This window comes from Cavia porcellus, unplaced genomic scaffold (genome assembly GCF_034190915.1).
Source record: "Cavia porcellus strain 051 isolate PalLab524CR breed Dunkin Hartley unplaced genomic scaffold, mCavPor4.1 scaffold_22, whole genome shotgun sequence".
In the NCBI taxonomy this organism is placed as follows: Eukaryota; Metazoa; Chordata; class Mammalia; order Rodentia; family Caviidae; genus Cavia; species Cavia porcellus.
This window is the reverse complement of record NW_026947505.1, coordinates 23,812,955-24,376,703: the sequence shown is the minus strand read 5'-3', so window position 1 is coordinate 24,376,703 and position 563,749 is coordinate 23,812,955. Positions and strand designations below refer to the sequence as shown.

The window sequence follows — 563,749 nt, the reverse complement described above, 5'->3', positions numbered from 1 at the left end:
CTTCAAAGTTGCTTCACCCTAAAAGCAGACACCGACCCTGTATCCAAACCTGCTCTTTTCTGCTTTAAATTTCAGGCTCTTTGTGCTCTTTTTTATTCCTCCGTAGACTAGAAAAGTCACCAGTGGGGGTTACCTGATACAAAGGTCCTTCATGTGCTTGAAAATGATAATGACACCATCCCTTACTGTTCCCTGTCTGGTCCACACAATACTAAACTCTCAGCGTTGCAGCCTGTGACATATATCCTTGCTCTTCAATCATTCTCACTGCTCTTCTTCAAATCACTGCCATTTTTTCACTTCCTCCTTAACTGTGTTGAATTAAATAAGACACAGCATTCTAATAGAAGCATCCCTAGTACTGGTAGATGAATAACTTTTTTCTATCTTGTATTCCATATGCACAAAGGCTAAATTCTATTTGTGTTCTTCCTTTTTTCTTCCTTCCTTCTTTTCTTTTTACCACCTTCTTTATTTCCCACTTACTTTTAGCAAATACTTTTTATTACTATCAAAGTTTGGTCAATGGTCACTTGACACGTAAACTGCAGCTCAAATTCTGACTTAAAACATATCAAGAGCTTAAAAAAACTCATTGAGTTCTTTGTTCCATACCACATGGTGACTTTATCCTCAAAATGTTCTCTATGTATACTTTACCTCTTATAGTTTTGTTCTGATATAGATTTACTTTATAGAATTTTTCCAATAGTTCGATTGTTTTCAAGTTGTCTCTGGATATCAACAGTAATATGTAGCTTAATAGTATCTACAGATTTAATTAGTAACATTTCATATCTTTTGTTTAGGTTTTCAATGAAGCTATTGACTTAGAAGACCTCTAGCAGGAATTCCTCCCACTGCTTGTGAATATCAGTGTCCAGCTAGAAACTATCTGATGATAACTGGCCACTGAGTACAGTATGCTGCACCACATTTTCTTAGCTCATAAATAACATGCCACATACAATAAAGCAAAAACATTTACTGAAATTAAAGTAGATTACGTTTTTCAAGTGCTTATTATCTTTGCTGACTGTCATTCTGTCATAAAAGAGAATTAAATTATTCTGATACAATTTTGTTTCACAAAATCAGGCAGACATTTAAACTGTTCCAAATATTTCTAAATTATAGACATCATTCATTTTACGTTATTCTCAGACACTGACATTAATTATACAATTAATTTGTAAGGTATATCTCAAATACACCCTGTAGGGAAAAGTTGTACATATTCAATAATAACTCAAAACATGACTCCACTACTCTGCATTGGAATTTCTCAATATCTGTAAGTATTGTTTGATGAAAAGCTTTCAAAGCCACTAATTTTATTTTATTTTATTTTATTTTATATTTTGCTGGTGCTGGGGACTGAACCTAGGACTTTGTGGATGCAAGAAAGAACTTTATCACTGAGTTACATCCCCAGCAAATCTACTAATTTTAGTATACCCAGTCATTCTGTGAAAATATTATCCTATTCAAGTTTGGTTAGTCTTTATAATTAGAAATTTCTGTAGTCAAATCTAACTTTTTGTTTAATAGGAAAATTAAATATATTAAAACATTTTTCATTGTTATATTCACTTTGTCATTTTTCTTTTCTTGCCTACTTGATAATAAAATGTACTTTTTGCACATCCAATTTTATCTAACAAGTTAAAACTTTCTTCTAATGAAATAAAATTTTTAAAATAGATTTTACTATTTTTTTTATCTCTGGGGATGCAGTTTAAACTTTAATACCATTTTCCTACAAGCTATGTAGAATCTGAACAACCCCAATACAAAAGTCAAAAATCAGTAGATTTATTTAATTCAGCAGTAACCAAGTAAAAATATATATACTAGGAAAGTTTATTTAAAATATGAATAGAAATATAACAAACCTATAAATTCCTTTAACAAAAAAATCAAAATTAGTTGATAGATAAATAAACTTTTGTAGGGAGACATTTTCAACTGAACACAAGTGGCATGTTCCTAAATGTGAATATTAAACATAAAAAATATCGACTTGTTAATTACTAGCCTAAGTGGAATTCCAATCAAATGTAAATTCTTTTAAGTTTTTTTGATAGAGTAATTTCTCTAAAGCTCATGTGCGAGAACACATGGGATATAAAAGCAAACTGAATGTGGAAAAGAAAGGAAACCAAAGGGAAAGACAAAGAAGAATGGAAAAGAGAGAAAGAAGAGAAAAAAGAAAGAACAGAAAGGTTGGGAAGCAAAGTGAAGGGAGAAGAATAGGGGAGGACAGAGTATCCAGAAAAACTATCTTGAAATAGAGCATTTTATAACAGCCAGAAAAAAAATTTGAATTACTTAGATGTGTTGTCACAACAGGAAATGTGACAACAACCTTCTCAAAAGCACACTAAACCGATAACAAAATAATGTCTTCAAAGTGCGGAGGGAACATCACTATTAATGAAACTTTGTACCCACTGAAATTAGTATGCAAAATTAAAAGAAAAATATCCGTATTTCTAAACAGAAAACCAATTTTACTAATTTTACTTTAAACAACTAATTTTACTTTCTTTACTAATGTAACTATTAAAGGACACATTAAAGAAAAAAAGAAACCCAATTCATGAAATGCAATAAGCAGAGATTGGCATATTTTGTCAAAACCAATAAGCCTCAACTATGAAAAAAAAATGAGGGACTATTTTGGAAAAAACATTTTTAAAAGCTAAAACTCAAATGCTACACAATAATAATATGAAGAATGGTCATATGGCACTGAAATTCAGGCTTTCTAAGACCATATATTTATTGTTCAAGAGCATGAAGGAACAATTAATTATAGCCTTTGTTGAATTCTGTAAGAGGGATATCCTTAAAATGGTTCACTGCTTACCACAATTCCTTTTAACGTAACTTCTCTATTCTTGAGTTTTTACTGCACATAAGCTGTTAATTTATGGAACAATCAAGCAACACTTTAAGTTCTCATGAGTGTTGTATTCTGTACTTTAATTCACGTTAGAGAAAAATCAGTCTGTTGCATTTTTATTCAACTGATATATATCTACATCTAATGTTTTGGGACCCTATTATCTTCCTTTTGGAACATCACTGCAGTATTTTCTGTCATTGCATATTGTTGTGATAAACTATGAGGCCAACTTCACTCTCTCCCTCTTGTAATCTTATTACATTTTGCCCAGATGCTTAAATAACTCTTCCTTTATCTCTGAATTTCATATTATTTTTGATATTGACTATTTCACATAAATTTTTCCTATATTACAGTGTGATTTTTCAACAATATTTTTTCTTTCACTTCAGGAAAATTTTCTTGTATTAGGTCTGTGTATACATTTCTATTTTCTTTGTCTCCATATTTCGGTATCAATTATTCTTATGCTGAATAATTTGTTTCCTTTTTCGAACTTTGTTAGTTTCTCAAATTACTTTAATCTTATTTCTTGCTTATTTACATAATTTATTACTGGCCCCAAATCTTTATCTGAAATCCTTGGAGCCAGATATATTTTGGAATTAAAAATTATTTCATAGCTTAGAAAAAAAGGCAAATTCCATATGTTGTACAATATTCCCAGTAGAGTCTGGGAAGTATTCAAAAGTATTAATATTTTTTCAATGAAGACTATGAATATGAATATTCAAGTAAGTTGAATAAACAAAGATTATAAATACCTCACATCTGTTCAAGACACATTATGCTCCCAGGTGGACTATCAAAAGGAAAAAAACCCATTTTTACAGTTATTATAGTTATTTAGCCTTGGAATTTCAGGCTAGTGAGGATTCGTACTCAATTATGCAGATTCTGTTCATTACTGTTTATAAATGTTTTAATCAGTTCTGTGAAGATGTTTCTGTGAGCCTTAATTTGTTAGCTTAGACCTGTAGTACCTCTTCTTACCTCCTTCTCTTTTTATAACTATTTGCTCAATCTGGCTCTCCCTTCCTCCTCCTTCGACCCTTGCCTCATTCCCTCCCTCCTGTTAACAGTTTTACTGAGACATAATCCACATACCATAAAAATAACTCATTTATGTTGGCCATTCAATAGATTTTACTATATTTAGTTGTGCGACCATTATCAAAGTCAACTTTAGAAGATTTTTATCATTTAGAAGATATTTATCATAGATGATTTTATCTATCACTTTTATCATTTATCATTTATCAGTCATTTTATCATTTTTATCATTGAAAGTATTTATCCATTAGCAGTCCCTCCCTATCCCTGCTGCCCAACTGCTCTCACTCTATGCAACCATTAGTCTGTGCATACATTGGCATATTCTGGACATAGCATATAAATGGAATTGTATAGTATGTAGTCTTTTAAGACTGGCTTCTTTCATTTAACATGCTTTCATGTTTCATCCAAGTTATAGCAAATATCAGTATTTTCTTCATCATTCTTTTTGTCAATCAATATTCCATCGTATATATATGCCACATTTTATTTTTCCATTAATTAGTTGATTGACATTGAATTGTTTTCACCTTGGGGTTATTATGAGCATACATTTATGCACACATTTTTATGGGAACCACGGTTTCAGCCTGAACATTTCTTGTTGTATCTACCTGACTATAGTTTGAGAGAACAGCAACCAGGACTGAGTTTTGTACAAGAGAAGAAGAAAGCTCAGTTTAGTTGGTGAGCACATTGCTAGATTTCCTAAGCCAAGATTATATTAACTGCACACTACTGATATTGTCTCCAACTAATTGGGTGAGGAAGGGAGTCCATAGTACATTTTCATGAGGAGACGTGCCCATATTTTGAATTCTTCTCCTAATCGTGTCAACCTCAGCTTCTTCCAAGAGAGAAAGCTGTTTCTCTTGATTTCTTCCCTTCTTCATCCATATCTTCCCAGCAGAAGAGGGAGATGATAACAATAGCTTTTCTCTCTACTTCCTAGAAACAAGAGTTTCGGCCGGATTTCCCAGTTTTTCTAACTCACTGGTGTGGCTTCAGAGAAACAGACTTTTGAAGGGAAACTAAGTCCACTGCTGCTCTTCACTGTTGTAGGAGCCTCAGTTCCTTCTCTTGAGTACCAGTTTTTAAAATTAATTAGATCACATTTGTCTTTTTTTTTTTTGTATTTGGAATCAAACTCAGGACCTTGTGCTTGCCAGGCAGGTACTGCACCACTGAGCTATATTCCCAGCCCTCACTTGTGTCTTTTATCTTGTCTCTTGGTGTGTGTGTTTCACTGTGTGTGTCTGTGTCTGTGTATGTCTGTGCTCATAGCAATACCAGCAAATGCTCTCAAGTGGAGTGTCCCCATTTTTCTCTCTTTATCACATGCAAATTTTATGTTTCTATTTCCACAACTACCACTAGTTTATGGATACACTATAGCCTCCATCCAAGATGTGAAATCCATCTCCTTTTTATTTTGAGCAGCAACTTAAATGTTGGCTAGTTATCTTTTTGTGAAAACTTCCTTCTTTTGACTAATATGACATAACCAACTCTTGATTTTCATTCAGCCCTCTCTGTCTAATTGCAAAGTGTATATCCTAGGACCTAGTCACAGACTGTCTTCTTTTTGCTGTATATCATACAATTCTGTAGCTTCAAACACCATCTATTTGAGCATGAAACCCAAAAATAAAACTCTAGCATTGATTTCTCTCCTGGATTACAGTCTGATGCTCTTGATTTCTTCCCTTCACTTTACTATTGGAGATACAATAAGCAGTTTGATTTTAACACATCCAAAACCAAATCCTTTCTCACCTTACAATCATGGTCTTCTCCCTGTTTTTCTTATTTCGAATAATAGCATCATCGTCTATACACACATCTAAGCTAAAACATTCAAAACTTCTGAGTCATTTTGGAATTTTCTCTAACCTTCATGACACTCAAATGCTATCTTGAATCACAGTTTTATCATTTCATTTATGTAATCTTTTCCTATAAATATTTCAGAAAATCGTAGATATGCTTTGGGGCCTTCGATATGGACAATAGAAATTTCTAAATTTATACCATTGCTTATGTTTAATCAACATTTGGCAAGTTGTACATACAGTACTGACAGAAGCAAAGTTCATCTACTCTACTGGCATGAAAAGAGCCCTGCTCACTAAGATAACCAAACTTTCCCTCTTTAAGAGGTGGATGGAACCTGGTTGAGCCTGTTTGTATCTATGTAAGTTATTTCATTAGCAAGTGTCTTCTCATATATCTACCAGCTACTATCATACTGAATTCCTCTCTCTCTTCTCTTCTCTTCAGACTTTAAATTGTTCTCCTTATCAATTTTCATAAGAGCTGGGGATTTAGCTTAATGGCACAAGTGCCTGCCTAGCAAGCCCAAGGTCCTGAATACCAAAATAAACAAATAAATTATAATTTTCATAAGAAAATCTGCATCCTTTATGCTTTGAGACTGTGGGTGGAGACCTGTCAGTCATTTGTGTCCTGCATTTGGCAAATATCTAGCAGAGACTGAATAGTAGATGTTGGGGGTGAGTGGGTACAGATCAAGGAAAGATGAAGGACACTTAAAACTCTGTATAAAGTTCTAGGCAGCTTCTCAAGAGACCACTGTGCGCAATCAACCAGAATCAACATAGGCAGTAATTTGAGAATGAACTCTTGTGAGCAGCACTGCACAGGCTTCAGGTGACTCTGGGTTACACACTAGTGGAACATTCTAAAATAACATTGCAAAGCCTTTGAAAATTAACTTGATATTTGAGCCACAATCCATGAAAGTAGGCTGGGATGTATATATTCTGAACCTGAACTTTTCCACTGCCAACAAATATAGAAGCTCCAAATAAGAAACAGGGTGCCTATAACATTGTTCTCAAAATATATAGGATGTAATCCAAAATTTTTGTCATACAAAGAACCAGGAAATAACAATTTGAAGGAAAAAAATCAACAGATGCCAACATCAAAATGACACAAATGTTAGACAAAGAATTTTAAACCACATATTATAAAAGCATTCCAACAAATTCATTTGAGAAAAAATTTAAAAATAGCCTTAGCAAGAAATAGAAGACATAAAAAAGAACCAAATGCAAGTTTTAGAACTCAAAATTATACTAACTGAAAGAAAAACCCTACTAGATAGGATTCTGGTAGGTAGTCACAGTATCTCACCCCCCAAAATTCTCATATCCTGATCTTTGGAACCTGTGATATGTGAGATCATACAGCAAAGGAGAATTAAGGTTCCAGATAAAACTATGGTTGCTTTGGGATTGCTCCCTTGAGATGCAGATCATCTTACGTGACCTAGATAGTCTAATATCATCACTAGCATCTTAGTTAAAGGAGTCAGAAAAACCAGACAGAAGCAGAGGTAGAGATTTAATGAGAAGCAGAGGTTGGAGTGATACAATCAGTGGTTATAAGTATTCAGAGGACACCAGAAAATGAATATAAGCTTCCCCTATAAGTTGGAAAAAAGCAAAGAAATTTATCCCCCTGATCCCAGAGGATACAGAAGAAAACATGGCTGAGTGAACTAAAACCAGCATGGTTTTTGTCCAGTGGGACTCATGTTAGAGTTTGACATAAAACAAATATAACAAATTCGTATTGTCCTAAGCTGTTAAATTTGAAGTGATTTGTTATACCCATAATATATAAGTAAAACAAATCAAAAGGAACAATATCCGAATATATCATCTCTTAAAAACAAATCTATAAATTCAAAGTGATTTCAATCAAAATCTAAAAAGTTTTTGGATGAAATTTGTCAGATGACTTTGTAAGTGTACAAACAACTAAGAGGACAAAAAGCCATGTGGAATTAAAGAAAAGAAATCATTGGACTTTTTCTACAAAGGGTCACATATTTTAGGATTTAATGGCTACATATGGTATCTGTCACATTTGCTTCTTTGAATTTATTATTCAATTGTTTTAAAATGTTAAGTATTCTTAGCTCAAGTATGCATAAACGCAAACTACCAGGTAGATTTGACCAGTAGGCTATATTTTGCAGATCTCAGTATTAAAACAACATGGATATATTTACAATCATATTGAGGAAAAAACTTTATAGAAGAATACACATAAAATGAGATCATTAAACAAGATTTTAAATCAATCAAAACAATATTATATATTACATACAGTGCCACACATAATCACAAGCATGAGTATATAGAACTATTCAGAAATTAGTCATCAAATTCAGAATCCTGATTTTTCACTGATGAGAAGAAAGAATAGAAAGAGATGGAATAAAAAAGATTTCAGTACTGTCCATATTTATTTCTTAAATTGGTTTCTTAAATTTTATTATATAAGCTACAATTTTATACTTCATAACATTAGCATAGTCTTGGATATTATAGGACAAATCATATATTAGATCACAAAACAAATTGAAGAAGACTAAAATAATATCAAATATCTTTTCTGAGCACAATGGCATGACACAGAAATCTGGAAAAATCACAAATGTGAAAAAATAAATGTATTTTTTAATAACCAAAGGATCAAAGAAGAAATTAAAAGAGAAATTTTAAAATATCCTGAGACCAATAATAATAATAGCAATAATAATGATGATGACAACACAGAATACTAAAACTTACGGAATATAGCAAAAATCCTGAGAGGGACATTTATAGCAATAAAAATATCCAAAAAAAAAAAAAGAATATCTCAAACAACTTAATGTTATATCTCAAGGAACTAGAATAAGAAGAACAAAGTAAACTCAAACTTAGCAAAAATAAGGAAATATAGATAAGGGCAAAAATTTTAAAAAGAGAGTATAGAAAAGAAAAACAGTAGATTTTTTTCTGAAATTCTGTATAACTTGTACCCTTTTTCTGTTTTTTTTTCTTTTTCTCCTTAAATAAAATTTAAAAGAAAAACAGTAGAAAATACCAATGAAATTAAAAGTTGGCTTCTGTAGAGATAAAAATAACAAAACTTTACCTATACTAATAAAGAAAAAAGGAAAGATTTGAGTCAGTGTGGACATGGAGACGCACTCCTGCATACCTGCCAAAAATGGAACAATTACTTCCCTCAGGTAACCAGCACAAGCAGTGAGAAACAACCAGATATGCACCGTGCACTCACAAGCTATCATTAGAGAAGCGTGCTTCCCATGGGCAGCCAACACAGGCCAGGAAAATCAAACACACACGGCCCTGTGCACCTGCCAACACCGGGAGAGTTCTGGTGTAGCCATGCAGGCTGAGAGAAAACAGCCTTGTAACCACCAGGGAAGCCTCAGTGTAGCCACACAGGTCTTGAGAAGCTCACTCCATGCCCCACTGCCTCTCTGGGAACATGTATTTGGAGGAACTCAGGTGCTTGGCCCATTACCCTGCATCATGAAGGGGTACCCAACATGGGAAGCAACTGAGACCCCAAGACTCTCTCGTCCAGAGGAATCCAGAAATACGTCAAGACAAAGGAGCAAAAAGCAATCTTAAACCTCCAAGTGGCACAGAACAAGTCTGGGAGATATAGTCATGAAATAAAATGGAAGCCACACACCCAAAATCTCTGAAAAGATAGCAACTGAAGTAAAGAAACAACTTCTTGAGGATGTAAAAGTAATCAGATCACAAATAATATCTCAGGTAAAAGAAGAAATCACAAACATGATGAAACTTTTGCTGATCATATCTAAGGAAGACACAGCCAGGGATTTAGCTCAGTGCACAGGTGCCTGCCTGGAAAGCACAGGTCATGAGTTTGATCCTTGGTACCCAAAAATAAAAATAAAAGAATAAAAACTAAAAAGACACAGGTGAAAAGTAGAAGCATAGGAAAGTGATGGAAACTTTGAGTGAACAATATAGGATGGAATTACAAAGCATAAAACAGATTCAAAGAGATATCCAGGAAATTAAAAGCTCCATCAGAAGCTGGAAAAACCACTTGAAAAAGACTGAAGATAGATCTTCAGACCTTGAAGACAGGATTACAGCTAACAATCATGAAAGGAAAGATCTCTTAAAGATAACAAAGAACCAGGAAATAACAATTCAACAGCTGTGAGATGACACAAAGAAAAATAATTTAAGAGGGATAAAGATGTCTGCAAAAAAGCAGGAGTCAAAAAAAATGACATAAAAAGAATATTTAGAAAAAAAAAGAATATTTACAAAAGTAACAGCAGAAAACTTCCCAAGTATGGGGAAAGGATCTGGCATACAGAGAAGCAAGACATATAGAACTCCAACTAGCCATAAGTAAAACAAATCTACATCCAGACGTATAATAAGATCCCAGAAATTCAGCACAAGGACAGAATATTAGAGGATGTTAGAAGAAAGAAACAGATCACCTATAAAGGAAAACCCTTTCATCAGAATCACAGCAGACTTCTCAACACAAACCATCAAGTCAAGAAGAGTTTGTAGTGAAGTGTTTCAAATCCTGAAAGAAAACAACTTCCAACCCAGAATGATGTACCCTTTAAAACTATCTTTCAAAATGGATGGAGAAATAAGATACTTCCATAATAAAGAACAATTGAAGGAATTCATGGCCAACCCTTCAAAGAGTGCTGAAGGATATTCTAGAGAGAGATAAAGATGACCACAGTTCCAGGAACAGCAACAGAGCAGGCAATTGAGAAAAGGGAGAAAGTGAGAGGCCACCAGTAGTAAGATAGCATGGCAGAGATGAGCCACTGCATGCTGGTTGCAACTATTAATGTAGATGGCCTCAATTGACCTATAGAAAGAAACATAGGGAGAGTAGATCAAGAAATAAGATCCATCAGTGTGCTGTATATAAAAAACACATTTAACTGAAAAGGATATTCATACACTGAAAGTCAAAAGAGAGAAAATAATGTTTCATGAGATAGGAAACCAGAAAAAGCAGGTTGCCAACCAACCACAGAATGGATAAGAAGGATACAGTATTTTTATACAATGGAAAGCAAATCAGCTACAAAGAAGGATAATCTCAAGGCTCATATACGTATAGGGGTTCAACTTGAGATCATGCTCATGGATGAAATAGTTCAGACTTGTGGGTGAACCTCATGTTAGCTTTCTATCATAAAAAACTGAAAGAGATAATGAGATCCAAAATGTGCAAAAGATATTGTGAAAGTGATAGGGGAGGAAACATCTAAAAAGGGAAGGTGGAGACCACTGTTAATATTGTATTATCTTGTTTCGAATTTCTGTGTCATTTCCATAATTTTGTTAGGTTTGGTTTTATTCTGTCTTGTCTTGCTTAATTTTATTATGTCTGATGTTATTGGCAGCTATTTTTAAGATAACATAATATTATGGTAGACATTGTTGATTTCCTATTATCTGGTTTTGAAGTCCTGTAACACTTTCATTGTTTTGTTTTGATTGGTTTTATTGTTTTATTAGGTTTTATTTTATTAGCTATGATGGTATGAACAGCTATTTTAAAGAAAATGAGGCAGAATGGTACCCATTGTTGAATTCCTATTATCTTGTTTTGAAGTCTAGTAACACTTTCATTGTTCTGATTGGCTTTATTCTGTTCTATTTTGTTCAATTTTATTCTTCTTTAAATAATTTTTTAAAAAGAGGGAGAGAAGACTCAAATAAACAAAATTAGATACTTAAGAGGGAACACAACAACTAATATTACAGAAATACAAAGAATCATAAGAGATTGCTACAAACAGCTATGCATTAACAAATTACAACTGGAACAAATTTGTGAATTCCTTGAAACATGCAATCTACCAACACTGAATGAGAATGAGTAAATCTGAAAAACCAACAATGAATAAGGAGATGGAATCAATAATGGTCTTCCTTTAAAGAAAAACCCAAGACCTGATGGCTTCACAGCTGAAGTCTACCACATATCTAAAGAAGAATTAGTATGAATCCTTCTTAAACTCCTCCAAAATATTAAAGAGGGATTAATTTCAAACTTTCTTTTACAAGTCTAGCGTTTCTCTGATACCAAACCAAAATAGGGACATTGTAAGGAAAGAAAGTTGCAAGCCAAAATCCTTTATTAATATGGAAGCAATGATTTTCAACAAAAATTAGTAAACCACATTTACTATCACATAGAAAAAGATTATTCAACAAAATTAAGTAGGATTTATTCCAGGGATACAAAGGTGTTCCAACAATTCAAATAAATAAACAGAATATACCATATCTTAAACAAGAAGAACAAGTCACATGATCATCCCAATTGAGGCAAAGGAGACACTTCATAAAATACGGCTATATTAAAATTCTCAAAAAACATTATAAAAGGAATGGACCTCAGTGCAATACACCATATATGACAAACCATGGTGAACACCACATTCAGGGGTGAAAAGTTGAAAGATTTTTCTTTAAGACCAGGGACAAGACAAAGATGCCCGTTCTCACCACACATTAACATAAAACCAGAGGTCCTAGCAAGCAGTTAGGTAAGGAAAAGACATAAATGGCCTTCAAATAAGACAGGGTGAAGTGTTGATGACATAATATCATATATGGAAAACCTTAAAGCGTCCTCAAAAATCTGTTATAAATGGTAAATTCACTGTCCTGTAGTTGCAGTTTGCAAATGCAACATAAGGAAGCATTTTCACACATTAACAATGAATTATCCAATACAGAAATTAAGAAAATAAACCCATTTACAGTGGTACAAAAACAACAAAAAAGAATTATTTTAAGCAAGGATACTTTTACACTGAAAACATAGATGAAAAACATAGATGAAAAAACTAAAGATATACACAAGAAAAAGATATGCCTTTTTCATAGATCTGAAGAATTAATATTGCTAAAATGTCCATGCTATCTAAAGCAATCTACTAAGTCAGTGCAATTCCTCTCAAAACTACAATGTTATTTTTCACAGAAATAGAAAAAAAATCCTAAAATGTTTATGGCGCCAGGAAAGACCCTGAAAGCAAATGAATGCAAAAAGAACAAAGCTGAAGGCATCACACTTTTAAATTTAAAAATATATTATAAAACTACTGCAATGCAAACAGCATTGCACTGTTATAACTATATATATAGTATACTATATATACATCCACCAGTAGAAGAAAATAATAGGCCCATAAATTATCCCAAGTACAATATTTACGGCCAATTGATTGTTGACAAAAGTGACAAGAACACATAATGGGAAGAGAATAATTTGTTTGACGTATTATACTGGGACCACTGGATATCCATGTGAGAGACAACACACTAACCAAAGGAAAATAACAGCAAACTCCACATCTGATAAAAGGCTAAAATGCAAACTGTAGAAAGATTTCAACAGCACAATAGCAAGAAAATAACTTGGCTTAACAATAAACAAAATACCTATAGCAAGATTTCTCAAAAGAAAGAGATTTAGATGCTTAATAGATTTGTGAAAAACGTTCAATATCTCTCATCGTTAGAGAAATACAAATTAAAACCACAATGAGATGTTATTTCATATCTGCTGGAATCAGTATTGTTAAAGACAAAAAATGTCACTGAGGTTGTGGAGAAAGTGATTGTTGGGGATACAAATTATTAAAGCCTTTATTAAAAACAACATGGAAGTTTCTCTAAAAAATAAAGATAAAATTGTCATGTAATTCTTTACTCCCATTTTGGGTATGTCTGAAGGAACTGAGAATAGTATATTGAAGAGATATTTGCCCTTCCATATACATTTCAGTACTGTTCTCAATAGGCAAGATACGGAAGCAACTGAAGTGTCCATCAGCAGATGGATGAATAAAGAAAATGTGTCACATATGCACAATGGAATACTGCACACCTTTTAACAGAAAGAATAACTTTCATGTGTGCATGAAACTGGATGGAACTGGAAGACATTTTACTATGTGAAATAAAACAGGCACAGAAAGACAAATTCTCTATGATTGCATTTACATTTGGAAGTTAAACAATTATATCTCTTAGAAATAGAAAGCCAAAAAAAAAAAAAGAAAAGAAAAGAAATTGAAAGCCTTCCCACAGAGTGTTGAAAAACTAGATGAATAGAAACAGGGAAGATGTTAATCAAATCAAAGGGCATAAAGCTTCAGTCAAACAGGAGGAATAAGTTTTACTTAGGTGTTACACTGCATTTTGACTACTCAATAATGATACATTTGTATTTGCTGAGCATGGTGGTGCAGCCTGTAACCTCTCCACTCAGAAGGCTGAGGCAGGACAATTGTAGCACGTTTGAGGCCAGTACACTGGCAGTTCAAGGCCAGCCTGGGCTTTGTATTATATTTCAAAAATTGCTAAAAAAAAATACATTTTTAAGGTTCTTGCTACAAAAAAAGTTAATAAGTTAGTAAGGGAAATGAGAGATATATTAATCAGTTTGATTGAATCTTTCTACAATGTAGATAGATCAAAATATTACATGATGCTCCACGAATATATATATGATTATTGTTTGTCAATTAAAAGCAGATAAAAAAGTTATCTAGAAAAAAATTTGAGGAAACGAAGAGTCATGGTAGATTTTTGCTGTTTGGGAAGGAATGATTCTTTGAGCCGTAATTAAGACAAACAGGTATCCTCAGTGAGCGATGTTTTCCAAGTCATCCTTGCTGATATTATGTGCATCTACCCTACAAAATAAGAGTCCCTTAAAGTTTTGGACACTATTTTCTGGAATCAAGGAGAGGATGCTTACCTTGTCACTGTATCTGTGACAGGGTCTCAAAACTTCACAGATGCATGTAGTGAAGACACATGTAGCAGGTCCTTAGCCTCCCGTCCCTACTCTGATGCAACACCTGCACACGCTGATCTCAGTTTTTGGGATTCAGATTTTTAGAACTACACACCAAAGTACCCAAAGTCAGTAAGATATGCTTTTCCAGTGCTGGTCACAGTCATATTGTATTGTGTTCAGGAAGCTCCACTCCTCTTTACTCATTTATTTCCTTTAGATTTTGCAGTGAAAGCCAGAGTATGGTAGAAACTCAGCATAGAAAGCAAATAGAGAAGCCTGACCCAAACCTTCCCGACTACATCTGATCAGGTCTGGGGAGCTGGCCGAGTCAATGATACAAAAGAGCAACTGGGCCTGTAGATCAAATGTCATGACCAAAGAAATGCTATGGTCAGACCGTATGCAGGGTACACTAAGAGGTTCTTAAAGGAGATGGGCAATTCCCAATACGACAGAGAGCCCACTGGATCAAGGGGGACAGTGTCATCATCTGGATAGCGAAGCCAAAAGCCCAGGTCTGGATGTGGGCATCAAGGGTCTCTGGACTTATATGAGATGGTTAGGTAATGTGAACCAAAACAAAGTTCAGCTCCTAGGAGCAGAGCATACAAGGACCCAGAACCATCACCAAGCTCTGGGGTCTGGAAAATTGGCATTCTAAATTGCATGGGATAAAATGATAGGGATGGTATAAAGGCCGCCCATCTGTTGTCTGGATTTCTCTGGGAACCAGGGCAAAGCTAAACTTCCAGCATGCAGGAAGACGAGGTCCCACTCTCACCTAGGAAGGTTACAGAGGGGAAATAAGACACCAGTATCTCCTCTTCTGCCTCTCCCACCTGTCCCCCTCCCTGCTATTAATTATTTACCCTCACTTCTACAGAACATTTTTTAGATTTACTAACAGATACAAAGAAAGAATCACGAAATAAAGCTGTGCTATTGTGTTTTTAAAATGGAGCATCTTTGTTTTAAAATTGCTTAAGTTTTTGAAATGCCTACCCATCCAGCATGATTAATGTGATGCGTACAGAGGAGCAGCAGAATGAGTGTGGAATTACAGTCGGTGCCAGTTCACCTAGAGGCATTTATCTTTTCTTTTTTTCCCTGGTGCCTGCGCTGAGCCTCAGGGTAAGCTGACACTTTTTTTTTTAAATAAATTAAGCTTCATTTTCTTTTTTGCGTGTGTGTTAAGAACCTTGAAGGGAATGAGCAATATCTGCAGCCTCCAACACCAGCTGCCATGGCAGAGAAGAGAGAGGTGACAATTTCCTGCAGATTCAGAATGATTGTTTTAATGGCTCTGTGGCGGAGGTAACAAGCACAAAGATATTGTGCTGCCAGGAAAAAGCAGGCTCTCTTTCTTCCCCAGCCTCCTGCTACATGATGTAACATTTAGCTTCTGGCTTAACGTGGCATCTCTTCCCTGCTTTGATTTATTTCCACTTTTGCAAATCACAGAGGTATGTTACAGGAGGTGCATTTAGAGCTGTTGTTATAGTTCACTGAGGAGCAGGGCTGTTCTCTCCACGAGAGGACAATCTCATGTGTATCAGGGTAAGTGACCTAGAATAAAAGGAATCTTACAAAGGAGGTGGAGGAGGAAGCAGGAATATAGATGTTATGCAGGGATGAAATTGTATTTACCTTGATTGAAAACTCTTTTATTATGAACATAATTTAGATTAGAATGGAAAAGAGAGCTATGGGCTCCCTGCCTGGCTGGGAGTGTTGCTGAGCACACAGCCGCTACAATAATGTAAGTGCATATGTAATGACTGTGTTATTGTGTTTATATACGAAAGCATTATGCTCCATCAAAGGAAATGAAAAATATCTTCATGGGTTTGCTCAGTCAGCTTCTTTAGCAGAAAATGCTTGGAGGTGTGGAATAACAACGTGTGACCAAAATACAGAGTGTAAAAGAACTATGCAGGCTCGTGTGCTATGGAAGTTATATATCTATCTGGAACAGTGAAATGCTGACCTGATCCTGGGCTCCTCAGAATAGTTAATGTAGGCGATTTTATTATGATTCTGGAATAAGTATGCCTTGAGCATGAATTATACCTACATAACTGTATAAGGTGAAGTGTTCCATAAAACAGAAGCACAGTCTGAAAGAAGCTTAGAGTCTATACTGGGCAAGCAAAATAAATATACACAGAGAGACCATAAGGGAGAAATCTCAAATGAGTTGCTGAAATGACCCAAATTCTAAGCAAAATATTCTAGGAATTTAGTCTCTCTGTCTCTCTGTCTCTCTGTCTCTCTCTCTCTCTCTCTCTCTCTCTCTCTCTCTTCCTCTCTCTCTGTCTTTGTCTCTGACTCTGCCTCTCTCTCTGTTTCTCTCTATCTCTCTCTGTCTTTGTTTCTGTGTCTTTGTCTCTCTGCCTCTCTATTTCACTCTGTCTCTCTCTCTCTCTCTCTCTCTCTCTCTCTCTCTCTCTCTCTTTTACACATATATCTACTTTTTTAATGTATATGATATCTACTTTTACATTTTCCCTGAACAGACTCAATTAGAAGGTTCCTGTTTCCTCATTTTTCTAAGACTTTCTCCATGTCAAAGATACAATATAAATCAAGAGGCGGAAGAGACTGGACGCATTTGTCTCTGCACCCCACCTGTGGTGGGAAGCATAAACCCGTAGGCATCTTTCTGGTCAGTTCAACTTGTTACGGACTCTCCACTATGACACTGTGTAAATTAGTGCTTGGCTGATTGTGGTAACAAGGGGAACACAGAAAATTATAATTTCTGAGCTTTCTTTATGAACTAGAACTAGGTAAGATGTTTTTCCTGTTTTCTGATTTATAACTATTTCACCAAATCAGGGATGTGGGCTAGAAGTCCACATCAAATTCCTTCTGCCTAGAGCAAGTGTTGACATAAAGAACATTTGTTGAATGAATGAACAGATGAATGAATTAATGAGTGAACCCCTACAGCAAATCTATGAGGGTATATTATGACCCAATCTCACTAACTAGGAAACTTAATTCAAAGATTTACTCATTTGCCTATAGTCATCTGATGAATCCATACATTTACCCACATTCAAGACTAAGATCTGACTCCAGAGACCGGCTTCTCTTCCCCCAAACATTATTCCTAAAAAGAAAACAACTAAGCATATCCTGAATGGGCTTATAATCATATATGGAAACAATACTCACAATCAAAAACAAGAAGGAATTATTCATGATAGTAAAAGATTTTTAAAGAAGAATTAGCACAGTAAATCCTTTGATTGGTGATTTTCCTGGTCCCTGCGTATATTTCCTAAGCCACTAACATCAGAGACTCTGTCTATATGTATGCCCCTAATGGGAGAAAGAAAGTAGCTATTAACACATGGTGGATTCTAACCATATTGCTTGCAGGCCAAACTATCCTTAGAGTGAATATATAAACTAAGAAAAACGTAAAATTTTTAATACCAGGTTACAAAATTATTTTTCTACTCTGCTCTCATAAATTCCTATTAGCCGTTCTAGAAATACTCAGGATAGTGCTGTCATTTTCCTCTTCTGCACCAACCTGCTATGGTGAGATGTGGCTCCAAAAAAAAAAAAAAGGTTAGTGATACCTCTGATGTGAGTTAGGCATTACAAATAGAAATCAAGAGGAAAAAAATGCTTGAGCATAAAAACTCTGGGGTGAGATGGTCCAGTTCTAATCACAGTCAAGAGTGAATGATAACCATAGTTGGCAGTGGGACCAATATAATTCAGCAATAGATAGACCAGGTGTTTACTACCTTAACCTGGTAATCAATTATAATTTTGTTAATAGTAAGACAACCAGAAATCAAGCGCCTGCCAATGCTAGGCCAGATGAAGCACAAGTAAAAAACACCAATGAAATATTCTTGCAAACGTCTCTAACACACTCTATATGGGTGCTTCCATACCAGGGACAGGAGAGTAGGTTAAATGATACTACCAGCAAACAACCACACAGACACAGAAGGAGGAATGTTACAAACAACAGTTCTGGTCTCTGCAAAAGCAGTGTCATGATTTTTTTTTTTTAAAGCCGTGTCAGTACCTTTAAAAAAGAAGAGGACTTTTGTACATTAAAAGTACTTAAAAGATGGGGCTGGAGATTCAGCTCAGCGGCATAAGCGCCTGCCTTGCAAGCAGGCAGTCATGAGTTCGATCCCTGGTACTGATAAAAATGAAAAAGACAAAAAAAAAAAAAAAGTACTTAGAAGAGAAAATCAAATGTAACATATAATTTGATTCTGTTTTAAGGATAGGCATTACAAAGGACATCTCTTGAAGAAAACTGGGAAGTTCAGATATATGAGTATTAGATGATACAGAGAATTGTTAATTTTGTCGAGGATGATAATGGTGGTATGATTATTGTATTAGCTTTCCCATGGCTGAGACACAATACCCAATACTCACAACTTAACAGAGGAGTTTAATTTGACTCACAGTTTCAGGGAATTAGGTTCATGGCCTGCTGCCTCTATGGCAGGAACATCATGATAGAAGTTATAAACTTAGTTCATAGCAACAGGGGAGCCAAGCAAGAGAAGCAATACCAGAACAGAAGGGCCAGAAGACCCTAGAAAGTATCCCATGACCTGCTCAGTCACACCCAGGGGCGTGATTTGTTAATCTGCTAATAGTTCCTTAACATAACCGATTAACAGTCACAACTATGTGCTAAATGTTCTTACTTTTTGGACATCTGTTCTGAAGTATTGAGAAGTAGAATGTCAAAGATCTGAAACTTAGGTTTAAAATACTTCCACCAAAAAAAAAAAAAAAGCACACACACAAGAAATGTGATAGTTATTAGATGTAGATAATGAGTCTTAGTAATTCTTATTTAAACTTTCTACTTTTCAATCATAATAAGAAAATGTAAAGGGATGATACTTATGTGATGTATGTGACCTGTTTATCAGAATTCCTGGCCATTGAAAATGCTTATTAACATTGGCTTTTATCATTTTTACTGTTTTTAATTATTTCCAAGCTGTCATCACTGCTACTGATGCCTGCTGGCACTACCATGAAGGCTGCTGCCACCCACAGTCGAGAACACAGACATCAATACAGAGTGTTATCTCGAGTTCCTGCCTCGCTGGAAAAGCCAGCGTTGCTGAGGTCTAGACTCCCAATAATGACATTTTTTACCTTTTTCTCCCCTTTTAAGATGCTTTTTGCTGTTGTTTTGGTTTTTGTCCATCTGAAAGCAGCCACTTCCACGGGGCCAGAGTGACAGGCACCATGCTCGATTCACAGACATCTGCTCCGAGGCTGACCACCAAGCTGCGCTGCTGAAGGAGCGAGGATAAGAGACAGAAACGCTCCAGACCTCAGCTCGGAAGACAGAGTGACAGGCCACTCTTAGAGACTCTGCCTCCTTCTTCACTCACTCTTCCTTAGGAAAGAGCAATGCTTTGAACTTACTGGTGAATTTGCCCCTGCCTGTGCACAACATGAGCTCTGTCAAATTTCCATTTGCCAGCGCTGAATGGTAAAGGCTCAGTACCCACAGTGGGAGCCTGGTGCTGACTGTGATTGGTAGATAGCTTTGTCTCTAATTCTCACATTCAACAGAGATGCCTAAGCCATGTTCTCTAGGAACATAACAAGTCTAACATTTTTTCTTCCATCTCTGTGATTCCATTTTATCATTTGATTTAGAACTTAAATGGGGAGTTAAGAGGGTTTATATGTCAATTTCTTTAGACCCCCACAGCCTGAACAAATAGATGAGCCTCTAATTTTTCTATCCAGATAAGCCCCTTTTGGGTCTTTCATTAAAAACAGATACACGTTTTTCAGAAAGTGAGTCATACAGAAATGAATGCCTAGACATGCCTGCATTTTATGAAAGCACAATTGATTTGGGATTTCTGTTCCTTTTTTTTTTTTTAAAAAAGCTTGATAACCTGGTATCTCTAGGTATCAAATTTATAGAACTGGGCAAATGGGTCTTATATGAGTCTCTTTTTTCAGATTTACTCTTTTTTTTATTTTAAAGATGGTAAAATACAACAAAACAAGACAGAATGCAATGAAATTGGTACAGAACTTCAAAGCAGGATACCAGGATAATAAACTACCACAGTATATCTCGTTATCTTCACAATTGTCCATTTCATCAGGTATAGAAAAATCAAACCAAAAATAGAGCACTGTAAAACCAATCAAAACAGAATATTGAATAGAGCAAAACAACTAATCAGAACAAGGCAAAACAGTGAAAACAATATTGGCCTTCAAAGACAAGATGGAAGGAAATCCTCCATATTTGCTATATTGCATACTATCATCCTCCCACGAGATGCTCAGACCTCTGGCCCAGGGCTGCATGATCAACCTAAAAATACAAGTATTTAGTTGCTTTATGTGCCTTAGTTGCTATCAACTCTGGCTGACCTGGAAACCATCCAGTTATCACCTGGGGTTGGGAGGGGGGAAGATGGGATGTTTGATTCTCAGCCCACCCTGCAGGCTCACAGGAGATTGTTGTACACTAGAAAAAAGAGCTTCGTTACATTTGTTTTATACCAAAATACCTGTAACGTGACCCTAACTGTTCTGTATACATTTTTCTTCTCCCTTCTTCCTCTGGGTGACCTAATTGATATGTTAACCATTGCTGCCCACTACAAATAACGATGTGGCACTAAAATAAGGTAACAAAAGGTTGTTAATTGCTGCTAGACTCCTCTGTTCTCTGCTGAGGAAAACATGATCTTCCCCATTAGCCTATCTCCTGATCCACGCCCAAACCCCTTACTTTGTAAGTTGTGTTATATACTTAAAGGTGGCAAATATAGAGGTACACACACACAGCTTTTGCAGTCTCCAACTATACTGTGTTGCTGGGCCCAGGATAAAATAAATCAGCACGCTTTTTAAAATATGTTTTTGCCTCATTTTTTGAACTTGAGCTTGGGTGCTCATTTGTGAATTACAAGAGAGATGTTAACTTATTCTCTCCCTGGCTCACCCACAACTCATGCTGCTTACCAGGAATGCTAGGTCATTGCTTTCTTGATCTTATATGAGTCTTATGGTTAAGAAATTTTCAGTTGGGGAACATACTGAGTGAAGTATGAAATTGCTCCAAGGTCTCCCAGGTATTCTAATTTTTCTACTTAAAAAGTAGAAGAGAACTGAGCTCTGTGCGCTATATGTCTAGAATTAGTAGGGCTCTTAGTAATTAACTTGTTTGGTGAATTTGAAGAAATGTTAAAGTAAATTTTATAGTTTTAATATACATGACACACTGGAGGAAACCTCACAGTACCCATCTTGATTACTTCTTTGCCTGATAATTTCAACTCTCAGAAGATATATTTCCTAAGAAGATACTTTAACAAATTCATAAGGCAAAACCACTAATAAAGTGAATTTTTTAAAGAATAGGAAAAGATATACATAAACTAAAAACACTTATTTTTATCTTTTTTTTAAACATGATAACATAAAATTTATCATTTTAACCATTTTCTATCATGACAAAATACATACAAAAAACATTTACCATCTTAACCATTTTAAGGGTACAGATCAATAACATCAAATACATTTATGTTATTGTACTGAAATCAGTATTATCTATCCCAGAACACTTTTCTCTTGGAAAATTGAAATTTTGTTCCCATTAAATAATTATTTTCATACTCTTCTCTCCCTAGATTCTAGCTACCATTATTGTACTTTTTATAAATCTGAGTATACTGGGTGGTTAATGTAAGTGGAGGTATAAAATATTTGTCTTTTGGAACTAAAGACAATTATTTTTAAGTGGTTTATTTTTTAGCCTCACTCTCTCATTTATGTATGCCTTTCCATAAGTTTATGTGCCTGATAATCCAAGCAGGAATGCCACCAAAACATGAACCAGGCTATTTTACATTCAGAAAACTCCATCTTCTTACTTTAAAAACAATAATCTAACTGCTACCCTGTTGAATAAAGCCTCTGTATCATAATCTGCTTTCTTTGTTTGAAGTTAAAATCTAAGATCCCAAATTTGCCTGATGCAAAGCGCCCTCTCTATACCTCTGGAGGTTTCCTACATGTGGCAGCAACCCGGTCTGTAGACATTAGAGACCAAAAAGAGAGTCAAAAGCCAGATCAAAAAGCCAAAATAAGTAGTCAGGAGTCTACAGACAAGGCAATCAAAAGAAGGCGAATGTCAGCAGTCAACATCACAGACCAGTCAAAACTGAAGCAAGACTCACTATGCATTTTCATTAGTGTCACTGAAAGGCAGCAATTTATCATGACAGAAGCTGACCTCTCCATGCAAAATGTGCCTCTGTAGGAAACATTAAGAAAGTATTCTATATTCCCAAATTCTATTATTTGCTATCAATATAAAATATTTTAATCACGTTTCTCAATTCAGTCATCTCATTTCTACCAATAGAGATTCCAAATCCAAAATCTGAATGAAGTCATACTTAATCTAAGTGTCATTGCTTCTGTATAATTTGTTAGGTTCATTTTTTAAAAATTTTGGTTTGAAGACCCAGAAGAAAGAAGGATTTTTTCACCTTGGATAGTCATTGTTCTTATGAAAAGGGACTAAAAATAAGAAGTCAAAGCCAGCTCGAACTTTGGACCTGAAACAGCACACTGAATCTCATGAAATAATCACTAGAAATGGGGTTCTGGAACTGATGATGAAGCATTTCTTAACCTCAAACTACTGTATACAAAGTTTAGTAATTAATTCTGGGACCTGGTACTTCTTTCTCATTTTGAGAAGAGCCTGCATTCCTGTGCCTCCAATCTTTGTATGCTTAGTCAAGGAAGAAATGTTAAAAGTCCTTGGAAGTTCTGTTAGATATAATCATATTCAACATCACTTAGAAGCAATTAAAACTTGTCTTAGTCCATTTTTTACAACAAAAGACTAGGACAAGGTCATTTACGATAGACACAAGTTTATTGGCTTGTGGATCTGGAGGCTGGGAAGCCTGAGACCCAGTGGCGGGAATCTGACACATTCCTTTAGTCTGGGTCACGGATGGTAGAAGACAGAGGGCAGAAGGCAGGAGAACAAGGAGACAGTGCTTCCTCTCTGTCAGGAGGGAGGGCCCTCATGGACTAATCACCCTTAAAATTTTCCACGTTTTAATACTGTTCCAGTAACTATTACATTTCAAAAAGAGTTCTGGAGGATGGAAACTATCAAACCACCATAGTACTTCATAGGGAAGAACTGTGATCCTATAAATGACATCTCCATATGCCAGCTGACCGACTACTTGGGCATATCATTGTTTCTAATACACAGCCCACTTTAGAGTCTTGGAATATTAGAAGTCTTGATAACCAGCTACCTTCTTTGTTTTTCCATTAAATGTTTTGTTCTTCCAATTCTTTGCTTTTCCATTAAATAAATGTCATATCCAGGCTGGTTTAATTCAGTTGGTTAAGGGGATCAAACCAGAATAAAATTTTAAATTATTTAAAACATTTCAATGCAATTTTCATCACACTAAAGAAAAATACCTATATAGTGTGAGCAAGAATTGCTCTTCATTGAGAATCTAACTCCTAAAAGATTCCCAAGGATGCCAACAAAACTTCCACAAGATAAGGGATGCTGCAGAACAGAGACAAGTTTGATTCGTTACATTAAATAAATTAGCCCATAAATAGGCTGTATTAGTCATGTTTCAGATGCTAAACAGCCTGTTAAAACAACTATACGGTAAAATTCATCAAACAGACCACCAATGTTAGAGAAGATAGATGGTCAACAATTATAGGGAGGGACTCAGTTTGAATTATGCCCGGGTGAATACAAGGCAAATGATTTTAATTCAGACTCCCGAAGTAAAGTAAATTCTATGAAGAACTTTAAAGATAAACAGATTCTGAAAGTCTGGATTTGTAGACAAGATGATTTAAGGAAGAAGTCTGTAGATCATCAAGAATCAGGATATCTTTGGAGATAAGTAGAGCCTATGTAGAAAAAGTAGGCTGCCATCTGAGGCAAAATAGCACCAAGCTGTTTAAGATATTTTTCAAGTTTCAGAAAGTTTAAAATTAAGAAATGGGGAGGAAATGGCAGAAAACATAATATCCAAGATTCAAATAAAGCAATCAGAGAAGCGAATGGGGGCGTGTTTAAAGGGGAGACAGGGAATAATAAAATAAGGACACGCTAATGTAAGAACTAATGGATGGGAGAAATGGTGAAAGACCAATCCATTATGCAAAACTGCTTCAAATAAACATTAAAGACTTACCAGACCAAATGACCATATGGGAACACTTGGCAACAAATGAGGACTATGATATAATTAGTGTGTATGGAACCAGTCTCTTGCTGCCAAACAAAACTGCTAAGGAAAGGATATGGTGTAGACACACAGGAAGGAAGGTGGTTTTGTTTTTAAAGAAATCTTGAAGAAAAAACAAGTTGTAAAACTTTGTGGAAAAAGAAAATATGATAGAATCAAAGTAGAAATGTCATACTTAAAGGTCTGGTTTAATTTACAGCCTATAAATTAAATCTGGTCCACTTTATATTTCTGCATAATCTGTAAGCTAAGAATGGTTTTCACATTTTTTAATGGTTGAAAGAAGAGTAATAGTTCATGATCTATCAAAGTTGTAGGAAATTCAAATTTAAGTATCTATAAACATAGTTTTATTGAAACACAGGAATGATTATTTGTTTATTTTTTTGTTTAGGGACTCTTCTACACTATACCATCAGAGTAAAGTTGTTGCAACAAAAATCTTACGGTGTGCAAAGCCTAAGATTTTGTGATCTAGCTTTTTGTGTAAAATGTCTGCTGAGAGCTGGGCATGGTGGTGCTCTCCTGTAATCCTAGCACTCAGGAGGCTGAGGCAGGAGGATTGTTGCAAGTTCGAGACCAGCTTGGGCTACAAGGTGAGCCCAAGGCCAACCAGAAATGCACAATGAGACTTTGTCTCAAAACAAACAAACAAACAAAAGTCTACTGAATCCCAAACTAAATAATAAAACAGCAGCTGAAATACTATAAAGTAGTAAAGTTTCAAAATCATCTCAAAAATTCCAATGAAGAACTTCAGTGGACTGTATCATAGGATGATTCTGATTGAGAAATTACTTCCTAGGACAAGCCATTTTAGAACTTAAAGGAAAGGGGTCTCTCTTCATAGTCAAAGATGACTGTGCAGAAGTGTCTCCGGAGAAACTTAATATCAGAGAGATCCTTAGCCAACTGAGTTTGCCAAAAATAATCATGATATGGGGCTCAACTTGAGAAGAAATTATGAAAAATTGTGAAAAGAAATCATGAAAATTGTGCAATAATAAAAAATATGAAAATTGAAATAACAAAGGAAATTTAAAAGTTACTTGAAAATATATTTTGGAATCCTAGAGAATATAGAGAAAAGGGAGTTTTTTAACAAAAAATGACAGAACTATATTTCTATCTGTGAAGTTTAAGGGGGAAAAGTTCTGTTTTAAAAGGCATCTAAATAAAAAGAAATTTGCCCAATTTAAAAAATAGGATTATTACTCAGAGAGGAATAGATGCAAATAAAAATTTAAAATAAATAAAAAAATTCTTGAGCATTTCTGAGGAACCAACCCTAGTAATAAAAACTTTGTTGGAAACATGGGAGGCAGAAAGACAGGAAGTAGAATCAATGAGACCAACTGATTGATGACCACGATATAAAAAGTCTATACAAGTCTGAAAAGTAAAGAGCAGAATGAGTCAGTTTATAAAGGAAGACGTTAGTGACACTCTCACTCCTAAATTAACTTTTGAAGCAGATCAATCACAGGTACAAAATCAAGTAACAATAAATAAACTAGATGTTCCTGGCTGAATCAATAATGAGTTCTGTCACAATTTTCTTTCCCAAAATTGAGTAATCACTGGAAATAAATGAGCTGCTCCTGAGAATTGAGAAGTAGCTTTAAGAGTAAAATTCTAGATTCTCTTAAACTTGTGTAGACAGATCAGTATTTTTTTCAATAGTGGGGATTGAACCAAGAGGCGTTGTACTGAACTAGCACTCTCTCTCTCTTTCTCTCTCTGTCTCTCTCTCCTCTCTCTCTCTCTCTCCTCTGTCTCTCTCTCTCTCCTCTGTCTCTCTCTCTCTGTCTCTCTCTTCCTCTCTCTTTCTCTCTCTCTCTCTTTCAGCATCATGCTAAGTTGGTATCTTGCCCAGACTGGGCTTGAGCTTCCAATTCTCCTGCCTCAGCCTTCCACTGGGCTAGGTTTATAGATGTGCAATACCAGACCTAGCTTAGACAGGATTTGCAAGTGGCTAATGGGGCAGGCCAAGGATATGATTCCATGTACAATTAAGAATATAGCACAGAGAACAATTACTGGAGAGGAAATCCACTTCCTTAATATTTTTAAATACTTTATTAATACATACTGATTGTTCGCTAATATTTTTAAAGAATGTGGGAAGACAGAATCTACAGGACGCCTTCTATTTAAATATTCACTAAGATTTCGATAGGATTCCATGAAGCACTATGCACATTATATGACATTTCTTATTACAGAAGGCGTACATGTTCTTTACAAAAACTGTGGAAAATACAGAAAGACAAAAAAAAAAGGATAAAATTAGAGGCATTCATAATCCAGCTAAACAAAGACGCCCACTCTTCCTATTTTGCCATATATTATTTGGGATCAGACATAGAATTTAATTAACTGTTTTATTTTGGAAGAGAACTAACCTTGGCTGCAAGAGAGAAAAGGGCAATGAGAAATATTTTTTAAACTGTTCCAACTTACAAATGGATGCTAACATAACATAACAAGGCATAACAAGAGACTGTTTACAATAAAATCCTCAGGTTTGCACATGACACTAAGTTCTTTTTAATAATGAAATATTATGCCATTTATGCAGAAGAAACTGTGAAAATTTCACAAGACTGCATATGGGAGCAGAAAACTGGCAGATGAAATTCCTTACAGGCACGTGTATGCAAGTACATGCAGGGGAATGCTGTGTAATACCAATTATCTGGAAAGTGATGGATTCCCAGGTTTCAGTCACATCTAAAAGAGGCAGTGTGCCATCAGTATAGACTATATCCCGAAGACAAGACACTGATTCTACTAAAGATCATAATAAAGCATAAACCAATATTCCACTCTCTAAAACAGTGCTATATTTTAGCTAGAATATGCTGCATTTCAAGTCCTATCTTATCAGAGACTGAAATGATCCAAAAGTCATTAAAAAAACAAAAAAGTGAAGACATTTTCATATAGAAATCAGTGCTGATAACTTGCATTTTCTAATCTATAAAATCTAAATGGTTAAAAGCTGATACATAAATAACATAAAATAGTGATAATTAGAGATTAAATGCAACTCCTTAACCTAAGATCCATGAATCTTAGAAAGTTTGCAAACTCCTTAAATGGTATGCATATATACATGTGTGTATATGTGTTTATATATCTGTATATATTAGTATATAATTATATTATAAATAAATATAAATGTATTAATATAATTTTTCTAGTGAGTAGATGAGCAGTCCTCATCAGATTCTTAAGGTTCATGACCTTAAATCCAAGAACTAGTGGTAGGACAGAGGCTTTAGTCATCAATTCCTGGAAGAAGAACTTTAGGTATGAATGAAAAAGCTTCAGAAAAAGTAAAAAAACTAAGCATGTGAAACTCCTTTTTCTAAAAACCAAAAGTCCTCACCCCCCCCACCAATATAGACATAAAAGAGACACAGATAGATACAGGAAGAGTAAAGTATACGGTACTGTTTGAGGAAGATGGGTGAGGCAGATCTCTAAACTCCTGAGATTGGGTTTCAGTTATGGCTTGTATCCAGGTGCTCCCCCCAAAGCCAAAGTCACAGATGTGGCTTTTTAGAGGTGGTCAGATTCAGGTTATGTGATGCTGGGGATCAAGGGTGTCATGCTGGGATTGATTCAAAGCCTCAGGCAGTCATAAGTGGGGCTTTTCAGAAGTGGCTGCAGCTAGCGTGTGTGATGCTAGGCTCAAGGATGTGATGTTGGAATTGATTCATGGTTGCTGTTATAGTCAGCGGTTGTGCAGAGAACAATTGAAATCAGGACACGGAATTTATAATATAATTTTTATGAAGGTCACCCAGATTTAACACAATAAAGGAAATCTATCCACAACACCAAAATTATAGAATATTTTAGCCAAGGGCCTGAATCCCACAGCAATGTCCCACATGAGTCCAGATGAAGACCCACAGTTCATGACAATGCCTCCCATGAGTCCAACTGGAGGTCCAGAGCCCACAAGAAGGACTCACACCAGTCTCTTTTATGGATCTGTGCTGGAAAGGTCCAAACGTCATCAGGGGAATCTAGAAAATGTATGCCAGCAGGGTGAGGGAGCTGTGCTGGTAGGTTAAAGGTTCTACACTGGAGCTGAGAAGTCACACTCACAACAAAGACCAGGGCTGTCCTGAAAAGCATCACACTCATCCTCAGCAACACAGAGGCCTTGAGCTCCTCCAAAGACAGGCACAGTCAAGTACATGTCAGGAAGTCTGCGTGACAAGTTCATCCTGGAAACCAAGCGCACATGTCTTCTCCTCCTGAGTCAGGAAGCAATATTCGATGTAAGGACCAACTCTTCTCCAGGAGAACCAATGGCTCAAACAGCAACTCATAGGAGAACCCACATGCCTCAATACCTTAACGCCTCAACGCCTTAATACCTCAATGCACCTCTGTCCTCCTACTCCACATCTCTACTTATGCTGACAACTTTCCTCAGGTGGGACATCTACGCTCAGCACCATGCTGATGTAATGCAGCTGGCGTTAAGCCGACCACCAGTTTTTAATCCATAACAGTTGCAAAGCTGACCCAAGCTCCCAACCCTGTGCAAGGGTGAGTAGCCTAGAGAAGACAAAGGACACCAAAGAAGGTTGTCACTTGCTGCTTTTGCTGCCTTCTGCTTGATACTAACTGTTCCTCTTTGTGATGCCCCTCTGCCATGCCACCCTGGCTCGGAGCCAGCTAATTATGGACTGAAACCTCTATAACTGTGAGATATAATAAACCTTTCCTCTTTGGGCACAAGGTATTTTATCTTAGCATTGACAAAAGTAACTAAGATAGTCTCCATGAGGACAGAGACTGAGATGTTTTGTTCTCTGCTCCATATTTCCCTAGTGCTTAGCAGGGGGACTGACACACAGTAGACCCTCAATCAATGCTTGTTGAATAGATTGATTAATGTGTTGAAGAACAGCCATGCCTCCCCTTCAAGGGGAGACAAAGGGAGAGAGGGAAGGTAAGAACAAGGGCTAGAAGGGGAAAAAAGGAAATGATAACCTGCAGCAGAAGGGGTGCCATGGCTGTTTTTCAGCACATTGATTAATTCACATAATAAGCATTGGTTGAGTGCCGACCGTGTATGAGGCCCTGTTCTAAGACTGTGTCTTAAATACTGTGTCTTGGTGCCCTGTTGGAGGTAGTGGGTGCATGAGCTCCATGTCTGGCTCTGCATACAAATGCTGATAATCCCCAGGAGCGCTTCCTCTCTCCTGCCCTCTTTCCCACATGCTCAAGTTATTTCCTTATTTGAGTATCTATCACTATGAGGTGGAGGTGGATGTGGAACCACATCAGCAAAGAATTATGCTAATTTAGTCTTGGAAGAACAAGAGGGGAAAAAAACCAGAAATGAAATATCAAAGCAATAAAAAGTGTATAAGAGTTTATGAACATGAAACGTGTACAACTGTTAAATGGAATACTGTCAAGCAGATTAATTAGTTAACATTTGGAAAGTGCATTGAAGATGAAAATTGCCAAATAAGGGCTTCATATATTGAGCCAATATCTCATTTGTTATAATTTGGTGGCAGAAGAAATAAGTCCACTAATTGTTAAGAAAACAATTGCGAGGTACGAGAGAACATGGCGGACAGACAACAGCAACTACCAGAGGCTCTCTGAAAGGTTCGGCTCAGAGGCCAGAAATAATGCGGACTAGGGAGACACGAATCAGTAGAGATATGCTCTGCTGACTCAGGAACGAACTGGGCTGAGAGAATCCAACTTGGAATACAGTCCTGGCGCTAAAATAGGAACAGAAAAATCTCGGTGTGGAGGCTCGGCTCCGCGCCATCGGAAACCGGTTTGGATTTCCCGCCGTGCGGCGGCCGGCTATCTCCACAGCGGCTCAGCAAGGAGAGACGCGCCGAGCTCTGGGAGTGCCGAGCTCTGGGAACGGGAGAACGGAGTCGAAAAAAAAAAAAAAAAGGACGGACAGAGGTGTACACGAAAACTGACTGGTGGCGAGGTGAGTGAGAATCTGACCCCCCACAACAGTTTGACTCTAGCGGAGATCTCTCTGGGCGCCATTCCCCTCTCGGACGGGATTGGAGAAAAGTCCCTGGCCTGAGTGACGCTGCTGGCGGACTCTCTAGGCTAGACTAGCCTAACCCAGATCCCAGAGCCGGACGATGGCCCGGAGGAGCGACTGACTTCCGCGTAGGCTGCCTCCTCCGACTCCCTGGTGCGCAGCGGTGGGCGGGAACAACTAGCCAGCGCAATTTGATCAGGCTGTGGCTGACAGGCAGGGAAGCCGGGCCTCCTTTGTAAGATTGCATTTTATAAGGAACAAAAAATATGGGGAAGGGAAGCAACAAAAAAAGCTCCTTGGCCCCCAATCCTGAGAAACAGGCAATAATGGACGCCGCACCAGTATACATTAAACACCATATTGAGAGCCTCATAGACCAATTCAGGAATGAAGTTATCAATGATCTGAAGCTAGAAGTATGCAGAATAGTTAGAGAAATGCTAAACACCACCCAGGAAAAAACAGATGGTGGAATGGAAGAACAGAAAAAGAGGGGAGAATTGCTTGATGGAGAAAACAGAGAAAGCATTGAGTATGTGAAGCAGGTTCAAAGGGACTATCAAGAAATTAATAAGTCTATACAAGACTGGCATAACAGCTTGAAAGAAACTAAGGACAGACTATCTGAACTGGAGGGCAGACTTGAAATATGGGAGAATGAAATGAAAAACTTCTTAAAAATAACAAAGAAACAAACAGCAATAATACAAAGACAAGAAGATGATAAGAGGAGCCACAACTTAAGGATTAAAAACATAGAAGAAGAAGTAGGGACACAAACAAGTGAATTACAAAAGCTACTCACAGAAATAATCCAGGAGAATTTTCCTAATTTAGCAAAAGGTAAAGATACTCAGCTGTATGAGGCATACAGGACCCCAGCTACCTACAACCCTAACAGAGAAACACCCAGGCATATAATAATAAAAATCCCAGAAATTCAATACAAGAACAGAATATTAAAAGCTGTAAGAGACAAGAAACAGATCACTTACAAAGGAACACCCATCAGAATTACAGCAGATTTCTCTTCACAAACCATCAAATCACGAAGAGCATGGGGGGAAATAATTCAAGCTTTGAAAGATAATAATCTCCAGCCAAGATTGAGATATCCTGCACAACTGTCCCTGGAAATTGATGGAAAAATGAGGTGCTTCCAGGATAAAGAGGAACTGGGGGAATTTGCAACCACCAATTCAACTCTACAGAAAGTATTGCAGGATATTCTAAAAAAAGAAAAATACAAAGAACCCAGAAATAGTGGCAGGGAGGCCACAACCAATGGAGCAGAGAACAAAATGAAGAAGACAAACTGACAGCTACTGACAGAAAAAGAGCTCAACAGAAATGAGACAGAGAAGATTGGATGATAGGAACAGCTATTTTTGAGAAAATGACATCTTAATAGGTAATGCTGATTCAGTACCATCTTGTTTTGAAGTCTCATCTAGCTTTTGTTCTTCTGTCTCCAATGGTCTAACCAGGTTGTATCTTATTGGATTTTGTTATGTACGTTAGTATAAGCAAAAACCTTTTAAAGACAAGGAGATTATACAGAGACCATTGTTCTTTTTCTGTTAGTCAATTCCAAATACTCTATAATGCTGTCATTCTCTTAAATGGTTTTACATTGTTTTGATATACTTAATGCTACAGTATATGAAGTTGTACTCAAGGACTTCAGGGAGGGAGTCAATATGGTAACTATTTTTAAGTCGGAAATATCTGGTGGTGAAACACTATTCTGCTTAAAAGGTTATGTTTTGATCTGCCCTGTTTCGCTGTTATGCCCTCTTTTTCTTTTTCTCAATCTCCACTCCATTATATACTTTTTTATTGTTATCCATTTAATTAAAGGGAAAAATATAGCAGGATATAATATAGTAACCCACTTTGACTTTCTATTTTCTCGATTTGAAGCCCTGTGTTACTCTCACCATCTTGTTTTTGACTGAGGTTCCTCTATTCTGTTTTGCTGAATAGTATCAGGTTCGAAAGTTTAGGCATCAGCTGAGAAGATAATGAGATTCATTATAACGCCCATTCTCGTTGACTTCTATCTACTTTTGAAGACCTACAATATCTCCAATGTTTTGGTTTTGTCGGTTTTATCCTTTACGGTTTTGTTCAATAGTATTACAACTAATGATATAGGCAATTCTATTAGAAATAGCGGGAGGCATTAGGGTAACCATTGTTGATCACCTTGTATTATGTTTTTATATTATCTATTATATCCACCCTTTTGACTTGACCGATTCTGTTCTGTTATGTCACATTTGGTTTTACTCTCTTCCAAAAAAGCAATAAGAACAGTGGGAGCAATGAAACCCAAAATGTGTAATAGTCACTGTACAAAAGAGAGGAAAAGAAAATGCTCTAAACTATATAACTGCATGTATATTTAAATGTATAAGACAGAAAATGATATCACAGAGTTCTAATGGATCATTGAACAGAACTGTTTGCAGTATCATTGCTGGAATGTCCACTCTACAAACTTTAATTCTGTGACTTGAACAATTATTTCTAAGATGGCAATATGTAATCTATTAACTAGTGATCTCCTACTGCGCATTTTTTTCTTCTGTAAATCTGTATAACTTGTACCCTTCACTGTTTTTTTTTTCTTTTCTTTTCTCCTTAAATAAAAATTTAAAAAAAAAAAAAAAAAAAAAAAAAAAAAAAAAAAGAAAACAATTGCACCCAAGATGCATACAAAGGGCCTTTTGCCTACAGGAGGCTAAGGCCAGCATGGCCCTGTTTTAGGATTTTGAGTCAAGCATTTTTTCCCAGTGTGTTCAAGGTCACAACTGTGGAGCTGTGCTTCTCTGAAGTTCTTTGCCATTTGTGGCCAATATTTCTGACCCTGTCAGCACTGAAGACAGCTAGAGGGCTCTTAAAGAGGCTTCCCAGAGAAAAGAAGTCTTTATAAGTAAGTCTTGTTAAGATTCTTCCAACCCTAATTTAGCTTATGTTAAAATGGAATTTAGGCTAGTGTTCCCTAGATACATAACAGTCTATCCTTTGGTGATATTGAAATAGTGCGCTATTGAGATATTATTGAATCACAGCGTAACAAGAGCCAGGGAATATAACAAAGAGTTCCCCCAGGTCAAAGGTAAGATCTCTGGAGGAAGACCCTCAAATCACAAACCTCTGGGTGGCCAATGGCATGAAAACCAAGTCCTTTCAGTATAATGTACCTCTGAAAACAGTAGCTGAGTTCTACTTGTGTGATTTAGTTATACCTATCTCTCTAAAAAGCATTTTTATTTTTATCAACATTTATTTTGACTTACTTAAGTTTTATGATTCCTCCTTCTACCAAAAGGAACTGAAGTAGTTTACAGATTAAAACAAAGAGCAGAGAACTAAGGCATTTAAAGATGGCGTAGTACAAATAATGTATTTCTGGGCTGAAATCCAAAAGATACAGTGCACTTTGGTTGCAAAAGTACTGGATTTGAACTAACAAAAACCCTGAGTGCTGGCTCTCACTATGTCCAATCGCATGGTGTTGCTCAATCTTTATTCGTTTGGCCATACAGTCTCTGAAATTTTTTCAAACTGATTTTTTAAACGTTTAGAAAATGATGTTCTGGCATTACTATATCAGGAAAAATGGTGTAGAGGATGTTGTCGAGGAGCTGGGTAAGAGGCTAAAGTATAAGCTGAGTACAAATATATTAAGGGGGTCAGATGGGGTAAAGAGAAGACTGACAGAAGTTGGAATTGGCTGCAAACAAGGTGAAGCCAAGCTGATCTTGAGCTTTTATGGCTGGCCGCAGGTCCTCAGCCCTCACCCTGAAGTGAAGCAGGAAATGAGCTCAGCGGTCCAACATGGAGTTTAGGGTGATGGGAAAACCTCCAAGTGACAGAATGGCATAACCATGTCTGGCAGTAGCCGGACCCCAGACAAGAAAATGAAGCAGGAGATAAAAGCACTGCATTGTTGGTATTTTGGAAGTGAACAGATAAGGAGGCACAGAAAAGGTAAGAGTGAGGGGCCTGAGAGGTGAGGGCTGAGAGCTGAGTTCACCAGGACGAAAGATGAAATCAGGTTGCAAAGCACCAAGCATCTGTTTCTGTAATTAAATGATCTTGATGTTTGCTCTGTGTTGCTGTCTCTAATTCCATCCAAACTTTCCAAAGAAAATGCCTGCTAGAGAGGACACAGGGATAAAGCAGAGTTCTGAGGGTCACCACCGAGCAAACCTGGATCCACTGCTGCTTTCCAACCTTCATTCTGTATCCACGGAGTGTCCCCAAGGTGCTATCTACTCTTACAAAAGCGTATAGACTGCGCACCTCCTGGGCTTTCCTGACTAAAGAGGTTTGATTCAGTGCATTCACACAACTGAGTATTATTTGCAGTTCCCCAAACCTGCTTCTGTTTCAAGCCTCCTCACTTCTAAGGTTGTCTTTTGTGTTGTACACACTGCTGGATTCCAGAAGTAGGTTAGGCATGAATTAGCGGAGGGTTCTTTCCTACTCCTTAGGAAGGGCTACTGCACAGATTGTGGATTCAACTATATGAATCTTCATGGATTCATCCCTATAAGGATGCTCCATTAATACTCAGAGCCAAGAAGACAGTTCCAGAACTTTTATATGGCCTTTACTACTTGTCACCTAGTAAGTTCCAGGGTACTATACTAGCAAAACATTTATCACAAAAGGAAAACAATTTTCTTTTTTTTTTTCTTTCCGTCTTAATCTCAGCACCAAAGATCTCTTCATTGGTTTAATAGAAAGAGTAATTAGCTTTTATCGAATATAAATTGAGTTATCTTTTACATATAGTACACATATATCATACATTTTAAAATATATTACATGTTATATAACACATGACATTACATTATTAATAACATTATATAAGACCAGTTATATAGCTCAGCGGCACAACACCTTCCTGGCAAGTGTGAGGTCATGAGTTTGATTCCCAGTACAAAAAAATTATAGATTCTTATGCATAATAATGTATTAAGCATATTATGGTGAAGTACTCGACAGTGAGACATCTTTCAGACTTGCATGGTTGAGCAATTGTAAAACATGATATCCCACAAATATGAAGCACCTTTTTAGTACAAAATTATTTCAGATAATATTACTGATATAACTTATGTCATTCCAACTTTCCTAATGATATTCATTTATGACAAAAATGTAGCAGTCATAAAACCAAACATAGGAAAAATGAGGTATAAATGAAAGAAAGAATCAACCAACGATATAAATTGATAGGATTTGACTTTCTTAGAGAATTGTTCACAAAGAACATTTCTCCCCAGTAGCTCAGTGGTCTCTGTGGAGAAAATTCTCCCTGTGCTTCCCGTTCACAGCTCCCAGTCACTCATGAACTGGAGTCAATCTCAGGCTGAAATAAGGAAAGCCTTCAGGGATGGCTCAGATACAGAACATAACATAATACTTCTTTTCTGCGTGCTCAGAAGGTAAAACTGGGAATATCAGTTTATGAATGGAGGAGGTGTTATAGAGCCTCACTAGCAAGGAAAAAGTAAGAGAAATAAAAAGGCGTATGTGTATATGTGGAAAGAAGCAAGAAGAGTTGTAGAAAGCTCCAATAAGTGGGGCCAGAGATGAAGCTCAGTGGCACCATGCCTGTCTGGAAAGCACAAGGCCCTGAATTCAATTCTTGATACAAAAAAAAAGAAAAAGGAGTAGGAAGAGGAAGAGAAGGAAAAGGAGGAAAAAGGAGGAGGAGGAGAAGAAAAGAAGAAAAAGAATGAAGAAGAAGAAGAAGAAAAAGAAGAAGAAGAAGAAGAAGAAGAAGAAGAAGAAGAAGAAGAAGAAGAAGAAGAGGACTCCAGCAAGAGAAGTGCTGGTGTTAGAATGACATCCCTGTATCCCACATGGCTGATAATTACGAGCATCATCCTCTGCCCTCACATATCACCAGTTGCAGTCATTGCTCTGTCACCACATGGGATTGGCTCCAAGATCCCTCACACAGTGAGTATCATACTGCATATCGTTAGCATAAAAAAAGATCAAAATTCAGAATTCAAAGTGTAATTTGTACTGAATGCATATGGCTTTCACATCTATATAAAGTGGAAAACTTATGAGTCATCAGAAATCAGGGATCCTTTGCATATAGAAATGCTGACGAATACTATATGGCCAGTTCTTACTGTTCATAACAACCTAAGAATTAAATTGCTAATACATGAAAACATACAGACAGCACTGGGCCACTGTCTAAGAAAGAGTCTTTTCAAAACTTCCGTAGTACTGAAGACCACTAACGAACAAGTCAATGGAGAGGAAAAAGGATGGGTAAATTACAATTTATATGTCATAACTGGGAAACAACAGAAGAGCTGGTGAGAATAAAGGAAAGATATGGGGAGCATAAGATGCCAAGAACAACATAAGAGACTTCCAAGTTTGGGTGGTAATGTTACTCACAGATTTGCGTGGTCAGAAACAGTAAGTATCTGGCTGTTTTTGGAGGCTTTTGGCAGAGTCTGGTGGAACACACACAGGAGAGGACTTGCAGAGTCACCTCCAGTGGGAGGGGAAAAGTCAAATAAGCACCCTGGAGATGCAGGCTCTACCACCCACTCGTGTCTACTTACTCTTCAAGAACCTACACCAAGTTAACGACAGTCTCCATCAAAATATCACAGGCCTCCCCCAGGTGAGGATAAAAGGGTGTTAAGTCATCAATACCTACAACATAATAATTATGCATTTAACAGAAAGAATTTTAAATCAACAAATGTGAGTATAGATACAATTTCCTACTAGTTTATTTATTCTGCCTATAGTCTTTGACCTAGACCCAATTTAAGGACAGACTTTCAGTTGTAAAACTTTAATAGCATTCTAGGTATTTTAAATAAACTCATTCAACAAAGATTAATTACACTGTCAGTACTTAAATATCTTTGTTAAAGTTTATAGTTTCTGTTATAATAATTATTGATTTCTGAAGACTTTCTACTTCTTCCTTTTCTTCCTCCTAGAACTCCTAGATTTTCTCTGTTTTCCTTTTTACAATCATAAAAGTAAGTCAAATTTGAAATGGACACATAGTGCTCCTTTTCAAAGCATGAGCAGTGGGAAGAACTGAGACTGAAAGAATAATAAAATGAGCTAAGATCATGATGAGAAATAACACTAAGAAACACCTGGATGGGGGGAGGAGATGGGAAGAGTGACAGTCTTTTATTGTGCATATTACACATACTACTACTAATAATAATAATGACAATAATAACAGCAATAAGTTAGTGCCTCTAGAGATAAAACAATTCCAAGAAGGAGATTGGTTATTCCTAAAGAAAGCATCAGAGGAACAAGAACTAACAAATGTTGGTTTAGGATCTTCTATGTCTAACCATTCAGTGTCTGTGGATTCAACCAACCAAGAATGAAAACTATTCAGAAAGCAAAGCAGCATATCTATACTAAACCAGAACAGACTTTTTCATGTCATTTTTCCCTAAACAATACAATAAAACTGTTATTAATAAACTATTGGGGCTGGGGATACAGCTCAGCAGCTTGAGCACCTACCTGGCAAGTGCAAGGTCCTGAGTTTGATTCCCAGTACATAAAAAAATTATTCCCCTTTTACTGGATACTATAAGTAACTGAGAGATGATTTAAAGTATATAGGAAGCCATGGCATGTTATATGTAAATACTACACTGTTTTATATAAAGGTCTTGAGCATCTATGGATTTTTTTTTATCCATGGGAGTCCTGGCCCACTCTCTCATGGATACGGAGAGAAGATCATATTTAACTATGTGTTATAACTGACACTGAGTACCGGGAGACACTGTGTGGACTGCAACTGCAGGAAGCTGCCGTGGAGGGGATCTTCTCTGAACTTAACCAGTCTTATTCACCCTGGCCTTTTGGTATTCCATGCTTCTTCTTTTGCAAACTCCCTTCCTGTCTGCTTCTCTCCTTCTTTCCTTCTTTCATCCTTTTTGTGTCTTTACTCTTCCTTTCCTTTCAAAGAGTTATAATAATAAATCAAAACATTCTACTGTCACTTAACTGACATCAATGAGGTTTTGAATTCTCTGCTCTTAAAAGCATTAAAACTAAAATAATTTACAAATCTGTCTCAAAAGCAACTGATGCTAAATCAGTTTATTTAATACAATGGTAAGTTTTATTTTTCCTTATCACAGAGATCTTTGATTGAAATTTGAACTTAGAGTAGTTTTAAGTACAGATAGACCAGTTATTGCCACAGTGGACTCCTGAAAAACTTTTTTGTGTTTTCCCAAAACTAGTTTATCATCAGACATTGTAATCTTGATCAAGGACTCAGAATCCAATAGATCATACGAATGTCACAAAGGAAAGACAGAACAATTACAAAGTTATACAATTTTTTGAAACACCAAGAGTAGCCCTTTGGTCTTATAAAATAAACAAAAATTACAATATCTACAATGGCTGTGTAAGGCCCCTAATTTATCATTAATACGTTAATCATCTAAAAATGTAACTCTACCTTGTCATAAATTCAACTGGAAAGTAATATATTATCTATAGCAAATTTTAATTAATAATAATAAATTTGATATCCTTGACTTTAGAAAAACTTTCTAAAGAAGGAGGTTTTGGATAAGTTGAGCTGAGCCTCCTTACAAACTCATCCAGTGAGAAGGGACCATAGAAGAGAACAGTGGGTAGCTCTGGATTGAGTTCTATTGAATATTTTTATTAGCTACGTAAATAAATTAACTGAGAACATGTTAAATAAATTTGAAGGGGGTGCTTCACAACTTCAACATCTTGGTTAAAATTAATAGGGAATAAAAACTGCAGAAGTAGGCAGACCTAATAGAATGAAATTTAATAAATATTGATGATGAGAACATCATCTAAATAGATCAATAAACTGTATATAAATATACCTATAGATATATCTAGATCTATATTTGTATTTAGTGAGTAGCTGCCAAGGAAAAGGAGATATGCCAAGGTTTAAGAGATTTTTAAAAGGAGTTAATCTTAGAGAAAAATTAAAGATAAATTTAATACTCTATTAAAAGTCAACAAAATAAATATAAATGGACAAAATAGGTACACTTTTTAGGTTTGATTGATAAACACAAAACAATAAAAGCAGAAACTGTGAGGTCTATGTGTTCTTCTAACTCTTTGCCTATTCCAGAAGATCCTATATATCCTCTGATGTCGATCTGTTGAGTGCCACCATTGTCTTTCTTGTTGGTTATAGGTACCTTGTGTCCTCCATTTTGCCTTCATCTGACCCATCTCAGGCACCCAGTAAATGGTCACTGAATGAAAGAACAAATTAGTATTCCGTTTTCTAATAGGAAACACTATAGTAAGAGTCAAAGTCCCTGAGTTCTGGTCCCTCCTTAGCTACTCACTGCATTTGAACCTGGAGTAAATCCCCTGAGAAATTCCTTTCCCTATGAACACAAAGGATCACCATTGTTACTGCTCTATCATATTGTTTCATGCTGGAAAAATTTTGAATTCCCAAAAAACTTCATTAGATAGTATTGCTTGTTCATTTTTCCTTTGAGAGAATCACTGTTGACATTAAATTGATATTACTGAGTTGAAAACTTACATTTTTATTTTAAAGTCTAGACTTTAAAATTTATCATATATATATATATATATATTCCCTTTTAAAAACTGAAAATAGATTGCTACCTTCACATTTCTATTTTCAGCTTCTGGCCTTCAAGCTAGAAACAAGTTTTGAGCTAATCCAACTTTCTCATTCCAACACCCTTGAAATCAGTATTACTTCAGCTAAGGGCTAGAGAAGAAGTGGCTAGCATTTGTAACAGTTTACGTGCAAAAATTTGTGCTTATGCATAATTATTTGTGAAATCAAAAGAAATGAAAACAAGATAAAAATATGAAAGCAATTATCTATTTAAATAGCAATAAGAGGAATATACTCTGTCCTTTTCTTAAAAGTCTCAACAAGTATTTCCAAGCACAACACAAAACTACCAGAGAGATATTGATGAATCCCACCACGTTCTAGAAAGATCTTTGAAACTGAACGATCCTCCCTCACCAGTCAAGAATTTATTTCTCAGCATCCTGGCATTAGAGGTTCAGGTTGGACCCAAGATGCATGAGGCATCACTAGGGCAGTGCTACCAAGGCAAATGACATATTGATAGGAACACTTTCAATGCTACTAGTTGTTAACAAAGTCCCCCAAGAGTGAAGCATAAAGGGAAGAGGATGGGTGAGAAAGCAGAGCCACCAACACTGCCTGCTGAGAGATGGACAGGAGGAAGTGCAGGAAAAGTAGCCTATGGCACAGGGGAGGCAAAATCAGGGTCCTCCTGCTCGTTCAAGAGGCCTACGCTTCTCCTAGGACACATGCACTTCCTGCACAACCCAGAGATTTTGGGAAAATCCCTTGTCTTCACACTCCTTCGGTTACCACTTGTTCCCACTGGACATCATCATGTAGCCACATTCACCTTGCCAAGGAGAAGAAAAGGTATAAAAACTTTGAAAAGTTGTAAACATTACTAATTATAAATTTAAAAAAACATTTTCAGTGCATTAAAGACAAAAATAAGCCTATCTGGTGTATCTGGTCTTAAAGGGTGCTGTTGCCTAACCCAGAGGAGAGGGCTACTAGTGGCCTTGGAACCCAAGGACCTGAGATTCTGGGCTGGCAGGGCCAACATAAACACACCCAACATAGAAGGTTTGATCCTTCCCAACAATGCTTTAAAAAGCTCCAAATCTGTCATTTCTTTAAAAATATTAAGAATAAAAGAACTGAGAAAAGGAAAAAAAGAAGGAAAAAAGGAAAGGAAAAAATGTGAGGGTCTTTTATAAAATGTGAAAAGAGAAGAAAGGAAATAAGGAAAATATCAGAAAGAAAGAAGTACTGAGAAGAAGAAAAAAGAAACTAAGAACAGATGTGGGACAACGTGAAAAGGAATAGTAGAATGTATTTTAAAAAACCGGCTGAGCACAAGAAGAAAATGTAATGCCAAATAAAGGGTAAAAGAAAAGCACTAACATGAAAGAGCTAGCAAAAAAAAAAAAAAAAAAAGTGTCATGTAGAGATAAAAGAGATTTTTTTTAAATGCGGGGATAAGTCCTCCTAGCAGTTTTATTTTGTTAGCCAAGGAAGAATATGAATTCTAGAGAAAAGGTGAGACGTGTAGGAGTGATAGTCACACACAAAATTGTGTGCTACTAAGGAAAAAAAAGGAAGAAAAGACAAATGATGCTGGCAAAGGAAAAATTCTCAGACAATAAGTTTTTTGCAGCTAAATTAGGCTACCAGCCTTCTTATAAACATCATCCTCAATCTTGGAAAAAAGCATTCACTGAGCACTGATCCTGGGAACACTGAGAGGGAGAATAGAAACACTTTAAAGAAGAATGAAGACAGGCTTGCCTGCCACCACCATCAGAAGGCTTGCTTCCTGTGGGCAGTCAGCACAGCAGGGACACACAGCAAGGTCTACCCAGTATGCCCACAGGTGGCCACTGGAGAGCCTTGCTTCCTTCTGGCAGCCAGCGCCTGCCAGGAGAATCAGACAAACACGTCTCTGTGTGACTGCCACCATGAGGGGCATCCTGGTGTAGACACACAAACTAAGAAAAGAAGCAGCCTCATCGCCATGCACCCATGACCATCAGGGAAGCCTCAGTGTAGTCACACAGGTCTGGAGAAGCTCAGCCAATTGCCTCCCCAGGAGCCTGGATTCAGAGAAACTCAGGAGCTTGGCCCCCTCCCCTACACTATAGAGGGGCAGCCAATGTGGGAAGAGCCTGGAGCCCCACAATCAGCTTGTCAAGAGGAACCCAGGAAAATGTCAAGATGAAGAAGCAAAAGGCAATCTCAGGCCTCTAGCCCACACAGAACAAGACTGAGATACAGTCATGGAGGAAAATGGAAGTCACACATCTGAAGTCTCTGAAAGGATAGCAACTGGAGTAAAGAAACAACTTCATGAGTCTATGAAAGTAATCAGATCACAAATAATATCTCAGGTAAAAGAAGAAATCACAAACATAATGAAAGAGTTGCTGAGCACAACATCCAAAGAAGACAAAGATGAAAAATAGGAGCATAGGAAAAGGATGGAAACCTTGAATGAGCAATATAGGAAGGAATTACAATGCATCTCTCTTTGAGATTCAAGAAATTAAAAACTCCATCAAAAGCTGGCAAAACCATTTTAAAGAGGCTGAAGATTGACTTTCAGATCTTGAAGATAGGATTGCAGCTAGCAATCATGAAGGGAAAGATCTCTTAAAAATAACAAGGAACCAGAAAATAACAATTCAACAGCTGTGAGATGACACAAAGAAAAATAATTTAATAGATGTCCACAAAAAAGGAGGAGTCAACACAAGTGACATAAAAAGAGTATTTACAGAAATATCAGCAGAAAACTTCCTAAGCATGGGGAAAGGATCTGGCATACAGAGAAGTAAGACATATAGAATTCCAGCCAGCCATAATCAGAACAAATTTACACCCAGACATAATAATCAAGATCCCAGAAATTCAGCATAAGGACAGAATATTAAAAGCTGTTAGAGAAAAGAAACAGATCATCTATAAAGGAAAACTCATCAGAATCACAGCAGACTTCTCAACACAAACCATCAAATCAAGAAGAGTTTGTAGTGAAGTGTTTCAAATCCTGAAAAAAAACAACTTCCAACCCAGATTAATGTACACTGCAAAACTATCTTTCAAAATGGATGGAGAAATAAGATACTTCCATGATAAAGAACAACTGAAGGAATTCATGACTACCAAACCAGCCTTACAAAGAGTGCTGAAGGACATTCTAGAGAGAAATAAAGATGACCACGGTTCCAGGAACAACAGCAGAGGAGGACTGCCGAACAGGGCAGGCAAATTAATGAAGGGGAAAAGTGGAGGGCAGGAGGACAGCATGGCAGAGATGAATCAACAACCAGTGCTGGTTGTAAGTTTTAATGTAAGTGGCCTCAATGCACCGATAAAAAGACAGGGAGAATGGATCAATAAACAAGATTCATCATTATGCTGTATAAAAGAAACACATTTAACTTGAATGGAGATTGATAGACTGAAAAATCAAAGAGAAAACATTTGTGTCACATGACAGGAGATCAGACAAAAAGCAAGGGTAACTTGCCTGTCCATTGCAGAATGTATAAGAAAGATATAGTATTTTAATGCAATGGAAAGTTACTCAGCTATAAAGATAATCTGGAAGCTCTTGTAGTTAAATGAACACAGCTGGCAATCATGCTCATGGGTGAAATGGTTTGGACTCGTACAGGTGAACATCAAGTTATCTTCCTAGCATGAAATACTGAAGGCATTAGTGGAATTTAAAAAAACAATAGAAATTATGAAAGTGATAGAGGAGATGCCTTAAAAGGGAAAGTGGCAACCACTATTATCTTGATTTGAATTCTTGTATTGTTTTCATAATTTTGTTAGGTTTGGTTTTATTTTGTCTTGTTTTGTTAAATTTTACGTATCTGATGGTATTGGCAGCTATTTTGAACATAATGGGATAATCATTGATTTCCTATTATCTTGTCTTGAAGTCCTATAATACTTGCATTCTTTTGTTTTGATTGGTTTTGTTTTGTTTGATGTTATTGTGTGTGATGGTATGCACACCTATTTTGAAGAAAACAAGAGAGATTATGGTAGCCACTGTTGATGCCCTACTATCGTGTTTTGAAGTCCTGTAATGCTTTCACTCTTTCATTTTGATTGGTTTTGTTTTGTTTGATTTTATTATGTGTGAAAGTATGGGCAGTTATTTTGAAGAAAATGAGAGACATTATTGTAGCCATTGCTGATTTCCTGTTGTCTTGTTTTGAAGTTCTGTATCGCTTTCATTGTTCTGTTCCGATTTGCTTTATTCGGTTTTGCTTTTGTTTTATTCTCTTTAAAATTAAAAAAAAAGAAAAAGAAAGAAAAGAAAACTAATTAACTTGGAACAAAGGCACCAGGAGTGCCAGTCTTTCATCCTGCCACCCAACACAGAGAATGGCTTCTAAAAATATACATGGGAATGAATGACATGATGGATGAGTGAAAGAACAAATGAATAAACACATGGAGAGTCAACATTTGCTTGTTATTTTGGACTTCTAGTAGTGAAGGAATGGTTCCTTGCTCCCAACACAATGACCACTTCATTATAGAACATCTTCTATCTTTATCTCTGCCGACAAAAATGATAAAATCTCTAAGATCCCTGGCTCACTCACTGGGGGGTTATCCAGCCCATTTCCCACTAGGCAGGGGAGATGGGAAAAGAAAAAGCTTTCACCTTTTTGAAACATTTATAAAAATACCTTGTTTTATCCCTGGCAAGTTGAGTGAGGCAACACAATCATCCTCTAATAAAATCAACACTGAGAATATTAACAGCTTCTTAATGATTCTAGAAAAGGGGAACAAGGAAAGTCATGGGGTAAGGATGGCTAAATATTAAGGTCTCCTGAAGTGATTCGGATACTAGGGAACAACTATGATAGAGGCAACTTAGTTTAACAAAGTAAAATGTTAGCTGGGTTTTTAAATTTGAAAAAAATAAGCCTTGAAGAGAAATAAAAAATGCACACACACACACACACACACACACACACACACACACACACACACATATAATACTACACCGAAGTCCTTTCAAAAATATATCAACACTGAGAATTCTGATAGTCACCTAAATGACCCTAAAGGAAGACCCAAAAACTTTCTTCACTCATCTTGACTATTGTTATAGTAGAACTCACTTCCTATCCACCAAAACCTACCACTATGTTTAAGCCATTTTTCCTTTAAGGTACACTCTCGATGAGGTAAATACTATGACAAACTTAAGGACACTAGGAAATAATTTTAAAAGATTAAGTGTATATTGATCTCAGGCTTGAAAGTATACAGCTACAGAGGATAGTTTCAGAATAGAGTATAAATAACAGAGTGATCCTAAGACCTGGAGAATTTGTCATCAGTTCCCTAAGAGTCAGAGAAGCAAGACTAAGAAGGATGGCTAGGCTTCAGAAGAGTGAATCAGAGCCAGATAAGCAAGTTTTCATGTCAGCCCAGATTTTCAAGTTGCATATTAACTATGGCACATTTAAATAAATGCATTTAAAATCATCACATAGGAAGCTGTGCCTCATTTTAAATTGTCAAGAAACCCATTAGACAAATAACACAGACTTGTCCTTTTTAAAAATATTTTTTAACTGGAAAGCATATTTTTAAAGGGATTTTGAAGAGATGCTCTCACTAATGGAATTCTTGAAGGTTTCCATGTAGATTAGCAAGTTTCTTCTCCATTTAGAATAACCAGTTTTTATGTCATGTCTGACTTCTTTAGATCTGAAATAATCCAAGCACTGGAAGAGCTCGTGATTATTGCTACCTTTAACTTTTAAAAAATCAAAAATTAATATGTGTTTCTAAACCTAACACAGTTATTTAATTTACTTAAAATGATTCATTGTTTTCTTAGCTTGTGCCCCTACAAATGGATTATCTTCAATTGAGTACAGTTTAAACTCAGACTCAAATAGAAACCAGGGTCACAGAGTCAGAAATTAAGAGAACTTATCTAAGAAGAGAATAATAGAATTTTCTCAGAATTAGAAGGAACCTTGGCAAACATTGTAGGCACTTAATAAATACATGCAAATTTGAAAATCTTACCAATAATGAAAAATTGCATCTTTGAAAGTTATTGTCAGTCATGTATGAATGTATCCTACTCACTATTTTCAGCAGTTCCTGTTTAAAAAGAAACTTTATCTGCAATACAAGATAAAGAGGAACCAACAGGTAATGTAATCATGAGCCATTTTTGTTGTTAAGTTCATTGCCTGAAATCACTTTTTAATAGCCATGGCTCTTTGAGGCCAATGGGATGCAGGAGAAAAGACCAGAAGATGATCATGAAAAATGGTGCTGCAAATGGAATTCAGTGAGGCAATGGACCCAAAACATCGATCTACCACCTGCAAAAATATAAAATGTTATCTGGAACAAAATGAACTTTTCTTATCAACTTACTAAGAGCTCCTTTGGGCACCTAATGCTTCCTAAAAAGTATTTGCCAAAGGAACTCTGGTGTGAAGGTCCTAGGTAAAGAGCTGATTCTCCAAAGAGATTTGGGTTATCTTAGGTCACCACAGCATTGAGTGAAAGATACCTTATAATCTAATAGCTCTATCTCTGCTATATTTTACTTTTTCACTCTTTCATTTTGCAAAGTAACATATATTTTGCAAACTTCCAATGAATTTACTAGGCAATACTTAATGACTCCGTGACCACCCTATCATTTCTAAATTAAAGTAGAAATAAATGTTAGAGCACTGAACCTTTCATCCATGATAGAAAACTGGGCAGCCAAACTATCTTTACTTTTTTTTCCTTGGCCATGTCTGATACCTGTTTGCTTCATGACTGGAATACACTGACAGATGTGAAAATATGACTTAAACTCAACCAGAGGAAAACAATGTTCAGGCTTTGCATATACATAGACACCTGCTCTATTTGCATAACCCAGGCTTGCAGGAAGCTTTAATCAATCATTTTCTGTGTGTAGAATTAGCCAACCAGGAAACCATTACTTATTTCACCAGAAAAATTTTGTTTTGCATTGCTGCTAGATTAGTTACATCCTATCTCCCCACTTTCCTCCTTCCATCAGCAAAGTTTATAGGAAAATATATGAATCAAAGTCGCCATCTATTAACAACATTGGTTTATTTTTAAATCTCAAAAAAAGGTGAATTCTGGCTTGTTTTTTCAGTAAGCATAAAAATTCTGTTGTTACATATCTCTTCTTTTGTATTCATTGAATGATCTTCAGTGTTAAATGCTAGAAAATTAGTAAACAAATGGAGAAAATCACAGATCAAGTAATTCTAAAACTATATAATTAAAAATCATGATGCAAATAGAAAAAATTGAAGGTACTATGTGGAAAAAAAACAATAAGGAAACAATGGAGTTATGGGAGTTGTGAGTGGATCAAGGAGAAAGCAATATTTGAGCTAAGATGTGAATAAACAGACATTAATTTAGCAAAAAGTAGGAAGAAGAGATGAAAAATAAGATCAAAAGGAGAAAAAAGTTGCAGGCAAGGAAAGCATATGCAAAGGCCCTGAGGCAAGCAGAAGCCTGCTTGTTGAAAAACTACAAGAATGCTTACGAGGTTTAACACATAAACAAAGAGAGAAAGTGGAATGTTTGCTGATGTCATAGAGTTTTCTCCTCAAGAGCAAGTAGAACACATTCAGTGGTTTCAAGGAACGTAGTCAAATACACATTTTCAAAAGCTCAGCTGAGTACAGTGTAGGAGACAAATTAGAGCAAGAATTCCATTCAGTTACCCTAAAAATTGGTGACAGTAGTGCCTGCTACAGAAAACCAGGGAATTAGAAAGGAATGTACATGTCCTAGGGAAATTCAGGAGGTAAAAGCCAAAGGCCTTCCCTATAATAGATATGTAAATACATCAGTAAATCAATCTTCAAAACAGTTCATATTTATTTAATCTTTCTATTTGTCATGCTGGATTTCAGAAAAATTCTATATGAAAATGGTAGTTTTTACAAAAGAAAATTTATAAAGCTCTGTTCAGTATTAATGTTTTATAAAGAAAGCATAAGATCTCTTACATCTTAAGGCTTATTTCAGGCTATAGATACCTTTATTCAGCTGTTTTTCCCCTACCAATACATTTATAAGAGACTATCTTAGCTTGAATTTATTTTCTTTATTCATTAATGTGTAAATGTTCATAGCCTCCTTCAATTTAGAACTAGACTCTGAATCCTCATTTCTCTATGTGTGTTCCCAAGGACTAGTTCTGAGAGAAATAATAGATTTTACTTAAAATTCTTTGCATAAAACTTTAAAAATAGTTCATGATTCCTTCCCAAAGCTTTCCAGAGCCTTGAATATGCTAACATGCATTACTTGATTTCCAAGAAAGATCCACAGGACATCTATCCCCAAGACCCATAAAAGCTTGAATAAAAGAATCATACACCCCTTGGTATAGCTTGAACAGGGATTTGCTTATAATGGATCTTCATAATTTAGTGAATGAATAAAAATATAGATTGAGTTACAAACTCTACAATCCAGTCTGTCAAATGGGTGGCATTAGAGGTTTGTCAGTACTCCGTGCCACCAGTAAGAATATCATAGGGAACCAAACTTTCTGGTATATGAGACATCTCAATTTTTTAACTTTTTATTTTATTTTGGTATATTTTAGATATACATGATGATAACATTCATCACAGGGAGTCTGCACTGGTATGAGATATATTTTCTTCTTTTCTCATTCTCTTCCCCTCCTTTCAACCTCTTTTTCCCTCCTTATTTATAAAAGCTATGCTTCTATTTTATCCTTCTTTCACATTTCTATACAAAATTTCACAATTATTTATATTTGATGCCCAGGCCAATAAGGCTACCAATTTTAAATTTATGGAATATTCTAATACATAATTTAAAACAGAATTATACTGAATATCCAGGACAAGTTGGCCTAGTGAAGTAACCAAGAATCCCCATGTGAAATCCATGAAAATCTTTTTTCTTTTTAAGGAACCCAAACTTTAAAACTGTCAATTGTGAAAACTTTCGTTCCACTTTTCAATTTTCTACTTAATGAAAATTAACTCCTTTGCTGCCTTCAAGCATCATCAAAGACACTAAAAAGAGATAACTTAACAAATAATATGATCAAAACTGGAAGGAAATCACTACTTCATTTACCTAAGCACAGCTTTTTCCCTGGTTCAGGAGAGATCAGGTCATTCAGAAATAAAGGGCAATACAAAAACAATCCCATTTGAGAAATTACATTATTACACAAGAGTCAAACATATACATAGTGAGGCAGTCAGAGTTTAATTATATATAGGATCATCTGCGTGTTTTGCCAAAAAGTATCACTATTCAAATTATAATAATCTCAGTTATTTGAGACCTAATTCATCATTGTGTTGGTTTTATAACCTCAGTTTTTATTGCATTATTTAGATTTATTCACTCGACACTAGTAGATATAGGAAAATATACACTTACTTTTCTAACAGTTCATTAAAACTATGCACCTACACAGATGTGCATGTACACGCAGGCATTCATGCACACACACACACACATACAAACACACACGCACACGCACCATTCACACAGGGCTGGAGTTTCTGTGTTTATTTGTGGTACTGCTAAAATGTTCTTTATTGCTTGGCCTTTGCCTAAAATCTATTTGTGTATCTTTTCCTCTTTTATCATTTAGAAGTCCAGCAAGAATGACGGAGGAAAAAATTACGGTGGTAGCTATAGTTCTATTTTGTAAAAATCAATTATATTTTTTAATGAAGTGTTAACTTGAAAAAATGAGATTTTTTACTGCTAATGGAACCGTGTTTATAATAACACCTCTCTAACCTGAAGATAACTTGTTTCATGACCTCAACAGTCTAAAACAGATCCAAGAAAATAGAATTGAACTAATCAGTCTGTGAGAGCCAAAAGAGATAATAACAACAAAAAATATGCTATCACCTCATGCAGCCAGGTCAGGTTGTCTTTAAATCCTTTTAAGAGGCTTTCATAAACATAATCTCATTTGATCTTCTTAATGGTGTTAGAGAAAAGAAAGGGTTGGCAATATTATCCCCATTTTTTAGAAGACAAATCTAGGGTTAACGTATAGTATTCTGCCTACATCAGAACAATGGTTGAGCACTATTAATAATTATGCCAGGACAACAAACATAAAAATGATGACCCAGGCAGGTCAGAAGAATGATCACCCTGGAAATATAATGCCTCATGTCATGCCCTTGTTTAGGAAAGTCCCACAGCCTTTCTCTCTGAAATTATTCACTCCCTGTGATTGCTGGTGGGTCTCCACTATGAAGCAGGATGTTACTTGTGACTGACCAGTGACAAAACCAAAGTCAGCAAGAAGGGCAGGACTGACCTGGAATCCAACATGCACAAATCGGGCTCATGATCCAAATCACAATGACAAGGGACTTGGCGAATATTAGCTAATGCTGCATTCAAGTTTTAAATCAGTCCTAAAAGCACAAGCAGTGCCCTGGTTTCAAAATGCAACAATGAAAGTGTCTTGGCCTTAAGACTTTGTTTCCCACACTTCTGGTCACATGAGTAGTTTAGAGGGGTAGGAAATGAGCAAAGAGAGAGCGACAGCAAAGGCGAAGCAAAGAGGAGCAGGTCAAACAGAACCTGCAGCCCACAAGTAGGCATCTAGCCTGGGTTTGGAGGCAGGATCCCACAGGAAGAGCAGGTGCTGGATATATGCATGGCTAGCGCCCTGAAAAGTATCAGTATCAGACTTACAGCAATAGCACCAAAACTCTTTTGGCTCTGCTTTCTGGTAGGCTTAGCAACCAGAGGAAGCTCTTCAGTGGCTGTAGCTAACCAGAAAGGAAAGACCTCTCCTGGGAGCTCAGTTATTAAAGATTTCATCCTCTGATTCGGTCATTGCCCGTGGCTGGTAAAAGGATGCTGCTGGGCCAGGCACTCTGACAGCATCGTGTTCTCTTACTGGTACTCTCTATTATTCAGTTGCATGGCTTTAGCCACCTTACCACAATACTCTGGTCCGCATTTTCATCTGTAAATGAGGGGATTACATCCAAATCAGAAAGTTATAGCCCACAAGCCAAATCCAACCCACCAACTATTTTTAACAATAAAGTTTTATTGAAACCTAGTGACTATTGTTACCGGCAATTGAATTAGACAGAAATATTATAGGCAGTCAGATAGGGCTGGGCCTTCAAAGGAGCCAGTGCAGAAGACTGGATAACTTCCAACTGTGAGGGAGACAGACACCTCCTGCTGTGGGCCACACCTCAAGACAAAAATAAATCAAATGCACCCACATATTTCCTGAGGATAAGCATCAGGAACTGATTTCTAAATAGGTCTTTATCACCCTGAGGAAGCCAGGAGTCACCATCCCAATCCCCTCCAGGAAGTCACTGCTCTTAAAGTGTTTCTGCTTGCTACATGACTGTCGTCCCTATTTGTCCCTGATTCAATCAATTTTACCTGAGCAATTAATCTTATTGGTTGTACATAGTTCTGCCCACGTGATACCTCCTTGTGAGTTCCCGTGTTTTCCCTGCCTTATCCCTACCTCACTCTGTGGTTTGACTCTATAAAAGTCCCTGGAACACAAACACATACTGGACATCTACTAGGTTGGGAGTTTCGATTCCCCTATATCATTACCATTCATTTACATGCCTATAGCTTCTTTCTATCAACAATGGCAATGCTAAATAGTCGCAACGTATTTATGGTCTACAAAGCCAGAAATATTTCCTGTGTTGTACAATATCTACTACTTTACAAGATTGCCAATAACCAATTATAGATTATTTTTCTTTTTTAACTATTTTTATTTGTCTATTCATTATTCTGATTACTCTTGATTTTTAAAATATGTACAAGTAGAGAAATCCATATATATAAAATAGAAAAGACTGTTCCTACTGTTAGTGACTTCACATTTTCAGCCTTTATATTTCTACCTCTGCCTCCTCTAGCGATTTTCTTACTCATCCTCGTCTTCTTGAGGTTTTTCGTTCATTTTGCTTCCACTAAGAAGTGTTCACCTTCCTTCAAAATTAACTCCATAATTAACTCCATATAACTAATAATACTTTAAATGTATACAATAATTTCTTTAAAAAACATAAAGACCTTTGAAACTACTATAACATGATGTCAAAGACAAAATGATTTTCCAAAAATAAAACAAATAATCAAAAACAGAATTAAGAAACTTTCATCTTTGTCTCAAGGAGGTCTCTTTCCTCTCTTTTTCCAGGAGAAAATTATTACTGGGCTTCTAAATCTTGAGCAGCCCCAGCCCTGCCTCATGTCCCGGTATGAAAATGTATGCTTGGCTTTCACCCAGCTGTTTCTCTACTATTCACCTCCTTTGAGGACCGGCGACCTTAAATTTTAACTCTACATCTTCACCTTTCTCGGCCAGCTGTGCGTCATCCTCATCCCTGGCCTTGAGCACATCACTTCCCGCTGATTGTGTTTGTTTCATGTTTTCATATTCTTTTGATCATCCTGCCAGCATTTTGGCTAAACACCTTCTTCTTGTATCTAAAAACCCCTCTTATTCTCTCTGGCTTTTTGCTTTCTACATCACTTTGAATCACATCGCAAAGCTCTGTTTTTACCTTTTCTTTAAATATACTTACCCTTGAGCATTCAATGATTCTCATTTCTTTCCCTGGATACTCAAGCAGAGCATACCCACTGGGCCACTGGTTATTTGTATTTTAGCAATAAGCCTTGGGGTTCCTTTCCTAGCCTGCTGCCATTAAGAGAACTAAAACTAAACATCGAAACAAACCATAATATGTACTTTTCTCTGTGGTGAATCTGAGAACAATCAATCAACTTCAACTGATAACAAGGGACTTTGTATCCCGTAATTATAGTTATACCTGCTGCAGTTTGGTGCTGGTAAAGAAAAGATGGAGTTAACTGGGAAAGTTCATAAGCAATTTAGTGGAGTATCTTTCTTATCCACACTGACAATTTATTTCCAGTATCAGTCAAAAAGAATAGTAAGATATAACTCAGGGCACTCTAATCCTAAAGCACTTCAATTATGGTATAATTTTTAAAATTTAAGATGAAAACTAACATTTAGTGATCATTCAGTGTATGACAGCCTATATGTACACGAAGTACTTTATGCAATTGTCACTTGAATATTAGCAGAGCCAGTACATACAGTGATTTAGGCTGCACCCTGCCTAAGAGTGGCACACCTAAGAAAACTGTCACCATAATAACCATCTTTATTATTTGAAGATTTTTCATGTTTTTATTATGCCATTGTTAACTTCTATGAGTTATATTTTTATTAAGGTGGGATATATCATATTCCACTTGGGTTTACAAAAGAATAATACATGTGTAAGAGTTTGATGGTCTAGCAACCTCCAAAATAATTTGTGTTTCTAAACAAATAGCTGCTTTTCTCACAGATGTCCTAATTAGTATCTAAAATTCTTTTTTTTAATCTCTTAACAGCTCTAATATACTGCAGTTCATTTGATTTCTGTAGCAAGTAAGTGCAAAGTTCCATTTTAAACACAGAGATACTTTCATTATGATACAAATAGTAAGGTAGTAGCTAATATTAATTTAGCACTAATAATATACAAAGTAAGTATTAAATTGACATAAATTAGAGATTACTATGTAACGATCTGCTAATTATATTAGAGCATTTGTTTACTTGTTGCTATGGAAATTTCATAATTAACTGCTATTAAAATTTTTGGCCTGTTACATATCTATTATTTCTAAATTTGATTTTCTAATTATTGTAATTAAAAATTCAAATCATATATTATGTTTAATAATTTAATTTATATTATTTATTCAGAATGATTTTTGTTTGTATAATTGTAATTAATGAGAAATATAGAAACTAACCTCAAAAACTTTTTCTTCACTTGAGGCATGGGAACCTTTCTGTAACTGATGCAAAGGAAGATCATGGGTTAGCAGCTACCCTGATCCCACCATCAACCCTTTGATGAAGGAGGTGTGGTTAATATCTCCTTTTCACAAATGATGAAATGGAGACTTAGAAATGTTAAACTTGCTCAATGCCCTGAAAATAGCAAACTGTGCAGACAAGATTCAGACCCCAATTTGAGCCAGAATTCTATGGAAGCATCTCAGCTGTCTACTTGCTGAGGAAGTTCAGGAGCCAGGACAAGAATGTACAATTCCGAGTCATGCTCCCAGTGACCTGTCACTTCAGACCAGGCTGCAACTCCAAACATGAAGCTTTGGGGGGAATTTTTTATCTAAGTAATAACACTGCCTAGACAGACAGTTCTGTTACCAATGTCACCAAATGTGCCACAGGAACGAAGCACATTTCTTGCAGAAAGTCACAGTAGTGACAGTGGCCGAGGATCACAATTAGCAAGCCAGAAGTCCAAGTCAGCCCTGGATTTCAAAAAATACATGTACATTCCAGGGACCTGAGACTTGAATGTCCCCACCAAAACTCATGTGTAACTTGAATTTCATTGTGGGGTACAAAGAAGCAGGACTTTAGGATGTAATCAGGACATTAAGGCTTCATCCTCCTTCTTGTGAATGGAGGTTAATTGGCTGTCTTGAAATTGGATCTGTTATAAAAGCCAGGGTGGCTTGGTCTCTTCAATTACCTGTCTAATGTGTGATGCTCTGTGCTGCCTTAGAATTTAGCAGTCTTTACCTAAAACATCGCTCTCACTGGATGCCAGATGCACTGCAACCTCCAACCTCTAAAACTGAAAACTGAATAAGCCTTTACTCTTTAAGTCACCCAATCTGTGCTACTCAGTTATAGCAACAGAAAGTGATGAAGTTACAAGGGTAAAAGAGAAGCACATTTTGATGAGAAGCAGATCTTAACTCTGAAGGCCTTGATGCTCCTCTAGTACAACTGCACACATCCTGAACACTACTCCAGTCACCGCCCATCCAAGCCAAGAACCAAAGAATCAGCCTTGACACCTGGCTTTCTCTCCCCACCCCACCTCTCCACCAAGATTAATGCATTTGACTTTGTAAGTATCTCACAAACCCATCCTCACTGCCTGCATCATCCTCTTTTGTGTGTGTGGGGGGGGAGGGGTACCGGGGATCGAACTCACAACATTGCACTTGCCAGGCAGGCACTTATACCGCTGAGCTAAATCCCCAGTGCATCATCATCTTTTATCAGGATCCCTGTGACACCTGACACCCTTAACCAGCTTCCCATTGCCTCTGCTAACTCCTCTCTCATTTGTTCTCCCCACTGCAGGCAGATTCACTTTTCATCAGCTCAAAATTCACACACTTACTAGAATCTTTGAGTCATTCTTGCTCCTAGACTTCAAGCTCCGCCCCACTCAGAAGGCCCTGCACAATCCCACAGCCCTCTTTTCGCTGCCTCCCCACATTTTTTCTAGAGCCTTTCCAAACCTCTAATACTCCCAGGTCCCACCTACACGAGGCCCTTTGCTTGCTGTTCCCTCTGACCTACTTCACAGCCTCATATTTTTAAAATTCATCTTGCACACTACTTTGAAGGCATTAAAATTCACTATGATGCCCATTCTGGTTTGGCTATTATCTCCTTTGGAAGTCCTGTAATGTTTGCAATGTTTAGGTTTTATTGGTCTTGTTCTCTACTGTTTTGTTCAACTTTATAATACCTAATGAGATAGACAATTCTTTTTAAGGAGGCAAGAGGCGTTATGGTAACCACTGTTGATAACCTTGTACTCTGTTTTTACATCATGTGCTATGTCTATCCTTGGTTTTGACTGACAGCTTTGTTTTGCCATATTTGACTTTATTCTCTTCCAAAAAAAAAAGTAATAAGAACTAAGGAGTAATAAAACCCAAAATGTGTAACTTTTGTTGTAAAAAAGAGAGGGAAAAAAAGTGCTCTAAAGGATACAACTGCAAGTGTGTTTAGGGGTGTTAAACAGCTGACCATATTAATGTTTTTGGTTGGATCATTGAACACAACTGTTTGCAGTCTCACTGTTTGAATGTCCACTTTGTATGCTTTGATACTGTGACTTGAGCAACTATCTCTAAGACGATAATGTGTAATCTATTAACTGGTAATTTCTTACTTTTTTTTTTTTTTTTTGTAGTTCTGTATTACTTATAACCTTACACCGCTGTTTTGTTTTGTTTTTTCTCTTTTTCCTTTTAAATAAAATTAAAATTTGTTTCTCTGTTAAAAAAAAAAAAATCATCTTGCACATCAGAGCCTCCAAGAACACCCTCCCGGACCTGACCTTGACCTTTGGCCAGTGGCCTGCGGTCAGATGAGGTCACTGTGTTAGCTTTTCCTATACTTCATCTTTTATTTTTCCTTCAGAGATTTTTATCACTAGTTGTGATTATATACTGATAAATGGTTATCTAATATATATTTATACTTATTGATTAATGTCTCCCTCCCCAGGGTTCTATGAGTTGCCGACAGGGAGTGTTCACATTCATCTTCTTCACCATTTAGATCTCTGTGCTGAGCACAAAGCATACATCAGTAAATTCCTGTTTAACGGCCAAAAGAACTAGGTAGCTTTGAGTAAATTACTTAAACTTGCTCAGTTTTTTCTGATCAGCTGTGAAAAGAGGATAGTAATAATACCTGCCTCAAAAGTCTTTGTAGTATCAGCTGTTTAAAGCACTAGCCAGAGCAGGCCCTCAACAGCTACTCATGCTGTATTTTCTACAACATGCTATGGGCTGCAAGGATTAGTCCCGATATTCAACTTTCTCTTAGTCCTATAAAGCAAGATATTCAGCAAACAAACTCTCACTCTAGAGTAAGAGTTTATCAGCTTAACTATCAGTCCTGGCCTAAGGCAAAAATATGCATTAGATAACATACAAGATGCCTCATGACTTCTGTCCCCCAGGAATCCCCAAGAGCCCAGTGCCTGTGTCACAAGCCTCACATCCTGGGGAGGACTGGCCAAGTCCTGCCTCCACAGGTAGGACCTAGACTCTCTCAGGGAGAATTGACCCTGAGCCATTCACAATTTAGGAGAGGTGTGTGTGTCTGGTGTGGGTGTGGGTGTGCATGTTCCTGCCAATAAATTAAAGTTCTTCCAAGGCAAGAATCATCTGAAAAATCAGTTATTTTTCATTTCCATATTTCTGTCCAAATCAACAAAAGAGACCAAGTTTCACTGAATGAATGAACACAGAGCTGCATGAAAGAGAAGGAAACAAAATCCCATATAAGGTGGACTAATACATGAAAAAGGTAAATAGAGCAGGAGTAACTGGGCTCCCGGGGCAGACGGCAGGGAAGTCCAGAACATAGCTTCAGTTCAGAGGGTTTCAGAAGACCCTGGAGCAAGTGGCACCTCTGCGGTAGGCAGGTCAGGACTGTTCAGCGTCTCCCATTTTACCCTAGGTCAGATCTTTGACCGGGTGGAGTGATTCCTCAAACGTTACCCGATTCTTCATCCATAAAATAGGGCTAATGACAGTGACCTTCCTCTACTATGTGGGATAATTAATTAGTAATTGCAGGCTCCTTTGAGGGTTAGCGTTAGATACAAATGCCAAGCATTACAGTATTTCCATAAAGCCTCTGCTGCCTCTTTTCAACGTATTCTGTCCCCTGTGCCTTTGATCTGCTGTCACCTGCAAATGAACAAACAATGCCTTTGTGTCATTAAGCGAATGCATAATGAGTGCTATTCATTGTTAAAGGTTATTTAGCAATATAACTTTTTTAAATGGAGAGGATTATGGAATTCACTGCCTGCCATATACAAGTAAAAGGAGAGAACAGCATGGCAAACAGAGCCATGAGGCCACAATTTGGCCTACGTAAGAATCCTGTGTCCATCATCCGAAGGAGGCCAGGATAATAGAAAGGACTAAACGGGAAAGCCTGAGCGGGAGACTCAATGTCGGGGCTACACATGCTCCTGCCATCACATCTCGGCTCATTTCATAAGCGCTAATCTGTAATACATGGGTGTGAACATTGTATGTCCCTGTCCTCTTTCTTAGACCCCTGGGTCTCCCCTCTGTCCATTCACAGATCGAAGAGGAGATTTTTCTTTGACTATAACTTTTCTAGAAAAACAAGTGGGTAACACTATGGATAGAAAGCCCTAATCCTTCTCTGCATTTTCCCTTCTCTCTACAGAAACGTCCCTCATCCCCATGCCAGGGAAGCTATTAACCCCAGGAGCTATCCAAGATTCTAAAGGTAACTCAGACACCCTAGTAGAGGCCACACCCTCATAGGTCGTTAAAAAAACTTAAAATCAGTTCATTTTATTGAATATTAAAAGACTGGAATAGCATTATAAGTCTCTTCGATGTTCCCTTTTGAGTTAGACAAAAGAAATAACCTCATTGTCCACTCAGTTTAGATTTTATAAGTTTAGATTTCATACTCCTGCACAGTCTTCAGGTATTTGGTAATTCTGCAAGCGAAATCTTTAAATGTTAGGGTTAACTTTTAAATCGTGCTTTTTCAAAAACTATATAAATTTACAACGTACTCCTCTCCCTATCTTCCTTTAACTAATACCCAAAACACAACCCTCGTATACCACTCTGTCTTTTACTGCCTTGACGATAGGGATTTTATGTCTCTTATTTGGCATTGCTGTTTATAGTCATTCCTCCATAATTCTGGTTTTTGCTGACCTGCTTTTATTTCAGTATCCTTGCGAAAAATCTGTCTTCACTATGCTTAGTTTAGTCAAACTTAGAAACTATTGGTAAACGCTATGCTTTTAACATGGAACAAGGTCGCCACCCAGTGGCCAAAATGGGCTCCCCTCCACACATGCAGATTATTCTTACATTTGTATTTCACTGGACAGTACCATAGAGATGTCCATAAAGAACATCTAGCCCAGCTCTTTCATTCTTCAGATGAGTAAACTGAAGGACAGAAGAGTAACTTATTCAGTTAAACCCCAGATACCACACAGTAAGACCAGTGCTAATAAGAGACTGTATCCAACAGCAACCCTCTGTTAGAGCAGACCTTTAAAGAAAAGCCAATCCAAGTCCTCTGTAATACAAACGCAAATTACAGACTCCTGATTTGGGTGAATATAGATGGTATCTTGCTGTCTTTTAATTATGTATTTAAAGAATTGAGAGAAAAGGTAAGAGTAGAAAGTAATGGTGTAATAGGTGGGCATGGTAGTACGTGCCTGTAATCCCAGCACTCAGGAGGCTGAGGCAGGAAGATGGCCATGAGTTCAAGGCCAGCCTCAACTACATAACAAGACTCTGCCTCAAAACATCAGAAAGAAAGAAAGAAAGAAAGAAAGAAAGAAAGAAAGAAAGAATAAAAGTAATAGGGTTAAGAAACAGAAGCAGTAAAGACAGCAATAAAATCAATAGAAATTATTCCTGTATCAGGAAATAAATTGCAACAAAACCACTTAGTGGGGTTTAGCTCAGCAGCATACGTGCCTGCATGGCAAACATGAGATCATGAGTTTGATCCCTGGTACCAAAAAAAAAAGCTTCACAGTAAATACGAAGAATACAGAAAAACAATGATATGCTTATGAATTATTTTATAATTCAATTAATAAACTGGAGTCATGGAATTCATTGAAGAAAAAGTAAACAACTCAATGATTTGACACTGTTATCTACCAGTGCTCACTAGAAAAAGAGATAGAAGGCAAGATAGGTAAGTATATAATGATTTATGACATTGGCTTACTGTGGCTACCCAGAGTCAGGTGTGGAAGGGTGCAAAGCGCTGTCTGCACACTGGAGATTCAGAAGGTCCAGCTGAAGGCCAGAGTTTGCTGCGGTGACCTGTGTGAGTTCATATTGAGAGGCTGAAGGGTCTGCACTGGCGGCCATAAGAGGACACCCAAGGTGAAGGTAAAGTCCGGGGTGCCTCCGAAGAAATGGAAGCGAGCCTTTCTTCTCCATTTTCCTTTTATACTGTCCTGGCGACAAGCTTCCCCCGGGTGAGTCTTCCATACCCAGAACTGTGCTGAGCCAATTTAGCTGGGTGTTTCTTACTCAGATTGACACAATCAGTTAACTATCACAGACACCAAATACTGAGATCAACGAATATAAAACCACAAAGCATCACTACAATCAGGACATCAGCCTGAACTGACAAATTGATTACTTAAGTGTAATTAATTCAAAATATTTAAATTCAATTGTTTGAGAAAATTTAAAATACCCTATCAAGATATAGATCATACATGAAAAAACGAAAGAGGTTTTCCAAGTCTGTCAAAAATCCTTACAATTTTTGTTATATGGCCAATAATGGGTCTGTGACATTATTAAGAAAAGTCCTGGCAAGAGTTAGAGGTAAGTAGAGTTCATCCTTCTATTCCATACATGGAATGTAGTCCCAAACATCATTATCAAGAGGTATTTGAAGTATTTACTTGCAAAAAGGTAGGGGAAATTTTGTCCAACTCTGAAAATAGTTTATTAATAAGAATATTAGGTTTATTTTTGTGATGTTGTAATGAGTATTTTGTCATTAAATATTTGCCATTTTTGGTGCTTTCCTTATTTCAAATGAATACTGGCCATGATAATTTAGCATTTATAATTTTGGATTCTTTTCTTAAAGACAGCTTCCTAAGTTATATAAGCTTCAGAGTCAATTCTTCCCAAAGTTTACCACTCAGTAAAAATGATCTAGTAAGTCTTTTTTCCATAACAGAGAAATAAAAGGCTCTATATCTTCCCCAATGTCCCATAAAGAGTTATGTATCATGCGATCTCCATAAAGGCAAGGCATATGAGGGAGTGAGGAGCTGGGCTTGGTGGCACATGCCTGTACTCCCAGCAGTCTGGGAGGCTGAGGCAAGAGGACTGCCATGAGTTTGAGGCCAGCCCCAAATCCACAGTGAGTTCAAGGTCAGCCTGAACAGCATAGCAAAACTCTGTCTTGAAAATCCAAAGTGGGCCAAGGGGGGAGATAGTACATGATCTTTCAGATAGGACATAAATTATTATATTTGATAACAAATTAAGTTGAGCATATATATTCTTTGAAGATAAAACTTCCTTTCTACAATACTGTATTTACTAATGATGTGCAATGCTAGCAACTCCAAACTTAAACAAACAAACAAACAAATGTCAAAAGAGTTATAAAGAAAGTCATTGTTAATGAAAGAAAACTGACAGAGATTTTGGATCGCTGTATTATGTTCCATTTTGTAGGTTTAGGGACTAATAAAAAAATAAGACAATGTTTTATAAATTGCAGGTCACAGACTATTACCAGGCAATAAAATTCATATAAAATGGATTGTAACAATCATTTTATAAGGAAAGAAATTATTAAAATAAAATAGCTTAGCAATAGAGGACATCACACAGTGGTTTTATTAAATTTTTATGTGTAGGAGGGACTGTTACAGATTATAAAGTAAAAGGCATTTCTCCCTGTGAGTCATAGCCTAAAATGTTTGAACACTCAAAGTGATTGTACTTTGAAGGAAAAGGGAAAAAAAATTTCAGGGACAGCTTTCAGACAGTGTGGTAATTTATAGCAGACTACTTGTAAATTCATTAGACTTTGGGAGGCATTTTCTATAGAAATAATACTCAACTGAATTCCTAGATAAAACTATAAAAGTCTACTTAACTTACAAGTAGTATACAAATATATGATTTTGCAGGCTATGATATGATTAATTCAATCTAACATAATATAATAAAATAATACAGTACCAATTAACTATTATAGTGACGATAGCCTTAAACCAGTACTTCCATTTCAATCTCTCCACTCATAAGACTCTTCAGCAAGCTGTTTTAAAGATCATCTAAAATAACAGGATTTCAGTCACATAACATAATGTGTATGTATTTCATAACATTATTTAACATTTTATAATAAATCATTTAAAATTTTGTATTTTGTGCCACCACTTAACTTACTATAATTGTCACCTAAATCTTTTGGCTGAATTACAACCAGTCACCCTTCCTCACTATCATCCCCAAAAAAGAGCAAAAATGGAACTAAATAAGTGAAAATAAAAAATTAAATAGACAATGATAAGATCCAAGGATGTATTTAAGTTATAAAATTTGTAATTCTGTCCTTACGAAAACTCTCTAGTGTTAAAATTACTGATGCCTCTAAATAAAGAAGCAAAGGCATAAAGAGTTCTATGCAACTGCCAACCTTAATAAAAATCTGCAGAAGGAAAAGTCATCTTTCATAAGAGCCATGGAACAATAAATGAGCACGTAATCCTCTGAGTTTACTTTGTCCTATGTTATAACGACAGTAAGGGAATTATATCCTGATGATCGTTTGATTTCCAAACCGGAAGAGAACTGATCTCAGCACCACACAGTTCACATGATTGTCATGTAAAGCTAGGTATGCGTCTTCTAGGTAAGTGTGTTCAGACAGAAAGAGAAGAGGAGAAAATTTAACATTTAACAAAACACTTTCAATATGTGGGGTACCATATTTGATCCATTATGTGCATCATCTTAGAATATAGTGAAACATGCATATTTTGAAGTGCAGTATCTATTACTAATTTCACTTTACAGTTAAAGAAACTGTGTTAGTTTTTTGTGACCGTTATAACAAATTATCACAAACCTAGTGATTTGATATGAATATATTACCTACCTCATAGTTCTACAGTTTAGAAGTCTCAGTGGGGCTCACTGGCTAAAATCAAGATGTCAACAGGCAGCATTCCTTTCTGTAGGTGGCTGCAGGCTCTCTTGGCCTTGACCCTTCATCTTCAAAGTCAGGAACAGCAGGCGAAGTCTCTCTTATGCCACCATCTCTCTGATTCTCACTTCCATTCCTTCTTCCACTTTTAAGAATTTTTGTGATTAGATTGGGTTCACCCAGATAATCCAGGATAATCTTCCTATTTTAAAATCTGATGATTGGCAGCCTCAATTGCCTTTTGCTATGGATGTCAACCTATTTATATAATTCAGAGATTGAGATGTGTTCATCTTTTGGAGACCGTTAGTCTATCTACCACAAAAGCCGAGTCCCAAAAAGATTGGGGACTTTGAACAGTATTGTAGTTTGTATGTAGCTGTTCCCCCAAGAGCCTTATGCATTTATAGGTGGGACTTCTGGAAGAAGACTGGATGACTGGGGCCCATAGTTGACTTTCTGTTAGGAAGTGGGGCCAGGTTGGAGGTTGGTCTCTGGAAGGGTGTACTATATCTCTCTTCCTGACTCCTCCCTTCTCCTGTTGCTCCCTGGTTGCATGATACAAGCATCTTTCCTCCACTGTGCCCCTCTTCCATGCCACTTCTGCCTGACCACCAGTTGAGCAGCCACTGTAACCTTGAGTCAAAATAAATCTCTCCTTCAAATTGTGATTGTCAGGTATTGTGTCTCAGTGACTAAGAAAGTGACTAAGATACTTGCCCGATGTCATATAACAATGTAAAAAAGGCAGAAACTGGATTCTCACTCAAATTTTCCTGATGCTGCTTCCCATGCCCTATGCACTATAACTTGCTAAGCAGTTCATATATTTAAAATTTGCAACAATCCCTATACTTTGGGTCCAGTCAGCAGATAGATCTTGAGTTCAATGTGGCAGTTAATATGTCAGGCACCACACTAGTACAAGTGTCACAAAGATGAATAAAATACATCATTCTCTTTGAAGAGTTGAGAATCTGGAAAAATGAGGCCCTGACATAATATTATCATAGTACAATGCAGTATATGATTATGCAAGTTACAGGCAGTGCACTGTATATTCTGCTGGATTTATGAAATGTAGTACTGTAGGAATCCAAAGTGGGAGGGATCAGGACAAGAGCAGGGAGCGTAGCAAGAAGACAGTACCTAGAGCCTCTTGCAGGAGTCCAGCTAGTGTTGGGCCTAGAAAGATGAAGAGGATTCCACAAATAGAGCACACAAAGTTCCACAGGAATTCTGGTGGAATAGTTGGTCCCTGGATACACTAGAGGAAGCAAAGAAAAGCACAACAGGCATGCAACTAAAAAAAGTGAGTTTGGACACAGACTGTGTCAACATTGAACGGCACAGTGAAGGGTTTGAATTTTCTCCTCTTAAATGAGAAACAGGAACCTGTAAAAAGTTTAAACAAAAGACAAGCATAAACAGATCGGGCCTTAGAAGGCATGTTTATTGGAAAGATTGATGCAACTATTTCATAATTGATGCTCTTGTGAAGAAATGCAAGATGGTCTATACTAAGACCTACCCAGACTGTTAAAGTTTGAGGAAAGCTTTGATTTTGAAAGTTGTATATTCCTATGGAAATGAAGTATACCCTAACTAATCATAGATTATTTTCACTCATTCATTTAGCAAGCATTTGTTAAACATCCATTATAAAATGTGCTTTGTGCTAGGTGAATAATCGGTTCACAATTTTAACAAGCAGATATTATTTTTGTTATGGATTCTATATTTCAGCAGGGAAAATCAAACGGATGCACAGAAACACAAGTAAATAACAAAAATAATAACTAAGCTAAAAAATAGTTGTACTTAAGCAGGCAAACAAGGCTTGAGCCAGAGTTACCAGAGAAGTAGTGTCTTGTACAGAAAGAGTGATATTTAGCTTAAATTGCCAGACTGTACTTGTTAAAGTACTCAAATAGAACACAGTCACATCTACCAAAAATAGATGCTTCCAGTCTCCCCGTCTACCCGCACAGGTGCCTGAGCCATGCTGGGTTCTTCATTAGGACTGCCTAGAAGTTCTCCTAGGCCAGCAAAAAGGACTTAATGCTTGGCTGAAAGAAGGCCTCAAGATCTCGCTTCTGCTCTGCTCTCTCTGTCATTCTTTCTGATCATTAGACACCGTAAACTGTCAGTAGGTCATTTAGCAGAGACGTATATGGAGAGGAAGGGGCGTGGTTTTTCTGAGCCCCTTCTACCAAAATGGAAGCATGCTGATTGATGTCGAGACTCTACTTTTTTTTAAGCTAGGAAATTAATCCAGGGCCTTATACTGAGCTATACTAGCAGTCTAGTTGGCTTTATTTTTGACTTGGGGTATTTTTTTCTTTCATTTGAGATACCATATCACTAAATCATTAAATTGCCAGGCAGGACTAAAATCTGTGATCCCCTGCTCCAGCCTCCCAGAATGCTGAGATTATAGGAGTTCTCCACAATGCCTGGTTTAAAACACTGTTTAAATATAAATAAAAGGACCAGGGATAGTAGGGCACACCTATAATCCCAGCAACCAGGAGACTGAGGCAAGAGGATTGCCATGAGTTTGAGACCAGCCTGGGCTCCATAGTGAATTCAAGGTCAGCCCAGACTACACAGTGAGACCCTGTCTCAAAAAACAAACAAAACAAAACAAACCTAAAAGAAACATGAAAGCAAAATGTTAAGGAAAGGCAGTCATAGCTAAAATAGCTTCCTGTCTTGTTAGAATTTGTCAAGAAAATTTCTTGATGAGAAGATCACCTTGGAGTTAAGACAGAAAAAGAGATGGTTGGGCTGGGGATTTAGCTTAGGGACATAAGCGCCTGCCTTGCAAGCGCACAGTCATGAGTTCGATCTCCGGTACCCAAAAAAAAGAAAAAGAAAAAGAGATGGTGTTAACCAGCTGAAGAGTGGGAGGTGATTATCTCAAGCAGAGAAAACTGCATGTACCAGAAAAGAAGCAGGAGCTTGGCTTGTCTGAGAAACTGAGAAATTGAGTATGGCTGAAACTTATCAGGAAGGTAGGTGAATTCATATAAGAAATGAGATCAGTTTTTTAGGCCATAGTAAGAAACCATATTTTTAAGATACGGTTCTTATAGATTTCTAACAGCAGCCCCACGCACATGAACAAAGTGATCCAATTTTCATTTTTAAGATCATTTTGCTGCTGGATATAAAGGGATTATAGAGCATGAAGATTCAAAGTGTTGCACGAATATCTGAAAGAGGAAGAGATGCTGACAGTGGAAATAGAAAGAGAAGGCAAGTATGACATCTACTGTCCAGATGGAATTTCAGGAGTCAGTGATGGAGGTAAGAAGCAGGTGCTGAGCGGAGGAGGCAATGGACCCCTAGGTTTTGATGGTGAGTTGCTGTGTGGGAAAGTTTTGTGTAAAAGATCAAGCATTTTAGGAAAGAAGAAAAAAAAGAGAATTTTGGATTGAAAAAGTGTATCTTGAATGTTTAGGTAGAGGAAAAGAAGTCAGCATGTCAGAAAAAGAAAGACACAGGTTTGTCGTAGAAGCTGGGAGAACAGACTGCTGCAAAGAATCATCATGAGTAACTCAGGCTGCAAAATGTAGGCACTGCACCCTGACTGCCTGACTTCAAGCCGGTTCCCTGTCAGTGAAGCATTATGTGAACTCGCACACTCCACTTTTCTGTGCTTTAGTCTCCATTTAAAAGAAGTCAGTGCTCTGCAGGCTAAAAACACTAATATGGGGGAGGCACCAGGAGGTGGGCCTATATGTAGTAAGTGCTGATAGGTCTACCTCCTGCTGTTACACATTAAGTAAGATGAGGACAGAAAGTAATGTCTGGATTTAGAATCACGGAAATCTTTGGGAATCTTGACAAAATTAGTTCTAGAAGCGAGGACGGAGTGGGCTGAAGAGAGAACAAACAGTGAGGAAGTTGGAATAGCAGGTTGACCTGAGTCTGGTTAAGTCTGGCTGTGAAGAGGGACTTGAAATGGGGCGGTAGCTGGAACAGACTGTTGACTCAATAGGTGTTCGATCTCCATGCTTGTTTATTTAAGATAGGAGGCACATGTGGGCTTGTAGAATGCTAGGAGCCACAAATTCTCCTTTCTTCTCACTCCTCCCTTTTCTATTTGCTATAGAACTTACAGCATGTTAGGCCTTATGTCTAGATGTCCCCTTCAAGGCTTCATGTAGTCATAGATGGGGCCTTTTCAGAGGTGGCTGAATCTAGAGCGTGTGACTGATTCATGGTGCAATGCCAGGATTAAGGGTGCTAAGATTAAGGGCATGAGTGCTGTCCGCCCTAAAGTGAGTAGCCTGTATACAATATAAGGGACAGAAAGGTGCTTGCTGCTAATTACTTATAGTTTGTCCTTTGACTACTTTTCTACTTTCTCTCCACCATGAAACTTTTCTCATCTGCAATGCCCCTCTGCCTTGCCATGCTGCATTGGAGCCAGTCAATTACGGGCTGAAAACTCTACAAACTGTAAGCCAAATAAACGTTTCCTCCTTTAATTTAGGTGGTGTGTATTTTGTCAGGGCAGTGAGCAAAAGTAACTAAAACACAGCAGCTTTGCCTTTTTCTCTCTTCTGAGTGTCTACCCTGATGCCTGAAATGTGGAGCTGGTTGAGTGGATACTTTCACTGAAGGTGAAGGAAGCTGCTAGCGGAGATTCTTGCACACTAGAGGTCTTCCTAGTCCTAGTTTTCAACCTATAGCAAACAGCATCACTGGAAAATAATTAGAATGTGTATTCTGGGTCAATTTACTCAATAACTGAAATTCACTGAAGGAATGACTTAAAGTAGACTGTGAAGAAAAGTGAGGAGCATGTGAATTTTGAACTTTGATAATTTAGGGGAAAGAAGCCTTGTACAGTAGAGGGATATGGACAGCCCAACAGCAGTCTGAAAGTACTGATTCCAGGTAGGCTGAAATGAGAAGTGAGTCTGCTCTGGCACTTTTTTTTACTTTGTCTGAACCTACCTTTTATCCGTTAGAAAAACAGGCAGCCAGATGCTGGGAATGAAATGCCACTCACCAACTAATACACCTAGATGCACAGCACAGACCAGGCTGTGTGCACAAGGGCACATTGCGTTTACCCTACAGCCTAAAACCACACTGTGGTCTTCAGGGTGTGAGGTAACAATGAGCAAAAATAGAAGACTAGGGACTTTGAAAAGAGGAAGAGATATGATCTTATTTGATAACCCAGACTTCTGCTGGTGAGAGAAAGGGGAGAGATGCCCAGGATTCCCATGCACTCACTGATCCCAGAGCACTCCATTCACAGTGCAATTTGCTTCCACATTACTTCTAAAGCATGTGGAAAACCTTTCTTAAAAATGCATTATCATCATACCTTTATTTATTCTTAACACTTTTTTGAGTTAAGTGTTGAGGCTTACACTAATAAAATATGGTAACGTTTTTCAGCACCCTTAGCACATAGTGACTTTCTTTATTCTTAAAATGGTTTGCCTTTTTGTACAGAAAACAAAACAAAACCTACCAGTGCTCCCGGACTCAGAGCAGGTACTATCTTTTTTTTGTTGTTTTGTTTTTGTTTTTTTTGGTCTTTTTCCTTTTTATCGGTACCAGGGATCGAACTCACGACTGCCTGCTTGTAAGGCAGGTGCTTATGCCGCTGAGCTAAATCCCCATCCCCACAGGTACTATCTTTGTCACTCATTAAGATACCAGACAATAATCCATTCACAGATTTTTGGCGACAGTGACAAGACTTTCACATACTGAGATACATACTAGCAAACGCCATATTAAAATAGTATAACTGTTATGATTCCCTCAGGCAATTGGACTTAGTTGCTTGCCATAAGTTGCCCTGCTCCTATCCCTTCAGAATTAGCATTTGGACTGCCTGATCAAAATTATCACATTTTTCCTTTTTCTATCCTTTTGTGAACGATGGGCACGAAATAGTCATTTCCAAGAAAAACAAAAAGAAACTAATGTGTGCAAAATGCAGCTCTTAATATTTCTCTGGAGCGTGAGTCATATTAGACAGAATTATAAAATACTATCAGAAAAGGGCACTTTACATACCATAATAGTCATTTTATAAAGTTCAATTTGGCAATTCCAAGCCGCACTTAATTTTCTCTGAAAATTCCCACATGGCAGGAAGATACTGCTCTTTGTGGCTTTCAAGACTATTTCAGGGAACTATAAAGTGACAAGCTTTAAGAATTAGTACTTTTTCCCATAAATAGACACTAAATTACTTATATCAAATAAAGTCACATACGCGTTTTCATTAAAATAAATACTAAAATAATAAGTAATTTTTCTGTACAGCTATTCTGGGATTCATGCAAATTAGAATTCTGCACTATAGTTTAGTATGAATCATTTGTAGTTCTTCATCTTCACTAGTGGTGGGGTTAGTAATTTCTGTGTGAATTATAATATTTTAGCATACTAAAATCTATATCTAGATGAAGCAGATACTTCAAAGCTTCAAAACTGATGAAACAGCATACTTCTCTTTTAAGGAATAAAACTGTTTGCATTAATATGTGAAATATACTACTAAAACACCCCCTGCTGACTTCATAGAATTTTGCAGAGAATTGTGCATAATTTTCTGAAATTAAAAGGCTGAGGATTAGATATTTATGATGATAAAAACTGGATCTCAAGAATTATTAAAAACTTGGAAGACTCTCCTAAGATGGAATTTTTTATTTAGTTCAATAATTATTTAGCACAATAAAGTTTAAAAATCATAGTATAATCAAAAGATCTGCTATCTAGACTCAGCTCCACCATTTACTAGCACAGTGAGTCCATGAATATCTTCTTGAATGTGCAACACAGAATTGAAATGAGAATTAAGAGATGAAACACAGAATATTGCTCTGTAAGTGATAGGCCATAACTTCACAAATGAAGATTATGGGAAATGGCACGATGTAAGACCACAAATTACTATTTATGTCTGAGGAGAAATTTTCAGGAATCTACAAGCAAATGCAATTTTGCATTTTAAAATTTATTTTATTTTAAACTTAATGTTAATCTTTTTAAAAGTTCTTGTGATTACATTCTGGACCATTTAACTACCTTTTAGGACTCCTGTGCAATGTATATTCACAATGACATTAATGTCAAGTGATTCAACTTCAGTTGTTTCCAAGCTAATACAACACACACAGGCAAATTTGATAATTAGCTTTTGTATGCTCTCAAGTGACAATGACAAAAATTTTAAACAAAGATTTGAAAGTAGTTTGAATACAGAAAACTGAGACACTATTCAATTATTACCTAGCACACTGTAGCACTGATGAACAGGATTTGAATACAAAAAAAGAATCCTGTCAGTATAAACAGTCATGAATTAATATTATTTGTCAATTAGATTAATAAGGTCTTAAAGAGGGTAAAACAAAACAAAGCAGATCAGAAGAAACAGTGTAAGTGACACAGATTTCAAAGCCACAGGAAATCAGCAGTGGCTACCATAGCATACTATACCATAGCAGTAGCTCCTGTTTTCCTCTAAATGGTTGTTTATATCTTCACACACAATGAATTCGTACAAAACAAGATAATATAAAACTGGTCAAAACTGAATACTGAAGGCATTAGAGGCCTTCAAAACCAGACAGTAGGAAAATCAATAATGGCTACCGTAATGTCTCTTGTTCGCTTCAAAATAGCTGTTCATACCTTCATGTATGTTGAAATTAAATGATACAAAACAGACTGAAACCACTCTAAACAAAGAATAATTCTTTGTTTACTGGATTTCACAGATAACAATAAGATATCAACAATGGATACCATAGTATCTCTTTTTCTTCAAAGTAGCTGTTCATTTATCACATATAATACTATCAATTCTCGTAAACTGTTCAGGAGTAGTTCTAGGCATGTATAAGCCTTTACATGTACATCTATCCTCTCTGCATTAAAGAGGAAAAACAAAACAAAACAAATTACTAGAAAAAAAAGAAACAAAAAAGACAAATAAATAACAATAGCAAAGAGCCCAAAACAATGATGATATAGAACTTCAAAACAAGGTGGTAGGAACATAACTGAGGTTATTTTACATAGTGATCTGCAAAAGAGTTCCTCAAATCACCAGACACAAACATGCAAAATTGATGTTTTTTTAATTTTTTTTTGTCTTTTTTGTTTTTATAGGTACCAGGGATCGAACTCACGACTGCCTGCTTGCAAGGCAGACACTTATGCCGCTAAGCTAAATCTCCAGCCCTGCAAAATTAATTTAGTCCTATGAATGTTAACTGTTTTGTTTCAAGAACTAATAGAATTTGTAGCACAGTCATCTTAGCTATCTTAAGAGTGTTTATACAAATTTTTTCCCTTCTTTTTTTTTTCTCCTTTTCCCAGAGATATTATTTTTCCCCTTTGACCAGATTCTTACCCTTTCACAGTATTTATTGAGGATTTGAATTGGTTTTGTAGGTATATATATTTGTTTAATTGTATTTTAAATACTAATATGAAAGGGGTTGGCAACTTAGCTCAGCGGCATAAGCGCCTACCTGGCAAGCGTGAAGTCATGAGGTCGATCCTCAGTACCAAAAAAATAAATAAATAAAAATAGTCATATGAAAATTGTAAACCTAAATTTATACAGATTCATGTAGAGTCGTACATCTATACATTTCAATATAATTATAAAATTAACATTAACTTAAAAATAATTTGTTGACACACTACTGGAGAGATGTGGCTGAGACAGGAACTCAGAAAGTGCAGAATTCAGTTGTCTTCTCTATGTACTTTTTTATATGACCCTGGAAAAGGCATGTGAAAAGACCTCATCTCCTATTTCTTCATAGTAAGAAAGGAATATAAATATTATTCATGTAGGAACACTGGGCAAAGTTAAAAATGATGAAGGTACTGTGAATTAAAAAAGTGCCTTCCCAGGTACAGTGTGCGGTGGTCAGTGTGGCTTTCAATTCAGAGTTCTGGTTTTCAATTTACCAGTGTGACTTTAGGGAAATCAGTTTCCCATTATGGAAGTCACTTTCCTATCTTCTAAAGGAGACTCTCACATCCCCTCCTGCCTTCCCCTAACAATGACCCTGGCGGCTTGGTCTGCCCGGAGGACCTAGGGAGGAATGTTCTGTTGAAGGATGCAGTTCAGCCAGAGGACGTGCACAAGCCAGCCAGATGAGCCAGGGAAGGTGCCGGACTTTGTGAGAAGGATGTGAAGAAAAGAGTTAAATTTGGGGTCCTCAAAGCCCGCAGAAGCTCCTCGCCACAGGTTGAAGAGATGAAAGAAGAGAAGTGCCGGAGAACTGGCAGCTGGGAAAACCTAAATAACAACAGCAAGCTGAGATTTGAGGATGACTTTGAGCATGATGCCATGTGTGAGATCCTCCATAACGGGTCCTGCAGGTTCCCGAAGCCTGCAGCGAACGACTTGAGGACCCTAGGGCTCTTCCCTTCGTGCCCCACATCGCATCTTCCTGGAGAAGCCGGCTTCTGGAGCAGCCAACTCCTCCATTCTCACTACCAGCAGGCTCAAGGAAGCCACCGAGCAGCGAGCAAAGAGGATGGGGCTGCCCCAGAGCCATGAACTGCCCTTTAAGACCTTCCAAAGAAATGCCAAAAGTCCTGCTAGAGTCTCTCCTGTGGAAGAATTCTCATTGTGACAAAAACTCTCCCAGTATGCAAGTGAAGGGACAATCTTCACTCAAAGAAGCAAAGGCAGCTGAGGACCTGAAGCTTCTGTTTAGTAAAGAATCCCAGAAACCAACAATCAACAATTACCTGAGGCAAAACGAGAATGCAGATCTGTTCCACCAGCACACAGAAGAGCTAGAGAAGCTGCAGAGCCTGCGCAAAGACGCAGTATCCACCTCCAGGAGAAGCGCCCCCAGTAGGCTGGAGGCCAGCATCCAGAGGAGAGCCTGGAGCTGCCTGCACCCCAAAAGCCGATGCCCCATCCTTAGTTTCATTATGGACTCATCCATCCCTTATTTCTTGATTGGTTTTAACCAAAGTCATCCAGGCTTTCCTCCTTCTTGCCATAGGAGGAGGAGAAATGATAACCTACAGCACAAGAAGAAAGGAGAGACCAGTGCGTGGTCTGGGAGGCCCAGAAGCTGTTTGAGAAGAGTTGTGTGTTAAAGAACTTGTACAGATATGCACCTATATTTAAAATATTCCACCTGCAACATGGGGAAGAAGAGTCATGCTAGAGACATCACCACAGCTCATGTTTCATTCCAGCTGTCTTGAGAGAGCTCTGGGATGGCAATGTGAGTCCCATCTCTGTTCTTGCTATGCTTTTTGTTTTTTAAAATACACCAATGGCCAAGGCTTGTTCCAAGGAATAATGTTGTGTCTGAAAGAGCTTTTCCACATAAATTATTTTATTGTTTACTAGTTTTGTTAAGACCTCCAAAATGTCAAGATTTTCAGCTCTACCACACCAAGCAGATCGCTGCTAGGTAAACTTATCTATGAATCCAGCCCTGTTGTTGAACTTGTGCTGTGAAAAGAGGCATTCACCTGTCCAATTAAAGTCTTCTGTCCTGGTTCTGCTGTTGTGACTGGCTGATATGCATTAGAACAGCACCAGTTCAGGGGGGAAGACATGTGTGATGTTCTCAGTTGTCACTAGTGGGAAAGGACCCCAAAGCATTGTGGAGCCTCATCTGCCAATAAATCACATGTGGTTGTATTTAGATTTGGGGAGCACTTCAACATCTGGTAAGAATGGTAGCTCTGTGATTGGATTGTCCTGCCAGAAAACGTAACCCACATGGTCATTAGGTCCCATCTACAGTTCTGTTGTTTGGGAGGTAAATGGGACTTTGGTAGGGGAAAATTTGGGACATCTGGCTCTTCCTGAGGGGAGAGTACTGCTTCTTGTTTCTGCAGCTCTGACGGCAGCTCCTCTGCAGCAGTGTTTCCAGCAGCAGTGACATAGTGGAAAAGATAGTAGCCCAAGTCTTGTCTCTTTGAACTAGATAAACTCAGTGCGGTGCAATTCAGGCTTCAATCCAAGGGCTCAGTAGCAAGGAGGAATTCTAAAAATGTTTTAAAGATAAGAAGCAGCTTTGTAGAAAGACAGAGGACTAGATTCAGGACTCTACAAACTGTGCTATACAGCCTCTGTGGACCAAGAATGGTGTTTACCTTTTTTTTTTTTTTTAAAGACAGGGTCCTGCTTTGTAGTTCAGAGTAGTCTTGAACTCACTGTGTAGCCCAGGCTGATCTCGAACTCATGAAGATCCTCCTGCCTCAGCCTCCCAAATGCTGGGATTCCATGCATACCCCACCACACCCAGCAGGTTTTCATATTTTTAAGGATTAATTACAATTACTGACTGGCATTTTATAGATGTTTGCTGTCCTAGTTTTATTTAACATCCCAGGGCTATTCATGGGCCTGTGGCAAGAAATAAGGTGAATCTGAAAATCTCCTGCATCTCACTGATACCTCAGAGCAAACTGTCCCCTCCTCCCAACCCCAAGCCTTGCCAACTCACCTCCATCTTGCCTCTTCTACAGTATGAGTAGTTATGTATGTGAGGAACATAGAGGCTTCCTCACAATTTTATCTTGCCCTCAGCTGGGTCAGACAGATTAATCTTCAGTGAAACTAGAAAGGCTTCAAGGGCTGACCAAGTTCAGAAAACAAATGAATGAGTCACTGTCTTCCACTGGCCAGCACTGGGTCCCCAAAGCAGGCAGGGTCTTCAGGAAGACTAGTTCCCATTGTGACAGGCAGCTGAGTTAGTTAAAAATATTATAGGCAGTGATACAAGGCTAGGTCCTTAAAGGAGCCAGACAGTGCAGAAGCCCAGATACCTTGCAACTGTGAGGTAGACAGACATCTCCTCATGTAGGTCAGGCCTTAAGACAAAAGATCAAACAAATGCACCCTTTCTAAACAGTTCTCTATCACCCTGTGGAAGTCAGGAGTCACCATCCTAACCCCCTATGGGAAGAGTCACTGCTCTCTAAGAATGGCCACTTTCTATGTGACTCGCTTCCCCATTTGTCCCCAATTTAATCTTATTGGCTAACCATAACTCTGTCCCACTTATGCCCATCTGCCTTATAAGTTCCCAGTTTTCCCCACCTTGAGCCCATCTCATCCCATGATTTTACTCTATAAAAGTCCCTGGAAAAGGCAGAGTCCTTGGCAACCCACTCAGGACCCCTTCTGTCTCTTTTAGACAGAAGCTTTCTTTCTCTCAATAAATATATTCTACTCTTAACCTCCACTGTTCCTCAAATTCATTATTCGATTTTAGAGAACAAGAACGGTACTGGACATACTGTAGGTGGGGAGTTTCATTCCCCTATATCACTAAGCCAACTAGTGTGGAGAGTTTTGGCACACACCCTCTCCAAAAACTTTATCTCTCTGGCATGATTTTGTTAAAATATATGTTATTCTATTTTAAAAGAATTTTTTTCTCACTAGCATCAATTGAAATTACAAGAGGATTATCCATTTACTTCTGAAACCCTGTGGGATTTCTCCCTTATTCTTCAGCCAAGAAAAGCATTTTTCCCCAAAAAAACCTATCAAGTTCCATTATGTATTGCCAAGTTAAATGTCATGCAGATCAATTTTTGTGTCAAAATAATTTTTTGAATTTGATGATGAGAGGCTTGTGTTGGTTTTTTAAACACATCGATGTAGGAAAGTGCTATAGTTTTGAAAACTTTAATTTTGAAAGCCATAATTTTTCTTGTCCAGTTAAAGAGTGGTGAGGAAGATTATAAATAATTGGTCTTTGGCAAACTTATCCATCCTTTTTCAGAAGCACAGCTAATATATCAATCAACATGTAAGTAGGCCCGGGCTCTGGTCCCTCTCATTAAAACAAATAAAGTATTCTTGATTTATTCACAGTTTACCCTTTGATCTGAAGGAAAGGATGAAGCTTGTCCTTGAAGTCTGGCTTGGTTACTATTTTCTCCTTGTTGAGACAAAATACCTCTACCCAAAATTAAGGAAGGAAAGGTTTATCTAGCTCACAGTTTACAGAGGTTTCAGTTGGCTCCAAGGCAGGGTAGCATGGCACAGGGGCAACGCTTCAAGACATCAAAACACAGCAAAGCTAGGCAAGCAAAAAGGGGCGGAGAACAAGCCTTTTTTCTTCCCTTATATTGTAAGCAGCCTAACCCCTCCCCCGCTTCCCCAGGGCAGGTGTAGCAATGGCAGAATCTTGTGCTTTCCTCTTGTACTGGCTCAGGATGATTACAAGTAACTATCCTGACTCCCTGCTGAGTCTCTTACATACATTTCCAAACTTCTCAAGTTGATGTAATGTATCAACCATAAGGAGACACAGACCTACTGTCTACATACATGGCAAATTTAAAGTGTCACATTAGCAAGGCAAAAGTATTCTGCTAGGTTAGGGTCTCCTTGGCAATGCCAAATTCATACTAGTAATCAGAAAAAAAGTTTGTCCTAAGATACGCCACAGCTGGCCTGGTGCTTTGTATATCACTTTATCTGACAAGGAAAATTCAGAATGCAAATGGCACATAAGAGAGGCAGGCAGAGAATGCACAGATTGATGCTGTGCAAGTTATTGATTTTGGTGACTGTCATTCTCATTGAACGCCTTTGTTGAATTAAGGAAAGAGGAATATTTTCTAATCAGCATGACACCTTGTGTATTGGGTTACTCTTCATCCTTCTACCTAGTTTGATTCATATGGTATGCTAGTAGTTAGACTAAACTTTGCTACAGCCTTGTCTTGCTTTGAAACAAGTCTTCTTGCCAGGTTTTGATAAACACAAATGAGAAACTGGTCACGGAGGAAAAAAGACCAGGCTGCTCTGTGACTGAAGTCTTGACAGTGCCAATTTCCATTTCTTCCTCTTAGAATTATTTCAGAGATCTCTAGCAAAGTCCCTGGTTGCACAGACTTCCTTAAGAGCAGTTTCTATCTCTGTTCTTTCACTACTTTCTTGTTCTTTGTGCAAAAAACCATGCCTGTAAACAGCTAGCTGCTGGGTATCAGGTCTTCTCCATTATGCCATGTTTCTTAGTAGTGTACTTTGTTACTGTCCATTCCCCATTCTACTCCATTTGCTTTACCCACGTTCTGAAGCTCAAAAGCATTCCAGTCAATTCTGAAGCACACCTGCCATATCATAGCCTGAAGGATGCCACAGAATGGAGCTGAGGTTAAACAGGTTTTCCTGACAACACTGTACTTCTGTTTTGTCTCAGGCCTACAGCTGTGAAACTCCTGCTCCCCAGGACCATTTCTCCCTGGCAGGAACAAATACTGCATCATTTAAGTAAAGATCTCGTTAGGTAATGTTATCTAAGATAGCTAAAAGGAAAGGAATTGCTTTCTGTTAGCTGGAAATTCGTGGTGCCAGAATTCATCTAACCTTGCTCATTGGCTGGCCATCTGGCAGGACTCCCTGAAACAAGCAAACCCATACACCTTCTGTGTTCCCTGGACTATAAAGGAATCCCCACCTGGAGTGACATTGCCCAGTTCAGGCACCAGGTCCATCTGTAATCACAAGACCACCTTGTTCCTATTTGGTAATGCAGCCCCCAACTATTGACCTTTGGCCTCTCAGTGAACCTAGTGTCTTTCTAACCAGATGGCCCAGCCCCCACCACTCTGACCAAGGAACATGTTTCATAAAACAGCTTATCTATTTTCCTTCCTGCACTGTAATTTTTGTTTTATAATTTAGTGCCTTAATATTTACAAATACTGTACTGTGTATTTATTTGAAACTGTAAAACTCATCTTTGGCAATTGGGGACTTTGTCTTGTCTACAGTAGTATGTATTAGGACTTGAGTTTATCCTCCTCCAGACTTGTGTTGGTTCTGTTATTCAGTTTGACCTGCTCCAAGAAGTCTCTAGACACAGCACTTAGTTGTTCCCGCAGGTGAGGCCCCCACCAACTCTTGCCACATCCCAATAAAAGAATGTAATTTGGTTTGCCAGCTGGGGTGGGTTGGTGGTGGCATAAGGCCTTCACCCTTTGAACCACAGCTATGACCCCATTTCTTATCATATTTGTACTCATTTAATAGATATATATCATCATTCATGCTACTCCATTTTCCTATTAGTGTCCTAAGCTCTTTGGAACAAAATGTAGGTGTAGGTCACCCCTCACCCCAATTAAGAGCTCCACCAGACAAGTTGCTCTGGTTTTTCAGAAACTGCAGATGGATTCATGTGATGTGTTACAATGTCAATGATTTCTTAAACTTTTTCTTACTTTTTTATATATTTGAAAGGTGGTATTTTTTGCAGTGTAAACTTGCAGAAGATGCATAATGCAACCTGTTTAAAAAAACTTCTGTTGGTGTATTTTGTATATACTCTGTGTTCTTATAATGAAAATAAACTTTATCTTTGTAAAAAGCAAAAGCAGGGAGCTGGGGGTTTAGCTCAGCAGCATAAAGGCCTGCCTGTCAAGTGCAAGGTCGTGAGTTCAATCCCTGGTACCAAAAAAAAAAAAAAAAAAAAAAAAAAAAAAAAAAAAAAAAAGCGGACTAAGACAAGTTAGGTGTGTACTATATAGCAACTGCAGGAGTGAGGCTGTAAAACACCCAGCTGTAAGACAGAACTGCCCGCAAAGATCTTTGCCTCTAATCACCTGTTTTCTGCTATTTCCAGTCAGGAAAATAGCAGAGGGCAGGTGCCACATCTCTTTACGCGGGGTTACGAGGCCAGGGCAATTTTGCCCATGCCCCCCTTGCCCGATGCACCTGCACACTCTCTTCGCCTCACACTCTAATTAAGTTACCCCAGCTGGATCATTCACTGCTTTTACACCTAAACTACCATTCCCAGCTGGCAGAGCCTGAGCTCTCAGCGCACCGGATTTCCTGTTAAACGTCACTTCCGGTTTGGTGCTTCCCACCAATGACCTGTGTGCGAAGGCGGGTTAGACTTTCTGAGGCTCCTCCCCTGCCGGGTGGTTTTGAACCTCCGTGTAAGGGCCTGGTGAGGCCGGCAGCCTCCACGGGCTTCATGGCGGCGTCCAGGAAACTCAGCGCTCTTCGACTCCCGCCGTTGCCCACCATTCGAGAAATCATTAAGTTATTCAAACTACAAGCAGTGAAGCAGCTGTCCCAGAATTTTCTCCTGGATTTGAGGCTGACAGGTGGATGTGTGGTCAGGGTACCCCAATTCTCCCCGGGCGTCCCAGGGGGCGTGGGCCGGGGTCTCCCGCGGACAGGTATTCAAGCCCGGGCGTAGGCGTCCAGCGGGCGTTTGGTCAGATTCTTCTTTTTCTTACCGAAGGCTACCTCTCCCGACACATGGAAGGAATTACTTGCTCAGCGGCGTAGCATTGAGGGGCGGGTCGCCGTGGGCGGCCCCGCCCCACGCGGTGCGCTAACCACGCCGCGTGGAAGGGGTCCTGGGTCTGCAGTTGTGGCTGTGTGCGCGGGAACTTCAGGCCTTACTAAGTCAGTCAGGCTGCATGAAGTGACCACTGTGGCTTTTCATGCATTTTAAAATTACAGAATTTAGTGCAAAGATTTCCTTGATACCTTGTTTCAAAAGGGCATCCTTCAGGATTCATTATTTAAGCGTTTACTAAGTCAAAGGGGCAGATACTCATTCAGGAAGTACATATTTTGTAACCTACTATGTGCTAATGCTGGTGATACCATAAGAAAGAGAACGAGACAACCTGTTCTGGAGGGGTTTACAGGAGTTCTTTAATTTTGAGATTTTGATATATCTACTTGGCTCCTGTTGAAACCAAAAAGCATATTTCCATTAAATGATACACAGCCCACACAGAATATGTTTTATGTCTTAAACACTGAGGTGTGTTCAAAAAATATGACTTGTGTAAATTTTTTAAAAAATTATGATAGTAAGGGACATATTGCCATTCATCTCACACACACACACACACACACACACATCCCCTTTGAACACACATCATTCTTGCAACTTTATGGAGCAATTCTAGAGCTTCTCTGGTGAAAACCTTTAGTTGCAATATCCTAATTACCTCAATGCCTGATTCAATTAAAAACATTTACCTTTAATGTCATTTTGGCTTTGGAAAAGAGCCAGAAGTTCCCCTAGGTCCAAATCTAGTGAATAAACACACCCTGTAGTGTGTTTGACAGAAACTGCCATAAATATATGGTCAACAAAGGGTGATTATGACATATGGTGAATAAACATTTTAAAAGTTCTTGTAGTAAAAGACACATTGTCATGAATTTCCCCCTCAAAATGATCAAACTACTGCTGGCTTCAAATACAGCCTCTCATTCTTGGCAATGTGTCCTTTAGTACAATTTTTTTTTTTAAATTGAACCAGAGTATCTTTTGATCACCCCCTGTACAGGCTTTATTCTGCCTGTTGCAATTTTACTTTGGATAAAATAGCTTAAATTTTCTCATCTTTTAATTGGGAGAGAATTTTCAAAAGACTACAAAGACTTTTTAAAAGACTATCAACTTCTAAAATAGTTTGGTTGTAGTAACAGGACCAATGCTTTCTACAAGTTGCTAGCTGCATTTTAAATCCAAAGTATCATTCTCAGGGATGAAAATAAGGAGTTCTAGAGCCAGGCCTAGTGATACACGCCTGTAACCCCAGCACTGGGGAAGCTGAAGCTGGCAGATCCTTGCAAGTTCGAGACCACCCTGGGCTACAAAGTGATCGCAGGGCCAGCCTGAACTGCATAGGGAGACTTTGTCTCAAAAAGAAGAAAAAAAAAAAAAACAAAACAAAAAACAGTTCTAAAGAAAATTCTGCCTTTATATTTTCTCATGGAGTAAATTGCAGATTTTAGATAGTATTACCCACTCTTTCTGTGGAAAACAAAGTGAAAGAAAGTTACGGTGTATGTCAGAGTGTGAAGGACAGATGGGAGGAGAGCAAGACTAATACTCAAGCTTGGTGATTTGACATTGCATTTGATGTTCGCCTGTATTTCAGGATACTGAGAAGTGTGTAGGTGACACCAGTATTTTGTGTACTCTTAACTTCCCATCTTTAAAAATGAGAATATTTACTTTGTAAAGCTGCACTGAATTAATCATTCCTGTTTCCTGTGAGAAGCAATTGGCTTTACATTTAAAGTTGAAGTTCTTTCACTACTATTTGCTGTCCATATGATCTTGCACAATTAAAACAATAGACAAGGAAAAATTGGACTAGTTCTTAGTTAATGGGTTGTGAGGATTAGATAAAGAGAACCATAACAGATGGTCAGTGGATGTTATTCCTTTCCCATACCTGTTAAGTATCAAAACTATTTTGGGATTAAAAGACTGTGTTTGCCTTTAAGCTTACATGAGCTGGTTATCAATAACAAGCCAAACTGGCATTAGATGGTGTCAATAAACACTACTAAGAAATGCTGATACATTTTCAGAAGCTAAAATTCCACCATCCTTAGAAGCTCAGATGCTTGAATTTTAATGTCTTATTAGCAATAAGACCAGCCTACTGTATATTTTTCTCCAAGTGTGGTTAGTTGCAATGAATCATCAGTACTCTGTTTTTCTGTAACTTTAGCTTGGCTAACTTAAACTGCAGATTTAATATGCCCATATTAATGTACATGTTTGCAATTTTTTCTTAAAACACCAGTGCCAAATTTAACTTTCTGGAAATGACCAAAAATTTAAATTTCTTAGTGTTACCACCTAGAGTTTGTTGCCAGTGTAACACTGAACAACACAAAATAGCTGTCTACATGTAAAATTTAAGAGTACTTACTCTTACTGCTTTGGAGTTACTAACTAGTAATATTGGAGATTCTTAATATGAGCATAGTCTTGTTTACTCAAATACTTGATGTTCAATAACTTGGAAAACTGTTACTACATTCTTATCTGCCAAGATAGCCATATTTATCTAGCCATCTGTTAGTAATTGATTGTTTTGGTGGAAGAATAGAGAGAAAATTAAGTTTAGCTAAGTTTAAGGCAATTTTTCCCAGTAATCTTACTTTTTGTTAACTGGTAAAGTTAAACAGTGATATGATAGAATATAAATAACCACTAAATGCTGATTTAGGTTGAGAGTTAAGCTACTATATTTATACTGTATATAAAGGATTTGTTGATTGGACAGCAACTGATAAGAATTTTTTGTAGGTTATTTTCTGTTTAAAATTTCATGTGTTGAAATTTGCCAAGATCATCAAGAATGCTGAAACTTTCTTTTCTGTAGATAAAATTGTTAGGAAAGCTGGAAATCTGACAAATGCTTACGTTTATGAAGTGGGCCCTGGGCCAGGAGGCATCACAAGATCCATTCTCAATGCTAATGTTGCTGAACTTCTGGTGGTTGAAAAGGACAGTCGATTTATTCCTGGATTACAGGTGAGGTACTTACAATGTCTTTCTTAGGAAGTAGAAACCCATTTTAAGACTTAGACTATGATTCTTAAACCCAGAAATAACCAGAGATTATGCAGGTTATTCCTCCAACTGTGGATCTCCAGGCACCATACCAGGGAGTTTGGTTCCATAGGCCAGAGAGGTGTAGAAATCTGCATTTTTAGGAAGCATCTCCAGATGGTCGTTGCTTACAGCTTGAACAAACCTCGTTTACATACTGGTGCTAAACCAACTGTTTTCTTTCATTTCTCTCTCTTTCTCTTTCTCTCTTTCTCTCTTTCTCTCTCTCTCTGTCTCTGTCTCTGTCTCTCTCTGAGTCTGTCTCTCTCTCTGTGTATGTATGTAATTGTGTGAATGTGATCTCTCTTTTATTTTTTGGGGAGGATCTATTTTTGTGCATATTATAGCCTGTTCTTTCAATAGAACTAATGATTAGTATGATTTGTCAGCATGACTTTTGAGAACTTCATTTAGATTCCAGAAAACATTTTCACAAGCAAGAGATGAAGAAGACATGCTAGCCGTTCATAAAGAGAGACTAAGTTTATGCATGCTAAGTGAAAGAATGAAGTTGTACCATTGATAGATGTAGGATAAGATTTAAATGAAATGGCATATGCATCTTTTAAAACACAGGTACTATTATGAATATTATTGAAATATTGAAGGAACTAGACATATTTCCACGGATGAGAAGCCTTGAGCAAGAGTCTCTATAGATACTTACCAAAGATTTGCAGTAGAGAGAGAGGACAAGCTGTTTTTGATCCTTTCTAGGAAAGAACTAAAGCAAATAGATGGGAATTAAGGGAGGCAGAATTGAGAATTTGAAGTAAGGAAGGACTTAAGTTTTTAAAACATTGTCGAACAGTAGGACACCTTACTTCAGAGATCTTCTAAAGAGAATTCCTCATGGGGGCAATTAATGGTTTAAAGGCCTATTTGAGTCTTGTGTAATTCTCAAACTTTAAAATAGCCCTGAGCCTTTGGCTCAGATGACTGACAATTTATTATGTGACTATAATAGAAAAATAAAATTATTTACATTCTACTTTATACAAAAGGATAAATTGGTTTAAAATTAATACATTCTGATACTTATTTGTGAATGTGTTAATGGAAAAATGTTTAATTTCTGTTTGAACAGTTTAAGAAAATAGGTTTTAAAATTTAGGACTTTATGTGCATACATCTAATTTTTTTAAGAAACCTACTGATTTTTGTTTCTTGCTTCATTCAGTCTTTATGCTTCAAAGAATTCCATATTATTTCATTTTATCTAGTTTTGATAGAACTCTTTTCAGAATAGTAATTTTATTTTGAGGTTGTCACATGGTATATATTCCTTGATCAGATGTAAAGTTTAGTATTAATTTTTGTTTTAATCCTATTTTAAGAACTATGTCCCAATTGGAGGTGGAAGTGAGACTATTATTTTGGTAAAGTCGTAAGATGATCAGGAAAACCTAAATAATGCGCGATTTCCTTCAGGTTTATTCCCCTGACTGTTTCTGGACATGGGGAGTAGTACTCAGTTGATGTTTTGCAGTTTTGTGCCCTTACAGAGTTTTTAACTCAGATCTCCCCATCGGGTATATGTTTTTGTTGCTGTTTTGTTGTGTTTGGTGGTGGTGGTTTTGGTAATGGGAACTGAGCCTAGAGCCTTTGGACTGAGGTACACCTGCATCCCTTTCTTTATTTTGAGACGTGGTCTTGCATCACCGTTGCGTAGGTTAGGCTCAAAGCTTTGATTCACCAGCTTCAGCTTCCCAGACTGTTGGAATTACAGGCATGCACCATCGTACCTGACTTGTTTGCAGGTTTTTTTTTTTACTTAGGCATGAGAATGAATCAAATTTCTGTTTATATTGCTTTAATATATATATTCCCTGTCATTTGACCTAAAGATCTTCAAAGTGAGACTGTTTAAAAGAGCGCTTGCCATCAGTCTCTTCTAATCATCCACACCATCCAAGTCCCTGCCTGCAAACCCTCTGCCTTGTTTTACCTCTTTAGAGATGTCATTGGACACACTGTATGTGTGTTCTTCTCATATGGGTGTTGTGAGATTCCCCCCTCTAGCATGTAAGTACTAGGAGGGTAAAATTTGAATTGTTTTATTCCTTGCTATATCTTCTCTACATGTAACAGTACCCACCCTATGGCAGATAGTAATGTCTCACAAGAAAAATAAGAAGATTGACTGTCTCCGTAACTGTATCTATGTGATAGTTGGCTCAGTACATTGCATTGATTATCAAAGTTTTGTGCTCTTTTTTAAGTATCAAAGCTAATTTCAAGGTAAATTAGTCTACATACAATGTGTGTTTGATTTCTCATCCATTCCTGCTGTCTTCTATGTAGGAATGAACTCACCTTAAAAAGAAATGTTGAGTACTAAATTATCAAATAGGCTTCTTTTTCCTGTAAAGAATGTTTCAATAAGTAAAACTACTTTCTACTGAAGATCCTAAATTAATCATAAAACTGAGTAAAGACAGTAAGAGAGTGATCTGTTTTAAGGATTCCATTTAAGTGATTTCTAAGCTAATAGAATTACTTTTTAAAGAAAGTAATAATTTATAAAATGTCTTCTAACTGAAAGTATGTCATTTGTACCTTAATTCAGTTTTTAGGATATAATCACCTGGCAGCTCAGAGAGAAGAGAAACCAATGTTAATACAGAGATTTTACTCTCAATGTGTTGTAAAGGCAAGAAAGCTTGTCTGATAAGGAAAGCGGCGTAGTGTATGATTTTATGGTACAGACCATGAACTTTGGCATCAGACTGCATAGGTTGGCTCAGGCTGTATTACCAGTTCTGTGACTTTAGCAAGAAATTATGTCTCTCTCTGCCCCAGTTTATTCACAAAGAATAAGTGAATGCCTTACACTTAGTGAGCAAACCGTAGATTGTAGTAATCAAATTGGTATCTCCATCCCTTGGGCACTAGTGGGAATTAAGGATGGATCAGGAGACTGTTAATCTGATATGAGATATAAGAGGAAATTAATGTTCCTCCTTTGGTGCCCTGGAAAATCCCATGTACTGTCAAAATATTGGGACTTTCTCCAGCTTTTCCAGTTCCCAGTTAGACACCTAAGATTTCTTTGTCTTGGTGTTGTAATATTCTGATTTTGCATTTTTGGTTGTAATTTTCTTACAGTCTTATGGCAGAGTGGATTATTGATGCGTTGGAGGGGATAACATTTCCTGATACCTCAGGAACCCTAAAGCCTTTGTGAATTCTTCACCATTTCTAATTAAAGCAAATTTCATAAATTATGTGCTCTTCTTCAGACAGGTATTCCAGATTCTTCTTCATTTGTTTTGAAGGTTTTGTACCTCACTATCAAAAATAATAGTTGATATTTATGGAGTACTTAACCATATAATACTTTGTTTTATCGCTTTATTGAGATACAATTAAATCTCAGTAAACTATACATATTGGAAGCATTCAGAGTACTGGTTTGACATATATGTAATTGCATGAAACCATCACAATCAAGATAATGAACACCATCAGAATTACTTACATTCCTTTGTAATCTATCCCTTCTCCCTTACCTATTCCCAGAGAATTACTGATCTGCTTTCTGTCTGAAAAATTATTTTCCTTTTTTTTTAGAATTTTATACAAATGAAATTCTTCAGTAAGTTCTAGTTCTTTAGGTTCTGAGGTAGTGATATGGTAAACATTCACAAAAAAACCAAACCTTTATGAGGTGACAATACCATTTTACCTTTCCACCTGTGCATGAGAATAGCTATTCTTCATGATTGCTCACCTTTTGATACAGTCACTTTTTCATTTTAGCCATCCCAAAATGAAAGGTAGATAGTACTGTCTCATTATGTAACATTGTCTGTAATTTATTACAGTATTTCAATGGGTTGAAGGTTTATAGTAATAGTTGTCTTATGTGTGTAGTACATGAGCAGACAAAATTGATGTAAAGTGCCTGAGGCTAGAAGCCAGTAGATGATTGCTATTCTAATTATTATCTTTCCTATCATCTTATAAAGGGACATACGAAGCACTTTAGAGGTTCTGCGAAGGCACTTGTGATGGATAATCGAGGCTGTCAGTTTGGTGGGCTTTGGGGTTCTCTTGGATTGGTACAGCACACTTCCGGAGTATCTCACTGGGTCATGAAGGTGTGGCCCTGGTCTGTCTAGTCCTTGCCCTTTCTTCTTTGGCACTGTTCTTTTCTGCTTTCCAACTGATACAAACTAAGCAGCTTTTTTCCATTATGACTTTCTATTGTGTCTTTCTACTCTGATGTTGCTGCCTTTGAGCAACGTAACCATTAGTCAAAAATGAGACAAATTAAACTTTTCCTTCTTTAAATTATGGTTGTTAGGTATTGTATCTGAGTGATGGCAAAGGTGACTTATCACAGAGCTGTTTGGAAAATCCCCTTACTCTCTGTCATGACTATTGCTTACTTGAAACATGTAACTTACTTGATAAGACCATAGTTAATCATAACACAGAGACAAAATTCCACAAGGAGACAAGGTATCTTATAGCCAAAGTAATTTTATATATGTACTACTATGAATTATATGTGCAAAAATCAGTGCTACAGGCAGGCCTATTAACAGCAACAAAAAGTAAAAGTTACTATGATATCAGAAAAGCTCTGAAAACCAAATGTAAAACCAAGAAAATGTTTTGGTTCGGTAGTAAGGGATCATGCACATCTCCTTAATCATTAAGGCTGTTGCTCTGAAGGACTAGTGACCCCAAGAGACAAATTGGGTGCAATATCCTTGACTTATGAAGATTGTATAATATAGTGTCCCGGCCTGCGGGTAAGTCCAAGGAGACCTTAGAGGGGGAGTGGGGATGAAAAGGAAAGAAGAGACTCAAAGAGCGGAGACAAGACGAAGAAGTCCAAGCAAGTCTCATTTATTCAAGGAAGGAGTATCAAATATATAGGGTATTGAGGAGGAAGGAGTTGGGTTCTGAGACGTCAGCAGGTAACTTAGCAACAGTGGCAAGACGGAGGGTTATAGGTCAATTCAAATTTCCCACGTGCAGTGCGTGCGGGTTCATAAGGCAGGCTGATTCGCATAATCTCTTAATGAGCCAAACAAGCTAGGTAGGCAAGGTGCTGCTTAATTACCAAACTTAACTCTTAGAGGGAGTTAAGGTGGTGCAGCCTGCAGATATAAGGATATAAGAGGCTGCATCCTTGAGGAGACTGTGCCTGTCTTGAGTCAGGGCGCTTCTACAGGGGGCCCAACCTAGCCTTACCCGTCATTGGAAGACAGGACAGCGAGAGGCCCAGTTCCTGTCTTAGGTGGAGGTTGGCGTCCTTTGTGAGGCCCAGTTGCCCATCTCTGGCTATCCAGTTAATTGCACCAAGGCAAGAGAAATGAACAGGCAGCATGCTTTCACAAAGCATTATTATAATACAGTTTTGCAGGCTCCATGTAATTCTCTCTATCAGCCATTCAAAACCTGTGGTAATGGACCTGTAGGTTGCATTTTTATGGCATATCCACCTGTTTGCAAAAGCCAACAACTTAGTCATCATAATCCCATGAGACAGGATCCAGACTGTTGGTTCCATCATCTGAAAAACAAGAGCTGCGAAATATCTCTCAGGGGTCATTTTCATCCCTGGAGTCATCTGTAACATTATCTTCTATTTGTTGCATTTGATCTATTTGTTAACCAATCATTCTGGCAGCCATCTCGCAGATTTCATTCTTTAGAGTAAATGCATACTGATCCTCGTACCCAGATAAGGACTGGGTCTGGACCATGCCATGAGTTAGTCAGGGGGTCTCTCCATAGTACAGAAGCAAATTGCTTTTGTGTTTCAGTATGCCAAAAACAGGTGGCTGCTGATTGTCCAGCAGCATTCAGATTTAAAAAATTAAGGATGAGTAAGGCATGAGATAGAATATTTTTAGGTATCCCCCTTGTGGGGTACCATTCCTCCTTTTTTATTTTATCAACGGTGAGTTTTAGGGAGAGATGTGCCCTTTCAACTATGCCTTGGCCTTGAGGGTTATAAAGTATGATGAATATTAAGTATGATGAATATTTTATATGATGAATATTAAGATGGTGACAGAAACAGGCAAAGGCAGAACTAGCATATCCCGGACCATTATCAGTCTTTAATTGTGGGCATCCCAAAACTGATAAGGTAGTTAGCGTATGGCTAATAACATGTTTGGTAGCTTCGCCAGTCTGGGGAGAGGCATAAGTGAAACCACTAAAGGTATCTATAGTTACATGAACATATTTAAGGCTGCCAAACTCAGGAATGTGGGTGACATCCATTTGTCATAATGCATTGGGGATAAGTCCTTTAGGATTCACCCCAAAGAGTGGAACTGGGAGGTGCGTGGCACAAGAGAGGCAATTTTTTTACTACCTGTCTGGCTTGTTCTCTAGTGATCTTGTGCATAAGATGGAGAGTTTGGGCATTGAGATGGTATAATTGATGATTCTTTTGTGCTGAAGTAACATTGTCATCATGATCACTGGAGCTAACATTAGGTAAAGTACAAAGGAGAACTTGCGGTCGAGTGGCCAGGCCTGCTGCATGATTACTATTGGCCAGAGGTCCTGGTAACCCAGAGTGAGCATGTAGGTGTCCGATAAAAAAAGGGCAAGTTCTTTTTATAATGAGCGTCTGTATTTTCCCAAACAGTTCTACAGTGCTGGAGGCACTTTTGATTTGGCCAGCTGTTTCTAGCAGGGGCACAGAGTGTGCAATATAAGCGCTGTCAGTATATAAATTCACGGGCTGATTGGGAAATGCTGAAAGGGCTGCAGTGACAGCATGCAACTCTGTGATCTGGGCTGATGTACTGTTTGTTTTGAAGGATACAGTTTGGTTTTGAAAAACATAGGCTGCTGAGCCAGTTGAGGAGCCATCAGTAAATACCAACAAAGCATTTTTTAATGGTTTGAATGATGTGACCATAAGGAAGATGAATGAATGCCGATTGGCAAATTCAATAAGCTTCTCTGGGGGATAATGGTTGTCTATTAGCCCTGTACAGGAGGCAAGGATAATGGGCCAGAATTCGGTTGTTTCCTTGAGCCAATCAATCTGTTCTTTGGTATAAGGTAGTATGATAATATCTGGCTCCTTACCAAAATAACATTTTCCTTGTTTTCTTCCCAAGAGAATGAGGGTAGCAATAGCCTGATAATAGGGTTCAATGACCTTTTTAGGTGTTGCTGGCAAGTGAATCCACATTAACGGTGCTGTCTGCCAGAAGACAGCGGTTGGGGAGAGAGTGGTCCTGCATGATAAATTTCAAGGGTTTACCATAATCTATAAAAGTAATGGTTTGGGACTGAATGGCCTGCTCAACAGCATGTATTGCCTGCTTTCCTTCTGGAGAGAGTTTGCGAGGGAAGATAGGGTCAGGATTACCATGTAAGGTATATAGAGGGGTTTTAATTCACTCTTACTAATTTTTAAGTAGGGTATGAGCCACTTAATATCCCCAAGAAGTTTTTGAAAATCATTTAAAGTCTGAAGTTAATTTAGCCTCAACTGTATATTTGGAGAAGAAATCTGAGGTCCCCTCATTTGAAAACCCAAATATGTATATGGGTTGGTGAGTCGAACTTTGTCAGGGACTATCTCAAGTGCTTTATCTTGTAGGGCAGCCTGTAATGCATCATAGCACCTCAAAACACTTTTCCCATTATTTCCAGCTATCAAGATGTCATCCATATAATGAATGAGATATATTTTTGGCCAGTGGTCTCTTATAGACTGTATTGCTGAAGCAACAAAAGACTGGCATAGGGCAGAACTATTTGCCATGCCTTGTGGGAAAACCCACCATTGGAATCTTTGCATGGGTGCTCTAAAATTAATAACTGATAAACTAAAAGTAAAATGCTTTTGATCATCTGGATGTAGGGGGATAGTAAAAAAGCAACCCTTGAGATCTATGACATTAAAAGAGCCCAAAGGTATAGGATATATCTAGGAACATAAAATTCAAACCAAGAAGACAAATTCACATGATTTTGTTTCAGTCCTAATTACTTAATTAATTGTATATATTGACATCACATTAGCTTTTAGTTTAACCTCTTTGTTTTTGACATGCTAATTAGTTTTAATTATGTGAACCCCATAATTATAGAAATATCTTAGTCTTATCTCTTAAGTGTTATCATTAAATATTCTTATATAGTAAAAACGTATCCCATAGAGAACTATTTCCTTTTTAATATTTAGTATATCATGTTATCTAAGATTTATTTGGAGCTCATCAGATAAGTTTTTAGCAAATCATGGTAATTTAAAATAATTCCAAAGTATATTTACATCAGAGTTAGTTATTTTTGCTAACCTGCTGTGGCTAGCCATATCAAACTGGACAATCCTAAACAAAATGTTTATCTTCCTGCCATTGTAAGCATTTCAGCTCTTAATTCTGCCTCATTGTAAAATCTTTGCAAATTCCTTGACCCCCAAAATTTGGAGAGTGAGCTTCCAAATAACTAAATGTTATTTGGTCATTTGTTTGCTCATTCCTGTATCAGTTAGTGTTCACATGAGGAGCAGATTCAGTATAAGATATATATATCTCATTGTTTATGTAACACATAAAAAGATTTACTAGGTAGACCACCCAAAAGTCAGATGTGGAAAAATGCAAAAAGCTGTCTACACACTGGAGATCTGAAGGATCCAGTCAAAAGTAGGCCTACAGCTCTTGCAAAGTCCAGTGCAAGTCTGTCAGAAGCTGAAGGGTCTGTACTGAAAGACTGGAAGCCTAGAGATGGACATCCAAAGACAATGGTGAAGACTGGAATGCCTCATAAAAAACACAAAATGAGACTTCCTTCTTTCCTTTTTTTTCCCATCCAGGCTATAAGCCTATTGGTTGGTGCCACTCACACCAGGAAGAGTTCCCTCTTCATTAAATCCATCACGCAGACCCTACCCAGAACTATGCTAAACCAGTCAACTGTACGTTTCTTAGCAAGTTCACACCATAGTTAACTATCACAATTCCCTTGTAAGTGTATGCTTTCATTTTATTCCCCTTTTTGTGACCTAGATGCTTTCTGATGCAGCACCTGGAAAACTAAAAATTGTTCATGGAGATGTGTTGACATTTAAGGTAGAAAAATCTTTTCCAAAAAGTCTTAAAAGATCCTGGGAGGATGGTAAGTGCCATTAAGTACTTGTTTGTTTTTAATTTCCCTTTCTCATTATTTATATATATAAAATATTAATTTTATTCATTATAGATTTATTGTATTATATATTAAAAATTATCTAAACAGTTAAGTAATGTGCACTGTAATTCTTTTAACTTTTCCAGTCCCAAAATTTAAAATGTAATACTTTCTCTTATTTTTTTTTTGTCTTGTGTTTTCCAATGTTTTAAATTCTGTGTAATTAAACTTGTCATTTTGTGGTACTGTATAAATATGGGGTAAACTAGGAAGTGTTACATTTTCCAAATGATGGGAAAACGTATTCTCGTAAACCAAGCCACATGCAAGCCTATCTTTTTCTTTTGCGGTCTTTTGCACTCAGTGATCAATAGAGCCACTTCTGCATGGATACTTTTTATTGGTACCAGTTAGGAGTCAGCCTTTTGGAATCCACAGATAAATGGTATTTTGCTCATCAGAAACTCTCAGAACAAATGAAAGGGATTTGGAATCAAGTCTAGCTTCCCCTGTGTATCTCTGGCATCCTCAGGACCAAACTCCTTTAGAGCGCATTTGTAAATCTCTACCTTTCAACAAGCCTTTCAGCAAGCAACCTACAGGTTTTTGACCCGTCTGTCCTCCTGTCCCTGTCCCTGCTCCGCTCACACTGGAATCACAGTGACCTGTTTGAAACTTACCTCAGTACATTCTCCTATATTCATTTGGCTATTATCCAACTGTCTTCTGGAAGATTTCTCTATTCTTGTCTTCCTTAATACCAGGCCATCCTTCATGAGTTTCCTTTGACATTTCTAAACTTTCTGTAACTGTCATTTGCTAGTGGTGGTTTTTTGTTTTCCATCCACTTCTGTTTCCGAGGTTTTTCTTTCTGGGCATCATCTTTTTTTCTCATGCTGCAGATTGACATAGGTCACTCCATTTGTAGATTTTCACTTCACCCTATGTACTGTAGGCACTTACATCTTTTTACCCAGCCTGTATATCTTTCAAAGACATATGGCCCCTTGATAGCCATGGGCACTTTAACTTCAATATGTCCAAAGAAAATTATCTTTTCCTTTAAGCCAGTTATTTGATACCAGAAATCTGGACTTCCACTGACTGTACACTAATTAGATAGAATTTTTTTCTCAATAATTTAGAGCTCAGCTGTGAGAAAATACTGCTTTTGAAGAAGAAATAGATGAAAAAATACTCAGCCCATATAGTTTATTTTGGATACTATTAATATCCAATTTGATTTTTTTCTGAATTAAAATTATGTATGGAATTTATTGATGATATAATTCTACGTTTTTTGCCCATGCAAAACAGATCCTCCAAATGTGCACATTATTGGAAATCTGCCTTTCAGTGTGTCAACTCCACTGATTATCAAGTGGCTTGAAAACATTTCTAATCAAAATGGACCTTTCACTTACGGCAGAACTCAGATGACTTTGACTTTTCAAAAAGAAGTGGCTGAGGTAAGCTTTGACTTTTTCTGGTTATTTGATCACATGATCAGATTCTCAAACAGTGCAGCATTTTCACCCTAACTGTGTGTTCTAATACTTACTCCATTATACCAAGAAACCCAGTGACATCCTTAGGTATATGAGGATGACAGACAGCAGGACTGGAAACTTTTACGGTAGAGTGAATGTGAATGCTATGTGTAAGCCAAGAAGGAGGTGCAGTGAATGCAGGGAGGAATCAACCATAGACATGACCAGAGAAAGATAAAAGCTTTGTGTCAGCCATGCACTCATATGTGAGGTTCAGAGAGCGGTATCTGAAAATTGATCCTTTGTGCTCAATAGGATGATAAAGAATATGATTATCAACTTGAAGCTAGAAAGGGAAAATGGAAGAAGGTCTTGCTATCCAGCATGTAGACTTTGTCTTAGCCCCCGCCTTGGTGATGCCTGCTGTGCCAGCCTCCTCCTGGCAGGTATGTTTGGAGTCAGTCTCTAGGCTGGAAACCCCCTTGCTGTTTACTGTTAGCGCTCATGTTGCAGAAGTTTAAGGAGAGTGACTTAGTTACTTTTCTCTCATTGCTGAGACAAAATATCCCAAAGTTAAAAGAGGAAATACTCTAAAGTTAAAAGAGGACACCCAAAGTTAAAATAGGAAAGGTTTATTTAGCTCAGTTTGTAGAAATTTCAGTTTATAATCAGCTGGCTCCAAGGCAGGGTGGCACATGGCATGGGAGCAACAGTTCATGACGGCAGAAGACAGCAAAGGCAATGAGACAGAGAATGCAGAGACAAGATGTTTTTTGTCCCTTATTATATGCAGGCTACCTGCCCTAGGGCTGGTGCAACACAGCCTTAATCCCAGCATTGAACCTTGAATCAATCACAAACTAGATTGACTCACCTCCACAAAAGCCTGAGACTACATGAGGCTTTGGGGGCACATCCAGACACAGACCATAACAAAGGGAACTGCAAGCTCTAAGTCCACCTCACTCTGATCACATGTCCTGTCCACTCCCTAAAACCCAGGTAGTGCTGTGAATTTTTTGGTTTATTCCATTCCATAGTCTTTGATAATGTGGAATTTTATCCATATAAAAGTATACTTTTGTTTTATCTTTTTTTTGAACTTTATATTAATGAATTCAGAGAGAGATACATTCTTTTTTTTTGGAACATCTTTTTATAGGATTTGCTCATGTTACTCATAACTGTACTTTATTTATGTAACATATATACCACTCACTGATGGACTGTCATTTTTGGTCCGTTCTTCTGCTTGAAACCTAGAATTAGCTGTCATGAATGTTCTTATATCAGTTGGGACACATGGGCAAGATTTCTCTAGGGTGTGTGCATGGAAGTGGAACTGGAAAATCCTGACTCTTGCTAGACAGTGATGAATTGTTTTTGGAGGTCATTATGCATACATATATCCCCTCCATTGTGTGCATGAGTTCATTTTTCTCCATATTCTTGCTAGTACTTGGTATTGCTGAGGTTGCTTTTTTTTTAGTCTACAAGTGATGGTATATTGTGTTGTATTTGATTTTGTTTCTGGTGTTTTTGAATGACATTGAAAAGTATTTTATGTGTTTACTGGACTTTAGGTATGTGTGTACACAGCTTGCGTATCTTTCTGTGGAGCTACTTTTCTTTTGGATCCAGAGTTCTCACATATTTACCATAATAGTCCGTATTATTTAGATAAGTTGCAGATTTCCTTTTCTGCTCTTTGACATGTTGTCATTTCTTTTTACAGTGTGTCTAAAAAGTTAGACATTCTCATAAATAAGTCAGTAGATTATGATTAGTGTGTCTTGTTAAAGAAATCCTTTTATATCTTGAGATCATTTAGATATACATCTTTTCTAAAAGCTTTATGTTTTACCTTTCACATATGTATCTATAATCCTTGTGACACTGATTTTTATATATGATTGAAATACAAATGAGTTTTACCGTTTTAACATACGGATCCTGATTAGTGCCATATGTTAATAAGTCTGGCCTTCATTGGTCTCTATTAATACTTCTGCAAAAACATTGCTCTGACTAGAAAAAAATGTTGTAAAATCCAGAGGCCCAGTTTAGATCACAGAGAAGTGAATCTTCTGAAGTCTTCACATCAGATCCAGAGCCTATTAAGAAGGTGAGTTTGATCCAGTACCTATCATGTTTCATATATAGAAAGAATGCAGAAGACCAAGGAAGTTTAGAATTGTACTAGTTATAAATAAATAGAAAGCTAAATACTGTAAGGAGCAAAACAAATACAGTGGGAACATTTTTGTTTGTGAGCATTTTAATTCACAAACAGAAGTTTTGGCAAAGTTGTATTTTTGTTTGCAAATTCTACATCAGGTGGTGAACACAGCCATGGCTATAATTCTTGCACAGACATAAACCTGGCCATTTTTTCCAGGATTGTGGAATGAATTAAGTTTGTGAATCAAGGTACCATTGTAAAAGTTAATCATTTAGAGTAAAAACATTTATTATTTGGAGATCCATAATTATTTTGATAACTAAGTAAAAGACCTATTAAAAAAAATCTACACAGTCTTATTGAGAGTCCCAAAAATTCACCAAGAAAAATCAAGAGAAATATCATAGTCATGAAAGGAAAAATGATTATTGTAAGAAGCTGATTTTTTCAAATATGTACTTTTGTAGTAAAACTAATATAATTAAAATCCTTAAAGAATTTCTCTTGAGGTGTAGTGATTATGTATTTTTGGATGTGCAAGAATATGTAAGATGTTGAAAAGAAGACTGAGAGACAACTTGCTTTGTTGACATATATAGTGAGGCTTTAATAATCAAAACAGTATAGCATGAAACAAGACAAATTGATGGCCAGAGTGGAAGGTCCAGGGGTAGATAATTTGAAATGTGAAAATGGTCAAATCTAAAGTTATCAGTGAAGAAAATAATTAGTAATTGGTAGATATTTGGCTAAGTGTTACAAAAAATATTTTAGTGATTTACCTAACATAAAAATTCCAATTAATGTGTCTTCAAAGTCATGTAGTGTCTGATAGTTCTATTTGAGACTTTCTATATCTTTCCTTTCTCTCATTGTGGTCATGCTTTCCTTAGTATTTTTATACATACAGTAGGTCTAATATTTATAGTAGATGTTGTGTATGCTACTAGTGATGGAACCCAGGTCTTTGTACATGCTGTATAATTTCTGTATTACTGAATTACATCCCTAAACCCTTTAATAGTTGTTTTAAGATCCTTGCCTAGCAGTTTCATTGGCTATCTCATTTCTGTAATATTTCACTCATAGATATTTTTTCATCCTTTTTATTGTCCTATTTTTCTACTTCTGATAATTTTTTAGGAGATATCAGATATTGTGAGCACTTTTTGAATTTAATTTTTTTGAGGGCGGGAGGTTTTTTATTTTTGTTTATTTGGGGCTCTTAGATAAGTGCAGATTATTGAGGCTTTAGAATTTGTGTGATGGATCCAGAGTAGACTTAATTTGGGATTGAACCACACTAAGTTACAACCTTTCTAAGAACTCTACCCAACACATTTTGCATTTCAAGGCCTGTGAGATTTGTCACTAGCTGTTGGGAACACAAACTATTCTTTATTCTGAGTAACCTTCTCATTTTTCTTTTTCCAGCCTCCCAGGTCTCAGGGTATGGTACCTCAGGTCTGTTTAGATCAGGGCTACAGAGGACAAATCTTAGCACTGATTGTTTCACAATTTTCCCTCTTTTTCCCCCTTTCTAAGCACTGCAGGTATGTGTATATATGTGTCCATGTATGTTGTACATGCCATTTTATGAGAGAGAGAAAGAGAACGAAGTCTTTCTGCCTTGGCTTCCCCAGTCTCCAGCCCCTCTCTCCCACAGTGAGATGCCTCTGGAGCCCTTTGTACCCCTCTATGCCTGTGTTACAGCAGACTGGCTTCACCTTTCCCTTCTCTGAGACCACAGATCTGTGCTGCCTGTTGTCTGATTTGTAAAAAATGACATTTCTTATACAATATACAGCTTTACAGTTGAGAAGTCTTGGGTCTGAAGAAAGCCACTCCGTATGCATTCCTAGCACTTTGACACCAATGTGAATTTTTCCCATACCAAGCAATTCTGCAAGTCTCTGAATACCAGCTGGTCTTCTATACTTAATTAAGTTCTGACACTTTCCACCTGCAATGTCAGCTCTCACAAGTTAGTGGCTCAGTTCACAAGTAGACTGCCCTATGTCAGATGCCAGTCACAAGTTTGGGCTTCTGAGCAACCAGCTGTGAACTAAGGGATCTTATCTTCGCTTCTGCTAGTTCCATAAATTTTTAGAATGGCTCACAGAACTTGGTGAGCCTATGTTTAAATAATGAGTTTCTAGTGTCTTTCTCATGTTCAGCCCCATCCTGAGTCTGTTAGCAGCCCCACCATATGTCATCTCAATAACATGAAGTCAGGTGTGATGGAGGGGAAGGAACTTCAAGAGTAACAGAACATACCCCTCTCATCCAGGAAATCTCATAGGATTTAGGAGCTCTATGCAAGCAAACAGGAACAAAGGCCAAGTAGGTTTCTAATTATACCACATTGGTGGATTTTTTTTCAGGTGACAGGATTATTATGGTATTTGTGTTCTCATGTAACACAATAGAGATGTAAAATGCTGTACACTTTAATTCTCCTGGGGGAAATAGCAGAGGAACAGAGGCTTAGGAGGTGGAGACATGCTTTCAGTGACTCGGTGTCAGTTGTAGTTACTAATGATAGAGTTGCTGTAGCCTCACTATAGGCAATTATTTTTCTTTAACAAAGGTTGTTAGTTAAATTTTAACATGAATATTGATAAGAATTTGCATAGTCTATAATTAACGCATTTATAAACAGATACAAATGTATACCATCCTCTTTGCATTTCCCAAGGTCTATAGGATCTAAATCTAAGAATTCAGCTTATATACATTAAAGGACATATAGACAGTATTAAGTCACAGCTCATAAAATAGAATCAGACTGTCTAGCAGTAAGTGAGATCTTAATATCATCCAACTTCACTTTATACTTGGTGTCTCTGACTTGGATCAGTTTAATATCTTTCCAAAGGTTTTGAAGTAGTTGTAAGAAAAACTGTAATGCAGGTCATATGTTTTTGCTCGTTACAATGTTTAAGTTAGGATGTTGCTGGATCTGTGGCTTCTCTCTAGTTGGGTTTAGTGTCTTCTTCTGTCTCCTACCATCTCCAGAAGCCCTTACTGTTATGGGTGTATCCCCAGAAGTGAGTCACTTCTCCATCGATGATACAGTTGTTCTTGCTCCTTTTTTGAGGCTGTGTAACTTCATATATATAAAATTACTTTTTCTTGTTTTAAAAGTTACAGGAACAAAACCACTGTCCTTCCGAATTCTTTGAACACTTTACTTGTATTTGGTCACAGTCCTTTTTAAAGTTTAGGATTTGGAGGTTTCCTTTTATTGAAAAATTAAGTAGTTTGGTTTCCTGGCATTTTTTGTGAAAGTCATCTCTCCTAATAATGGACATTGAGTTTCATAGCTTTACCAATAATGTGTCACAGAAATAACAAGGCGTCTTTGAATGCCTGATAGACTGTTAACTTTTAATTGAAGACTTTTGTAGGATTTTCCTGGCCTATGACTCAAAATTTTTACTTAATGAGTTAGGATAGTTATATGTGCTGTTTAAGACCAAGTTAAGATAATGATTTACTTGTTTTCATCTCCAAAAGCTAAGCATATTTGCAGCAAATATTGAATAGTCCAGTCTCCTAATCTGTACTGGACCGACTCTCCCCTGTACTGGGTGCTTAGGGTGAAATAGACTGTTACGGATTACAAACTGGTGGTCAGTTTAACACCAGCTGAATTAAATCAGTATGGTGCTGAACGTAGATGGTCCACCTGAGAAAAGTTGCCAGCATAAATAGAGATGTGGAGAAGAGTGAGGGTTGTGGGTTTCTCTAAGTGTTTCTGTTTTGAGCCATTGGTTCTTCTGGAGGAGCTCGTCATGACTAGCTTTCCCAATGTGAGTTTGACCATTGTCATTGGAGAACCTTGGGACCTTGTTGGTGAGAGTGGCTGTTGTTCATTTTGGGAGGAGCTCTGTTCGTTATATCAAGCATCGCTTTCTGGTTCCAGAGGGGGAAGATATGTGCTGTTTAATTTCCAGGAGAAACTTGTCATGCTGGCTTTCTGGCATGTACTCAACTGTTGTTATTGTCGAAGGAGCTCGGGACCTCAGTGTCGCTGAGGATGGCTGTGATACTACTTGTCAGAGCAGCCCTGGTTCTTATTATGAGCGTGACTTCTCAGCTCCAATGTAAAACCCTCAACCTAGCAGCACAGCTCCTGCACCCAACTGGCATAGACTGTCTAGCTTCCACGATTAACTTTTGGGCCTTCCCAGCACAGATCTGTAAAAGAGACTGGTGTGAGTCCTTCTCGTGGGCTCTAAACCTCCAGTTGGACTTGTGGGAGGCATTGCCATGGGCTCTAGGTCTTCATCTGGACTCAGGTAAGACATTGCTGTGGGATCCTGAGTCTTTAGTGTTGTGGACAGATTTCCTGCACTTTCTTGTGTTTAACTCTGGGTGATCATCATAAAATATTATTATAAATTCTGTGTTCTGATTTTTATTGTTCTCCTCACAACCCCTGACTTCAACATAGGCTTAAAGGTTTTTTTATATCAAATTAGAACGCTTAACTTTATGCTTTACAGGTTGTGTGTTAGTTAAAGTGAATTTTGAGTTCTCTTGAATTCATCAGTAAAAACATATCTTTCACATGTAAAGTAAAATATTAGTTATTCAGGGAAGTTCAGGATGAAATAATAATTTCAAAAACATGGGCTTCTTTTGGTTCATTTTTAAATATTATAATTATGTTCATGCTAGCTTTTAAAGATCTAGTTTGAATTGTGCTATTGTATGTAATGCAATTACAATGCATTTTGAATTTTTGACTTTTATTCTGATAGTAAAATTAAGTTCCTTTTTTTCCACATGGAGAGCTAGAAATATTTTTGATCCATAAGCCTATGCTTTAATTTAAATCTGTGTTTCTGTTATTTGTCTTTTTTATTTGCTTCAGAATATATATATTTCTTTGTTCTACACATTAGTAAGGAAAAATTTATTTTGGGTTATATGCTATAGCAACTTATCACTTATTCTGAATTTACCTTCCTAATAATTTTGAATGTCTTGATACAGATAAGAGCTAGGTGATTAAAAATGCAAATTGGGTAACATAAGGGGCTGGCTTCTGAGTAACAAAATAAATACTAAAAAATCTCCAGATTTACTTATAAACTTCCTCAGCATCTCATATAGAACCTGTTTTTAGTCAAGGCAAAGTTCTAACAAGCCAGATTATGTAGTTTTCATGCCCACAGCGGGGTGGAAGAAGCGAGGTAAAGGGTTAGTAGAGTAGGTCAGCACATGACAGTGAAGCAAGAAAAAGGAAACACAGCAGCAGCAAACCCCAACAGTACTGTGTCTTTGATGGCTTGGTCTGGGGCCCACAGCCTCATACCCAGCCTGGGCTGAGTGCGGTCATTGTTGGTACTGCATTTGTAATAGTAACCCTGAGTCCTTCACCAGGCGGTTGGAATGTGTTTGCAGCTCTAAGAACACAGAGAAGCAGACTACATTTTAGAATAATCAAAAGGTCTAATTGTTTTACCCAGTACTCAGCTTTGTCCAGCTTTAATATATTGCCATAGTTTTTGTTTCTTTTTTAAAGAAACATTGTAGATATATTTGGAAACTTCTATATCTTTTCTTCCTGTGGGTTTATTCCATGTTAAAATTGATAATCGTAATTTCCATGCATGTTTTCTACTTACCTGGACATAATATACAGGGACATGTGTACACACACACAGAAAATAATAGGAGTCATCTGTTCAAGTTTTTATATAAATAGTACTGTACTTATAAATAGTGCTGCACTTTTTTTCTGCCACTTAATACTATATTTTGAGATTTAAGCTACATTGACAACCCCGGCTTTTATTTTAACTATTTCATATTCTGCTGACAAAAAAAACCCCACGAGGTATTTATTCACCTGTGGATGAACTTTTATCTTTTTCTACTTTTTTTTTAATACTACATATGGTGCTACACTTCTCGTCTAAGTATAGAAATGATTCTCTAGGATATATTTCTGAGATAGGTCTAACAAGTCATAAGGAGTCTATAACTTCAACTTTACCATAACTTGCCAAATTATGCTGCAAAGTAATTATCCAGGTTTCCTCTCTCCTTGATGTGCCTGGAGTTCTTGTAGCTCCAGATACTCAACATTGCTAGTTCTAGCAGTTTCTTTATTTTTAATTTGTTCTCATTTCATGAATATGAAATTACATCTCATGGTTTTAATTTGCATATTTCTCCTTTGTTGCATAGTTTATGTTACCTAGTTTATCCCTTCTTTGAGCATAGTTTATGGTAATGGCTCATTTGGGTAGCTCTCCTGTGATTTACCTTATTATATTTTCTATTTAGTTCTTTGTCTTATGATTATTAATGACTAATATGTAGGCATTTCATCCATACTGTCATCACTAACCCTTGTTCACCTATCCTGGACATGAATCTTTTGATCCTTCAAATGCCTTCTCTCAGTTTGTGGTTAGTCTTTATACTGTTTTATTGCACATAAAATTTTAACTTGAACAAAATATGTCAGACTTTTGTAGCTTTTGCTTTAGCATTTTTATGACATTCTCTGCTATGGGAATCATAGATTTTACTTTACATTATGGTAAAAGATTAGGACTTACTCTTTCAAACATATAGATATTTAATTATACTAGTATTACTTACTATACTAGTATTACTTACTGGAATTTCTAGCCTTTCCTCATTAGCAGTTGCTGTCACATTTATCAGGATCCACAATGTGCTTGAGTCTGTGTCTGAGGCTTTTGTTTCATTGGTCTGTCTGTGCCAGTAGCAGTACTGTCTTAATTTTGATGTCTAGGAGTGTGATCCCTCCTGTCAATGCTGTTGGCATATTTCAGGAGTATTTTGGCCATTCTTATCCTTAGATAATTTTTATATGGAATTTATGTTTAAAGAAGATGTATAATGTATATGAAATTAAGGTGCTTTTTTAAGCATCCTGCTAGGATTTTGATTTAAATTATATTGTATTTATTTAATTTGGGTATACCTAATTAATTATGAAATAAAAATATTTGAGTCCTTAAAAGATTAAAACTTTCCTAGGTTTTTGCAAAATTCATGTCAAGAATGACCAGTCCTACAAGGGTTTTTGAATAATCAAAGTTTTATTATATTTAAATAAAGAAAAGCACACCATTAAAAATGTTTATTTCTGTGTTGGAATATTCAAGAAATTAAATATTTAAGTCTTAAATTCATTATGCTTGCTAATTTCTTCATTAAATATTTATTAATTACTTGTTTTATGAAAGACTTTCTGCTATGTAATGTGGCAGTGATTTGAAAATCCCCAACAGGTAGTGGCAGGAAAGTTTCCTGGCTTTAGTTTTTAGTACATTATACATGATACAGTATTTACTTTCAAGATCCAAGATGCTGATGGTATTGGAGAAGATCATATTTCCCACATTTGCTACATGTCATGTGTCAGATATCCTGTGTTTTTATCATTTGTCTCAAAAAATCTAACGTCAGAGATAATGAAATGTTGGCTCTATTCTATTTTATCAAGCCATGCTAAAAATTCCTTTCTTTTCCTTTGTAGAGACTCGTAGCTACTACAGGAAGCAAACAGCGCAGTCGCCTTTCTGTTATGGCTCAATACCTCTGCACCGTCAACCACAGCTTTACTATCCCAGGTCAAGCTTTTGTCCCCAAACCACAGGTAAGTTTCTGCTTATTCGTTTTAGTACATCAGAATTTGAATTTCTGGATCTAATATTTATTTATATGCAGTCTGTTCCATCATTATTATTTTTTTTTTTTATCTTGAGTAGGAGCTATGTACTTTTTGGAATTTGTTCCCTCCTTAGAGTGATTAAATAGGTTTTTGTAGTGGTTTAATTATCCTTATCTTGTCATCATTATCATTCCCTGCTGCTCTTAAAAATATGCCAGTATGACAGATAAATGACATGGTCATTCTGACTTTTAGAAAAGAAATCAAATTTTTGTGTGTGTGATTTCTGCTAGAGAATTCTAACTAAAGTTGGATCAAATATTTATTGAGTAGATTTTTTTTTTTTTTTACATTTTTGACAGGATCGTAATAAATCGTATGTGGAAAAATAGTTATGCTGCTTACATGAGTAAGTTTTAATGGTGAAAACAAAGTTTTTGTATGCCAAATAAAAAATGCTGGCATCTGTTCTGGCAGAAACATTGCTTGATGAGTTGTTATAGAGAATGTACTATAAAAAGTCATGTGTTTCTTCACTGGATTGAGCATTGACTCTGAAAAGTGCTGGGCTGGGTATAGGACCTGTAGGGAGGTCCTTCATCAGACACTGAATCTGCCTTCAGGGAGTTCAGAGCTGACAATGAATAGAAGTCTCTGGTAGCTAAAACTCTTAAATACAGAGTTTCCTTTACATAATTTTCCCTTATAAATAAAATAACATGGAAAAGTTATATTACAGTTTGTATCTCACATATTTAAAATGAGCTCTGTTGTGTGTCTTGGAGCGTCTGAGACGTCTATCTTCACCTTCTTTGCTACCATCTTAACACTTCCTCTGCCATTTTCTCCTCCACAGTTAGCTGAACTTTCAGATGACCTCAAGAACTCATTCACCTTTCACTTCTTTAACAGACTTACTTGCCAGCTTTTCTAAAGAAGCCTCCAGAAACTCACTTGCAGTCCCACCTCTCTTCAGTCTCAAGGTTTGAAGGCCATTGTAAATGACTTCTCCCAAATAATCGGATCATAGACATAACTTTATGATGAGAGCTGTCTTACAGGCCATAATCAGTGTTAACACATTTGTGCTTTCAAAGAACTTTCTCTCTTAAAACAGGCAGCCATACAGTTTTCTTTCTTCTTGTCAGGTATATATATCTACATACAGCCTTTTGAATGTTTATAGACCTATGATATCAGAAACCAAGATCATGACTTACAGGTTTTTGTTGCTATACTATAAAAATCTTTATCTAAATTTTACCAAGGGTTTCTTAAGATAGGTGATATTGAGCAAAAAGTTTCTCTTGGTTTTAATTATATAATGAAAAATATTTTTATCATATTTATATATTATTATCAACTTTATCTTTGATTTAGGATATGGTATCTATGTAGTTAATTAAATTTATTTTCTTCTCAGATTAAGGCTCAAGAAAACATTGTTTTTAGAAAACTGTTTAATTCTCTTATTTAAGGATATATGCCTTTTGGCAAATTAAACAGCAATTTTCTTATGCTTTCATTATGTTATAAATGCTACATGCATTTACTTATAATTTAAGAAAACAGTTGTCAAGAAAGAAAATGTATTATGTTAAAAGAAAGCAAAATAATTAAATTTTTTTCTTACAGAATTTTCCTTTGCTCTGAACTAGTTTTACTATATTAGAAAAAAAATTAGGAATCCCCTAAGGAAAACTCAAAAATATTGGACTGTTGGTTACAGAGAGTTTTAAAAATTCATTTCCTCAGATTAAAAAAGGGAAGCATTCTTACGTGGGTGATAGGAGTTATAGGATACATACTATTAGCTTAAAGTCCCTTTGGCTAAACCTGTTAATTGCAAACAGAGAAAGCACTAGACACAGCCACACACAAAATAAGGTAAGCTGGGTACTAAAATAGAGGTGCAGGCACATTCTTGGGGGAGGGAGGTCAACAGGAGTAATTAATAGTGCTCAGTAGAAATTTACTAATATTCATTGCTTATTTTCAATCAGCTGTTAAGAATTAGATGGGAAGAATTTCTTTTGTGATAGAACAGTCTTATTTATATGCACATTAGGATATTTTCCTGTAGGAATCTGCTATCCCTTCTGTGTATAGGTCTTTTGATTAGCCAACTCAATCAAGCATTAATGGCAGAAGTTTACTAACATGAAACTCTTACTGAATTTTTTTTCTGAGTAGTTGATTCTTGCCATAATTTTTTCTGACAAACTTTTCTTTATCCCTGAAATTTGAACCTCAAGTACTTTTCTATTACACAAAGACGTCTTAGGTTCTTAATTAGCCTAGTCTGCTTTGGTATTTCTTAAAGTAACAGAATGTGTATGATGTATTTATTAAGTTAGAAATTTTTTTGTGTGTTTTTATTTCATTGTTAAATTACTTCACAAAGGGGCCGAGGATATAGCTCAGTGGCATAATGCCTGTCTGGCAAGTGCAAGGTCCTGAGTTCGATTCCAGGTACCAAAAATAAAACTTTTTTTCACCAACTGGAAAGAATTTCTTTTAAGAGTACAAACTCACACTTAAAAAATGTTTTCGTGACACAATAGTTTATTTCTTAAATATTTCAAGCTACTTTTTGAGAAGACCCATTCCTTGAGGATACACCTGTTTTTGGATTCTGCACAAATTTTCTTTCAGCTAGTCTGCACATTACCCAAACTTGAGAAATACTGAGCTATTAGCAAGTCCTCAAAATTTGTTGTAACCTTTTTGGTTTTATAAACTGTAGCAATAGGCCTCATAATTTGATATCCATCTCACAGATCTCACTGATCTCTTGTACGCTATCCTAGATATGAGTTGTCACAGGCTCTTTGATTGCACTGGTAGAGTCTGTGGACTTCATAGTGAGCTAGACTTACTGGAATTTCAGCACCCCTAAGTAGGAGAACCTATCAATTAACTAACTTTAGCACGTCCAAACAGGGTTCAGAAGGGCTGTTGTGAGGAATAGCAAGAGTAGTGCTGAATGCCCACTGAATCAGGCACATGGAGGCAATGAAAGGTAGTTGTGAATAGTAGATTATAAACAAATAGTATGGGTTATAATCTTTAAGGTATACACACTACATCTGCTTTACCTCCGTATGTATGATATACTCTACACAATACCTTCCATACTAAAGTGCTGTGAACTTAAACATAATCAAACTACAGGCATATGTGTGTGCATTACCGTATACACATATACATACATATATACACACTTCATAGCTGCCTTATTTATTTTGATAATGTTTTAATCAAAGAAAAATAAATGTTTAAATACATTCAATAAATGAGATCAAACTTGCTTTACCTCATAACTACTGACGTTTGGAGCCAGTTAATTCTTTATTAAGAAGTATTTCATAAGTTTAACAGCATTCCTGCTCTCTTCACACTAGCTTGTAGCAGTAGTTCATCCATGATAACCCAAAATATCTCCAGGCATTGCCAGTGGTCCCCTCTAGGTTACACTCTGCCTCTGTGAAAACCACAGGATTGGGTCACGAACTGCTGGGTGGTATGCAGACTTTCTGTGCTAACTGCCCAGCACTTGTCTCAGGTCAGCTCTGAAAATTGGTGCCATATTTGTTCCCATCTTCACATGAGCAAACCAAGACTTTGTGTGAGTCCAGTGTACTGCTCAGCCTTTAGAGCTTGCACCCAGGTGGTTTGATTCGGAAGCCTGGTTCACCCAGGCCAAATCCATCTCTCCACTTACCATCTAGGTAGCATTGGGCAAGTTAGGTAAGTAATTTAACCTGTCTCAGCCCCAATTCCTATACGCTTCTGAGACTCATGTCCACATGTTAGAGTTGTTAGGAGGTTTAAACCAATCAGTATATGCAGAGGGTTTAGATCAAAACTGGCCTGTGGCATTTACAGTAGTGGCAAGACACTGAGGAACAAAGGTAAAAGCAGCATCTCATCTCCCAGTCAGGGTGGAGAAGCTCATAACCTGTTCATATAGAGCATTTTCTGAGTGCAGACATTGAGGCCATGAATCTCTGGGGGCTCAGGATTCAGTTTACAGAGGAAGCTAGTGGGAGCCCAAAAGGAGCAACAGGAGCTGGGCCGAGGCAAGAGGATTGTTAGTGGAGAAATACACGCAGCACAGGTGGCATTGTGGGGGCTGCACACCATTTATTCATCCTTACTCTTCAGTACACATAGAACTGGGCCTTTATTTTGTAGAAAGTGGCTGCTTTTCTGAGAGTTGGAAACGCTCCTCCTAACTAGAGGTAATTAAAACCTTTTTTTTTTTTAAGTGGGAATACTATTACCTAGAATGTATGAGGTGTATTTTTCATACAGTATAGGACTCTAGGCTGTATAGACTGTATATAAAAAGACACATTGAGTAGTGTGAGGGAATAGAGAGTTGTCAAAGCAGGCCTAGCAAGTTAATTTGCATAAAAATAGTCGTATCAGAATTCTTTTCAATGTGACATTTTCTTTTGTTTAGAAGTAATATTTTGACCACTCAAAGGGAATATGTACTTTTAACAGTCACTTAAACTTGTGCTGAAATGATTTCCTTCTAAGCTCTCATATGAAACAGTACCTTCTTTGTGTTTTGCTATCCCCTTAATAGCTAATGATATTGATGCAGAGGAAAATGATGATCTACCAAGTAAATAGGTATAAATAAAATATTTCAGTATTTGTTTTTATATGTACAACTGGAATTTATAGTATCTTCCTACTTGCTTAGTTATTAATATACATTTTTCCTTTTGCCACTTACTATAAACAATACCTAAATTGCATGTTAACAAATAATTAAAAACAGATATGCAATTTTCCTTTGCCCTATAGAAAATCCAGTTATTTTCTTAAAATATTTAGATACATATCATTAGGTAATACTTGAATTTGTATCATGAACTAATATTAACATATTTTAATACACATCACATTCTTTCAACCTGTATTCTAAAAGTGGTTTTATGCTTTAAATATCATTACTTGCCCATTAATTAATTGAAGCAACTCATGTATAAGAGCATTATTTTTGTTGAATCAAATTTGAGGAGAAAAATGACAACTTATAGTAGTTTTCAGCATTCAATAGTAATTTGGATAGTATTATGATAGATTAAGTGGGGCAATAATAAATCCAAACTGTCACAGGAGAAATGAACGGAATCTGGAGAATTCTTTTGCTAGAAGCTACAATTGAGTTCTTGACCATTTTAAAACAAACATGTATCTTATCACGGCTCCTACCTAATATTTTAAGAGGTTTTAGTTTGTGTTTGTGTTGGCTTTTCTATGATGTGGCAGCATTTACAGTTTCTTTGCCTAATGTTAACTTTTAATGTCTACTCCTGTACACATCTGTGTATACTTTTATAATTTGAAAATGAGAGTGGAGGTCGGGACTCTAGATGGATGGTTTAGGCAACACCTAAGTGGAGGGGATCATTCTTCTTTTCCCAGCATCACCTTCTTTACTTGTGACTTTAAAACAGAAGTTCTTCAGGCATAGTCAAGCAGTTGGTAAACATAGGTAACACTCTTGATTAACATGATGGCCAAGGTACTTTTTAATACTTCACAGTTCAGTGTTTTTATGAAATCCAATTTAGAAAATATCAACAAATTATTTCAAAAAAAGTACTATCAGCTGTCTTACAAATGTTGTCAGAACTTCTTACAATTGTAAACCTTTAAGTAAAACACAAAAGCAATCATGGAAAAAACGGTTTTAAAATGCAATTATATGTCATCATTACTATTTTGAACTATTCAGTAGTTTTTAAAGTATTTTGCATTCTTTGTGGAAGAAATTGAGCATAATTCTGATACTTATATCTATCATAACATTCCAGCAACCCACCAAAAGCTTCATTGCATGTGTGTTATGTACCTATTTACACGTAATCCTTCAGATTGTATGCAGAATTATTTTCTAAATGAGTGGTAGAGGGCTGCTCCTGTTTGGGAAGGGATAACCACGCTTCTGAATTCTTTTTAGTATAGGAAATGCAGAAAAGAATGCCAGAGATAAACAGCAGGATTGCTGAAATGAATCCTATGTAAATGGCTCCTCCAGGCTCATATTTATTGCTTTCGGAAACTGTCAGATCCAGAAAGTTCTCTATGATCTCCTTTGTGTACCACATTGTGGGTATTAAGCCAGAGATCCCTGAGGACATGAAGCAAACTCCTCCAGCAAAAGAAGCCTGACCCTTGGTTTCTTGATCTCCTCCTAAGTGAGTACATTTCATTCCTACTATGGAAATGCAGATGCCTAAAGTAGACAAAACACAAGCCAGGACCATGGTGGCCCTGGCAGCCTGCACGTGGACAGGGAGGGATAGAATGGAGTTCTTTAGCATGCAGCTAAACATCCCAGTGCTGTACCATGTGCAGTCCATCCACAGCCCATGCAGTTGTATAATGGCGGTCAAGATGTTGGAGCCCATGTGCACATTCACTTTCCAGTTGGGCAGCAGAGTAGCTGTGAGCACTCCAGAGACCCCACATATGGCCAGGATGAAAGCAAGGAGCTGCAAACACAGCAAGGCCATGATGTGGAAGATCTTGATGCTAACTATGTTAATGCTCAGTTCAAATTGTAGCGAATTTCTGTGTAGTAGAGTCAAACAACAATAGCTAGGGAAAGAAGAAGACAAATCAGGATTAAAGGGAAGAAAGAACGAGTAAACAAAAAAGTTTATCTTTAGAATAGAATCCAGAACACATCTGAATAGGCCTCCCACCCCCACCCCGCTATGCACATGCGTGCTCACACACACAGCAGCTGCCACTGCAGCCCAGGAGAAAAGGTCACAGCAGGCTCGGAGACTGACATCCTTCCTAGTGATTCTGCATGGGGGCTGCTTGGTGGCATAAAGAAAGTTGTCCACTTTGTTCTTTGGAGAACCCAAAATACGGGGAAAATGTAAAGATACTTCAAATTCCAGCTATAGTATCCAATAGAGAATTATATTAGTATTGTTGATTTTTTTAAAATGACATTGTTTTTAATGAAAATGCTTTATAGGTTATAATTCAAATACACTTCAGAATAATTTATAAGTATGTACTTGACAACTTGTAAGTGTTCAAGAAATATTTCTAAGTATTTAACCATTCAAGAAATGGTCTTAATAAACAAATTTTTATTCAGCAATGCGAGGTGCCGTGTATGTGACTCAGTGGATTGTTTAAAAAGAAAGCAGTGGAAGAAAGTGAGTTCCTGGCTTGATTTTCCAGCATTTCTAGGTCATATCCAATTGTACAGTCCTTTCGTAGCACTTGTTTTACTTTAGGTACCTGGTCCCTGAATCAGGAACAGTTGAGCTACTGTTTTTTGCTATGAGAATGTGAGCAGTCCTTTCTAGTTGAAAGCAGAATTGTTCCCTGACCCAGATGCAGAGTTGACTACAAAACCAGCTGTTTGAACAGTTCAGACAACAAATCTCAAAATATCACAAATAGACACATCATTGATTGTGTGTGAGAGAATACCAAAATGAGTTAACTTTTAAAATACAGAAGTAGGAAAAAAATAACACAAACTTTATGGCTAGCCGTGTTTTGAAAACAGAAGGTCTCCCTATTTTCATCTTCCTATTCCTGTTGCACCATTATTCATTTCATCTAGTAGTACTCCTTTCTTTGACAAAGAAATATAATGGTTTTTAATATACTTCTTTTGTCTAACTGAATTAATTTCAAATGATGTACCATAGGGGTTCTGTGAGATTTGTGTGTATTTTGTAAAAAGTAGGGTAGGCTCTTGATCCAAACAGTCTGGCCAGTTCTTGGTTTTGTGTAACTTCTCTAGTCTTTTAATATCTTACTCTGGAAAAAGAAGAATCTTGGTACTTATGCTATATGGTTAGATGAATTGATTCATTTTAAGAACTTATAACAATAACTAAGCCACAGAAAGTATTCAGTGGTTTATAACTGACATCACTAGTATTTTTTGTTTCATGTCATCGATATTTAAAGACGTTTGAAACTTGTTTTTTCTCTGCTTTCTTTGGCAGATTTATTTTCTTAGGCTCTTAGAGCTAAAAGAACACTTAGTTATCATCTTGGATATCATTATTTTGTCAGATTAGGGCATTCAAATAAGAACCCACCGTGTGCTCTACAAGACCTTGTGCCCAGGTCCGACTTCTCTCTTCCTCCTGTCCTTCATCCTGCTTATCCTCCATTCATACCACTATACTTCCTATTGCAATCTCCCTGCTGTGAGTTTCCCATGGGGAGCTAAAAACATTGTTACAACAGTTTCACCCACTCCTTTTCCCACAGTGGGGAGAAAAAAGGACTCCCACTGTCCATAGCTTCTATTTTTGTTCATAATTTTAAAATATAAAGTCTACAGTTTTAGAGGAGGATTTCCCAAGATTTGAAGTTCTTAAGTGTCAGACTCCTCTGTAAAAATCAGTGTGCTTAGGTTCTGCTTGCTGTCAGTTCATTCCTGCTTTCCAAATTTATTATGAGTCCAAAATAGAACAAAAATTAAAGTTTCTTAAAAATAAGAACATATTTACAGTTCTATAATAGCTGTTTTCAAGTTTAACTAGCTTTTAGCATTTTAGACTCTAGCCAGCTTGCTAAATTACTGCCTCCCAAATCATTTGCAGCCTATGATTCTCCAGCAGTGAGACTGCTGATAATACTCCTTAAGATCTATTTGCTTGCTTTTTCTTTCTTTTCCTTCCTTTCTTTCTTCCTTCCTTCCTTCAAATAACCTTATGTTATCAGCCTGTTTTCTACTTACTAATTATAACCTTTTCTTCATATTAACCAATACATGTTATAAATTGCATTATCATTCAGACCTGTAGGCAGCTTGTTCGTCGTAATTAACAAGTACTGGCAGTGATAAATTGCAGATAGGCAAAATGAGAGTAAGTAATATGATATTACCTCTAGTTAGCATAGTACTTGCTTAGTGTTGCAGATTGTACTTAAATTGCTTTCTTCTGCAAAGAAAACTTACATAGAAATAACTTGTTCTCCAAAATGAAGGTCACTATTCATTTCTTTTATATAAATACCTATACTGTCATTGTACCTCTGACATTTTTTGTCTCTCCAGCCATAGACACAATACAGTTTTTGTGGCCTGTTCTCTCAAACTTTGATGTCATAAATATAGGCATATATACTGTGTTTCAGTGGTAGCAGTAGCAGTGGCTTTGGCAGAGAAATACTGTGACAGTACCCAGAAAGAAAGGGGTGGTACACAAACTCAGGTGCGTGAAGCGAACACTTGCAGTCCCAGACACTGCACACAGAACAGACCTCAGAACGCTGAATTTATGAACTGTTTGCCAAAGGAAATTTTGCAACAGATTTCATTAAAATGTAAATCCAGTTTTCTAGGCAAAATTTATTTCTATCAAAAATACTATTTAATAACATATTTACAGGCTGTAATTCAGGCTAAACAATACCCAAAGATTTCTATTTACGTGTCTGAGCTTTCTAGATGCTTCTCATTTTCCATACCTTTTGTCAGTAGCCTTCACCGTCTTCACTCCTCTCTGTAGATTATCTTCAAATTACTGTAGTCTCATTTAGAGCTCATGAAAAGAAACCGTGTGTGAATCTTGTTTCTGAGAGTCCGAATTGTTTCTATAAAGCTGCAACAAGTTAACTTGAAAATAGCAAATAAAGAGCCACATAGAAATCAGAGAGGTGAAAAATGCTGATGGTGCTGGAAGATAAATACCAGGTTCGCCATCTCATTTTTTGAACTGTGGGAGAATTAAGAAAGGAGAGGCGGGGAAGGGAGGCAGTTGTTGTTACAGCAGGATTTGTCAGAACCTGAAAGCTAAAAATGCTTTTGTGTCACTGCATACAGAGGAAGAATTATTTGAGTGCCTACGAAAAGACTTTCTTTTCTTTTAATATTCTGTTTTCATTACATGGTTATAACTTATTTTTGAATTTTGTCTATGTTGCAAGATGTTTATTATTTTGTGTCCTCCTTTGAATATGATCTGAAATATTTTAAACCTTTATTAGTACATGTTTGCAGTACATAATGATTACTTTCATTGTGAGGAATTAATTGGTACATGTACAAAACACATCTCAGTTCTTTTTTATTCCCATTTTCTTATCCCCTTTTTAAAAATTATTTTTATCAGATGCATTTATTTTCTAAGTCCTTATGAAATTAATTGTTGTACAGAATAACAGCCAGACTAACAAGCAAAAAACCATAAAACACATAAGACGATTATATTAAATCAAAGTACACTTTTAGATACATTGTCTATGTTGGATTACAATAACTTCTCTTTTTTGTTTTTTACCTTGCACTTTGTATGTTGGACTTCTGATAACAGAAACTGTGATATTGAAACTTGTGTGTCGGATTTACTTAACATTATTGTTTCCAGGTGCATCCATTTTCCTCCAGAGGACTCAGGTTTATCCTTTGTGGCAAAGGAGTACTCCGGTAAAATACCATACTTTTTTTTTATCAGTTCATCTGCTGATGAATATATAGAACCATTTCCAAGATTTAACTACAAATTAATTCGTGAATATTGTTCTCCTCTAAACATGGGTATGCATACACCACTGTGGGTATCATGTCTTTGGCTCTTTTGGAGAGCCATGGAGAAGAAGAATAGCTGGGTCAAATGAAATTTGTATTTTTAGTCTTTTGAGGCATCTCCATACTGATTTCCATAGTGTTTGTAGCAGTTTGCACTTCCATCAACAATGAAGAAGTTCTTTTTCTCTGCAGTTCATCCAGCATTTGTTGTTGGTTGACTTCTTAATGGTAGCTGTTCTTTCTGGGGTGATATGGAATCTCAGTGTTTTAATTTGCATCTCTCGAATGGCCGGTGATACAGAATATTTTTTCATGTATCGACTAGTTGTATTTCTTCATCTAAGAAGTGTCTGTTCATTTCAGATGCCCACTTTTTGATTGGGTCTTTAAATTTTAGAGAGTCTAATTTTTCTTTTTTTTTCTTTTTTTTTTTTTTTTTTTGAGTTCTTCATGTATTCTAGATATTAGTCCTTTGTCTGATTAAGTGGCTGAAAAAAGTTTTCCCATTCTGTACGTTCTCTCTTCACTGTTTTGTTGGTTCCCTTTCCTATGCAGAAGCTTTTTAGTTTGATGGGATCCCATTTGTTGATTTGTGTAATTATTTCTTATGCAACCAGAATTCTGTTAAGAAAGTCTTTGCCTACACTTATGTCTTCAAGTGTTTTACCTATTTTTATCTTCTGCAAACTGCGTTCTAACATTTAGATCTTTGGCTCATTTTGATTTTAGTTTAGTGCAAGGTGAGAGAAGGGGGTTTAGATTTAGTCTTTAGCATGCAGATAGCCACATCCCCCAGATCCATTTGTTAAAGAAGCTTTTTTTGCAGTAAAGGTGTTTGGCCCCTATGTAAAGATAATGTAGCCAAGTGTTTTTGGAATTATTTCTGCATCTTCTATTCTGTTCCATTATCCACAAGTCTGTTTTGTTTTGTTTGCCAATACCATGCTATTTTTAGTAGTGTAGCTTTCTAGTATAATTTAATTTTTAGGATTGTGATGTTCCCTGCTTTGCCCTTGTTTCCCAGTTGCTTTTGATATTCTGGGTCTTTTCTGGTTATACATGAATTTTAGGGTTGCTTTAGTTCTATAAGGAACTGAAATATTTTAAACTGTTGGTATATTGATTGGGATTGCATTAAATCCATATAACAGTTTTGGAAGGGTGGCCATTTTTACTGTATTGGTTCTGCCTATCCAGGAACAGGGAATATCTTTCCACTTTCTGATGTCCTCTTTGATCTCCATAGTTTTCATTGTAGAGGTCTTCACTTCTGTGATTATGTTAATTTCTCAGTATTTAATTTTTCTTGATGCTATTGTGAAAAGTATTGTTTCCCTAATTTGCCTCTTAATGAGTTTGTTATTAGTATATAGAAACACTTGATTTTTGAGTGTTGACTTTGTATCCTACTACACTACTAACTTTGGTTTTTAATTCTAGGAACTTTGGTGGGCTTTTGTAGAGGATCATATTATCTGCAAATAATGATAATTTAACTTCTTTTTATCTGTGTCACTTTTCTTTCTTTTCTCATCTAATTGCTCTGGTTTGTGTTTTGAAAGTCATATTGAACAGGAGTGGTGAGAGCAGATACTTTTGTCTCATTCCTGATTTTAGAGGAAACATTTTTAGCTTCTCTCCTTTTAGTATGATGTTGGCTATTGGTTTGTCATAGATGGCTTTTATTAGATTGAGATACAGATCTGCTATAACTGTTTTTCAGGTATTTTTAAAATCATGAATGCTTTTTGGAGCTGAGGATCTAGCTCAGCGACATAAGCGCCTGCCTTGCAAGTGTGTGGCCGTGAGTTCGATCCCCGATACTGATTTAAAAAAAGGAAAAAGACAAAAAAAAATCATGAATGCTTTTTGTCAAATACTTTTTCTGTGTCTATTGAGATGTTCATTTTTATCCTTGCTTCTATTTATTGATGTATTACATTTATTGATTTGCATATGTTGAACCATCCCTACATCTCTAGAATGAATCCTGCTTGGTCATCAGGTATAAATTTTTGATGATTTCCTGCATTCTTGTTTGCCAGTATTTCATTGAGAAGTTTTGCTTCTGTGTCCATTAAAGAAATTGGCCTGTAGTTCTCTTTTTTCATTAGGTCACTTTCTGGTTTTTGGAATCAGAGAAGTGCTGTTTCTGAGAATGACTTTGGGAGTACTGCATTCACAGTTATGTTGTTAGGAGACAATCACCTACAGTGAGAGAGAGGTCAGTTGTGATCATGTGACTTGACATCACCTACTACTTGTATTGCAACACATCACTTGTTTATCAAGTTAAAAATTATTAGAAATGTTTGCTTGTCTTGTGGAACATTCATGGGACAAATTACTTGCTGTCCAAGGTTCTATTATATTTTTGTTTTTGTTTTCACTTTTCTAAGTGTGGCAGTTAGACATTTTCTTCTCTTAGGAATCTGTGGATTTTCTTTTTAGTCACACTGTTATATTTTGATATATAAACTCTTACTTTGTGGAAATACATGAGGAATTTCACATATAAATACTGAAGTAGAGTTGAATTGCAAGCATAATAACAGCATTGCTGTACTGCTGCAGTAACCCATCTCTTGCTGAAGAAACCCTTCCAGGTCCCTTTAGCACGATGGCTTGTTTGGCTCCTTGCTTTGGGAGTTGTCAGTGCAGACACACTGACCAGAGACAAGAAGAAGGACCATTCTTCCCCCAGCCCTGAAGCAGAATGAAGTATAACAGTGCAGGTGTATATAGAAATATAATGATGCTGGGTGGCTGTGGTAGCACGTGCCTGTAATCCCAGCACACCTGGAGACTGGGGCAGGAGGATCTCAAGTTTGAGCTCATTATGGACAATTTAGCAAGACCCTGCCTCAAAATTGCTTTGAAAAGGACTGGAGATACAGCTCAGTGTAGGTCTTAGGGATTAATCCTCAGTACTCCAAAAAGGAAAAGGTGGGGGGGGGGGAGAAGAATACAGAAAAGAAGCATCAATGTGCTATCTCGTTATGATGTGAACATTAAAAAACTAAATCTTTTAAGTCTGGAGACTTTTCCAAATAGATTGTATAGCCCCATAATTTCAATCTTTTGCCTGATCCCATTCCACACCCCCCAGACTCCCCGAGCTGTTTCCATTGGCCACGTGACATCACTATTGGGCATTGCAGATGTGTCATGGCACAAAACTGAACTCTTCATTGCCCCTAACCCCAAGGCACTGTAATGCTTAATTCAGAGTCTATTCCTCTAAGGGCAGAGGAATCCACGTTTTGCAGATGAAGCCAAGCTACAAGGAAGAGATGTGACTAGGGTAAACAGGTAAGATGTTGTAATAGGATCAAGGCCAGAATAGCGCAATGTTTGAGGCCTTCCACACTACAGAGCAGAGTCCTGCCTCCACTTTCAGAAGAGTGCACATCCGGGTCTGCATCTTGTCCTACTGACCATTTCTTTCTCTGGTAATCTTTGTGAACCATGGATAGACGTTAACCCTGAATCACTGTAGCTTCATGTGTAATGTTTACTTCTCATTCGGAAGCAAAGTTCATTTTGGATCAAGTAATGTACAGGAAGTTTTTCTTTGAAACAATTTCATTTATTTCTAAGAACAAATTACATGTGATCCCTTACTGTGTTGTGTTAATTAGTGCTGCTAGCCTGCATATTCAGACTAGCTTTTCTTTTCCTTTTAACTGGGTAGCATACAAAAATAACAATGCCACACCTCAGTATAAAGTCTTTCTTTTTCCCTTTAACTTCTTATCACCTGATCCCAATAGCAGCCTTGAGACAGTGGGCAAGGGTGCTATCTTTAATAGGGCGCCTGGGGAGCCCTGAGGGCTGGGGGAACAGTTGGATGTCATTTTCTGTATGGAGAATGCAATATAAGAAGCCAAGGCTGAAGGCAGAGAGACACTGGGAGGCTGTTGTAATAGAAGGCATGAAATGGAGCTAAGTAGCAGTAGAGTACAGTATTGTACAGGAGACAGATTCAAGAGACAGGTGTTTACAAACTCTGGAGATACAATCAAGTATGCATAATGCAGTTAGGGTCATTTATAATCTATAAAAAAGAAATCAAAATATCTTTGTTTCCAGTCTGTATTGATGCCCTACATTGTGAAAATGCATACAAGTAGTTTTGACCTTCTGTCTATTTAAAATATTTTCAGACAGAAACAGAATATATGGCTAATGAGAAGTTAAACTCAAGGACATGCATTTGGAAATCTGCCATGCAGGGCTGGTTCTATAATTTAAAACTCCTCAGAATTCCAACTCTTTCTGCCTTTCTGTTTCTTGAAGCTAAGCTCTTGGTTTTTCTTGGCTGTGAGTGGACTCCAGGATCATTCTCATGTTCTTGGTGAGAAGATAAGGGAAGAGGCTGTGGCAAAATGTTTCATCAGAAAGCCGTTTTCCAGAAATCTCTTACACATACTTACTCCATTTTGTTTTAGTGTCTCGTTTGGGAAAACCACTTCCTTTGGCCATTTCCAGCTACAAGTGGCATATGTATCTGGCTTTTCAGCTTCCTTCTGAGCTGCACCTAGCAAAAGACTAGGACTGTCTTTCGGGTGCCACAAGGATCATCATCACCACTGGACAAAATGAATCAAGAAGGTTTGAGTTGATTGTGTGGTACTTCCCTAAGCAATAGTAGTTCTTCAGTAAGGGAGGCAACTAAGGTTTTTCTTCAGATCTTAGGTCTCACTTACCACACATACCCATCTTGCAGCCTTAGAAAATTCCTGAGACCTAGACTCTGGCTTCAGTCTCTTACCAATTGGGCTGGCTGGGTTTATATTTGGTCTAGGATAGTACCTGGTAATTAAATTTGTTTTTCTAAATATTTCCCACTTTCTTGGGGTTGGGGATTTAGCTGAGTGGCATAAGCACCTGCCTTGCAAGCAGACAGTCGTGAGTTCGATAGCTGGTACTGATAAAAATGAAAAAGACAAAAAAATTCTTTCTCTTCAACCTTAAATGATGGTTAAGAGTAAGATTCTTACCTGTTCTAGTCCCACAGATTTAAAGTAATTTGACTTGATCATAAAATGCTTTTGTGACCCAGTCTTAGGAAATGAACAGGATCAGTTCCAAACATTGACAGTTCATTATCTGTCTCCCATCTCTGTAATCATCTTAATTTTAAAGTAATGCCTTAGGCTACCTTAAAGACTTTAACTTTTAAAATTGGTAGTTTGTAGATGAGCTATTAAAGCAAGGATTGTTATAAGTGAAGAATGCTACCTGGTTTAATTTGTGTTCTTAAATGTCTTATGAATCCATCCTAATTCTATTAACTTTCATATCAAAGCAGTTGTGTGTCTATACCTGTAGGTTGCATTTCTGTTGGCTCTGATTTGTCACCTTGTTATTTTTATCATGAGAAGAGATCATGAAGATTTGTTTTCTGTTTCTTCACTAAGTGACTTTAGAATTTGTCTTTAAATTTTATGGTGACATTTGAATGATAATCAAGTGTTTTCAAATTCATGAATAGCATATATATGCACTGTTGTTGTTGCCCTACTATATTCTTTGTACATCTCTTGGAAGGGCCAAGCATCTTCTAACTTGTCCTCATTATTAGTGTATCTGAGCTTGTGAGCAACAGACCTTGTGCAGGCCTCTCCTGGGCCAGGCTGTCTTTTGCCTAGCTGATCTCTTGCATCTCAGCCCCAGTCCCCACTAAAGGGTCTTCCTGGTTGGGTTCATGTGGATTTTGTGATTTTTGCCAAGTTAGAGAATTTGTAATTCTTTGGGAGCATTTCTCCTTTTCATTTTTATAACTGGTTATAGCTAAGGAGGACAATAACATCTCTTCACCTCCGGGGCATGGTAAAAAAAGGTTTTAAAAAGTGTTTTCCCCCAGGATCATCCAGGAACTCTAGATTAAGTGGAACAAGAAACTCTAATCAGTTTTTTGTTAATTCTTGTTCCTCTTATACTTTCTTTAGGATTAAGGGTTTACTTCCTTGAATTTTTTGTATCTTTTTGGACCAGGAGGCACTGACTCATCTTATTACTCAGTGCATAATTCTCATACTTTCATTCATATATTTACATACAGAAATATACAGTCAAAAACTCCCTTATCTCTTCCCTTTACCAGTGCATCGCTTAGTGAATGCCATTTCTCATTGTGAAAAGAAAACCAAAGAGCCCCCCCCCAAAAAAAATCAGTGTAAAACCTCTTCAGAAATGAGTATGGTTACAGTAACATACATACTGTAACTCTAAAAGAAAGATACTTAGGGTGTGAGAGTGTAGTCAATTTTTATTGAATACATTGGTTTGTAATACCTGGAGTACTTTTTTTAAAGTTTTACAACTGAAATTCTGTCCTTGAATTGGGTTTGGGTCAAGGATTATAGACAGGATAAACCAATTCTAAGCAATTTTATCTATATTAATATTTGATTTTTTTAGGTTGTCTATGAAACATAATTATCATCTGATAGGCATGGATGACCTGCCACCCTGTTATCCTCACCTAGAGAAATTGTAGCTTCAAGGCCTCAAATGTCCTAATGGAGACTGTTATTATTAGCTTGGTGTAGATCCTCAAAGAAGAACCAGTATCTCCAGGATGCTTATCTTACCTATTGACTCACCTGACTTTCCCAAGTCCCTGTCCTGTGCTCCTCTAGATTCTGCCAACAGCCATCAAAGCTAGGCAGATGCCTCCCATTCCTGACCACCCAAGTCTGTCTATGACATTACCATTCTGATCCTGGAGCCCATCGATGTTCTTCGCCCTTTATGAAGTATTCCCTGTAGGCTTTTTTCTTACTATGCCTCCGGTTGTTTCTCATTTATGGGTGTATGTTGGATGATTAAAAAGTAACATCCTAGTTCTTTTTCCTTGCTGCTGGCTTGTCCTTATGCTGGGCTTGAACCTCAGGAGTATTGAATGGAGCCCCTTAGAACATGGCCTGCCTCATTTGTATGTGTTCGTATGGTAGTGATTCATCTCTTTGGCATGTTATAAGGAACCAGGCTGTACATTCTTTGTTGTGGCCAGTATATCATCCTGATTAGAGATTTGAGCTGTAATATCTAAGATGTGATATTTAGTAGTTTCTTAACCCTGGTCCCTTTTGAGTCCCAAGTGCTGCTCTGAGCTAATATCCAGTCACACCCTAACACACTGGCCTGGAAAAAGAATATTGAGCCTGACATGGCCAAACTGATGACACTGAGGCACTGTCAGCTTGGTACAATGCTGCCAAATTATGTATTAACTTGAGAGATTTCTAGGTTATTTTGGTATACTTATGTATTGAATTTGGAAAGGGGCTTGCAACAGTAAACTGGAATATTTTAAGTGTGTTTAGTTCCTTTATATTGATTTTTTTTTTTAAGTAACCTAACCCAGTAATAAACTTAAAAACCCAAGGAAGAAAAATAATGGCTATCATTTTGAACATTCAATAATACATAAAAATCATTTTTTATGTTACCATAGTTACTAAGCAACCTTCCTATGATTCTAGAGTAAACAGTCTCCATCATTCAGATAATTTTAAGAAGTCTGTGTGGGGACAGGTTTGAGAAAAGGGTATACTGGAAGGTCCCTACTTCCTGAATTAAGAAACCTTACAGATTTTTTTTTTTTTTTTTTTTTTTTTTTTTGCCACTGGGTGTTACAGAGTCCTCCACTAAATAGTACAGTACTGTGTTTATAAGAAGGAATATTCTTTTAGTTGCAATACAGTGTTAGCCAATTTAACTTGGTATCAAGATTGAATTCAAACTTTAAACTCTTCTGCTGTGGTTTACATAGGTTGCTGCTCTATTTCTGCAGGGTTTTAACCTTACAGGGTTTTAAACCTGCAGAAATGTTAAAAAAAAAAAAAAAAAAAACCCAAAGTCATTTCTTGTACTGGCACATACCAACTGTATCCTACAGGAATGACTAAGGCAAATAAAGATGAGACTATGTTTTGAAATCCAGGGAAGCCAGTAGTGACAGACTCTGCTGAAGAGAGATTGCTTCCTTGCCTGAACTTACAGTTTTGATCTCAGCAATGTTTGGACATCATTAGAGTTTTGTCAGTGTTTCACGGCGTTAGGGCTGGGTAGGGGATAAATTTTGTGTGGAGAGCTGAAGGCTGCCTGCTCATTCCTGGTGACTATGGAATTCCTGTCAGAATTGACTGTGTCATGTGGGAGAATTGGCTGGACAAGGAGGTGTGGAAGATGGCAGAATGAGCTCAGACAGTGAAAGAACCAGGGATTTTGAGAACTCCTCCTCCTCAGAGGGAATGGTAACCTGCATGGAATTTTTAAAAATAGACCTTTTGAAAGGCAACAGTACATCCCCTGCTGCCTAAATCACTGTCCCTCCTTAGACTTTGGAAGGTGATGTTTAGAATGGCACATTTACCAATTCCTGGAGGGCAGCGCTTTGGTCAGTCATGGAGACTTCTATTGTCCAAGTCATGGTCTCCGTCAGAACTGTTTTGATTCCATTTCTCTCATTGTCTTCCAGTGTTTTTCCTTTGAATGTGTGTCCATTTGGGGGATAAAGCTAGGCATAAATATCTTACCAGATATGCCCAAAAAGTTTTATTTTCAGATAATTAAAAATCTCAACAGCTGGTAGCAGATTAAATACTGTCAAACAGTGACAATTTTTGATAGTTTCCAGTTTCAGTTTCAACCCTGCCTGTCTCTCCTGGGGCATGTAAAGTTGCTTCCAGAAAGAGAGGTGGCTGTGCAGACTGTGTACATGAATTTAGTCCAGCTGAGAAATCCCCGAATAGGTGGCGTCCTAATTGATTCTCTTTCCAAGTAGTTTAGCACTAAGTGGTCCCAGGGGGCTGTCCACCCTCTGTTTTGAAGCTGTGCCTTATAGTCAGAACTGCTGCTTCAACTTATTTTTTACTCATTCAAAGCTAACTCAAATGCCTTAATGCTGTTATCTGCCTCCTGACTTTAATGAGCGTTATCTGAATGGGTAGTAGAAAGGCCACTGTAAAACTGCATTTTAAAATTAAGTGATCAGGTCCAGGTCTAGTGGATGTCATTATGGAGTAGGTACAGCCAGCTGAGGTTGCTATGTCATCTGAGATCCATAACATAGCTTCTTAACAGCCTGGGAACAGGAAACTGCGCACATGGACTGTTTGTGAAAACTGTGTTTTCAACAGCTCATGTTCCTGTGATTGTCAAAGAATTGTTAATCATTGTGTCACAATGACACACGTTTGCTTCTGTTGAAGGTGGATGTGGGTGTGGTGCACTTCATGCCTTTGATAGAGCCCAAGATAGAGCAACCATTCAAGTTGGTGGAAAAAGTCGTTCAGAATGCATTTCAATTCCGAAGAAAATATTGTCACCGGGGGCTAGGGTAAGGATCCTACTTTCTCCTTTTTGATCTTTTGAGTCTTAAACGTACCTTAGTTCAGATATTATGATGGGCAAAACTTGCCTTCCATTTGAGGACAAGCAAAGCCACTTTAAATGTCATCCACAAGTTAGGTTGGTCCAGAGCACAACTGAAAACAGTTGCATGGCTCATGCTGACCGTGTACTAAAGAGGCTGTTTCTCGGCCTCAGACTGCTTCAGGTGACTTTGTACAAGGCATGCTCTGCACTGAGTTGCCGTATTTCTCTAACATCTTGCTGCCTTGAACCACTGGTGGTCCATGCATGATTTCCTTTTGGGTGGCTTGTACCAGTGGTGATACATACATGACTCATTGGGTGTCTTGTGCACTGGTGGTGGAAGAACTGCTAATAGGTAGAAGTGGAGCGATCATGCATGGAACAGTCCTGCAGGTACTACCAGAGGTACCTGGTGAGACATACAGATACAGCCCCATCATGAACCTGTTAAAGATACATATAAAAGCTAGGAGGGAAATATAACTTCTGAGCCTCCAAAATAACATGACCAGATTCCTACAAGCACATTTTCACTTTACCTGGAGCTCCTCTGTAGTACTCATTACTTTGCATAGGCACATGCCACCCCCATCAGGAGAACGACAGCATGGTGATTTAAAGCCTTTGTACCTCAGTGAGCCCTACAGTGACTTGTGAGAATGAAAAAAAGGTTTACTTAGGCCTGATTAGTCTAAGAAAGAAAAGCATATTTTTAAAGGACTTCCATGTAACCGACGTTTAGCTTCACAGCTACACATGAATTCTCTACATTGCTCCATTTTAATTTTCTTTATGGTCATAGGAAGTGTCCTTGTATCACATGAAGTTATTTCATGTATGGCTAGGCAGCTATATCCTGAAACTACTGCAACTATAAAACGCCTTGATTTTATACAGTGGATGTTAAATCTCAGTCTGCTCTTAACTCTTATTCAGTATGACTTATACAGCTGTTCAAGGTATGACCAAAATATACTGTGCATGCTTCAATAATTTCATTATTGTGGCTTCTTTGATTTCCAGATCAGTTCAAAACATTTACCTTTTGTAATCATTTTTATATACTTTAGAAAGAACTAGAAGCTGCCCCGTGCTAGATCTGGTGAATAAGGATGCACTGTCATATTTTACAGGCCTGCCTTTCCATGGCATTTAGCAGTAGCCTTCAGTGTATTTTTGATCATATCTCATAAGGATGCCTCTGAAAGAGAACTGCTTCAGAAAGTGGCAAAAATGGCATACATTTGTTCAAAGCAAGCGGAAATATTTTGAGAGGTATTGATGGCAACATGCCTTTACTGTAATACATTTTGCTAATCTTAGTATATTTTGATTGCCTCTTGTACATATTTATGAGGGGAAAAAAAATCCTAAAATGGTACATCATGCTTTTGGAGATCTTGGAGCTGGTCTGAGCCTCCAGGTGGCCCTAGTGTTTCCATGGGAACTTAGACTTAACTGGTGGGGCCATTTATTTCCATACACAGTCCCCTGTACAAAATGGGCCAAATATTGCAGCCCACTTTGACCTTGTTAGTGTCCTCACATCTTAGAAGCCATTGTCGGACTCTCTACCATGAAAATAAACTCAGATCTAAGTCGCCTCACTCTGATAAGTGGGGAAGTGCAGTTCCTGCTGAGAAGACCATTAGCCTGGACGTCTTCCAACCCAGTGGGCTCTGTAGAGTCTGAGACTTGAGAGAAGAAAACAGGTCTGCCTTTGCCAATTCAAGTAGTTTCACTATTTTAAAACAGTGACTTGGTTTGGTTAGATGAAATGTAAAATACATTGCATCGATTTTTAAAATGCTCGGAAATAAAATAACTTTGTATTTTCATATCAGCTATTTTGTAACTTTGCAAAACAGGGCACTCTTGTGGCAAAGTGTTCCAAAGGTACAAGCAAATTAAAGTATCAAAACTAGACATTTGTTACATTAAGAAACACAATCATCATCAAAATAATGAGCCAGCTGGGCATGGTGGCACATGCCTGTAATCATAGCACTCTAGGAAGCAGCTGAGGCAGGTGGATTGCTGTGAGTTTAAGGCCAGCCTGAATTACATAGGGAGCCCATATCTCAAAACAACAACAAAAAAACCTAACCCACCACCAACACAAAAAATGAAATGAGGCAAATCAATACATATTTCTGCAGAAATTCAGCTGAGCAGATTTTACTTTTACCTTACCTTAAAGATGCACGAATCAGTGGCTGGAAAAGGTTTTTCCTGTTGTGGACACACCCGGGAGTCAGGTTAGATCTGACTCTAGTGGGTCACTGCTGGGCCTGCACTGTAACCCATGGTTCCAGTAGCCACTTCCACTCCCTCAGGGAACAATTACCAGAAACTGTTATTTTCAAATATGAGTAGGAGACGGCATCATGAATCACAGAATTTAAGTAAAATGCTGACTTTTTTCCACTTTTCCTCAGCATGTTATTCCCCGAAGCTCAGCGCCTAGAAAGCACGGAGAAGCTGCTACAGTTAGCAGACATAGATCCCACTCTTCGGCCCACCCAGCTCTCGCTTTTGCACTTTAGGAGCCTCTGTGACATATACAGAAAAATGTGTGATGAAGACCCACAGCTTTTTGGTTACAACTTCAGAGAAGAACTGAAGCAAAGAAAGGACAAAATAGAGGAAAAAGAAGAGAGTAACGGACTCCAGATGCCGCTTTAGGGGCTCTCAGCCTGACAGGTTGAGTCCACAATGCGGAGCTGCTTCTATGTGTGCTTGTCTTTGCAGAATGTCAATAAAATACCAGTCACCAGATTGCTTATGTTCCTTTTACTGTACAGCTTGGTAGAGAAAATAAATATCAAATAAGATACAGTACAAGCTTTTAATATATATACTACATAGGTATGACATGTTTAGTATAAACAGCCTCTATTACAACCCTACAAAAATGAACTATCTGCATGTTGTACCCCTAACCCACATTAAAATAATTTAAGTATACTTTAAATAAAGCAAAAACAGCTCAAAGAAAATGCCCAGAGGATTGGGAAAAAAAAATGATCCTTTTGAACGCTATTAATCACAACTTCCCCATCCTTTTTCCACATAACTTAAAATTAGAATGCAGTTTTCAGGATTCTAAATCATTTTGATACCTGCTCAAAAGGGATATAAACTAAGTAATTTACAGATTCTGACAAGTTTAATCTAGTTTTCTGATCCACAATAAATTAAAATAACTTAAATCTTTACAACAATTTTGTGGGAAAATGCATACTGCACAAAACCAATGATGAATAGTTTTTCTGCAATCTCCACTTTACCACCAGTTTAAAAGTACGTGAGCAATGCAACCCTTATCTGGATGGAACTGTACTATGATTTTCCATGGCTCTCTGTTTCATAAAAACACTCCTCATTGACAACTGAGGTTAAGCTCTGGACACTGAATTCTCGCTCTAGAACAAAATTGAGATCAATGTTGATATTTTCAGGTTGGCTGTCAAGGGACTGGTGACGAGTCTGCGCCTTCAACAAAGCTCCTCTGTCCCTCTTGGTGCTGTTTGCTTTTCGTTTAATGGGGCAGAAGTGGGCCCGGACCAGCTTGGGCTGCTCTCCCTTTGAGCCCTCGCCCACTCCTGTACCAGGTTGCTGCTCCACCGGGTGGGCATTGGGCTCCTCGGAGATTGTCAGTCTCTGGAACTGGATTTCGATGTCCTTCGTGGGGCTGCTCCTTTTCAGAGTCTGTTGGTAGTCGTCATCTTCATCGCTTAGAATATCACTCTCTTTGATGAGATTGTCGGAAAATTCCGCCAAGCCCACGTGGGGATCACCCACATGAGGGTCACCCACTGGAGGAGCAGCGCTCCTGCAGTCCTGTCTGCTGTCGGCAGCAGAGCAGCCACTGCTCTGGGTGCCACTGCTCAGGCTGCACTCGTCTGAGTCCAGTGAGTTAGCCTTGCTGGCTTCACTGGGCCACTCGCTGCTGCAGGAGGTCCTGAGGACTTTGAGAGATCTGGACGATGCTGCAAGGAGAAAAAGCACATTTCCCTGGATGACAGACAGCTTATATGGTGCTATTTCCACCTCAGGGCATAAGATTTAACATCTTAATTCAGATTGTACTTTATCCTTTGACTTTACCATCTATGCTGACATGTCAGTAAAAACATAAATACTGCAAGCATAGCAGTTTTTTACTTAAGTTTTTTTTTTTTTTAAAGTGCTGGGAAATCCAACATTTTATTGATTACATTTCAGTAACTACATAAATGCTGAAACATTTTAACACTGAAAAGCATGATGGGTCATCACTTGCTTTTCATTTTTCACTTAGCAGGCAGCAGATGATACTGCATAGCCTACAATGGAGACAGTAGCAAAACTTATAAAAAAAAAATCTCAATGCAGTACAGGAGCTACAGAGAGAGTTGGAGGGTGCCCAGCAGTGCATGCTATGCCGCTACACACCAACATACAAAAGCATCAGAGGACAAAGGGCCCGTGGACAGCCACAACTGGGTACAGTAATCATTTCGTCAGAAATGGAGATGTGACCTAGAAACTACCACTGTTTCCTAGTAGGCAAAATGACAGCAACATTTATCTTTTATCAAGTCTTCTAAGCACCCCATGATTAGGTTAATTTTTTTTTTTTTTTTTTGCTAAAGAAGAGCTCCCTTTGTTAAGGAAGAACTTTCATTATTTTTTTACCTGATGATTATCTTAGGCACCCTTTTTACATCATAAACTGTCAAGCTAACTTGAACAGGGAAACTGAGTCACACCCAATAGTTAAGGTCAGAGGTATGCTGAAAATAGAGAAGGGACAGGTCTAGGGGTAATGGGGCTGATTCAGACTGGACACTAAACACAGGGACATAGGAAGACAACTACCAAAGAAGCAGGAAATGTTTTAAAGTTTATTTTTAAAAAAATACTTGTCACTTGGTTCAGGGGGCAAATCTAAAATGAGCCTATAATGATTATGTAATAAATGCAGAACACACCACAGAAAAAAAATCAAGACAAACACGGAAACCTTGTGGGTGACCTTGTGGGTACAACCGCTCTTTGCTGGGTGTTGAAGCCATGGGGGACGGGACGGGACCCCCACACCCACTGTTGGAGTCAGGACACCCTGCACAGCATCCCTTAGAGACAAGCAGTTCACTGGTGTCACCAACATAGCAAACAGCGAAATGTTCCTAAGGAAATGTCACTTTTGAACTAAAATCTAAGCCCTCCCTCTCCTTCCCCACTCCAAACACACCTGCAGAAGAAACAAAGGTGAAGCTGCCAGGAGCGGAAAGGCGTTTACACCATGCAGGTGACGCGTACCGCTAAAGCAACCGATTTCAGCAATTAAGTTTTATTTGAAATCATACAGAAGGAACTGGACATCTTTATAGTCCCAGCACTTCATTTATTTAAACAGAACTACTCTAAAGTCTAGGGAAATTTTTCCAAGGAACAAATTGAGGTTAATCACTAATAAAATCTAGATTTCATTCTTTATACTAAACTATGTAATCTGATAAGATTACACCATATGTCTATGCATAACTTTTTGTCTGTTTCCCTTGCTGCTCAGTTAAAAGCAGAAAAATGTTCTCTCGTAAGAACTCTGCTAGAATTTCTAGCCAGCTTTCAGAGAGTTAATAATATACACATTTACTCATTTGTGTCTGTGTTTAACTTTGTTCTCTTGGATTGAAGTGGGAAAGGGCACTCTTAATTCTAGTGTTTCTCTAGACAGCAGCATGCTAGTTTTGATAGCCATATCTTATTTCAACAATAGAGAAAAAAATTATAGATAAATCTGAAGAGGTCAAAGTATGCCAAAAAGAAGTTATGTACTTATGACTAAAATCAAGAACAAAGATAAAACAGCTAATACAGAAAAAAATTTTTGAAACTGAAGCTGAAATTTAGCAACAGGCCGAAAGTTTAAGAACAGCATAGTCTGAAATGAACAGCATACTTGCTGACTTATTAAGAACCAGTATATGAGGTTTCTTAATCTTAATTCATTAAGTACAGTGGCACCGAAGTTATCATAATTGGTTTCTGAAGGCACAATGAGTCCAACCACTGTTCCAGCTGAAATCACCAGGCAGTCAGTGCTCACAAGTTCTAGCTTATGGGTGGACTACCAAACAAGTAGTTCACGTCAAAATGGGTCAAGTACCAAATTCAATGAGTTTCAAAACAGTTGAGTACCCAGGAATGACTGTATTGACCTAGATGCCTCGTGCTGTTCAGAACCCTGGGAATACTGCGATAAGTAAGATACAGTCCCTGACTCATGTACATCTTTGTTGGGAGAAACAAACAAGATACCAAGTCTAGATGGTGTCAGCTTGTGAGAGAAAAGGGATTAGGCAATGGAGGTGGATACACTTTTATGAATGGGAGCAAAAAGACGAATGTTGAGGTCTCTTACAGTTACCCTGTGATGATTTACAAGAAATAACTTACAGCCGTGTCATAAGAGCATCTGTCCTTTAAGAAACCTCATAATTCCTTGAATAACATAGAGCTAGCAAAATTCTCACCTAATTTGGCTGAAACAGGAACTCGGTTCTTGAGAGGCACCAGACGATCCCTACAGGTCTTCTCCAGTGGTAATTCACACTTTATGTGACGCCTGAAGTTTTCCCTCAGAATAGAACGAATCACCTTCACAATGCTGGTTTTGCTCTCACTGTCACTAGTGGGAGAAAGGAAAGAACCATAGTATCCTAGCAGATGCTCCTGGGCCATTGCCTTTCTCCGTGCTTCACATTTTCTAGGCTAGATCAATAGCAATTTCCCAATCTCTGTGTACTTGGGTTTCATCACTTATAGAAGCAAGCAACAACTCCAAAATTTGGATATGTATATATAATCCATGTATTCTGAGATACCATTTGAGGGAAAGGTATTACCCTGATGTCATTAAAATTCAGAGGGGCACTAAAACTCCCTTTTTAAAAAGAACATGGTCCTTGTTTTTACTGGTTTTAATTTTTGGATCTCAGAATACCTGCAACATAACTGAAAAATGGTTTCTGGCCGTCCTTCTATTTCCGACTTTATGTGGATCAGCTCCCATACGGAATTATTTTCTGTCCCTGCATAAAAGGAAATGGAAACAAGAGTTTACAACTTGGCCAAAATGCATGGTTAAGAACACTTGTTAAGTTTAAAACTGAAGATCTAAAACATGGTAATTCTGGAAACATCTCTGAATATTTTCCAGAGTCAAAGATCTCTTCCCCCTTTTAAAATAATATTTGCTATACTCCTTAAAGAATTTTCTATTATGTTTAAATATGTAAAAAATTAAATTTTTAAGCTTTGTCTAACAAATTTAAGGAATCAAAATCAGAACAATGCTGAAAATTTGATTACAAAAATGAGGAAGTAATGGAGAATAACTGGGAGACATTCTGTTTCTCCCAAAAGTTTAAGAAACATCAAAACAACCTCTCTTGTCCTCATTTTCCTTACCTATAAAAAAAGACTCCAAAAATTATCCCCAACAGTCTTTTTCTACTTTTTTTTTTATTCCACAATTTAAGTAAGTCTTTAAGATACTTTCACTGTGCAAGTTACCTGCTGTGTTCCCCAGTCTGACTTGAAGTGCGGATATAGGGATCAGCCAGCGGAATTTAAATGGGTCCAAGTCAGCAGAGCTGTGTGCAGGCCGGGAATTGGAGGGCTGTAAAATAAAAAGCCCAGAGAAAAAGTTAGGGAAGCTCATGTGCACAGCAAATAGAAGCTTGTGTGCAGGGTTCCATGCAGCAGCGTGGGCAGCCAGGGCACAGTAAATCAGGTGTGTACCCAGTTTTTAAAGACCTCCCAGGATCAAGGGGAAAACCAGGGTCATGGTTCAGGGCGCCCAAATTCCCAGGTATCTAGGCAACAGTGTCCATGTTTTCCCAGTACTGCTCATGGCTGGTATCCAGAGCTATGCTACAATTTGGGGATTTTTTGTTTGGGGTTGGTTGGTTGGTTGGTTGGTTGGTTTTGAGTCAAGGTAAAAGGTATTTGAAAACAAACCAAAGTTACCAGATTCCTGTAAGTATGGAAATACATGGGTATTTTCAGGACTGTTAATTAGTTTTCTGTGTAGGCCCTGACATGAGTGTCTACATCTCTTTAAAAGCAGGTATCTTCCCTCTGTGGAGAGACTCAGAGATGTTCTGGGGACTCGATTTGGCTGTCCTCTCAGAATAACAACAGTCAGTGCGACTGGTGCATAGCAGCCTTTGCAGTCCAGTGTTACAGGAAGAGATAGCCATGAAAAGCTAGCTTTAATTAATAGTAATTCATCTTACCAGCTTCTTTTTCAGTTTGCAGTTTTCTTTATAAACCAATATGACAGCTCTCTTAAAAACTAAAGAAAGGAAAAGGGAAAAATAGCTCATTTTATACAAGCTCTTCTCGTGTTAAAATAGAACAGAATGTCTTCTTGAACAAAGCTCTTCAAATTTATAAATCTCCCAATCTCTAAGATCCCATTATGACAAAAAATTGGGTGAATAAACAGTACTTTCTTCTTCTGTTTTGTTTCTTCTGTCTTCTATGAAGAAGTTCTGCTTATTTACTAACTGTTCTCTACAGAAGCTCCCAGCATTTCTTCTTTGTTCTACTGAAAGCTGAGATTATGGTGTTCATCTCAATGACCATACATAATCTATATAATACCTACTACCCCAACTCCCAGTGGAATTAAGAGATTTTTGAAATTTAGCAAACCAATAATATACCACATTTCCAAATAGGCCCTGAGATCTGCTGCTGTAACTCTTGGGCTGAGCCATGCAGCACAAGGAAGAACCAGATGATAAGTACGCAAAGCCATGGTATTGTAACTAGCTGGAGGCTGGTTCTGTTACGTCTCTGGCCATCACAGCAACTCTTCTAATACCTGGACATCCAGCAGGTCTGGGAAACCTCATTACTGCCAGTCCCATGTCAGTTACATTTTTCTGCATTGAATACTAACCAAATACTGTGAGTTCAAGGTCCTTTCTGGCTTTTCCTAGAGACAGAAATGGATTCAACCAGGAGACTGTAGAGTGCATCAGAAGTTCTCCCATGGAAAGTTCTGTTACCTGGAGTGTAAAAACAGGAAGTAAAGATGTGGAAACTCTGAGACAGATGATTCTGTGTTACATAATGAATGATAAATAAAGGTGAAGGCATTTTCAGTGTACACTTACGTACATGTATGTAAGATAACATATATGTTGGCATAACATGTATGTTGCCACATCAGCAACTCCATTCCCTTAACATTCTAGCACGGGGTTAGTGTTCCATCCAAAGGCCTGCGTTAACTAACATATTCCACAGATTTAGTATGTTCACCATCTCTGATTCCCAAAATATATTGGGCCTGCTAATAAAAAACTACCAACACTGACACTGATCTTAAAAAAAATTAAACTCTGGCTCATTTTCTTGTCATTGGCTACTTAAACTGTATTGCTTCTTGTGTAGTAGCTTTAGAATCACAAGGCTCTAAATTTAGCAATCAGACCATAAAAGAATGTACTTATATAGAGAAAATGTCATCTTCTACTTGGACTGTTTTAAGTAAGCAGGTAACTATGAATAGTTGATGCTTTAAAAGGAAAAAAAAAAAAATGAAAAAGAGAGAAGCCCTGTATTCTCTCCATATGCTGCCCTCTCTTATCCATCTTCTCTTCTCTCCCAGGCCAAGCCACCCTCTGTTCCAGCCCCTGGGACGGGCAGACCTCATGCCCACAGGAAAGGAGGGAAGAGCAGGGATTGGAGCTCAGTGGTGTTTGTCTTCTTTGCATAATGCTAACATAAGGCCACATTTTTAGATCAATGTAAGGTATTTTATATTTCTTTCTAACCCATATAGTTTATTACATACATTAAAGTTAAAAACAAAATTGTGGGGTCCTAATAGGTCCCCTAAGCCCCGCCCACCCACAAGGCCCCTGAGGCTAGAGCTCCACAGACCTCCTTCTCTGTGCCACTCTGCTCCGCCACCAACTGGTCAAACACAGTCCCGTAATCCTCATAGATCTTCTGCATCTCATTGATGTGGCTCGCTACTTTTTCCATCGCCTTTAATGCTTCTGCAAAATAAGAAATCATCTTCATTGTAGTATTTAAATCTATCCAATAGCAATAATGGAAGAGCATGTTATAGTTTCTCTCTAGATTTCTCCCTACAGCCTCATGAGATCATAGATGGGACCTTTGGAAGATGATGCATTATGCAGGCATATTATAACTGGCTTGCTGTTAGGAGGTGCGGCCTGGTTAGAAGAGGCAGGCCATGGGCATGACCTGAAACAATGTATCTCCCTTGCTGGCTTCCCGCTTGACTCTCTTTGCTTTCTGGACACTACAAAGTGAAGCCTCTTTTCCTCCGCTAAGCCTCCCTGCCATGCCTTTCTCCCTTGGAGCCAGCTGACCCTGGTTACCACTGCCTCTCTTCCTTTAGTTTGTGGGTGTCAGATACTGCATCTTAAAAAGAACAAAGTGACTAAGATAGAATTTAAGATTCAAAGCAGGATTCAAGAGCTGTTCTCACCACCAGCAGCATAATTCATGCAAAGCTCACCACAGCCCTATTGTAAGTTTGTCATCACAAAGAACAAATCATCTTCCACCTCAAATTCTCCTTGAAATGAAGTAGAATTCAAGAGCAGGTATTTGAGGCTGCCTGACTGGGGCAGAGTTCTAGCTCTGCCCATAGTTTCTCTCTAGATAGAACTCTGGCAAAGTGTTCTTCCCAGAAGGGTTTCCTCTTCTAGAAAATGAAACTGGTCAAGTCATTAAGTCATTGTGCAGATTTAAAAAAAGTCACATAAATATCCTGACACTTGCTAAGTAGAAGTACTGAGTAAGTGGTAGCTACTTTACAGTATAATCTGACCTGTATAAATAAATGTGTCTCCCTAGGAATTTTATGAATTAACTGGACCTCCCAGTTCCTCTAGTCCAAATGAAGCATCTCTCTAATGGATACTCTTCTCTCAAACTGTGGGGCTCTATGTTTTTCTCAAATTGTACTATAGGCCAGTAATTTTAAAGATTTCAGATGATAGCACAGCAGTGTGTCTGACATAAGCATAAACTGAGCTCTTAGTTTCACAGCCGAGTTCTCAGAAAAATCCGCAAGATGGCGCCTTGTGCAGCACCTGTGGCCAGCAGCACTAGGCAGGAAACACCACTGCTACACAGGCGATGAGAAAGAGGTCTGATTCTCAATTCTGATGGCACTATTCACTAGCCAAGTGACATGTACTAATTTACTCAACTCATTGAGCTTAAATTAACTCTTAAAAGTTTGAGTCATCGTTCCAGAAGAGCTTGGGGTCCTCCACTGAAATCATTTTTACCAAAGGTTACTGTACACTGTAATGTGATGGCTGTATCAAGGTGTTTTTCATTTATGAAAGTTGTAACCAAGAAGAGTGATCACAGTAGTGACAAATGATTCACAACACACTTCCACATGGGAGAACAGGTGAGCCTGTAGGCACGGAGGGCAAGCAGCTCCACTCACAGCCTTACCGGTCAGGTGGTAGTGCTCCTCACTCTCGTGGTCCGTCAGGGACACAAGCTCCTTCAGCAGCAGGGGGTACTTGAGCACTCTCTGCACCGGTTTGATAAGGTAAGACTCCAGGGTGGAGGAATGCTGCTTAGTGGGATTCCGGGCATCCAGAAAAGTCTTAAATGCCTTATCAGTTTTAGCTGCAAGCAATGAGTAAAAGACCCTTAGAAGAGCACAACTAGATATGTTACACAGTGAGTCATTTATCTTAACAGAGTTGTTTTTAAACACCTGTTTCATGGTCCTTCTAGTGCCATCCCATAATCACCATCCAAGCACATCAGGGCATCAAGCAACAAGCTATCAACGTGGGGTTCAGCATCTAGGTCTAATAAGTCCTGGGCATGAAGGAAGCTTTTCAGGATACCAGAGGAGTACAGGCCATGAGCCAGAGAGAGCACCCTGTGTGTATGTGTCTGTGTGTGTGTGTGTATGTGTATTTATATACACACATATATTGCATCTTCATGAGAGATACTGTTATAGACAGCAAAACAGTGAGTTTAAATCAATTCTTAAAGCCACAAACTAATGCAGACCTATATCAAAGCCTACAAAGAGAGTTACACAGCCAGAGTTTCTCCCACTGGCCTCAATAGCACTGTTTGTGCTTATCCTGTATTGAAAATAACTGAGTATCATTTTTTCCTTTGCAATGAGTTAGATCATTCCCAAAGCTTTCTCCACAGCTCCAAGCAGCGTACATTCTCACATCAGGGCTGCAGTTCCTTTCTTTTAGATAGGACATTAAAAACCATGCTGGCATTGAGAGCTGCCTTTCTATTCACTACCTGAGTGTCGTGAAGGATACACCGAGAACCCAGGTACATTTAGTATGAATGCCAACGAACACACCAGCTGCCTCTTTGTTTTTTGTTTTGTTTTTTAAATTTTATTGTAAAGAGAAAAAAGTGATAGAGAAATTTTAAAAAGATAGTAAAACAGTAGTTAATATATTGCATATTATTATCTTCAAAGTAGTTGTTCAGATTACAAAATATAGGCATGAAAAAGTGATCAATGTAAGTACAAACCATTCTTTTCTATGAACTAATAGAAATTACTAGTTTAATTATCTTAGCTATCGTTTGTATACATATATATTTTTTCCCCTTTTCTCCTTTCCTCCTCATTCCAGTTGTTCTTTCCTTTTGAGCAGTCTCTTCCCCTTTCACAATATCTACTGTACATCTGGATCTTATTTACTCTTAGTTTCTTACACTAGGGAGACAATGTGATGTTTACACATGTGAGTCTGGTTTATTTCACTTATGAGTACAGTCTCAAGTTGCATCCATCTACCTATGAAAGCCTCAAGTTTATGCTTCTTTATAGCCATGTAGTACACCACTGGATAAAAATACTACATCTTTTTTTATCTATTCCTCAATCGATGGGCATTTAGGTTCTTTCCAAGATTTAGCTGTTACAAATTGTGCTGCTATAAACATGGTGCACATATATCACTGGGGTGTGTTTTTAATTCTTCTGGAGAGATGCCCAGAAGGGGAATACCAGCTGCCACTTTGCAGTCAATCAGTTGACACTATTGACCAGATGTTTGGAGTATAATCAATCTGAATGAAGATATTTGAAACTCTGTGTCAGAAGCAAAATCTACAGCATCTAGGACAGTGACAGCGAACCTTTTACAGCCCTCAGTGATAACAAATAGTCTGCTTCAACATGTGTGCCATGGGTTTGCCATCACTGATCTAGGAGACACAGTACCATCTACCTATGAAAGCCTCAAGTTTATGCTTCTTTATAGCCATGTAGTACACCACTGGATAAAAATACTACATCTTTTTTTATCTATTCCTCAATCGATGGGCATTTAGGTTCTTTCCAAGATTTAGCTGTTACAAATTGTGCTGCTATAAACATGGTGCACATATATCACTGGGGTGTGTTTTTAATTCTTCTGGAGAGATGCCCAGAAGGGGAATACCAGCTGCCACTTTGCAGTCAATCAGTTGACACTATTGACCAGATGTTTGGAGTATAATCAATCTGAATGAAGATATTTGAAACTCTGTGTCAGAAGCAAAATCTACAGCATCTAGGACAGTGACAGCGAACCTTTTACAGCCCTCAGTGATAACAAATAGTCTGCTTCAACATGTGTGCCATGGGTTTGCCATCACTGATCTAGGAGACACAGTACCATTTTGAAACATGCCTTCCTAGCCAAGTCAACAGTGAAGTGATCCTTCATCTTTATGACAAAGGAGGAATAAAGTATTGCATGCTCTTAGACTATCCAGAAGATGTTTATGGGACAAAATGCCAGTGGAGTTAGACCTCTGTTTAAAGTGATTCGAAAAGATGGATTTGGTCTGGGTCTTATTAATTACAAGTACCACACAACTCCATTGTTTAAAACTGGAGGCTTCTGGGATGCTGTGAAAGTTTGCCTTTAAACCAAATGGCAAAATCACATCAGTGAAAATGGTTAAACAGCTGGGTGTTAGAACAAGCCTCTCCACACCCTCCAGGACAGTCCAAAGAACCACTGAAAAGTGACCTCTGAAGAAACAAATCCACCAAAGAGACTTCAATTTTAGCTAACACATTTTGTAAGTTTGATGGCGGTAGTTTGTAGTAGCTTCTGGGATTTAAGAACAGAGTTGACAAAACAACAAAAAATTATATTATCCATTTCCCTTCTGCACACAAGGCTTATCATTGTGAGGTTTGAGAGAACAAGATGCAGTAAGAAAAAGTTCGAATGCAATTTGCCAACAAAGTGATGCATGACCAAGCAGCATCTCTGCTTCGAAGGGCATTTGTTCACTGCTACCAAAAAACTGAAATAAACTGAAAATATTCCCTTTAACTTGACTCTTCCAAGGTCATAAAATGGAGCATAATCCACTAAAATTGCACTTACCTATATTGCTAAATATGAATTGCCCTTTATTAACAGTTAACAACACAAAAAGCACGACTATAAAGATACAAGCAACTCACCTCGTTCAAGAACCTTCTGTACTTTAATATGATTAGCACAGAATCCACTGTAGAGTTTAAAATGGTCTGCATAATAGAGGAATGAGCCCCCAAGAGAAAACAGCAACTTCTAGAAGGGGAATAGAAAAAGTCAAATCAGACATGGTTTACTCAGTATGTGTGTGCCTGGATGCCACAGCACTAACAGGAGTCACAAGGGAAGTAAGCACAGGACCACTCCATTCACTCTGCAGATGGAGATCAATCCATGCATCCCTCCACTGGGATCTTTAGCTTGATGGAAAGATTCCTGGCAACAGAGTCTTCTGACCCAATGTGCAGCCACAGGGCAAAAAAGTACTAAGATACATACATCTGGCAAGGTGAGCTACAAACATCCCAAGAGTGAACTAACAACCAGTTCCCAATTAGCTGGGATGAATGATGCTCACCATATACTTCCTGGCCACCTTTCTACTGCTTTTAGCCTTGCCGCTGGAGGGACTTCTGGTCAACCACAGCACTAACTCAGCCACCTCATGGAACCCTCACTCAGGGCATCTGAATCCTATTCTCTGCCCTGGTCTACAGGTGTCGGGTAGGTACTATTACTTCAGAAGTTATCGCTCTATACATCCTTCCTCAAAAGTGAACACAGAGCACATGTCTGGTCAACAACTTCACAGAGGTGACTTCACAGAGGTGAAGCTGGCCAGGCTTCTGACTACCAGAAGCAATGACTCTAAGAGAAACAAATGTAGCCTTCTTCTACCACCTCTGGGGGGAAAAATGCAAACACTAAATTTACCTTGACAAGGTACAACAGGTTCTATTTTAAGGGAAAAACTTGTGCCACAAATACCTCTTTTTGCTTTAAGTCCAAGTATAAAAATACTTACTCTAAACTGTGAGGGAGTTTCCAGTATATTAAAGTCAGAGGAAGCCGAGATTCCATCCTCGAGAGTCTCCAGAAACACCTTCTGAAACTCCAGCATCTCTGGCAAGCTTCCAAAAAGTGACTCCATCTAGGTGAAGGTCAGGTTTGAAAAGAAAGGTTAGCCAGGACAAGCCAGAGGCTTGCTACTTCTCAGGCCCACATGTCCACCATGAGGAAGCATTCCCAGGAAAGAGCGAGAGGCAAACCTTTACAGAACAGCACATAAATTATATGGAGAGAGACTGCAGTTCCACATGCTATGATTCCTTTTTTTGGCCTAAAATAACTTTTTTAAGTGGATATAAAATCTTTGGAATTCAAATCAGGAAAAATAGAAGTCAGCCTAAAGATCTAATCCCTTCGATTTAGCATTAAAAATGTAATTGAGAAGTATGTTGGCCATACCTCCTCCCCACATAAAAAAAGTACGACCATCTTTCTGCTTGTTATACTGCCACTGAGCTCATGCAGAAGAAGCCCTATACATCACTTAGGAAGTGCTCACATATGGGACTTTCTGAAGACCCTGAGTGTCAGATGTTCTTTTGGAATTGGTATACATAGTTCCCAAGGAGGTGTGCTAAAAAGTGAACAGATTCTGGCCTGAACAAAGGTTCAATGAATAGAGAAAAAGTGAATATTTACCTCATCTTGGGTAAGGAAAGTCTCATTCTGAAGTGGTTCCAGGTATAATTCAAAGAGACAGCTCAGATCCTGAAAGAGGAGGAGACTCTTACACTTAAATCTCTCAGATACCCAAGAGATTCCAGTACCCCTCACGGCAGCTCCAAATACTCCCATTAGGAATGATGGAGTTTATCTTGCTGAAATTCTTGTTCCTAAAAGTGGTTATTTTGCCCACCTAATGCAAAGGTTAAACCTCTCATTACCACCATCACCTGAATTCCACATAGTTCCTTACAGCTTCATCACATCTCTGCTTACTGTCTTGTTGACAGGACAGCCTGGCACTAGACCCCTGGAACCCTCCTTTCTCTGCAAGGGAAGTGAAGTGTACCTAAGAACAATACTGCTGCCAGGTGTGACCACAGCCACTGGACATCTGGTTTTCAGCACAGTAACACTAGCATGGAGCTGTGAGACTAGGGAGCTCTTCAACTTTGGGCTTCATCCACCAGCAGAATTCAAACTCTGATGTTCCAATGCAAGCAAAAGCTTCCAAAGATTAGCAGTCTTGTTTAAAATCTAAGCCATAACTAGGACTCTAGTTTAGTGGGTGCTAGCAGCACAAAATAGTGGAAACTCGCTGTATTTGCAAAACCCATCAAGGTTTTCTTCTAACATTAATTTGAAGCCAAGACCAATTTAATTTAGTGATAGAAATAGAAAAATAGAGAAGCTTTCTCTTTCATGTTTTACTTATTATGAAGAAAAAACTCTGAATCCTAAAATTCTAGACATGGTCGGCTAGAAAGTCAACTACACTGACTCCCCCATCTTACAAGGGGCAAATCTAAGACCTAGAGAGCTTTGCAAAGCCCAGAGCACTCCCAGAACCTTCACAGTGCCGGTTCTGCAAGGAAAGCCAGGCCTGTGATGCCGATGGGCTTTCACAATAGAAAGTTCCCTCCCTCATCACATTCCACAGCAGCCTGAGACGTGAGAAGTCACTCAATGCAATCTTGGGATACACATAGATGTTGCAAATTTCAAGGAGCATGCAGAGATTCAGGTTAAGGACTGACAAGGGAAATTCTGTGTTAAATATCAACAACAGAAATTGAAAAACATCGGGGAGCATGTGAGTCACAGTGGGCACCCCGGGTGGTTATTTGTACAGACAGTGGCAGTGCAGCAGTCACTCCCATCCAGGCCAGGCCAGCAGCTCAGAGGACTTACTGCACAGCAAGAGCAGGTCACGCTGAGCTGGGGGTGACAGAGCCATGAAGCCAGGGGCCCTATGAAGACAAAGCGCAGGTTTCTTGCAGAGCGATATGACTTGGTTCCCTTTGTCTACTTGTCCACAATGTTCACCTCAAAATGCTACCAGCATCACACTGAATGACCTTCCTAGAGCAGTGTGGCTTCACAGGAAAGCAGAAAACCATGAAGACAAAAAGGGACTCAGGTCCTGCTTTCAACTCTGCTCCTCACTCTGCATGCAAGGGCTCCACGACTTTTCTCAAAACATCAAAGGTCTCTGAAGTCTCAAAAACATCTACAGGTCACAGACCTACTTGGCCAAAGGTCACTGTGGATACAGTCTGAACTCCCTGGTGGCCACTTCATCTCTCTACACTGGATGTGAGAGAAGACACAATGGAAACTGAAGCTCAACTCTCATCTTTCCCACTGGCTTTTCTTTCTCCCCTAAGGACCAAACGCAGGAGCTTTGGCTAAGACTTTTGGGAAAGTCCGGGGAAACAGCAGTGATGTGATTAAAAGGAAAGTCCACATATGTCTTGTAGAGAAAGAAGCTACTAGCCACACGTGTGCCAACCTAAACTCCTAGACTGAGTGCCTCACTCCTGGAAGAACATGGGGGCACAATGGAAAAGGGGCCCAACATGCACCCAAAGGTACGATGCCAGGCCTCTATCTCAGCTTTGTGCCATGCTTTTGTGGTGTTTGAACAAATACAAAGTAGCTGCAAAGCTGCGGCAAGAACTTAAAGAACTCTGCTTTTCCAGGCTCCTCTGTCTGTAAAATGATTGTCAGGCCACTAACTGGAGGCTGATGAGATAAATGAATTTTCTGAGAACTCAAGACACTCAGCAACTGTGCCCGAACCATGTTGTGGGAATACTCTCACGTGAAGACCAGGCTGCATGAGGGCCTCCGTTCTACACAGGGGCCCCCACGGGCAGGGATGGCCTGCGGTCTGTCTGGGCTCTGGGGCCGGTATCCTGCCACTTGTGTATAGATTATTCCCTGATTCCTTGTCACCTAAAGTGATCTCCAGTCTCTGTTGCTAAAGCAATACAGACTTCCTCCCACAGATTGCAAATGACAAACTAGAACATCTGTTTCCATAGTGAGAGCTACCTTGGTAACAAAATGAACCAAGAAACTAAATTTTTTCCGGGTTCTCTCCCTCTTCCACTCTTGCATCACTCTGTCCCCTAATGCTTCTAGGAGCAGGTGCCTACTCCATGATTGGCAGGTGTCTGGGGCAGAGGTGATCTGAGTCCTCTGCTAGCACACACCTTCCCATCAGCAAAGAGCAGTGAATGCCCACCACTTCCTGTTACCTTCACATAAGACTTCTCGGTGTCCACAAGTTCCTGGATGACTTTCCGGAGGCGGTCGGCATCGGACAGGTGGCGGGCCAGAGGCCTCGGAGGTGGGTCCTGACTTTCCCTGGGTCCTTCCATACTCTTGGTCTGTGTGTCGTTAAAGCCCCTACACAGTGTAGCGATCTGTTCTGCACTCTGAGAGATGACAAGAGGTGGAAAGTAATAATCAGGATACTCACCGTTGACATCAGCAGCCCACCAAAGACATAAAGTACCTGTGCCAGGCACTCACTGCAGAATCTCAGAGACTTGGGACAAGGGAAGTAGTTTCATTCACCTCAGACCACTCTGGCTATCATTTTGAGTTCAGTGAGGAAAATGGTGTCTACACAATGTTAGAATTTTCACATACAACGCATCCCGGTGTTAAAACCGGTGTCACAACCCGGTTGTGATTCGCTTCTTCAGTACTAGAATCCAAGAGGCAAGGGCTGGCTAACAGTCTGCTCTGAAGCTGAGGTTGCTCTGAAATCAAGGCATGAAAAATTCTGAGAGCACACACAGGAAACAGCTTTACTGAGTTCACCCTGCCCCTCACCATTGGGTCTAGGCAGCTTTCTACCTCCCAGACAGACAGCCTGGGAGACTCAGGAATGGAGAGGCAACACAGCAACCTTGGGTAGCTTGCCCAGGGAGCCTGGAGTGCTGCCCTCAGATCTGATGACTGAGCTATGCCAGCTTGTGCCAAGTACAGTTATGAGTGGAAAAGTCTTGAGCTGGTACATGTTCTGAGAGTGGAGTAAAGACCAAAACAGAAAAGAAACAAAGTCCCTACCCTAAAGGGGTACAAAGCGTTATGGAAGTACAGGCAGCTAGCACAGGTTGCTGGGTGAAGTGTGAGGAGGAGCATGACCAGCCCTGTGGCAAACCTTCACAGAAGAGGGGTTAAGCTGGGTCTCAGCAGTAACCATGGCAAGGTTAGGGAGCATGGGCAAAGACAGCATTCATTCCAGGACATCGATCACAGATTGGGGACAAGGAAGAACAGGAGTATTTGGAGATGCGGGCGCTAAAACTTTTAATGCAAGTTCCTAATTAGATCTGAGCACTCTGTGATTGCTTCCTCAAAGAGATTCACTCATGTGCTCCTGCCATGGACTGGCAGCTTAAAATCTCAAACACATCTCCTCCTGTGCACTTGCATAGTTCTCAGAGTACTCCACAATATATTCCAGGAGCATCTTCTCTTTCCATCCTGCCCACATCCATCTCCACCCCATCTCACCACAGTCTGGTCTGGAAGCTTGTGGAGGGCAAGAGCTGTGTCTTTCTTCGACATCACCTCACACACCCAGCTCGGTGTTCACCTCTCCTACACTATTCAGCCTTGAGCACCATGGTCCCTATGTGAGTGACCAATACCTGCAATATGTGGCTGCTCTGGGTCTCAACTAAAATGATCCTTTCTTCATTTTAGATGCCTTCGTGCCCGACTTTGAGCCATCATTCTATGGGACAAAAAGCTAAACTTAGATCTCTTAACACTAACTTACTTCACTTTTTTTGCTTGGTTATTTCAGAAGAGAGACAACTGACATAAGTATGCTGGTCCACTGTAGTGACCTGACACATGCTTTCTATGTAAGTTGTCACATGACACAGTGAATGCCACAAGGCAACCCAGGATACCCTGGCCCACCTTCCCTTTCTGTTCTACCTCTACTCCAGCAGTGTCCTAATCTGCTGAAAATACATCCTCAGTATTAAAACTTAACACTCACCTTCCGCCTTTCAATCAGTTTGGTGAATGTCAATTGTGGGCTTATTCTGTCTCCAAATTATGGATAGTTCGTATCCAGAAACAGAAGACTCACCAAGGCTGGAAACACCTAAGTGCAGTCTAAGGTAGTCTGAAAACCTCCACAAGCTTGAATGGAAGAAATAGAAAATGTAAGACAATGACACAGAAGTGTCACTTTGGAACGGGCTGCCAAGGAAGGCTTCAGCAAAGCAGTGGCTTGTAATGTGGTCCTGCCAGGAGCCTGGTCCAAAGGAGAACCACAGAACACCCCACACGAGCAGTGGGAAACTAGACTGAGTAACACACAGAGCCTGGCTTCTCTCTCATCTTGTGAAGAATCCTGGTACACAAGTTAGATCAAGCAGGTAGCATGTGCTAAGCCTTCAACTAGACATGCAGGTACATAACATATAATTTGTTTTCAAGACAGTTCAAAAGCATGAATAAGTACTAATGATTCTCCTGGGAATACATATTTTCCATCTATTTTCCTTTTTTAAATGCAAACACATGCATATTTCTGGCAATGCCTGTCAGAAGACGTGTATTTCAGGGTAAGATTTCCAAGTAGAAGGGGGATGAAGCAGATACAGATTTTAAGGCACCAATCAGAATGCAACCTGATTTTTCAAATATCTCATGTTTGTAACAACCAAATTGTATGATTCGTCTTTTAAAGACTCTCCAAAGCTGTTCAGTGATATGAGATCCTGGTGGTACACAGAACAGTGCAGCCAAAAGGAGCCATCCCTTCCCTTCCAGGACATGAGCCTCTGAGGAACACAAAGAAATCTAACAGAAACAATCTGAATCCTGCCTCTGCTCATCAATGGACCTCAACACTGACTTCATGTTAGCTTTGCTGGGGGCTTTCAAAAGCACCATGCTGAGATCAAGTGAAACAGAAAACCTGGGACCCCATCATGAGTGTTTTTTAAAAAGTTCCCCAAGTGATGCCAATGTGTGACCTCCAGAGAACAGCTGGTCTGCCCCTCAGGACATGCTTATCTGCTTGGATTTCCCGGAAGTGTGTTGACTCCAGGCAGATCACGGTGTCCCACACATCTGTATTGAGAGGCAGTCACATAAAAGATGTGGAATGAGGGCAGGAGATGGGAGGCAGGAGGCAGAATCACACCCTGACCCTGGTGTTCTGGCTTAGTCTCTACTAAATTCTAAAAAGCCCATAACAAAAGTACTCAAACTCCAAAACTCCCTTTTGAAATCTCCGTCCTGGGATTTGCACCGCAAGCTCAGACAATTTAATTTTATAATCCTGAAAACGAAGTTTCCAGAGCTGTGGAAGTTATATTAAGCTTGCATACACTGTATAAAAGAAGATCTGACGAAATGCACCATAAGTTAAATGGCATCTGGTGAGCTTACAGCTTTGCCTTGCTGGGATGTCAAAAATCACACCTAACGATGCAGTGTTAAAATAACGAGATTTTAAAAATAAAGTATCTTGCCATTTTAGAAAACGAAAATTCATTTAAAAACATGTCTGGTTCTGAAATTGTTCAATATTAAATCTACTTTTCAATGTACTGCACTTAAGTGCTAAAGTGCTGCAAAGACACCTTTAGCACATTTAATAGTTGGGCTGTGAACATTACCTTGAATCAAAAGGAGGCCGGGCTCCTAACAGATGACAGCAGACATGAGTTCTGCAAAACTGTGGGTGAAAGCAGCACCTGAGAGATTATACTGCAGTTCCTCTATGCTCAGTGATGGTATAAACACGAAACCCCTAAAGGTAAATTCAATGTGGAATTCATAAGCCTTTCTAGGAATAGCGATGACTCCAGAGTCCTCACTGTCCTTAATCATGAAAAGGCAGCAGCGGTGACATGTCAAACTGCTACTGGTTCTAGGAGTAAAGAAGCTTACTATGTGTTGAGGGATTACTCTTCACCAAACATATGTGAGGCACTGTTACAGAACTCACGGGCATTCTGTCTTTACTATGACCCACCAAGGCTTTCCAGTGTGGGGCAGGGAGGCTTGGGCTGGACCTTCATGGGTGAGACCCGCTCCTCTCTACCTGTCCACACAGCACTGGCTGCTCCTCGGTATCCAGCAGAGCACAGGCAAAGATGGCTTGCTTTGCCTGCCGCCTCTGTCCACCAAGCCTCCACGGCGCCAGTGTTCTAGGGGTGCAGTCATCCCTGCTCAGAGCGCGGTGGAGAAGTGGATCGGGCCAGTCCTGCCCCGCAGTGTGAGGATCCTGCAGAGGTGAAACACTGGCCCACTGAAGTGTTTCTGTCTGACTTGTGTTTGTCTCTTTGCAGCAGTCAACACTAAAATCTTGCATTCATTGTAGGCTTCACCATTTTTAAGAGGATACAATATCTCCTTTAAAGAGATTAAACAGTTTTCCTAAACCGTCTGAAAAAGACATGATACTGGCCCTTTTGTTGTTGCTGTTTCTTTTCCCCTTTCAGGTTTTTAAGGTTCCACTACTTGAAAATGATTTCATCTTATTTATACAGGAAGAATGGCTCACTCAGAAACAGATGTTTAAACACAGTTATTTTTGTTTTTGTTTCAATACATGGATAAGGACACCTTCTGCTTGTATAATAAACAGGCTGAACTGTGTCTGTCTTCAAGGAACCCATAAAGCTGTGCTTAAGGGTGATACTGAAATGCCTTGGCCCAGACCCTCTGGAAGAATGCAGGGAGACAGTCCTTTTCATATCAAATTCTGAGTCCCTCTATGATCCTCCTAACTGGATTCAGTACAGTTCTTTTCAGCAGAAAACCACCATAACAATCTCCTCTTGACTTGATTTGTAGACTTTGTTTCCTTAATCACAACAGCTTTGATATTTACTTTGCTCCTAGTTGGAGACATCAGTGCCTGAGGCTTTTCCATTTTCTTGTGGGCTTTAAAACTTTTTTAAAAAATTACTCAGGGATACGTATGTTTTATCATCCAGAATTATTTCAAAGCTATGACTAAGGTCTCATAGCTGCTGCATGAAATACTGGTGCTGATCAGAAGGCTTTTCCTCTTAGGAGCTGAGCTGTGTCCCATCCCTCTGGCTCAGTGTGCAGCAGTACACTCATACAGGCACCAAGTACCATAAGCTTTGTCAAGGGCATCTGTAACACTTGGCCTCAAAGACATATCTAGCCTGAGAAAAAGAGTTAAAAAGTACTCCAAAACTTCAAATAATAGTTCACATGGAAACACCTAACAGCATCTGAAGTGTGTACTATTTGAGTTCCCTGTTTAGAGAATAAGAAAATGACCTTAGTAACAATCAACTGACAGAGACCTTAAAGTTGCTATCATGCTGTTGGGTTGGCTGGTGATGTCACTAGTTGATCTTCTGGCACATCCCTGGCTGCCACCTGTCTTCTGCCATACTGAGCCACTGACACGGTCCAACACCAAGTCTGAATAATGTCCACAAAGATTCACCATACCAGAGTATCAGGAGGGTTAGGGTTCTGCGACCTCTATTGCCACTAAAGAGAATAATGAAAAAACTGAAACTACACTTTAGGCCTGAGGCAAATGGCCCATTGTCCTAAAGGAGGGAGAGCCCTGGCAGGGTGGTGTTCATAAGTGTTGTGCTCTTATCTACTGACCACTAAAAAACAATTCTTAGTTCATTATCGGGACACCATGAGAAGGCTACATTTCTAAATGTTTTCAGAATGCAACTGCAGTGTCAGCTGTCATATTCTAGCAAATTAGTTAAGTCAGAAATGCTCCCCTTAGAGGGAAAACAAAAGCTAAAAGGTCAGAGGACTTTTTCTTGACCTGCTCTGCACTTTATTAAAGTCATTGCTGATCTATAGGCCAATCTAATGTTATCCCCACGTGTTACTGGGAGACTGAATCTACCAGAGCCAGAGTAAATTTAGGAGTCTTCTCCAGAAAGACTAAGGGGAAGAGGTAGACCCTAGGTCTGAATTGAGGCGACTCCCCATACTAGGACCAAGGGTGGGCTTCTGTCCTGCAGGTCCAGTTTCAGCTGCCGTGGGCCATCCCAGCACAGCCCATCTGAACTCCAGTGCTACACCTGGGATTTCCAGGGTGGGGGAGCAGTTATGTAAGCACCTTGGTGGGCAGGAGGGAGCAAACACACAGTCAAGGTGATGAGTGACATTTATGTTTGGGGAGCAAATCATGTGTGTTGTATATACATTGAGAACGCTAGGGAACTAGCATGAGATTTTCAATCTTATCAAAAAGTAGAAGAAATACTGCCTCTCAAAAGGGGCATTAAACACCCATTCTCATGGTCTCGTGGTCTCTCAAAGTCTCATATTCTTTGTTCTGTAGTCCAGACGGCTCTAGTTCCAAAGTTTACAGCAGAGAGAATGAGAAGATAAACTGAAAGTAAAAATTAAGCTAAACAACTTTTGATACAAAATACAATGAGATACCTTGCATGATAACTGATTGGTAACTGATAATAGCATTTATCAATGATGGAAGGAAATAGATCTCTGTGTTTTTGAAGTAACTTTTTATGTATAATTTCCCGTATAAAAATATTCATGCATATATTTTTATAAAATGCAATTATATATATATATATATATATACTCCATATATAATAATAAACGCAGTGGTTAACACTGCATTTAAAGTTATTTTAATTTTAATCTTTTAGCTCATTGGAATTTTCTTGGTTTATATAGGAGTTTTCATTTTTTCCATAAAATCCTTTCCTACAAAAAAGATTTGAAGCAAGAAAGGCTCCATAAAATTTTCTGTTTTCTTAAGGAACCTGTGACAAATGAGATTAACAGAGTCTCGGCCATAATTTCACCCACAGTATGGCTGGGAAGACTAGCTTAGAGCCCAGCCACACTGTGGGTGACACTAGGGCAGAGACTGTGTTCAAAGAACAGAGGGAGCCAGGCTGGTCAGAGCAAGGCCAGGGGCACTAACGCTGAAGCTGAGACCACAAGGTAAATAAAGTCAGTGACATTTAGCTAAATGTGGGGCTGGGGCAGTATGGAATGTGCAGAACTGAGGGCCAGAATGGCTGGGACAAGCAGGGCGTCGTGCAGAGAAATGGGAGAGGCAGGGGCTCAGCAAGTGTAGTTAAGAACTGTGGCTGCCAAGGCAGGAAGGCTGTGAGACCGTGACCCTTATGTAAAGGTGGGGGAGACCCCAGAGGTGAGTGTGGCAGTCCCCACCACCTAGTGGGCAAGGCCAAGGTCCCATGGCACGATGGGTGAGCATGCACTTAGTGAGGCTGTCCCCAGTCCCTGCCCCTTTTGCCTGTAGTGTTAAACTAGAATCAACACCAGTGCTTCCTGTACATACTTTGACCTGTTCTGTCTTAAGTATTTTTTACATAAACAGCCTCCAGAGTTAAAACTCTGGCTTGGCAAATAAGAACCTTGACTGAGTCACACTCAGTTTACACACTTATAAACCAGGGGTCCCATTTTGCATGTCATTCAGAGGATTCAATGAGGTGAAACACAAAAATACATAGCATGATGCAAGGGATCAATAAAGCTCACTGAAAGGTGCTCCCTGAAAGGGTCCGAATGAGAGTTTAATGCCTCAAATCTGCTATCTTCAAAAGTACAGAAGAATAAATGTTCTCTGAGTGCTCTGGACAGTGGCCCAGAAGAACTGGATTTTATTGCATCAGAACTTGATGCAATAAGAAGAACTTGATTTTATTGCATATAAAATGGAGCCCCTCTTCTCTGCTGGGCTGTGTTCTGAGTGGCATATACAGGTAATGAGGGCTAAGATGACAAAAAGTGGAACACACAGCATCTCCGACAGAAGTGACAAGCTGCTAGAGCATCTCCAACAGAAATGACAAGCTGCTAGGAAAAATAAAGCACAGAGGAGGCCCCTAAAGGCCAGGCACAGACAGCTGCATCTTTCACAGGGTCCAGAGCGGGTGCGGGTGCGGTCTGCCCGGAGTAGGGAGTGGGGCCACTTAGTCTGCAGAAAGAACAGCCCGGGTGACTTGGAGAGCCGCCATTTGAGTGCACTTAGAAGTAAATGTGTAGTGCTCAGACAGCACACCAGGAGGGCGGAGGATGTTGGGGTCAGGGTTAAGTGGCTTCCCAGACCTCAGCTCTGCCCAGGCACCTTGCACCTGGGGAGGAGCAGCCAGGATGCACCCTGTTGTCCCCACACACTGCCTTCTGCTGTTTTATTATTTAGTGGCACCTTGGTCAGAACTCAGGAATGAAAAAGATAAGATCTCTCTGCCAAGGACATTTCAAGGGCTAGGGCAGCATTTCCACACAAACTACCCCTTTTACATAAAAGACTGGCTGTTTCAATGTTCCTCTGATAGAATTTACACAAAGAACTGACTTATCTGATCCATGCCTGCCCCTGCCTAGCCAGGTCCTGAATTTTCTCTTCCCCATTTTTCATCTGGAAAAAAAGACCGCTTATTTCTGATGCTTAGACTCTAATTAATCCTGATCATCCAGAGAAGGGTACAAAAGCCAAAATGTCCCTTGCTTTCCAAATGCAAAAAAGTTGACACCCATAAGCCAATGAGCCTGCTCTGAAGCAAAAAAGTGAGTTAAGATGATCAGAGTCATCACATTATGGCCTACAGGCCAAACCAGGCCTTCTGTTATTGTGGATAAAGTTTTATTAGAACCCCGCCATGCTCGTTCATCTCCATGTTGTGTATTGCTCTTTCCACATGGCATCACTGAAGTGAGCTGTTTTGATGACCTAAGATATTTACAAACCGGCTCATCACAGGAAAAGTTTAAGTGAATTGTTCAGCTCTCCTATAAAGAGATGGACTCAGGTCAAAAAAGATTTAAGTTAAACCAAAACAAAATTACATTATTAGAGACTACAAATAGAACTTTAACTTAAGTCAAATATAAAACCTTTTAATACGCTTTCAACCATGTCAAAAACAAAAAATGAAAACACCTGAGTATTGGCTTGGCTCAGCTCTGGGGCCCAGAAAATGATGCTCAGTTCCTGTAAATGTCTTTTACTTTTTGTTGTAGTGGTTCCTACCTCCACCTCCACCCCTGGTGCTGGGGATTGAAGCCATGGCCTTCACACTCAGTGACATACCCAGCCAGCCCTTTTATTTTTGTTTTTAATTTTGAGACAGGCTCTTGCTAAATTGCTTAGGCTAGGCTTAAACTTGTAACCTTCTAGCACCAGCTTCCCATGCCTGCTGAGGTTACAGGCCCACACCTCCAGCCCCAGCTTTGTTTTGCTTATTGATAGATGTATGGCTTTTGATTCCTTTCCCTATGACTTGGGGCAATATCTATAGTTAGATTTTCAAACAATTGCCTTATACCATTTATCATTCATTCTATATGTATTTATCTAATTTTAAAAGTCTCTGACTCAGCATCCTTCAATTTCAGAGGAAACATGTTCTTAGCAGGGTCTTCTCTTCCAATTCTACCTTCTCCTACTCCTTCGTGTCCATAGGAGATCATACCCCATTCTAGCCCCCCTTTTTATTCTCTTCCTTCAGGTTTCTCCACAGCCTGCTATTATTCTGCTAATTAATCACATAAACTAGTTTGAACTTGTGTATACAGAATAGTTCTGATTTCATCTAATGTGCTGGTTTCCATGTTCACAGCCAGTCTTCTAAAACACAACCTTCTATTCCAGTTATATCCCTGATTTAATTCTTGGCAACCTACAACATAGTACTGAACACTCTTTGCAGAAAAAGTCTTTAAATATTGCTTATCTTGAGAATTTTACTGCATTTTCTGCCTATTGCATAAAGGTTGGGTGCTAAGCACAGAAAGATTATCTCTATCTCCTATTCGAAGAACAAATATGTTACCAACACCAACTGTAATCAAATTCTTGATATCCCAGAGCTTGGAAAAATCTTTCTCAGCTACCAGTTTGAGGGCAAGTAACGGCTACATTATTTATAGAAGATGGAGGGTGACAGAGCTGACCCCTAAAACAAGGAGAACCCTAAAACACAACCTAGGTATAACAAGCAGTGCCCAGCTTGTAGGTAGCCCTACAGCAACCTAAGCCTGGACTGTCACTCAACTAAATCTACTCTTCCTTTCTCTGCTTTCCTAAAAAACTAACCTTTATCGAAGTTTTAATCCATGTGGGCTGCTGATTGCACCATCTACAAAAATAGAAAGCAGGTTAGTACCTGGCTCCCAGCTGAAGACCAAGCTGTCAGCTTTGAGAACAATTCTGAGGCGCAAAAGTTTGACTTGGTTGTACCTGCTTCAGTTCCTTGCTGCGATTTGCTGGGCATTTAATGTCAGTTTCTGGATTGTTACAGACAGCCATGTTCTCTGCTGGCTCTTCTTGCTATTATGCTGATCTTATTTTAGGACATAAATCCTGGGTCTCCACAGCTTTCCTGATACCTCCTGTCAATGTTGTACAGGAGTAATAGGGGGCTTCACTGTGACAAAAACTAATACAGTTTCCTTGTTGTTTGCTTTTCTCTGATCTTAATAATTAGAACCCTAACACTGAACAAGTCAAGTAGTCTTTTAATTAGATAGCATCATCAACATATTTTGGCCATACAGTAATCTCATGTTAGAAGCATTTCAGAAGTGCCCACGGGACGGATTCTATGAGGACATCACCACCGAGGTGATTTCTCTGCCTGGCATTTACATTTCCCCTGCACTGTTTCCCCACTATCACAGGAGTACAGCAAAGACACATAAAGCAAACCTAGAGTTTTATCAGTTCATTTATAAAGCCATTGCCCTTTTGTGGGTGCAATTTTAAAGTTATTTTGGATCTACATAAATGTGATTTCGCAAGGAAAGACATGTATAGGAAAACAAACATTTCACTAAAACTGCATTTAGATAGTAACGTTAGTGCTTATAAGTTCCTGACCCACTCCACAGTCAGGAAGGACCCAGGGTGGCACTGCCCACCTTCAGGGTCACCGCAGACAAAGAGAAGCCACCCAGTAAGCCTTTCTGTGTCATGGGTCTTTCCAATTGCACTCATATGAGCCGCCAAATGTATTTTAAGTCGCTTTTTTAAAAAAAGTCAATAGTCTACTTATTGTACTATACATTTTAAGGTTAGTATGCACAACAAATATTGAGCTCATTACTACTGTTCAGGTGAACATGTCAGATGTTAATCCTTAGTACTCTAGGAATTATGAGCCTTTCTTTCAGAAATTTCAATTTGGCAGAAGTACTGAAAATTTCCTGGTAAGCTAAATCTGTGAAATAGATTGTTTAAAGACTAAAAGTAAAACAGCAAAGAGCATTGTTTAAAAAATTGGGTAGCCAGGTTTTTAACTAAAGCTAAAAACTGAACAGTCACATCCAAATTTCTAACATCATACTCTGCAATTTATCAAATAGAGTCACTCGTCTTTAAATCAATTCAGGAGTAAATACACCCAGACTCCCCATACCTGGCATTTAAACAAGAAGCACCTTCACACCCCTTCCTGCACTTAGTGCCACATTCTCTCTGCTATGCAGAACAGTGCAGGAGAGAATCAGCTTTAAAATCAGATGCAGCTGTATCAGTGCTCCCGCTCTATCACTGACTGGCTGTCACATACTGGCTGTTAGTATGTCTCTCAACCTCTCGTTCTTCATGCTAAAAGGTTCTATTCATAAGTTTGTGGAGAAAAAGGGTGTGAGGTGATGTACTTACAATTCATAGCACATGCCCACACCTAAGTATCAGCAATCTTGCTTATTGTTCCTGCCATTTAAAAAGCCATTTCAAATCCATGGGTCTTGTTTAATTTCACCTCACAGCCATTAGCTCTTGTGGAAATATAACCTACTGTTTTTAACTAATAGGAAATCTAGGGTAAAACAATTCTTCTAAAGCCTCCAGCACTCCTAGCCCAAATGTCTTTCCACTTAATGCAACAAATTAAAACAGATGGTCTTTCTTTTCTGACTTAATGCAGTGGAGGATGAAACCTTCCTAGTTAATTCTCCTACCTTTCTTATACATCTGCTTTCCAATGGCATAATGCAGATGTGCTGTTTGATTCAGTCCTGGGTACGGGACAGAGGTGACCCAAAGGGACAGCAGTGTTCAGCCACAGACAGGGCACCAGATCTCAGTCAGCATGCTTCCCTCTGCCTATCGTGTTCTTCTTTAGAAGCTAAGCTGTGATTTCCCACGTGAGAACAGGGGGTAGGAGCACAGGTTCTGATTTGGAAGAATGCAGGGGCTGTTTCTTTGCATAAATCCTTAAAGAGTATTTGAGTGTTACCACCTATAATCTTTGGCTTCCATGTAGAAACAGAGCCATCAAAGATACCAGCATACCAAGGGGCTGTTATTTAACACTCCTTAATGTCTCTTAGTAAATTAAAAAAAAACCAAAGTATTAATAATTAATCTCACTCAACAAATCGAAGATAAAGACAAAGTTCAAAATGCCACCTGACTGAACAACAATGATGCTTTTTATATAGTAGGTACTTGATAACCAATTTCATGATGATGATAATATTGTCAGACCCAGACAAAATGACTCGAATTCTTTACAGTCAAAATTGCCAACCAAAACACCTACTTCTAAAGGAGTGGTAATCCACAGAAATTCCATCAGATTGACACCTCCTCTGGAATTGTATGCAACTTTTTAAATGTATATGTATGAGCAGTTTTCTGCAGATTCATAGCCTTCATCAGGTTCTCAAATGATCTGTTCTAAATAATTTCTAAAACAAGTTTTAAAAGCAAAGAAATCAGAGTGGCTATGAAAACAAATACCTAATCATCCTGACCTTCACTTACCATTACCTTAAAAAGCTCTGCAATCAGGCTGGGGATTTAGCTCAGTGGCATAAGCGCCTGCCTTGCAAGCAGGCAGTCATGAGTTCGATCCCTGGTACCGATAAAAACAAAAAAAGACACCCCCCCCCAAAAAAAAGCTCTGCAATCTTAAGAGATTTTAACTTCAGTGAACAGTGTGAGGACAACAGGTGAGCAGGGTAATTCTAAGATTACTTTTAAGGAGCTCTCCCTATAAATTAGGACAAAAACCAATGTTAAGCAAAAAACAGCGTTAGATCAGGCATTTGGGCAGAAGGACAATTAGGGAGAGATGGCAGAGTGGGGTGGACAGTCCAGCCAATGGAGAAGCCTGGTGACTTATTCTAGGACAAGAAAGCAATTCTCAGCATAACACTTAGGGCTAAAACCCATATATTGTAACTGTGTCCTCAAAGTTTCACTGAGAGTGTGCGAGTACCTGCAAATGGGATTTATACTGATGCCAGGGTTTGCCCAGAGAAATTCAAAGTGTTTTCTTCCCCTGAAACCAAACTCACACTGAAGCTCCATGAAGATCTGTCTCCAACTCAGAAAGTTAGAAGAGACATAAAAATGTAGAGGATGAGGCTGAAAGGCACAGAAGATGGGGGACAGAAGAGAGAGGAATGACACACAGAACTTGATGTCCAGCCCCACCCTGACTGGTAGGCAGCTGTGGGGCTGGCTAGCGGACCCGGCACCCAGGCTGCAGGTGGCTGGCCGGCTACTCTTCGGTCTTAACTCTTCATTTGCCTTGGAAAGGGCAAATGCATCCTTCTTACACCCTGGTCCCTGCTATTTCAAAGGAAAGACTGGGTAAGAAGGAACTTGCGCCAGAAATAAATGTCATTAGGTGAAGACTCCCCTGTTTCTCAGGCTGCTCTGCTATGTCAGAGTCAAATCTGTGTAGCCTCGGCTCTGGGGAGTCTCCAAGTCACCTTCTGGTTCTTAGTCATCAGTTCCCATGCGAGCAGTGAGAAGAGGGTGTGTAATTATCCCTTCAGCACTTGGGCTGGCTTGACAGTGAGTTAATTTTGCAGCCAGGGTTCTACCTGACAAGGCCAATCCCCAGCCCCACCCCTCTTTGATTCACGCTGTATTGCTACCTCCTTATACTTCTTCTTGTTTTGTTCTTCCATCTGGGATTCTGGATGTGATTCTCGGGAACAATTTATTTCTAGAAAGATAATACAAAAAGGACAAATCTGAAAAAGAATAAGAAAGGAGGTCACAGAGGAAAGTACACAGGATGGTGCTGGGGGCAGTTAAAAAAGTAAAATAATAAAAAAGTTAGATAGCTAGGAACCCAGCCCTGTGCACAATGAACCACAGTTACAAGAGAATGAGAAGGGACCACCCTGAGTTCTCCAACTGCACTGTGAGCCAGGTGCTCATCTCCAGACTGAGAGCCCCAAGCCTCACAGAGCTGGTGCTCTAAGCTTCCAGACAGTCTCGGGTTCCACAGCCTCTGCCTTTCCCATTACTCTGCTCCTTCACATCAATACAGTCCATGCTTAATGTAGAAAACACAATCCTTGGCCCCTATTTGCACGCAAACTAATAGGTCCCAAGGCCACCCCACCACAACAAGCAAATGCAGGATCTGAATCTGGACAGACAGCTGAGTACTGATCGGCCAATATCCTGATGATGGCAGTTTCCAGCTCTGAGCCTGACAACAGCTGCCACCTTTCCCGCCTCCCTTCTCCTTTGCTTCTGTCCAAGCACGCAGTGACCAGAAGGAATCAGCCATGGGGACAGAGCTGGGGCCGGCTGCAAGAAGCAGAAATTGGTCACCACCAGCAAGACTTCCTCACACTGCCTTTCCTGTCAGTCTCCAGAGATTCGCCTCCTGCAGGGCAAGCTCTCTCCTCCCCACCTACTTTCTGAGCAGCTGCTGGCACAGCATGCACTTCCAGCATTTTAAGGCCCACTCTGTATTTCTGGCTCCCTCTTAGCTTACTCTCAGACACACTCTGACGTCGATATGAAGATTTAGGCATTTTATCTTTTTTTGCATTTTGGTACATGGATATCTTTAGCCCTGGTGAATGAAGTAAGTGATCACTGGCAGCCAGCAGGACAGACATCTTGGGGTTTCCTAAGTGTGTCACCCTAACCCTGCCATTATAATGATCAAGGTCAGATGCAAAGAAGTACCAAGCTAATACCCTGGAGCTAAGAAAACAGGAAAGGAAAGAAAACTTCTACTAACTACAAAGAGATCAAATGTCTTTTGGTGTGGTGGTGCATACCTGTAATCCCAGCATTCTGGGAGGCTGAGGCAGGAGAATCTAAAGTTTGAGCAACTTAGTGAATAAGACTGTCTGAAAATAAAAAGAGGTGGCACTACAGCTCAAGCTAAAGGCACTGGGTTCAATTCTCAGTACTGCACATAGATACATGATGTACTCATAGATGGATTTTTGAAAGTTAAGAAAAAATGCTCCTTCTGCTACAATGACAACAGCAGTCTTTTCACTCAAGCTCCGCAAGTTACTACCCTGTCTTATGTTAGGTAACAAGTATCACGTTAGAATGGCAGAATGATACACTTGAGAATGAGAGACAAAAACTTAGCCTGATGCTGCCCCTTCCAGGGAGAGCTATGAGACCTCCTCCACCACAGCACCTCCCAGGTTTTGCTAAGAGTCTTTGCACGTGGCTACAGATGGAGCCAGATCCAAAAGGCACTGTCTCTATTTAGTTGTAGCAGCAATGCTCTGGAAAAACTCACAATTTGAGACACTATACATCAGAAAAATTCACTAAAAGCTGGGCAGGCTTTGTCTTCATGCAGAGCACGAAAAGTCAAGAAGATGTAACCTACTCTTAGCGTTCTTGGCTTCCAATTCTTTTTCATATCATGGAACAGTTCAGGAAGATCTGACCACTGAGTAAGCAGCAGACTGAGAAGGCAGCTAAGATGTTTGTTATGCACATGCATTAATTTGCCCAACATTTTATTAGGTGACTTATATCTTTATACTTGTTTTCTTATCTGTCAATGAACCTTCCAGATGAAGAGCTCATCCTGTGAGCTGAAAAGGAAATCACTCAAAAACATCCATCATGGAGATACGTCAGGAAAGGGCGACTTATAACTTCATAATCTATAAAAAGTTAGATAACTTGTCCCAGATCACATAGTGGTAAACCCTAGTGAACCAGGGTACAAATTCTGACTGCAAATATCAGGTCAAGAGTTCTTCCTAATATCACGGCCTGCAAGAAAGGTTACTTGGAAGGAAATAGTTATGAGAGACTATCTTACTACTGGAAAACACCACAGCCTAAATTACTTTTCAGGAACAAAGCATTTGCTTTGAGAATACAAGCTCTGTGTTCAATCAAATAGAAATAAGTTAGAGAGCTTGCATTTAGAAATAGCTATGTCTAGTTTTAAGAAAAGGATCACGATATATTAACCTTTTGATTTGTACCATGGAGAAAGACTGCTTATAAATAAATTGTATTTTAATTTGACCAACAAAAACTTCAAATAACACAAAAGACATGGAGATTTTGTGGGAAATGCCAAGAAAAGCGTATAGTTGGAAGTGCTGGAAAACTAATCGTGGAGTCTAATAGCCTTTCCTTAGCCTCTTAGATATGCACACTCTTAAAAGCAATGCATATGAAAACCACAAAAGCTTGAGCTAAGTGGGTGGGTAGGAGTTAAATATTAAATGCAAGTTATGTTCACACTGTGTACTAAAAACCTAACCATTAATGTACATTCTTTTGTTCTTTTTTGAAAAAATAAACAGGACAAAATACATCTTAAACATGCTTAAATTGCAAAGAGCACAACACACAGCTGTCACGCTGTACGTCTTCAGATTTCCAATGCTCTCTGTTCTAGCAACACACCGCCTACAAACTGCAAAAATAATCACTGCCAAAGCTACACTAGGTGATTACATAAAATTCTCCTTAAAAGCTTTAAAATTATTTAATCAGAAATAACTAAATTAAAAACGCTGCTTATCGCGTAGAAATTGAGTTTCACCTTGGCGGATTTTCTTTTACAGCATTAAGCCTAATATATGCTGTGCTCTAAGGAAATAGTATAAGCATAGAATTATTTGCTATATTCAAATTCTTCCTTCTCTCTTTTCAAGTGTATTTTACAGAGTAAATATTTTCATGGGCCTTTCTGATATCTTTGTAGTTGAAACAGACAAAACTATTTCAGAGATCAACTTAAAGACACCAGAATAAGAAAGGAAAAGTTGACAATGCCACAGAAAAAGTAGTATACAAAAACAAAGTTCTCTAAGCCTAAGCTATCACAAATGCAAAGATTACCATCAGAATCCCTCTGGAAAGAGAGACACATCTCATCTGCATAACAGTCTTGAGACATTTTTAGAATAAAATCAATATTCAGTTCAGACAACAAAACCATGCCTACATTTGGAGCAGAATCTTTATCCATGAAAATCCAAGCCTTCATTTACTTACATGGTGTTCAAAAAAGGGAGACGTTCAAAGGGACCTGCTCCCTCTCGAAGAAAGGATCATCACATCCACAGCCGGCTGTAGAGAAGTGTGTAAGGCTCACATCCTCTCTCTCTCATCCACAGGCAGTGAAATGAAAAAAAATCCTAAACTGCTCTCCCAGTCACATCCACAAGGACTCCGAGCGCCACCGTGCTCTTCAGCCAAAGCAGCACAGTGGCTGGGGAAGGCTCTCCCCTCTGTTCAGATGCCTGCCCACACTGTGAGTCTGCCCGCCCTGGGGAGGCACCTGGTTACGACAGAGGTGGGGACTACAGGGCTATCTAGTGCCACATCTTCATAGCCAGCTCCAAGAGCACAACACAGGACATGAGCAACATTGCTGTCGGGGACCACTTAACACACCTTCAGTTCCGAAAACAAGCCAGAGACTCTTTCAACCCTCTTACCCAAAGAGAAACTGTTTATTCCTTTCAAACTTCCAACTATTACAATAGCACATGCTAACTGTCAACAATACTGGGAGGGGGTCCCCCACACAGGAAAGGCTGACAGGGTCACACAAAGAGCTGTGACAGTAATAGGCACCCTTAAAGAGTGAGAAAGCAATCAATTATGAACCATTTGCAGAAATTGCGGGGCTGTCAAAAGCCCTGGTTACAGCTGTGCTTCATCAAGCCAGGCTTGGTGTGATTTTCTATGGAAATTATTCCTTATTTTCAATTGTAGAATACTCGATAGGAAAATATCCCCAGTGGCCCAGGTTCAAATTAGGTTCAACCCAAGTTTAATATGAAAAGAAGCTAATGACCCCTGAGAAGGCCTGGGAAGCAGAGGCTACTTCCTCAGGCATCAGAAGTTCCTTGTAGAGGACAAAGTGTGGACGACTCTTGGAAGGTCCTTGCCCAGCCCACTCTGGGCCTGCGCCCCCACCATGCACCATGGCTGTTGAAAAGCAAAGGGATTGCTAATGCACATAAACTGATGTTTCTAAGAGGTTAAAAGTATTGCACAAAACATTTTTCCAATCCTTAAGTTTGAAACTTTCTCTTCCTCGCAACTTATACCCATCACAGTTATTACTTTGGGTAGTCACTGAATTTTTTTTCCCCAACAATCAGATAACCTGTGCGCCATGCATTTCCTGTATTTTTCTAAAACGTACTGAAATCCATTATTACATATCTATCGCTTCCTATCTGGAAAAAAGTGAAAAAGATTTGAGTGGACTTTGACAGGATCTGCTTCACCTGCTCACACAGATTGAACACTCAATCCAAAAATCTGACATGCAAAATGTTGCAAGATCCAATACCCCTAGTTAAATTCCATAGTTGACCTCATGTGACGATCACAGTCAAAACACAAATGCGTAAAAACACTGTATAAAATAACCTTCATGTTATGTGTAGATGGTGTGTATGAAACACAAATGAATTGCATTTACACTTGGATCTCATCCCATAGATACCTCGTGTACAATGTAATATTCTAGTATTTGAAATCTGAATCAACAATTGGGATATTATCTTATTTAAAAGGTTTTGCACAGCAAAAAAAAAAACCAAAACAAAACAAAAAAAAAACCAACAAACCAACAAAAAACACCAATAGAGTAATCAGACAACTCATAGAATGGGAAAGAAGTTTTGCCAGCTATTCCTCAGACAAAGCACTAGTAGCTAGAATATATAAAGAACTCAAAAACATCAGACCTCTCCAAATTTAAAGACCCAATTTAAAAATTGTCGATTTGTAGTAAAAAGACACTTCTCACATGAAGAAATACAAACAGCAAATAAATATATGAAAAAACATTCAACATAACTGGTCATTTGAGAGACATAAATTAAAACACTGAGATTGCATCTCACTTCAGAAAAAATGGTGATTATCAAGAAATCAGCCAATAACAGATGCTGTTATTGGTTCAGCAGTGGGGGAAAGGGGCCCTCTCCACTGTCAGTGAGAGCGTAGATTGTGCAACCCCTGTAGAAATCAGTGTGGAGATTGCTGAAAAAACTGAAACTTGAGAGTATTTGAACTGACTATTCCTCTTCTTGGTATCTTCTTGAAAGGATTAAAGGCATCACACCACAGCAATTTATGCGTGCCCATGTTTGTGGTAGCACAGTTTGTAATAGCTAAATCTTAGCCCAAATGGCCATCAACTGGTGAATGGATAAAGAAGATGGACTACTACTAAAAATGGCCTACTACTCTGCTCTAAAGGACAATCTAGGGACATTTCTAGGTAAATTGATGCGCCTTGAGACCATATTCTTAAGTGAAATAAATAGGATACATATGCTTAAATATTGCATAGTTTCTCTCGTGCAAGAAGCTGAAAGGATAAATAAAGACTAAAATGTGTAATAAATATTGAGAAAGAGAAAATGTTCAAATGGGAGGGAGGAAAGAAAGGACAAGAAAAATAAAAGAGAACAGAAGGAAAAATGGAACCAAAGGTCTATAAATAAGGAGGGAAAGAGGCATTATAAGGAGGACACTGGGGAAAAAAAGAATCAAGATATATCATGTACAGGTACAAATTCCCTGTGATAAATGTTATCATTATGTATATCTAAAATGTACCAATAAATTAATTAAAATAATATTTCCAATATAAAAATACAACAGGACTGGGGATGTAGTTAATTGTTAAGCTCTGGAGTCAATCCCCAATACGGAAGGAAGGAAGGAAGGAAGGAAGGAAGGAAGGAAGGAAGGAAGGAAGGAAGGAAGGGACAAAGGGAAGCAAGAAGAAAGAAAAGAAAAAAGAATAGAATAAAAAGCATTAAGACAACTGTGTAAAGAAGATGTGAAGCCAGGCAGACACCCCATGTTTATCAATGTAGAAATCAAGGGTCCAGTAGATTTCAGCTGGACCAAGCACAATGCCTGTGCTGAGATTTTAATTCCTCTTTTCCAATATTGCCCCTGCAGTGGAGGATGGTTATTGCAGAAAGAAAGAAAGAAAGAAAGAAAGAAAGAAAGAAAGAAAGAAAGAAAGAAGAAAGAAAAAGAAAGAAGAAAGAAAGAAAAGAAAGAAGAAAGAGAAAAAGAAAGAAGAAAGAAAGAAAAAGAAAGAAAGAAGAAAGAAAGAAAGAGAAAAGAAAGAAGAAAGAGAAAAAGAAAGAAAGAAGAGAAGAGAAATCTGAAACACCTGTGGGCATTTCAGTTGAAGGATTTTTTTTTTTTTTTTTGGTCTTTTTCCTTTTTATCGGTACCAGGGATTGAACTCAGGACTGCCTGCTTGCAAAGCAGGTGCTTATGCCGCTGAGCTAAATCCCCAGCCCCCAAGCTCAAGGCTATTTAACCTGTATTCTCTTTCAATGGGGTTTTTCCCTGTGAGTTCTTTGATATGCATGTATGAAAAGTATATTTATGAATAAATGTATTTTATGCATTTACTTTTTCCCCCTCACTATTTTTAACAATGCAAATAGAGCACACACATCACCCCAGTTGCAACCTGACTACAGCTTTTACATCTCAGCTTCGGAATTATGCTCCAACATTGACTCTGCAACGACTTTGCTTAGCTGCGACAGGCACCACCCTAAAACAGGATTTGAAATGGCCTTAAGAAGCTAACTTTCCATTTAACTCTTCCATTGAATAAAAAGATACAAACTTTGGGAAATTAATTTCCTTCCTAAGAACATTAATGTGCAATCTAAGCCGATGATCACAAAGAGAAATGCATTTTCTCCTGACTGCATTAAGTGTTAAGTAATTTACTCCCAAGCACCACACTGCCAGTGGCCCAGAGGGACACTCACCCAGACAGCCTTGCTGTATGAGTGTTTCAGGAGTATTTGCTCTTTGAAAAAACATTTAACACAAGGGGCTGGGGATTTAGCTCAGTGGCATAAGCGCCTGCCTTGCAAGCAGACAGTCATGAGTTCAATCCCTGATACCAATAAAAAGGAAAAAGACAACAAAAAAAAATTTAACACAAAGGATCCACTGTGCATGAAAAAAGTAGATATTAGCTATGATATTCAAAAGTCAGTAACTCAGCAGAGATAGAATATAGCAGTTAAGACTAATACTTCTGATGGATGTCAGTTTAGTCAAAGCACTTACATCCAGGTGAATAACCAGAATAATGACAGCCTCTATGAATCAGAGAAAGAGGAGAGCTAAGAAAGAGAGAGGGAATGGGAGATAAGCGGAGGAGTAGGAATGGAAAAGGAGGAGGGGGAGAAGAGAGGCTCAGTGCCAGGGCCATTTTCAAGCTGAAAGCTGCGCCATCCACTGTGCGCCAAACAAGGTGCCACACAGCCACACGCCCAGGGACCAGCTCCTGTACTGTTAATTTAAACCCAACCTGACCTGGTCCCACTATAACTTTTCTTTAAATATCTGTCATTGCTTAAATTTCCTCCATTTCTATTTAGTATTTAAGACAAAAGCAGGAAGTAAGAACAGAGTGATAATTTAAAAATCTAGGCTGGACATGAAAATACACCATGTCAGACCATTTCGGAAAACACAGCTGAGTGAAATCAGCTAATACTGGAAAAGTATGGACTAGGGCCAGCAGCACTGCTGCGGCTGGGGAGAAACTGGGGCCCCAGGGCCCAGCAAAAGGGAAATGGAAAAGGGGATGGAGCTGGGGAGAAAGCTGAGGTGTTAATCAAAAAGCTAAAAATGGAATTATCTGTGACCTGACATTGCGCTGCTAGATGGATTCTCCCAAAGAAGAGAAAACCAGGATTCAAGCAGGTGCTTGTATGTAGATGGCCACTGTGGGTGGCATCACCCACAATTCCCAAGTAGGGGCAACAACCCAAGCATCTATCAAGAGACAGATAGGTCAACAAAATGTGCTATAACAATACAATGGAATATTATTCAGCCTTAAAAAGGAATGAAAGCTGACAGAGGCTGCAACATGAATGAACACTTAGGTGATATTCTGTCATATAAAACAAGTCAGGGATAAAAGGAAAAACACCGCATATGAGGTCCCTAAAACCGTCAAAGGAGAACAGTAGAATTGAGGGTATCAGAGGAACTAGGAGAAGAGAACGAGAGTTAGGGCTTGTATGGACACAGCGTTTTGGTCTGGAATAATGGAAAACCTCCAGGGACAGAAGGGAGAGATGGCTGCAAAGCAACATGATTGTACTTGGTGCCACTGAAGTGCATGCTTGCAAATGGTAACCACGGGTTACATGTGTTTTACAGCTAGACAACAAAAATAGCAAAACTAATTTGCCTCTGGCCAAAATAAAAGAAACAGAATAGTAACTTAATATGACTTTCAAGATCCCAGAGCTGATGGTTTCCTTGTCGAAACACCTAAACAAAACATTCCTATTGGAGGAACAGCATTCCTTGCTCTGTTCCTTGACGCTGTTCAGGAAGTCAGAAAAGAGTTCTGCCTAAGTCAGTGGTTCTTGATACTAACCTCAAAAACAAATGAAAAGGAAATGATATTCTCAGAGGGGAGAAAAATGTTTGCATCACCTGCTGGGACTCAGGATAGGAAAATGCCACATGTTACTTCCCCGGCTCGAGTGAAAGTGGGAACTAGTCCTTGTCTGCCTGGTTCTTGGTTTGCAGTCTGAACCAGCATCTTACCCTGGACGTCTGCTCCATTTTCTCTCGATGGGTGACTTGATCCAGAGTGCCATCCGTCTGGCTCCTTTTCATACCAGTTGTGATGTCAGGGACGTTGCTGAAATCTGCAGGAAAAATGACAGACACTCATGAACCAGGCCACCTGCTCAGAGTAGCACTGACTGGTTTTCAGGTGAGGAAAGAAGAAAACACTCACACCCTGCAGGGCAGCACACAGCAGCCCTTAAACACCTGCAGCTACGAAGGCATTCCTCCCGTCCTCTGAAACAGACGGAGCACTAGCCAAATCAAGAAGCAATGCCTTCTGCCCATTTTGGTCAAAAGCTACCAATCAAAATACTGAGTTCAAAGTTGGCCATGGTGGGACATGCTTGTAATCCCAGCACTCAGGAGGTTGAGGCAGGAGCATGGTTCTGAGTTTGAGGATACCCTGGGATACAAATTGAGTTCAAAGCCAGCCTGAACTGCATAGTGAAAACCAGTCTAAAAACAAAACAAAATAAAACAAAAAACCTGAGTTTGGTGCATTGATCACTCTTCTCATTGCTGTGCAAAACATACTTCACTACATTTTGATATTAAATAATTTATCTGACTACAGAATTAAATACCGACATTTGTGGTATCTCCCCATTTTTTGGCTGAAGACAAAGTTACCAGTATATCTTAGAAAATTAATGGTGCATTATAAGAGACACTTAAAAGTGCACTATTTGTTTACTTGCAAGTATAATTCATTTTATAACATTAGCCACATTCTCATCTTAAATTGAAGTCCTAAGAAGAAAAGCAAATTCTTGCTAATATCCAGAGAAAAGGCAAAGATATTTGTGCTGAGTACAGAGCTTCCCAGCCTATAACACACACCCTGTCCTTAACTCCTTCCACAGTTCTCAAGTTAACAAATTCAAGACTGATGGAAAGATTAGAATCTATCAAAATATAATGCAATTTTCTTTCTAATTCTGATATTTAACAGAGTAATCCTGGGCAACTGTAAGAGCAGCCAGCTTCTGAGATGGCCAAGCCCAAAGGCAAGGACAAAACTGCTGACAAAGGAACTGTCCAGCACGATGGCAGGCAAGGAGAATAATCCCCAGCAGATTCCCCTCTGGAATCTCTGTGGGCCTGCAAGGCCGACAGTTTAAGGGTAGGAATGTAAGTACTTAATCCATGTTTTTGTTGTTGTTGTTGTTGTTTTGTTTTTTTCTTTTTCCTTTTTATTGGTACTGGGGATCGAACTCACGACTGCCAGCTTCCAAGGCAGGCGCTTATGCCACTGAGCTAAACCTCCAGCCCCCTATGTTGATGTTACTGTTCACACCACAGGCACTTATAAGAGAAGGTGGGACCTCCAGAAAACAGTAATGGTCTATAAAATTCTGCAGCTCCAATTTCTTCTCTTTGCCTTTCCCAAAGTGGTGGTTCTACCCAGAAAAGGGCCATATATGATCAGAGTTATGCTAGACAAGATAAGGCAGGGCCTACCACAAAGTCAGGAACCATTCCTGGGGGGAATTTTAAGAAGCAACAGCATTTAAAAGCACTGGGGTTATCGCTCCAGATCCTCGGTCCACATCTCAGAGGCTGTCTGTTGCACAGCAGGAGAGTACAGAGATAATGGATGAGCCACTCAGCCAAACCCATCAAGCACCACTCCTTCACAGCAGTCTCCCTCCTCAAACGTGTGCATCTTTGTCTAAGGGAAACCAGCTCCATAATGCACCTAAGAAAAACAGGCCTCATTCTTAGAAACTGAACATGCATGCATTTTTCCATCCACGCATTCAGTACACCCTTTTGGTGCCAGCCATTTTTCATGCACTGTGCTAGGACAGAGACCACGAGCATGAGTCAGACATTCTCAGGGTCTGCTTGTCACCTGGAGGGAGGAAACCCATTAGGGAGATGGAGGCAGACATGAGTATGACAAAGCACAAGGCAAGTCAGGCCTAAACGACTTCATTATAAAAAAAGTGCTGGGGCGAAGTCTTTAATCTGAAGGGTGATTGTCATAAAGAGAAGAAGACAGGGCAGAGCGGGCTCTGGGGACAAGGGAACCTGTGAGTGGGAAGCAACTGAGTAGAGACAGATGGTATGACGAGGTAAGCACAGCTGGGGCGGGGTAGATGTTGGATGTGGCAGCAGCACAGAGCTCAGAGGGAGGGAGGAAAGGAGGCAAGGTGTCCCACGATGGGCAGGGAGGGCCAGACCTGGGCAGAAAAACAGGTCCCAAAGTCACAGCAATGCTGCAGGTCTGGACGAAGGAAGAAGTGAAGAGGAGTAGAAGGAGGAAGAGGAGGAAGAAAAACAAAAGGACAACTGATGGCAGAGAGTTTGAGAGGGCAGACTCCATGGTCTTCCCAGCCATCTGTTAAGTATAGGAAACTACAGATTGGGGTGTCAACGAGAGCCTGGTTTTGACTCTTAGGTAACTTGGCAGATGAGGTCAGAGGATGGCATAGGAATGGGAACAGCAAGCTTAGTTTCAGTGATGCTGAATTGGAGAAACAACTGGACCATCTGTAAGGGTCAGTGTTAAGCCCAAAGAAGTCTTCACAGAGACACAGATTTGGAAGTCAATAGAATGTACCTGCCAGTGAAGCCAAAGAGGTGAACACCACCTACCAGACAGAATCTGCACAGTGACACATGAGAGGGTTCCGGGAGAAACCCTGAAAACACCAGTGCAAAGGAGTCTAAGAGAAGGGGCCCTTGTAGAGACTCTCTCTTTTCTTTTTTAAGAGAAGTCTAAAGAAACCAAGAAAGCGCAACATCACAGAAGCCACACAATATGAAAGAACATTACCTAGGCAACAGAACCAAATTTGCATTATTATTGCCTTTACCTTATAAATAAAAGGTTTTGGTATTTCCAAAGAGTTACATCAAGCTCAGGAAATATGACACACAGTCCGCATGTGCATTCATTCACGATGAAGGTTTCGGCAGCACCTACAATACGGCCAGCAGGTACTAACTACTGCAGATACAGAGATGAACGAGACCGCGTCCTCTGAAGAACTCAATGAGCAAGGGCATAAGGAACTTTGGAGTCTGAGGTGCCAGATGGATGCTAATGAAAATAGCATGGGAGATGTCAAAAGTGGGTGCCAAGTGAATTCTGAGTCACTCATTCAATATATTCCCCAAACTTTGGATTTAAATGTGGGAAGCCTCTAAATCACTGTTTCTTACAAAGAGATACTCATTGCTTTCAGGTAAACAAGAAAAAGGTGTGGCATTAACTTGTAACAAAACGTTCGAGGCCCTTCCTATTAGAATGATGCAGCCCCAGAATAAAGGGCTTAGCAATGCACTAGTGAGGCTTCCCCTCACTTTGAGCGCCCCTTAACTCAGTGGAGCCTTTGGGTGCCGCAAGGTTCTTTTCTGAGACATCCTGGGGATAGCCTCAGGAACTGATTCCCATGCAGCCTGGTCCCCAGGATCCACAAGGAGGAAGACAGCTCCAAACAGTACCTGAGATCTGCCAAGACAGGAAATCTCAGAGCTGGTCCGCACCCAAATTTTGCAGAGGCAGAATGTATCTGGGCATACACAGAGTTCCCCTGGTGACCAGCAATGTACCAGTACTGCCCTGGACACTGACAACACACAGCGAGCCAAGCTTGATGGTGCCCACAACTGCTGATCTGGGTCCAAAAGTAAACCTGACCAGGTCCTGAATTCCTGCAAAAGGCACGTGCACTGGGAGGTCCTGCTAGCGAAGGAATAAGGAAAATGTACATTCTGAAAGAATAGAAGCCTAGTTGTGAAAAGAGTGTAGGCCGGTAAAACCTGAGTGCTTATTTACAAAGCAGGTTTAAACAGGCACCCCGTCCTGGGTGCTGAATGCCTACACATCTCCCCACTTATATTCTGCCCACATTCTGAGCAAGGGCTGCTAAAGAGAGTAAATTTATCTTTCCCCTGCTACAAGAAACTGGCTTGCACCTGGCACAGACTCCTCATCAGGACATGTACCCTGCAACATGTTTTAGGGGCTCTTTTCTACTAGGCAGTAACACTAAGCATTTGCTACTAGCTTACCCTGTACTCTATGCTGTATAGCATCAACCCCCAGACACCTACCAAAGAGTGGCCAAAATGACTGCAGATACAACAAATAACCAATTTATAAACTCAAGTCAGAGAGCTATTTGTATCTGTATACCCTTGTCTCTGTCACCTTATTCTTTGTGGAAATAAAGTTTGCATGCAGCCTAAAAGTTTAAAAAATCTAATATTTAATGCAGCCAATAAGAACTTCTACCTGGTGGTTAATGAGCAGATACAAAAACCCCAAGTCTAAGTCTTGGGTCCTCCCAAAGGTCCTGTTTAATTCAACTTGCTGATTCCTACATGCAGACAGGTGCCAGGAACTGAGTTCTCCACCAACTACCAAGTACTGTGGCAGGTGCTATAATGAGACCGGGCTCAGCCATCTTTCTCCTTTAATCAACAAATATTTTTAGAAATGGACACCACACCAGGCAGGCTGTCATGGAAAATGACTGTCTTTCCTTCTACTGCATGCCTTATAGTTCCTGGCAGACACTGCGGAAAACACAAGGCTTGAGGTACGAGACACCTAGCAATTCGGTTTTTTCCTGAACTATGCATCAGTACATCCTCCATTAGTGCCACTGTCAGCCAAGTGGCTCACAACCCCAAGTCCTTTACAATTAAAGGGCAAAACCTGTGTTACAGTGACATCCTGGGTACCAACTTAAAAATAGAAACATCAGGAAATGCTAAAGTTAAGGTTAGCTCACCCACGCAGCTTATAATCTGAATTTAAAGTTCAGAGTGACATCACTCCCAAATCAAACTGAGCAGTTAATTTGCAAGAGTTCAGGCTTTGCCATTTATTCTTCCTGTCACATAAGAAGCACCAGCATATCCAGGTGCTGAGTCTGGCAGGCATGAGGAGGAAAGAATTTTTTGGAAATGGGTGCCATCGGGAACTTGAGAGAGGACTTGGGGTGCTAGCATCCCCCCGCCCCGCAGCCTACTCCTAAGGAAGCCTGAATGTCATTTTAGCAGGCCCCTATCATGGTTGGCTCATCTCGCTGATGCCATCCCATAATCCCGGTCCTCCTTACTCAACCAGGTAGCACGAGAACAGGCACTAAAGTTCCTCCCAGCCAGGGCGCCACCCAGGTGGCTGCCAGCAGACCCTAGAGACCCGAGAAGCTTTTGGCTGTAAGAAAGATGGAAAGGGTAGCTCTGTCTTGCAGCAGCCAGGATCACGCTCCTTGACAGTGAGACTGGACCAAGAAAAAAAAAAAAAAAAACTGCCCAAAAATCTGAGAATGCCTCCCGAGTCCTTAGGAACAAAATCATGGTAAGAGAAAAATTTCAAAATGGTATCACCCGGAGTCTAAAACCAAGAAATGTAAAATGATACAAAATATTTTCATTCTTTCCACATAGATACAGTAAAATTTTTTTAATAAATTAATGATGGTAATAATTTGATTGTGTCCTCTCCAGCACTCATGTACTGGAAAGTTGACCAACTGCAAACAGGACAGGGCTGGGAGCCGGGACTTGACGAGGTATGTAAGTCATGAGATTAATGGCACTATATAAAAGGCTCTAGGAAACGAGTTCTTTCCCTTCTACTTTTCACCACTGTGCACCATCCTGGAATCAAAACTGCCAAATCTGCTAATGCCTTGGACATTGGGCCTCTCAATTTTTGTTTAGAAATTACCCAGCCTTTGGAATTCTACTATAGCAGCACAAACAGCCTAAGCAGTCATAGCATAGAAAGGCTCTGGTTTAATTTGCTGATGAAGGATTCATCAGAAGTAGACCAAAAGGAGGATTCATGAGCATGGAAATTTTTTTTAAGCTAGAGATCAAACCCAGGCCCTCATCTATACTAAGCACAGGCTCTACCACCAAGCTACACTCTCAGCTATTGGAAACTGTTTTTAATCTATTTTTTCACACTTTATAGCATTTATTAGAGTACACTGATTGTCAATACTATTGTTATGGGAAACGGACCAAACATGGGAAGAAACCGGAGGTTTAGGAGGCAGTTTATTACATTGGTGGGCCTGATCGAGATCTCTCCCAAAGTCTCAGCCCCACCAAACAGGATTTTGGGGCTTCTACACGGAAAGTAAATGGAAGGTACAAAAATAGATTTGGCACATTATGTTTGGAGGGTTGGGTAATATCACAGGTTGCTGAGGGAGTTTAAACATCTCAAGTTACATGGCAAGGCCACCAGTTAAACAAGAATGGGTTACATAAAGGAAGAAATGTTCTGTTGTCAGGCTCATCCAGACATGTCTGCTTGGTTTTGGCAGGTACTCTTGACAGGCTTTATTTAAAATTTTAATTGCTCTTTCACTATTGGACCTAAAATCCCTTTTTTAATAATATATATTTTTACTATTCTGAAATAAAAAAGCATAATATAATCTACCTATATAATTTCATATAAAGCAATCTACTGTCCTAACATTAATACAATGAGAAAAATAAATGGGAAGTAATTTTTAAAAGAAGATTGTTTTGATAAGTAAATGGAACACAAAACCACCCCAGGAGCCATGAAGCAGCTGTTCACTGCTGGCCCTGCAAGGAATCACTATAACTGGACCACACTCTATTCTGCTCAAGGCATTCTGGTGGTGTTGCTATATGACATAATTTTTTCAAAATGCAAAATCTCGTGGCAAAATTTTGAACAAAATAAAAGACATAGTTCCCTTGACTTATTGGGTTGTCACACTCCTAGAAAATCAATGCACCTTTTAGCTGTGGAAAACAATGATTCATGTTTGTTTATAAAATAAGAGGCCCAGGAATATACCTTAGTGTCATAGACCTGCCTGGCAAGCACAAGGTCCTGAGTTTGATTCCCAGTACCAAAAAGAAAATAGCAAAATAAAGTAACAGTGAGGGCCAGGGATATAGCTCAGTGGCTCAGTGCCTGACTGGCAAGCATGAAATCCTGAGTTCAATTCCTGGTTCCAAAAATAAATAAGTAAAATAAAGTAAGAGTGGGCTCTTGCTCAGATCATTATCCTCATTTTTTTTCCAACTCTACAGCAATCCGGTAGAGCAACCTGAAGGCTACAGGACTGATCTGAGCACAACAGAATATCCAGCAACCATAGCCCTGACCACCAAAATGCCACTGTCCCTCAACCATCACGCATAAACAAAAACAGACCCACAAACTTTCAACCCATCTCCTGGAGGGCAGTGCCATCGCCCTTTGGGACCACTATGCCTCTCTTTTTGTTCAGGACCTTTAACTCTTTCTCTAAAGTGAGAGGATGAAAAACATACCAAAAGCACCCACAGGAGAGGTCCCATGAACACTGGGCCCTTATTCCCTAAAGAAGGTAAAACATGATTACTAGATCAATTAAAAATACAGCGTCAGGTAAATAATGTAGCATTATTTATTTGGAACTTTCAGGTTCAGAGTATGTTGAATTGATCAAATTATCAAAGAAATCTCTTCTGATGTGAAAACTCTAGTATAATCTTCTGTTGTGGCTTATATCTAATGTCCCCCCAAAGCCTCATGCTTTTCAGGAGTGGCTGGAGGTTTTCAGGGTGGCTAGATCTAAGCTGTGTGATGCTTGGTCAAGGATATGTGGACTTAGTCCACTGGTTGTTTTTGGGTAGGACTGAGAGTACCCCAACCTGGATGTGAGTGCTACTTGCCCTCAGGGATAAAATATAAGGGCAGAAAGAGGGTTAGTGGCATCATTTGCCACTTGCTTGCTGCCTTCTGCCTGCCCTGATTTGCCATGAACTGTGTCTCTTCTATGATGCTCCTCTGTCACGCCACCCTGCCTTGGAACCAGCAACCATGAGCTGAAACTTTTACAAACTACAAACCAAATAAACCTTTCCTACTTTAACTTTAGGTGTTGGGTATTTTTGTCTTGGAAATGAAAAAAGATATCTTTCCAAGAGTGACAAAAACCTAAAAAATAGTATCAACAAAGACACAACAGAATACTAAATGATTCGATCAAGTTTTCAACTATGTAATTCACTGTGGCACTAGAGTCTGACATTTAATGTGCATATTCTTTGACATTTAATATGTGTATTCTACTGTCTTCTCCTATTCAGACAGTATAGTTTATGTGAATTATGCTCTTAATTTACTATTTTTATTTTTCCTTATTCAATTTCTTAAAATTTCCACTGTGCAATTCCATAAAAGAACAGATTATAGAGAATCATGAATTTTAGATCAGAAACTCAGAAATTATCAGAGATTCAGTTATGGCACAAAAATCACACTGAACATTGTGTTCATTTGCAAAGAAAAGCTGAGCATCTCTCAGCTTTTAAATTTTAATGTGCAAACTTAGCATGTCAATGCTTATTTTTTCACTAATTTAGATTTCCCTAAATTCTGTTTAAGCTTTTTCTTTTAAATGCAGTGGTTTGTGACACTTTTCATTAGTGACATTTTCTGTGCTCTCTCATCCAGGCAAATATTACTCATCAGTCAAAGAAACAAAATGGAAAGAAAACTATATTAAATGAAATAATAGATGTATTATTCTGTAAGACAGCAAAAAAATGACTAAGTTGAACAGATTCAAAAGTTAGTCAGGACCTAAACAGTACTATTAACTAAAAGATCACTATATAATATTACTTCCAAAATAGATAAAAATCAATGTACTTTCACTATGATTCAAGATTCCTATTTTTATTGTTATTCTTGTGTCTAGAGAATTCAACAGCAGTTTGAATGTTACTGTAAAGCCTGCAAAGAAGTAAATTCTGGGGGGCTGGGGATTTAGCTCAGCGGCATAAGCACCTGCCTTGCAAGTGTGCAGTCGTGAGTTCAATCCCTGGTACCGATAAAAAGGAAAAAGACAAAAAAAAAAAAAAAAAAAAAAGAAGTAAATTCTATCACAGCATAAATATCATGCCAAAACATGTAAATTCCATAAATCTTCCAAGTTCACGTAACCTGAGACTACAATCCAATCAGTGATGTTCTTGACATAGCAAACTACAATGAGAAAGAGAAAGAAGCAAATGCCAGCAATCAATGCTCCTTAACATAAGCTTAAATTTTGTGATAAAGAGCTTAATGTGAGTGTCTAAACACTCATATTTATATTTTTAGCATTATTTCTATGAATTATTTAATTATGTATTATAAAATACTTAACAGGAAAATACCAATGAAATAAAATATTGGATTATTAATATTAAATTATTAATATTTTACTTAGCCAACTTGTTTGGTTTATATGATCTAAGTCATCATTGGTAGCTGAATCACTGTCAACCTCCTCCCAATGTTGTAAAAGTGGTTTTTCATGTGACGTTGTACAAGAAAAGCTGAAACAGAACATTTAATAAAACAAATTATAAATGCATAAAAATGTAACATGGAGCATAAGGTGGGTGCCTGTTGATAATCTGACACATGTGCCAAGTTGAGGGGCACAAAACTTGCTTCCTGTATACCCTCCATGCAGCTACCCAGACACACATTCAGCATCCGCAATACAAAAGTAACTATTTTCATTATAAAATTATGATTTGGGTATATTTAACCCAACCTTACTCTCATAAGAGCAGGCTGCTATGCCCTGTTCAACTGTCCTGAGGTAAATATCCTTAGAGTCTGCAGAATACTTAAGAGCATCAGGAATACGGCAGATGTTTTCTGAGTAAGAATGTGCTGCCAGCTACCAGCTACCAGCACTGACTGCACCACACAGACCTTCTTAGCGAGATGGCAGAAGGGAATTTCCATGATACAGCTTGTTCTGTACGTGACTTGACCCAGGCAGTGTGCTCTGCCCCAAGAAAGAAGGCAAAGGTCCTCCCATTGTACCTTATCACAGTGAAAAGCATAGTCAATGACAAAAGAAATCATCAATCAAGATTTTGGTGGCACCTGGCACTAATACCCACCCAGGCTTATAGGACTGCCACACTTACCAACTTCAGGAACAGGAAACAGACAATGCTGTATTTCAGATCATTAAAGAATTTTAATAAAGTACATTTTTAATTCAAAACTTATGAACTACTCAGAGTTCTACTTCAAGACCCTGTTTAAAAAAAAAAACTAGAAAAAAGGCCACAGAGATGGTAGAAAAAACCTGAGCACCACCTGATTTCAGCAAGTCTTCTTACTCTACTGCATTAAAATTAGGTTAAAATAGAATATTATTCAGCCACAAAGAAGGATGAAGGACTGACTCACGCTACAATATGGGCTAACCTAGAAAACACCTGAGTCAAGCGAAAGAGACCAAATGTGACAGGCTATGTGTTGTACAATTCCACTGCAGTGTTAAATGTCTATAATAGGTCAATTCATTGAAACAAAATAGATCGGTGGTTGCCAGGAGCTTGCGGGTGTAGAGTGGAGACTGATTTATTATGGGTTCAGGGTTTATTTCTGAGGTAATGAAAATATTATGGAATTATGATCATAGTTGCACAGTTTCATGAACATATCACAAACCACTGAATTGTGCATTGTAAAAGGTGAATCATATGGAATATGAATTACACTCAGTATTTTACAAAAACAAGAATGTCTGTGCATATTTTGCAGGAGAGAAATGAGAATTACAGTAAAACTCCACCCTAAGAACCAAATCACCTGAAATATTTGGTCACAGTTTTACAAGCTCTATGAAAACCACTATGAACCATCAAAAAGGCACGAGATAAAGATGGTGAAACTATTCCTGTAAACACTGACCTTTCCCCGAGCTGAGAAAATCTTAGATGACCACAAGGCCGGCAGTTCCTCGTTGCCACCCCAGTCCCCAGACAAAGACCAAGATAAGATGACAAGGACCGTATCAATCCAGTAACATCTAAACATGCTTTCCTGAAGGGCAAATTATTAGTGTTTTACTCCATGTATATTGAGAGAGATCTTTAAAAGGAAAAAAAAGTGGTTAAAAATCCAGATATTTTCCCCAATGCAATGGAAAAATGAGACAAAACAATTCTTCTCCGATCTGCAGTTGACAATGACCTTGCTCAAGTCACCAGTGACTTCATGTGTCTCTGCCTTGATTTACCCAGCTGTGAGAGGAAAATGATAATAACACATCTTGGCTCCACAGGGGTGATGCAGGGGATAATTAGTGTTCCAAGAGCTCTTTGTGATCTTTGTATCAAGACAGCCTGCTATTACCACAAAGCCTTAACGAACACCTTCTCTGCAGCAGTCAAGACCTGACTCTATTTAAAGAGGTAATGAGATTCACTGCAAAGTCACAATGGAATGCTTGATCCATTACTTGTCCTTTTTCACTTCATAAACTTTTATAAGAAATGCACATTCCTACTGTTGTTACATTCTTACTTTAATCCTTTTAAATAAATTCATCTCAGAGAAAGGAAAAAAGCTTAAACAGTTTTGCCCAATCCCTTGTTTCAGAGTAAAGGAAATGGAGTTAAGAGTAACCTGCCCAAGGTCACATGTAATAAGGTAGAGAATGTAAATAACCTTACTCTCAAGCTGCACCCTTTTATAAATGCTGTTACGCCAAAGTCACACTCAAAAATTACTGCATTTTCAGCACTGATCTACACTGGTGATGCAGAAATTATTGTTCCTTCGAGTTATGGTTTTGGTCTACATAATGTCACAGTTACCCAGTCAATCCGTGAAAACTGCAGAACAGGGCAGGCGGGGGGCACCAGCTGGGCTCTTGCATGTGCAAAGATGTGAAGTAAGACTCCTGATGCCTCTCTGGGGCATCTAGTTCTCTGCCAGGCATGGCCATGGGCCAGCCCAGAGTCCTCTATGTAGATGTGCAGGTGAGGCCTTTAGCTTTGAGAATGTCTCCCTAGTAATTCCTATACATCAGTCTGAGAAAGAAATCCAAGGGGACTTAAGACATGTGCCAAGGACTCTTTGAATCCCTCAGAAACCCCTCGGCAATACTATCTTAACTTTGCATTAAGGAAGTTCTTATAACTTTACTTTTGTTCAGTAGCTGCTTACTCAATGTGTGCAATTTACCAAGAGTTGCTCTAGCTGCTGATTTAAACATCTTTGCGTGCTTCCAAGTCCCGGTTTTCAGTGGGTTTTCAGGAGTAGAGACATGATGACATGCAGACACATACCACAAAGCCATCGGTACTAACAGACAGAACGCCTTTAGAGTTCAAACAAGCAGAGCCTATGAGCCTTCCGCTGTGACATGCAGGCAGTCCCTATTTTTACAGTCTATAACCCTAAAACAGAAGTACCAAACTTCAGCGCTCATCCATTCCTGAAAATTCCAGTTCCTAAGAAAAACTATGAAACTTCTATTCATGCCTCACTTGTAATGAGCCCAATACCTGTCTTCATCTTCTCTCACCTGTGAGGACACACTGACCTACTCAAGGTCAAAGGACGCCCACAGCGCGCTGCAGGCTCGCTGGCGGGGCACACCTGGTGGCTGGCACTCAGGATCAAGAAGCCTACTCTTACAGTAACCCCTTTTTATCCAAAATCATCTACCATAAAATAATGATGATACAGTTCAATAAACATGCAAATAATTTTGCTAAGACTGCTCCACAACGATGCTTAAACTTCATAGAATCACATATCCATAGAAATACAAAAGCCAGAATTAAATTCACAATGGCAATTCAGGAAAAAACTATGCATTGGAAATATGAGCTGATAACTGTCCGTCCACTTGGCAGCTTATGAGTTCCTGGCTGCCAACTCCAGATTCCACAGCCAGTCCCTTGGGAGATCTCTGGGAGGAGGGACAGAACTCGTGGCGCAGGATGGATAATTTTGTTATCAATTTCATATTCCTATTTCCAAGCAGGTTTTCCCAGAATTACCAACAAATGACAAAATTGGACAGTTTGAACTTTGTCACATTTTCTCATTGCATGTTAGAGATTCTTAAGGGCTCCATTAAAAAAAAAACAAAACTAAACATGAAGATTTATAACAGAAATGGACAATTTGTAATCAGAGTACTGTGGTATCAGAAATAAATTTATAAGACACAACAGACAATAACTGGATTGTCTGACACAGAAGGAGCTGATGTGCAGTAATTGTATTTTAAAAGTTTATTGATTTTTTTCTCCTATAAGCAAATGTATGTACCTTACAGGAGGAGTAAAAAGCTTTAAGCAACTTGTCAAATATCCTCCTTTTCTCTTTAATTCTGATGAATTTTGTATGACTTTATAGATATATTTTCATGATAAGCTATTGCAAAACCATCTGGAAGCAGGTGAGTTTTTCTGTATAAACACAGAGGCTTAAGAAACAGGGATTTAGCTCAGTGGCATAGGCGCCCGCCCAGCAAGCATGAGGTTGTGTTTGATCCCTGTTACAATAGCTATCCTTAGAAGAGAATCACAGTGGCTTGAGGCCAGGCAGGCAAGAGTAATTATGTTTTATTTACTTAACACACACTTACTTGTTTATTATGTACCAGGGACTAACTAGTGCTTCCCAAATACTGGCTCCTTGATTCCATAAAAATCCTAGACCATTCTGACTCACTAAAAGGAAAGACAGGCTAAATGACTTGCCCAAAGTCACAGGATCAGTAAGTGGGACAGCTTGGAGCCAGGACGTGAACCTGAGATGTGCACGCTTTATACCATTGCACTATACAGTTTTGAGGGATTCAGCTGTCACTATTTAACCCTTCATTCTGCTGGAATGTTGGACCATATATGTGTTACCAATCTAAAAATCTGAAGATGTTGTCAGTGATTCAGTTGTTTCCAAAAATAACAGCTGAAAAGGTATTCACACTTGGTCCTTTCATGGTCTCAATTCCTTCATAGTGAAAAGTGAGAATATAATTTCATACTGAAGCCCATTACAAAAGAAACAGGGTAAACATGGAAACACAAGCAAGCATCACTGGGCAGCCAGCACTCTTAACATCTACAGGAAAAGTGAGAAGTTTCTCTTTCCTGGTGCAATGACCCATTACAGTTCCTTGCCCCACAGTGAACCCATTTCACAGAGCTGCACTCTGTAGAGCTCTGGCTCACTCTGCATGCCCAGGAGACTCCACATGTCACCAAAGATGCTCATGCATCTCTTCACAGTGGCATGGCCAGAAGATGCTTCAGACAGTGCTAGCGCTCTCACAGTTTCAGATTTTTACCTGAATGATTATAGTTGCACTAAACATTTAGACAGCTATCACAGGACTGGTTTTTACTCAAAATGCTAGCAACTCTTATTTGCCAGCTTCTCCCCACACCCCAGCATGCCTTATCCTCCTTGCAGGGGGGAGTTTCATCCCCACCAGCGATCCCACTGCAGGCTGGCAGGGTACTATCCTGCCATTTCAGGTCTGTGATCTGTGCCTCTGCAATGCGCAGCTCAAATGCTGACCTTTCAGGAACCATTCTCTGCCTCGAAGGTCAAGACTCCATTTCTTCAACTCGAGCCTGCTTATTTTCATGAAGACAAAAAGTAGAGGAAATCTGCCCCCACCCCACTGACCTCAAATTCCCTTCTCTGTAAAAGATTTTCAAATTTTTTAAACTGAATTCTTTAAAAATTATTACATTTTGTGCTCTACTTTTGAGAATATACAATAACATCTAACTCATCTTTACGTATCTGCAAAATATAGCGAAAAACTCAAATGAGTGAAGAGATGATTGAGAGAAATAAAAGGAAACAAATTCATAAAAAGACTCAGTTACATAAGTAAATTAGTGTCCGAGGATGTTAATTCCGTCGACTGGTAATAGCCACATGCTCATTTCTACTGATTCACTGAAAACTACCCATAGCACAGATACCAGTCTTTACCAAGTCCTTGTAAAACCAGTGTGTCCCAATCAAAAACTTTTTTATTTAAAAAAAAAAAGTGCACCACCCTTCTTTAGGAACACTAATGTTTTATATCCAAGAATCTGGGGATCCGCCAGACAGACTCAGTGACAGCAGTTTTACACACAAACAGCGCATTCTCTCAGCTAAATGTTGTTAGTCATTCTAAACAAACTATGGGAGCCAAAATGCCCTCACTCTCATAAACAGGAAATAAGTGGGTCTGCCACATCAAGCCAGCTCTGTGAGCCTTCCCACTGGTAAAAAGCTATACAACAGACACACACATTCCCATAAGCAATTCACCCCAGAGAACAAATTTAACTCTAAGTGGCTTCTGGTTGCTTAAATCTCTGTACTACTCAGACATCAGTTTAGAGAGTCTGGGATGCAAAGGGTGAGGGCTCCAAAAGATCCTCAGGCCACAGTTACTTTCACCATCTGGAAAGCATTGGCAGGACTCACACTGCCTAGGTGGAGCAAGAACACAGGTCTATTTTGTCTCCTGCCAAATCTGCCCCCTATTCTAACCAGGCAGTGTATAGTCAGAGAATACATCAATGCTACAAGTCGTCCAGTGTGCACATAAAGACTCGTTCAGGAACTCAATGCCCAGTGAGAGTTTCCTAAAAGCTGCTGGAACTGCTCAAAAGATGGCATACACTAGAAAAGGAATTTTCATCCATAAATCACAAAAGCGGCATTAACAGGATCCCAGTATAAACAGCTTTGGTTGGACCAATCCCTTCAATGGTGGCCTTGTTGGCTCTAAAATAACACTGGCCTCTTTGGGGAATTCCACTGGTAAAATTATTTCTGTCTATAGTCTTCACAGATGATATTTCTGCTTAAGTCAAATATAAGCCATAGATGTTTCCGCTCCCTGCTATGGATAACTAAAAAGAAATTCATCCCTAGGGGCAAGAATGAAATGGCCATTCATGCCTCAGAAAGGTACTCAAGACTGAACAAGTCATGCTCCCGCATGTCCTGCTCCGCAGGACCACAGATGCTAGAGGGCGAGGCCAGTGACTGACGAGAACTCTTCACTTCTCAGCGTGCTCCTCTGCTGGATGGTGCAGGGCCTCCTGAGCTGCGGCTCAGGGGCTTGCTCTGAGCATGTAGACAGTGATGGTGAGAACCTGACACCTCCTTCAATCCTCAAAACCTCACAGGCCTCCGGAAACAGCGAACATGCTGCTCAGGTTCAGGCGTATGTCTTGCCCACTAGTGGCCAGGAAGCTGTGGAAAGGGGCAGAGGCCACCCAGAGTCATTCAGTGGCAGTCAACCACCTGGCTGGTGAGGGCCAGCATTTGCGCTGCCCTGAACTGCCTGAAGAAGGCGCTCTCGGGGCAGGATACAGGCATCCATGGTTTCCTAAACTCCTCCGGTGAGGCTCTAGGCCTGCACTGTTAAGTCTGAGACCCATTTCTTAAATACTACATAGACTAAAGAATCTAGAAAAATCACCTCAACAGCAACACACATGGATCTGTGGGTATTTGGGACCTGCCTCTTTGGGACCTGCATCTGTGACCTCACTTCTTTAAGTTACAAATACAGAAATAGATCTTTCTTTCCCTCCAGCCTAGTCAAGAGACTAAAGCTAACCAATATAAATGTCTGAATGTCCAAACTCCTAGGTAGACCAAAAGCCCTGAGCTCACCATAGCTTGTTCACAGGGTCTCAAATTCTTTTTCCCCTCTTTCTTTCTTTTAGTACTTGGTATTGAACTCAGGGCCTTCACAACAAGCTACATCCTCAGACCCTTTCTCAAACTATTATCTAGGTTGAAGTAGGGTCTTGCTAAATTGCTACGCTGTACAGGCGGGGCCCAAAATTACAATCAGCGTCAGCCTCCGAGGGCTGTCTTATAGGCATGCGCTGCCATGCACAGCTTAGGAAATACAGATGGTTTTTCACTCCTTCAGTGCTGGGGCTGGAACTCAGGGCCTCACAAGTTTTAAACACACTCAGGAAGGGAGTCAATAAATATTACATTGGAATGGTCGAAACACGCACCAAACAAATACTTAAGGCTTGTTTCTTCCTCCACCTTCTGCAGTTCTTATGGCTTCAATTTTTAAAAAAACAGGTATTGTCCCCCTGAGAGTCACTAACAAGCAGAGAACCAGCTTCTGTGAAAAAGGACACAAAGGCTCCCTTCTTTTCAAGTACACAGCCACCTTCTAGTAAATGGGAATTTAAAGGAAGGCAGACTAAAGCAACCACTGGTAAGCATAATTCAAAGCTGTATATATTAAACATCATTTCACAGAGTCATTTAAAAGTTCATTTCTGTAAATTTTAATCTTTTACTGTTTTATCTTTCATTGCAAAAAGAAATCAAAGTAACATTTAATAGAATATTAAACTGGAGGAAAGAGCAGGGAGGACAATCAGGGTTTCAGGTATCTGCCATGCATGGGGACTGGGCTGGGCATGCTCTGCACATGACCTCTCAATTTCCCAGCAGCCCATGAGGCGGGGAGAAGCTCATCCCCTAGAAGAGGAAATTGAGGCCCAGGGCCCTCATTGGGCTCCCACAAAAGCAGAGTATGAGCCAGGGACAGGGTGCAGAAGTCTCTTTGGAAGGTGATCTGGAGAGCAGGAAGAGACAGGCAGAAAGCTCAAGGAAGGTGTAGAAAAGGCTGCTGTGTGCAGCTAGGCCTCAGTTCCAGGGGTCCTCTGAAGGAGGGCTAAGGAAGATGGGTAGCATCTTCCAAGACCCATGTCACTTTTGAAGGCTCCGCTGAGAGCTGCACAACCCCGGACTGGAACCCAAGTCTGACTCAGAACCTGTGCTCCTCCCAAAGCTGCTTCTTGGCGCCTCCACCACACAGGCGTCTCTTGCAAACAACATAAAATGTACAAATTAAAAGCTTGGTCTTGTCTTTTTAAATTTCTCACCTACCCACATTGTATTTCATTTTCCTCCAACCTTCAAAACAGACAGACTTCTTTGTGAGATGTTCACTCATAGACATTTAACTTCCTTTATAAGCCACGCAACTACCCCCAAACAGAAGGAAAAGAAAATCCATGTTTGTAAAGTGTATAGTGAAGCACTCCACTGTGGCTGTTTTGTCTCTGATACAAGCGTATTACTATGCAACAGTCGCCTGGAGCTCAGCGGAGGGGCAGGCAATGCACCCTGGGCAGTAGGTGGTGCACTGTCTGGGAGAATGCCAGCCTGCAGAGTGGTGTTGCCAGAAACCCAGCAAGGAAGGGGCTGGGGCTCTCGCCCAACTGGTGGGGACACCCATCCAGGGAAGGAGCCTGCAGAGACACGTGCTGCCATAAACTGGTGACAACCAGCAGCAAGCCAGCTATAGACAAGTGCTGCCACCACTGCACTAGCTAAGCTCTCTGGGCACACAGACATTTGACCTAGCCAGGCCTGCCTCTTTATTCTGTTTCTTTACAAAAAGGAAGTAACAAATTTAATGCACCTGCTTGATCCTTACTAGGTAAAATAAGGCAAACCTGTCCCTTTTGCTACTGTCCATAGGGCTACATTCATGAAACTCTCAGAAACATTATATCCTCTGCAGTGATTTCTTATTATGATGAAACGCATAGACGTTGAACACAGGTACTGAAAGTATCCCTCAAGAATAATGAATTAGGGGCTGGGGATTTAGCTCAGTGGCATAAGCACCTGCCTTGCAAGCAGGCAGTTGTGAGTTCAATCCCTGGTACCGATAAAAAAAAAAAAAAAAAAAAAAAAGAAGAATGAATTCAGCAAATGGACACAGGCATATATTCTATGGCATACTCAGGCTTGTAACTGCAGCCCTGGGTGCCTGAATGATGGCCCTAATATGGCCATGTGATTCATTAGTTCCATCATAATTTTTATTTTATGATGCTCACTTTTATACACCAATAGTCAATTTAATGATATTTTAAATTAGAGGAAAGAATCAAGAGGAGGAAAAAGCGTCAGATATCTTATTAAATCACAAATCTTGCAATCTGATTTTTTAATTCTAAAAATGACCAAATAAACTTCCTGTATACTTAAATTCATCCTAGCAACTTCTCTTTTGTGTTTTTATTCATTTTTTGGTAACCACGGAGATCTCAGTTGGAATCCATCATCATTATAGTAAAGTATACAAATGACTTAGTGCACCCCCAGGATAAAAATTGCTACCACTATCCTCCAGGGACAGACAGATCTCTGCCTCAGCCACAGCCTCTGATTTGCTTGGCTGAAATGTTTGAAACACAGATGAATGACAAGCTCAGAAACCCAAACCTTCATAAGACTTCCTCATATAGAAATTTTACCTTAAGAAAAATAACACTGGCGTAAAATCATCCAGTTTCAGGCCTTTACAAAGTTTTGAAATCCATGACCTACTTTAAGCATTCATTACTTTTTTGAGGAAAGCAGAACCTGACAAGTAAAACAAAGAACCAAACTGCACTAGCTGCTCTCAGTGCCAACAGGTCACCACAAAATGGTCTCGCCTTGGCCTCACCTCAGTAAGCAAAATCCCACCACTCTGGCACTTATGCAAAGCACTCCGCAATTTTAAAGAATATTTTATGCAAAACATAATTATTTTCTATTTCTTGAAATTACTATAATTACAAAATAAAGGCACAGAATCTTGATACAATCTACTACTCCGGTTGGCATCTGTGCTCGCCTAGTAAATTAGTGTGCACTCCTTGAGCAGGTTAACTAATCTAAGTTTGCAACCAAAATTGCAGACTCAGAACTCTGACCACTGAAAACAGTAGATAAGAAGATAGGAGGCAGCCTCACCACGTGCGGGATTCTTTTTCAAGTTGTCCAGGAATTCTTCCAGCAGTTGGGACTGGTTGGGGGAAGGCAGCAGAGCTTTCTGGTCCCTGGAGAACAGGTCACCGTCTGACCAGGAAGCACACAGAGTTGCTTTTGTGTCCAGAGGCCAGGCAATGAGAGTAAGTCCAACGCTTTTCTCAGAAAACAGGGCCTCCATCTGCTTAAGGTCAAGATCTGACACAGCTTCCCCATTTAAGGTTATGATTTCATTGCCCTTTCTCAACCCTAAGAATAAGGAAGGGGAAACAGAATGAAAAGATGTGAGATCACTGACATAAAGTTTAAGATGAAAGGAGGTTACAGGCTCAAACGATGCACTTGGCAGGATTGTTTCCTCATTATTTTCCTCAAAAAGCACAGCATAATGTACAGTAGTTGAAAGCCACTGATAACAAAACAAGACAGGCATGGTGGCACACGCCTATAATCCCAGTAGTCAGGAGGCTGAGACATGCAAATTCCCACAGATTTGAGGCCAGCTTGATTTACAGAGTGAGTTTAAGGCTAGCCTGAACTACATGGTGAGACCCTATCTCAAAACAAAGCAACACAGGTCACACACTCAACACTATGTACGGTGCATAAAAGCCTTTAAAAAATACAAAAGTTAACCTTAGAAAGATTACATTCACTAGGAAACAATTTGAGCAGCCACCCACTAATTGTTCTTCTAATGCTCTGGTATAAATAAAAATACTGGGAAATAGCATGTTTCGCCAGCATGTGTCTGTCTGTCTCTCACATTTTCTCCCTCCCTCTGTAAATGCACAGGGAGACTGTCTCCTACACACATTTTCTCCATCTATATGTGCATTTTCTATTAAACTTGGCAGTTTACTTTCTTTATAATCCCAGGATGTAGCCAGGTGTGCTGGCTTACATCTGTTAAGTCCAACACTCTGGGAGGCTGAGGCAGGAGGATCACAAGTTTGAATCTTGCATGTGGTAGAAAGAAAGAAAGAAAGAAAGAAAGAAAGAAAGAAAGAAAGAAAGAAAGACAGACAGACAGACAGACAGATGAACTGGGCATATAGCTCAGTATGAAGGCTCTGGGTTCAGTCCTCAGTATCACAACGTAGAGATGCACACACACAGGATTTTCTGACAAAACTGTAAAATGAAAATTTCACTAGCCAGACTGCATTCCACAGACTGAGACACAGTGCCACACAGACCTCCGCCATACGCCAAGCCATCAGGGAGGACGTCACTTATGAAGATCCGGCTGAGGTGCTGGTGCTCATCCACTTGTGCTGTGACTGCAAACCCTAGTGAGGAAAAGAAAGCCAAAGTCTAAATTCACCTCACTCATTCGTTCCTCCAACCCAGTCGGCAGGACTTCCCGAAACACTTATTCTCGTAAATACAGCATGTTGAGAAACTCTAAATGATGTAATTTTGAAAACACAAATATCTAGCAAGGGTAGAAAAAGAGGAAGATGGAGAATGGAAGGTTTAAGATGTAAGAGGGTACAACCCTTTTCAAAAGTTGCAATGATGTATTCATGTTCACAGTAGCATTCCCAACAGCCTACAGGTAGAGCCACCCAACAGTCCAAATGGGATGAAAGGATAAACCAGACGTTGTCCATACACACAATGGAATATTACTTCACCTTAAAAAGGAGAAAAATTGTAGCACATGCAGCACCACGGATGAGCCTCAAGGATATTGTGCTAAATGAAATATGCCAGTCACAAAAAAATTTTTGCATGATTTCGCTTCTGCGAGGCAACCAGGACTGTCAAATTAGTAAAGCCCATAGGATGGTGGTTGGCAGAGGTCCACCCAGGAGGGAGCAGAGAGTTAGTGTTTAGCGGTACAGCTGGCTTCAGTGTCGGAAGATGAGTTCTGTAGATGGACAGCGGCCGTGGCAGGACGCATGTGAATGGACTCAATGCCACACAATGGGGCACTTTCAAGCAGCTCGAACAATACTCCCTTTAGGTTGTGTTTACTTTAGCACAATGTAAGTTTTTGGTTTTTTGAAGCCATCTTAGAGAAATATATTCACTTCAATACAAAAAAAGAAAAAAGTCAACTGTGCATGTGGGTAAGCACTTTAATGTTTAAAAAAAAAAAAAAAAAAAAAAAAAACCTGGATGGCTAGAGCACTGCCTAAACATGATGTATGACCTGCATATACCCCTGCTCTGAGGGCATCTCCCCTGCCTGGGGGACACCTTCCTGTCCAAGGCCACGGCCAGGAGCAGATGCTGCCTGACTGCTGGGCTTCTCTGAGGAGCAGAACAGCGTCCCATTTCCCTATGAGCCCTCACTTCCTCTGCAGAATCCAGAGACTGTGGTCACTGAAATGATCTTTGCAGCTGCTCAAACACAAAGAAGACACCACTGGCAGCCGTGGCAAGCCAAGTGCAGCCAAGAGAAACAGACAAAAGCTAACAGGATGTCAAAGAAAAGCCAACTAACATTTGGGTAAAAACTAATTATGTAATTAAGAAGTAAACATTATGCAATTATGTAATTAAGAAATTTTAACATTATCAACTTGAACCATTTTAAAGAAAATAATTAGGTTGTGTTAACGTATTTCTTAAGATGAAAAAAAGCCTTTCTATAGACATATTCACTGATCATGAACCAAATATTGCTTTTAAAAGACAATAAAAGATAGAAACGAACCTTGAGAGAGGAGCACAGTCTGCAAACGGCTTAGAGTTATGCTTAAATGTAGACCAAAAGAAATGCAAGAATTAAACCCCACAAAGTGATTTGGGAAGTGCCGACCTCTAAAACTCAGGTAAGAGAGATAAAAGCAATCAGATTAGAATTTTACTTAGTTATGGAAAGAGAGATAAGATTTACATTATCAGAGAGAAAGGTGGGGGTGGGGGTTGGGGGAAGGTCAGGATTCCAGATGGGTAAAAGAAGCCAAGAACAAAGACCAGGGATGTAAGCACTGTCATGGGAATCATGAATTAATCTGCTTAAAAAAACCTGGAAAACAGTTAATCCATTGAGTTATAACTGTAGCCAGCATTCCAAATGTCTCATTGATTTTTAATATGCAATATTTTTAGTTACTTTGGCATTTTTCTCAATACTGATACATACCTTCTTAGTCTGCTAATATAAGTAAATAGCAAAGAAAAAAGATAAAGTTCGGAAACTAGTATCATATTTTCTGAAAATGTGATTTAAAAAAAAAAAACTAGGCCCAAAGATACCAGGGTAAGACAGGCAAAGATAAGCCCAGTGACTTCCTAATGATGGGCTCCTTAAACTTACCAAAGTCAGAGATACTCCCAGTCTTTGTGAGTTGCACATCATAAATATTTAGTGGGAAGATTTCTATTTCATCATAAACCTACAAAAGGTATAAACACAGAATTTGATATAATGATGTCTTAAAAATGATTTTGTCACTTTTTCATAGCAAAATTTTAAAAACGTTAAGAGTCATTTTAGATGAAGACTGTGTTTCCAACCTAGCCAGGCATGGTGGCACATGCTTATAATCCCAGCCCTGGGGAGGCTGACATAGGAGGGTCACTGTGAGTTCAAGACCACCCTGGGCTACATAGTGAGACTCTGTCTCAAGAAACCAAACACACACACACACACACACACACACACACACATACATAAAAGTAACGCACACTTGCCTGCTCTTGCACGTATTCATACGGGGCAGGAATACAGCACTCAATGCTTTCACCAACCAATTTCCGAAGCTGAAGGCCATAGTGACTGGGGTCCAACTGCCTCATCTATGAAGAAAGTTATTCAGATTTTATATTCTTTCTAAATTCATCACTGCTTAACAGGCTCATTAAAAATCAAAGTAGATTTCTCTAAAAGAAGACAGAATATAATTTGCTGACTTTAAAGAAGAGCTCAAATACAAATGCACAAGAAGGAAGGGACAAATAATTATCTTTAAGAAGGCTTTCTTTAAAAATTATCACTAAAGGCAAGGGACATAGCTGTAAGAAATTAGGGTAGAATATATTTGACAATATATCTCAACATTTCAGCAAATTACATCTCTATGTAATGAGTTGCACCTTACTGTTGTTTTCTATTACTATCCTAAGAAACATATAAAATATAAACAAACTCTGGTCTTGTGGACTTCAGAATTGGAAACTTCATATTCTTAAACTTTTCAAAAGCAAAAGCCACACACACATACCCTGTTTTCCTTTCTTGCCCTTTTTCATCACAGTTTTAACAGTGAGAAATTTATCTCTGGACTATGCTCCAGTGAGGATTAATTACCCTCTGCATCTGACACACTTTTAATACCTAGAAAACTTATCAGTATGAGAATGAATTTTATTGATACTGAAAAACACTGTTGGTTACATAAAAACCAACATATATTGGAGCAAAGGGTAATTAACTTCCCAAGGAAAGAAGCTACATATATAAATGTATATTATCTTAAGGATTCAAATCCCAAGTAACCAATGAGGGCCTACCTAGAATTAAACTATTCACATCTACTAAGAGTTACAAAGGACTACTTTTTTATATTATATTATACTATTTTTTATATTATATATGAGTGCACTTTTTCTGTAAACTTAAACTATTTAAGCTCTAGTGTGCCACCTGGTGGTGCACAATTGTGATCTGTGCTTGTATTTCATCTCCATGGACTGTTTTATATACTTTCTCTTCATACTGGCAATAAAGTCCAGTTTGAATAATGAATAAAAATATCAAATCATATCAATTTCCATGAAGGAACTGTTACTAGTTTTGAATTATTTACATAACTGGAGAAACATAATCAAATAGCTTATGATTAAATGAAACCACTGCAAAGCTTATGCCAGATTCATATATAGCATCATGTCCAAGTAACTTAAATAGCAATAGACATCAACATCATTCTAGATACAAGAAATTTAGAATCCAAGGGAGATAATTAAGGTTCTTATTGGAGGCATAGGATTATGGTCTAACAACTCGTTCTTTTACAGAGAAGGAGCAAGAGATTGTAAATTAATAAAGTATATTAACAAATACACTAACATGCCCCCTAGCATAGAAAGTGAGGTCTTACACATGACCAAAATCAGAAGACAGCAGTGTAATACCATTTCTATTCAGAATTATATTACTCAGCATAAGCCATTACCTTGCATGCCAAAGTCAAAATATCTTCCACTCTGTGTTCTGGCTTGATTGTGACAGTGACGCCTTGATTATCCTGAAAATGAATGTAAGTCTGGATTTCCCAGGCGTTGTCTCGGGGAGCGCCATCTACTGCTGACCCATACAGATGCAGGAGTTCATCAACCTGTTTTTAGATGCCAGAAGAAAATGCAGACAGGTTGGATGAACAAATGAAGGAAAGTACTGAAAAGCTGTTCCTTTCATTCATGGAGCAGATACCATAAACCATTGCATACCACTCACATCACTGGCCTCTTCCAACCCTCCGAGGAGACCAGCCTGCGCTTCCGCACTCATCCTACACTGGTAGAGCTGCAGCCAGAGCCAGTCAGGGAAGTCAGCTGACCCCGCCTTCTTCCCTCTGTGGCACTCTGCACTTAACTCTGCAGAACACTGCAACCTGTGGGTGGGCTTCTTGGTCTTGTTGCTCCAGGATTATGGTGACAAGGCACTGTGAAATTTCCATCTTAACCGCAATCCACCTTTCCAATGAATTCTCACCCGTGGCCACCGAAACCTTTCTGCATCCTAACCTTAAATTGCATTTAACATATTCCAAGACATTTTTTTTTCCTTCTTTTTTTTTCCAACTAACTCTCAGTCCAGGGGAAATTTTTGTTCCATCCTTCAGCTATTTCACATATAGACACAGCTAGGAAATCTCCCAAAACACACCAACGTCAGGAGTCTTTCCTGAAAGAGTCTCCCAAATTTCACCACCATAAGCATTTGATGACTTTAAGCTAATATGTTTTTCTCCATAACAAACATAGCTAACATTTATTAAGCAACTTAAAGTGTTTTTCCTTTAGCTCAGTTTTTGAATTATTAGCATGGCAGGAAACAAAAAAGTCACAGACTGCACCACTTAACCAGGAAAGTGTGACCTGGTATAAGACATCAACTGTGCTAAGCCTGAGCACCTATTCTGTAAAATAGGACATTATTATTATAATTATTACTCAACCTTACTCCTTATTAACATAACTTTAGTAAACAAAGGGAGTCATACATTTGAACACAACTTATCTACTTGAAAATATTATGTGCGGATTCAATGCTACCAGATTATTTTATACCACTTATTACTAATGAATGATTTCACTTTTAATTTCATGCATCTTTAAAACACAAACCAAAAGATCATCTTCTATAGGGTTTAAAAGGTATAATAGATATCATAAAGAAATCCCAAAGAAAAGGTTTGGGCAAAGTGATGGAAGAATCCATTTTTCTGTGTCATCTTTATGAAAATGTGGTGCTCAACTCTTTTAGTGACATTTCTGGATCTGTCACTTTCAGCACATTTTCCTGGAAGGAAGATTGCAGCCAGAATGAATGTCCCCTCACATGCCAATGAGAAAGAAAGACCGAAGAGAAGCAGATGCCGAGAGCCAGGGATGCCAGGAACCAGCCTGGACGCCGCTCTTCCTGAAGACTCCTGTCTCACGTGGGCCGCATGTTTTCTCGGGTTCATTTTCCCAGGTGCAACTTTTTTTGGTCATGTGCAACTTTCAGCTATACAGTGACTGCAACCAGGTACTTTGACAACAGCAGGGGCTGCCTTCGAAGTGCAGGCCCCAATTCTGGCACGATGCTTCTTAAGAAGGAAACTGAAACTCCAGCAGAGGTCACTGTGGAGTAAAAAAACCCAAAGTACCAAGGGAAGAGAAAGGCCAGAGGAAATCACAGTCCAGTCACTGCTATTTAATTTTGCACTTTGGGAACAGAACCGTTGGAGGACAAAAAAAAGCATTACAAATGTGGAATTAATTAATTATAACCAGTTAAAAATATGTGTGGTACTTACAGATCTCATAACCTATTTTAAGCTTTGCCCTTTTGGAGAAAAAAAAAAATGGACTGATTCCCTCAAGAAACATAACATTGGACACTGTTATCCGAGCAGAACATACACAAAATGATACACAAATCCACAGCTATGCCCTCCTGACCCCATCCTGTCCATACTGCATCACAGGAGGCCAAAGGAAATCAACTCTCGACCTGCTGCCAGTTCGCTTACCACTCACAACCACCTCTCAGGGCAGGCACCATGACCCCCTCCCCCCACCCCTTGCTTAAAAGCTGAAAAGATACAGAAAATCTTAGGAACTTTCTCAAACTCAAACAACTAGTGAAGCCAGTTCTATGGGGATTTAGCTCTGAAAGTCTGGCATCCGCCTGCATGCATCAACGTTATGCTATACAGAAAATCAGCCTGACAGTCAACTCCCCACAAGATAGAAATGATCTAATGCTCTCAATTCATTTCCACTATTCTACTGCATTAGCCATGTTCCAGTGGAACAAAAATGGCTCATGTGGCATTCCCCTGGAGTGGACTACTCCTGCCCTGAGACCCATGCCCACCCCAACTTCTTCTGTCTGCTCTACCGAAGCCAGACATGTCCTTAAGCATTATTTCAACAGCTGTCCCCTCTCTCTTTCATGAAGTGTCCCCTCCCACCTCTAACTCCACTCAATTAGATGAGCCTGCTCACCCAGGTTCCTGGCATAACACCAAGCAGAGTCGTTCTCATGATAGTTCAATTCTCACCACTTCCAGAGAGAAGCAGCACAGCAGAGGCTTTGTCCTCCACGCCTTATCCTCCTTCAGCCTTAACATGTCACACTTCACCCAAAAACACAGCACACGCCTGCCAACCATGCCTAGAAATTCACATCCTCTCTTGGAAGGCCACGGCCATCTATCTGCCTCTGATTCAATTCTTAATGCTCCCCAAAGTTGCCAGAGGAGAAGTTAACTCATTATTAAAAGGAAGAAAGTCCTGGCAATGAGGAAAGTATGTGAAGGGATAAATGGCGGAATGGAAGAACAAATATTCCTAGTACATTTGATTGAACACAGCTTTGTAGGTACAACTGCTCTGAGGCATCGCTTCCTGGGTGCACACTGTTGACCTAATCTAGTGAGTGACAGGAGAGAAGGTGCCTATTAAAGCCAAAGCCATCAGAGATTCAGACGCTCTTCAAGACACTGGATAAGGAAAAGTTAGATGCAATTTTTGCTGAAATACACACATCCCTTAAGTGTATACAAGTCAAGAAAAGTAAAATCTAACTATGCAGAAGAAGCATGAAAATGTGAATTAATTAGAACTAGGAAATAAGTCTATTTTGGGCTTACAGATCTCGTAGGCTATTGTAAACTTTGTCCTTTTGAGAAAATGCCAGTTTGATTTCCTCCAGAAGGGTCAATGGTATTCAAGCAGAAAATACACATTTTAATTTCTTTAAACCATATACAATACTCTACTATACTCTACCTATAAAAGAAACAGAGAATTTTGAAAATAAACACACAAAAAACTAGCCCATGTAGAGAATTCTTTTCCCATCACACCATTTCCAAAGGTGTGACGTTAATCTTTATAACCATTCACCCAAAATTCCATGATTCACTACTTTTGGCAGGATTGCTGTGCACAAACCCTACACCTCCCCTTCCACGCCAGCTGATCCCAACTATATGCCTCCCAAAAGTGGCCTATTGCTTATTCAAGGTTTCCAGTGCCTAGAAAATACAAAATGGAGGTAGGAAAAACATAAAACAAAAAAAAAAAAAAAGGAAAACCTGAACCCCAAACTGGCCTTATTAGGCTTAGACAACCTGCTTACCCACTATCTCTGCACTTCCATTTCTGCATCTTTTAAAAAAGACTGAGAACAGCAGTCTCACAGCAAAGCTGGGAGATGGATATGAAGGATGGATTTGAAAGGTATCAACTGCAGACTGTCTGAAGTTGAGCTGGACAGTGACACTATTCTCCCCTGGGCATAATCACCAGGGCTCTGCACCGGGCACTGCTGAGAATCATCTCTCATTCCAAAACCTGGGGCACCTTGTGGGGGCTGCTGCAGCCAGGCCCCCTGACAGTCTGTCTCCCACCAGCCATCCGCAAAGCGGGTACATCTATAAGCCACAGCCACAGCGCACTAACCAGTTAATATTTGCAAATTGCTTTAGCTGTCCTCATAGGGCAACTTCTACAGAAGCATTTATTATTATCATTATTACATTAATGGTCCTGGAACCACATGTCAAATTACTTCTGCTTAGTACGCCGCACGGAGAGAAAATGGAAACGCTGTGTGTTCTCACAGCAGATGCTTTCGGATCAAATGGCTCATAATTACTACTTGGATCACTGACGGGAAGTGAGTAGCAAAATCACAATCTGGCTGTCAAAAATGGGCCCACACCACCACAGTTGTTGATAAAAGGAGAGTATTTGCAAGTGAGATGAGGAGACAACACAAAGGGAATTATCTGCTCTTGGTTTTCTTAATGGTAAGATGTCATACAGGAGAAAGTGTTTACTTCCTTCCTGGGCTAAGGCCCTAACATCAGCTATATGAAGTGAAGAGAGAGAGAGAGAGAGAGAGAGAGAGAGAGAGTGAGTGTGTGTGTGTACATGCATGTACATGAGCTATACCCGTGTGTGGGCTATGCAGAGCTCCAGATCAGCATTCTGTTTAAAAAGATCATGCTATGGTCAAGAGCCATGGTCCCATTCACATTTTCCACTTGAGAAACCAGCAGAAGGTTCTCTGGAGGTTTTGGGGGGTTTTATTTTTTTTTTAACAGTTCATAGTTAGTAACTACTAAGATGACAACACTTCATTCATTCGCTGCCACAGAAAAGCGAGACCCCCTAAACCCGTTTTCCAGGACAGACCCACCCAGCGGCTGCCAGGTCTGCAGGAGCTTCTGAGGCAGCTGCCATCCTAAACTTCCTCTGGGATTTGTTGTCACAATCTCCATAACAAACGCCTCCCGCCAAACTCTGTGTGAGACTCATTATTACTCATCAGGCAGGAGGCTATGAAAAGCTTTCATTTTTGGCTAGCCAAAGTGTCCTTTAAAAAAAAAATCACTCAAATAAGACTGGCTTTAGTCCAGACTTAACAGATTTCAAATTAGGGTGACTCACTGCTGGGTTGTTAGTGATGAACCAATTAAAGTGGAATATTTAAAAATGTGCCCCGCCCTGCCCCTGCTGCAGCCTTTCAGGACTACTGGGATGGACATAACACACTCACTGTATAAAAATAGATGGTTGTGCAGGTCATAAATATTCTTCAAGAGTGATCAGCAGAGAAAACTAGTGAGATTTATTCAGCCAACCATCAGCAGAAGTCCCAAAATATAAAAAATAAGTTCTAGCTGCAATTCAATTTGAACCTAGTTATCTGAGTTCTTTGGTACAGAAACAATATAGGCACCATTAAAATAGTCCCGTAAATGAAATAAACATCTTCAGCATCCCTATATCAGAAGTGATACTCAGATAAAACAAAGAAGAATAACTAGATAGATACAGGTGCTTTTAAAAATGGATGTTGTAATAGTTTCCTCTTTCCCTTATAGCTTTGGTGAAATTTGCCCATTAAATTTTAAAATGTGCTAACTTGAACCCAATTTGAATAAACACAATTTAGTGTCAAAGTTCACTATTAAGTTCTGCTAACAGCAAATGCTCTGATAATGTTATTTCCTAACTTTTAAAGTAAGAATCTCAGACATTTACATAATCTCCTTAAAAAGGATACAACCATAAAACTATGGGCTTTCACTGTAGATGAAACAGTTCTTCTCAACTACTGAGATCAGATGCTTTTTTTCAACTAGTAAGGGACAAAATCTAACATAAACAATTAGTAAAAATAGTAAGTATTTGTCCTTGACAATGTGCTATAGATTTGGAATATATGTTGTCACCTGAAGATATTCACAAACTATCCAGACCTAGGTCCCGCTTATAAGCCTTCCTGGGAAACACGACACATACACTGGAAGGGGGGCAGATAGTAAAAGGTAAGACACAGTAAGAACCAAGCAAATAACTCAAGAACCACCACCACAGTCGAGTCAGGTCCCTGGAGGATGGTGTGACAGACCTGGACAGAAACAAAGGGGCTGGGGCTCTATTTCTTATGAAAAGTCTACTAATCTGATGACATGATTCATAAGAAGAAAGATCTGGGTTTGGCTTCCTAGCCCTCCACCCTACCCCACTGCCATGGCCAAGTCAGCAAATGGGGAGCACAAAATGTATGATTTCAGGGAGACACTGTGGTGGGCAAGCACCTCCATCCCATACCGTACTCTTTGGCTGCCCTGAACCCTGGGGATGGGAGTCAATGAGGAACATGTTTTGGGGCACAAGATTTCCTAATCCATTTGGGGCTTGTCCTACAGGAAGGTGGGCTTGTCCTACACCAAAGGTGGAGTTGCCACTCATGAGCAGTTTCAATAATGGTGGCACACTACCAATGGTGGGTACCAACCTCACCTTGGGAGCATCTGTGGCTGTGCTACATATTTTAGGAGGGCTGGAAATTTCCTCAGTCCTGTCACACTGTCTGACACTCCGCTAGTCCTCATGATTTTCAAATGAAATTTCCAATCCATTACTTTATTAAAGAATATTGCCAGCTTCTATTAAAGCATATTAAGTTTGCCCAAGTCTGTTATGACTGATTTCTCAACTTCAGAGTTCAATTCAGAGCTTAGAAACAAAACAGAAGATAAGATGATGGGGGCGGAGTTTAAAGAAAAACATCCCTAATGTTAAACACAGCTCTATAGGCAAGAAGTGAGTCCGAAAAGGTTCAATAAAGGGGCGTAGGAGCATTCACACCGTCTTCATGCTAGCCCCAAACTTCACTTAGAAACAGTTCTGAGGATTTGTTCTGTCATAAATAATTATGAAGACAAAAAAGAGACACTGTTCAGCTTCTCTGAAGAGACACCAAGAGTGCCGAGAAATACAAAGCCTGCTCACACACACATAGCACAGAATGCTTCATGTATGAGCAGACCCCCAAGAATCATGAGAGAAAAATCACAGTTTGAAACCACTAAACTTCAAATGAAGGTTAAGTACTGCTAAGCGACAGGGAAGGATAAAGGAAACAAGCTATTATGACTTCAGTCATATCCCTAATTTTAAAATGATTTTAGAAGTCTAGATCCCTCTAAAATGAATTGCCATCCAGAGAATCTCTTAATTTATCATTTTGACTGCATTTATTTTCAATAGATTAATGTAAAGATTCTGAATCAGCATCCTCTATTGAGACTGATTGTGTCACCAGTGTAAAACAAGATGGCTGCTGCCTACAGCCAAATTTACCTCACTGGAGTTAGTGGAGATTTGAGGTAACTGAATTCCAGAAAATCCATGGCTGCCACTGGAATCAAATATCTGACAGATACAGGGGGAAAAAGACTAATGAAATGACTGCAGTGTTCATTTCACATCCTATCTTTTTCAGTATTTACAACTTTTTATACTTCATAAAACCTGTATTTCATAATTTATACTAATATTGTAATACAAAATTTTGAAGAAAAGTTGCTTTCCTTCTTCCTTCATGAAGAGTTAACATGGTTTACATTTTTAGGATGCCATTTATTATTCAAGTCATTCTGAATCCTGATGATGCTTTTAACTAAATACTTATTTCTGAAGATGCTGAACAGATCTCAGAGTTGGTGAATTTACCAAAATCAAGCTCATAATTATTTTTTTAATGCGCATAGAATAAATTTTGGAATGTAACTTAATGTTAAAAGTGGTTGTGTCTGGAGAGATTAGGAACCATTTTCCAAGTTTTATCTTATAATTTTTACAGACCATTAACATTTAAGATCTTTAACCATTTAGGAATAACAACTAAGTCAATTTTATTCAGTTATATAAATACCAACACTGTAATTGGCTTTACATTTTTTGAAACAAAAAATGTTCAACCAAATGCTTTTGTTTATGAAGCAATCTCCTGTTGAGAACTTTTACCACATATGCTAAGTAATTAGCTTTCTACAACTAAGAAAAATAAGCAAGTTATCAAGTTATTTATTAAATTATCACTCAATTACCCTAAATGGCTATCTCGATTAAAATCAGAATTGGTTAACAACCTTTAACATCACAGAGTTCAATTCAGAAAGCATTGGCCAATCATTTAGAATTGACTACAATCTATGATGAAAATGTTTCTATTTACAACCAACAGATAATTACTGTTTACAACTCTATTAAAATATATGTACTTTAAAGTGTGATATTCTTTAGGTGCAGGCGTATACAAAAACTGTGGTCATATAAAAGAAGTTGCATGCAGCACTAGACACAGTGGTACACGCTTGTAATCTCAGCATTCAGGAGACTGAGGCAGGTAGGATTGCCATGGGTTTGAGGCCAGTCTGGTTTAAATAATGAGTTCAAGGCCAACCTGAACTGCACAATGAGACCTTATTCAAAAAAACAAAATAAGTTTCATGCATTTTTTCTGTCTTTCAACCAACCCACTTCCCACTACCTCTAAATTTATTGTTTCAGCAGGCCTAAGATGTTGATACTAGCCCAGTGTTATCTAATTCACAAAAGTATGTTCCACAGTTGAAGAGCCATATACAAATCAGATAATAAAGTTCAAGAAACATGAATTTCTCAGATGACACTGAAGGCATATTCAGAATAATAGCACCCCACTGAAAATAAATACAAAAACATTTTGCCTGTTGACTTATATGATTAGATCATCTAACTTTTATCTTTCAATGGCTTGAAAAATTAATAATCCTAATATAAATAAATCAACAAGATAAAATTCAGTAATATAAACTATATTACAGGCACTATGAAATACTTCAGATGTGCATATTCAAAAATGCCTTGAACATAGTTCACTGTACTTGGTGATATGTTAGCAATAAATAATCAAGCTTTCTTCTTGATAAAATGTTTTAAAAGCCATTACCCCTTTGAGGGAAAATATGCAGCAGCAATTGTCCAGCAACTCAGGACTCTGGACTCAGGTAGGTGAACATCCTAGCTCTGTACCTCCGGTGCCAGTGAACAGGGGGGTAAGGTTCAGCTCTCCACGTGTGCCAGGTAAGTGGGCTGACAAACTACCTGCTTCATATTTTAAGGCTTGAAATTCTTTTTTTTTTTGGTGATCCTGGGGATCAAACTCATGACTTCACACTTGCCAGGCAGGTGCTTATGTTACTGAGCTAAATCCCTGGCCCAAAGATCCTGTCATAGATTTTTGTTTTTGTTTTTTTGGAGGGGGGCACCAGGGATTGAACTCATGACCTTGTGCTTGCCAGGCAGGTGCTTATGTTGCTGAGCTAAATCTCCAGCCCCTTATTTTAAGGCTTGAGTAAGCAAAAAAAAATTTAACAGTATCAGTAGAACTCAGTTGCAGTGGCTCTGGGAATTATTAATTTTCTACATTCATTTTGACATAATTGGTATGGAAAAAATAAGTATTGGTACTAAGGTAGTGAAAGGTGTAGATTATTTTCTAATAAATCTTTTGTTGTTGTTGTTCCAAAACACTACAAAAGGTGCGCCTGCTTCTTCAGGCATGTTGGAGCAGACAGAGCAACCTGTATATTTCATGCAGGGGCAAAAGATTACGCTACAGTTGGATGGCCTTGATTCCTGAACAACTTCCATCCCGTATGGACGTCAATGGTTTGCAGCAGGCAGACAAGAAGGGGTCTCAGGAAGGCCACTTAGGCTGCTGTTCCTCCCATGCTGGGACTCACCTGAGTGATGGAAGCTCTTTTCTCCTTCCCTCTCCTTGCCAGGGTGTCCAACCCTTTTAAGGAAGAAAATATGCCCTTCTTGCTCCTCCCTCGTTGGGTCAGTGAAAGTGTTCTTTTTCGAAGAGCAGAGTCATCTCTAGAACATACCTAATTTAAAACACAGTTTTAAAAAAATCTCGAAGTATATTTTGTGGATGACACAGAAAACTGATAGTTGCCCTAACCAAAATAAATTCTGCTTATAATAAATACATTTTGATCAGCATCAAAGACTCCTGTGTGTTTGAGACACCAGAAATATACCCATTATACAGATATCTCTTATCTAGGAGCACAAACATAGTTCAACATTCAGACCTCACCACAGTAGGCAGCAGCACCAATGAAACAACCTATAGACCTTCCAGACTGAGCCAGTTCAAGACATAGAAGTCACCAAACTAGGAGTGACTTCAGAAAAGCCTAAAAGACTCTCTGGAGTATAGATCAAGCACTTTCCATTAGCTTTTCAATCTTCACAGCCCTGATGCTATTCTTCAGAAACACCCCGACCACTGGTATGAGGACAGAAAGGCAAGAAGGCAGATGCAGATCTGAGTATGTGTATTAGCTGCCCACTAACAACTAGATTCTCAGAATCAGCGGTAGAGAGACATACGGACACTTTATAGTCTCCTTCCTTCCATTTTCTCTGGGTGACCCTGTCAGTTACTGGAGTAACAGCAGACAGCGCTGATGGCACCAAGCTACAGCAAGGGAAGCAATATGATCTTCTCTGAAGGGTCCTGTGACAGCCTCCCTTGGGACTTACCAGAGCATGGAATGAAGAAACAGACAAGATGCCCAGTCGGCCGAGGGCCAGCTTGGAGGGGCGGCTGGTGGCAGCAAGCAGGCTCTTGGGGTTCGGTAACTCCCCACCTTGTAAGCTGGCCAGGTAGCAGCGCATTCTGAACAGATCCATGTGAAATTTCTCCAGATTCCGTTCCCACTGCTGGGTCTTATAAAGCAAGAACAGAGGTAAGTTTGCATAAGTCAAGATGAAAATGCAATCCCTTTCGCAAACCTCAAGGAAAACTCAGTTTCAGCTGGGAATGTAGGATTTGAATACGCCTTCTCCACTGTGCCTCATAATAAAATGCACAGGGTCACACAACATTGCACTTCAGAAAGACAGCCCCAAACGAAGGAGGCTGGTCACCCCAACACAGTGACAAACTGAAGTGGCACGATCTTTGAGGAGCTCCAAAGCTCCATGCAGACTTAAAATGAAAATAGAAATGCAGTACCCCCGACCCCATTTCATTTCCCTTTACATTTATAACCTCTGATCCTGAACTGGATTAAGTGAACAGACAGATGCTGGATATCAGAAAGAGTGCTTTTACATCCTCTGCATTCCGGTAATGACTCAAAACAAGATGAAGCAAATGGACTTCAGGGATAAAGATACATAGAGCTCTTAAGCTATTTTAAGGATCTTGGAGAATAACCACCATCTGTACAACTGAATAATACTAAAGCGTCTAATAGTCCTACACACAACAGAAAAACCTACGAGCTTCTTTCAAAACTGCAGTCACAAGTTACTCAAGAAACAAGACAAACTCTGGGGACTATGTTCTGTTCTTCCAAGGATGGCACCACCTGTTACATACAGGCATTAGCTCCATTTAAATCCAAATTAATAGGTCAAGAGAGGCTCTAATGACTTGTTGATACAGTGCTCAGGAACAGAGCAGAAAGCCGGGTTTCATGACAGCAATCTCAGAATGCCACAGGCTGCCACAGAAGCCTCATGATACAGAATTCAGTAAAAGAGCTATGTTGTTTCCTTTGCAATGTTTTGCCCCAAACATACGCTAAGCTTCCAAACTAAACTTCCCAGGCTAATATTTAATTCTCCGTAAATGATCATGTGACGGATTTCTAATGTTAAATGCTATGTTGTTTTCAGTTTCTTCCCTTAAAGAAGTTGCAAACTCAGTATTCCCCAGACCTCTACCAAATTCTCCATATCTGTCTCTTAGGAAGGTCACGGATCAATTTTCTGCATGAAAAAATCTGAGAGTTATGTGACCTAAAATAAGTAGTATTGACTCATCGCTGTTTGTCCGTAAACAGTAAAGTTATAGAGTACACTGAAACAATCGCAACATTCACAATGAATTGAACCTGGGGTAAGACATCTGTATGTCTTTACTGGGGGCATGATTGTCCACTGCCATCAGCCTTGAATGAATAGCACCATGACTTGGTAGCCTGTGACAATGCAAATGGCCAAGTCTTATGCCTGAAGAGTCTGCTCCTTACGTCTGAGGTGAGGACCCAGAAAGCATTTGTGGTGATTATTAATAATCTCTCAGAAGGTGTGATAGGAAAACATTTTTTCAAATGTAAATAAAAGTTTCCTGAAATACTATATATGCTACTATACATACTACTAAAATAGTATGTTATCTGACAGCATATTTTTTAGGGTGTTTCTGGAGTTTTCTCCCTAACATTATCAAAACTAAAATGTCCAAAATAAATTCCTTTAAACCAAGACTGCTTCTTTTTCTAAATTCCTTACATACTATCCATTATCCCTAACCATGTGGTTATTTTTAAAGATAAGTATCAGGACATGATACTAAAAATGTCAACTATGATATAAAGTTTTCATTTCTTTTAATGTCCATGTACAAAACACAAAAATGACATGGATGGAAAAAATTTAAGGAGCTTTTCGTTATCTTTCACTGGAAAAGGAAAATTTTTCAACAAAATCACAGGGAGAAATGCCCATTTTTAAGCACTGACACAAATTCAGTGGAGAAGTTTCCTCTCCTCTCTATTTCTAACTTAGCTGTATTCATGTAATGAGCTCAGAGGGTTTACAGTCTGCTATAGAAAAGTGGGAGGGGGAAGAGATGAAGCCTAGTGATAAAAATAACAAATGAACCAAATTAATAAATGACAAGATGATAGTCACAACCCTGTCACACCCAACACTCCTTAAAAAAATACTTTCTAGCATGTAGTATTTGGCCAGTTGTCCATTACTAGATTTGGCCTACATGATAATTTGCTTTTCCGTTTTGGTAGATTAAGACGAAAATAACTATTTTATACTTTTAACACTAAAACTTATCTTCATAGAAGAAATCAGTGACACAGACTAACTAAAGTTAATTAGTAGTTAGAACAACCAGCTAAAGTGTAGAGAATCAGTTTGGGTTGTTCTGTTTTGTTTTGAAATGAAATTCATTCAGTTTTACAGCCAATGCACATCCAATTAAATCAAGCAGAGAAGTCCAAATTATGAGAACAGGTAAATTAAAGATTCATTTGTAATTTATACAAAACAGTTCATCCCATGGCAAAACATCATCTGATTTATCAAAGTTTTACTGAGAAGCAATAGAGCTTATAAAGAAGAGTGTTAATCTGTGTTAAAATCCCAGTTCTGGCACTCACTAGTTGCGTTACATCAGAAAATTTAAGGTTCCACTCACTCCTCCCCTAGATGGGTACAATATACAAGATACGACTGAAAAATACGGTGAATGTTTAAATTTTTTAAAATGTGTTGCAGTAAAATACACATTGCTATTAACCCCACTCAAAATACTCCCCCGCCTCCTTACTGCACTGATCCCATTTTCTTGCTACTGTCTACAGCAGCTCTGGAAGCCCTCTTTCATGAGTGTCTTTAGTGGTACTGCAGTAGTGACCTCAGTGCTTCAATCACTTTAGAACCTTTCTATTTCATGTTCATTTTACCTTTGAGGAGGAGCCAGAGATTGCACAGTGCCCCATCCAGGAGTGTGATTGATGGACTATGCACCATAAATGTTTTTATGAACCTGCCTTTTGACTAAATGGCACTCAGGAGTAGCAGTCACAGTATCAGATCTTACACAGCCAGCCACTCAGGTAAAAGGACTTCCAGAACTTCGGTGGCCAGAAAGAATTGAATTTGGGGCTGCGGATTTAGCTTAGCAGCATAAGCACCTGCCTTGCAAGCAGGCGGTCGTGAGTTCGATCCCTGGTACCGATAAAAAGATAAAAAAAAAAAAATACAGAAGAAAGAATTGAATTCAAAACAAGGAAGGATTAAAATAATGTCTTTTACTATAACTTTTATTTAAACATTCACCACATATTTCAGTCACAGCTGTACACATCCTTATCTCATGGAGTTATGGAATTAGATACAATGATGGCCCGAGATGAGGTCTCTGATAAGTAAACCAGGGAGAGGGAGGAGACAGAAGGAGGGTTCGGTCAGAAGGACAAGGAAAGGAAAGGCTGGAAGAAAGATACCAAGGACACAAAGTAAAGGCTGGGGTGAGAAAGATTCAGGAAGAATATCATTTCACCCAATAAGGAGGAAAAATCCCAAGCTCACAAGAGGAATGGATGCGGCCACTCACTGACTCCAGGAAAGCACCAAGAGTTCTTTAGGAGCTGCTGGCTGTAGCAGGAAGCAGCTTAGCCCCAAGCAAGTAGCTATAAAACAAAGTGATGCAAGCAGTGATAAAGACAGAAACCAAGAATGACAAGACTATGAACTGGACCCTGATGGTGTAGGTGGGAGGGGGTGAAGGGCAGCCCCCTGGAGGAGGTAAGCCTTCTGGCTTCACCCTGGATGTGGAGGGGAGAGCCAGGTGACAAAGGAGGAAGACAGTGGCACCTGCATGGCCTGCAGCGGTGGTCCTCAATGGTGAAGACAGGCTGAAGGGGAGAAAGAGTGAGCTAGGGTCCTACAGGAAGTCTGGAGTTTCTGGGCAGAGGTCAGGTGAAAAGAAAGTCTTGGGGGCTTCATCTCGCCAGCAGCAAGACAGCTGTTAGAGGATCTGGGATCAGGGCTGCTGTCCAGATGCAAACCTCACCAGCGTCCCACGGAAGATGCACCTGAGGGAGGGCAAAGCTGCAGCTTTGCCAGTAGCACAGGGAACAACAGTGCCACTCACTCCTAACCACCTGCCGAAACATCCAAACCACCAGGGCGCCCTGTGTTGTTCCAGAGCACCCTGCCTTTGCCCAGACTGCACCACTTTGGGAACGCCCTTGTCTGCTCCTCTTCTGGTTAATTCTTCATTTTTCAGGAAGTGATTCGAGCATGCCTCCTCCAGGAAGTCATCCAGGACCCGAGGCAGAAGCCCTATGGACTTCTTCCCAGCACTCTGAGACACCATCTGCTCTGAGTCCATTCTATGCTCTGAAACTACATGCCCAACTACCTCTCATCCTCTTTGACTGACTGCACCCAAACACATGGTTTTCTGAACTCCTAGACTGGGCACGCTGGCCTCGGCCAGAGTGTGCATTTAATAAACACTCACTGAACTAAACCAAGCTCTGTTCTCCCGCCTAAAACACTTCCACCGTCTCCCCACTGCCTGCTGAATAAAGTCCTAGTCTTCATCCTTGCCTCCATAACCTGGCCTCATCTCCCACCCAAGGCCGCATCCCAGAGTCCAGTCGCCAACAGTTTACTCCCCAAGGTGCTCCTCCAACACGCACACCTTTTATTTTCGCCAAAGCTTCATTCACATTACTCACGTCTCCACAGTTTTCAGTTGTTTAAATTCAGTGCACCCTCTTCTTCATTTTCAACCCTGAGTTAAACACTTAAAAGAAGGCCCACAAAACACACAGCAAACTCCCCCCCTCCCCCCGCCGCCAGCTAAGCATTGTTTCTGCGCCACAGGGTCCTGGTAGCCTCACTGTTGCTTTCTCAGCCAAGGCACAGTGGGGACCCCCTTCCCCCAGGCACACAAGGAGACAGGCTGGGGGAAGCCATCTGGGAGGATGCCAGGACCGCCTGAGGGTGGTGAAGCCCTGTCCTTATTTACTTGTTTGAAATAATAAGCGGAAAGGAAACTGAAGTACTAACTGGACTTAATTTACAACCCTCCTGCCGCAGAACTTCAAAGCCTCTCCAGCATGTGGCCGCTGGGCATAGCCTGCTCCGCATTGGCTACGCTCAAGTGAAAGCTGCATCATCCTGCCCCCAGGAACGCCCGGGAGGCCTGAGGACCAGACCATCTGATGGTTTATTTTAAGCAAAGCATGTGACCCCATTACTGTATGAAACTCGGCTGTTAATATTGTGATAATGTCTTTTTATTAGGAAAAAGCATTAACAGTGGTATTTCTCCACCCACATACTCCAGAAAAAAAAAAAAAAAAACCTTATTCCAGGGATCTGATCTTGCGTGATATCATCTAGACTGTGCATTCTGCTAGCTTGGGATACACTGTGACTAGGTCTGAGGTCCTCAGCATTTCCAAGGACAGCACTATGAAAACAAAGTCTACAAGGGAGCTGAGATTTTTAGATGCTAAATGGACAGAGCTCTCCTCTTTCACAGAAAGTTTTAAAGGTAGCTTAAGAGAACACTATACACATATAGGATGTTTGGTCTCAACCAGTGGACACTTTGCCTTTGGGTGCCACATCACAAGTTTAGGTCAAAGAAGATCTCATAAAAGCATCCAAACATGTGTTCATAACCCCTGGAATATTTCTTAGCCGATGCGTCTGCAAGTAAAGAGTAAACAGCTCTCTTTGGAAACCTTCTGGCAAATGATCTGGCCTAGTGGGCCCAGCAGATGTCATTCCCGTCACCCACTGCAAAGCCCTGTTGGGAAACAGGATTAAATTATAACCTAAAACACTGCCAATGTGATGAGGAGGATTTCTGAAGATGAATCCAAATGGTTCCTCTCCAGCAAGACACAAGTGTGCTATAGGAGGATTCTGTGTGTGCGAAGCAGGGGGTGGGAGTGGGTTAGGGACAGGCACGGGACAGGGGAGAACTGATAAGAGAACGCAGTAGCAATGAGGGTGGCACACTAACATAAGGTGACGATCCTGTCAAAGAGTGGGTAATGGGCGACCAAGGATGACGATCCTACTCTTTAGAACACCTCCCCTCCAGGTCCTCAGTGGCCTTAGATTTGCACAGGATTTATGCTAAAGCAACCTCCCCTCCCAATCGGAGAAGAGCTCCAATTGTGACATCACCCAGTCAGCATTTACAAACCATGGGTGAAGGAATGAAACCACACTGGGTGAAAATCTAAATGCTTTAAAAGCCATTCGCTTGAACTTTTTGTGGTCACAAAAAGGATGGACACATACACAAACACACAAGCGCAGAAGCTGAGGGCCTCTCAAAGTAGCCAAATTTCCCTTCTGTCTCCTGAAACCCAACCACCTGCCTTAAGTGTAAGGCCCTAAGAACTCCAGCTTTGGTTTCCTTCTGGGGGACTACATATGACTCCAAAGCCAAACTAAGAAGAGTCAAGAAAGGTTAAAGCCATGCTTTTCCGCATCACGATCCCAACAACAGGGCTCTGTTTTCAATGTTTTAGTACATGTTTACAGTGTGTAATGATTACCATCCTCATGGGGAGCTTGTACATGCACATAACACATGACCCCGTCCTCTTCCCCTCCCCCTCAATCTCTCCATTTATTTCTTCTTGCAAGATCTCCCTTTTTCCATACTCTTTTATTTTGCTCTTTATTTATATTTTTGGGTTCCTCATATAAAAGAAATTGAACAACTTTTAAGCTTGCATATCTCATTTCTTGCACTTAATATTATGAATCCATTTTCCTACCAATGATACAAGTTTACCCTTCTTTTTTTCTTTTTTCTTTTTTCTTTTTCTTTTTTATTGGTACCAGGGATCAAACTCACAACTGCCTGATTGCAAGGCAGGTACTTACGCTGCTGAGCTAAATCCCCAGCCAGTTTACCCTTCTTTATGGCAAAGTAGGACTCCATTGTGTATAAATACCATATTTTCATTCATCTGCCAATTCCAAGATTAGCTATTATGAATTAGTATTACAACTGTGCTACTATAAACATAGGTATGTACATATGCTATGAGGGTTTTGATATGAATGCACTAAATACTCTGATACTGGACTCTGTAAGTGACATGTCTAGTAGACAGGCTGTGATGACTAGAACTTGGAACTCCAGGACCACAGGTAAGATGTCATATAAAGAGAACCCCAGGATAACCAATTCTCCTTGAAGCCCTCTGACCGGTCACTACCCTCAGTGGAGGAGCTGATGTCACACACTGCACTGCACAGAGACAGCAGGGTGGGAGGCCCAGCCAGGCGGCCTCAGGACCTAACCTCCTCCCAGACGTCTGCAGGTAGAGCAGGGAGAACACAAAATGTGCTCAGGTGCAGCATCTGTTTTCTAGTCAGATCCCAAAACACCCTCCAACTTCTGCCTGCTTTTTTGATGGATCAGATTTCTTCTCACTTTCGTGTTAAAAGTACTTTGCAGCTTGGAGTCTGCTGACAGGTACTATTGAAATAAACAACACATCCCATCTGAGGAGCAGGCCCACTTGGAAGCACAGGAACTATTCTTAACATTCTGTAGAATGAAAGGAAACCATGCACTCTGGCATACACTTTCCATATAAACGGTTTGCTTAATTTACAAAATTATTGAAAATATTATAAAACTTTATATTCAGGCTATGTATAGAACGTATATAGGGAACATAATTTTGTGTTTAGACTTAAGTCCATCCTAAAGAGTTTTCATTGTGTATATGCAAATATTCCAAAATCCGGAAAAAGTTAAGAAAAAATTTAAACATCGCTGATTCCAAGAATCTCAGGTAAGTGATATTAAACCTATCTCTATCCATCCACCAAAGGTTGTAAAGTATATCCTATTCCTTGCATCACAAAAGAACAGTCATGAAGAACACAAACTCAGGAGCCTCAGAAACTACTTGTCCCAGGAGCATGAACACCCCAGCTAAGATGCATTTGTGAACTAACAGTACCTGGTTCTCGATGGCTTTCCTGTTCTTGGGGTCGCTCACCACGGACAGCTGCAGCTCGGCCATCTTCTTCATCTTGCTGTCCATGTCGATCTTCTGAAGCAGACTTCTCGTCTGACTCTTCAGCAGCTTCACAGTGTCCTCTTTCCCATGCTTCTTCGCAAAAAGGGATGCACACGCAGAGTGTATGGCAGTGACCCAATTCTCCAGGTCTGTCTGGCTAGTGGCCTAACACAGAGGAAGGGCAAACATTTGGAAATGATTGTAACGCAACAGTGCCCTCCAAAATGGCAGGCTGAGCTCTGATGTGTAAAACCTAGGAAGCATCTGCACTTCATAAAGAGAGTTTAACCTCAAAAACACATCCAGCTACTCAACTCAGGTCCGGGGGGCCTGAGAGGACACAGAGAGCTGCAGTGAAACAATCATGGAGCCTTAAATAAGACAGGAAGAGTGAGCAGCCACAACAGTAGCAGCTGCAAACCAGGGACACATGGGAAAAAGCTGCTTAACTGTTAGAATTTTAACAGAAGGAAAGATACTGGGGCCAAAATATTGAAATATGTAATCTGAACATATAACTACATCTGTATGACCTCAATTATGAAAAATATCAATAAAAAATTATACAGAAATAATATACAGTAACAACATTAAAGTCACTGTCTTCAAATATTAGGAAAATGGAATGTTTTCCTTTTTCTGCTCTTTGGTACCTGCGGACAATACCATGATTATAAATGAAAAATATTTTATTTAAAAAACAATAAGGAAAGTTTGAATAAGGATAATGACAAGTGGGTAGGATTTTTGAGCAGGCTGAAAAGCACTTCTAATTTATCTTATCCACAGGCCTACTATACAAACCGTGGAGTTTATACTCTGTGGGCTTTAAGATTATAAAATAGGAACAATTGGTAAAACTTCTTAAAACTAAAGATATTTTGCCTGGATCACAAAGTAAAATATTCATTTCATATTTAGCTCTAAGGAACGAACATAAAGATTTAATCTAAGACATCACCGGCCCTACAATCCGGGTTAACATCAATTCCTTACCTTGCTACACAGGAGTACAGAAATTTTCAAACAATTTTTCTTGTAAGTGAAGGAAAATCAAACCTCAGGCCCTGACCCTTGTCAGTTAAGTTAGCTTGGGGATAGCAGGAAGGCTGCAGGTTACTACTGCTATGCCCAGAAAGACCTGTTGCAGTAAACACGACAGACATTTCTAGCTAGAGCTAGCCTAGAGAACATTTGCTCTGCAGGAGCTCTGAAGGCACATAGGGTCCCCTCCAGGGACCTCGGAGGCTTCCCACAATCTTTCCAGCCAAATGCAATCTACACAGCTGGCATTGTATCTACATGAAGTACTAGGTTTAGATGGAGAGGGATTTGAGAAGTACTTTATACTTCCTGGCTATCACTCCTATCTCATTTAAATTACATAAGAATAGTTTAAAATATTAGCCACGTGTGGCCACACGCACTTATAATTCCAGCTATTTCAGAGGCTAATACAGTAGAATCTTGAGTCCACATGTTCAAGGCCAGTATAGGCAATGCAGTCCGATCTCATCTCAAAAAAATTTCTTTAGCACAAACATATGTACATGATATTACTTAACCTTTACAGTAATCCTTTAAATCATTATTATTAATCTAAAATTTAGAGTCTGAACCTCAGTGATGCTTGCTAAGTGCTCCCAAACAACATACATACTCAACAACAGCACCAGGATGCAAATCTAATGCTGACCTATCACCTAGGGCTCAGCACCACCATGTTCTATAACACTGCAATTGCTCGTAAGCTGCTAACAGTAGATAACCTGAATTTTAACATCCTAAGGTCACTTCCACAGGGACAGAGATCTCAGAATATCGGGTCACGAGAGTATTCCAGGAAAGCCTGCTTCTTCTGCTGGACTCTTGGTCACAGACTAAGCTCCTTCTCTACACATTTTCTTAAAAAAGCATCAACTCTGGGGACCCTGGATATGTTACTCTCCATATTGTGAATTAATCCAGAGCAGGGTCCTTATGAATCTTATTTGGGCTTTTGTGAGTATCTGCAGGGCACAGCCCTGGGAACTTGAGACGTGTCCATTGTACCAATGACGAGACTGGCCGTGGCCCCACGGCATAGCAGCAGCAGAAGTTCATACCTCCTGATCAAATCCTAATCCAAAAGCTAACACAGTATTCACTCTTTATCATTTCTAAACTTTGTCATTTCCATTCCTTCTCATTTACTCCATGCCTCTCCTTGGACCCTCCACGTACGGCACAGCAGTACCTGGAAAAGGTAGACATCTCCAAAGGAGTTGCTGAGGCAGAACACGTTTTCCTTCTTGGGATGTTCTGGGACAGACTGCACAATGCTGTCCTCAGCAAAGAGGGCACATCGTGGGGCACTGCTCTGGTCCATGGAATTCTTCCCATAGGTCTCATAAAACAGCAGGGTACAGCCTGGAAAAGACAAAAGCAAGATAATAAATGTCCCCACTGCCCAACTGGGGTAAGGAAAGGCAAAGGCATGGAGAAGGAAGCGACGTAGCCAAAAAAACAAAACAAAATCCCAAAACTTGAATGAGATGAATATGTAGTACAAACACAATTATCAAAGAAAAGCTGGCTCCTGAAGAAGGCTTCACTGTGCTAGTGTGAACTCAAGTGAGGTGTAAACGTAACATCAGTGGTAACAATGCCAAGCATCATTGCTTCATTCCTCCAGATACTCCACACATGCTGGCTCCTTTAATTCCTTTTCCACAAGGCCAGCAGGGTTTTTTAAATTGCTCTCCAGACAAGAGACCTGGAAGAAAGCTCTCACCCACACAGCAGTGTGGACAGCAATGGAGCAACGGTCTGACCTGTATCCGGGTTCTTAAGCACAAGGCTGCACTACCTAGGAGACCTGCACAGGGGAGGCGGAAGAAATCCCCTGCTCATCAGTCTCACCTGCGATTTGTGGCAGCAGTAACTAGAAACTGAGTATACTGACAGAACTTTGCCATTTATGAGAAAATACTCAGTTGATTTATCCTCCAAATGCCATGTAACTTAGTGTATCTTTTACCTCATGGTAATAGGAAATGTTATAATAGTCTTATTAATTTAGGCTAAGGAAGAAAAATTTAAATATGCCTTTGAATATTACTCTAAAATGTTGCTACTTTTTTAGGTACTTATTTTTCCTTAATAAGCTAATAAAGTATTACAGATGGAAGTTATTGAGGGCCTGTTTTACTCATTAGATAGGAATGTCATTCATATTAGACATGATTTTGGAACAAACTGATGCTTCCAATGAGCATGCAAGTATGTTTCCTTCCAACCTGTATCTGAGAAACATTTCCGAGCACCTCTCACATGTCAAGCTCCTGCAAATATGTATAGTGATGATGTGGTAACTAACTATCTGTGCTCTGAAAACCCCTTTCACCCAACAGTAGGCACTGACAGTGAACGCAGCGACAATGTATCCCACTGCACCATGTCCTCGTTCATATATGTTTTAAAATCTATGTGACTCTTGTTAGTTTAATTGCTTCCTCTAACACTAAGTCTTAATAGGAACAAATAACAGAGCACAGAAGCCAGGACAAGAAGATGCTCCAAGCTTGGACTTCAAAGACAGCACTTTCTCCTCCCATGGCAGTCATACTGAGCAACTGCTCCTCCTAGCAGGTAAAATTCAACCATGGGCTGGGGTGCAGCCCAGTGGCAGAGCCTCTGGTCAGCATCCTGGGGGACCATGAACTTCATCCCTAGCATAGGAAACTAAATCAGAAACGTCATCTAAACTGGTAGGCTGAGTACATTCACATATTAAGATAAGGGAAAAGAACAAAAAATTAAGGCCTGAAGCTCCTCCTTGCAGGCCTGAGGCACTCTCTTTTTCCACCACGATGCCTTTGCAAACAATAAGCCCAATCTTCACATCAGGAAAGGCTGTTCCTGTCTGAGGAACATGCCATGTTTCACGATCTGTGACCCAAGGACCAGGGTAAAGTGACAGAGCCATGCCAGCTATACTACATCCAAAAATTTTTTCCAGTGGGTTAAACTTTACTTCCCAGGTCCCCTAATACTGTATTCTAAAGGCCATGATTTGAATCATTACATCTAGAGGAAACAAACGTAAACACTGGAGGGGTGCCAAGATTTTACCACACACCCCATCCCCAGACCACAGCTCAGTGTGGACAGTTCATTTCAGAGCCCGACCTCAATGGCAGCACCATATACACAACTTTGTGCCTGCTGAATTTAAAGAACAAGAAATCAATCTTAACCCTGCTACATCAATTTTAACATGAAAGAACTCTATATCTGCAAGCGGGTGCTGGAGTTACAACACAGCGGACCTGTGTTAATGATGTCTCTTTTTATCTGCCCCAGTGCTGCAGCCAATAGCCATGACTTGTGCCCACCAGGCAGGGGGATTGGCCTGAAGGGATGACAGTGGATGGTTTCCTTAGCACAGAAGCAGAAAAAAATTTAAAGACTGTAACAGTAGTGAAAGTACAGCAGAAGGGACAGGAATAGAAATACCAGAAGTGGGAGAGAACAATCAGTCTCGGCCATCCCTTAAATACATCTTGCCCCTAACATTTCTGGTCCCATACTTTCCCTAAATTCTCTGCTTCTGGGAAACCTCAGGACAAAAATATTGACTTACTAAAATCATCTGATGAACTTCTCTTCTGATGTTGCACAAAGTATGCTGTGCATTTTGAGGGATATCTTTAATAACCTGTGAACTCTTCATTCTAGGAAGTCCCTATGAACTATATGAAAATCCACAGATTAGAAAGACAGTTAAAAAGCAGAACTACCCTTGTTAAAAAATTTATTACAGTCTCCCAACCCTGAAAAACATTTGCGCCCTTAGCATCCCTATACATGCAATGAAAGCAGCTCACCAGACAGCTGGCTGGCAACTGCTGTCTACAGAAAACTCTTTCCAATTTACCTACATAGATATTTGAAGTACAATTTTAAAATTCTGCCTTAATGAACTTACATGCTTTTAATTAGGATGAAAACAAAGAGTTAACTCCAAACATTGCAACTTGGACTCTAAGTCAAGAAAGTGGAATTTTAACACACTGAATTCCCAGAGGAAAAAGGTGTAGAAAGCCATGTGGGAAAGGTCAGGCTGGGAAAAACATTTTTATCATGTGCTTAGCCTTGGCTGAAAGGAAATGAGGAATGTGTGTTTGATAACAATTACAAAGCACCCTTTATCCATGCATCTTGAAGTGTTTTACAAGCAAGCTTTAAGAGAGCAGGGCACAGGCAGAAAGATCTTAAAGTAGTCAAAGAAAACTCAGCCCATCCCCGCCCCTGAAGTCAGCAGCCAGAAGTCCTGGTCTACCTTCCAGGGTGAACTGTGGGCGCCTGGCAATGAACCCTTCCATGACACCTGCCTACAGCTGACTCGGTTCCCCATCCCAACCCACAACAAGGAGGCTCTGAAAATCCAGCTGTGCAACAGTGTTGTCAGAAGCAAGCAAAGCAAGAAGGTATGGCACTGTCTTCCTGCGTGCCTGTGGTTTTAGACGTGGTGGTTGTTTTCAGTGACACACAGTTGGCCTCACCTCCAATAGTCTCATCCTAACCTTTGGAGAATCAGAACAAAGTCAAGTTCCCTTTACAACACTGAGGCTCACACTCACCCCAGTTCTTATTTTCACTGGGATAAAGATTCCTAGATCCTGATGCCCTCTTCCATATGATATGGCTCAAAATCCTTTCACTGTCGGGGAAGGCTCTGCTCTTGCAGGTAAGATATGGTCATACATACCTTCACACCACCACCTTCCATTGCTGTGGAGAGGAACCCAGGATTTTCAAAGCAGGCAGGGAAAGAACTTTCAAAAGCATTAATTTTAAGAAACAAATTTTAATTTCAAAAAAAAAGAGGCACATGACACATTATGGATTAAGTGCTTCCATTCTAAGAGCTTCACCAGTGATTCATAAACAATTCCGGGTGTTCAGCTCCCCATCACCACCAACAGGTTCACTCTCTCTCCAGATAGGGACACTTCAGGTAAAGCTTTCTCAAGAGCCATTTTCCTGTTAATGAACAAGTCCTGTCCAATACATACCAGGCCTGCTAGGAGGGAAATGGCCAGCTCTGACTGAGGCAAAGGAAGGAGAATGCGCCTCCTTTGCAAAAGACATGATGCCTCTGTCAGAGGCGAGGATCACACTGATTTTTACTTTGGCCTTATTACTAAAGAAATTCATTATGAGTCTGCAATCAAATTCCCAAATCTTTCTCACTTATATCACAATCGAATCTCCCTAGCCTATCATGTATAGCTCTTTAACTTTTAAGCCTGAAGACATAACTTCTTAGCCCATCAAACTATTGTATTACTAGATTCAACACATTATTCCCACTTTGCCAAATCTCTGCTGTCCTTCATATAAAACTGCCTCGCCCATATACAAAAACTGAGTAAGTTCTTTGCCGTTCTCAGCCATAATGTACCACAGGATCCAAATCTAGAGTCCAAAAAGACTGCAGTGGGGACAGATTACTGGCTCCTTTATAGCTCACACACCCTTTCCCACTCCACACAAGGAACAGTGTTACTCCAAAGGTATGTCTTACCAGAGGGGTTTATGGGTAATCAGACATGGTGCCTGTGCTGCAAGGCTGTGGGAAGGTTCCATATTTATAACTAGGGGGCAAAGGAGGAACGCTTGTGTGGGGGGGCAATCCAGAGGGCTGCAGGCATTTCACATGTGCTATCTACAGAGATGCTATTCCATTTCAGCCTTCTTCCATGCCGGGAAAGGGTGCCACCTGATAACAAGGTCTGACTTTTAACACATCACATTCAGATCCTGTGACAGAGACACAGGAGCGCTGTGCAAAATGCCAGCCTGTTAGGCTTAGATGCTGCTCCTCCTGTTTGCATCTGTATAAATTAGCACTGTGTAGATTAAGGGGCTCCAGTTCCTCCCAAGACATTTAGATTTCTTCAAATCTACAAAACCATCATAAACAAAGCAAATATACTTTTAAATGGCAATGCTTGAAGAAACATGTATCATCTTAACAAATTCCTGTTTTTATTTCCTTCATGAAGGGGTGAGGGAGAGAGAGAGAGAGAGAGAGAGAGACAGAGAGAGAGAGAAGGAGGAAAAAAGAAAGAGGGAGAGAGAAAAGGGATGGGAAAAGGGTGGGAAGAAGACAGACAGAAAGCAGAGCTGCACTTGGAGCTAGTAGCAGATCCCAGGGATAGAACACATGCTTAGCATATGCAAGACCCTGAGTTCCATATCCAGTGTAAAAGAAAAACAAAAACAAAAACAAAAACAAAAACACCTGCCCCTGCTGGTAATAACTAGACTTTCATAGTTCATAGAAGTGAAACGCTATAATCCAAGAATCCAGATGACATTCAAGCTATGAAAAATACTGCTTGCAAGTTCTGGAAATGTGCAGGGTGTGAAATTTGAGGTTGCATTCTTAATAACTAAACAATGCTTTGTAGTTTTAGTTTTATCTCCTCCACATACACACACACACATATAGGAATAGTATCAGAGTGGTGCAGTAATACATAAAAAATAATAAGCAATGGCCTTTAAATTAAATCATTACTGTTAGACTGGACACTAGGTATGCAGATAAGTAAGCCAGAGTATACAGGTTTGGCAAAGGATTTACAGTAAATCACATTGTGAGACTCTGTATTGAATCCCTCTCATTAACCCTGAGGGATGCAGACCTCAATGACACTTTCTCATGAGGAGTTCAGGAAAGGTAACAAATGCCAGTGGCCCTCGGGAGTTACAACAACATGCTTACCCTTAAGTGTTACCCAGTACTGTTTCCACTTCCTTCGAGCCACCAGCTCCAGCTTCCTTTCTTTCTGCAAGGTGACAAGGGGTTTGAAGAAAAGCCACCCGGCTTTCCGCACCACTCCCTGCTCCTTCTCAAAGAGCAGATCCAGTTGCTCAAGTGAGCTGAGCGACTCACTGCTGGATTCCACAGTTTCTGTAGATGTTTCTATGTGCTCGGCGTTGGTCCTGCTCATTTCCAACTCCCGCATGAAATTCTCGTAAATGTTCTGTTGAAGAGGATCGCTGCCAATTGCATGAGTGGATTCGCTTCTCTGAGACAGGATCTGAGCCGAGCCCGCTGGCCACAGTAGGGTGGGCACCTGAGACAGCGCCTGCATATCTGCATTCAGTCCATCAGAGCAGCTGTCAAAGCTGGACCTTGGCTCCTGCGTGCAACACAATTGATCACCGTCAGAGGTGAGGGTATCCAAAGTATCCCCCCTCAACAAAGCCTCAGTGTCCCACCAGTGGTCACTAATAATGGCGGTGTAAAGGAATGTTCCTGTAATAAAAACACATCTGTAATTATCATGCCTTGAAACCAGAAAGAATTTTAGAAATGGTATTGCCCAACCCAATTTATATCAGTGAAGTCAATGCTTAAATAAAATACCACTGGTTCTCCTAAATCAAACATATGTTTAGCATTAAGAAATTAGTACATTTAAAACACACTAGGGAAGATTTTTAGAATGCATTTTTTTCTTCTTTGCAAACCGCGAATCAATGTCTTCCCAGAAAGAATGTATGCTTGAGATCTATTTTCCTTCTAGACTATTTGAAACCTGAGTTAGAAAACCACTAGTTGCATGGCAGGGTAGAGCGAATAGCTAGGACCTGTTCTGCAAAACCCCACAAACTTCTCTCTTCTTCTATGATAAACACATACTATGCTCAACTTCTGGCTGACAACCCACATCCAGACTTCTTAACTCAAGAAATCTCTAGTATCTTATTTTCCTAGTTCATATGGTAAAGACCATGCGCTGAGGATTCCTTGTCAGCAGAGGGTACTGGTTAGTAACTGTAGCTTTTTCCCTTCATATTTTAAAATTTAATTTGGGACTTTCTTTCATTAAAAGAATATAGTCACTTGTTCACATACTTTTAATTGAGCATATATTTTATTATAGGTACTGGGAATACCAAGGACATGATTCCTAACTTTAACATTTTTGTCTGAACACAAAAATCAAACAAGTAGGCCAGGCATAGTGGTGTGCACTTATAATCCCAGCACTTGGGAAGCAGAGGCAAGATGTCATGAGTTCAAGGACAGCCTGGGGTGCATAGTGAATTCAAAGCTAGCCTGAACTATATAGCAAGACCCTGCCTCAAACCCCATACCCCAAAAATCAAACAAGCAGTTAAAAATTCACAGTTATACTATAACAGTTGCCTCTCTATTTGGACTAGTTATACTAAACCTAGAGTTGAACATGTAGAGAGCTGAACACAAAGAATGGTCAAATGTGCTGACATTCCAAATTTATAGATTAGAGCAGTAGATCACTTATGGTATGCATGCAGCAGTGGGCTGTTTATATTATTAAGAGTGCTGAAAGGCTCACCATCACTGGCTTAGATTAAGACAGCTGCTAAGAAAGGCTAAACACATTCAAAGTCTATTCAGCTGTTAGTATGCCTCCCGTAATATTTCTTACGCACCAAGAGCAAAGTGAGGGCAAAGTTGGTCCAGGACTATGGATTAAAGACCTATTTTACAATATTCCAGTGTGGGTAAATTTGCCTTTAAGAAACACATCAGGGGCTCGGGGTTTAGTTCAGTGGCATAAGTGGCTGCCTGGAAAATGTGAGGTTGTGAGTTTGATCCCCAGTACCAACAATAACAACAACAAAATCCAGAAATCAAAGAGCATTGACTTGCAATCTTTCATAGGCAAAATCATCATGCATTTGAAGAGTACTTCCAAATGTCTAGAAGCCCCAAACATCACCATTAACAATGAAAATATTTTCTGTGTGTTCACACTATGTCTTATAGTAATATTTATTTATATCCTGATGCATCTGCAGAACAAGTAAGCCAGCTGCTGTGAATCACTCAGGAACTTTCAAAATATTTTAAGATTTTCCTTTAAATTGTCACTTTATTATTCTTCAAAAACTCCTAGGAGACACAGAATACTTCTTAGTTAGCTGGTATCAACATTTCTCCAGCTACGACTATGCCTGTCTAACTCACTGCCCCAGAATACCAGGATTACCTCTGCCAGCCTACAAGTGTCATACGGAGTGTTTCAAAATAAGCAAAATGCTGCCAGAAAAAAAGCACACACAGGCAAGGTTACATATGACCTATTGTCATGGTTTATGTCTGTGGCCCCCAAGCCTCATGAGTTTGCATTGTGCATTTGTGATTGGTTCATTGTCTAGCTTGGATTGATGATGTCAGTGCTCCACCCACCTAGGGGTGGAGCCAGGATGTGATGTAATGACAGGAAGAAGGTGTGTCTGGCTCTTTTGCCGGTTTCTGCCTTGCTGTTTGCAGCCACCATGAACTGCAGCCTCACCATGCCAGCCAGCCTTGGAGTCGACTGAGCATGGACTGAAACCTCCCAAAACTGTAAGAAATAAACCTTTCCTTTCCCAACTTTGGGCTTCAGGTATTTTGTCTCAGCAAAAAGTAACTAGGACACCTATAAACACTCCTTGTCATTCTTTCTCAGAATAGACTTCAAGTTATAGTGCTAATTATCATATATTCAACCTTAGCAAGGCAACATTTCCTTGAGACATGAAAAAATATTGTACAATAGCATTTAGAACTGATTCCTCATGCATAGACATGAGTTTTCCCAGTCTGTAGTCAATTTCTAAAGTTTCAATATGTAATCTTAACAGCCAATGATGAATTTTCAGGCTAACAATGGCTTTTGAGAAACTTTTTTTTTAAAAAGGCTTTCATCACTTTAGATAGAATTCCTAGTTACTGTGTTGTAAATGTGAAGGTACTTGTTATACATGGACAAAAAACACGACTTCCATTTCCTTTCAATCACCTAACCATAGACAAAGGATAACATAACCTGACTACTAGGTTACCGTACCCAAAGGTAGAAAGGGATGTCACTCCACTGAAAAACATTGTATTAATACTCATTAATACATGAGTCCAAACAGTGAAACTCAGAAGAGAGGAAAAAAAGGTTGCCAAGGGGTAGAAGGTGGGCAAACGGGGTACAATGTCAGTTATACAAAATGAATATGTCTGAGGTCTGAATGTACGTGAGCGTGACTATAGTTAGCACAGTGTGACTATAGTTAGCACAGTTTTTTACACTTGAAACTTGCTGAGTACACTTGAAATGCTCTCACTGCAAAAAAAGTATGAAGTGACAAATGTGTTAACTAACTTGATTGTTATGATCATTGCATGATATGCACTTATTTCCAAGTATCAAGTTGCAGACTTGGTAAATGTATACAAGTGCTATTTGTCAATTGCATCCCAAGGAAGCAGGAGGGTATTAGTAACTTCTCAGCAGCTAAGGGAAAACTGATTATCATTCCTCACATTCTAGGAAAAGTTACTAACTTATTCACACCTGTAGTGCTTGTCTGCCAGCACTTCCTACAAAGTATTTCTGAGTCTTCCCTAGATACTCGGCATGATAATTTTCTATCCCCTTCCTTCCCTTGAAGGTAGGCATGGCCATATGCCTTGCTTTGCCCAATAAATGTAAGAAATCAAATGTGTTGCTTCCAAGAGGAAGCTTTAAAATTCAATGCCAAACAAGGCACACCTATAATCCCAGCTATAATCCCACTGGCTCAGGTGTCTTGAGATGGGAGGGAACTGAGTTTCAGGTCAGTCTGGGCAATTTAGTCTCTGTCTCACAATTAAAAATAAAAACAGCAGGAAGTACAGCTCAGTGACAGAGCACCCTTGGGTTCAATAACTAGTACCAAAAAATTAAGTCAACAGCAATTTGTTTTTCTTCTGTTCTGTGGGTCCTAGGGAACCATGGGGACTATGGCCACCAGCTAACTGGAGATGACAGTGCAGCATGACTGAGAGAACAGTTTTGGAGACTAAACTACAGAGACTTGAAGAGTTTTATTACTGCAGCGAACTGTAGCCTACCCTGACTGATACAACTGAAAATCTAACCAGGACAGCACAAAGGTCTCACTGTACCTAAAATTAGTTTGAAGAGTTTATGTGATTCAAGAATATACTACCAGCTAACACATGTTTCTTCTCTTCCTCTCCTCTTTCATTGGTGTACTATTCTTCTGGAGTTGTGTAGGTTTTTCATAGATTAATCTGCTTTCGGGTTCTTACCAGGGCAGGTTTAAAACCCTATGCATAAAAGACTACTTTCTTTTATATTACTGCAAAACAAATACCTATCATGTAAGACTTTCTACACCACTACCTTGTTGGCGTGCAGGAGTCTGAGAGATGGGGAGTGAAGGGAAAAGCAGGATAGAGGTTTGGTGCTTTATTAACAGTACAGTATCACACATTGCTCCCATGCTTAGATTGCAGATTTAAAAAATCTAATTCCAATGTCTACCTTAAATGGTAAAAGGAAAGCAAAGCTCCAGTCAACAGAATGGCATTCTTATAAAAAAATTAAAAAATAAAAATTAGTTCCTTTCACACTTACAATTTATCAATTGTAGGAATGCAAGCAAAGGGGGCTGGAGATTTAGCTCAGCGGCATAAGCACCTGCCTTGCAAGCAGGCGGTCGTGAGTTCGATCCCTGGTACCGATAAAAAAGAAAAAGACAAAAAAAAAAAAAAAAGGAATGCAAGCAAAATTTTAAAAGCTAGGCCCGTTTTTAAAAATCTAAAAGTTTTTCATCTTATTGTTCAATAGCCACAAGTAATTAATGGTAGTTACCAACACTACCTCAGCTATGGACTGAGTGGAAAAAGCCTGAGATTTCACAGAAATGGCATCAGCCCTCGCTATGGTTTATATTTAGATGCCCCCCCCCAAAAGCCTCATGCAATCATAGGTAGGGCTTTGGGAAGGTGACTGGATCATGAATGCAAGATATCAGACTAGTCACTGATGAGTTATAATTAAAAGTGACTTGGGAGGGGAAGCCTGCTTGGTGGAAGTGGGTCACTGGGGGCGTAGCTTTGGGCGTGGCCACTTCCTTGATCCCTTTCCTGCTTCCTGCTTCCATGCCATGTGCTCTTCATCTTCTGTGATGCCTCTCTGCTATGCCACCCTGCCTTGGAGCCAGCTGACTAGAGACTGGAACCTCTGTGGAATATGAGCCAAAATAAACCTTCCTCCTTAGAGATGCGGGTGTCAGACATTGGGTCTCAGTGAAAGTAACTAAGACAGCCCTTCCTCCCCATTAACTAGTCATACACCATCAGGAAGGACCCTCAAACTCCACAAGCCTTCAGCTTTCTTTAAAATGAAGGGAAGTCCCTTCTAGCTTTTAAGTTCTTAGTCACTGTGTTCTTAATTCTTCAGGTACCCTAACATCTCAGAGTTAAGTTTTCAGTGACACAATTGGACAGTGAAAGCCTGCAAGTGACAGAAGTGGTCATCCAGGTGGCAAGTGTCCTGCCCTTGAACTGTGAAGCTGAACTCAGTGGGTTCCATGGAGTTGCATATGCAGCAGGCGGAAGGCACATTCAGTGCAGGCAGGAAACAGGAGTAACTGGCTCCCTGACAGCGTCACCTGGGGGACACAGCAGATGAGCCATGTCAGTAGGCAGCTGAACATGGGCCGCTTCTGTAACAGAGATTTCTCAATGTGGACTGCAGTCCAAAGTCCCCAGGGGCGATGGCCCCATCATGCTACTCCATTATTACCAGCTGTCTGGGAAATGAGACTCAAAAAAAAAAAAAAAGGCCAAAGAAATCTCCACTATTCTGTAATTTAGCCAAAGAAGTGATGACTAAGGAGTAAGCAAATGACTATATCTGGGGAAATGAAGAGGTCCTGGAGGCAGGATGGTTATCATGTCTTCTTCATGTCTGTGGGAAGGAAAAAGGGCACCCAGGCAAAATCCCAAGGGTGGTAACTGTGGCAGGCAGGAAGAAACTAGTGGTCAACTGTATAAATCTGAAATCAACTCAGGGAAATTTCATCCAACTTTTTAAGATATATATATGAGATGGTTAAGACAATTGTGCCACAAATTAATTGCTCATTTAATTTCCCTTCAACTCTTTGACTTACCTAAGCAACAAACTAAAAAGTTTTCTTCCTTCTATAATTAAAATAAAAAACCACCATCACCGGAACATCTAACAAATGCCACTGGGTCTTAAAAGGGCAAATTATATTTTTCTTACTGGCAGCTAAGCCACTTTGTTCCCTTAACAGAACTTCATATAACATGAAAATTTATTATCATCCTGATTCCTATTTTAGCATTATTATTTTTGTTATTACATGCACCTGGATATAAGACATTTTCAAAATCTGATTAGCTAGCCAAATGAGGATGTGGTCAGATTATTCATGTAGATGCACTGTCAATTTTTTTTTTCCTGATACACCAATTTTAGCAGAGAAATTTAAATTTTCCAAGGAATACCAAATTCCGGGAGCCTACTTTTCTAAAAATAACCATGTGTACCTAATCCTTTTTGCTCAGGCTGAAAGAGCTCTAGCAAAGTACCCAGATAACCAACTCATCCAGGCATTTTCCCAACTCTGTTCTTTTCTTATAACATTGGCCAGGTCATATGATAGGCCTACAGAGCTCATACACATGCAAGCATGGAATCTAGGTGCTGGGTGCTTTGTAACCTCTCAAAATACTTAAGTTGAACCTTAACCCCCAGTGGGATGATACTAGAAGGTTGGACCTCTGGGAAGGATTCAGATATAAATGAGGCCACTAGGGTGGGGCTATTATAGGATTAATGTCCTTATGGGAAGAGGAAACCTAGAGGTCCCTTTTCCCTACTAGATAAGCACAAAGTGAAAAGGTGGCTATCTACAGCCAAGAAGGCCCTCCCTAGAATTTGCCCACACTGGCACCCTAATCCTTGGCTTCCCATCTTCCAGAACTGTAAGGAATCTATCTGTGGTACAAGCCACCTGGTCTATATTTCACTTGCAGACCTCATTCACTAAGACATGGAAAGACTAAAGTCATGGGCTAAGAGTGAAAACATGTATCTCAAGCAAACAAGGAAGAAAAACTCCACCTCAACAGAAGGTGTGCCAGGTCTTACACTAAGCTCTTCCCTTTCACTAGCTCACCTAGGCTTCCAGGTAACTCATACCATTCCTGTTTAACAGATGGGGAAACTGAGGGACTGCCCCTTCCGCCCCTGTCCTCACCTGGAGTTTCCTCTTCTTCCTTGAGAGGCTTCCTGTCCAGTCGCTGATGCGTCGCATTCTGCCTTTGAGGGTGTCCTTCTTTGCAGTATCCTCTGTTAAGGCTTTGGACTTCCGGCAGGGAAGGGTGAAGGAACTGTACTGGATGGGGTCCCTGTGATCTACCCTGGAGGGCACATCAATGTCAGATGCAAACGAGACGCGATTGCTCAGGCTGGTGTGGGAGCCAATATATTCGTCAGAAAGGCAAAAGCCAGAGGGGGAGCGGCTGGCATCTTTGTACAGATCCCGAAGGGAGGACAGGGAAGAGCTTTGGTTGAAAGGCTTTTTGGCATCACCAGGTGGGAAGCTGGTGGGAAGGCTAGGATCGGGGGTGCTGGGAGCTAAGAAGGAGCCCTCCACCTCGCTCAGCTCCCCAGCATTGCCCCAAGGAGAGTCATACCAGGACAACTCCGAGCTCAGGGAGCTGCCTTTGCTGGAGCGAAGGCGAGAGTCAGTAGGTGAAGGGCGCTGGCTGGCCGGAGAATCAGCACCAGAGTCCCTCCTGGCTTCTGGCACAGGGAAGGTTCCGGATGCCAAGGTAGGTGAATACCTCAGCAGCTGCACTGGACCGCTTGGGTCCTCTGCTGGCCCCTTGCTGTGGTTGTCACCATTGTGGAACTCGACCCTTAAACACCCATCCAGCTTCCCCAGCGTCTTGATGAGCACTCTGGGGCTACGGCGGTCTTCACCTGGTGGAGTCGGGGCAGCACTCTCATTTCTCCCATAGCAGTTAAGGAGGTGTCCGTTGCAGTCTTTCGAGGTGATGTGGTTGTCTGCTGGTTTGTGGTCATCACAGTGGAAGCCATTCTCGGGGGAGAAAGCAGCACTGTTGACCTGGAAATCATTTCCTGAGGCACTTGCCCTGTGCTTGGCATAGGTGATGCCTTTGGACACTTTGCCTGTGGGCCCACTGAGTCTTGATGCGTAAGGCTGATGATTCTTAAAGTGAGAAAGGCAGCTTCGGGCCAGGGACCTGGACTTGTAACCTGTACCACTGCTCCCATGAGTCCATCCATGCAACGACTTCTCATCTTTTGCATGAATGCTGCGTATTTTCAGGGAGCAAGGCTTTTGCTTAGCACCAGTAATAGCATTGCTATGGTTTTTAGATCCTTGAAGGGTGTACTGACTCTCGGAGTTGCCCATTTTAACCTAAATTAAGTACAGTTGTGTCAGTAAAAGCCATGACCTAAATCACATCCCATTATCATTAAACTTTCTGAAAAATAACCTCTTGTGTATTATATAGGAAACAAACAACTTTTTTCTGTGCCTGGCCCAGTTCAGGAGTAGAGCTAAGAGTTACTTACTGAGTTGGCTGTCCTTATCATGCAAGGCTACTATTGCATACTCATGTGCTAGTTATTTTAAAGACATTATTTGCAGTACAATGTCACTGCAGAATTGAACAGGCATAAAAATCACCTGAAGGCAGAGACTTCTTTTGGCCTTAGAAGTGGCAGGCTTCGAACTGACAATTCCTGAAAAGAAAAATTAAGGAACAGTGAGTTGTTAGCTCTTCCAACCTTTAAAAGTCGGCCTAGACAGCATGGCTTTTCAGTGACCAGAGAGATACATTTTTATTACATGTAAGTGACTGAAGAGCTAATGGCTTATCATTAATATTGGGGAATCAGATACCAAAATCCTTGCATGCTTCCTTATATATAATATTATGGTAGTACGTTCATACTTTGATACACAATTGCTTTGAAATTTATAAAATGTGGTACACAACATATTTTAATGAAAAAATTTTGTCCTGGTGCTCAATATTTAGTATTTGACATATAAACTAGAATCAATTGCTTGGTGACTTGCTACCTTTTCCAGCCAAAAGAATTTGTTGTTAGTCCCTAGGTGCAACTGTATTTGCATATAACCCATGCACCTCCTCCCAAACACTTTAACTCATCTGTTAATTACTTATAATACCTAGTACAATACCTAGTAAATGTCATGTAAATAATTGCTATATTTTATTGTTTGGGGAGTAATGATGGGGGAAATGTCTGCACATGTTTAGGACAGATACAATAAAAATAAAAGTATACTCAATCTGTGGTTGGTTGAATGTGTGGGTACATAACTCCTAGATGCAGAAGGCTGACTTCATAAGAGATTAATACACTAAAACTATATTTGTAATAACATAACCCCATATACTAGACTCTCTGGGAGTTCTTATATATCACAAAATGTGAATATCACACCAGACAAGTAATAAAGGTCTTTAAAAACAAAGCTAAATTGAAGGGGGAAAAAAGGAGTAAAACAAGAGCTCCCATCTTAGAAAAACATTTCAATAAAATGAATTTCTAGAGCTGTCTAAAGACTTCAAGCATCTTCACTCTAGAGCATGACGACAGAAAAGTCCAAATCTGACTTGGCAGAATGTGGACAACAGCTGGGTGTGATGGCTCATGCCTGTGATCCTAGCACTTGGAAAGCTGAGACAAGAGGATTGTTGCAAATTCGAGACCAGCCTGGGCTACAAAGTGAGGTCAAGGTTAGCCTGAATTACATAGCAAGACCACATCTCAAAAGACAAAAAGAAGTGGACAACAGAACAAGGTCCCTTCACAGCCCCAGTGAAGCCAAATGCAAAGTGAAATTTGCTCCAAACCTTGCCCCATTTTTCCTTTCTTAGCAGGGCATCGCTCACTATTGCAGGCAAGTTGGAGCCAATATTTCCAGCTAGATTCCCAGACACAGCAGATTTTTAATTCTTTCATATCTAAGAATCTATAGGTACAAAGCAGAAGTCAAATGGGTTGCCTTTTCTTTGGCGGCAGTTATCAAATTTTTAAAAACAAAATTACAAGACCAAATAATGAAACCATGATTTACTACCTTACATGGATCTGCACTTGTTGTGAACCACATATAGGTGAGCTGGGATTACCTGAAGTCTGGCTTTTTCTCAGAGAGAGGCTAAATGTCGGTTGACCTTACATGGTCTTGGGAGCAATGCAGCATATTTAAAAAGCATGGGAAATGAATCCATGTATTTCTTGAAGCAGTCCTGCAAAACAAATACAAGAAAATTCCATCAAGTATTTTATACACAGATTATCTGGTGTCCAGAATAACTGTCAAGATAATATGTGAGATGTCTGCGAGCTGCCTGAGTCATCAGGTTGCTTGGAAGATGTAAAGGAAGCCAGGCCTGTCTGTTCTTCTAGTCTCCTAAAAGCACCAACTCAACACCAGTCTGCAATCAAACACCTGTCTTTGTTTGAGAGCAGGTGGGAATGCTCAAGTGAGTCATGCTTAGCTCATCCTTCACCACTACCAGGAAAACAGCCCTGAGCCTCACCTGCTGACAAGCTGCCGGGGCACCTCCTGACAGGACAAGAGCGGCCCACTGTTCTCTGCTTGACTAAGCAGTAAAAACAAAACCCCAAATGTAAAAATCCCAGTGAACCGCCCTTGGCTAAAGTAAGTTTGGTTACAGAAGCTGACCTCATCAATGACATTAAAACTGTTTTCAAACACGTGTTAGAAGAGTGGAACGAGAGGCCTGCCTCGGAGGGATGCGGTGGCACGGTTTCTGAGAGACAAGAAGGGCTGGGAGAGCAGCTACCATCTGGTGACATTCACTGCCCAGAGACAAAGGCTTCATGTTCTTCACAGGCCCAGAAAGCAGTGAGGAGCGATGGAGAGGAACTTTACAGTTCCTTTCCTCGCAGTCTGCTTGTGGCACTATTATACAACTGACCATCCTGTAAGGGTATAGTTCAATAGTGTGAAGTACACCCACACATTTTTGCACTACCATACTACCACCCATCTCCAGAACTCTTCCCTTTTGCAAAACTAACGTTCTACACCCTGTATAGCAACTTCCTGCTCTCCACGCCCCACCAGCCACTGGCAATCTCCATCCTACTTTCAATCTATGAAGCTGACAACTCTAAGTACCCATGTAATAGAATCACACAATATTTGCCCTTATTGTGACTAGCTTATTTCACATAGCATAATGTCCTCAAGGTTCATCGACATAGTAGCATATGTAAGGATTTCCTTCAGACACAACAACATCCTGTGACATGTGCAAGCCACATGTCTTGTATCCATTCATCTGTGGGCAGACACTTGGCTATTGCAAGCAATGCTGCTATCAATGTGGATTGGCGATTCTGCTTTGAGAGCCAGAACTTTGTGGGGTCTGTACTCAGAAGTGAAAGTGCTAGAGCAGGTTATTCTATTGCTGATTCTTTGAGGAATTGCCTCACTGTTTTCCATAGCTGATGCAGCATTTTACATTCTTACTAACATTACATGAGGATTCCAAAGCCACCCTATCCTCATTGACATGTTTCCTGGGTGTATTTTGGTTTTTATGTTTGATAGCAGTCATCCTAATGGGTAGATGTAGCATTTCGGTGTGGTTTTATTTATAGTCCTGTAATGATTACTTAAGATGAACATCTTTTCATATGCTTATTGGTTATTGCATACCTTTTTTAGAGGGTTCAGAAATGGCTTTGGAAGTTAATGAGGGGAAGTAATGGCACCAGACTTAAATTCCTTTTAAAAGGCCAAAGACAAGCATCCTATGAGTTTATCTATACAAACACATTTTAAGTAGGAGAAGAAAAAAAGTCAAATAGACTTTCCACTTAGGCAGCAGCAGGAAGTCTAATAGCTCATTTGAGCCTATTAAACCAAGGCCAGCATCTAATTAATGAGGCTGAAATGGAGCCCGTTATGCACTGGCTACTTACTTTATAATGGGCAGCTCTCCCACACATCCAAAAGCAGAAAGAGCCATGGGTTGCCTGGCTCCATCTCTGACATTGGAGCCAGATTGAAAGATCCACCTTCTAAAAGTTTAAAACCAGGGGTACTGTCTTTTCTCTTCCACTTTGTATTTATTTATTTTTTAACTTAGGGAGTTAAAGGGACTATTGCCTGTTAAACTCTTACAATGAGATCATCAGAGTGAGCTGTGCATTTATTTACTTTTGTCAAGACCAAGGTCTGGTCATGACCCTGAAGGGCAGGGCTCCTGACCTCTCTCTCTGTTAGCATTTGTGGCCCATCAGTGCACACTACGCAGCCCCCAGCACACACACACACGAGAGGAATAAAACTGCCAGCAAGAGGCCAGGCTAGCTGTCAAATACTCCCAGAAATACAAAAGCCAGGACTTAAAACCAGAGAAGAGCTCTAAGGTGGGAGATCCATGCACCAGTGGCAGATGAGGACCTAAATGCATCATACTACATTTGAAATTAAATAGCTTAATTTTTTATTTCAATGATATTCCAAGAATCACAGCCTGAGACTCTTTCCTTTACCAGACACTGTCTACCCCAGGCTCAGGGAACACCTGTAGCACTTGAAAGTAGTTTGAAAGGCTGATTTGAGCCCCCAGTCAAAGCAAGAATCTTCCCTACTGGGCATAGTGGAAAGCCTGCTGCATACACACTGCCGTGAAGGCCTAACAGCCTGGTCAGGGACAATCAGGCAACAAGGGAAGTGAAGAACAACATGCATCTTTACCGAGGCCTGATGCAGGCCAGCTGTTCAACGCCTCTGGTCAATGCTAGCCGTGAAAAAGCAAAAACTAAAAATAACCTAACTGGTAGCAAGAAGAATATATCCCAGTATTTTTGAAAAATGTATCAACAGGAAGGGTAATCCCTAGGGAAAATGATGTAATTCTTGCCCTTCAAGAGTTTGACAAGTTGAATAGGTATTTATTTGCCATGCTTGAGCTATGGTTTTTGTGTGGAACTAAGAGAATAAATAAACCAAATTTTCAGTAAGTTCTGGCCCCAACTGTTTTATTAAGGTAATTTTACGGTAGTCAAATTTAAAAACTTGTTTTGCTGACTGGAAGGAAGCTAAAAATAAAAAATAACAGATATCCAGATTTTAAAAAAAATATTTAAAAAGGGCCTGGTCTCTGAAAATAGCAAAAATGCACACTATGTATAATAACTTGTAATAATACACCGTAAGGTAAGGTATATTAGTCTACACTATGTATTAGTTAGGTTATACTATATATAGCAAGGCCCACAGCTGAAAGAGAGATGATACAATGAAGTCATCCTGGAATAAATGACAATAAGATGGTAAATATTTAGCACACATTTCCATATACTGTATTAATTTTACTTTATTATATAATGAAATATTAGGATTTTTAAAATTGGCCACAATCCCATGAACTTTTAAAAAAAAATTATTTTTCATCCTGTGCACTGTCCTCCCATGTCCTCTCTTAAATACATGATGTAACTTTTTAAGCTAAAACCACAAACAAGAATGGAAGCTTTTCAATTTTCAAATTGTAATCAATTACCAAACCAGAAATGCCCAGCAATATGGAGGAATTTCACAAATATGCCATCAGAATCCCATCAACCACTGTGACCTACTGAAAGCCAGAGGAAAATTCCTTCCAGGAGGAAATCCACGATTTGCCTTATCTTCATCCACCTTGAGTCTGGATGCATGGACACACAGGTCAGAGTCCCAAAGCCTGTACTCCCAGGAGAAGGGTGTCTGCAACAGGTACTTGGAATCTTGGACTGTGCTATGTCTGGACTGAGCCAGCTGCCCAGATGGAAAACAAGAGGAACCCACGGGTGGGCAGATGGTGCTGGGAGGAGGGCTGGGGACTGCTGGGCGGGGGCAGAGCAGAGCTGAGACCACTGCACAAAGGCAGATTACGGCTAGGCTAAACAGGAACACAAGTGCTACCACCAGGAGACACCAACAGCATTCACATAACTGCAGAAAAATTTTTGTACTCAACCAGGCCCCTCTTCATTGCCTAAGGCAAATCCTTCAGACAGAGACAAGAGCCAGCTAAATAAAGGAGGTAAGCATCACAATACCTACTTGGTTCTACCTCTGAGAAAGGTGGTGGGAGAGTGAAAATTGTTAAGGAGACAAATCTCAGAATTTAGTCTGGTTAGTGTCAGAGAACATGGGTCAACATTTCTCTTGTATAGCAAATGAGACTTTGGGCAAATTGCTAACACTTTCTGGATTTTATTTTGCTCATTTGGAACTTGAGGATAAATATATCTGCCCCACCTACCTCACAGAATCAAGTATAGAAATAGATGTGAAACCATCCAAAAAAGTGTGAAAAGTGACACAGTACTATTTTAACTTTGAGCTATAAAGCTAATTTTGTGTACTATGACATCAGATTTATAACTTTCATATCTTTCATCAGGAATCATTAAATATTAAATACATCTATAGGTACATTTGAAATTTTCTTAGTTCTATTGTTAGCATGTGTCTGATTTTGATCAATTTCTCAAAATTATTATAGCATACAAAACTACCTAATTTGTAATACCAAAATTAAAAGAAAAAATATGCCTCAAAATCTAAAACAAATGTATTCAGCTTTATCAAGGACCCACATTTGATCTCTGTAAATACTGTCAGAACCCACCTCTCAAGTCAGTGAACTGCACTGCAAATACATGAATTGAATACCAAAACTTGAGGAGCTCAGTTTCAATCTTAAGAAGACTTAAACCCAATTTGTATAAAGCAGCAAGCAAAAGGAACATCTGTCTTCACAGGGAACAGTACTTAGGAAGAGTAATGCTTACAAATAGAGCAGACAGAAAGCAAGCTGTTGCCAAGGCCTCAAAGGCTAAGGTCCATTGTTGGGCTCCACTGGTTCCCTTTCACTGCTGCAGAACTCCCTCCAAATGCACATTAAAGGATGAATGGACAAAGCAAGCTGCAGCTTGGAATGCCTGGGGAGCAGGAAGTCAGTGGACAAGCATGGCCAGTACTCAACCGGGGGAAAGTAATGCATTCCACAGAGACAATAGCCCAGCATTCTGCACAGTTCATCACCTTAGTAAGTCAATTTAGCACAAGTAGGGACTTATAACTCACACCTGTTCTATAAAAAGCCTAACATCTGCAACACTGCTTACACATGTGTTAGTCAAACTATGGGTCACAGTTCCTTGTTGGGTCAATCAAATTCCCTTAACAAATTGATATGAGAACAGAATAGAAGAGGATAGTGCAGAGGAGACACTATATACAATAGGCAGAAGAGAAAGAAAACAGAGTGCATCCAGTAAGAGAAAACTGTTTATGAAACTAAATTCTTGTGTGTGCTCCAGTGTTTGCTTGTATACAGAGTAGTGAAGCAAAAGCATGTATTCCGGAATAGCAGTTCAAAAAAGTCACACAGCAGTGGTTTAAAAGTTTAAATGGCAGTTTCATCAGAATGAGGTACATCTGTTCCGATAAGACCCAAGGGCAATCAAACTCTTCAAAAGATTGCAAAAGTCATTCAAGATAAATTATTTTGGCTAGAAATAGAAGCCAGACAACAGAAAAGACCATTCTCATTAATGTGCAGTTCTAAGCACCCCCATTAGGGCCACAGTATTCATGCTTTCCTGTTCTACGGTTAAGAGAAACATTCAGTTGACATTTAAATTCTTCTTAGGAAAGTAAGGAATGACCTCATAAAAAAGATAACTGAGCCTGAAGAATGATTGGGATTCTGGCAGATGAAGGGAATTCCAGGAAACAAAACAGCATGCCTCCAAACCCACGGTGCCTGATGGCTTGCAGAATCTGTTAACTAATGAATGAAGTAGAAGAAAACCACAGCTTGCTCAAGGAAAGGTGGGAAGAGCGGCAGGGCCTGAGCACAAGGGTCAGGAACAGTGTTTGGAGGAAGGAGCAGGGATAGTAAGAGGTAAAAAAGAAGGAGGCAAAGCTGAGGGAGGCCCTGGCAGTCAACTGCCCTCTGCCCCTGCCACCCCCTGCCCACCCCACAAGGACCAAAAAGAAGAACCATTCCTCCAGGACACTTTGGGACCAAAAGAATACACACTGAGTCAAAGGTTAGTGTGCAATTAGTATGGGCCTTGCTAAAATGGGAAAATGTCCTAAGTGTTGGCAGAAACTTGAAATTAAGTAAAATAAAAGCCTTCCCACAGAGTGAATCCGCAGAAATGCACGAAGCTCCGCCCCCGCCACCCCACTTAGATATTCAGCATTCTGCTGTGGGGTCCTCCAAAGAAACCAACATGAGAAATGACAGGCTTTCCCCCCAGAGTGGGGTGTGGGTGGCCATATGGAGAATCAGTAAGGGAGTACACAACTTCAACAGCGCTGAGCTTATAAAAGAGGCGGTGAGACCGGCCATCCCACAAATATTACTGGTATTTGGGGGGGGGGGGTGTCAAGAAAACTGAGCAGTCTAGCTCAACAAAAACTGAAAACATTTTAGAAATTTAAAAAAAAAAATTTCTAGCAAAATTATAGATTCCACATAGTCTAAAATGAAATAATCCTGGTAAATACAAAACAGTTGCCTTTTCTCCTAGGATTTATCAACGTACTTCATACATTTTCATCCGGGTTATTTAGAACACAAACTTTATACGCAGAGATATCTCAATCTCCATCTCTATCCCTCCAATGTTCTATCCCACTCTGCTTTTCCTCCTGTCTCTTTCAATTTCGTCCAAATTCTGTCCAACATCCCAGCCTCAAGAAACTTTGCACCTTTGGGGTGACCGGCAGAACCCAACGTTCAAAATCATTAGCAAGGCTTGGAACTAACCCTCTCCTGCAAAGTATGAATATGTTATTCAAAACTGCTTGCATGACCCTTACATAACTTCTCTTCATTAACTTTTATGAGCTTCAGCCATCCCACAAAAGGCAAGCTTAGGCCTGGGCCAGCGGTGCCCAGGCATCACCACCACGGCACAGGCAGAGATCCCGCTTTGAGTCTGAGGCACAAACACACCGCTTCCTGCAGACGCCGGAGACCTGTGCATGCAGCACCACCCTCTGTAAATTGGAAGCAGACGTTGTTCTCCTGAATCGCTACACGTTTTGTGACCAAAATATACCATGGCGGCTGTACCAAGTTATTCTTGGCAAAACCGTTCTTCATTATATATTATTTGATTTGAGCTGGAAAATGAACAGGCTTAAACCACACGGATCTCATTTATTTAAATAGGTGTTTTCCCCACTCTCATAAAAGTTTTCCCCACCTTTCAGAGAGAGGTGTTGCCCTATTTCCAAGTTCATTTCTATACATTTATATCTTAAGGCTACAATATAAATTGTCCTGGGACTTATAGGTAAAATAAAACCCAGTACTGTTGAAGTTTAAACTTATATGATTATGTACAAATCTGATAGAATTTCAGCCAAAATTCACAGAAACTTTCAGGAAAAACAATGAGTAGTACTAATAGTTTAAATTTCCTATTTTACAGAAATTTAAAATTTTGATACCCCCTGTAACACTGACACTTGGAGAAAAGAAGGGTTTAACTGCCTGGTTCCACAGCACAGAACCATAACAGCTTACACAACTGTTCCTGTTTCATAGGTATTTGTAAAGAAAGGAACTTTAGCCTCAAGGAGTTAAATAACTTGCCAGGATCACTAAGAAATAAAAACAGGAATCAAACTTGATGTTTTATCTCATTTTAATATAGCATTACATCAAAATAATTTAAAATTCAACATTTTAAAATCTGACATTATTCAATTTTTTTAAAACTATTATTTAGCTTTCAGCCTCTCTTCTAAGAGCAATCACAGACTTTGATATGTCCTTTTCCAAATTAAAACACCAGGAAAAGTCCTGCTCTAAAGCTGTCCTTTCTGCATACAACTAGGGCTTCCAGGGCTGAGACTGGGAAGAAGAAAGTAAATACTGAAATTTTAAGGTAAAGTCAGGAGCTTTAAGATTTAAAATTTATTCTATTCTGCCTTTTCAACAACACTGCACAGATGAGAATTTTGTTTCCTTGATACTTTATGCTTCAGTCATTATCCTCAATACCATGTACAACTTAGAATATTCCTCCCAAAGGCTGCAAGATAGGTCACAGCCACAGCGGGGGGTGGCTATGGGTTTCTTCTGAGGACCACAGAATAATCAATAGTCTCCTAGAAACTTCAAGTTCAAAAACTCTTAAGTTATTTAAATATTCCATAATAAATAATCATACATCGTGAAGTAAAATATAAGAAATACATTTTTAAGGTAAAATACAGGCATTCCAGGCCATTTAGCACTTACTGTAGGTTGCTTCATCTGCGTCTTTGCCTTCCTAAGTAGGATGCACTGATCAATGCGATGAACACTTATAAATAGCTCATCTGTACCACTTCCTTTACTAGGCCCAGGGGTCACAGCAATTAACCAAGTGGAATCAACAGATCCCTGCTCAGATGGGCCTTACATGACAATGGAGAGGGATGAACAAGAAAGTGAACAGCACTGTGGAAAAACAGGAATTGAGGGAAAGGGAGGACCAGCAAGGAAGGAAAGGGAACAGAAGAGGAAGCTGCTGAGAGAAAGCTCAGGCACTACACAAGGAGGTCCTGTGGATTCCGGGAAAGAGCATTCCAGGCAGAGGTGGCAGAAAGTACAAAAGCCCAGAGAAGCAGGATGGGAAGGAGGTCAAGTGTGGCTGGAGCAGGCTGGATGGGAGAGCAAAGCACAAGAGGTCGGACAGAGTGCCAGAAGGGTCTGGGGGGACCCTGGAAGCACTGCGGAGGTCACGCTGAGTAAAGGTCATAATCGGAGGGCTCGTGATGGAACGTGGTTAAAGGAGGGCTGTGGCTGCTGCACACTGTCGGCCACCCAGGCATGGGCTGGGGGTTGGGCTAGGACAATGATTCACGTGGGAGGTGAGTCCCCCCTCATGAGGGGGACTCCGGTCACAGTAGAAGAAAGATGACAGCTCACAGGACTCTCCAGGCAATAGAAGTGAATGGTGAGTGATGTCCAGGACAACTCTATGACTTTCTGTCTAAGCCAAGAGAGGAATGGGGAGTGCAGATCGCAGCACACTTGGCAGGAGGATGGTATGGTTTGGATTCTGGGTGTCCCCCAAGGGCCTATATGCTAAAGGCTGTAACACTATTAAGAAGTGGGAAACCATTAGAAGATGGTGACTAGTGGAAGGAAATAAAGTCACTCACTATAGTCGTGTCCTGAAGAGGATGTGGGACTCCTGATCCTTCCTTTCTCTGACTTCATCCTGACCACCACAAAGTGAGCAGCTTTGGTCCTGCACATGTTCTCACCAAGATGTCCTGCCTCACCTCAGACCCAAAAGAGCCAGTCAATCACAAACTGAACAGCTGAAATCACGAGCCAAAGTAAACCTTTCCCACTTTAAAGTTGCTTTTCTTACGCATTTTGTCACAGCAAAGGAAAGTTGACTAACAGAAGAAACTCAGTGTCAGACATGTTAGTTGGCTATTAAACAAATGACAATACTGAGTGAACATTCGGATATTCAAGTCTGAAGTTAGGGGTAAAGTGGTGAGAGGTGCAAATCTGCTGCTTATACCTATGACGATCATATTGAAACACAATCTGTACACACTGTAAGTACACAAAGGGAAGACCAGAGGTCCTGGGAATCAAGGAAACAAGAAGAAAAACATAAGCACAACAGAAGGAGCAAACAGTAAGCTGAACTTAGAGGAAACAAGGAGCATATGGTGCCCTTAAAGTCAACTGAAAAAAATACTTCAAAGTATCAAATGCCTGCTTCAAATTACAAGAATTGAGAAGGAAACACCAGGTTTGACAAAGTTTAGCACACACACCTGCCCAGAGTAGACTGAGGATGGAGAAAGGCAGAGTTCAGTGAGTTGGAGGATGAGGTCAATGAAGCAGAGGATGTGAACGCAGGTAACTTGTTCAACAAATTTACTGTAAAGGAAAATAAAGGGCCGGATGGTAGTTGATGAAGAAAGCTCAGATACAGAGTTGTTGCCCCTATTGTTTTGTATTTAATTTTTGTTGTTACTTTGATTCATTTCTGCTCCACCTTCCAATTTTCAGTGGAATCAATTCACTTTTCATGAAGCTCTTCCTCTTCCTTCCTTGTGTCATGAGTCTCCTTGGTTTACCACTTACTGTATGTGTTTTCTCTCACTTGTCTGTCAGACACATTTCCCCACCTTCAATGCTATCACAGAGGAAGGACTTTGAAAACCAGTTTGCTTTCATTCTCTCCATTTAATTTCTTTTTACTGTCTTCAATCATACGGGTTTTAGTTTTGGGCTTTACCAGCCTACACCCCCTTATCTCTAGCTCTGTTCCACATCCCCATAGTGGAAATTCGACAACAATTTTTCAGCTGCAGAGATGTGTCATGTGTCACGGCTGAGGGTGAGCTTATTCTTGCGCTCTAGCCTTGTCCTAAGGATTGATTAACCTTAATAGAAATCTCTAATCAACTCTACCCTGACACTGTGTGCCCTACGTGTCCCTTTCCTAGACTGGGAACAACAATTTCACCACTTTATCAGTAAAGTTCATTTTTCCAAAAATGCCTTGCATTACCTTGGCCCTGTAACCAGAACTTGTCTGCTATTTCTCTTCCCTTGCATGGCATCTCCTGTAAAGCACAGAGATAACAAAACCTAAACAGTCTTTACTGGAATGTGATCACCAAGAAAAAAAAGAAAAGAAAAAGAAACCTGTTAATCTAAAGTTCAAACAGTAACAGGCTGGCATGAATTCTAACCAAATCTATCTAATAAAATAAGTTAGAGCAACTTGCATATTTGAACCTAAAATTCTCTATGACAGTGATACAAAGTTGACAGTCACTGTCTGAATGCACAACTTTGAACTTCATTAGGCTCCAAGAAAAGCAAAAGTCCTTGCCTCTGGTTAGAGCTTTACATCTGTTGGGTTGGTAAGTAGACAGGTAAGAAGTTCCTGGGCAAAGCTAAGAAGGCAGAAATGGATAAATATTTGTATATGTAGATATACATGTGTACATGTATCAATATGTAATACATATATGTGCATGTACTCCATGTATGTACACACCTGTCTCTCTTGATTTACTAAAATGTATCAGAACAGAATAACCAAAGTATTATCAATGAAAGAGTAATATAAGAAAAAAGATGAACAGAATACCAAGAATCTCATCCCAGCTGAGCAACTAACAATCACTGTTACCTTGAATACGTCATTTTAGTTCTGTGGTTTTTTTTTTTTTTTTTTCAGTTTTCCAGTTTAAAAAAATGTCTACAATCCATTGTCAGTTCTGAGATCCTATTTCCATGATCCTACTGACTATAGCTAATTGAAAATGGAGTATACATTATATTTCTAGAACGTCATTAAATCATAACATTTATAAGCCTGCTTTAAATAGGATTGAAAATTCCATTATTGTTAAATTTTAACCATTAGAAATTCAAGTTCATCTACTATTGTTGTTATTACTTTTTCCATCTTCAATATTGTTGCCATTTCTTTTTTCTTCACTTCTCATAAACCCATTGTTACCTTATATGTAAAGTATGTTTAATTAGAAAAGGAAAAATACAAGTTAGTCTTTAAACATTAAAAAAGAAGGTCCAAAACAGTCTGGTTGTAAATGTTCCATTAAAAAGTGGTTCTTAATTTCACAGTTGAGCTAAGGCATCTCACTCACTCTATTTATTATCATCATATAAGTAAACCTTGCAAGTAGGCCAGACCTAGAGACACATATGGACCTAGTAAAGTGCCCTGTCAGATATTTGAGAAGCATGAGCTCTGGGTTCTTTCATCAGATGTTTACGGCAGGAAGAGGTTGCTGAAACCCTGTGTTAACTTTGCAGAACAAAATAATGCTCTGCTCAAACATAAGCTGGGACCACCAAGACAATCATCTGTCTTCTTTAGTAGTAACTGAGGGTCCACAACAGAAGGATAACCGCATCTGGAGGCCTGAACTATCATCTTGCACCTCCTTCCCACAGGCCTGCGAGAGGGCCCTGTGAGTTGCTCTGTGCGTGCTAAAACCCTGAAAAAAGGCGTCATCTGAATGTATGCACAACACTGGAATATGGAATTGAGTGTTTATGTAGTCTTTTGTCTACAAGCTCTGGCAGAAATCAAAATCAATGAACAGTGTTAATCTCAGCCGAGGAGGAGGCAGGCAGCCCTCACTCTGAACCTGCTCTGAACGGTCACAAGTACTGCCAGAGCAGCAGTTATTACATTAAAAGGAAAAGTAATCAATAAAAAGTGACCAGCAGTATTAATTCTAACTTCGCTCATCCTCGCTCACCATTCCATTTCATTCCTAAGACATTTCCATAGAGGAAGTGAAGGGACACACAGAGAAGACCGTCATTGTACAACTGAAAAGCAGCCCACGCCGCCTACTCAAAGACAGCTCATAGCAGCATTATAATGAAAATAAGCAGAGTCTGAGAAGGGTTGAGAGTGAATGAAGGCCACAGTAAAATGCTGAAACGCATCAGGAAATACTCCAGCAGCTGTGCAGCCATACCCTTACTTTCCAGAAATCCTAAAAATAATCTTCCAAGTTACAGTGACTTCAGTGAAGCTTCCTATTTCTGTCTCTCCACCTACCAATTTTCTGAGAATTACATGCTGGGCCAAATTACTGTCAAGGAAGAGCTACACAGAAGCTGAGGAGGCTCCTCCACTACCACCGATCAGCACACGAGCTCTTACTCAAAACAGCTCGTGCTCCTTGGGGTCAGCCTTAATTGGAGCAGCTTGGCTTGATGACAAGCAGCAAGGACCACTCTACTTAAACCTATACCCCCTCTTCCTCAGGTTATGAGGGATTCTTCTCTTCAAAAGGTTTGAGTCACAACTTAAGGACAAGCAATACTATACAGTGAACATCAAATTACAAGTTTGAAAAGAAACTCTTCAACCAAAAAGCCCACTCAGCTAAACACTAAGGCTGCTGAGATTATGTAAATAACCAGGAATCTACAAAATCCAATCCTGGGCACATTCTAATTTCCCATTCCATTCTGAAAGAACTGACTAGGAAAGATAAGCAGTCATTGATGTTTAAACACGATCAGGCTGAGAAATGGTACTTTCCAAAGATATCAGGAAAAAAGGATCCATACAATTAGCTTTTGGAGAATTCTTAATTCATAACATGTAGCAGGAAACTTCAAGAAATCATAAAGCTTGTAGACATTCAAATTTAATAATTCCTGTATGGACAGCAGTGTACGCTGCCCAAGTACAAAAGAGTATAAAACAATGATAAGTTGGCACCCAAGTATATAGCACCAAAGGTGCTTTTGCAACAACATTTATAGCATGCACATAAAATTAAATTTCAGCTCCACAAGGAGGAAAATAAACACTTATAGCCTTACCTTGGTCAAAATTTTGAATGTAGCTAGTTATTCCCAGTGTCTTTTCGCTAACAGAAAGTTTCACGTAGCTAGAATCTACATCCACATCCTCCAAATCTCTCTTCCTTTTGCCCATGGTAAGCCAGGAAACAGTGTCTAACACTTCAAATGCTCAGCCGTTGAAAGCTAAAAACAGATCCTGTGCAATGCTGGATATATTTTTGTCTGCTAGCTACACACCCTCATCATGTTCAATTTTTTCCATTGGTGGAACAGTATGATGCAGACTTAACCAGAAAGTGGTTTTCCAAGGGCTGCCTGAAGTGATTAGCCGGGACAGCCTGCCATTTCGCCTGAGACACTCGGCTGCCCATGACTGGCCTCTTGTTGGCCTGCATTCCACACTTACCACCAAAGTTCCATAGGAACGCAGCTCCACGGTTTTCCGAATAAAGGTTTACTGACTTGAAAGGACTGTCTACTTCTTTTTTAAGCCCTCAGCAGTGAGAATACACACTTCCCATCCTTGTATTCAGGACGGTAGTAAACATTCTGCTCCCCAAACCACAGCTGGAATGTTACGGCTATAAAAACTCCGCCTCAGGAAAGGACCTTAGAAATTATTCCATGATTTGCAAAATATTGGGTATATACTTAGTCTGTGTTCCTTGCTGAAGTTATTTCATTTTTTTAAGCTGGCTAAACTGCAGGGCCTTACACTGAAAGTCCTTGTTACTTCAATATGGGGCTGTTTTATCAAAAATATGCATCAAATTACTGTAAAGTTGTATACCAGAGGGTCAATGTGTTTTTAAGTTTTGCTATATCCTTTCATGAAAAATTCCCAAAAAAAAAAAGCCATATTTTTAGATCATTTTATATTGGTGTTTTGGGGGAGAGATGAGGGCTACTAAATAGGAGAACAGATCACATCTGTGTGGTACTATTTACATTTTTGAAAAAAAGTTTTAAAGAAAATAGTTTTCAAAATATATTTTAAGTGCACAGATACACAAGTTAACCTGGACAAACATATGGAGCTTGGTAAAATATTTTTATTACTTTTAAAATGTGAATGAATCTGCATATGCAATGAGATTCTGCTATAAGCTTTTACTTCTTTACCTAGATAAAAAAGATTGTATCTTTACATATACACACATATATCTATATTCACAAAAAGAGAGTTTTTCCATTTATTGTTTTCTTTGAAGACAGGATCTTGCTTTGCACTTCAGTCTGGTCTTGAACTCATTATGTGGCTCAGTTTACTCTCAAACTCAAGTTGATCCGCCTGCCTCAGCCTCCTGAGTGCTGGGATTACAAGTGTACACCAACACGCCTGTCCGAGTGTTTCTCAATATATATTTTAATACATACTTGAAGGTATGCTTTCTAATCTCAACTGGCAAATAAAAGCCATTACATAAAATCATCCAAAAATTATTCTAATGGCCACAAAATCTTGAATGTGAACCAAGAAATTTTTATGCTGGTAGAGTAAGGCCTAAAAAAAAAACTATGCTGCAACCCCTCCCAGTTCCAGATAAAGAAACAGCAGCCTTAAGTGACTGCTCAGGGTCACCGTGCAGTGCTGGTCAGCAGCAGGGAACAGGGGAGGATGAGGACGCGTCACCTAAGGAACCACAGGCCTGGGGACTGGAGTCAGAAGGTTGCCATGGAAACCAAGCCACACAACATAAAATGTGGGAATTCCCCAAATGTTAATTTGGTGTGTGTGTGTTTAAAAGTCTCTAGGCAAATATACAAGATGTAAGAATGTGGGTAAGACAAACGGCTCCTTTTCCTTTAGATACAACAGCATCATTTCTGTTACTTCAAAAACAAAAAAAGCAAAACAAAATATATTATCTTGCATAACAGAAAAGCCTTCCACAGAACTCTAAAACAGGAAAAAGATTCCTAAGTGGGAAGGGGAAAAATATGCCAGAAGAAAGAAGAAAATTTTCAAAGAGATTATATTTCTCAGGAAGAAAAATATGTCAGAACAATCACCTGCATCGAAATATAGCATGTCCACAATCTATTTCTGCTTTCAGATTCTAAAACAATTCAGACCTTTTGATATATTTTATATTTAGATCACTCTATGCCTGAACCACCTGTAAGAATGAATTAGTCCAATATGCCTTAGACATTTCAAATGGATTTTCATTGCCTGGTTGTCTTTATTACCTAATGACCACCTAAGTTTCATTAAAAAATTTATAGTGTCTCTTTGGGATTTAAACTGTGCAAGAAAGTTTATCAAGTTCTTTGGACTTTGAAGCTATACTAAAATACTGTCAATTTAGTTCTCTATCTTAAAATTCCAAAACCAGCATATTTCCAAATAAAACTCGACTTGGTATTTTTAATGCTTTGTTCTAAGGATAATAATATAACAAAATGTTATGTGTTAACAAGCAGCTAAAATTAAATTCCTTGGCAAAGCTCTCTGAGAAAAATTACTACTTAAGAAGTATTCAATTCGGAAGCACACGATGCAAAATGACACAGAGACAAATATAGCAAAGTGTTAATAATTGTTGAATTTAAGTGTTGGGTTTTTGAGAGTTCAGTGTAGAGTTCTTTTGACTTTTCTGTGTTTTTGTAAGTTTTCTTAATAAAAGGTTAGAGGGGAAAATGACATGTGTATACATTTGCACATTCAATGATAAGTTTATCCATGAAAATCCATTATTACCGGAGATTTAGCTCAGCAGTACAAGTGCCTGCCTGGCAAGCGTGAGGTCGTGAGTTTGATCCCCGGTATCAACAACAACAACAAAAAACCAAGTGTCTACTGAGTCATGCATGCCACAGGTTCGCCACCAGTGTCATAGACTGTGTTCACAAAGTCATGTCTACAAGTGTTTGCAGAGAAGATATGGAAAATACAAACGATAAAATATGACACAGAAGCTGAGTGTGTAAGTCAGTGGTAGAGTAGCTGCTTACTATATACAAGGCCCTGGGTTTGATTCCAACTTTTTTTGACATTACATGAATTATAATTACAAATATGAGTGTGTTGGAAACATCCAGGCTTCTTGGATAAGCAAATCATCTGAGTAATTTTTTTGAGACAGTCTCTCACGATCTATTCCTGGCTGGCCTGAGAGCTTACTACATTACACAGTGTGGCCTGAAGCTCACCATGGTCCTACTTTAATCTCCCAAATCCTGGAATTACAAAGCCAGCTGTGTTGGTTACTTATCTCTCTTTGCTGAGACAAAACACTCAAGGCCCAACATTAAAGAGGGAAAGGTTTATGGAGCTCACAGCTTATGGAAGTTTCAGTCCCTAGTTGGCTGGCTCCAAGGTAGAGTGACACATGGCAAGCAATAGTTCATAGAGGCAGAAAACAGCAAAACAGTAAAAGAATCAAGAACAAAAAGGGAGGAACGAGTGAGAAAATTCTTTCTGTCCCTTATACTGTATGTGCAGTACCCACCCTAGGGTAGGTGTAGCACTCACACCCCCCAACCCCAGCACTACACAGTGAATCAATCACAAATCTAGATTCAGTCACCTCTGAGAAGCACACCTCCATGACTTCATGAGGCTCTGGAGGAACATCCAGACACAAACCAAAATACCAGCTATCTCAGTTACTTTGATGCTATCTGAAACCTATTTCTTCCATCACAAAATGGGGATGATAACACTGTCTGATGCAAATATAAATAAGTATGCTAATCTAAAAATAACTAAAAACAAAAGTACAAAACTTGTTTTTGCTAATGCTGGAATTGAACCCAGAGCTGCAGAAGACAGCTAAAAGACACTTAACTACTATGAGCTATCAGAAATAACATCTCTGCCTGGAATTCAAGAAACTCAACTCCAAATCAGGGATGTACCTCTACAGTGGAGTGTATCTATAGTAGACATAGGCCTTGGGTTTAAGGTCAAACATAGGATGGTACTAATATAACATCCATCAAGAACCATTCCTTATTGATAAGCTACAGTCAAATCATAGCTCAAAAAATACATAATGACCAAAGACCGAAACTATAGGGTACTTTTTACGCAGTCGGATTTCCAAGGACTACACGATCCCTAGCAATTGTTCACATATATTTTGATGCAATTACAACAAGAGGCAAAAGACACAGCAATACCTCCCATGCTGAAGGAAGCCTTGCCAAGCTGCTTCTGCCAGGATAGCAATAATGTGAGCCCGCATGAACACAAAATTTGAGAAAAGCACACGCAAAAACATCCCAATTAAAAGCAACACTAGAAGAAAGGAAGCATGCAGTGTGTTCATATGAGACTCTTAAGAAGTATTACCTGGGGAGGTGATTTTTGTCTCTATTTCATTAAAACATCCAAATCCAGAGTTGGGGATATAGTTCAGTGATAGGGTGCTTACCTAGCATACACAAGGCCCTGAGTTCAAACCCCGGTGCCACAAAAAAAAAAAAAAAAAAAAGAAATAAAAAAGAACAAATCCACCCCAAATCTAGCAAGTCTACTTCTGAAACCAAATGCTTCCACACAAGCACAGAGAACAGTGAGAGAGTGCACAGGTGGCCTCGTGCCTAAAATACAAATGCATGACTGATACAGTTCATTTGCCATTCAGTTTGTCCCCAGGAAGCTGGCCCAACATCCCAGAGCCCAGGCACTAGAGTCTTTTGTGCTTGTCTTCAGATACTTTTGTGTGACATGGACAATTTCCTTCCCTGGGTCTCAGTTTCTTAATCTGTAGCATGGAGATAATGTTACCTGCCTTCCAGGTTAATGTAAGCATTAAGTAAAATAATAACTATCAATTATTTAACACAAGGCCTGCCTAAGAATGGAAACTCCATAAGCAGGAATCTTCTTAAAACAATTTACTGGGAAAAAAAAAAAAAAAAACTACGCTTTAAAAAAAAGACTAGTACATCAAAAACACCTGGCACTTGGTTGATAAACATCTGTCGAGTAAATGTATGAATGAATGAGAGATGATAGTGATGGGAACAACACTGGGCAATATGAAAGAAGAACAGCATTGGGGCTGGAGGTTTAGCTCAGCGGCATAAGCACCTGCCTTGCAAGCAAGCGGTCGTGAGTTCGATCCCCGGTACCGATAAAAATGAAAAAGACAAAAAAAAAAAAGAACAGCATTTGTTGCAATCCAGATCTTGATCCCTTTAGTTAAGCCACCCACACATGATATCCATCAAGTCAAACCATCATCACGTTTCTGCTGAGAGCTGCCCAGCTGTCCTCTTGGAGGAGCCCATGTTCCGGGCTGCCTGGTCTCAAGAGGATGCCTGAGCAGCCTATGGGTTCTGTCTTCAGCATCAAGACCCAAGACAATGCTGCTGGCACAGGTTCCACTTCCTGTTGCACGGGGGCCACAAGCTCAGGGCACCACACTGTACAAGTCTCAGTGACTGCTGTGCATTTTGGTCTCATGGCTCACATTTTCACTTTTACAAATCTTTTCCTGAGCTGGAGCCTGCCTGCAGGGATTCCGCATGGCCAGAAAACAGCATCCCTCACAAACACTGATGAAGGATGTGCAGCCCAGGTAACTCAGTTAAACTTAATATTTAAATTGATTCCAATAAATCCAGCCAAATATTTAAACAAGCAAGCAGAAAGCACAGATAAACATAGCGTGTCAGGAACTTGGGTCCCATCACCTCACACTACCATCACAAAGGAGTGCCTCTCAGCCTACAGGGCCTCCCTGAGGAACTGCTTTCCCACACTACCACTTGTTGGACCCTGTGCAATGCCATCATTAAAATGTTTCCAATTGGGGTTGGGGATTTAGCTCAGCGGCATAAGTACCTGCCTTGCAAGCAGGCGGTTGTGAGTTTGATCCCCGGTACTGATAAAAAAAAAAAAAAAAAAGTTTCCAATCACTCCGTGGCTATGGAGTAAATGAGAACAAAGTACAGAGCAAGTTAATTCCAAGATGGAGGTGTCTGCAAAGTCGCCATTAGGAAAATTCAAGATGACAGTACCAGCATGGTGCAGGGCTTCTAAGTCATAGAAAATCTGTCTCCCATGAAGAAGTTTTTCCTACATGTTTCAAATGCAGCATGTTTTCAAAAACATTTTAAGGGCAGTTAGGGGAATGAGAGATCTTGTGACACACAGGTTTATAAAATCCAAATGTGGCTTATTCAACAAGCAAGCCCTAGAAATTTACACAATTGGTAATTTTTACCAAAGGGAGCAAATATTAAGTGACACAAAAATTGAGATTTGAACTAATTCTTTATAAAAATTGTCCTTTACAATGATTTTTCTCTGCAGGTCATTATGTCCTAATTAAATATACTGTATGGTGGGTGAGCTGGGCATGCTGACACACCCCTGTGACCCCAGCACTTGGGAGGATTAGTCAGAAGGATCACTTTGGGTTCAAGGCCAGCCAGTACTGTACAGGGAAACCTAGTCTCAAAAAAATAAAATAAAATAAAACAAAATAAGTGGTGTTTTGACCATTCATAATGAGTAATGATAAATTCTGAAATAGAATGCCTTATAATAAGTGGTGATATGTTTATGGAAATGATGAAATGTTAAAATTCATGCTACCAAAAGGAAATCTACCAAAAAGGTTTGCTGATAAACTCAAAACAAACTTTTGTCAGAAAAAGAATCATGCTACTAAATCTTAGCTTATAAATATCAGCCACCAGATATATCTAATTACAGCATTTTGGAGAGTCACACTGGAACATTTCAAAAGCACAAGTAATCTGTCCAGACCTACATTTTCTATCCAGCCTCTCAATCAACTCAACAGTATCTTCTTTCTATGGACAGAAGTGGAACTAATTAAGCTGAAAGGCTCCTAATAAATTTAATTCAGAGAATAATGAAATCTAAGTTTCTGAAGAGACCAGAGAGGTCATCTTCAGTGCTCAGCTTGCCTTCTAATTTGAGAACCTCCCACAGCACCCAGACAGATGGTCCACTCTCTCTTACTTAAATGGGTTGACTAAAGGACAGTTCAAGTTGTGTTAAAGAGCACACTCCCTAGGGAAGTTCCCAGTCTGTAACTGAGAAAACGCCTTCCAGTAACGTCAATTCATCACTCTAAAACTTTTGCTAATCAATTCAAGTCTTTCCAGCATCAGCAACACACATACTGCTCCTCTTCTACACATTCACTTACCACACCACTGAACTCAAAGGCCCTGGCTCTCCTTGGTCGCTGTCCAACCTGGCTCTGCCCTCTTCCTGGTCTACCTGCACCAGAAAACCACAGTCACTCTTAAGGGGCAAAGCAAACAAAAGCAGATTATGTATGCTCTTCCCTGGAAACCATGACACAACAGAGTCCTAAACTTCAATCTGTGCCTCACATGGCACAGAGCCCGCTCGCTCTGTGGGCCAAACCCATGTGTTTGGCCCATGGAGTCAGGAAGGATTGGGGTCCACTGGAGAAGGCAAAATGGAAACCCGCACCGAGGTCCATCCACGTGGAAATTACACACTGTTCCCATTTCACCAAGAGGCCTAACAACTAATGTTGAGCAAGGAAGGGAAATCGTGCTGCCAGGCAACTGTTCTCCACGCCCAGAGAGGCCTGGAGGGAGGAAATGAGTTGTGTCTGAGACATGGGGAAAATTTAACTGTCCAGATTAGTGGTCACACTCAAATACCTTCAGGGCTATTCAAAATGTCTGATGAAGTAAGCCTGGGTATTATATTAAGACACAAAAACTACTTGTTGGCAAATCAGACTTGTACAAGTATTCTTACACACACACACCAAAAAAATGCTCTATTTTTCTTGAACTATGAAAACCTGGAAATATTACTAATTTTTCCACTAGTACCACAAACTCTGATAAAATAATTCTTTCAATTTTCTTCTAATATTACTAATGAAAAACAAGTTAAGGAAACAGAAATGGCAGCCGACCCTTCTCAAGCGAGATTACACAGCATGGAGGAGACGGTAGCGATCCCTCTTTGATTTTGGTGCCATTACGAGAAAACTGAGGGAATTGAGGACAAATCAAATTTGGTAATTTGCAGACCTAGTATATCTTACAAACTAAAATGAAGCCTGCCTGATACTAAAGATACAATAGCATTAATATACAAATAGGAAACAGTTTTGCTATCAGTTTGTTATTAACTGATTAAAAATATAATTTACTATATGTAAGTCTATTCTTTGAAGTGATCAAGAATAGACTGTTGTTTTCATTGCAAACAAACACATGTAATACAAAAACTAAATTCTCCAGTTCCATCACACTTTTATGAGCAGTATCCAACTGTATTATTTTTAAACCATATTGGTAGATGAAATATATAATTTCATTTGAATTTATAATGAATAAAATAGCAGAAGTTTATATAGCACAAATATTAACACACTTAATCATTCTAAGAAAAATACTTTTATTACCCAATCTGTCTACTGGGAAAAGACCACCAGTGGAATAAAAACACGTTAGGGTTCTCACCTTCTTTAGTGATTCCTCAAGGGCTTGATCTGCTGAACTCCCCTGATCACTCCAGCTACACACCCCAGATATGCTCACACAGGAGGTCCTACTTGGTTAGGAGTTTAATGTGTGCTCAATCAGCATCTGACATCCAGGATGGAAATCAGAGCTCTCTGGCCTGCATGTTCTCCATCTGAGGTCCAAGAGGGCTGGCCAGTGTCCATACTGACTGGATCACATAGCAGAGTAAAGTGCATTTGTAACAGCTGACTCAGAATCAGAGACTGGTGGCCTGCAGGATCCTCGTTTATCAGCACTAAGGAATCTTCGGCTTTCCCCACCCAGCAGCTCCTTATACAAAAAAGCAGTTAACAGCTACATGGGAATGTGTGGATTTGGCAAAGAGATACACACTGACACTGACTTTTACAGTCTTTGAGATATCTGAGTGCCTGAAACTTACCAGTCTGGGAAGTGTGAATATAAGACACTCAGTGTGATCATTCAGTCATGCATTCATCCAGAATGAGTTGGCTAAAGAACTATCTTTGTCATCATCCAAACAGCCCTGGAAAAGAAAACAAAACCACAGAGATAATAAGAAACAATTTTTCAAATTTTTCAAATTGGAATTTTGTAATTAAAGTTCCATTTCTCAGCATTTGAGTATCTCTTGGAATTGATACAAAAATCAAAGATCAGTCAGATGTAGTGGTGCAGACCTATATTCCTAGCACTCTGGGAGGCTGAAACAGAAGAACTGCAAGTTCAAAGTCAGCCTGAGCAATTTAGTGACTTAGCAAGATCCTGTGTTAAAGTAAACAGCCAATGTGAAGACCCAGGATTCAGTGGAGGTGGGAGTGTCGAGTTAATAAACTACAAAGAAAAAAAGAGGATCTTTCTCCAACATCCTAACGGGTAAAGCACCCTCACTGCTTCATTCTGCATCTTCACAAGGCAAGCTGCTCTATGGGTAGAAGCAGGAGTGAAGGGGAAAGAGACACAGTTAGGCGACCTAGATAGAGTGGGGCAGGCAGGAAGGGTGGGCCTGCTGTGAACAAGCCACTACCCCAGGAGCTGCAAACAGATGTGAACAGAAGTCTCTGCTGTCACTGGGAATGGGGAAAAAGTAGCCAAAAACAAATAGAGGGGGAAAATATGAAAAAGAAATACTAGAGATACATGAAGCAAAGAGATACGTAATGAGACAGTAAGGAGTAACAAATAGCTACTTTAAACTGGAAGATCAGGAAATGGCTCGTCCAGATAGCAAGTGGATTTGACTTTGGGAAAGGATCTCCTGAGCAGGACAGGCCATGACCCTCCTAAAGTTCAGCACATCTTGGACCCTCATCGTGGATTATGGAGCAGAATCCAAATGCAAGCGAGCAGATTCAAAGGGTCAAAAGGAAATAGGTAATTCAATTACTAGTGAACATGTAATTCCTAGACAACAATACCTTCTTTATAATGTTTGATATGCTCCCTAGGGATACAGTGCATTAATCAACATACCAGAAAGTACTTCCTTTTTTTTTTTTTTTTTTAATTCAAAATGTAAAACATTGCCTTCAGAGAAAAAGGCTTGTTTTACTTTTTTTTATCCCCTCTCTGGAACTGTGGATTGAACCCAGGGCTTTGTGCATGCTAGTGAAGCCTCTAGCACTAAATTACACCCCACTCTTTTATTTTATTTTTGACACAGAATCTCTTTACTAAATTGCCCAGGCTAGCTTCAAACTTATGATCTTCCTGCCTTAGTCTCAGACCTGGGATTACAGGCAGGCACTGCTATTCCTAAACCTTCTCTTTTTGTAAGGCATGATAGTACCTCTGAGATATACATAAGACACAGGTGAGGTACCCCTTGTCCAAAGTGCCTGGGATCGTAAGTATTTCAGATTTCTGAAGTTTTCAGATTGCAGATATTTGCACAGACTTTTTCTAATTACTTCATCTAACTGGAAAATTCAAAACCCTAAACTTTCTGAGTGCCAACATGGCACTCAAAATTTCATATTTCAGAGCATTTCAGAGTTCTGACTAGGGTGCTCGTTCACATCACATTAGAACAGCAGTGATGTGCCGTGCAGTCACAGTCCTTCATAAAGAATGCAGCCTTTGGAACTAGTAGAGAACCCCAGCTTCCACACAACCATCTGGGTGAGCTCAATCTGGTTCATCATCTATAAATTGGAAATGCTATTATCTGCCTTAGAGTATTATTCTAAATACTCAGTGAGATTACACATGAAAAGTACTTAAAGTGATTAAAACATGAGAAATGCTCATAGAAACAATAAAACACTGCTAGACACTCACTGCAAATAGTTGATACTGGGAAATGTTTGGGTATCCCAATGATTCCTGTTATAGAAATATATCTATACGTCTAGGATTAGCAGAGACAAAGTTTTCATTTATAGGGTCACAGACAATAAGCAGTGACATGAACATTTAGAACCAATCCAGTTCCCTCATTCTAAGGGTGAGAATGTGCCCAATGTGCCTGATGTGCCCAAGATGACATAATTAGTTCAGAGGAACATAAAACCTTGAATTAGTCAAGAATGCCTGGTTTATGGAATCAATCTCATATTGACATATAATTTAATTCACTTTGTCATTATTCTAGTAGGGACATTTTATTTTAAATAAAAACAGAAAACTAAACCAAGCCAAGCTTGCTGAACTCTCTCACACTGACCATTTTTTAAAACAAAGAACTGTCCTCCTACTGATGGCCTGATAGTTGGATATTTTACTAACCAAAAAACTATAAAATACATAACCTTATGTTTCAAGTATAATCTTGTATCTCTGGCATGTTATTATGTGAGCTTCTCACATATTGATTCTAAGTATCTTTCTGTTTTATGAAGGTGACGCTGTGCATTTCCATGCTTTTGTGCATACTATTGTCTTCTGGGAAGGCTTCCCTGGAGAAATCCTAATTACACTTCATGACTCAGCTTAAGTGCCATTCTTCAAGCAGTCTTCCCCATAACCTTTATTCCCCCAAACTCACAAGGTCATCCTTCCCTCTTCCTCCTCCTCTCCACTCTAGCCAATTATTTCTAGCAATTACTTCTTTTTCATGTTTGTCTCCTTTGCTTTTTTAATTGCTTTGAAAGTGAAAGATTCATTATCTTTTTTTCCTAGTGTCTGATACAATTCCTTACACATGAGTGCTTAATAAAAGTAGTATAATAAATGAGTTGGTGGAAGAACTGATGAATCAAATTGTTAATATGACATAATTTCATTTTAGACTAGCCTGCTTTTCATCATGCCACCACCACCTAAGCTAAAAATAAAGGGGAAGTCACAGTTAAACTATTATGGTTTACTTCTAGATGGCTCCCCAGGAGCCTCATGCACTCATAGGTGGTTTGCCATTAGGAGGGAGGGTCTGTCAGAAAAGATGGGACACTGGGGGCGTGGCCTACCTTCTTTCTCTGCCTGGCTCCTCCCTTCACTCGCTGCTTCCTGTTCAGCAAACTGTCGGTGAGCAGCCCTCCTCTGCCATGCAGTTGTGCCATGGCATCCTGCTCTGGAGACAGTTGACGATGAACTGGGGCCTTTACAATCGGAACCAAAATAAAACTCTCCTCCTTTAAATTGTGGGTGTCAGACTCTATCTCAGTGACTGAGATAGACTGTGACTGAGACAACCATTAATCATTTTGGATTGGAATTATTTGAGGCTGGACTACAGAACATTTAAAAACTGAAAGTGAACTGACTCCAACTCTGCACATCTTTCAGATGAAGACAGTATAACGCCCCTCAAATTAATTGGATTTGTCACAAGGAGAATGGAAAGAACTACAAGTAAAGCTCAGATCTCCAAATGACAATGTAACCAGTTTGATAAATCAGTGATAGTTAAGAGAACTCTTCTGTGAATTCCAGTGTCCCCACCACAGCCTTTGCACCTTCCTTATGAACTTCAGAATCACACGTGCAATTAACCTTTACCTCGTTGGACCACTCTTCAGCAAGTGGATAATCTCTCAATAGTGTGGATTGGGATTCACTGCCAATTAAGGTCATATTTTATGGAAAATTAGCAGTGAGATCAGTATGATATCTCATGACCACCGGAGGTTTTCATAGAGTCGTGAACATTTAAGTCTGTAAGATTCAAGGTAGTGGCAAGTAAACTATACCTAATAAAACTCCAGAAATCTATGTTTTTAGTCATACAAAGAACGTGCTTGTATGTATTAGAGCACACAGGAACTATGCTTGCACAAAGTAGCCAACCCATAGTTTCCTAGTATGGTAACTTGGAGACCCAGAGCAGCTTGCTTTGTGGCAATGACATCACGTTAATGTGAATAATTTCTTTTCTCTCCCTTGGGGTCTTTTTTTTTTTTTTAGATGAAAAGTAGATTTTTAGTGTTCAAGATTCTGTCTTTATGCTTCCCTCAAAGCTTAATATAATCTGTACTCAAAGTACCCCTATAGTCTCCTCAAAGTATAGAATGTAATCTGTACTTTTGGTGACATCAAAGAATACTAAAATTAATTTCTTTAAAAAGGGAGATCATCTCTAAAGAAATGTCATAGCATTAGTCAACCAAGAAGTCTAATGTCACAGTCTAGACTAAGTTCAGAGTTCATAAAACTTTAACCTCTAGGTGACAGAGCAGGACAGCATGACACACTCAACAATTCTCAACAACAGTCAACAGCAAATTGCGGGCAATGTGTCCCTTGAAAATGTGCTCCTCACCTCCACACAACCCCAATTATGTAAAACAATGTAATTTTTACTGAGAAATTTTGCTCTCAAATTTCTACCTTCCTCAAGTTACATCTTTTCCATGATCATTATACCAAAAAAAAAAAAAAACCAACAAAATATGCTAAAGTTTCTGAGTTTACTTGAGCCTTTTATCAGCTAGGCAGCTTATCAATTCAAGAGACTCATTCAATGTTTGGAGTCAAACAATTCAGTACATGGGATATTTTCCAGGCCTGATAGGGAGAAACAGGACTCTGCCCTCCATTAACCCCTCAATGACCCAGGTTTGTTCAATATGACAGAGCCCCTCCAGGAGTTCCATTGTCAGGTGGATGATGACTTCATTTCTCAGTCCCTCTGGATCCCTTAGAGATTTCAGGGACATAATGATCAAGCCACCCTGTCACTCATTCCTAGGCATTAGGTAAGACAACATCAAGATGCAGCATATGCCTGCAATGACCATCCTCACCATTCTCACCCACCAACACTAGCACACTGTTTCCACACAAAGAACGGATGGAATCAGATGCTGGCCCCCAACAAAGCTAAACTGTAGAGTCGCCCAGCAGTCTACAGAATGTTAGAGAAGCTGCTTTTCATGACAAAAGAATGAGTAATTACAATGAAAGTAGTTTCAGTCTATCCTTCCCATCTATACACATAGAACACAGTATTGATTGCTTACTATAAATCAACTTACAACAAGGCCCTTGTTATTTATAAAATGGTTCACCTGAAACACACACAAAAAAAAACATCAAAGAACAACCGGAGGCAGAACAAGTTGTATCCATCTGGTCTACCATATTCCTCACGTTAGCAATCGCTTCAGTCAGTTTGGCTTCTATTCTGAACAAGTCTTCCTCTAGATTCCCATAAGGGTCTGGTCCAGTGATAAAAGCCAAGGATGCAAAAGTTAGTACATTATGGCCTCAAATGTAGGGGGTATTCACGAAGTTAACTAAATTGAAAGAAGTATTTGTTGAACTACTGTTATCACTGTGTTGGGAATATGATGCCAACTGAGAAGCTTGATTACAATTCTGTACAGGCTGTACTAGTAGTCCATTGTTCATGTCAGCCAGCAGCTTGGGTTATGATCCAATAGGGTCAGATGCTGTGAATATTGCCCTGGTTCAGTCTTCAAGCTGACTCAAATGCAAGAATAACAATGCCCACACAATAAAGTCAATGACATATAGCACCCTTGGTAGATCAAAATGAATTGTTCATTGTCCACTAGGACCATATAAATATTTTACAGCAATTCTACAAATTCTTTGACACTTCTCCTAGAGGGAAGTGGGCAGTCTGTGCTTTCTCCCTTGAATCTGCTTCAACCTTCAGCATACAGCGGTGGCATAACACTTGAGGATTACCACAATCAGAAAATACCACCTGGTTTTCTTGGCCCACTTTCTCTGAAGTCCTGAGGCCTCATATCTGGCACCATATATGTTTTCTTTCATCCCCATGTTTACTTGTCACCTACCATCATTTTTTACAGCACATGAGACAATACTGCTAAGAACCCATTCCATCCCTTGCTAAGATAAAACAAACTGATTGAGCATTGGTGTCTGTAATTTGGCCTCTAACCACAGGGATAACCCTAATCCATTTAACTGACAGAACTCTGTGGGTGATGGGGAGCCACTTTCTTTATTAAAGAACTGCAGTGTTTAGAACAGGCCACCGTATTCATGCCTCACCCCCCACAAATTATACACATTTAGTTTTAAGGGAAGATCATGTCATATTTTCAGCACATACCACACTTAAAGCAGCATGCTAGACCTAGGAAAGACAGAGGAGGAGACGATGATCTTGTGCACAGATGTTTGACACTGAATGGGGCCAGGAACCACCTGGTGAGCACAGTAGTCAATATCTATTTCCTTCTTCCTTCCTCTGGACACATCATCCTTTTACCAATCTACACTTCATTTTCTAGCTCTGTCAATACTCAGAACTACCCCATCATCATTCCTGGCATCTGTTTAAAGGCAGAAAAAAGGAAGAATAAAAATCACATGCAAACATAACAAGGTGCTTGTGTGGAAAAGGAAGGGAGTATTAGCAGGACTTCTGTTACTTTATATCCCTCAGCATCTACCATATGTTCTCCACATATTCTGCTTCCCCAACACAAGCTCTACCAGTAAACCTCTCTTTATTAGGCAAACCATTCTGGTTTAACAGTTAATGAAACTACAGAAGAGAATGCTGTGTATTTTTGCATTCACAACAAGAACCGCTTATAGTTGTGTATTATCTTTTCTTAACTCATTTTTGCATCAAGCAAAGTTGTTCTTTTTCAATAATGTAGAAGGATAAAGATGAGTGAAATCAAATAAAGACATCACTGAATTCAAATTAGCACAACACAATAGTTTACCAAAGGGAACTTTAGCAACAGAACAAAACAAAGTAGGGTACAAAAGCCACTGTACCCTACAATAGCCGTTCAGGAGCCCCTTTAGTGAAGCTTAAGGAGGGAAAAAGGGAGAGCATCTGTGAGTGAGAGAGGGAGACATAGAATATGAGTATTAATATGATTATGAATGTGTCACACTTGAAAGGCTGAGGACCAGAAAATGTAGATATAGAACAAACTTTTCAGCATGGTTGTGTCAGGAAGTATGTTTAAACCCGTGACAGGTTCTGAGCTATCTCTACAGACTGGTGTGTTAAATAGCCCTCAACAAATCCTCATGGAATGAGTGATTCCCTTGAATTTAAAGCCATTGAACAAAGTAAAATGATACACATGCCCGCCTGGGCTCTGCAAGGGGGTACCTAGAAATCAACCAGAGACTTTCAGCTTTATTTCAGAGCTTAGTTGGGCCAGAAACATTCTCCAAAGGCTAACTTTGTATCCTTCTAATTCTGAACATAATCTTCTTGGGTCAGCTTTTTGCTGCTGTAACAAAATACTTGAGAATAACAACTTAAAGGAGGAAAGCTTTTTTTACAGCTCAAAGTTTCAAAAAGTTCAGTCTATACTTGCTTGACTCCATTGCTTTAGGCCTGCAGTAAGGCAAAAACAACACAGCAGACAGCAGCAGAGCAAAGATGCTTGCTTCATGGCACCCAAGAAACAGGCAGACAGGGAAAAAGTCTGAAAAGCTGGAACCAGATTTAGTTCCCAAGATCACACCCCCATGATCCACATCCTTCAAGTAGGCCACACCTCCTAAGTTTCTATTACCTCCCAACAATACCATCAAATTATGATCTCATCAATGGATTCATCCACTGATGAACCTAGAGCCCTCATGATCCAATCACCTTTCAAAAGCCCCACCTCTGAACACATAAGACTTCTAGGGGACATTTTAGATCTAAAAATATAACAAAACACTGTAGGGGAAAGAAACTTGTGGTTTCAGAGGATGAAATTTTTAATAGAGACAGTAGGGCCTAGGATGCTTTCCATGATGTCTTGAAAGTTAACTACTGAATGACTAGCAGGAGAATGAATGGAAGGACAGATGAATGCCAGGACCTCATCAGTGCCACTGCCTAGAGAGGGAGGACTTGGGTTTATCCCAGGGAAGGCTCATTTCAAAACAACCTCACCTACTGTCTGGTAGGGGAAGGCAGAGTATGAAACCTTATTTCAGATGTTGTTTTTATAGCAACATACTACACAGTACTTTAATCTCTAACTTTAAAAAGGCTATGCTTCACACATGAAGATGGCACAGGGTTTTTAAATAAATGTCTGCCCAAAGTCAAGAAGGAAAAAGAAAACTGTCGTTTTATATTTGTCTGTAAAATGCATAAGTTTATTTTTGAACATGAAGACTCTGTCAATTTTATAATAAATTATTTTACTCTCTTCATGCATATTTTAATATCCTCCCATTAACGAACAGTACACAAAAGATAAAGAGGTACCAGCTCACTGAGCAGGCCCCTGCGATACTTGTGTCAATGGTACAGATAAGGTTTTAAACAAGGGTAACAAGCACAAAACTGATAGCCACAGGACAGATAATGATGTCTTTCTGGAAGGTGGGAAAAACACTTGACAGCAGCCTACTTTGTCTTTGATTCACCAATTAATTTTCTAGAAAGATGCACATGTCAGAGCCCCCGAGGTTCCACAGCTGTTCCCGTCTCATTCTACCTTTGTGAACAAATCAAAACAACCCAAGTAGTAAACAGACATCAGGAATTTTCGCACAAAGCCAATACTGGAATCAGCCTAAAAGATCACATTCTATACATCTGAATTTCCACCTGGATTGGCTGTAGCTGATAAGTAAGTCATTTCACATTCAGGACCAAGTAAGTCCCAATTAACAGGAAAATGCTATGCTAGACACTGTGAATGCACCACATAAGAACCAATCAGGCATTTATCAGGGCTTAGAACCAGTTAGGGGGTGAAGAGACAACAAGACAATTCAGAAATAATATAAAGAGCTAAGATAAACTGGCCATCTGGCATGAAAGCAAAATGGTGCTATGAAGAAAGATGCCAGAAACTGTCTCTGGCTTCATAAAAAGAAAAATACCAAAAAGAAAATTAAAAAAAAAAAAAAAACACGGGGGGCTGGGGATTCAGCTCAGCGGCATAAGCACCTGCCTTGCAAGCAGGCAGTCATGAGTTCGATCCCTGGTACCAGAAAAAAGGGAAAAAAAAAAAAAAAAAACACGGAATTTATCTGAAATAGAACTTTTCAGCAGTAATGACCAAAATCATCAGGTAAAATTTGAGAGATAGTTTTGATTCATTTTAGAAGATGAAAACACAATGCACGTAAAGGAAAACGTTCACTTCTGTATCAAAACAAACTTCAGAATTTTAAAAACGTTTTGGAGGATGCATAGAATCCACTGCCAAAGAGATAAAAGAGAGATACTGTACCCATTAAATGAAAGCAGGCAAGGACCAAAACAGACTGCCAAGGACTGATGCCCAGAGGCCTTGTTAGGACAGCCTGGGTGCAGAGAGCACTTCCTGTGGGAGAGAATTCAGACCAGGGCGAGATGACGTCAGACTGGGCAGAGACAAAGTCCCGTTGGCTGACCTGACCCAAAGGAACACATCCAACTTGGTCGTGACAACAGGCAGAACATGCTTGCTCATAAGGAAGAAGGGACAGACAGAGGACAGAGCGCTAAGCATCGAGTCTGATGGAATGCAGCATGGTGGCCAGGGAGCAGCAGAGCACGCGTCAGGCGTGGGAGGCTCCTGGAGTCCTTCACTTGCACTTTATTCATTGCAAGACAGCCCGCAAAGCCAAAGGCAGAAGCCAACAGTTCATGAAATAATTAGTTAAAGGTTGGAAAGGTTTCCAGCACAAGAAAATTCTATGATGACTTTCGTTTACAGAGGTACAAATAATTTAGACCTAGTAATTGGCCTTTGATGTACACCAGCGCATTTCCTACGCACTAGCTCACTGGTATCAGTTTTAATTGTAAAGTGGGTGTTAATGGTGAAAATGAAGTGAGTAATCCCAAAATGTGGTTGGAAGTTAAAAAAAAAAAAAAAAAGAGCTCATTCATAAGAATGCCAGATTGTAACACTCTGGGAGGTTGAGGCAAAAGAGATTTCAGGGTTCCAGCAAGCCCAGGCAATTTAGCAACTTACTGAGACCCTACCTCAAAATAAAAAATGTAAAATGGTGGACCCTCATTCCAAAGGCCCTGTATTCAATCCCCAGAACCACAACACATGCATGCAGTGCACACATACGCACACCCCAGGAGCACATGGATCAACATGGAGAAAGAGCAGCTGAGAATAAACCCCAAGTTTGTCACTTGGTGGTCCCAGGACCCTCAGTCACTGATTTACCACTGCACCACTTATGTCCCTCTAGGTAAAACAAAACTGGTTATAAATGTCTCCTGGGACTGTGACAAAACACAGCAAGAAAATATTTTTGAATTACCTGATATAGGGCACAGGCCAACTAATTAGTGTTAAATAATAAACCTCAGTTTCTCTCTGCTAGTTGTGCTGTGTAACTAGGCTTTCTTCCACGGTGAGCAGCACTAATAAAAACTCTGAATTATTTTTAACAAGTGCAGTGTTAGCAAGATGACTCAATAATACCAAGGTCAGGCCTAAATGTCTATTACTAAAAAATACTGTAAAATGTTTTATAAAAAAATTTCTCTAGGTATAAAATAGGTAGGTAACTGGTAAAGCTAAGGGAAAATATACATCAAGAAATCTGTACAGTCAAGCCTGGAGATTGTGGCTTTGATATCTATAAACTGTTTTTTCTAATATTTTCATAATACTTTATAGTACTAATTAAATTAATTGGGGCATGGAGGCCTCCCTTAATTCCAGAGAGCATGAGAGCCGTCTGAGAGCGAAAGATAGTGTAGATCTTTTTTTGAGCTTAGCCTAAGACTGAGCCTACAGGAGTGCTATTCTTTAAAAATAAAAAATTAGCCATCACAAAACCAGAGAACTAAGAGTTTGCAGAACAAAGAGCTTCCTACTTTCCTTCCAGTCCAAAGGACAATAAACTGTGGTGATGTTGAGAAATTAGTATAAAGATGACAATTTAAATATAAGCTTTGTGTATGAAATAAAAATAATTCAAGGGGAAATGATGAATTTCAAATGCTCAGTAGCAGAAGTATAAAGATGGATTTTACTTACACTGTATTTTTAAGACTTTGCCTGCTGTGCTTAACCAGTTAGCAATCCACCCTCAACTTCTCACAATACCAACCCAGAAAGTACACACCAATGCACACCAAATGACAATTACTAAATTATTTGTACCCCTCGAAACAGAAGTGATTACAGTATTTGCTTCTACTAGAAATGTTTCAGGCCTTTAATTCTAATCACTTTAGCACAATTTTTTTTTTGAGTCAGGGTCTCATTATGTAGCCCACGTTGGCCTCAAACATGCAGCAATCCTCCTGTCTCAGCCTTCCAAGCAATGGGATCATAAGTGTGCACCACCACATTCTGTTTATTTCAATACAAAATCGGCATACTTCTCATAGGTATTTTATTACCTGCTATTTCATAAGCATGAATAACTTAGCTTCAATTAGAAAAGGGCTATAGATGGCAAGCTGGGAAAGACAACGACAGTGAATTAGCACATGAGACACATTACATACATGTAGTATAGGAACATAACTTGAACCAGAGGATCAGGGCCTAATGAAGGCACCACACCCTCCCACATCCTAATTCAGCACAGGAAACTGCACACATGCACCTTCATCCACCAACTCAACTGTAGGTGGTATCAACTTAGTGAGCGTTGAGATTTTTTTTTAACTTTATAATGATGCAAAAACTATTATACATAGGCTTTGCTTGAGATGTTTTTGCCCAACTATAGACTAACATAAGTGTTCTGTGCACATTTAAGGTAGGCTAGGTCATGTCAATGTATATGGTAGGTTATTTGTATTAGGTACATTTTTTAACTTGAATTTTTCAACATATGGTAGGTTTATCGGGGTACAACCCTATCATAAGTTAAGGAGCACTGGAAGTATTAATAACACTTTTAAGTTCTATTCTAAAATTCTGGCTGCATACTTGGCTCCATCATAGTCTTACCTGATGTGTCTCTGCTTTTGGCCCTACTAATCATCATTATTATGAATATTCCCCGCATCACTGTTATTTTATAATAATTCTTTTATCGGGGCTGGGGATTTAGCTCAGCGGCATAAACACCTGCCTTGCAAGCAGGTGGTCGTGAGTTCGATCCCCGGTACCGATAAAAATGAAAAAAAAATAATAATTCTTTTATCAAATCTTATTATTATCTCATTCAAAACTCTGAGAATCCTCAGCCATATCAGACATAGAAGGCAGAGGTAGACCCTTTGTACTCCCAACCTCCAAGAAAATTTAAAGAAAAAAGCAAGCATGCTGGGGCTGAGGCTGGTTTGGTTTGGTTTGATGGTATTTGGGGATTGAACTCAGGATCTCATATGGGCTAGGCAAGTGCCCTACCACAGAGCTACACCCCCAGTCATTACTTTTTTTAACGTTATTTTGAGATGGGATCTCACTAAGTTGCCTAGACTGGCTTCAAACTTATGATCCACTCCCTTAGTCTCTCAAGTAATAACTGGGATTATAGGCATGGGTTCCTGCATCCAGCTAGCATGAAGGCTTTCTTAAAGAGTTGATTGTTAGATTTTTTAATTCTAAGATAATGATACCAAAAAGCCAATATTCTGTTAAGCTTATTTAATCTTACAGCTATAGCACACAACTTCACTGCATTAAACATATACCTATGACAATTAGTATGGTTTGAAAATATTCTGTACTAATTACAAAGAGGATCTCTGTTTTCCTTTGTCCAACTTGCATATTTGATCCAGCCCTATCTCCCCTGGCTCCCTGATACCTATTCCTTCCCCTCCATTAGAGAGGACAACCCAGGAACAAAAGCAACATTCCCAGTGTGGTACCCTCTGGAACTACACCCTACGTGCCACCCTCGTCCAGAACCACAGCTGTACCCACCGCCTCGTCCAGAAGTACATGAGGACCCATTTGCTTCTTACCATTTTACCAGCTGCCCCATCCCTGAACTTCCAAAGCTATGGTCAAGCAATGCATGTCGGTGGCCCCACTCCTTCCACTGATAGCACTGAGCTTCGCACACTACTGCACAGCACTAGGATGGGCGCTCAGAACTAGCAATCACATTTTTAGTCCTACTGCCTTAGAAGAACTTAACATGCAAGGAAGTAGCTAGCTTGTGGGTAGTGAAAATGTGGAAAACAATTAAAATAAGCGTATCATTACATTGTCAGTTAAGTAAGAGTGATATCCACAAATTGTATGCAAACACTTTAACATCATGGTACTTTATTTTACAAAAGACTACCTTTAGAAGCCAGGTTCACCCTGATAAAAAGAAGTTCACCATTAAGTTTGGTACAAGAATTTCTGTTGATTGGATCTCTTGTATCTACATCAACTACTTAATATTATCAGATGTTTATCAGACAGGAATAGAGCGCCATTAGGGTAGGCCCTGGTATCACAGTAGCACCAACACAGGACAGCACAGCACTATAGCACTGGCAGCATGCTGAGGTTCAGATCATCCATCAACATCTGGATTCCAGTGCTGAGCTACTAACGAGCTGTTTTGGGGATGGCACCCTCAATCTCTTTCCCCATTTAGACACTGCATTCCCACCTCTGCACCTCAAAGCGATTTTGTGGGGATTACTGATGTCTGAGAGATCTTTCATCTTTGGGGATGAAAGGCACTAATGAGTATTTGTTAAGAATCACTCCCACTCTCCCCTATGGGAAGGTTCCAAGCTCCTCCCGGGAGGGTGTCTGCTGCAGGTAGGAAAATGCTCCGTTTGAAGTGGAGAAATCACAGTAGACTTAATTACGGGGAAGTGGAGTACCTCAATGTTAAACAGAGAGCAAGAAGCCTGCAATTCTAATTTTTTCTTACCTCAATGGCAGGTATAATAACCTTGAGCTTGGTTTTCTTGCTCCATAAATCCAAACTAAACACACAAAGTCCCTATGAGAAGCAGAGCTTATATAAGAGGAAATCAAACTGGAGAGAAAACATTTGCAAAAAGATCATGATTACATAACATGGAACTTGGCTTACAGATTCGGGCCCTTCTGTAGAAGTACTCGGTCAATCTTAAACAAAAACGGACCAGGCACAACTAAAAATGAAAAATTCTTTAGAAAGTCATTTAAACTTGAACCACAGACTTTTAATGGTATCTAACAGTAAACTGACTTAATTCCCAAAAGTAAACAAGATTTTAATTCTGTTGACCATACAGTATAGCCCTTCCTTGGTAAATTTTTTTCATTTATCACAAATTCTAAAATAAGGACAAATACTATACAGTGTAACAAAGCTCCACCCCATTTGATTCCTCGGCTTCCAACCCACAGCTGATTCTCTGCATCGCATGCTGACTCCTCAGGCTCCATCTTTCCCACCTGGGCCCCTCCTGGATCCTACCTATGTTCCTCAGTGCTCTAGGCATGGTCCTTCACCCCTGTACCTTCAATATTCTCTTCCAGGGTAACCACACAGTTATCACTGTCAACAACCCAGCAGCGAGTTCCTGTCTCTTCCCAGTCCCTGGCCCACTTATGTACTCACTGGATAAGCCACCTCTAAATCAACAAGACTCAGACTAAACCCCACTTTCCCCCAACAACCTAGACCTCCTTCAGTGTACCCGACCTCCTCCCTAGCCACTCACAAATGATACAAACCCTTCAATTATCCTCGGCTAGCTTCTCTTTTCCCCATCTTGCACACCAAGGGGGTCATTAAGTCCTATGGCTTCTCCTCCCTAAACCTCTCTTTAATGTGCGCTCCTCTCTCCTCTGCCTCTGCCCCCATTCAGATTCTCACAGCCTGGCTGCAGCTCTGCCACTATCGTTTCCTAGTTTAGTATTTCTACATCTTTCTCCATCCACCCATCTCCATAGCAGCTAAAGAGAATTTTACAACGCAACCTGATCCTGTTACGGTCTACTCTGAAACCCTCCGGTGTTAGCCACGCCTTATAATACAAAGTCCCAAGCTTCTTTTCATGGCACACAGAACAGCATGCTGCCTTTCCAGCTCCTGTCCTCCCAGCTACCAGTGGAAACTCCCTGGAGCAGAGACATCACACCACAAAGTCCAAATCCTGCCATGACTCTGACCCTGGCCCAAACACTCCCCTCTACTCTATGCTTAACAAATTTCTCTTCATTCTCAAAACAAACAGACATGGTTCTTCCGAAACATTTCTTAAATCTCATAGTAAGAAAAATGATTGTTGGGGCTGGGGATTTAGCTCAGCGGCATAAACGCCTGCCTTGCAAGCAGGCAGTCGGGAGTTCGATCCCCAGTACCGATAAAAAGGAAAAAGACAAAAAAAAAAAAAAAAATCTAGAGAAAAATGATTGTTTATTTTCAGATACCTCTCTAACCCCCAAACAAGCATCTATTCAAGTCCTTTCCCCACTGTGCAAAGACTATTTTCTTCAAAACCCACCTAGGCCACAGACTCTATTCAGGGTGATAAAAAGTACATGACCAATGAGTATTAAATGAATGACAGTGAATTAATACAAATTCTGGAATATAGCAGTAGCCTTCAACTTTTTTTCCTATTATTCATAAAGCCAGTTATTTCAAGTTCAACTGTTCTCCATATCTTGAAAATTTCTTAGAGACATCCCTGCATGCCTACCTATTCATTTTCATAACTTTTAAACACATCTTTTAAAGGTGTATGTTACACATTTAAATTCCACTGGGCTCAGTCAATGAGATACACATAAACTGAGTCTCCACCCACATCTCAGGGAATTAACATGGGGACAAAAGTTTTTCTTTAAAAGATCAAGGTAATCAATTTATAGTCTTTTTTGTTGTTGTTATTTCTCTTTGCATTTTATATAATACTCATGATTGAACCCGGGGCCACAGATATGTCAGGTAAACATCACACCAGCAAGATAACTCTCCAGTCTTTTATTTCTTTGTTTTTTGTTTCTTTGTTTCAGACAGGGTCTTGCTAAATTGCTCAGGCTAGCCTTGAACTCTCCATCCTCATGCATCCTGCTATTGGAATTACAGGTGTATGTTGCCACACCCAGTTCACAGTAACTTCCTGTTTTATTTTGCTTTTGGAGACAGAATCTTACTATCTGACCCAAATTGGTCTTGAATTCCCTGTGTAACCCAGACTGGACTTTAACTCACAATCCTCCTGCCTCAGCATTCCAAACACTGAGAGTACAGGCATGTGCTCCACACCCAGTTTACAGTGGCACTTCTAAGGCCTTTTGTCCTTATTACGTTACTCTGCTGAGTTGAACACCAAGTCCTGAGCAACTGCCTTAAGTATTTTTAGTGAATACTGACCACATGGTATAGGAATAAACAATAAGTAAATCAAATTTCAATTAAAAAGAGGTACCTGTCCACCTAGCACATTCCAAGCTAGACAAGGAAGTTGTGGAACAGTGTGGAAACTAACTTCAAAATTTTTACTGTTACATTTTCCTTAAGTAATAGTGAGAAGCTACCTAACTGATTCAAATCTGATGACAAAGCCAGTCACCTGAATTTGTTTTTCTACTATATCTTGGCTGCCATGCAAAATCTTTGTGTATCACTATATACAGTGATAAAAGATTTTTATCATAGATTTCCTACAATTTCCTTGTTTGTGGTTTCTTGTATTGTTTTGGCCCCTACCTTCAAACAGTTACAGGACTACATTGCTCCTAGGTAACCAACTACATTATACTTGGTTATAGTTTCTCCAAAAATATGTCACCATTTTCCCCAGTCAACAAGGCTCTGTGCATTCTGTGGTACAGCTTGAGTCAGAAAATGGAAAATCAGCTTTATGGTTTACTAACAGCTACCCATGGCTATAAAGAGTTATAAACACAACAGAATTTCCTGAAAAGGAAAATGGAACTAAAACAGAGTAGCCTGATGCAGGGAAGTACTCTCTGAGGTAAGGGCCGTCCTGGGTACAAACGCTGCCTCCCTCCCCCTTTCTGACCCAGGGGTGCGATGACCGTGCTCTCAAGGCTGAGATTAGAGGGTTACAGGGCACAGGGCACCTAGCACAGAGACACACAAAGGCCGAAAGAAGCTGGGGATTGGGAGGAGCACGGAAAGTTTAGAGGCAGAAACTCAAAGCCACAAGAGAATACAGGAGTCCTCATGAGAATTTTCCACATTGCTTAGGGACTTTTTCCAGGAAGAGTAACAAAGAGTTTAAGTCAATTTTATTTTAAATATTAAAGGAGGAATTATCGTCAAACATGGCTCCAATTCCACTAAAGGTGGAATGTGGTAACTCAGGAGGCACATGACTACACTGGAGGGGATTCAATGGCCTTTGGGGCGGTCTGGCCTGAGGCAACAGTCACGAGGGTCACCTCAGCGTGATGCAGACAGCTATATTCTGTGCCAAGCTGAGTGTGAGCTCGCTGGCCATGCTGGGGCCTGCTAAATTCGCATGCTAGGATGCTGAGACTGTACCACAAGACCTCCACAAGGGCTTTTCTAATCCTACAAATTCAACAGGTTGAGATGATTATAAATAGAAATATTTGTAACTAACTAATCAACAAATCTTTAACATATGATCAGATATCAGGAAAGTATGCAAAAAAATTTTTTTCCACTGAATTTTTAAAGATTTATTATTAAACTCTGGGCTTGCTTCTCATTCCTGAGAAACTAAGGGCAAACCAGAGCCGAGTAGAAAAGACACACCAGAAATATGATAAAGGAGCACCATGAAACCTTTTGGTCTGTCCATCCAGAGCTGTTTTCTGGCTGCCCCCGCCCCGAGAGTTCACCTGAACACACACCCACCTCCATATACAGGAAGAAATCCTTCCAGGCCAGGACAGTGCACAAGCAAAATAGCACAGACTTCACTTCTCCCCATGATCTGGGCCTTCGCAATCTCCTATGTAATATGATGTATGCAATAAACAACAAAAATCAACAAAACAAGATGTAAATAACAAAAGTCCTCACAAAGACAGCATGACAAAAGGCCCATGATTCTGTGAAGGCTTCAAAGTACAGCTAGACCTTTAAAAGTTAAATGCTACCCACACTAATGGAATTCCCCAACACATCAAATACCTGGTCTCCAAATTATCAGCACAGGGTCAGTGGACAACTCAGGGTTATTAACACAAATTAGTAGCATGACTGGCTGCCAGAGAGGCTTGGATATCTGCCCCTACCCCATGTCCAGCCAGAGTCACCAACCAAAGAGAGCTGGTTCCCCTGGGTGCTCTTTATTATTACACAAGCGTAAAGGAAAAAAAAAAATCATACTTTAAAGTTAAAAAAAATGAAGCTATATTCTTGTAATAAGAACAAAGTTACACTTCATTTAAAAATAATGAGGTCATATGGGGTAAGAAGAAAGGTAATATACGATCATTCCCACTGGCTTATTTTTAGTATTATTTGCAGTGCTAAAATACATCCACATAAAAAGGAATGGATTAACACTGCGTATATGTAAACAAAAAAACTCTGGCAATATCCTACTCTGGAAGAAAGAGGAAGGAGGAAGAAAAGGAAGGAGAAAAGACAGAGGGAAGGTGGGGGGAGGAGGATACAGGGGACCAAGGAGTGAGGGGAGCTGAGAGATGCCTCTCTTCACTGCAGCCATAGCCAAACCTGGAGAGAAGGATGCTTGGTTTCTTTTCAATAGACTTGCACACAGGTTACTTACTGCACAGGCCATAGGATACAGTCATGGAACCTCATTTTAATATTCAGACCCTGTCCCCGCTCCACCTGGAATTACTCAAAAGCATTCTGCCCCACTGAGATCGTAGCTGTAGTAAAACTCCAGTGAGATACCTCCCACTGGGCCTGCCCACTCTCACTCCTCTTGGTTCTAGGCCAAACCACAAGTTCCAAGGAGGTCAGACATTCAAATTCCATCCCAAACTACATTCACAATTCACAATGAAGGCATAGCAAGCCAGATACATGAACCCAAATATAATGGGGTTTTTTTCAGCAATGATAATCACACAATAAGCTTTTGAGTTATGCAATTTTCATGCCCTCAAGCTGCAAAAGCTAGACTAAGTTTAGCTAGACTTTCAATTTCTTAAATGTGAAGTACTGTATTTTTTTTCACCCAGTTCTCACCAACAGCATGCATAGTTCTATACTCATAAAGGACGTGTTTCAGGTAATATCAAGCTTGTAGAGTGAAAAAAAGATATAGATAAATTCTACAGAAGAATTTATAGGTAAAGGCTGGGGATTTATAGGTAAGGGCTGGGGATTTAGCTCAGTGGCATAAGCCACTGCATAGCAAGCTCAATGTTGTGAGTTTGATCCCAGGTACCAAAAAAAAGAAAAAAAAAGAATTTACAGGCACATTTTTGGACTGTCAATAAAACCCTATAGCTAAGATGCTAAGCTACTCACTCATTCCTAGTTATCAGGAGAGAAATATCAATTTTCAAAGCTATAAGATAACTGACTTTATCAACATGTTATGAGGCAAATACTGGCCTATTATCATTTGCTCCAAGATCCTCTACAGTTTTTCACAAGATAATTAATTCTATAGGCTCCTACCCAAATATTGATCACATTTACTAATTTGTTGTTTCTGTATAGCTTCTGCTTTATCATTTTTATTCTTTTTATCTACTTTTTTTGTTTGTTTTGTTTTGATACAGGGTCTCATTATGCAGTGTAGGCTGGTTTGAATTTGCTTATGTAGCCCAGGTCAGCCTGGAATTCACAAGGATCTTCTTGCCTCAGCCTCTCAAGTCCTAGATTTTTATAGGCATGTGACACCACACCTGCTACCTTTTATCTAATGTTACTGAGTTTCACTATTTAATATCCATCTGTATGCTATAAAATACCTTATAACATACAGGCAATAAAATGTTCAAATCTTAACAAATGTTAAATCTTAACACTTTTTACATATGTATATACTAACATAACTATTATGAATACACACACACACACATATATAGTGCTGGAAATACACAATTTTACATGTGTACCCAAGCATGCACACTCTCCATCCCTGAAAATGCAATAAAGCTGTGGCATAATCAGTTGACCACAATATGATCAACTACTAAAACATCGCTTTTTGGTTGTGGAAAAAAATAAAGCACTTAAAGTATCATTTACAATGTGATGCAGAGATCTTGTTACTACATTTCTAGATTTTGAATCACTATCCCTTTTATTAAATCATATTGCCTTGCCACTAAATCTGAACCTGTTATTTTCTTCAGAAAAATGTTAAAGTTACATATCAGGGGAAAAATACTTGCAAATTACATACCCAATAAATGACTTTGTATCATATATATTTTTTTTAATTAAAACTCTAAAATGAAATGAACACAGTGGTATTCATTTAAATTGGCAAAAGATTAGAACACACACTTCCTCCAAGAAGATATACACATAGCAAATGAAGACATGAAAAGATTTTCAGCATTCGTAGACATTAAGGAAATGAAAATTCAAACCACAAGGAGATATCACTATCTGTTACAATGGCTAAAATAAAAAATAAGCTGATAAACCAGAAAGATGCTGCAAATATGGAGCAATAGGTGAGAATACAAAGCAATAGAGTAACCTTGAAAAATAGCTTCATAGTATACTACAAAAGTAAACACACATTTACTATACATCAGTCCCACTGCTGCTTACTAAAGTGAATTATAATCTTATGCAAACCTGAACACAAATGTTTATGGCAGCTTTATTCCTAACTGTCACATTTGTCCTTTGGCAATCAAATGATTAGCAAACAGTAATATGGAATACAATAGAATACTACCTAGCAATAAAAATTGACTGATTCAGTAACCTGGATGAATTTTCATTGTATTCTGCTAAATGAAAGCACTTAACAGACCAAAAAGGCCACATCCTTTAGACCTCCATTTACTTGAGATTCTGGAAATGGTAAAATCCTAGGGACATAAACAGGGGCTGCCAGAGGGTGGGAGAATCATACAAGAAAATATTTAGGGTGATGGAACCGTTCCACATGGCCTTGTGGTGCTATAAACATGACTCCATGCATTTGTTAAAAACCCATAGAGCCACAAAACAGTGAACTGAACTATTATACATGCTTTTAAAAACACAGTCGAGTGTCAAGAAATCTCAGAAGAAAGAAACCAATGTGATTATAACCCCATGATGTGGGTCAGGTAAAAGGAACTGATCTAAAAAAAACTTTGGAGCCAAATATTCTTACTAAATAGTGTAAGCTATCAACAGAAAAAAAAAACCTATAAAACATTGTATATAGTTGGTAGGTTTATTGGTAGCACGGGCACAAGTTAGCAGTTCTGAAACTGCATAGAGTGCCACTGAACAAATCTGTAAATAAGGTATAGAGAAGAGGACCTAAGACTTTCAGTGTCAAAAACAAGTTACAAAAGAGGAAGGCTGGAATAAATTCACCCATGGATTATAGTTGATGACACCCGTGTAAGCTCATGTTTGTTTTTAGATATGTAGGTAAATAGATCCAAACATGAACATAAATTTTTCTGGGCTTGGGGATACTGGGGTATACACACACATATCTAAATGTATACACAGATAGATACAGAAATAAGAGATATTACAAAAATTATCATTTTTATTTTGACCAAGAGGTATATAAATTGTGTATACAGTACACAGATTAGAATTTATAAGACTATTTCCTACCTCTGTTCATTGAGAAGTCCTAAAAGCAGTGACACTCAGTAGCGGTTAGCACACCTTGCATCCAGTTCTTGGTTTCTAAGTGCAATATCATTCCCAAATGCAAAGAACCAGGACGCCTTGAGAAAACAGCCAGTTCTAGGAATGGGGTGAAAAGATGAAAGATGAGTCAGTTACATCCTGTCACACAACAACAAAAGAGCCAATCCTAAAGAGCAACAAACAATAGCATTGAATTATAACCCAAAAAATAAATGACCTTGAGTCCATACCAATATAAGTAAGTAAACAAACGAGGGAGAAGAAACAATCTTCCTGACAAAAAATTCTGGTTAACATAGAAGAGGGCTAGGGTGCAGGTCAAAGGCAGAACATTTGCCCAGCATGCACAGGTCCTGGGTTCCATCTCACCATTGGCCGGCCGGGTTGTAGGGCACACAGAGAAATGAGGGAAAAAGTCATCAATAGAACAACACATCCTTAACTACCACAGGCAGATGAACAATAAAAGCAGCAGGCTGCAGAGGAAACTTGAAAGAGAGAATGTATCATAAGGCTTCAAAGATTACCTTCCAAAACTTGCTAGACATTGCACTAGTTTTCAGATTCAACCACATATTCTTTAATACTCCTTCCTCCAGGAAGTGGAGCAAAATCTTTCTTCCAGAGGGACTTGGGCCTGGAAACCTACTTCTAGTAAACGTAAAAAGCAAAAAGTAGTAATTTTAACTGTAGAGAAAACTGCCTACCACACTAACCAACTGACTAAGGTTACCACCACCAGAAGTCAGTCTCATTGGTCATTGGTTTCGGGTGCCTACAGGATGCAAGAGAAAGGGCACATTGCCTTTATGATGTTCTTTCTAAAATCTACAACCTTATGTCTCAAAACATCGAGTATAAAGAAAAAATTCTACAAAATTACTGTTCATTACTCACAAAAACTGCTAAGCTCATGAAAAAGAATGAAAACCCAAGAATCAGTGATGAACAGGAGGATAAAAAGGAGACATAATAATTAAATGCAATGTGGAATCTCAGACTGCATCTGGTAACAGAAAACATACATTATTTAAAAAACTTGGAAAAATCAAAACTAGTGTGTAGTTCAATTAGTATTAATATTTTGTACTAATGTTAATTCCTAGTGTTGATACATGACACATCTTTCTACATTGTATAGCTAAATCCTAATAACCTTTCGAACTATAAGAGTCCTTTTACTTCAGTGTTTTGTATAGCTATGCCAGGTGATGGGACTCAGTAAATGTTTGCTTAGGGAATAGGTGCATTAGTGAATTACTAACATTAACATCAACAAACACTTATCCAATATCTACTTCAAATATTAGTACCCATTACCCCCAGGATTTTCCAAGCTAGAATTGCTTCTTTAGCTGCATGTTAAATCCACCTGAAGAACTTTAGTCATATTACTAATGCCCGATCCTCAACTTCAAAGTTCTGATTTAGCTGTTATGACAGGAGGCAAATTGAGACCCACAAATCTGGTCAAAGGACCAGGAAATAAACACCAAAATACATGTGTATAGAAGTACTAAATTCAAGGAATAACACAGCTAGCACCAAAACTTTGGGATCTTGAATTTTAATACCAAAGAATTGGGGATCATGCAAATAGATGACGTCAAAGCAGGACAAACCCACAATGATGGGGGTATGCCAAAGGGGTGCAGGAGCCAATGGAAAGAGCTCCCGGTAGCCAAAACTGGAACAATTTGACCACCAAAATAAATATAGTAATGGATTATAGCCTAAAGTATAAAATATCCATGAACCCATACTGATATAAATGAGTGCACAGGAAAACACAAATTTCCAGGATAGTACTACAAATGATTTGTGTACTTTTTTTTAACTTCAGAAAGGTGGTACATAACTCCTGCTCCAAGTGTGGGCTGTGCACAGTGACTTTCATTCTTGGTACAGTACAGAAAAAGAAAAACAACAATTTTACAGTGGAGAAACATAACAAAAATATAATCAAGCTAGGTGATCAAAGTTAGCATCAGCAGTGACAAGTTATGTTAATACCACATGCCTCTGATATCATGTGATAGTAACTCTTTGCTATTTTCTCTCCAAAACACAGTAGCCAAGTAGTGAGGGACACACTACCAAACATTTCACTAGTCACTATCAAATTATCAAGGTCCTCAGAAGAAGGAAAATGTGAGAAATAGCTACAGCTAACAGGAAGCAAAAGGATATAGGATGACTACATATAATATGGTGTCCAGGATTGGTTCTGGATCAAAAGAAAGAAATTAGGCAAAAACAGAAAATCTGAATTAAATGTGGTATTAGTTTATGTATTGAGGGTGAAGGGTAAGATAGACTCTCACTGTCATTAAACCATTAGGTTGGCCTCAAACTCACAGTGATCTTTCTGCCTCAGTCTCCTGAGTACTGGGATTACAAGCACGCAGGACCAAGTCCAGCTAGTGTGGATTTTAGTCAAGAATAAAATGTCAATATTGTTTCAGTCATTGTACGCAGGTATCATCATAATGTAAGATGTGAATGTGGGGGCACATAGGTGTGGGTTATACAGAAACCCCATATACTGCCTTTAACATCACTGTATAAACCTAAAAATTGTTCCCAAAAAAGAAATTTACTAAATGAAAAAGAAAGCTGTCAAAGAGATAAATGAAGGGCATTGTTATATTGTCATGATCAGAGAACTAAGAAATTGCTAAAAAAAAAATAGTTCACAAATACAGAAAGTAATGAAATGTGAGAAAAAATTCTCCAAATTCTCAGGGCCTACAAGAACTACTGAGAGATCCTGTAGATCCAGTTAGACAGGAAGATAAGCACACAGAAAAAGTAATAAAAAAATTTAATAAAATATTTGCAACACAAAAATACTCTGAAAGCAAACAATTTTTAAATAGGTTTTTCTGGCCATCAGTGTTTAATTCTATACCAAAAACTTCTTTCTCCCTCTCACATGGGAAGGAAAGTATGTTCATTCACTCATACTCACAAAAGTTTTGTATCCTTATAGAAAAAGATCTTTCTGAATTAAATATGCACATTAAGGGAAGATATTACAAATAAAATAAAATCTATTTTAGATTTCAGAAGTCACACCCCCAAACTTGATTCAAGAAAACATTTTACTGATTTTAAGATACCTAAAATATCATATATATGTATATGTGTGTGTATATATATAACTTTACCTAACTTTACTCCGATGGCTGATTCTTCAGGAATCTCATGGGTAATTGGCATGATCTTACTTCTTTGGAAAACTTCTGCTCAGAAACACATACTATTTCTGACATGTGGGAGGATGTTGGAGCCTTTAAGCTGCTGTTGAAACACAGTACTTTGATTTCAACACGTACCACAAAAGGAATAAGCCAAAAAAGCTCCGAGAATGTGCACAGGCCAGCAAGGCACACTGACTTTCTTGTTCTAATGAAATATGCTCTGTAAAGATCAGTGGTCCAGACCAATCTCTCCTAACACAAAACACACCCAAACAATGGCTCCGTTAGTGGAGGAAACGGCTCCAGACGCTAATTCCACAGCCAGCAAACAAGTTCCAACTTCCTGCAACCACACAATGTTCTCATCCATCTCTGACACACCCACAATCCCAAATCATGTCCATTGGTATACAGACCACAAAAATTAATCACTGTTCATAATTGAACTGCAGGCTTTCAGACATAGGTTCCAGCTTTCTGTCCACAACTGTTATAAAAGCTAAAACAAATACACGGAAGCTTTCTGAAATGATACCCTACAGTAAATAACACAGTTTTAGGTACTTTGACCAACACAACAGCAGATCTTTACACCACAATTTCAATATTACATTTTTAAATGTTTGCCTTATGTAAAGTATGTTCCTGTTATATCTATCAATACACACAACATGCCACTACTGAATAATCCCTAGCTTTCCTGTTTTCTTTCTTAAATACTGATTTTCTTCTCTCCCTAAATTCTATTTCCAAGATCTCTAATCATTTAGCACCAAGAGACAGTAACTTATTTAGAAACTGTCTTTCACTTAAGAGACTTGGATCTCTACATTTTTTGTTTTGTTGTTTTGTTTTGTTTTGATGTGTGTGTGACACTGGGAAGGAACCTACAGTCTCCACACTGAGCTACATCCTCCAACTCCTTTTTGTTGTTTATGTTGAGACACAATTTCACCATGTCGCTCAGTTTCAAGGTTTGAACTTGTAATCCTCCTGCCTCAGCATCCTATAGTGCTGGAATTATAGGCGTGAGCTTGGACGGCCTCAACTTAATGAATTCCCCATGGACCAAGGACAGCTGCTGCCTGAATGGAGGATGTACATCACCAAGCTCCCCAGAAGGACAGAGTTTTATCTGACAAACAACACTTAACTTCTTAGCAGACCAGGCTGTTTGTATCAGCATGACTCACACAGCAGATAAACACGCTGACTGCAATCAGGACAGTCTGCTGAATTTGGACACAGAAGGAGAGGGATCAGCTGAGCAAAACGAAATGACCCCGCACAGCCCTCTCTGTCAATGAAGGAAAATGCTCCACATTTGTGAGATGTACTAACCCCACAGCTAAGGTTACGTAGACAGATCTCGCGCGTCTGTCTTTACCTAAGATGATTCTGCACATCTCTGCTGGGATTCACTATGCACTGTTTTATAGTTTAACTTTCAAAGAGAAAAAAATTCTCATGTTTTCAAGTCTTTAAGACCATAGTCATTTTTGTCTTCAAATACTATCAAAATACAAGTGTTTTACTACTGACAAAATACACAGTGTATTTTTGCTATAAATGTTATAAATTATTATCAATATTTTCTGAAAATTTTTAAGCCAAAGAAAAGTTGCAAAAACAACTCCAGGAATAATATTCTCTCTCATATCTCACTATATTTGTTCCACTGCTTCCTACATACAAAATATGATCAAAATATACTGTAAATATTGACATTTTTAAAAATTTAATACAGCAAAAGACATACTGTCGCTAATCCCCTCAAAACATTCCCCATTGCTTCAAACACACTTATCCAATCATTGTTGCTATTTTCCATAACAGTTCTGGAAGATCTCTCTTGAGTGTTTTTATAAACTGTGATCAGAAATGCAGTGAATGCTTTTGTCACGTGCCATTCAAAAGAAAGGCAGGCTTGTAAAAACATCACAATGTGTCTTCATTCACTGTATTCAGCAAATCTGGCACTGAGTGACTTCTGGCTCTTCCCCAAAGTCAAAATGACCATGAAAGTTAAGAGGTAACAGCAACAAGTGCACAAAACAGTTTACCGTAGTGGTCTCTCGTATCCCTCTTTGTCTGACCCACCACACTCCCTCTCCTCCTTACCCAGGCCACAGGTAAGAAGGGAGAAACAAATCTACTTTCACGGTGGTGACTGCTGTGTGAGTTTGGGGAGTCACATCCTTAAAGAGAACAGCATGGAAGAAACTGTCACTTCATTTTAAATTGATTGCTAAGGTCTTTGAAAGATGTAAGATTCAAAAAATCCTGTTAGAGGAGAAAAACACAGCCGAACAAAAGGTATTTTAGGGCAAAAATATCTTGCAAGTAGATTTATAGGAAGATCACAAGTTCAAACCCAGCCCAGGCAACTTAGATACTGTCTCAAAAATTTTTTTATAAAAAAGTTTTTTAAAGGACCAAGGATGTAGCTCAGTGTTCAAAACTATCATATGCTACCCAGCTTTCATTGAACTAAATAACTCATGATTCTATTTCTCTTACTTAAAACACTTACTTTTTTGCATATAACTATCACCTTCTCTTTCTGCCAAACCAGATACCTTTTCTGTAATTTAAAAAGAAAATTTCAAATGCAAATATATTTTTTGCCCTGAAGTCAGTTAGGCTATTTTCCTTTCCAAACAAACACTGACATCATTTTTTAAATGAATGCTGTCCTTAAGAATGGCTATTATTTCAAATTAGAACCATTCTGATAAGTGAACCAATTATAAAGCTGGGGTTGGCTAGGCTGTGAAAGTGGACGCTCGGAACACAGACAGCTGCTGATAGTGTAGCAGACGTGCCAAGACTTAGTTGCAGGTAAAGTCAGACAAACTCCAGCCCCAGCCAAATCTGACAATTATTATAGCACTAATGACCCATGCTAATGAGCGAGCTTGGCAACTCGGTGGGTAAAATCCAGAAAAACAGGAAGGCTAAATAAAAAGAACTAGATTCCACTACATACTTTTTGTTAAATCTGCTGTAAGGTCAAGGAATGGCCAACTGTGGAACCAGCCTTCTAGGAACACACACTGCCTCCCCCACCTCTATCTGGTTGGCCTACTGTGGAGGCCTTTTAGCCCGGAAGCAGTGGAGGGGACTCCCTGTGTGCCACAGAGAAAGAACAGCTCCAGACTGAGTAGTCCTGGCCCCCGCTTGCACATGTGTTTGGCAGTCAGTCAGGACAGAACACAGACTCTGGTTTTGTGCTTGAACAAGAAGCCACGTTCCCTTCCCATGAGTGAATTATGGATTCTGAGCTCTCTTTCTGTTGGAGCAAGCCTGGAGTTTGCTTGTTGAGCCACTTACCATGCTATAAAAATATTATTCTAAAACATTTAAACCAAAGCTCTCCCAACAGTCCCCAAGCTACCTTCCCAGGGATATGAGAGGCCTTACTGAGTTCTCTCTGCCACCTCCAGCTTGCCCTCCCACCTTGAGACCCTGATGGTTGATGCTGTTTTCGAATTTCTTTGTTCCAGGGAACACTTGACCTCCTCCTCCCCTTCTCCTACTAATATACCAACTTGTTGCAACAAAGGACAGCAACAAAATATATGAGGTTTTTGGGAGACAGAGATTAAACCCAGGACCTTCCCACTGAGTCCTTTTTAAGACAGGATCATACTAAAACCCTAAATTGCCCAAGTTGGGCTTGAATTTGTCATCCTGTCTCAGCCCCCCAGAATTCTGGGATTGCAGGCATGCAGCACTGCCACAGCTGGCTTTACGATCAGAGTTTTAGTATACATACTGCCAAAGTGAGCAGTACAATCAAACTTTTAATACGACCCTGTTAGCTACTCTAACATTGGGGCTGGCCATCCAGCCCTTTGAGAGTCTGTGGTTAGCACCTCAGAGCCTATGCCCAAGCTTGTATTTACTGGCACCAATCGCACTTGGCTTCTTCCCAAAACTGGGCAGAGGCAGCAGCAGGGAAGAAGCCACACCCTTATGTCTTCCTTGCTTTCCAAGGGAAAGTGCTCTTAAACTGTTCCTCTCCAAGACATCAATGGGCTTTTCAGATGGCCTATGAAGAGACAGAAGCAGGGAGTGGAGTATGGGACAGTTTCCCTTCCTTGCCAGCCCAGATGTAGGGCTTAAACACCTCTGATTGCAAGACAGTCAGTGACTGTGATCCTTTTAGATGGATCTGAACCAGCTGAGAAAAACAGTGCAAAGGAAAGATTTCAAAAAAAAAGAAGAAGACTAAAGATGTGTCACTTCCTGACCCTGCCCACATCTGAACTTGGGAATCTACCTCAAAGCTTTCCTTGCCCCAAACATAGATCTTCACAGATGGGTCTACTCCTTCCATCCACGTCCCTGGGTCTGTGGATCTTCCAACTCCAGACAGAGCAAGAAATCTCACTCCTAGGCCATCACTAAAATGACAGGGGGGAAATTTCTATGAAAACAAAAAGGAAGGGAGGGAATAACAATGCAGGAAACAGAAAAAGCAGCCAGTAGTGAACCTAAAAGTTTGAAGAAATTCTAGAAACATGGAGTCAGATCTAATCACTCTAGGAGAACAGGAGAAACCATGGCCCAGACCTTCGGAGTGAAGGACACCCTTCCATAGGGTCTTGGCTTCAAACTTGGAGTCGAAGATTAGGTCAGCGTGGGCTATGGAGCAGCCCAGTGGTGAGGTAACAAGAGCAGAGTGAGCCCTTTTGCTCTTTCCAACAAAACAGAACTCTTAAAGTTGAGAGTCAGGTACAGAGATGCACTCAATGGCTAAATCCCAGAAAATAGGACCCTTTGGCGGGGCTGGGTATCAGAGAAAAGCTAGGGATCATTTTGAAACTCCTCACTGTGAAAGGCACTGGGAGGCTCCACCGGCTTTCCCTGGCATCACCAGAGAGGTAGAGTTGGCCTGCTACTCTCATAAGCTCTATTTGGGAAACTTTATGACAGCCCGAGAAGATCAAAGACACACCTCTCAGTTTATCCACAGAACTCTTAATTCATTAAAACAAACCAGCAACTAAGGATCACAAGTTATTAGGAAAGACTTAAAAACAACATTGCACCCATAAAGCAACAAGCTGCTGGCGGGGGGGGGGGGGCAGTCAGAACACTCAAAAGCAGAAAGAGAATTCAAAGATGACTGTTAAAATCGATGGATTTCAAAAATAAAATGAACCATGTAAAACACAGCTTAGGTAAACTGTAATCTGGAAGATAATCTTAAAAAAATCACAAAGCAAAATGAAAAGTTTGAGAGATAATATATCCAGCGAAAGACAGTGAGTTTCAGAAGCAATTAAGACAATAACTTGAGGGAATGGGGAGATTGGAGCATGAAAAAATTACCCCACTAATCAGAGCTGTGATCCTTCAAGCCAAAAGGATCCCACAAGTGCTCATATGAATGCCTGAAAAACAGTCCAGTTACATGAAGGCAACAGCTCGAATGGCCCTCTTCACACTCAACTGGACTCTGAATAGGACCCAGCCTGTGCCTCTAGAAACCATGGAGAGCTGTGTGGTTTGGTGGCAAGACAGCCACATCATGACTGAGCACACTTCATTTTTTGTCTTGGCATGTCTGGTAAACAGTGATAGTCACACCTTTCCCTGGCTACGCCGATGATGATGTATGTGCAAACAGTCTAGCTTTGCAATCTCCTCTAGCAGGAGTCTTGCCATCCTAACCATGGGGGCTTTGTATTTGTGAACATGCACAGCGATATGTTAAGATATGCCTCATATTTATTGTAGCATATTAACATCTTCGGCAATATGCACATAGTTTATTTATATGACAACCATCTGCAACCCTTCCAAAGCAAGCCATGCCTCTCAAGTACACAGTGCCATTCACATTACTGGTTATATATCTCTCAAATGAAATTTCCCACATCTGGTCTCTACTGTTAGGATTGGGAATAAGAAAATGAGATATCAAGGGGACAATAGATCTAGGATTGAGTCCTTGATGTAACCAGCTGACTAACCTAGAAGAAAACTCATGGGCTTCAGATTTTCCTGAACACTGAGGGATCTGGATGAGACCAGTGGTTGTCACTGTTGCATGGCAAATCACCTGGGGTGCTCCTAAAACACAGTGGAATGGTCTGGGTGCTGCCCCTGGAGGTTCTGATTGATCAACCTGAAAGGAGACCAACAGAATTTTTGTTTCAAACTCCCCAAATGATTCTAATGTGTGGCCAGGCTGCCAGCCATTGAACAAGATGGCATCTGAAGGTCCCTCCAGCTATGTGGAAGCCAGAGAAGGAATGGGTGAGAAAGGAGTCAGCAGAACTTGGGTTTAAAGCCATTTCTGCTTCTTTCCTTCTGTGGGACTCTGAGTAGATTTCTTATCCTTGCAGAGTCCTTCTTCCTCTTCTGGTATCATGAAGAACATCCCCACCACCACCTCCCAATAGAGACATGAGACCTAAATAAAATTACGCAAGTGAAGAAGTGGATACAATAACCAGCACTTGAAAAGGGATCACAGAAGTTTACTGCTATTATTACCACTATTACACTTCTATAATTACAGCAGCAGAGGGATAAGTGATGTCCTCAAGAACCCTGCCAGAATGGGCTGGCCAATGGGACAGGTTGGCAGCTGCACAGGCCAAGTGCACCCAGCCCTGAAGGGTGGAATGAGATCACGGTGTCACCCACGACAGCCACCAGAAAGGGAACAGGGGCTACCACGCATAACACTTACAACAGCGCAGAATCCGCCTCTGTCAGAAGGCCACAGCAAAAGGCTTCCCTTCCTACAGTGAATAAACACTGAGGGTAAAAAACATTTGAGTGGAAAGAGGAGTAAAGCAGTAATTGGCTTTGGCCAGCCTGCCAGAGTAAGGGAACAAATTCCAACACATAACGTGACGACTAAAACTACCTGTTATTTATTTGAAAGCAAGATGGTGCCAGCACACCACTTACTTTTTCCTCTGGTGCCAAAAACAAAATGTTCCAAATTGATCTAATTGAGTCTAACAACACACTGGCAATATGAACACCCCATATGAAGAGGAGAAAGGTACAGAGAAGCTTTATCTACCAAGCGTTTATGGCTAATAAAGTCAATAAATTTCAGGTATTTATATGAAAAAGTGATTAAATGAAAGTTGTAACAAGAATCCGCCAACTATTTTTTTAACTTTTATTTTAATCCCTCCTTTTCCACTGATCATACGCAAATGCAGAACAATACAAAATTCTTCCTTCTCATTCTCCGTATCATTTTCTCCACCACACCCTTTTCTCAGGAGTATGGAGCCAGCCAAAAATAATCTGGCTAAATTAAAACCAATGGAAATGAATGCCACTCTCAAAAGAACAGGTTTTGAACGCCTTTTAATTTCATTCTTCCAGAGACTAAAAATAAGTCAGAGGAGCCTTCAGTTCACAACCAACATGCACAAGTTTTATAAAGTTCCTCCATGGGAGTAAGGGGAGGAAAAAATATTTTTCTATTATTTTCCATTACACTAGTGGCCTGAAACAGTATTAAAGCCCTACTTGAATGATAAAGGGTTTTTTTAATTAGTTTAGAGAACTCGTTTCTTACCTCTAACTTAGGATTCAAATCTGGCTTTGTCCAATAGGCCACAACAGTGTATGTTCAAGTGCCCAATTGGCACCAACAACAATAGCCAATCTGGACACTGAAATCTATATCCAAAAATAAGGAACTGGGCTGCACTGAAAAGCCGGCTGGCAGCTGCTCTCCTTCTATCAGACATTACAAGTTCTGTGCACCCTCCCAAAACAACGAGCCACAGCTTTTGATTTTTGTCTTGATTTTCACGATATGAAGTAAATCCTCTTAACTTTACTTCTGAAACCTGTTTCTCCCACAAAAGAAAAAGAAAGTGTGCAAAGGATAAAACAAAGCACCAGCAATTAGAGGAGGACTGCGCTCTCTTCAGTGTGTGTTATGCCTCATTAAATACCCTCCCTCCCTGACATTCTGGAAGTTGCTTCCAATGAGTCCATCTGGTCACTCCGTGTTGCTTTCAATGATAAAAGCTCCCTTACAGCTCCATTAAAGCACTGAGTCACACTGAGGAATTCCCATAGGTAATGAGATTATTCTAATCCCTGATTGATGAAGTATTTATCTAAGTAAAGAAACAGATATGAAGACTAATCAGAGTGGGGAAAAAGATGAGAGAGTAATTACCAGACAAAGGAGAGTAGATTATGCATCTTCTTTGACACAAAAATGCCTCAAGGTCATAATTACTATGGAAATTTTATATAATTTCGCAGAAAATGTCTCTAAAATTTTATAATGTAACAATCTAGAAGCGAAACACAAAGTTAATTGGTTTTGGTCAAAGGTCACTTCAATACTAAATTACAGAATAAATGATTGGCAAAGAGAAGTTTGGAAAAATTCTTAAATTAAACATGGACTATAGTTGAGTTTAAACTGTAAAAGCCATTTCCCATTCCTAGAGGCTTCCCAGTACTTGCCAAATCTCCTGAATGTAACACATCTTTCCAAAAGGTTAATTTGGGGAACAAAGCTCAGAGGAAGTAAGCAGTACAGTACCGGCAATCCTTACTTTATTAAGTCTCTCATTTTAGAATAGAAACAAGTTACAGCAAACCAATAAAGCTTTAAGCCTCTAAGATCCTGGTACAACAATCTGAGATCCCATAGGTCAACAAATTTGCAAACTATACATCGGACCATGGTTAGTATTCAGAATATATACGGAGCTCTACAAAAACTCCATAGCAAAAAAGTAAACAATGTAATTTTAAAATGAGCAGTAAACTTAAATAAACATTTCTCAAAGACATACAAATGGTCTATAAGCATATGAAAAAATGATCAACAACACTAATCAGGGAAATGCAAATCCAAACCACAATGATACAGCACTTCACTCCAGTAAGAACGGCTCTTACCAGAAAGAAAAAAACAGCAACAAAAGAAGTAAGAAGTGAAGGCAAGAATATGAAGAAAACAAAACCCTTGGGTACTATTGTTAGAAATGCAATTTAGCACACTCAATATGAAAAAATATGGAGGTTCCTCAAAAAGTTAAAAATATAACTACTATATAACTCAGAAATCCCACTGCTGACTATATATCTGAGAAACTGGCATGTCAAAGAGATGCCCACACTCTTTTATTGTAGTATTATTTATCGTAGCCAAAAAATAGTAACAACCTAAGTGTCCACTGACTGATGAATAAAGAAAATGGAGTCCATATATATGATGGAATACTCGTCAGCTGTAACAAAGAATGAGATCCTGTTATTCCCAGCAACACGATGGAAGTGGAAAACTGTATTAACTAAAATAAGTCAGGCAGAGGAGAACACGTCCCACATGATCTCACTCATGCGCAGAATATAAAAAAGTTGATCTCATAGAAGTTGAGGCCAAGGAAGAATGAGGGGCAGGAGAAACAGGGAGAGACTAAGTTACAGTGAGACACAAGACGGAAGCTCTGCTGGGCTATTATTGCACAGTATATAGCCATCACGTGTTGTATGTTTCAAAAGCTAGAAGGAGTTTAGATTTTCCACCATAAATATAAATGCTTTCACCACAAAGAAATGATAAATGTTGGAGACAGAAATGTGTAATTGACATAAACATTGCTATAGTTTGTGTCTAGCTGTGCTCCCAGAGCCTCATGCAGTCATAGCTAAGGCTTTTCAGAGATGGCTGAAGCTAGAGTGTGATGCTGGGATTAAGGATGTGTGATTATTAAATTAGTCCACTGATTGGTCTGACATATATCAGGGTGTACAAAATGGGGAGGCACACCCTGGTATGAGTACTACCACTCTAGGGCATGTAGCCTGGATAGAACATAAGGGACAGAAAGAGGGCTGTCACTGCTTGCTAGTTTGCTACCTTACTGCTTTGCTGCCTTCCGCCTGCGATGAACTATCTCTCCTCTGCAACACCCCTCTTCCATGTCAGCCTGCGTTGGAGCCAGCCGACTGTAAACTGAAATGTCTACAAGCTGTGAGCTACGTTAAACCTTTCCTCCTTTACCTTGTGTGCTGGGTATTTTCTCTCAGCAATGAGAAAAATACAGTAACTAAGACAAATGCATATGATGCATGCATGCATTGAAATATCTCATGACACCCAACAAATATGTACGACTTTATGTTTTTATATAACAGTTAAAATATATTTTTTTAAAAAACACATATAGGATTTTGCTGGACCTGCACCCCAGTTTTTATAACTGTTACCAAATTGTTAAACAACTTCTGGGAAATTTTACCAAAACTTACAAGAATCTGTTTCTCTTTAAGATCCCTCTCGCGGGGGTTATCACAATTTTACCCTCCAGACAAGGCCTAGAAGAAATGTCTTCCATCTCTGGTTCAGGCAAAGGTGAAGAAAGGGTAGAGGTGAGCTGGACTCCTCCGCAGAGGATGAAAATCAATTCTGGCCATCAAAACTTTCTCTTTTCTTTTTTTTTTTTTTATCGGTACCGGGGATCAAACTCACGACTGCCTGCTTGCAAGGCAGGCGCTAATGCCGTTGAGCTAAATCCCCACCCTCATCAAAACTTTTTAAAGGGACTGGCTAAAACATAATTCTCAAAAACTCAGAACTTGTCAATTTGACACCTCATGGAAAGAGTACAGGCTAACACGATTCTTACTGGTTTTTACTGATCAATTTTTAAAAACACATCAAGTTTGTCATCTTTGCCATTTTAAAGTATACAGTTGAGCACTGCTCAGTGCTTTCGCTCTGCTGTGCAGCCTACACCATCATCCACTTCCAGAATTCATCTCTAACCTGCTGACCCTCTGATCTTGGACTTCAGCCTCTACAAACATGAGCAAACAAATTTCTGTTGTTAAATTTAAAAAAAAAAAAACAAAAACTAATTCTATTGTAGGCAATGCTATAAAATACAAAATGAGTTAGAATGGCTGACGATCTGTCAAAGGCAAAAGCAACTTGGTTGGACATGAAGACAACGATCATCACAAGCTATACCATCTTGGGATGGGTTGCCCATGGCACTGAGGAGACTTCCTGGAGAGCATATTAGCTCAGACCAGGCATGCAGAGGACATAGGACCACAGAGGGCCACAGCCATTCCTGAAACCGCACGGCAGAGACATCAGAATGCTAACATCCAGGCCACAGCAGGCTCAGGCAATGCCAACACCCACAGGTTGCTGGCCTCCTTCTCCTTCCCACTGAGCCAAGGGGTAGTGCTCTGCTGACCACTGCCCTACTCCATGTTTCTCCCACCTCCAGGAGTACCCCCCACATGTCTGCAGTTCACACGTCAGCTGATTCCCTGTAGCCTTCCTCTATCAATCTAGAGTTCCTCCAAAAAGCTTCCTCTCTCCCATGGAACCCAAGGTCTCACCTCTGCTGAGTTTCTCTTCACTTCAACAATAAGCAGGGCGTTAATGAGATTAACCTACTTTAGCACCAGAAGAAACACCTAGGAAATAGGAAATTTGGAAGCAAAGGAAGAAGAAGTGGTGAGCATGTGAGAGCCACACACAGAGGTAAGCCTTCTAAAAGAACACAAATGTAACAGCTACTGCAGTGTTCCACATCTTGCAATTTACTAAGTCCTCCAGATGTATTATCTCATCCAAGCCAATGATTTTTAATGATCTCACAACTAATTAAGTGGTAAAGCCAGGATTCATTTGAAAATACTTAGCCTATCACCTCTGAAAATGCTAATTCCACATCAGAATGTCAATAATCCATCTCTTCCCATTAAACAACCAACCATAAAAAAGTACTAATATCTTTTATCATATTTGCAAAACTACACAAATAAGAAAAGACAGGAAGGTCAGCTCCAATCTTCGGCCACTTTACATACCCTGCTACCTATTCAGACAGATTGCTAGATCTCTAACCTGTACATTCCAGTAATTAGAGATCTCACAGACAAGAGGTTACTCATACGGTATCATAACTCCCTCTGCCTGGTTTCAGCTCATTTCCTCTGCCCTCCGCTCTACAGGCCACATAAAGTACCCAAACATACAGTGATGAGAGTCACACACATAGGCACAGGGCTCATGTGACATCTGCAGAATTCCAACATTACTCAGAGCCTCCAGAACTATTAACCATTCATAACTCTCATGCACTTTTCATTCTTAAAAATCAAAGTTTACTTTTTAACCTTAATCATGAGCATGTTTTTAAAATGCTTAATACTTTACATAATGTTGTTGAGCACAGACATCAAGAAGTACGAAACGGGCAGCGTTAAACACAGGATTTTCTCTGCATCCAGCCTCCAACAAGACACAAGGGAAGACTGTTTAAAGCCAACTAAATGAAATATGGCATTCTGTGTCACTCTTTCTGCCATCTATGAAAGGCAGGCCGTGCTGAGAACAAAGAGGCAGTCTCTGTAACCCCAGGTTTCACCTCTGGCGGAAAGGCACAGGGAGCAGGGCAGGCAACCCCAGGCCCTACAGAACTAGCTGGCAGATGGTGGGTCAGAGGGTACCAGGGCCTGAAAGGTTTCTCACAACAGGTGGGTGATCTGAAAGCTAACAGGGGTGAGAAAGCTTAGTGAAGCTCAGAGCAATGACTTCCCTTTGATTTACTACCATCCCTGTGGCACCAGTGTGTTCACACTGGCATGAATCACTGAGCTCCAAGTTAGGACTTGTACCTTTAGCTCTCAAAAAACGTATTTTTTAAAATAATTCTTACTGAGCAGCCCGGCAAGAAAGAAAATCTTTAAATCAGGCTCTCTTGTCTACTCCTAACTGGAGAAAGAGACTACCTCTCAAATTGTGAAAAGTGAAAATGGAGGAACAGAGAATTCCTTGGGGACAAGTAGGTACTCCAGGATAGAGTACAAAGACCCCGCCACCCGCCCCTTGCCAACCAAGATGCAGAACAGCAGTGGATACAGGAAAAGGAAGGACTCGGAAACAACCTCTAAAGAACACACTGAAAACTATTCCTGCCGCCCTACCAGCTTAGGGGGAAGACCATTAGTTCTGGGTGACAGGAATGGACCATGAGGTGCTTGTTTGTTTGTTTGTTTGTTTGTTTGAAATAGAAAATTGCTGGGCTACTTGGCTGAAGGAAAAATAAAAATGGAAGTATTCAAACTTTACATGGCATTTAATATGTGTTGGGCATGGGGCAAACCTCATTTAATGCTTACAAATAAATCTGAGATATTCTATTTCTCCTATTTGCACAAGAGAAAAATGCCATGCAGAAAATCTACCTGAAGTATACATATATAATGGAGAAAAGATCTGAATAATATCTAACTACAAAGATGAACCTGTCCTATATATTACAAGCTGCCATTGCCATTTGGAAGAATGATTCTGGACAGAACAGCAAAACTGAGAAGTAACAGTGAGGTAAAGAGGAATTTACAAAAATTAGAGAGTCTTACCTAAAGATGGAGGCAAATCCCTTGCAATAAAACCATGAACTTAACAATATAAATTTCCAAACTTTTTGAATATTTCTAAATTTTAGAACAAAGACTAAGTGCTACTCATCTTAAAAAACCAGAATGTAAATGCTATAAAGACATTTCTGTCCCCTTTTCTTTTTCTTACTCAACATTTTCAACACAAAATTGCTGGGCACCTATTAGGGGCAGCCCATCTTTAAGATTCCAATTAATCGTGTCCCTTAACTTTCCACTTAAAAATGATGCATAGTCTGTATGCGGTGTTTCTTTCTTTCTTTAACCTATCCAGATAGATTTACCCAAAAATGTACATCAACAATTGTTAATGAAGCATCGAATACAAGCTCTGAGGCCTGGGAAAATTGAAAGTTCTCACTGCAGAAATGTTCATACGGCAGTATATAAAAAAGATGTCACAATGTTGTCACCATCACTGCCTTGTAGGGGTCATTTATATCAACTAAGCAGGTCACAGAGTTAATCAACATGTGCTGATTTATCACTTGCATTAAGATTATAATGTTTCTATGAACATATGGTTCTGATGAGCATAGGAATTTTCAGGCTTTTCCAGAGGCCTCTTCTGAGACTAAATCAGGTTACTTTTCCTAATTACAGGGGGAGAAAAAAAGGAGCTACATAATATTTCAAATTTCTTAGATCTTACAGTTCCAGAGTTGATAGCACACACAGGAAAAACAGCAGGATATGATGGCACACACCTATAATCCCAGCATTTTGGAGGCTGAGGCAGGAGGACTGCTGGGAGTTCAAAACCAGCCTGGGCTACATAGTTTAAGGTCTGCCTGAACTACACAAGACCTTGTCTCAGAAAACTGGTAAGACCTAACGTTTACAAAACTCCAATGATTGTGAACTTTCGGAACTATTTCAGTAACAAGAATTTACATTTAAAGCTAAGAATAAAAAGGGAGCCAATCTAAACTTACACACACACATCCATTCAGCAAATAAACAATTAGTACCCCAATAGTATTAAACAAATTAAAATAGCAAGCTCATTCCCTCCAGATCCTATATTTCTACATTTTCCTCTGCACCTTTGAAGGCTGTTGGTCCACATCAGTTTCACTGATGTTTTAGGTTTCCTTAAATTTACTAAGGGCAGGTTTTGGTTTTTGTTATTCTTAGTAGGGATCCTCTAACCATTGAAAATATTGATTCATAATCAGCTGTTGTCATTTTTTTTTAATTTTTGTTTTATAAAAGTTTACAATAAAGAGCAGCCACCAAAAAACATCCACAGCTAACATGGTAAAAATAAAATGCTTTCCACCTAAGACCAGAAACAAGGCAGCCTAGTCTTCAAGGTCCTAGCTAGTGCAATAAGTCAGCAAAAACTGAAGGAACCCAGCCAGCATTCAAATATGGAGTTCTCAGACATGGACACACAAGTTCCTCGAAGCCTCAGTTCCCAGGAGAAACAGCCTGGCTCATCTTGGGCTGCACTGAGTCACAAGAATGTAACAAACTCCCAGACGAAGACATCAGGGCTGAGTTACAAAAGCTGGACCCAGGGCAGAGGTCCCCACTGGAGGGGTGCAGACCAGGCAGTAACTGCCAGGCATGAGGGCTGCCGAAACTTCTACCCACTGAGGAAGGTTCAGGACTGCCTGGTAGGGAAAGCTTCACGGCCCAGGAGTGAGATAGGATGTAGGGGAATCCAAAGAAGTAGAGAAAAATGAAGACCCAAGAGAGAACAAAGCCAAGAGAAAAAAGGCTGCCCAGCAGCCCAGGGCAGAAGACCTTGGAGGAGTTCAAGGAAGTGGGCGGGGCTGCTCCTCCAGCCTCTGCAGGGCAGCACAGCATCACCCAGCACGCAGAGCAGTTTTCTTCCTGACTGATGAGTCCAAGCCTTTCGGTTCTCAATCTTTTTTTTCATCTTTGAGCCCTAGAAACTTGCTGTGAATTCTAGGAGCAAAGTGTTATGTATGCCAACTTCATAATTAATGAAATATCAAAATAGGCAAATATTGAAGATCACAGATAACACTGCTCAGGAGTAAACAGGGCTATGTTTGATCATTTGTTTTGGGGGCTCAGGCCAGCTGCTCTAGGGAATTAAAGGAGCATGCCACTTACAAGACATAGAGTCGCCCACTGGTAAGGCAACGCAGGGTCTCTCTGGGCTGCATTCCAGTAGGGATGAGTCCAGGAGGCAGAGGTCACTTACAAGACATAGAGTCGCCCACTGGTAAGGCAACGCAGGGTCTCTCTGGGCTGCATTCCAGTAGGGATGAGTCCAGGAGGCAGAGGTCACTTACAAGACATAGAGTCGCCCACTGGTAAGGCAACGCAGGGTCTCTCTGGGCTGCATTCCAGTAGGGATGAGTCCAGGAGGCAGAGGTCCTGGGGCCAACATGGTGGCAGTGAACATACAGACACTCAAAACAGGATGCTGCTCTCTTAGCCAATCAGGTCCAAGAAGGGAACAGAAGAGTAGAAACATGGAAAATCAACTCCAGCTTGACCAGACACATGTTTAAGAGGCCACAGGAGCACATAGGCAGGAACGCCAGTGTGGGCATCAGAAAGGACACCTAACTGATCGGTGGTCCTGATATTTCAAATGACAGTAACTCACCGGTGGCTGTTTTCACCTTCAAGATAGAAGATATCAGAGGAAATGATGCTCTATGTCCCCAAAATTCTTTTAGTCTATACACAATACAAAGGTTTAGAAGAAAAAAGTCCTCCTGTATGCTGAAGAGGTTTGGAGATAAATAAAACAATGTCCTCGGAGGATTCTCCCTGAAATATTTAGCAGATTCCTCAATTACCCGTTTAACTTTGCTTAGGTAGACAGGAGTTTAATGACTAACACTACACAGGACAGACGCTATCAGTATCCTTATTTTGGATGGAATGCCCCACTCCAGCTACACATTTCCAAGCGGGTAGCCAGGAAAGGATCACAATGTAATCTTTGTGAACTTTCCTTGCCTGTTCACAGACCAGTAGGCAGGTTTGTACAGCCTTAATGTATATGTACGTGCAAGGAAAAGATGCTCTAAAACACCAAGGAAGACATTCTGCCAAGTGGCTTAGACAATTTAACTAAAACTCATCTCTCACATTAGTATTAGTATAGCCTCACCTACTGAACCAAACCTCCCCCACCAGCCAGAGCGTCTGTGTATTCAACACAGCACATCAGATGCTGGACTTTGAGAAGCTTTTCCCCAAGCAGTTCTGACAGGAATTGTGAATTTATTACCTCACTCTATACATCTTCAAACTATGAATTAAAATTTTTTTTCATGGGCTCCTCAAAGTAAATATACAATGTACTTTTTTTCCCCCGGCAGTTTTTCTCTTGATTCTACCCAAAAGCAATTAAAGTATATAAGACAATTCAAATTAATAATGCTATGTTTCAAGGCTTATATGACACAAATATCTCTATTTAGTGCTATTTATGTTTTTCTGTTTTGTTTTGAGACAAGGTCTTGCCATGTTCCCTCGCTGATTGTAACCAATCCTTACTTCAGCCTTTCAAGCAGTTGGTACAACAGAACATCCACTATACAGGGCTCTCGTTCCTTTTATTTAGATAAAATCTCATTAATTTGCTTAATCTTAAAAGTTCAGATGCATACAATAATATCCAGATTAACTGCCTCTTCATTTTCAAACAAAAAAGTCTTATAATTTGAGACCACTAATTTAAAAAACTAGAGAAAAATTATAAAAGAATAGAGAAGAGTTAGTTCAGATATGCCACTACACCCCACAGTAACTTCAGATTGTGACCGTGTACTATGTTAGCATAAAAAGTTTCGAATGTTTTCACCAGTCATGATATCTGAGGACACAGACATGCTTAGCCCAATTACACGATGTATACATGTATTGAAACATTGTATGGTACTTTATTACTAAGCAAAGCTTTTGCTTTTATGTTTGAGTTAAAAGTTATATAAAATAGTACAAACTTATTCAGAATGTCAGCAACAGTGACTGAGCCATTTACAAAGATTCACCTGGATTTGTCTTGATGTATTCTAAAGAACATACAGACGCACATACACAGTCTTTTAATTTTTTTAATTCTGTATTATTTCTACCCTTTTTTCTGTTTTTCTTTTTTCCTCTAAAAAAGAAGTTAACAGGACAGTTAAGTAATAACACCTCTAATCAGCTAACTTAACAGTAAGAGGTACTCAGGAATGAATGGGCATTTTCACAGTGGAGTTTTTTGTAGTCAACAGAAAAGGGTTCAAATACAAAGGGGTTAAATATCATACATTACAAAGTGTCCTATGAACCATTTATGAGATATTCCTATAACATAAAGAGAAAGAAACACAAGCAGGGCAGACAAAGAGCCTTGTGGGAACTCATTCTGCCAAAACTATGAAGGCATTCTCAAATTAGTCAGCCTTTTGGAAGTCCACTACATCTTTCTATGCCACAGACCCTTTGAGTCCACAAGACTTCTAATGAGACACAGTTGAAACTGATCAAAACACAATAAACTCACTGAAGTAAGGAGTTTAACTATCTGGAAGGCAAGGGAGAATTTTTCTAGCTGAACTCAAGGTCACACCAAAATTTTTAATATCAAACAGGAAAACATAAAATCTTGGAGAAAAGCAGCTTTTTTCCCAAAATTTACAAGTTAGCATTATTCCCCAGAAGGGGGTGGGTAACTGTCACTCTTCCACAATCATACACGGAATGTGCTCAGACTCTGGACTGGAGCATTCCCAGTGTGATGGAATGCCTAAGCAGATGCTCCTAGCAGTGGGGTGAACAATACCAGACTTGTGATTTGAAACAGGATAAAAGCATAGATCATCCACTAGCTCCTGCTAACAGCTAGCACAGTCAAATGCCTAGTTATTGCTCCTTCTCAATTTTAATCGCCTTAGGAGATCACAGTCGTGAAATGTGAGCTGCTATCACAAAACTTTTCAGATCTCCAACAGAAGGCAAATTTGGCCTTCTCTTTAACAACCTATACCGTTGTCTTATTTTCTTTTTTTTTTTTTTTCATTGTCTTATTTTCTAGGAAAAGGTCACTAAGACTCACAACTTGGCTGTTGAATTCTCATCCCTACATGTTACATTTCTCCCTCTTGATTGGGGCCCCCTCATGTCCCATCCTCCACCTTCTACCCTCTCAGCTACCAGAGATCACCGTCCCTCTTCTCAGTCTCTATCCATTTCTTTTTCATTTAACCAGGACAAAGTCTCCACTGTTTCCCAGGCTGCCTCGGCTTCCCACCTGGATTACAGGTGTGCATCAGTGCAGGCACTATTCAAACTACCATTTTAGAAAGTTACCAGAACATAATACAAAAATAATTTTAAGCACACTTACTTTATAGGTAACAACAATGAAACTTTCAATCGACAGCAAGTCATTTCATAAACCTTAATGCAATAAGATAAAATGAGAAACAAACATTGTTCCAACTTTCATGGATGATATGATGCCTACAGAGAAAACCAAGAGAGTCAAATGAAAACTTATTACAAGTATTAAGCAAGTTCTGTAAGGACATTATATGGTAAGTATGCAAAATCAGCAGACTTACACATAACAGTAATAAGCAATGAGAAGTTAGTGGAGAGAAAAAGATTGTCATCACCAATAAAAATTACTAAGTAACTAAAAAGAAATTAATAATGTGCGATGGTCAAATTTTAAAACTATTTTAAAAAAAACTTACTAAAGAGCATAAGGACCTAAAGAATTGTGAGACAGTCTATGTTTCTTGATAGGGAGATTTACACCAATTCTCTTAAATTGTAATGCACTCAGCTCAAACCCAAATACAGTATTTTTCTTTTCAACAATGTGACAGGCTGAATCTAAACTGATTGCGTGTACAAGAATAACTTTGGGGAGAACAGTAAAAGAAAAGATACGAAGAGGAGGAAAACAGAGCAAGGGCAAATAGTAAAATAGTCTATAGTTTGCTCATAAATCCAAATATTCAAAGTTCAGAAATAGGTGAAAATTATATGGAGTCTTTGAATATGCTAAAGGTGGCCTATTTAAGCTTCTGATGGCAAATCACATTTATTTCCTTTTTTATTTTTAAGGAGAAAAAGAAAAAAAAACAGAAAAAGGATACAAGTTATACAGAATTTCAGAAAAAATAAACAATAGTAAATCACTAGTTAATAGATTACATATCGTTATCTTAGAAATAGTTGTTCAAGTTACAAAATTAAAGCATACAAAGTGGACTTTCAAACAGTGAGACTGCAAACAGTTCTGTTCAATGATCCAACAAAGCTCAGTAATAATATGGTTATCTATCTTATACTCTTAAATATATATGCAGTTATATTCTTTAGAGCACTTTCTTTTCCTTTCTTTTGTACAATGACAATTACACATTTTGGGTTTTATTACTCCCACAGTTCTTATTACTTATTTTTGAAGAGAGTAAAACCAAATGTGACATAACAGAACAGAGTCAGTCAAATCAAAAGCATGGACACAATAGATAATGTAAAAACAAAATACAAGGTGATCAACAATGATTAACATACTGCCTCTTGCTATCTTAAAAAGAATTGCCTATATCATCAGTTATAATAAAATTGAACAAAACAGTAAAGAATAAAACCAAAACATTGGAGACATTACAGGACTTTAAAAGAAGATAATAGTCAACCGGAATGGGCGTCATAATGAATCTTATTGTCTTCACAGTTGTTGCCTATACTTTCGAACTTGGTATTATCAAGCAAAGCAGAATAGAGGAAAATCAGTCAAAGCAAGATGGTGAGGGCAATACAGGGTTTCAAATCAAGTTAATAGGAAATCAAAGTGTGTTACTATAATGTATCCTGCTTTTTTTATTTTTCCCTTAATTAAAAAGATAAAAATAAAAAAGTAAATAATTAAAAAAAGAAGATTGAGATAAAATAGGGCATAATAACAAAACAGCGCAGGTCAAAGCATAACTATGTAAGCAAAATAGTGTTTTACCACAAGATATCCTGACATAAAAGTAGTTACCATAGTGTCTCTTTCCTTGAAATCTTTGAGTATAACTTTGTATACTGTAGCACCAAACATATCAAGACAATGTAAAACCATTCAAGAGAATGACAGTATTACAGGGTATTTAGAACCAACTATCAGAAAATGAACAATGGTTTCTGTATAATCTCCTTGTCTATAAAAGTTTTTGCTTATATTATCACATATAATAAAATACAATAAGATACAACCTGTTAAGACCGATAGAGACAAGAGAATAAAAGCTTGATGGGACTTCAAAACAAGATGATACTAAATCAACACTAGCTATTATGATGTCTTGTTTTCTCCAAAATAGCTGTTCCTACTATCCAATCTTCTCTACCTCATTTCTGTTGAGCTCTTTTTCTGTCGTTTGCTGTCAGTTTGTCTTCATTTCGCTTTCTGCTCCATTCATTGTGGCCTCTCTGCCACTGTTTCTAAAGTCTTGGTATTTTTCTCTTTTAGAATATCCTGCAGTATTCTCTGTAGAGTTGAATTGTTGGTTGAAAATTCCTCTAGTTCCTCTTTATCCTGGAAGCACCTTGTTTTTCCATCCATTTCTAGGGACAGTTGTGCAGGATATATCAATCTTGGCTGGAGGTTGTTATCTTTCAAAGCTTGAATTGCTTCCCCCGATGCTCTTCATGATTTGATTGTTTTTTGCCGAGAAGTCTGCTGTAATTCTGATGGTTATTCCCTTGTAAGTGATCTGTTTCTTGTCTCTGACGGCTTTTAGTATTCTGTTCCTATACTGGATTTCTGGAATTTTGATTATTATATGCCTGGATGTAGCTCTGTTTGGGTTGTAGGTGGCTGGGATCCAGTATGCCTCATACATCTGAGTATCTTTACCTTTTGCTAAATTAGGGAAATTCTCCTGGATTATTTCTGTGAATAGCTTTTGTAGTCAATTTGTTTGTGCCCCTACTTCTTCTTTTATATTCTTAATTCTTAAGTTATAGAACCTCTTATCATCTTCTAGCCTTTGTATTATTGCTGTTTGTTTTCTTGTTATTTTTAAGAAGTTTTTCATTTCATGCTCCCATATTACAAATCTGCCCTCCAATTCAGATAATCTATCCTTAGTTTCTTTAAACTGTTATGCCAGCTTTCAATAGAGTTTTTAGTTTCCTGGTAATCTCTTTGAACCTGCTTCATGTATTCTATATTTTCTCTGTTTTCTCCATCAAACAATTCTCCCCTTTTTTTATGTTCTTCCATTCCACCATCTGTTTTTTCTTGGGCGGTACTTAGCATTTCTCTAACTATTCTACTTATATCTTGCTTTATTTCGTTAAAAACTTCATTTTTAAACTCGTCTATGAGGCTCTGGAGATATCGCTTTATGTCTATTGGTGCCATGTCTGATATTGCATGTTTTCTGTCTTCCTTTGCGTTTCCCTTTCCTGGATCAGTGTTCTCAGGATTGGGGACTTAGGACCCTTCTTGTTGCTTCCTCTTCCCATACTTTTTGTTCCTTCTATACAAGCAAATGTAGGAGGCCCAATTTTTTTTCTCTTTTTCGGTTACAGTTTGTTTGAATTGTGTTGGCTAGGTGTTCCCACCCACTGCAGTGTACTAGGGAGACACAGACCTGTGCAGCCTCTGCTGGGCCTGCCCCTCCAGGTCAACCTACCGAAGGCTTCACCACTAGGGTGCACCTCCAGGGACTGGGACCTGGTTTGGGCGCTAGCCTACTGGGTCTTAGTCAGCGGCGTCACGCAGGCCAGGCACTCCTCACCAATTCCTCTTGAGAGAGGAATATGCAACTAATGTCACTGTAGCGCCCTGTTCTGGCAAGTCTGCCCAGTCCCAGTATGTCCTTTGCTGGAGCCTCCTACTCTATGAAAGGGTCCCTGTTCCGCTCAGTCATCGCAAGTTGATGTAGGGCTCCCTGCTAGTCCCGCTCTCAACTCCGTTCACAGATTCCCACTCTCAGAGCTTTCGCACATCTCTCTCCCTGCCCTGCAGATTTGGACACAGCAGCGGCAGCAGGAAATTCTAATCGCGGCTTCCAGTGGCATGGGTTCTAGCTTCCGTGCTGAGATTTTATATGTTCCTGGTATAGCACCAGGATGGATTTCCAGTTGGTTTCTCTTAGCTTAGTTCATTCCTGGGTTGGCAGGGTGTATCTCCCCTTGCTTAGGACTGCACCATTCCTGGATTTTAAGCAGGGTATATCTCAGAGAGCCTCTGTAGCTGCTGCTATCTATCTGCCATGTTCTTCCAGAAGTTCACATTTATTTTCAAGGAAACTAATTTCAACCGTGATGAGAGTAGAGTTCAATATGTGCAAGCATACCATGAATAAACATAACTTTTAAATAAAATCAGATTATATGGAATGCTCAAGAACTAAAATGACAGGTAACACAGTATACAAGCTGAGTGACTGAATGTGTCTCCCTCCTGGATTTGTCACTTAATCTCTAGAATGTGTGCCCACAAGGACAATCCCCAACATTCACCCACCTGGAAATACCTATGGTCCTAATTTTGAAAATTTACATTCCTATTCTGCCCCAGCAAGACATAAAAGGGAAAAAGAGATTGAGAGACATTTGTTTAGCAAAATGAAATCCTGACTGGTCCCTCCTATGATTTCATTTACTTTTTATAGCTTGGCTTTCCAACATAGCAATTGCTTTCTTTTTTTAAAAGACATGGATTTACACCACATTTAATTTGGGTATCCCTATACATAGATGTCAGTTTATTATAGCAAATTCATAAGATTCTATCCCTGAAGACCTAAATACAGTAGCAATTTAGGGATGAGATTTTTTTACTTATAGAGTAAAAATATTTAAACGTAACTTCTATCTATCACAGAAAGACAATCCCTAATCATAGTTTTTTTTTTTTTTTTTTTTTTTGAGTCTCGGGAAAAAAGAATATCCTTCTTCTATTAAAATTTGTTGTCAAAAAATTGTCAGAAAAATTTTAAATTACATTGTCTTATTTCTGTTGCGCTTATAATCTCTACTTCAGATACTAGTAATGAAATCTTACAGTGAGAAAAGCCATTATTCCAGACTTCTTTCAATTCTCATAAAGCAGATACAGAATTCGCCTCTCTCTTACCCAATTCTTACCAGAGAAAATTATGCATAAGTACTTCTCCCAGAATCATAAATTTGTAGACTGGAACAGTACTGTTCAACTACCAAATGCTCTGAAGTAAGACCACATGTAAACCCAGCCATCTTCCCACACAGCTCTCAGAGCCTGGGCCCTTCTCTAAGAACAGGAGGCAGTGCATACAAAGTATTCATCTGTGGTCCTGGAACTGAACACACGCAGAGTTTTAAATGTAATGCAGATAAAAAGTGCCTGGTGCAGCCCCTGGAGTTAGCAGGCTTTTATAAAGTCAAAAGATGATATTGCTGATGATGAAATATGACTTTGGGAGATTTTTCTCCAGTATCTTCATTTCAGAAAGAAAAGTGAGGAACGGAGAATTCACAGGACACATAAACCACCAATCTGCAGCTCAGCAAGTGGATTACAGACTGGGACAACTCAAGGCTTTAGTTAGTACTTCTACATATAGTGAACAAAAGCATAAAAATATTCACGTCCACAAGGGTTTCACCTCATGACGGGGTGACTGGATCTCATTACTGCTGAGTGTGTACAACATAAGAACTTCTTATAACAGGAGGATTCTGAAGGATGAGGGGTGAAATCTGCCTTCATGTAACTTCAGGTTAAGTTGTTACCTCTGCGTGGCCACCTAAGACCTTCTACATACAGTCATTTCTAAGCCAGGACACCACCCAACACATTAAGGCTGCAAAAACAAATGTGAGCTCACAGATAAAATATGACTCAGATCCACTCTAGGCCCTATTCCCCTTCAGAGAACATCAACCCGGAAAGGCAAAGGCTCCTATTGGACTGTAATCAAAAAGGCCCCTCCACTAATATCTGTTAACAATCCACTTTACCCCCTAGATTTAACTTCATGTTACAATTTGGCATGGGGGAACCAAGCAGCTTCTTACAGGTGTGAACAGCACAGATGCCCACCTGGCTTATATTTGTCTCCACAGTTGATCTTCCAAATTAGTCGTAAGTAAATCTAAGTCAAATTCAGATATCATGAACCATGACGAAGGGATGGCAGATTTCAAAATAAATTCACTGACCTCACTCAAAAAACAACACACACTTTTTAGGTGTTCCTCTGTCTCAATGCCCCAGTTTGAAAAAAACCACATCTTCAAAACAGAAGCCAGAAATGAGAAAGCCTAAGGTGGACAGAGAAAGGCATTGGCTTTGTACATATCCACAGCTGCCACGCCCAGCATCAAGACCCAAGTCAGCACTTCACTAAGAACCCATCCTGGAGACTCTGTTTACACAGCAGCCAGTCTAACTCCAGGAGGCCTCACCTTCTCATAGCTCAAGGAACTGACTAGGACAGACACTGGACTGTCTTTGGAATAGGGCCGCAGGTAATTTTCCTCACACCAAAAGAGCTGTGCTAACATAGTTTGGGCATCCTATTTCTGAGCCTCTCATTAGCATTAAATATGTCAGACACACTGGCCGGGCACTGGGGAATCGCCTTGAGATCCAGTGAGCTTTTATAGCTGCTGGGAGGGAACTGGGCCCATCTGTTTCTTTTGCCTTTTTTATCTCATCAGTATTTTCTTCTCAAGTCATTTTTTTTTCCTGGAAAATTACCAAGCTTAGGAAACTACGTCATGACAAGTGAGTTCATTCTTATAACTGGTTTAGACCAATAATGCAATAGAAAGAAGACATAAAAGGAACATTATCAAACTTGATGGTGCAGATTCTGCCAGGCTGGAGAGTGAAGTGACAGGTAAATGACATGAAGTAACTTTGGGGGAAGCAGCACCTGCAGCTCACACAGCACTGGAGAGCGTGTGATGTGTGTTCAGTAAGGAAAATACAAATGGCCAGGCAATGGTGTGCACCCAGAATGAGAAGAGAGAGACTGTAGTCCTATTTTCACAGTGACTAAAGCTATAAGACCAAGCCATTTAACCTCCAAGAATTAAGCTTCCTTATCCAGATAAGTGAAACAACTGAGTGGATGATTTCAAAACCCTTTGCAGTTCTTAAATGTAAAGAAACTAGAATCCTTGTTCACTACTGGTGGGAATGTAAAATGGTACTGTAAAACAATTTGAAAGATCCTCAAAAAATTTTTAAAAAGCTGGGCATGGTAGTGCATGCTTATAATCCCAGTACACTGGGAGGCTGAGGCAGAAAGAGTGTGAAATTTGAGACCAGCCCAGGCAACTTAGCAACAAAGACCAAGTCCTAAACTGAAAAAACAAAAATGGGGAAGAAAAAAAAAAAACCAGGGCTCGGGACGTAGCTCACTGCAAAGGCAATAAATCCAATCCCTAGTGATGCAATAAATACATAAATAAACTTCCAGATGAGCCAGCAATTCCACTACTGGGTGTAAACACAAAAGAATGAAAACTGGGGCCTTGAAATATTTATACACATGTCCACAACTACCTCATTCACAAAAGTATAAGTTAGAAAGACCCAGTGTCCATGGGCCAGTGAACAGATAAACTGTAGAAACTGGATACTATATAACTTTAAAATGGGAAGAAATTCTGGCACTTCTACAACGCAGATGAACCCTGAGCACAATATGCTAAGGGAAACAAAATAATTAGAAGAACAAATACTGTTTATTTCTACTTTTACAGGTAGCCAGAGCAGTCACATTCACAGAGACTGAAAACAGAAGGATTTTTAGCCAGGACTGGTGAGAAACAGGAATTGGGGAGTTGTTACACATCAGAGTTTCAGTTCTGCAAAGTAAAGTAAATTCTAGAGATGGATGGTGGAGGTTGCACAACATGAATGTACCAAATTATACACTTAAAATGGCTAAGATGGTAAGTTTTATGTTTTATTTACAATAACTTCCTAAAATTTTTAAGTAGGTTGAAAAATGATTTTATAAATCATACTTCAATAGACCTAATCTTGAAAGAATCATTAAAAGTTACCCTGCCAATTATCCTTTTCATTCTTCAGCTTAACATTTATCAATCGCCCTCTGCTCCCATGGGTTGTTTTCAGGGGCTCCTCTGGGAAAAGCAGGGAACACCCCTCTCACTCCCACTCTGCATTGGAGGAAAGCTAAGGAACTTCACAAGGCTGCATGTGGCTGTAAATGGTGAGGCCAAGGGCCAGTCCCAATCTGACTGTCACCTCACTGCCTTATCTAATCTGCACCACTCATTTTGTAAAAGAGGAAGCCAAAGCCCAGAAAGGTAAGGAAATGTTCCATAATTACCCCGGTGGCCAGGAAGTCCATAAGCAAGAATCAGGTCAGCCAGTATGAGTCAATTGTCCTCTCCAACCTATCTGGAAGCCTGTCTGGGCTGATGAAAGGTCCACTGGGTCTCATCGGAATTTCCAAGGCTGCCTACCACCACCACCAATTTTCAATCTCTTCCCCATGACTGTTAATGGTTTCATATAATCACTCATGCAAGAATAATTTTTCTTTTTAAAAAATCTTCCAGACACAAGTTCCTTCTATAGTTACCAATGCATAATTTAATTGGCAAAAACCTATTCATCACCCACTAATTTGGATTCTACTGACATGTGCTTCTTCAAGGGCCTTTCTAGATGACACAGCGAGGTGTACTTAACCCTGCCATGATTTGGGATTAACATAAACCAAATAAAAATACCATCTGTAACCATCTATTATGGAATGTCAACTTGAACGAAATAAGAAACGCTCAGAATATTAGCACAGCACATGGATTTATCTGTGAATGACTAAATGTAACAGACCAGCAAACTAAGGGGGAAGACCCTCCTTAGATGTGGGTGGACCCAACCAATAAGCTTGTAGGCTGGACAGGACAAAAGGAGAAAGGAGGAGAAAGGGTTCCCATTTTGGAAGAACTCCAATTGCCTTCACCTCTGGACATCGGTCTCAGTTTCTTCAATGCAGACTTGCAGCAGCAGCTCGTACAATGACTTCTAGGTCTTTAACCTTGGACTAACACTACGTCCTTGATCCCTCTAGTTCTGCAGTTTCCATCTTCTTGGTCCAGCTTATCCACTGCTGGTCCCTCAGGTAGCCACTGTGGCTTCTCCTGCCTCTGATCCTGCAGTCATTATGGACTTTCCCACCTTTGATACTGTGAGCCTACCTGACAAGTTCCTTTGCAAAATTACGCATATATTTTCTACTGATTCTAGAGAACACTAAAGAATACAGCAAAACCAAGAGCCAACATGCATGGTCCATCATTACGTTCTCTAGCAGTCAAGGGAAGCAAAGGTTTCATGTAAATTCACCGACAGCTTTCGTGTCATCTCATTATTCCAAACAAACTCTTCTACCATGTATTATGCATTTAGTGAGCACATCACTCAGGGCTTTTCCTCAAAGCAGTCTTTTAAAGTAAGTATCAATACTCCAGTTATAAACAAAGATGAGGTACAAAGTATAATCTGCCCTATAGCAAATAGCAAAAACTGATCATTACAGACTAATAGCAGGTCTGTCCAATTCCAAATACTAGACTTTTCCTAAAATTCAAGGATGCCAAAGAAACGTAAAACATACAGATAGTATTTTACTTATCTGGATGTTAAGATGAAGTTCTTTAAGATCGGTGGACATGAAAGTATATCGTTTATTCACTTAAACAGCTTAAACTTTTCTCAGGGACAGACCCAGTACTACAGACAAAAATAAAATAAAAAATAAAAAAATACATATATTTTATCAGTCCTCTCTTTAAGAGGATTACACTCTAGCAAAGGAAATACCAATCTGATTTGCTAGCACAGGAAATAAGAAATTCTTGCATACAGATTTCAAATAATAAGATAGAAAACCTATGATATTCCAACACAAGAGAAGTGATAGGGACCAGACAATGATTATGGCAGACAGGAGAAGAGAGAATGTTGGCCTTGAAGCATAGATAAGTGAGTGGAAAGTGGGAATGAATCCAGCAGAGAGAGAGAGAATGTGAACAGAGCTCTAGAGCAGAGCTACTCACAGGAATAAATAATTTCCTCGCACATGATTTCAGCTCCCTAGGAACCATGCAGAGAGGCAAAAAGACATAGACGAAGTCAATTCTAGCAATACATTCTAGTCGATTCCCAGCACCATGAAAAATAAAAATACATTTTAATCTGGCACACAGAAAGTGTCATCTTTTTAATATGCAAACAATCTAAAAATAGTAACAAGATATTTTATGCTTGCTGCTTCACACTGTCTTCAAATCAGTGCTGTACTAAGCACATTTTTGGTCTCAGGAGCCCTGTGTGTCCGCCCAGTGGCTGCTGATCTGGACACACAGGTCCAGAAGCAAACCAGGGAAGTGCTGTGTTTAAGGGGCAGTAAATAAGTCATTAGCCCAGAGCAGAGGCACCATGGGGGCATCCTGAACAGATGATGTTAAAGTCAGCCTAGGACAGAGGCTGGAATTCAGTGGTAGAGCACCTGCAAAGCCATGGTTTGAGCTGTAGCACCAGACAATGAATGCATATCAGGTGAAGTCATCTGTGAATGGACAAAAGGAAGGAGGTGATAATCCCGAGTGGGTGATAAAATGGAGCACTGCTGCTGCTGCTGTTCCCCCTCAGTTCCCAGAGTCTCCCTAGAGTCCACGTCTTTTGCCCTTTCACCTCTCATGAGGCCCTGGTCACTCTAGTCCCCTCCCCAGAGGCTCCTCTAACCTGGCTTCCTATAAGAGCAAGACTTGGTTACTCCCAGGCATTTCCATGTAAATCATCATCATCAACCTAAAGCCTTCTGGCCCCTTAATTTTCCTGGATAAGTCCTACCAGTGCCTGCAGAAAGGAAGTTCTGGAGTCCCATCACCCCATCCCTGCTCCTAGACTGGCAAAGGCCCTGGAGACGCCCTCACCTAGCAGAGCACAGGAGTGGAACCCAGGAATTTTCATTTGCTACCTTTCCTGTTCTCTGCAGTTTCCCACTATTTTTACTGGCCCATTACTAATCGTCTAGCATCTCCTACATCAGACCCAACTTTGCAATCTTCCAGGAACCTCAGGCTCCTTCGGACTTGGCTGATAATCCCACCTCCCACATTATTCTAAAAACATTTACCACCTTTCACTCTTTCCCCCCAAACCTGAGACTACTTCTGCCTCCTTGCCTGGCCTTTATGTGGCCCCTCTCAGAAGATGCTTTCGCACCACCCAGGCCACCTGGCTGTGCTCCTGACCAAGGACCTGGGAGCACCCTGGGCTTCTAACGAGGCTGTTTGCCACCCGTGTTTCTTAATGCTCCCCTCTATCTCCACCCTGAGTGAGGCTTTCCTCTCACTGAGGGGTAGGTGTGGGGTGAGGTTTTGGGACCATGGATCATACCCAGATGCTCTCTCCCACCAAGCTACACCCCAACCCCTTTTATTGCTTTTGAGATAGGATCACATTAAATTATCCAACTGGCTTGAGCTTACAATCTTCCTGCCTCAGCATCCCAAGTAGGGCTGAGATTTAAGTGTGCACCACAACACCCAGCTTCATTTTTATTAACACCAAGAGTTTCCTTCAAAATCTCTTGGGGACAAAGAAATACACTCTTGGCCACCTCTTCTACTCCATCCCCACTCCTGACAGTGAGAAGTGGGCTTCTGTTCCCAAGTTCTCCAATTCCTAAACTCTCAGGTCCAACAACTTTTTTCACTCATTTATATCAAACAGAGAAAAGTTATACGGAAGAAGGTACAAATCAGCTACCTCTCCACACCCTGCAACATCCACATGTAGCTGTCTGGTGCACATCCTCCTGCCATCTTTTTCTTTTCCTGCACAGTTGCACACACAGTAACTTTCCCTGGTGGGTGATTTTAGACATTCTCTAAGTAACCTTTTTATTTACCTGCTGCCCATCTCCTCCCTACTAACAATCTCTCCTCCAAATAGCATATGCACGAGAATCTTAATCTTTTTATGCTCTGCAAAGGAATCGTTTTACACAGTTCTTGCCTTTCTTGTGGGAATCTTCCCAAGTCAGGGTACAGAAATCTAAGGCATGGATCTGCCACATTTTATCCAACCATTCCCCTGTTGAAAGCAGCCACTCAGTTTCCAATTCTCTTGCACTATGAACAATGCTATAATAAATATTCTTGTACAAACAAATTACATACAGCTGCTTTCATTTCTGTAGGATAGCGTCCCCGGGGAGGAACTGCTGGGTCAAAGGCTATGTGCATTTGAAATTTTAATACACTCGAGCAGAAATCTTTCTAACATGGTTATTCCCACTAGCAATATTGGACAACTCCCTGCCAGCAAGGCACATGATCACTTTTTAAACTGTTTGCCAGTCAATGGTATGATGTACATGAACTTTAAAATGTTTGAGAAATTACTTTTCTCTTTTGACAATGCTTTCTGAGCCACCTTCTCTCTTCTTTCACCTGCAAAAACTAAGCATAAACCAAGGTGGTTCCTGTCCTCTGCTGCTTATTTCAGTCTATCACAGGGTTTAATCATCCTCTCTAGGAGACTACCTAAATCTACATATGCAGTCAAGACCTCTCTCAAGTTCCCAATTTCCAACTGCTGATGGGATAATCCTTCTAGAGCCCACTCACTGCCCCATGCCCCCATGACTCCCTTGCGTACCAAGCACAACAGGACCCTGTCGGGTTGCTGTAAAGGAAATTCCTTCCCCATGGGAGAATTTGAGAAGGAACAGAAAAGGGATACAGATGTTTACTGGAATTCTCTCTGCTGTTTTGGCCCTGCTTTATCCAAGGAAGTGTCTTTCTCTCTTTCAAAAGAAGAGAAATACATGATAGAAGAAACTGACTTAATCAACTCCATGATATAAAATGATAAAATCTCCCACCACAGTCAAAAGCATCCTGCACCACACAAACAGCAGGGAATCATTTTCCATTCACATCTGTCTCAGGATACAGTTTCATCATCAGATATTCATAAATAGTTGGTGTTAAACCCAGCAAGACAGATCTACTCAGTGGTGGCAAGGAAATCACAAGGGTGGACTAAACAACACTTATAAAAATTGGGGAGTGTTATGGTACAGATCAAAAAGGTCTCCCCAAATTCTCATGTGTATAGGTGTGACTGGATCACTGAGGTTCTATACTGCTCGGGGGGTTCACTGATGAGTTCAGTAGCTGAACATGTGATCAGGAGGCAGGTCGGGATGGTGTGACCCAAAAGGGTATATAGGGTTTCATTTGTTTGTTTTTTATCAATACCAGGTATCGAACTACAACCGCACACTTGCAAGCGTAGGCGCTTATGTGGCTGAGCTAATTCCCCACAGAAGGGTATAATCTTGTCCCAACTCCCTTCTTTTGTCTCTGCTACCACAGCTTGAGCACCTTTCCCTCCACCACACCCTCTGCCATCCTTTTTCTGCCTTGGAACCAACCAACCATAGACTAAACCATAAACCAAAATAAATCCTAGCCAAGCATGGTGGTGCACACACGTAATTCCAGTACTCAGGAGGCTGAGACGGGAGGATCATAGCCAGCTTTGAGACTAACCTGGGTATGTAGTGAGTTCAAGGCAGCCAGCAATACAAACTAAGACTCCGTTTCAAAAAACCTAAGTAAATAAATCTTTCCTCTTCTTTAAATTGTGGGCGTTAGGCATTTTGATCCAGAGAGAGTAAGGTTAAGACAGAGACAAAACTAACCATAAACTAATCATGTAAAAAAGAAGCAATAACAATAACAATATTCAGTACTCAACATTGGATGCTCATGAGTTAAACTATCCCGCACAACTGAGGGACGACAATAAACAAGAGATATGGGCAATGACTTCAGAGACTACGAACAGCTACAGAGAGGAAAAAAGTACTTATGCAATATGAAGGGATAAAGGAAAAATTTGTTTCAAAGATTAGAGGTTAATAAAAATGGAATATGAATAGCATGAGAGTAGTCAAAATAGACAGAATAGACTTTGGCACATAAGAAAAATATGCATTTTAGTTTTTCTTGCTGGTAAGACTGAAAAGTATAATGGTTTGTTCCATCTGAGTTGTGTGTGTGTGTGTGTGTGTGTGTGTGTGTGTGTGTGTCTGCTTACACTACCTTCACTGTTTTCTAGTCCAGGTTCCAACTACACTTGTATCACACTGAGATAGGACTGGGCGTGCTCCCCCAGCACTGGAGCAGTATCTTCTGATGGAGACTGTCAACAACCCATCATCCCTGCTAATGGTGAAATGCGGTGTCACAGATAATTTAAACGGCTGTCAAAGCTGAGCTGCGCCTCAGAAAATTCCATATGGCTTGTAAAATGCACATGTGCACTAAGCCCTTCCCCCTCAAGACAGAGCAGGGAGGAAGGAAATGAAGTCAGAACATTGAGAATGCAGTCCCACCTTTAAGCTTTACGTTCATCTGCAATCTCCATGCAATACAGTGCAGGGGAGCATTTAATCAAAAAGCTGTGTGGAAGCGTCCAGCATGGTGCCTGACAGACATTCGTGGAACATCGCCAGAATGCTCCAAATTCCAAGACTTAGCATACCAACGCGATGCTCGGACAGTTTCATATTTTAGAACATTTCAGGCTTGAGGTTTTCAGATTAGGAATGTTCAACCAGTAAAGTCTATGCAAATATTCTAAAATGTGAAAACTTCTAAAATCTGAAACATGTCTGGTCCCAAAATTTTTGCATAAAGGACACACTGCATGCAAAGGTATCCCAGAAATGTTACTAATGGTGGCTCTCTTCTCTCCACTCAGCTCCTTAGCCTTTTGCAGCATGCCATTTATAAAAGGACTCTCCAAAGCAAGAGAGAAAACTCCATGCCAAACCCTGAGTGGGGAGAATTTAGAGGATACTGAATGCCTAAACAGAAAGGAATTTTATCACCTGCGTTTGGATTACCAGTAGCGTTTGCACCTACAGGGGCACAGGTGAGCTAAGCAAGCTGCAGAGCTCAAGCCTCAGCTGCTGCTGCTCTACCAGAGCCAGGAGGATGCAGAAGCATCTTAGGCTGAGAGAAAACCCAGGTAAAAGCAGCCTCAATACGCTATGAAGGGAGGGGTTGTGTGAGAAGCAGGAGAACTCACGGAAACCCTAACATGAAGCTCAGACATAGGAGTGCGGGACAGTGAGCAAGTAGCTAAACTCTCACCTCCACCCTGCATGGAGTCTCACTGCTAAGGAAGCTCCCTGCACAGTGTGATTCTTGCTGACCGTGGACTCCCATTCTTTAAGGTGGTACTGGTATGTGTTGAATTTTGTTTGTTTGTTTTTTTATAATAGCATGAGAAACTGTCCTAGGGCTGATTCTGTAAAACAACAATTTCATACATCTCCTAAAATCATACATCAGCGGGGTTTGGTTAGTTGGCTGGTTTCTGTTTATATCTTCAACCCCTGGCCCAAAATGCACCTAGCACAAAGGTAGAAAACTACATGGTGGGATGCGGTCTTTTGGTATGATTACATTTAGTCAGAAGCTCAAAAGAGGTAAAAATCTAAGTAAGTTTAAAATACTCCTTCTCCAGTGTTGTATGAACACTGTTCTGCTCAATGAACTGTCATAGTAAAGAACAGGATGGAAAATACAGCACTAAAGTGAAGAACTTTACAGTGTACAATGGAATAGGGTACTACAGGGTGAGGGAGATAGAGAATTAGTACTTGAAAAAAAATATTTACAATAAATTGGGCATAAGGAGAGATTATTTCTGAAACTGTGGGCTCTATTCAAATACTGTTTTATTTATTAGCCACTCCTTTTTCTCTTTCTATAAAGAAATCCAGTGCAGTATCAGCTTGGATATATTTATAATACTGCTGTTGGAAGATATCCAGGGTCTACATTTGGTTTTAGAAGGTTCTTCCTACATGGAAGCTATCTCAAAAAGCCAAAACATACACGCTGAAACCCTTGTTAACATTTTCCAAGCATACAGTAGCTATGCACCATTTGGAACCCACCAGAATCCCTCCAAAAGTATCAAAAGTCTGCCAACTTTTCCCTGCATTTACAAGAACAATTCCTGAAAAAGTGTCTGTTTGCAGAAGAATTCCACTCTTACTGGTTTGCTCATCAAAAGTTTACTATCTCCCCACAGAGAGCTGAGTTGGTTTTTAGTGACTTGGCCAAATATCAAAATAGCTGTAATTAAATGGAACTGTGAGGGCCAGATGAGGTATAAAAGCTAAGGGTGATCCCAAAGGAACTAAAATTATGTTTAGCACATGTTTAAATTACATACCAGTCACAGGGCAAGCCATTGTCAGATGCTGTTCTGCAGAAAAAATAGATCCATAAGATGGAAGGAAGTGTGCACGGAGAGAAGCCATGTCACAGTTCAGAACAGCCTGGCGGTAGCAACTCTCCAAGCTTTTCAAAATAAGTATCTCACACTCAATTATTTTAATAGGATACAAAAAATCCAAGAAGCCACAGATCACAGTTCAGCACATTTGAATTGCAAGCTGAAACACTTTTAGAATGCAACAGCTAGACAGATCAGATCTAAGAGGCAGAATTTCTGATTCACAAACTAGATGGTCACCTGTCCAAACATTTCCCTAATTCCCCACCCCTTGCTGACAAGTACACCTTACAAATGGAGTAGCTGCCTAAAATATCCTGATGAGTCACTTGTTCTGTTACTCCATGTTACAGAGGGCTCACCCAGCACTACCAAAGCTTACAAAGAAGAGTTTCTAAAATTAATTAATTTTTGTACCTCTTTCTAAAGCTTAAAAAACCAACTGCTGATTTATGTATATTGTCATATCATTCAGCACTGCAGCCCCTATTCTCTAGGGAAATTTCACCCAGAACAAGGCTTGGAACCTGTGATTCACAGGATATAGCCATAATATTTAACAGATCCGGTACTGTACCATAATTGTAAACATTTAAGGACTGTCATGGGAATGCCATGAGTATACAGCATGGGTTTCTTTTTTTTCTTTTTTGTTTTTTCGGGTTTTTGAGACAAGGGCTCACTACACACAACAGGCTGGCCTTCAACTCACTATGTAGCCCAGGGTGCTCTCAAACTCACGGCATCCTCCTGCTTCAGCCTCATCAGTGCTGTGATTTCCAGTATGTACCACCATACCGGGCTATGACAGATTTTTTTTTTTTCTTTTTTTGAGGCAGAGTCTCACTATGCAGTTCAGGCTGGCCTTGAGCTCACTTTGTAGCCCAGGCTGGTCTCACACTTGCAACGGTCCTCCTGCCTCAACCTCCCAAGTGCTAGGATAATAGGTGTGCACCATCACGCCCAACTGCCATATGTTTCTTCAACAATATACAATACACACACACAGAGTCAGTTAACATGAGCTTCGGAATGAGGTAAAGTATAGAGGGCAGGCAAAGCAGTACTGGTCTTTGCATGGCTTGAGACCAAAGCAAATCTCAGGGTGAATCTAGCAGCTTCTGGTGCTACATGAGCTCACTAAAATCTTGGGGACTTCAGTGAAGCCCCCTGCCACTGCCAAGAGCTCAGCACCTCAGTAGATACTCAGTGATTCTCTCATAACTGCAGCCTTCTCTTTGCCTCAGTTGATCATACTTATTCAGACATGAGGGGAGGGGCCGCACAGACATAAATAGTTTAGAAAGCCCCTCAGGTGAGGAAGACAGACCCTCTCCCCACACTGGCGATCTCTGCTGACACTAAGGCTCTGACCCACCATATGCAGCCCTCAGAGATGTTCAAGAGGGACAGAGGGAGAGAGAACAAATGATTGAGCTTAGTATTCCCATATGTGGTAGTGACCTTTGTTTGAATCTGACGATGTTTTTGAATGAGATTTAACATTTAAACCAATGGATTCTGAGTGAACGAGATAGGCTTGCACAGGGATGAGCCTCCTCCAGTATCAGCCAAACACAGAGCAATGAGTAGAACAAAATGACCATCCTTCTTGAGCAAGAGGAAACTCCGCAGCAGACTGCCTTAGGACTGTCCACCCACCAGCCCTGCTAGGTCTGTAGCCTGCTGGCCCACACTACAGACTTCAGATGTGTCTGCCTCCACGATTCTAGGTTCTGTGTTCCTGGAAACCCTTACACACAGATGACAAATAAAGATAAGCTCACAGGACAGTTTCAAGAAGCAATAGCTCTGCAATGTATTTAGAATTTTAAAGGTGTTTCTTTTTTCATATCAAGCTACGTTGGTTCCCATCATGTGTGTCTTAATATGGGCTATGAATAAAACAGTCAGAAAGGTCAGAGGAAAAATATATACCCTTCAAGGTCGCATCTCCAGTGATCTATGTCCTCCATCGAGGCCACAATTTTCACCACCTCCCACTAGCCAATGAAGTTATGAATCCACACCTGGTAATGCAGGCATGGCTTCAGAGCCCTCCCAATCCACTCACCTCCCAAAGGCCCCACTGCTGATCACTGCTGGGTAGGAGACAAAGCCTTCAATACATGATCTTTGGGGGACTTTTAAGATCCAAAGTGTAACAAGAACCAGAGAGCCAAAACAGGAAGATTATTAAACCAGAAGACAGCTCCTTTTAGGAAAACCTGTTTCAAAGATTGAAAGTAAACAGGAACACAACTATTTCTCAACTCATACAATTAATTTTCCCATACCTCCCATTCCATGAAGTTTAAGGAATATATTAGTCATCTGCACAAGTAAACTTGCTGACCTGCCACAGAACATACCAGTGTGGCACTACACAGACTAGTTGTTAGTTCAAAGCCACATCTCAATTTTATGCTATTTTAACAAACCTTCAAGAAAGCCAAATGGAAAATTACAGCTTAAACAAAAACTAGAGATATTACCATAAGAATTAACCTCTTGAAACTGTTATTGATATTTTTGCTTCATAAAGGAAAATCTTTTTCAAGTAATCTTTGTTAATCACTCCCTCTACCAAAGTAGAGGGCTTGCTTCGGGAACGCCTTCTGGCTAGCATCCTGGATAGTATGGAGAGCTCACAAAGGAAATACCCATTGCCATAACCTCTGTTCATTCATTCAACTCTCAAAGATTAATGAGAAAGATGCGATGCAAAACTCATGACTCAGTAAGCAAAGCCTTCCTTGTTTCTTTGCAACTTATCCCCACCAGCAAAAAGCTCCTGCCTATTTGCATATATTTATAAAAAAATAATTCATTAGCAAAGATATACAAGTTGGCAGACTTTAGATGATAATTTACGAGTGATTTCTTTTTGAGAGTCAGGATTCTTGAAGCTTCCATTGTCAATGCAAGACCGTAGGTATCTGCCCCTACATAGCAGCCCAGGGGGCATTTGGGGCATGGTTCACTGTCTTGCGCAGCAGTTGGGGACATAGCTCAGTGTCACATGACGTGCTTGCTAACCTCTTCCATTAGTGTGAATCTAAACAAAATCAAAACACAGTCTGAATTTCAGGAACATCTGCTTTACGATTATTTTATTTATAACGTAAGCTGATGGATCTTAAAGATGTCAGTTGTTTCTTTTCAAACAAAAAAAAAAAAAACCCCAGAGTTATTTATGACATAAACACAAAGTTATGTTTCTTCTTACATAAAAGGGTGGACTACTTTGCTTCTAAGATTCTTTTCAGCTGAAATAATATATCACATTTGATAAGGAAAAGGCCTATTGGTCTTAGTTCAGATGAAACAACCAGGTTTAATGAACTTACTAATTCATTAGCCCACTGGCAGGCCATTTCTTTTGTGTAAAGCTGTACATTCTGTTGGTGGTGCTGCCAAGTACACAGGCTAAGAAGTTGCTGCCTTTGCTAATCCCAGAAATTCAATGGTTTAGTTTCCATTCTCATAGAAAATCTAAAACATTTCCTGGCTTTTTTTGATGCAGTTTCATTGCAAGACCTTTTAAAGAAAAACAAGTCTAAAGAATTCTGGGATTTAGGTTTAGCTCTTCCGGCCACTAACTTCTAGGCATAGGAAGCTGACATGAGTAGTTGTACTTGCTAGGAACACTGAACCTCTCTTCTGAAAAACAGGCCCAACACACCTACTATACACAGATAAATGTAACCCTTAAATTATATTCTGAAATGTTTTGACAATTCTCAATGCACTCTACAAACATTTAGAGGTTTATCTTGAGACAATGTAAAAATGCACAACTTGCTATTTAGTGTGGAGAGCATTTATACATCCATTTCAGAACTACCCAGTTAGTGATTTGCGGCCAACTGAGTATATTTCATTTTAGTGAATTTTCTAACTTGTAAGATTTATCAAGCCATCAAAATTTTATCTTAGTGACAGCTTTTCAGAAAATACCATACTGCAGTGACATCTTTCTTTAACACATTCCAACACCCCAGCAATGGCAGCCAACTATCTGGGCTCAACTTCCTTACACACTTAAACTAATGGCCAGGGTAGAACTTATGACACTGTAATGTCATCTCCAATTATTTTTAAGACAGGTAATTTTAAAATTCCAATTACATAGAAAGCTGAGCTAGAACTAAGAACACTGCTCCCTGTTGGCATCTTTTAGGAAAAGTCTTCACTGAAGAGATAGAAATGCTTCTCTACTAACAGTTATTACAAAACAGATGTTCCTAAATGAGTTAAAATTCTCCTTAACACAATTCTATTAACACAATTACACTATTTTTTTCCTTCGAGTCCAGATGTTTCTCTTGGAAAATAGTTTCTGTCAAACCACAAATCAATGATTAGTGTAAATTAAGAAAAACTATGCTATATTTATATCTGAATGGTCTATATGTCTCTTTCCCAACTTCCACAAATCAGTTAACATGCTTTGGGCCTTACAGTGTTACACAATTTATCTCAGATGCACATCAAGCAGGAACACACAGGGCGCCCCACACTTCCTCCCCAGCAGTGTCCTAAGAGGGAAAGTCTCACGCCATTTACAGCAGTGTCTCATTCTCCACCTCTGAAATCATGAAAGTGATTTCCAGACGCAGGCATTTTAATAGGCTTTCAAAGACTATTAAAGCCTTGCAGTGTCAAGTTTGAGAACCTTCATTGCTAGCTTCAGTTCTTCCACATGTAAGAAAACATTTACAGACACCTGTTTAGTATCTCTAATTCTCATCTGGCTCATCTTTACAATCTAAGACCAGTAGTGCCATCATTTTACCAACAATCAGTATGACTTCCCTTCTGCCCACTGTGGCTGCTATGTCCTACTCAGACTGTATGTGGCTACTTTATCCTACAGGGATTCGATGTTGTTCATCACAGATTCTATGGGGCTACTTTATAAGGATTCTATGCTATCACTATGGAATACACAGATTCTGGGGAGCTACTTCATTCTAATGGAGTCTGCATTGCTACTGAGTTCTACACAGATTCTGTGGCTCCACTTTCTTCTACATATAAGCCATCTACCTTCTCCCTTCATTTCCCTTCCTCCACTGCCTGCATTAAGGCACTGATAGAATGTGAATTTCTTCCTTGGCCATTCTCCTAACTTAATGCTGATATCCATTGTCCTCCAGTTCCTGAGGCCTTGAAATTTTGTATCACCCACAGCCCAGAAGAGCACAGAAAACAATGTAATGACAATGTCTAATTACCTGTTCACAAACTGTGGCTTTTTTTACTAGTGTTAGGTGTGGCTTGCCTGTCATCTAGATTTGTTCAAATGTTCCAGTAACATAATGGCAGGTTATAGAAACACTGTTCTTAAATGTTTATAAATACTTTTCTTTCACTTTCTTATGCTCTGTAGTTGCACAGAAATAATGACTTTTATAGTTGAAAGGATGCTTAAAAATCAGTCCAAAGCAACCCCTTTGTAAAGTTACAAATTAAGAAATGAAAACCCCAAGAGAACACAATGAATGTTTTGTTCAAGATCACATAGCTGGGGCTGGGGATTTAGCTCAGTGGCATAAGCACCTGCCTTGAAGCAGGCAGTTCGATCCCTGGTACCGATAAAAAGGAAAAAGACAAAAAAAAAAAAAAAAAAAAAAAAAAGATCACATAGCTATTTTTGGCAAAACTACCCAAAACCCAGGAATCTAATCTTCTTTTCAGTGTGGTGTGCTATCTCACCCCCAGAAAGTCACCTCCAATTGGTCAAATAAAAAGTTATGCAAACACATATACATATCTTTCGATTTTCGTTAACCATCAGAATCTAGGAATATCATCAATAAGGCACTGATAAAAGTCATGTGTCTGCCAAAACATTTCAAGTCAACTCCATGGATTGATCACTTTTATACGGCTCACAAGGAATCCAAATGAGAGAGCAGTTCCTGCTCTCCTGGACACACATATAATTACTGGACAGACAACTTGGCACACGGAGAAAGGACCCTCAGAAGGGTCAGGACAGATGATTATTAGGAGTCAGAAATGATCAGGAAAAGATTTAGGAGGGACATCCCACAGTGATGAGGAACCAACCAGTGTTCTCTTGTTACAACAAAATTCTTATCTAGAAGATGAAGAAAATGTTGGGCTGGTGAGTAGGGGCTGGAGAGACACATAAAGAATAGATCCAATTAGTGAAGTGTCCGAGTTGTTTTTCTTATCTTGTGTAAAATGCAGTTGTTTTCCACATGAAATGGACCTATTTCCCAACAAGTAGTTCAACACTTACTTATACAGGAGGAGTTATTGTGGGTAACCAGTTGCACAGAATGATTAAGATTTTCCAGAAGGAAAATTCAAAATGTACAAGTTAAAGGAAAATATTTTGGTTTCTGATTCAGCGAACGCTCACAAGGTTTTATGAACTCATACAGTAGGTACTGATCCCAGAAGTTTTGAATGCCACCAACCCAAATGATAGTTTGATTTATTTTGACATACTCCAGATGTATTCTTCCTCAGCTTGGGTTCAGATGCACAAATGCCCTTTTTTGAATGCCTTCATTTTATATTAGCATTATGGTTACCCAGAGCGTAAGCGACTATTATTCTGCCAACCACCAACTTAGCATAAGCCAGAGAATGAAGTCAATTGCCTGAAGACACCTCTGGAGAAAGGCGAACAATATTATTTCCTCCCTGAAGAAACAAACGCCCTCAAATGTTTGTGTCTTAAAACTGGGTACAGTGGCACACACGGTAGTCCCACCGAGAGGCTGAGGCAAGAAGACTACAAGTTCAAAGCCAGCCTGTGGCTGTGAAACCTGCCTCAAATATTTAAGAAAAGTCAGGGAGTGGCTGGGAGTTGTAGCTCAATACTCCCTAGCTTGAGTCTCAGTGCTGCAAAAAAAAGTTTATGCAATTTGCCAAAGGAGTAAAAGATGTATTCTACACATAAATCTAGATGGCAACAAAAAGGTCTTGGGTTTTAAAATTACAACACAAAATACTGCGCTAAAATTCATCACTGTATTTTAAAGACATTGGGAAACCTTAAGTTTAGGGAAGATTTGGAAGCTTATTTTTGTTCCATTTCCCAAACTACTGACAAATGAATCTTCAAATTTCTAGTTTTACATGCTGTTCCCAATGCAAAGAAATCACTTATAATGGGAACTCTTGAAAAACCATGTCCAAAGGACACATTCAAAAGTCCAACCATAAATTTAAAAAAAAAAAAAATTGTAAGCTGACACCAGAAAAACACAATGAAAGCTGCAGTCCATATTCTGTTACTCAATCTACAAACCTCATAAATGGAAACAAAGCAGCCCAGTTTCCAGCTGGACCGAATGCCTGGAGAACAGTTGCCAAAGCCCAAGGTGTATGAGATTCCCAACAGGAAATGCACTCCACTCGCCTAGCAGAGCATGTGGTTGGGGCACCAGCCTGCATCTCCCAACCTTAATCATTCGTGGAAGAGGCTCAGATTGGGGCTTTATGTTCTTATGTCTATGAGCTTTCAAATTCTAGAGGACTTTTATGAAAACCCCTGATCACTTATAATTATGGACATCCTAATTGTCAGCAGAGGCACAAAAACCTGGCTTTAAGTATCAGCTATGGAATTGCACAACTGTGTGAATTTGGGGAGAGACCCAGCCTTCTCGTGTGGAACAGTGACATGTGTAAACAGCTGGGTGGCATCCTTCTCTGATGTCATTCTCCCTTCACATTCTCCTCTCTGACTGCCACACATCACCCACATTGTTAAGTGGACCTCCTTTTTACCTGTCTCATGACCCTAAATTTATTCACAATAATGCAAAGAGGGACTAGTCTAACAAAGCAAATCTGACCTATCTCTTTACTGCCCCAAACTTAAGAAATATGCTCTGTATCAATGAATGTCACGATTCTTGTCTATTTGAAGTTCTTTACTGACCTCTCATTCTTAAATTTACTGGTTGTAGGGACTTCACTCAATTCTTGGTGAGAAAAGAGTTAAGCAGGTGTTTCTTCCTCATTCAACAACTCTTGCTTCCTGTACACACCAATTAAGAATAAAAGAGATAATATATCAGAAAGCCTACGAGAGTAACCAGTACTTACTTCCACAGCTTTTCATTTTGTTCCAAAGTTTACAAAGTGCTTTCACACATGTGAGCTCATTTAATCTAACAACGCTGAGCTCTGTGAGGTCACTTGGAAGGAGCTCTGGCTGGTGAGGTCCAAGGCTACGGAGTTCAGAGAGACCCACTGATCCCAAAATTTGTTTTTTGTTCTTTCACACTTTTCTGTTAATAATTCTGGCTTCTTTTGTAGAAAACAATATGGAAAGAAATAAAAATGATATCCTTTTATTGTATTAAATGTGCCTGAATATTATATGATACAGATATCTACTCTTTCATAACACCTATTGAATATTTTATTGCATTTAAGGAACATAAACACATAGGTCAAATTAAACTATGACAGATTCTAAAGGACTTTGATTTGTTTTATATACCACAGTACTTTAATCTATCAATGGGTTCATTCATTCCACCATTCAGCATGTTTTTATCTCACATGAACTTCACCTAGGGCACTGATTGTTGCATGTTTGGTGCTGGAAATGTTAGGTATTCCTAAAATCAAGATTCTAGGCCTTCAAGGTTTCATTCAATGATGATGATCTTGAAGATTGTTCTCAGACATATTTGAATAAAGAAGTCATTATCTGAAAGCCAGGAAATGCAGGCTATGTTTCTACATAAAAAGTTCAGTGTTCTTGGATAAGTCCATTTCTTTACCCACAAAAATGGAAGAATTAGCGCATATATATATATATATATATATATATATATATATATATGTTGTTTTGGTTTGGTTTTGAGACAGGGTTTCACTACACAGTTCAGGCTGAACTTGAGCTCACCTTGTAACCCAGGCTTGTCTCAAACTTGCAAGAATCCTACTGCTTCAGCCTCCCGAGTGCTGTGATTACAAGTTAGCCCATATTTAATGTTACTCCACTGCTGTGAATTCTAAAGATTCCATACAATTGGCAAATCCTTTTAATATCTACCAAGTACATAATTTTGTATCAAAAAAAATTTTTTTTGTCTTTTTGAGACAGGGTCTCTCTATGCAGTTTAGGCTGGCCTTGAGCTCTCTTTGTAGCCCAGGCTGGTCTTGACCTGCCTGCTGGTAATGATGACCTTGTCTAGTGAATTCGAAAATGATCTTCCTGCCTCAGCCTCCCGAATGCTGGGATTACAGGTGTGAGCCACAGCGCCGGGCTTGTATCAAAATTTTATAAAATTGTGAGATCATCTGTATTTATTGTAGCTTGAAAGAGTACAGATTGCCCCACAAATTGTTAAGAGTTTTTAACTACACATAAATTTAAAGTATTTTTAACAATCTTGCGGCCAATTTAGCTTACAAATTGACTTCACATCAAAACTGCAATTTCATGTGTAGATTGTGATCTTCAAATGATTCCTTTCAACTGGGTGTGATAGTGCATGCTTATATGGAATCCCAGCATTTAGGGTGGCTAAAGCAGGCAAATTCCAAATTCTTGCCTAACCCATGGAACTGAACAAAACCGTGTCTCAAAGTAGAAAAGGGTTGGACATGTAGTTCAGTGCAAAAGCCATAGATTCAACGCCCAGGGCCTCAAAATGCATAAATAAATAAAAAATCTATCTGATTGGAGAACCTAAGACTCAAAGTCTTTTTTTCTTAATTTTTCTACGGCAACTCACTCTGGAATGCCTTAAAAGTCTTCCATAGAAAGTAGCCCTTTAAAGCAATCTATCAGCATAGCTTTCTGTGAGCAAGCTCTTTATGACCTTATTTTCAAGCTTCTTGCCCCCTTATCCCTCTCAGCTAATCACAGCGGATATGTAAACCTCAGTGCCTTGAAAGGTCATCTGAGAAGGATGATGCCTACTGAGGAATTCACATCCCAAAATCTTCCCTGTCACTGAGGAGATACTGGTCAAAGCATCACTTGAACAGACACATTTAAGATGCAGCACATTTTTTCCTATCTATACACAAAAAAATATCTGTCTCCAGACTCTTGTTTCTTTCTTGTTCACTAGAAACAATCCTTTCTTTTTCTCATCTGTTTGTATAACCTTAACTGAGCTCCTGCTCCATTATTTGTGGTGATAAGCAGTGAGAACAAGGCTTAGACAATGTCACTGCTGACCCACACTGGACCACTGAGTGAATTATAAAAGTTATCCTCTTCCAGTGGAGAGGAGTGCATCAGAGTCTTGGCAAGCTGAGGGAATTGGATTTTAGCCTCCACCTGCCTGTTGGTAATGATGACCTTGTCTAGTGAACAACTCACAGAACTCTACAAGGTGGCATGACCAGATGTGTACATAAAAAATGTATTCTAGGTCTGGAGATAATAGCTCAATGTTAGAGCATTTGCCCTAACATGCACAAGGCCCTTGGTTCAACCTTTAGCAATGCCAAAAGAAAAAACAAAAATGTGTTCTATAGTGCCACTGAAAATTAGGAGAGGAAGAATTTTGCCAAAATATAAAGGGAAACAAAACTTCCTAGAAAAGGTGTTTACCTGACACATGATAAATGTGTGAGTAATCAACAGATGGACCAGAAAAGCAAGAGCAGAAGAAGCAGAAAGTTCATTCACTCCAGACAATGGCATGGAAATGATAACCTGCTGACAGTTCAATGTGGCTGGAGCAGGCAGTGTGTGTGTTCCTGTTTGTAACAAGAAAAGAAAATGAGATCTGAGCAAAGTCACTAGATGAGAACGAGAAGACAGACGGGCCACATTAAGCAGCATCTTAAATAGGCACGTCAAGCTGTTGAAATATGATTCTGAGATCACTCAGGGCTTGTTCTGCCACTGTAAATAATAAACGCCTTCTCAGTTATACATATACATATATATATATATATATATATATATAAAACATTCCATCACAAAACCTGATATCTAAGAAACAAGTTCTATTTTCCTGTAAACTGAGCAGGTTAAAAATGCATTGAAACAGAAATTAGCTTTTTGAACTCTCCTTATCTTGATAATACATTTTTAAAACATAAAAATCCTAAAGGATATCAGGAAATGGTTTTAAGTGGGTATATACAAACGTTATAAGATCAGCAGCTGACACTTCTTATTCAGACCAGAGGGCTGAAGTGTTAGTAGCATATGATCTATACCTATAGGAAACTTAGAAGATTTTTTGAAAGCTTTTAAAGACATTCTAATTTAAATCATTTGGGAAGAAACTCGGAGACAACCACGTGTTATTTGTTAAAGAAGTATTATCAGCAGCCTTTGGGAAGCAGAAGGAAAAAAAGCAAATAACCCAGAAAAAAGAACCAGGGAGCTCTACAGCACAGCAAACAGACCAGGTCTTGGACACAAGGCTGCCAGGGTGTCACCTCTTGCGCCATTACCTGGGAAACCCCCACCCCCAAGGGATCAAACATCCCCATTCTCAATCGTAAACGGAGTTACCCTATTTTTCAGTGTTTTTAAAAAGTTAAAGGGGAATGGAAGCTCATCCGTATAAAGTTTCACCGTTTCCTAAAGATAAAAACACCTCGTGCAATCTTACGCGCATACTTTACGGCAGCTGTCTGCAATCAACGGTTGGAAGAATGGACTCTTTTTTTCCCCTAAACTGTTTTTGGTAAATACGATCCTCTGGGGACACACAGAAACGGCTTTCACAGAAACCTGGTACCTCAGCCCCCAAAGAGCAGCGCGGGTCCGGCGTGGTCCGTGGGCGACTGTGCCAAGACTGCTTCCCTTCACGCCCCCGAATCGCCCTCGGGCTGTACTGGAACCACCCGGGTCCTACATCCGCGAAGCTGGGGGAGCAGAACCCGCTCCCCCAAATGCCCCAGTCCCCGCGCCGCGACTGCCAAGCTGGCGCCTGCTGCCACTCGGCTCCGGGATGGGGCTGGGGGATTCAGGGACCTCGTTTTAGAGCCTGAAAAGTGTTCGCCCCCCGAAACCAACCTGCCAAGAACCTTGGCGGAGAAGATGCCGCCGCCGCAACCCCAGATCGCCTCCCGAAGCCAGCTAGAAGGAAAGAGGGCACCCGCAAAGGGGGCCAGCGTTGAGGGGGCGCTGCCGGGCGCCGGGCGCCGACCCAGGGTCCTGAGAGCTGGCTGGAAGGCGCCGCGGCCAGGCACCGCCGTCCAGACCCCGCCAATGTCCCCGTCACGGGGTGCCCCCTACCTGGGGTCCCGCGCCGGGCACTGTGCGGGTCAGTGGCGCCCGCCTCCCTCGCTGTTAAGGGCGAGGCTCCACGGGAACGCCAGGCAGAGTGGGAGAAGTTTCTGTGTCACTTTGTTCTCCACTTGGGCGTGCGCTGCGCGCCTACAGCGGTCCAGGAAGACCCCCGCCCAGCGAGCAAATCTCGGAGGCTGGAGCGCGCCAGCACCTTTCTCCGCGGCTGCCGGGCCACGCCCAGGACACGCCCCTTGCCCCTGGCCACGCCCTGTCCGCCCAGGACACGCCCCGTTCACTGGGACACGCCCCGCCCGTCCAAGACACGCCCCTGATCCCGGCCCGGGCCACACCCTCTCCCAGGCTCTGTCTCGGGAATCTCCCACCCCGCAAAAACAGCCAGCCAGCTAGTCCGCCCTCCCCAAGGGCGCCGACTGCGAAGCGATCGTGCGCTCCTGTTAGTTCGCAAAGGGTCTACAGTGAACACGATGTTTCCTGCGACCCAAGGAGAGGGAATTCCCAGACCAGGAGAGGCTTCAGGGTGGACGTGACAGCTGGGTTGGGCCTGAGTCCGGCAGAATTTGACTAAGTGTAAAGGTTGCAGGGTTTATTGGGGAAACTTGAAAGACCCCGTGGGCCGGGATGAGAAAAGGGAGAGGACACTGAGAAGCAGGAATCCTGGCTGCCTACAGGCCAAGTCCCAGAACCTGTATTCTTGCCCTGTACCCGAAGGCTAGACGCTGAAGAGGATATGGGAGGGAAAGGGGGTTACTTGGTCCCCCAAGAGGCAGACCCCGCGCCAGGACTAGGGAAGGATTCTCAGGGAAATGACTGTGGAATCAAATGCAAAGGGAGCTGGGAGAGCACCAGCACTGTGCAAACCTTCATTCTCCCAAAGCAATCATTCTAACCCCATGCAGACTCAGAACATCTACAAATTCTACCACGGAAGTGTCCCATGTAAAGATCCCATTCTCCTTAGATTCTCCTGGGAGCAGCTAGGTGGGAAGCATGACCCAGGGCACAACCCACATGCTGGATTTCAGAACAGAACAAGTAGGGTCCATTAGGAGAAACGTTTGCGTCTCCCCACCGCTGCCTCATAAGGAGTCCTAAGCCTTTGAAGTTTGCTGGAATCAGACTGACCTTTGTTCCACCCTCCATCCCCTCAGGTTCTGTGCACCCTGACCCAGTAGTGCGGACCCCTCCCATTACTGAGGCTCGCTCTGGATCAGCCCAGGAAGCCCTAGGTACAGCATCCACCTCTCACCTTCCCCTAATTTATCCCCTCCTCGCCTATGCTTTAAGACATTTCTTTTCGCATGTTACTTATTTCCACAGCCCTTCCAAGGTAGGGAAATATTTTGTGTTTACTTTTTTGCGTATTATATTGCATGTTTCATACTTTGAGGATGTTTTGTTTTGTGGTTCCGAAGGTAATATGTTGCAAATTTTTAAAAATTCCCTAGGCCCAGGTGGCCCCCAGTCCCCTCAGTCTTGCAGAGACATCATGCCTTCCTTGACAGCCAATGGCTGAGCCTCCATCCCATGTGTTGTAGTCTGTGTCCAATCAAGAGAGAGACCCATGCAGCAATTTAAACAGTGAAGTTTAATAAATTATCAACTGGAATAGGATTTGGAGTAAGGAGGGATAGACAAGAAGAGAAAGCAAAAGAAAACAGGAATAGCAGCTAGGATTTAAGCAACCACACTCCTAGGGTTGAGGTAAAGTTCTCAAGGAGGAGCCTTCCCCCCTTCCCCTGGGGGGAAGATATCCAGATATCCAGGTCCCCTTGGGGAAGACACAGCTATCTAAATAGCAGAGGTATCATTCTGGTTCAAACAATTAGAACTTGCCGTAAATTCACACTTTAGAACTTCCTGGGTATCTACCTTTTTAGGGTGTGGAAAAAGCTGTTCCCTTGAAGGTGCTGCTTGGAAGCACCTCACTACCAAGTCCTCAAGGATGTGCTCCAGGGACAGTGCTCCTGGCAAGGCCACACCTGCAGGAGCCTGCCTAGCTGGAGTCCAGGGATTTAGCTCAGTGGCACAAGCACCTGTCTGGATGACTCTAGACCTCTGCCTGCTACCTAACGAAGCACCAAACCTGCAGACAAAGGCAATTGTTTAAAGGGTCCAGACCAACTTTTACAAAGATGGTAAAGGATGACATTGGGACTAAGGGACAGTGTGTTGACAGCCAGTACACTGGGGCACCTCAGAAGATCCAGGTACTGTCCAGCTTTCTCTTCCAAAATATCTGTTCATTTCAGGGTAAACACCAGCATCTCTACAATTCTTCCTGCAGGCAATTGTCCCCTTCACCAGCCATTTTGTTCCTGATGTTCCTCTCCGTTAGGCTGCATCTGTTCATTCCTCCCCCAACAGCTTCACCTCTGCTGGAGGCATGGACGACTCCTCCCAGCCTCTCACCACAGCTAGGACCAGGCTATGAGATCTGCAAAGCTGCATGGAAGCTTTGGGGAAACAGAAGGGAATCACAGAAGGAAAAAGAAAAATATTAAAAACAAGTAACAGTTTTGAAGACGTGAAAACATCCCAGAGACTCCCCAAAGTCATCTCTCTCCATCCTGTGCCAGGACAGGAGGTAGGGAAAAGCAACAAGTCTCCTCTGCAGGTGGCACTGTCATAGGACCTGGCAGAGAGCAGAAGCGGTCCGTTCCTCTACACACCTGGTCCCACACCCCTAGACTTAAAAAGACTGTGGAGATACAGCCCTTTAGTGAAAGTGAATATACGTGTCTTGATAGGAAGAGAAATTGAGTGTCTAACACTCATTTGACCAACTCAATAATCCATGTGCTGAGTGTCTATTCAACCCTTGGTTTTGTGCTGGGCAGCAGGGATATAATCTGTCATCATTACAATTTGAGGGTGACAGTAAACAATCTTACAGCTAGTCATTTTTATGTCTCATAAATGGCTATGATGGCATAAAACATGTAACACAGGTCAAATATCCCTTATTTGAAATGCTCCAGCCAGAAGTACAGAAGTGATTGGGATTTCTTGTTTTTGTTTTTGTTTTGTTTTGTTTTTCCCTTTTTTTGGAGATAAGATCTCACTATGCAGTTCAGGCTAACCTTGAACACACTTTATAGCACAGACTGACTTCAAACTCACTGCAATCCTCCTACTTCAGCCTCCCAAGTATTGGGAGTACAGGCGTTTACCACTACACCTGGCCTGGGGTTTCAGATTTTTCAGTTCCTGGAATATTTGCATATTCCTGAGACTTCATGGGGAAGGGGCCCATGTCTAAACATGTGACACATACATATTTCATATACACCTTCTCCCCACAGCTTGAAGTAATTTTACACAATATTTATAATGTGCCCAAGTTCTGACTTGTGCCCAGCACATGAGGACAGATGTGGAATTTTCCACTTGTAGAATTATGTTAGCATTCAAAAAGTGTCAGACTTGCGGGAGATATAGCTCAGTGCCTGCCTGGCAAGCATGAGGTAGGAGTCCGATCTTTAGTATCAAGAAAAAGAAAAAAGGAAAGAAAGAAAGAAATTTTGGATTTTTGGATTTTTGGATTTTTACCCCTAGACTAATGAAAGCACTCCAAAGCATTTTAAGTACCATCCCAGTTGACAGATGGAGATTAGTCTGAAGGGGACATTGAAAAAGAATCTATTTGGCAAAACTGTAAGAAGACTACATTAATGTAGAAATTGAACTTCTAGACTCAGACTGAGAGGAAACTAGCCAGAGCTGGCTGCAATGCCCTCGCAGTGGACTCCAGAGAGTAAAGACAGGCCTGGGAAAGTGGGGTGAGTTAGCAAAGAGGACTTCAGGGCCAGGAGGACCTCTGTCATCTTGACAACAGAGCGGGATCGGCTTGTCTGTAGCACTGTCAAATGAGCAGTTAAAGAAAATTTGTTCCCCGAAGTAGATTCAAATTTCTACTCCTAGTGAGAAGAACAGCATGAAGGGTTAAATGACCACCCACTTTCCTGATCATCCAACCCCTCTGAAGCCATGAGGGATCCTGAACTATTCAGTTATACCAGTCTTTGCTTAAAAGTTACAGAACATTAATAATACTACCACTAATAATAATAATTGCAATTATACCACCTAGACATAAACATTTTGTCATGTTCTTCTTCAGAATCTTTGTGTTTAGATTACCCAAATGGGGAAGGTATCCTGCATCTCTATCTCCAGTAACACAGTACATTTTCTGACACACAGAAGATACCTAGCAATATCTGCAGAATTAATCCTGCTTCTAAAACCCTCTAGAACTGTCCATTATTTGGTTGGGATTTCTGGTCACAGAACACTGAGCCAATAGCTTCAATAAACAAGTCAGCCTTTCCTTGAATTCCACCTCAGAAAGATTCCTAACCACACTTTTCTTACTTTGGGAAGACTCCTTCTGAGTGATGACTTTTTGCTTTCCTTTCTTTCACAGCACCTGAAAGAAGACAGTCTCTGCCTCATCTCATCTGCCACCAGTCACAGAAAGGACCTTGTACACTGCCTCACAATAGCAATCCCGTAGGAAAGGATTGCATTTAGTGCTTAGCCTCTGGAGCTCAAATGCAGGTTTATAGCCTGTTTGTAAAAAGTCCCCAGGATACCAGCAAGGGACATTAATAAGCTGACTCCACTCTCTCTGTGCAGTGCCCCAGGATCTAGGAAATGGGCAAAGACTGCACTGACTCAGGCCAGCTATCTCTCTGGCACAGGCAGGAAAATCTCCCAGGGTGCGAGGCTAATTTTGGAGCACTTGAGATTTCTAGAGGACAGCCTTTCTAAGGAAGACCACATTTCTCCTTCCTGCGGACCACTTTGCCAAATACAACGAGGTTTCTCTGCTGGCTGCTTGGAGCTTGCAAGACTCACTTCACTGCACATTACAAATCCCTGATAGAAGGGAAGCGGTAGGCTTGATCAGAGTTCCAAAAAGCTGTTTTTAGCTCTGTATTTGATCCATTTGCATGTGTGTATATGTGTAGTTGAACACTATAGTCCTAGGCATGTGTGCACACACGTATGCATACGTACACATGTGCAGAAGAGTTCTCTTTTTTTCCCATTTTTTTTACTAGTTTTCCTTCCACTCTCAAGTTACTAGAGTCTAATTTATATATTTTATTTACTTTTTTGTTCCAGTGCTGAGGATCAAACGTAGAAAGACCTCACGTGTGCTGGCGAGGACTCTTATAACTGAGCTACTTATGTCTCTAACTTATATCTTTGAAGGATTGCTAACAAACAAAAAGCCACCTTGTAGTTTTACTATGCCATTATGAAAAGCTTTGTTTTGTTTAGATAACTGATCAAGATTCTAGATTCTTTGGTTAGTGCCACCTTTCCAAATACAGAGCTAAAAATAGCTTTATGGAACTCTACCTGTGCCAGAGAGATACAACGATTGAGTAGGAACACACTAATCATCATATACTTCTTTAGAGAGTGTTATAATTTGGTGACAGTATATAATTTTGAGGTTTCAGTTTCAAAACTAGGGTAATAAGTGAACTAAAATCTAAATTTGAGCTCAAAATTTTATGATTTCCAATTTATTCTTAGTTTAATACATCTGAAGAAAAATAGGGTATCATTGTCAATTGTAGTAAATATTCACCAAATGTGTCATATACGTATTTATATGAAATGAATATATTTACATGTCAATACTTACAGACTGACTTGATTTGATTAATAAACTTACACTGTGGCCCTGAATCAAGGCCAGCAGCTTCCTGACGCTGTTGCTTTCAAGCAGGAGCTAAAGAGATGTCTTTCTATGGTCTGTTGGCCATTTCAGAACTTGGCAGTGAAATGGTCAGTTCATTAGAAAGAAACAGCTTAAAGCAACCCCTCCCACCCCTGGTGAGTGGCTGTGAGTGTTGCAGGCTGTGGTGGCCCAAGATGGGAGCCACCAGTGTTTACTGGGACCCAACCCATGCTGGGACCTGGAGCGCCGGGAAACCAAGCAACCCCTCCCCACCATTTTCTTTTGTTGAACTTCAATATACATGAAAGTATGGACAGCTAGTTTGAAGAGAACAAGAGACTCTACAACAGCGGTTGGTGACTTCCTTATTGTCCGGTTTTGAAGACCTAAAATGCCTTCCTCATTCTGTTCGGATCAGTTTTATACTATGTTGTTTTGTATGACTTCTCTGTATGTGAACACATGGACAACTATTTGGAAGAAAACAAGAGACAATATGATAGATAGTGAAGATCTCAGGTCATCTAGCTTCGAAATTTGTATCTCTTTCTTTGCTTTCTTATGTCCTATTTTGTTCTGTTTTGTTGTGTTTAATTTTACCCCCTTTAAAATAAAAAATTAAAAAAATAAACTTACACTATTGCACTTTTTATTAAAGGAATTTCCAAACTTCAGTGTTGGAATGGAGAAATAGTGTAATGTCCAAAAATCTTTCAAAATTTTATTTATTAGCACATAATTTATACTGAATTAAAGATTATGTGAATTAAATGAACCTTTATTCATTAAGATTTGCTTAAGTTTGAGCAACAACACCTCAAACTTGAAGCTACTGTTTTGTCTTGTTTTGTTTTTGGTACCAGGGATTGAACTCACAATCTCACACTCGCCAGGCAGGCACTTATGCCACTCAGCTAAGTCCCTCCCTTACTGTTTATTTTTTACACAAACTTTCTAATTATAAGCTTTAAGCTACAAATATTAAAACTCAAACCCAAACTTTTAAATTAAGTATAGTTTTCCATAGGACAAGTTAAAAGATACCATTCTGCTGTAAAGAACATTTTCCAATTTAAAATAACTTAAAATAACTGTGTCATTAAAATTTTCTCTTCCAGATTATTATAAAGCTCACTTAAACACTTACAGTGGCTCCCCAAAGTTACAGATTAGTGAAATTTTTCTGCTCACAATTTCCCAGTACTACATCAAGAGTTTAAAAAATTGGCATTTTGCCATTTTGTAAAGGGAAAGAAGGAAAACATAGTTGCTGGCCACTCCTCGTGCTCTGGAATAATCCGCTTCCTTCCTTCCTCCCACCTCCATCCCCTCTGTGTGTTTTATGTCTTTCCGTGTCATCTCAGGATGAAGGGCTCGGCAAACACATTTTCCCCATGTGGAACTCTCTAATAAAAACAGACAACCTGTTTTAAACAAGCAACCCTCAGAAAGACACTGAACAGACGCCCAGTACAGGGTGCTTGCTTTCCTCTTTGGGACTAGGGTTCACCTTAGACTGTCTTCATCCATTATGCACAAGTACACACACATTGATAGCAGGGCCAGCGTAGACTTCATAGCATCACTTAGGATCCAGTTAAATAGCTTTACCCACATTATTACGTATTTTGGAAAAATTTCTTTGTTAAAGTAAAATTTTCTTTTCTTTCTATTTATTTTTTATTTTGAGACGAGATCCACTAAGATGCCAGATTCCATTCAAACTTGCAATCTTTCTGCATCTGCTTCCTAAGGAACTGGTCTTGTCTATTTACTTATTTTTAGTTCCAGAAATCAAGCCCAGAGCTACGTGAGCGCTAAGCAATTATCCTGCCACTGAGCCACATCCCCAGCCAAGAAAGAATATTACTGATTGGCAAGAAGTTCATACCTGATCCTGAAATTTCACTAAGGAGTACAAACTCTACAGATCATTACTTTTCATATCTGACAAGCAAACAATGAAGGCACTGAAGCAATAGTTCTGCTGCATCCTGCTTGCCCAGAGACATGGTGCACATTCCAAGTTCACTTATTGGACAAGGAAGTGGCTGGTTGAGAAATTCATCTTCTTACTGTGGTGAGGTCATGTGAAACAGGCCATTCCAAGAAAGCACTAGAGGTGCTCTGGATTCTCCCCAGCATTGTCACAGTGGTGAGGCAAACAGAGGAGTGGTTGACTTGCTGTTGGATGGGAAGGCTTACCAGCTTGTGCAAAAACCAAGCAAATGAATAAACCATTCATTCAAGAGTCACCAACTAAGCCCCACCGTGCTGGCATCTCTTCCCTACCTAAATAGCCTGCAGAAAGTTACATTTTGCCTTGTTTCCAATCCAATAGCCTCCCCAGTACAAAAATAGTAATGGAGCATGGAAAAATGGAATAAAACAAAATAAAAACAAGGCAAACACTCTAAGACCGGTGGATTTCATAGAACCCCGCAGGACTTTATATGTAACTTGCCATGTGATGAATCCCAGCATTCTTTCTCCTCTGCCCCAGGCCCTATCTCTTAGTTCGCAGCACCCTTTGACATCTTCAGACCATTGTTCTCTCAATGTCTTGGCCCCCTGCCTTCTTATTTCTCCCTGATGAGCCTCCAGGCCTTTCTGTCTCTCCACATACCTTTCTGCCAGATCTGCCAATACAAGGGCAGAATGCTCCAGGTGACCCCCTCACAATATGGCACCTGGTAGAAATTACAGCAGGCTGTAAACATCTCCCAGGGGCTGCCCAGGTGGAGCCAATTCTGCACCTCTGTAGCCTTATGACTATTAGTTCCTTCACTGTTGTCTCTGTTTCCCCAACCACACAAGGGCTCTTAACTGGTGCAGGACCTGGCACACAACTCCAGAACTGTTTGACACACAAGTGGGTCACTGGTTCCCTCTGCAGGGATACAAGCCCGTGCTACAAGTCCTTGTTGTGCAAAGCCTTGTTTAGTGCAGTGGCAACTGAATGCTTTGCCCCAGGGATATAAATTTCTGTGTCACCTTAGACTCCTCTGTTAGTATATTTGGCATAATGAGGGTTCCAAAAAGTCTCCTTTTCTCACTTTTCCTCTTTCATCTGGAGACTGGATACCAGTAATTTCTCCTCTTCACGGGCTCATGTTGACTGGCTTCTTCAGCTCAGGATAGAGATAAAGTGAGGTGAGCACTCTCTAGAGATGGCAGCTCTGCCCTAACTCGTTACTGTAGCTCCCTAAAAATATTATAAAGTAACTGAGGCTGCTCTTCTGTAAACTGTCCAGTCCAACTGTCCAGCCCCTCCTCTCCTGCCACGTTTCTCTGCCATCTTGTATGGCTTCACTGCTGGAAATATCTACTCTAGCTAGAGGTGTGGCTTGGTGATATGATACAACATGTGGGGCTGCTGGTCCCAACCTCAGCAGAGAAACAGACAGAGACAGAGACAGCAATAGAGAGAGAGGAGGAAAGAAAAACATGTATAGCTGTAACCCACACACACTTCCAGGAGCAGTGAAATCAGGCATAATGCACCGTGAAACCTCTGAGTGTGTGACCAAATGCATATGTGTGCAAACATTTTTACACACAAAGGACAATATAGTTCAGACTCTAGAGTCGGAATATCGGACTTAAATCTTGGCCTCACTTCTTACACTACATTTATGACTTCAAGAAGTAACTTAAGCTTCAGTGCCTTGATTTCCTCATGTGTAAAATAAAGATAATCAGGAAATTTACCCAACAGAAACCTATGCAAAAGAAGTGCAAGACTATTTATAAAAAGCATATGGTAAGTACTAAATGATATAGAAGATAAAAATAGCTCTGGAATTCCTGTTACCCTGAGTCTTTATTTTACTTTAGCATATTTGCAAATGTGAAGAACGTATTACTCAGGGCACCACATGGGCCCTGCCAACTGGATGGGACCTTGTGTGTTTTTTGATGGATAACTGACTTCCAAATTCATGTAGCACAACCATTCTGATCACTCATGGAGCAAGTCAGTTTTAGCACAAAACTGGCACTAGAGGAAGAAATGCAACTACATTTTAATGGAAGGAGTGAAAGGAGTCCTCATTTTATTCATGAATTCATTTCTATTTTGAAAGCATAGTTCAAGATTTTCAAGTTAATGAGCATGGATGTTTCTTAAATCTCCATTGGGGATGAGTATGATGATCTAGTACTTGGACCATTTGGGAAGCTGTTCCCAGTATTCTATGTTTTCTCCTTTGTACCTCCATTAGGACACAGGCTAGAAACCACAAAATATAAATGACTGCTGACTGTTGCTAGAGATTATACTGTAAACTTTCTCAAGGGATATCTATGCTGTAATTTAAAAACTGATGATGCCTTTGGAGAACCAAAGGAATGAAGATGCATGATGGAATCTCAGACACTCTTATAAGAAATAAAGGCAAGTTAACTGAGGGCAAGGTATCTTGGAACCTTTCAGTCTCCCTGTCAGACTCTGATGATACATATTGAGATGAGAAAATATTCTTTATATATATATATTGGCCTTTTTCCTTTTTATCGGTACCGGGGATCAAACTCACGACTGCCTGCTTGCAAGGCAGGCGCTTATGCCACTGAGCTAAATCTCCAGCCCCTTAGATGAGAAAATATTCTAACTGCACACAGGAATTTTAGCAATTCTCTTCCCGGTGAGATCTTGGCCTGAGTAATATTTTATTGCAAAATACACATGTTTATAAGCTGTGTCTATGTCCTTAGTGTAAAACCTGACTCAAGTCAGTTTCAGTTACATTAATAAAACCAGAACCAGAAAAAAATGCCTCCTGACCTTCACTTTGTTGATGTAAATAAGATATTTGATACTTGAGGATATATAAACCTGTGGGACTCCCAGATGGAGAGAGGCAAGTGATCACACATGCACTGGTGGGGCAGGTGGATTCTAAGGTTATGTGAGAGGTTATCCTTTGTATTAGTCAGCTTTTCCACGGCTGAGACACAATACCCAATGCCTACAGTTAAGGTGAGTTTTCATCTGGCTCACAATTTAACCCATTCTGTCTGTGGTTAGCTGGCTCCAAGGCAGAAACACCACAGAGGATGAACAGGGCAGAGGAAAGCTAAACAGTTAATGATGACCAAGAAGCAGAGCATGGAAACAACACTAGAAAGGAAGGGGTAAGGGACCAGACATAGAACCCAAGGTCATGCCTCCCTGACCCACCCAAACACACCCAGGACTATATTCTAACAATCTCCAGGAAGAATTCCTTAAGTCAATCAAATTGACCTGCCAACCTTGCCACCACATTCCACCCCTTGTCAACTTCATACCTAAACACATCTTCTAAACCATACTTAATATCCAAATAAAGACAATCGTAAGCTCATAATTCCACCTAACTAGCCTGCATACAACCAGAAATGTGACAATCGCTTCCCCAAAGTCTTAACAATCCCACCATTTTTAAAAAGTGAAAGTCTTTTCTGAAACTCAAAGCAAACTCTTAGCTATGAACCTCTATAAAAACCAAAAATAACTTACATAAGCCCAGGGTACAATGCCACAGGGTAAATATTCTCATTCCAAAAGCAAGGGATAGGCAAAAAGAATTTGCCTGAAACAAAAACTGAAACTAAGCAGGGCAAGCATTAAGCCTTGTAGCTCTATACCCTGCATCTGTGTCACACAGTAGTAAAATGTGAGTATTCCAAGGGGCTTGGGGTGCCACATCCTAATGGCCTTGCTGGTTGTAGCCCACAGCTAGCTGGTTGGAGCTCTCTCTTAGACTGCCTTTACTCACTGCCTGCAACTATCTTTGGCAGATGTTCCACATACCTGGCACTGCTGTCTTCTTGAAGTTTCTACTGGACCTTCAGCTTCATTTTCCTGCTTCACACAATGCCATCTCAAGGGGTCTTTGTCTAACATCCCAGGCCTTCCTTTGAAATCTGGGTAGAAGCCCCACTGACCCCACAACTCTTGCATTCTGAAAAAACAGCACCATGTGAATAATGCCAAGGTCTGCTGCCAAATCAAACAGTAGTCAGGACCCCCTTGGGAACCCACTTATGGTAGTAAAATATTAAATTTTAGCACCAAAGAAATTCAGCCTTGTCCAATTAAAAACACTGGTCTTATTTAGACACAGATTCTGTTCATTTGGGATTCCCCAAATTCTTTGCTGTTTTTCCTCTTCTCTCCAGAAGGGTGTTGGACATGGATTGGCAAAATGTACCTCTGAACCAAAGAGGCTGAGATGGGGACAGCTTAGTGGTATAGCACTTGCCTATCATGTACAAGCCTCTGAGTTCGACCCGCAGCAGTGCAAAACAGAAAACAAAAAGCAAGCAAGCAAAAAAAAAAAATTCAAAGCAATACCAGCCTGATGTGAGGGCTATGTGACCAGCAGATTAGTCCTGCTTTCTCTTTGGTCTATGCTGCTTGACCTTGGGCATCAACCTTGGTCTTGTTTTAAATCCAAGATCATCAGCCCTACTGTGGCTCCCATCAGTGGGACCCCATAGATACGTCCTCCTCATCTCAACATGAGACCACTTCAAACCTCCTAGACCATTTTCAGCTAAGTTACACACCATTTTTTGAAGGGCAGGCAGGATTTGAAAGCCTACCTCCCATAGTACTTAGGATACATAGCACTAATGAGGTATATTCTGGCTCCTAATATAGTTTTGTTTTTGTTGTTGTTTGTTTTATGTTTTAAAGAACAATTGGTAATCAGTTTATTAAAATAGTCAACTTGAACATCTGGTCAACCTCAATACTGATGAAAGCAGTTTGCATAACAATCACAGACAACTGTGTAAATCAATCATCTGCTTGTGGATTCTCATCTGGAAAGGATTCCATGACTGAGAACCACTACAAGATGTGTTTCTGTATGATTCATAGTCTTGACAGACATCTGAGCTGGTCCCCTCACTTAAAGACTCTTGCACCTCTGAGAACACACTGTCTCTAGGAACTTTATCTTGTGGATGTTCAACAGGGTTCTAATTAGATGAATCATCATCTCTGGTTTCACAGGTGTCTTTCTTTTATCTTTAAAGACACAGCTTTAGTGTGGCTTTCTGGTTGACTTGTGCCTTGGCAGAAACTCTGCAGCCTGCTGAACTGGCCTGGGTCTTCTCCTAAGGACCCCACTCCTCCCTTTCTTCTTTCCTTCCTTCCTTTTTTCCTTTCTTAAATTCATTGCTCCACTGGGTGGTGGCTTCCCAAAGAGCTTGCAGTTTTATGTGGTAGTGGTGGTGGCACTGTGTTAGGATCCCCAAAGTTTTCTCTGGTTTATTGTATCCTTATCTCCAAGGATAAGGTGCATGAGTCACAGTTCAACCCCTCATGGTGGCAGACTAAACTCTGCTTGTCCTCTGCTTATCCCAGCTCCCTCACACCAGCTTCAGACTAGAATAATTTATCTATGTGTGCCTATGGGATACCATACATGTTTTTCTGCCTTATAATTTTACTTTGAAATGCCCCAAATGATAGTTTCATTCATCAATTTGTCCCTTTCAAGATAGAAGAATAGTTGTATTAGACCAATCCTTAAAATGTGAAAAACTGAGGGGAAATCTGTATAAAATATTACATATATACAAATCACATGTTTAGTAGTCATTAAAGAGCTGCCCAGACTCTGAGGTCTTGGACAAAAATTCCTGAGAAAAGAGGAGTTTGATGAGAGGATCCCAACATTTTGCTTTCTTTTCTCCTGGATGTATTTTTCAACCATCAAACTCTAAGACAACCAGAGAAAAGATGCCTGCAATAGCTACATCCAATAAAGCTCTGGCATCCAGAATATTATAGAACTGTGGCAAGTTAACTTTAAAAATCAACCATTGAAGAGGTTCCAAAGATGGCAGATAGATAAAAGCAGGCTACAGAGACTCTCTGAGGTAGCCAACTTAGATTCAAAAAATAATATAGTGTGAAGAGTCCCAAACAGAGGGAGATACACCCTCCCGACCCAGGAACAAACTAAGCTGAGAGAAACCAATTAAACACACAGTCCCGGTAATACGATTGGAACAGCTACAGTCTCAGTGCTGCTGCTTGAACTTGCTGCCGCTGCTGCGCTTGAACTGGTGCAGCTGGGATAGCCCCCCAGTTTCAACTCACTGGAGATTCGAACACACTGAGAGCAGAAGTTGGCGAACCGAATTGAGAGCAGAAGTGCTGGGGAACCCTGCATCAACCTGTAGTGAGTGATGGAAATAAAGACCCTTCCATAGACAAAGAGGTTCCAACAGATGACATTCTGGGACCAGGCAGACTAGCCAGAACAAGGGGCTGCAGTGACTTCAGTCAGCTATTCCTTTCTCAAGTGGGACTGGTGGGGAGCACTTGACCTGGGTCACGCTGTGGACTGAGACCCAGTATGCTAGCCCAAACCAAGTCCCTATGCCTGGCAGTGCACCCTAACAGTGAACCCTTCAGCAGGTTGGCTGACCTGGAGGGGCAGGCCCAACATAGGCTGCCCAGGTCTGTACCTCCTAGAACAATGCAGTGGGCAGGACCACCTAGTCAGTGCGCTTCAGACAAACTGAAACCAACAAAGAAAGAAATTGGGCCTCCTATATATGCCTGTATGGAAGGAACAAAAAATATGAGAAGAGGAGGCAACAAGAAAGGGTCCTCAGTCCCCAATCCTGAGAACATTGATCCAGGAAAGGTAAATGCAAAGGAGAATGAGGACGGCAAACAGGCAATATTAGACAAGGCACCAATAAACATAAAGCGATATCTTTGGGACCTCATAGATGAGTTCAAAAGTGAAGTGTTTAACCAAGTAAAGCAAGACATAAATAGAATAATTAAAGAAATGCTAAGTACCTCCCAAGAAAAAACAGATGGAAGAATGGAAGAACAAAAAAAAAGGAGAATTGTTTGATGTAGAAAGTAGAGAAAATATAGAATATGTGAAGCATTCAAAGAGATTACCAGGAAATTGAAAACTCCATTGAAAGCTGTCAAAACTGCTCCAAAGAAACTAAGGATAGATTATCCAAACTGGAGGACAGGTTTGCAATGTGGAAACATGAAAGGAAAAATTTCTTTAAAATAACAAGGAAACCAGCAGTACCAATACAAAGGCTAAAAGACAACAAGAGGATCTACACCTTAAGAATAAAGAATGTAAATGAAGAAGCAGGGGTACAAACAAAGGAACTGCAAAGGCTATTCACAGAAATAATCAAGGAAAACTTCCCAAACATAGGAAAAGGAAAAGATACTCAGATGTATCAGGCATACAGAACTCCAGCCACCTACAACCAAAGCAGAACTACACCCAGGCATATAATAATCAAGGTCCCAGAAATCCAATATAAGAACAGAATATTAAAAGCTGTCAGAGACAAGAAACAGATCACTTACAAGGGAAAACCCATCAAGATTATGGCAGACTTCTTGGCACAAAACATCAAATAGAGAAGAGTGTGGGGCGAAATAATCCAAACCTTGAAAGAAAATAACCTCCAGCCCAGATTGATGTATCCTGAACAATTATCCCTAGAAATTAATGGAGAAACAAGACACTTCCAAAATAAAGAGGAACTGGGGGAATTCGCAACTACCAATCCAACTCTACAGAGAATACTATAGGACATCCTAAAGAGAGAGGAAAGCACCAGGATTTCAGGAATAGTGGCAGAGAGACCCCAACAAATGGAGCAAAATGCAAAATGACAAACAGACAATTAATGACGGAAAAAGAGCACAACAGAAATGAGGCAGAGAAGGTTGGATATAATTTTTAATATAGATGGCCTACACACACTAACTTAAGAGAAAAAAAGAGAGAATCACAGGCAGAGTAGATCAAGAGGCAGGGTCCACTAAGATGCTCTTTATAAGAAATATAATTAACCTGAAGAAGGTTATATGGACCAAAATCAAATATGAGAAAACAGAACTTGATGTGATAGGGAACCAGAGAGTAATAGGGGTAACTGGACCAGTATTTATGGACAGGTTGAAAAGACAGGCTTTAATAAGTGAAGAAATACAACTAGAGATCAAGTCCAGGAGTGAGAAAGTTCAGAAACACTTAGGTCAATAGCAGGTTGCCCCCAATATAAAGCCAAGAGTGTTGGGGAGACCCAAAAATACACAGTACATCCTGGGAGAGTGAAAGGGGAGGAATAGTCTTTTAAAAGACAGCAGAAGATATTGCTAATAGTGTATCAGGAACTAAAACCCTTATTACTTGCACCACTCTGCTTGGATGGAACTTGTTCCATCTCAGTTTGTATACAAGCACTAGATCTGAGAGCACAGACAGCTGTCCCTAGGATATAAGGATATAGCACAGTGATCATCTTTAATTTCCTATTAACTTAATCTGGATTCCTGTATGACTTATACTGTTGTATCATGACTAATCTTAGTTAAATCTGATCTGTTTGATTGCTGCTTATTATTGACAGATTTTATTCAAAACTGTTAGTTTGATAGTATCAAGTTGGAGAGTATAGACAACTATACTGAAAATGACAATGATTCACTATGATATCCATCCTGATTTGATTACTCCCTGTTTTTGTAGCTCTACACTATCTACAAAGTTGTATTTCTATTAATTGTTATGTACTGATATATTCAATTATACTTATCTGATGATATAGCCAATTCTATTGATGATAACAAGAGGCATCACAGTGACGATGGTAGAACTCCTTATACAGCAGTTTTATATGTCTTTTTAGTTTTATATGTCTATAGGAATATGTTTTGTTTTGTCCTGCTTTGTTCTGTTTCTCCCTCTAATACCGAAAGGATAGAAATACGTGTTAAGTCTCATGCTTGTGTAAAACCTATAAACAGTTTATGAGAACTGATCTTATAACACATGATGAAATGAACAAATACTCTAAAGGGAAAAAAGGGGGCACTGCAGTACCTAGTGCTGATTCCAGAGTGTCATGATGTGAAATCCAGCAATACTATTAATCTTTATTCAGAATGATTTTAATCTGCTATGTTTTGCTCAACTTAAATGAAGATATGGATAAATGCATACATGTCTAAGTGTACAGGAATCACAGCCATATTACTTAGTTTTTGTTGGATAATTGAACAGAACTGTTTGCAGTTTCCCTGGTTGAATTCTCATTTATATGTCTGACTTTTATATCTTGAACAATTATTTGTGGGTGACAATATGTATACATCAACTAGTGATTTATTAGTGTTTATTTCTTTTCTTTGAAAGTATGTACTATTTCTGCCCATTTTCTGTTTTGTTTTGTCTTTCTTTAAATAAAATTTTAAAAAATCAACCATTGCAATTAAAAAAGACTATATCAGTTACTGTTGAAAAGAAGATACCCAAATATCTAACACAAATATGACAAGATGCTTCACTTCATTAGTTATTAGGAAATAAAAAGTAAGACATCAGAGACCTCAGTATATATAGCCTTTACATGGCTAACACTAAAAATGTACAATATGAAATATTTTTAACTATATATATATATATATATATTTCTAAATTGTCAATGAGAGTATAAATCTGTACAAGCACTTTGAAAAACCTGACAATAACTACTAAAACTTAACAAAGGAATATCCTATGACCCAGTAATTCTACTCCAGGGAATCCATGCAACAGAAAGATATACAGTATAAGCATTCACAGTTATGTAAAGGAATAAAAATGCTATTAAGTGGCCATTTCTCATGCCGCCGAAAACTACAGCTATACTTTTTGGTGTATCTAGTCCTACATGAAACAGGCTATAAAAATTATTGAGCAAAACACTTCTCAGGCCTGTAAATAGATCAGAAAGTATTTCCTTCCAGGAAAAGAACCTGGCCAGGACATGCCCTTTAAATTGAGAGGCTCAAAGGTTAGATTTATAAGTGGCTCTACCTTCTCTAGCTAATTTGCAGGCTTTGTTTATTTTACTTAGGTATGAGTCTTGATTCCTATTGTAGACAATCAACAAAGGAGTTGTACTCAAGAAAATTAGAATTCACAGCTCTCTTTAGTTCACTATAGAAGACACAAAGACAGCAAATTCCTCTTTAGGGCCCTGCCGGATCCCAGAGCCATCACTCCAGACCTAACCCCTCCAACCACCTTGATTTCCCTTGTTGTCTCTCAAACACCCAGTGCTGCTTAATAGTCTGAGTGTTGGCAGCTGCCTTTTAATACCTGATTCCTATCTTGCCAACACAAACGATGGTGTCCTTGAACCATGTCTTGCCTTACATTTCTCTTTTAGTTTTACACTTCTTTTTAAAGCATAGTATCTTGAACAATGTAATTCCTCAAAAATATTTGCTGTCAGATGGATAGCATCAGGGTTTTCTTCCTGGTCTGCCACTGCGGGGTGAGGGGAATGAGAGTGGTCAAAGGAAAGATAGGAATACCTAAAGGTATGGTTTAATCTTTTGAACAGAAGTTGTCATGTTTAAGTTATGTAAGGCTTTACTACACAAGCCTAGCACTGAGTCATACCAACTACATGACATGGAAAGGGGACAGAGCATCTTAACACTGGCCAAGGCTCCAGTCCCTAATCAGAACAGGCCCTAAGCCTGGGGGCTCCAGCGCTGGCAGAGCCTGGTAAAGGGCAGACCCTGAAGAATTCCTCCCTGCCAGGGAAAGATCTGGAATCAAAAATCCTGAATCTACTCCAGAATGTCTTCACTGATAACAGGATTACCTCTTAGCTGCCACAGTGTTTCAGGCAGTAAGCATTTTACGTTCCCTCACTGAATCCTCAAATTAACATAAAGAGAAGCTATCATTCTCCCCGTTTTGCAGATAAGGCCACTAAAGCCGAAGAAGATAAAATAACTTGTCCAACTTTTATAGCGACTAGAAGTTTTTCTTTTGAGGTGATAGATATATTTAATATGAATTGAACATATACAATGTATATATATGTATTAAAATATCACATGGCACCCCATAAATACTTATAATATTTGCATACATATATCGTTTGAAAATAAATGTAAATGAAAAACAAATACATTAATGAAACAAGAACCATCATCCGATCAACCAACATCCGATGAAGCTGGCATGCTGGCACAACTAGAAGTTTTAAAGTCAGGATTCATGTCTGAGTTTCCCAACCTCCAAAGTAAAAGCTAAGGGAAGTATGTACATAAACAGCTAGTAAAGGGTTAACACAGTCTTGGATGCCAAGATTCATGCACAAGTCAACTATTTTAAGAGACTATCTGTGATGAGGTCCACAGAAAGGGAACAAAGTGTAATAATCATTGCTGACTGTAGAACATCCTATCAATATTAATATGGTAAAAAATTTCATCTCTATACAAAATTTAATGAAATTTACACTGAATTTGAAAGTCAATGAACTCCTCTAGGCTGATATGGTAGCCCTGGGCTGACACCAGACACTTTCAGAAAGATCTTGGATCTAGGCATCAAGCCTGAGGTTAGAGCTGGTTCTAGAAGTTCCCTTTCAAGTGACACTCATGAGCCACACTTTTGCCTGGTTTCTCCAGGCACCATAAACAAAGATCCAGAAAAGTCATTAGGACTGTTAGGAAGGATAGCACTATGGATGTCCTTCAAATGCCTCACGAGCCATCACGTTTATTGAAATGTAGATAATGTCCAATGTACAAAGATTCATCACACTACTTACACCACATATTATGTTTAGAGGAAAAGCAAAATGGGAAAGACTAATTTGTAAGATGTTTGTGGAGGTATTATCTTTTTAAATAGAAGATAGTTCCAATGTCATTATATATGCTTACTGTTATATACCATTTGTTGAAGATGCTAAATGTTACCCCAGTAAATCATATTTTTTCCCAGAAACTTTTGTTTATATTTGTATTTCTGAACTGTGGCTTGCTTGGCACACATCCTGATGAAGCTTTTACTTAGCATTCCAAATTTTAGAGCAAGGACTACCAATTAGGGCCAGCTTTGAGTATCAAAATTTAATATTTGAGGAAATGTAAGAAAGACTATTGTTTCCATTTACTTGTGCAAATAAATCTCTCTTGGAGACTTCTTAAGTTGCATATTTTCTTAAACCGAGGCCCTATTTGAAATGTTGGCCCATGAGCTGGAACCTTCTATTGCAACATTCTTCCAAAGACAATATGAGACCAAGAGTCTTCCATGAACTGAAGCAGTACACATTCAGTTATTCTTTTATTCATCACCTCTAGAGTATGTGCTCAGTGCCAGGGATAGCACAACTTTCTAGGAACCTAAAGACAGAGTTCCTGCTTTAGAGAAAGTAACAGTCTGGTGCAGGATAGTGGGGAGGTTGATCACACTACTGAGCTTTGCAAGAGCTAGTTGGGGAAGACAATTAAACCTCATAGTTAGCATTCAGTCATCCAAGAGGAAAGTAAATAAGCCCAGTCTGGGGGGTGGTAGTCATAAGATCTTTTTCTGTCAACCTAATGGTTTGCAGATGGCCACAGTCTTGACTTGATGCCTGAGGTCTGGGTATCTATCTGAAAATGTTTGAGCAGAATTAGAAATGGTATGGTAATGCCTTGTAGAACATATATCAGAAATTCAGTCAAAGGGAAAATAGATATATTAGTCATTTTCCCATTACTGGAACAAAATACCAGACACCTGCAACTTAATTTAGGTGAGGTTTATTTTGGCTCATGGTTTCATGAAGTTCAGTCCATGACTGGTTGGCTCCCAGGCGGATGTGGCATGGTGGAAGGGCAACACAGCAGCAAGCTGCTCAAGCTAAGGTAGTCAGGAAACAGAGAAAGAAGGACCTAGGCATAAGAGTGTATCCTTCCAAAATCAGGTGTGGTGGTGCACACCTGTAATCCTAGCACTCAGAAAGCCAAGACAAGAGGACAGCTACAAGTCCCAGGCCAGCCTGGCCTATTTAGTGAATTTAAGGCCAGCTTGCACTATAAAGGAGAACCTGTGTTAAAAAGAAATTTTTTAAAAAGCCAGGTGTGGTGGCACACTCCTGTAACCCTAGCACTTGGAAGGCTAAGGCAGGAAAATCATTTGCAAGTTCGAGACCAACCTGGGCTACAAAGCAAGCCCAAGACCAATCTGAACTGCATAGTGAGACCCTGTATCAAAAAGACAAAAAAAGAAAGAATCCTTTCAGGTCATGGCTCCAGTGATCCACCTGCCTCTGACCAAGGCCTACTTTCTAATAGCATGTGAATCCATCAGTGGATTAATCTGCCAATTAGTCCAGTGCTCCCATGACCCAATCACCTTTCAGTGGTACCACCTCTGACTACATGAGATTTTGTGCAAACACTCTAGATCTAAACCGCAGAATTCCACCTCTGACACACAAAGGCTTCATGCCGCTATGTAAACATATTTAGTTGATCCCTAAGAGTCATCAAAGCTTTAGCAGTACCAGCATTGCTGAAAAGTTCAAATCCAAAGTCTCTTCTGAGACTCCAGGCAGAGTCCTAGCTTTGAACACCTGTATAAGCAAAAAAGAAAGTTAAGTACTTCTAACATGGCACAGAGTAAACATTTCCATTCTAAAAGGGAGGAATAGGGGTATATGAAGAAATTGGACCCAACCAAGGCCAAGAACCAGCATAGCAAATATTAAATATTGTAGCTCCATGTTCATCACTCATTTCCTGGTGCAGGATAGCGGGGAGGCTCATCACACTACTGAGCATTGCAAGGGCTAGTTGGGGAAGACAATTAAACCTCATAGTTAGCATTCAGTCATCCAAGAGGAAAGTAAATAAGTCATAATGATTGTGTTTTGGTTTCTATCTGGATGCCCCCCAAATCCTCATGAGCTCGAAGTAGAGCTTTGGAGGTTGATTGGATTATAGAATGATATAGCTGGCTTGCTGTTAGGAGGTATGTTCTAGCTGTGGAATTACAGGGGTGGTAGAGCTGACTTCCTGTCAGGAGATGGGACTTGGTTGGAAGAGGTGGATCACTGTGGACATGACTTAGAAGGGTGTATCTCCCTTTATGGTTCCTCTTTTTTATCCTCCTCTGCTTCCTGGATCTCTCAGCTCCGGGCTCTCCAGGTCCTCCCAAACATGCCATTTGGCCTCTGGCAGAATATGGACTGAAACATATACAAATTGTGAGCCAAAATAAACTTCTCATTTAAGTTGCAAGTGTTGAGTATTTTGTACCACTGAAGAAAGTGACTAATGCATATAAGAAATACTGAATTTTAAACTGAATCATGCAGTTTCTATCATAGTATCTTCTGTGTGTTTTCTTATTTCACAGAGCTTTGTTTTCTGATGACTCAATAAATATATCATCACTCTTTATATAAAAGGGGTACCTGACTATGGATTCACTACATAGGAAAAAAGTGACAAAGAAATGAGACACTAAAAAAAAATATGAAATTAGACACTAGAATGAATATGAAGAGTACAGAATTCCAGCCTGCTTAGAATCTTTGTTCATATCTTTGCTAAGAAAGTTCAGAAGAGCTTAGATGTAGTATCATATAATTGCTTATAAAAATAAGTACAGAGAACCTAATATACGAATTCTATCCTTGCCTACAGAATCACTAAAGACGTGTTTTACTGTTCACAATGAGGTAACAGAGATCATTAAGATCATGAGCTCTGAAATCAATCTGAGCTGACAGAAATGCTATGCCCTTTATTCTTTCTTTTTTTTTTTTTCTCCTCTTACTTTTGTTGTTGTTTTGACACAGGATCTTGCTATGAGTTCAGGCTGGACTTGAGCTCACCGTGTAGCAGAGGCTGACCTTGATCTAGTAGCAATCCCCCTGCTTACTTTTCCCTTATTGTTGAGACAAAATAACCTGATGCCCAAAATTAGAGAAGGGAAGGTTTATTTATCTTACAGTTTTGGTGGTTTCAGTCCATACCCAGCTGGCTCCAAGGCAAGATGGCATGGCAACCACCCCATACCTTTCTTGCCATACCCATGGCAAGATGAAGGGCAATCATTCATGGTGGCTGAAAACAGCAAGAGCAAAAAGCATCAAAGAGGAAAAGTGCATCTTCTTGCCTCCCTTACACTGTATGGCAGCTCCTCCTGTGGGTAGGTGCAGCACTCACATCATCAATCTCAGCATTAGACAATGAACCAATCACAAACGCTAGATTCAACCACCTCCATGATTGCATGAAGCTTGGTGAGGGGGCATCCATACGTAAACCATAATATTCAGTCTCCCAAATGCTGGGATCACAGGTGTGCATCATCATGTCTGCTTTTTGCCATTACTTTCTAGCTCTTTGAGCAAATTACTCTGCCTCCCTGTGGCCTCTGTTTACTTATATGTAAAATGGGAAGTTAGGACTTATAAGCATGTGAAGGATTGCGTGGGTAAAATATGTAACTGTGATCATGAATCCTCGTATGTCAACTTCACTGAATTAAGAAATGCCTAGATTAGTAAAGCTTGTTCCTGAATGTGTCATGGAAGTATATGGCCCCACCTTGTTCCTCTCTAACACTATATCTCTGCTCTGTTTTCCAGCCACAATAAACTAAGCATCTTTTTTTTTTTTATCGGTACTAGGGATCAAACTCATGACTGCGTGCTTGCAAAGTAAGCACTTATGCCACTAAGCTAAATCCCCAGCCCCCTAAACTAAGCATCTTTAATTCACCATATCCTTCTGCCATGATGTTTCTGCTTTGAAGCCAACCAGCTACGGGCTGAATTCCCTGAAAACAAGGCTTTCTTCCTTTAAATTGTGCTTTAGTAACAGGAAAATCAACTAATACATAGGCCTCTATGTATTTCCCTGGCTTGTGAGAGGTACCCATTTTTAAAATGTTAACATCATTAGTGTTTAAGTACCAAATTTTTCAAATTTTCCAAAACTGTAAGGAGCCTTTACATTCAACTTACTATTATGGAATTTTGAGACTTCTTAGGGGTTTAGAAGGAGGCAATTTTTCAATATAAAAATAAACAGACTCCCATGAGCTTTGAAAAAAAGGCATTATACAATGTTGTTCTGACCTCCCCAGATTTCTCTGTGGAAGAGGGAAATATTCATAAAAATCCAATACAACTGTGCCCCAAATACCAATGTAGCTCCCACACATGTGTTTTTATACTTTCTCAGGAGGATATTTAGGATATTATACTTTCTCAGCAGGATATTTAGTCTCTTTGTGAAGAAGCTTTCTTAATTGTATAGAATTAGCCATTTACCACTTAGTAAGAATGCAGCGGAACAAAGCAGCTAGGGTTTCCACTTCTTAGGAAATGTTCTGGAAGGCTTGAAATGGGAAACCGGAAATGCTTATGTGGACTAGTGAGAGCCCAGGTCCACTATAAGTGGACTCTTGTGTGACTTACGTAGGATCCCTCCCCACCCCAGGACATTGAGTACAGCATCTGGCTCTTGAAGGGAAATTTCTTCCTCAGACACAACAGTCAGTCTCAAATGTGTCTAGCGGCGCCTGTGGACAGGAGACTTTCCCTCCCTCCCTAGTCACATGTGTGGTTTAGCCCAGCATCAAACTCACTCTGCAAATTCCTTGGGTGTTACTCTATGCAAACAGTGAAGTAAAAACCAGTTTTTCTATGTTGTTTTAACTTGGTAATTATGGCATAGAAGGTTTCCCATAATGGAGAAATACATGTGTGAGACCAGATGAAATCATTTAAATACTAGGAAGAGGAATGGCACAGAATGCCTGCTTCACATCTGAGGTTCAGTGACAGGAAGCCTCCCATTTACCAATTCCTGTCTCCTCAGAGAAAAACAGGGCACTCTGCTTAGGGCTTCTTTGGGGAAATATAAAGAGACTTCCATCATCTTAATAGAGATTTGTCTGCAAACCTAAATTAAAAATCCATTCAGGCAGGACTAGAGGTACAGCTCAGTGGCAGAGCACTTGCCTAGCATGTGCGAAGCCCTGAGTTCCATCCCCAGTACCACACAAGAAAAATAAATTCAAATTATGGTAAATGAACAACATGTTAGAAAAGCAGCCTTGTTTGAGAGCTCATTTCTAAAATACAATTGAGCATGAAGACAAATCCACACTTGGGTGGCTGAGGTAGGGAGATCACCATGAGTGTGAGACCAGCTGGGCCACATAGTAAGTTCAAGGCCAGGCTGAACTGTATAGTGAGACCCTGCCTCAAAAAAAACAGACAAACACAAAAGATAAGTCCAGATGTTTGTTTCCCCCTTCAGTCCAAGCTGTAAATGGAAGCTCTTAATTCAGGTAATCTGTTAGTTCAAATACTTGAGTCATACTGATGGAGCAAGGGGAATTTCTGAAAATATAAAAATCTTTTCATGAATTTTGTCATAAAAACACTCCAGTATAATTAAGAGAAAGTTTGAAATATTCTTTTCAAAGGCAAGAGCTTCATCAGTCAGCCTCTGAAGATGTACTACCATCCTCTGAAAATTGTGCATAAAAATAAGATATAAATCAATATGTGATTATTATCTAGAACATAGAAGATTTTATAAAATGAGTATAATAATTCCTTTAAAAACAAACCAGTTGGGTACACACCTGTAATCCCAGCACTTGGGAGGATGAGGCAGAAGGATTGCTGTGAGTTCAAGGCCAGCCTGAACTATAGTAAGACACTGCCTCAAAAACAAACAAAAAATAAACATACAATAAACCAAAAACTTCCCCATCTTTCTTACACCCAGGGACTAGTAAGGACTACAGAAAGGCTCAATGACACACGCAGCTACTTCTCCTGTTTGGTTACTCATGTGGCCCTCAGGATGTGCAGCTGGGGGATCTGCTTTCCTGAAATTCAGGTTTGAGATTTAGCATCTGGATATTTTTTAAAAAATCTAGTCTGATTTGGTTTTTATGTTTTCCAAACATTTTCAACATCATTCTTTCATGAAGAAGAGATCTAGAACTGACGAGCATGTAAATGGACTATTTGGGGTAAAATGTAATGATTTTAGGAGAAGGAAAGTCATACGAGGTCAAAGGGTTTGTACATTTCCACATTTCCAAAGTCCAGCCCTGCCCCAGAACATATGAGACATTCCTAAGTGTTGGATAAATGAATTACTTAAATGAATGGGTGGCTCATAAGTGATAAACCCAATCATGATTCAACCTAGGAAAGAACACTTCATTGGAAGGAGGAAGAAAATAACATAATTGAAAATCTGAGGGCAAAATTTACTAAAGATGTGTTCCTAGTTTGCCTCTCCTTTTTTCTTTCAATGTCTGGTGGGCAATGCTGGTGTAACGTTCTAGAGGATGGTATAGATCAGAAGGATAAAAGTACTAGCCACCATTATAGGTGGCTTCTTACCATATCTGTGTCAACAAAACTAGGTGGCAGGAGTTACACGACTTTCTATATTAAAAGGGGGCTTATGGATCATGAAGTCCACTCCTTTACTTTGCAGATAAGAAAAGCAAGCTCAGAAAAAGTGATTTGGCTACAGTCCTTGACCTAGTCAACTAAGCATTGAAAAGTCATATCTTAGCATATTTGTTGCTTTTGGAGGTACAGGCTATGTGACACCAAATAAAATTTGTCACATACCTGCCTGATATCTGCCCTCCAGCTCCAAATATTGGGTTGGATGTGTTTGGTTTGACCAATTTATTTTGTTTGTTTGTTTGTTTATTTGGTACTGGGGATTGAACTCATGACCTAGTGCTTGCCAGTCTGGCACTTACATCGCTGAGCTAAACCCCTGGCCCCTGGTTTAACCTATTGATGACTAGCTTTTGCACTGATTTTGACAAGAACCTTTTGAAAATTATATTTTTGAACTTTATTTTGCCTGAAAATGACTGGGGAAGGAGGAGGAAAGTCTGATAAAAATGCATACATTGGATACTAAGTCTTAAGACTCTGATTTTGTGAGTCTAAGGTGAAGATAAAGAGGCTGAGGGGTTTTATTAGCCTGTTTGCAGCACAGAATGTTTGCAGTCCTTCTGTGGAGACAGCACGTGTGCATGTACATGTTGGTCCTTAACGCACCTTAATTGTTTTTTTCAACCTCTTTTCCTCCCCTTTCCCCTCCCTTTATCTCTTGATTCCCTATTCATTTGGAAAAATATTTATCCCCTTATTTCCTATTACCTTTTATTGTGTTCTTTATTTTTAATTTGGGTTGCTTATGTAAGAGAAACCAATGACATTTGCTTGTGTGTCTGTTGAGTTCTGCCAAACACATCCAGGTGATTTGGAATGGAAACTACTGTGTATGCTAAGAATCGTGGCTGCAGCCCAGACCTCACTCTCCTGGTTAGAGGAGTGGAAAGCCCCCTGATGATGGTGGCACTGAAGTGGAATGAGACACGTGGCAGTGACGTGTGTAGATCATGCTCAGAAGAGCTCTGCCGTATTGTTACTGCAGCATTATTCCTAATAGCCAAGAAACAGAATCAACCTCAGCGTCCAGCAACTGGGGAATGAATAAAGAAAACACACATATACCTCACTGAATACTACTCAGCCATACAAAAGAATAAAATCCTGTCATTTGGGGCAACATGGGGATGGAACTGGAAATCACTAAGCGAAATAAAACAAGCACAGAAAAATAAATATTACTCGATCTTATTCATATATTCATACAAGAAATCTAAAAGAGATGGCTGGGAGTCTAACAGTGGTTACTTGAGAGAGGGGGAAGTCTGAGCGCATGGGGGCGTGGAGAAGTGGGTTCTCAGTGCAGGTAGGCGGCTGGGACAGGTGCACTGTGCTATCGCAGTTGGGTGGCTGTGGGTGACAATAGTACAGGGAACATTTCAAGGAGCTAGAAGAAGGGAGCTTGAGGGCTGGTGACATATCTCAGTGGGAGGGTGCTTGCTCAGCATGCCAGGTCCACTGTTCAATCTCCAACACCACCAAAAAGAAAAAAAAATAGGATTTTTGAAAGTTTTAGCCATAAAGAAATGATAACTGTTTGAGGAGATAAATACACGTAACCTGATTTAAACATTATGCAATATATACATGTATCAAAACAGAACACCATATTCTGTTCATATGTACCACTTCAATGTTTTTATGTATCTGTTAAAATTTAAAAATTGATATAATTGCATGCTGATGACAAGTACTAAATTCAAAATTATTTTTTTTTCTTAACTATTTGACACTGATAATGTCAAGCTTGCTTTTCAAGATCAAGCTCAATATGACACGAGTAACATGCTGTAGAGCCAAGGAGCACCAGAGATCTGAGAAACTCTGCGAGGAGAAGAACCAGGTTGCTCTGTTCTGTTCACAGTTGTATTCCTAGCACTCACATCTGCTTTGTACACAGTAGATGAACAACAAACGAATAGTTACCATGAATCTAACACTAAGGATTACAAAATGGTCTAAACACTAGGATGATACCTGATACTCAGGTAGATAGCAAAGATGTATAAACACGAAATTAATCAATTATTTATTGGAAAAATGATCATTCATATGTTTAAGAATGAGTTAACTACAAATCTGCAAGGAAATGGAAAGGCAAGAAATCCAGTGTTTTAGAGGTGAGGTCTTTTTGCCTAGGAACAGTCTATACTTCTGAACCCCTGATTTTCCATTACTTTAAATCACAAGTTTCTCCTGGGCTCAGTGTGTTTTAATTAAACTGCAGTGACGAACAGACTTTCCAAAATTCTTACTGGCTTGCAGCAAAAATGCTTCAAAGCATGGCTTAAAGTAAACAGTGAAGAGAGAAGATGAACCAACTCACTACCCGTTTGCATTTTTGTCACACAAAGCAGAATGACAGACCAGCCGTGCTGAGAATTAGTCTGAGTTCGTACAATGGCACTTGGTGATGATCATTTCATCGCCTTTTAGAATTGGCACTTTGTTCCTTTATTTGCCTTTTTTGTGTTCACAAAACAAAGTTCTGTCTGTGTGATTCAGACTACAGAAATGCTTAGCTTGGCAACTGCTGTGGGTCTTCCCTTCACAGACCGCAGGCACAGTCCAGGAGAAATACGGAGGCCCACATGTGTGTCCTTCTCCTGTGCCATAAGCAATGGTCCCAGCACCCTGGCCAAGAGGCCGCATGGAAGGCGGAGGCTGAAAAGGCAAGCCGTGTCCTGAGCTCAACTTTGCTCAGCAGAGAGCTCGGAAAAAAGATGGGGTCCGCTAGAAGAAGGCTTCTCTTTTTCTCTGACTCTGCTTTTTCTCTCTCTTCTTTCTCTCTCTCTCTCTCTCTCTCTCTCTCCCTATACTCTCTTTCTTTCTTTGTCTTCTTTCTTTTTTGTTCTATGGTTCTCTTGTAATAATAATAATCAAAGATAAAAAAATTCTCAAAGAAGTACTTAACTAGAAAAGATTTCCCTGGACAGCACTGGCCTTTTCCCCAGCTCACTGTCTCCAACTCAGGCCTTTGCTTTCAAGGTAAGAGACACACATAAGTTTGCGTGGGAAAAAAACGTAATGACCTGTTGTTAGGGTAATGAAAATTACATTTCAATTTGGAAAACACCTCTAAAAGTTAACCTGAATACAATGCATGCTGTCACCACAGGATAGGTTACTGCTCCCAGCTACCAAATAACCTCCAGCAGAGGTTGGCAAGATAAACCTGGCTCAGGACGCTGGGCCATATTGTAGTTCAAATCCATACTGGAATGACTTTTGAACTCTGAACAGTTATATCACCAATCCTGCCAAGTCTACTATGTAAACAAACAAAAAGCAATTCAACCACCTCAATTTTTTGATAATCCCTCCTACCAAGAAATTACAGTCTGCGTGTAGAATTGATTTCACTAAGTAGAGTATGTTTCAGTAAAGGTGTCTCCTGTTCTACTCACAGCCCAGTCCCCTGCTGGACATAACTTTGAGAATAGGATGGCTGTGTTCAGGCCACAGAGCAATTAGGTTTAAAGTCCAGGAAGTGAACTGACACCTTCTCACTTCCTGTTTTAGTCTTGTGTTTTCAAATCCCCATGTCAACACTTGTCCGTGAGTTTAACAGGGAATTTAAGAAGCTGTGAGGGCAGTGCCAGCCTGGTGGCCTCGTCACTCTGTTCCCAACTGGTCAGCATCTCAAATCATACTCAGCACCCTAACTCTGCCACCTAGGAGTGGGTGCATTGATCTGCAGTAAGTAAATGCCACTTTCTGTTACAGGAAATTGTCTTAGTGATTTACGTGTAGTCCTGAGCCCCATCAGGCAGAATAGATGTGTGGTTTGCTAACAAATGTCTCACGCATCAACATTCATCTAAGGTAATCCAAATTGGCAGTCAAAAGCATACTTTCAATAAGCAGTTTACTTCTCCATGAAAATTTTAAAAGAATTTATTCCCACCTTCTGGGAAATGCTACCTGTAAGAAACCGAGCTTGAGTAGAATTTAGCAGTGTGAAGCTGCTGACCACAAGTGTGCCAAGTCCCCTGTACACATGTGATCAGAAGTTGAGCTGTGTCACAGCTTTCGCAGCCTCCATGGATCTCTCTGCCCAAACACAAGCCCTGAGAAGGCCCAAGTGGCCCGACAGTTGTGCCCTCCTGAAGAAGAGATGAAGAAGCCCTCAGGTGACGGGGTCAGGTTCAAAGTCTATGCCCATTTCCCCAGAGAGGGCAACAGGATGAAGAAACCTGGCCCATGTACTAGGGGATCTGAAGCTGGGGATGCTCCACGTGAGAGGGACAAGCAGCACTGCCATGCAGCAGGGGCCATTACCAAATGCAGCAGAGCTACGGGGAGGCAGACACCCCTGCGCCGCAGCGGGTGGGGAGGTGGCAGAGATGAGCCGGGCCACTGCTGAGTGAGGCAGGGGCCCTGGACCCAGACAGCAGGAAGAAGGGAGGGGTAAAGAGCCATTTCAAAGGAGAAAGGGGAACTTGGTGAGCCAGAGGGTGTGGGCAAAGAGAGGCAGAGCAGTGTGTACAGATGGGCGAGAGCGCTCCCCAACTCGGACATAAGGCTGGCAGAGCTGTTCCATCCCAGAGGGCTGGGACCTGAGGGCTGCTGCCCCTGGCCGGCTAACTCCAAACAAGAGAGAAAATGCCTTGGAAGGGAGAGGAACATGGGAAACTCAGCGTCTCAGAGGTCAAGAGAAGAGAGACTTTCAAAGGGCGGGTGGGCCATCAGGGAGGTAAGCAGGATGCTCTGAGAAAGGCTTCTCAATGCCCCAAGGTCACTGCAAACTTCTTAGAAAGTGGCTTCAGTCAAGGGAAGAGGCCACCGTAGGGGGTTAAGCAAGAGATAAATGAAGAGGAAATGAAAGCAACAGGTTGTGTTTAGATTTCAGCTACTAAAATGTAAGGGTCAGAATCAGAATCGTAGGAGAGGAAAGTTTTCCCTTCATCTAGAGCACCAGGGAGTTCTCTACACTCAGGGTTTAGTGGTGGCTTGAGCTGGGGCAATGAGACAGGGGTAAGAAGACCATAAGGTCCTGTTCCAGAAACTTCTGGAGGGCTCAGATTTTATGTATGAGTGTGTGTGTGTGTGAGAGAGAGAGAGAGAGAGAGAATATAAAACAGCTCTAAATTTATGTAATTCCAGCACTCTGAAAGGCTGAGACGGGAGGACTTCAAGTTCTACCTCAGCCTGGGTCACTTAGTGACTGAATGAGATCCTGTCTTAAAATAAAAACTAAACAGGTTTTAGATTTAACTCAGTGTGAAGGCCCTGGATTCAAGCTGCAGTAAAAAAAATTAATAATAATAATAATAATAATAATAATAATAATATAAAGATAGCTCTAAAATTTCAAAAGATTGAAGAAGTAGAGAGAGATACATCATTCTCAAATCCATACACTGATAAGAAGTGTGGAAACTTCTACCATCTGTCACAGCATATCTGAGAGTTTAATGTCAGAAGACAGGAATAGAAATAAATGGCAGGCTGTGGGGAGAAAGGAACCTTTCTCCACTGTTGATATAGACTGGTGCAGCCACTGTGGAAATCAGTATGGAGATTCCTCAAAAAACTAGGATTGGATGTTCCATTCAATCCAGCTATTCCCCTCCTGGGTATTTTCCCAGAAAAACTGAAAATGTCATGTCTCTGTGATATATGTGCACCATGTTCATAGCAGCACAATTTTTAATAGCTAAATCTTGGAAACAACCAAAATGCCAGTCAACCACAGAACAAATAAAAGATGTGGTATTTTTATACAATGGAATATTACTCAGTTATTAAAAAGGATGATCTTGAGGCTTTTATAGGTAAATAGAGGCAACTTAAGACTATACTCATAAGTGAAATAAATCACTTACATTTGTAAATATCATATTGTCTCTCTAGTGTAAAAATAAATAATAATAAATTGAAGTATATAATAGATACTGTAATAATGAAAGGGAAAGAAAATGCTCGAAAGGAAAGAACAACTTGTAGGTAAACACATATAACGTATATGTATGTATGTTGAAGTGTGCACATAGGTAACCATACTACTAAGTTTTTGTTAGCACATAAAATACAATAGTTTGTGTGTCATTGATTGGGTGTTCATTTTTCATGCTTTGATTTTGTAAACTGAACAACTACTTCTAAGATAACAATATGCACTATGTCAACTAGTGATGATTTCTCTTTTTTTGTGATTTCTTAATGTTATTTTTTTGAAATTCTGTATCATTTCTACCCTTTTTTCTGTTTTGCTTTCTTTTAATTAAAAAAAGAAAGAAAAAAATGGCAGGGAGATGTTTAAATTCATCTGGGCATCAGTATCAGAGTCTCATCTGCAAGGGGTCAGACATTTGCTAACGCTCAGATGTGACACCCTAAAAGGTGACCGCAGCTTCCTGACCTTTCCATGGACTTCTGATACTCAAATGACTGCCTCTATACTTTACCTAGGTGTAAAATTATTCACTATCCACCTAAAAAACGGGAAAATAAATCCAATCACATATGAGAACTCATGCATGCTTCTAAAATTCTTTGAAAGCCACAAATGAGAAGGGTATTTAAATGCAGGGTGTTACTATCTGCTAATAATGGAGCACATGGAACAAACAGTTCTCCCAGAGAATCTGTGTCCCGGAAATAAAGTCAGTCATTTTGAAGTGGCATTACGTATTCGTGTTGTAAAGCAGTGAACTCTTCAGTAGCTGATCTTTCAGTTCCTACCATTATCTTAGTGGATTGCATTCTTGGAAACGTTTGAAGCTGATACAAAATATTCGCAATCTGTTTTAATGAATCAGTCTCTGGAAACCGGAAGGGTTACCAATTCTTTGCTTCCAAAATTCCCTTTATGACATCTATATGCTAGCGGCCACTCAGCTCATGTCTGGTGTGCCCAACAGGGACAAACTGCTACATACTCTCATTTTCTTCAATACAATTAGACTTTAAAAGTCAGTCTCCCCATCTCTGAGCCAGGGCATGTCTCCCACTTCAGCTGTCTTAAATCTTTTCTTGGAGCCTTCCCCAGCCACCCCGTGCACTTAAAATCTGATCCCACTAGCAAGGCCCCAAGTTTCTCAAGATACTATTTGCACACTTGTCCAAGGGGTGTTTGACAGTGATTTGTCTAGAATTTTAAAAAAACTGACATGTTTATACAGTTACAATATTCTTAGTGTACAAGTCAACTTGCCAGAGTGATAAGCTAAATAAGTCCTCTTTGTACATGTGTGTGTTCACGCACCTGCACATGTGTGTGCTGGGGATTACACCCAGGGCCTCACACGTGCTAAGTACACCATCTACCATTGTAGTTTAAGTACATCCTCTACTCACCCGCACCCCAGACACTGAGGTTCTTTGATGAAGGGCGTCACATGTTCAAATATCAATCCCTGGCTTAAGCCAGCAATGAGCCACTGGTGATCATCTAGCAAGGATGCCTGGTTCAAATCATGTAAGATTGGGGTTTGGGACTGGCTCCTGCCCAGTTGGTCCAATCACCAGCAACGGCTATTGATTATGAGGTAGAGGGATACATTATGGGTGGCTCAGGACTGTCACAACAAGGACAAATCACAGTAGTATCTGTGCAAAAGATGTCTGCCTAGACTAGAGCTTGGCCAGGAAGAAAAAACGGTGACAGAAAGATAGAGGTGGGTGAGGCGGCAGCTACCTCTAATCTCAGATCTCAGAAGGCTGAGATAGAAAGGCCACAAGTTCAAGGACAGACTGGGCAAGCTAATAACACTCTGTCTCAAAATTCTTTTAAAAAGTTTTAAAAGGGCTGGGGATGCAGCTCAGTGTTTTCCTCGCTCAGTACCCTGCAGGAGAGTACAATGAAAAAGCGAAAGCTAGGAGCCTGAAAAACAGTACTTCATGGAATAGGTCTTGGAAAAGAGAAGGGAGGAAGAACAGAGTATGGAGGCAAAGGGCAGGGCCACTCAGAAATGACTCAGGGGCAGTGTTCTATGGAATAATTCGGACACACAAACTCTCATGTAAGAGAAACCCAAAGCATAAACAAAGAGCAAAATAGAATCAGGTAATAGGCAACAGGGAGACAGGTCTTTTACAAATGGAAACATTGCCAAGATATGGAGGGACAGGGAAAGGAGAAAGAAAGGGGACCTAAGAAGAATTAGGGTGTGCTATGTACGGGCACCAGCTCCCCATGATGAACATAATCATTATATACTGCAAACACATACTAATAAAAAACCAGAAACAACCCAAGGACTGCCCATAGACAGTCTCTTCCCACACCTGCACTCCCCACGCAGAGCCCCACCCTTGGCCTGGGGGTGTGTGTGACTGAGAGGAAGGGAGGAGCAGGCGTGGGCACACGTGTGTGTTTGTGAGGCAAGTGGCAGCGGGTACTTGCTTGCATGCTGGCACCTCCCTGAGTTCAGGTGTTCAGGTGAAAGGAAAAGCCCAGGGCGCCTCGGAAGGCTGTGTGCCTCACACCAGAGATCGGGCCCGAGGCGCACCCTCCCCAAACCTCAGTCAGCCTTTACAGAGACAACAATAGTGGGGTGTGTGTGTGTATGTGCGTGCATAACCATGTTTGTAAGTGTGAGTCTGATGCACATGCAAAAATGTGCCCAAATTGTTTATCCTCGAGAATTTTAGGGTACAAATTAGGATTAGGGAGATAGTGATTATCTTTAGTCCTCAACATGCACCAAAGCTCCAGGTAGACACCCAGGCCACTTCTCTCGGACAGGCCCACACAGGGCACATCACATTGGTTCAGGCTTCTGGGCAGGGGGATCATATATATCCATATCCAAAACCTCTGCGAGCCCTAGAGAAAGAGAGTAACTGTGGTGGCCTCAGTCACCTATCCAGGGTGCTCATGCAGAGAAGCCCTGCCCAGGCGATGGGCTAACGATGGGTGTTGTGGACAGAGAGCAGACCCATGAGTGCCTCCCAGGGCAAGGGCACAGAGGTCACATCAAGATTAAGAGTGACAGGACTGTGAGTAGACACCCCTTTAGGTTGCCATGACTGGGTCCCTTTGAATTTGAGCACTTCTGATAGGTGTCCCAAGCAACGCAGACTGACATCCAAGGAACATGGACTGACATATCAGGAGTCGGGGGAGACCGAGGCTCAGAGGCTCATCCTCAGTATGGCCTTCAGCTCTGGAGAAAGCTGGGGATCCTGTGCCCCTGACGTCTTCCAGAGGGCCTCAAAGGAACTTATGCTGTAGCCAAGCTTCGGAGGGCTTCAAAAGGCCTGTGGACTTAGAAGCATCTGAAATGAAAGAAATGGGGATGCTTCCCTGGCTTGATGATTCCACTGCACAGAGAAGAAAATACTACAATGTCACAGAATAATATATTTGCATTCCAACTAATACTTAACCAACAGAGGCCCTACAGGCACCTGCACTGACCCTAATGCTTCGGGCACATTGCTGGACACACAAACCTGTGTATGGATATCTTCCTTATCCCTATTGCACAGATAAGGAGAGTAAGCTGCCAAGACATGGAGTCTGAGCGCCCAGTCAACAAACCACAATCTTGGGCTCCAGGCTCTATACCTTGACCACCGTCTCATGGACAAGGAAGTCGCTACCTGACCAGGAAGCCCAGAGCAGTGGGGCCTGGGGGCAGGTATGCTCTTATTAGTGACACACTGTGCTTTGTGCACAGATGAGGTGTGATCGGGACCTTTGGGCCCGTGGGCACAGAAAGGCTGGTCTGTGAGCTGAGACTGTAAGGTGGGCAGGGGGAGAAGGTGGCAGGCATGCCAGACAGACAAAACAGCACGAATGAGACACAGGGACCCACTTGATGACGGGTCCAAGGGTGAGGATGGGACATCAAGTTACGAGGCCAAGGGGGCCTATGGGATTCAGGCCAAGAGGCCTGCAAGCCACACTGGCTTTTGTCCCGTAGGAAATGGGGATCCTCTGGGATGTTCCAAGGGAGTGACACGATTGCACCTGCATTTTATTTTAGGTGAAAAATAGAGAAACTAAAGCAGGGAATGGAGACTGGAAAGAAGGGCCAACGACAGGCAGCAGGAAACAAATGAACCCCAAGACAGGGTCTCACAGCCGGCTTCCTTTTCTCTCCAAACAAGTGCTGATGTCACAGTCACTGCAATGGGTAGGCTGGCACTGCAGTGGGAAGCTGAGCTGTGTCTTTCTAAAACAACAGAGGGAAGGGACGCCCTGTTGAAAACTGTTTGGCCTTTCAGACTGAGCCACTTAGTATTTGCTTTTCTTTCCCATCAGAATCTCAACGGGGGCAGTGTAGGAAGGAGGAAGGCTGACATTTCCACCTCGGGAGGCTGAGAGCTGCAGTGAGCGCCCCTGCACTGGGCTCCTCCTTCCTCCCCCACATGTGGGGTGCCCTTGACTTTAATGCCAAGGGAGTGAAAGGGGCCGGATGCAGGTGCAACTTTCTGAATCACCCTAATTTCGGGACACCTTGCTCAATAAGACCTTTTGAAGACATAGAGACAAACAGAATTCACTACTGACCTTTGTAAAGTTCAACCAGCCCACTGAAGATGAAAGACTTCACATTCCCCTAGAAGCTTTAGAAGCTCCGCAATCTTCCAAGTCATTCTGTCCTAAAAGAAAATAACAAACAGGCTCGTTAAATTACTCATATGTGAACTATCAATTCACACAGTATTTTATGAAAAGCTCAGATTTCAGGGACAAGACGAAGTATAATTCAGAGCAAATTAGAGTGATGATTCATGCCAAAGTTTGGTTTCTGAAGCTTAATTTATTTAGATAACAGCCAACCTGACTCTTCACTAGTTCCAAGGTCAGCGAAACCATCACTCAGCCTTTCTACATGACAGCAGCAAGAAATGCTCTAGACAGCAAAGGTCGAAGGTGCCGTGTTTGACTCTGAAGCTGAGGTATGCTTTTGTGGGGATGTTATTACCTTGGTGATTAACATGTTCCAGTAAATAGAAATCAAAGGACTTTGAAGTTCTTATTTGGGAGCACAAAATTTTGCAGCTGGATGAGATATTTTTAATTTTTTAAAAAGACTAAAATAAAACAAATGGAACAATGAGAATGAAATTGGATTTCAAAAACAGGAGAGTGGAAAATCAACAATAGTTACTATCTTGTACGCTGTTATCTTCTAAATAGTTGCTCAGACCACCAGATAGAGGTATGCAAAGTTAATCAAGCAATATAAGCACTCAGTTGTTTCTTTATTTCAATTGCTCTCATTTGAAAAATTGCAGGTGTGTGACTTCTAATTTATTTTATGTCTGTGTCTCCGGACTTGTTCTCAGTGGGCTGAAAGTCTGAGGTTGTATTTTGCTCCTTTGTCTTAACATCTTCCTATTTTCCTGAGAATCAGCCGGTTGCTGAGTCCCATAGCATGACTTCCTCTCCTCTGGGCTGGCAGCCGCAGCTCGCAGGGGAGCACCCAGCCCTGTTAGTGGCAGGGCCTCGGGGCTGCTGCTTTTTAATTTTTAAAAAAATATTAATATTTGTAGGGGCTGGGAATTTAGCTCAGCAGCATAAGCACCTGCCTTGCAAGCAGGTGGTCATGAGTTCGATCCCCAGTACCGATAAAAAGAAAAAAAAATTATTATTTGTTGATTGAGTGTGGTACTGAGGTTTGAATCAAGGGCCTTTGCACTGACCTATATCCCCCCAAAATACTTTATTTTTAGACAAAATCAAGGTGAGGTAGGGCTCTGTAGTTTAGTTTCTCAGGCTGGGCTGTGACTTGTGACCCTCTTGCCTCAGCCTTACAGAATATTACAGGTATGCCCACCACACCTGGCTTAGGATGCTCCTTTTCACAGGTGAAGAAATAAAATTCCAGAAAGGCTGTCCAACCCACAATCTAGCAACCAGCTACTGGTCAACTCAGAAGTTCATCAACCAGTGCTTTACCTGCTAAATTGTTCTTAAGTTCATTTTTAAAGGTCCCTTATAAAAGGTTTTGATTTAGAAAGAACTCAGATCTTAAACTTATTTTATAATTCTTCTAAATATCAAAATGAGTTTCATTTTTGCAATGAAATTCTAATAAGTTTAACTCCCCATATTTCATGGAGAAACAAATCTTATCAAGGCATTAAAAAAAAAAAAAAAAAAAAAACTGTTCCCCTACAACACTCTCATATTTTTCAGCCGAAATCTGACCTGTGCTAAGTTAAAGGAAAAACTGAGTCCTTGAAGGCAATTTGCCTCCTGGCTGCATGGCAGTTTGGAAATCTCAGAGTGCTTGAGCTGGTTGGGACTTTGGGCTGAGGGAATTCAAATCTTTCGTTATGCCTGGAAAGGCTGTACAGAGTCTGACAGCTGATTAGACCCCTGGCCGTAGGAAACCCGGGGACTCATGTTCACAGACGATCCTTTGGTGCTGAACTCACTGTGCTCCACTTCGAATGCACGGTCTCCTTCAGTTCTTGCAACCGCCCCATGACACCAGCACATCTCCCTGTGCAAGCGAGACCGTGAAGGCTTGGAGAAGCTGTGTTCTCTGCCCAATTATTATTCATCTCAGTACCTCAGCCAGGCACCGAGGCAGATGCTCCAAGTACAGTGGAGCAATCAACACACTTCCTGCCTTCAGCAAGTTCACACGCCAGCGGGATGGGGAGGCACAGTCAGGCACTTAATTAGAACATGTTGTTCAAACTGCAGCTTTCAACACACCAGAAGACCATGAGATTTATTTATGTAGGTGTGTGTGTGTGTGTGTGTGTGTGTGTGTGTGTGTGTGTGTGTGAACTCAGCATCCTCCTGCCTCTGCCTCTTAGGTTACAGGCATATGCCACTATAGCTGGTTCAAAATTGGTCTTGATCAGCATTAAAATGTACAAATAAAGCAGAACAGAACAGGACAGAATGAAAAATATCATACAGTAAAGACATAGACAATATCTTAGTCCCTTATACATCTGTGTGTACCGGTTTGCACTGGAAACTGTATTTTCATTTGTGGGTCAAGTGCAAAGGAGTATGAAGGCCACTGAGTTAGAGAGCAAGGAGATGAGTATGGAACTAGTGGGGCATGCAAAATGATGAGTGCGACAGGAGCAAACATCTGCCAGGGAATGATCAGCACCTAAGTCCAGAGTAAGCTGGGCACGATTTTGGTTCCTCACCAAGCAAAGCCTCTTAAGGAGGAGAAGCTCAGCTCAAACACTCAGCGCTAGGAAGAGCTTGGGAGGGACTGGTGTGAGGATTCAGGGGCAAGACAGGAAAACGGAGCGGGGTTCCTTTTTTCTGTACCCTGGCACAGAGAAGGGTACCCATCAAAGGGGCGGCACAGAGACACAAGTTTTGTGCTTGTGTGGTAGAGCCAGGCTGGGAAGAAGAGACAGAACCCTAAATCTAGTCCAAATTACTAGAACCATGAGAACTGCTAGAAGGTTTATGTACACAGGCTCATTCTAGGAGAGTCCCACCTCCCACTGTGTCGAGAGGGCAGAGAGCCTCAGAGTGGAAATACCTTCTCCAGTTTCTAAGTGGGACTCATGGCAAGAGGCAGAAACCATCCATAGGAGAGCCCGAGCCATCCATATGCAAGGTCTTCCTGCACGGGCTGTGCGAAGACTGAGCAAGGCACACTCAAATTCCTCATGTTATTTTGGCGATGTGTAATTGCGTGTCTATCTGTTAAGCAATGATGCAAGAGGATGTCAAGATTAACGAGCTTATCCATTTCTTCAGCCATACTTTTTCCGTACAGACACTGACAATAACCGGATACCACACAAAACAAACTGTTTCAGAAACATAAAAGAAAATAAGAACTAGGCATCTGTGCTTCTTCACCTATCACCTAGGACAGTAGTGTATAAATATGATCTTTAGGAAGCCTTCACTAATGATCATAGCTAAGAAGAGGATACTAGCTGACACCGAATGCAAGAAAAACAATCAGGGCCTATTTCTTTTTCATTCTATTCAGAAACTAATAGGCCTGGGGTATAGCTCAGTGGTGCAGTGCCTGCCTGGCAAGTGCAAGTGCTGAGTTTGATTCCTGGTACTCCCCACCTCCAAAAAGTTATGCGAAATGCTTCATGAACTAAAGGTTTTCTGCAAGTACTTATCATTTTAATTATTATCGATGCTGACAAATCACCAAACTAAAAATTTTTCTTATTTTATTATTTTCTAGGGATTTTTTTTTTTTTGTACCAGGTATTGAACTCACAACCTCGTGCTTGCCAGGCAGGTGCTTAAGCCACTGAGTTAAATCCCTGGCCCTAACAAAAAAAAAAAAAAAAAAAAAAAAAGATTAATACCAAAGGTTGAATCTGGAACCCTCATATAGACATACCTCACACCTTGGCCCAGGCTGTAAGATAGGGTCTCAGTTAACCAGGCAGGGCTCAAACTTGAAATCCTCTTGCTTCAGCCTCCCAGAGTGCTAAGATTACAGATGTGCACCACTTTGCCTGGCTAAGCCCTTGTTTTTTGCTGAGAGCTTGCTTGTGATTTTGGTACTTGTTTTTGCTACTTCTTAAAGCACTCTAAACTGTTTTCTATTCTTTATCCAGAAACTACATGGAGATAACATAATATGATGATTATATTTTGCAATTTTTGAATATTAGCAAAATAATAGTTTCATTGCTAATCTAGTTGTTTCATTCTTTAGCTTTTAAAATTACATCTATTTTTAGATTTTTTTCCCTGTTTCATTTAAAATTAGGTGTTAACAATTTTGCTTTTTGAAAAAAAAATCTTAAAATTATGAGTAACACAAGCCAAAGTAACTAAAGTGATTCTGTTGGCTGATAGAATTCGCTTAATGCTTTAAGTTTTACTTAAAGATTGTTCAACAGATAAAGTCTAAGGGGGCAAATTTATGATTTAAATGAGAAACGGAAAGGTAATAATTTTATTTACTTGTTTATTTTGGTGCTGGGGTGGAACCTAAGGCCTCACACAAGCTGAGCATATGCTCTGCCACTGAGCAGACCCCCAGCTCCATGAAACCTTTTTAAATAGCTAAGACTAATCCTTTGCATCTAATAATAAAACTGAAACCCAAGACACTGAAAGTCAGGCGCACGGCTGGCATGGGGGACGGGGGAAGAGTGGTGACCATACTTGTGGTGCGCTGCAGGGCAGAGGCTTCAGAGGCAGCGGAAAGTTCTGTTTCCGGGCTTGGCTTAGGTAGCGTTCAGAAGGTAACTCATACAGCTGCGCGCAGCAGGCATTACTTCCTGTATTGATGAGGTTTCCACTTTTAAATGACTAAGAGACAGAAGGCGGGGATAGGAAGGGAATGGAGAGGGGTGTAAAAATAACTCAGATGTGTTATGTACATGTCCAAACTCCCCGTGATGAGTGTGATTGTTATGTAGGGCAAACGTACTAATACAAATTTTAAAAAATAGAGAGCTTATATAAGGCAATCATTTATTTGAAGTAGAGGACAAACAATGATCAATTATCTGGTATTTCCAAGTCTAATAAGACACAAAGAAAGAGAATGAAGCCCATCTACCCTTCATCTGCCAAAGGAAAGACAGCTTTCTGAGGTGGGTGCTGGCTCTGTATACGGTGCTGTCAGGCACTGGGTGAATTTTCATCCTCTCCAGCTCTTCCCCTCTAAGTACATTTCATCTGTTGTGCCAATAGACAGAGATTTTTTTAGTTTGGAACTAAATTTTAAGATGTTTGATATCTAGCCAGGCCGAGGCAGGAGGATTTCAAGTTTGGGGCCAGCAGGAGCTACATAATAAGTTTGAGGCCAGCCTGGACTTCACCTATTGAGATCCTATCTCAAAAAACAAAAAAAGAGAACATATCCTATCTAAATACATAAATAAAACTTCAAAGCAAGCAACAAAACTGAAAAACATGTGCACCTTAGATATCAAGCTTTTTGTTGCTGTTACTGCTCAGGCTAATCTCAGGTTGGAATTAAGGGCAGCACCACTATATCAGGCTTTGCTTTTAAGTTTTGATCAAGTTAAGAGCTGCTCAAAATTTCTCCTGCCAATAGGAAGGGCTGATGCGGACCTTGGGTAAATACCGTACTATCAAACAGCAAAGCAGGACCATCCATTCCACTGCCTGCCGAATACCAGGCCAGGGCAGCAGCCCCCAAGGGCAACTTCTCTACTGCCCCTCAGGCCTCGCCCGCACACAACTAAGGACGGAGCCCAGGTATGTGACTCCAGTTCTCTCCAAGGCCCAACTTCGATCATTTTTCTGCAGCTGAATAAAAAGTCACCCATTTCTGCTTATTTGCTCAGAGGGCTGCTCAACATCAGAGCACAAAGAGTGGGGAAAGCCACAGCCACACGGGCTAGGATGCCTTCCAATCACAATAAACACTCCCAGAGAGGGAGGAAGACGGTAAGCGATTTATTTCCCTTGTTAACATTATTTAAAATAAATGCACGGCCATGGACCACGCAACCTGATGTGTCTCCACTGGATGAATAGTGTGGGGAGAAACAGACCTTTCTGCATCACCTGCACCACACAGAGGCTCCATTTCAGACCGCACTTTGGCAACTGGTCCCAAAGGGAGAGGATCTGGAGATGCTCACTAACCCAGAGCAAAGTCAAGGGCAGCGGGGGCGGGGGCAGGTCTGAAATCAGCTTGGACTCCTTCTACCTTGCCAGCTCAGCCCTTGGCAGTGCCACCCCCAGGAAGGTGCCAGGCTCTGATGCACCATGCAAAGCCTTCCTGCTCCTACAAGCTGAGAAGCACCACAGTTTCCAAACCCCAGCCACAGCACGCTGCAGCCCAAACCTAGCCACATGGATGCCCAGCTATCGCCTCTTCAAACCACTTCCCCTGAAGCATGTGAGCAAAATCCACAGAATTTAAAAGCAACTTATGATGCTGGGAGAGGACATAAGGGATCCTGTGTTCCTCATGCACTTCTATGAAGCCACCGCTTCTAATAACGGAGGCCATGTGTCATTCTGCGTTACTCCCTTCGAACATGATCCCAAGGAAGGGCACAGCCTGCCAGGGAGACTGGACTTGCAACCACCAACCAAAGGCTGGAGCCTCCCGTTATTGTCAGGGTGGGTAGAGGAGCACCCTTTCTGATTTAGAAAGAGAAAAACAGGGCTGAATGTGGTGGAGCATGCCTATAGTGCCAGCTATTTGGGAGGCTGGGGCAGGAGGATCACTGGAGCTCAGGAGTTCAAGGCCAGACTAAAGAAGGTGGTGGTGGGCTCTGTGGGAGGGGTAAGATATTTGAGACTGAACCCATGGTGTTACTGAGCTACCTCCCCAGTCCTTTCTTAAATTTTTTTTTTATTTTGAGACAGGGTTTCATAAATTGTTAAATTGCCCAGATTGGGCTTGAAGTTGAGATCTTCCTGCCTCAGCCTCCCAAAATACTGGCATTGCAAGCATATGTCACCATGCCTGCTTACTTCTCTCATTTTAACATGAAAAGACACCCAACCTCATCCAAACACACAACTACTACTAATGGTTCGGCCATAGAAAGGATATCCACTTCATCAGATGACTAATCCATGCAAGACTATCAAATTCTCATCCTAAATATTTGCTTTATTTATTACCCAGAGCACTAATTCATGAATATACTGAGCTGAAGGATAACAAAAGCACACGGCAGATTTTCAGGGTGATCTACTGTTCTTATTAATGCTGCCTTTTAGAGTTGTATGGTGTGCAACCCATGAGGCCATACGTGGTAGCCCTGCGCATTCTCCTACTGTCAGAAAACCCTCTCCACTTACGCATTTGTACACTGCAAACATTCCATACCTTATGAGAATCAGTCTTCTGCATGTTCGTGTGAGTCTTGTAGATCAGTTGTCATCTACTGTTCATTATTCTAAACCAATGTCATCAAATGAGATGTGCTGAGTGCCCCAGTGTTAAGATGTCTTTGCTTTTTTCATCTTTGAGACTCTACTTGAAAGCTATAAAGAGTCCACAGTGGTCTTTGCTACCCCTCCCCCTGCTTATCCCATTAGTCATCAAAAATTGGGGCTAGATTCTAGCTTGACTTTATTAATATTTCAAGTTTCTACCCTGCCTCAGGCCTCTCATCCTGCCTCTGAGTCATCAGTAGTTTTCTAGCCGCTCTTCGAGCCTTTCCCAAAGCACTGTCACATTATAGCCAGCCTTACTTCCCCAAACAGATAAGCTTAGCTCACTCTCTATTTTAGAACCTTTGTGACTCTGTGTTGCCTGAGAGTCCAAACAAACCACCGTAGTATATGACCTGATTATAGTACAATCAGCTCAGCAGTGGAGGCCACAGTGACTGTCTGTACTAATCAAAGTACATTCAGTCATCCAGTCAGTGTCACCACTGGGTCCACTGAACACACAGCAGGATTCAGACACACTCAGAAAAATCAGAAAGACTTACTCCCAGGTTATGGGGTGCAAATACTTCAGCAGGAGACATGGACAGATTAATAACTAAATATAGAGCTGGGGATGTAGGTTAATGATAGAGCATTTGCCTAGGGACCATGCTCAAAATCTTAGGTTCAATCTCCTATAACACAAATAATAATAATAATAATAATCAGTCGATCCATCCATCATTGTTGCCTGTGGTCGTCCCACTCTGACCCCAATCCAGCAAACCAGTTTCATATCCAGTAAATTCCCACTTACTATTTTTCCTACATTCCAGCCATGCTGGAGTTTTTGTTATCTAAAAACGAGGCAGAATCTTTACCTGCCTCTCATGATCTCATCTACCATGCTCAGAAGGTCTTCCTAACGCCTCCGTCCCACGAACTCCTGCTCATCCTTCCGCGCTCCTCAGCACGCTCTGCCCCAGCCCCTCCCAGCCCTCCCCAGGCAGAGAACTCTGCCACAGCAAATCCGTACATTCTGCTGCAATCATTTGTTTACAGGAAGTGCTTCCCCCTCCGCTGAGACAGTCCCATACTTTAATTAGTTGTGACATCTTCGTGACTAACGGCAAAGTAGTAAAAGCCAGCGAGGGAAAATGAGGCTCCCAGAGCACAGGGCCTGAGCCACAATGCATCCCAGGCAGATGCTCTTTTTTGTGCTGCCCAAGCCGCCCCTGCACCCCTTGAATGTGTCCCTTTCCCTAGTGTGAGGGAGGACAGTCTCTGTGTGGCCGAGCTTAGTGGAGGGCCTGCAGGACTGGGTCTGGGGTGGGGAGAGTGGGGCGGGGAAGTGCTGATGGTTCTCTGGGTTACAAACACTGGTGAGCCCTTCCACTGCCCTGCACAGGGAAGGAGTCCCTGCAGCTAACGCCAGCTCCTGCTTCCTTAGAGTTCCGTAGCTAAGCACAGCAGGTATCTGGGCTCTAAGGAGGTGGCTTCTATAAGAGAATAACTTGGACCCGGCCCCATATGTTAAGCCACTGAAGAACATTAAAAAATAAATAAATAAAAAATAAAGGTGAGAAATTCATATTTGAAATTAAGTACAAATGAGTTTTCTTTCTTCCTTTTTGTCTGTCTAGCTTTCTTCCTCCCACCCTGGCTTCCTTTCCTTCCTTTCTTCTTTTTCAAACAGAGAGACACTTGTTTGTATGACTGGAAGATGTTATTTTTAATACATCTAAACACATCCTTAAACAGCCAATTAAAAAATCTATTCAGCTAAGGGAAATCAACAACTTTAGAGTCATTTGGTCTTTTCTAATAAAAGTGGTATAATATAGACCCTGCCCTTTAAAAAATTCATAATCCACTGCCTATATTTTAATTGATAGTCCTGTTATTTTCTGCAAAGTGAGGCACTTCAGCCTACAGATAGTTACTATGAATTCAAATAAATTAAATTAGTAACAATTAGTTCAAGCACAGAAGTCCTGGCTAACCTGGTGACTTCCCCAGATTTAGTGATTGAAGAACATGATTGAGCCAAGACCCAAATGCTAAAGAAAAAGTTACAGGTCTGCAGATTGGTTCTGCCACAAATATTCACCAAGAGATTCAGAGGAGCATGGAAATGGACATTTTGCACAGATGGACATTGCCACCACAATGATCCGAGAGGCGCAGGACAGGTGGGACCTGCCGATGGCTGCCCTGCACAAGACAGAGGGGGTCAAGGGGATGGGGATGGCTCCCTCTGCAGCAGCTGGGGTCCGCTGGCTCATGTCCAGGAGACTCTCTCTGTCCCTTCCTGCAGGGACGCTGGGAAGGAGCCCAACGCACTCAGTGGGCCACTCCTAGTGCTTCCCAGCATCTCTCCCTGGCTCGCCTGCCTCACTGGCAAAGCCACACATGGCAGACTGCACCCTTGTGGAAAGGACCTAGAAAACCTAGTGTCACCTCAGGTCCTTGTTATACTAACTCCATCATCTCCCCAGGAGGACAGACAGCCTGGACTGTGTCAGTTTTTGTGTCTTGAAGCTTTCCAACTTCCTCAGGCAAACTGCACTGGGTCAGCTCATGCGGGTTATAGTTTCACTGCACACCAAGAAGGCTGAGCTCCCGAGTGGTTTACCCACAAGACATGCAGTCAAAGCGCCATTCCAGGAAGTTCTGAGGGAAACCGAAGCTGTGCAGTTAGGGTAAGAAAAGCGCATTCCAGAGTGGGGGCCCCTCTGCTCAGCAAGTCCCCTGCACGCTCCAGAAACAGGAACTACAATTTCACATTCCAAAACAGAATTTTCTTCCTATTCCTTTCCTCACACAAAATAAACAAAATCACTTTTGAAATCATTCTGTAAAGAGAACTTCAGAAAAACATGGAACACGGCCCTAATAAAGTCTGGTTAGACAGGGAGCGGGGTGGAATTTCACAACTACTAATCTGCCATATCCAATGCTCATGGCCTTTAAAGCTGAATGTAGTTTTTGCCCAGAGAGCAATTTTGGTTTGCAGAGAGAACCCTATACTTGGAAGGAAGAAGGTACCAAGGTGCAAGCATCAGCAGGAGTCAGAACTTCAAAAGCAGTCTAATCACCACTGTGTGGGCTGCCCCCTTCCCAGGCCGAAGATAAGTCCTGTCCCATCCCTGGGCTCCCCCCACCGTATCCTTCCCTCCCTCTCCTGAAATTCACTTGCATACATCCTAACCCAGCAAGGCTACTTTAAAAGGGCTTGTGCTTAACTTTATTTTGCTTATTTTTCAGTACTTTCTTTCAGCCATTCAATCTGTATGTAATTAAAATCATACTGCAGCACACGTTGAATGGTATGAACAGGTTTGCCAGATGTATACAATTGACTAGCTGTAGAATTTGGCTTGGCCGCAGCGATCCCATTAAAGAGGGGCGAGCCCGGCTTATTTTGGAGTGTACATTATATGCTTTGGATCGGGGCTGCTTTTCACTACACTAGTACTGTCTGGGATGCTTAACCCCTTACATATCAAGAATCACCCAGAAATGGCCCTGCACTGGAACAAACAGGATCACTGCAGCCTGATCAAAACCCTGGGGAAAAAACTATTGGCTGGTGGAGGAGGGCACCTTTGGAAAGTTTTCCATTTTCAGAACCAAAATTAGCCGTCTCAGCTAAGCCTTCTTGATAAAGGCTGAGTAGATGCCATCAGAGCCTCCAGGATGAGTTGGAACAGGATAGAGAGGATGCAGATAGCATCACTGCTTCAAACCGTAAAGAATGAAGGCACCCTTCAAAGCTTGAATGGAGCGATTTTAGGATAAAAAGAGGAAGTGCTCTGCTACTGTAGATAATAAGCCTTGAAACTTGTGTTCCAAGTGGTAGGAGATAAGATACAGACAGATCCAAGGAGCGAGGCAGACAGATCACCTGTCTGAGACTGACACGGGAAGGGAGCCAGGTCTCCCCACCCAGCCATGTCCCCACACAGCAAGGCAAATGAAACAAAAGACCCGGAGGCCTCTGTCAGAGAAAGAGCACCGGAGTTCCTTACCCTAACTTTTGTCTGACTCTCTGGGTTGCTCTGTCCCTACTTGATATAATTTGTAGATACTATAGCTGTAAGATTGCAATTTTGCCTTAAAGACATTCTTCAATATAGACTTCAGAGTGAGTTGACGTCTCCCTCAACACGTGACAGGAAGAAACATATGTTCTTAATCTGTGGGTTTAAAATTGTTTTAGAATTACATCAATGAGACTTATCCTCAAAAGAAAAACCAGGCCACTAACCCCAAACAAGGGTCTAAACGCAGTGAAGGATAATACTACTTTCTAGCTTGATGTCTTACAACAAATTGGCTGCTAAAATTTCTTTGAAATGGACTTTCATCTTGAGAAAAAAAAAGAAAAAAAGAAAAGGAGACTTGGAGACCAAAGAGGGTGCGTGTCCCACTGTGGTGGATTCTGCTGAGCTGATCCAGCCTGAGGATGGATTGGAGCTGAAGGGCCCCAGCACCGCGGGCAGGGCCACATTTCACTCACCAGAGCAAGCTTCCAAACCAGTGTGCAGACACTAGGTTCTCAGTACAGAACACTAAGCTATGGAAAGTGAAATCAGAAAACTGCCTAGGGACCCTGATGGAAGGATTGCTGGCGAGTAGCTCAGTGGTAGAGCATTTGGCCAGCATATGCAAAGCCCTTGGTTCAATCCCCCACACTGCCCAAAAGAAAAAACTCAAAGGTGTCATAGGTGCTAAAATAAATACTTGGGAATGTGGTAACTAATGAAAACCATGATAAGTCATCAGTTAAATGAACGTAGATAGCAAATAGGAAAAAACGGAATGTCCGAATATGTAGTGGGAATAATGGACTGAACAAAGCACAAAGTAAGCAAGTGATGAGAGAAGAAAGAAGACAGAAAAACAATTCCAGACTGTAACTAAGACTGCTAGATAAGGATCATCCAGCACCTGCACAGTCACCTATAAAACCTTCCGCCTGTGTGATGTTATCGGTACACATTACTGTGAAGCCAGCAGGAAAGTACTACTATCCCCAGACTACAGATGAGAAGACTGAGGGCCAGATGAGACTCAGGTGCCCAAGGTCACAAAAACTAACAGCAATCTTGACCCCCAGCCCTATACTTTTTTTTTCTATTAAAGTGTCCTGATTCCTCACTGAAACCATTTGAAGGAAAAAGTAGCAAAAAGTCTTTCCCTCTCCTACACCTGTTGAATAACCATACAGTCTCCAAGTGTCTTTCTTCAATTAAGCCATTAGAAGGGAAATAACTGATGCAAATCATTTGTCAACTTATTTCATAATCCCCCCACCTCAGTCATTGTCTATGAAGTTGTGAAAGTTAGGAGCAAAGGGTAGGGTCTTCCAGAAAGCTGTGTTCTTTCATGTTCTGTTTCCTTGCACTAAAGACAAAATGGCCATATGTTACTTGGGGACTTGCCACTTGGGGCGAGAGGATTTAGGGTCACACAGTGCTCCCTGTGGCATCAGTTAGAGCTACTACCCTAGCTGAGGAAAAGAACGGAAAGAGCAATTACTGCCAAATGTAGGACTGGGGATGTGCCCCGTGGTGGACCACCTGCCAGCATGCACTGAGGCCGTGGGTTCAGCCTCTAACACTGTGAGAAGTAAGAACTGAGTGGGAACCTCCGTGTCCCTGGACGGGTGTGCTGAAGGCCTCTGCAGAAGATGAGCCTGTGTACTCACCTTACTGTTTCATCCCTCTTCCCTGGATTACTCCCTAACTGTTTCCTAGGGAACTTTCTCCTGCCATAGGTAGAAACCGTGTGTGTGCATGCATGCACCTGTGTGTGTGCACTATGGATTGAACTCAGGGCCTTAAGTAGTCTAAGCATACAGTCTATCGCTGAGCTTACCCACGGCCCTCTGGACAGGATTTTACATACTGCCTAAAGATGAAAGCCCCTTAGAAACTAGCTCTCGGGGCTGGGGATTTAGCTCAGTGGCATAAGCACCTGCCTTGCAAGCAGGCAGTCGTGAGTTCGATCCCCGATATCAATAAAAAGGAAAAAGACAAAAAAAAAAAAAAAAAAAAAAAGAAAGAAAGAAACTAGCTCTCTATTTGTTTAAAACACTTTAGGATTTCTCCCCCTGGACTATCGAAATGCCATATTTAGATCTTGGATATTTCCCTCCAACCATCAACTGTATGCAGTTTCTTGAATTTGGTTTCTTGGTTCATTTAATTTAAGCTTGTACAACCTTTCTGTTTGTATTTCGTGCAGTAGTCGGGATTGAACCCAGGGCCTTCTTAAGCTATCTCGCCAGCCCTTTTCGTTTTTATTTAGGATCTTGCTAACTTGCACAGGTCTGAGCTTGAACTTGGGATCTTTTCGCCTCAGTCTCCCAATGAGCTCAGACATTAGCACCATCATGCACAGTTTGGGTTTTTTGGGTTTTTTTTTTTTTTTTTTGGATAGAGGCAGATAATTAAGGAAATAAGGTTTAAAGGTTTAAATTGAACAAAGAAAAGCCTAACTTCGAAATATTTGGTCTCAGACTAGTTCAGAGGGTCAAATCGCCATAATCACATGACTTAATTGGTACAGAAGCAAAAGATGTTTTAACCTAAATAACTGCCCTGTGTTATCCTGAGAGTGTCCACATGGTTCAAATTCATTATTGTTTCAGGCCTGGAAAAATGGCAAATCCTATCAGTGCAGGAAATTGAAAAATTCCCATCTCAGGGAGACAGTTAGGCTGAGAGTTAATTGATGGAGACAGGGGACTGTGCCTGGAGCCAGGGGGACCGGCAGGGGCCATGCTGCCATAATCCCATTAAGTGGCTCCTAGCAGCTATAACCAGTGCCTTTAATTCTAAGAGTCACTTAGTGATACAAGTAAAACTAATCTTGGTGCTCAAGGGCTCATCAGCATGATCAAACCCTGAGTGAAGGACCCTCTGAGGAGGAGCCTGCCTGCCTGACAGCCAATGTTTGGTGAAGAGTTGTTACAAGATGCTCTCTGGGGAGAGACGGGGGTCTTACCTTCCTGAGTGGAGCAATTTACTCTGTCACTAGAAACTCTTCCCGAGGGGTTGAGTGAACTCTTCAGTCACTCGCTCGCTCAGGCAAAGACCCTGTTCACTCTCAGAGCAATTACAATTAGTCTCAAGATGTTCTTCAGGGAACAAAGGACATTGCAACAACTGCACATCATTAGACAGGAAAATTAAATAGAAATCCACCGTGAGAGCAGCACTCATTGGCTGGCATGGACTCAGTCCCCTGAGGTTGGCCAATCAAGAAGGAGGAATATGATTTTTTTTAAACCTAGTTGTTCTATCAGATTGATGACAAAAGGAGGTTAAAATCTCAAACTGATTTTGGAATTTTCTATGCCTCTCTTAGATTCTCTTAATATTTCTTCATGTGTCTTAAGCACCCTTACAGGTGCATATACTTTTATGACTGTTATATGTCCTCGGAGAATTGCCCCTTTTACTTCTGACAATATCATTTTGAAATCCTTCATCTTGTGTTTACATGACCATCTCAGCTTTCTAAAGCAGACAGTTAATATGTCATACTAATTCCATCTTTTTAAATTTCGGTACATTTATATTTATATTTAAAAGCAGCATTGAGTTGGTTTTCTGTCTCTAGTCTAAGACTTTCTATTTCTAAATTAGAATGTTTAGTTCACTTATATTTATCATTCACTATTGCTGTACTTTAAGTCTGACAGTCTCATTTTTTTTCTGTTGGTTTCTTCCATTTTTCAAATTCTTCCACTTCTCCTTTCTCACCTTCTTATGAATTAAACATTACTTAGAATTCTAGTCTCATTTCTCTTCTGCTTTTTCAAAGCAAGCTCTGCATTTTTCCAGAAGAACCGATACGATTTTCAAATGAATAAAAACAAATACCTTAACATCCTTTGCTGCAGGATACTGCGTCAGTACATTACATGGTGTGCAGCATTTCCGCTTCACCCGTGATCTTGTTTTCTACAGTTGCAGCCAATACCAGTCCAAGAATATTAAATGGAAAATCCCCCAAATAAACTATTCATAAGTTTCAAAAGGCTTTTAGTGTGACATTTTGTTACAATGGTTCGATTTTATCATGTTACTGTTAACCTCTCATTGTACCTAACCTATAAATTTAACTTTATGATAGGTGTGTATGTGTGAAAAATCTAATATATATAAGGTATGGTACTATTCTTGGCTTCAGGCATCTATGGGACGTCTTGGAACACAGATAAGACACTATTACTCTAATGGTTTACTGAGGGCAACTGAGAATCTCCCAAGGCACCCCCAAGACTTTAAGAAACACAATTCTTCCTGCCATTTTAACAGCCCCTGTGTGATTCCGCATAGTAAATGAGTTAGAGAGTTTTTTCTTTAAGCAATCTTCATAGCATCCCTAGATCCCTGGACCTACATGTTTTCATCCTAAGAGTAGAACCCTAACTTCTGTTACATTTCTTCATAGCTTTTTCATGAACTTCCTCTCCACTCACGTGCAGTCCATTCCCTGAAAGCGTACTGATTGGAAAGTCAAGCTCCAGGCCCTGAGAGAACCAACACATAAAATCTAAGGCTTGCCAGGAGCTCCCTCTGGAGGAAGACATTATAAAGATGCTGAAAACTACTCCATGTGAATTCATCTCAGCTGTTCCAGTTTCAAGAGCTCATAAAAATTAATCTAGAAAGTATCTGATTAAATTAATGATGTATATATTTTCCTCCTAAAAATAAATTCAATCTCCTGCAAGTCAAGATCCCCTATGGCAGAAAAAATAAAAACAGTGCCTGACTACATGCATCCTTTATACAACATAAAATAATAAAAATCTAGACATTCACTATCAATCAGAAAGATGTGTGATTGCAGAGCTTCAGCATTGCTGTTAACTTTAGAAGACAAAAAGCCAAACATTTTCTGAGACGCCTGGCTCAGAGGCAGTGGGTTTGTGTGTTGATTCTGCCACTGTGCAATGGCGTGGTCTTGGTTTCTCTGTCCCCTTTAGCCACGTGCAAAATGGGACTGATGAAAGGATCTAGATCAGAGATTTGTGAAGAGAACTGAGTAGCAACACGTGTGCACAGTCTGAGACACAGAGTGACATGCAGAGGGAACAAGCATGAGTGCCAGATGCCACCAATATTATCTACATTCACAAGATTCTTTAGTGCTGGCAGGACAGTGGATTGTTTAACCTTTGAGTCATCAAATCACCTTCTTCTGTCCTTATTTTTCTCTTTCAACTTCAGATAAACTTTTTCCTAGACTTTTTACCATTGTTCTGGAGATCATCTGCTAAATTTAAACACAGTCACGGCAAACTTCCTTTAGGTGGCATTCAGTGCACTTGAGCAGCAAGATGATTTCAAGGGCAAAGGCTTTTCAGCCACAGTTCATGCAAATGTACCAGCCAAGTTATTTTGCTAGGTTGCTGCCAGTGACTCCATGCTAGAGAGGAGGCAGGACTATGTCTGCTGGAACTTGTGGACTGTTCCTGTTCCCCTTCAATTGCCAGCCTGGCATTGGGCTAGAGGTGACATTGACTCTGCTATAGATGTAGCCCTGGGGGGATGCTGTCATCAGCTGTGAGTCTTCTAGCGTGTTTGTTAGTTTGCGTGTTTGCTTTAGATCTCCACCTCTGCCCAGATATTTGAATAGCAAACCAAGCAGGGAGATGGCAGGAGAATGCAGGAAGATCAAGAAACAACAAGCTTGAAGAAACGAGAGGAGAAAAGAAGCAGGAAGAGAATGACCTTCATTTCCAAGGACTGAATGGTAGGCACCGTGAAAACATCTTCACGGTGGGAGGGAAGCACCCAGTAGGTGGCTGGAGACAATGATAAGATAGGAGAAAGCTGGGAAGGTCCAACATGATCCTGCAGTTAGTTAGGAGCTGTCAGGAAGCGGGGCACTGCAGTTAGGACCCTGAAAAAAACCGCAGCACTTCCTTAGGGAACGGCCCCGGGGGCCCTTCTTCAGCAGGTACAGACAGGGGAGCATCAGGACATCCAGGGCCTTAGGACAAACCCTCAGCCCCTTCCTAGGCAGTCGAGGTGTAAGTAGTTTGGCATAGCACAAACCAACTGCAGATTAAAGCAAATCTATGTTTTGGAATAGAGAGTAAACTTGGAATATAGCTTCATGATCACACAGGAATTTTGTGGTAATTTAAGTTATTTATGCTTGTGACAAACCAATGCTATGTCCATTGCCCAAAAATGAGAATTTATTATCTTTCCTCTGCCTTTAAGAGTATTTGACTGGGGAAAATAAGAAGTGAAAGAAAATTTCCCGTCAACTCAGGTTTTGCAAACCCTTTAGACTCACCTGGTGACCTTAAAAAGTCCCCCTGACTTGCAAGTCCTCCCCCAGGCAGAAGTTTCCAGGGGGCACTGGACACTGCTCACGTCGGAAGTCACATCCTTTCTACAGGACAAGCCGCCCATCCTGCTACCACGAGTGTCTCTAATGATGAGAAGCCTTGGGAGCTTGTCTGGCCAGCAGGGCAGAGGGTGGCAGTGTCCCTGCGACCCAGGGTCCCTTAGCTCTTTCCTGATAAGAATGAGTTGCAAGAGCAGACAGCACGTGTGCATTTTCCCACCTTCCTCTGAGACCTAGGAAGGTCTGGGGAGCCCCAAGGTGAAAACAGAAGCCAAGACTTGCATTTCCCAACAGCCTCACTAGACATCTTTTCACATCTTGATAGGCCCTAGATCGGAAACTGAAAAGGCGGGTGATAAGCAGGAAGCTTTGAAAACCAGGACTAAATCGCTCAAACTTGCATTTGCATCCTGGGCCTTTGATCTGGCTGATATCGGTGGCCACAACTCTGTGTGTATGAGAGAGAAAGAGAGAGAGAGAGAGAGAGAGAGAGAGAGAGAGAGAGAGAGAGAGAGAGAGAGGCAGACAGAGACAGAGACAGAGAGACACAGAGAGAAGAACTTGTAGTTCAGAAGTATCAGCAGAAAAATCCTGAGTTCTATTTTTAAATACTGCAACCATGACAGCTCACATTCTGTGCAGGCAAATACAATTGTCTCCATTTTCTGATAAGGAAACAGACGCTACTGTTGTGTGACAGGAACGTCCATCCTGATGAGAATGTGTCTGAAGCCACAGAGCTTACTCAGGTCAGATTCCTACTGACCTGGAAATTGGAAAGGTCAATGGAAATTGGTTTTGACAATAAAGGTTTCAGATCAAGGTCTTCTTTCAACACATTTTAAAATGCAAATGTTTTACAAAGAAAGTGTATACTTTTGCCCAGAAATCATGAGGATCACAAAGAAACCTTTGGTCATGTCAGGGCACAATGCTATGTCTGTGCACACTGTGTCCGGGAGGCTGTGGGCCAGGATGCCGGAGGGACTCAGAGAAAGAGAGAGAGAAAAAACAGGCAGAAGCCATAGGAGGCTGAGGAGCATCCTCTTCTCTGCGGGAAAGAAAATAAGCACAGGGCAGGGCACTGCCCACTGGCTCCCAGCGCCCTTGACGTCAGCACCCTGGCTGAGCTCTATAGTTAAAAAGCTGCTGGAATCAAAACTCATCCCAGCTACTTGGGAGGCTGAGACAGAAAGACGCCAAGTTTCAGGCCAGCCTGGGCAAAGGAGCAAGACTCTGTCTCACACTGAAAAGGGCTGAGATGTAGCCTAGGGGTGGGACAGTTGCCAAGTATGTGCGAGGTCCTGGGTTCCATCCATCCCTTGTCATACAAACAAAAGTGGTGCCAGTCTTCAGTGTCCAGCCCGTCCCACCCCTTGAGCCTGGAAACACTGGACCTCCCAGGCAGATGGGGCTGCCTATGACCCGCCTGCAGGTTTTTGGGGATGGCAACCCTTCCCCTCCTTACACCACTTTCTGGTTTTCCCTAGGGGATCTGAAGAGGACACGCATTATCTGTAGGGTAGACCTGCGGTGTCTTTGCTTCACCCTCTCCTCTCCTGGCTGACTTCCCCGTGCTCCCAGCATGAGCTGAGGCTCCGTCTGACCTGCCTCCTTAGTTAACCCAGAAAGAGCTCCTCCTGCTTTCCTCCTCCACCTCATCCGGCAGCCTGCCTTGATTCGCGCTCTCAGTGCCCTGTCTCTCTGAGACCCCTGCACAATGACAGCAGTGTCCCTTCGTTTTGATGACTACTTTAGCGTGGAAAATGCAGCCAGATGTAGCCTCGTGAAGTCTTGATTCCTCCCTCCCCCACATCCTTCCTGCCCAGCACTCCAGGGAATCCTTTGGGACTCTCTCAGGAAACAGGCACCCTCTTCTCTCATTTCTCCCAGTGTCGTCTTCATGTCACTCCCTTGAGCAGGGAAGTCTCACAGCTGATGTCCCTACTTCTAGGCTCAACTCTCCGCAACTGCTTCTCCTCACTGCAACAGTGGTGAAGTGATTTGAAAGATAATATTTAGCCAGGGATGGTGGCACCTGCCTGTAATCTCAGCACTCCAGGAAGCTGAGGCAGGAGGATGACTATTCCAACCCAAACTGGGCGACTTAGTGATCTGAGACCTTGTCTCAAAATAAAACAAACAAAAACATTTTTAAAGGATTAGGGATGTAAGTCAGTGTAAAGACCCTGAACTCTGCTAACGGTTTAGCTCTGCAGGCGTAAGTGCCTGCTTGGCAAATGCAAGGTTGTGAGTTCAACCCCTGGGACAACGGGGAAAAAAAGATTTCATTTCCCTCAAAATTCCCCAGGGGCTGCTCCTACTAAAAAATACAGACTTACGTTTTCAGTCACAATGTCACTTCTTGGAGAAATTTTTGTTGGCAACACCTTTTTCTCCATCTCAAACACCCCCACAGCTGAAGTCTCGAATTCAGCCCCTTGTTACATACATCACTGTAGTTACAAAACTGAAATATTTGCTAGAGTTCTAAGTCACTGACCCACCTGGTACTCTGATTTGTCCTGCCCCTCATTCTACACCATCCTCATTCACTCTCCACTTCCTAGCACTCTGGGAAGGAGCGCTTTCCTTCAAGGAAACACTCCTGCCTCTGGCCTTCCTGCAGGAGCTCAGATCTGCCTCCTCTGCAGAACAGCAGCCCTCCTCTGAGAATGGTGGTGTCTCCTACAGAGGTGGAATTCCTTTGCTTCTGTCTCGCAGAGATAGCTTCAAGATGCAAACGAGTTACCTGCAATCCTGAAGTAGGAGGCCTGGGCATGGTCAAGGAGAGCCTTGAGACCTTGAGTGTGACCATTTTTACTGGTGGCCCATTCATCCTTTCCCTGTTCCCGATTGCTTGTATTCCTGGCACCTCAGGAGAGGTAGGGTCCTGGTTAAGAGCTCCCTTCGCCATTCCTGGCCTAGTAGGCTCTGAGCTCATCACTTGGTGCACCCACGCCTTGAACAGATATGCTGGATGCTGCTCACATTTGAGCTGAGCGACCTTTGGAGCAGTATGCTTCTATGCAAATAGTAGCATTGAACTGGAGAGTGTTTACCCACATCTATGACTGTGACTGCATTGATCTTCCCCTCACAAGCATGCTAGTTCTCTAATGATGGTGGAACTTCCAAACCCAAAATTACCCGGGAGCAAATGCCTGGCACCCACTGGTGAGTGTCAAAGGAAGTCTTTGTAGGCTCCCCAACCCTTCCCTCTTAGCCCACACTGTTGACACAGTGACCCTCACAGTTCCAAGGCTCGGGCCATGGATTTGGCCCCTTCTCTGAATAGATACAAGAAGGAAACAGGAAATGTAAATCAACAATTTTTTCTTGACTAGTGACCAAAAGCAAGCTTCTCCACATCTTCTGTGGATTATAAATACGTTCTGCCCCGGCCCCCTCACATGCACACTGGCCTTGCACGGGGAGGGCAGAGGCAACGCAGGGCTCTTCGCTGGGGAGGAGCTACACTTAGATGCAGCCCGGGCACACACACTGCAGATGAAAGCACACACCAGGACCGGCCAGGAAATACAGAGCCAGCCCCGCTCAACTTGTGTGCAAATGCTCTTCTGGCCAGGGCTGAAAGGGGTACAATTCTCTCACCACTGGGGAGACTCGTCATAGTTTTGGTGACACATGACTGACAGTAATCTGTCTTGATTAAAAAGACTACAACCACCCTTTTCCTGGCATGACCCTAAGATGTCCACACAAGAGCTTGACATAGACACTCTGATGCCAAAGGCTGTCCACAAGAGGCACCCAGGACTTCTTCCTACCCTGACTCAAGCTTGGGTCTTTGTCATGGTAGGCAGCATCTGTCCCCTTATAGTCCATGTCCCCTGAGGCTCTTTAAATAATAATAATGGTAAACTGACACAAAGTTTCTTCAGTATAAGTAGAAATTATTAAAGCCCTCAATGTGACATGATAGTTTTTGCCTCAAAGATTGACCACCAAGTCAGTGGGAAGAATGAGACCTGGAGACTTAATTGACCGTGGCTCTCATTTACGAAGAAGTGGTTCATCACTTGTCTTTGCAATTCTGTTGCCAGACAAATTTTAGTTAAATACTTCAAGGACCATATACTAGACACATTTTACCTCAGAAATCTAGAGCTACTATTAAAAAATAGCTTATCCTTGAATTTCACTTTTGTTTTGTTTTGGTTCCGGTGCCAAAGATTGAACTCAGGACTTCCTGCATGTTAAGGACCTTCTGCTGAGCTCCACCTCAGTCCTCTTTGTTTTGTTTTTACAACTCTAGTCACTGTAAAAATAGCATTGAAAATGGTTTAAAAATTAGAGAAACATTAAATAAAAGGCAATTCAATTCCTAAGAGTTTGGGGAGATATTTTGCTGTATGGGAGTGCTTTCTCTGCTGTGTTTATTCCCCGTTGAGTTATAATTGAGCTCATTTCTCCATTAAATGCTTATTTAATGCTTTACTCTAAAGAACACTTCATGAAATACAAAGGTCAAACCCATGTTTTGACCATTAGAGGATCACAGTCACAGAATCCCCAGTTAAGAGGCCACAACCTGGGAAAGTAACTTTCCAACACAACACAGCAGGGATGAGCCACCTTTTGGGCAATACTATAACGACACTCCTACTGCTGTGATGACCAACTTTTATCACACACATCTTTGGTCACCAGTAATGAGCAGAACACTTCACATGCACCCATCGCATCTGATTCTCTCAGTCTTATCACGACTGCTCTCTCTATGATCATGATTACTCACTTCCATATGATGAAGCATAAGGAGTTTAAATAACACACTATGGTCACAGGAGTAGGAAGTGGCTGAGACCCACAGACAAGTGCAAGTACATTAACAGCCATCCCAGGAAACCACAGAACTCACAGGTACGCCACTTCTACCGACCCAGCACAGTCTCCCTGCAAAGCTGGATCTTAGGTGATGTACTGAAAATGTGTTCAGGGCAGTGGGGAAGAAAAACAATATGCCCTACATTCTTGCAACTGGCTGCACTGTGCCAAACAACACATTAAACTCACTTCTCCATTAATTTTTCAATTAATCAACCATGGCTTACTTCAGACATTTTTCTTATCTTCGCTCAAATATCAGTGAGGTCTTCTTGGACCAGAGAAAATATTAGCTGTGGCCTCCCCACCCTCCCTTACCCTATTCTGCTCTTCATGCTGCGCTAAAAGCACTGTGGAAATAGAGACCAGGGAGTAGCTGGCCATATTAGATGTGATCTAGTAAATAAATGGGTGAATTTGTCAAAATTTTAAAAGGAACAAAATACTGCTCAGTATATGTCAGAGACCAGAGATGCAGAGAGCCATGTTCATTCGTATTATGCTCCTGTCCCTTCAGAAGGGACAATCATCCTGTTATAAGGACTTTCTTCTGACCAGGAGCTCCTCACTGGTCCATGCTGTGTGTTTCCCTACTGATCTGCTTCTGCCTAGGGCTTCTTACCCTGGAACCACTCTCCCCCATCCCAGACCAGCTGTTCTGGGGCCCGATCTCTGCCTTCTCCTCTCAGAACAGTGAGTCTTCTCTCTGTGGCCCGACACTTTGTTATCCTCTATTAAGGTACCGATTTCATTTTATCTCATGGAAGATTTGTGCTGTCTCCCAACCAACTCCAGGACAAGATCTCTGTGCCTCACGCAGTTTTTAATTCTTACATGGCAAGCTAAATTCTTTCTTAGTAGGTACTAACAAGTGCTCCTAGTTTGAATGAGCCAGAGAACAAGGACACCAGCCTTCCACACTCAGCCAAGCTCAGGGGGAAAAAGGCAGGGCCTCTAGTGACACTAGCGACGGAGGGAATGTTTAGAGTTCAGTGAAATACATATTTAACCAAATAGCTTTTCAGTCTTTTTTTCAAGGCAGTGTCAAAAGGAGAAATCAATTTGCTCTTTGGCTGAACATAATTTTTGTGGATCTGGCACTGAGAGGCACACAGTGTTTGAGTCACACAGATCCTGAGATACCAAGCAACATAGGACATTTACAACTAAATATCAAACATATGATATCTAAAGCTAAATTCACGTGATCTTGGTACCAACAGTGGCTATACATGACTGAGTGCTTACTGTGTTACAGGTTTTGGGCTAAGTTCTTTCTGGACAGTTCATCACTTGTGATCCACATAAAGGACTTATCCCTTCTATAAACTGCCTCCCATGTCACTCTAAGCAAGGGAGGCCACTAATGGGAGCAGAGAAACAGAGAGTGCTAGTCATTGGTATGTACAATGATGATGATGATGATCATGGTGGTGGACGTCCTTAAAACGAAGGACGTGTGTGTGTGTGTGTGTGTGTGTGTGTGTGTGGCCTGCATTACGTGAGCCTGCTAGAGTCTTGCTTGCACAGCCTACCTGACTTTGCATCACATGTTAACATGTGGAGATTTTCCATCAGTGCTGAGAGCTGTGCCCTCTTCCCAGAGTCATCAAGAGACCTACTGTCCCTAGCAGAAGGACAATGGACCCTCCTCTGTGCAGTCCGACTGTCCGTTTTGTGCTGTGCCCCTCTGCTGAATCAGATGACCTTGGGGCTTAGCCAGTGCTACCCACTGAGGATGCCTGGGCTTGCCATGAGCAGGGAAGCAGAGGCTGGAAAAGAGTGTGGTCACCTGATAACCCCATTTGCTCCTAAACTGTCCTGTAGTTTTGAAATTTCCTTGTTAAGAAAGCTAAATTTTTTCTTTTTGTTTTGGTCTTGGAAAATTACCAAACTCTTCAAATCAGATTAAAAGTCACATTCTTCATCAACCAAAACTAAAATATGACCCATGTGTTGCATCCAAGTTATGAACCCTTGGGGTTCAGGGGTGATTGGAGTTCCTCTCAGCTCTGAAATTCTATCTGTCCTTGTTTCTGTCTTAGAGGAATGCACACTGCTAAGCCCTCCTTCTTACCACATGGCAGCAAAGTGAGGCTTTAGGGCCTCGCCCAAGACTGCATAACAGGAATCACATCCATCCCAATAGCTATTGCATTTGGGGTTTGTTTTTAAAAATAATTTTTGAGATGAATGAAAAACAAGTAAAAAAGAAAGATGGGGGGAAGTGGGCGCGGTGGAACACCCCTATATATAGTCCCAGCTACCCAAAAGGCTGAGGCAAGAGGATTCCTTGAGCCTAAGAATTAAAGGCCAGCATGCGAAATGTCTGAAAAACCATGTGAGAAATGAAGGACGTGGAGGATTTAGATTAAAATAGAATCCTGTGTTGGGTCTAATGTGCCAGGAGGCTATGACCAGATCAGCCCTGCCCTCCTACTCCTCTTTTGTTCTGGGGATATCCTGGACTGTAGCGAGGTGTGTGATCAGCATTGTGCCCACCACACTCATGGAGCCAAGCAGGCTTTGCCAAGAGTCTGCTTCCCAGCTATCTTCAGGTTTATCTGCCAAGCCAATCCTGTTCACCCACCCTGGGAAAACAGAGGCACACAATAGCCTTATCTCTGAGTACAAAGCTGTATCATTCTTTCCAAAAGTTTGCAATAGATGAGCCATTCATTGCCCAGAAAAAATTCTCACGTGAGTTTGGGTGTCACCCTACTTGTTTTCACTTTCATTGACTGACATCACTTAGTCATTTGCTGTTTCCATGTCTTTATTCATCTCAGGGATAAAGGAACAGCTATCATTTCCTGAATGCCCACCCTGTGCCAAACCCATGACATCAATAATCACACAGTGTAAACAATATTTTCATTACACAGATGAGAAAAATTTTGGTGTGGTTATCTGCTTCATACATTTTCGGGAAATTAAGGCTTAGTATGATGAAATAACTTGCCTCAACTCAAACAGACAGCAGGGAGCAGAGATAGGATTCAGGCTCAGGCCCATAAACCTCTCTTTCTTTTCTCTAGTCTCATGTTTATCAAACTTGTCTCCACGTTAGAATTTACCAGAAGCTTCTAAAACTCCCAACACCCAGGGCACATCTAAAAATCACAATCTTTTGGAACACATGATTTGGTATCTTTTTGATATCTCCTAGGTGATTAATGGGTAGACAAGTTTAAGACCACTGTGGAAGCAACTGCAGGCATCTTCAGCTGTAAGCATTCTCCAAGGAACCCAAGTGAATGTCAAGAGCGACCAATAAAAAAGCAATAAACTGAAACTGAGCAGGGAGTAGCTTGAAAGACACACTTGGGTAAGGGACTGTGTTTTCTATAGGGGTGATGGAAGAAACTTGAATAGAGAAGAAATTTCTTTGATGCAAACTCAGATAACTCAATTTTTAGAGAATGCATCTAAGAAATGAACTAAAATACACTAAATACATCTCTCCTGGGTTTCCTTTTGTTTTGCTCTTGGCGAATGACTTTTTCAGTTGTTTACATTGGCTTAGTTCATGTCACATGTAGTTTACAAAAGGTAAGGACAAGTAGCTTTGTATAGGATGTGCTGACACAATATCATGCCATGGGCCCCCAGGAGGGACAGGGAGGCACCTTTCCTCAGGGAACAGCAACTCCTCTCCTAGGAACAGTTCTCAGCAGAAGGGTGAGCATCCTCAGCCACCCTGGACCTCTGCTTCAGCTTGGGCTCCTGACCTGCCCCAACTCCTTAGCAAGAGGCTGCTGAGAGGGTCAAGTCCTTCAGGGAATGTGCCCCACGTCTGGAAGAAGAAATATATACTCAAGCACAGAGCACATGGGAGAGAGAGAGGCAGGCGATCTGCTTTAAGTAACAAGGGGTGGAGGGGCCAAGCCTTCAGCCAGCCTGAAGAGGGCAACACCTCCAGAAGTTCTTAAAAAAAAAAATCACAGAACCCACGGGAAGGGCTTACAACATGTCTACCCTTTCCCTGAAAATAAGACCTAGCTGAAAAACAATCAGTCTTGAAAACTAGATATAAAATTGCCAGCCCCAATCAGCCTACCCTTGCCTTACCTACCTCACAGAGTCACGACCGAGCAAACAAATGATGACAATAAGGTAGGGACAGGCTGGTTGGGGCTGGCATTTTAGATCTCTACTGATCAATGATCACAATTATGATGAATTGTAACCATTATGTACTGCAAACACATACTAATAAAAATGTACAAAGTAAAACATTTAAAGACATATACATGTACTTAAATTACTTGCAAACTGGAGATCCAGTGTGGGGAACAAGCTGTCTCCACTGTTAGAAAATAGTTTGTTCTGGTATTGTTTGTGGATTCTTGGTAGGAAGAATTTGATGGCTGGTTAAGCCTCCTGAGGTGAGTTGGGATGTGAAGAGAGTTTTAGTGGAATGGTGTTGTGCCTTGTGTCTTGGCTGAAGCCCAAGAAAAGGTACTTAGAAAATGTTTTAGTTGTGGTCATGCTTATGATAGCTTAAGTAACATACATTGTCCAGTGTTTACCAGTGGATGGAAATATTTGAATTTCCACAGCAAACCTACATCTCGCAAATCTCATAGTCCAGCAAAGTTCCTGCACTTAGATCTAATGCACCTTTTCCCTTGAAAAAAAAATAAGAGCTAATGGTGAACTGAATCCACAACCTATGGGATTGTCTACTGGCCTTTTTTCTTCTTTTGTATTTAATAAACATCTGTGAAAACAAGATGCAAGTAGACTGCAAACATACAGTTAACCTTTCTTCTCCTGTCAGTTATGACAGGGATCTGGAAAAACCCACCTTGTGGCTTGTGTACCAAGATGTCCACAGGAAAATACAACTCCACAGAAAATGTGGGCCAAGACAACTGTCTATCTATTGCCATCCCACTGTGTTGCTGCAGTCCATTTAGATATGGAAGATTTCTCAAGAAACTGAATTCATGTAAGTCTCATAGTAGAAACAGCTTTTTGTGTTTTATTTATAATCTTCCAAAGGTTGTGAAGTCAAAGTCATCATGCTTGAAAATTTTAAGATTTTCCTCCATATATTAATAGTTGAACTATCACTTCTTATGTATAATTCAGTGTAAGCATCTGTAGAGAGCAGGAGTTACATCCTGACTAACGTCCAGGGGTTCAGAAAAGAGGAATCCTGCCTAAGCTCTGCTGCATGGACTGTCTAGCTAGAGAACACACTTGCTAGAGGGATCTTTGCTGCTAGGTCAGTGAAATCAGATAAAAAGTCCTTGAAGATATTACCGTTTGAATAGAAATGATTCATTATTGCAAACATAATCCCAGTATTGGTAACTCCAAATAAACCAGTAAACACATTACTGGCTGGGAAACAGCAAAAGGACAAACTGTAAGAACTGTGGTTCTTTCCTGTAGTGGAAATGAGCTAGTAAGTAATTTTCAGAGAAACCACTGAATTGCATCTGCCTCTGTGAGCCTCTCATGTGTTCCTCTGCTGCTTAACCAACTCTACATCACTGTATTCCATTTTAATGTGTGGATTTTAATGACACAAACAGGCATGACTTTCTAATTTTTTGGTACTGGAAATTGAACACAGGACATCATGTTTCAGACATGATTTTAATTTGTAGTTCCATCTCTGATCTCAAAAACAGAACTGGGGACTTAGTAAGCACTAAATAAATTATGTGCTGGATTAATAGAGTTATGGGTATTTAAAGACAAATTTGCAACATTTTTCTAAAAAGTCACGGATGGGAACTGGGGTCCACAGGAAGCAGTTGGGGCTGCAGCTGTAGTTGGCCAAACTTGTTGCAGCAACAACACTGGCCTCTGGGTTCCTAAGTCCCCCAGCAACTCCCAGCTCCACCTTTTTTTGGGACTTTTGCTTCTTTATGGCCTGGAAAGATTCTAGTCACTCTGCCTAGTCCACAAAGCATGCGTGTGGGTGAACATTTATACACAAACAAAACTTCCCAGTCTGTGGACATTTCTGAAAAAGAAACTACTTTTCTTGATTTTTTTTTTCTGTCAATAAAGAATTAGAATGATGCCATCACAAGCAGGAGGTGCATGTTGTATGTCGTGTGGGTTCTTGATGTGACAAAGAGTGTGGGAATATTTTATATCAATGCAACTTTATGAAAAATCAATAAGATGATATTTGGCTCAGCTTTTCCAAAAAGTCTTTTGAGTAGCAATTGTTTCTACTCAGTAATCTTTTCTTTGCTCACAATTAAGTGGCAAAATTATGAAAGACATATTCAGGGTCTTCCAACTACCCAGGCTGACCATTCCAACCAACTGAAAGTCACTTTTATGTCTAGGACTATGGAACCTTCAATGCATTTTAAAGTGTTTATTAATTTTGTGAATTCTATCTTTTTAGAAATTGAATCTGGGGGCTGGGGATTTAGCTCAGCGGCATAAGAGCCTGCCTTGCAAGCAGGCAGTCGTGAGTTCAATCCCTGGTACCGATGAAAAGGAAAAAGACAAAAAAAAATTGTTAAAAGAAATTGAATCTGAGCACAATATTTGATCTTGTATAGAATGTTTAGTTAATAAAATGCATGCATTTTTTTTTCATAACTTACAATCTTTTTTCCTAAACTGTCTATAGGCATTTACTGGGCCGGAAAGAATTTATTCTTGCTACAACATAGAAATGTATGAAAATGGTTTTCATTTTATTTCTGCATAGCATATGAGTTGAGTATTTTTCTATATTTAAAAAATGTTTTGAAGGAGGCATGCTCAGAAGAAATAAGAGTAAACATTTCTCAGAGATGCTAAGTGGTATAATAAATGTCTATGAGATAATAACTGTGAGAGTCTAAACACTGTCAGGCTGCTTCTGAGAGATACTCATCTATGAAAATAATGGTTTTGATGTCACTGTGGTAGGGTGAAATGCTTCCCAATTTTAAACAAATGGATGTAAAAGCAGTCAATTTGGGGAAATCACTAATAATGACTGGAAAAAGCCTTCCTTTTCAAGCATCAGACTTTACATTCTTAATTGCTTATATTGTTAAATTGTGTAGAACACAAACAACTTTGGATAAAAGCAATTGTCTGTGTGCACTTCCTTTGGGTGGCTATTATGAAGCAAGGTTTTCTTTTCTTCTATGATGAAATTATTAACCACAAAGAAACTGCTTAAGACTACCTATCTCATTTGAATGACATGGTTACCCTTGGAACTCAAGTGAGAAACCAGCATTTACACTACCAAATACTGTACCCATATCAAGGATTCTTGTAATTGTGTAGATACTAAACAGCTTCAGTGTGTTAAAGTCACCTAAAACTGTTTTAAAAGCCAGCTCACCATGTCGAAGTCCCCAGGGATGGAAGGCTTTTGAGAGCTTTCCTTTGCCTTGGACTGAAGGCAGACACAGAATGTGGGCTGTTAATATTGGGGGACAGGGCCAAGAGGCCTGGTCTGGATACACAAAGGGGCGGCGCTTTTGCAAAGGAATCATCTACCACAGGGCACCGACCTCTGGTTTATGAAGGGGCCTACAGGCTTTCAAAAGATGACTCTGCTAATAGATGGGCCCTGTGAATGCACTTTATTATTAGAAAAGCACCCGCAGCTAAATGCTGCATGCAGACACATCTGGAGGAATGGAACTATTTGTATTCTCTCTTTTGTTTCCACCCCATTCACTGAAAAGAAATGCACTCTCCTTTTTTTCTTCCAATTACAGAGTTACAGAATCTAAGCCAGTTGGGGTAGTGCAGTGCTTACAATCTCAGCTACTTGAGAGGCTGAGGCAGGATGGGATGAGAGAATCACCTGAGCCCAGCAATTTGAGGCCAGTCTCAGGTAATGCCTTAAAAATAAAGTTCCCAAATCATTTGCTCATACTAGAGCAAATGTGCTAGAATACTCTGGCTACTCCCAAATGCATGCTGTTCATTTTTTTGGTGGTGTCTGGAAGAGGGGAGCTAGAGAGCTCGATGAATGGTAAACCTGCCAGACGCAGGTTCATTACAAAAGAAGAAGACATGGGATCTTATTGTCAAATCCAATTTGGTAAAAGTGCCAAGAAAGATCCAAGTTTTCTGCACAAGACTCATTTGTTTAGACTCCTTTGGAGTGGTTTCTTTCTTACTATATTATAGTATGACAGAATACATAAAATAGTACTCCAACACACCGGGCACAGAGTCAAAGAAAGATGCTCTTGAAATGCCTAGATGGCCACTGTATTACCCACAGCCTTCTCCAGTTCCCTGCTTATTGTTTAATAGAAAATACATTATGATCAAAATTTATAATCAATTCAGTACAAAATATAAGCAGAAACTCCAGAAAGCTTAGGTTCAATCTCCAGGAATTCTCTGAATCATAAATTAATGGTAATTAAAATGTACATTGCATATGCGTACTGTATAATGAATATTCAAAAATCCCTTGGCAAAAACATTTTAGCCTTGCAAAAACTAACAGGAGTGGCTGTTCAAATTTGGAAAATGTCAGTGATACAATGACAGTTATAGTGAAAGGCTTGGACTATGCTATTTATCTCTGTATCCGTATATATGGTGATAAGGATTACTCATCTGCTAGGCAAACATGAAGCACTAATGATGTACCAAGCTACAAAGCAAAATAAATCACTAGCAACCAAAATCAGTTTCAATTTTTATTATGAACGTCCAAAGTGACAGCATACTGTGAAGGTGTTAGGTTCTCATTGATTAAACTTCAAGAGACCACAGACTACAGCATTCCAAGCACTTTAATTTTTGACAGAGCCAAAACAAAAGAATGATAAAAAATATTCTTTTAAGTGTAAAGGGTATGAATATTTGAATTTTTCCATTTTTTTCCCCTTGTGGGTATTGTGAACATTGATCATTTACAAAACACAAATCCTGATTTGGATACTTGTAACAAACTTTTATAATCTCTGCCTGAATAAGAAGCAAATAAGAAACGTACTTATAAAGTATGTTTAGGATACAATGTAGTGTGCCTGTTCACTGTCATTCCTTACTCTGCCACAAGGTCTAGTCTACCACCTGGGTACCTGCTGTTTGCAATTACAGGACAGGAAGTCTGGCGTGGAATACTTGGAATACTATACTGAACACTGAATTTTGTCAAAGCTGCATTTAAAAACATTTTTTAATGCAATTTGAAGACTTTCAGTGTTTGACGATATCCAGGGAGATAGCAATAACGAATTAAAGCCACTGGTCAAAAACTACCCAGTGTATGCAGTTGTGTTTGTTTTAAAAGCCATGGTATACTAAAGCTATGGTTCCAGTCATTTGTAGTTTCAACACAACATGACTTCTCCCCAAAGGATTCCAAGCACTCTGTCCTTTCCATTACTGGTACTGGATGATGCTACAGATGGGAGCTTGTTGCCACTGATTTTCCAATCAATTCTGGGCTTGTGGAGGTGTGTATGTATCTCTTACAGATGCAATACTGTTCATCTGAGTGGATCCTCAAAAAGAACAATTATGAACTAGAAACTCATAGAGTTTGTGTTTAAAATTTATAAAATTAAACCTGCTCCAACAGGTAATACAGGGAAGCATGCTTGCAACCTCTGGATTCAATCAGAAACAAATGCCTGAGAGCACAGAGCCTTCTCAATAGGTAATGGCGGGTTCCTTTTAACGCTTCCTTAACCAAGATCCGATGTGATGCACATTAGAGCTTTGAAGCGCGTCTGTCTCAGTTATTTCTACAAGGCCTGGGACACAGGAAGCTGCCAGAACTTCATTCATCATCTTGCCTGTTGACAAAAGGAACAATAACTGGTCATCACTGGTCAATGGAATAACTTTTCCTAGTTTTTTTCCAAGATACTTTCTAAAGAAGAGATGGCGTCAACACAACAGTAAATTTTTCAATGTGTCATAGATTTCTGGACTCTAAACTGCCATAATCTTCTTCCAGTGCACCAGGAAGAACCAGGCTGTGCAGTGGCCATCTCTGCCCTGGGAATGCTCAGGGAGTCCCATCTTAGAAGTCAGTGGACCCAGGCTCCTGACGTCATTCTGCCAATGACTAATTTGCTGGGCCCTAGCTCCTCCTCGTGTACAAACACGAGGACTTGAGCAGGCACTGTCTGGGAAGGTGGCATTGAATGCTAACTTTTACCAGGCTCATCCACACCTGCCTTCTTAGCTCCTGACAGAGCGCAGCCAGGTCCAACCACATTAGTCTGCAGCAATGGTCAGGCTTTATCTAAACCTATACCTGGTACCTACAGTTCTAGTTTTGCTTAGGGCTGAGAACCAGCTGACCTTCTAGAGAAATCTCAAAATATCTCCTTGCATCTAAAGTCAATCAAAAATCTTCTTATGGGTATAAAATTCTGAAAAGACACATTTCTACGTTTTCACATCTTTTGCTGCATAAGATCTAGGACACATCATTGTTTGGTTCCTTCAGGATTTCTGAAATTAAGAAATCACCACATGAAAGCTAAAAAACACATTAATAGCTATAGTAGCTTGGAAGCATTCTGTAAGAGCATTCTACTTAGTTATATAATTCAAATAGTTGGACTAGTTTAAACAACTATGTCAATTAAGTTTATCAAAACATTATCTAGTGAAACAGAGATAGGTTCTAAATACATTAAGTCTGATTCTAAAACTAATGTGAAACCACTTCACCAGACTTTATTGAAAAGATAATTAATTGGGGCTGAAAATTATGTGATTTTTCATAACTGTTAAAAGAACAACCAAGGGCCTGGGGATTTAGCTCAGTGGCTTAAGCAAGTGCCTGGTAAGATCGAGGTTATGAGTTCGATCCCCGCTTGGACACTTAGCTGTCTTTAGTAACAAAATGATAAACTTTGGTGATTAAAAAGACTGTACGTGGCAATTTTGATTTTATGCTTCTGGAAAAACTTAGATGATACCAAAACAGTTACCTATAACATACTACATTGCATTACGTCATACCACTATATTATATATCATTATATATTTTAGAGCATTCTAGCTATCTTATGCAACAAGGGGAATCAAGAACCAGGCTTTGCAATGGCCATCTCAATTATTTAATGTTTTAAATAATTGACAACAATAAAATTAATTTTTTCATACTTCCATTGTGATTTTAGCATAGAGAAATAACTTTGTAAAACGTATAAAGGAGCCACACAAAACAAAACTGCTGCCAGGGCAACATCTATTATTCTGGATTATTATAAATGGTTTGCTAATAAATTTTTCCTTCAAACAGAAAAGCTGACATTAACAAGTTGATTTTTAAAAAGCTACCTTGAAAGTGACTGATGGAAAGCTCGGTCATTTGACTCAATTGCTGCAACAATGAAGCTCCAGAGCCCCTGTCCTAAATCTGGATAAGATTTGCCCAGCTGTAACAGGAGAGGGCTGTTGTCCAATGAGAACACAAAGGGCAAAAAAGGAAAAAGGAAGATTAACTCAAATCGGGGGTAGGGACATAGAAGAAGGGTCTGTAAATGCACACGGTGCTGACACAGACTAAATTTGTGTTTCTTTGTTGCCAGGTAAGAGAAATAAATATTTTCGTATTGACAAATGAATTTAAATGGCACATAAAGTTTGTTGTGGGATGCTGGTAAGTATTTTTGTGATCAAGGTTAACTGGGAGGATTCGCTATTTCTCCTAAGTGCTTGATGGTGTTGCAACAGGTGCATTGACACAATCCATCACTGAAGAGGTGGCTGTCAACACTGCCACACTGAGCAAGGAACAGGGACAACAAGAGAATGAACAGCTCCTAGAGTGCGCTTTGGTTTTTGAAGCCCCTTCACAGTCATGGGCTCTCTGGTCTCCTAAACAGAGGATCAGTTTCCCTCCACGAAGGTGAGATGCAAGGGCTCCCAGGACCGGCCCCATATTAAAAGTCAGTCCAGTGGTTGGGACACAACCAGGATTTGTGCTCTGGCCACTCTATCCTCTGCACACCAACCCTTGCTCCTAACACTGAATAAGGACACATTAATCTTTCATCATAATATTCAAGTCATCCGTGTAGTTCTGCCACTGCTAGTAGCCCTAATATGTTAAATGATTTATAAAGAATACCCTGAAAAATAGTTTGGAGTGTCTCCAACACAGAAAAAAAAAACCAAAAAACAAAAAAACCATAAAACAAACTCTACAAAGGGTTCCGAGAAGCACCACTGCCTACAACCCACAGTGTCCAAGTGCTCAAGTCCCAGGCTGTGTGGGCTGTAATTTTACCCTGCCTGATTCTCCCACTGTGAGCACCATCTTGGTGCCAGACACTACGAAGGCTACTGAGTGAAAACTTTAGGTATGAAAAATTCAGCATGAGTACATCTACAGCCTCACCACACAGTGACACCCAGCTGTTCCCCAGACCCCAGAGAGCCACGGCGGGGGTGTGACAGGTGATTTCTTACAAACTCTGTAAGCAGCAAGAGCTTTTGTGAAGGAATATGTTTCCCCTAGGTCAGGTCACTCTTCTTTAGCAGTTACCAGTGTGTTGCAAGATCCTCAGAGTACTGGATGTACTTTGCCAGGATAAAGAATGGTAGGTCGGAAGCCTTACGTTTCAACGGGAATATGGTGTAATGAATAAGACTTCTTTCCTTAAACAAATCTCATGCTGGGCATGATGATGCATGCCAGTAATACCAGCTCCTCAAGAGGCTGAGGAAGAAAGATCACAAATCTGAGTCCAGCCTGAACAACTTGGTGAGACTCTGTTTAAAAAAATATATATATATGTATCTCCAGAGATGCACATCAGAGAGAATATATGTTGAGTTGCTCAAGGCCCTGAGTTTAATCTCCAGAATGCAAAAATCAACCCATCAATCAATCAGTCTGAGAGCAGCAGTGCTCATAGGTGAAAGCCGCTCCTGGCAGAAACCATGAGCATTTTACAACCAGTTTTCTGCAGCTCAGCTGCTGCCCATAACGTGTCTGTTGCAACTGTCCTCCACTTAGAAATGCAGTTCTACTTCCTCCAACATAAACTGGACACAATGAAGGCCCGTAGAAATGGAAGCACCCTAGCTCACGCAGTCTAGGAGACTTATATGATCTTTAACTTCTTCTTGAGCAGCTCTCTTCACTAGCCCCATGTTGCAAATAATAAAACTGAGGTTCACAAAGCCTAAGTACCTGAGCACATGGCAGGGACCAGATATCAAACAAAGTATGCCTGACCCCCAAATTACATGCCTTTCCTCTCCAAGCTACTTCTTTCCAATGCCTTGGCATCTAGACATGAAAGAAGCCACCCCTTGTGTGGCCCACGGTGAGGACCCAGCCGTGCCCAGGGCTACAGGAAGCCATAGCTGCTTTCACATCAGGCACGGCCTCTCTTCTGCAGGAACTGACTGTAGACACAGTGGCCAGGTTTCCAAGTCAATGACAGTCACAGCAGAGGACTGGAGGAAGCACCAGACAAAAAGAGAAAACACTTCCTCAGGAACACAACCCCACAGGAGCAAACTGCATGGAGAAACAGAAACCAGCTGACCTCTGTGGTCTGGTCACATCTTCCCTCCTTAATGGATTTCCAAATGAGTCCTTTCTGGAGTACAGCTCACAAAGGCAAAGCAAGGATAACAATACTGGGAGACAAAGTCCACAGAAAGCCTCTGATCCCTTTTTAGTTCCTCTTCTCCACCCCCAGCCCCCAGAACCACTCTTATCAGAACTGCCAGCAACCCACAAAGCTGTCCACTGGAAACCGGGCATCTTCCTCTTCCTCTGCTAGCCAGGAAAGGTGAAGGCATGTCAGTAAGAAGCCAGGGGACAGAAAAACTACACTGAGGTTGAGCTGCAGCACACTGATGATCCTGGATTCATAACCAGTGGGCTGAAGAATGTGGTGGCAGCACAGTACTTGGCACGCACGCACTCTTCTCCGAGACATCAGACCCAGCCTCCACCAGCCTGTCCTGCCATGTGGAAGCGGCAGTGCCAGCCAGAGTGGCTTACGGATGCCAGATCTCAGCCTGCTTCATCCAGTCGATGCGTTTGGTCACCCATATGGGAGCAGGATGGCTGGCTCAGGGCTGTGAATAGAATGTGTGCAGATGCCTTCCAACATAATTTGCTGAATGTTTTATTGTTCCCTGGTTTAAAACCTACTCAAAATGTATGGAGCCACATCCCATTAGATTAGAACAATATGAAATCATGTCGTTCCAAGTACCAAATATAAGAATAATTAAAATAAAATAAAGGCAGTCATTGCCCAGTAGGGAAACTTAGTCCTATGATGGGGGATAAACAGTGTTTCTCTCATATTCACATGCATATCATGCTTACAATCTTTGAGGATCCCCAAGAAGCTACTTAATTCCAGGATAATAGCAAAAGGGATCATATTAGCATTAAAACAGACTTTAGGAATTGTAAAGCACAAAATTCTCACTACAAAACTATAACTCTGAAGCTCCACACTTGCCCACGGACACATGAAGATTGAGAATCTATATGTTTGTTTTGTTCTGTAGTCCTAATTCTTTTAATTCAAATATGTCAGATATTCTGTCTTGAAAAATTATGCCACTTTGCATGAATGACCTAATTGTAATTTAGACTTTTGGACCATAATGCATCTTGCTATTTCTACAATGCTGGAATCCAATCTCGGGAGCTGGTACAAAGGAGGCACAGCGTCCCTGGTGCAAGGTTCACAGCCTGGCAGAATCCCTCCAGCCAGCTCCTCCATGGACAGGCAGGTCACAGTGCTGGCCGAAAGCACACACTTGGCCTCATGCACTCCGGGTCTGCATTTCCAGCTGTGCTCTTTCCCAGGTAGGTGTACCATCCTCGGGGGGGACTGTTGGCCACTCAGTGTTTCCTCATCTGCAAGATGGAGATTAACACTCACCACTGAAGCTGACTGTGCGGCTGAGTGAGTGTGTGTGTGAAAAGTGTCACAGAGGAGGAAGAAAGGGGCCACTCTTCCTCCTGCCAGCTGTGTGCAGGCAGCCCTGGGGACAGAAACGGCAGCAGAATCCTTGCTGATCTAAAATTGGGCTTTCTATTCCTTCTGACGGAGATGCATGTCTCTCTCTCTTCTGTGCCCCGAGAGTGATCTGTTAGCCAGGAAAACCTGTCTGCTTAGTGGCCACCTCCCCTGTAACGACTTCCCAAATGCTTTGTTTGCCAGGAGGTCTCCTGTGACTGGCAGAAATGTGAAGAATATCCTACAATCCTTTCCTCAAAGACCAGGGCATCAGTGATGGTACTGACCACACACTCTAAACCCCTGGCTGCTAGAGACTCACAGTACTCCCTCTGAACTTGTCCTCCTGTCCCAAGGCCAAAGCTCCCCTTCCCCTACTGTACCTCCCAACATTCTCCCTCTTTCTCTGGACCATTTCTACTCAGAGGAATCATCACAGGCACGAGGGGTCAGCACCCTGGCATTACACAAACAAACAAACAACAACAGCACACAGCCAATGTTCTCATGTCCTTACGGAGTACAAAGAAAAATTTCAAAAGAACATCTGCGAACCACGCACAGACAGCCATCAGCCATGGCCCAGTGTGTGATGCATTTGGGCTACATATGACCTGGCAATTCTGTACTTTGATACCTGAACCTTGGGGTGGTGCAAAAGACAGAAGCAGTCAGAAAAGGAGGCAAAAACAGGTTATCTAAGGCACCTTTCAACAACTTTACAGCCATCACCTAGTCTATAGGATGAAAAAATTGGACTACAAATTCCATGAAAGCAAAGTCAAGCCCAAAATCATTTTTGTAAAATCCTGATTCTTGGCATTGGGCTTAATGGACACCCAGTGATGAAGAACAGAACGAATGAAATTGGAATAACACTAAATAGCCTTTCTGGAAGATAAAAGTCTACCTGTGATTTATGTTAGACCCTTTGTGTAAAGCAGCTCTAGGACATGCATTCCACTGGCAGAGGAATTATCTGGACTACTTATAGGTCTCTTGTCTGAGCTTGTACTAATGAAGCTTATCCTGGAGACGGCTTTACAGAGCTCTCCTTTTGGCTGAAAAGTTCAAAGCCTTCCCTTTAGGTTTCTGAGAACAGACGCTGTTAGATTAATGCCTTGCAGGTCACATGACCTAGTGTCCTCATTTTAAAATTTGTTGTATGCAAACCATCATGGAGGATTATTATGTACTCGTTTCCTCACTTCAGGCCAGAGTGAAATCAGTTCGATTTAGTAGAACTGAACCTCTCAGACTAAAAAGAGTTAGTAATTTTAAAAGTTAACTTTAAGTAAATTATAATATATCTAACAGTCACGTCACATTTATGCATGAAGAATGCTCTAGAAATAGGATATTGATTAAATTTTATATTTAGGACACTAGAAGGAATCAGTGTTTAAAGAAATCCTATTACTCTCTTTGGGTGAGGCAAAGAAACCTTTTGAAAAGTGAACAATCATCCATTAAAATTTTTTTTTGATATTCCTATATCCAGCTTGCAGAAAGCAAACTCAATCTGGTGTCCTCGGCTGTCTTCACAGCTGAACTGGAGAAACTATATGGTTGCTTGTTTGAGCAGATGCCAGTTTTTAAAAAAATAGCTAGAGAAACTAATTTGCAAACTGCATTAGTGGCAGAGAACTGATATAACTTAGTCAAGGAGATGACAAGCCACTCACTTTGTATGGAGCCCAGGAAACACAGCCCAAGGGAAAGGTGACACCCAATCGCTGGGTGACAGGCAGACAGAAAAGGTACTTGAGGAACCTAGACTGGCCATTATTTCTCCGTATCCAGAGTAAGTAGGAATTGGCTCTTCAGAAGAACTGCCAAGAAAGTGAGTGAGTGAAAACAGGAGGAGGAGATAGAGGAGAAGAAGGACCTATTTATTGCACATGTGTTTAGAGAGACACGACTAATAAACACTTCCACCCCTGGCTAGCTAGGTTTTCTGAGTTCTGTGCATTTGCTTTCATTTAACACAATCTTTTCCTCATGCATTCATAAAGTAACTGACATGAACCAGGGCTCCACATGTATCAAGTGAGCACAACGCAGTTAATAAATATAACAATTAGGGTCACAGCCACACTTAAAACCTCAGGGTAGGGAGGACTGTCCTAGGCACCTGCCATCTGGACCATCCCCAGCAGCCATGGAAAAGGGGACTTAATCACTCTTAACTGTGATGCTGGCAAACTGCATGACTCAGTTCTTTTTAATAGTTTTTAGGAAGGCACAAAAGTCTTATTTTAACAAGCTCACAGAACACGCCAAACATGATCCAGATTAATGAGCCACTAACAGAACCTCTTTCTCTACAAACGCAGCACAGTCTCAGGAACATTTGTCTCAGGCGGGTCCCAAAGCACAGAATACAATGGGATGTAATTTTTGTGTTTTTAATGGGTGGTTTCACCAAACCATATTACTCAGAAGACTCAGCTGGAATTGGGATAAGAAAAATCTCTTCTTGACAGTGTTTGAGAGCTGATGTGTGCTGCATCTGCACCCCACACAAAATTCCCTCCCATGCTCAGTGGTGATGGAGCATGGAACTTTCCAGAACACATTTCACAACTTCCTCAGGCATGGCAACTGGAATTCCATCCAACTGTCCAGAAGACCTTAGACATCTGGGAAGGACACATCTCAGATATCAGCAAGCTTCAAAGTGCAAATCCTATTACAGTACACAATTTTCCCCCTGTACAATGACAATCTAACCTACTTCCATAATGAAGAGGGAAGAAAACTAATAACTAATGCAAGGCCAAGTGGATACATGGGTGACAACAATCAGCAAGACTGATTCACTAGCCAGATACACACTGCCACTCACCTGCACTGCAGGCGATGCTATTCACATTTGTGCCTTAGCACAATTAAGGATTATTGCATACTGTGAGTTGGCTTGGAACAGCTGCAACCATAAATGTTAGAGCCAGGAATGCCGAGGTACTCAAGCATTTATTTGAAATTACATTTCCTACTTTTTACGCTGTGAGAGTTGAACATGTAAGACATGAGCAAAAAACAGCTTGGGTAGAAGCTGGGCTTGGCCACCCCATCCCCAGATTCTTCTGCTTTGTGGTCTCTGGCATACAGCTTGAAAGTCACTGATGTCACATATACAACATTCTTAGCACTATCAACTAAAGTATTACAACTAAAATGATTCTCAGCACAATCAATAAATCAGTTCAAACCAGGTGCTACCCAAATGAAACCTCGCCCTGGATTCACACGAAAATCCCAGAGGTTCCCTAGGATCACCCCTGTGCCTTGAACACAGGGCCTCTTCTCATTTGAAACCTCACATCTTTCAACATTTCCTGATGGGTTTTTGCAGCTGGATCCTTGTCAATCCTGAGCACCACATTCTGGGAAATTGAAAGGTTGCACTGGGAATGAATCTCCCCCCTGAAATTACAATATGTGTTGTGCAAAAGCTCGATTCATTTTACAGACAATAATCCAAGATGAAACAAGCTTTTCCATTCAGTGGTAACTTTAAAACCTCTTTAAAAGTTTTAAAAACAGCTTTAAAAATGTCAGGACACAAGTTGGCTGTAAAGTCTTTTTCCCTTAATGTCACTTGCTCTGTCTTTGGCCAATCAAATATACACTGAGAAACAGGCTATGAAAGGCTCTGAGCGGAAAGAATACTAGTGAGGTTGATCTTTTTCCTAGTACCACCCACAATGGAGTGTCATGGGGCAGGGTGGATTGGGATTGCAAATTTTCGAGTCAGAACAGGACTAGGTAGACTTGGCCTAACAGGCTTGGCAGGGAGACAGGAGAAAGAAGAAAACAAAATTCCAACAGGTCCCAGGACAATGGGAGCTCAGCCCTGACTGCAACAATTTATAAGGAAGTTTTACACAACATTTATGTCCATTTGGAAACAGCCAATTTACAAAAGTAGCATGCAATTCTGTTCTTTTTTATATCTCCAAAAGAAAATGTTATTCTTCTAATCACCTGCTGTTGAACACATCTAAAGTTTCTGGATCCTCTGTGCTAAGTCCTTATAGCTGTAAACATTATCCTTTTCCTACAATCACAGAACTTAGCTAGGCCTCAGCAATCCTAGGCTACAGAACTGAAATCTGATTGCTAACCTACCCCACTTCCCCTGTGCCAGGTGCCAGACTGCAGGCAGGTGCAGTCGCCATCATTAACCTCATCCCACAAATGAGGACACAGCTCGCAGAGCCTAAGTTACCTCCTTGGCACGCACTGCGGGCAGCTGGTGAGGCCAGTGTTAGAACCCAAAGTCTCTTTTGTAGTATTTCAACACAGATGTGTTCATTGCCCAACCACGGGCTCTGTTTCAGCATGGATAGATGTCCCTGCCTCATGTTGCAGGTTTAGGGCAAAAAACTTACACCAGAGTGCAGAATGAACTCAGGAAGGGCTGGTTTGCACCCATGACCCATTAAGGGGTTCAGCTGCCCTCAGAGCTCGCTCAGCAAGGTCACCTTGAATAGGCCTAGTTTCCAAAAATTCTGTCAAAAAGCTTGCTTTTCTTCCCCCAGCCCACTGCAATAGGCTAGATCCCCTCTGCTCCTTTCTTTAATTCATTCTTTGGATACCAGTCGGGAAGCTTATTAGGGTTGCTCTGGAGACCGTGGTCTGCATAGTAGATGGGTGTACACAGACACTCTCCAGGGAGACAAGGGGCCGGTGCCTGAAGTAATCCATTATGGAAGAGATGGCCCACTGCTGGAGTACAAGGAGAAGGCTCTCAGGAGGGGAAGATGGGCAATGGCCGGTTGGGAGGACCAAGCTAGTGATCCTTCACACTTGTGGAACTGAGAGCACAGGGCCCGAGGAGTGCCCTGCGGGCACAGAGTGCCCCAGACAAACAGCTGTCGCAGCCCCCAGAACAAGGGGCCTGAGAGGTCAGTTAGTTAAGCAAAGGAGTGTCATGTGACAAATGTATGAATAAACGCACTGCTCCATTAAGCAGTGCCTTTGCTACCATCAGGAGAGAGAGCTCCACCTGACCTCTGCTTTCAGTATATTGGCTCTTATCTTAATTTCTCCACCCTCTCTCCATCCACACCTCCACCCCAACTTTGAGACCTGCGCAGCACACAAGGTGGCACTCACCTGCCACTCTTTTGTTTGCATGACAATTAACATGTGCAAACCCATTCTTCAGGGATGTCAAGTGTTGACAAAGGCACTTAAGTGGAACCAAAGGACTCAAATACTACTCTACTTGTTTATTATTCATGAAAGAGAAAATTCAAGGTGCACGTTAGCTGTGGCAGTATGTTAGAATTTAACCATTAGAAAAATGCATTTTCAAATACATTGCAAACTAATAATTTAAAAACTATCTCAATAGATACTATTATTAGTATTATCAGATTAAATTATTAGTTTTTCAATAGATTTTTTTCCTCTTGCATAGAAAAATCACATCTTGGGGGCTGGAGATTTAGCTAAGTGCCTGCCTTGCAAGCAGGCAGTCGTGAGTTTGATCCCCGGTACTGATAAAAAAGGAAAAAGACAAAAAAAAAAAAAAAAAGAAAAATCACATCTCTTAAGTAAAAAAAAAAAAAAAAAAGGACAATCCTCATTTTCTAGCATGAAATTCTAAACCACTTATTTCCAACCTCAAAGTGAACTTCCCTCATAGCAAGTCATTGGTAACTAACGACATACCAATCGGCTGAGAGGTCTCAAATCATTTGTTAAGTTTGGTCACAATAATAAAATCTGTATTTGCAAATGCTTTGTTTTAAATAATAAATCAAAAAAAGGCTCAAAGTTATCCCTCTAACAGTCATTTCTATTTATATTAAATACATTTTCTCTAGTGGAGAAAAAAAAAAGAATTAAGTTGCTACATACACGAACATCATCGTGACAGACACTTTAGATTTTGAATGAAGTCCAGCTCTAACTGCAGTCTGTGTCCCAGGGGAAAGGCTGACACAGCTTTCTTTTAGGAAAACTGCAGAAAACAATGAAGCGCCTAACATAAGGCTAATCAATACATGAGGGAGCTATGGAGTAGAATTGCCAAATTTAGCAAGTAGAAATATACAAGAAACACTGTTTAAAGTGTAGCTCAAATACTGCGTGGAATATCCTTAAATCAAAAATCATTTGTTGCCCGTCTGAAGTTTAAAGTGAGTTAGGTGCCCTGTATTTTGTTTGGCACCCGACTGAGGGTGAAAGGGTGTGTACCTTGTGGCCACCAGACCAGCACCGTAGGTGGTATTCATTTCCCGAGCCACTTGGATGGTTTTAGGATGTTTCTCTTACACTACTGATCCCAGACTATAAAAAATACGCCCTTGAGCAGTGCCCTTCTTTTCCATCAGGTAATCACGGGGCGCCTATCCTTTGCTAGGGCTGCTCTAGGAGCTGGGGACAGCAGTCATCCTGCAGCTCCCACAAGGCAGGGAGAGGGGTGAGACAGGTCAGCAGCAGCGTGCTGCAAGGAAAACCAGAGACGGGACCCTGGCTAATCCTGGTAATTCCAGTGGCTTGGGAGCCTGCCGCAGGAGGATTGCAGGTTCAAGGCTGGCCTGGGCTACGCGGCAAGACTCTGTCTCACAAAGCAGGGCGAGGCTGGGGATGCAGCTCAATGTTGCATTTCCCTAGGTTCAATCTCTGGCTGCTCTTGCACAAAACAAAACAAAAGAATAACAATAAAACAAAAGTAGTGTAGCAAGGGGCAGGAGAACACTATTTTGGGCATTAGCTCCAAAGCATTTCTCTAAGTCAAGACAGAGAGAAGCTGTGGGAGTCTGAGGAATGTGAAAGACTGCAAGCAAAGGAGACAGGAGGAGGAAGACAGGGAGGCATGGACATCAATACACCCCTGACAAAGGTATAGTCTGGAGTCATTTAACACAGACGACTAAGAACCTGTGAACCAACAGTGGCACACAGAATGGCACTTTAAGAAATGGAGAAAGATCCTCCATTGAAGAAAGCCTGACCTTCCCTCTAAAAGATAGCTTCTGGAAAGCCAGCAGTTCACATTGCTTACAAATTCTATTATGGTAAGTCAGCCATGGCACTCGCCTGTATTCCCAGCTACTCGGGAGGCTGAGGCAGGAGGATCACTCGAGCTCAGAGGTCTGAGGCCAGCCTGGGCAACATAGCAACTCTGTCTAAACAAAACAAAACAACAAAAAAGGTAAAGCTGTGACCTGAAAAAAGTTCCCTCCTTCTTGCATTCCCACGGCAGGCCAGGTGGAAGGTTTATACCATCAACCAGATCATCCCTTCCCCAGGAGATTAATAAGTATTGTGTGATTTGCTCCTCTGTCTGGGAATATGCTAGAAATAAACTTCCCAGAGGACAAAGACAAATATCTGATCATAGGGGGCGGACACAGCAGCCCTGATCAGAACCAGGAAACTCACCACCACTTGTCAGCTACGGTTAGTGACACTGGCCCGAGGCTTGTGCTCCAGGTTCTACAGAACTTTCTTTCACATTTGCAACAACTTCTTGGGAATTTAAAATATATTCAAATGTCTATCTTTACCAACTTGCCTATCGGAAAAAAGGGGATTATTTTCAAATCACTGAAGAAAGCCACAGCTCCCCTGGCACCCCGTCAGGGGAGCAGTCTGCTCTCCGGTTCCCAGAAGAGACCCGGAGTCAGGCCTCTTGGTCTTTGTTTCTTTCAGGTCCCTCCCTACAGGACCACAGGAGGTCTCCTGTGGATGAACTCGGTTGAAACTGAAGCCTTTTTTCATATGAGATAAAGCAAATCTCTCAGCGTAGAACCATACCCCTAGGAGCAGGAGACAGTCTGAGAAACTGTGGAATTACAGAATCTCAGTTCTGACATACCGTCAGAGCAATATCTGCTGGGACACCCGCACTGCCTCCAACTCCTCCCCACATGGATTTTGTCCAGGTTCCAGCGTGCCACCTCTCCTGCCAGGCCTCAGCTCTGTTTTTAGACAGTGACAACAGCCAGGAAGACAAATCTCTGCCCTCTAGCGTTACAAAGAGCTTGTCCAATCCTGCAGCTACACTGCATTTATGTTAAGTCAACGACCTTAAAATCCTTTAAATATTCTCCAGGGCAGACACATTAATCCTCATTGGATACATTCAGTCCCCAGCTATGTAGGTCATATTCTTAGGTCAGTGTCTAGAAACTAGAAGTGCTTTTAAAAGTTCAACTGCTGTCAGATTTGTGAGACAGAGCAACATCATCACAGTTTGTCACCCTTCTCAGCTTGAACCCTATTCTTGCGCTACAGCACTCTAAGCTTGCCTTAGTGCCTCGATGGCAAACTTTTTAGAGCTTTCAATGATACAAACAGCCCACTGTGGCACTCGTGCCGTAGGTTGGCCACCATTGCCTTAGCCTCTTGTGGCCATAGGGATCTGTCTGGCTGGTGAGCCTCTATCTCTCTTGCCCCCAGCTAGTAAACCATATCTGATCCTCCTTTCAGTTTACCAGCCCAGAGCTCACCCAAGAGTCTAGTTCTCTTGTACCTTCTCATAACTCTAGGTTTAATCACATGCCTGATGTTCATCTCTCCTTTCAAATCACTAATAAGGTGGAGGGTAAGTCCGAAGTCATAAATCTGTCTCATTTCAGTCCCTTTTAACAAACCTGTGACAATCTGTATGTGGGCACCGAAAAGAAAAACATCTGCCCAGTGCCGATGCCTCCTCTTTGAGTCTGCCCTGGATGGAACCTGTGTTGGCGCACCTGCAGCCTGTGTTTGCAGCCATCCTCATGGCCTTCCAGGGCTCCTTCTCACCAGCAGGGCCTGTTTTCCTCCTTCTGAGCATCCCATGGCCCTTAGGCAAAGGCCAGGTCAGGGACAGCTGCCCCTGGCTCCACTGTGGAACCCTGGCCTGGTCCCTTACAGCTGCCACCCATCAGGCTGACACTGTTCTATCAATCAGCAGTTTGACGGGGGTGGGAGGGATTGAGCCAGCCAGGCTACACGGCCACCTAGGCCTCTGCCTTCTTTCTGTCCTTGCCACAAAACACTGAGCGGCCTCCTCAGCTCCTTACTGAAGTCTAATTAGACAGCAGCTATTATATTTCTCATCCACTGAATGATATAAGCCTTTGGAAGTGCCAGTCATTTGTCTGGCAGGAACTTTCTTTAGTGACCCCAGGCCAGTGAATCCCTTTTGCACCAGTCAAGCAATCCTTATTCGGCTCTTTCTGGCCCTGTGCTGGGAATGATGAAAGTTCAGTGGCCTGCATTTTTATGCTTGCAGATCAAAACGTTTGCCTGCTCCTAAGTATCAGAATCCCTCCCTGCTTGCCAGGGGTCGGGCTTGCATCATGTTAGAGGCCAGTCCACACATTCCAGTTCCCAGGGATGCCCCAGAGCCATGCGAGGACAATTAAGGGCACCTCCCCACCTCCACTGGCTCTGCTCACACTGCCATGGACTTCTGGCTATGTGACATTGATGTCAGGCCTCGGGTGCCCTGTCTCTCTTTACCTCCTCCCTTTTACTAAAAACAGTTTCCCCATAAGCTTCTCAGATCTGCTTCCAGCCTCCTGACTGAGCTTTTACTGATTTATACTACTCTTCTACATTCATCTTGGATTACAATTCTTCCTCTCTGTTCGTGTTTTTTCTGATTTGGCCTTCAGAGAGCGTTAGTGAAAGCGAGGCCCATGTTTCTTTCCATCAGCATCATATGCCACTTATTAGCAGGATTCCGCTGTTGATTTTATTATGCACATGCCTGTAGCAACTTTCTTTTTTGAAACTCTGTTCCTTGAATTTTTCTTTGAATCTCTTAATGTCTTTCAAAAACTTTCACAGTAAAAGCATGTGTGATAAGGTCCATGTATAATACATATCTGTGCCCTAATAATGGTAACTGTTACCCCTTTACTTCACTCTCCATCCTGCCAGAAATGCCCATGGGCACCCTGGACAGAGGCACTGTCACCCCCATTATTGCAGAGACTCAGGAAAAAGACTGGCCAGAGGCAGCCACTGAGTAACTCCAAAATCAGGATGCAGGCCCCACTCCCAGAGGACCTTGATTCTTCTGCTAAGCTACTCTGGTGTGCTTTCAAGGGCATTTCTTTAGGCATCTTATCCCACAGGGCAGGCAGAATTCTTCAGTATTTTTTAGGAATTAAAAAAAGTCCACATTTAAGATTATAAATGGTTTTGTCTATGCTGAACTCTATCTTACATAATTTTCTACTCTATTCTTTGTGTGATTCTAAAAATATAATGTAAATAGATTATGCATAGCCTAAGAGCCAAATTTATCTATACAATGGGACAGAGAAAGTGTCTTTGTAAGCATTTAGCAAAAGCTTTTTTTTCTTGTTTCTTGATACTGAGAATCTAACCTAGGGCTTCGCACACATCAAGCAAGTGCTCACCCCTGAGCTATGTTTCAGCCCTTTTTATTTTTTATCTTGAGACAAGGTCTTGCTAAATCACCCGGGCTAATTTGAATTTGTAATCCTTCTCCCTCAGCCTCCCAAATAGTTGGGATTATGGGGATGTACCTAACATGTCCAGCTAGCAAAAAATTTTCAAAACTTACAAATGAGATTTGCAAAATTGAGACACTATGATTAGAAGTTTATTATAAAAATAAACAAGATACTTGCTTACTTTTTAAAGAGGCACCGAGCAGAGTGGATCATGAGGGGGCAGAGGGCAGGCCTCACAGACTTGGTCACTGTCCCCACCATCAGCTCCTCGGTCCACAGAGCCTCTAGTGATTCTTTCTCCCTGTGCACCTACTTTGAACAAAAGGGTTTGGCTCTGGAGCTGACCAGAGTGGGCAGGACTGTTTACTGTCCCACTGTTCAACTCCTCTTGGAGAAAGCTGTGATGATGTGCAGCGTGGACCTGGGCCCGTGGGCCTCAGTAAATTCATCACCTCGTTAATGTGACTACTTGGGCAGTTTTCCTAAGTAAATTCTAATGACAAATACAGATTAAATACGTTAAAAATGTCAACACACACTGGAAACAGGGTTATAGAGGAATATGGAAAATCGTTAGGCCTGGTTAAAAAAAAAGCTGTTAGCCAGGACTCACACCCGAACTCTATTTTTTAAAAACTAAACTTAATCTATATTGTTTTAAAATAAGCCACTTAGCTAATTTAAATAGCTTAATTCTAGTCAAAGCAAGTCTCTGTTAGGATATCAGATGCTTATGGTATGTAGTATAGAAAGGAACAATTTTTGTCAGTTAAACAGTTATGCAGATTTATATGGACATCTCATGTTTTTAAATAAGGTACAGAAATCAATGATTTGGCAGCTGGCTGAAACGATTCCACATTTTAAAAATCTGTTAGCAGTTTTGAGTTTCTACTGCAGACTGACAATTTGGTGATAGCAAGCTGTCTTCCAATTAATGTTCCAGAAAACATTTTATTTCAAGATTTTTGGAAGGAGAGCCAAGATTTTCTGGGAATTAGTTATGTAAAACAGCATCATATTTTTTGCTTTTTATAAATCTTGTGTGTTTATGGTTAATGAGCAGTATGTCTTGAAAATGCTTTGTTTGACTTTCTAAAAGAGCTTAGCTCTGTCTTTCATAGGTAACCTGCCTTTATTCTTTATCAGCCTAGTGGATAAAATCATTACAAAATGTAAAAACAAGCAGGGCATGGTGGTGCACACCTTTAATTCCAGCACATGGGAGGCTGAGACAAGAGGATCCCGGAGAGTTCAAGGCCAGCCTGGGCTACAAAGTGAGTTCAAGGGCAGCCTGAACCTCACAGTGAAACCTTGTCTCAAAAAGAAAAAACAAACAAACAAAAAATGTAAAGACACTGATATATTTACATCCTTCCCTTTCTTAAAAAGATCCATTTCCCTTGTCTTCTGTCCATAGAAAATTGTGACTTTAGAAACATTCACCTCCCAAAGAGGTCCATTTAGTTTTCTTGGCCTGCTTCTCCACCCCTTATCTCCATCTTTCTGTAGAATCACATCCTACGTCCTCAAACATCACGAGCTTGGACCGGGGATATAGCTCAGCAGCACAGTGCCTGCCTGGCAAGCGCAAGGACCTGAGTTCAATTCCTGATACCAAAAAACTAGGAGTTCATCTTTCTGGATGCAGCTTTTCCAATAGCTGCTTCCCTTTCAACCGCACGACGATCAACCACGGAATGTCATGCAACGCACTGTGCACACACAACTTGCACACCCTTTCCTTCTGTTAGCACCACACTCACACTTGGAGCCTCTAAGTGGAGAAGGGTGAGGTTTTCCTTTCAACCTCTCTAATACCTAGCACACTGTCAAGGCCATTCAATGACATGGCTGAACAAATAAAAGAACAAAGCCTAAGGCCACACCAATGACCAACATGTGCTCATTCTTTATATTTTCAACATTTTTCTATGCTGTAGCAAATAATTATGTAGAAAATCTAAAATCTGCGCCAATGCACTTTTTCTTTTGAAAACAGTAAATACAGTCTCTTAAACTCTGACACCTCATCTTATCTTATTTTGTAGTTTTTGGTTTATAAATCTTCACCTCTATGAAACTGGAAATTTTATGGACACAGAAATAAGGTTTTATTCAATTCCCTAACAATGATAAAGCCAATGAAGTGTCATGCACAGACACCCACTAATTACCAGAGGGGTCCCTAGGGGGCAGGGCATGAAGTTATCTTCTTTGAAAGGGAAAGAAAAAAGAAAAAGAAGTTGAGCGCTAAAGACAGTGTGTATGCAAAAGAATACTGAGAGCCCTGTGTGGCGGCACATGCCTAAAATCTCCGTACTCCAGAGGCTGAGGCAGGAGGATTGCTGTGAGTTTGAGGCCAGCTTGAATTACACAGCAAGACTCTATCTCAAAAAAAAAAAAAAATGTTGCTGGGATTATTGCAAGTAAAAGGGAAATACAGAGGAAATAAAGAGCAATGTTTGTCGTCATCTTTTGGGAAGAAAATCAGGATGTGAGGCCTCTTTTTTTATTATCTGATCCAGATAGGTCCCCACACAGGCCACCATGTGCCAACAGGGCACTCTATCAAAGGCTGGAAGGGAAGAGAAAAGCAGATACCTGGACGGTCAAGCGTTAGATGTTTGTGGCCTCAGATGCTAAACTACTGCTGTGAAGCCAAATGCAGGCAGTTAAAAACTGTGATCATGTAGCTGATTTTGCCAATGTTGAAGTTGTCTGTCACCATCCATTCCAGGACAGAATAAATAAGTACCAGGTCCATTTGACTGTTTTTCTTTTTGAACCTCAGACCAGGATTTGCATCTTTGCCGCTTGAGGAGAACTAGTGCTTCTACTGCAGGGCTTTGAGATAAAGGGTTCCAAGACCTAACTGTCGAGGAGCAAAAGCAGTTTCTCACCAAGTTCTTAACAGCAAGTATTCCAGGACCACTTCAGCTTGCCATGGTAGACGGTTCTTGCATTTGGCTGACAAGGGCCTTTGCACTTGTACTCTGAGTACCCCAAGCATAGGCCTACTGCTGACATGCTGGCTATATCCACACCTTAGTAAGGGGTCTTATTACGGGTGATTACAGGTGAACCACCAATAGAGCCTTTACAGAGAACACACTAGGTCTGTGCATAGAACAAGGGCTCCTTTTCTTCTCCAGCTTTGCAAGACAGAGATTAAGGCAGCCTGTGTTTGAGAAATAGACCGAGATATGTCATCTGCCTAAGGTGTGTGCCACAGCCAGAATTTGAGCCCTAATTTTCTAATACTCTCTTCTCTCTGGCCCAGCTACCTTTGCAAGTGCAGAATCTGGATGTGACAGCTGATACAGAAGGTGCTATTTCCCCACCTTTAGCTGTTAGGAAACTCCGGATGAGAACAGTACAGCACTCCTTGCCGCACCCAGAGAGCTCTGGGCTGAAACGCTGCTATCTGGAAAGTGGGTGCAGCAATGAGAACCCTGCAGACTCCACAACAGCCCTTTAACCAAACGGCTCTTTCCCTCTGGAAGATTATAGAGGTCATGTTGACACTGGCATCACACAAGCCCAGAACTGTGCCGCTCTCACTCTCCAAACCCTTACTGTCAAGGTTTTACTATGCTGTGTGCTCCATTCTCCCTGCTCTTGCAGCCCCCACAACTGTGGTTAGCCTGATCTCACCGCAGTGGCCCTCACCTACTCCAGGGGCTCCAGGAGCAACTGAGCGAGGGCTTCCCCGTTGTCTCCCCACCTGCCTCCCCACACTGCCCTTCATCTGCATACTCATTCTCACCTCAAGCTGTACCTGGCTTCCAGCTCCCCTGGGCTCTGGTTTCTGCCAGCTACAAGGAACATGCAACACCCCTTACGAGAAGAAAGAAGCTATGTTCCACCCTAAACACAAACACACACAATCCTGCCAGAGTTTTCCTTTACACAGCTGGGTGGCTCTTTCCACAAAGGAACAAGTATGTTTGCTAAATGCTTGCATACACATATGTAAGTACGTCCACGCCCAAATGTTAATGTATATAAAAGGTCGACTTAATTGAGCACTTAGGATTGATCGCTTGATATGTTGTGAATATTTTGAGCTAAGTATACAATGAAGAGTTGTAATTTTAAATAGAATTTCCTTGAGAGACTGTAAGGAATGTTCAGGACTTTCCAAAAAGAAAAAAGTCTTATTGCTTTCACTGCTGAAGGAGCACTGCCTCAACTGCCAAGAGCAACCATGCTGACAGCTGCCTTCCTTGATCACAGGTATCCACGCTCTGGAAACAAGTCAGAACACAGCTCTACCCACTGGCTGCTTAAATCTTGCACTACCATCAAATCTAATATATACTAAATGCTTGCTCCTCAGATAGGAATATATACTATCTATCTATCTATCTATCTAATACATGTTGACTATACAGTATTCTATACTCAATATATACATACATACTCTAAGGCTGGCATCAAATGAAAAATGAAATATCCATGTAAATAACTGTAGTCTAGATCTAAGGGGAAAAAGATTGCTTCCAGACAGGTTATACAAAGGCAGCAATAATCTTTCAGGAAAAACTGGGGCCAGTTATGATGTATTTTATCTTTGAACAAACCCCTTTCCTTTAGCTGATAAGGTCAAATGTACACATTCTTTATCAATCAATAATCGCCACTGAATAGTTCATGGCTATTCACGGCCCTGTGCCCTAAGACCCCTTTAGGTTCCTGGGCATCGCAGTGATTCTTACCCGGCGTAGTGGCACATCCCCGTGGTCCCAGCTACTCAGGAGAATGAGGTGAAAGGACTGGGAAGGCACGAGTTTGAGACCAGCATGGGTAACGCAGAGAGACTCATCCCAAAACAAAACATGCAAAACTTCTGAGTGACTTAAACAGCAAGTATTCTTTTTTCAAACCAGGGCCTCAGTGGACAGGCAGCAGCTATGGACTGTCATAGGCTTAGACTAGCACTGGTAAGCAGGTACCAGGGGACAGGGAGAAGAGTCATCAATGTTATTGAAAATGATGGCTGAATCAGAGTACATCTGATCTTCAAAAGGAACACCCGAGTAAAATTATACAGTACTCGGTGTAGCGGGAGCTGGCACCATGCTAGGCTGCAACACGCACTATCTGATGCTCCCCTGAAGCAGCACTGGAGAAACACTACTGCTAGGTTCCTGCCTGACTCAGGAGTTCAGCTTAGCCAATCACGTCACTTCCATGAAGTCACAACAGGATTCTGCTGCAGATGCTGTATCTGTATTTGCATTTGAATCAGATCAACCTCAAAGGCCCAAGCATTTCTTATGTCTTTCCAACACCTGTTTTCCATGAAACAATCTTTGTACATAGCTTTAAGTAAAACAGGCTTGCTACTGTTTTTATTCAACAAAAAATAAACTTTCTTAATTATACTGGAAGAACTTCAGTGTTTTCAAATGAAACAGACAATTAAGCAGTGCACATTCAGAAGCCATTTGGTGCTGAGAAGAAAAAGTATGATACTCAGGGTTCCACAGCCCCATGCTTCAGATTCCTAAAATTAGCAAAGCTCGTCCCTTGAAAATCAACCAGGAAAAAAAATTAGCCATAAAAACTTGGAAGTTAAACAGATGATTTGTCTACAATATGCATTCAGTCTCAGTTATCTGCATGTGGAAAGAAGGGATATTATACAGAAGATGATTTTTCAGTCCTATAATCACACCTAGAACCTAAATCTAACTGGTCAGATATGCAGCCTGCAGCCTGCTCTTTGTTAGGAATTTTCCTAATTCACAATGCAGTGAGTGCTCCCAGCTCCTGGAGCCTGCTGCGGTCAGCTCTGTCTGTGTGGGTGCCAGTCTAGCTGCACACCCAGTAGTGTGGATTTCCTGCCTACACTCATGCTCCAGGAGGAGACTGCCATCTGACCCTGTCTTGCATCTGCCTATAAACACATGTACACACTTGGGGCTCTCGCTCACACACATGGATGTCCCTATCACTATTTAGATGGCTTATGCTCCTCCAGGCCAGGTTGTGACCTCTGCCTTCACGGATTCCATGTCCAAGACTTCCTGGGTACCCCAAACCTGAGATACTTGGCCTGACCCTTAACATCATATTTGCTGGCCCCAAACAGATCTGACTACATAGGAGTCTTTTCTACTTCTTGGTGTTTACTGGTTGTGTTTATGAATAACTGAAGGCCTAGGATAAATAACTTTAAATAAATCAGGTTCTCTTATCAGTATCTGATTATTCCAATGGTTCTGGAAGCAAAGCATGGTTTGTTTTGCTCTCAAGTGCTTACCACATCTATTCAAGTCTCTCCAAAGGCACTGACACAATACATACAGAGCAGATACAGGCGCTACAGATGCACAGCTCTGGCAGAGCATCTTAACCACTCATAGCTGTGACCCAGTAAAGAGGTCAGTTAAGAATATGAAGTTACAGAAAATATAATTTAGTCTGCAAACTGTGGTTATAGAGCCTACTAGGTCTTTGGTTGATAAAGTACAGGTGGCCTGTGTTGGACACAGAGCCAAACTTGGATAACGCCAGGCGGCTCAAGAGAGGCAGGATCATGTCTTCTTTGTCAGCTGTTGCATCCGCATTGCTCCCTGTCACACCAGCTATGTGTCAGATCCCCTAAAATGTTTGCTGAGATGAATGTCTAGCTCCAGGTTAAAGTCATTCTGGAGCTTCATTTATGGGGCACTAATCTTCCTCAAGTAGAAAAGAAAGCTGCTATACCTGCCTTTTACTTTAAAGTTGGTAAATTAGCCTGGGTCATTCCTATGCTTACAGATACATGCATCTAAAAGTTCTACTTCCTCCCTGTCTCTTCTGTAAATCATTTAAGTGTGTATGTCTGTGTATGCTTTTTCCAGTACTAGAAAATGAATCCAAGGCCTCACAAGTGATTTACCACTGAGCTATATCCCTAGAAATTTTAAAACTTTGCTTTGATACAGAGTTTCACTACATTGCCTAGACTAGCCTCAAATTTGTGATCTTCCTATCTTGGCCTCTCAAGTAGGTGTGATTAAAGGTACATACCACAGTGCCCACTTAGCTAATCATTCACATTTTCTGTATTGTACAACTTGTGACTGTCATATTGCCTTCATCTGATTTTACTAGTTTAAAAGTATGGAAGCCAGGTGTGGTAGCATATGTCTGTAAGCCAAGCACTCTGGGAGCTTGGGACATGAGAATCATAAATTTAAGGCCAGTCTGTACAACTTAGTGACTTAGCAAGACTCTGTCTGGAAATAAGAAATTTAAGAAGGCCTGGGGATATAGCTTGGTGCGAAACAAATGGGTTCATTTCCAGTACCAGAAAAAAAAAAGTGCAGTGACTATAGTTTCTTATTTGTGGAAGAGTACTTCTGGGAGTGAAAATAGGTCCTATTAGTCATTGTACCAGACAACGGGAATAAATGAGGACTCTCTGGGACAAACCAGGAGGGTTCGTCATGCTTGCTTTAAGTAATGTGAATATCAAAATGAATTTCACCTATGTATATCTTTGGGCCTAAAATAAATCATGCCGGAGGAACCGTGAGGCAAAGTTAAACATGACGAACGTATGGCAGTGGCCCTGCGCTGTTTCAGGCTATACCATTGGAAGCACAGATGCCAGATGTAGAGGACTGGAGGATTCTAAGGGCCCCTGCAGGGTCACTTAAAGGTAAAACATTTGCACTGACTGAAAATACAAAGTGTTTGTTAGGAAATTAAAAATTTTGCCCCCATGTAGCTTTACTTCTTAATAATTGGGCAAGATTCCTGAAGCAGAGTTTTTTAGGCAAATATTTCCCTGCCTAAACACTCTCACTGAGATCATGTTAACATGAAGACAGAAAGCCAGAACTGGACTCAACACTGTTAGCTAACACGTAAAACTTGTGAGCAGAAACACATTTGCCAAAACGCTTTCCTACTTATACCAGGCCTGTTCGTCTAGCCGCATTGCTCTGACTTACCATAGGGGATTAAAGGGTAGCAAAATTCATTACACCTTAAAGCTTTATTTTTTTCTCATTGATTTGTAATTTTAAGAGTGGGATTTCCCTCACTGAGAAAATATAATGGAACTAGACAGGTCTCCCAAGATTATTTTATCTCAGTTTTATTGTTATTTTGCTGGACATGAAAGACTAGAACTTGTTTTCAGTGGAAGTGTTTAGGCAGGGATACTTTAGCCCCAGAATAGAAATATTAACTGTTGGCACCATCAAGAATATTATCTGAAGCTGGGCATGATGCATGCATACAATCCCAGTTTTCTGGGAGGCTGAGGCAGGAGGAGGATCACAAACTCAAGGCCAACCCAAGCAATTTAGTGACTTAGCAAGACCCCCGAATCAAAATAAAAAATCAAAAGGAGTTGGGGATGTAGCTTAATGCAAACACCTTGAGAACAATCCTTAGGTAACGAACTTTTAAAATTAATACTATCAGGCAGAAATTTGGAATACAAAGCCAATGTTGATGAGAACTTTTTTTACTGATAAGAAGTTCTGACTTCTGGGAAGAATATTTATTATTATATTACATAAAACTACCTAGAGAATTCTATTATAGTTGCTTTGCAAAAATACAACAGTGAGAAAACATGAGTAAATTATGTCAAAGATGCTAATATAAAATATATATGATGAATGAAAAGTAACTTTATCTGTATTTGCACTGTATTGTCATTTTAATGGTGGTATATATGTTTATAGTGTTGAATACATTTACCTGCACTTTAAGAATTAAATCCTTTGTGCTCACAACTGATTTTACTGATATTCCTAAAAATACTATCTATCTTAGTTGGCCACTGAAATATTTTAGAATCTTGAATTTTTCTGTTCCCATGTTCCTTAACAATAGGGGGACATGTACAATGAAACACAAATGCCTTTTTATTTCTTTGCTAAATATAACAAACATGGATCCCTTAACCAGGCCACTTAATTTCAGTTAAACAGTCACTGAAAGATAAAGCATGGTCAAGCAGTTTGCTAAGTATTAAGTCTGAAGTTGCCGCCAGTAATATCTAAAAATTACATTCATAGCCAAACTAGTAAAAGTTGGCATAAATTCACAATTGATATAATCAGTAGATAAAAATTTAACTTAAAAAGGGAGGGAATCAAGAAATAGAGGGTTGCATAAGGAGAAGGGAGAGAAAGAAGGTGAAAAAAGAATTAAAATGCGTGAGGTACAGGGACCTTCTCCATATAAGGAAAGCGGTCATCATGTACTGCAAACCTGTGCCAGTAAAAATTTTAAAAAAGAGACTATTTAGCTAAGTAATTATGACAGATACCTCTGACCGTGACAGCAGTTTCAACCTCTAAGACTAAAAGTTATTTATGTATGTATGGGGTGGAATTTCTATTGAGGCAAAGTTAATTAATATTGCCCTGCTATTAATTTATAAAATTTCTTTCCCGCTCATTTCTGTCATGAATGGCTTATGATTATCATTATTACTTAATTCCATTTAAGAACTCACATACAAACAGGTTCTCTAAGATGGCATCAATATGTTTCAAATTTAATTTCCTTAACTGGCTTTCACAATTTAGAAATTCAAATTTAAAGTTAACACTGGTTATATTTTGAATTTATATTGAAATATTATATTGAGTTACATTTAAATATTTCCCATACTCCTTCCCGAAATGTTATCAAGATACTGAACAACACTGTCCCTGTTGTCTTTGTTTAGTCTACTTTATTTAAAAGACACTGAATGCAAATGCTTTCAACTAAAAATGATTTTTAAAATGTGATTTTCTTATACAAATTGGCTACTGAACTCAAATGCCAGATTTTGAAAGCAACTCCCCAACTGTCACATGCAGCTGTCAAGTGTAGCTTAAACGAGCAAAATGACAAAGACAAGGCCTTGCGGGACATGGAGCACACAGAGCTGTGAGAGACAACATTATTGAGGGAAACCTGGCCAGGGTATAGACCAGTTTTAAACTCTCATAACTAAACTCTCTGCAAATTCAACCAAACCAAAACTTAAACTGTAATCACTAAGAAAACTGAAAATATTCTAGACCAAAGGAGCTCACTGGGTAAGGCTATATTCCTTTAATCTGTTAAATTTAAGTCAATGGGCTTGGGAAAAATAGATTCTACATTTCAGAGCAAACCAACTGTCACCTTTCTAATGTCTTGGTAACTGAGAACAGGCAGAAAGAAATCAGATGGGGAAGATGGTTGTGTCCCAGACAGCTGAAAGCTAATAAAAATAATTTTGAACATAATTTGGTTGACAAAATATTTTTCAATAATAAATTTCTATTTTTTTGAATTGCTGCAACTCAGCCAGGCGTGGTTCATGTCTGTAATCCTAGAACCCTGGCAGCTGAGGCAGGAAGATCTCATGTCCACACCCAGCCTGGGCAATTTAGCAGTCTCAGCCGGGCGAGGAGGATGGGTGTTAGTTCAAGTGTGAAGACCTTGGGTTCACTCCCTAGTACTGAAAAAAAACTGCTAAACTCATTTAAAACTACGTACATAATCAGCATATAGACAATGAGTCCAGCCTCACATAGAATTTTGCTTACTTTACCATGTTAAATGTAATCCCTAACATGAATTCACTTAACTCATGCTGAAATTCAGGAAGCTGTTAAGGCATTCTAAATGTTCCTGAAGGGATTGAAGTACACATCCCTTTAGTTAATAAGGTAAATAAAGTGAACAAATTCAAAATCTAAAAAGAAAAACAATATGGCATGGAATCTGAACAAAAAAAACTCTGGGTTATGAACAGAAATTTATACCATAGATAGTGAGGAACAATAAGACGATCCCTCAAAATGAGTCTGTCATGGAATCAATTCTGAAGATGTTTTGATACAACCATGCAGAGTGGTTGTCACAGAGGCACCACCTGAAGTCTCCCAGTGTGAATCTACCCTTTGCCCAAACTAGTTATGGAACTCATGCATCTCATCTGGGAGGAGTGGGAACAATGCCTCTTCTCACAGGGTGGTTAGGAGGATAAAATAATGTATATAAAGGCTCTAGTGCCTTGAGTACTCACAAGATATAATTATTAGTAACACTAATTCTACAGTAACACTGACGAAACCACAGTAATCAACACATCAAAATACGTGTACCAACACTTTAAAATTCTAGGACTGAAGACAGAAGAAAAAGGAGAAAACAAGGAAGCCATCACTGCGGGGTGTCTAGAAAGAGCCCGGGTAGGCCACACCTGCAGATGCAATCTGTGCACCTCCCAGGATAACTGAGCTATCAGTCTGTGTCTTGGTTCTACGAGTACTCCAGGTTACCAATTAGCCATCAAAGGTAAAATGCAAGATGCCCACTTAAACAGAAATTTTAGACATAATAAAACTGTTTGCTTTAATCTGAAAGTTAAATTTAACTGGGTGTCCCTCATTTTTATTTGAGAAATCCAGCACCCTGTCTCTGTCTGTTTTGATACTTTACTGACAGGGAACCTGAAGGAAATTGTTTGCCTTCAACCTCTTGGGCAGAGAAAGTAGTTTCTAGTGATACAACAAACAGTACCATTTCTTTATAAAAGTTGTATTGTTGTCCTAAACTCTCCCAGACATCTGCCTGGTGACGCCAGCCATCTGTTGCTGCTCCTCCTCAATGGTTGGGGTCTTCAGCCCTGTTATACAGTGAGCAAATCATGCAATGGTGGTCATCGTTTCATTGCTGTGGCTGACCGAAGTCTTTACAATCCTCGGCTGAGTTAGCAGGGTGCACCTATCTTCCCTTGCTCAAGAAATCCGAAAAAGCTTCACTTTGCATTTATGAAACAAACCACATTAAACATGCTTCCCAAATTCCCTCCTCTCCTCCTCAGTTTGACATGCCCGTGGCACTCTTTATTCATGGATTAGGTCGTCTTGCGAGTGCCTTCCAGCTCTAGTTTGCTTTGATCTATGATGCACGAAGTTGCTAAGTCCCAAGGCCAATTCATTCTAAAACATCAGTCGGTGGCCCCCGTCCAGCCTGCTGTTCTTTGCACTTCATACAAGACAAACTGTACTGCACTGAAAGAATGTGAGGGTGCCACAGGGCTTATTGGAACCTGTCACCACAACAAGTTTGCTTGTCACCTGCAACAGTTTACTGCATCAAGCACCAAACTCAGTTTGCTGGGGCAAGAGAGAGCTAGCTCAGTTCATTCACTACCCAAGCTCCAAGCTCCCTAGCGCCCACTTTCAAGTAAAGTCATGGCTTTCCTCTACACAAAGCTCCTTCCTTCTTGCACAAAAACTGTCACACCTCTGCCTTTCCCAGAGAGGTGAAAGCATGCCTGAATATTCGAACTCATCCATCCATGCAGCCCTTCTGAGTTGTTATTTTTTGAACGGTTGATTTTCCTCTATATATTTTTACATATTTATGTCCTATACTGCTATCCATTGTTGAACAAATATGAAACATGGCAGGAACTGCCATATCCGATACATTGTTTTACAAATATCTTGTAAAATATGTGCTTTTTGAAAGTTGGTATCACTAGATAGATTTTTTTTTTTTTGCACCAGAAATCAAACTCAGGACCTGATGCTTGCCAGGCATGAGGGCCCCACTGAGCTATATCCACTTTCTAGCACCACTGGGGAGAAGAAGACTAACCCGACAGCTAGCCTCCTTTATTCCACTTCCATCTATGTATTTTAGAACACTTTCTCCAAGTGCAAGGTTGTGAGAGCGATCCACAGTACAAAAGGAAAGAAAGAAAGAGAAAAAAATGAATAAATGCTGACAACTAAGAGGGTCTAGTGCTCTTAAACTCTATTGTCTTAAAGTCTTTTTCTAGACTTTAGAAAATAATCAAGGTAATAATAGCAGCCATGCACTAAGTGGTTACCACATGTCATCCTGCACTGTCATGTGCCACTAACCGTCTTTTACACATGAAGAAACTGTGCAGCTAAATGTCTTGCCCAGGGAGAGAGCAAAGTTTGGCTCCAAAAGTAGGCTTTCGATACATACATGTTCTAATACCTTAAATTAAAATTCATAGTGCAGGTCTGTGTATTAGAAAGGTGGTCTAAGTATAACGAGGTAAAATAGTATCTTCCTACTGACCTCCTAGACGATCCTTTCTGATCAAGGCTGAGGAGGTGAGAGTGTTGGGGAGACCCTGGGTGCTGGCACTGGGAATCTAAAGGCAATTTCTGACATTCTCAGCCTTGTTTGATTTGATCATTCCTGTTTCACATGATTACGCAACTTCCGAAGACGGGAATACGTTTGTGATCCGACCTGGATGGGCTCCACGCCTCAGACCCCTACTGCATCAGCCGCGCACAGGCCCTGGGTCCACGGGGAGGCCCGCGTAGCTTCTCCCTGCTCTCCTCTCTCTTTCCTCTCCTATCTTCCCACCAAACACCTTCAATTCCAGTGAGCGCAGGACCCGCCCTGGTCAAGGGCCACCTTCTCTACTCGCCTTGCCTATCCAGCCTCTTCCAGGGCCGGCAGCGTCCCAGGAAATACTTGCAGAGCACTGCTCACATCTCCAGTCTGGCACCAACCTCTCCTCCAGCCATTATCTGGTGACCGGCTTGCCTTCCTAACCGCACTGTGGCTTCCTCCAGGGCAAAGACCTTGTTTTCTTTCTGCCTGTGCCTGGTGCTTACCTGTCTGTTGAATAAATGAATGAATGCATTCAATGTCAGCATAATACATTCAATTCAAACCCTAATCAGGTTAAATGTTTAGCAATTCACAGTATATTCTAAGCTTACATTTTCCATGCAGCCAGAACAAATGACAAGAATCCACAAGCATACATTTAAGAAATTAACTTTTGCCTTCAAATGCTTCTTTTAATACCTAATAAAATTACTGTATTATTTAAAGTGTTTTAGAAGAAAAAATTTAATAAATTTTAATATTACAAATATTACAAAAGTCAACTATAATGAAAAAAATTACTGAAAAGTAAGCTTAATAGCATTTTGGGCTATGTCCTGAGATGCTATGAAAGAATTATTAATGAACTACATCTCAACATAAACACTGGAAAACTAAATCAGCTAGGAAACTGATGTGTTATGTCCCACAGTTTTACTTATTAAACTTTAAAAGGTAATGGAAAACACTGGAAAGTACTAATTTTTATCATTAAAGAAAAACCACTGTAAGTTATGAGACAGTAATATATTTAAGTAAAAGTTCCCTCTGTCTCCTAAGCCATTGGGCCATCCAGATAAGTGGATTTGACTCAGCATTCTGAATTTTTCATGCAGACACTGATATAACCAGGAGAAACACATAGGAAGGAGGCCAGAGTTCTTTTCTGGTGGCTGATTTTTGAAAATAGTTTATAGTCACATACAAGAAGTGGCTGGAGGGAGTCTAGAGTCACTGCCTAAGTTTCTTGAAGACCTGAGCACCCCACCACCCTCATCTAGCCCTGGACTTCCCGAAGAACATGGCGGATACATAACAGCAGCTACAGAGACTCTCTGAGATAGCCAGCTTAGATTCCAGGAATGGTACGGTATGGGGAGTCCTCAGCAGGGGGAGATATACCCTGCCGACCTAGGACTGAACTAAGCTGAGAGAAACCAACTGGAAATGCAATCCCAGTGCTATGACTAGAACAGCTAAAGTCTCAGTGCTAAAGCTGGAACTCACGCCTCTGGAAACCATGGCTTGAATTTCCTGCCACGGTTGCATCTGAATCAGCACAGCAGGGATAGAGATGCAAAAGCTCTGAGAGTGGGAACTGGTAAACAGAATTGAGAGCAGAGCTGGCAGGGAGCCCTGCATTGACCTGTGGTGAGTGAGAGGAATGGGGACCCTTCCATAGACTAGGAGGCTCCAACAGAGGACATTCTGGGACCAGGCAGACTAGCTGGAACAGGACGCTGCAGTGACTTCAGTCACATATTCCCCTCTCAAACAGGACTGGTAGGGAGTGCTTGACCGGGTTACACCTGGGATGAAGACCCAGTAGGCTAGCCCAAACCAGGTCCCTGGGCCTGGCAGTGCACCCTAATGCAGTGAAGCCTTCAGCAGGTTGATTGACCTGGAGGGGTGGATCTAGCCTAGGCTGCTCACATCTGTGTCTCCCTAGTACACTGCAGTGGGCAGGAACACCTAGCCAGCGCAATTCAAACAAACTGTAACAGACCAAGAAAGAAACTGGGCCTCTATATATGCTTATATGGAAGGAACAAAAAGTATAGGAAGAGGGAGCAACAAGAAAGGGTCCTCAGTTCCCAATCTGGAGAACACTGATACAGGAAACGTAAATGGAAAGGAGAATGAGGACAGAAAACATGTAATATCAGGCATGGCACCAATAGACATAAAGCGGTATCTCCTCATAGATGAGTTCATAGATGAGTTCAAAAGTGAAGTATTTAACCAAGTAAAGCAAGATATACACCTCCCAAGAAAAAACAGATGGTGTAATGAAAGAACAGAAAAAAAAGGGGAAAATTGTTTGATGGAGGAAATAGAGAAAAATATAGAATACATGAAGCAGGTTCAAAGAGATTACCAGGAAACTAAAAACTCTATTGAAAGCTGGCATAACAGCTTGAAAGAAACTAAGGATAGATTATCTGAACTGGAGGACAGATTTGTAATGTGGGAGCATGAAAAGAAAAACTTCTTAAAAATAACAAGGAAACAAGTAGTAACAATACAGAGGCTAGACAATGATAAGAGGATCTATAACTTAAGGATTAAGAATGTAAAGGAAGAAGCAGAGATACAAACAAATGAACTGCAAAGGCTATTCACAGAAATAATCAAGGAGAACTTCCTTAATATGGGAAAAAGTAAAGATACTCAGATCTATGAGGCATACAGGACCCCAGCCACCTACAAACCAAACAGAACTAAAACCAGGCAAATAATAATCAAAATTCCAGAAATCTAATATAAGAACAGAATATTAAAAGCTGTCAGAGACAAGAAATAGATCACTTACAAGGGAACACCCATCAGAATTACAGTAGACCTCTTGGAACAAACCATCAAATCACAAAGAGCATGGGGGGAAATAATTCGTTTTGAAAGACAATAACCTCCATCCAAGATTGATATATCCTGCACAACTGTTCATAGAAATTAATGGAGAAACAAGGTGCTTCCAGGATAAAGAGGAAGTAGGGGAATTTGCAAACACCAATTCAACTCTACAGAGAATACTGCAGGACATTCTAAAAGAGAAAAATACCAAGATTCCAGAAACAGTGGCAGAGAGGCCACAATGAATGGAGCAGAAAGCAAAATGAAGAAGACAAACTGACAACTAATGACAGAAAAAGAGCGCAACAGAAATGAGGCAGAGAAGGTTGGATGGTATAAACAGCTATTTTGAAGAAAACAAGACATTATAATAGCTAGTGCTGATTTAACATCATCTTGCTTTGAAGTCCCATTAAGCTTTTGTTCTTCTGTCTCCATCGGTCTTAACATGTTGTATCTTATTGAATTTTATTATATGTGATAATATAAACAAAATTCTTTTATAGACAAGGAGATAATACAGAAACCATTGTTCATTTTCTGTTAGTTGGTTCTAAATACCCTGTAATACTGTCATTCTCTTGAATGGTTTTACATTGTCTTGATATGTTTGATGCTACAGTATATGAAGTTGTACTCAAAGATTTCAAGCAAAGAGACACTATGGTAACTACTTTTATGTTGGGATATCTTGTGGTGAAACACTATTTTGCTTAAATGGTTATGTTCTGAACTGTGCTGTTTTGTTATGTCCTCTTTTATCTCAATCTCCTTTTTTATTATTTATTTTTTTATTTTTCTTTTTAATTAAGGGAAAAAAATAAATAAAAAATAGTAGGATATATTATAGTAATCCACTTTGATTTCCTATTAACTTGATTTGAAACCCTGTATTGCTCTCACCATCTTGTTTTGACTGATTTTACTCTATTCTGTTTTGCTTGATAGTACCAAGTTTAGAGTATAGGCAACCACTGTGAAGACAATAGGATTCTCTATGATGCCCATTCTGGTTTGACTACTATCTTCTTTTGAAGTCCTGTAATGTCTCCAATGTTTTGGTTTTATTGGTTTTGTTCTTTACTGTTTTGTTCAGTTTTATTATAACTGATGATATAGGCAATTCTTTTTAAGATAGTAAAGGCATTATGGTAACCATTGTTGATCACCTTGTATTCTGTTTTTACATTATGTACTATGTCCATCCTTTTGATTTGACTGACTGTTTTGGTATGTCACATTTGGTTTTATTCTCTTCAAAAAAAAAGTAATAAGAACTGTGGGAGTAACAAAACCCAAAATGTGTAATTGTCGTTGTAAAAAAGAAAGGAAAAGAAAGTGCTCTAAAGGATATAACTGCATGTATATTTAAGCGTATAAGATAGATAACCATATTACTGACTTTTGTTGGATCATTGAACAGAACTGTTTGCAGTCTCATTGTTTGAATGTCCACTTTATAAGCTTTAATTTTGTAACGACCAACTATTTCTAAGATGACAATATGTAATCTATTAACTAGTGATTTTCTACTCTTTATTTTTTTTGAAATTCTGTGTAACTTGTACCCTTTTTCTGTTTTTTTTTCTTTTTCTCCTTAAATAAAATTAAAAAAAAAAAAAAGTGGCTGGCATTACCATGCCACGAAATGTTCTATCTCGGAATTTTCACCTGTGTGTGTGTGTGTGTGTGTGTGTGTGTGTGTATAGGTAGGGGCATACCAACATGTGACTTGTTTAAAAGTCTGAGTTCACTCAGCCAAGCATGATGGTGCACGCCTGTAATCTCAGCATTTGGGGAGCTGAGACAGGAGGATCACTGCTAGTTCAAGGCCAGCCTGGGCTACAAAGTGAGTTTAAGGCCAGTCTGACCTGCATAATGAGACCTTGTCTTAAAAAGACAAAACACAAAACAAAAAGGCTGAATTCAGGTAAGCTGTATTATTTCAGGGAATATATAGTCAACATATTATTATTATTATTATTATTTTATTATTATGACTGGTCTTTTTGAGACAGGGTCTCACTATGCAGTTCAGGTTGACCTTGAGTTCACTTTGTAGCCCAGGTTGGTTTCAAACTTGCAAGGATCCTCCTGCCTCAGCCTCCCCTGTGCTGGGATTACAAGTGTGCACCACCAAACTCTGCTATTCAGCATTATTTTTACCATCCTTTATCTTAGAAATACTTGGTTTTCCAGTTAATGGAGAAAAGGTTGTAATTTATGAACTGCAGTCAATAGTGAGGAACATCTACTACCCCTCCAGAAATGCTAGATGCTTATTAAACAAAGCACTGACAATCACTTTACTTCTCATACCTATACCTAACCAGAGACTGCAACGAGCTGAAAGCAACATGCCTCACTGTAATAGGTTTAACTCATCTACCCAGAGGCAACAATTATGTAGATAACTGCTTAAAGTATAAAGTTTAAAAGCATATAATGAAAATAAAAATTTAAATTATTACTGATCTTATTTTTTAAGACCAAATCCACACCTATAAAAATATGTGTATATATTTCTGTGCCAGATACTGGTTTCTCTCACCTAGAACTAGTATGTGGGTAATGAACTTAGATTATATAGACTTTGAAAGTTAACAGCATCCTTTCATATAAATGGCTAGATTACTGCTTTGAATTTTTAATTGGGTTGAACACAAATACATTTTAGATCACATAATAAATTTCCATTATAAAAATACTATACTAAATTGAAATGTAATAGTGAAACCTTGAAAAATATCTCTTGTAGTTTTTTGCAGTTTTGATTTTTTTTTTTTTTTTTTTGGTACTGGGAATTTTGTCAGGTAGACACTGTCTCTGAGCTACCTCCCTGACCCTTCTTTCGTGCTTTTCAATGCAAAGAAATAGAAAAAGAAGAGGGGGAGGAGAGAAGAAAGGGACAGTGAGGGAAAGAAAAAGAAGTCAAAATGAATCACTAAAAACAGCAACTAAAATGTAATTATATATTCCACAAGAAATATTCCACAGACAAATACAGTACAGAACCAGAAGGAGGAAACTCATTGAATTATCATGGGAACAACTTCAAAGAAAAAAAATAGAGAAAATTTAAATCATTAAAGATTATATACACATCTGGTTATCTGATATGGCACCAGATTAATGAGGGTTAATTAGAGAAAATAAAGAATAAGCTCTGTAGCCTCATGGAACAGTGACAAATAGAATATGTTCTAAGAATTCAGCTACCATATCTCTACATGAACTCAATTTAGAAAAGGTGAGGGTGTGATTTTAGCTACTCAGGAAGCTGAAGCAGGGTGATCACAAGTTTGAAATCAGGGAAACTGAGCAAAACATTGTTGCAAAGCAAAAAATAATAAAATCAGGTGTGGTGGTGCATGCCTTTAATCTCAGCACTCAGGAGGGTAAGACAGGAAGACCACTGTAAGTTGGAAACCAGCCTGGATTATAAAGTGAGCTCAAGGCCAACCTGAAAACCTCGCAAGATGCTGTCTCAAAAAAGAAAAAAAAAAAAAGAATTAAAACTTAAAAATTAAACAAATAAAAAGAGAAAGAGATGTACCTTACTGGTAGAGTATTCTCTTAACATGCATAAGGGTTTAAACCCCTGTATCCTACCCCAAAAAGGAAGAACAAACTAAAGAAAAAGAAAAGGTGAAGGAATATAAATGGCAATCTGAATATTTACTGAGTTCCAGGTACTATTCTAAGTGTTCAGATATATTCATTCCATGACTGCATACCGCAGTGCTAAGAGGCAGGTACTCTTATCAACCTCATTTCACAGACGTGAAAACTGAGGTGCAGGGAGGGTAGCTTTAAGATAACTCATTGCCAGTAAGCAGTGGGACCAAGATCCAAATGTTCCGATTGATCCCCGCCCGTATGCCGACACTGGGACTGAATGGCCCTGTCTAGCACAACACAGAGCGGGTCACTGCAGGGGTCAGAAGACAGTGGACAACGCCTGCTGCGCCCCCAACAGTCCTCACTGCCTGTGACAGCACTGGAAGAGGGGGTTTGCTCTCCAAGGCTAGTTTAAGTCTGCTATTTATTTGGCTATCTGGAAAGGGCACAGCACAGTCTTAGAACAAGTCAGCATTGTATTTAGTTCCTGAATGCCTTGCTGTGATGGTGAGCGAATACACTTCTGCAGACAGCCTCCCAGAGCAGCAGTCCTGTGACGTGTTTATAGGTACAGAGACTGAAACACTACGGATTGTGGGCACCACAAAGGTATGAAGAAATTCTAATAAGCAAAATGCCATTACTAATTGGCTGATAACTACTAAAAGGAATTCCTTTGAAACTATTTGAGATTTGCAAATTAAACGGTAAGATAACAAAAAGTCTCCCTCCTCCCACTTCATCCACGTTGAATCTGATGAAAGTTAAAATTCTGTCAAACTCTTAGATTCAATGATTTTACTTGTTGTTTGGTGAAATTATAATTTCTGGTGCGTCAGCTGACTCATCTGTGGGCAGATGTGTGGTAGTTCCACTAAATTTATCAAGATTGTGTCTCACTGTGCAGACGATAACACTGATTCTTAGATAATGACAAGCTTTGTAAGGTAGGTGCCGGGAGGGAGCATGTGTACATTCATACAAGGGGTGTGTGTGTGTGTGTGTAAATTCTGAGGAACACCTGTGACTGACGCCTATTCTGACATAAATAACCCTTAGCAGAAGAGCGCACTGGAGTTCCTTTCACAGGGGCACAGTGCCCTCTACTGGTAGAAACACAGATTTCTGAATCTGATTTTTCTCGTTAATTTTCAGAGGCACAGCTAAGAATGTTTATGTTTTGGAACCTTTTACAATTTTTAACTGAAGAGTCTTTTTACTAGAAGAACACATTTTAGTTGAAATAGCCCACCAGCATAATGCTGTAGGCTGGAAAGGACTAAACACTACTTTTGTCCAGAAACTAATCCTGCTGGTAATGTCCAGAAGACCGTTCGTTTGTTGGTATATTATCAAATCTGTTATTTTAAAAATACTGGAAATATCTCCAATATATCTGAAAGGTTTCCAAAGCCACCAAAATAGAGTAATTATAGAATATATTTAACATAATGCTCAAAATGCTCTGAAATTTTCTTTTTAAATATTAAGGGCCCCACTTTTCATGAGTATTTTCCTTTGTTTCAAAAGTTAAAGCTTTGAGTTTTTCCTTTAAATATCAAAGTTTATAATAAGTAAAATGTAAATAGTTTTATTATAAATTTAACTTGCTGTGATAAAAGTGCCACATGAGTTATCTGACCTCAAGGCAGCCCCATCTGCAGCTTTGTACTACCATAGCACCTGCAATGACTGAAATAGTGTATGTGAATTCAAAGCATGAAGTTCATAAAAATCAACAAGAAAATTTTTAACTCTTGCAGGCAGAAATAATTTCCTTGACACTTTATTTCCATTTCTTTCCACTGTAGAAAACCAAAGAGGAAAGAATTCAAAATAACGTTTTTTAGTGATGAATACTCAAGTCGAATTTCATTCCAACAATGGGGATATACAGTTTTTCTAATCTTGTGTATTTTTCTTTTTTAACTAAGCAAAATAAAAGTAATTGAGGATTTTTTTTTTTATCAGTACTAGGGATCGAGCTCATGACCATGCGCTTGCAAAGCAGGCGCTTATGCCGCTGAGCTAAATCCCCAGCCTGGAGGATTGGTTTTTACGCTGAATAAATGTAGAGCTTGTTTCCGGATATGTTACTTACTGCCAAAATAAGAGGAAAAATGAAGACATTCCTATTTCACTTTGATAACTAAGATTTTCACATTTGTGTTTCCCCTGTTTTCTGGCAGGTCAATATTTGCTGCACTACAGATAAGGCACTGTGGTGGGCACATGGGTCCTTGCTGCTGGGGAACCAACAACTGGCAGGGAAAGCTGAGTCCCTAAGCAAGTGATTATAAAATGACATTTTAAATAGAGTTTTCATTACAAGTGATGTAAGAGTTTTGTGTAATTCTCTATCTCACCCCACGCAACACTATCACAACCCTGTTTGTGAAAACGCCCTCTCTCTTCCCTTCTTTGAGGGATCAGAGGAGATGGAGAGTCATGCTTCCAGCTCAGCTATGCAAGGAATCACCACTCACTCTTCTCTTGCTCAGCTGTCACATCGCTACAAGGTTGAGAGACACCGCCTGCAGTAGGTGCAGAGAAGTGGAGAGAGCCTCACTGCCTGTGTCTTCTCCTCTGTAGCCTGCAGGACAATGCTTCCCTCACATACAAATGACATCGGACACCACAGCAACAATTTCTTCCAACTGAATTCTAATCCTCTGGGAGAATTTATGCCTTTTAAAATATAAGCATTAAACCAAGAAATTCTACGTAAATTAAAAAAGGAATAACAGCATTTAAAACTGCCAAGGCTGTCAGGAAAATAAGGGGTGACTGAAACACCCCTCAAGGTAAGACTGGTCATGGTAATTAGGGAGCAGAATATTTTGCCCACATTAAAAAAGGATGGTGTGCTTCAGTACACATTGGAAGCATCTAGAAAGATAAGTGAGGAACTAATAGTGGTTATTTCTGTTAGTGGTTGTGAATTTATATCTTTATATCTTTTGATGTTGCTTGAATTACTTCTGGTACTGTTTTGGAACCGAGGGTCTCGCACTGCTGTGTATCCCCAGCTCTTAGCAAAACAGGATCTTGGCCTTGAACTTCCAATTCTCTTTCCTCAGTCTCCTGAGTAGCTGGGTTTCAGGCATTTACACCATATCCGCCTGAATATGGATTATTTTTTTGAATTTTTAAAATGAATCCTTTGAGTGTTTTAATACATTTTGATTGACAAAAAGAAAAATGAAAAGTAACAATTGTGCTGAGGACAGTAGAAAGAAAACAGGCGTCAGGAGACTGAGATCTTTTCCCAAAATCAGCGGGATAAAAAGCAATGGTTAAAATTTTTTGGTCAAAGGAATTAATTTGATACATTCATTTGTCAAAACAAACTGTTGATCTGACAAATCATTTTTCAAAAACACTACTGAATTAGGGAAAGTGGAGAAAGAAAATAAATGTTTTCATGAGGTGTGGGACTAATAAACCAGTTTACAAGGCGGAGGACAGAGGAAAAGAGACGAAGACAAAGAGATTCACAATGATCAAGATGTGGATGGATCAGTCACCCCAAAAGAACACCACTATTATATATCAGAAATATACAGTAAGACAAAACGAAACCAAGCACCGTCTGTTTCCACAGCCATCTTCACTAAGTTTCTTATTCATGTGGTTTATTTGAAATATCACTCCAACGTTAACACTCTAAGGAGCAGAGCAAAACGACATGTCGCCTTCACCCGTGGAAACCTGTATTGCATAAATTTCAAAAGCTTTGTTTAATGCAGAAACTAGTTAATATAGAGAATGTAGAATCGGAAGATGATGGATTTGCACAAGGCCTCAAGCTACTCAAGTGACAAGTTTTGTGCTTAAGACAGATTTCTTCATGAGGATGCCACATCACAAGGAGCCAGTTTTTTAAAAAATTGATTTTTGAGGAAAACGTAATTCAGAAACACATAACACTGCTTTAAGATGTCGACTCAAGCCAGTCTTGGTGGCTTACAGCTGTAATCCTAGATACTCAGGAGACTGAGGCAGAAGGACCACACCTTTGAAACAAGCCTGGGCAACTTTAGCCAAGTTCCTATCTCAAAATAAAACTAGCAATCAAAAGCTGGGGATGTACCTCAGTGTTATGAAGTTCTTGCTTCCATGCACAAGGCCCTGGGTTCAGTAAAAATTCTCGTATATGACTCTCCAATTAGCAACTGAACGAGGCAGAGATGAACTAGACTATGGCAACTGGGGAAGACGGCACACCAGGATGGAGCCGTGGCTACAAAGGGCCAGTGGTGGGCTGCTGCAGGCCCAATGGAGAGGCAGAGGACAGGTCTCCAGCAATGCATGTCACACAGTGACAACACAGAAGGGAAACAGAGGAGAGTAATCTAAAAAAATTCGCTAAGAGGTATCAGAGATGCATTAATTTAAAAACCTGTAGAAGAAAGCAGAAAAGAAAGCCAGAAGGATGCAACAACAGTCCCTTATTTTGTAGTGTCGCCTGAGGCTACCAAAGGCTTTTACTGATTTCGTTCTCAAGAAAAGTTCTTTTTTCTGTCAAGTACTTAATTTACTGATCAAATTATAAGTCAAATAATAAAATGGTACCAGTCTGAATTTATTCACATTTATACTAACCAAAGCTCAGTAATGCTTGAGGAGAGCCAGGTGTAATAAAAAGGCACCTCGAAGGTCAAGTTTTGGAATTTTTACCCAGCAAGTAATAAATTACACTTAGTAATTCACATGTCCTCCCACCCTGATCCCAGCACAGGCCAACAACACAGGCCAACTTCACGTATCTAATTTCTGACACAGTATTTTGGAATTTGAATTTTGAGACTAAGTTACAAGAATTAAAAAATATAGGTTCAATGGTCCACATATGACACTCAAGGTAGGAGTCCATTATTGCAAGGGAGTTTTAAACAAGGAGTCCTACAGGGAGAGTAGAAATCTTGCAGCTCTAGAAATCGGTAACACTGACATCATTATAGGAAAGACATGTGACTTAATGAGATTTGCCAGGTCCAAGCACAAACACTGCCAGCTGGATCACTACACTGACAGTATTCAGTGCTTCAAAGGGGAGCCACATGCTTCAGCATGCCACAAGAATTACTTGCACTGTAAGAAATAGTACAAAATTGGCCCAAAACATCCAGTAGCTTACTTTCTTCTTGCTCTGACTGTAGAATAAGACACCACTTTAATGTGGGCTACTGGGAAATGTCCCACCAGGAATGAACCTACTATGTGGGAAGTGAATCTAAGAAAGCTTCTTGTCAGACACAGGTGCACAGAACTGTGTGTCCTGAATCAGTAGTTATCAAAACTTAGTGTGCTAGTTAAAGACACTGAGTTCTTCTACCTGCTCCCAAAGCTTTTAGTTCAGCTGAGTCTTGGGAGGATCTCAGCCTGCATTTTAAATGAATCCTTTGAGTATTTTAATACAGGTTGTTCATGCTCCATACTTCAAGAAACACTGATGTTAAAGGTATGAGAAATCACAAAGGAGACTTTTTCTATAGTATGAGTCCACTGGGCAGTGTGCCTCTGCCCCAAGAGGGTAAATTACTAGCCACTGCATCAATCACCTATTAATGAAAATTTAACAAGGAAAACTCAATGTATGTAAGTCATTTATTATAATGAAGTTTTTGTATGCTTCTCAAAAAGGGGTCATCTTCTGAACCACTCACTCACTGGGTAACACGGTCTAGTCCCTATTAGGAGAGCGATGAAGGGAAACAAGAAAATCAGTAACAAAGGCAAAAGATAACCACCCACTTATAATCTACTAATGTAAAAATATACACAAAGGGCACTGAAGACCCAATCAGTTAATTAACTCCCTATCCTCAATTCTCCTATATGAAACTACTACTGAATTAACTTATCCTTAAACATCAGTTATTCAAATCACTTTCAGCTTCAGAACCTACACCGAGTGCTTCTTCTCTGCATATGGGCACTAGGGATGACTCAGCTCCCCACGTTATTCCAGTCTCAACCCATCAAATTTTGTTACCTATTCCTAGTAAAAATCTGCCAGCTCCTGGCAGATGAGGTTCCCACTTTGCCAACCTCTGTACTGAAGTTATACCATGCTCTAGTTGGTTTCCTACTTGGTCAGGACTCACTGACCCCCATTCCAATCTGGAATTCCTTTCACCCATTCTCTGTCTTCAAGAGAGTCCCCAAGGCAAAACCCAAGCTCATTTTCACACTAGCATTCCTTTTCTCATTGCCTGTAGCAAGCATTTCAAATCCTCGTCAAATATGGAAGCACTGGACTACGTTCAACTATCTGTTCTGTCTCACCATTCTTAATCTTTTTCACCTCCAACAACTTTCCAAGTCCAAGGCCATGACATTCACAGAATTTTCTAGTACCTCCTCCCTACCTGGTCTAGTTGATCAACAGCTACCACAGCTTAGGTATTTAATTATCAGCAAATTATATCTCAACAGATAACTATAAATTAATCCATGAAACAAATATCTGATAAACATCATAACTTTTCCTCTGTATCAGGGCTGCCCCAGGTCAGCTGCCTCTGTTCTCAACTAATCCTTCATGTCAATCCATAAAAACAAAACTGTGAATTCTCTCCCCGCTACCAGCATCTAGAGAGCTTCTTTATCACAGATTCTGAAAGGTAATCAGAACATTTGCTGCTTGCACGTCACAGGGACTGGTATTGTCCAGACTAAAAGGCCTCAGTCTTCTACTGCATGACACTAAGCTCCTGAGACTAAGGTACAGTGTAGAGTTTATTTCCTGTGTTCTATTTAGTACTGGTAGATGGAATACTAGACTCCAAACTGAAGATATCACATAATCTTCCATCATTAAAGATTTCTATCTATGATTATTCCTTACTGAAAAAAGGATGGGACTATAAACGGCAAATAAAGAGTACCTAAGAATAAACAATTCTCACAAGACCTGGTATTTATGATTTTTAAAAAATCATAGTAAAATATACATGATATAACATTTACTATCTCAATACATTTATTGTTATATTAAGAAAACTGTGTAAGTCATGCCATAATAGCAGCTAAAATATGCCATGTTTAGCTAACAAAAAACCAAAAACTAAAAAAATCCTTGCTACTTAGTTTATTTAGCTAACTCCTGAATTTGAAGCTTATTGCTATTAAATACCTTTTTTACACTATAAACATTTTATTGGTGAAAAAAACAATTGTTTTACTGTTTATATCACTTGTATTTCAGGTAGTGAAATAAAATACTGAATATTACACTTTCTAGTTACACTTTCTTATAAATGGCTCCAAACAATAACAGCAGCTAATTTCTATATAGAACGTGTTATGTATCAAGCGCTTGTTAGATGCTTTACATATATTAGTTTTTCTTGAGGTATAAATTCATATATCATAGTCACCCTTTTCAAGTGTAATTTTAAGAAGATTCCACAAAGTTGCGCAACTGTAACCATTACCTAACTGCAGGTCATTTTCATCACCCCAAAAGAAAATCTATACTTATAAGCAGTCACTATTCTCCCTTGCACTCCTGCCTTCCCAAGTCTCTGGCAGCCACTAACCTAATTTTTGTCTCTGTAGATATGCCTACTATGCATATTCCATATGAATAAATCATACAATTTATACTCTTTTGTGTCTGGTTTCTTTTACTTGGCATATTGTCAAGGTTCAACCATTTGTAGCATGTTTTAGTATCCTGTATTACTCTTTAGGTCCTTGAAACAAACACAATAATTGATATCATTTTACATAAACAACAACATAAAGTAATGACTCTCTCTAAATATACTCACTGTACTTCTATGGAGATGTATAAGCTACGAATGTGGTATTAATTACATACAAACTTGCAGAGTGTATATTTTTTATAATGTGCTGTTAGGTAGGTTTATGACCATGAGTAAAAATCACACTCTAAATTTTATCTTGTATAAAAATATAGCCAATAATTTCTATAGTGCTTTCAAGCTCTAAATTCCAGTTGTTTTTAGAAACATTAAGGGTTTATTTTTCAACTCTGAACTAATGCTCCATCTTTCAAAATAATTTCAATACTGATTAATAACCACAACTGGTATCTCAATATACTGTACAGATTTGGGCTTCTAAAGTATATAATAGTATGCTTGTGGACATTGTCAAGGAAGCATAGTTAGTAGTTTCTCTTCCAAGTGCTCTTATTTAAGTCAGCCTCATAAAGAATCCAAACAGCTGGATAAGTTTAGAGATATAAGCTCTAAAAGAACTTTGAAGAGAGTCTCAAAAGCCATCCTGAGGAACGCAGAGTGTTCACCAACTGTGTGGTATAAAAGATCCAAACACCAAGTGCTTCAGGGGGCTTTGGGTTTGTCACTTACACCGCTGTGCAGGAGGTAGACGCAACCAGGAATGCAAGTGGATGGAAGAGTTATGGAACCAAAGACAGCTGTCTTAAAAGAAGATTCTCAAAGACCAGGGGCTCACCTAACTGTGAAGATGTTTGTTGGTGGCATTAAAAAAAAAGATACTGAAGAACATCACCAATGAGATTATGCTAAACAGAAATGACTGAAATTATGGCTGATCAGGCAGTGGCAAGAGGAGGGGCTTTGCTTTTGTAACTTTTGATGAGCATGATCTGTGGATAAGATTATCATTCAGAAATATCATAATCTGAATGGCCACAACTGTGAAGTGTGACCACTCTGTCTAAGCAAAAGATGGCTAGTGTTTCATCTAGACAGAAAGGTGGAAGCAGTTCTATAACTTTTGATGGTGGCCATGACAATTTTGGTTATGGAGGAAACTTCAGTGGTCAAGGTGGCTTTGGTGGCAGTTGTGGTGGTGGTGGAAATGGTGGCAGTGTGGACGGCAACAATGATTTTGGTAATAATGAAAGCAATTTTGGAGGTGTGGAATCATGTGAAATCACAATGATTTTGGCAAGTGGAATAATATTCAAATTTTGGACCCACAAAGGGCGGAAATGTTAGAAGCACCAGCTCTGGAGCTGGAGGCCACACTTTGCCAAACAGTGAAATCAAAGTGGCTATGATGGTTCCAGCAGTAGTAGCTATGGCAGTGATGGAAGGTTTTAATCATTCCCGGGATACAAAGTTTAGCAGGAGCTGGGGTACTTATGCCACTTAGCTCAGTGGCATAAGTACCTGCTGACAAGTACAAGGTCCTGTGTGATTCCTGGTACCAAAACAAACAAACAAAGCTTAGCAGGAAAGGAGAGCCAGAGAAGTCAGGCAAGTTACTAGTTACAGCAGATCTGTGAATTAAGCCAAGTGGCAGCAGGGTCTAAAAAGTGGACATGTTTTAGACAACACTCATGTGTATGGACAAAAAAACCTCGAGGACTATAGTTGTGACTAAATGTTTAACAGGTAATTTAGTTCCCAATCTTGGAGAGTATAAAGCATCCCAACAAAGGATTTTTTTTTTTTTTTTGTCTTTTTCGTTTTTATCGGTACCTGGGATCGAACTCACGACCGCCTGCTTGCAAGGCAGGTGCTTATGCCGCTGAGCTAAATCCCCAGCCCTTCAACAAAGGATTTTAATCTGCATTCTTTTTCAGTTCCTATGTTGCTGACTGCTAAATGTAACAGCCTGAGCTTGATGCTGAATCAGTATCTTTTTAAAATACAAGTATAAAATGTCAAGCAAAGCAGCATGGTAATAATATATTTCATACTGTGAAAATAAATGGATTTATTTACATGTACACTAAATATGATTTGTTTTATTACAACAAATCAGAAAGTAAGATACATTCTTTTAGGGCTATAGAAAGATTTTTATAAAGTTTTTCTCAAAAGATCATCTCTGGCACATGAGGACACTTGTGTGAGGAATTATGAATCAGTTCTTGGCAAACTTATCTGGAATGCATATTACAGAATATTTCAAATTCATTGTAAACTTGCCAGCAGCAGCCAGTAATCTTTTTTGGTATTTTGTGAAAAGGATGGGCTGGTTTATTAAAAATTATTTGCCAGCATGCTTATCTATATGTCTGCCCTAGGCAGTAGTGTAGATGTGAACAGCAGTGACAGGATAAGACACCCTAATTAAATACTGCCTGTGTTTCAAAAATAGAAGCTGAGTTGCTCAAGAATATAAATGGCAAATATGATACACAGAGGCTGAAGAAAGAAAGCATTAAAGCAGTCTGTTGGATATATTTATTATAATCAATGGTTCATCAGAAATATTATAAAGATGTGTCTCAAGAGGACTTCTGGGAAGATGACAGGGCAGTAAGCAGCAGTAACTCAACCTCAACAAGATTCGGAATCCAGACACTGGAAAATAACGTCCTGGGAAAGAAAAGGAGGGAGGCAGATGCCCTAGGACCAGAAAGGGAAAACAGGAGCACACAGAAACAGTCAAGAGACGGACCTCATTGCAGAAGGAGGAGAAGGTAAATTGTGCTTTCTCCCCGGCTCCCAGCTCTCAGCATCAGAAAGGATAGAATCTACAGAGACACAGTGAGGGCGGATGACTTGAGTCCTCCAGGGAAAGATACACCAGTGGAATGAAGCAGTGGATGCTCTCTGCTACGACGTCTGGTGAATGACTACAGTCCAGGAAACTGCTTCCCTGGAGAGGGTGCTTGGTAGGCATCACTTTTGAGGAGGAGCCAAGTGAACCTGGCACTCAGTGGCTGGCTGAGAGACAACCAAATCCAAGGTTGGGGAGCTATGGTAGGCCATCGAGACACAACCAGAATGCTGTGGGCTGAATGACTCTGGCCCCAACCCCACAATCAGAGGCCAGGATCAGCCTTAACTCCTGTGGATTTGAAAACACTACAATCAGCACCCTGCCCTAATCCTACTGCTGGAATTATCAGGCACAGATCTAGGCTGCCTCCTTGTAGACCAGTGACATCAGTCACAGTATGAATTGAATACCACCATAAAACTGCAGACCCCAGAAGATAACCATAAGCTAGAAATCAGAGAAATTTCTTTTTGTTTGTTCTTATTTTTCTGTTTTTGTTTTTTTTTTACAAGTATAAACATTGTTTTTCGATTTGTTTTGTTCTTGCCTTTTTGTTTTCCTTTTTTCTTCTTCCTCTTCTTTCTTTTTCTCCTGTCTTCCTCACTAGTTTCGGAAGCTTGGGTAATCTTCCTTTGTCCTTCAGATATGTTTCTAATCTCTTTCTCTTATTTCTCCACTTTTCCTTTTGTCTCTTTTAAATTTTCTCACCTTAGGGTATATCCCATTCTATTGAGAGGACACCTATTTACTATATAATTTTCTGATCTTTCTGAACTATATTTGCTATATATAATTTTCTGAACTATTCTTCCTTGTATGTCAATACAAGGGTCATAAACAATTCCATAGTTTGGTTCTAAAGAACTGGGTGCTAGGCCTAACAGGCAGCAACCTTTTATCCCTAATAAACAAGAGGTAGGATCTTGGGGCAGACTAAAAAGTCAGAAACACCTAGAAGACATTTCTGAAAAGTTGTTATTTTCCAAAGGTCTCATTACTAGAAATAAAGCGACATAACAAAGCAATTTACAAGCATCAATGCAAAACAAATTTATAAAAGAAAAGACAAGAAAGGAAAAGAAAATGAGAAAACATGGAAGCAACATGCAACCCCAGACTTTCAGTCAGCCCAAGGAAGATCTGGCAGGCACTGAGGTATAAAAAAATCAAAAGCCACCCAGCTACACTTTTGGTAACAGTGGAAGTAATAAAGCAAATGAATGAGTCTGTAGGGGAAAAAAAGAGAGAGAAGTAATTACACAGGTAACTAAAGAGATGACCATAATGAAGGACACAGCTAGTGAATCTAGAATAAACACAATTTTTAAAAAATAAAGGAGCTTAGGAAAGTGATGAAACCATGAGTGACCAACATAGGAAAGAATAGGATTGCATAAAACAGAATCAAATCCATAGTGAGGAGATTAAAAATTCTATTGAAAGTATATGCAGTAGAATCAATTAATGTAAAGAGACTCTCAGAAATAGAAAACAGGGTTGTGGTTAGCAACAATCAAAATAGCAAGGGACCATGAAAAATTAATTTAACAGCTGCTAGATGATACAATAAATAATGTAAGATTAATTGGAATCAATGAAAAATCAGCACAAAGGACATAAAAACCTATTCACAGAAGTAATGGCATAAAACTTCATAAGAAGGAAAAAAATTTAACATGGACATAAGTGAGGCATACCAAGATCCAATTAGCCATGATCAGGAAAACAAAACAAAAAAAACCAACAACAACAACAAAATCAATGCATATAAGACTCCAAAAATTCACCACAGGAACAGACTATTAAAAGCAATATTGTAGAAACTAAAAAATCACCTATAAAAGAAAACTCATCAGAATCACACCAGACTTCTCATCACAAACTCTCAAATCATAGAGTTTTTTGTGAAGTGTATTAAGCCCTAAAAGAAAACAACCTCCAAACCACACTGATGTACCCTGTAAAATTATCTTTCAAATCTAGAGAAACAAATACTTTCATGATAAAGAGCAACTGAAGAAGTTCATGACCACCAAATCAGCACTCCAAAACATTGTGAAGGATACTCCAGGAAAAAAAAAACAATGGAGACAACAATTCTATGAATCTCAATAGAATGAATCCACCAGGGAGGCAAGCAATTAAAAAGAGAAAGAGAGAACAACAGGAAAATAGTATGACAAGGATAAGTCAATATATGTATCAGTTACAACTATCAATGTAAGGGATCTCAATTCACTTATTGAAAGAAACAGATTGGAAGAATGGATCAAGCAACAAAATCTAACAATGTACTGCACACAAAAAACAAATTTAACTCAAAAAGAAATCCACAGACTGAAAGGTAAAGAATAGATTACAATACTCCAGAAAAAAAAAAAAAAAAAAAAGCCTGAGAAAAAGCAGGAGTAGCTACTCTCTGCAGAAAAAGTGGATTTCAAGTATCACAAGAAACAAAATTACTACATTTGTTGTATAGTGATTAAGGAAATGATCCAAGAGGAAGAGATAACAATCATAAATATCTATGCATCAAATACCAGTGCACTGAAATATATAAAACAAACATTAATGCATATGCAAAATCAGATCACCACTAACACGATAGTGATAGGAACCCTGAACACTCCACTGTCACAAATAAATCAACTAGATAAAAAAATTAACAAAGACATATCAGACCTGAACCAAACCTTTAAACAAATGGACTTAGTAGGTACCCAGTGTTTTGGCAACATCAGAATACACATTCTTCTCAGCACCACACAGGACTTTCTCCAAAATACACATACTGGCTCATAGAACATGCTTAAGTAAATGCAAAGGAACTGAAATTATCTCACACATATTATCAGAATATAGTGCAATGAATTAGAAATCAACAGTAAAATAAGCTATATGATCCCACAAACACATGGAAATTAAGACCCTCCTGAATAACAAATGGATCAAAAATGAAATTAAAAAATTAGATAGCTTCTACAACTAAACAATAATTCCAGTATGACATACCAGAATCTATAGGACACAGTAAAATTTCCCTATGAGGGAAATTTATAGCAGTCAATTCTCACAATTGGAATCAGAAAAACAGAACATACTTAAATAAACAACCTAGTGTTGAACATCAAGTTTCTAGGAAAAAAGAAAAAAAAAAAGCAAGTTAAACTCAAATCAAACAGGATAGAAAAATTATAAATATCACAGCAGAAATTAACACAATTTAGATTAAGAAAGCAAAGAATGAATCGAAGAGCTGGTTCTTTAAAACAGTAAATGAAATAAACAAACCTTTAGCCAACCTTATGAAAAAAGGGAAAGACACAAATCCATGTAATTAGGAATGAAAAGGGCAAGATCAAAACAGATCCTGCAGAAACACAGATGCTGACTCAAGAAGATATAAAAATTCTAAATAACTCAGTATCAATGAAATTAAAGAATTACAAAACCTATCAACAAAGAAAGGCCCAGGACCTGATGGATTCACTACTGAATTCTACAAGAAATTTAAAGAAGATCTAATGGCACTCCTCAAACTCTTGCATGAAATTGAAAGGGAAGCAATACTCCCAAACTCATTCCTGGAAGAAAGCATTATTTTGATATCCAAACCAGAGAAGGATCCAACTAAAAATTACAGGCCAATCGCTTTAATGAATAAATATGTAAAAATCCTCAATAAGATACTGGCAAACAGAATGCAGAAAGTCACCAACATTATACACCCTGACCAAGTAGGATTCATTCCAAATCAATAAATGTAAGTATATCACATTAACAGAACCAAGGACAAAACCCCCATGATCAACCCAAAAATGAAGAAAAAGGATTTGACCAAGTCCAACATCCAATCAAAATTTTTTTTAAAAAACTCTATAGAAAATTAGAATATGTCTTTATCTCAATCTGATAAAAGCCAACATCCAACATTATACATTTGGTCAAAAACTAAAAGCTTTCACTCTAAAAACAGAAACAAGACAAAGATGCCCATTATCACCACTCCTGTTCAGTATAGTTCTGGAAACATGAGCCAGACCAATTAGACAAAGAAATAAAAATAATATGGATAGGAAAGGAAAAAAAAATTTTTTCTTGATGACATGACCCCTACATAGAAGACACCAAAATATCCACCAAAAGACTCCCAGAATCAATAAACAAATTCAATAGTACAGCCGTATACAAACCAACACTCAAAAGTAAATAGCACTCCTCTAACAAACTAAGAGAAAAATTAGGGAAATAACTTCTACAAAAGCATTAAGAAAAATGAAACACGTAAGAATCAATCTAATAAAGGAAGTGAAAGACCTTTACATTGAAAACTACACTACTCTGAAAAAGCAAATTAAGAGGGTATCAGAAAACAAACAAACAAAAAAATATCTCCTGTTCTTGGATAGGCAGAACCAATTTAATAAAAATGGCCACATTCCCCAAACTATTACAGATATAATACAATCCTGATCAAAATATTAATAGTACACCTCACAGAACTAGAGAAAACAATCCTAAAATTCATCTAGAAGCAATAAAAGAGGAGAAGCAATTCTGGGCAATAAGAGCAAGAAGGGAAATAACAATCCGTGATTTGAGGATATACAACAAAGCTACTGTGAAAACACATCATGGTGTTGGCAAAAAGATAGATCCGAGGATGCAACAGATTACAAGGTGCAGAAACTACTCCAAGCATACTAGCTACTTTATTTTTGACAAAGGGGCAAAACACCTACAATGGAAGAAAAATAGCCTCTTCAATAAATGGTCCTGGGGAAACTGGCTATCCACATGCTGAAAACTGAAACTTACGTCACTCACTATGCACTAAACTAAAATCAAAATGAATCAAATATTCAAATATAAAAACAGAAACAATCTGCGGGAAGACAGAGTAGGTAAAACTGTAGGAGATATAGGAATAAGCAAAGATTTTATGAATGAAACCTCTATTGCATAAGAAATATTAACAATCAACACAAATCACATCAAATTAAAAAGCTTTTGCACAACAGATGAAATTACCAACAGAGTGAAGTGTTAACTCAAAGAATGGGAAAAATTTTTTTGTCTGCTGTTTCCCAAAGGATTAACATGTACAAACATAAAGAACTAAAAATACTCAGCCCCTCTAACTTTAAAATCTTAATCCAAACATGGGCATCAGAAATGAATAAACCTTTCTCAAACAAATACAAATAACTATACAAAAAATGCTCAACATCATTGGTCATTTGAGAAATGCAATTTAAAACAACACTGAGATTCCATCTTACTCCAGAAAGAATGGCTGTTATCAAGAAATTAACCGGCAACAAATGCTGGCAAGGCTGGAAAAGGAACCCTTCTCCATTGCCAATGGGGATATACACTGATATGAGAAATCCGTATGGAGATTCCTCAAAAAACTAAGACTAAGGGTTCTATTTTGTTCAGTTACGTCCCTTCCAAGTACCTTCCCCCAAAAGTTAAAAGTATCATACCACAGTTATATATGTATACCCATATTTACAGCAGCAAAATTTATAATAGCTAAATGTTAGAAATAGTCAGATATCTATCAAAAGATGAATGAATAAGGAAAAATGTATTTATATACAATGTGGTATTCTGCCACAAAAAATGATAAGAGTCATTTTTAGTAAATTTGATGCACCTTGAGAACACAATCTTATGTGAAACAAATCAGACATGCAACTTTACATATTGCACTGTTTCTCTGGTATAAGAAACCCACAGGGTAAATAAGGAGCATAACAGAGGATAAATGTGGAGATACTGGGAGAACATTTTTAAATGGGAAGGGGAACAAGGGAGTGCAGAGGAGGAAGGAAAGAAAGAAAAAACAAAAAAAAAAAAAAGAGGAAGGAAGAAATGGAAACAAAGCTTTAGTAAATGGAAAGAGGAAGGAGATGGGAATTTTTAAAAAATGATGTATCTCAAAACACTATTTAAAATTTTTACCAAATTGTATTTGCTAAAATCCTCATTATTTTAGTAAAAGTCTTAAAATGTAAATCATCAATCCAGAACTTATGTTTATAAAAATAAAAATTTTCAAGCAATATAACTTTCATTGTAAATAATTAGGGGTAACAGGCTTTTAAAAATAATCTAATTTGAAGGGGCAGAGAATTTTGAATCATAAAACTGCTAAGGCAAACAGCCCACAGTCTGGGTCTTGTGTTACCAGCAATTATTATTCTAGAACAGAAGAGAAAGATAGGGCAATAGAAGAAAAAGAACATAAAAGATATCTAAATTTGATCGCTATGATTTTTTAGAGATGTTTCCTTCAAATCTATGCACCGGAGCTACAGAAAAAGAAAAAGAAAAAGAGAGGGTGGGAACCAAAACTCAAAAGACAAAGACTCTTTTCAGAGCAACTGCCACTTAACATTTCTTTATTCAATCAGTCTGAGTGAACTTAACACTACACATGCTTTTTCTGCCGTGATTGATGTCTGTTGTTTGCATTTTATTGTAAATATAATGCACATGCATTTTCGCTTAATACTCAAACATGCTTCCCAGGTAGATACAGTACATTCCTCATCTTTATTTCTGCAGAGGAGAGTACCGACTGAAGGCCCTAATTTGTTGAAACAAAAATGTGTCTTCTAAGTAAAATCTAATGACTGGTACCCTTTCTTTATGACCTATATATCTCTCCATATCCTTCTGCTTTGGCACTCTGTATGTTACAATGAAATCTGTTTTACTGGCTGACACTCATTACAAGGTAAATTCCATGAAGGCAGGGATTCTGTTCTATTAGTACCCTAATACCTTTCCCCTACCACCAACTGCTATCAAGGTACTTGAAATATTTACTCTCCAATAGTATATGCTCAACTTAGTATGAATTTGATTCCATTCCAATGTTCAATACTGTAAAATGCTTTCTCCAACTTTGGTCCCTCAAACATCTATATTTGAGTTTTACAAACAAGTTGAAAATTTAATGTTTAAAATAGTTTTATAAACAGCTCCAAAGAATATGGGAAATAATGTGGAAATCTGAGTTTGATTTTAACTTTGTCATTTTTTTAGACCTATCAATTAAAAAGGGGAAAATCTTTATAGAAACTTTAACACTATGAATGAAATATTATACAATACAAAGCACTCAAGCCTGTATGTGAATCTAAAAACTGATAAAATCATTCAATATGCTTGAGCTAAGGAACAAGGCTTACAGTAACTTTTAAGTAACAAAGCCTTGATGTTTCCAATAGTTTTACTCTCCTTTATCATTAAGACTTTTATGAGTACACTGCCAGTATCTACTAGATAAAAGTGAGTTGGAAGATAAACTTTCAGAAGCCCATCAAAAAATACCAAAGCAATCAAAGTAATTATGCTCTAGTTCAACTTTATAGCCTTCCATCCCAACTTAATGAACTTCCATTCAAAGGTAGATAAAAATACCTATGTGAAAAATCCACTCCAGAGAAGGCTTGCTTCCTGCAGGCAGTCAGTGCCAGGAGGCACATAAAGCAAGATCTGCCCAGGGCACCCACAGGTCACCACTGGAGACCTTTGCCTCCTTTGGGCAGCCAGCACCCACCAGGAGAATCAGACAGACAAACCCCTGTGTGCCTGCCACCATCAGGGGAGTCCCAGTGTAGACATGCAGGCTAAGAGAAGCAGCAGTCCTGCCACCACGCACCCCTGGCCATCAGGGAAGGCTCAGTGTAGCTGCACAAGTCTGGAAAAGCCTGCCCCATGCTTTGCTATCTCCCTGGGAACCTGGGTTCAGAGAAACTCAGGTGCCTGTCCAATGAAGGAACTAAAGGCAATCTCAGGCCTCCAGGCCACACAGAACAAATCTGGGAGATAGTCATGGAATAAAACAGAAGTCACATACCTGAAATCTCTGAGAGGATAGCAACTGAAGAAACAACTTCATGAGATTGTAAAATTAATCAGATCAGAAATAACATCTCAAAGGTAAAAGAAGAAATCCACAAACATAATGAAAGAACAGCTGAGCATATCTGAGAAGACATAAATTAAAGAAGAGCATACAAAAATGATAGAAACCTTGAATGAAAAATGAAGGAAGGATTTACAATGTATGAAACAGATTCAAAGAGATATCCAGGAAATTAAAAAGTTGATCAAAAGCTGGCAAAACCACCTAAAAGAGATTCAGGATTTCAGACCTTAAAGACAAATCTCAGCTAGTGATTGTGAAAGGAAAGATCTCTTAAAAACAACAAGGAACCAGGAAATAATAATTCAGCAGCTGAAAGATGATGCAAAGAATAGTAATTTAAGAGTAATAGGTATCAGTGAAGAAGGAGAGGTTAACACAAATGATATAAAGAGACTATTTACAGAAGTAATAGCAGAAAACTTCCCAAACATGGAAAAGCATCTGGCATTCAGATAAGCGAGGCATACAGAACTCCAACTAGCCGTAGCCAAAATATATCTACCCCTAGACATACAATGATCAAGATTCCAAAAATTCAGCACAAAAACAGAATATTAAAAGCTGTTAAGAGAAAAGAAACAGATCACCTATAGAGGAAAACCCACCAGAATCATAGCAGACTTCTCAACACAAACCATCCAGTTAAGAAGAGTTTGCAGTGGTGTTTCAAATTCTCAGAGAAAATAACTTCCAACCCAGATTGATGTAACCTGCAAAACTATCTTTCAAAATTGATGGAAAAATAAGACATTTCCATAATAAAGAACTGAAAGAATTTATGACTATCAAAACAACCCTAGAGAGTGCTGAAGAATAGTCTAGAGAGATAAAGATGACCACCATGGTTCCAGAACAACAGAGGAGAATCACCAAGTAAGATAGGCAATTGAATGAATAGGAAAAGTGCAGGGCAACATCAGGAAGATAGCATGGCAGAGAGGAACCATGTAGATGGCCTTAATTTAGCAATTAAAAAACACAGGGAGAGTAGATCAAGAAACAAGATCCATAAATACACTTGTACAAGACACATTTTACTTGAAAGGAAATTCAGACTGAAAATCAAAGGAGAGAAAATAATTGTTCCACATGACAGGAAACCAGAAAAAGGCAAGGGTAACTTGCCCATCCACCACAGAATGGATAAGAAAGATACAGTATTTTCATACCATGGAAAGCTAACCAGCTATAAAGTAGAATAATCTCAAAGCTTTTGTAGGTAAATGGATACAACTGGAGATCATGCTTATGGGTGAAATGGTTTGGAATGACACAGGTGAACACTGAGTTATCTCCCTAGCATAAAAAAATTGGAGTTAGTGGGATCCAAAAATCGTAATAGATATTATGAAAGTGATAGAGGAGAAAATGCCTAAAAAGGGAAACTCATAACCACCGTTAATTTTCTATTATCTTGTTTTGAATTCTTGTATTGTATTCATAATTTTGTTAGGTTTGGTTTTTTTTTTTTTTTTTTTTTGGTCTTTTTCCTTTTTATCGGTACCGGGGATTGAACTCACGACTGCCTGCTTGCAAGGCAGGCACTTATGCTGCTGAGCTAAACCTCCAGCCCCTAGGTTTGGTTTTATTGTGTTAGACATTTTACTACTGTCTTGATGGTACAGCCAGCTATTTTGAAGATAATAGGATGCATTATGGTAACAATTTTCGACTATCATCTTCAAGTCTTATAAGGCTTTCATTCATTTCCTTTGTTTTTATTATGTGTAACAGCATGGATATCTATTTTGAAGAAAACAAAGACATTATAGTAGCCATTGTTCATCCTATTATCTTGAAGTCCTGCAATGCTTTCATTCTGTTTTGATTGGTTTTACTCTATTTGTATTGTTTGATTTTATTACATGTGAAGGTATGGACAGCTATTTTGAAGAAACCAAGAGACATTATGGTAGCAATTGTTGATTTCCTTTTATGCTGTTCTGAAGTCCTGTAATGTTCTCATTTTTTTTTTGTTCTGATTAGTTTTATTCTGTTTTGTTTTGCTTGATTTCATTATGTGTGAAGATATGGGCAGCTATTTTGAGGAAAACAAGACACATTATTGTGGTAGACATCATTGATTTCCTGCTACCTTGTTTTAAGTCTTGTAACACTTTGATTCTTTTGTTTGGATTGATTTTATTGTGTGGGATAGTATGGCTATTTTGAAGTAAGCCAGTCACATTATGGTAACCACTGTTGATTTCCTGTTGTCTTGTTTTGAATTTCTGTATTGCCACTTGCACTGTTCTGTTCTAGTTTGCTTTATTATTGTTATATTCTCTCTAAAAGAAAAAGAAAAATGCACTCCAAGCTTTTGTTACAATTACTAGAGATGGTGTCACAAAAAACTCCAAAAAGTGGGTATGGTGGCGCATGGCTGTAATCCCAGCACTCTTAAGAGGCTGAGGCAGGAAGATCACAAGTACCAGGCCAGCTTGTGAACTTAGCAAGATCTTGTCTCCAAATCTTAAAAAAGCTAAGGGTTATAGCTCAATGACAGAGCATCCATTTCGATCCCCAGTACCAAGACAAACACTTTTGTGTAACTAATGAGGATTATTAAAAAGATTGTCCTCATCAGAAGCAAGGAGCACACAGGACTAGTAATGATTCTTAAAGAATGTATTAGGGAAAAGGAAAACTACAGCACCGTTCCTCAAATTCATCTGCTACAAGCCACCCGACCCTCTCTTAAAAATAGATTGTGATTCAAAGTTGTGCAGGGACCCTGAAATTACAAGTTTTTAATTAGCTGCCCAGTGATACTGAAGTTGTTCAAGGCTGTGTGTAGTAAAGAAGTAATCTTTTCAGATCTCAAGTGTGTGTGTAGTGTTTTCTTTTAATTCTTTTTGATATTCATTTATCACTTTTAAATGTGTACTAAGACAAGCATTGGGAAGGTAAGATCTGATTCCTGTTCTCAAACAGCCCACTACTTTATAGGTGAGGCTAGCATTTCAGTCACAAGAGATAGTAAGATAAGTAGCAAAGCACTCTGGAGAAACTGTTGATAATATCAAACTGCTGAAACACGATGTTTACAAAAGGCTAGATAAATTGGTGTTAGATCAAAATGAGATCAGCATACCAGACTCAGTAGTTTGGATTTTATTTCAGAGTTTATCACACCAGTGAAGGGCTTTTGGTAGGTTTGTTCAGATGTATTCTATAATATCAATAATGATACCACTACAATAATATTTGTGTATTCATATGCCAGAAACTGTTCCAAATAGATTACATGAATTTAATTACTTAACCCTATCTCAACCATATAAGATTGGTAGTAACATCTTTAACCCCATCGAGAATTTTGAGGCACTAAAAATATTTGCTCTCAATTCAAAACCTGGCAATAGAACTCCAGAGACTATACTTTCTCCAGGAAAATTCTGGAAAATTATTAAGCATTAGAGAAGACGCATTTACCAATCTTGAGCCTGCACGATACTTTGGAGCCATTGGGACAGTCAAATAGACAATGGACGATCACATTAGAGGAAAGGCCAGTGGAAATGAGAACTGCAATTAGTTTAGTGAAAAAAAATCTTATGAACTTGTCACAGGTGTCTTATAGGTATGAAAGAGAATGACTAGCTCTGAGATCATGGAAAATACATTTTTGTCAAGAATTCAGGAGAAAAAATACGGTGGTTAAGTTTGAGATGCTTATGAAATATCTAGGTAGAAACCTACAGAAATTTAGGTCGATCTGGATCTCAGTGGTGTGGCTACTCATACATTGGTCTTGAGTGAATACATGTAATTGGATGGTATCAGTCCCACAGTAAGTGTGAAACTTGACTGGGAAAAGGTTGACAAGGACACACAAGACAGTGGTCTAAAAGGCAGACAAGCATAAATTTGAGAGAAAATCCTTATTATCACTAAATGCAGCTAAACTATCAAGAAGATAAGGGAAATGCCCTTCTAGGTTTGATTGTTAAATTACAATGACTTTAGAAAGAGCAATTTCAATGACTTTAGAAAGAGCAATTTCAATGAACTAGTGAGGTCAAAAAGTTGATTCCAATGCACTGAGAAATAAAAAGATAAACAGAAAAAATACACATACTGTTTGTTCAAAGATAAAGGTGCCAATAATTAAGAATATAACAAAGTTAAGAGAAGTTTTATTTTTTATAAGTATGCACATTAACAGGAAAAACTGACGTCAACAAGGTAAAAAATACAGGAAAAAAATATAATGAAGTAGTGTCCCATGTGAAGTAGAATGCACAGCAATTAGCTTTGGATCTAAGAAGTAATATATTTTCCTAAAACTGGAGCAAGACTTCTCAGCCTCAACATCCTTTACAAAGACACAGACAGTTCTTTATTACAAGGTGGGGCTACTCTGTGCACTGCAGAGTATCTAGCAGCAATCACAACCTCAAAACTTCACTGCATTGCCAGGTGTAGCCACTAGTGACAATAAAAAAAAAGTACCCCAAAATTTCTAAAATGTTCCCTAGGAGGAAGGAGACAACTGTACTTTGACAGAAAGAAAGAAGTACAGTCACGCTTACTTAAGAACCACTGGCACTACAATGGGCTATTGAAACGAAGTATTTCCACTTTTAGTTGTGCCATGAGAAAAGGAGACAAGGTCCTCTCCTTAGGGGAATATGCTAAATGTTTTAAGTGAGAAAGCTTTGCAATAATTTTGTAAATAAGAGACGCCATGTTCCCAGGGAAACAAGCAAAAATGTGTATTGGAAATACTTTCCTTCAAGACTTTAAGAGATAAGCATTTTCCCTTTGTTAGCTCTCCAGAAAAACATAAAAGGAACGTGAACCGTAAGAAATCACTGAAGGACCTTCATCAAAATATTCTAACAATTTTAGGAACAGGGTTATCTAAGAGAATATTCTGCCGGATATGGTGGCACACCCCTGTAATCGCAGTACTTGGCAGGCTGAGGCAGGAGGATCGTTGCAAGTTTGACACCAGTCTGAGCTACAAAGTGAGCTCAGGGCTGCCTCAACTGCACAGTGAGTTGCTGCCTCAAAAAGAGAAAGACGAAGACAAAATAAATGAATAAATAAATAAATAAATTTTAAGGAATGCAGGAAAATATCCTCTCAGAAGAACATTTTGTTTTCTAGAAAAAGTTGTAACAACAAAATTGAATTTATTTTTTAACATAATATACAAATTAGTCACAATTTTGCAAAGTTTTTGACAGGACGATGCTGTATTTCAAATTTTATTCACTACAATCAGTATCTGATTTTTATTAAAGACCAAAAAAATCTAAAATTTAAGTTAGGCATCATCATTGAAAAACTGTCATACGAACATCCATATTCTGCTAGGTATTACTCTGTATTAATATTTGTGCTCAGAATCTAGAAAAGTTAGCATAGATACTTTGGATTCTGACAGTTTAATTACAGTACATTGTAAGAAGTGACTAACTGGAAGATACTGAAGCTAAGTTTACCTCCCCTAAACTTTATCTACTAAATAGTCTTTAATTCTTAAAGACCTGCCATATGTTTTTAACAATCTTATGATTTCCTAACAAGGGTGCAGATGCACTGGTTCTCAGTGCACTGAGGTAGTGGCATACATCAAAGTGAAGAGGACTCTTTCTGAAGAGATCAAATACTCTGACAAAATACTGTATCAGATAAGCTAAAACAACACCAGATAAAAAAAAGATTTTCACCTGTACCATGTAAATCTAAGAAAAAGCCTTTGCTTAACAGGGTTAATTTTTCCCAATGCATAGAAACTACTGTTGGTCCTTATCCCTCTCAACAGCTAAAGAGAATTCCCTTGAGCTCTACCATCATTTGTAGTTAAACTCAGTATTGAAAGAGATAATCTTTGGGTAAGATCATTCAAATAAAGAAAACTTAAGTTGGATTTCACTTTCAGATCTGCTACCTTTACCAATCAAAGTCAAGAAACTGAAATTCTAAATTCTCAATGTTTCAACTTGTGTGACATTATTCCAGTGCTTCTCTAACTACAACTTGACATGCACTCTTGAAGTCTGTGCTATGACAGGCTAAGATAAAGGACATTCACTTCACTCAAAACCTGACTATATAAAATAATATCTAGGACTATATCCAAGTGAGTAAGACCTTTTACTGCAGACACATCCACCTAGGAATAAATTAAGGATCATCTCTAAAGCTGTCAGGTTATGTCTCTATTGACTTAAAGGAAATAAAAAGTGCACATTGTACATGATTTGGAACCAAACTAAGAGATATATGAGTCAAGAAAAGGAGTACAACAGAAGTCTAGGTGCTAGTGTGGTGGTACATGCCTGAAATCCCAGAACTCAGGAGGCTGCGGCAGGAATACTGCCACAAGTTTAAGGCCAGCCTGAGCTATATTGTAAGACCCTGTCTCAAAAACCAACCCAAAACAAAACAACTGAAAACAAAGAAGCAATACAATTTCAATTACAGTTTAAAAGCTTAAAGGTTTCAATTTCTGGTTCATGTTTATTGATTGAAAAACATCAATTTACAGATTTCACTAGACACTTCAGAGTTCACCCATCCCAAAGTGGACAAGTTTCTGACACTTTTTAAAAATTCTTCCCTTATAACAAAATAGATTGTCTTTGAAGGTATGCTCTATTAAAAAAGTTGGCAAGGCCATATGCATTGCTATGACTATACACTTGGGATACTTGGACTACATCGGATATTCGTTTCTTGGTCCATTACTTCATAAACACAAAAGTTTAACGTAAAGTTTGGCTTTTTCATTTCAGAAAAAAATCTAGGCATAGTTCCATGTTAAACAGTGCTGTTTTTCTTAACCTGTATCAAGTATGCCATCTTAGTTCCCTTTTTCTGAGTTTTCAATTCTGTTCCCTTATAAAACTTCTTCCAATAGTTCAAAAAAGTAAACTGCTCCTTAAGTTTTCAAAATAAAGTTTTAACATCCAAAAGATGTTACAAGACAAATTAACTGGGTTCAAAAGTCATGTACTAGAATGTTTACAATATTTAAAACAATTTTATTGACAAGGCTAAAGTCATCCTATAACAAACTGCAAAAGGTATTTCACTTAACATTTCCATTAAGGATTCCTTTCCCTATAAAGAGGTGAAATTAAGGCCAGAAACACTTAGGACATTATGACATGGTTAAAACCAAGAGGTAATAAATATTATCTATATTGCTAATTTTGCTTTAAAAAATTTCAAAGAAATCAGGAACACAAATACTTGAATGATTGAATTGCTTGATTTTGTATCTCATGGCAAGTGAAAGCAAGGACAGAATAATACTTGCATGATGATTACTAATGCAAAGTAAAATAATAATTTTTTTTTAAAATAGGGGCTCAAACTCAAGACCTTGTGCTTGGTAGGCAGGTGCGGTGCTGCTGAGCTGTATCCCCAGCCAACATTATAATTCATGTAACATCACTTTAAGAACTAAAAAACATATAGCAAACTACTAAGACACTAAAATAAATGTTAAGCAAATCATACTATTTTATGTGGTAAACGTTCTAGGACCAGAAATGAAGACTCCAGAGCTAGGACTGTGCCTTAGTGACTCCCTGGAGAAACGTGGAAGATCTGGGTGTAGCAGTAGAGAATATTGGAATAGATTCATAGTCTTTGCTTAGCTAAAGGGTTAAGTCATATGCGTCTCCTGGTGGAGGGACAGAAATGCTATCTTCCATAGGTTTTTCACTGATTAAAAATTAGTGTTGTAGCCTAAGATGACAATAAATTCCAGTATTGCTAGCAGTGTAATAGTAAATTTCCCTAGGTTCCAGATTCTTTGTACTGTACAAGTTATAAGAAAAGAATCACTAAAGTATGTGAATTCCTCCCCTGGGCTTCATATTCTTAATTAACAATGAAGGCTTGAGATTGTGAGGATTTGGGAAGGCCAAAAGAAAACACATTAGGTTCTCAATAGTTCAACAGTTCTGTTAAAAAAAAAAAAAATTTGAAGGTTTTTTTTTTTTTAAATCATACTGTGTTGGCTGGATGTGGTGGTGCACACCCGTAATCCCAACAATCATGAGGCTGAGACAAAGATCACTCAGCGTTCAACACTTAGTGAGTTCAAGGGCAGTGTAAACGACATAGTGAGACCTTGTCTCAGAAAACAAAAAACAAAACAAAACAAAACAAAACAAAACCATATTGTGTTTAGAGAACAGAAGGGGTTTGGAATAATTATAGTGGCACAAACGCACTGGGAGTGCTATTAATTCTCATTTACTAAGATAAATTGTAGTATTAAAAATGGCTCTAAGGTGTACATCAGGCAGTCTAGCAAGAGCATTCAAGAGATCTTCCTAAATTTAATCTCCAAATCAGATAAATGCCTGGAGTCAGAAATTTTTTTGTTTTTCTAAATTACTCTAAGAAATCTGCTTTGTGTTTCACACATGAACTCTCACCAATCAATCTTATATACACAATGGCTCTCTGAAACATAATACTTATTTGTGCTCTCAGGTGAGGCAGAAAGTTTAGAGCAGTGCTTAATAAACTATAATATCCTACAACATTAAGAAAATTGGGTTTCTTGCTTGAAGGTTGACTATAAAATGGTCAGAGGCCAGTACTAAGCACATGTCTATACACAGCCACTAAGAGGTGTACACTAAAACAACTGTTAAGCAAATAACACTGTTTTATGTGGGGTAAAAACATTCAGAACCAGGACTGAAGACTGCAGATTTAATGCTAAAATTGCGGCTTATCATCTCTACCTGGAGAAATGTGGAAAGATATAAGCACAGCAAATTGCTGCACTGTTCTTGCTCACTGCTATCCTTCTGTCTTCTGTCCTTATGGTGAGTAAATTATTCTTTGGTATTTCTCGACCAGAAGAGGAGGCAAATTTAAAAATAAACCACAGTCTTGACCCTATTAAGAACACCGGACTGCAATTTTAAAGGTCTGGTAAATACAATAAATCAGAAGATGACAATGACTCAGTGATTTAAAATAAAAGCTTTTGTAGGCCAGTTATTTCCAATAGTACTGCTTTATAAATTACAGGCATTCTCTAGCTTCTCCTTCTCCACACTGAGTAATTTCTACTTAGTAACAGGAAGCACTTAAAGGAATCATTTTTCTAATGAAGACCAATTTGGGCCTGGTGAGAAAACTATCAGACTTGAAAGTTCTAAGTTCAGTATGTTTCATAAACAGGTAAGAGCTTTCACAGAGAAAGAAGGCAGTGGTTTAAATGTCAAACTAAATGTGTAAACAGCCAAGAAAAAAACTGAAGTGTTCACTTAAAACAATGCTGAACTGTTATTATCTGAACATATTAAAAAGAAATTCAACCTAGCTCAATGATCTCCAGACAGAACTAGGTGTTCTGTTCAGAGAACCAGAGTACCTGAGTGGGCACTCGACACCAATCAAGGAATGGTGGGTTGCTCCATAATTCTTTTCTTTAGCCACCAGACCATCAACCATTTAAGCTATCAAAAAAAGAAAGAAGAAAAGGAATGGTGAGTTACTGTCTTAAAGAGTTTGGAACAAAGGGGAAATAAATGACAAACACAAAATAGCAAGAACTTACTGACTAAACACAAAAGTTCTGAACTTTTTGTTTTTAGGTTCTGTTATGTTAAATGACTACAAGTACACAAACTACCACTTGTTGTGGATTTTGACTTCCAGTGGACCCCACCCCTAAGAGCCTTGTAATGTTTTTCTTAACTGGTAACTATGCATATCTAGATTCTAGAACTAGAACACACATCTTAAATCTCTACATTCCATATCTTAACAGATTTGGCTATCCATGATAGTTAAATAATTTCTCTCCCCCATATAGCTCACTGGCATACGCACCTGCCTGGCAAGTGCAAGGTCAGGAGTTTAATTCCTGGTAACAACAAAAAAATTGTGTTAAAAATAGTTTCTCTCCCCTAAAATATATCCTTTTCTTTAAGGTCTCAAATTCTGACAAACTTACTCTAGAATGAATTGATTCTAAACTGCTTCCCAGATTCTTGATATCAAATGAGAAAGTACAGTAACAATTTGAAAAATTATTTCTCAAATTATGGTTTCCCATATATAATGGATTGAGTCAGATACAACCCAAGTGGTAATTTATTTCAATGGCAAATTTTTTGCATGAATATATTAATGAGAAAGTCTACGCCTTTTTTCTCATTTCAAAGAAATCAATCTTTTTTCAGTCCATGGGAAAAAAAAATCTACTTCCAAAGTGTGACTACCTATTTCACTGAATAATGCTATCAGTAATATTATTTTTTACCCACTAAATTGTTACTATATGGACATAACACAATTAGCAAAAGGAAGGAAGCTGTCTTATGGCTCTTCCTAAAACTAGGCAGCATCATCTCCCTTGACAGGTATTCACTGGGAACAGCAGGACATGTGCCACCAGCTAATGCATTGCACATTAATGTTCAAAGGCTGGTACCAAGGACTAGTAACATAAATGAAGCTAAAGAATTGAGCCTTTGGACGTATAAAAATTTCTATTAAAGAATATCTATGTATCTATATCTCAAACTCCCAAACCTGTATCACTGCATTTTCCCCGACTCAAACTATACATCATTTACTCCCTTAATTATGTTCAATCAATATACAACCAACATCAATGCCCTCTGTTTTAGCCATAGTGAACACCTAATAATACTATGTGTCAAGCAGTTATTTTAAGTGTGCAGGGGTTTAAGAATTCTCTAATCATATTTCTATAGAAGTTTTAGAAGTTATTATTAAAAGACACCTAAAAGGACCCATATGTACTCATAAAACTTGGATTTTAGTCAGATATAAACCTGTTTTTAAATTTGATCAAATAAAGATTTGGCTAATTCATTTAAAAAAAGAGAAACATATGAAGGTTATAATATGAAATAAAACAACAAATTAGTTATTTGGTAAATAGAAAACCCATCTGTAATATGTAATAAATCACTAACGTGGCATAGTGATGGTCGTATTACAATAGAGGGAAAATTTTAACAAAAAAAATGCTAACACTGTTTATTCTTTTTAAAAACATTACAAACAGATGTGAGAAGACATCCCAACATACATTTTCAGAATGGCTATATTTAATTAAGTCCAAAAAACCTCCACACAATTGAAACGCAGCACTGTTTTACCTTTTTGTTTGATCCCAGATTTTGAAATTGGGTCTTTTCCATGCAAGTCAAGTGCTCTACAACTAAGCTGCAGCCTGAGATCCATCTTCTTAATGAAATAATTCATAGTATAGTTGAGTAGATTCTACTGGACAATACTAGTATTACTGGATTTTCTTTGCATATTCCTTTAGTGCAAGAATAAATATATGTGCATCACAAGTTAATCTTAAAAAGTTGGCAGTGCTATCCTGTTTGATTTATAATCTACATTTTAGGGATTTAAATTTGATGTGACATCCAAACTAATTTTAGAATAGTTTTATAAAGATGTATTTTATCAAAATGTGTCTATTCCTTCCATTATTTTAAGTGTTCTGGTGTTTACTCAGATCTTGTTACACAATTTAGACATAGCAATAGCTATTATGGGTTGAACGGCTTTCTCTTAATAGAAACTGGGGTTGTTGCAGATGTAAATTATTTAAGTAGGGTGTGCCCTCCTAATCCAACATAACTGCTATCTTTATGGAGGTAGATAACTGAAGTAAGACATCTATAAGCCAAAGACTTAAGGACTGTTGAGACCTGCCAGAAGTTTGGAAGAGACAAGGAAAGATTTTTCTTAGACCTTTCAAAGACAGTACAGCTCTGCTGAAACTTTCATTTCAGATTTCTAACCCCTAAAACTGAGAAAAAATTTCTGTTGTTTCAGGCCACTCAATTTTTAGTGCTGCAGTAGCTGGAGGAAGTTAGTTCAAAGATAACACACACACACACACACACACACACACACACACACACACACTTTCAAAAAGATCATCTTTTAAAGTAAAGCATAGCACTGAAGTCAGCAAAGTTGTGTGAGAACACTTGTTCAAGACCTGTGTGACCACAGACAGCTCTCAAGTTTGTGTCATTGTTAAGTGGTAACAAAGTCTACTAAAAAAGGTACTTCCAAAAATAAATTTATGTAGTGTCTGCCACATAAACGTTCGACCTGTTTTTCCCTCTAACCTTGTATCTCTTCTCTCTTAACAAAAATGCATTTTTAACATAGAATCAGTCATGAACTGTTACACAGCAATTGAGAAAGCAATATATTATTCAAGAGTACTATAATTAAAATATTAAGGAAATTTCCTTAACAATGCTGTTTTAGGTCACTTAACATGGCTTTGCCATCTAGAAACATGTAAATCCTTTCCCTTCCTCTGAATAAAGTAATATAATAAATTCTACCCTTCCCTATTTACAGAGCTCAAAGCAATTTTAATCGTCACAAGTAGAAAAGTATATTCTTAAATAGTAGTTATCCTTCATGTCTTCAGAGTAGTAAGTCTCATTTCATACTTCCTAACATATAAATGGAACCCTAGTTCAATAATAAACACACCTTGTTATAAAAAATACTTGTTCAAATGTGAATTTTACTGTGTATAATAATCGTGATTATTACTCTTTTGGCAGGGGGTGCTACTGGGGATTGAAGTTGGCCTTTAGCCTGGGCTATATTCCCAGCCCTTTTTAATTATCTGGTATTTTTGAGACAGTCTTACTAAGTTGCCCAGCTACCTTCAGACTTGCTGAAATCAGTTTCACTCAGCAATTTAGAGTTGTGCAACCATGTGTAACCAGAACAATGGTACCTCATTTTACAAACAATCTTTTCACAATGCTAGTTGCAAACCAAACTGCAGGAGAACCAAATCAAATCACTCCATGAAGTCAACACTGAGCCTAGCTATTAAATTTGATTTGGTTCTCCTCCACTGTGGTCTGCATGAAAAATTAAGTTCAAAATTAAGTTTCATGATTTTCTCAATCATGAAAAATTAAGTTCATGAACTGAGGTATCACTGTAATAGTCAAAATTACCAGAAACATACTGATCCTCACAAATTTCATAAGCATATACTCTGAGGTGTGTATTAGTCAACATTATGGTCACAATGCAGTCACAACACTCAGTCATTGAAGGACCGTGAAAAAAAGTATCAAAGGCCAATAGCATAAAAGGCATTACACGACTCCAAGTTAAATAACTTGAAGACGTGAAGTGAAGAAAACCTGGAATCAGGTTGTTTTAATAAGGTAAAATAAATGTAAATCATTCATCACCACTAAGATCAAGGGCCCTAAATTCTTCTCTATGAGTTCAAGTGGCAAATAAGCACTAAGATGGAATAACTAACTGTGTGTAAAGATAATTTCACACATTTTGCTTAATTCAAGACAATGTAATATTTCCAAAGTGGTTTGTTATACACAATAAAACAGTGTATTAAGTTTTGGTTATATAAAAAAGTATATAAATGCTAACTTTTATGAAGGACTTATCATATCTTAAAAAAATGTAACTTTGTAAGCAGTCACTGGCTTTGCTTTACCAAAGTGTTTCAGTGGTAAAAGGGCTTTCAAGTTTTAATTTATTGGAAAAAATGTTTTCAAAAGAAAGCTTACTGGGCAGGGGACTTGATTTACCAAGCATCTACCTAGCAAGTAGAAAGCCCTAGGTTCAATCCCAAAAGCACTGCAAAGAAAAACCTCATTTAACATCAGTGCAACCTAAGTCTGTCTCTAAAACAGTTACTAATAAAGTCAAAACTATTATGCCATGGTATATAACCTCAAAAAAAAATCATGAAAATAGATTCTATAGTGACTATTTAGCTAATGGAAAGTACACGTATACTTGCAATGAAAACACAACTTCAGTAATCAACAGCAACTGTAATTTATAAAGATTAGACCATGTGCTTTTCTGCAAATGTATTTTCTTTTTGTAAGAAAAAAGGAACCACATTTGGTGAGCATCTGCAATACAACAGTTTATGAGGTGGCACACGCTAATTTCTGAATGTAACACAACAGGGTTTCAGTCTTCAAATATTCATGTTACGAGACCTAGGAAAGGTACTGAAATCTAACTTACGTTTCTCTCAAACAAAATAGGTATTAAAGTAACTCTTACAGGATGGTCATGAAAATTATTATGCAAATAATATAATTAGCTCAGGTCCTGTTTTATGTAAATATTAGTTAATTTACCTTTAATAAAAACTGTAGTCCTACAGATCAGTTATTAAGAAATAACGCTTAGAGACTGAGGGTTTAGCTAGTGACCTAGTACCTCGCTTGGCTTAGCGCAGGGTTGTGAGTTCGACAGCCAGTACCAAAACAAAAACAAATAATACTTAGAGGCTTGGTAACCTGTCTGAAGATACTGTTATTTTTCTTCTTTTAATGATCATTTATAGAACAAAAGGTTTATTTCTGTAAATGACCTTATAAGTCAGTAAAGGAATATAAAATTACTTTCAACAAATCCAATAGCCCTTGCCCAGAGGCCTGGTGAAAGAGGAACCTGGAGGGCTATGATAATGATTTGTTTAGGGAAAAGTAGAAAAATAAAACAGTGATAGATGTAGAGTAAGACCAGACAATAAATATAGGACAGCCAACTTCTACAATAGCAAGTCCTCTGCATGTTGCTTCTGTATCTGTGGATTTAACCAACTTCAGATAAAAAAGCATTTGGTGAAAAAGGCACCCATACCTTGTGTAGACTTATTATGCCTTATTATTATTTCTTAAATAATTTGCAGTATAATAACATAGCCTTTACACTGTACTAGGAACTCTAAATAATTAGAGATGATTTAAAGTATATGGGATGCTATGTGTAGGTTACTATGGTATTTCATGTAAGAACCTGAGTATCCACAAATTTTGGTATCCAAGGAAATCATCCTGAGACCAATTCCTCTAATATCAAGGGACAATTGTATGTATACTCATTAAACTGTCTTGAGCTCTGTGCAAAAGTACACATAATTTACTAGCTGACGTATCTAAATCTTCTATACAATACTAAATTAGTTTATTAGTGTATTTCTCCTCATTGATGTGTGCATATTACTTAGAACATTTGTTCCGCATCTTGACTAATCTTTAGAATGGCAAGACAAAGTAATTCTAACTGTATATACAGGAAGAAAAATCTGCTCAATAAATGGAATTAACTGCAAGGACAGAAAAATGTCAGAGTAAAGTTCCAAAGAAACCACTAATTCAATTATTCATGTGCAGTGCACATCTAAGTAGTCTTGCTAATAATATTCTTTATATTTTTTATAATCACAACGCAATTTTGTTTCAAAGAGGTTTATTCTATAATCAACATTACAAAATACCAAAGAAATTCTACTTTTCAGTGAACTATTTTAAAAGGTCCACTTGTGTAAAAAAATGTATCCTACAACCAGTTTGGCATGGTAACCTCAGCACTCTGGGAAGCTGAGGCAAGAGGATCCCAAGTTCCAGTCCAGCCTAAGCAATTTAAACTCAATTGAGATGATGTCTGAAAATAAAACTAGTGGGCCTGGTGGGGGCAAGGAGTGTTTGTATCCCACAAAGTTATCTCGAGCTTCCTTCCAAGTTTTTCTTGTTATAATGGTTCCTTTATTAGGTTAACATTTGAATTATCTATAACTGATCTCTTTTTTCAATAAATTCTCCATAAGCAGTTGACCCAATTAACTCTACTGCTTTGCTATGTAACACTAAAAACAGCTCTAAGCAAGTTTTTTAATGTGTTTAAAATGTTAAGAATCTTAAATATATGGTATAGAGATTTACCAATTTTAATGTATCTAAAATGGCAGTATGTGGGGGTCTTTAAAATACATGTACATAACTTTGGATAACATATGCTTATAATTTATGTGTGTGTATCACCACAGAATATTCTGCATTAGACTGTGATGACCACCAATTACTCTACAACTTTCAAATAGTTCACTAGTGATTCTATTATACATTTCCTGGCTGAAAAGCAGAAAGATAAGTATTCTTCTCACCAGCACTCACCCCCAAAGAAAGTAATCTAGGCTGTTTAATTTTAATTTTCAGCTTTAAAAAATTTTGTTAGATCAAAGCATCTTGTTTAAAAACTCTATTAAAACCTACGACAACCAATTTTTCTCTTCAGAATTGAAAAATAAATATTTTAATGCTTACAATTTAACTTACAGTTTAAAAGATGTTTTATAAATAGAATCAAAGTATGAATAATTAAGGAAACATAAATAATTCTATGCCACACTACAACATCTGACTACAAATTTAGTGCTTTATTTTGCCTATCTTAAAAATGAATGTAAAGACATTTGTTATTTCATTCTGGATTATGTAAATGCTTAAAGACGAAAATGGTAATTCTTTTCGAAAGTTAAAACCATTAAAACTTTTATAGCACCCAGTAAATAGTATAAATATGGAGACATTTACTATCTGACAAATATCCTTAATTGAATATAAAATTTCCTTGTTCATTAAATGTTGTGTGCATCTGAAAATATACAATGAGGAAAAATACGAAAATATTCTCTACATCTCTCTTTCTTTTTCCCTTTTTTTGGTATCTGAGATCAAACTCAGGACCTAGCACTCACCAGGCAGGCACTTTTGACTGAACTAAATTCCCAGCCCTACCTCTTTTAAGTGTATATGTGTGTATGAACATTTACATGGGTGGGGAATTTACTCAAATTCACTAACAGCAATAGTCATACATTTTCACTGAATTAAATGTCCATTTCAATAATGAACCCTGGATTTCTTCAATTGTATGACTAAATGTAAAAAGTCATAGACTCCACCACTATATCTCATTTACTAAAGTAAACTTAACTTTTCTCTCCTGCACTTTAAAAAAATGTAAATACCAGTTTTGGAAATTTAAAATGAGAATGAATGATCTCCTTCCACTTAAATATTTTATAGCAAAACAAGGACAAAGTAAGAACAAACGCATAATTTCTTTCTACCTATCTTAAAAAGAGTATCACCCACATTTCCAAGATATGTTTTAAGATAATATTATTGTCAAATGATCAGGTAACTTTCACCTCCAAAACCTTTGAACCAGCACAATACTTGAACTTACTTGTTTTCAAGTACCTACATGAAGGTCTAACAGCAATGAAAAGCTTAGGATTGGGGGCTGGGGATTTAGCTCAGCGGCATAAGCGCCTGCCTTGCAAGCAGGCAGTCGTAGTTCGATCCCCGGTACCGATAAAAAGGAAAAAGACACACAAAAAAGAAAAGAAAAGCTTGGGGTCAAAAATCACACACACAAAAAGAATCTCACATTTCTCATGGCTATTTAACTCAAGTGAATGTCAATTTTAATCATGGTAAATGCAACTCAAGTAGTTTAAAGGAGAATCTGTTTAGTATTACTTAAGGACAGGGCTGATCTTTCCTGAACACTAAAATCTTGCACTAATATTGTAGTTTTTCCTTAATCCCCTAATGTCTGAAGCCAACTCAAATTACTGACTGAATTACCTCAGACATAAACACCATTTAATCACTTCTACTGTTTTTCCAGATAAAAGCACGTGTTATATCTATTAGGACACTGTAAATAAAAAGATTTATTTTTGGCCAGAAACAGAAAAGTACCTATAGCTTATCTAGGTTATCAGAGGTAAACAAAAACACCAATCCAAGCTTATGGCTGATGTGCTCTTCCATTACTAGAGGACTGACAAACAGCTTAGGAATTTTAGATAAGCAAATGATGAACCGTCAGAAATGCAAAGGAAAGAAAATGAGTACTGACAAAAGCAATGAAAGTCTTTCACTAGAAACTAAAAAAAAAAATCAGTGATTTTATGTATGCATCTATAGTATTTGGAAAATCAAAAAGAAAACAAGCAACAAATACATAAAACTTAAAAGCAAAATAAACAACAACAAAAAACCTCCCAGGAAACCAACTCCCCTTATTTTTCTCCTATTTTAAATAAGTCTTGGAGACTTATTTAAGAACTGTTACTCAGAGCCTGAGAAATACATGATGGACATTTTGTTACTGGTACACAAATCAGTATCTTTAAGTCCATCAACATCAGTATACACTTTGTGCAACAAAGAAATTCACATCAGGCATGTAAATTACTATGCTCATTAGTGCTACACTATCCATGCAGAATACCAAATATAGTGTTCAACGAGGCGATGCAAGCTTATATGTAAATTTGGTTCCATGCTAAATCTGAAATCATGCTTTATATTAAAAAGGAACTGCTACCCTGACAATGTTTCTCTTTCTTATCTTCATCAAGATTAAAAGCTATAACTACAGAATGAGCAATGTTAATTTGCCAAATGTCTCCAATTTTCTATGAGGTTTTAAAGAATATTTTATTACCTGATTTTTAAAAAACTTTTTCTCTGTATATGTATGGCAATATACAGAGAAATAAAAAAACTACATTGACTCATACAATAAACATACATAAATATCACATACATACTTGTGAGACTGCATGATTTTTATATCAAAGTACATGCTTTTCCACCACACAGTTCTTCATTGTCGTTTTAAGAGCAATAGGAATAGGAAACTTTTACAGCTAAACACATGCTACTGAGTCATGGTTTTAAGAATTTGTAGGTTAAAAAAATACAATTCCTAGAACACTGTTATCAAACAAGTAAGTTTTATTGGCATCTAAAAACAAAATTCACCCAACATTGAAACGTACTTTAATATTTGTGTTGTTTGCTTTTTTACTCACTGCAGCATGAGGAACAAATCACACACACTTACTTTGGAGTAACAGAGACCATGGTGTAGATTTTACAAAATCACTTTTTAAAATCTCTGTATTATGCTCCTCAAATATCTAGAGTCAGTCTTTGCATAAAATATCACAGCTTTGTCTATTACCTTAAAATTCTGCAGCAACCTAGAGATATGGGTAAGATATACCATTATTTGCTATCTTGAAATATATCTATTACCATATCCAACCTAATGATAGTATCTAAAAATTCTTTCTTCCATAGGAAGTCTTTGACAAGCTGTTAATTCATTTCCTTGACGTTAAAAGAATCTGGGGGCAACATTTATATTTTATCAGAAAAATAAAAAAGATGTTTACCTACCATGTTCATATTAAGAACAATGTCTATACAAGTCAGTTGTACAATTATTTTAAGAGAAAGGTGAACATGAACATCAGATTAACTTAATTCTGGCAGACAAAAGTGAACAACTATGGTCCAGTCAGCCATTAATCTATTACAGAGAGATGACAACTTTACAAAAGGTATCTTTTACCTACTGAGTGATGATTATGTCCCCTCAGTTTCTGTGCTTTCTACCACCACTGGTTCACTTTCTATATCAGCAACTGTGTCACTCTTCTCCTTGTTTATCTCACTTGAAGATGTCAGTTTTTCATAAAGTTCAGGATCATTCTGTACTGTTAAAGGCGGTGGCTGAGCATGTCTCTCTGTATTTTCACCATTAACCTGAGGCACATTATCATTTTTTCGTTGAGAAGTGGCCCCTTCAAAATAATTAAAAACCCGAGCATGAGGAGGGGGGACCCAAGTGTTTTGAATTCTATCTCGTCCAAGACGATTTCCATTCATTTCTCTGCAGAAATCCAAATCTCTGTCATCCCTATCCCTCTGCCTCTCCCAGGGTCTTCTTCGGTCATCAAAATCTCTGTGAACTTCTTGTCCAAATCCTCTGTTCCAAGGACCACTTCTAGGATCAAATCGATAGTTTCCAGCTCGAAATCTACCTCTTTCTTCATGCAAGCCTTTTGGACCTCCATAAACAGGTAGAACCCGGTGTTCTCTCTCATCAAAATCTCCTCTGTGCCCCCAGGGCTTCTCTGGAGTAAGGCCAAAGTGGTCTCTTCGACCAAGATGATCTATACCTGGCCTCACAAGATTTTCTCTTATGTCTACAGGAGGTCTTCCAAAATGATCCCTACCATCTAATGGAGGCCTTCCGGGACCTTCTCTTGGATCTATAGGCCGCCCAACCACTTCCCTAACATCCACAGGGGGAGGTCTAGTAATGGTCTCCCTGGTTTCTATGAGAGGAAACCGATAATCTCTATCTCCCTCCTGTTGGATGTTATCATTCCCAAGTGGTATCCTTTTTTCTGGGTTAGTAATATTGTCTACACTTTGTCTTCCAGGAGCTAGAAAAGGTCTTTCTGGCTGACTGAAAATATCTCCTGGAGGAAAAGGTCCACGGGGTGGTGGATGAAGAGCTGAGTCAAGTACTGACGGGGGAGGGATTCCTCGCTGAGGTGGAATTCCAGGCTGTATTAAAGGGAACCTTGGTCCAGGTGCCTGTGGTATTAGTCCTGGACGGATGTCTAATATTGGCATTGCAGGCATCCTTTGACTAGGGATGTTTAAAGGGGGTAAGTTTTGAGGTCCAGCTGGTGGCTGTGCTCCCAAAAGTCCAGAAGTATTTGTAACATTTGGTGGCTGTACTCCTACAAGTCCAGAAGCATTAGGCATATTTGGGGGTAGTACTCCCAGAAGTCCAGAACTATTCGACACATTTGGTGGTTGTAGTCCCAAAATTCCAGAGTTATTTATGATATTTGGTGGTTGGGCTCCAATAATCCCAGTACTGCTGGAGACATTAGCTGGCCGGACCCCAAGTATTTCAGAATTATTTGATACATTTGGTCTTTGGACTCCCAGAATTCCAGAATTGCTTGTCACATTAGGTGGCTGTCCTAAAATCGCAGTGTTACTTGAAATATCATTTGTAATCACTAAAATGGGAAGAGAATAATCCAGTTATTCTGGTATGAAGCAACAGCTACATTAGAAATTATAAAAGCTATAATTTCTAGCAAGTAACTTAAGAGTTAATCAGCTACTTATAGAATCAAGCTATACTAGACATTAAACAAAAATTAAATAGAACAATATCATATAGAGTAAGAAATTTAAAGATTAAAAAACTTAATGAGGCTGTAACCTAAAACAATCTCATATGAAATTATCGGCATAAGTACCCGCCTTGCAAGCAGGCGGTCGTGAGTTCGATCCCCGATACCGATAAAAATGAAAAAGACAGAAAAAAGAAGGACTTAATGCTTTCAAATACTATATTTATCTTCTAACTATAGCTGGGTAATACCTGAGAGAAAAGAAAGTTCGTATTAAAATATTCAAACCTAAAACCTTTATTTTTGGTGGCACTGATGATTCAACCCAAGGCTTTTGCACTGAGCTACATCCCCTGTCCATTTAAAAATTTCGATACAAGGTTTCTCTAAGTTGCCCAGGCTAGGCTGAAAACTGTGATGCTCCTGCCTCTGTCTCCCAGAGTGCTGAGATTGTAGGCACGTGCCAATAAGACTGGCCATATTTGCTAATTTTTATGTTATAAATTATATAGATTTTGTGCACTCTTATTTTGATGGCAACACATTATAGCTGTCCCAACAGGCCAAAAAGGAGTAAGACCTTCCCTCCCTAGGAGGAGGGTAATTAATGAAAAGGTGTTGAAATCTATGTTATTTTCAACACAATGTCATTATATAAAAATGTAATTCACAGGACATAGTGATCCCTCAAAAAATTAGAATATGTCAGCACTTGTGCACTGAACTAGTTACAAAAGCCACCCCACAATGAACACCAAAAACAGAAGAAATGTGCATGCATTTCCATTGATTTTGTTTTTTTGTTTTACCTGATCTGGTATTTTCACCAGAAGAAATCTGATGTTCTATAAGATGAGGTACTTTTTCTTCAGGCTCTGCTTTAGCTGGGGGATTAAAAACATTTCCAGCTGGCAGAGTAGCAGTAGCAAGACCACTGGCAACGGAACCACTTGGTAAAACAAGATTACCAAATCCAACATCTTTCACAGTTTCTGGGGTCATGGACAATGGTGGTTGCACTAAAGCTGTTTTATAGAGGAGAAAAACGTATTTCAGATTTATCAATTCATGTACTAAGTTTTCTGACAGTCTAAATATTTCATTTCATGGCACTTTTGTATTACTAACTACATTATATAATAACTAATGCTCAAACTGGCCAGTGAGTGATCAGGAAGAGGCTAAATTATACTTACAAAGCTTTGCTTTTTAAAAACAGGAAAACCCAATAAATTTAAGAAATATTTTCACCCAAAGTGATCAAAAAAAGAACCAGTACTGAAGAAGTAAATCCTAGTATTATATAAAATTAAATCTGGTTACGGGAATAATCAAAATACATAAACAATTAGCACATACTGATAACTAGGTACCAGACTGAAAAGTCTAACCAATCTCCTTGATATTACAGTACAACAGAGTCCTTACATTCAATCTTTCATCAAGTAAGATTAGAAACTCAAATAAGAATAGGCAAGCTAGACAAGAAATATAGTTATAAGCATTCCACACTAAAGAAGCAGGAGGAAAATCACTCAGCATATGTCATTTATGTATTAAAAAGCAGAACTACAGAAAAATAAAATATCCAGTTGTAATTTTTGGTCCAATGCTGTTAAATCATACTTGCAGATTTTAGAAAATACTTTATCCTCGTATTTAAATCTAGAATTAACTATGCACTGTTAGCACAACAGAGAGTTAAAGTTGAGATAAAACCATCTGTGGTCATAAGCAAGTATTAGAAAATGAAATTAAATGAGACACTGGAAGCAATCTGTAGAATACTAGATATTTCTTCCTCTATTATATGATCTTAGATCTTCTAAAATTAACTAAGTAGACATAATCGACAGGTAAGTTCTAGCATAAGCCTCTATGTATAAGGAAGTCAGAAATAACTTCTGAATATCTTCTGTAGTTTCTAGAAATAGTTATTCCTAACTAACCAACAGTGTCAAAAATAAAGGATTTTACTGCTACCTAAACACTGAAAGGAAAGCATTTTAAAATACAATGGAAAAAAAATACAAAGAAAATTGAGTAGAATATCAAAAGCTAAAATCTTATGAGACATACATTTTGTAACATACGGATTTTTTCAGGTCTAAATTTTTGAAGTAGGCTTGCCTAATTATTGAAAGTTTGAAAGCTGGAGAATTACTACAGATAAAAAGTAGACAAAAGAAAAAAAGCTGAGTAAAAATGTATTGAATGTTCAATACAGTACAATAAATTAAAAGTCAAATGCCTATAATCATTTGAGTTCTTGCATTCCTCTTGAAATGTACACTTTAGTAAAGAAAACAATATATTAAAACCAGGTAATCTGGAATAAATAACCTACTAAAAATTTTTCTTTTTTAAGTAACCTATAAAACTGGTTCCACAACTGCAAGAAGAAAACCTTCCACAGCAGAATCCTAATTATATACTTTCTGCAAATATGTATCCTGAGGACAAAAAATGTGAAAAGGTCTTCTCCAAATTTTGACTAAAATTCATTACACAGACATTTTGAGACAACAAAGCAAATATAACTAAGGACTATCCTATGATATGGTTAATTTTTAGAAATCACAGCACAAATTCGTTTAAAAACTTTCATAATAAAAAAAATTCACAGGAATAAGAACCAACACATCATCAGTACAGGTAATAAAGAAAATTCTGTATACAGAAAACTCACATGTCGGTACTACTGGAGGAATTGCAGGGGGTGGTACAACCGGTGGGGGAACTGGTGGTGGCATGAAACCTATGGGGGGTTGGGGGAGGATAAAATGGCACAAGAAAAGTTACGTATTTAAAATTAAAGATTTCAACAACCACAAATGAAATTCCATCCTGTTTTTGGAGATCAGTTCTTACATTGTCTGGTCTGGCCTTGAGCCCACAGGCTAAAGTCATTCTGCCTCAAGCTTTTCAATAGCTAAAACTACAAATGTTTGCTACCACACACAGTGAAATTCAGCATTCTTGAAAGTCTTTTATTACTATGCACTCATTATTGTGTATTTTCTATTTTTAAAATAACTTTTATATACTTTACCTATTTATTAGATCCCTAGAAAGCTAGATAAAACATAGAGAACCTGATCTATTTATTCACTCATTCATTCCTGTGGTGAGTTCTATACTACTATAAATTAGACCTGGTAACCTGTTTATGTTAGAACATCGATCCCTGGTACCAAAGGGGAAAAAAAGTATATGTTACAACAGTGACTATATGGGGAAAGCTGAACATATTTCAGGCCACTGATTACACTATATGCAATACACTACTGTCATCTGTCAGATATGTGTATGGATTTCTCTGACATATATGCTATTTACTAAATTCAAAATATTTTTGCTGACCTTGGGTAATATTGTTTGTTTTAAACAAAGGTTAGTAAATCTTCAATTTAATACTGGGCTTTGTGATTTCAGAGGTCAAACAATCAAACTGTAAATCTCTGCATTTTTAAAAGTACAGCTCTATTAAACTCAATTTAGAAAACTGATTAAAAATAAAGAATAAAGACATGTAATTTTTAAGACAAATGACATGAAATCATAAGTCATAAAAATTAAGTTTTAAATTTTTTTGAAATAAATTTCAACTTTCAAATCATAAGTACAAAATGTTCAGTAAGAGTATTTCAATATCTAAAATATAAAATTCTTATTAAAATTTTAATTTCAAATTATGTAGTAAATCAAAATTTTAAAAATGTTACTCTGAAAAATTACAACTATACTATGATGATGAATTTACTTTCTATTTGTTGACAATTTTTAAAAACTTTCTCCAATGGCTAAGTACTTACAGAATGAAATATTTCTTTTAATACACAAATCATTAAGCTACATTTTTTTTCTTAATTTGGAAAACAATATATATATATCACATGATCCTTAGTATCTCTTCCTCATTCTTCTAATCTTCCATGGCCTAATACCAAAGGCTCCATCTCTACATTAAACAAGCAGGGCTAGGGATCTAGCCCAGTGGCATAAGCGCCTGCCTGGCAGGTGCCAGGTCCTGAATTCAATTCCCAGTACCAAAAAAAAAAAAGAAATCTAAATAAGCGATGATATGTATTTGTTAAAATGTGTGTTAAGTAATTTAGTTTTTTAATCTAGAAACAATGACTTGGGAACTTTTTAAAATGTATTTGATAGGTTAAAAAAAGTATACTAATTTCAACTGGATTAAAAATATACTATAATTTCTAAAATACTGGAATCTACTGAACTTTAGGAGGGAGAACCTATAGAATGCCACCTTTCTGACAGCAGGGTGACAATTACAATTTTCACTTTAAACTTCAACATAAATTTTATAATAATGATTTTTTGAGAATAGGACTTGCTATGTAGTTCAGGCTAGCCTCAAACTCTCAGTGATCCTCTTGTCTCAGCTTCCCAAATGCTAAGATTATAGGCAGGTGCCAACAAGCTTGAGAGTAAAAATCATGACTTTCAACGATTTTAGAAGAATTACACTACTTCTGTCTGTGATTCTTCCAGCAACCTACATTCTGAGGACAAATTAGAAATGATATCCCCTGGCAACCAACACAGACCTAATAATGGGACTAAACACTGCAGGCCATATCCAATACTCTGTGTTTTAACAAGCCTTCTTGGTGGTACTGATGCCACTGGAAAAAGATCTTTCATAACATTTTACATAGGTTTCAAATAATAAGACAAAATTCCTTACCAGGAGGTGGTTGTGAAGGGTTGAAACTTGCTCGTAGAAAAGGAGGTGGAGGGATTGGACTGAAGCCAGGAGGAGGAACCGGCATTGACACAGGAAAGGCTGGTGGAACTAAACTAACGGTAGGCACCGCTGGAGCTACTGGAATCTTGTGGATACAAAAAGGTCCACTAATCAGTTTATTCACCTGCAATGATTTTATATCTTGGGGCAACTAAAGGTAAATTATACTGAAATTAGCATATATTATTATACTGAGTCCCCTCTCGCTTTGTATATTTGTACATAAAGCTAAATATGACAGAAACAAGTTAACAGTATTCGACAGATAATGTACCTGGATATCGTGAAATTTTTCTTATATTTAAATAATATAAAGGGATAGGTACCTAGCTAAACAATGAATATCAGACTCAGTTTACAAATGTCAGCTCCACTAAGTTTCATAATACTTATATTAAATCACCGTTACTTAATATGTCAATAACAACTTTAGAGTTTGGATTTCTAATAGATCTATTTTCTAATCCCAGCATGTATTTCTTTTACACATTCTAGGTATAAAGGCCCCCAAAATTATCCACTACATAGCTTTACCTCTCTCTGAACTTCCCATTATCAATTGTACCTATTCAACATCTAACTTTAGAGACATTTCATATTTGACATGTACAAAATAGTGAAAACTATCTTTCCAACTTCTCATACCCAAATGTCACCTCTGCTTTTTCTTACAACTCTAAATCCAATCCTTCTAGGTAGCTCCACTGATTATACCATCAGAATATATCTGAACAAGTTTCCCTGCTTCCACCATTAGCAATCTAGTCTAAGCTACTATTATCCTTCAACTGTATCACAACTGTTCTTTAACTGGTCTCCCAGTTTTTAACAATGTTTATTTGTAGCCTAATCTCAAAACTACCTTAAAACTCAATTCAGATCTAGTCATCCCTCTGTTGGAAATACACTTCCAACAGCTTATCTCATTCAGAATGAAAAACTGATTACTCAAAAAGGTTCTCTACAAATAACCTGCCTGTACTATGTATAACCATGTAAGAATTCCATCATTCTTGAGATGCAGCAGACATAGTTCCTGGCATAAGAACTTTGCATTGGTTCATCATTCTGCCTGAACTTTTCTTCCGGAGACATCTACATAGCTAATTCCCTCATCATCTTTAAGTCGTCACTCAAATGTCACATTTTCAATTAGGCCCATTCTGACATGTAAGCATCTAACCACAAAACTCTGTTAATCTTTTAGTATCTTTTTCCTTCCACAAGATCTTACTCTTACATCTGCTTTCTCCCAAACTGAGAATGACAACTCCATGAAATTTATGTACTTTTTTTCCCTCACCGACATGTTCCTAATCCAAGGTACCTGGAACAGGGCATTTATCACAGCCAGCACTCAATATAACATATGTTCATTAAATAAATATAAATATGGATGATACCATTTCTAAACATTTTTTTTTTTCAAAAAAAGCTTGACTAAATTCATTGAAATACTTATTCTATCAATCTGACACTTAGGAAAACATGAATTTAAAGAGAACAATCATCCAAGTTTAAGGATGCAATAATTTTACATTTACTTTAAATTTTGTATTTAGCAAAATGACACCACAATCCTAGCCATTTTTTTCTAAAAAAGAGACTTAAGAAACTATTTGCCTAATGCACACAAGCATTTATTCTAAATTAGACAACTTCATTCAAGTTTTTATAAAGTAAATACATGAGTAAACATAGAAACATAAAATACATTGACAAAAAGCACTAACCTGCAACATGGCAACAGGTGGAGGGAAAACCTCTGTCTGGGTTGTGACCACAGTTTCCTTTTCCACTGGAGTTGGACTTTGAGTAGTCTGGACTGTCTCTTTAATGGGTTCTGAGCTTTTTACAGTTTCCCATTCTAAACAAGATATTTGAAATTCATTTCCTTTAAATAGGTGCAACTTCTTTTATTTTTCCTCTGTATACATTCATGTCACATCTAAATCTTTCATCTACTTTAGCAAATCTTTAAGATACACTCACAACTTCAGCCCTCCCCTTAATGTTTGCCAGATAAATCAATTAGAATACTAAAGAGTAGCATGATTCATAAGACAAAGAGCCTAAAACCTTTAGTCTAAAGAAAACAGAAAAGAGACAATGGAAACATATCTTAAAAACTGTTGGATACAAGAGGAAGCAACTTTAAATTTTATCACAAGGCAACACAGAAAGTACTATCTCGATACAGAAAAACTCTCTCGACAATACAGCTGAATTAAAATAGAAAAAAGTCTCTAAAGGGTCCTCCAATGATTTTCCATCTCAAAGTAAATATCAACTAAAATTAGAAAGACTTTCTCTTCTGCATGTCCCTGCTTTTGTCTACTAATCATTCTTCACACTAGTACAGTCTCTACTTTTTTTAATTGGTACCGGGGATCGAACTCACAACTGCCTGCTTGCAAGGCAGGTGCTTATGCCGCTGAGCTAAATCCCCAGCCCCTATAGTCTCTATTTTTAATAGACTTCTGATTTCCTCCAAATCAAATGTTCTTTCCACAGATGGCTACATGTCTTACTCCTTTAAATATCACTCGACAGATCTTCAATTACTTAAGAACTGTAATTTCTCCACACCCTTACCATTCATCTCCCTTCCTTTTTTTCATATACCTTATCAATACAATTATACTGTACAGTTTGTGTTTTATTATTTACAATTTTCCACTACAGCAGTGATCTTTTAGAGATGAGTGCACAAACTGCAACCCAAAACCCACTTATTTATCACAAAGTGCCAACAATGCAACTAATCCTAAATACTAAGGTTTTAGTTTAGAAGAAAAAACTCATGGGCTAGGGATTTAGCTCAGTGGCACAAGTGCCTGCCTGGCAAGCGCTAGGTTGTTTGATCCCCAGTACCAAAAATAGAAGAAAGAAAAAACAACTCATACAGTAACATCTTTTGTCTTAAAGACAAATAACATGTGTTCACCACAAGAATATGGTTTAGCAAACTTTTTTATATCAAATATTATATGCATTGTGGGCCACATGTTATCTGTTGAAACAGTACAACAAACTAGGACTGTCATATAAAATAGAGAATCAAATGTGAGTACTTTTTTTTTTTTTTTCTTTTTTTTTTTTTTTTTGGCAGAACAGAATACTGACAGGATTTGGCCCATAGACTCATAAAAGGAGTAATTTTGTCATTGTCATTTCATAATTCTAGTTCCTAAAATTAGGTCTGATACACAGCAGGAATGAAAATATATACTGAAAGAATTAATCTCCTGGAGAAAAAGAAAAAAACATTGGAGAAATCAGGCACAGTACTGACAGGAAGAAAAGAATTTTTTTAAAGCCTTGTGCACGCTGAGTACATGTTCTGTGACTGACCTACATACTCAGCCAGAGAAAACCACTAAAAAGATCTGAAAATATTTTACTGGCCTAAAAACTATAATATTTTGAAAATCAGATAATTTGGTTAAAACAAACAAACAAAGATCTGAAGAAATATGATATAAATAATATTTTAGTTTTTTTCTGAATAGCAATTTTAATGTTTCTTCCAGGCTTTATCTGTTTTTTTAAAAATCTTACAAATTTGTAACTGGAATCTTTTAAAATTATATAGTATGTGGAAATTTGTAACTAGGATCTTCAAAAATTATTTAATACAGGGATATTCTTCAGAATACAGGGACACTCTATAAAGATGTATTTTTTTAAAAGAATAAATAAAATAATTTTAAGTATGCTAAAAGCTACTCTAGTAGGTATTATCAGACTGTATAAATTTTAGTGTAGTGGTCACTACACTACACTAAAATTCTACTCCTGTTATGATATAGGGCCTAATGAACACAGCAGTGTTTTTACTCTCTCTTTTTGTAGGAGTATATAAAATACACAGAGTTGACTATCACCCAAATGCATTTCAATTACAAAATTCTAAGCAGGTTTTAAATAAAATGATCATTAGGTTCTTACCAGTATTTACAGTTTCCTGATCAATCATGCCTCCTTCTGCAAAACCATCCAAGTCATCCACTTTCACTTTTTCCCAAGGTATGTAAGTTACTCCAAGATCCACGTCCCAAAATTGTTTGTACTCTGTTTTTACACCCTTGTTTAAAGCCCACGCAATCTTTTGAGAACAAGGAGAGGAAAAAATGAAACTCATATATATACTTTAACAGTATAAAAAATTCAAAATTATATTTCAACAACATAAACACAAATAAAGTTAGTTTGGGCTTTGTGTTAAATCTGCATCAGAGATAATATTTACAGTATTTGCATTTTTTACTGTCTAAAATTACCCATTTTCAGAAACAATCCAAATCTAGTTTCACCATAAAAATGTCAATTTATATTAGCAATAATTATGATAGTTACCACAATTTAAACAAAACCCCGTATAGCAGGAAAGAAGAGATAAGCAGTATTTCACTCAGAGAAACTTGGTTACGAAACAACAAAAGATGGGCATATGTTAACATATTCCAGGCAGACTAAACCACTGGCAGTACATGCCTGACTCTCACACTGGGCAGTCTGTCCCAAGAGTGGCCTGACAGGCCATGTACCCTCAATGGTTCACCTAGCACTGACATATGAATTATAGCCTTGACATGAATATGTTTACTCCGTGAAAGGTCATTTTAACATTTCAGTTGCAGAAACTAAATAAATCAATTTTCTATAAATATCAGAAATGAACTGTGAATTAATCACAAGTAAAAGAAAAATATTTTTAAATTCTCCATTTAAGGATTAGTAAGAAAAAATATACTTGTAGATAATCACTTCACAAGGATCTGGTTTACATAAGAGAAACTAATATTAATTAGGAAATTGAGAGACATTGGGAAGAAAGAGTAAACAAGACAAACTTGTAAACATCAGAGTTCAGTTCGTAAAACTGTATCCTACTTGACTTGCAGAATTGTACAAGTATGACTGAAAGGAACAAATTGACTAGTTTTGGTTTACCTGTATCTGATTTTGTAAATTCACAATACTAAAATCTAAGTCTTTCAGTGTGCTCTTGATAGTAAAAGAATACATCGTTGTGGGTGCAGCACAGCAAGAGTTCATATGCAGCATGCTGGAGGTCACGGATTCAAATCCCAGCATGAGAGAGACAGAGACAGCAAGAGTTAAAAGGGGGTGGGGGATAGTGTGGGAGGGAGGAATGAAGAACACCTGTGACTTTTTCCTAGGATAAACTTAAGATTTTAACATGACAGATCAAAGTTAAATGTTGGCTGCCTACGGCATAACTCTTCCTCCACACAATCTTACCTTAATGACCTTGGAACCAATTTTGTATGATCCAGAACTGAGTTTCTGAAGAGCCCGAAATGCATCTTGCCGATGAACCATACAGACGTAAGCACAGCCCCTGGGAGGAATCATCTATTAAAACAAAAAAGTTGGATTTGTAAAACCAAGAGCAAAGACAGAAAATCATTATGGCATTTTATAGTTTTAGTCAAACAGAACATGCAGTAATAATACTCCACTTCTATTTTGATAGATTGATTTGATACCGAATTTCTTCCTCTAGCTATTTACTGGCACAATTCACACACAATAAATTAATTACCGTATGTAAAAAACAAAACCAAAATTCAAAACCTGCTTGGTTTCATTCCAAGCCATAATTTATGTAAAACTTTCACTATCACAAGAGTTTCCCAAATACAAAAATATATACCTTCATATACTAAATGCCACCAGATAAAAGGGAAATACTGTATGGCCAAAATAGTTGATAGTAAATAATCTAGTACTATTTATACTTTTCCAATATAATATGTATGTGCAGAAGTTTGTTTTAGAGAAGCATCATATCCAAAATATAAAATGTACAATCTACAGGGAGACCTTGTTGAAAAGAAAAACTATAACCTACAATTAATTATAAAACTAAAATATTTGTTTTATGAAACTTTATTTTATCCAAGTACTTTGGGACAAATGTTTAACATGAATACAGAAATAGCCTCAAAATAAGAATGAAAACACTGATTATGAAGTATTTAACTACCCTGTAAACCACCAGGTCCTGAAACTATCCTCAATGTACTAATTTAGAAAACTACACACACCTTAGTTTCTGAGAAACTCAAAGTATTCTAGCACTTACTACTCAATGTCTAATAATCTTTATGGATCAAAATAACCTCGGGCTTGCTAACAACCCAAACTTCTTTTTTTTTCCTGCAATTTTTTTTTTTTTTTTGTCTTTTTCCTTTTTATCGATACCGGGGATCGAACTCACGACTGCCTGCTTGCAGGGCAGGTGCTTATGCCACTGAACTAAATCCCCAGCCCCAACAACCCAAACTTCTTAAAAGAGTAGTCTCAAACCCATGACATTCTTCTTTACTCCTGTAAGCTCTAACACCTCACCAACACATAAAGTACTTTCTTGAAACACATCAAAGATGGGTATCATGGCAAAAAAAAAAAAAAGATTTTTTTTCCCCTCAGTCTTCAAATTCCCCCCAAACTAACTGAATAGGTTATAACCTTTCAACTTTTCACATCTTGGATTTTACCACCAGCCCTTCAGATTAACTTGGCACCTTTTACATGCTCAAATGTAATAAAGGATGCCGGCAACAGCAAAAAGATGCTCTGTGGAATAAGAAACTATAAATTCCTATTGGGAGAGAAAAATGATACACGGTATGTTCTTTTCACAGCAATAGTTGCTGGCTGTACAGCAGAATTAGTGTATTGTGTACACTAGTAAAAATTTAAAGATATTCATCATGCAAATCCCTACTTTTAAAATGTAAAAACACATTTCTGACTTGTAGCAACCACTGGTAACTATTAGTTTAAGGCTACAAGAAAATCAGAAAAAATTTCAGAGGTTATACTGATTGACTTAGAAAGAAACGTGAAATTTAAAAAGACAAAAGAATAACACTCCTACAACATTCTTTGGGTAAGAGAAATTTGAAATATCTAAATTAAAATACTCAATCACCTATTTATTATCTGGTTAACTAAAAAAATCATCTAGTGTTCTTATGAAAAATAACAATACTTGAATTATTTAATCAACTTTTTGTGCAAGTCCAATGGAATTATATGTACTGGAAAACAGAACACAAAAGACTCAAATGCAATTCAAATGAAGAATGCAATTGTTAATAAAAAGAAGTTAGGCCACAAAAGGAACATTGGGAATTCAGACTAAAGAAAAACTGTGTAATTATCTGGTAAATAATAAATGGTTAGACAAGCATGATGGCACATGCTTGTAATCCTAGCACTTGGGAGGCTGAAGCAGGAGGATCACTGCAAGTTCAAGGCCAGCCAGGGCTACAAAGCAAGCTGAAGGTCAGCCTGAATTACATACCAAGACCTTGTCTCAAAAACAGGAAATAACAACAACAATAAAAATAGTAATAAGTGGTCAAATAGACAAAAAAGGGGGGGGGGGGTTAACAGCAGCTACTGAAATCAGAAAAATATGAATTAAAAGCCTCTTCAAACTAATAAAGGATCACAAAACATTTCACTGCTTAGTTTTATTTCAGTATGAGCAATTTATGCAATAGAAGAGGGATAGGAAAGCAAACAATTTGTAAGAATAAAAACAATTTAAATGGTTAATTAAAGCAGAAAGTCTCAGAAAACAAAACACTCAAAGGAGACTAAGTAGGGCAAAACCAGTGCAAGAATGCAGTTGAAGAGCAAAGAAATATGCTCAATTTCCAAAAAAGTACCTGATCACAGTATTTTGTTTTTTGTCTTAGCATGTGCTCTGAAAAGAGACACACTGAGAGAAAAGAAAAACCTTGCACAAAAAACTAGTATCCCACATCCAGTTGTATATGTACTAATACATAAGTGTTCGTGTGCAGGTGATTACAATTCTGTGGAACACAGCTTCCCTACATACATTTAAAAAAGGAAAGTGCAAAGGGAGGGGAACAGGGAAAAAAAAGACTCAGGATATATTATGTATCAGTACACATTCTCTAGGATGAATGTGATCATTATATATATCAAAAATTCTATACCAATAGAATTAATTTTCAAAAAAATCAGATCACATATAGGGTTCCTGCTAATTCACATTTGCTGTTCTTATGAAGCAAGTGTTATACTGCTATGAAACTTCCAAGTATTTTGTCAGAACACCATTAAAAAGTTAGAGATGAACAGCAAAATGATAGAATGGTCAGAAATGATAAAATGTAAAACAATTCTTACAAAGATGTTTATTTAGTAAAAAGCTAGGTGTTACTTGACCTAACTAGGAAGTTTGCTGCGGTGATTATGAATAGAATTTTATAGCCTTAAATACTTGCTTTAAAACTTATACTTACATTAATAGATTCAATCTGTCCAAATTCCTCAAAAAGGTTAGTTAAATCTTGTTGTGTTGCCTTCTTGTCCACTTGACCAACCCAGAGAGTAGTACTACACACTGAAAAGACATAAAGGACAAATGACTTAAATAATACAGTTAACTCCTTTTAAGGAGCTAAGAAAAAAGAACAATAATAACAATAGATTAAATTAATGGTAAAATATTCTAAAAACTTAATATGTATTTTATTTAAAATCAACTGCAATCAGTTTTAGGTGTGGCTGGATCCAGGTGTCAGCGGGGGACATCAGGATCTGCCCAGCTCTCATTCATCCTAGATTGCACCTTGTTCTTTAAAAATCGATCCATGGGGGCTCGAGAAGAGAAACAATTCACACTTTCCATGAGCCAACTGGCAAGGGGGGCTGAGAAACAAGAACACACCACCCCCTGCCTCCCCTGCCATAAGCAACTGGCTGATTCAGGACAGGCTGAGTTGATAGCAACTGAGGTACAAAAACAAATAGGGGCTGGGGATTAAGCACAGTGATATAAACACCTGCCTAAAAAATTAATGCTTACATTGCTTGACTGACCGAAGACCTAAGGCCAGTACTCTGAACATCTATTAAGAGGATAACACTATGGAATATAACAAATATGGAGGATTTCCTTCTGTCTTTTGAAACCCAGTATTATTGTTTTGGTCCATTTTGTTGTTTTTTTTTTTTTTATTCAATGTCTTGTTTTGATTGGTCTCATTCTGTTCTGCTTTTATTATGTCTGACAGTATGTGTGGCAAGTCTAAAGATAACAAGAGGAATCACGGTAGCCATGATTCATTTCCCTATTATCCTGTTTTGAAGTCCTGTATGGCTATCACTGTTTTGTTTTAGTATGCTTTCATTCTTTTTTGACTTGTTTTGTTGTTGATTTCCTAATATTTCCTGTTGATTCCTTGTTTTTGAAGTCCCGTATCACTTTCATCGTTCTGTTCTGATTAGCTTTATTCTGTTTTGTTTGATTTTATTCTTTTAAAAAAAAAATTCACATTTCCATTCAGTGAACCTACTATCAGGTCTGCTGTTCTCAAGTTTGGCTGCACACACTGAACCGCCTGTAGATGCCTCCTGCTTTGAGAGAAGATGAGTGGTATGAGGCATAGCAAAGTGAGAAATGGAAGTTTTAAAAAAAATTTCCAGGTGATTACAATATGAAAAGTTTCAAACTCATTTTCTACCGCAATCCCATCTGTGAAACTTAAGTGTTTGTATTAGAGTAAGTGAATGTTTGGTCCTAATCAGTTAAATCTGAAGACTGTAATACCTATGTTATCCTTAGGGAAATCAGTACTTTGCAGAGATTAAAAAATGGGAAAAATCTGATTTGGGAGCAACTTATTATCATGAAAGCCTTAAAGATACTTTACTATTGAAGGCCCACTGTCTTTTAATAAACATGTATTAAACACAGGACAATTTGCCTATTCTCAGCTGTACTGTGCATGCATCCATGAAAACTAAAGACATTTACTTTAAAATATTTACTCTGAATGCATTTATGGAGTTTTAATATACTGTACATGGAATTACGTTAATGTCCTGTTCAAAAACAAGTCTTTAACATTTTGACTATCTTGATAAGGCAGGTCTAGCAATAATTTAACTTCAAAGTAAAATATGATCTTCTGTAAATTACTAGCAGGTCTTTCTACTCTAGCTGTAAGAATTCAAGCACCTTCAAGATGTTTGATTAAGTGCTGGAAATTAGCCCACACTCTGATAACTGCTCTTTCCCTGCTAGTTGTTTCTTGTCTCATGTAGTCTAACCCTATGTATATATAATTATTATCCAACTAAATTTCTGTCTCTCCATCTCAAGATCTTTATTTTTTTTTATTTAAATAAGAGCCTCCAGATGGACATTGCTGGAATTTCTCCACTCACGCTAATACTAAAGTTTATAATTTGCTTTAAAAATTATAGCATATGGTTCACATAATAACCACTCTTACATATTTAGTGCTTACAAACTGTTAGAATACTATGGAATAGAAGTCACTGGGTCATATCATTTATTAATCAAGTCATTATTTTCAACTTGCAGTACATTTTACAAATAACTCTCATAATTCTGGTATTTGAACAGTTTTTCCTTTCTCTGTCACATTCAAAAAACCTAGGACAAAATTACTAACTTATCAAACCCCTTTTAACTTACGTGTGAAAAAATTTAGATGAGAAATTTTGCACCAGGTAAATAGTTTACTGAAACCAGCATTACTTACCACTTAATGTTTTAGACCTAATTGGAGGTAACCCCTTTTTCTGCCGTTCTTTCTCCCTTTCTCTGGCTCTCCTTTCACTTGAGTATGAACGTGATGACTTCCTCTTTCTTTCTCTTGAGCGGGAGCGTGATCGCTTTCTGTGCTTACGCTTTCTAGAACCAGATCGTGACCTGGATCTTCGTTTTCTTGGTGATCTATAAAAAATGTTTTATTTACTTCTAATGACAATGTTATTCTTCCAGCAAATTTGCAAATATCAAGAAGCAAGGGAGGACAAAGTTTGCTACTTCTTGAAATGCTTTATAATATAATCAAGTATCAAACACGCATTTTGCTTGAATATCATACTGGGTACATCTACACTGCTGAAAAATGTTTAATGACTCTGAATGTAGGTGAACATTCACCTAGAAAAAGTGAGTAAGATCTGAGAAAGGGCTTCATAGTGTCTTCCAGTATATTTTCAAATAGAAGTCAAGAACACAAATGAAAGATCAAAGAAAATAAAACGAACGTTTATGCGATGAAAATGTTAGCCTCCTATCATGAGAAAATAAGACAAATTTTCCAACAAAGCATTACTTCACTATGTAATTCTGCAAAAGAATTTTGTACTTCTAAAATTTTATGTTGCCTAACTTTACAATAGTACGTGATACTGAAATAATTGCAACATTCAACTCTGCAGATTTTCCAGAGGTTAGAGAATTAATATCTATTTAATAGGGGATTAATACCTATTTAATTAATACCTATTTATAGGGGGTTAATACCTATTTAAAAAATACATAAGTATATAACATAAGCTGGGCATGGAGGACATATTCCTTTTTTTTTTTTTTTTTTTTATCTTTTTCATTTTTATTGGTACCAGGGATCAAACTCACGACCACCTGCTTGCAAGGCAGGTGCTTATGCAACTGAGCTAAATCCCCAGCCCCTAGGACATATTCTTATAATTCCAACACTCTGAGAGACTGAGGTAGGAGGATCACAAATTCAAACCCAGGCTGGGTAACTTAATAAGGCCTATTAAAACGATAAACAGACAGATAAACAAGTAAGAAGGACATGGGGCTGGGGATTTAGCTCAGCGGCATAAGCACCTGCCTTGTAAGCAGGCAGTCATGAGTTCGATCCCCAGTACCAGTAAAAAAAAAAAAAAAAAAAAGACAAGTAAGAAGGACACACAGGAAGAAAGGAAAGAGGGAGGAAAAGAATGAAGGACAGACAGATGGACAGCAGGCAGATGTAGTTCAGTATGAAGCACTGGGTTCAACTCTCTAATACTGCAGAGAGGAGGGGCGTTAAAGACCAATGACTTTATGTTAAATCTAAAAATAAAAACATTTATAGTAAACGTTCTATAATATCTTAGTACTATACTTGGCATTTTGTACAAATGATTTTGAAATTTAATTTTTTAGGCATTTTGGTATTATTAGAAAATCAATTAGAATTTAAGAAATACAATTAACAGATGTTCAGAGGTAATAACATCCTAAACTGTCATCCTAATACTAACTAAAATTAAGTGATAAACCAAAATTTCAGTTTTACGATATACCTGCCACTGTTATGTAACTTATTCAAATGGCACAGACATACCCAATAAAAAATAGAACAAAGGTTTTCATGTTTTTGCTTTCAATTTACTTTCTAGGAAGATTAAAAATTTCACAAGAAAAATTTTTTTAATCTTGATGCAAAGAAAGCAAGCCAACATTTTTAAGTTCACACACAGGTACTGTTAAGTATTATTATAGAACCTTGAACGTGATCGTGAATGAGTCCTTGATCTTGAACGAACTGCTACTTTCTTAGCTTCTTGTTCAAAGACTTCCTCTTGTACTCCATCTTGCCCTTCATCTATATCCATATCCTTGAAAGTGAAAAGGGCAAGCAAAATAGAAAGTTTAGATTTCTTCCTTTAAAAAAGGAGTTAGTGTCCAATAGATTAAAAAGTGGCATATGGGGACTGTATAGAAAAGACACATTCAGGACATTATTACTATTCAATATTTTGCATGATTTCTTAAAATAATTTTAGAAATTTGTGACTCAGAAAAGTCCTTACCTGTTGTTGAATATCTATGGAATCATCCAAAGTTGCCTCAGGTTCAAGAAAATGTTGCTGACTGCTCCCTTGTGATGGTGACGCCGAATGCTCAGACCCAAATGTTCCTTCTTGACTATCCTGAGGAGTTGCCTATTAAAAAACACCAACATTGGGATACACTTTTATGAAAACTTAGATACAACAAACATCACAATTACATGTTTAGAGGAGCCCAATATTCAGAAATTTCATGTTAAATTCTTTATAATCAAATCTAAAATTGCAGTTTTATATAAACTCAAGTTTACCTAAAAGCAAAGAACATTTTTAAATAGTTTGAACCATTATTCGAAGTGCAGAAACAGCTATGTCTCATCTGCTATCCCTTCCAGCTGAAGTACCTATTCCTTTTTTAATATACTCCAAATCCTTCACACTTCTATTACAGAAACGAGAAATTTGCCAATGTTTACAAATTTATGTAGCTCCATCAGGAAAGAGTCTATTTCATGCCAGAACCTCAAATAATCACTTTTCCATTTACCTTTGTACATACTACTTGCCTAAGAATAACTGTACATATTTTAAAAGTTTTTGTGGTATTGCATTAAGTTCTTTCATGTCTCCAAATTTTTATTAATAGCAAAGTGAACTGTATGAATTTTCTAACACTTAAGCTGAAACGTTTATACCTACAAGTATTTCTCATATAAAATAGAACTAAACTTCGTAATACATTTAATCTTGGTTCTATGATTGAACATACTGGTTAATTCTAGGGTGCAATACATTTTCTTACTTCATCATCCATGAAACTTAAAAAGATTTTTACAAAACAAAAGAATGTTAAACTTTAGTTCACGTGTTTTAAAATTCCCGGCTACACAGAAAATAGTGGTGTATCTTAAGATTGATTATATATAATATTAGCTATATAGTTTTGCATTACATGTTTAATTTCACTAGGCTTCAACTTCCTCTAGAGTAAATGGGAGTTATAATGCCTACCTCATGAAGACTCAATGTAATTATGTTTAATATATGCCTAACAAAGTTCTTGCCAAATGGTAATAACAATTACATTTTTAAAATTAAAACAGTAATCTTTTTATGGTTATCATTACCACCAATAACAAAATCATTATTATTTTGCTAAACAAAGAACAAAGTAGAAGGAAAAAAAAACACAAAAAAGTGGTAGTTCTAAAAGCCCACCTCAGACAAGGCGTAGTGGTTCACGCCTGTAATCCCAGCACTCAGGAGGCTGAGGCAGGAGTACTGTCACGAGTTCAAAGCTGGCCTGGGGTACAAAGGGAACTCTAGGCCAGCCTAAACTACACAGTGAGACCCTGTATCCAAAAGTAAAAAAATAAAATAGAATAAAATAAAAGCCCACCTTAGCCTTCTGATTGTTACTTCCAGAATACTGAAATTAAATTTATGGATTTATTAAACTGCCAGAACACACTGATTACAGAAAACACTATAAAAAATTGAAAAGCTTAATCCACAGTAGTATACAGTTAAAGAAATATCATACTTTAAAAAAGGAAATGAAGTGACTGGTATACACTGAAACAGATGAGAAAATATACTATTACGTCCAAAAGCAAACACCAATCAACCACCCCAGGATAACTCCAATTTACAGAAAAAAACAGTAATAACTCCAAAGACCACAAGATGGGGTTATGAACCTTCTGTGGTTGTTGCTGTTCCAGAAGCTGCTGTCTGAGATGTTCAAGGTTTTGCTGTTGTAGTTGTTCTGCTATCTGATGAAAAATGGAATTGTTCACAGATTCTGAAACATGAGAACTAAAAAGAAAATTGAAAGAAATCTATTTTAACACTCATTAAGGATAATATAAAAATAACTTGAGTATTCAAAGACAAAACTGCCAATTTGATAAAATGTGCTCTATTATTACATTTGTTTTTGAAATATTAACACGCAAATAAAATGCTTAGGAACATTAAAGCATTAAAAGAACTGTGCTTACTAGTGTTTCAACAGATAGATACCATATCATTAGATACATATGAAGATCTAATATTACTATTTTGTACTATCAAATATATGGAAATTAGTAAATTTTATTACAGCTAAGAAAACACAAATAGTATTTTAAACATTGTCATTTTAAATCCTTTTAATAGTGTGAAAGTGGGAAAAATGCTCTACTGATCATTATGTGTAGGGTCCACAAGTGTAACTAACCATAAACTTCATAAAACTAATATGCTTTTAGAAAAGCACGCACATTACTTGGCCTATTACCAGAAACAGACAGTAAACAGGATATAATCATTTAACTATGTTCTAGGAAATTCACTCCTGAAATTCTGGGGGCCACAAGCTAAGACATGAACCAAAAACGAGGGCATCCCTAAAGGGTCAGTCCTGACACAATTGAAGAAAAGTGTACTACTCGTGGAGCAAATAAACCTAAGAGGAAAAATAACATCTACTTTCAAACATTCACATGCTAAATGTCAAAAGGTAAAGGAGTAAATTTGCTTCCTTGCTTCAAAAAGAAGAAAAAGTAGAAAAAAAGGAAACAAAATTCAGTTTCACAATTAAATTCTTGTCTTAGAAGACATTAAGATACTGGATACATAATGACAGAGTTGTCAGACATTTTCACACATTTAGGACATTGATCTACAGGCTCTCAAATGCTCCAATTTCATAATCTAAATATTAGTTTTTAATTTTATCAAGAAAATTTCCTGTAACAAAAGGATATATTTGTATTTTATGTTCTATGATTATGCATACATGTTAACCAAATACATAAAACTAATAATCTGTTGGAAATATGAGTGCTAGAGGCTTTCATCATTTGTCTTCTATCTTGAATTCTCACAAATTCCACCTCCCAAACTCCAACATCCTCCTTCTACAGTCTTTTCATATAGAATACCTCTTTAGAACCTATGACTTTGCACAATTGTTGGAGAAAGGGGTAACACTGATTTAAGTAACTACATAGAATCTATTTCTTCACATCCCTACAAACCCAATCCTTACTCTTGATTAGTTTATATATTTCTTATAATTTGATACATTTCCTCAAATTGGACCCTAACACTAGGCCCAATATTCTTTTTAAAAGATATAAATAAAGTCAACAGAAACACTGAAAATACCACAATCAGATATTTCAATATTTCTATAAGGAATTTTCATGTATTCTATTTGCAAAGGTGTGAAAAAGAATCTCAGTAATCTAGGGAGGCAACAAGGGAGCAACTTTATCTTCTTTCAGTAATGTAATGTTCAGTGGTACATAACTTGTTCAAAGTATATTTAACAGATCAGATGGAAATATTCTACCCAATATTTATAGAATAATACAAAGAAACTATGATCATAAAGAAAAACATAATTCTTACAGTTGAGGAGCTGGAATTTCCTTTTTGGGTTCTTCACTATGCTCAGAATCTTCACCAAAATCAAACCTATCCATCAACTTCTGAGAGCAAGAGAAAGAAAAGGACAAATTAAGAGGTGCTTCACACAAATATAAATTAAAAATGCTATTTTAAATGTCTCTTGAGTTTATCATTAGTGTATTTTAAATCATTTTACACAATAGAATGAAGTATGGGTGGATCTTTACTCTTTGTTTAAAGCACTCTGCCATACATTTAGTGCCCTATTTGTCGTGGCTTCAATTTCTGCAGTTGCCACAGTCAATTGTACTTGAACATATTTGTCTGTTTCAAGTGACCGTATTTATATAATTTTTATTACAGTATACTGTTATATTTTTATTATTTAATATTTAAATAGATACTATTTAATTTCTTATTGTGCCTAATTTTGTATACTAAACTTCTTAATAAGTATGTATGTATAGGAAAAGAAATTATGTGTAGATGACTTGGTACTATCTGCAGCTTCAAGGATCCATAGGGGTCCCTCTGGGAATGAGGTGGTATTACTACCATATGATAGTAGGCAGTGTACACACTATGTTGTGACATAGACAATATAAACACTAATGTTCTAATTTACAGAAGAAAATATGAAGGATTAAAGTAACTTGGTAGCCTGCCCACTGTAATACAGTTTGATAAAATATCTATAACTATAATTAGTGGATTGACTCCCAAGTGTAATTCTCATTGCAAAGAGAGTGCTTCGCTATCTTTAAATTTTCAATTTAAAGTTTTTTTTATGTAGTTCAGCAATTTTAAAGTTAGAAAAATTAGACTTGGAAGCTGCAAGCCAAAATAGTCCAGCTAATAATTTAAAAAATCAATTTTTATCTTCCTATGAAAATAACAGTAGCAGAAATTAAAAACATACACATATACTACTTCTCAGGTATATAATAGGTATAATAAGCATACCTAGAGTATCAAACAGTAAATTATACATTGAACATTTTCAATACTAGACCAAGAAACGGAGGCAGAAGGGTGGGAGGTGAGAGGAAGTACAAAAAATTCAAATATAGTATGTGCAGGCACCAATTGCCCATGATTAATGCAATCATTATGTACTGCAAACACATACTAATAACAATGAATACTAGAAAAAAGATAAAAACACTATCTTCTATACTTAGGCTTCAATTTATAATAATTAATGTAAAAAATTGTAGAGAAGTTTTCCTTTGACCTTTCACATACTGAACAATTTTAATTTCAGAAATTAAAATTACAGAACATAGACCACCACACTTAATATAATTATAGCATCTATACCATGAATTTCAAAAAACAGTAACTTGCTTTAATGGAAAATATACTATCTTTAATCAAAAAAAATTACTGTATATTAAATGTTTCAAGGATTTAAAAATTATTTTGTAAGTTTGAATCATTTATAAAATAGAAATGTTTCAGAGTACAGTGATAAAAGTTTCTGATAAAATGTAACTATATAATAGAATAGACAAATTAAACGAGATTTATCATTTCATATAGAATACATATACTATTTCAATTACTACCTTGTTAAAAGAGACTCCCTGTTCTAAGGGAGTAAGTGTGTTGGCTGCTGCAGCTGCAGCTGTAAGCTGTGCAGTGAGAGCCTGCAACTGAACCACAAGACCAGCATCCAGGGCCTGCAGGATGGAAGGCTGGGGCTTCTGCTGTTGTATCTGTAAAGTCTGTATTAACTGCTGAAGCTGGAGGGGGAAAAAATAGTACAAAATAGGAGCTGAGTTTTATTTATAAGGATGTCACTGACAACTTTTAGTCAATAAAGTTAATCATTCTAAACAATCTGTGATAATCAAGAAAAGGTTTGTATACATACACAACAGTACTTTGTTTATCCTGCTTCTGTAAAGTCAAATTTTAAACATAACAAGCAGCCATACCATAAAAACAAAAACGAAAAAAAAAATTCTTCACAAGTTGACTGGTTATTTTCCACTAATCTTCTCATCCCCCTCTTCATTTAAGTCTGTAAAGGGATGAGTATTGACAACAGCAGCATCTTTTACTATCATTCAGATTTACCAGCTGAGAATATATTTTCTGAAAGCAGAAGACTAAGAAATTTGTTCTGTGAAGCACAGTCTGAGACAAAGTAAATGATGCATGTTAACCACAGTTGAAAGCAACTCATTTACACTATTTACCCACCCATATTAAATACAACAGTAAGCTCTTTAAGATTCCATAAAGAAACCCCTATATATATACTTCTGATGTATATATATACATCAGAAGTAACAAAGTTTTAAAATAAAAGGTAACAGGTACATAGATATGGTTTGGTAGGAAGAATAACATTCCATAGCACAGTAAGAGAACCACAGCTGACAACAATTGAGTGCTTCAGAATAGAGAGGATTTCGATGTTTCAACAAAAAGAGTAAAGGATTTCAGAGTAGAGAGGATTTTGATATTTTCAACAAAAATAAACTATAAATGGGTGGAATCAATGAATACACATACACACACACCAATAACCCTAATTTAATCATTACATATCATATATGTTTACTGAAATGTCACACTATTGTGCTCTGCATGTATGTAATTACTGTACTAGTAATTAAAAATATATTACAAAATAATTTTGAAATAATTTTTAAAAGTTCTAAATAAAGTAGCAAAGCTACTGATAGTCAAAAAAGCTTTATTTAAGTTCAACTTTCAGTGTGAAAGACCAGGCAGAAATACCATGCAACGTGACATTAAATAAAATGTCATGCCTTTTGTAATTTAACAACATTAGAAAAGAAAGTAGAGTTGTTTAATCAAACATTTTCTAAAAGTAAAACACACTGTTAATGTGATAAAAAAAATCAATACAAAAATATGTAAAGCTCTGTAACAACTAATCAACACATATCTCTAAATCCTTATGAAGAAGGAAGGAAAGAAAAAAGGGACAAGAGAAAGGAAGTAAAGAAAAGAAATGCTGTATTTCTCCTTTACGTATTTTTACTATTCCTCTTGGCAACTTCATCTGTACAGCTGTTCCTACCCAAGTTCCAGTATTCAACTTATCTCTCTACAATGACTTCATGTTTTATCAATTACCACTGTACTGACCTTCTGTACTATGTCTTTGGGAAAAAATAAAAAAACTGCTGTCTTACTGACTTTCTTTGTGAGATTTTTTCTGGAAAATTCCTTCTATCAAGTTATTACTAGGCTCTTAAAATGAAAACCTCTGCTTTGTCAATTATTTTCAATATATTATCACACATGAAATGTTATCTAATATCCAGATCATGTTTCCTGTCTCTTTAAAAAATAAACTAGATCCAAAACAACTTTACACTGAATTGATTTTGTAAACCTCTAAAAGGTTCAGATGTTTTTAAAGTATTTTTTCACACAATACCCAATCTTACTATTTTTCGCACAGTTATCACATCTCTTCCAGTATCACTGTTGCAGAAAGGAAGACATTCCTTATTTGTAGTCATTTTCCTCTCCAACTCATGTAAAATACTGTTCAGATCACATGACTTCAATATAAAAATCCCTGTCAATTCCATACTGCTTACTATGACTTCTGTATTCCCATTGTTACTGTTTTCAACACCTTGGTCTCATTTAAGATTGCCTTTTCAACTTTGTCATTAATAATTTACACAGTCCATCCTCTACACAACTCTAAAATACCTCTTGTATAGCCAACATTGGCAGGCCCCTGTATGTCATTCATTCTACAACAGTGTAATGAAACCTAGTATCATGCAGATGTACAGCAACAAAAAGGACAGACAAAAATCCAGACCCTGGGACAGCACATATTGCAATAGAAGAAACAAAAAAATATATAACCATTACAAAACAAGCCAAGTATATGTTACAGACGGTAGTATGAACTAAGAAAGGCAATAAAGCAAGTGAGAAAGTGAGAAACATAAGGAAAGAGAAGAGCTGAGTGTGGCGGCACATGCCTATAATCCCAGCACTTGGCAGGCTGAGGATGGAGGGTCATGGCAAGTTTAAGGCCAGCCTGGGCTACCCAATGAGTTCAAAGCTAGCCTAAACTACATAGCAAGACCTGTTTCAAAGGGGGGGAGGGGGATGCAGAAGGGAAGTAGTTTTAATTTTTAGTAGTCAGGCCTCATTATAGTGACATTTAAATGATGATTTATAGGAGACTGATATCATATGAATATATGTTTCAATATAGGAAACATCAAGTGTAAAGATCTTTGGCAGTGAGTAGTATACATAAAGCACAGCAAAAATGCCAGTGTGGCTAGGGTGGAACAAAATACTACACTTGGGTAAATAAATGATGAAGGAAAACAAATTATTTGACAATAGGAGGGTCCAAAAGAGTAAAGGAAAGTTAACATTTGTTTAGAGAAAGCTATGCACTGTGATGGAAAATGTTGACAAGAGAATAAGAGATCAATCTGAGAACAAACAAGACTTAGTGAAGGGACTATCTTAGGATGAGACTCAAGACAACTGAGAAAAGAGATGATAAAACAGGAACAATATTAGCAAAGAAAATATATATATCATTTTAGAGGAATATATTTACCAGTAACAAAAATGTTGGAAAATTTAATAGTTATTACTGAGAATACCTATAAATACTGGATTTTATGCAATTTCTGTACATTTGTGAGTCCATGTTTAAGACCGAAAAGACTTTTTTTTGAGACAAGGTCTCACATTGTAGTTAAGGCTGGCTCTGAATTCACTATGTAGTCTAGGCTGATCTCAAACTCAGCCTCCTGAATGCTAGGATTACAGGCATGCATCATCACACCCAATTTAGAAGACCATCTGTAAAGATTAATTTTAATTTTTAAAATTATGAGAAAAACAAAATAATGAATCAAAAAGCAAAGAGAAGAAGCAAAGATACCAAATGCCATTTAGAGAGTCTATAAACAGTCCAAAAATAAAGACTGGGTAATATGGTAATAGAAAGAAAACAAAGCAAAATATCTAAGAAACATAAATCTTTAACAAAAACAAACTGAACGTAGTGGTACACACCTCCCAGCACTCGGGAGGCTAAGGCAGGGTAATCGCTGCAAGTTTGAGGCCAGCCTGTCCTACATAGTGAGACTCTCTCTCAAAAAGCCCAAAAAATTTTTAAAAGTTAAATAAAATTAGCAAAACCAATAAAATATAGTAAAATGAGCAGCAAAAGTGAGATTTTTAAAAATTATGAAAAAGTACTAAAATTTGTTTTTAATCATAAATATTTATTGCTAAAGTCTTATTTTCTAATTCACTATTAAAATCAAAGTAAACTATTTCAAAGTTTATTCAATATCCAGCTCACTGGTATTATGCCATGTAACAGAAGATTTTCCTTCAAATCACCTTTCAACAAACTTTTGTTGGGATTTTGCAATGTGTAAGGCTCTGTGTTTTCTGCTGGGATATACAAAAATCAGAAACTATTCTCTGGCCTTTGGAAGCCTAATACCTACTAGGAAAGTTAAATGCAATGCATAAATACAACTATAATGCATAATAAATTCAATCAAAATGAAAAATTAGAGAACTGGGAGAAGTAAAAAAAGCAAGGTCTTAGAAATTCAACATAGAGATAATAACTTGGTTTGAATAGTGGAGTTGGGTAAAGTTCTGATGTACAGAAGATAATGACACCATTTTTATCTTTTTTTCAGGTTTCAATAAAGATGCCTCTTATTTCTCACTGACAGAATCAAAGTTGGTTTTTAAATTGTGTTGAAATGTCTTTTATTTTTTGTTTGTTTGTTTGGTTTTAGACAAGGTCTCACTACACAGCTCAGGCTAGGACTGAACTTACTATGTAGCCCAAGCTGGAACTGAACTTGTGGTAATCTTCCTGCATCGCCACTGGAGTGCTGGGATTAGAGGCATGTGCAACCATGCTCATTCTTGAAATAAGTATTCTTTATTAGGGGCACAGTCTGATTTTCCCACATGACAGTGTTTTCATCAAATTTTATTTAAGATGTCATTAATATAGTAATAGTTTGCCTTTAATTCTTTAGCCAGCAATATAAGGAATTTTATTAACAGATTTTCTAATCATTGTTTAGCGTTACAATCTTTATCACACATACAACACACTTCTGAGAATGAATTTAAATTTTCTATCATTTTGTTTTGAAATGTAAAATAATTTGCAACTATTTTGCAGCCCTACCAAAATTTATGTATCATTTACTTTCAGCACTTAAATTACTTCTCCATTCATATACGCATTTCTTTTTTTCTATTCTGTATAGTGCAACTTGAATGATGTCTGCTTGTGGATGAACTTAAGTCAAAATTCTCAAGGTCTTAGTGTATTTTAGGAGATTTTTATTACATTTTCAAGTTCATTCTTGTTTTTTAAAATAACATTCATTTTACCTACTGGATCAGAAAAAAAATAAGAATGAATGCAATCATGTCTGTTAAAATTTCTTTTGAGACTATAATTAGCACAGTAAGACAAATATATGTTATAGATTATCCTTAAATTGAGGATAATTATCATTAATTACAAATGACATATTTTAACTTGAAAATTAAGGAAAAACAATGTTTTTTAAAACTAAAAGCATTAGACTGGCACTGGCTACAGAAAATAAATCTATTCAAAGGTACTCACAGAAAAAAATTCTAAAAACTCTGAAGAAACTACATATATTTTACCAAGTATAAGATACAAAAGATCTGAATGATAAAAAATATGTATGTATATAAATATATGTATAAATATATATATAAAATATACATATATGTTTATATATATGTATATAAAATATACATACATACCAGGCATGGTGGTACATGCCTCTAATCCTAGTAGCCTGGTAGACTGAGGCAGGAAAAGCAAAAAAGCAAAAGAGCTAGGAGTGTAGTTCAGTGCAAAGATCCTAGGTTCAAGACTCAATATCACAAAGAAGTGTAAGTAATTTCATTATATGAAATTACTTGATATAATATTGCCAGTAATCTTTCTCGTCCTTCAAATCAACTGATACATGTAGTACAATTCCTCTCTATTCTTGAGCTTGCAGCCTTAGGAGCTAGCTTTCTACTCCTACAATATACTGCTTTCTACCTTAGGAAGTCAACGCTTACAATTCTGCTTCCTATCATCCTGTCCTGACATGTCCAGCTCTATTACAAGTCTCAATTCAAATGTCACTTCCTTAATATCTTGTCATGGCCACCCTCTCTCTAAAACTAATTCCTTCTTCTAACTTTGGTCATACTTTCTTTTTTTTTTTTTTGTCTTTTTTGTTTTTATCGGTACCAGGGATCAAACTCACGGCCGCACACTTGTAAGGAAGGCGCTTATACAGCTGAGCTAAATCCCCAGCCGCTCATACTTTCATATTTTAAAGTTGTCTGTCTCGCCGGGCATGGAGATGCACTTCTGTAACCCCGGCACGTGAAAGACTGAGTTAGGAGGATCGTTGCAAGTTTGAAACCAGCCTGGACTACAAAGTGAGCCTAACACCAGCCTGAACTGCATAGCGAGAACTTGTCTTAAAAACAACAACAAAAAACCAGTCTGTTTCATGTAAGATACAATACCACTGTGTTGTTATTGGGACAGCACAATATACAATGATGTTTGGAACAAACTAAGCATTGAGAAATCATCCTAGTATAGAATAAGATTTTTATAAAGCAATCTTTATAGATTAGATTTTTTAGATTTTTATAAAGATTTTTTTTAGATTTTTATAAAGCAATCTTTTATAAAGCAATTTTTATAAAGCATTAAAATGTTCACAATGAATTAAAAAAGTGAAAGCTACAGATGGATCTACATACAGTAATACTATTTTTTTAAAACAGTATTCTCTAGGTGTTATTAAATAATACATGAGAAAATTCTACATCACTCTTGTCATAACAGAAAAGTTGCTTACCTGCTGGCCTTGAGGACTTTGTAAGATCTGAGCAACAGCAGCCAGTGTGTCTGTGTTTGTTATCTGAGATACCCATGGATCAGACAGGCCTTGGACCACATTGGCTGGAGTAACAGGTGTCACAGGCGTTCCTTTCAGAAAAAGACATCCCCACCCCCCAATAAACATGTAAATAAGACTAAGAAAAGACAGATCTGTTCTGTTACTTTAATCAAATATATATAAGTTTATGTAAATACTATTGTCTCTATTTTGAAAGCACATTTAAAATTCTTGAAATAATTAGCTAGATTTATAAAACATATCCTAAAAGAATTGTGTCACATTTATCCTTTGTAATCTAAGCTCCTATTTTAATCTATAATACTTAGCAGCATTAAAAAACCTTAGCACAGGGGCTGGGGGTTTAGCTCAGTGGCAAAAGCACCTGCCTTGCAAGCAGGCAGTCATGAGTTCGATCCCCGGTACCGATAAAAACAAAAAAGACCAAAAAAAAAAAAAGACCTTAGCACAGAAAACCTGGTAATATGAATGAAACACATCCTTTGATGAAAAATTATGAAGCAGTACATATGTATAATACAAAGCTATTTTTGTTAAAACTGTGTACGTAAACAAAGTAAACACATAAAATGCTAACAAATTTAGTTTTTGAGATTGTGATAAAAAATTTTAATGTCACTTAAATAGTCCAAGAAAACATGATTTTGAGAATATTAAAAAAGCATTCTAATTTGCATAAAAATTTTTTTAGGATTCTTTGTATAAACTGCAAGCTGATTTAGATGCAAATGTGAGGATACCAATAGCCTAAATCAGGAAAGAACTAACTGACAAAATCTATTTTCCCACATTCATGTTCCTGAGGATTAAAAAAAAAAAAAGCTTTCTAAATTCTACAAGGAACAAATCGGATTTTTAAATTACATTTTCATACCTAATGTTAACACATATTCTCCTGTACTGTCAAATTATTTTAAAAATTAACAATCCTATAAAAAATGAGTAGAATATAGACACCAAACTATATTGTGGCAATATACCTGGAGTATTGCTCAGAGCAGTAGTAGTACTGGCCAAAACAGGTGTGACAACAGGAGGAGGGATTCCTGCTGCCATATCCAAAAGTGGCTGAATAATCTCACTCTTGAATACATTGTTCTTCTGCCACAAGTTTAATACTCTCACTATTTTACTCTTAAAAAAAAGAAAAAAGACATTTTGAGGTTTTGCTTTCAAAATCTTACCACAGTCATTCTTAACAAAGTAATCAGATGCTTGATTAGAACAAGAAATTCAGGTACTTCTACAGCATTTTCCGCCCCTTAAATTCTATTTTCTACCATGCTGCATTTGCAAACCTTCATGACCCTATTTGATTCTCAACTGTTTAACACATCAATGTTTTGCAAACAGAGTAGTAACAGCCATTATTGTAAGACTACTTATACTACATCAGGAAAAGAATTTAAAAGAAGCTGTCATTAAATTATAAAAAATGCTAGTTGTATATATATATTTCCAAATAAAGATCTGCTTCATTTTAAATTTTTCATAATATAATGATATACTTTCAAATTATACCCAAACTACATTACATTGCAAATTTCTGTATTTGGATAAATAGTAAAACAATTACACAACAAATACTTTAACTTTCCAATTTGACTATTTTCTTCTGGGTAAAATGCCTAACCTCACTAGGGCAAGTGCTGTAGCTTAAGGGACAGGGCTTGCCTAGCATGCTAAAGTCCATGGGTTCAATCCCTAGTTAATACCATAAAATAGGTGTGAACATGTATGCATATATAAGCATGGGTGCATACACACACATAAAGTGGACATTTAAAAATCACATGTTCTTTTTACATTCCAACAATGTCTCTCCTCATTTATTCATTTTATGAAATTAAAGCACTAATTAACTTTTTTCCTATGGTTAAAAAAAACTTCATAAACATTATTGTAAATGAGAGATATTAAGACTATGAAATCATATTTTAAAATGATTAATTCACTACAACTGATACAAATCTATGCCTGACTTAGTAACAATCCTAAATCAAAGTGCTATTTTACTATAGAAAATGTTTTTGTAAAATCTCAAATTAGTAATTTATTTCAGATGGGATTGTAAGATAGCTATTTAAGACTCAATTAAGATAGGTCACTTAAGGCTGGGGATTTAGTTCAGTGGTTAATTCCCAGTACCAAAAAACTATACATCCAAGAACGGCTCATTAAAAACTACTATTATAAATTCATCTCTATATTTACTCATCACAAGATTTTTTGATTCAAGCCTATATAACAGTTAATAAAAACTACCTAATCTTGTCCTACTTAAAATGAGCTGAAACCCTAATGGAAACTTTCAGGTTTTGTGGTTCCTTCTTACAACCACCATTATTAGGTTTAATTCATTCTTTTTCTTTTTGTGCAGTTGGCAGGCAGGTACTGTGCCACAGAGTTATAGTCCCAGCCGGGTTTAACTCATTCTTGCCTTTTCTTTGTTTATCAACATTGTGTTCGAGTCTTAGAAAAGCACCATCTAAATTCCAAATCATCATTTAAAATAATCTATTATTACATGGCAAACATAAGGATAAACAGCTCATTTTTGTTGTGCCTCTGAATGCAAAGTTTTTATATGTTAGAGTATACATTCACATCTAGCAGACCTAGAAGAGTTGGTTTCTAACAATTTAATAAAATTGTACCATAACCAAAGAATTCTGATAATGCAGTTATTTTCTAATAACTGCTTCGCAGATCCATTTTTCACAACTGATAGAAGGTGAACATCAAGCTGGGCATAACTGAAATCCCAGTACATGGGAGGCTGAGGCAGGAGAACTGCTGCAAGTTAAAGACCAACCTGGCTACACAGTGAGCTTAAAACAGCCTGTCCTGCATAGTAAGACTCTGTCTCAAAATAGACAAAAAAAGGAAATAAAGACAGAAATCAACTCAAATCACATAATCATAATCCCAAATTGGTTGTACATGATTAGTATAATTCCAATAGCTTATTGAAACCAATTTATTTAACAGCAGTTGCTTCAATACATTAAAAAATTACAAATTCAATTATATATTTCAACTGCCCAAGAAATTCTAAGTAAAGGAATATGAATATTGTAATAATTATTCAAACTCCGAATAACCTAATAACGTAAATTAGATACTAAGAAAATCTGAGGATAGTAAATAAAACCAAGAGGGTAAAGTGTTTCCTTAACAGCATACCTTGTCATCCCCAGGGCAACGATATAAATTCTGGAAAGTGCTAATGATGTTATTACTAAATCTGGGTGCAAACACATCCTTTTCTTGACCAAATTGATGTCGGGACTGTCGCACAATGGAGTCAATAACATAAAGTCCAGGTACTTTATATTCTGGTTTACACTGATAAGAATAAGAAGAGTGGGAAAAGAAGGAAATAGGTAAAATTCCTGATAGACAAATCATCATAAATTCAATATAAATACAAAAACATGCTCATTCTATAATGAATATTCAGATGACTACTTCACATCATGTTTCTGTAATGTCATTTTACCAAATCTACTTTTACTGTTCTACGTATTTAGTTCAACGTATTTAGCCAGGCACCCAAGTTCCAAAATGGTTATGCATAATTGGCTTCAATAACAACAACAACAACGACAAAAAAAAAAAAAAAAAAAACCTAAAATTTTTTAACAAGGGGCTGGGGATTTAGCCCAGCGGCATTAGCACCTGCCTTGCAAGCAGGCAGTTGTGAGTTCAATCCCTGGTACTGATAAAAAGGAAAAAAAAAAAGACAAAAAACAAAATTTTTGTAATGAACCCTAAGCTTGTTATAATAATGAAAACTGCTTAATGATTTGGAAAAGCTACATGTATGTAAGATGGACTCCAGAAAATATCCTGCCAATGGAAACACATAACAAAGCTTATACAAACAAATATTTTATTTAAATACACTGAGTAGGGACAAAACTATCACTAGAATTCTGGGAATCCATTTTATGAAAACATTTTTTAGCTATGCTCCTGGGTCAACGTTTCTGAATTATCTTATGCATTACTCATTTTGCAGGATAAAGATGTCCTCACTTTCTTAAAACAAGCTTTCTAGCCTATCTCGTTATGTAAACATAAAGAAGCATTCCTTTACTAGCTTGATGTGTCCACAAGGAAACCTCTTCTAAACCATATGTTGATTAAAATAAAATTACAGCTGCAAAGCAGGTTCTACTTTTTGATATAGTCAGGCCAAATAGTTCACCTAAGGTTATTTTCTAGAGAGCTTGTATGACACAAAAATAAAACTATATTATTCAGAGATTTCTTGAAAACCTGGACATCAATGAGAAAAACAACCCTCCAACTTCATATAACATACACTGACATTTCTAAATGCTATTTTTGGTCAAAACAATGATGTCAATTTGTAAAAAAAATGAGGTGGGTACTTAATTTTTTCCTCTAAAATCATTTTAAAGAATTTCTCTTTTAAAAAAGTTTTAATAAGAAAACACCAACTCAAAAATATTTAGTCAAAGTGTTGGAAAAATTTCTTAACAGGGCAATAATATTTCAACATCAAAATTCGATATTAAGCTAAGGGATCAAAACTTTCTCCATTTATACAGCTGTTTTTTTGTTTGTTTGTTTGTTTTTTACAAAAGTCTGAAATAGTTACAGTTCCCCTCATATTCCAAAAAAAACTGGCTTACTGTCCTTCAGGTCACATATCCACCCAAGGTTATCTACTTTTGTCTACTATACATTTTCTCCCTGGCTTAAAATACATTTCAGTGAATAAAACCTTTTAAACATATTGAAAACCAGGGCTTCTTTTTTGCTAGGAAATAGGTATTCTCCAATACTACAAATGTATGTAAGTCCTAATAATTGTGTATTGACTGACTCATGTTTTAATTTTCCTAAAGGCAGAGAATAATTGTATACATAACACATTATTGTACACAAAAGATTATGTTGAGAGTAAATTGATGAGAACTTTGAAAACTAATAGAGTTAAGTTAGGCATAATGTAGTATTTTTAATGGGATTTATAAGAAAAATTTTGATTACAGTAGAAAAGAATTCTGAGTGCACACTACAATAAGTTTACTATTATGGACAAGTATAAACGTTTTAAAGCTTCAAAAGTATATTAATAGTTTTAGTGGTAAATAATAAGGTCTAAGTGGGAAAAAAATGCCTGTTTCCACAGTATTTTCAAAAATACAAAATACACTAACATAATATGGGGTTAAAATTTCTTGCACTAAGCCAGGCATGGTAACACATACCTATAATCCCAGCACTTGGAGGGCTGAGACAGGAGGATCACTGAGCGTTCAAGGCCACCTGAACTACATAGCAAGATTTTGTCTCAAAAATCACCAAAATAAACAAATAATTTCTTGCCCTAGTAGACATCAAAACAGCAAAAAATAAAAAAAAAACAAATAAATTATGCATGATTTAACACATAACTCAAAATCTAGTAAACTTGGTTGAATCACCAACTAGAAACTCAAGCATTAAAACAAAGAAATACAAATTTCTTTCAATTTTATCTTTAACTCCTAGCATACTGAAAGTTAGAATTTCTAATAAGACTCTCCAATGGCATAATATATTTTTACTGTTCTCTGAAAAAATTTTTTAAAGTTATATCATATTAAATTTTTAATGTACATCTTCAAATGATAATTTCCAATGTCTCATGCTGTAGTGTAACCACCTTTTAAAAGGAAAAAGGCAAGAACAGATAGGGAAAATAAACCTTTAAGAGTATTGTATGACTTTCACTCTGTGCTCCCCACTAGACACCTGCAGCTATCAGTAGTCAGAGTTGTTTGACAAAGAACCCTTGGCAACTTGGACCACGTACTATGCAAGCAAAACATACTGGATATATTCTGGTTCATATAAACAGACTTTACCAAATAATCGTATTAAAATTTGTGCTGTACTCTGACAATTAAAAGTTGATATTAAAGAAAGCAAAGCTAGAATGGAAAAATCAGGAACAAGTGGCTGTACATCTGCAAAGAACTGAATAAATGATGATGACATATCCTAGGTTACCCTCTTAACAAACTGCATAAGTATTCTTTTCTTTTCTCTATGGGTTAGAATGTCTGCCTGTGAGTTGCCAGTGTTTAATGGTTCTGGCTGCAAAATCCTGTAATTTCTTGCCTGTAGAGTGAGCACAAACCATGAGGTAGGAGGTATCAGGAGAGAGGTGCTATAAAACTAACCTTTTTCTTGACTCAGTGATACTTCACATTTGATATACAACAGAGATACAATGAACTGTCATACTTAAAGTGAAAATCAGTTAAGATATGCAAAAGGATCAATAACATCAATGGATAACTAGCAAATACAATCTATCTTACTAATACCTGCTCCAAACACTTTTCTATGAACTTCTAGCCATTCCTAACAAAATTCTTTTGCCGTTCTTTTTCTATAGATTTTAGTATTCTTCCTAAACCCTCTTCAAGCAAACATCATTTTTGTAGTTACCCACTTTTCTGGAGATTCTAATAGCCATGTATGACATGTGGCTACTTCCACTCTTTTTTGTGGTGGTGGTGGTGGTTTTGTTTTTGTTTTCTCTTTCATTATTTGATCTTGTTTTACTATGAGTGCAAACATAATTTCTAGCCTCTTTGTAATTCTTGTTCTGTTCTTCTGTAACTCTTCCTTCTCTTTTTGTCTCTAATATTCTTCCTCAGTTTCCCAAAGTTAAGTGTGATCCACATTTGTCCTCAAGCCTTACTTCTAATCACTTCCTCTTCTTGTACTTCTCTATTTTCTCCCAAACCCCTTTTACATTTTAACCAGAGGAAAAAACTGACATATTAAGGACTTAAATATTACATATAAATTTCTGGTTTATTTTATCTAGTTCATTCGGTTAAAACTAGCAGATTAATGGTTACTTCAGTTTGTCATTTTCTAAGCTGTCTGATGTCACTGTTATTACTGATGTTACTACTTTAGCCAAAAGTGACATAATCATACTAAAGAACTATTCTTTCTGGTATTCCAAGACAGAGATTCACTAAGGGTCACAGTAAATATTGTGGCACAATGTCAAACAACCAAGGCCTAGGCCAAGCAGGCAGCAATTTCTCATCTCCAGCAACTTAAAGAGGTAGGTTTTTTTCAACAAACTCCAAATCCAAAATACAGCTATATCTGGAAGATACCTCAAAGAAGTAGTCATTCCCTAAGGGTTCTAAGTACAAATAATAAAGCAACTCACCACAAGCAATTTACAAGCATCACCCAGGAATTAAATGAAAAATGAGTAAGAATAAGGGAAAGAAAGGAAAAAAGTAGAAAATACTTAAGACACAACCCCAGACATCCAGTTCACCAAATGCCAACTCAGTGCAGGTAGGGAAGAGCAGCAGCCAGCCCTGCACCGGTATACTCAATGGCCACCATCAGCTACCCATTGCCAGCACTAGCCAGGAGAATCAAACAGTCATGCTTCAGAGAAACTGCAGCCAACATGAAAAGTGCCTGGGATCCCATTATCCACTTGCCTGGAAGAACCCAGGAATATGTCAAGAGGAAGAAGCAAAAGGCAGTCTCTGGCCTCCAACCTGAACACAGCAAGTGCAGCAGATGTAACATGAAAGAGATTCAGAGTTGCACAGCTGAAGTTCCTGAAGTGACAGCAACTGAAGAAACAACTATGAGGCTATAAAGGAACTTAGAACAGAAATACTATCTCAGGTAAAAAAAGAAATGAAAAACGAAAGAATTGCTAAGCATCTCCAAAGAAGATACAGATAAAAAAAATAGAGGAGCATAGGAAAATGAGGGAAATCTTGAATGAACAATATAAAAAAGACTCAATACATGAAACAGATTCAGATACCAGGAAATTAAAAACTCCATTGAAAGCTGGCAAAACTGCTTGAAAGAAACCTTGAAGACAGGATTGTAGCTTGCGATCACATAAGCAAAGATCTCCAAAAAATAACAGGGGACTAAGAAATAACAATTCAATAACTGCAAGATGACACAAAGCAAAATAACTTAAGAATAGGTGTCAGTGGAAAAGGAGGGGTCAACACAAATGACATTAAAATTCTATTTACAGAAGTAACAGCAAAAAACTTCCCAAACATGGGGAAAGGACGTAATACACAGGTAAGTGAGGCATATAGAACTCTAGCTAGCTAAAACCAAAATAAATCTACACCTAGACGTATAATAATCAAGACTCTAGAAATTCAGCACAAAAACAGAACATTTAAAAGCTGTTAGTGAAAAGAAACAAGACTTCTCAACACAAACCACAAGTCAAGAAGAGCTTGGAGTGAAGTATTTCAAGTCCTGAAAAAGAACAACTTCCAATCCAGACTGATGTACCCTGAAAAACTATCTCTCAAAATTAATTGAGAAACAAGACACTTTCACGACAAAGAACAACAAGGAATTCATGACCACCAAAGCAACCCTACAAAACTCTGAAGGACAGTCTACGGAGAGATATAAAAAACAAATAAAAAACCAAAAAACCCCTCCTGGTTCCAGGAAAAACAGCAGAGGGGGAACACTGAGGTGGACAGACAACTGAATGGAGGGAAAAAGTAGGCAGCCAATGGCAGGAAAATACCATGGCAGAGATGAGCCAGTGCATGTCAGTCATAACCATTAATATGATAGCCTTGGGGCTGGGGATTTAGCTCAGCGGCATAAGTGCCTGCCTTGCAAGCAGGCAGTTAATCCCTGGTACTGGTAAAAATGAAAAAGACAAAAAAAAAAAAAAAAAAAACCAAAAAAACAGATGGCCTTAATTCACCAATAAAAAGAAACACAGGCAGAGTGAGTCAGGAGACTGGACCCATTAATGTGCTTTATACAAGAAGCATATTTAACTCAAAATGGGATTCACAGACTGAAAGTCAAAGGAGAACAATGCTTTATGTGACAGGGAACTAGAAAGTGGGGGTATCGTGTCCATCAGCTGCACAGTGGATAAGACAGACATGACACTTTTATACAATGGAAAGCTACTCAGTCATAAAGAAAGATAACCTCAAGGCTTTTGCAGGTAAATGGATATAACTTGAGATCATGCTCATGTGTCACATGGCTCAGAGACACACGAGTGAACATTCTGTTGTCTCCTTAGTATATAAAACTAAAGGAGTTAGTGCACAAAAAATATTGTGAAAGGGGAGGAAGTGTCTAAAAAGGGAAGGCAGTGGTTACTGTTAATCTATTTGAAACCTTGTATTAATTGTTCTATTAGTCTGATTTATATCTGCTTTGTTATGTTTAGATTTGATGACAAGGAAAAATATTTCAAAGATAACAAAATATATTATGCTCATCATCATAGATTTCCTAGTATCTTGTTTCAAAAGCCCTGTATTGCTTTCTTTGTTGTTTTGATTGATCTTATTCTATTTGTTTTGTTTTGTTTTGTTTTACTGTATTGTATTTGATTGTATGGGCAGCTACTTTGAAGATGCTTTCCTATTGTTTTGTTTTAAGCTCCTGTATTACTTTGTTTTGTTTTGATTAGTTTTATTCTGTTCTGTTTTCTTTCGTTTTCTTGTACTCGAAGGTATGGACAACTATTTGAAAGATAACAAGAGACATGGTAGCCATTGTAGATTTCCTTCTATCTTGTTTTGAAGTCCTGTACATGTTCACTGTTTTGTTTTGATTAACTCTCTTCTGTTTTGTTTCATTTGGCTTTATTCTCTTCAAAAAAAAAAAAGACAAGACACTACACAAATTTTAAGGAGGCTCTCCAGACTGTTGGTAGCCTGTGCATAGATTCCTCTAGGGGTGAATAAAACTATATCAATTACTCTAAAAGTTACCCTTGAATTTTGTCTGTTACAGAATGAAAAGAGTCTATGACTGAGGCACAGTCCACATGGAAGACTGTTACCATAGTCAAACTCATTTGTGTATTTAGTTTAACAATGTTATTTGAGATAACTGAATGTAACAATACTTACCAAACTAAATTCTACAATAGTGGTGGTGAACCTATAGCACATGTGTTATTGTTTTCATTTAAGATAAAAGATGTTAATGTAAGAATTGTTTTTCTACACTAAAACCTCAGTATTCAGGTATAATTGCGGTGTTGGCAGTTTGCAATAAATAAGTGGGTTTTGTATTACAGTTTGGCTCTTTGTCTCTAAAACGTTTACCATCACTGTTCTAGAATCTGTTATACTCTCCCAATTCCACAATGAGCAATAATATGGTAAGAATGTTGTTTAGAGCATGGCAGAACATGCATGTAATAATACCCACTACTCTGAAGGCTGAGGCAGGAGGCTATCAGGTTCAAGGCCAGGCTGGGCAACTCAGTAAGATCTTTTCTCAAAATAAAACTTAAATGGTGCTAAGATATAGCTTGGCTATGGGTTCAATGCCCAGTATGGGGGGAGGGGTGAAAAAAAGTTGGTTAGTACATAATTCATTATATTATCCACTGTCTTCCAATCAGATTATAAGGGATAACATACCCTAAAGTTTCTCCTAAGTGAGTTTTGTAAACAGAAAATCAGTTATTAGCTGAAAATGTAATACTGACCACTCTAGATTATTTTTAGTGATAAAATATATAGTTTAAATATCTTGTCAGTTAAGGAATTCTAAAAAATTAAGGGGAGTTTTATATACTTTCCTTAATAATCACACAGCATTTTGCAATATTTTGTTTGCTTTATGTAAGGTAGTAACTATTATCTACATAAAGAATTCAACATGTCGGATTTCTATAAAGCTTGTAAGCACAGAATGATTTACCTAATAGTTTCAATGTGACAATAAAAATTCCTATCCCAGACTTGATGGACACTCAATATTACTAGTTTACTAAAAGTTCAATATAACATATGTAACTCTTAACTAAACTTATATGATCTTTACTGATAATCCACACAGTACTTCTTTTTCTTTTTTTTTTTTTTTCCCGGTACTGGGAATCAATGGGAATCAAAGTTGAACTCATACTTTGCCAGGTAGGTGCTGTGTTGCTGACCTGTATCTCCAGCCCTACATAGTATTTCTTAAGAAAAGTAAGTTAACTACACTTGGTTCTAAGATATTTCTAAAAAATAGGAGGAAAGATCATTTCTTTTGGATGGCAAACTAAATACTTGTATAAATAATGGAGACACACACAGGTTTTTATCTTTGTAAAATGTTGGCTACAAATACTGCTTCCTTGGCCAGGAATATAGCTCAATGGCAAAGTGCATGCCTGCCAAGTGCAAGGTCCCAAGTTTGATTCCTGTTACAAAAAATAAATAAAAACAAATAAAAATTAAAATTAAATGAGAACTTCCTATACCTTTGTTTACATATGTATTTCACAGTAGAAAATAATTATACAAAGAACCTTGACTTCTTAAATAAAAAACATAACAGCAAAAAGTTTCTCTTACTGAAATGACTCAGTATCACAGAAAAGGCCAAGATTTTTATTTAAAATGCAAATTTAAGGAGTGTAAGACTTAGAATTGACCTAAGATACTGCACAGCAAAGAAATTTTACTAAAAACTACATATCTATATATGGAAAGAATGCAGCTGCAAGATCACTCCTTTCAAACTATTTGTACGCATGTGCCCAGATCCTGTGTTCTATCCCAAGGGTAAAAGTGTCCCCAACATCACAAAATGCTGCACCCTTCATCAAAGTGCATAGTTACACAAGGCAAATATTCATTGCCCAAAATGCTTGGGACAAGAAATGTCTAGCATATTGGGCCTCTTTAGATTTTCTTATATTTTAATATACATATACATAATAAGATATTTAGGGATGGAACAAAGTCCAAGCATGAAATTCATTTATGTTTCCTATGCACCTTATACACATGGCCTAAAGGTAACTTTATATAGTATTTTTAGTGTGCCTGCATTTTCACTGCAACCTAAGATATTACATGTAGAGAATTTTTCATTTGTTGCATAATGTTTGTGTTCATAATGTTTAGAATTTGGGAGGATTTTAAACTTTCAGATTAGGATACTTTCTTCCTTTCTTTTTTCACAGCATCTATTATACATTTTGTTCCTTATTTACACTTACAGTTTCTCACATCAGAGAAACAATCTGGTATTTACATATGTGTGTCAAATTTATTTCACTTAAAGAATATGGTCTCAAAGTACATCAATTTATCTAGAAATATCTCAAATTTATCCTTCTTTGTGGCTGAGTAGCACTCTACTGTAGGGAAAAAATATCTTTAGTCATTCACTTATTGATGGGCATTTGGTCTGTTTCCAAGATTTAGCTATTGTGAACTCTGCTACTATAGTCATGGGTGAGCATATATTGCTGTGGTATGATGTTTTTAATTCCTTTGGGAAGATACCAAGAGGGAGAATGGCTGGGTCAAATGGAAACTACTGTTTTAGTTTTTTCAGTAATCTCTACACTGGTTTCCATAGTGGTTGCACTAGGCTATACTCCCACCAACAGTGAAAGATTTTTTTTTCCTTCATAGCCCCACCTGCATTTGTTATTGACTTTCTGATGGTCATTTTTTCTGGAGTAAGGTGGACTCTCAGTGTTATTTAATTTGCCAGTGATGTTAAACAGTTCTTCATGTATTTCATATACTTTTTGTTGTTTCTACTTCTCCATCTGAGAAGTATCTATTCATTTCAGATGCCCATTTTTCAACTGGCTGCATGAATTGGGGAGGTGGTCTGATTTTTTTGAGACTCTTATGTTTTAAAAAATGTTCAAATGAGAATGAGCACTCAGGAGAATGGAGGGGGAAAGAAAGGACAGGAAAAGCAAGCAGGAAAAGGAAAAAATGGCAACAAAACTTGTAAATAAGGAGGGGAGTAGAGGCTTAAAGAATGGTAAAGGAACAGGAAAAAAAAAAAAAAAGAACCAAGATGTATCATGTAAAGGTACAAATTCCCTATGATGAATGTGATTCTTACATATACCTAAAATATAACAATAAGCTTAATGACAATAATGATAATCAACAAACATATTTCATTAAATTAAAAGACATACTTGTTAATAGTTATCTATAATAAATTTCTCAAAAAAACTTTTTGTTTTCATTGGTACCAGGGATCAAACTCATGACCACGTGCTTGCAAGGCAAGTGGTTATGCCACTGAGCAAAATTCCCAGCCCCTATTTCTCAAAAATTGAACATGGAAATCTTACAATTACACATGCCAGTATATACAATGTGCATTCACAACTGCTGTACTATAAATTAGCTGTATTACAATTTTTATACCATTTTAATGTTTTCCTTAAGGAATTATTATTTATAATACGATAACATCTGCTCTGTTAAACCAACATTATTCTATCCATTATTATAATCAAAGACCCCCCTTAGGGGAGGCAGAAGCTGCCCAATGCCCACGAACATTTTTTAAAACATGAGAACTCAAAAAAATCAGACCACTTCTCCAATTCAAGCAGCCATGCACAAACTATTAGTAGTTCAAGTAAGCAGGAGCAACTGAATTCAAATCAGAGGTGTCGGGCAACAAGACATGAATTATAGCCCCTTTATGAATGCATTCATCTGCCAAGACTTTAGAGGAAACTGAGTGAAAGGCATATAGAATCTTTGTTATGATCTAGTATTAATTTATTCAATTGTATATAAATATACAATTACCATACTTTAGAATGAAAGATTGAATCAAAAACATACATCAATATGTAAACATACAAGTCTCTGACCTGCACAGGTTGGGAAAGCAGTTAAAACTATTCCCCGCACACAGACTTCCTTCTTTAACTCACTGTATAATTATCTCACATTGGAAAATGTTCACTTTGTTCACTTTAAGTCTCCCTAAGATTCTACAATCTTTCTTGAATTACTTTTACCCTAAATTAAATTAGTGAAAAAAACATTAATACATAAACTCTTCTTATGCTTTAAACCCAATTTCTGAAGGAACATCAAAGGCATCATCGAAGACCTATTAGAAACGCAAAATCTCAGGCTCTTCCTCATACTCAGTGAATAAGAATCCATGCTGTAATAACATTCTTACATAATTCCTACACACAATAAAGCTTAAGAGACACTGGTAGACGGCAGAAACTTAACATTTAAAAAAAAAAAGAAAACTTCACAGCTTTAGACTGATAAATCTTTTCAATTACTTCTTAGTTTGGTTTACTTAAAACAAAAACAGTATACCTGTTATCTTACTCATGTTTTACCATCAAGTTATCCAAACTACTTAATATACAAATGTTTAACCAATACTTTGGATATTGAGAAAATACTTTTTAAAAAACTGAACACAACTGGAATACAGCCCAGCAGCACAAGCCACCTTCTTGGCAAGCACAAGGTCCTGAGTTCAACTCCCAGTATCAAAAAAGAAAAAAAAAAAAAAACTGACAACTGTGCTTCAATTGTAAAAAACAACTGAATAAATATAGTTAATTGAGTTATCCAAGCCCATCTAGTTTAGTTAGTTCAGTGGTACACTAATCTTATTTGATTCCTGTGTCTTTCTCCTAGTCAAGTATTTTTGTAGCACACTGCAACCTTGCTGCATGTTTAACGCCATATATGTATGTCTGACTCTTAAATCAGCTCTGCTTACATATAGGTATATGAACATGGGCAGAATATAAAACCTAACCAAAAATTAGAAAAGTATAGTTTCTTTAGTATATCATTTTATAAGGCATAAGTCTGAAGTGTTCCTACCAGAAATGAACATCAATACAGTGCTAATTGCAAACAAGAATGCAAAGAATCAAAATTCACTTTACTCTGGTTACAAAAACATTACTAAGGGCCAGGGATATAACTTAGAGGCATAAGAGCCTGCCTGGCAAGTGCAAAGAAAAAAAAAGAAATATTACTAAATGTATAAAATACAACTATTTTCAAATTTATTTCCCCTGCTTACCCTGAAAAATGGAGCTGTAGGTCTATATAATATGATGTAATACATTAATGAACAAGACCAAATGAAACAGAAGAAAAATAGCCGATAACATTTTACACACACCTCATTTAAATAGTTACTTTCTAAACACGCAGTTTAAAGTGACTGAGAATTTCCTTACAGGTTATACAAAGCATCAGATTCATAATTCCAAATTTAACAAAAACATCTATTGAACTCTACTAATTTTGGAATTATCAAAAGATATTTTCTTTTTAATTATTAATTAGAAAATAAAGTAACTGGAATCATCTCTTTAACAGTCCAACAAAAACAACGTAACTTCAGATATTTAAAGAGCATGGAGATATACAACTTATTTAGCCTATATATTAGATGGTACATACTTACTTTCTGAATGAATTTCTCAACACTCTGTACCACATGTTTATAAAACTGAAAGAGAAGAAAAAGTACAGTTTTTAAACCATAGCTTGAGTAGATAAGAATTTCCTACCAACTATAGGTTTAAACATAGCTCCAAAGGTCCATCAACACAATTAAATGTAATCAAATTTTTCATAATAAACATTCATAGTACTCACTTTCATAAGTAACTAGCAGAGATATCTAATTACATAAGTAGTTCTCTTGTGTAGCTATATGGTCAGTATATCCAAAATGCATTACTTTAACATAAATATTTATAAAAGACTTCTCAAAGTCTACATGAAAGCATACTTTGACAAACTGCTGTATTGACAGCAAAATACTTGTGATATGCATACATATCACAAGGGTAGTACTAGAAAACTCAAGTAACTATCAACAAATAGCATAAAAAATGTTTTTAACTTCACTACCTTCTGCTTCTTTTGGGAAATGAACTGCAGATATATGTAAAATGTAAACTTGAGAAGACACGTCCTAGAGTGGTTCACCACCCAGTAGTATAAAGGGGAAACGATAAATGATGGACTCAGCTTCTGTTCTTTGGGGAAACACCAGCTTTTGCCTTCAGCTTGGTCTTATCTCCTGGATTCTAGTGCAGACTCTTCAGTTTCCACCTCAGATCCTTCAGCTTTCCAGAGTACTCTATAGCCTTCTATCACAGACCCATCAGCCTCCTGATGCAGACTTGGATCTGGACAATGAACTCCAGATCTTGGCCTGGAACCTTTGGTCTCCAGTGTACAGATACCCTCTCCATTCTTCTTCCTCCAGCTCTATGGCTGACCATAGTAAGCCAACCTTGTAATTCCTTATACATTTGTCTATCTTGTATTATATCTATTTCTTTAGTAAAGCACTGATACAATGCTGTAATGAATCTCACAAAGTTTAGCGGAAGTGAGCACATGGATTAAAAATAGATAATGATCTGCTATCAATCGTGAGAAAAAATGATTTAACTTTCTTATAATATAATACTTTAAACATAAACTTCAAAACAAATAGCTTTCCAGAATTTCTATTTAATAAACATTAGTTCCTCAATGGTAATGTTGTGGTTAGCACATTTCTGTTGAAAGAATGTGAAAAATGTACTTCTAATGAATTGTACTGAGGGAAACTGCCTTAGAAGAAACACAGAAATAAAAGATAACAGGAACACAGAAGACAGATCTTTTGCAAACTGGATGGAAACTAACAGATGCAGGGAAAAGTGGGAGAAAAAGGAGAAGTAAAAAGAATTAAGTTGTGTTATATACATTACCAACTTCCCATAATGAATGTGATCATTATCAACTCTATAAACATGTTATTAATAAAATTAAAATATTAGAGTCTGTAAAACGTTATGATTGAACTGTATCATACATTAGATAATAGTATTTCATCAATTTATAATTTCTTGTATGTCATCAGTATACTATGGTTTCTTTGAAAAACATTCTTAAGAGATTTAAATTTGAGCATTTATGGATTAAGTAGTAGTATAAACCAGTCTGAAGCCCTCAATCAGACAGAAAAGTAAAAAGACTGTATATATCTATGAATGTGTAAAATAAAAGAAAGGGTAGCTAAAAAATTCATAGTTGGTGAATCTAAGGGAATAACTGATCTTATTTTACAACTGAATTTCTAAAAAATTAAAGAGTAGGGGCTGGGGGTTTAACTCAGCGGCATAAGCGCCTGCCTTGAAAGTAGGCAGTCCTGAGTTCAATCCCCGGTACCGTTAAAAAGGAAAAAGACCAAAAAAGAAAGAAAGAAGAAAGAAAGAGAGAGAGAGAGAGAGAGAGAGAGAGAGAGAGAGAGAGAGAGAGAGAGAGTAATAAATCAAAATAGTACAGCTTATCATAAAAATTAAATTACTCTTGACTGATAGAAACTTAAATTCATACGCTTAACAAATTATTTAATTTCTTAGACCCTTCTGACATCTGCAAACAGCATTCAGCCTTTTAATTAAAATAGTGTTCAATAGTTACGTAAAATGCTTTACTAATTTTCACAGCATAAAAATGGTAATACATGTTCATACATTCTCACAACCATGAAAGATCAGATTACAATGGAAAACAGTATGAAATACAAGAGGCTAAACTTACTCTATATTGAGCCTATCATATATCCATAAAAAACTGATGTTTTAATATTCATAGATTAATACCTATTTAATCTATTTAATAACATATTCGTTTCTATTTTTAAAAGTCTTACTAAAGCAAGAAGTGCTAACTCTAGGAATAAGAACTTTAGAAAGGTATGCATGCTTCAGCCTCAAAGATCATTCAGCCAAAAATTTTATGTACAATTTTGTGCATATGTGAACTTAGAATATCCAACTTTTCCTGATATTTTTCAGATCTATGGATCAGTCAACACAGGTTCAAAGCCTACCAGAGCCAATAGTTATGTGGTCTCCTCACACAATTATAAGCACTTTGTATACAATGAGGCCCAATTACTTTCCATAACGGCCCATTTTCAAACCTATATAGAATTAGTAAATTTAAAAATATATTAATTTTTACTTCAAAGCCTTTTATTAACTTGTATTTAAAATTCTGTAAAATCAGTGTGAAAAATGACAGTGTTAAATACATTTTCCATGATGAGGATGCATATAACCAACATATAACCTGCCTAAGAGAAGGTTAAGAAAAATGTGTACTTCCAAGTTTATGAAAGAATATTTATCAAAATGTTAGGTATTTATGTGATTTGCAGGTGGTAGGTTTTTTTCTTTCCCCCAAACATGTATTAATACTGTAAAGCAGGAGTAATTACATAAACTATAAAAATTATTCCCCCTATCAGGTATGGTAGTGCTCACCTGTAATCTCAGCACTTGGGAGGCTGAGGCAGGAGGATCACTGTGAGGTCAAGACCAGCCTGGGCTGCAAAGTGAGCTCAAGACCAGCCTGAACTGCACAGCAAGACCCTATTTTAAAAAGACAAAAAAAAAGAAAACAAAAAGAAAATAGGATTAAAATTTATTACTCACCTTAATAGCTTTGATGGCTGCCTTTGTAATCTGGGTCATTTTTGCTTTAGAAATGGGTGGCTTATAGTCATTCAGGGAATACAACTGATGAAAAAAAAGAACAAAATTTAAATACAGCGAGACTTAATTGTCAGTAAGCAAGTACAGGAAATTATCAACATTTCCAATGTTTATGTTTCCAATGAAGTCAAAGGGCTGCTTTTTTTTTAAAAAGCTCAACAGCAGGGAGATGCATCAAAATTACACTCATTTCACAATCATTATCATTGACAAGCTAATAACAAGTGCTAGGTATGTGGAAAACTGGGAACTGTTGTACACTGCTGGTAGGAATATAAAAATCTTCAACAATGTTTTTTGGAAGGTACGCAGCTTCTTTAAAAAAAATCACATTAAACAGTTATCATATGACTTAGCCAATGCCCATCATAGGTATATAATTGAAAAAACTGAAAGCAAATATTTACATTAAAAACTTGTACATGAATGGTCACCGCAGTATTATTCATTTGAATTCATTTAAATTTCATTAAAAAGCAGAAACAACCCAAATGTCTATCCACTGATGAAAGGATAAACAAAATGCACCACATCTTTTAACTGTAAAAAGGATGGGATACTGATACATACTACAACTGGAATGAACTTTGGAAACATTGTGCTACTAAGAAAAATGAGGAATGGCTGGCTACTAATGGTGTTTCTTTTTTTAAAAAAATGAGAGAGACAGAAAGGGAGAGGGAGAGGGAAAGGGACACGGTCAGGGAGAGGCAGAGGGAAAGGGAGAAGGTACAGGGATATAGCTCAAGGGAACAGTACCTGCCTGGCACGCACAAGGTCCTGAGTTCAATTCCCAATACAAAAAAAATTTAAAAAAGAGAGAAGAAAAACGATACAAAACGTCAAAACACAGAAAAATTTAAAAAAAAAGAAAAACGATACAAAACGTCAAAACAATAGGAGCGTAACAATGGTTGATACATTGTATATTATTATTTTCAAAGTAGTTGCTCAAATTACAAACTCTAAGCATGAAACATGGATCAATATAAGCACAAATCTTTACAATGAACAGAAATTAGTTCTTTTCTCTTTTCCCTCATCCCAATTTCTCCATCCTTTTGAACAGTTTCTTCCCATTTCACAGTATCTACTGTATGATCTAGATCTGCTTCTTTTTTAGATGAAGAAACTGTTCTAAAATTAATTATGGTGGCTGCACAACTTTGTAAACATACTAAAAACAGCTGCATCATACATATACTTCCAACTGGCTGCTTTAGTGGTATATGAATTATACCTCAATAAAACTTTTTAAATTTAAGGGTGGTGTGCCGTGTGCCTTGTAATCCTAGCATTCTGGAGGCTGAGACAAGGAGGACAGCCTGGGCTTCACAATGAGTTCAAAGTGAAGCTCCAACTACTTAGTGAGACTCTCTCAAAAGACAATAAATAAATAAATAAAATTAAGGATCTCATGTTTTAACAACACCTCCTCTAAGAAATATTTCTTTTGAAATTTCCCATCCAAGTAAAGGATAAGAGTAGCGCTTAGAGAGAAAACAGTTAAAGAGGGTGGAGAAATGCAATCAAATAAGTTTAAGTGAATACTGATTAAAACTTAGGTTTATTCTTGTAAGTGTATCAGATAATTAGAAGTCTGGAAAATAAATCTGATCACTAGAATTACAAAAACTATCTGAACAGATCTTGCTATCCATACTTATTATCCTTCATATCTATAGAATCTACTTGATTTTTGCTGTATGTATCTCTTGTTCCTGCCCTTAATCAACACCTCACTGATTACAGTTCAAACTACTTTCACTTGTCACCTAAATGAATGTGGCATTCTGTCTTCACCTGATTTATGGCTAGCTTTCCAAAAACTAAATGGATCAGGTCAATGACATTCAAAACCACTCCCATGACCTCTTAAAATAGTCAATGATTTTTTCTTTTTTTGAGACAGGGTCTCACTGTGTAGCTCAGATTGGCCTTGAATTCACAGTGATCCTCCTGCCTCAGCCTACCAAGATAAACACAAACTTCACTATATAAGGCACTCCCTGGTCCTACTCCTATGTTCCCCCATCATACTCATAGCTCTTTCCCTGCTCCTGATGCAATTATCTTTTTTCAGTTACCCACCACAGGCCCTTAAAATACGGCTTGTTCCCTCTATTTAGAATACTTTCCATGGTATCCCTATTAGTTAATGTGTACTTGTCCTTAAAGCATCACCTAATGAAGACTGCTTTGTTATGAAGCAGAAAGGCAAAGGATCTATGTTCCTTTAATTTAATTTTAATTGTATACTAAATGTTGTGGAAGTTGCAGTCAATGGTAGCAAGACATACAAATATACTTCCTTATTAATTTCCTAGAGAGATCCACATGTTCATGATTTTGCTTTACTACTTGGTTCTAATGCACACCTTGAAAGAACTTTCAAACTAAAATAATTAAGATCTTTAACTCTTTAATGTAAGATATCTGTTAAACTCACATAATTTTAACAGACTAGTGGTCTATCTTTAACTCTTCAATGTAAGACATCTGTTAAACTCACATAATTTTAACAGACTAGTGGTCTATTCCTGTTTTTAAAATTTTACCTGTATGCCAGTCTACTTGGGTACAAAAAATAACAACACTGGCTGGGCGAGGGGTGCATGCCTGTAATCGTCGCATTTGGGAGGCGAAGGTGGAGGACCACTGCAAGTTCAAGGGCAGTCTGGGCTACAAAGTGAGTTCAAAGCCAGCCTGAACTGCATAGTGAAACTCTGTCTCAAAACAAAAACAAAAACAACCCACATTCTATGGCTTCCCAGAATTTCTTAGATGACCACTCTAGCCCTCTTCTACAGAAAATAAGCTCTAAGAATAAAAATCCTGTGGGTTTTTTTTCTTTGAAGTATATCTATTCTCAGTGCCTGGAACAGATTATTTAAGAAAGAATTAAAATAAATATGTACAATACACAGCAATGCATAGCTTTTCACTTTCAATTCTGTCTATGATACTAAAAGCCACTACATCACTAAGCTTTGGTTTTCTATTCAAAAGACAGAATATTCATTTAATAGTGTTTCACAGTATACAAAGCTTTTGGAGCACAAGAAAGTCAGTCAACAAGAGTTAGCCATCATTAAAGATCTTTTCCTTTGGTAAACATTCTTCATTCAAATAAATAGTACCAAAATCTCCAGCAAAACATCATTCACTCAGTCACTTGAAAGAAAATTCTATTTATTTATTTATATACTTCGGCCATGAAGAAGCAACAGGTTGTTTTATTTCTTTCGTTCTGTGAGGTAAAGGCCTGAATTTCAATTAAGCACTAGTTCATATTTTCAAATACCAAAGCATTGCCCATGTTTTTAAGGAGTGAAATGGGAGAATTATGAATTCAAGAACATTTTCAGCAGCCTCAAAAGTCAGCTCTCATTGAAGGCTCACCTTTAAAAAAATGTAACTGTTGTAAAAATGTCAGGTACTACTCAGAATAATACTAATACCATTCATTTCAAAGACTCACATAATACATATGCTTCCAACTAACCATTTCTCAAGATCTTCTAAAATCCCATTTGTTTAATTCAATCTGATCATCAGGAAACTGACACAGGTAATTTAATTTACTCCTTTATTGACTGCTTTTACTAAAATTTAATATAAAGACTTGACAAAAATTTCCTAGAACATTGTAATTAACTATCTGCTAAAAAATTATCCCCTAAATATTTTATCCAATAATTCACAAAATATATTCTTCCTGAATTTAGAAAAGAACAATAATTCTGCTAGCTCTAGCCCGCTTAATACCAAAAATGGATGATTTAACATGCTTCCCCTTTCTTGCCTTGTGTTCCACAGATCTTGTTGATATTTAATCATCTGAACATGCATCTCAAACATCTGACAATTTGTCTGCTGTATTTAACTAGTCTTACGGTACACAAAAATAATTTCTCTATTGTGTTTAATTTTGCTAAGGTAATTCAAAATTCTTTTTGATTAACTTGTAATATAAATGTGCGTACCGTTTATTGAACCGCATGAACCTACCACAATTGCTGAGACAGCTTTTCTTCATCATTTTCCCTTCTCATCTTTTTTGTGTTCTACCTAGTCTACTGATGCTTAAACCTCAGCATCAAACTCAATCCTGCAGGACTTCCATCAAAGACTATTTGTTAAGAAGTTTATACCTGGGGATATAGCTCAGCAGCAAATCACCTGCCTGGCCAAGTGCAAAGTTGTGAGTTTGATCCCCAGTATCACAAAAAATGAAAAAACAAAAAGAATTTTATCAATGTCATTGTAATATTCAACCTTTTAACAAAAGAATATAGTGATGGAACACTGCCAGCCAATTAGATTCTTAATAGACTTCTAGGTAGTATTCAAACAACCTTACACGTACAAGATATAACTATATCTAATATACAGGTATAAAGCAAGCATTTAATAATTAAATTTTCACTATCCAATTACTATAATACTGCTTGTTATTAGAACTACCAGCTTCATTCAGACTTCCATTCTAATATCAAATAATGTCAACCAGCCAAAAATAAGTGAGAATGTAATTCTTTCTATAGTCTTAAAATCTGAATTGGGACAGAAAACATGCCATGGTTTTACAGTGGAAAATGCTGAAGAACATCTGGAACCTCATTTTTCCTCTTCCTGCCTCTACAGTTGGGTCAGAAGACCTCAGCTACCCAGTTTCTCCTGCTTCTTGGGTTCTGGCTCCTTGGTTGTGTGTTTTTCAGTCTTACATGTCCACTGATTCCAGTTAGTCTGCTCCACTAACTTCCTTCTCACAAAGGACTACTGTAACTTCTCTTTGGGGTTGGGCCTAGGTTGAACAACACGGGCAAATGGAATTCTGAGTATGAGACCTGCTATGAAATAGCCTTCCTCCAGAAAACAGTGATTTGAAATCAGCCAGTGTGCGTACTATTGTCTTGGTCTATAGCAAGACCAAGATGATGAGACAGGCTACAAGGATCTGGCTGGACAGTTCCTAAATGAAAACAGTGGTTGGCAGTGCCTGGACTTGAGGTCACAGTCAAGCCTGCCATTAAAAGCCTAAAGGAACTGAAAAACCAATAGAAGCTGTACTATTTGAGACAAACCTAGCCTATGAAAAATGGATTAATTTATGCTTAAAGAATTATTTTTTTAAGGCTCCTTGAAGTTTCTTCCACTAACTGTTCAGACTGAACTATCTTTCTCAAACCTAAAACTTTTCCCCAGAATACCCAATTCCAATGTTAACTAATCTCAGGTGACAAAACCTTTTACCTGCACAAACTATATCCCTTTGACCTCAGTGAATGGAATAAAGTCCCAGTCCTAAACAGCTCCTTCACTGAGCCATCAAGGCCTATCTTCCATACTGAACAAGAGCTTTCACTCAACATCCATTTTTTGTTTCCTCTCCCCTTATGAGTCCTCCTCCTTAAATCTAAGTTTTTACTATTTGTGTGTGTCTGTGTGTTTGGTTTGTACCTAGGGCCTTTGCACTGATGTACAACCCAGCCTTCCACATTGCAGACAAGGACTAAGTTACTAAATTACTCAAACTAGGTTCAAACTTGGCAGTTCTCTTGCCTCAACCATTCGGAGTGCAGATATTACAAGCATGTGCACACTCATTTATTCAGTAATTCATTCATTAACAGTGTTGAGAACTGAACCCAGGGTCTTCCTAGGCTAGCACTATACCGCTGAGGTAAACCTCCACCCCTAATCTTTTTTTTTTTTTAATTTAAAGAAAGACAAAACAAAATAGAAAACAGGCAGAAATAGTACATACTGCCAAAGAAAAGAAATAAACAATAATAAATCACGAGTTGATGTATACATATTGTCCTCCCTCAAATAGTTGTTCAAGATACAAAAGTGGAACATATAAATGGGAATTCAACCAGGGAGACTGCAAACAGTTCTGTTCAACTATCCAACAAAAACTAGTAAGTAATATGGCTATCAACCCTATACACTTAGACATGTACGCATTTATCCATATCTTCATTTACGTTGAGACCTAACAAAACTTATTAGAATAAAATCCTTCTGAACAAAGATTAATAATATTGCTGGATTTCACATCATAACACTCCGGCATCAACACTGGGTACTGCATTGCCTCTTTCTTTCTTTCAAAGTATTTGTTCATTTCATCATGTGTCATCAGATCAGTTCTCATAAACTGTTTATAGGTTTTACGAAAGCATGAGTCTTAACATTGACTTCTATCCTTTCTATGTTAGACGGAGAAACAGAACAAAGCAGGACAGAACTAAACTTTTTCCTAAAGACATATAAAACTAAAAAGACATAAATCTGCTGTATAAGGGATTCTACCATGGTCACTGTGCTGTTTCTTGTTATCATCAACAGAATTGGCTATATCATCAGATAAAGTATAACTGAACATATCAGTACATAACAGGATTAACAGAAATATAACTTTGTAGATAGTGTAGAGCTACAAAAACAGGTAGTAATCAAATCAGAATGGATATTGTAGTGAATCATTGTCATTTTCAGTATAGTTGTCTATACTCCTCAACTTGAAACCATCAATCTTAGTTTTGAATAAAATCTGTCAATAATAAGCAGCAATTAAACAAGTCAGATTTAACTAAGATCAGTCATGATCCAACAATATAAGTCATACAGGGATCCTGATTGAGTTAATAGGAAATTAAAGATGACCACTGTGCTATGCCCTGATACCTTTGGAAGAGCTGTCTGTGCCCCTCAGATCCAGTGTTTGTATACAAACTAGGACAGAACAAGTTCCAACCAAACAGAGTGGTGCGAGTAATAGGGGTTTTAATTCCTGATACACTAGTAGCTATATATTCTGCTGGGTTTTTTTTTTAAAGACTATTCCTCCCCTTTACTCCCCCAGAATGAACTGTGCATTTTTGTGTTGCCCCAACACTCATGGTTTTGTATTGGGGGGCAACCTGCTATTTATCTAAGTGTTTCTGAATTTTCTCACTCCTGGGCTGGATTTCTAGTTGTTTTTCTTCATTTATTAAAGCCTGTCTGTTCAACCTATCCATAAATACTGGTCTAGCTACCCCTATTACTCTCTGGTTCCCTATCACATCAAGTTCCGTTTTCTCATGTTTGATTTTGGTCCATATAACCTTCTTCAGGCTAATTATATTTCTTATAAAGAGCCTCTCGGTGGACCCTATCTCTTGATCCGCTCTGTCAACAATTCTCTCTTTTCCCTTAAGGTTACTGTATCTAGGCCATCTATATTAGAAATTATATCCAGCCTTCTTTGCTTCATTTCTGTTGAGCTCTTTTTCTATCATTAGTTGTCAGTTTGTCTTCTTCATTTCGCTTTCTGCTCCATTCATTGTGGCCTCTCTGCCACTGTTTCTGGAATCCTGGTACTTTTCTCTTTTAGAATGTCCTGCAGTATTCTCTGTAGAGTTGGATTGGTGGTTGCAAATTCCCCTAGTTCCTCTTCATCTTGGAAGCACCTGGTTTTTCCATTAATTTCTAGGGACAGTTGTACAGGATATATCAATCTTGAATGGAGGTTATTGTCTTTCAAAGCTTGGATTATTTTGCCCCATGCTCTTCGTGATTTGATGATTTGTGCCAAGAAGTCTGCTGTAATTCTGATGGGTATTCCCTTGTAAGTGATCTATTTCTTGTCTCTGACGGCTTTTAATATTCTTAATGTTATTTTGGATTTCTGGAATTTTGATTATTATATGCCTGCGTGTAGTTCTGTTTGGATTGTAGATGGCTGGAGATCTGTATGCCTCATATATCTGAGCATCTTTACCTTTTCCTATGTTTGTGAAGTTCTCCTTGAGTATTTCTGTGAATAGCCTTTGCAGTTCCTTTGTTTGTATTCCTGCTTTTTCCTTTACATTCTTGATTTTTAAGTCATAGATATTATCATCTTCTAGCTTTTGTATTGTTACTGCTTGTTTCCTTGTTATTTTTAAGAAGTTTTTCCTTTCATGCTCCCACATTACAAACCTGTCCTCCAGTTCAGATAATCTATTCTTAGTTTCTTTCAAGCTGTTACGCCAGCTTTCAATAGAGGTTTTAGTTTCCTGGTAATCTCTGAACCTGCTTCATGTATTCTATGTTTTCTCTATTTTCTCCATCAAACAATTCTCCCGTTTTTTTCTGTTCTTCCATTCCACCATCTGTTTCTTCTTGGGAGGTGCTTAGCATTTCTTTAACTACTCTACTTATATCTTGCTTTACTTGGTTAAATACTTCATTTTTGAACTCATCTATGAGGTCCCTGAGATACTGCTTTACGTCTATTGGTGCCATACCTGATATTGAATGTTTTGTGTCCTCGTTCTCCTTTGCATTTACCTTTCCTGGATCAGTGTTCTCAGGATTGGGGACCGAGGACCCTTTCTTGTTGCCTCCTCTTCTCATGTTTTCTGTTCCTTCCATATAGGCGTATATAGGAGGCCCAGTTTCTTTGTCAGTTCTCCACCCCTAATCTTACAAAATTTTAAATTTCTACACTAACACTTGGCAGGTACCATAGCAAATATGTATTTTTAATCTGAAAATCTCTTCCAGTTAGATCAATTTCTAATCACTTTAATTAAGAGCTGAGAATCCTTAACTGTTGGTGACTATTCAATCAAAAAATTTTACTGAAGTCTTCTAAAAGCCAGTATTTATCAATTAGGCCAGGATGAGAAAACTTTTTCAATGATAGGTAAGATAGTATCTTAAGGTTTCTGTTATGATTTGAATGTAGTTTCATGTACAAAAAATTTGTTTCAATACAAACTTTCATGTATTAAAAAGCTAGTCCCCAATATGCAGTGGGGATTTAAAGGATGATACCCAGTGAGGTCATTGGGGATGCTGCCCTCAGAAGAAAGTATGGTACAGTTTTTCTTCATACAACACTTGGGTAGTCCTTCCCCAAAAGACTGTTATGCAAACCCAAACCTGGCTCTACTCTTGGTTTTCTGGCTTCATGCCTCACCATGTGAAAACTTGCTCTTCTGCCATTCAATATAATGTGACATAGCCAAGAGAACTAAGACCATGCAGGGCCACCAGCACTCAGGACTCTGAGAGAGGAAGATCACTTTGAGTTTGCAGCCAGCCTAAGCTACATGCCATCTCAAACAAACAAATTAGCTAAGCCCATGCAGGTACCATATCCTTAAATCTCCAAAACTGTGAGCCAAATAAACTTTTCTTCATACACAGCCTGCCTTAGGTAGTTTGCTATAAGGACAAGGGCTACAGAGGATCATACATACCATTTTTATAATAACAAGCACTAAGCTCTGCTCTTTATAGCAGAACAGTAACAAGTAAGTTGCATATGAATGGGAAAGATGTGTTTCAACCAAACTTAAAGTGATCCCGCCACTGAGTCTGAGGAACATTCTCCATCCTACAGATTCATGTTTTATGTTTTTGATAAACACGGTACTCTCATTTTGGAGAGTATTTTCATATCCTACCTATGCACTGAGTCCCCTTACCCAAATTTAGCAACATGATGTATTTCATGTTTATTATTTCATGCAAAAATTTTGCAAATTTGGTATCTTTCCCAATTTGAGCAATATTAAAGGAATCTCACTGTGACCTTGGAAGAGCCCAACACAGAGCTTGCTATGGGTTATATTCCAGAGAACCATCAACATCTTGCTCATGTGCAGGTTACTCTGTGCTTCTGATGTTGTTGCCTCTTTGACTAATGAAAGTAAGGGGAACTGTAACTGAAAAGCAATCCAGTACATCTTTCTCCACATAATTATTTAAGGTCCCCAAGTACAGCTCAGGATACCTTAAACCCCCAAAGAAATTAAAAACATCATTCCTATAAACAGCACTATTTTGATACATTCAATTCAAGATAAGCAAGTTAACCAGATATTTATTTCTCTTTTCTTTCTCCTGTTAGGATAATAATGGTCCTTTAAAGGAAAAAAAGAAGAGCAAAGGTACAAAAACTGACAGCATGAAGTAGAATGGGGAGAAGAATAGAAGACGAATCAGCAGGTAAGATGTAATAAACTTCCACAAAATGGAAATGTGTTAAAAGGATTAGTAAATGACAGAACAAAAAGAAAATAACGAGCCATAGCACACACAGAAGATACCATATAGTCAGTAGAGAAATGTGTCGTGTATAATTTCAGTGTTCTACCATTCAAAATCAAGGTTATTAAAGAAGAAAGGAGCAGCAGAAGGAAAACTAATGGTTCTCCTATTACAAATTAGTAAATAATGTCTAAAGTCCAAGTAACAGCAGTCTAAAAATTACCAGTAATATGAAGATAATCACCAGACGAACAAAAATGTTCTGAATTAAAATGTTTTTCTTCAGGGGATAATCAAGAACATATTCATCTTGTTTTCATGTTAGTGAAGTCTGTCAAACAAAACTTGATGACTTTTATTTAAATAGATAATTACAGTCATTTCCATGGCTTTTACTAAAGCTTTTTGTGTTCTACATTATAGATGCTTGAATTCTTAAGTAATTATAAATAACCTGATTGTTTATAAACAGATATTATGAAAATTGCAAAGTATCATGGTGAAATACATGTTACAAAAATATAATATACAAAAATATTGGAAGATACAACATGGTACATCAGTTTTAGTTCAGCACCTTTGCTAGGCAGAACTCTTGATAATTCCCAAGATTTCTTCCCACTAGAGGGAAGAAGTTCTGTTAAGCCTCTCTCCAAATAATCCTGCATTGTTGTATGTGAGTGGAATTTATAAATCTGATGGGGTAGTAACTTCTGATAACTGTTACAGAAGTCTCCATTGTAGCAGCCTGGAAACAACAACCTGCTGGCTTTGAAGAAGTAAACTGCTGTGAGACAGTTTAATGGCTCTAAAGACCTAAGAGAAACTGAGAATAACACCGGTCTAATGAGAGCCTAGAGCTTAAACCATGGAAATTATGAAATACATGCTGCTTCAAATCACAAGCTAAGTTTATGGCAATGTGTTACACAGATACAGAAATCTAATATGACAAAAATTTTCTTTCATTTTCTAACTTGTGTCATAGATTTTTAAAATTCATATTTCTGAGAAAATTATTTTTATTAGTCATTTAAATTCAATTTTTAAAATATCACTGGGTATGGTGGCACACTGGTGTAAACCCACCACTTGGGAGACTGAGGCAGGAGAATCACATTGAGTTCAAGGCCAGCATAAAACATGCAGCAAGACCCTGTCTCTAAAGAAAAAACAAAACAAAACTTTATTTTTCCCAAATAATTTTAAAAGTGAAAACAGAAATTCAGTATTTTGCATATAGGAAAAAAACCCAGGTTTGCTTTACTAATAAAGTCATTTTAATCAGCATGTTATTTACCAACTTTAATACCTGATACCAGGAAGACAGTAAGATTATGTGGTTAAGAATATGCAATACAGTATATCTTTCCCAGAAATGAAAATCCTGTCTTTTCAGAAAAACAAGACACAGGCCAGGTGTGGTGGTACATTCCTATACCCCTAGTACTTGAGAGGTTGATGCAGAAGGGTCACTGAGTTCAAGGCCAGCCAAGGGTACATAGTGAACTACACAGTGAGAAACTACCTCAAAAAAGAAAAAAAGGTAGGGCCAGGAGTTTAGCACACAGGCACAAGCACCTGCCTGGCAAACATGATGTCGTAAGTTTGACCCCTGGTACCTGAGTGAAGAAGGGGCAGGTATCAGAAGAGTAATGTTTATTTTTCTAAAAACTATAAATCAGAAATATGCAAACATCTAAAAAGATCAAGTTTCATGAGGAAACAGAAGAAATCCTCTAGTTAAAAAATAAATACAAATGATGCTAGAATTAAATTTTTTAAAGACTATAATAAAAGCTAAAAGTCCTACCACGCCAGAACTAAATTTTTGAAAGGTGCTAACAAAAGGGACTGCAAATGTAGCTCAGTGGTATACCATGTGCTTAACAGGTTCAATTCCATCATTTTTAAAGTGCTAACAAAAATTTTATAAACATACAAATGTTTATATGCTTTATAATTATCCTTTCCTATGAACTTTATCCCTTTTAACATACATTTTACACTAAGCAGGATATTCTTTTATAAGCACAGTAAATGTGTAAGAACATTAGTTTTCAGAACTTTAAAAGGAAACTATCTTAGAATCTAGATTAATTTAAAATTGCATTATAATTTAAAACTGGTAATCAACTGTCCTTCACCCAAATAAAAGTATTAAAGTACTATGTTTAAAAAATGTATTTCTATAGGTTCTTAATTCAAACACACGCATTTATATGTCCACTCCAAATCACTAGAATACAGGTAGTCTTCAGTGTAAGCCAAGATGGATGGAGTATGTCAACTACAAGGCCCCCTTCAGATGACAACTAAAAACCTTAGACTGAATATAAAGGGCAAGTACTGCTCCTGAGGACTTAAAAAAAATGAAACAGTAGGCAAAGTGGAGGTTGATGTCAGACCTAAACACCAACCAGTACAGTAGCGGACTGGGTAGGGGGAGGTAAATTTCATAGTTTCACCACAGTCTCCACTGCTCTGAATCATTGATCACCATAGCCAAAGGCAAAAATGAGGATGTATCTCCTTTATCTAGTCAGGCACCATATAAAAGGAGTCCTCTGTGTAGTCAGGAACCAGGAAGAGGGAGGCTCTTTTTCCTTCTTTTCTCTTCCGACCTTGCCAATGGTTTGAAGTCAGTCCCTGTTACCACATTAATATTTTAAGTGTCCAGATACTAAGAAGTTGAGAGAAACAAAGAAATGGTGTTCCTATCATCCAAAAAAAATTAGGTATGGGGGTTTCAATTTTCTTCTCTCACACTACTTCATTTTGAAGTCTCAGCCTGGAGAGAAAACTGATTTCGGGGGAGAGGGGGTGTCAAGGAAAAGAGACAAAAGTGCCCTGTGATCTACAGAGTACATAAGAATCCCAGAGAGAGAAGATCCCTTAATTCTGTGTGAACTGAGGTCCTGAGTTCACCCTGGAATGTTCCGCATGCAGCAAACCCAAGAAAAACACTGCTAAGGCTCTAAAGAACTAAAATTCATGTCAACCACTACCCAATTCCTACAGTAACTCATGAAGTGGTACGTGTGTTGGGCACACTCAAAGAGAAGAACAAATGCTTTCAAAACTGAATTGATGGTGAAAATACACCAAAAGGTAAGACACAACTTGCATCCTCGTATTAACTAAGTCCTTTCCCCAGCAAAACCAACATTTTTCCAAGGACTTAATGTCTGACAACTTACTGAAAATGTCCAGAATGCAAGTAAAACTTACTCAACAGTCTAAAACATACATGCACACACAATACTCCAGAAATCTGTCCCAAGAGTAAACGAAAAGACTTAAGAAAGGCCAATACCAAAATTCCAACAATACTGGATTTAAAGACCTTATAGAAGTAGTCATTGTCTCCAGTAAGGTAAATACTCTTCAAATAAATGCAGATAGAAACTTTTAGCAAAAATAAAGAAAGGAAGAAACCAAATGAACATTTTAAAATTTAAAAATACAAAATCTGGAAGGAGGTAGAAAGCAGACATACAAGAGCAACAAATCTTTACTAGTGACTTAACTGTAGTGAAAGGCTATCATGATTATCAATACATCTGTATAAGATAATTTTTAGAAATATAACCTACATGATGAGGAAGAGAAATTCAGTAAGGTATAGTAAGATATATAGTAAGTAAACTTGATACATTACTAACAGGAGTATCAAAGGTCTGAATATGTTGAATAACACATAAACAATAATTGTAACTTTATAAATGTAAGAATTGGCCACACTCAGTGAACTCCAATGGGCTAGAAGGGGCTTGAATTCAGTTCCAACATGAGTTGAAACCCAGTGCACAAGGAAGCTTTGCAAGGTCGCTCCCAGGCAATAAGACCACATCCTGCGTCCCAAATCACCGGAGGACACACGGGAGGTTTACCATGGGCCATATTCAAGGACCTATGAACAGCTAGCAGGGGCCTGAATTCAGTCCTGAAAGCCCAATGTGCCCAAATTGAATCCTTGCGCACAGGGAAGCCTTTGGTAAGCATCCCAAATCACCAGGGAAAATGCACAGGAGGTCCCAGGGGCCTAAGTGAGCCAAGACCAGCAACCTCCAAGTGGCTAGCAGTTGTCTACCTTCTGCCCTGGGAGCCAAAAGTGGACCAGGTGATTCCCAGCACATAAGGGAAGCTTTTGAATATCACTCAAAACCAAGAAATACAGGAAAATGACAAAAAAAAAAAAAAAGCAAAACACAATCTCAAATTTCCAGCCCAATCTAAGCAATCCTAAGAGACATGGACACAGAAGTAAATGTACACCATATACCTGAAATTCCTGAAATGATAACAACTGAAGTAAAGAAACAACTCCAGGAAACTATAAAAGAACTAATACCAGAAATTATCTCCCAGGTAAAAGAAGAAATGATAAATGTAATGAAAAAAATGCTAAACACATCTAAAGAAGACATAGTTAAAAAATTAAAGGAAAAATGCAAATGGAAACCCTGAATGAACAATATCAGAAACTAACAATGCATGAAGCAGGTTCAAAGAGATATACAGGAAATCAAAAATTCCATCAAAAGTTGGCAAAACACACCTCAACAAAGGGAATTTCAGACCTCGAAGACAAGATTGCAACTAGTGAATAAAAGGAATGATCTTTTAAAAATAACAAGGAATCAGGAAATAACAATTCAACACCTGCAAGATAATACAAAGATAAACAACATAAGATTAATAGGTATAAGCGAAAAAGAAAATGATAACACAAATGATACCAAGATGCTATTTATAGAAGTAATAGCTGAAAATTTCCCAAACATGAGAATGGAAACTGACATACAGATTAGTAAAGCATATAGAATTCCAAATAGCCATAACCAAAATAAAACTACACCCAGACATATAATAATAAACAACCCAGAAATCCAACATAAGAATACAATATGAAAAGCTGCTAGAGAGAAGAAACAAATCACCTATAAAGGAAAGCCTATTAGAATTACAGCAGACTTCTCAACACACACAATGAAGTCAAGAAGAGCATGGAGTGAAGTATTTCAGATCCTAAGGGAAAACGACTTCCAACCTAGACTGAGCTGGCCTGCAAAACTGTCCTTCAAAATGGATGGAGAAATAAGATATTTCCACGACAAAGAATAGCTGAAGAACACCAAAACAACCCTGCACAGAATACTGAAAGACACGCTAGACACACATAGGAAAAGAACCATTAAGCAAGGCAAACAAACAGAATGGAAAGCTACAGAATCAACAGCAGAATGACAACATGTTAAAAGTAAATCAATAGAGTTCAGTTACAATGATTAATGTAAATGGCCTCAATTCATCAATTCAAAGAAACAGACTGGCAGAACGGATCAAGAAACAACATCCAACTATACGCTGTATACAGGAAAGCTTTCTAACTCAAAAGGAAACTCATAGACTGAAAGCAAAAGAATGGGAAATAATACTCCATAAAACAGGATCCCCCAAAAAAGCAGGGGTAGCTATTCTGTTTGCAGACAATATGAACTTCAAACCAAGAATGATCCAAAGAGATAAAGAAAGTCAATACACACTAGTTAGGGGAAAACTTCAAGAGGAAGAGATAACAATATATATCCACCAAATTCGGAAGCACACAGCTATACAAAACAAGTATTAACAGAAATGAAAAAAATAAATAAGCAAAACTACAATTATAACAGGAAATCTTAACACGCCACTGACACAAAGGGACGGATCAACTAGACAGAAATCGGCAAAGAAATAACAGAACCAAATCACACCTGTGAACAAATGGATTCGGTGGACATACACAGTATTCCACCCAATAACAACAGAATATACATTCTTCTCAGGAGCACAGGTAATGTTCTCTAAAATAGACCATATACTAGCCCACAGAACATACTTAAGTAAATACACAAGAACTGAAATTATCCCATGCATGTTATCAGATTACAGCACTGTGAAACTAGAAATTAATGACAAAAGAAACGAAAAAATCCCACAAACACATAGAAATTTAATAATACACTCCTGAGCAATCGGTTGGTCACAGAGGAAATTAAAGAAGAAATTAAAAAATATCTACCAGCAAACGAAAATACAAATACATCTTACCAGAACTGTGAGACACAATGAAAGCAGTCCTCAGAGAAAATTTATTGCTATCAATTCCCACATCAGAAAAACAGAAGGAACCCAAATAAACAATCTGATGCTATACCTCAAACATGTAGAAAAAGAAGAGCAAGTCAAGCCCGAGGCCAAAAGAAGGGAGGAAATTATAAATGTCAGAGCAGAAATCAATGCAATAGAAAGGAAGAAAACAATACAGAGTCAAATCAGAGTTGGTTCTTTTAAAGAATAAAATTAATAAGCCCCAGTCAACCTTATTTTTAAAAAGACAGAAAAAAACTCAAATTCATGCAAAAAGGAATGAAAAGGGTAATATCACTACAGATCTATGGAAATACAGAAGATCATCAATCCCTATTTCAAAAACCTCTATTCTCATAGGCTTGATAACACAGAAGAAGTGGACAGATTCCTAGAAACATATGAATTACCAAAGCTGAGTCAAGAAAATGTAAAATTGCTGAATAACCCAATTTCAATTAACGAAATTGAAAACGTAATTAAATCCTTACCAACAAAGAAAAGCCCAGGTCCAGACAGATCTCTGTGGAATTCTACAAGAAATTCAAGGAAGATTTAAGGCTGACATTCCTCAAACTCTTGAATGAAACTGAAAGGCAAGCAATTCTCCCTAACTCATTCCTGGAAACACATATTACTCTAATACCAAAAACTGAGAAAGACCCAACCAAAAAAAGAACTACAGGCCAATCTCCCTAATGAACATAGATGCAAAAATTCTCAATACAATATTGGCAAACAATTGCAGAAAATCATCAAGAAGATTTTACACCACGACCAAGTGGGATTTATCCCAGGAATGCAGGGACGGTTTAACATACACAAATAAATAAATGTAATCCATCATATTAATACAGCCAAAAATAAGAACCACATGATCATTTTTATAGATGCAGAAAGAGCTTTTGATAAGGTCCAGCACTTACTCATGATAAGAACCTTACAGAAAATTGGAATAGATGGTCTTTAATTCAGGATGATAAAAAACATCTATGACAAACCAACAGCTAGCATCATATCTAATACCCAAAAAAAGAAAGCCTTTACCCTAAAATCAGGAACAAGACAAGGATGTCTATTATCACCATTCCTATTCAACATAGTTCTGGAAACATTAGCTAGATCAATTAGACAAGAGAGAGAAATAAAACATGTAAGATAGGAAAAAAAGTTAAATTATCATTATTTGCAGACGATATGATACTCTACATAAAGACCCCCAAAAACTCCATTGAAAGACTCCTAAGTATAATAAATTCAGTAATGTAGCTGGATACAAAGTCAACTCTCAAAAATCAATAGCACAACAACAAAATCACTGAGAAGGGAAGCCACATCCATCACAATAGTATCCAAAAAATGAAATACTTAGGACTTAATCTAACAAAAGTAAAGTATCTACTAGGGAAAATTATAATACCCTGAAAAAGAAATTGAAGAGGATCTCAGAAAATGGAAAGACATCCCTTGTTCATGGATAGGAAGAACAACATTGTGAAAATGGCCATTCTCCCAAAATTGTTATAGAGGTTTAATGCAATCCCAATCAAAATACCACTAGCATACCTCACAGATCTAGAGAAATCACTCCTAAAATTCATCCGGACCCAGAAGACACCCAGCATAGCAAAGGCAATTCTAAGCAACAACTAAAGCAAGGCAGGAGGCATCACAACCCCTGACTTGAAGTTATACTACAAAGCTACTATAATAAAATCAGCATGATACTGGAATAAAAACTAACATGAAGATCAATGGAATAGATTAGAAGATACAACAACTACCTTTGATAAAGGAGCCAAACACGTTCACTGGAAGACAGATAGTCTTTTTAATAAATGATGCTGGAAAAATTGGGTAGACATATGACAGAAACTAAAAGTACAGCCATGCCTATCACCATGTACTAAACTAAAGTCTAAATGGATCAAAGATCTAAATATTAAAACAGAAACACTAAATCTGCTGGAAGACAAAATAGGGAGAAATCTTGAAGACATACGGGTAGGCAGAGAATTCATGAACAAGAATCAAACCGCATGCAAAATACTACACAGAATCAATAACTGGGATCAGTCCTATTAAAGAGTTTTTGCATGTCGAAAGAAATCACCAGCGTAATGAAAAGAAAACCCACAAATTGGGAAAAAAAATCTTAGTGAACTGTACCTCAGACAAAGAACTTCTGTCTAAACATACAAAGAATTAAAAAAAAATCAGATTTCCAAAATTCAAAGACCCATTCCAGAAATGGGCATCTGACATGAATACACAGTTCTTAGATGAAGAAATACAAATGGCAAATAAATACATGAAAAAATGTCCAGCATCATTGGTCATTAGAGAAATGCAAATCAAAACAACACTGAGATTCCATCTCACTACAGAAAGAATGGCCAGGATAAAGAAAACTACCAACAACAAATGCTAAAGTTCTATAATATCTAAATATCTCTAATATCTAAAGTTCTATAAACACACTTAGGATAGCTAAGATGAATTGTGCTACAAATTCTAGAAGTTCTTGGAAAAAAATAGTAAACATTCATAGGATTAGAACAATTGTGCATATTATTGTATGGTGATCTGAGGAACTTTTGAAGATCATTATGTAAAATAATAATCCTAGTTATGCTCATACCACATTGAAGGCCTATATTGTCAGTGTTTTGGGCTCTTTGCTATTTTTGTCTTTTTTGTTTCGTGTTTTTATAGGAATTAGTTTTGTTTTGTTTTGCTCTTCCCTCTAATACAGAAAGGATAGGTATACATATACTCATATATGCATAGAACTTCTAAACAGTTTATGAGAATCAATTATATAATGCATGATGAAATGAACAGCTACTTTGAAGAAAAAGGACACTAAGTTATCCAGTGCTGATTCCATAGCATCCTGCTGTGAAATCTAGCAAAACTATTATTCTTTGTTCAGAGTGGTTTCAGTCTATTTTGTATTGTTTAATTTCAACACACATAAAGGTATTCTCTATTTTAAAGAGAACGAGAGACATTATGACAGCCGTTGCTGACTTCCCTATTGTCTGGTTTTGAAGACCTAAAATGCCTCCATCATCATGTTCTGATCAGTTTAATACTATTTTGTTTTGTATGAATTCATTGTGTGTGAAGATATAAACAACTATTCAGAAGAAAACAAGAGACAATACGATAAACAGTGAAGATCTCCTGTTATCTTGCTTTGAAATGTCTCTTACATTATTTTCTTCTGATTTGTTTTGTTATGTTTAATTTTATCCTCTTTGAAATAAATTTAAAAAAAAAAATGTAGGAATTTTTCCTACAAGGCCAGGAATGGTGACACATGCCAGCACTCAGGAGGCTGAGTCAGGAAGATCAGCACAAGGTCAAGGCCAGTCTGAACTACCAAGCAAGACTCTGTCTCAAAAAACACAAGAACAAAAACAATAAGAACAACAACTAAAAACCCAATGGACCAGTAAGGCAGCAGGGAGCTAAACACCAGGGAGCTCATTTCTGCTGAATTTATGCTTTGCTTATAATTCCAGCACTTGGGAAGCTGAGGCCGGAGGATTGCCGTAACTTCGAGGCCAGTCTGGGCTACATAATGAGTTTAGGACCAGCCTAAATTACATAGTGAGACCCTGTCTTAAAAAATAAATAAATAAAATAAAATAAATGAGTAAATATCTTCCACAATGCCTCTAACAGTTACATATTAGGTTTTTATGGGTTCAAAAGGTTCAAAATGAAATAACCAAATGTAAGTTAGCAAAATTACCCAACTTTCTCATAATTAAATTCAATGGAATGCAGACCAACTTTACTTATACATGTGTCATGGCAAAACCATAATGATACAAAGTATTCCCCTCCAGAATTTTTCTTTTTATAGCTTTTCAGTCCTGTCTTCATAACCTTATGCTAATCATCAAGGACATAAAATTTAATGCAGCAGGATGTTTCACTCTGCAATAATGTCCAATAATAATTTGTGGTATTGCATAATAAAAGTTATCTTTTATATATTTTTAAAATTTTATTTGAAACTTAATTAGTAATATTCTATTATCAAGGTATCATCAATTAAAAAACTAAAAGAATTAGGGAATACAAAACAAAATTCCACTGATTTAGTAAGTTATTAAATTTTAATAATGACTTAGGTGGAATCAAGCCAACATTCACAGACTAGCTAATGAAAACAAGCACAATATTACACCCTTTAGAACACTAAACACATGTGCGCGCACGCGCACACACACACACACACACACACACAGGGACACTCCTTGCATTTAACAATCTTCTTGAAGTGGTAGGAAAAAGTCTTATACACATATTATTATCAGAGATATTGAGTAACTCTGATCTACCATTATTTACTCTGATAATTATCTAATGATTCCAAAGCTGTCTAAAATGCAATCACAGGTAACTGCAGACACATTTATTTGAGTATGCATATTAAACTTAAACCATTAGTAACTGCATATCTCTTGTTATTCTCTCCTCACGCGCTTGTATTCATCTAATTGAAAAACTTGAGGATTCAGGAACATCAATTTTACTTCATGAAAACAGGAGCAAACGACATAAATTCAGTGCCAAAGTAAATGAGGAATAAAAGCTAATATAAAAACAAAGCTTTGTAAATAAGGAAGGAAGAGGTGTTTGTCTTGGCTACATTTTTCTTGTTGAGACAAAATACCTGATGCCCAAAATTAGGGAAGGAAAGATATATTCAGCTTACAGTGTTCTAGAGGTTTCAGTCCTTACTCAGATGGCTCCAAGGCAGGGTGGCATGGCTGAGGAGCAGCCGTTCATGTCAGCCCCAAATGGCAAGGGCAAAAAGGGCAAAAAGGGGGCAAGGTACACCTCTTTGCTTCCTCTGCATTTCTAGGCCGGTTAGCCATTCTTGGGCAGGTACAGCACTTACACTGCCAATCGCAGTGCTAGACAACAAACCAATCACAAACGTTAAGACTCTGCAGCCTCCATGACTGCAGGTGGTTTTAGGGCAACATTTAAACAAACCACAACAGTGAAGGAAGGAAAGAGAAATGGGAAAAAAGAAGAATCAAGATATATTACATAATGATGGATGTGATCATTATGTGTATCTAAATTATACCAATAAACTTAAAAAATTGCTACAGGAAGAGGTTATCTAAACTATAAAGAAAATACACAACTAATTGTAAAACAGAAAAAGCACAATTTAATGAAGGAGCTGGTCATAGTGGCACACATTTGTAATCCCAGCATTTAGGAGGCTGAGGAACATGGATCACAAATTCAGGGCTACCTGAAAACTTTGAAAGATCCTGTCTCAAAACAGGGCTGGGAATGTAACTCAGTACAAAAGCCCTAGATTCAATCCCCAATAGTCAAAAAAAAAAGAAACAGAAAAAGAAAAAAGAAAAAGGGGGGAGGAGGTAGGAAGAGAGGGAAGAAAAGGAGGAGAAAAAAACATTTAATCAAGTAAATGAAAGTGAAGTGGGCTAACTGGGAAAAGACCATTTCTGTTACAATTCTACTTCTACACTTAGACTTATAATACATGCATCAACAATTTTTATAATAATTACAAAAAAAGATGGAAGAAGTATCTATTTCCCAATGGGAATACATTAGAAACTGAACCAAACACTGTGTTTTCCTATCTAAAAATCACCTGAGTTCCAAAACCAACAAGACACTAGAATATATAGTACACAGCTTCCTATATAGTAAACATTCCCATTTCACTGCATCATGAAAATGCATTGTATGTAAGTATACTTATATAGGCTGTAACATTTATAGCCTTATACTGTCTTATAAAAATTTTCAGATGGGCATGATGGTGCACTCCTGTAATTGAAGGGAGCCTGGGCTACAGCGTGTGTTGAAGGCCAGCATAAACTCCATAGCAAAACACTTTCTCTGCTCTTCTCCCAAAAAAAAAAACCCTTTAAATCCAAGCTCAAAAACCTATACAGATGAAGAATAAGGCATGTAAAAGCATTTTAAGAGTACAAAGTGATTTAGATAAAATTGTTGTTTAAAAAAATTAAACAATTTAGTAACCTTAAATATATACATATGTATAAGAACGAAAGAATATTGCAAATTTAAAAACCAATTAAAATGACAACAAATCAAAAGAGAAGCAAAAGTATTAACAGAATTTAAAGGGTGGAAAAGATGCTTGATTTTTAAAATAACTCACTGGAAAACAAAATAACTCAATGGATTTTATGACTGGTAAGGTATGGATGAAACAAAGGCATCTAGAAGTAACACGTTTTGAGTCTGGATACTTGGGAACATGGTTTTAGTACTGACATAAATAGATACTTAACAGTCAATTATCTAAAGTAATAAGAACTGTGGGAATAATAAAACCCAAAATGTGTAATTGTTATTGTAAAAAAGAGAGGAAAAGAAAGTGTTCTAAAGGATATAGCTGCATGTATATTTAAATGTGTAAGATAGAAAACCGTATTACTAAGTTTTTGTTGGATCACTGAACAGAACTGTTTGCAATCTCACTGTTTGAATGTCCACTTTGTATGCTTTAATTTTGTAACTTGAACAACTATTTCTAAGATGACAATACGTAATCTATTAACTAGTGATTTCTGTTTATTTTTTGAAATTCTGTATTACTTGTACCCTTTTACTGTTTTTTTTTTCTCTTTAAGTAAAAAAAAAATTTTTTAAAGTCAATTATCTGTGAAAGAAAGTAGTTTAGACATAGGGTGATAGCAAAATGAATTCAAGTGTACATACACGAAATATACTTAGAAGAAACCAGACACAATGGCATGCCTAAAATGGCAGCACTTAGGAGGCTGGGACAGAAAGATCATCACTGTTCAAGGCCAAGCTGAACTACACAGTGAAATCTTGACTCAAAATAAACAAAATATATAAAAGATATGGGACTGAATCCTAGCACAGAAAATAAAAACTGCAAGTCATTCCTGAAGAGACATTAGTTAAGAGATAAAGAACAAATAGTGAAAGCTGTAAATGTCAGATTATAAAGCACGAGCTTACTTGCAAGGCTGTAGAAATGAAAACCAATACAGAGATTTATAAAAGATAAGCAGCTCCAGATCAAAAGAGTAAGATAGCAGAGTACTATTTTTCAGATCTAAGGGACTCTGTCAATAATTAACTGCTGAGTAACTTTATGTTCTCAATGGCCTGATAAGACTAATAATGTTCTCCTTTATGAGAGAATATGTGTGAACTTCAGGTAAGTGACAAATTCAAACTGCTAAGAGAGCCATGCTGAATAAATTATAGAACCATTATCTCTGACTCAGTTTTTGTGGACAACCAGATATTCATAGATGTGATCCAGTTTCCATAAACAAAATAAGTAAGTCTACCAACTAGCAACCATGTAAACATACAAAAGTATACAATGCGAGCCAATATGGTAAAGGCCTATAGAAACATATTATCTAACAGCATTAATGTAATAAAGTAGACTTTAATCAAAAGACAAAAGTTAACACTTAGGAGTCTACTGATCAAATAATGGTTAGATAAATCCTAAACATGAATTTTATGCAATCTTCAATACAGCTTAAGGGCTTCAAACTCTTCAAAGGAAGGTCCCTTTCTCTAAACACATTGATTAATATTAAAATAGACCAACTCTACCTTTCTCCCAAAAGCTAAGCCTCATGCTGTTTTGAGTTTGGACAAAGTATTACAAAAGTAATATGGCAATAAATGCTCATTGTGAAAACTTCAAACTATTGGATGCTCTCGTTCACTGTACCCCATATACCTACTGCTCATTTTAAAAATAACCAACATAAAAAGGCTAGTAATCACATTCCAGAATCCATTTTATACATCCTGGTGAAAATTTATTATTCTTGTTATTAGAGACTGTATTTTGTTATCTTGTTCAACTATTTTTCCAACTTTGAAAAATATGCAGAATGCAACCTAGCACATTCTTTTGAACTCATAATTTCTGTAACTTTTATCTATTTTTACCTACTATTAACGTATGCTATAATATGAAAATATTTTTCATAGAAATACCCATATCCACAACACTGTCCCCAAGCTGCAACTTTTATTTTATTTATTTTGGTCTTTTTTGAGGCAGGGTTTCACTATATGGTTCAGGCTGGCCTTGAGCTCACTTTGTAGCTCAAGCTGGACTCAAACTTGCAGTGGTCTTCCTGCCTCAGCCTCACGAGTGCTGGTGTTACAGGTGTGTGCCACAGTGCCCAGTTTCAGCTATTTTTTAAACTCCACATTCCTACAGAAACATTTTTTATAGAAAACTAAAAACACTACAATCTCCTTTAGCACTACAAATATTTTACAAAATTATTATTTTTAAACATTCAAATCATCTCCAAGAGGTAGTGTCAAGTTCTTTTACGTAAAATTTTTGGTACTAGGAATCAAACTCAGGACCTTGTGTTTGCCAGGAAGGTGCCTGTGCCACTTAGCTACATCTCCAGACCTTTAATTTTTTTTAATGAAGCTAAGAAACAAAAGACTTATTTATAGGATTAATATTTAAGAGGTTCTAAAAGACATCTTGTCAAGGTTCCTTCTGCACTTTTTTGTTAATGGTGGGTGGTGGCTGCTAAGCAGGGTGCAGATAATCTCTACCTGAAACAGGTAATGTTTCCCCATCTCTGACTTTCTGCTCGCTTCCAGGGACAGAGCTCACCAGCATGTCTATGGTTGCAGATGGATTGGCTACAGGGAGTCAACCAGTTTGGGAACAAGTATATTCAGCAGACCAAGCCCCTCACCTTGGAGCACACCATCTACCTGTACTCTCTTACTAACTACCCTTTTGGTATGAAAGTGCCCCTCAATGAAAAGGACAGCTCAGTTGCAGCCAACTTTCTATGCATGAGAGAAGAATTTGATAAAATTGGATTGAGGAAGATTATAAAACAGGTTCTGATTGTACTTGAGCACCAGCTTTCCCATATGTGACTATTACAGCTGGGAACAACTTTCTTCAAATTACCTGGTTGTGAACTTAATCCAGGAAAAGATGAAGTTGAAGGACTAAAACACTTAATGACAGAGATACTGAGTCGCCAGGATGGAGTCCTGCCAGACTGGGTCATTGATTACTGCACTGGTAACCGTGAGGCAAAATTCTCAGCCTCCTCATTATCTTTATATTCCTGCACATAAGACAAAGCTGAAGGAACATTAAGAAGTTGTTTCTGGTTCAGCTTCAAGAGAAAGCCTTGTTTGCAGTTTCTAAAAATTACAAACTGGCAGCTGCACTGCTTCAAACAAAAGTTTGAAGCATATGACAATATACCAGGATATAGACCCATCATTTCCAGTCTTCCTCACTTGTTGAGCAGGCTCAATTTTATGTACAAATAAATTCCTGCACAGAGAAAAAGCCATCTCTGTGAGCACAACTATAAACAGTATAGAAGAATAAACACGGTAGAAAAGTTAAAAAATAGAAGACATGTCTAATCCCACTTTATAAATGATAAAACCACCATCCACTGCCTTGTGTATGTATAGTTATGTCACTTCTCTGACAGTAATCTTATTAACTTTGTAGGTTCTTCATGCTTTAAAATAGGGATCTCCAACCCCCCAGACCACAGACTGACACTAGTCTGTGGCTTGTCAGCAACTAGGCCACAGGGCAGGAGGTAAAAAGCAAGCAAGTCAAGCTTCATTTGCATTTATAGCTGCCCCCATAGTTTGCATTACTGCCTGAGGTCTGATTTGTGTCAGCTCAGCAGCTGTATTAAATTTTCACAAGAACTACTCACTGACTGTTAACAGCAACATAGTTGGTATCAAGGTACCAAGGGATCCAGATTAAGGGTAAAAGAAATCTAATGCCAGATGATCTGAGATGGAGCTGCGAAAAGGATGCTACTGCTGAGAAGTAGCTACATCTTCTGACTATTTGACTGCAAACAGACCATAAGTCAATTGCTCACACTCTTATCAAAACCCTACCAATAAATAACAAGTGACTAGTAAGTTGTATCTAGTAGCAGCCTTTACTGTACAGTGCAAAATGAATTTATGTACTTCATTAGTACAACTGAATCTGGTGGCAAACTGTAAGCCAGAACTATTTATGGTCCATCCACTATTTTATTTAACACTTCCCTCTGCACCTCTTCCCCTCACTGCATACTTGTCTCAGTAAGAGTATTGGAAAGCCCACAACCTTAGCCAAAATGAGTAAAAAAATCAAGTATCACTGGAGATCTTCTTTGAAAAAGGAGAAAGATTCAATGATGAGACTTGTATAAGACTCTAACAACAAAAACCTATATTAAAAGAAAACACTAAGACCTCTACTTAATGCTGGCTATGTAAAATATCCAAAGATGCTACAAAACGTTCAAAACTGCTTTGCTGTATGGAGACAAGTACAATACCCTGCATTAAAACACAAGCCTTTGGAATCTTCCAAAAGAAAAATACATGAACACACAAAAAAACCAGAAGCCATTATTGAAGGCTACCATCTTGCCAAATGTGTCTGCACTAAGAGCATCATTCTTAGTGGCTAACTACATTGCTAAAGCTAAGAAGTTCTTTAGTATTAGTGAGGAGCTGATCTTGCCTGGTGCTAAGTCCATTTTAGGAAAGGCTACAGCTTAAAAGATGGCATGTGTTCCTCTTTTGGCTAGTACCATAACTAGACAAATTGTTGAAATAGCAGAGAATATTGAGGCATAATGTTAAGAGAGGATTAATGACTCACCATGTCACAAAAACCAGGCTGGCAAGTCTACTGATACTACAAGGCAACAATGCTTGTTTTTATGCAACGTGTTTCAGGAGGATGTGCATGACAATATACTACAATATGTGTACTTTTGTTGTTAACACCACAGCTGCAGAACTATTCCAAATTAAAAAAAAAACTATTCAAATTTTTGAATGATTACATTAAGAAATCAGAATTGGTTATTTTATACTTGTATATGCATGGACATAGTAAATGCCATGACTGAACATTCTGGTTTCACTACTTGGGACAGAGATCACTTGTGAATATGAGTCTATGCTGTGCCATTAATAAGCAAAATGCTATGTAGCCCAAAAATGTTACCTAAGCAGTATTTTTACAGGATGTAGTTAAAAATTACCAACTACGGGCAAGTAAGTGCCTAGCCTTAACTCGTGTCTGTACAACTCTGTGAAGAGGACCCATAATACACATCTTCTCCCATACACAGACATGAAATAGTATTTGAGTTTCAAGAACAGCTCCAGAAATTTCTGCTCAATGAACTCAATCTGTCACTTCAGGTGAGAATGACAACTGTGTTTTCATTGGCAAATAAAGTAGCTGCATTCAAAGCCAAGCTGAAATTATGGTTGCAACAAATAAACACTGGGATTTTTGAAATATTTCAAACATTGGCAGAGATTTTAAGAGACAAGGTCTTCTTTCTCCTAGCTGGTGGATGATGACTTCTCTTGGCTTTCAAGAGTTAAAGCATTACTTCCCAATCACAAAAAAACCCTGCTTGGGAAGTAATGAATCCACAACCCACCTATAAATAAACAAGTGACTCAACTTTGTCTATGCAGAAAGAAGACCCACTGCTTGAGATTTCAAATGATGAAGGCCTAAAAATGTGTTTGAGAAAACTTCAAATTCCCATACATTGTGGATTAAAATCAAGGTGGAATATTCTACAGTGCCTGCAAAAACATTGAAAAGCTTGCTTCCATTTCCAACGTCCTATCTTTGTGAAACCAAGTCTTCCACAGTGACAGCAACCAAAACAAAAACAATGCAGTAGATTGAACATCATCAATAACTCTGGGTATCACTATCTCCCACCATCCCCAGATGGGACCATCTAGTTGTAAGAAAAAAAGCTCAGGGGTCCTACTGATTCTGCATATAATGAGTTACATAATTATTTCATTATTACAATGTAATAATAATGGAAATAAAGTGTACAATAAATGTAATGTGCATGACCATCCCCATCTATGGAAAAAAGTCTCTTCCACAAAACTATCCCTAGTCCCAAAAATGCTAGGGACTGCTGCCTTAAAACACTGAGTGCATTCTAAACAACAGTTTACCCTGATAATCATTCCAGGAGGAATGATGAGTACCAAAACCAATGAGTGTCAAACAAATAGTCACAATGCAATGAGCACTGACAGATACTACATTGTACATCAAGTATCAAGCAAATGATTACTGACACAAAATTTGCTTTACAAAACGTATCATGTACCAAATTCTACACCAAGCTATCATTGTAGTCTACAAAAATTTCAAGCAAGTACTGTAGATACAAAAAGGTCACCAGTGTTAAAAAGTAAAAACTAGAAATATGCCAAAGGTACACACTGATCAGTATAACAGTACTCCTCTTCTACAAGACATACTCAGACTCAAAGATTTTTCAATTTTCTGCAGAGGGTGAGCTGCTAGAAAATTACTAAACAGGGGTTACTGTGCACACTTTCTTGCCAAGGCAGGCATGTTTTTTTCTATGGCACTTTATTTTATAAGCAGAAAAGTAACAGCATAGTTACTTATTCTGTCCCAAGGTTACCATAAAATGATATAACCATCTACTAAGAACCACCAATTCCCACTTCTCCTTAAACAAATAAACCCTACCAAAATCACATTTTGAAAAATCCACATCAATTATGAAGAAACAGCAAACTGAAGTGCAAAGGATATATATTTATTCTAATTCGGCCATTCTGTGTCTCTAGTACCTGTGACTCTGAACAAGTTTCATCACTTCTGAGCCCTGATTTCTCAACTGCAAATGAGTCTACAAAATGAAATAAGCTTTTCAAGATCTAAAACTTTTTAGTTTTAGAAATTAAGTTTAAGCATGGAAGCTAACAAGGAACCTAACTACAAAACCATAAACTTTCGCAATGTCTGCAACTACAAACAAATAACATGACTGTGATGGTCCTTAGCTGCCATACTTTAAAATTAAAGAGAATGGAAATTATTCCCCATAGCAGAAAACAAAATATACAATGATGACACACATTCGAATATATGAAAATTGCTTCTGAAGCTTAAATTTTCCCTATGATTCAAAAAATTCACTTTAATTTCAGCTCTTTCCCATCCTATGTCAACATCAAAATTAGACGATATGAATGTTATTCTTTTTAAAATAGTACAAAATACTAATACTGAAATGGCCAACATGTGAATGAGAAAGAATCATTTATAAAGCTTCCACAATAAGTCTCCCATAATAGTATGTTTGGAATTTTTCAAACAAACATGAGCTTTACATCTAATGATATAAACATTAATCCACAGTTTCACATTCACAATAAACTGGTTACCATATAGTTAACGTAAGGAATTAAGAAACTAAATACTAAATGATGATCAAGTTTAATGTTAACAAGTGCTAGTAAAGGCCAGGGAATAACTCAGTGGCAAACGCACCTGCCTGTCAAGTGCAAAATCCTGGGTTCAATTCCTGGTACACCCAAATTCTAATAATATGTCCCCATTAAATGAAATTAAATTCTTAATTTTCTTTATAGACCATTCAATTTACTCACAGAAACTTAACCACACACAAGAAATTGGTTGTGTAAGTAGAATATAAAACCAAGCATTTCTCATGAAATCACTTTTAAGTATCTCTATACTCTTGAACCCAATTTGAGAAAATGAAAACATTAAGGCAAGGAGTGGAGGGGAGGAAAGAAACCATCTATCTAACCATTCAACTTAAGGAAGATTCCACAAGAGTTTGCTCCAAGCCTACTTCACTTGTGCCCTCTTCAAGACTCTGTTTCTAACCTCCTCTCTCTAGCTGCTTAATACATATATCCACCTTGATGTCCTAGACACCAAATTCTAAAGATGCACAAAAGTATTAAATTCAATAAAGCAGTAACAATTATGAACTCTGGTTGAATGAAATTAAGATGTTTTTAATAATTCTAGTGAGGCTCTTTTAGTCTTGATAGATAGAAAATGATCTCTCATACACCCTAATGTCCAACACTACATTCTCCTCAAGCTTCTTGCTCAACCACTAAACTGTCTATACTGGTGACAGGTACCATAAATCATTATATTGACCTAGTCACTTATGCCAAATAAGTAAGTTTTGTTATCCGAAATATTACTACATATAAGAAAAGTTTGCTGCCCTCTGTAATGATTTCATCCACAAGGGAATGAATGGAATATTCTGTATCCATTTTCTCTTTTCTATCAATAGAATCTGCACTAAAGCTGATCCTTCACCTAAGTCCTCTCCACATCTAACCCTCTGAATTTTGAAATGTTGTTTGGTTTTTTACTAAAGTATAACTGACTATGAAACTCAAGGTATAAAAAAGGAAGGTGAAAATTTATGTATCTTTAATAACAAACATATACAGGTGAATAAAAAAAATCAAAAATGCAATATGAACAGAAAAAAGCTAAACCTAGTATTTCAAATGAATAGCACAACCACCTAAAAGGAAAAAAAAAAAAAACCCACATAATGTTTATATACAGTATTTTAACTTATACCTCAGATTAAACAAAAAAATTACATAAATATTAGATTCTAATATGGATTTGTTTTTAGGCATAAGTTTTAACAATCTGGAACTATATTCTGTGTGTAAAAGTGAGCAAATAATTTATAACTTAGCAAATTATAAGTAAATACACTATAGATACAAGATAGGTGTCTTGCCGTAGATAAAGGAATTCCAGATTTGAGGGATGGTTTGACTAGAATGAACCCTACACTGCTGGACTGGAATTGGAAAGATTTAATGATGAATGCATGGCTTTTAAACAGATATAAAACAGATAAAAGGTATGTATGTGTGTATACTTTCTAGCTTCTGCTGATAAGAAACTAGATTTATTGGTGAAATAACCAGTCAGGGATAGGCAAGAATATCTTACTAGACAAAAAAATAAGAGAATTTTTAAAAAAAAAAAAATCAGCATTCAGAGACAGGGAAAATAGTGGACAATAAGTAGCAAAGTAAAGAGCCTCTCTGAGATAAACAGCTCAGATGCTGGAATAAAGCACCCTGGAGAAGACCAGACAGAAGAAGATAGATCCTCTCAACACAGGAAGAAACTAAAGGGGGAAAAAAAAAAAAAAAACGTGAACAGAAGGCTGTAGCCAGATGCACTCTCACGGGAGCCAGTCCTACTGTGTATGAAATGCTGCGGGAATCTGAAGACACATGCTCGCAGCGAAATTGGGGATTGGTATGCTGGAGGACCTCGGTGGGAGGATGTGGTCATGCAAGGGAACAGCAGAACAGAAAACAGCACTAGCTCGGAGATCTACACTGGTTCGCAGTGAGTGCAGGAAACTCAGTTCTCCCACAGGAGTTGGCGATTGGCCAGGTAACATTTTGTAGTTAAGCAGGATAAGCCCGGAACCAGAACTACAGCGGCTTTAGTCACCTACTCCTAGCACAGAGCAGATTGGTGAGAACTGTTTGGACTGAGTCGTGCCCCTGTGTACAATCCAATAGCCAAGGAAGAGGTCTACCTGAAGCTATCCCTAACAGACCCCGTTCATGCGGCACCCACACTAACGTGAAGACTTCCAGTGGTTGACCAGCTCAAAAGGGAGGGGCCAGCTGCCATGCCCCTGCTTGTACTTCAACAGACTGGGAAGGGCAGCAAGAGTAATCATAACCTATACAGGAAGTGCCAGGGACCCCCACTATCCACTTATCTGAAAGAAACCAGAAACATGACAAGAGGAAGAAACAAAACGAAGTCTCTAACCTCTAACCCAAACAATACTGGCCCGTGAGAGGTAAACACAGAAGAGATCAGGGGTTGCACACCTGCAGTCTCTGAAGAAGTAGCATCTGACATAAATAAGTAACTTCATAACATTATTAAAGAACTCAAAACAGAAATACTAATACAAGTAAAGGAAGATATAAGAAAAATAATTTTTAAAATGCTAAGCACCTCTCAAGACACAGATGAAGAATGGAAAAGCACAGAAAAAGGAGAGAAACCTTTAATGAAGAATATAAAAAAATTTAGACTACATGAAACAGAGTCAAAGAGATTACCAGGAAACTAAAAATTCCATTGAAAGCTGGCAAAACTGCTCCAAAAAAACTAAAGATAGACTATCAAACCTTGAAGACAGGTTTGCAATGTGTGATCGCCAATGGAAAAATCTTTTAAAAATAACAAGGAACCAGAAAGTAACAATACAAAGACTAGAAGATGACAAGAGGATCTATAACTTAAGAATAAAAAATGTGAGTGAAGAAACAGGGGTAACACAAATGAAATACAAAGGCTATTTACAGAAATAATTAAGGAAAACTTCCCAAATATAGGAAAAGGAAATGATATTCAGATACATGAGGCATAACTCTAGCCAGCTATAACCAAAATAGATTTACACCCAGACATGTAATAATCAAGATCCCAGAAATTCAACACAAGAACAGAATATTAAAATTGTCACAGAAAAGAAACAGATCATCTATAAAGGAAAACTCATTAGAACTACAACAGACTTCTCCACACAAACCATCAAATCAAGAAGAGCTTGAAGCGAAGTATTCCAATCCCTGAAAGAAAATAACCTCCAACCCAGACTGATGTACCCTGCAAAACTCTCTCAAAATCAATGGAGAAACAAGATGCTTCCATGACAAAGAGGAACCGGGGGAGTTCCTGACCACCAAACCAACCCTACAAAAAATACTGAAGGACATTCTAGAAAGACAGAACAAAAAGACCATGGTTTCAGAACAGTGGCAGAGGAGGCTCACTGAATGGGGCAGATAGTGGAATAAAGGGGAAAAGTAGATAACCAATGGCAGAAAAATAGCATGGCAAAAATAAGGCAGAGAAGGTTGGCCATAATCGCTAACATGGGATGGCCTCAATACATTAATAAAAAGAAACAGAGGCAAAATGGATCAGGAGATAGGGTTCACCAAGATGCTCTATATAAGAAATATATTTAACCTGAAAGAGGGTTTATGGACTGAAAGTCAAAGATGAGAACACAATGCTCTATGTGACAGGGAATCAGATAAAAGTGGGGGTAACTTGACCATCAGCTACAGATTGGTTGGAAAGACATAACACTTTAAACAATGGAGAACTACTCTGCTACAAGGAAGAACCTTGAGGCTCCAGTAGGCAAATGGATACAACTTGCGACCAACCTCAGTGGTAAAAAGTTTCAGAAGGACTTAGGTGAATAGTGGGTTGTCTCCCCAATCTAAAAACTAAAGGAGTTAGTGGGATACAAAATGTACAATGTACCTTGTGAAAGTGAAAAGGGAGGAATTGTCTAACAAGGGAAGGCAGAAGACATTGTTAATCTCGTATCATGATTTGAAACCCATATTATTTTCATCACTGTTTGATTATATTCAGTTCCAGTTTGCCTACTTGTACTAGACTAGAGGGCATACACAGCTATTCCAAAGATAGCAGGATATCCTAAGATAAGCATTTATAATTTCCTATAAACTTAATCTGGAACCTTGTATTGCTTTCTGCATTGCTTTAGCTGATTTTTACTTGAATCTGTTTTGTTCGATCACTGTCTTAGTCTTGACTGATTTTATTCAAATCTGTTATATTTGATAGTATCAAGTCTGAGAGTATAGGCAACTATTCTGAAAAGAGTAAGATTCACTATGATACCCATTCTGGTTGACTATTACCTTCTTTTGAAGACCTATAATGTCTCAAATATTTTGTTTTTATTGATTTTGTTCTGTACTGCTATGTTCAATTTTAATGTGCTTGACAATATGGGCAACTCTATCGAAGATAACAAGAGGCATTATGGTAACCATTGTAGATCACCTTGTAATGTAGTTTTAAATCATGTACTATGTTCATCCTTTTGTTTTGAATGACTCCATTTTTTTCTCATTTGGTTTTATTCTTTTCAAAATAAAAATTTTAAAAATCAGCATGCATCAAAAGGTTACAGGAGTTAATTTGAAGGAACTCTGATTGGTCAAACTTGAGAAAAGAGCTACCCCCCAAAATTAATAAAATATCCAAGAGTTCAAAGTAGATCAAAGTTAACATCTCTACTAATGGACTAAATGGATATTATGTTTCCTAATATGGTACAGTGAAAGACCTATCACTTTTAGAGTATTCCTGGCAAAAATGAATGACCTAACCAAGAAGAAACAGCATTCAAATTAATACTGAGAGAATTCTAAAAACTGGCCTGCCTTCAACACCTATTATCTCGAAAGTTATTAAAAAAGTAAGTAACAAACTGTTCCAGAGTAAAGATGACAAATGAATGTTAAAGTATGGTAAGATTTATTCAGAGCTGAGCATAGTGGCAAATGCCTGTAGGCTCAGAACTTGGGAGACTGAGGCAGGAAGATTGCCACGGGCTACATACTTTGTTTAAAAAAAAATTAAGGACAGTACTGGCACAATTAATTAAATTTGAAAAAGATTTTCATACTTCATACATAATAAAATCAATGTTTTAATTTTTATTACTATGGTTAAATAAAAATATATCTTTTTAAGAAAATGTACACAGCTATTTAGAAGTGCACCATGAGTTGAAATGTATCTCAAGATATTCAGAAAAAAAGGTTATCTGTGTTCATGTGCATGTGGAGAAATAAGAAAGCAAATACAGTTAACACCAGGTAAAGAAATTCAGACAAAATGCATACAAAAATTCTTTCTTTTGTAATTTCTGTGACATTATAAAGTCTAAAAAATGAGGGAAAATATATTCAATTTGTATCTGGACATGTCTAAAGTAAAAAGAATGAAGAAAAATTAAGTGACTGTTCTCTCTTACCCAGAAGAGTAAGAAAAACATGTGCACCAGAGACTGATACTGGGTCTTTAAGTCCCTGTTTCTCATACCTAAAAAATGTATTTCTTTGCTAAAATCACAAAGGTAGATCTTAGTTTTCTTACTTTGTGAAGTAGGGTAGCATCTATTTAACCTTTCTTACAAAGTTATCCTAAACATTTAATGGACATATTGATATGGGAAAAAGGAAAAGTACTATATAAAACATCACATAAATAGCCTTCCTTAACTATGGGTTCTACACTCATGAATTCAACCAACCACAATTCAAAACTATTCAGAAAAAAAACTGTGTTTGTATTGAACATATACTTTTTGTCACTATTCCTTAAATAACACAAAATATTTACACGGCAATTTTAGTGTGCTAGATAACGTAAGTAATCTAAAAATGATGTGAAGTATGTGTGAGAATATCATGACATTTTATATAAGGAACTTGAGTGTCTACTTGAGTTTCTACGAGTGAGGGCAAGGTGTTATCCTGGAACAATTCTCCTCAGACACCCCAGGATGGCTATATTACAGTCATTATTGTTTATTTATTTTTATTTCTTTCTTGAGACAAGGTCTCAGTATGCATCCCAGGCTGGCCTCAAACTCACAGCATTTCTTTTCCACAGCCTCTGAGTGCTAGGAATACTGGCTTATGCTACCACATCCAGCTATATTCATTCCTTTTAAACAAATGTTTGGTAAAATAAAAGCACTTCAAAGTAAAGCAGGTGTTAAATAAAACTGGATATCTGTGGGAACAAATATTTTAGTTTTAAAACACTTAACTTATTTACGACTCATCTAAGAAGAAGAAAAAATGATAAAGCAAAAACTCATTTATGCCATGGCTGTGGGTATAGTACAGTTCAGTCGCAGTTATGCAAGCCATGTTCAATGCCCTGGATTCAATTCCCAGCACCAAAACAAAACAACCTTTTGCTTCAGAGGACTTTTACCCATGTTTCAAGTATTCTGACAAATTCAAACACAGAAATTTTTCATAAAGTTTTACAGTACTAAAAACATTACTAAATTTTAAAAAAGTCATCAAGTACTATCTGGTCAATTTGTGAGATCCTGTGATCAAGTATCACTAATATATAGATATATAGGTTATTTCCCAAGTTCTATCCATTCAAGTACAAGGACGGTTTGTTTCATCCTTTCATCCATAAGGGACCAACATAAACCTTAACAATTACAACCAAATTCAGAAAGTAGATACCTTTTTTCATGTACTTAAATCAAGAAAAAGTTGTTTTTAAAAATTAAAAAATTAACATTCTTTTAAGTAGTCACCACTTAAAAACAAGTACATAAGAAGACTATTATCTTGCTGATTAAAAAAAAAAAAGTCCTTAAAGTTATGTTCCAGAAACAGTAAAGATTTAAAATCTTTTTTTTTTAAGTGATAAAATTTGGTACTGAATAAAATGTAATGGTGCCAGTCTTATTTTCCCATTGTGGAGCAGACCTTTGTTTAAATATATCTACCTACTCATTTCTATTTTTGAGCAACAGCTAAGCAATCTAACTGTGAGACAAAATCCTAAGGATGGTCAGGTAGAAGTGCAGCCACCAGCCCAGTCCCTACTAAATAAGCAACTCTGAAGTCAGTGTCCTGTCCTGCCTCACCAGGTTTGTAGGAAGCTCACCAGATACAATGATGATGAAGTAAAAAGAAATGGATCACAAAAACAAGTTTCAACATAGTGATGTTTTTGCTTTCCCAGTTTGTATTGCAAAGTCAGAAAAGTGACTGGCAAATGATACCCATTCACAAAAATTTAAACAAATAATTGAAAGAAAGAAATCCTAGTTCTTTCGAGTCAACCAATATAAATTAGATGAAGTTGGATGGGAATGTGGCTAGGGATATCATGCTTACTTAGCTAGCCAAGTGAGACGCCAAACTTAACCCCCATATCAGGAAAAAAAAAAATCATTAAGTTACAGAATCATTTTTAAAACAAACTTTGTAAAAACATTAACCTAGTATTTGTAACTGTCTTTAGAGAACACATCAATAATCTATTCTTCATTCTCACTGTAATAGGTAATATCGAAGTTTCTGAGGTATTTTTTGACCAACAGTAGCTTCTATAATACATCTACATATTCTTTCCTAAGTTTAAAATACAGTTTTATCAGAAATTCTCACCACATAGAATTACAAAAATAATTGCATAAAATAAAAATCAAGATAAATGCATTGTTTGCCAGCAAATCTAAGATAAAATTAACTCATATAAGAAATCACAGGCTCTACAAACATTTCTCATCAGCATTTACTTTCCATAACTAAAGCATCCTCACCACAATCTGCTCCTCTATAATTAGAATATCTAAAATTTGATTTCGTCTTTCTCTGTTCTTATAACCTGTCAATTTGCTACCTTAAAATTTAAAAACTTCCTCAAAAGATGGACTTTATTTCCAAATATCAAACTAAGAGGTCTTCAATTTGCTCATATTAAATATTGCATTTCTTTTAACAAAAAACCACAATAAAAATATGTGGAGCAGAATGTACATTGAAGGTACACTGAATGTATACTGCAGAATGATTCAAAAAATATATCTTGTAAAAAACAATAACCTAATACTCATAATTGTCTCATTGCAAAAAGTTTATGTATGACCTACGCTCACTGTTAAATTAAGCCTAAAAACTCTCCATTTTATTTGAAAGAAATTCCAAAATTCCTCAGAAATTCAACATATTCCCTATATGTTCTCTTTAAGATTATTTGTATGTTCTGACAAACCCCATTCTGTTTCCCAAGTACTACTCACATAATCAAGACATCATTTTACTACCAATTTAAACCTAACAGTTTGCAAAGGGCCTGCCTTATGCGGGTTATAATCATCTTACTATGCTTCTTGTGTCCATGCTGCTGGAAAAGCAGTCTGTACAAGCAGGAGTAGAGGCACAATCCTGAGAGAGAGGAGTAGAGAAAGATGTTGAGAAAACAAAACCATATAAAATGAGCTCACTTAAAGAGTTCTGGAGCTCAACCCTTGTTCAAGATTGAAATACATTCTCATATCATTTATGAGTTAGAAGTTGTCCAATAACAGCAAAACTGGCCATAGAAAGAGGTATCTGAAATTTCATACATATGTAGTAACATCATTACTAATTCTAAGTTTGCTATACTCTTTGAGAAAAGAAGCAAATTCAACGTTAATCTAGAATAAAGTAATTGTTATATATGATGTGGATTTAAATCTTACCAGAAGGTTTATATTTAATCTTGAATAAAGATTAACACTGTGCAGAGTTCTAGAATCATTATGCCAATCTCAATTACCTTTATATCTAAATCTTAATGTAAGAAAAGTCTTTTACTATGTTCATTTTAAAACAATAAGGCAAAAAATGGATTTGAAAATAGAGCATAATTATATACAAACATAAAACTTTGGATGAATTTAATCTAACTGGAACCTTTACTGAAAAAGTCCTCATCTCTTTTCTCCACCCCAGTTAACTGAAAATTACACTCAGATCAGAGTTCTGATTTAAAATTTTCCACCTATACTCCTACAATGCCATAAAAACAACCTTTAAACTAATGCTTGGGCATATTAAGTCCTCAAAAAATTAACTTTGTATTGAATCAGTCAATCTTCCTATTAATATGGAACCTAAATATGAAACCAAATTAGTCATGTATTTTAAAACTAAATGTCCAGAAATGATAATTAATTTTGCCCAAGGTAATTCAGCTAAATAGTATACCATCTATTTATTCAAGAAATCCTTATTTGATATTTACACTAAACCCGAGATATTAAGCAAGAAAGATGTATGACTTCTGTTTCCAAAAACTTTATAGTCTGGGAGTAAATCAGTAATCACTAGAAGAAAATGTACAATTAAGATTAGAGTTAGGATTTAACATGGGACTCAAGTCAGTGATTCTCAATCAAGATCACTTTGCTTTCCAAGGGGCATTTGGTGATACCAAAAAACATTTATAGTTTTCACAAATGGAAAATTGCTAATGTTACTAGGGGATATGAGCCAGGGATACTACTAAACATCCTACAGTGTGCAAAGCCACTCTACACAGCAAATCATTATCCAGCTTAAAATACCAATAGTGCCAATATTAAGAAGCCTTGAACTAAATCTCTGGGAAGAGTTAGTCAAGGCTTCCTCCCTTCACAACACTAAGTATGCTGTGCCTTTAAAGAATTTTTAATGAGACAGAAACAAAAAAAAAAAAAAAAAAAATATATATATATATATATATATATATATATATATGTAGCCTGATGGAACCAGAACTCCCACTATAAAATAAAAAGGGGAAGGAAAAAGAGACTCCTAGGATTATAAAAATCAATTCAAAGCTACTTTACATAAATTCTTTTTTCTGAACCACAAACGGGAAAATATACAAACTAAAATTTATACTTTCATTATCCTACTTTCCATTTTCCTTTATCAATCCATAATTACCACTTGATTTTAGTGGGAAGGTTATAAAACATCACCTAATTTGACAGAATGTCCACTATAGATACAAAATTAGAAATTAAGTAAAATGGAAATGGGATTTTTGCTGTGAAGACAGAAAATTTACTGGCTTTCTAGTGAGTCTGATTAAGTTTGTTTCCTAGAACAGTTTAGAAGATTGCGTGACTAAACAAAGATTCTAAAGACAAATATCAAAAACTAAAAATGATAAGCAGCAAAACAGAATCCTTTCAGAATTTATGAACCAAAAATTTATGAAAAACAGTAAATCCAAAAATTAATTTTTCTGACACATTTCAAACCTACAGATCCAGTCCTACCTCCTCCTACTCACTCTATTCAAAGCAGCAAAAGAAATGGGTCATGAGGGGAAAAAACTAGAAGCAACTAACTATAGGAGGACCTTGAAAACCTGATCACCAATTGGTATTTGGTTATGTTGAAGATGTATTAATTTCTTGAAATGTGATAACAATACACGCACTACATTTTCCAAGTCCTTAAAAAATTAAAAGAATCCATACACGAGCTACCTTGTTATTTGTCTAAGCTAACAATTGCTAACAAGCTCTTATATTTTTAATATGCAATAAAAGTTCCTGTATTTTAAAGCATCTTCTCCAAATAAGTAGAAATGTTCAAAGAAAAAATGCTCAAAGGTCATGAACCTCCACCCTTCTCCCTTTTTTAAGAAAATGAAAAAGCAAGGTTAGGTGAAGGGAAGGGACTCTATCAGAATGACCTCCATAGTTGGTCACAGAATATACTGCATTAAAGAAAGAAAGAGACAGAGACAGAGAAAGACAGAGAGAGAGAGAATGAATACATTGCATTCCAGCAACTGAATGCATGCTAAATTTAAGCAGTCTGGTATGAGTTGCTTTTCACTAGGTGAGAACTCTAAATCATTACAAGTAAATACCATCCTACCTTATTGGAGCATCACTAACTTCAATACCTTGTACAGTACTCATAATCCCCCTATGGTTAACTGCCCATCTTTCAATCTGGATGAATTTCCCATCATTTCAGATGGCAAAGGTCATGCAATAAACACTTTCATCACAGTGAAGATGCTTGAAAGGAAATCAGCTGCCACACAAAATTAGCAAGGTGGGCAGTTAATGATACTGGCATGATGATACAACCCCGTAAAAACCCCAGCACTTTGGGAGGCTACGGCAGGAAAACTTTTAAGTCCAGTCTAAGCAATTTAGAATTAACACTGCCTTAAAATGTAAAGAAAACAAAAAGAGGGGGAGGTAGACGCAGTTAGAAGGTCCTGTAGGGAATAGGAAGGGAGGGGTTTAAAAAAATCACTTGAGTGATTCGATTTATATTCAATGAGAGGACCTTGTCATATCATTCCTGCACAATCGAAACCATAAACAAAACCACTTCCATTTTACTTAATTTCCAATTTTGTATCTGTAGTGGACATTCTGTCAAATTAGGTGATGTTTTATAACCTTCCCACTAAAATCTAGTGGTAGTTATGGATTGATAGAGAAAAATGGAAAGTAGGATAATGAATGTGTAAATTTTAGTTTGTATATTTTCCCGTTTGTGGTTCTGACATAATTTTTAACAGGAGAATGAGAGCCTAGCACCTGTAATCCTAGCATTTGGGAGGCTGAGGCAGGAAGACTTGCAAATTCGAGACCAGCCTGGACTACAAAGTGAGCTCAAGGCCACTGCATAGTGAGACTCAGCCTCAGAAAGAAAGATGGATGGACAGCCGGACTATGGCAGGTGGATATAAGAAAGGAAAGAAAGAAAAGAAAAAAAGAGAGACCAGAGAACTTCAAGACATTATAATGGAAAGGGAAAGATACTTTAACAATGACTCATATATATCCTGTAGGTCAGGGGTTTTCACAGACTGAAAATCTCATTTTGCAGATTTAAAAGTCTATCAGCTTAAAACTCTTCTGGCATGTGCATACTTTCAAGTCAGTGTTCTCTGTTAAATTAAAAAACGGGAATAGAGGATTTCTGTCTTGAAAAACCTAAAATTGGAAAGTCATAAAAAACTAAGCAATTCACATTTTAAAAATAAAAATATCCTGTGGACAAACATTAATAATTCTTAAAGAGCTAGGATGCCTGATAAATGTTCTAAAGACACCTTAATTTACTAAGTTTTGAAGACATGAACCCTAAAATAAATGCTTCGAAAGGCCAAACTGACACATGGATCCTCTCAAAAAGCCAAATTCACTGAAGCAAGCATTCTAAAATATTGTTTTCTCCTACAATCGAGTCTTTAATTTTTTTGCTTTACAACACGTCCGATTTAACGAAAGTTACTGAACTGCTTCCCAGCATATGCCTATTTTCACAATTACAAAATTCAAGAATGTTGCAATAAAAATTTTTAACAGTTATATAATTTGTTTAAACAAAAAGCATTTGTACGAATCTTTCTCTAATATATTTCCCTTTCTCAATTCCTGACTCTATATTATTTTAAACTAACTCAGTTTAAAGAATGAAGTTAGAGAATATCAGTGAGAAAAAGATGTATTTTAGCTATCCAAATCCAAATGGGAGAAAAAGTGCTATATACATAAAAATGGGCCTATAAGAAATCTCAAATTCCGGGGCTGGGGATTTAGCTCAGCTCAGCAGCATAAGCGCCTGCCTTGCAAGCTGGGGGTGGAGGGGGGGGGTGAGTTCGATCCCTGGTACCAAGAAATCTCAAATTCCTGTGAAGATTAGGTAAGAGTCAGCACACCCAGTCAAGCATGTAAACATTAAGCCCTTTATCCCAAATCTATAGGAACATGAAAACTGACATTTTTATTGTCCACTCTGACCATAATGCACTAACCACTTAAGGACTCCCGTTAAAACCTGGCGGGGGGCAGGGGGGGGGCCTAAAAAGGTGAGATTCCCTCCTAAGGAGAGATACAGAACAAAAGGAAAAGGGTTAAATCAAGTACCCTGCTGTGGAACTTATTTAAAGCCTCAACATTAGGGCTGTAGTACTGTATGTAGCAAATTAAAGAGCTACAATCCCCGGCTCACTATGTTACAGAACTGTTACAGAAAGTTGAACATGTAATATCACTGATTTTATTCTATATTCTACATTCTATGCAGTATGGGTGGAAACCAAATTTTACAAATGGAAATATTTGCCCAAATTATGTTATAAATTCCTAAAAATTCTCAAATCTACTGCTATATTTTATCAAAAAGTCGTTTTAAGACATTCTAGCTCTAAAAAGCAGAATCCTTCACAAAGGTTCATGTGCTGCCACAAGTTTAAAAATGGTGAGGTTGGGGCTGGGGATTTAGCTCAGCAGCATAAGCACCTGCCTTGGAAGCGGGTGGTCATGAGTTCAATCCCCGGTACCGATTAAAAAAAAAAAAAATGGTGAGGTCAATTCACATGTTACCTCACTTTTAGCCTTTTTGCTAAACTTCTTAATCCTTAAAGGGGGAAAAGAATAAAATTTAGAAGTACTGTCCTTATTTGGGTTATCATTAGTTTGCTATTTAAGAGACCATTAACAGCTATACTACTGAATTAAGTATTAACACTTCCTAATCGAAAGCTCATTAAAAATTTCCCTAATTTGTTCTACTATCGTATTCAGGTATTTCAAAAGCATACAGATAAGAATAATGCTGTTTGTGTTTGTGTACTTATTGTGTTTAATGTGTGTGTAAGTCCAGTAAAATCACTGCTTAAAAGAAATTCAATACATTTTAAAGCTTTCCTTTCCCTTCGATCAGTAAGTTCAATTAACAATCAAAAGCAGACAATTTATTTTAATATTTAAAAAAATCTCGTACTACATTTGACACGTGAAGGAGCCCGTGGGAAACTATTTCCCCAGCATCTTTCCTGAATGCACTGATTGCTCCCCACCACTGCATTTGTGTATGTCGTAATGAGTAAGAGAGAGGCAAATTAAAAAAAAAAAAAAATCGCGGAATAGTCTTGCGTATCTATCAACCAGCCAATTAACCTAAGCCCCTAGCTGAAAATTATTTAGTCAACAGTATCGCAGTTATAGACGCTACATGTGATGAGGCCACAGATCACCACCCCGTAGCTCGTAGCTCTTCACCCATCGCCTCTTTGAGGACCTGGGAAGGTCTGTCTAGGGACGGCCGACCTCGGGACCGTTAAACCCCCGAGGCTCAGGAAGGAGGTGGGCGGGCCAGGCCTGGGAGAAACTGACCCGCGAGACCCGCGGAGCCTCGGGGGGAGGGCCCAAGCGCTCCTCGCCTCCGACCCGCGGCCGACCATAGGGCGCCGAGCGGCGGAACCTCCCTCCGCCCCGCGGGCCTCCCCCGCCCTCTCCGGCCCCGGGGGAGGGGCGCGGAGAAAATCCCCTCCCCCCACGGCACGGCTAGGCCGCCGCCGCCCCACCCCGGCAAGCCCGCACCCACCCCCGGCGCGCCAGCCCCGTCCCGAGCGGGGGCGAGGGCTGAGGGAGTTAGGGAAGAAGCTAGGCCTCAGTACTAACCTCGCTGTTGAAGGTTTTCACGGCCTCCATGTTGTCTGCGCGGAGGCCCGAGCTGGGTGGCGGAAGAGGCGGCTGCAGCTGTACCGGGTGGAGAGCGCGAGACGCGGACGCCGGCGGGAGAGCAGCTGCTGCGAGCTGGGGCAGCGCGGGAGGGAGGCACTGGCTGGCGAGGGCACCCTCAGGGGCGGTGGGGCCCAGGCATGGCTGCTGGGCGGGCGAAGCGCCGGTCTGGGGACAGTGCCTGCTGGGGCGGGTCGGCGGCGGGCGGGGGAGGGGCTGGCGCGGCGCCTTCTCTTCTCCGCCCCACTCTGTCTCGGTCCCCCACCCTCGGGCCCCGTCCCCTATGTTCTCCACCCCTTTCTTCCTTTTCTTCCCACACGCTACTGTTTCACCTCCCCGCCGCTTGGGCCACAGGAACCAGCAGCGCACCGCGAAGACAGAGAGGAAGCGCTGGCAGCGGCGGCTGCGGCATCCAATATGGCGGACACGATCAGGCCGCGTACTTCGGAATCAGTGGCGCCAGCCAGCGCGCCCCCTGGCGACTGGACCGTGCGATCCCCGCTCCCGTGCGAAAACCATCGAGCGAGCGCCGGCCAGAGCGTCGCTGCTCGGAGGCTGGCCCCGCTCGGCTCGCGACCCCTGCCCCGCGCCCCCGTTCGCGGGAGAGAGTGCTGCGTCGCGGAGGGATGCAAGGGACAGATACTCTCTCCTGGGAGGCTTTTCTATAGCGTAGCTTTAAGTAAAACCTAAATGTGCGCGGGAAGCGGCCAGTTAAGGAAAGAAACAGCAGTGTGTTGATTTCCGTTGTTGCCCTGTGGATTGGCTTCTGCACAAGCGATTGCGTTTAGTTGTTTTTCAGAACTTTTAGTGGACAGAGGCCTAAAGGTTAACAGCCCAGAGAAAACTTCGTAGTCATTCACCTAGTAACAGCGAGACCTAGGAGGAAACAAACAAAAGCTGCAGATCTGGGGAGGGAAGCTGTCGCGCAGTGACAGCGTGCAGGAAATGCGCGTTGCGTGCCAGCCGGGTCTGGGGTGGCCCAGACAATGCGTGCAGGGCATTGCAGGCGGGAAGGGGCCCCAAGGCGCGCACCACTGGGATGGATGAGGGAATCCGTCATTAAAGGAATACTTTGTAGGAGTTTTCCTCAGTAGTCTCTAGTAACAAGGTGTATGCAGTATTTTTTATATGCAGTAAGATTGCTAACAAAAATGTCTTCTCTGTCATTTGGTGCAGTGTAAAATAACCGGTGCCAGCTTTAGAACTATTATCTATTTGAAGTTTAAGATTTAGTGTCATTGAACCCCCAAACACTGCTGTCCTCTTGTTGAAAATCATTTTTCAACTACTAGTTCTCAAAATTCACTGGCAAGAGAGAGGGAAAAATGACAAAATGTTTACTCAGGATCACCGCGGGAATCAAAGTTTGATAGCTGAACCCTGAGCTATTTCAAACAGAAAATGAGGACCTTTCTGCCACTGTAGGGTCTTTTAAGTTCACTTCATTGACTGCTTTACTACAGGGGTCTGGGTCCTTAAAAGGTGGAGGAGCCCATCAGTAAAAGCTTACATTTTTAAATCCTCTAAGTTTCAAATGGCAACATGCACAAAATTATCCATCTCTATTGTCTGCATTCCTCCTCATACCCTAGGCTATGATTATCTCTTGCCAACACTCATGGTGGCCTCCTAACTGTTCCCTTATTTATCTTGTGATTCACACTCCAGAAAGTGCTACAGTGATTTCTTTTAAAAACACGTAAGAACTTAAATCCTTTTACTACCTCTCCTTTACCTTTCAGATACTACTGTAACCTTTTACCTTCTGTAGCTCATACTGCTTTCTCCTTGCTCCTGCACACTTCCACACTATGCCACACTCCTCGTTGTTACTTGATAACAGGTGGTGTTTTCTTACCTGGGACATTTGTATGTGAGTGATCCCTGCAAATATGGTATTTATTACTCATGTCTCCTAATTGCTTCACCCAAGCATGCTCAGACTTCGGTACTGTACTAAGCTGTATTCAAACCAGATTTTCATAATCAAAATTCACCATTGTGGAACTGGGCATGTCACATGCCTGTAATCCTAGACTGGAAAGCTAAAACAGGTTGGCAAGTATGAACTCAGCCTTAGCAACTTAGCAGTTGAGTAAAACTGTCTCAAAATGAAAATTAAAGAGGGCTGGACCTGCAGTTTTGTGGGAGGCCTTGGGTTCAATCCTTAGTACCACCAAGAAACAAATTCACCATTGTAATCCGTGGGGGATTACACATGGGATCAGTGGTGACTGAAGTCACTGGGCCTGAGCAATTAAAACAATACATGCTAAAGAGTCATCAACATACTATACAATTTGATTTCATAAAGTTTCCACACCCAGAAAGATGACATATCTTAATTAGACCAAGAGGGAATAGAAGCAGAGGACAGCCTGAGCATACCCTTGAGGTGAAGAGGAGATAATGCAAGAAGGTACAGTCCAAAATATATGCAGTTTATATATATCCCTCGAATAACAAACATCAGTACTCAATTACATGAATATATGTGTATGTTTTGTTAGGATTCTTAAGCTGGCTTAAGCAGAACTCACTATTACAATGCGAGTGATTCTCATGTAAGTGATAAGAATGCCCCCAAGAGAGACCTAAAAAGTTGAGAACGCTTAGGAGGAAGCCTATTCTGTGCTAAACGTTTTTCTGTTCGTTTCTCCAACTCTGTTTTACATAATGAGATATGATTACTACTCTATTTTATGGTTCTAGATACCCAGAGAACCTGACTGAAAGTCTCTCCTTCCCGGTTCCAAATTCCTAAGGGAAAAACAAAGACATTTAAGTGACCCAGCTTGGCTCAGGTAAACCAACACCAAGAAATAGAAGGCCATTCATTCATTTTCTGAAGATTGGTGTGGGTAATAGTGGGCAGGACTATTCCAAGTCACTAGAAGAAATATTACAAATTGTAAATTATAACACATACCCTAGGGTTACAGCATTCTCTTAATGTGATGATCATTGGCCTGTGCTGTAAAACTAAATCGTTCCTGAGAGTAGCTCATAGGATCTAATTTAGCCAAAAGGTCAGAGTCAAAAATAATCTAGAGCTGTGTTCACCGTAGAACTCTCTGGGATCATAGAGATGTTCTAGGTCTGTGTTATGATAATACAGTAGCTCTAGCCGCACGTGGCTATTGTACACTTGAAATATGGCTAGTGTAACTGAAGAAAATCATGTTTAACTATTTCATTTGGCTAGTTCATGGTTAAATATAGGTCCGAAGGTACCATATTAGAAAGCACAAATCTAGCTAGAGAAGATTACTAGATCAATTTAACAATTTAGAAAAACCACATCTCAGCCCAGGGTTTAGCTCAGTGGCATTAGCGCGGCTTGGCAAACACGAGGTCGAGTTCAATCCCAGAAACCACAAAAAAAAAAAAAAAAAAGAAAAACAGCATCTCAGTTGGGCATGGTGGTGTGCAACTGTAACTGTACTTGGGAGGCCGAGGCAGGAGAACACAGCAAATTTAAGGCCACCTTAGACTACATAGCAAGGCCCTGTCTCAAAAAACAAAAGAAAACAAAGAAAAGACCCTATCTCAAAATAATAGGACTGGGAGTACAGCTCAGGTGTTGGTGTGTTTTGTTGTCTGCTAAAGAAGTAACAAGTGGCTAAAGGTAAAATGACACCTTAGTCAAAAATTAAGCAAAAGCGTCTAACATTTTAAGCTTTGTTAGTATTTAAGTGATAGTGCTAGAGATGGAACCCAGGACCTCACCCAACACTGCATTGAGCTAAAATCCCCTTTGAATATTGATTTCACATTTGTCACCTGTGATAAGTCAGCAGATTTATGTTTTTCTCCTTCACAATGAATCTTTCCAAACATCTAATAATACTCTGAACCCAAGTTATTTGCCCACCCAAAAAGCAGTTTTTCCCCAGGCTTTCAAAATGAATTTTACTAAAACTTACTCGTGAGAAAGGGGTGTTTTTCATAAAGTTTCATGCTGCTATTATAAAATATTACAGATTTTGTAGACCACATAAACTTCCGTGTGTTTCAGATCATCGAATAAGAAACCAAATTATTTTGTTGCTTTGGAAGAAAGAAGATGAAATGCCCAGAAGTCATTTTTTCTTATTTCCTTAAACTCAATCTTCTATAAATATATAAATTAAGAGTGTCTTTATAGGGTGCATTGAGGTGACCATACTAAGGTCTTCTTGGGTTATATTATCTTGGGATCATTATGTTCCCCATGTTTGATAATTCAAACATCCAAAGTAGATCAGGGCTTTGTGGACAAACTAATGACACAGAAACTGCTATATATCTGTCTCAGTTTGTTTTGTCATAGCAAAGCGTAATCATTCAGCCTATTGTTTCAGTCAGTGATGAACTACATATGTGATAGTGGTCCTATGAGATTATATCTCCTCAGGAGGTCCTAGCCATTTTTATGTAAGTACACTCTGAACAAACCATTTCTCAGAATGTCTCCTCATAATTAAGTGACCTGAGGCTGAGTATGTTATGATGAAAAGTTTACTTGGCTCACAGTTCTGGAGGTTCAAAGGCGTGACACCCACCAGCTCCTCCGCTCTTCCAGAGGGTCTTGTGGTGGTTCACGTCACAGTGGAAAGCAGACAAAGAAAGTAAGCATGAGTGCAAGAGCGCCTGTGAGAGAGATGAGCGATGCCCAGCTGTTGAGAAAACCAGCTGAGTCCCCTAGAGTGAGAACTGCTAAGTAGCATTAATCCCTCTTCAAGATCTCAACACCTCTAAACACTATTACACTGGAGGTGAAGCCTCAATACAAATTTGGATGGGGACCAACCACACTCAGACCACAGCAGTATTAATTATGATGTATCACTTTCAAGTCATTGAAATTCCCTTATGTTCTATCATATATTTAGGAAAACGTCTTTTCTATCAGTCTCTGGGGGACTGAAAAGGTAAGTATGAATTAATAAAAGGTAAAAAAACTTTCAATGATTCAAACTTTTGTCTTTCCCATAACAATTATCCCACCTTTGGTGGTCTTGTCTCTGAGGCTCTGCTGAACAAACTGCAAACATCTCTGACACGTGTTACCCTTTAAAGGACATCTTTTGACTAAATTTAAAATCCCTAAGACTTTAGTAAGGCCATTTGCAGGAGACCTGATTTTAGAGATGGGAGTTATAGCTTAGTGGTAGAGCACTTGCCTAACATGTACAAGGCCCTGGGTTCAATCTCCAACTCTTAAAAAAAATTACATATAGTTAGATATTTAAATCTAGATATTAAATCTAGATCTGAAGGTTTCAAGAAGATTACTGGTTTTGAATGGTGGTATGACCTGACTTGTGTCTCCCCAGAATTTACATGGTGATGTTCTAAACTCTGCTATCTCAAAGTGTGACCACATTTGGACATAGAATCTTTACAAAGATAGTTAAATTGAAATGAAGTCATTCAGATAGATGCTAGTCCAATCTGACTGTGTCCTTATCAGAAGAGGAGAGAAGACCACCTACAAGCCACAGTGAGAAGCCTCAGAAGAAACCCACTCTGCAACTTCTTGATTTTACATTCAAATCTCCTAGAATTATGAGAAGAAAAAATTCTGCCCTTTAAGCCACTTGGTGTGTGGTACTTTGTTATTTCAGCCCCTGAAAACTAATACAGGTGGTACATAGAACTTTTGAGACTGGCAATCCAACATGTTTAAAGCTTATAAGCTAAAAGCAGTGCGAGCAGTGGGAAAGGTGGCTAACCTTTTCCTTTTGAGGGGGGAAACATTTGGATTTGTGTTTGAGAGTAAATTGTCCTTCGTGGGGGTATGCTATTTTTGTTTACAAAGGTAAACTCACAATTTTATTTTGAAATGAAGCAGTGTCCCTCTGTTGTATGTGGTCATGTAAAAATTTACTACACTGTTGGCAAAGTTATTAAGATAACTTAGGGTTGAAGTCAAGCTTCAGCATGAGGATTTCACTGTCTTGACCTGACATAGGGAAGCATTGGTCAAAGACTCTCATGTGCCACAGGTAACGGGAACCATGCAATATAGTAGCAGATGGGTGAATCACTAGAATTTTCTTGGTGTTGTTAGTTTGGCACAAAATTTTGCAGGCAAGTAAAAGGTTTAAAATGATGTATGTCCTTTAAAAGAAGATTAAATCAGTTGGTTGCATGGCAATTTCCCATTGATTGGATTTACTTAACTTTTAGTGCATCGATGATACATTTATTCCTCTCAGATATGTTTTATGTTTCTAAGACTTTTCTTCTAGAATTTTCTTTTGACTTCTCATTTTTACATTTTTTTCCCATCTATTCTTCTGGACATACAAAGATGAGAGAAAGGCTAACAGAGCCAAAAATTTTCAAGGAAAACATGAGATGGCAGTACAAAGCACCAACATCAATCCTAAACATTAGACAGGTTGGCATCTAGGAATGTCCATTACAGTTAGTAAAAAGGTTTCATTGGCAACTTGAAAACAACTCCAGTGGAATGGTGGGCAGAAATTAGGTTGGAGCAAAAAAGAAGGGTGATGGTTGAACAATTCTTTTCAACAGGATTTTTCAAAGAAGAGAGAAAATAGAAGTTAAAGAGAATAAGGGTTGAAGGACATGGTTTCTACATTAGAGCCTCCTGGGGCACAGCAGTAGATCAAAAAGGTGCCATAGAATAGACATAGGAAATATCCAGGGACATGCACAAGTATGCTCCGTACCGAAGAGCTACCGCCTCAAAGAAATCCCCAGTGGTATTTTACATTTTTGTGGTGCTGGTGATCATGCCCAAAGCCTCATGCACACTGGACAAGTTACTTACCACTAAGCTACGTCTCTGGGTGTTTGGAAGTTTTATTTTGAGACAGGGTCTCACTAAATTGATCAGGCTATTCTCAAACTTGTTATCCTCTCACCAAGCCTCCTAAATGGCTGGGATTAAAGGCCTAGAGACCGCACTCAGTGGGAATTCACAATATTGTGTTGTTGTTTTTTCTTTTCTTCTTCTTTTTTCTTCTAACAGTGATAAAGCTTCACAGTTTTGGTCACAAGCACTACCAAAAATAAAGGTAAGAAAAAGTAGATGAGTAAGGGAAAAATGGACTCTGAAAAGCAAGTTTGAGCTGAGTAAAAAAGAAGGAAAAAATAAAAATACACCCTAGAGTGTAGGGTGGCCTATCATGAAGAGGCTGAATTTTCAAACTGGGCTAATCATGCTACCATCTGTTCTGTTGAGGTCATGTTTTTGAAGTTGAGCTTCTAACAGTTGGAGCAGAAGGGAAGGACCAAGTCAAGATGGAGTAGAAATAAAGATGTAGTTTTTTAAATGATTTCAAGGCTTGAAAGCATATAAAGTACTGAAAAGGTGCAGAAGCTCCATGGTTAAGTAATTGTACTTAGGGAAGGATTGAACTTTTTTTTTATGTGTGATATTGTTTTTTCAAACAGTTACTAAGTAACTAGCACGCAGGAACTTTTTTAGTTGTTTGAACCTAATGACTTTTGTTTGCTTGTGATTTTTTCTTTTAATACCAGGGTTCAAATTCACAACCTTGTGCTCAAATTCACAATCTTGCCAGGCAGGTCTGAGCTATACCCCTGCCCCTTTGGCTTTTTTCTATAATGCCCAGGCTGACCTCAATCAGCAGGAGGATTGTAGCAATCCTCCTGCTTCAGCCTCCCTGAGGTTATGGCATATGTCATCAGGTCCATCTAGAACTTAACCACTTTTTGATGGAACTTTTAGGTATTTATTCTAGCATGGGGGTCCAACTCCAAAAAAGAGATATTAAAGGATATTTTGAGCCCATAGGGTTTGAGAATCTCTGGGTTAGGATTGTGTTGTATTGTTTTGTTCCACTTGTAATATGAAGACAGTAGAGAATAACAGAATTTTAAAAAGTAGTTCTTGAGGCTAGAGCTCAGTGGTACAGCTCCTACTTACTTGGAGTAAGGCTCTAGGTTTGATCACCACCAATATAAAAAATAAAGGGAAAAAAGTATTTGTTAAAAGGTAGATATAGATATAGATAGCTTTGTATATATATGTATAAGTATATATCTTTTTACAATGTATCTTGTCATCACTTTGCCTTATTTTACATAAAAGATTTGTAGAGAAAATTGGATTAGAAATAAAATCTTATAAATAGAATTGAATGTATAAGTTGAAAGAATTAGTGTTCAAGGCATAAAATGGTAGGAAAATGGAAACTAATACTATCATGGAGTCAGAGTGGGATTCCTGGATGTCACTTGGCACATAGTTTCTGAACCACAGCCATGGGCCTTTATTCCCTTACCTTAAATTCCTATTGGCAGAGGAGACTCTGTTAATACTTTATTTTATAACTTACAAAACCAGCTTAAGTACTTAAATTTCTTTTTTAAATGCCTCATTAAAGTGGATAGAAAATAAAAGCAATCCTTGTAGGTTGAAGAAATAGAATCAGGAATCCAAAGAAGTGAGTGAGCTTTAGAATGGCAGAACTCCGTGTGCCTCTATTAAACTCTGATGCCTTCAAGCTTTGATCCTAACAGCCATAGAGGATAAGCACATGGAACACACATTAACCAAGTTATAGTGTCTTGGAAGAGGACTTTGCACAAAGCTAAATGGCAATATCTTCAATAAATGGCTGAAATGTACAATGGAGAAGGCATAAAAAGTTGTCCACAGGTAGGGAAGAAGGTGCCTAGGAAATAGTAAAACATTTGTCTATCTCAGCCTTGGAATGAGGGAGGAAAGGGAAAACTTCCTTTGCGTATTTGTAACCACAAGTCAGCCCTCATGCAATTTGTGGTTCAGTTCATAATACCTAGGTGATATGAAAAACCTGAAGCAAAGAAATTATTTTAAATTGGTACTGGGTTGGCATGCCGCCAGGCAACTGACAAAGTAACTACCAGTTCGCTGGGAAGAAAACGACTTCAACCCGACCATTAAAACAACTTCAACTTGATAAATTAAAGTCCATTGCAAATAAGACTATATAATTTACCAAATGAACAAACAGGAAAATAAAGCACTATGAGTAGAAGCTACCTAAAACACAGGACAGCAGAGCTAGGGCAGCAAAATGCTCTGGGAATGGACTTGACAAATCTAGAATACAAAATGCTTAATAGATTTCCTGAAAAGGATAGATGAGATTGTCAAACCGGCCCCCATTACTGAAATCAACACTACACATTGGCTAAAAGGGGAGAAAATCTGAAAAGAAAGCATTAACATCAGGACAAAATTTTAAAAAGTGAGAATTCAAGAGGAACAAACAGAACTCTGAAATTGTGTTGAGAGCATTTTATATTCCAGACAAACATGAACTTTGAGTTTTGACAACTGCCAAGGGAAAGGGGGCAGAAGTCAAACCCAGAGTCTTCCAAGTCATGAATCTAGCATGAGAGTCTCCACTTCAAGCTGGACCTTGGAAGGGCTGCAACCCAGGATTAGGATGAAATAGAAGTTAACTCAGTTCCATCTTCACCTCAAGGGACTATGAGAAAAATTTCACTGAGCAAACAGTGCAATGAAAGGGTAAAATGCTGAATGATGAAATAAAACCCAGCCTCCATGAGAATTTGCACCTCAAAATTACATTACCTTTAACCTTTGACATGGTTCTAAGTGTTCCAGAAACAATAACATCCACAGGCAACTACATAGGAGCAGCATCACAGATCTCTGGAGGACTATCCCTTCATCCAAGGCTGTAAGAAAATCCTGCAAAGAAACTCTCAGGGAAAATTGGTGGATATGTTTTTCACTGCTTCTGTAACAAATTACCACAAACTTGGTAGCTTAACAGAAAATTAAGGAA

At 38.8% G+C, this 563,749-nt stretch overlaps 4 protein-coding genes, 1 long non-coding RNA gene, 1 other non-coding gene and 1 pseudogene across 20 annotated transcripts; 4 read left to right on the top strand and 3 right to left on the bottom strand.

Annotated features, from left to right (window-relative positions):
• Positions 1 to 79,231: 79,231 nt before the first annotated feature.
• Positions 79,232 to 125,899, top strand: Tfb1m (transcription factor B1, mitochondrial). Of its 2 annotated transcripts, XM_023564563.2 has the most exons (8): positions 79,232 to 79,440; positions 82,489 to 82,640; positions 91,727 to 91,835; positions 93,165 to 93,316; positions 103,051 to 103,170; positions 122,956 to 123,083; positions 124,255 to 124,396; positions 125,560 to 125,762. In XM_023564563.2, exons 1-7 carry the CDS (start codon positions 79,308 to 79,310, stop codon positions 124,391 to 124,393), a joined length of 933 nt encoding a protein of 310 aa, XP_023420331.1. In that variant the 5' UTR covers positions 79,232 to 79,307; the 3' UTR covers positions 124,394 to 124,396; positions 125,560 to 125,762. The 2 variants fall into 2 exon arrangements, with proteins under 2 accessions (XP_023420331.1, XP_003468541.2); XM_003468493.5 differs by lacking the exon at positions 124,255 to 124,396 and having other exon boundaries at positions 125,560 to 125,899.
• On the bottom strand, positions 108,714 to 113,240 carry Cldn20 (claudin 20). Its single transcript, XM_005003125.4, has 2 exons — positions 112,672 to 113,240; positions 108,714 to 109,809 (listed from the first exon to the last, which is right to left on the bottom strand). Exon 2 carries the CDS (start codon positions 109,722 to 109,724, stop codon positions 109,065 to 109,067), a length of 660 nt encoding a protein of 219 aa, XP_005003182.1. The 5' UTR covers positions 109,725 to 109,809; positions 112,672 to 113,240; the 3' UTR covers positions 108,714 to 109,064.
• On the bottom strand, positions 125,900 to 319,818 carry Tiam2 (TIAM Rac1 associated GEF 2). 7 transcript variants are annotated; one of them, XM_023564560.2, is made up of 30 exons: positions 319,582 to 319,818; positions 269,367 to 269,501; positions 247,837 to 247,941; positions 246,086 to 246,159; positions 225,693 to 225,812; positions 224,213 to 224,268; positions 222,749 to 223,939; positions 215,418 to 215,838; positions 209,877 to 210,049; positions 207,581 to 207,805; positions 199,569 to 199,754; positions 198,758 to 198,904; positions 189,128 to 189,289; positions 187,644 to 187,748; positions 187,267 to 187,345; positions 185,192 to 185,284; positions 183,978 to 184,241; positions 164,378 to 164,481; positions 141,780 to 141,959; positions 139,213 to 139,281; positions 138,530 to 138,655; positions 137,652 to 137,760; positions 134,639 to 134,818; positions 133,073 to 133,191; positions 132,084 to 132,192; positions 131,413 to 131,471; positions 130,688 to 130,793; positions 130,116 to 130,203; positions 129,646 to 129,800; positions 125,900 to 127,113 (listed from the first exon to the last, which is right to left on the bottom strand). In XM_023564560.2, the coding sequence occupies exons 7-30, from the start codon at positions 223,931 to 223,933 to the stop codon at positions 126,464 to 126,466; spliced, it is 5,094 nt and encodes a 1,697-aa protein (XP_023420328.2). In that variant the 5' UTR covers positions 223,934 to 223,939; positions 224,213 to 224,268; positions 225,693 to 225,812; positions 246,086 to 246,159; positions 247,837 to 247,941; positions 269,367 to 269,501; positions 319,582 to 319,818; the 3' UTR covers positions 125,900 to 126,463. The 7 variants fall into 7 exon arrangements, with proteins under 7 accessions (XP_023420328.2, XP_013006531.2, XP_063088999.1 ...); XM_013151077.3 differs by lacking the exon at positions 246,086 to 246,159 and having other exon boundaries at positions 319,582 to 319,737; XM_063232929.1 differs by lacking the exons at positions 246,086 to 246,159; positions 319,582 to 319,818 and adding an exon at positions 319,360 to 319,518.
• A 1,344-nt stretch (positions 319,819 to 321,162) lies between these two features.
• Scaf8 (SR-related CTD associated factor 8) lies at positions 321,163 to 554,082 on the bottom strand. 8 transcript variants are annotated; one of them, XR_010041897.1, is made up of 24 exons: positions 553,908 to 554,082; positions 547,810 to 547,872; positions 509,890 to 509,973; positions 506,850 to 506,894; positions 494,769 to 494,930; positions 492,563 to 492,716; positions 491,520 to 491,650; positions 485,163 to 485,339; positions 483,595 to 483,674; positions 481,896 to 482,013; positions 480,217 to 480,348; positions 479,909 to 480,021; positions 478,140 to 478,333; positions 475,869 to 475,969; positions 472,819 to 472,932; positions 471,502 to 471,658; positions 469,284 to 469,417; positions 467,491 to 467,635; positions 465,466 to 465,534; positions 463,586 to 463,801; positions 461,186 to 462,656; positions 356,061 to 356,152; positions 331,092 to 331,242; positions 321,163 to 322,049 (listed from the first exon to the last, which is right to left on the bottom strand). XR_010041897.1 is itself a non-coding variant. In XM_063232932.1 (22 exons), exons 1-21 carry the CDS (start codon positions 553,935 to 553,937, stop codon positions 461,200 to 461,202), a joined length of 3,876 nt encoding a protein of 1,291 aa, XP_063089002.1. In that variant the 5' UTR covers positions 553,938 to 554,082; the 3' UTR covers positions 387,208 to 388,327; positions 461,186 to 461,199. The 8 variants fall into 8 exon arrangements, 5 of the variants coding, with proteins under 5 accessions (XP_063089005.1, XP_063089002.1, XP_063089003.1 ...); XR_010041896.1 differs by lacking the exon at positions 331,092 to 331,242; XR_010041898.1 differs by lacking the exons at positions 321,163 to 322,049; positions 331,092 to 331,242; positions 356,061 to 356,152 and adding exons at positions 387,208 to 388,327; positions 389,832 to 400,644.
• On the top strand, positions 325,292 to 325,426 carry LOC111756368 (small nucleolar RNA SNORA2/SNORA34 family). The gene has a single exon (XR_002790856.1). It is a non-coding gene; the product is annotated as a small nucleolar RNA SNORA2/SNORA34 family (small nucleolar RNA).
• LOC134472075 (uncharacterized) lies at positions 423,786 to 431,135 on the top strand. The gene is made up of 2 exons (XR_010041899.1): positions 423,786 to 424,128; positions 425,709 to 431,135. It is a non-coding gene; the product is annotated as an uncharacterized LOC134472075 (long non-coding RNA).
• On the top strand, positions 534,823 to 535,485 carry LOC100714199 (cleavage and polyadenylation specificity factor subunit 5-like; annotated as a pseudogene).
• Positions 554,083 to 563,749: the final 9,667 nt, after the last annotated feature.

Excerpts from the sequence above, each read along its gene's own strand:
- Cldn20 (XM_005003125.4), bottom strand. The coding sequence starts at position 109,724 with ATGGCCTTGCTGTGTTTGCAGCTCCTTGCTTTCATCCTGGCCATATGT.
- Tiam2 (XM_023564560.2), bottom strand. The coding sequence starts at position 223,933 with ATGGGCAACTCCGAGAGTCAGTACACCCTTCAAGGATCTAAAAACCAT. Across the intron at positions 187,749-189,127 it reads TTTTGACTTTGGCATGCAAG|ATGAGGCAGTTGGACCCCAG; the intron begins GTAATGGCTTAT and ends CTTTCTTCATAG. Across the intron at positions 129,801-130,115 it reads ATTTTTCAGTTATGTTGCAG|TGACAGTGAGAGCAAAACCA; the intron begins GTATTCTGAGAT and ends TTCTCCCACTAG.
- Tfb1m (XM_003468493.5), top strand. The coding sequence starts at position 79,308 with ATGGCGGCGTCCAGGAAACTCAGCGCTCTTCGACTCCCGCCGTTGCCC. Across the intron at positions 93,317-103,050 it reads TTCAAAAAGAAGTGGCTGAG|AGACTCGTAGCTACTACAGG; the intron begins GTAAGCTTTGAC and ends TTTCCTTTGTAG. Across the intron at positions 103,171-122,955 it reads CTTTTGTCCCCAAACCACAG|GTGGATGTGGGTGTGGTGCA; the intron begins GTAAGTTTCTGC and ends CTTCTGTTGAAG.
- Scaf8 (XM_063232932.1), bottom strand. The coding sequence starts at position 553,937 with ATGGAGGCCGTGAAAACCTTCAACAGCGAG. Across the intron at positions 483,675-485,162 it reads AGGGAGTCTCTTTTAACAAG|AAGTTGATGGATAGGTTTGA; the intron begins GTAGTAATTGAA and ends TCTTGCTCTCAG. Across the intron at positions 467,636-469,283 it reads CACCTGTTGCCATGTTGCAG|ATTCCAGTAGCTCCAGCGGT; the intron begins GTTAGTGCTTTT and ends TGTATCCACAAG.